The sequence below is a fragment of the Hippopotamus amphibius genome, chromosome 15 (genome assembly GCF_030028045.1).
Source record: "Hippopotamus amphibius kiboko isolate mHipAmp2 chromosome 15, mHipAmp2.hap2, whole genome shotgun sequence".
In the NCBI taxonomy this organism is placed as follows: Eukaryota; Metazoa; Chordata; class Mammalia; order Artiodactyla; family Hippopotamidae; genus Hippopotamus; species Hippopotamus amphibius.
In genome coordinates, this window is record NC_080200.1 from 2580898 (window position 1) to 3131549 (window position 550652).

Below are 550652 nucleotides of genomic sequence, written 5' to 3' on the forward strand. Positions count from 1 at the left end.
CACTCATCTTACCGCCCCCGTGAGGGTCCAAGCCACCACTGGCTGTCACCAAAATGCTGTCCACACAAAGAAAAGAGAGCTTGTAAGCGACTGTGTCAAAGTAGTGCAGTGGTGGGACTTTCCTGGTGGTGCAGTGGTTAAGAATCCGCCTGTCAATGCAGGGGACACGGGTTCCATCCCTGGTCCGGGAAGGTCCCACATGCCACGGAGCAACTAACCCCTTGTGCCACAACTACTGAGCCTGCGTGCTACAACTGCTGAAGCCTGTGCGCCTGGATCCCATGCTCCGCAACAAGAGAAGCCACCGCAATGAGAAGGCCGCAAACTGCATGGAAGAGTAGCCCCCGCTCTCTGCAACGGGAGAAAGCGTGTGTGCAGCAAAGAAGACCCCCGACCCAACGCAGTCAATAAATAAATAAATAAAAATTTAAAAAAACAGTACAGTGGTTCCTCAAACAGTTAAACATAGAACTAGCATATCATCCAGCAATTTCACTCCCAGTTACACCCAAGAGAAATGAAAGCAGGGACTCAGATAATTGCATGTGTGTGTTCATCAAAGCATTATTCACGGTGGCTTCAGGCCTTGGTAACCTCTGTTACATTTTCTGTCTCTTTGAATTTGACTGTTCAAGGAACCTTAGAAAGTGGGATCAAACAATATTTGTCCTTTTGTGTCTGGCTTATTTCTCTGACCTAAATAGCCTCAGGGTTCATCCACGTTGTAGCCTGAATCAGAATTTCCTTCCTTCTAATTTCCTTCCTATTGCGTGAGCAGACCACATTTTGTTTATCTGTTCATCCGTCAATGGGCTTTTGGGTTGTTTCCAGCTTTTGGCTGTTGTAAATCATGCTGCTATGAACATTGGTGGACAAGTACCTCTTTGATTTCCTATTTTCAAATCTCTGGGGCATATATGGAATATCTGGATCATATGGTAGTGCTATGTTTAACGTTTTGAGGAACTGCTGAACTGTTGTCCCCAGCAGCCGCCCCATTTTACATTCCCACCAGCAACGTACAAGGGTTCTAATTCCTCCACATTTTCACCAGCATTTGTTATTTTCTGTTTTGATAGTAGCCATCCTTATGGGTGTGAAATGTGCAACTTATTTGGAAGTGCATTTTAAAAATGAGATATATTGATGGGTGGATAAAAGAATGGATAAATGCATAATAGGGCAAAGATAGTAAAGTGTTCATTGGAGGAAGTGGACGGTGGGCATATAACAGTTCACTGTAAAATTCTTTTTAACTTTACATTTGAAAGTTTCTTCGATAAACTGTTGGACAAACACGTGGTGGGGAAAAGGAGGTCTATTTCTATGCTCAATGTTTAAACATTTCGAAGTTAAACATTTGAGAAGTGTTTTAACTTTTAAATGCGGAACCTTTGAGTCTGCAAATCCATTTTGAGGAATTTCGCTGACACCAGCGTAAAGAAAAGTGAAAAAAGAAGCATTCTTTGCAACATTATTTGAAATGGCAAAAAAGGGGGGGGAAACACTAACTTCCCCCCCCACCTCCATCAGCTTCCAGCCCCCAACATCGCTCACCCGGACCAGTCCAGTCCCTGCACCCTAGACTCCGCCCCCGCCCTCCGCCCTCCGCCCTCCGCCCTCCGCCCTCCACCCTCAGCCCCTGCAACTCTCGATGACCCCACAGCCTGTCCTCCCCAAAGAAGCCACTAGAGGGTGCCTGTGAGCACCCGAGTCAGGTACCATGCCCCACCCCCCCCAGTCTGTCCTCCCGGCAGCAGCCACAAGAGGGCGCCAGTGAGCACCTAAGTCAGGCCAAGCGCCTCCTCTTACCCACAGCCTTCCAGGGCTCCCACCTCCCCGGGGAAAAAGCCCAAGTCCTCCCCGAGGCCCACAAGGTCCTGCACGACCTGCCCTGTCCCCTCTCTGCCCTCCCCTCCTCCCTCTCTCCCCCTCACTCACTCTGCTCCAGCCCCACTGGCCTCCTCGCTGTTCCTCCAGCTCGCCAGGCATGGTCCTGCCCCAGGACCTTTGCATGGGCTGTGATTTCTGCCTGGAACATTTTTTTCCTCCAGATAGCTTTGTTCACTCTCACTGAAGAGCAAGTGTTTGCTCCTTTGCTCAAATGTTACATCCTCCAGGAGGCCTCCCCAAGCATTTTAATTATCTCACCCTCAGCATTCCTTTACCCAGTACCCTGATTTACTTTTCTCCATTATATCTGCATTTTACTGTGTATTTTACTTATTTTGTTTACTGCCTTCCCCACTACGAGAGCAGGGATTTGTATCTTCTTTGCTCTCCACAACATGATACAGTGGTGTGCTGCTTAACCAGCTATCTGGAAAAAATGTTGAAAGCCCTGATTTGCAGTATTCACGCATTCCTGTGGTGTAAATATTCCCACCATGGACCGCTCCCCACATTCCTTATAGAGTCTCTTGTGAGCCAACACCCATCAGCTCCAGCACCTCACCAAGTGGGTCTCTGGCACCTAGAACATGACTGGCACATCATAGGGTTTTTTTAATATTTATTTTATTTATTTTATTTTTGGCTGCATCAGGTCTTAGTTGCAGCACGCCAGCTCTTCGTTGTGGCACACGATTCTCTAAGTGTGGCACATGGGCTCAGTAGTTGCAGTATGTAGGCTCTGTAGTTGTGGCCCACAAGCTCAGTAGTTGCAGCTCGAAGGCTTAGTTGGCCTGAGGCATGTGGGATCTTAGTTCCCCAACCAGGGATCCAACCCCCCCCCCCACATTGGAAAGTGGATTTTTACCACTGGACCACCAGGGAAGTCCCAGTAGGTTTTTTGGGTTTTGTAATTTATTTATTTATTGGCTGCATTGGGTCTTCGTTGCAGTGCACAGGCTTCTCGCTGTGGTGGCTCCTCTCATTGCAGTGCAGGGGCTCTAGGCGTGTGGGCTTCAGTAGCTGTAGTATGCGGCTCAATAGTTGCGGCTTGCAGGCTCTAGAGCACAGGCTCAGTAGTTGTGGTGCACGGTCTTAGTTGCTCCATGGCATGTGAGATCTTCCTGGACCAGGGACCAAACCCATGTCCCCTGCATTGGCAGGCGGATTCTTCACCACTGCACCACCAGGGAAGTCCCCCCAGTAGGTTCTGAATAAATATTTGAGAAATGAGTAAATAAACTGCCCGCTAACAGGGATCTGGTGAAATCAAGGTACCTCCACCCATCAACAAGACCTACAAAAGGATGGGAAGATTACTCGTGTTGTATGAAAAGTGGTCCCAGATGTACTTCCAAAAAGTGAAGAAAGCAAGGCACGGCATCAGTAATGTGATCTTATTTACATAAATGGATTTAGATATGTAGGTTACATATGGGTAACATTTTTGAAAAATACCCAACCATGTACCCAAAGTCTTTACTTTAAATCTTATACCTCCCCGTGCTGCTTGAATTTTTTTTACTGTATATTTTATTTTGAGATTTGTTAGGGATGTGGCAGTGTCCCCTTCAGAGTGAGCTGGCAGCCTTCACAAGGTGGTCACTTTGATCAGGGGACAGAATTCGCCTGGCCACTCAGGGTCCTGTTCTCGGCCATCTCCTGCCTCCTGGGCCAGGCAGGAAGCATAAGGGGGGTGAGTCAAACATCACGGGGGGGCCTGGGACACCCAGGCTCCCTCTATGGGGCAGCTGCCACCCCTCTCCAGCCATCCGCTGCCCTGTGTGGCCAAATATTCCATTTTGAAGGGAAGTCAGGCGGCAATTGATTTTACACGCAATCTCTCTTTTAAAACATGAGGGTGAGGGGATGTCCCTGGTGGTCCAGTGGTTAAGAATTAGCCTTCCAATGCAGGGGACGCGGGTTCGATCCCTGGTGGGGGAAGTAAGATCCCACATGTCATGGGGCAACGAAGCCCTTGCGCTGCAGCTACTGAGCCCTCGCGCTCTGCAGCCCGCCTGCCACAACTAGAGAGAAGCCCACACACCACAACAAAGAGCCCATGCACTGCAACCAAAGATGATCCCATGTGCCACAACTAAGACCCGATGCAGCCAAAAAATAATAAATAAGTTTAAAAAAACTTTTAAAAAACACGAGGGTGATTAATGAAAAACATCAACATGCCACGCACAGCAAATAAGTCACTGTGATAGACCAGCTGCTGATTTAAACATTCAGTCATCCGCTTCGCAAATATTTACTATCTGCTGTGTGGCAGGTGCTGAGAACAGACAGTCTCTGGCCTCTTGGAGCCGACATCCTGATTGTTGTTACTTTTCTTTTCATTTTGTTGGAGTATAGTTGATTTACAATGTTGTGTTAGTTTCAGGTGTATAGCAAAGTGGTTCTGTTCTGCACATACCCGTATCCATTCTTTTTCAGATTTTCTTATACAGGTTATCACAGAATATTCAGTAGAGTTCCCTGTGCTATGCAGTATGTCCTTGGTGGTTATCTATCTTGTACATACTAGTGTGTTACTTTTTCTATTGTTTTCCTGTGTGTTAGAAAACTGACCCTGGAGAACTGGCTTTACAATGGACCTGCCTAGGTCGCAGGGCAAAGACCTGGACCATGTTTGGTGGCTCAGGCTAATGTCCACACAGGGCTTCCCCGCGGGCCAGATGCTGTGTTGACTCCGGAAGGCTTCGGGGCAGTATGACAGGTGTGACTGGCCCCAAGGATGCTCTGGGAGTGAGTGGAGAGAGACCCAGGGCTGCAGGAAGCAGATAGCGGAGGCCACGCCCAAAAGCAGGGCCTGTGTATGTCTGAGAACTTGTAATCTTGAACCTGCAGCCTTGTGGGGAACTGATAGCCGAGCCCGATACCACCCACCTTTGGTTCTGAGGCTCCTCTGCTCTTCTTTTTTTTTTTTTAAATTGAAATATAGTTGATTTACAATATTGTGTTAGTTTCAGGGTTACAGCAAAGTGATTTGGTTATACATATATATGATATGTATGTAACTATATTCTTTCTTTCAGTTGTACATATATATGTATTCTTTTTCAGATTCTTTTCCATGATAGGTTATTACGAGATATTGAATATACTCCCCTGCTATACAGTAGGGCCTTGTTGTTTATCTATTTTATTTACAGTAGTTTTCATGCGCTAATGCCAAACTCCTAATATATCTCTCCCCCACCCTCTTTCCCCTTTGGTAACCATAAGTTTGTTTTCTATGTCTGTGAGTGTGTTTCTGTTTTGCAAATAAGTTCAGTTGCATCCTATTTTAGATTCCACATATATATGTGATATCATATGACATTTGTCTTTATCTGAATTATTTCACTTAGTATGACAATTTCTAGGTCCATCCACATCTCTTCAGATTGCACAATTTCATTCTTTTTTGTCTTTTTTTAAGTTTTCTGTCATTTTATTTTAACTTTGCATGCTTTTTTTTTTTTTTTTTTGGCTGCATTGGGTCTTCGTTGCTGCGCACGGTCTGTCTCTAGCTGTGGTGAGTGGGGGCCACTTTTCATTGTGGTGTGCAGGCTCCTCATTGCCGTGTCTTCTCTTGTTGCAGAGCACGGGCTCTAGGCACACAGGCCTCAGTAGTTGCAGCACGGGCTCAGTAGTTGTGGTTCATGGACCCTAGAGCGCAGGCTCAGTAGTCGTGGCGCACTGGCTTAGTTGCTCCACAGCATGTGGGATCCTCCCGGACCAGGGATCAAACCCGTGTTCCCTGCATTGGCAGGTGGATTCTTAACCACAGTACCACCAGGGAAGTCCTTCATTCCTTTTTACGGCTGAGTAATATTCCACTGTATATATGTGCCACATCTTCTTTATCCATTCACCTGTTGATAGGCACTAGGTTGCTTCCATGTCTTGGCAATTGTGAATAGTGTCACTATGAGCATTGGGGTGCATGTATTTTTTTGAATTTGAGTTTTCTATGGGTATGTGAGGCTCCTCTACCCTTGAGCAAGGCTGTGGAGGCGAGAAGTCCAAAGCTCCCTCTGAAGGCTGTAAGGGAGGGTCCTTCCTGTCTCTTCTAGCTTCTGGTGTGGCCAGCAGTCCTTGGTTCCCTTGACTTGCAGACACATCACTCCAGTATCAGCCTTGTCATCCCGTGGCCGTCTCCCTGTATCTGAGTCCAGCTTTCCTTTGTCTTATAAGGACACCAGTCACTGGATTTGCCCTCCCACCACCACTCTAGTATGACCTCATCCGAAGCTGATCACATCTGCAAAGACCCTATTTCCAAATAACATCCTGTTCACAGGTACCAGGTTAGGACTTTTTTTTTTGAATTGTACACTATTTATTTATTTATTTTTTTTTTAAATTTTTGGCTGCGTTGGGTCTTTGTTGCTGCATGTGGGCTTTCTCTAGTTGTGCTGAGCAGAGGCTACTCTTCATTGTGGTGCGCAGGCTTCTCATTGGGGTGGCATCTGTTGTGCAGCACAGGCTCTAGGCACGTGGACTTCAGTAGTTGCAGCATGCAGGCTCAGTAGTTGTGGCACATGGGCTCAGTAGTTGCAGCATGCAGGCTGTAGAGTGCAGGCTCGGTAGTTGTGGCACACAGGCTTAGTTGCTCTGCTGCATGTGGGATCTTCCCAGACCAGGGATGGAATCCGTGTCCCCTGCGTTGGCAGGTGGATTCTTTTTTTTTTTTTTAATTTTATTTATTTATTATTTTTGGGGGGTATACCAAGTTCAATCATCTGTTTTTATACACATATCCCCGTATTCCCTCCCTCCCTTGACTCCCCCCCCACCCTCCCTCGAGTGCCCCCCACCCTCCCCATCCCAGTCCTCTAAGGCATCTTCCATCCTCGAGTTGAACTCCCTTTGTTATACAACAACTTCTCACTGGCTATCTACTTTACAGTTGGTAGTATATATATGTCTGTGCTACTCTCTCGCTTCGTCTCAGCTTCCCCTTCACCCCCCGCCCCCTCCCTAACCTCGAGTTCTCCAGTCCATCCTCTGCACCTGCATCCTTGTTCTTGTCACTGAGTTCATCAATACCATTTTTAGATTCCGTATATGTGAGTCAGCATACAATATTTGTCTTTCTCTTTCTGACTTACTTCACTCTGTATGACAGACTGTAGGTCTATCCGGCAGGTGGATTCTTAACCACTACAACACCAGGGAAGTCTCCCCCCCCCCCCAATTTTCTTCTTAATTTGACATTTATTGAACTCCTGCTCTGTGCTTGGCACTGCTCTGGACCTTCTTTGTCCAATAGAATTTTCTACAATAGACGTATTTTATAGCTACAGCACTCAACATGGTGGCTACTAGCCAGATGTGGCTATAGACCAATTCCAGTGTGACCAGTGCAACTACAGAACTGAATTTTGAACTTTAAACATTTTAAGTGATTTAAATGGAAATAGAAAAAGCTGACACTGGATTCAGTTAATGGAAAACTCTAAAGCATGTTTGGAGCACCAGGGGTATGTGAATCTACTATTTCCACTGTGCATTTTATAAAATATAGAGAGCAAGTATTTCCAGTGAATATTAGCACCCAAAATGAGATGGCCTGTAAGATTTTAAGAGTTAGTCCGAGAAAAGTAACACAAAATATCTCTGATAATTGCTGATTTTGATTCATGTGGAAATGTAAATATCTTTAACATATCAAATTAATAACACATTAAAATTAAGTACACTGGTTTCTCTGTTTTAAAATATTTATTTATTTGTTCAATTGTGATGGGTCTTTGTTGTGGTACGTGGGCTCCATAGTTGTGGCATGTGAACTCTTAGTTGTGGCATGCACGTGGGATCTAATTCCCCGACCAGGGATGGAACTCCAGCCCCCCTCATTGGGAGCGCGGAGTCTTAAGCACTGCACCTCTGGGGAAGTCCTGAGTACACTGGTTTCTTTGTACTTTTTTAAAGTGGCTACTAGAAAATTTCAAATTACGTGTCTCATGGTATGGTTTCCATTGCATGGCACTGCTCTAGATCTTATAATGGCTGCAGAGTTCACTGAAAGCAGATAAACGTGCGTTTATGTAATATATATAATTTCATACCAAATGAATGAATGAATAGAAATCGTGTACCATGGTGTGTTCTTTTCTTTCAAATCTTTGCTCAGATGTTGCCTTTGCAGTGAGACCCTCCCCGATCACTGTATTTGAGAGTATAACCCCTCACTCTCTGCTTTCCATTTGTCATTCTCCACAATTCAGCTCCAAACAGACAGAAACTTTGAGATATAATTCACATGCTATAATTGAGTTTTGAGTATATCCAAAGTTGTGCAATCATCATCACATACATTTTATTTTATTTTTAATTTTTTTGGCGGTGCCACGCAGCATGTGGGATCTTGGTTCCCCAACCAGGGATCAAATCTGAACTCCCTGCAGTGGAAGTGTGGAATCTTAACCACTGGACCGCCAGGGAAGTCCCATCACATCCATTTTATTTTATTTTATATTTTATTTTAGGCTGCATCAGGTCTTAGTTGTGGCGTGCAGGCTCCAGAGAGCATGGGCTCTGTAGTTTGTAGCATGCAGCCTTAGTTGCCCCGGGCAGGTGGGATCTTAGTTCCTCCACGAGGGATTGAACCCAAGTCCCCTGCATTGGAAGGTGGATTCTTAACCACTGGACCACCAAGGAAGTCCCCCATCACATCTATTTTAGAACACTCCATCACCCCAATAAGAAAGTTCCTAGCAGTCCTTCCTCCCGCCACCCTCCCCCCACCACCAATAATCTACTTTCTGCCTCTATGAACTTGCCTGTTTTGGACATTTCATATCAATGGAATCACCACTACGCAGCCTTTTGTGTCTGGCTTCTCTCACTGAGCGTCATGTTTTCCCAGTTCATCCACATTGTAACAGGTACCAGCACATCATTCCTTTTCACTGGCAGACAACACGCTATTACATGCACGTACATTTTCTGTATCCATTCATCAGTTGATGGACATTTGCGTTGTTTGCACTTTTGGGCTATTATGAATAATACTGTTATGAACATTCATGTACAAATTTCTGTGTGGACACATGTGTAGACCTAAAACAACAAAACAGCCAGTTATTTTATAAGCAAAAATACATTTATTCAGAAACAGCAAAGAAGCACAATTTTGGACAACATTCAATGAGCTGGAGACAAGTCCAGAGAAAAAAGGAGGGGATGGTTCTTTTATAGAGGAGAAGGGGGAGTTGGGAGGGGCTGTTATAAACACAGAGTCCATTGGAGGAAACTGGAAGTTCGGAGTGTAGTGGTTTTTCATTGGCTGAGTGGTGATGGTCTCTCATTGGCTGGGCTGTTTCTAGGCTAGGAGAAACTCTTCCTCCCCTGGCTGAGTAGTAAAGTAGTAATCCTGTTAGAGATGGAAAGGTGTGTCTCTTCCTGTTGAGTCTGCAGTTGACTTAGAGTGGGTAGTGTTCCCCAGCCAAACTTGGGTCAGCTCGCATGTATGCAGTAAAGCCAATCTATTGACACCAGGTTGTGGCGAAGGAAAGTGCAGCGTTCATTGTAGGCCCAAGCTAGGAATCCAGGTAGCTGGTGCTTAAAAGGCCCAAGCTTCCCGAAGGCTTTCAGGGAAAGATGTTTGTTTGTCTGGAAGGTTTTTAAAGACAAGGTGAGGGAGGTGGATTGTGGGGTGTGTGATCAGCTCACGGACATTCTTGATTGGTGAGTCTTAAGGTAACTGGGAGTCCACATCATCAACCTTCTGGTTCCAACAGGTCTGGGGGTCTACGTGCTTATGGGCAGCATGCAGTTAACTTCTTCCACCTGGTGGGGGTTTCAGTATCTGCAAAACAGCTCAAAAGACAGGGCTCAGACTATTATCTACAGTCCTTGAGGAGGAACTAAAACTCCTTGAATTTGCTTAATGGCTAAAATACTATTTTGTCTCTCTTGACTGTTTTCCATCCTTTCTGTATTTTCTCACTTCTGATTAAGTTTCTCTTTGGAACCTGGGGAAGGCCTAGGAGGCGAAAGTTTTTCTACAGCCAAGAGGCAGGAGGAGGACATGGCAGGGGGAGGGTGGGCCTGTTCCTGGAAGGCTCCGTAGGTCCTGCTCTGCTATAGTAGGGACTAAGATTACCCCATTCCAGCTTTGTTATTCCATTTGGGGGGGGGGGGTGTACTTACAGCTGCGTGGCATGCAGGATATTAATTCCCTGACCAGGAATTGAATCCAGGCTACTGCAGTGAGAGTGCTGAGTGCTAACCACTGGACCGCCCTGACTCCATTTTATTTAGTTAGTTAGTTAGTTCCCCAACCAGTGATCAAACCCGGGCTCTTGGCAGTGAGAGTGCAGAGTTCCAACCACTGGACCGCCAGGGAATTCCCCTGACTCCATTTTCAATGAGGTTTCTGTTCATTAATTTTCACACAGATCTCCAACTCTAGGGGTGGAATTGCTGGGTCGTCTGGTAATTCTACATATAACTTTATGGGCAACAGCGACTGTGTTCCCACAGTGGCTGCCCCATTTTACAATCCTACCAGCAATGTACCAGGGTTCCACGTCTTTGCCAAGACTTATTTTCCTGGGTTGGGGTGGTGGGGTGTTTATTTTTATTATTATTTCTAAAATCACAGCCGTCCAGTAGGCTGAAGCGGTAGCTCTGTAGTTTTGATTCGCACTTCTCCATGGACTAAAGATGGTGAGCACGTTTTCCTGAGCTTACTGGCCATTCATTATTCACTTTCTTCGGAGAAATGTCCGTTTGGACCCTTTGCCCTTTTTTTGAGCTGGGATTTTTACCTGTTTTGTTCCCTGCTTGGAAGGCCTGGAGGAGCACTCACAGGAGGGCAATACACGTTTGCTGAATGAGTGAATGAATGTTTCAGCAGACAGTGGGGTTTGCGCGACCCGCACACGCACCTGTCGTGGGTCCCACCAGCGCTTATCACACGGTGATTGGGTCACTGCAGCGTGGGCCTGCCCAGGGGTACCGCTTTCTGCGACCGTCCCCTACTAAGAGCCACGGCCTAAACCGAGCGGAGCCTCTTCCCCAGATTCCCACGGAGCCCGCCTCCTCCGGGCCGCGGATGCCGTTTCGGCGCGGTTGCCCTGGGCAACCCGTGGCGCCACGCTTCCTGTATTGATTCGAATCGCGGGCTGCGTCACGTCCTCCCGAGATGCCCGAGGCGCGCAGGCGCAGCCGCGCCAGGTGGGCGGGGCGCGGCGGGGCGCGGGCCCGGGGCCCCGGCGCGCGGGGGCGTGGAGGGGCGTGGCGGCGGCACGCAGCGCGCCGGCGCGGAGGCGTGGCCGGCCGCGGGAGCGCGCGCGGCGGCGGCGGAGGAGGGCGCCGGGAGACCGCGGAGCGGCGAGCGACGCCATATTAAGGAGCGCGGAGCCCGGGATCCCGTCGGCGGCGGCCGCGGCCGGACGCGGCGGAGTTGCGCGCAGCGGAGGCGGGCGCGGCGCGGCGCCGGGAGAGGCGGGGCCGGCGGAGCCAGCGGGCGACGGGAGCGAGCCAGGTGAGGCGGCCGAGGTCGAGGGACCCGCCCCCTGGACCCGAGCCGCAGCCCCGGAGCCGGGCCCGGGCCTGGCAGCGGCGCTGGCCTCCTCGGGGCCCCCGAAGGCCAGCCGGCGGCCCTGCCCGCCGCCCCCACGCGCAGGCCTCCTCCCCCGGGAGCCGGCCGCACCCCCGCCCCCCAAGCCGCGCTAGGCCCGGATGGCCTCAGCATCCCCCCTCCCGTCCTCACCCCCACCTCCGAGCCCCCCGCCCCTCCAGACCGAGCCCTGCGTGACCCCCGCAAGCCGAGCCACCTGCAGCCCGCCACCTCCCCGTGGGCTCAGCGTCCCGGTCCTCCTGTAGTGAGCGGATGGAGCTCCGATCCCCACCCCACCCCCCCAACCGGGGGACTCCCCAGTCCGCCCCCCAGAACGGCAGGCCGACGCCCTACTCTGTGCTCCTTCATCTCTGGCCTGTCAACCCCGGGTCTCCCAGGTTCGCATCATCCCAGCTCGGGGCCTGCCCAGATTGGAACTGCCCCCCCTGTCCTCCCCCCCCCGCCCCGCCCCGAGCTGTCACGACTCCCCCAGGCTCGGACCAGCCCCCACCCCCGCCCGGCTAAAATACAATCTGAGCCTTGTGGACCCTGGAGCAGGTCTGCTGAGGTGCAGAGACCCTGTCCGTCCAGGCTCCCATTGTACTCACCGCGCCCCTGTCTGATCCTGGCACACGGAAGCACTTAGGCGACGAGTTTTGAATACATAAGTGCCCCCCTGACTCCCAACCTCTCTGCTTTCTGCTGCCCCCCCGACTCTCACAGCCAGACCCATTCTGGCCATGACCCACCCAGAATCGGACTCTTTCCCACCCTGCCACTGACCCCACCAAAAATCTGAGACCGCCTGGCTTTGCGCCACGGCCCTCCAATCTGGGACCATTCTGGGTCTTCCTCCAAGCACCAGCCCGGCCACCCTGATCCCCCAAGTGTGGCACAGTCGCCCCGTCACAGCCATTTTCCCCTGCTGAAAACTGACCCCCTCCTCCCATCAGTCCTGTGCCGTCTAGACCTGCCCCCACCTCAAAGCCTGAGTCCCACTGTTGGGCAGATGTCCAGCCTAAACCCATTTTGTTTTTCCCTGTGCTCTTTCCCCTCGAATCATCCCTTGGTTCAAGGTGTCTCTCAGACTGGAAACTAGATTCCATCCCCACCCCCCGCCCCCCAGTGCACTGAGCGATGACCTCATGCTTCCCGCTGGTGAGGCTGCACCCCCCCCACTCTTGCCTCCCCCCCGCCACTGCAGCTTCTTACCATACTTCAAATAAGCACAGTTTATTTCAAGAAAAACCGTCCCCCCGGACCTCATGCAGTGACCCCTGCCAGATCCACCCTCCAGATCGGGTCCAGGTGGGAATGTCCTTGAAATAAAGAAGGTTGGGTGGTCTCTCCTGGAGATGGAGTGGGATTTGCACTCTGAAAGCTGATGAGATCACGCACACACGGGCGTGTTTAGTCCTCAGTGGTGCACGTTTTGTGTGTGTGTGTGTGTGTGTGTGTGTAGTCCTCAGAGTGGTACACGTTGGCAGATTGTCTCGCGGGCTGTCAGGGCCATCAGTGTCGAGGGCCCCTTCTGTTTTGGCCATGCTGGGCTGGCGTTTCTTCTGAACCTGAGGGCAGAGGCCGGTGCACAGGCCGCCCGATGGTGCTTTGTGGAACGAGTGAGGTTGATTGCTCCAGGAAGGTGGTGTTAAGGATGCTGGCTCTTTCCCTTCCAAAAACCAGGGCTCTGGTCCTGGGACAGCTCTCGGCTCAAAGCACAGTGGCTTTTCTGTGGTGCGGGCCAGCTTGCCACCGTGACTGTTTCCCGGGAAGATCTCAGAAGCAGTGTCCGGGCTGGTGGTGTCTGTCTGGGGCTGGACAGGGAGGTCCTTGGAGCCTGCCGGGTCTTCAGAAGCAGGTCTGCATCGATTTTCACACCGGGTCCTCTGTTCCAGCAGGAAGTCTCCTGCTCTTCATGTTTACCAGGGCCTCTGACTGGGGTGGATTTTGTATACCGGGGAGTTCTGGGTTTGGGGAGGCCCACGGTGGGTTGGTGGTGGGGACCTTTTGCTCAGTGTTACTGAGACGGGTGAGGATCCAAAGTCATTATGTCGGAGACCCGATCCTGGGGCCTCCCAGCCAGCATCAAGGGACCTGGTCTTTAAGAAACCAGCCAACGCGTGGCGCCCTTGTAATCCATCTCTTCTAGCGCAGAGGGTCTCAACCGGGGGCACTGGTGATGTCCGGGGACATCTGTGGTTGTCGTGACTGGGGGGATCCTGACATCAAGTGGGTGGGGCCAGGGAGGCTGCTCCACGCCCCACAGCGCCTAGGATGGCCCCCCACAGAGGATGCTCTGGCCCTGAATGTCCACAGTGCCAAGGGGGAGACCGTGGACTAGAGTCCCGACCAGGAGGCCTGTGAGTGCAGGGGCTGCGTCCCCGGAGCCTGCGCAGCGCCGGGCAAGGCTGGAGCTGCAGAACGCTGGCTCGAGGGAGTGGGGGGGGCCTGGGGTGGCCCGGGGAGCCAGTGGCCTACGCAGCTGGTAGGGCAGCACGCGGCCCCTCCGGCCCCGAGAGCGCGTGGTCTGCGTTCTGCGCCCTCCCAGGCCCTCGTAGCTTCTTGCCTATCAGCTCCACTGCTCACAGCCCTGTCCACCCCCACTGGCCTCCCCAAGGCTTTGGCCACCGTGGAGCCTGCCCAGTGCAGGCAGGGGGCATTTAAGTCAGGGGACAGGTGCACAGCCAGAGCCCCTGAGCGGGGCACTGGCCGTCTTGACGGGACATTGGGGGCCCTGACGGCCGCGTCCTGTGTCCTTGGCGCGTGACCACTCTCTCCTGCCCGGTGTCCCCAGGCGTGAGCGGGACGAGAGGACGTGCTGTGCACCCTCCCGGCCTCGCTTCCTTTGGTCATCTGACCACTGCGCAGCATAACACAGTAGGACGTGGGACCCACTCGCCTGACGTCCTGCGCCGTCCCCCCGGTCCTTCCCTCCTTCACGGGCCCTTCTTTCACCATTTTATTTATTTATCGTTGTTGGTAAGAGCTTTGTTCAGATGTAATTGTGCTCCGCAATTCACTTGTTGGAATGGTACCATTTGGTGGGCTGCGGCGTGTGTGCAAGGCTGCGCGTCCATGTCCACCATCCGGTTCCAGAGTGTTGCCAGCAGCCGTCCCTCCCCACGCCCTCCCCAGCCCCCGGCAGCCACTGACCCGCGCTCTGTGTCTCTGGACTTGCCTGTTCGGGGCATTTTGTATAAATGGAATCACGCACTGTGTGGCCTTGCACGTCTGGCTCTTCTCTCTGAGCATTGCATCTTTATAGTCCGTGCACATTGTAACGTCGTCCCTTTCTTGAGGCTGGATGATGTTCCGTCGTGTCTGTCCGTCCACCAGTTGGCGGGCCCTTGGGCTGTTGGCACCTTCTGCCTATTGCGAACAGAGCTGCAAGAGCAGCCGGGCACGGTTTCTTGGGGGGCAGCCCCCTTCTTCACCTGGACTCAGGGGCCACCGCACGTGCTCCTTGGTGGCCTGCCCTCACCCTTAGCTTCCTGTCCTCATTTGCTGCCAGCGGCTGGTCAGGCCTCCATACTGGGTGTCCTGCGGTACGTCCAGAAAACAGTTGCTTTTTCCTCAGACCTGCCCGTTCCCCCTCCCCTGCTTCCCCCAGCCTCACTTGGGGCCCTCCTCTCTGTCGCCCAACCTTCTCAGTTCCACCTGCTTTCTCACCTGGGCACGCAGGCCCCGTCCCCCTGCTCCCCGCCGCTCTGCCCGGGCCCCTCCACCCGCCCCTTCCCCACCTCCCTGCCGCCAGCCGGCCGAGGGCACGGCCCGGGAGACTGCCGTTCTGGCCTTGTCCCCTTTCCCTCTTCCTGCACCCGGGGTGCTCCTTACACCCCAGCCTCCCCACACTATTCCTTCCAGACCCCCCATGCTCTTCCCCAGGTGAGAAGGGGCCCGGGAACCATTGCATTGTGACCCTCAGGGAGGGTCTCGTCCCTGCCAGGCATGACAGCCGCCGCGGGAAGGGTCCCACAGTGAGGAGAGGCCGCTGGGCGGAGAGGTGGAAGGATGGTGGGAGCAGGGGGAGGGGCAGGTGGGGGGTAGGGCGTGTCTGTCTGTCTGTCTGTCTGTCCGCACTTACAGAAGGGCTGAGCAGCTGAGGGGTTGGTGCTAGTGTTTCGAGCCAGGGGGAAGCAACTGTTCCCCCTAGAGGGTCCCCTGAACCAGAGGGTCTCCACTGGTTTAGGCGGTCGTCAGGCCTGGGGGTGGGGCATCAAGTGGATGGGGCCAGAGATGCTGCTCAGCCCCCCCTGTGCCCACGACGGCCTCCCGCAGAGAACGACCTGGCACGCGTGTCAGCAGTGCCGGGGTGGGGGGTGGGCGGGTGCCCTAAACGTACTAGGCTTTTCCTTCTGCCACCCCCGCCCCGGACCCATGGGTGGGAACCGCGGTGAGACAGGTCGAGGAAGCACTTTCTGACGCTCGAGGCTGCCTGTGGGGGGTGAGATCCCTGTCCCTGTAGGTGTGCACGTGGACGCAGAGGCGTGTAAGGGCTCTGGGATCCTCATGGACCTCCAGCCTTGAGAGTCAGGCCTCTGACATGAGTCACAGCCGTGTGGCCCCCAAGTTGTTCTTCCTTCGCGTGGGGTTTGCATCCTTAGGGCTGCTGCAGACCCAGACACCCTTACGGTCCAAGCGTCGCGCCGCGTCAGACCGGAGTAGGTGCTCTGGGCTGGGGGGTGCGGGGTGAGAAGCTGTCCCTCGGGCATCACGTCTGAGGTTTGCGGCGGCCGTCTCACCCGGCTGTGAGCCCTGCGGGCCCGCGGCTCCCGCTCCCTGCTTTGCGGCTCCTGCCCCCGCCCGCACGCGGAAGGGCAGCAGCCTCAGCGGAAGGCACGAATGAACGAACGAGCGCACGAGAGGAAGGAGCTCCTCGGGGCCCCGCCGCCAGGCCTTCCCCTCGGTGACTCCTGTCGGCCGCTCGGGCAGGCGCGCCGTCCCCTGCCGCGTGCCCGCCGCGGCTCTTTCTGACGCCGGCCGTTCCCAGCCTTGTCCTGTGCGGGCCCCGGGCGTCGGGCCGCCGGCTCGTGTGTGGGGAGACCACGCCCATCACAGGAGCTTGGGGCGTCGTCGAGAGTCGGGCCTGGACGGCCACGGCCAGCCCTCCCGCCAGCACCCCCGCCCCGCCCACGTCCTCCCTCCTCCGAGGGGAGACCGGTCCTGTTCGTCTTCGGGGGCAGCGTGGGAGAAGATGGGGCCCTGCCCGGTCACCCGGCCCGCAGCTGCGGCCACCAGGACACCTCCCGGGCCGCACAGCCCGCCTCCCTGGGCGGCGGAGCAGCAGGGAGCAGGTGCCTCTGGGACCTGTCGCGCGCCCGTCCCTGAGCCCGTGAGACCAGCCACCCCCTCGTAGCGCCCCCTTTGGGTCAGGCCCTCCGTCAGCGGCTTCGTGGAAGGTGCGCCCGGCTTCACCGCAGCGCACGCGGTGTCATCCCGCTGTCCCCACCTTTGAGGTGAAGAGGGGAGGGGTCATTCACCCAAAGCCACGCGGCCGGTAAGGGCTGAAGCCAGGACTCAGAGCCGGGCCCGCCCCTGTGCGCAGCCGCCCTGCCGGGACCGCTTGATGGTCGTGGGCGCGGGGGCCGCCAGGGCCAGCCTGCCTGAGCCCGGGTGCGCGAGGTGGAGCTGGAGACGGCGACGGCAGCGGCAGATTGGACGACCCGCCCCCCCCCCCCCTTTCCGGTGGCGTCTCTCTTGTGTGGGACTTCTCCCCCAATCCCTCAGGGACCGGCTGGAAGAGGACGAGCAGCCCTCCGCTTTTCTCAGGGGCTGGTGGTCAGGAAGCCGGGCATGGGCACCAGAGCCAGCCCCGGTCTGCAGGTTCTTTGCCTGCGCGCCTCTCAGGGAGGGTGCTTCCCGGGGGCGCCACGGGCCCCGAGGCATCGGTTCTCAGGGGGCCCCAGCCGTCTGTCACCATGAGCCGTAACGGGGTGGCTCCCGCTGGAGCCGGCGATGCTCGCGTGGCCGTGGTGGCCAGTCCCCAGTGGGCCTTGGAGCTGCAGACGGCAGGCGCTGGGCCCGGGGAGCCTGTCAGCGCGGAGCCCGAGCAGCCGCGGGCGGGGTGGAGCCGGGCCGGGCCCTCCTCCGTGGAAGGGCGGTAGGATGGCGCCTGCCCTGCCCGGCGCTGTGCTGGCCGCTGGAGGGGCGCAGGTGGGCTTCGCCTCCCTGCTGTCATCGTCCTTGTCTGTGTTCCGACGGTCCCCGCCACAGGCCAGGGGCCGTGTCCCCTCCACCCAGGACGTGGCAGGGTGATTTCCCGAGGCTCCTGCTGGCACGCTTTCCTCCCCTCCCTTGCCTGTGCCCCGTGTGGGGAGCTGGTATGACCGCCCGCTCCCAGAGGCCAGAGTTACCCTAACTCGGGGTGATCCTGCACCCCGCCCCCCACCTCAGGGGACACTGGGCTGTGTCTGGGGACGTCTGTGATCCACACCCCGGCGGGGGGTGCTCCTGGCATCAGGCAGGTGGGGGCGAGGGAGGCTGCCCCACCCCCACAGTGCCCACGACGGCCCCGGCGGCAGCGGTGCCACGGGGGGCAGGTGGCCACATGCCGCGTGCAGACGGCGCTCAGCCTCGAGCACTGAGTCACGGACCACATCACAGGGTGTCTCCCTGGCCTCAGAGCCTAATGGCAGGAAGACAGCAGGATCCGTGTTCAAGATCAGCAGGGCCTTGAGGGACTTGCAGTTTGAGTGCTGCTGGAAGCAGAGCGCCGTGAGCTGGGGGGGTGAGCCCAGGGCCTGCCCTCTGCAAGCCGGGGGGGCCGCACCGTCATGGGTCCTGCCCCGCAGGCCCCTGTCTGACCTCATTTCCTCCTTTGTGTGCAGGGGAGGGCGGGGAGGTTTCTGCCCACACATGGCGCTGGCAGTGACTCGAGGTGAACTTGCCCTTGCTGTTGCTCCTCATGTGGGACCCCAGCTGCCGGCGGCTCCAGCTGGAAGGAGGTCCGCCAGGGCTGGGGCGCTGGGTTATCTTCAGGCCCTTTGGTCTTACTAACCTCAGGGCCAACCCACGCCTCGTCCTCTCACTCCCCAGGGAGCCTCCCCAACCTGGCCCTGCAGGGCCCTCCCCTCAGCACTGTGGACACGGGGGTCAGGTCATTCCCCCACCCGCAGTCCTGACCACCACAGACAGCCCCAGACACGGCCAGTGTCCCCTGGGGCAGGACCATCCTGGTGAAGCCCCCTGGGATGTACTGACGGTGAGCCGTCCTGCGGAGGACCTGGTGAGCACCGTAGGGCCAGGCAAGGTCAGGGGCAGTGAGCGGCCGCGGGCAGCCGTCGGGCAGCCGGCTTGAAAGCGAGGGCCCTGCTCCACCACGGGGCCCTCTTCAGCCAGCATGAGTCCGCCTCGCTCTCGGGGAGTCCCGGGGCCGGGGGGTGAACACGGGGGTCAGGAGGTCTGTGACACACGCAGGCCCTACTCCTAGCCCCGTAGGGACCTCATCCTGTCCCTTCAGGTGACGGGCGTCAAGCCCACTTCCCAGAGGACTGGGTTCAGGCTTGGAGGTGAAAGGCTAGTCTGAAGCCGTGGGGGAAGGTGGGCCGCCTGGCTCTTCATTCTGGGGGCCCCGAGGGGGAAAGAGGAGACACCCCTTAAGGCCTGGCTTGGCAGGTGGGCGACCCGACACCCCCCCAGTGACAGTGCCCTGCAGAGGGGGCAGGGGCAGCCAGCGACGGCTGGCCCGCCTCACAGACTGTGGCCGCCAGCCTGCAGGTGCCCGTGCCCTCCCTGCCCCCCGCCAGAGTTCTCGCCCCTCCCACCTCCCAGCAGGGCTTAGCGCCTCCTTCCCTCTCGGTCCCCCGTGGCCGCTCTAAACCCCCTGCAGCCTCGGGGAGCCTCTCTCAGCCACCTTGCTCATGTGCTCGCTCGTGACGTGTTTTTAAAGGAAAAGTCACTACTCTCTGCCCTTTATTCAGAAGCTTTGCAGACACACAGCAAAGGGGGCCGGAGGTTCCCGGGCACAGCCAGCCACGCCCCCGCCGTGGAGCGAGACTCTTCCGGGCTCACGTGGTCCCAGCTCTCCCCAGCGGCTCGCTTTTTTGAATGGCGGGCGCGTCCCCATGACACGGAATCCAAGCCCAAAGTGACGTGGCGGGAGGACCAGGGCTTCCTTCCTCTCCTGACCCCACCCGCTGGTTCCTCTTCCCAGGCCTTCCGGAAGTAGCGTGTTCTGCACAGCACGTTGTCGTGTGCGGTGGGTCCAGAGACACCCCGCCTTTGACGGCAGCGCCCCCTGCGGGGGGCCGGGCCGCGCCCTGCAGGTGGACGTCTGGTCCCTAGATGTCTCTGGCCCCCTGCTCTCCTACGCAGTCTGTGGAGAAGGCCTCCATGCCCACGCGCGCCAGAGTTTCCCAGGGTGAATTCTTAGAAGTCACAGAGGATGTGCATTTTTAGATTTTGAAAGCAGTTGCCAGCAGTGGGTGCCGGCGAGGGCGTGTCACCTGATCTTGGCGCTGCGCGGGGATGGGTGGCAGCCGGGCTCCGGGCTGGATGCGCAGCCCTCTGGCCACGCGTGCGGCTGAGCTGCTGCTTCTGGGAACGGTGTGTTTGCGCTCTCTGCTGCTTTGGTCTGTCCTGAGGACGGCGGGTATCTTTTCCTGGTTGTGTCGTTCTTTTTTTAGAACACCGTGTCTGTGATGTGTTTGTGTGTGGACGTTTCATTTCTCTGCGCGCACGTTCATCCGCCTTTCCTCTCACGGCTTGGGGCTCTTCTGCGGGGCGCAGGCAGCAGTCTTAGAGGAGGTGGGTGGGGGACTCTCTTGGAGACCACCTCCGCTCTCCAGGGTGGGCTGGTTTGCAGCCTGGCGGGGCTGCAGGCCCTCGGTGCCGAGGATGGCTGGAGCGGGGCTGGGGACGAGTGGGAGGCCTGGCCGCCCGGGGTTGTCACCAGCATCGCGTGGCTTGGGTGTGACTGCAGCTGACCCGTCCTGCTGGTTAGCACCCTCCCCCTGAGGTCTTGGTTGCGGCCCCTGGCGCCTGTCTCTGCCTCCCCCTTCACCTCCTTGCGGAGCCAGCCTGGGTGCGTGGGGCGGGGCTCCTGAGGGCAGAGCTTGGGAAGGAGTTAGCCCTGGAGCCCCTCCACCCACGCCCGGAGTTTCAGAGACGCCATCCTGTGCTGGATGCCCCCCGCCACGTACACCGCCACATCCGGACCCTTCGTCCTCCTCGCCCCTCCTTGGACAGGGGGCCGCTGGGGTGCGCGGCCGCCGGAATCGCTCTTCTTCCCCTGGTGGCTGGTCTCTCGCCGCCCTGCTGGGCAGGGAGCTCAGCGCAGGGGGACCGTGTCTCTCTGCCTGCTCTGGCCCAGCACCCGCCCCAGGCATGGGGGTGCTCAGAAAACGTGGGGTTGGTGGGATGCATGAAGACCCTCCAACAGACACGTGAGCCGCACGGGCTGGGGCGGAGAACAGGCCTCTGAGGGCCCGTGTGGAGCGCACCCTCTCGCAGCCACCACCCCGTAAAGATCACGAAGATGGCCTCCGTGCTCCCTCCTCCGCCCGCGCCTGGGTGTGCGTGTGCTGCAGTTGTTGCAACAAGTCACCACACACGTAGCGCCTTAAAACAACAGAAGTTTATTCGCACAGTCCTGGAGGTCAGGGCTCTGGTTCAGGTCGCAGGGGGCTAAGGCCAGGCATGGGCAGGGCTGGTCCCTCCAGAGGCGCCAGGGGAGCATTGGCTCCTTCCTTTTCCAGCTTCTGGAGGCCCCGCATCCCTGGCTTGCGGCCCCTCCCTCCTCACAGCCAGCAGCACAGCCTCTCCCGTCTCTCTCTGCCTCGGACCCCCCCCCCCGCCTCCACCTGGCCCCCCGCGGAATCCCAGGACGTCCCCATCCTTAACCGCATCTGCAAAGCCCTGTGTGTCAGATAAGGGGACACAGGCCAGGGACCAGGCGCCTCTGGCCCTCCGCAGCCACACCTGTCATCAGTGAGATGCCCGCCCGCTGCACGGGCTTCTGCAGCGGGTCCCATTGGGGTGTCGCTGGTGGACGGAGGAGGGCGCCCCCGGCTAGCCATGCTCGCTGGGCTCAGGTTCAGCGTGTGCGGCGCGAGGACACATAGCGTCTCAGCAGCAGCTCCTGCGCGCATCCCAGGATCCAGTCTCCCACCGCATGTGCTCCGCGGTGACTGCGGCGCTTTGGGCTCTGTTTAGGTTCTGGCGTGCGGGCGGCGTCTGAGCTGTTGTCTGGGCCCTGCCGTCTGACTACGCGGGGACCCCCAGGGGCATCAACGCGGTGGCTTTGGTCTGTGAGCTGGAGGGTGGAGGTTTCCGTGGGAAGTTAGCTCACGTGGGCTGGGAGGTTGAGGCGGCCTGAGCTGTCGCGCAGCTTAGGCCCTGGAGGGGCACCTTCACCTGCTCTGCCGAGGGCTTGCTGCCCGGTGGGCCGCAGATGAGGCCCTGGTCAGGTCCGCTGGGGTCGAGCCCACACGTCGGGCTGGGGGACGTTAGCCAGCCTCTCTGAGCCTCGTTTCTGTGTCTGCAGAGCGGGGAAAGCCAAGTGGCCCACCCTCGGGGCCGCTAGAACAGAGCCGTGACGTCTCCTCTGGATGTCCAGCCCCGCCCGAAGCCCGCTCACGCACCATGATGCCCACCCTCCCGGGGCTCCGTCCTGGCGTGCACTTGGCCTGGCACTGCGGTCAGCAGGATGGCCGGGTCCACCCTTGGGAAACTGTCCCCTAAATGTGTCTCCCCCCAGGACTGATGCTCAGATGGGCGTCTCTGTGTCCTGATGTGGCTGTGCTGCCCAGGAGTGGTCAGGTGTGGTGAGGGCTCACATGGGGCCCTGGGTGGGCATGGGGGGAGGGGGAGGAGCGAGCACATCCGGGGGAAGGCAGGGGTGGGCAGGAGGAGGAGAGGAGGGCCAGAGAGGGAGACGACCATCAGTCACTCCAGAGACGATGTTCTGTGGCCAAAATAGACAAAATGGGTCTAGAGACCTCTGTCAGGGCAGGAGGCCGATGGCCAAGAAGCAGGCGGCGGCTCCCAGGGGTTTACCTGAAATGGAGGAGGGCAGAGGTGTTGCATCCCGCTTGTCGCCGAAGCAGAAGGCCCGCGGTCTGTCAGCAACAGGGCACGGCAGCTCTAGGCAACCAAGGCTCAGAAGGGCCCCAGGCCGAGTGAACGGGGGGCTGTGGGCACGGGGGTGGGTGGGTGTCCGGGTGGGAGCCTTGTGTGTGCCCACCCCTGACCCCTCGTCAGGCTTCGACGTCCTCGTCTTTGCAAGGGGCTGCAGGCATCCAGTTCACGGGACAGCGCAGAGGGAACACGGGGGAAGGTGGGCACGATGAGCGGGCCGGTGGCCACGTTACTGCCCTCAGGTCTAGCCCAACCACCTCTTCTGCGCCCGAGCGTCTGGCTTTGGGCTGGAGCCACACCGAGGCAGCCGTGTGCATGGCGTGATCCCGGTGAGGGGCAAGGACCTGACAGGCTCGTGCAAGTGCTCCAGCCTGAAGAGGGGGTGCCGGGGGGCCCCGGAGCTCAGAGAGGCTACTTGGGGGAGTGAAAGTAGGATGGGGGCAGACCCACCGGAGCGTCCCGTCTTGTGGCCACACAGGGAGATGCAGGTGCTGTAAACCTGGTGACATGAACTAGGACTTTCTTCGGGTGTCTTTTTTTTTTTTTTTTTTTTTTTTTTTAAGAGCAAACATACTCTCTGTTTTACTCTTTGTCTGTATGGCTTTGACAACCCTGGGACCTCCTGTGAGTGGAATCACACAGTGTGCGGCCTTCTGTGTCTGCCTTCTCTCACTGAGCATCACGTCCTCAAGGTCCATCCGTGGTGCAGCAGGTGTCAGAACCTCCTTCCTTTCCAAGGCTGCGTCATGTTCCAGTGTGCGGCCGGCGCACACGTCATCCGTTCACTGTCGGTGACACTTGGGTTGTTTCTCTTCTTGACTTTTGTAAATTGTACAAGAGAACGTGTGAATACCGTCTTCTGTGCGGGTCTGTTTCCTTTCTCCTGGGCGTGTACCTCGACGTGGAGTTGCTGGGTTGTGTGGCTGTGCGCACTTGATTTCTTGAGGAGCTGATGGGGGAGTGAGTGTTTCATGGGGACAGAACTTCAGGTTGGGAGGATGAAAAGGTTCTGGAGATGATAATGGGGGTGGTTACACAGCATCGTGCACGTGCTTAAGGTCGCCGAGCTGTGCACTTAAAAATGGTTAAGACGGTGAATTTTATGTTACGTGTATTTTAGCATAATTTATTTTTAAAGCGAGTACGGATTTGCCCACGGTGCTACATCTAGGCCTTCGTATCGTTAACGTAATTTCTGGCCAGCCTTCACCTTTCGAATTCTTGATGTTTAGTCTGTCATCAGCTTGGGAGCTGCAGTTAGCCTGGCAGTGCCCGCATCCAGCCCGTGGGGGGACGACAGGCGCAGGGCGGGACGCTCCAGGTCGGGTCCCCTCCCAGAGCCCCCGGGCGCCTCCTCCTCTGGGGGGAGGTGGGGCGTGTGGGCGTGGCCGCGGGCACCCCTGGACCCTGGTCTGCCGTCCCCCTGGAAAGGGCGCCCTGTCCTGGAGGGTGCACCGCCCTCTCCTGCCCCAGACCCGCCCTTCTCTCTCTAGAATGTTCTTCAGCCTCCCCTTGTTGCCACACTCTCACTCCTCTTCCTCAGAGAGGCCTCCCCGACGGGGGGAGCTGGTGAGAGCTGGGTGGGCGTGTGTGTCTGCTGGAGGTCGGCGTCCCCCCGCCTGGGCAGCGGTGCGGACCCCTGCAGAGGGACAGGCTGCCGGTTGCCCCCTTCCCCGCTCGGGTGCCCTGCTCTGTGCTTTGGGATCCGGGCTCGGCGGGGGGGGGAATGAGGGCCGCCCCGCCTCCCTGACGGGGCTGAGAAGCGGAGGAGTGAGGGTGAGGTCCTGGAGGCGGCTCAGAGCCTCTGAAGCAGGAAGGCCACGAGGTGGGGGCCTGTGTGGGAGGTGGAGCGGACCTGGGGCGGGCCCCTGGGGGCCAGGGGTGGGGGGAGACCGGCCTGAACCAGGACAAAGGTGGGGGGGGGCGGGGTCGGTGAAGGTCCCCCGCGGCACAGCCAGAGGGGAGGCCGTTTGTCCGTCAGGTTCCTCTGGGCTCCTGGGAGGGAGGGCCCCCCTCGTGGCAAGGGGACTCGGCTGTCCCCAAGGAGTGCCTTGTGGTCGCCAGGCGGCGGCAGGGGCCGCCGGCGCTGACCTCTCCACGCCCCCCGCAGGCTGCCGTTGGCCGTACCCGCCCGCCCGCCCCGCCATGGACCAGGACTACGAGCGGCGCCTCCTGCGGCAGATCGTCATCCAGAACGAGAACACGATGCCCTGCGTGAGTGCCACGGCCCCGCCCCGCCCGCTGCCGCCCCGCCCCTCTGGGACCCAGACCCCTCATTCTCCTAGGGCCGGGGCAGAGGCGTGGCGGCGGCACAGGGGCCCTGTTCTGCCCTCCCGGCATCCTGCCGCCACCTCCACCACGTGGTGTCTCTCTGTCCTGGGCTCCCCACACGTCCAGGCTGTGCCCGCCGGCTCTGGGCGCGCTCAGCTCTGCACCGGGCTGTCCCGGGCGGGCTCCTTCCTGCCTCCTCCCGCCTCTGGTGTCGCCAGCAGTCCTAGGTTCAGAGGCTCACCCTCCCGCCTCTGCCTGGCCTTCACGTCCCCGTCTCGCCGTGTGCCGGTGTCTCTGTCTCTTCTGAGGACACCGGGCCTTAGATTTAGGGCCGCCCTGCTTCAGTATGATCTTGTCTGAACTTGATGATATTTGCAAAACCCCTGTTTCCAGTTAAGGTCACATCCCAAGTACCAGGGGTCAGGACTTCATATCCTTTTGGGGGACACAGTTCAACCTACAGCAGATCCTTTTTGAAGAAGACATTCCTGGGACGTTCCCACTGCCTGGCTGCAGGCTAGGGTTGTGGTCCGATGGGGGAATAGCCTTGTACGCGGGGAACGGGGTGGCGGGACGGCAGGTGCTCAGTGTCGGGGCACAGGTGCTCTGTCCTGTGCTGTCAGCGCTCCCGTCCGCTGGTGACTGCTGAGACACGGATCTCGGCCCGTGGTGGGGCCCACGCTCGGGCTCGCGCTCTCCGACCTCTTCCCGTCCACGGAGCCGGACGGTCGAACGGAGCCCCCGACGTGGTGCCGCTGGCAGGTTCTGACACGTGGGTTACTGCCAAGAGCAAACCCTCATCCAGGGGCCGGAGGCCAAGGGCAAGGAGGCACGTGGGCGGGGCCTTGGGTGGGGAGGAGAGGCTGGCTCTGGGGGGCTCTGAGACACCCAGCCTACCCTGCTGTCCTTCCAGGTCGCAGAGATGCGGCGAACCCTGACACCTGCCAACTCCCCGGTGTCCTCCCCCAGCAAGCACGGGGACCGCTTCATTCCCTCGAGAGCCGGCGCCAACTGGAGCGTGAACTTCCACAGGATCAACGTGAGGAGCGCCCAGAGGGCGGGCGGGCGGGTCGGGGAGAGGGACCCTGACCACGCAGGCTGGGGGCAGCGGCCGGGCCCTACCCGCTCATCCCTCCCTCCTTCCCCTCTGCCCTGCAGGAGAATGAGAAATCCCCCAGCCAAAACCGGAAAGCCAAGGACGCCACCTCGGACAACGGCAAAGGTCAGGCGTCAGGCCCCGCCCGGCCCCCCGCCCCGGCCCCCCACCCCCAGCACAGCCTCACGGAGCTTGGTGCCCACAGACGGCCTGGCCTACTCGGCTCTGCTGAAGAACGAGCTGCTTGGCGCTGGCATCGAGAAGGTGCAGGACCCGCAGACAGAGGACCGCAGGCTGCAGCCGTCCACGCCCGAGAGGAAGGGCCTCTTCACGGTGAGCCCCGCCGGCCGCCCCGGTCTCCCCTCCCAGCCTCCTTGGGCGTCTCCTCCTGTCCAGTCCTGCCGGGGGGCTGGGGTCCCAGAGGCGCAGGGGCCCGTTAACCCCACGCCTCCCACCACGCCTGTCGCCCTCCTGTACGCCTGCGGGACGCGGGGACCTGTGGCCTCAGCCCGAGCTGCCCCGCAGCCCACCTCCCCGTGCGGGCCCCGGGGCAGCACCAGAAAGCCCGGCTTGGGTCCCTCAAGAGACCCTGGGCTGAGGGAGGGGCTGGTGGCCACGCGGGGGCAGGGGGTACGGGCTGACACCGGCAGGCGCTGCGGGAGGACGCCGGGTGCGAGGCCTGGTGTGCCCGGAGTGCGAGTCAGGGCCCCTCCCGGTTGGGGCGCACCCTGGACGCGGGCCCGGGGCGCCGGGGCTTCGGGGCCACGGCATCGCTCAGTGGGTGTCGTCCCCCCCGCCCCGCCCCCAGTACTCCCTCAGCACCAAGCGCTCCAGCCCCGACGACGGCAATGACGTGTCTCCCTACTCCCTGTCCCCCGTCAGCAACAAAAGGTGAGTTCAGATCTGCCCTGGCAGAGCTGTCAGTTCTAGAGCTGTGCCCAGGGTGCGGCTGGCCCAGAGGACCACCTCATCGGGGACACGCTGAGGGCCAGCCCGGGTGCTGGGAGCCTGGGAGGGCTCCTGGGGGAGCTGCCAGGCCGAGGGGAAGGTGGGGCTGTCGGAGCTGAGGGTGGCTGAGCACCCAGTGGCCGTGGGGTCACCCACAGGTCTGGGGTCCCACAGCGAAGCGTTGGGATGAGCGGGAAACACCATGGGCTCCCGGGGCTGCCGCGAGGAGCCCGTGTCTCTGCAGTGCTGCGCAGCCACTGCACGCTCACTGCCTCGGGCTCTCCCTGCAGTCAGAAGTTGCTGCGGTCACCACGGAAGCCCACCCGCAAGATCTCCAAGATCCCCTTCAAGGTCCTGGACGCCCCCGAGCTGCAGGACGACTTCTACCTGAACCTGGTGGACTGGTCGTCCCTCAACGTGCTCAGCGTGGGGCTGGGCACCTGCGTGTACCTGTGGAGCGCCTGCACCAGCCAGGTGTGCGGGCCGGGCCGGGCAGGCAGAGGGGCCTCCTCGGTCGCCGCGTCGGGCAGGGCCCTGGGTGAAGCGTCGCAGCGATGCTGGGGCCTCCGGAGCCTGGGGCCGCACCCAGCCGCCGCGCCCTCCGCCCAGGCCTGTCTCTGCCGGGTGCAGAGCCTCCCGGGGTGGGTCTGCAGGCGTGAGCCGAGGCCCGCGCCCCTTGCTGCCCTCTGCCGGCCTCTGAGATTTGGGAGTCCTTGCTCCCGGCCTGAGCTGCAGCCTCTGCCCAGGGCAGCAGGAGAGGCTCGGGTGTCCAGGCCCGGCCGAGGGCATAGCTCCCCGCCTAGCATCACATCCCTTGGAGCGGCTGTTGGGCACACGTGGGCTCAGGGTTTGCGGAGCACAAAGACCGGCCCCCAGGGTGGGGTGTCTGATGGACAAAACCAAAGGCAAGTGGGTTCAGAGCAGGCGCGTGAAGCGTCTGCTGGGAGGCCGGCACACGCCCAGCAGCCTGTGGCCGACGCCTGCTGCAGGGACCCCCGGGCGTGATGCCCACGTCCCTCCAGGCTCTGTGCAGGCTGCATCCGTGTGCTAGTGTGTGTGTCCCCTCCCGGCCTGTGGCCTCCTGAGCCCCCAGCCGCCTCTCCTCGTCCCCAGCGCGGACGCCCGTGCCCACAGCCCTGAGGTGTGCGTGAGTGCGTGAGTGGGCAGATGGATGAATGGGTGGGTGGATGCACAGTCTGGGCCTTGAAGGAGCAATGGGCACCATGTCAGCACCCACCAACCGCTCCCCCTTCCTCCAGGTGACCCGGCTCTGTGACCTCTCCGTGGAAGGGGACTCGGTGACTTCCGTGGGCTGGTCTGAGAGGGTCAGTACACCGGCCCCATTCCCCCGCTGGGCAGGGTTGGCCCAGGAGAGGTCTGACTGGACCTCACTGGAGGGGCCCTCAGCGGTGTTGGGGGCTTTGGAGACCCAGAGAAGCCAGAATCTGGCCCTGCGGTCCCCTGTCCAAGCCCCAGGGGTGCCTGCGCCCACAGCTGTCCCCAGCCTGGTCGAGATGGTTGGAGTGGCAGACAACGGGGGGGTGGGCAGGCTCGCTGCACACGAAGGGTGTGGCTCTCGGTGCCCATCGTGTGGATTTCACACGCTGTGTGTGACTGTCCGCCCAGGAAGTTCCGAGGAGGGGTGTCCAAGGGGGTGTGTGTTAGAGATCTCAGAGAACGTGGGCCCGGGGCTCTGCGGTGTGGGAGGGAGCCCAGGCTGTGCGCGAGGGGTCCCCACGTGGGGGCCTGATGGCACTCTGGCCCACGTCGTCCTCCTAGGGGAACCTGGTGGCCGTGGGCACGCACAAGGGCTTCGTGCAGATCTGGGATGCGGCCGCGGGGAAGAAGCTGTCCATGCTGGAAGGCCACACGGCACGCGTCGGTGAGGGGCCCCCCGGGCCCTGGGTGGGTGGGTCCCCGGGGTCCGGGCCACGTCCTCACCCGCGCTCTGCCCGGTCGCAGGGGCGCTGGCCTGGAACGCCGACCAGCTCTCATCCGGGAGCCGGGACCGCATGATCCTGCAGAGGGACGTGCGCACGCCGCCCCTGCAGTCGGAGCGGCGGCTGCAGGGCCACCGGCAGGAGGTGTGCGGGCTCAAGTGGTCCACAGACCACCAGCTCCTCGCCTCGGGGGGCAACGACAACAAGGTAGGCTCCCCTCCCCGCTGGCTACGGCCCTCTGTGGGGCAGGGCTGACGGGGGTGCGCCCCGCGGGAGGCCCGGGACGGGCTGTGCCTTCCCGCGGGGGCCGAGCTGCCCAGCTTCATGGCCCCGTCCCCGCAGCTGCTGGTCTGGAACCACTCAAGCCTGAGCCCCGTGCAGCAGTACACGGAGCACCTGGCGGCCGTGAAGGCCATCGCCTGGTCCCCGCACCAGCACGGGCTGCTGGCCTCTGGCGGCGGCACGGCCGACCGCTGCATCCGCTTCTGGAACACGCTCACGGGGCAGCCGCTGCAGTGCATCGACACCGGCTCCCAGGTGTGCAACCTCGCCTGGTCCAAGCACGCCAACGAGCTGGTGAGTGCCCGCGCCTGGTGGCCACAGAGGGGCCCGAGGGCTCTCGTGCAGTGTGGTTCCCTGTGTGGAGCCGGTTGTCGACCCGGGTGCGGGGCTGGGGGCTGACACCTGTGGTCTCTGCGCCTGCAGGCGGGCCCTGGTGTCCTTGTGCCTCGGTGGGTGCGTCCGGCGGTCTGTGCCCTGGGGCCCTGGGAGGGGAGTGCCAGGCCACGACAGTGCCTTCTCTCTCCCCCTAGGTGAGCACACACGGCTACTCGCAGAACCAGATCCTGGTCTGGAAGTACCCATCCCTGACCCAGGTGGCCAAGCTGACCGGGCACTCGTATCGGGTCCTGTACCTGGTGAGTCTGCCTGCCGGGCCCTCTGCCTCCGCCTGGCGCAGCCTCGGGCTCTGGGACGGAGCGCCCGGTGAGCGAGGGCAGCCCTGCCCGCCTTCACGATCTCCAGGCGTTTGTTTCCACAGAAATGGAAGATGCCGCAAATAACCCACATCCAACCCCCAGGTGGTTTCTAGATGTTTCACCAAATAACTGTTTGCAGGTGCCTGGAGGAAGGAGCCCCTCTCCTGGAAATGCACTCACTTTTCCATACTTCAGTTTTTTCCAAAAAAAAAAAGTTGTGTGCTTAAACGAGCAAACCCTTTGCCCAATTGCACAGAATTGCGTCCCTCCTTGCAGCAGGGTGGGGCTGCCCGCAGGCCACGAGGACCATGGGGGTCTCTCTCCTCGCACAGGCCATGTCCCCTGACGGAGAGGCCATCGTCACTGGTGCTGGAGACGAAACCCTGAGGTTCTGGAATGTCTTTAGCAAAACCCGCTCGACAAAGGTAAAGTGGGTGGGTATCAGCGCCCGGCGTCCGCCACGCGCGCGCCCTCGGCCTGTCCCGGGCCGTCCCCCCGCCCACCCCCTCCCCGGGACCCCCACGGCCCCTCTGTCCCCCTGCACATCTTGGGGCGCTCGCTGCGCACGGTGGCCGCACAGGCCCTGCCTCTGGCCTGGAGCATCAGGGTCCTGCAGCCGGGCCCTGCGGGAGGCCAGCAGGCCGAGGGCGGAGGGCTCAGCGCGGCTCCTGTGTGCCCTGCAGGAATCCGTGTCCGTTCTCAACCTCTTCACCAGGATCCGGTAAAGCCGCAGCCGCGCTGTCCTGGCTCCGGAGCGCCCCCTCTCGGCGTGCACGGACCCTTCCCTCCTCTGCCGAGGAGGACAGGCAGCCGGGGTGGGCGGGAGCCGGGCCTGGAGAGACCCTGAAGATTCTATTAAAGCCTGATTGCGAACCCTGTCAGCCGGTGTTTGGGGCGGGGCCGGGGTCAGGCAGCAGCAGGAGTGGGGGCCCCGGCTCCCTCCACCCTGGGCCGCCCCGGCTCGGACCACTGGGCTCGGACCGTGGGATGGACGCCTCCTGGACCCCGTCTCTTCCATCCGGGTCCATCACCATCGCGGCCTCATCAGGGCCGCATGCTCCGCACGGAAGCCTGTGCCCGCCGCCGCCCACACCTGCGACGGGACAGACAGCTGGACGCCAGGCCCGTCGGCCGGGGAGGACCCAGCAGGAGGACGGCTCAGGGCGATCCGAGGGACGCTGGCGGTTTCTTTGAGCCACCTCTGCTCTCCCTGCCCTGGCAGCCACCCAGGCAGACCACGCGCCAGAGGAGGTCCTCGAGGCGGACTTGTTGTCCGAGGAAGACTGCAGGGGCATCTGTTTGCCGTCTCGTGCTCGCCCCAGCCGAGCTGTCCTTGTCGCTCTCGGGGTCACAGCTGACTGTGCTTCGTGCAGCTTGCTGGGCGGCGGGTCAGGGTAACCTGAGGGCAGAAGGGACCCCGAGGGTCTGGCCCTCCTCCCCACCTCTTCCCCTCCAGGCCACCCTAACGGGTCCTGTCCGTCTGCACCTTCAGCCAGACGAGGGGCACCCAAGGGTTCCCCCAGAGGCTTCCTGAGCTTCCCTGACCCTGGACCCTCCTCCCTGTCCTCTGCCCTGTCCCTGGCTGCACCCGGAGAAGGCGCAGGAGGGAGGTGGGGCCGGTGTGGCCAGGGGCCTGAGCAGCCGCCCTGGCCCTCCTCCCCTCCCCTCCCTCCCTCTCCCCTTCTCAGGTCGGAGGACACGGATGGACGTGGACAGGGCGGAGCAGGCCTGGGCAGGGCGGGGGTGCAGTGTGGCCGGGGAAGGCCCCACCCTGCTTGTGAGCCTTCCGCTCCCCGCAGCTGGCCACGTGTGCGTGTGTATATATGTATCTGTGACTTTCCTTTGGATTTGTTTTTGTGTTTGTAAATCAGTCCCGGAAATGTTAAGGCTGGCTGGAGGGGAGCAGTGGCCCACCCCCTACCCCTCGCGGAGACGGAGGTCGCAGCTCTTAAGGTCCTCTTACTCGGAGGGGCGGGCGGCTGAACTGTCCTGAACGTGGGGAGAGGCGGGCCCCACCTCCCGCCCGTCTCGGCGGCTGCTCGCTGGGGACAGGCAAGGCGCGGTGTTCGTAGACGTGTGTATCCCGACTGGGCGAGATCTTATTTTTGTTTGCGTTTTTTTTTTTTAAATAAGAAAACAGTCCTGTGTCTGCTGCACCCTGCCGTGGCTGTGCTTGTAGGCCCTGTGCCTGGGGGCCCCAGCGGGGCACGAGGTGGTGAAAGGCGTGGGGTCAGTGTTGTCCGCAGGCGTGGGTGCGGGGCTGGGCGAGGGAGCGGGCGTCTGGCGCGGGCAAGCCTTGCGCCTCCCGGAATGTGGCGTCGCGGTCATTAAACCACGCGGGTCGTGCACGGCTGGGGCTGCCCGTCTGTCCATCTGTCTGGAGCTGACAGCGCGCGTCTGTGCACACCGGGACCCCAGCGCAGCCTGCATGTCAGACGGGTGGCGAGTGGCCGGCTCTGGACAAGAGGCTGCAGGGGCCACTCACAGGCAGGCAGCAGCGGGGCGCGGTGTCCCCGAATCTGAGGACCCGTGATCCACACCCATCCTTGCAGCCCGGTTGGCCCCGCTGGGTGGCAGAGGGTGGGCCCGGGGTGGTGGTCTGAGCCTACAGCGAGGCCTGGCCCCGGGAGGAGGGGGCGGCTGCCACCTCCGCCTGACAGAGGGGGTCCAGGGCCAGCGGGGAGGTCCCCGTCCCGGCACCCTGCGCGTGGGGAGGGCTGGGGGCCGTGGTGGCAGGAATTGTTTCCGTTGCACCTGGACCGACAGGGAGTGAGTGACAGCGACAGCTGAGGGTGAGGTGGGAAGACCCAGCGGTTTCCGGGAAGGAGCAGAGCGGCGGGGGTCGGGAGGTCCCAGGGGCCTGGGAGCGAAGCAGCCCGGGCCAGAGGGGCTGCGACACCGGCAGGCCGGGGGACCCCAGGGGGCCTTGAGAAGGAAAAGGCTGAGGGCCTCTGTGGCAGGCAGCCCCCCACGACGGGTGGCGCGCCCCAGGCCTTCCCTCCTGGGCAGCGGGGGACAGTGAGGCCAGAGCCCAGACCTGCCCTTCAGGAGCTGCTGCGTGGCAGGTGAGTGGGACGATAGAGGGGTCAAGTGCATGTATCTGTCTTGGTGTGAAGGGTGGCGCAGGGCGTGGGGGGAGGGCAGCCTTGAGTCCAGGGCCGATGTGTGAGCAAAGGCCTGAGGAGGGGGCTGTGGACACACCTGGGCGGAGGTGATGCTCCAGGCTGTGGGCACAGCCCGTGCAAAGGCCCTGGGGCAGGACTGGGCCTGGTGTCGGACAGGAACGCTGAGGAGGCCTGAGTATCTGGAGCAGAGTGACTGAGGGGGAGACGGAGGAGAGGAGGGCAGGGAGAGGATGGGGCAGGTCGTGCAGGGCCTTGTGGGCCACAAGGAGGACCTGGGCTCCACCCAGGGAGGCGATGACAGGACTGGCCACAAGCATCCGGAAACGGTGAAAGGCGGGCAGGTTCTGGATTTCTTGTTAATTTTCTTGTGTGAAGTAAAGTGTGCAGAGCATATTAAGGTGTACAATTTGCTGCTTTTTGGTACATGTACTATGCTGTGCCACCATCTGTCCAATTCCAGAACATTCCACCTCCCCAAAAGAGGCCGCGTCCCCATCAGCAGTCACCCCCAGCCCCCGACAGCCACTGAGTCCATCCTCTGTGTCTGTGGATTTGCCTCTTCTGGACATTTCCCATCAGTGGAGTCACACGTGTGTCTGGTTTCTCACTGAGCCTCACGTTCCCAAGGTCGTGTCCGTGTGTCACTCCTTTTCATGGCCGAGTAACATTCCAGTGCGTGGAGGGACCCTGTGCTGGGTTTCTGCCCTGCGGCTGGTGGGCGTTTGGGGTGCTTCCCCTCTTTTGCCGCTGTGCACACGCGTGTGCAGATTCTCACGCTGGATGTATTTCGGAAACAGATGAAGGACCTGATGGAGGTGGGGGGAGAAGGGAGAAGCCGGGGCCTGCGGTGTCCCGACCTGGGCACCTGGACGGGTGGAGCTGAGGTTGTGGAAGGGAAATAAAGACGCTCCTTTGGGTTCGTAGACGCTCATGTGGGGTTGTTGGGGGCAGAGAAGATGTGGGAGGGCTGAGCCCAGGCCAGCCTCCTCCGGCCTCTGGCCTCCCCTAGCCTGGCCCCTCAGCTGGGGGAGGGGGGCCGCGGCCTGGACAGGGGCCAGCGGGCCCAGCCGTTGCCGGGACACCGGGCCTCCTTTGTCGCTGTCAACAATGGCCCCGCAGGCCTTGGAGGCAGGAGCCCCCGGGCACCCAGAGGCAGACATGCAGACCCTGAGGCGGGAGGCTGCCCGGCCCTACGTGCCGCGGGGGACCCTGGAAGTGGACTTCCCGGCACCGCTCTGCAGGTGAGCGCGGCCTGCCCCTGCAAGGCCTCTCTGGGTGTGTTTCCCACCGGCACCATTCGTACTCCTGAAAGGCAGGTGTGTGCTGCTCCCTGCACCCTCCTCACCCACCCGCACCCGGCTGGGGTCCCGGGAGGGGTGCACGCCGGTCACACGTGACGGTGCATGCGTGCACGACACGCATGTGTATATACACATACAGCCGGCAGAGCAGATAGGTTCCTGGGAGACCTGTGCTGCTGGAACAGCCCCGCAAGTGGGTGTCCTTGAACACAGAATTTACCCTCCTCCAGCTCTGGGGGGCCAGGGGTCCAAGGCCTTCTGAGGCCAGGAGGGGGCCTCTGCCCCGTGTCCCTCCCGGCTTCTGGGGGTGCTGGCTTGTAAAGGCCTCGCCCCGTCGCTGCGTCCCTCGTCTCGTGACCCTCTCCCCTGCCTGTCCAGGTCCCCTGGCCTTACCAGGACCGCGCTTCTTGACCCGGCATGACGGTCTTAAGTTCCATCTGCCGAGACCCTGTTTCAAATGAGGTCATGTTCTGAGATTCCGAGGGGACACTTTCAACCCATTAGAGGATCCGTTGATAAGGGTTAGTAAGCTACAGTGGGTTACTCTGCAGCTTCACTAAAAAGGCGAGTGAGTGCCCTTGGTGCTGCTCCATTTCCAAGAAAATCAGGTGAAAAAAGCAGCTGTGCCGCCATGATGGACGAAGGTTCCCACAGGTGTGTGATGGGAGGGATGGCATGCACATGCGCTGCTTCTGGAAGGGAGCGGAGACCACGAAGAGTGGTGGCCCGCGTGAGGGGCTGGCAGCCGCGTCAGGGGGATGCACTTCTTTTTTCAGTACTTTTTTAAAAAAGCATTTATTGGCTGCGTTGGGTCTCCATCACTGCACACGGGCTTTCTCTAGTTGCAGCAGGTGGGGCTACTCTTCTTGCAGAGCATGGACTCTGGGCACGCAGGCTTCAGTAGTTGCAGCACGCAGGCTCAACAGTTGTGGCCTGTGGACTCTAGAGCGCAGGCTCAGTAGTTGTGGCCCACGGGCTTAGTTGCTCCACGGCACGTGGGAGCTTTCCAGACCAGGGATCCGAACCTGTGTCCCCTGCATTGGCAGGTGGATTCTTAACCACTGCGCCACCAGGGAAGTCCCTCAGTACTTTTATTTAAATGCCAGTAGATCTCTTGATTCGAGACCAAAATGGCATTCATTTATTATGAGAAAAAAATTTTCTTCAGCTATAATGCGATGTTCTTTTATTAGTTTTTTTGAGGTATAATTGACACAAGGACTCACTTTTCATCGTGTGTTATTTTAGACTTTTTTATTTCCTTTTTACAAGCCAGGTGCATTTTGTAGTTTTGATTCATTTTGTAGTTCAAAAGGGTGGGGCCCACCAGATGGTTCCCAAACTCCCCTCCCTGCGAGTGGCAAACCCAGCCTGTGGCCACTTCCCAAAACCTGTGTGCTGGAACCGACTGGGCAGAGCCCACCTCTCATGAGACACGTGGGTTTCTGGGTTTGCATGTGGAGTGAGAACTCCAAGCAGGCCCAGGGGAGAACGTTTTGTCAGCCCTGCTGGGACCACCTCCCCAGAGCGAGCTCGCCAGGTCAAAGCACGTGCCTGTCTCTGTCTCTCGGGCAGTGGCCGCAAAGGTGTACCCAAAGGACAGCTTTAGTTTTAACAATATCTCGTTGAGGTTTGATTTTTGCCATCACTGGCGTGTTTCCACTTCCCTCTCTGCTCTGCCAGCCTCTGTTCCTTACACCACCTCCCGCTTCCCCAGGGCCTTTGCCCAAGCTGCTCCCTCCTCCTCAGGGAAGCCCTCCTGATGCTCTTGGCCTGGGACGGGCTCTGGAAGCAGAGCCCCCTGGAACAGGCACTCCTGTGTAGCCGTGGAGTTTCCCCTTTAAGCGTGAGTGTGTCTGCACTCGCAGCTGGCCCCGATGACTGGGGGGGCGGTGATAGCACAGGGTTCCCCAAAGCTCTCCCCCGGGGGCCTGGGCTCCCCACGTACTTTCCCTGTGTCCCCAACCCACGGCTCCCAAGCCAGACCAATGATGGTGAGACCTGGACCACTCACTCGGCCATAGCTGACACCACTTCCTCCTGGTACACCTCCAGGCCAGGGGGGCTTCCGGGAGGAAATGGCCTGCAGGCCTGGGAAGCTGGGCAAAGGACTTTGGTAGAGGCAAGAAAAGCTGAAGAGCTGAAATGTTTCGGAGGCTCCCGGGGGTTGAGGAGGATACGGCAGTGAGGAGGGGGCTACGAGGGGTCAGCCTCCCACCCTCTGCCAGCCTGGGTGGGAGATGCCCGGTACTGAGGGACAGAGAAGGCCCCCCACACCTCGAGCCAGGCCTCTGCACCCTCGATGCTGGTGAAGAGGATGAAGAGGCCCAGGGAGGACAAGGGAGCTGAAAGCTCAGTCTCTCTCCTCCCGCCCCGCCCTCAGCGATGACTACCTGTCCCAGGAGGGGCCCCGCTGGACGCCGGCCATCAAGCAGGCAATGCGCTGGAAGTACACACCCATGGGACACGACGCGGCCGGCCAGCTGTGGTACACGGGCCTGACCAACTCAGACTCCCGAGAAGCCTGGTACACGCTCCCTCGGGCGCCGGACAGCCCGTACCGCGAGGCTTACGCCCGCTGGCACGGATGCCACAGCCACCGGGAGCGCAGCATGCCCTCGGGTGAGTGCCCAGCCCCGCCCATCCTGACACCAGGCCAGCCTTGAGGGCAGGGCGAAGGCCAGAGCCAGAGATCACCCCCACCCCTACCCCGCAGCCTGTACCCAGCGTCTGCGGGAGACCGCCTGGTACGACCCCATCACCCCCGCGCAGTACAGGGACCCCGGCACGCGGTGGTGCGGCGTGCTGTGGAAGGACAGACCCATCCGGGGCAAGGAGTATGGTGAGCCTGGGGCACCGCACCGGGGGCTGGCGGACGAAACCACCTGGGGCTGGGACGCGGGACCAGCCAGTGACCCGGGTCCTGGCCCCGCAGTGACCAACCGGCAGCGATTCGGGGTGGAGCCGCTGTGGCGGGCGTCTGACTACGTGCCGTACCTGTCCGCGCCCCAGCGCCCGCGCTACACCACCCAGAGCTACCGGCAGTGGGACCTGGAACCCTACTGCCCAGCCACCCACCAGCAGCCCCCGCCCGTCTACACGCCCAGCCACTGATAAAGGTCCTGCTGCCTGACGCGGCTGCGCGGGGGCCCGGCGCCTCTCCACCTCCAGGGCCGGGGCCTGGGGGGGTCGGGCGGCCAGTAAAGGGAGCTCGGAACCCAGACCCTGGGGACCCAGCGCCAGGGCAGAGGCAGGCAGACGCCCTCTCCTGCCCTCGGCTCCCCCGGCCCCGGGCCCCAGGCCGACAGCCATGGCCTGGGCGCAGGGAGCCGCTCTCGGGCCACCAGCCCGGCCTGCTGAGCCTTGCCGCCCCCACGGTCAGGGTCGGAGCCTGGCCCCCTCACCCCGAGGCTGGGGCCCTGGCGGGCTCAGCGACGGCTCCGTCCTCCAGGGCCTGGCAGCACCCAGGAGACCCTAAGCTGGCTGGGGCTGAGCTTGGGGCGGCCCCTGCACCCAGGAGCCTCACATCCGGCCTTCACACAACACAGCACCCCCAGATCATCCAGACGGTGGGGGGCGAGTTAGAGTTGGGAATGGGGTACCCGAAATGCACAAGGACCCCACCAGCCCCTGGATACCAGAGGGCCTAGCTCGGTGTCCCCGCCCTGGAGGGGATAAGCTGCTGGGATCCCGCCCATTCTGACCACGCCCCTCGCCCCGCCCCCTGCAGCCAGGCGGAACAGGACAGATGCAGGAGTGGGATCAGAGGCGCTAAGGGGCCGCTCCAGGCCACTCGGGCATGAATGTTCACAGTCGCCGTTAGTTTACAAAGGGCGAGGGACCATGGGGCGACATCAGGGTTGGGATCCAGGGTCCCCTGCAAGAGAAAGGGGTGGAAGTGGGTTAGCGAGGGTGGGGGCCGGGCCTGTCCCAGACCTACCACCCGAGGCTGGTGTGGGGCTTCTGTGGGTGGAGGGCCTGCAACTCACAGCTCCGAAGGCGGATGGGCCAGACGAGGAGGCTGCACAGAGCCAGGGTGGCAGCCACGCCCACGCCGCCCGTCACGGCCGCCATCACCCAGTGGTAGAAGGCCATGCAGGCTTTGCAGCAGAGCTCCGAGCTGGGAGCAGGGGGAGGGCGAAAGGGGGTGAGTGGACACCTGTCAGTACCTTCCAGCCCCAGCCTGGACCTCCCGCCCCTCCCATCTCAGCCGGGGCTCCCCGTCTTTCCCAGCACTCAGGCCAGGTCCAGGGGGATTGCCCTCGACCCCCTTCTCCCCTCCAACATCTGATACTTCAGCCAGAAGGTCAGCTCTGCCTTCAAAGTCTATCCCAGACTGCACACTTCTCCTCCCTCCAGATCCAGCCCCACCACCACCACCACCACCCTAGTCCCCTCCCCTGTTCCCACCCTCCCTTCCCCATCTGTCCTCTCTGAAGCTACCACCAGAGGGCACCTGTGAGCACCTGAGTCAGGCCCCGCCCCCACCCTGCCCACGGCCCTCCAGGGCTCCCACCGCCCTGGGATAAAAGCCGAAGTCCTCCCCCAGGCCCACTAGGCCCTGTACAACGTGCCCATCCCCTCCCTGCCCTCCCCTCCTCCCTCTCTCCCCCTTGCTCACTCTGCTCCAGCCACACACGCCTTCTTGCTGTTCCTCCAACACATCAGGCACAGTCCTGCCCCAGGGCCTTTGCACAGGCTGTTCCTCCCCATTTGCCTAGAACTCCCTGACCTCCTCCAGGTCTTGGGTCCCCTGTCACCTAAAGGAAACCCTTCCTGACCTCTTGCCCCAGTCAGACCTCCCTAAGTGCACATTTCTGCATGAGATTATTCCTGTGGCAGTTGTTGCCCCCAGCTCCACGAGGACTGTGGGCCAGGCCGGCTTTCATTCCCAAATCCTGGGCTTCTACAGGGTGCAGGCTGGAGTCTAGAGCTATCTGGGGCTGGAACCCTAGGTTCTGAAGAGTCTGAATTACAGGGATTCCAGGCTCTCCCGGTGCCCTGTCCACTCACATGCCCCAATCCATCTGTGTGTCCTCAGCACCTGGCCCGGACACACTGTCAGCTCAGTGACTACGTGGGTGCTCAAGGTGGGGGACAACCCGGTCTCCCTGGCTGTGAGGCCACTGGGGCGGGGTCTCCCATTCTCATGGAATCCGCAGACCTGGGGCAGTGCCTGGAGCACAGCACGGGCTCAGCACAGCCCAGGAAACGCGAGAACGAGTGGATGCTGGGGGGTCACTCACGAGCAGGGGTGCAGGCCCTGGATGGCCATGACCGCCAGCCCGTTGGCCACCTTGTCCGAGAAGCTCATGGCACCATACACGAAGGCTCCACTGTGCTGGGGGGGGGACACGGGCAGGGGCTCAGCATCGCAGGCCTCCGCCGTCGTCCCCGACCCCAACCCGGACCGGCTCAGCAGCCCCTACCGTGTGGGGGCCGATGAGGTCCGCCGTCATGGCCAGTGAGGTGACGAGGATGGTGGCACAGCCCGTGCCCAGCAGCACGGCCGCCACATACACAGCCACGCCCAGCTCATCTGCCAGCGCCACCCAGGCTGCGAAGGCCAGGATCACCAGGAGGCCCACGAAGTAGGTCATCTGCAGAGAGCCCGGCCTGGCGTCAGGCACGCCTCGCTGGGCAGCCCTGAGCCCAGCGCGTGCCCTCTCTGGTCTTCCATCTGGTCCCCGACCCCAGCAGATGAGGGGGTTGAGCTGGGCCATCCCTATGGAGCCCCCAGCTCTGACCTCAGAGGATTCTGAGATTCTGGGCCGCGGCGGTGCCCTCGAGCTACCCTGTCTGTGCCGGCCACCACTGGAGACGGGCGGCTCCTTATGTCTCAGCGCAGGTCAATTAAAAGGAAAGGACACAGGCATTCCGTTCCTCAGTCACGCCGGCCGCCCACCCCCTCCCGCGCTGGGCCTGGAGTCACCCAGGCGCCACGCCCCCTACCCCGGCCCCCGCTGCCCGGCCCACTCACGCGCCTCCCGATGCACTTGTTGACGGGCTTCATGAGGAAGGAGGAGAGGAAGCCGCTGACGTACATCACCAGCGGGATGGTGGCGATGAACTTCTGTCGGGGCAGAGCGGCCACAGGTGCGTCGGGCGGGGCTCGTGAGGCTCGGGGGGCCCCCCAGCCCCGCCGCCCCGGCCTGCGCGCCCAGCTCACCTTGGGCAGGTTGAGGGAGTAGGTGAGGTACATGGCCATGTACGTCTGGGACAGGTTCACAATCAGCCTCGTGCTCATGTACAGCAAGCCCACCTATGGACAGACAGAGGGACGGGTCGGGGGGCTTCCTTCGCTCCCCCACACGGGGAGCACTGGGGCCAAGGTGAGCAACCCTACCGCTGGCACCCGATCCATTAGTAGCGACTGCCTAGCTGGTCAGGTGGAGAGAGCAGTGGTTGATTAGTAAGGTCTGCCGTGGGTGTGGACTGCAGGGGGGGCTGCGTTTGCTCCCGTGTCTGCCGTCCCGCCTGCGGCCCCACAGAGGAAGGGCCTGGTGGGAGAGGGGCATCCACTCCAACCCGCTCTACCCCCATGACGTACCTGATAAAAGGCCGGCTCCCGCAGCCAGTGCTTCCAGAGCAGCAAGGGCCGGGCGGTGGCGGGGGCCAACAGGGGCCTGTGCTCATCCGGCTCCTCCACCTGCCGCCGGCGCCCCTCCCTGGTGCCCAGGTGGAACAGCAGTGAGAAGACAGCTCCAATGCCCACCACCAACAGGGAGAGGTTCTGGGGACCAGGCAGGAGAGAGGTCAGCAGTGACGCGCGGCCTGAGCCCTGAGTTCAGGGCCTTGGGGGTGTCCCGTCCGGCCAGCGGCAGCCTTGGCCCACCCCGGGCCCCAGCTCACCCGGAACACTGGCACGTCCTGGACCCCCAGCTGGTCATTGGCATCCTGGGCGGGCCCCATGTGGGGAGAGCCCTGCAGGTGGAGCAGAAGCCAGGCAGCGCCGTAGACGGTGATGTTGGCCACCACGGTGAAGGCGTACCTGCCGGGGCGCAGGCGAGGCCTCAGCAGGGCAGCCCCAGAGCCACGCAACCACTTCCTCCCCAGGCGGCCGCACAGTCGGAGCTGCTTGTAGCGTCTGGGTAACCTCTGGCCTGGTGATTTCAGCCACCAACACGTTGGGTAGCCCCAGGAAAACCTCTGCTGGGCTCAGTTTCCCCAGCCTGTTACCCGATTTCCCACTCTAACCCAAGACACCCCCATGAGGCCCCGTCTGCCTGGGGCCTTAGTGCAAAGACTCAGCAAAGCAGGAGTGGGTCAGGCCTGCAACCCAGAAGCCTGAGAACCTAGGATACTCAGAGATCCTGGGCTTCAGCTGGGCAAGGGCTCTGGTCTAGAGTCTCCCGGGTCCACTCCTGCCTGCAGCCCCAGAGCCGTGGCCCCCCCAGCGCCTCGGCCGGGAAGGAGCCTCTGGAGCTCACCAGGAGTCCCTTTCCCTTTCTAAAAGTGAGAACAGGAACACCCCCAGAGGTTGAGGTGAAGATGACACGAGGTAGGCGGTAGAGCCCTTGCAGGTCGAAAGCGCCCAGAGCTTGGCCTCTGCTGCACCCAGCCCGTCCCCTTCAGCTGGGGCCCTCGGGGGCCCCAGGCATTGGGAAACCCCCACCTGCCGTTAGTGCCCGCAGCTATAGGCCATAATGGGGAACTGGGCTGCAGACAGGCGGGGCCCTCGTGACCAGCACTTATGCCCAAACGGCCACCCTCATGTGGGATGGCCCTCCCGCCCAGAACTGTCAGCTCCTGATCCCCGTTCCCGCTGCACAGGTCCCGCTCTGCTCCAGCCCTGTCCCTGGGCACATGACAACCTCTCAGGCTTGTCGTGAGGATTCAAGATCGTTTGCGTGACGGGCCCGGAACTGTGCCCCGCACACAGCAGGCTTTCCATAAATGCTCCTGCTACCATCATATCCAGAATCGCCTCCTTTAGCACCTCAAGCAAGCCAGCAGGTGAGCTGGGCACCAACTGTCCCCACGTGTGGCAGGCAGGACGCTAAGACGCTTGGACATTCCCATGCCCTGGCCCCACCCTGTCTAAACCCCTCCTCCTGGGGAACAGGACCTATGAATGTGATGGGATGTCAAGACCATGTTTAGGTAACATTCTGCAGCAGAAGTAAAGGGATTTGGGGGGTACAATTAAGGGAGATTATCCTGAGTGGGCCTGACCTAATCAGGCAACCCTCAGAAAGCTGGCTCACACCACCCCTGAGAGCAGAGATTCGCACTGGCCTAAAAGAAGCAGCAAGCCGCTACAACTTCTTTTTTTTTTTTTTTGGCCATGCCACGTGGCATGTGGGAACTTAGTTCTCTGACCAGGGATTGAACCCATGCCCCCTGCAACAGAAGCACAGAGTCTTAGCCACTGGACTGCCGGGAAGTCCCAGCCCCCCGTGACTCGTGCATCTATAAGACGACAAACACTGCCAACAATGACACGAGCAGGATAGAGGGACCCTGAGCCTCAGATGACACCCCAGCCCTAGCGCACAACTTGACTGCAGCCTCAAGCCTGACGCTGAGAACCCAGCTAAGCTAAGCCAGACTCCTGACCCACAGAAACCGGGAGGTGGTCAGTGTGTGCTGTTCGAAGCTGCCGACTGGGTGTTCGTTTGTTACGCAGCAGCGGCTGAATGATACACTAATCTACAGCTGTCCACACTGGGGCCGAGTCCCAGAGCCGCATGGCCAAGCAGAGCCCAGATGTGGCGGGTAGCCCCGGACCCCTGGCCTCGCCTGCTCACTGCGTGCCCACCCACCCACCCTACCCCGAAGGCGGCACCTGAGAGCCGTGAGCTCCACCTTCTCGTGGTCGCTGGTGACGAGCTCCGGGATGAGGCTGAGGTGGGCGATCTGTGTGGCGGCCCAGCCGAACTGGAAGATCACGATGAAGGGCCCGTAGTAGAGGAGGGCAACCCACTCGGGCGTGGCGGCCCCACAGCCCAGGCAGGGGCTGAAGATGAAGGGGAAGGACAGCAGGACGCAGATGGTGCCTGTGGACGAGCAGAGCGGGGAGGGCACGCTGCGGGGCCTTCCCACGCCAGCCCAGGGCTCCCCAGGAGGGGACAAAACCGAGACACAGAGAAGGTTAGAGACCCCCCAAGTCACACAGCAAGTGGGGGTCAGCCGCCCAGGGCTCCCTGTGACAAATGGGGAAACTAAGGCCGAGAGATCCGGGGTCCCCTGAGGACACGCAGCCAAACAGGACAGAGGGGCCGGGCCTCCCAGTCCAGGCCCTGTGCCCGTTGTGTGTGATGGGGAAGCTGAGACAGAGCAGGTCCCAAGCTGTAACCACGCGGGAGCAGGGCCAGGTGAGGGGGGGCAGGGATGGGGCCTCGCCACGCCGGCTCAGGACTCCCCAGCTGTGCCCCCTTGGCGACAGCTGCAGAAACAAGCAGAGCCTGAGGCCTCGCAGCGGTTGAGAGGGCGCTGTGGGGTCCCCAGGGGAACCGCCCACCACAGATGCATCACTTACGCCCGTCACTTCCCCTTCCCCCCTCACCCACAGAGGGGCCTTTTCCTCCCAACTCCTACCAGGTGTCCCATGGGGCTGCCAGGAATCAGGAGGCCCAGGGGACACTGCGGCGGGGCGGGGGGGGGGGGGGGGGGAGGCTGGGGGGGGGGGAGGGGCTGGACCCTGCCCTCCCAGAGCCCTAGTGTCAGCCCATAAGGCGGCCTCTCCCTGGAAAACACTCTAATACCTCAGAACAGAACAAGCCCAAGTTCTCCCTGAGGCCCCAAAGGCCCTGCACGACCTGCCCTGTTCCCTCCCTGCCCTCCCCTCCTCCCCCTCTCCCCCTCGCTCACTCTGCTCCAGCTACCCGGGCCTCCTTCCTGTTCCTCCTGCCCCAGGGCCTTTGCACAGGCTGTGCTGCTGCCTGGAATGCTTTTCCCCTCACATCTGAGCAAGGCCCACTCCTCTTCATCCCTCCAGGACTCAACTCAAATGCCACCTCCTCAAAGAAGCCCCACTGACCAGCCCAGTCACCAGCAGTCCCCTCAGTCCCCACCCTGACAACTCTCTGTCTGAACCCTGCTTTCTCTTCTTCACATCCCTTAAAACACAGGAATTTGTCTGTCTGTCTGTCTAGGGTGGGTAACAGGTCTTCCCAAGTCACTTCTGTGTCCCTGGCACCCAACACAGAGGCTGGCACATCGAGATCTTTTGAATGAGTGAATAATAATAATTGTGGCCTCTATTTACAGCCCAAAGAGCGGCTATTATTATTAACCCCATTTCCTGATGAGGACATGGGCCCACTGAGTGAGCTGCAGAGCTGAGAGTCCAGCCTGTTGGACCCTGAGCCATGCTCCTTCCCTGCAACTCTCCACCACCCTTCTCCTCCCATCCCAGAGCTGGACTTCCGTCATCCCCTCCAGGCCCCGGAGGTGACCTCATCCCCCAGACCCTGTGCCCGCCTCCATGGTCCTGGGATTGGGAAATGAAACCAAAACTACGCTTGCTATTTCTCTGGAACTGGCTCCTGGGAGGGGCACCCCCAGGCAGATTCCTGGCGGCCCAGAGGCCACCCTGGGGCCAGACAGGAACTGTAGACTCTGGTCAGAGGAATGTGCTGCCCTGGCCGGACTCTACCCTGCCGCTGCCCAGGCCAGGTTAACCATTGTCAGGACCAGGCTGCCTGGCTGGGGGACTTTGGGCAAGTGGCTCTGCCTCTCTGGGCCTCTGTTTCCAGGAAAGGGAGCTAATGAGAATACCTCACAAGATCAACAGTAGAATTAAGAGTTCATGTGTGAAATCGGGAGCTCCTACTACTCTGAGCCACTTCCGTCTCAGCAACTTCAAAGCCATGAGAGTTCACACATTTGCAAAAGCTGTTTCAACACTTGGAATATCCCCCTACGTACACACACACTCCTGTTCATCCTTCAAAACCCCAAAGCTAATGGCTCCTCCTCCAGAGCTCTGCTTCTTCCTATGAAGCCCAGTCTACCCATCTGCCCCAGCCTGGACCCCACAGGAGTGTCTGGCTCTCTGGGTCCTCTCTGCACTAGACGGGGACCCCCAAGGGCTTGTCAAGAGAAAGAGTGAGTCCATCCCCACCACTCACAAAGTCGGGGGCAAAATAGAGAAGTGGGCACTGTGGCTGAGATGACCTTCACTCAAGTCACCTTATCGGGCATCACAAGGAGCCACCCTGGCTTCCGCTCCCCACAGATCTTCCAGGATCTCCCCACGTGCTAACCCCAAGGCAGGGGGAGGGAGCAGGTGGAGGCCTTGGTATCTGGTTGGGGTACCCATCCCCCGGTCTGTTTTGCATAAATCCAAAGCCTTCAGTTTATTAACAAAGGTGCCTCCACTCCCCTAACCGCCCCCTCTGCAAGGGGACTCAGATTCTCCCTCTGGGGTCAGGTGGGACCCTCACTGAACCTCAGCCCTCCAATTACAAAAGGGGAAGACAGGCTGTTACTAAGTCCCACCTCAGGGCCTTTGCACATGCAGTGTCCACTGCCAGGGCCACCTACTCACCGCTAGCTCCATCTCCTTAGAGGGGTCTCACCTGTCCGCCCCAGAGAAAACAGCCCTCACACCTCTCTGGCCCAGGAACTACCGTTTTCGTGTGTCAACGGGCCTACCCAACTATTATGAACAAAACTGCGTCTGAGACTCTGGGCTCAGCTCTGGAAGCAATCTCAACCGCAGCCCGCAGAGGGATGCCTCTGTCTGAGGTCTGAGTCACCTGCGTCTCCCTGCTCCCCCCACCCCTCCGCCCTGGCTACTAGTCTAATGTGACCCAGGAACAGCCTGGGCATCCTCAGCGTCTAAGAAACCTGAAATGCAGCCCCCGAGCGCAGCCACAGCAGCGCCAGCCACCTGCAGGCAACTTGGACACCTGTTGTACTTTGGAAAAAAATGTCCTTCATGAGGGCCTGGGGCAAATCACTGTGGCCTCAGTCATCGTTCCCTAGGGCAAGGAGACACTGGCCAGCCCTCCTGGCTTCAGGAAAGCTGCTATGCAGAATTCCCAGAAGCGGGTAGGATTCCGGGCTCTGCCTCCTGAAATGCACGGTGTGCCCCAAGCGCCAGGATGTGGCAGGTAGTTCTGCCAGGGAAAGAACAGACGGCAAAGTGGCCAGGGCTAATCTCAGGGCCCAGGGTCCGGGCGGGCAGAGAAGGGACTCTGGGAGCCAGGCCTTATCATGGGTGTGCCCCGCACAGGGTGCCGCGGCCCTTGTGGGACCCACCTCCTCCCCTAGCCAACGAGTCCCTCTAGTCCGGGCAACTCCCCCAGGACGAACAGAGGGTGACCCCATTACCTGCTCTGCAGACCCCTATCCCATCAGCCGGCCAAGCACAGAACCCCGACCCTTCTGGCTCACCTGACCCCCAACCCAGTTCCCAGGGCAGCTCCCCAAAGCCACCAAGTGCCAGGCTGCCCAAGACAGGGCAGGGGATGGACAGACAAAGTGCGCTGGGGAAATGGACAGACCGAGCTCTAGGCAGCCTGACCCTCACTCAGGGTTGTCTTGGGTGGTCGGTCACCGTGATACAGGCGGGGACGTCAAGGCCAGACCAGACAGACTGACAGAGGAGGCGCTGGCAGGAAGACCCAACCCTGAGAGGGTTCAGGGTGCCCCCGAGGGTCAGACAGACGAAGAAAAGCGACCCTGGAGGGTCACACGAAGGGTCAGACGGAAGAGGCTCCGCGGGTCAGACAGCAGCCATGGGACAGATAGACAGACAGAAGAAGGGGTACAGGGCCATTAAGCCGGCAGATGGGAAGACTCATGCGTTGGGCAGATGGAGAGGACCGAGCAGTGGCACAGAGCGGGGAGGCTCAGTCGGATGGGGGAGGCCGAGCCGGGGCTTACCGACCAGGTGCCAGGCCTTGCGCGGGCCGAAGCGGGCACAGCGGCCTGCGGCGCGGTCAGCCTCGAAGCCCACGAGGGGCGTGCACAGCCCGTCGGCCACCTGGCCGAGCAGCAGCAGCAGGCCGGCGCCGCGGGAGCTGTAGGCGCGCACCGAGTGCAGGTAGAGCAGCAGGTAGGTGAACCACATGGACGCGCACAGGTCATTGAGGAAGTGGCCCACGGCGTAGCTCAGCCGCGCGGCCAGGGACAGCGGCCGCGGGGGCGCCCCCGCTCCGGCCCCCGGGGGCCCCGGGCCCATGGCGGCGCTCCGGGCCCGGCCCGTCCGTCCGGCTCCGGGAGACGGGACCCCCGGCCCGGGCCGCCCGCGTCCCGCTCTCCTCGCGCCGCCGCCCTCGCCCGCCCGCCCCGCCCCGCCCCGCCCGCCCCGGCTGAGCGCCTTTGCGGCGACAGAGCCGGTGGACCCGAGACTAGCTCGGCCGGGGCGGGGAAATCCCGGGAGCGGAGGCCGCCTCCGCCAATCGGGGCCCAGCGCCGGGGATGGACAGCCAATCATCACGAAGAGGGGCGTGGCCTAGGGGCAAGCCGGGCCCCGACACCCGGCACCGACGGGGCTGCGGGGTCCTAGCGCCCAACTGTCTCACGGTGGTTTGCCCACCCCTCCCACCGAGGTGGGGGTTAGACGTCAAGGGCGCCCCTACACAGACTCCAGCCTCCAGACCCGCGCCATCTCAGCCTGCCCGCACATTTTCGAGGCCTGCTGTGGGCCGGGGAGGACGGGGCGTAGATGGGTGGAAAAGAGGTCTGAGTCCGACCTCGCCTCTCCTGGGGCCAGGTGATTTCCAGGCCCGGAGAGACCCAATCGGACGTAGAGAGGACGCCTTAGTTCTAATTAATTAGTTATTTACTATAATAATGGGGATAATCAGCATATTAACACCAGCTGGCATTTAACGAGCGCTGACTGTGCCAAGCTTCCCACGTGGATTTTCTCACCCGGGTCGAGCAGGAGGCGGAGCAAGTCTCGGATTTCACAGGCAAGAAACCCGCCCAGAGAGCGGACGCAGGTGCTCTGCAGGGCCCTGTGAGTCAGGTGCACGAGACTCTGAGGCCTGTGCCCTGGACCCCTCCCCATCCTGCTTCCAACGGCCCTCCCACGGTTGGGTCACCACATAAGCAGTTTCAAGTTCCTCCAAGCGTCGGGTGCAGTTCCTCCGGCCTCCGGGCCTCCATCAGCAGTGGTTTAAAACCTGAACTCTGGAGCCAGAGTCACGGGGATCCAGATGCACTCCCACTCAGTCCTAGCTCTTCTGGCTGGGACTAGTCAGTTCATTTTGTGGGGCCTCAGTCTCCCCAGCTCTAGAATGGGTATAATGTATATTTAAAAGGATGTAAGGGTTATCTTTTTTTTTTTTTTTGGCTGCACCGCGCTACAGTTGGGATCTTTGTTCTCCCACCAGTGATCGAACCCACCCCCCCTGCAGTGGAAGCACGGTGTCTTAACCACTGGACCACCAGGGAAGTCCTACAAGTGTTATCTCTTACTAGTCTCAGCCAGAAAGCCTTTCTAGCACTCTCTCCTCCCGCCTGTTATCACTCCAGGTTCCACAGTGTCCTGGGCTGCCCCCAGCACAACCCTGACATCTGCTCTCCCCCGCCCCACCCCGCCCCCCCCGCCACAATTATAACTGTCTGTCTCCCCCACTGGACCATGATCACTGTGAAGGCAGGGAGCGGGTCAGTCTTAATCACTGCGCTGTCCCTAGCGATGCCTGGCACATAGTAGGAACTCAGGGAATATCTGTCAAAGGATTGAATTGTGGACATAAAGGCAGAGAATCAGAAATGCAGAGAGAAATTGGGAAACAGAGGGGAACCCACTTATAAACATGAAGCTCAGGTAGCCCAAGGGGTGCCTGGCCAGACCCCCACACTGACGCAGACCACCCACTGCCACACACAATTCTTTCATGAAAAGGAGCCTGAAAGGGGATGTGGATGGGGAATAGTGGCTCCAAGAGAGATAGCCTGGCAGGGGAAGAGAGGAGATAAGTAGACCCAGATCTCTGATAAATGCATTAGCGGAGATAAGAACCACAAGTCTCTCCTCCACATGGGCCATGCTCCCCTTCGGTCTCTCTGGAAGAAATGGAAGACGACTTTTAACAATACTAGCCTAGGGACTTCCCTGGTGGCTCAGTGGTTAAGAATCGACCTGGGATCCAATGCTGGGGACACAGGTTTGATCTCTGGTCCGGGAAGATCCCACATGCCTCTGAGCAACTAAGCCCGTGCGCCACAACTACTGAGCCCTTGTGCTGCAACTACTGAAGCCCTCTCGCCTAGAGCCCAGGCTCCGCAACCAGCCTGTGGGCAATAAGCAGCCCATGCACCACAATGAAGAGTAGCCCCTGCTCGCCACAACTAGAGAAAGCCTGCACGAAGCAACGAAGACCCAATGCAGGCAAAAATAAAAGTAAATAAACCAGGGGCTTCCTAGGTGGCGCAGTGGTTAAGAATCCGCCTGCCAATGCAGAGGACACGGGTTTGATCCCTGCTCCAGGAAGATCCCACATGCCGCGGAGCAACTAAGCCTGTGAGCCAAAAAAAAAAAAAAAACATAAAATACCCCCACAAAACCCCCACAAAGTTGTCATAAAAAAAAAAAAACTGGCCTAGGGACTTCCTTGGTGGTCCGGTGGCTAAGACTCTGCGCTCCCAATGCAGGGGGCCCAGGTTCGATCCCTGGTCAGGGAACTAGATCCCACATACTGCATTGCAATGACAGCAATTAAAAAAAGATTCCCCCCCCAAAAAAAGATCCCCCAAACCGCAACAAAGATCGAAGATCCTGCGAGCCGCAGCTAAGACCCGGCACAGCCAAATAAATAAATATTTTAAAATAAATATTAAAAAAAAATACTAGCCTAAGCTTTTTATTTGCTTTCCTCCTCTCCTTTTATTCCTCAACACTTCACACCCATTTTACAGATGAGAAAACTGAGGCTCAGACAGAGCCGTCCCTTGCCAGAAGGCAAGCAGCTCACAAGAGGCGGAGTCAAGATTCCAACTGAGCTTCCCTGTGACTTCCCATATCTTTGAGTTTATTCCCTGGCAGGAGAGGGCCCACCTGGAGGGGGAATGGTGGCTCAGTTTTCCCTCTTTTATCTGCCTCCTGTGTGGGTCAGGAACCCAAGGCATCATTCTGCAGCCCGTGGGGGCAGATCCAGCAGGGGGAGGAGGGAGTGCTGGCAGAAGTACTGACACATCCCTGATCTCTGCGTTCTTGTCTTGTTGGAGCCACCTAGCATTTCCTGGCCCTGACTCTGTTGGCAAGGCAGGAACAAGACTGATTCTGACCCTGGGGGAGCCAGGGAGCTGCCCCACGCCCCCCAGCATCGTCATTCATTCATTCATGAACTCATAAGCTCTTTCATTCTCAGGCTGGCCAGTGCTGGAGCCCCAAAGATTCTGAAGCCTCTAGGCTTAACGGGGGGTGGGCACGGAGCTGCATGCACCAACCCCTGACGGACGGTGCTGCGGCTGGAAGAATCAGGCCAAGAAGGGTGATTGAATGGTAGGCGAGGAGTTGGGACATTACCCCCAGGGCACTGGAGTCACAGTAGAGTTTTGAGAAGGGGGGACGGTCAGATAAAAATCTTTGGGGGTGGGGGTGGGTTGAGGGTGATTTGTTCCAAAGCAGGCCTCAGCTGCATTTGTGGGACACCAGTGGAGGGCATACATGACCTGAATAAGCAGTGGGGGTGGGGGTAGGGGGTGTCAGATTTGCTGGGAAGATCAGAGAAGACCCTGCCTAGGGGAAGGGATGATGGGAAGGAGAGATTAATGCCCAGCCCTCAGGGTAGGACAGAAGGACAGACAGGCTTGTGGTCAGGAGTGATCTGGACATCCTTTGATGACCCCAGAGCATTCCCCCGCCACCTCAGACGCCGCATCTGTGTCCTCCCTCCTCCCAGCTGGAGATCAGATGTCCTGGTGGCTCCTGTCCAGCCTCAGGAAAGGTGTTTGCTTTTGATCTTCTCGCTGGTCAAAATGGGGGGTGGGGAGCAGGCCGAGAGGAGGGAGGGTTCCGAGGCTCAGAAGAAATTTCCTTAGATCCCAGGGTGGCAACGGGGGCGGAGGCACACAGCCAAGATCAAATCCAGGCAGCTTCGTGCAGGCCACTGGGTCTCAGTTTTCCTTTCTGTAAAATGGAGGTGAGAGTAGCAACTCTGAATAGAATTGCTGGGAGACTTTAGGGAGATTGGGCAGGTAAAGCATGTCTTGGGCCCTAGAACAGGGTTTCCCAACTTGGCCAGTATGGACACTTGGGGCTGGACTGGTCTTTGTGGTGAGGGCTGTCCTGGGCATTATAGCATCTCTCGCCTCCACCCAGTAGAGGGCAGGAGCAACCTCCCACCCCAGTTGTGACAACCAAAAATGTCTCTAGACATCAGTACCCTGTGGGGGGGTGGGAATTGCCCCCAAGTGGGAACCATGGCACTAGAAAATTCTCTGTAACAGGGCCTTAAGTCTCCGCGGACAAGACTAATCAGTGCTTTCTGTAGCACTGAGCAGCCAGGCCCGGTCCTGAGCACTGTGCCTGAATTAAACCCGTTAAATCCTTCTGATGACCTCATAAAGGCAGATAGGGTTATTATCCCATTTCCCAGAGGCGCAAACTGAGGCACACGGAGTTTTGACAAATTGCGCAAGTCACAGTGCCGGGGCTCCGTGCCGCCTCCCTGAGCTCCTGAGGGCTCAGCAGCAGTGGGTGTGCCCCCTCCTCAGAGGTCTGAGACCCCTGTCCTCACACCCTTTCCTTCTGGCAGCTGCTACCTGTGTGTTTCCCTTTTGCCTTCTTGGCCTTTCAATGCCCATGAAAGCAATCGCCTGTATTAAATTCACTCTGTAAAAAAGCCTGAGCAGGACTAGGATATCCTGGGAGAACCGACCACACCCTAATCCTGCTTGGGGGTCAAGAGAAGTTGAACCACCCCGTGTTGGCAAATAAGCATTAAAAACGTAAATGGGGACTTCTCTGGCGGTCGAGTGATTAAAGACTTCGCCTTCCAGTGCAGGGGGCACAGGTTCCATTCCTGGTCAGGGAACTCAGATCCCACATGCCTCATGGAGCGGCCAAAAACAAAACAAAACAAAACACCACGGAAACAGGAGGCGCCACACCCCAGTCATTTCATATCTTCCTATCAACCCTGGAAAGGTGGTCAGACAGCAGGTCGGGAACGTTTGATGCAGGGACTGCAATCCAGTCATATTGGGAAGGACCAGAACCTGCGTCAGCCAGGGTTAAACAGCCGGTGATGCAGTCCTGCTGTGGAATGTTACCCAGCGCCGGAGGCAACGAGGCACTGCTCCGGGCCTCACATATAAAGCCACTGGGAGAAAGGCTACGGACGCGCAGTTCGCAGGGAAGGTTCACAGCGTGATGGCCATGTGACCCCAAAAAGCAAGGCAGGAGTTCACTTTCCTTATAGGAATACACTCACACGCATGTATCGGTGTGTATCTGTGTGTGCATGTGTTTGCTTTCTTTAATTAATTAATTAATTTGGCTATGCCGGGTCTTAGTTACGGCATGTGGGATCTAGTTCCCTGACCAGGGATAGAACCCAGGCACCCTGCATTGGGAGCGCAGAGTCTTAACCACTGGACCACCAGGGAGGTCCTGTCCATGTTGTGTGTTGCACTGTGTCCTCCCCCAACATTCCTAGGTGAAAGTCCTAACCCTCAGGACCTCAGAATGTGACCTTATTTGGAGATGGAGTCACTGAAGATGTAGTGAGTTAAGATGAGTCACAGCTGGGGCAGGGTGGGCCCTAGTACAATGTGACTGGTGACCTCAGACAAAGAGGAAATTTGGGCACAGACACACAACACCCAAGGGACGTCATATGCACAGGAAGGATGAGATGCTGTGATGCTTCTACAGGTCAAGGAATGCTGCAGATTGCCAGGGACGCCCGAAAGCTGGGAGAGCGCAGAGAGCATGTGACAGACTCACAGCCTCAGAAGGAACAAGTCCTGACCAAGGCCTTGATCTTGGACTTCTGGCCCCCTGAACTGTCAGATAATAAATTTCTGTTGTTCAAGCCATCCAGTTTGTCCTACTTTGTTCCTGTAGCCCTGGGAGACATACAGAGAGAGAGTGTGTGTGTGTGTGTGTAGGAGTTTTGCTTAGAAATGTAACAAGCTGATAATGGAGAGTATGGTGGAGGTATAGTGGCCTTCATACACTACCTTAATTTTGTACAAATGAAATGAATTTGCATATTCTTTGCATAATACAATTAATTTCATAAACGACGTTTAAGCCATCCTTTACGGATCTCATACTGCTAGGACCACAAATCGGGATACCCTTCCTGATTTCGTACTATAAAAAATTCCAAATAGAGGGACCTCCCTGGCAGTCCAGTGGTTAAAAACTCCACCCTCTCACTTCAAGGGGCATAGGTTCGATTCCTGGTCAGGGAACTAAGATCCCACATGCTGCGTGACTCAGCCAAAAAAAATTTTTTTTTTTTTAATTCAAATGGAGCATAGAAATGAATGCAAAGAAACTAGCATGAAATTATACGTTGGACAGAGTTCCTGGTTTTACTGAGAGCTAGGAGTTAAGAGAACTTTGTTGCTAAGAAAAACCTATTTATAATTTGGACGCAAAAGGACGTGCTTTTAGATAAATGTATGAAGGATGTAGAGTTAAACAGTAGAATCGCTGCCTCTTACATGTTGCTTGCTGGGGGGTGGTGTATGTCTGGATCACATGCATTGGACTGAGTACAATGCAATTTGGACTCAAGACACTTGTTTTTTCTAGAAAATACCCACGCAGCAAGAAATTTGTCTTGATGCCAAGGAGCTCCAAACTGCTTTCAAAATCAACCTCAGTCAACTGGAAGATTGGGATTAACATATACACATTACTATATAGAAAATAGATCACTAATAAGGACCTGCTGTACAGCACAGAGAACTCTACTCAATACTCTGTAATGGCCTATATGGGGAAAGAATCTAAAAAAGAGTGGTTATGTGTATATGTATAACTGATTCACTTTGCTGTATATCTGAAACTAACACAACATTGAAAATCAACCATACTCCAATGAAATTTTTTAAAAATCAACCTTTCATTTCTTTTTGATGCACAGGCAGACCCCTGAATTCCTTGTGTAGTACCTTGGGAGTGGAAGGACAGTTTCCATGCCCACATCAGCCTCGTCAATCGAGCCAAAGAGGCACGGCTCAGAGGGCGGGTCTTCTCCTGTCTTTTAGCTTGGAATTCTCACCTAGATATGGATAGTTTCTAACCCAGCACAGAGAGGCAAGAAAGAACAGGAAGTCCCACAGTGGATGAAGCAACAGAGCAGGGTGTGGAATCTGGGTCTGTCAAGATTCCAGGGCACTGCTCATCTTCCTAGGTCCTGGGCTGCCTCTTCGAAAAACAGGCTCACTGCGATTTAATTCACATACAGATAGATAATGCACCCATTCAAAGTGTACAATTGTGTGGGTTTTAGTGTCTTTAAAGAGTTATCACCGCAGTCTAATTTTGTTTTATGTATTTATTTGTTTATTTTTTGGCTGTGTACAGACTTTCTCTAGTTGCGGCTTGAGTGGGGGCTACTCATCGTTGCAGTGCCTTCTCTTGTTGTGGAGCACGGGCTCTAGGCACGTGGGTGACAGTAGTTGTGGCACACGGTCTCAGTAGTTGTGACTCACAGGCTTAGTTGCTCCGCGGCCTGTGGGATCTTCCCGGACCAGGGATCGAACCCGTGTCCCCTGCATTGGCAAATAATTGTACCACCCGGGAAGTCCCACCACAGCCTAATTTTAGAACATTTTCATCACCCCCCCCCCCCAAAAAAAAACCCGTGCCCATTAGCAATTACACTCCATTGCCTCTCCCCAGTGACTCTCCAGTCCCAGGCAACTACGAATCCGCTTCCTGTCTCTCTGGAGTTGCCGGTTCTGGACATTTCATATAAATGGAATCATACACTGTGTGACCTTTGTGACTCGCATCTTTCATTGATGTTTTCAAGGCTTATCCCGGACATAGCGTGAATCAGCAATTTACTCCTTTTCATGGCCAATAATATTCTATCGGATGGATAGACCACAGTATTTATCTAGTCATCAACTGATAGACATGTGGGTTGTTTCCACTTTTGCAGTAGTGCGAATCATGCTGAGGTGAACATTCATGTCCCAGTTTCTGTGTGGATGTATGTTTTTAATTCTCTTGGGTACATCCCTAGGCGTGCAAGGGATGGGTCGCATGGTAACGGCATGTTTTGTTTTTTTAACCCTTTGGGGAACTGCCAGACTGTTTTCCAAAGCTGCTGCACCTGCCTGTTGGAAATTTTACATGATTCATTCATTTGTTTATTCAATAGACATGTATTCAGAGCACTTGTGGGCACTGTTCTGGGTGCTGGGAATGTAGCCATGACCAAACAGGCAGCTCACAGGGAGGAAACGAACATATGGAGAAAAGATAAGACGGGGTGGAGTACAAGCCTGGGAAAGTCTCACTGAAAGGGGGGACATTTAATCTGGGGGAAGGGGACTCCAGGTGGAGGGAAGAGTGAGTGCAAAGGTCCAGAGGTGGGAACCAATGAAATGGACATATATGAGGAACATCGAGGTCACCGGTGCGGAATAAGTGGGGAGGAAAGTGCAGGGAGGTGAGAGCAGGAAGGTGATATAGGCGGATTGTTTAGGGTCTAATGGGCCATCATGAACAACCGGTAACCACAACCAGCACCCTGGGGTCAGAGGCAACCCCAGTCCAGGCTGTAAGAGGACCAGGCTGCTGCCTGGGGGTCCCCAAGATCCCAGGGCAGAGTCACCTGGCCCTCCATCTTCACGAGGTCCTTGCAGCCTTCCTGTCCCCACCACCTTTTCCTGAACGCTTCCAGCCCAGCTCCCGGTCCCAGCCTCGCAGCATCCCAGCCTCCTGGTCCTGAACAAGATGCAACGTCCCCATTTCACAGGAAGGAAAGTCGAGGCCCCTTCACAGGAAGGAGGGTAGCCCCTGAATCCAGAGGGCCCCGGCTCAGAGCAGGGCGGGGCATGGCGGGGGTGTCGGGGACTACAAGTCCAGTCAATAAACGGGAAATTTCCCTGCCACGGTTGCTAAGAACAGGTCCCACTTTGCTGTGGGGTAAGGGGCTGCTCGGAAACGCCTTAACCCCTTCCCTGACAACCTGCCGCCGTCCCCATGGCAACTAGGGCGGGGCCCGACTCGGCCGCACTGGTCCCCGGATCCTGCAGGGGCGGGGAGTCTCGCCTTCAGACGGGGAGGCGGAGTCCGCGCCAGGCCTACTGGCCCTTTAAGAGGCTCCGCCCGGCGATGCCTCAGAGCATCCTGATTGGTCCCGAGAGCGGCCGAGCGCAGCCGAACTTGACGCACCCGCCCGCCCCCTTCCCTGCTTACCTCCCACGCGGCGCAGCAGCCGCCCCAGCCAATCACCTACGGGCGCGCCGACCTTCATCTGCATGGTCACGCCCCAGGGGAAGGGCACACCCAATGCTACCGCTCGCCGGGCCGTCATTAGCATGCCGGGGGCGGGGCAGGGCGGAGCGGGCGGCAGGGGCGGGCTCCCGGCGGTTGGTTGGAGCGTCGTAGCAGCAGAGAGGTCCGGGAAAGTTTCTTTGGAGGTGAAAACAGCCGCGGAACTCGGGGCCCTGCGAGGGGGCGGGGGCGCTGGGGTCCAGGGGCCGGGGCGGGGCCCCTCCCGGGCCGAGGGTGTGCGGACCCGCGCCTCCTGGGGGGCGATCGCCCAACAAAGGATCCCTGGGGCGCCCGCCCTCGAGGGCCTCCCCGCCCCCGGTTCCGGCCCCCCCAGGCGCCTCGGACCCGGCATTCCGGGGCTCCCCGGCCCGGCCCCGCCGTCGTCGGCTTCGGCGACCCTCACTCGGCCACGCGTCTACGTTCCAGGTGCGGCCGGGAGTGGCCATGTCCCACGGCCCCAAGCAGCCCGGCGCGGCCGCCGCGTGAGTGCGACATCCCCTCCCCCCAGCCCACTGGGGGCTCCAGCCTAGCCCCCACCCCGTCCCGTTGGAGCTCCTCGACCCCCGCCCCCCCAGGGTCTTGACTCCCCCGACTTGGGGCAGGCCCTTCCCCTCGGGCCCCCACGGGCTTCTGCCCCCCAAACCTCCGGGCTCCAGTCCCTTTCAGGGGTCCCCTACTGGCCTTCCCTAGTGCTCCTGCCCGAACCCCGGATCCTGACCTCCTCTGATCCTGATCCCTGGCTGCTCCCAGAACTCAGTCCTCTAGCTGCCAGCTCTACTGTCGTGGGAGGTGGGGGGATGGGGGATGACCCTGGCTCTAGTCTCTCCCAGGCCCCCAGTGCCCCCCCCCCCCCAGTGCTCCTGTCTCAGCCCCCGGATCCTGACCCTCTGAGAGCCCTCCTCTGAGGACTCAGGCCCATCAATACCAACTCCACCGTCGGGGATGGGGAGTGGGGGTGACCCTGGCTTCCCGTGGCTCCAGGCCAGTGAGTGGCAAGGCTCCAGGACAGCATGGTGGCTTCGTGGTGGCTGTCAAGCAAGAGCGCGGCGAGGGCCCGCGGGCCGGAGAGAAGGGGTCCCACGAGGAGGAGGTGAGAGTCCCTGCACGGTGGTGGCGGCGGCCCTTAGCCTTGAAGCTCCGCCCCAACTCAATTTGAATTCGCTGTGGCTCCGCCCACAGTCCAGATTTCCCTTTGGCTGCTGAAGCCCCGCCCGGTGCCAGATACCACGCCCCCAAGAGCTCCACTGCCACTCTAAGTCCAGGCCCCGCCCACTGCCCCCGGATCGCGGCCATACAGAAGCCACGCCTACATCTAGGCCACGCCCACAACACCAGCCAGCCCTATCCCTGGGCTGGTCCTCCGTCCCCAGTACCTCTCTGATCCCTTTACCCCTGGCCAGGGTTCCCCTAAGCCCACTCTCCCAATCCTGAACCTTGACCAGGCCATACTTCCAGGCCTTCTGGGTTCTACCTCGTGGCTAGGCCCCGCCCAAGTATTACAGGGCCCCGCCCCCCTCCCCTCTGGGCCCAGCCCCAGCCCTCCAGGCCCCTCCCAACGTTGCTGCTGGGTTCTGCAGCCTGTGAAGAAGCGCGGCTGGCCCAAGGGCAAGAAGCGGAAGAAGATCCTGCCGAATGGGCCCAAGGCACCTGTCACCGGTTACGTGCGCTTCCTGAACGAGCGGCGCGAGCAGATCCGGACGCGCCACCCGGACCTGCCTTTTCCCGAGATCACCAAGATGCTGGGAGCTGAGTGGAGTAAGCTGCAGCCGGCGGAGAAGCAGGTGGGGATGGCTTGGGACCACTGACCTCCCCCCACCCACTCAGACACCCACCCGCAGCCACTTACCCCAAAGGAACAGGTGTGGAGGGTGCTTCGTTCCGTCTGGAGAATTGGCCACCCATTTAGCTCTCTCCAGCTTGTTGCAGGGAGGGGAAGGTAGCATAGGCGGGAATAGACATGAAACTTAATAAACGACGTTATAGTAAAGAAGCAGGGATGGGGACTGGACTTTTGTTAGAAACCTTAGTTTTTAAGTCCTGGTAATTAATTTTAAAACTGCAGAAAGTCAAGGAAGCATAACCAAAAAACACCACCAGCTAGCACCCTTTACGTGGGATTTCAACAAACAAAATGGGTTCGGAGGGCAGTCCAGCCTGGAGGTGGGAGTCTGCAGACATTCAGACACCAGGGCGTGGTTTATAAAGGCTGGAAATGGGGTGAGGTAGGTAAGGTCAGGGAGGTGGGAGGTGGCCTGAGCAGCAGCCTGAAGGCCGGGGTTTTGTCTGGAGGGCAGTAGGGTGCTGTGGGGAGGGGCAGCACCGTGAGCTGAAGGATGGAGACAGGGTCTTGGCCTTCGACGCCGCCCCCGTCCCTGGGCTGGGCCAAGCCTTCTCATGCTGCCCTCGCCAGCGGTACTTGGACGAGGCGGAGCGGGAGAAGCAGCAGTACATGAAGGAGCTGAGGGCGTACCAGCAGTCGGAAGCCTACAAGATGTGCGCGGAGAAGATCCAGGAAAAGAAGATCAAGAAAGGTGCGGAGGGCCCCGGCCCCCAGGCAGCTGAGCGCCTGCTCTGAGACAGGTGACGCAGGCAGACCCACCGCCACCCCTCCAAGGGGCTCTGACGGTCCCGTGGGAATGAGACATCCATAAGCAGACAGTTGTCAGTGAACAGGGCTGAGCAGCGCTGAGATGGGGCACACACAGATACGGGGGTGGGAGGAGGGGGCCAGGGGGGGACCTTGACCCAGGATGAGTAGCACTGACTAGGAGAGGGGGAAGACGGTATTCCAGGCAGGGGGAACAGCATGTGCAAAGTAAAGCATGGGGTCAGAGGAGACCTGGGAGGCTAACCCTGCCCTCCTCCCTCCCCAACCAGAGGACTCTGGCTCCGGGCTCATGAATACCCTTCTGAATGGACACAAGGTAAGCATCCCTCCTCCAAGGAGAACACCTGGGCGAGAAAGGTCTGGAGGGATATAGACCCCTGGATGAGCGAGGACCATCTGCTCATGGGATGAAGTGAGCGCCTGGTCCAGACGTGTCCAGAGACTGGGCAGCCACACAGTGGGAAGGCTGTTAAATGGACTCTGACCCAGGTGGCCTGAGGAGACCCTCCCAAGCGTGGGGGATGTCCCAGAGGGGGCTTGGCTGCCCCCTACCCCCCCAAATTGCCATCTTGTCCTATTGTCACAGGGTGGGGACTGTGACGGCTTCTCCACTTTCGACGTCCCCATCTTCACTGAAGAGTTCTTGGACCAAAACAAAGGTGAGTGCTGAGCAGGGTTTCTTGAAGCAAGGGTTGGGCCAAGAGGGCGCCCAGGCGGGAGGCAGTTGGGTGCCTTCCTCTTTTGCCCACGTAGCCCGGAGAGCTGAGGTGTGGGGCTGGCGGCAGAGCAGTCACAGGCGGCCTGGCATAGGTCACAGCTCGGGGCTTCGAGGGCAGGCGGCAGAGGGAAGGCGGGGAGGCGCCAGGCCCTGACCCGGCTCCCCGCCTGCAGCGCGGGAGGCGGAGCTGCGGCGCCTGCGGAAGATGAACGTGGCCTTCGAGGAGCAGAACGCGGTGCTGCAGAGGCACACGCAGAGCATGAGCAGCGCGCGCGAGCGCCTGGAGCAGGAGCTGGCGCTGGAGGAGCGGCGGACGCTGGCGCTGCAGCAGCAGCTCCAGGCGGTGCGCCAGGCGCTCACCGCCAGCTTCGCCTCGCTGCCTGTGCCGGGTGCGGAGGCCCCCCGCAACCACCTAGCCCCGCCCCATCCGCCATGGCCACGCCCCTCCAGCCCACCCCGCGAGTCCCGTCCCACTAACTCCGCCCCCGACTGCGTCGGGCTCCGCCCCGGCCACCGCGAGTCGCGTCCCCTCTGGCCCCGCTCCGCGAGCGCCTACCCCCTCAACAACCCCGGCGGGTCTCTACTCGACCCTCACCTCCCTTCCCCGACGCCGCGCCCCTGCTGAGCCCCTCCCGCCCCGCTGCCCCGCCCTCATCGAACCCTGCGGGCGCCAGCCCCGCCCACACTGGCCCTCGCGCCCCGGCTCTAGCCCCTCCCCCCATGCCCGCCTTCAGCGTACTTTCCTCTGACCTAGGCCAACTTCCCCTCCCCCACTAGCCCCCGCATCCCTCCTCCCCCATCACGACCCCGCCGTCTCCAAAGTCCATCGTCTGACCCCTGCCACAGCCAACCTTGATTTCCTCGGGTCCAGGCGTCCCCACCGCGCCCACCCGACCCCACGGACGCGCGCCCGTGGCCCCCTCCCCAGGACCCCGGCCCTACAGACCCCCACCCTCTGACCTCTGCCTCGGTGGAGCCCCCGCCGCGGTGACTCCCGCGCTGGGCTCGGCTGACGGATGCCCCGCCTCCCCAGGCACAGGCGAGACGCCCACCCTCAGCACCCTGGACTTCTACATGGCGCGGCTGCACGGCGCCATCGAGCGCGACCCCGCCCAGCACGAGAAGCTCATCGTCCGCATCAAGGAGATCCTGGCCCAGGTCGCCAGGTGTGTTCCCGGGCAGGTGTGCCTCCCATCCCGCACCCTGCCTCCCCGGGCCCGTTCAGCGCAGCTGGGGCGGCCCGGCGTAGGGGCCGCCTCAGGCTAGATCGGACCTGGAGACGGATTAGCTTTAGGCCCCCAGCGGGGTTTCTGGGGTCTGTGGGCGCTGCCGAGTGTTATCTGGCTGCCAGATCTTTTTCCGAGGCTACAGCCCTTGCGAGATCTACCAGGTGGGGCTGGTTTGATGCAGGTGGCTAATGGCCTAGCCACTGGGGGGCGCTGCTTCGGCCTGGTACGCTATTAAATGCTGTTGGGGGGATCTGCCCGCACCTCCTGGCCCCGGGGACCCAAGCTTCCCCAGAGCTTCTCAGTGGGTTTTTCTGGGTGGCTCCCAGCTGCCCAGGATAGGTGGGATCAACTCCAGGCCCCCTCCCCCCCCCCAGAGGGGGCTGTCCTCTAGGGTACCTCAGGATGGGGGTGGGGGCTGAGAGATGACGGGTGTCCCGCATCACGAATCTCGTCTCTTCTGTCACAGTGAGCATCTATGAGGGTGTCGGCCGCCCCACGGATCCAGAGAAGACCAAGCTCCGGTCACAGCCCCTCCCCCACCCTCACCCCCACCCCATGGAGGAGGGGTGGGGGGGCCATCCTTTGGGGCCAGACCCGATCCTGCACCTTGGGGGCTCCAGCCCCCCTAAAGTTAAATTTCTACAGCATCCCTCTAGCTTTCAGTCTCCCCCGCACCCCAACCCAGAAAAATCACCCACCATGCACAGCACACATAGGGCCTCCCCAGGGCCCAGTGAGGCCTGCTCGACTCACAGGGCCCGTCACACTACACGGACGTGGGAACACCACGTGCGGGCAGCGGAACCCGGGACCCGAGCAGACCCACAGCCACTCACACACCCAGTGTGGGGAGAGTTGCACACTCTACACCTGCTCTCCAGCCCCCAGACACAGGGCAGAGAGAACCCACACCTGACACACTGGGGCTCCTGCCTGGCAGGTGTCACCCTAAGTGCCCACACGGGCAGGCACATCTGCTGCAGGGACACACTCACACTCCGGGCGGGGCTCTCTACATGTCACGCTCACATTCCTGCACCCCAGAATGGGGGGAGGCTGGTACTGACCACCCCACCCTCATCCAGCTAAGGGACCCCCGTGGAGGCGGCCCCTTTGCCACTGCTCAATCCAGACTTTTTAAATAAAAATGGAATTTGAATTTCAAGCTTGTGAATGTGTGTGGGGGGTCTTTTTGTTGGTTTTTTAAAAATTATTATTATTTTTTAAAGGCACATGGGCTTAGTTGCTCAATGGCATGTGGGATCTTCCTGGAGCAGGGATCGAACCCCTGTCCCCTGCATTGGTAGGCGGATTCTTAACCACTGCGCCACCTAGGAAGCCCTAGTGTGTGTTTTTTTGGAGGTAAACAGGCCAGAACCCTCTGTTGGGGTCTCAAGCCTACCCTCCCCAGCCCGTGGCAACCAGGAATCCCCCCCCCCCCTTTTTCTTTTCTTTTTTGGCCACACAACACAGCATGTGGAATCTTAGTTCCCTGACCAGGGATCGAACCCACGCCCCTTGCATTGGAAGGACAGAGTCTTCACCACTGGACTGCTAGGGAAGTCCCTCAAATCTAGTTTCTGTGTCTGGATTTACCTGTTCTTGACGTTTCACATAAATGGAATCACACACCATGTGTCCTTCTGTGTCTGGCTTCTCTCCCTGAGCATCATGTCCTCAAGGTTCATCCATGTTGTAAAAAGTGTCAGGGCTTCATCCCTTTTTCTGGCTGAGTAATATTCCATTGCGTGGACGGACCACGTTTTGTTTATCCATCATCTGTAGATGGCCATTTAGGTTGGTTTTCACTTTTTGGCTGTTGTGAATTGTGCTGCAAACAGGCATGTATAGTTTGAACTCCTGCGCTCGCTTCTCCTGGGTAGATCCAGAGGAGCAGACTTGCTGGGTCAGATGGAGATTCTATGCTCAACTTCTCAGGAAACCTTCTCAGAGACTTCAGTCTTTCACGGAAGATTGGAGACAGCCTAAGAATTCTGGAGAGGAATTTGGCCAACACTGATGTTATCAGCTGAATTTTGTCCCCTCCAAAGAAAATCTTGAAGCCGTAACCCCTAGAACTTCAGAACGCCACCTTATTTGGCAATAAGGTCACTGCAGATATAATTAGTTACGATGAGGTCATCTTGGTGGGGAGGGGCTCTAATCCAATATGACTAGTGTCCTTATAAGAAGATAAAGATTTGGACACAGACTCAGAGAGGAGCCAGCCATGTGACATCAGAGGCAGACACTAGAGCAAAGTGTGCCTTCAAGGAATGCCAAGGATGGTCGGGCACCAACAGAAGCTGGGAGGGGCCGGAAGGATGCCCCCGAGGGTGTCAGGGGAGCCTGGTCTTGCTGATTTCTAGCCTCCAGAACTGAGAGAATAAATTTCTGTTTGTTTGTTTAAAGATTATTTTGATGTGGACCATTTTTTAAAGACGTTATTGAATTTGTTACAATGTTGCTTCTGTTTTAGGTTTTTGGCAGCAAGGCATGTGGGATCTTAGCTCTCTGACCAGGGATCAAAACCACACCCCCTGCATTGGAAGGCAGAGTCTTAACCACTGGACCACCAGGGAAGTCCCAGTTTCTATTGTTTTTAAGCCACCCAGCTGGTGGTGCTTTGTTATGCCACCCCAGGAGACTCGAAAAACTGGGTATTGTCCCCTCCAAGGGTGTGCTCCCTCGTCTCCCCCCACCCTCCCGGCACTGTACCCTCATCCCAAATGTGAAGTTTACCATTCCCGGGCAGGTCTTTACCTACTTTTAGCACAGAAAGATGTCTTTCCACCAGAGTACCATTTTGATGGATTTTTTTTTTTAGTTCGTTTTCTAAAGGTTTGAAAGTGTACGATTCTGTGGTTGCTAGTATAGTCACGAAGTTGTGCAACCGCCAGCACCACCTAATTCCAGAACACTTTTATCACCCCCAAAACAAATCCCCTCTCCCGTTAACCACCACTCCCCATCCTCCCCTCCCCCATCCCCTGGCATCCACTCTCTGTCCCCATGGATGTGCCTGCTCTGGACACTTCATCTAAATAGTATCACATGCTATGTGGCCTTTGTAATCTGCCTTCTTTCAATGAGTGTCATGATTTCAAGGCTCATCTGTGTATTGGTGTCTATCCTGTTTTGCATTGTTTTAAACTTTACATAAATTTTCTTTTTTTTTAAATTTATTTTTAAATTTATTTTTGGCTGCATTGGGTCTTTGTTGCTGCACGCGGGCTTTCTCTAGTTGCAGCCAGCAGGTGGGGGCTCGTCTTCGGTGCGGTGCGTGGGCTTCTCATTGCAGTGGCTTCTCTTGTGGAGCACAGGCTGTAGGTGCGTGGGGTTCAGTAGTTGCAGTGCGGGCAGGCTCAGTAGTTGTGGCCCGTGAGCTCTAGAGCGCAGGCTCAGTAGTTGTGGCGCTCACGCTTAGTTCCTCCGCAGCATGTGGGATCTTCCCGGACCAGGCATCGAACGGGTGTCCCCTGCATTGGCAGGCGGATTCTTAACCATTACACTACCAGGGAAGCCCCATAAATTTTCTCACATCACTTGAAACCTTCCACAACTTGCCTATTGCCATCAATGCTTTGTTTCTGAGATTATTCCACGGCAAGAGGCCCCTCTTTTGAGCTGCTGTGTCGCATTCCACTGCTGTTCATTGAGCCAACCAGCATTCCTGGTGGTGATACCTAGATGTGCTCCCAGGGGATTCTGACTGAGGTCTCCTGGGGCCCCGAACCTCCTTCTTTATCTGTAACCCAATATGCCCACTGCGTGCCGGCATACAGCAGGGGACAAAAGAGACCAGAATTCCTGCCCTCCTAGAGCTGACATTCCAGCTGAGGAGACAGAGGAAACACAAGATGAATAAACAAAAGATCTGCTATGTCAGGTCGTGTTCAGTGCTCGGGAGGAAAAAAGCCAGAAAGACAGATTGGGAGGTGTTGAGAGGAGGTGACATCTGAGCCAAGAGCTGAAGAAGGTGAGGAAGTGAACCACTTGGAGATCTGGGAGATGTTCCAGGCATAGCTGTGCAGCCTGTGCAAAGGTCCTGGGGCAGGACTGTGCTTCCTGTGTTGAATGAACAGTGAGGAGGCCTGTGTGTCTGGAGCAGAGGGGAGAGAGGGATGAGGGGAGGACAGGGCCTTGTGGGCCCTGGGGAGGACTTGAGCTTTTACCTCAAGGGAGATGGGAGCCCTGGAGGGCTGTGGGCAGAGGATGGACACACGTCGCTCAGTGTACACCAGGGTAAGGGTCCTCCCCACCTTATGTAGTTGTTGCAAGACTTAAATGCATGTGCCCAGCAGAGAGTGAGAGCCCGGGCACCCGCAGATACCGCATCCTTATTTCTCCCCCCCACTCTCCAGGGAGGGCACAGCTGGCCCTGGCAGGGCCGGGACACCTGGGGCCTGTCACCACCCCCCCCCCCCCCCGCGGTGTCGCCTTCCCGGGAGGCTCGGGTTCCCGGATCCCCTTACCCTGGAGGCTCGGCTGTCGCGCCCTGGGCCGGGGGAGGGGAGGCTGCAGGAAGCGGCGGATCCGGCCGTGGCGGGTGGCCCCGGTGGCCGAGCTCCTCCTGCCATGGAGACCACAGCGGCCCGCGAGCCCCGGGGGGCCGAGGCCCCGCGCCTGCCCGCGCCCCCGCCCCCGCCCCCGCCCTCGCCCTCGCCCGCCGAGCCGGCGGCCGCGTCCCCCACCCCAGCCGCTCCCCGCACCCGCCCGCGCCTCGTCTTCCGCACGCAGCTGGCGCACGGCAGCCCCACCGGCAAGATCGAGGGCTTCACCAACGTCCGCGAGCTCTACGCCAAGATCGCCGAGGCCTTCGGGATCGCGCCCACCGAGGTGAGGCCCCCGGGCCCCCAGCACCCGAGGCCCATCGGCCGATCGGGGGGTAGGGGTGGACCCTGGACGTCGGGACCGGTCACAGACGCCCCATCTCCAGGTGGAGGGGACTCGATCTCCAGAACTCAGAGACACCCCTCTCGCATCCCGGGGTACCCATACCCCGGGGACCTCTTTTACACGCCCTGCGGAAAAGATGAGCAGGTCTTAGGATCCCTGGATCCTTAGACCGTCCAGGAAAACACTGGGCCACCCAGCTAGGAGAGGACCCCAGCCCTCAGGCAGGCGCCTTTGTCTTCTGGGTGCGGCTGGAGGCTGGGGTTCCAGACAGCCCCCTTGCAGGTGAGAAGTCGGAGGCCGCGGGGGTCAGGGGCTGGGCTGTAGGTGCGCCTCGCAGCCTCCAGGGGGCGCCAGCAGATTTAGAACCGCTTTAAAAGATGGTCTGGGGGTGACAGGGCACCAAACGGTTAAAAGTGGAAGTCGGGGGTGGGGGGTGGGGGTGGGAGAGGGGGCGTCCTCCTGCCCGCAGCCTCCTTCTCACCCTGCTCCCCATTCTGGGGCTCCCAGTCTCCTCGCCTCCCACCCCATTCTGAGGATCCCATACCCTGCGGTTACACGTGACTGGGATCCCGGTGGGGGATGACTTGGGCCAGTTTCATGCCTCTTTGTGCCTCGGTTTCGCTAGCAGGCCCCCGAGCCCATCCCCGGGTTGTTCTGCGCAGGCGGTGGGGGATGAGGTCCGTCGTTAATTTTGGGCTCCCCCACCCCCCGCCCGGACAGATCTTATTCTGCACCTTAAACAGCCATAAAGTGGACATGCAGAAACTCCTGGGCGGCCAGATAGGGTTGGAGGACTTTATCTTTGCGCACGTGCGCGGCGAGACCAAGGAGGTGGAGGTCACTAAGACCGAGGACGCCCTGGGACTGACCATCACCGACAACGGGGCCGGCTATGCCTTCATCAAGGTGCCCGGGGCGGGGGGGCGGGTGTCTTCCCGGGTGCCCCTCTCTGCCCGACTCTGGTGTGAGCGGGCCCTGGGGACCTGAGTGGGGTGGCTGGGGTGGCCCTGTGAGTGACTCCGGGTCCCTGCAGAGGATCAAGGAAGGCAGCATCATCAACCGGATCGAGGCGGTGTGCGTGGGCGACAGCATCGAGGCCATCAACGACCACTCGATCGTTGGCTGCCGGCACTACGAGGTGGCCAAGATGCTACGGGAGCTGCCCAAGTCGCAGCCCTTCACCCTGCGCCTGGTGCAGCCCAAGAGAGCCTTTGGTGAGGGCCACCTGGGGCTGGAGCGGGGGGCGGGCTGGAGGGGTGGGGGAAGCCCTTCTAGAAATATGTTCTCCAGATGTACGGGGTGATGAAGGGTGGGGGGATGGGACAGGATGGAAGGTTCTAGATGCCTCTGGTGACAGGACAGGGAGCTTCTGGCACTGTACGGGGAACAGGGGGGCCGTTTCTAGATTGTTATAGAGTTGGTCCCGGCATGGGAGTCGGAGGAGGCTTGGGAAGATTGGGAAAGGATGAGGAGGTGTCTGGATCTATTTTGTCACCTGGCTGGGAGCTTTTAAAGTACTGCTATGGGGACTTCCCTGGTGGTGCAGAGGATAAGACTCCGCGCTCGCAGTGCAGGAGGCTGGGGTTTGATCCCTGGTCAGAGAACCAGATCCCACAGGCATGCTGCAACTAAGAGTTCTCATGTCACAACTAAGGAGCCTGTATGCTGCAACTGAGGCACCGGCAAGCAGCAACTAAGACTTGACACATCCAAATAAATATTAAAAAAAAAAAAAAAGTACTGCTAGGAGGCTCTGGTGAGTTCTAGAGAGTGGCTTTCGAAGGGAGTTCTAGAATGGTGCTTTTCAAAGAGAAGTCTATGACTGGTCCACAGATGAGATAAGGAGGTCACCGTAGAGCAGGGATTCTCAACCTCAGCACTACTGACATTTGGGGCTGGATGATTCTTTGTCGTGGGGCCATCCTGAGCACTGTTGGGTTTCGAACAGCATCCTTGGCTTTGACCTTACAGGAGCCAGTGGCTTCCCCGAATTGTAACAATCAAAAATGTCTCTAGGTATTGTCAATGCCACCTGGGGGGCAAAGTCACACTCCCTCCCCCCACCCCGGTCCCCTGCGCCAACTGGGTTGAGAACCTTGATCTAGAGTGTAGATTACCTTGTTTAGTTCAGCAGTCGATTTTTTCCCATAGGTAGACTTTCTCGAGGAAGGAAGCAGGATGCCAATTTCCATTCTGGTGCAGCCTTCTTATGTCATCATGGACTGGCCCTCTGAGTCACACTGCCCCAGAACAAGAGGTTCTAGAAATGGTCTGGCACATTTGGAGGGAGGTCCCAGGAAAGTGCAACAGGATGGGGTTCTAGATCTGCTCTGGAGCATGACAATGAACTCTGAGAGCCGTGAATAGGTTAGGAAGAGCCAATTCTAGAACAAGGAGCTTTCTAGATTGACCTTCTGGCCACAAGGAGAATCTTAAGCAGTCTCTTCCAGAGAAACTCATCTTGAGAGGAGGAGAGAAGTTTGAGGAAAGAAAGGGTTGTCAAGCAGGGACTCTGAGGATTCGCCCATGGACATAAGGAGGGCTTTGAAGGGTAGGAAGGTTCTAGAAGGGCTCAGCTGGTGATTCAACCAGAACATATGCAGCTCTCTCATTCTGTCCCCTCCAGATATGATCAGCCAGAGGAGCCGGAGCAGCAAATGCCCCGTGGAGGCAAAAGTCAGCAGCGGGAGGGAGACCCTACGGCTTCGGTCTGGGGGGGCTGCCACCGTGGAGGAAGTGGTGAGTGGAGGGGAGCCCTTCAGGGCCCTTGCACCTAGAGTTCTACCACTGACTCAGCGTGACCTTGGGTAAGACTCTCTCCTTTGCCCAGCCTCAGTTTCCCCACCTGCAAAATGGGACCAGAAGCATTGACTCACAGGAGGTCCCAGTCTGCTGTCACCTAAGGAGTGGGGGACTGGGGAGGGGGCTGGGCTGGAGGGATCCCAGGCTTCTGACCCTCTGCTTTGCTCCCTACGCTCCCAGCCCAGTGAATTTGAGGAGGAGGCATCTCGGAGGGTGGATGACCTACTGGAGAGTTACATGGGCATTCGGGACCCAGAGCTGGGTAAGGGGCCAGGGTAAGCCGGCTGGACCCTGGGGGGAGGACAGCCCACCGGGAGGAGGCAGGGGTCCCGGGGGAAGTTGGGGTCCCCCGGGGAGCACCCTTACCCACTTCCCCTCGGCTCGACCTGCAGCGTCCACCATGGTGGAGACGTCCAAGAAGACAGTGAGCGTCCAGGAGTTTGCACGCCATTTAGACTCCGTCTTGGGCGAGTTCGCCTTCCCGGACGAGTTTGTGGTGGAGGTGTGGGCCGCCATCGGCGAGGCAAGGGAGGCCTGTGGCTAGTCTGCCCCGGGGCCGAGCGCAGCCCCAGCCCGGAGCCCAGCCCCCTGCCCCAGCCCTCCTGGCCAGTTCCTGAAGCCCAGCCCTGCTCCAGAGCCCAGAAGCCCAGATCTGAGACCCAGCTCTGCTCCAAAACCCAGCTCAGCTCCAAAACCCAGGTCAGCTCAGAGACCAAGCCCAGATCTGGGACCCAGCCCTCTTCTAGAACCCAGCCCAGCTCTGAGGCCCAGTTCATCACCAGAACCCCATCCAGTTCTGAGATACAACCCAGCTCCAGAACCCAACTCAGTTCCAGAACCCAGCTCAGTTCCGGAACTCAGCTCTCCTCCAGAACCCAGGACAGCTCTGAGGCTAAGCTGAGCTCTGATATAAAGTCGAGTTTAGGAACCCAGACAAGTTTTAAGAGCCACCCCAGCTCTGAAATCAATCCTAGTTCTGGAAGCCAGGCCAGCTTTATGACCAAGCCCTGCCTTAAAACTCAACCTGACTCTGAAACACAAGACAGCTGCATGACCCAGCCTTACCTGGACACCTGGTCTAGCTCAGAAACGTCAGTTCATTCTGGTACCCAGGTGAGACTGAAGAAGCAGCCCAGCTCCAGAAGCCATGCCAGCTCAGGATTCAAAGACAGTCCCCAAATCCAACCCTATTCCCAAACCCTGACCAGCTCAGGAGCCCAGAGGCACGCTGCAGCCCAGCCCAAGTCCAGACCCAACCCCCATACTAGGGCCCAGTCCAGATCCAGTGATGAATCCAGCTCGGAGACGGAGCCCAGATCTAGACCCCAGCCTAGTGTCACAAGCGAGCCCGTCTCCAGAATTCAGACAGACTCTGGACTCCCATCCATCTCTGGGGCGAGGCCCGCCTCCAGAGCTCCGCGGGATGCTGAGCCCGGTCCTCACTGCAGAGCACAGAGCAGCTCTAGAATGCCATCCAGCTCTGGGACCCAGACAGACTTCGAGGCTTGGCCGGTTTCCAGAGTTCAGTCCAGCTCAGGCATCCCACCCAGCTCCAGAACTCAGCTCAGTTCTAGAGCACAGACTGACTCTGAAATCCCACCCAGCTCCAAAACACAGTCAATTACTGAGACCCAGTTGAGTTCCGGAATGCAGCTAAAGTCTGGAATCCAATCAAGTCCTGTGACCCAGACCAAAGCAGCAAAAGACTCAAGCTCCATGGCTCTGACGATCTCCTCCGAGAACAGACCCCCGTCTCAGGCCCAGCCCTGCCCGGGAACTCAAAAAACCTCTGGGACTCAGTTCATCTCAGAAACCCTGCCAAGTTCTAGAAACCCACTCCAGACCACACCCCCAGGCAGCTCTGGTATTGAACCAGACTTTGGGAGGCAGACCAGCTCTGGGACTCAGACAATTTCAAGAATTCAGCCCAGCTCCGGAGCCCAGCTCAGTTCCAGAACCCAACGCAGCTCGACGATTCAGCTCAGCTTGGAGATGCCCCCTAGCTCTGAGACGCAGCCCAGTGCGAGAATTCAGTCCAGCTCTGGAGCCCAGCTCAGCTCTAGAATTCAGTTCAGCTCTGAGACTCACCCCAGCTCTGAAACCCAGATGAGTTCAAGAACTCAGTCCAGCTCTGGAGTCCACCTGAGTTCCAGAACCCAGCCTGTTCCTGGAACCCAATCCAGCTCCAGGAGCCAGACCAGCTCAAGAATTCAGCTCAGCTCTAGAAACGGGCTCTACCCACAGACCCCTGGCCTTGACTCCAGAACCCAGCCTGATCCCACTCCCCCAGCCCGACCTCAACACCCAGGCCCACCACCCCGAGCCCCGACTCCAGGTCCTAGCAGAGTCTCTCACCCTCGGCCCCATGATCTGGTACAAGGAACCGAGGCTGATACTGGCCCGAGCCGAAGCCCATCAACTTGTGCCCTGGCCTCACAGCTACGGTCCCCTGCCACCCCCCAGAAACCAGCCCTTTCCCCCAAGCCCCAGCTGGGACCCCAGAAGGTCACCCCACCCCCCAAATCTGTCATCCCTAGTTCCGCCACCAGGGCAGCCCTCCTGCATCCCCAGTCCGCGGAACCCGCGGTTCAGGGGCCTGCCCCCTCCCCCAAGCTCAGGGAGTCAGGGTCCCTCCCCCGCCCCGGGGGGCTATAGCTTGGGGGCCGACGCAGCTGTGGCTCCCATCCCCTCTCCTGCCCCTCCCAGCCTGGGTCCCCCAGAAGCAGCAGGTGACCTCATTCCCCCACAGGCAGGGTGGGGGAGAGGAGGGAGGGTGGACACAGGGGCTTTGGTGTCGCTTGCGCCTGGCTCTAGGAGGCGTAAGCTGGTCCCGGGTCTGTGGAGGGGAAGCAGGGTGGGGGCGGGAAGGGGGCGGCAGGGGCCCGTTTCCTCCTCGTGGATCTCGAGGGCCTGTGGGGAATAAAGGCAGCTCCCACCCCTGCAGCCCGCTGTGTCGTTTTTGGGGGGCCTTTGGAGGAGAGCAGCAGAAGCGGCAGGCATGAGGGTTTGGGGGGCTGAGTTCATGATTAAGGAGGGTGTGCCGCCCACAAGCGTGCAGACCCCAGACCAGCTGGACCTGAAGGTGCATGATGCTGACTTCTACCTACCTCACCACCCGCCCATCAGAAGAACGCAGGACTGTGACTGCCTTGATCCTTATCGCCTACCCCTGACCACGAGCCCCGACGCTAAGCCCTCTCCCTAGTCCCCAGAGAGGGGGGCCCAGTTCTTGAGGCGCTGGCCACAGTGTTTCCCCTTTGCCTGGCAAAGTCATAAAGCTGCTCCTTTCTACTCCTCCAAAGCTCTGTCTCCATATTTCTATTTGGCATCAGTGAACAGAGGCCAGAGTTTTCCCGGCAACAAATTTGGGGGGCTCGTCCGGGATCTGACGCGTGGGCAGGCCACCCCGTAGGGCCCCTCGGCTTGATCCGAAGCGCGGAGGTTTCTCTCCACGCAGCCTCCTTCGGGACAGCGGAGGGTGGGAGGACTTCTCCGAGGCCAGATCGCCAGGGATCCCCCGCCACCGGGCCGCGCCCCGATCATAGGACTGCCATCTCCGTAGTCGGAGCTCCGAGACGGAGGTGGGGGGCGGGAGGGAGGCTGCCCTAGCAGCTGCCAAGGCCACCTTTGCCTTGAGGACACCCCCTCCTCTTCTGTCTGCATCGGCCCGGACTTCCTGCTCTGAGCGAGCACTGTGGAGGAGCAGAAAAGTAGCGTTGAGACCTCATGACAGCTTTGGGGAGTCCCCTGGCGTGCACGCCGAGGTTGCTCCGTGTGGTCCCTTCGCGGCACCTCTGCTTCGCGTTAGGGGATTTTCTGTTGGGAAGATCCCATTTGTGAGGCGCTGCCTGGACCAAGGTCACGGGCCTAGTGGGACTTGGAAGCCAGTTTGAGTCTTGTTGTGTGTGTGGCTTCCGCCTGGCGGGCGAGGACTCTGGTTCTGGTTTCTGTTTTGTGCGCCCGGCTATATAATTCAGCTCAACATGGGAGCTCTCCTTCTTCGATTCCATCTGAGAGCACCCTGGGAAAATTCTGGCAGCTTGGTCGACCTATCACTGTGACTCTATGACTCAAAAGAATGAGATCCTACTATAATTGTTTGGCCAATGTATATTCTTAAAAGTGGGGCGAGGTAGGCTTTGGGTGGTGGCCTACGTGAGCACACTGTTCCTCAGCTGGAATTGTTTCGTTACAGGAATGCACAGGCTGGGAATACCCTCCGCTCCATCTGGACGAGCCGCTCTGGGCTCACTCCCTTCGGGGAACTGAGTCACTCTGAGTCCCTAAGAGCAAACTCTGGGTTTGTTCTCTTTCAAGAATTGAGCTCATCTGCTTGGACACCTTAGTCTGGGAGTGGAAGTGGGGTTTTTAGACTATACCTCCTCTGATACTCTGTCTGTTGTTTGTGTTTGGGTGTGTGTTGTTTTGGGGTGAGCCACTCAGGCTTGTGCAGGGTGAGAAAATTCTACCTGCAAGCCACTTTGAGTCGCTGGTCTGGGCATGGAAGTGAAATCTCTGGGCGACACCTTGTCTGATCTTTTGGGTGTGGGACCATGTTTGCTGTATATGTGTGTCAGCACTTAAACTCTTTAAGAATAATTGTTTTAGGAATGTGTACTTAAGAATAATCTCTTCAGCTACTTGGTAGCTTAAAAATGTAGAGTTGTTAAATGACAGACGTGTATTGAGTAACTAGGTCATTCCCAAATAAAATGAGATACTGAACGGAGGCCAGGTTTTTCCTGGCAACGCATCTGCAGTGGAGGAAGCAGGCGTGTACCCCATGGTCTCTGCGTGTCTTGCCCTCTCTTTTCCTCACCTGCAAAGTGGGTTTAATCTCAGAACCCTCTCCTAGAGGCTGTAGGCAGGATTTCAGGAGATCCAAGCTGTAAAGTGCTCAGGGAAGACTCACTAAAGGAGGTGGGGAGGGGAGGGGGAAGCCAGCCCCATCCCTCAGGGCTTCTCCCCCGCCCCGTGCGCCCCACTCCAAGTCCTCCAAGTTGGTTGGATAGGATTCTTGATGTAAGAAACTTCAATAATTGATGATTTCGGAGCCAAAGGAAAATAAAGCTGAGGCAGAGATTATATTTTGGCAAGAGAGGGCATGTGTTGCCCATTGGCATTCAACCTTTCCTAGGCAGAGTCTTCTCGAATTGGGGTGTCAAAGAGAATCAACTGTACCCCAGTAAGTAGGTCACATTCAGGGGTCAGTCCCCCACTTCTGGAGGATTTCTGCAAGGGGAGGCTTACAAGTCTGATCTCCTCCAGAGACCTTCCCAGCACCGCCCACACCCTTCCTGGGGTTGGGAGGGGACGCAGAGAGGGGAGGGGGCTGAGAGAGGGGAGGGGCTTGGAAAGGGGAAGCAGGGAAGAGTTGGGGGGGCGTCCCAGGGGCTGATGGAAGACAGCACACAATCCTGCCACTCAAAGCCTTTGTCCATCCTGCCCTCCTGGCTCCAGGACTTCAGAACAGCTGTGACCAACGGGGAGGACGAAGGTTTGATGGGGGACAGGCTGGCAGGGTGCTCTGGTCTTCCACAGCGCCCCCCGACGTCCAGCCCAGGGCCTAGTGAATCGTGGACCTGCGAGTGAGCTGGGGTTGCAGGGAGAGCGACCTGGACCGGGTGCTGAGGCTAGAGGACGGGGTGCCGAGGCGAGGGTAGAAGCGCCGGATCACCGCCCTGCGAAACAGGATGTACACCCAGGGGTCGAGGATCTGGTTCCAGGTGGCCACGCGCAGGTAGATGAGCAGCTGCCGCTCGGTGGCTCGGGACAGCTGCCCGCTCGGGCTCATGACGGGCGGGCTCCGCAGCACTGTCTGGGCGATGAAGACCTGCCAGGGGAGCCAGAGCGGTCAGCTGCGGGCCAGGCCAGCCCCCAGCCCTGCCCTCCACCAGCACCTGCCCGGGCCACCTGCCATCCCCCGGGATCCAGTGCCGATTCTGTCCCCGCTGTGCTGTGTGACCTCGGGAGAGCTGCCTGACCTCTCTGAGCTTCAGCTGAGGTGGCCACAAAATAGCACATTATTCCTGCTCCTCTCCTGGGCACAATTAAACGTCATGGACAAGAGGACTGGCAGGTGCGAAGAGGTGGAATCACTGTGACTGCCAGCTTTATTAATCTATAAACATTTGTATTTTATACACATTTTATAATATAACATTATCAAATTATGGTATAAAATTATATATTAAACAATTACATTTGTTTATTTTATGTTGTCATTTTATATTAAAAATTATAGTTTATAAAATTTTATGACAAATAATTTTATGTTAAATAATTTTTATGTTAAATTCTTAAATCACTTTAATATATTTTATTAAACATTGGATTTTATATTTAGTATTACACGATATGTAATATAATAAGGTATTTACAGATTATCATAGAATATAATAATATAATTAGTTACCTAATAATACATTGTTAATTATAACTATAATATATAATTATAGTTATATATTACATAGTATTTAAAATTATATATGTAATTATATAATATATAATATACAATTATAATGATGTGACTATTACATAATGATTAATATTATTAAATATTCATAATAATATATAGTTATATGCTCTATTTAACAATTGTGTAATATATAACTATATATTATATAATGATAGATATAATTATTAAGTATTAATATGTAATTATAGCTATGTTATATAGTATTTAACAATTATGATTGATATAATTATATTTCATAATTATAATTAAATTTATACTATATTTAATATAATTACATTCATATTATATTAAATGCTTTATATTAAAATAAATTATTTTTATTTTTTGGCTGCACCATGCGGCCTGTGGGATCCTAGTTCTCTGACAGGGGATTTAACCCATGCCCCCAGCAGTAAAAGTGTGGAGTCCTAACCACTGGACTGCCAGGGAATTCCCCATAAATTATTATTTTGAAATTGTTTCCTGAGGACCTACTGTGTGCTGAGCAATTCTGGGGACACTGCAGTGGCCATAACAGACCCAGGTCCCACTTGCACAGGCTCACAGGCTCACAACCCCATCAGGACATGTGACCAGGTGGCTACAGCTCGGTGATGGGGGTGGGAGTGGGGGTGACGGAGCAGTGATGGAGACACTGTTGGAGACCAGAGGAGGCACCTGACCGGGCATGGGAGAGGTAACCAGATGGTGAATAGGAGTTTCCCAGGTGAGTTTGAAGGAAGTGTCTGTAGGCCTTTCTTCTGGAACAATAGGGAGCTATGGGAGGTGTTAGAGTGGGAGTTAGCTCACGGGCCAAATCTGGCCTGCCACCTTTTTTTGTTTTGTTTTGTTTCCCGTATTTTTGCCTTTTTGGTTTGTTTTGTTGTTTTGCTAAGAATGTTTTTACATGTGTCAGTGGTGAGAGAAAAAAAATAGAAAGCATATTTTGTTTTTTCTTAATTAAAATTTGTTTTATTTTTATTTTTTGGCCGTGCTGCGTGGCATGTGAGATCTTAGTTCCCAACAGGGGATCGAACCCATGCCCCCTGCAATGGAAGCATGACGTCTTAACCACTGGGCCACCAGGGAAGTCCCTAGAAAGTGTATTTTGTGACATATGACAATGCCATGAAATTCAAATTTCAGAGTCCATAAATGAAGTCTTATTGGCGCATAGCCGCGCCCGTTTGTTTCTGTGTAGCTTTCGTGCCACAAAAGCAGAGGTCAGTCATTGTCACAGCGACTGTGTTTAAAAGGTTTACCATATTGCCTTTTAAGAAAAACTCTGCCTCCAAAGGGGACTCAGGAATCGTTTAACGATTCAATGATTCTACCTAGGATGCCTTCCTAGTTTTTATCTAGCAGTTCAACTCCTATTCATCCTTCAAAGCCTCAGTGCCAATGGTTCAGAGCAGGGCAGGGCTCATCCTGGGTGTTCCAAGAGAGTCCAGGCTGGAGGGCAGGGAGGAAGAGGAGGTTGAGGCAGATCCTCGTCAGGGACCTTTTGCTGAAGGTGACATTTGAGCAAAGGCATGGACAAGTGAGGTTGTGATCCATGTGGAGATCTGGGGTGGGGGGAAGCATTACAGGTAGTGGGCCCAGCCGGTGCAAAGGCCCTGCGGCAGGACTGTGCCTGGTGTGTGGGAAGAACAGTGAGGAGACCCATGTGGCTGGAGCAGGGTGAGTGAGGGGGAGAGAGGGAGGAGGGGAGGGGAGGGAGGGGACGGGGCAGGTCGTGCAGGGCCTTGTGGGCCGCGGGCAGGACTTGGGCTTTTACTCCCAAGAAGGTGGGACCCTGGAGGGGTGGGGCCTGACTCAGGTGCTCACAGGCATCCTCTAGATGCTGCCTGATAAATGAGAATAATAATTGTAATAGGTGAATATAGAAATGGCCTCAGCTCTATGAGACCAGGCCTGGGAGGGATGCCCCAGGGACAGAACAGAAGCACATTCCTCAGCGAAGCCTCATCCTATAACGACCACTCCCCTGGGACCCATCAGTGTCTGCAGCTTTTCATACCACGAATAACGTACTCTTGTTTCTATTTTCTCTCCCACCACTGACACATGTAAAAACACTTAGCAAAACAAAGCAAACCAGATTTGCAATCTTCCTAGCCCATCAGTTTAGTTTCTGCTTTAGCCCTTATCACTTCCTAATAACTACCACTTCATTTATTTATATACTATGTTTATTTTCTGTCTTCCCTGCCACCTAAGAGCTCCAAGAAGCTCCAAGCAGTTTTATCAGTTTTGTTCCCTGCGCAATGCCTAGACCAGAACCAGCAACATGCACGTCACTCAATAAATGTTTGTTGAGGGGACAAATGAGTAAATGAGCTCGTGTCATCCTGACAGTCACTCTGAGAAGTAGGCACATTTTTAATCATCCCCATAATCAGAGGAGATTGATTAAAGCTGAAGAAGGGAAGTCTATGGCCAGAGTCACATGGTATGTCCTTGTTGGATGTGGGCTGGAAACCAAGTATCTGATTCCAGTCTCTGATCCAATCAGGAATGGAAAAATAACCACTCCAAGTGGCCAAATATATCAAGCAGTGGAAGGACTTCAGTGAGCTCCCCTGACTCAGGGGAAATCTCTGCAAGGCTGGGGTCCAGCCCAGAACTAGGCACAAAGTAGAAATGATTCAGTGAGTCTACCTGGAATGTCCTCCCCGATTTTGTCTAGCAGGTAAACTCCTCTTCATCCTTCAAAACCCCAGCTCCAATGCCCCTCTTCCAGAAAGCCTCCCTGTTACCCTGGGGACATCCTTAGAGCCCCTCCCTGGGCATCCCAGTCCTGGGACACTGCCCCAGTCCTGCCCCCTTGAACACTTGGGGCCACATTTTTTCCAACGGACAAGAACCTGAGGGTCACGAATTCATTTGGGATGAACCGAGGCCCAGTCACTAAAGATGGTGGGAGCCCCCGGCAGCCCCCGCCCCGCCACTCACCAGCAGCGGCATCCAGCAGATGCTGGCCACCACCATGATGCCCAGGAGCTGCGCCATCATCTCGACCTCGCAGTCCCGCGGGCGCTGCTGGGCAGCCTCCTGCCCGTGGTAGACGCGGCACAGGGTGGCCACACTGATCGTGTTGAGCAGGAAGGACAGCCCCACCGAGAGGCTCCCAAGGAGCGCGAAGAGCAGGCCGAAGGCCACGTCCCCCGTCTCAGCACCGAGCGTGAGGAAGCACCAGGAGCCCGGGTACTGCAGGGTGTAGCGGCCCACGCCCAGCATGGGCAGCAGGCCCAGTGCCAGCGCGGCAGTCCACACCAGCCCCACCGTGGTCCAGGCCCGGCGCTGCGAGGCGGTCGCCGGCCGTGAGAAGGGCTGGGTGATGCCCAGGTAGCGCTCTGAGGCCATGGCAGCCCCCAGGAGCAGCGGGCACAGGCCAAAAAAGACCATGATAACGCCCATGAAATGGCACAGGCTGCAACCGGGGTCCACGGCCTGCCAGTCGAAGAGGATGGCGTGCTGGGATACCACGATGGCGCCGGTGACCAGCAGCCCCATGAAGTCGGTGATGACCAGGCCACAGAGGAAGGTAAGGAAGGAGGACCGCCCCTGGGAGCTGCCCTGCCGCGCGCTCGCCAGCACGCTCAACGCCAGCAGGTTGGAGGCCAGGCCCACCAGGCAGAAGGTGGCCGCGAACCATGGGGAGGCGATCAGGCGCCGCTCCTCCAGCGTGATGTTTGTTGGCCGGAAACAGGGCCCCAGAGAACTGCCATTGGGCCACATGGTGCCAGAGTGGAGCAGGGACGGTCACCACCCCATCGGGTCAAGGCTGCAGGTAGGGTGGTCTGGCATGGGCTCAAGCACACCTGGGGAGGGGGGTGGCAGAAGAAAAGATTTCCTGGTGATTCATTCTGCAATTTAGTCTGAGCTGCCCTGGTGAACTCCTACACAATCTTTAATGCCCCAGCTCAAATACCCCCTCCTGGAGAAAGCCTTTCCTGACTTATCTCACTTCCCACTCAGTTAAGTATTACTATTACTAGTACTATGACTAGTAATATTACTAGTGAGTATTTCTATTACTACTACTACTAGTATTACTATTACTCTGATGACTAGCTCCAGTTCTGTCCTCAGTGACCCTCAAGGGTGAGGATCAGGTCTGTGTCCTCTGGGAACCCTGAAAGACACCAGTTAGTGTTTGCCTGGTCACGGAGAGAAGCCAAGAAGCCCACAGTTTGAACTCCAGCCCTGGAACCCACTGTGTGACCCCAGGCAAACGATTTCTTCTCTCTAAACTTCCGTTTCCCTTCTGGTCATCCAACTGAGCCCTTGGTGGACTGCAAGACACAGGACAGCTTTCCGCTATTGTAAAACAGGACGCGTCCAGTATTGGGAGGGCGGCTGGCTGGTGGCCAGAGGTCGCTGGCTCTTGAGCTGGCGCCAAGGTCAGCCTTGCGGGTTATAATTTCTTGTGAAGGCATGTGGGGGAGGCCCGACCCTGTTGGTGTTTCAGGAAGGTCCTTCCTCCTATGTTGGAATCGTGCAGATTCTTCCCCCCACCCCCACTTTCACGCGATAAGAAATCAACCCAGAAATCCAGTTCCATTCTGGGAACAAAACCCCAGCTCATCAGGAGAAACAGCGTCCCCAGGGACAGGCTATAAATGGTAGCAGGAGGGTATGGGGCTATAAACCCGTTATCTGGTGTGGGGCCGGGAAAGAAAATTGGAGAGACATGTGGGTCTGACCACCTTGGGTGTAGACAGATCAGCTAGATGTGGGGACGCTGAGTAGAAACAAAATGAGACCATTCAGTTTCCCAAAAGGAGGGCCTAAAGTCACCCAGGAGGCCAGCCTCCCTCCCAGGCGCACACACCATGAGCCGTCCTTGTGCCGGAAGTAAGGGGGCACCGCGAGATGGGATCAGAGTGGGCAAAGGTGGCGAGGCAGGACGGTGGGAGGCACGGAGGTTCCAGGCAGTTAAAGCTCACAAAGGTCCCCTCATGATCCCCATGTTGCAGAGGCGGGGAACCCGAGGCCCAGAGAGGTTGACTAACGAATCCAAAGTCACACAGCCTAGCTGGGGCTGATCTGAGATTTAAACTCGGGCCCCGTTACATACAAATGTGTGTAACTGAGTCAAAAGCCTGCCAGTCAGGTGGAGGCTGGTGGGAGGTAGGTGTGGAACATCACCACCCCTGGAATTTTCCTTAAGAAGGAATAGAACTTTTCTAGGGACTTCCCTGGTGGTCCAGTGGTTAAGAGTCTGCTCTTTCCCTGCTGAGGGCCAGGGTTCAATCCGTGGTTGGGGAACCGGTAAGCCGCGTGGGGTGGCCAAAAAAAAAAGGGGGGGGGATGGATAGAATTTTTCTTCTTCTTTTTTTAAATAAATTTATTTATTTATTGGCTGCATTGGGTCTTCATTATGCAGGCGGGCTTTCGTTACGACGAGCAGGGGCTACCCTTTTTTGCGGTGCACGGGCTTCTCATGGTGGTGGCTTCTCTTATGGTGAAGCGCAGGCTCTAGGTGCGCGGGCTTCAGTAGTTACGGCACATAGGCTCAGTAATTGTGGTTCGAGAGCTCTAGAGTGCAGGCTCAGTAGTTGTGGCGCATGGGCTTCGTTGCTCCGCGGCATGTGGGATCTTCCTGGACCAGGGACTGAACGAACCCATGTCCTCTGCATTGACAGGCGATGCTTAACCCCTGCGCCACCAGAGAAGTCCCAGAATTTTTCTAAAAAGTTGATCAGACTGGATTTGAATCCTGACTTTGCCATGAACCCTCTCGGGGAACTTGGGGGAGTCACGGCCCCACTCTGGGCCTCAGTCTCCCTTCCTGTAAAATGGGGCTGATAATGAGTTTGTCTGCGCCCAGGGCCGAGTTCATGTAGGCGCTCGATTGGAGCTGGCCCCAAGGAGGTGCCCGTAACCCGGCCTCAGCAGTGAGCGCGCTCAGCTGCCCCCCTCACTCCCCATCTCATTACTTCAGCTCAGCAACTCCTTACTGAGCCTCATAAATTATGCAGCTCCTGATGGCCCACTCCACTGAGCTTCCCTCCCAGGCTGAGAGCCACTTTGGTGGGGGCAGACTCTTGGGTGGGAAAACTGAACCCTGGAGAGGAGTTGGAGTGCGGTGGGCGCTTTCCATGGCGCCTGGACATCTGAGCCCTCCGCCTCGGGGCAGGGGTGTGCTCTTTGCCATCTCAGATTTGGCCGGCACTTGGATTCCCCCTGGGGACAGGGCACTCGCTCCCTCCCTCCCTCAAGAGCTGGTATGTGCTGTTTGTAAACATTCCTGGGGACTCAGGCCGCAGCGCCTGCGGTCACTGCCCCAGCCTCAGCTCGGAGTGACCGCTAGCTCCTCCGGGGTCTCATGGTTCCCCACCCTTGTGCAGGGGCTCATGCACGCAGGGACACACACCCCGAGTCTGCCTCATGCCTCCCATGTTTGGGACCAAAGCTGTGACCCAGGGCCACTGGCCTGGGGAAGGCTGGAAATTGGCATCACTCTCTCTGGCCCCAGCCTGCAGTTTCCAGTCCCCGCCCTCCCGGGGTTCAGGTGATAGCGGCCAGCTCAAGTTCCCCAGGCAAGCGGGCCAGGAGGGGCATGTTTCCCATCCCACCCCCCCCCCCACATTGGCTGGGAGGGCTGGCAGGGCTCCCACCCTGCAGGGGCTTGTCTGCATCCCAGCCCGAGCACCGCTGTGTGGCCCTTGGGGGAATTTCTCTCCCTCTCTGTGCCTCATGGGAAGCATGGACCCCAGATCTGTGGGACAAACCCAGGATTATATGGCTCGAGAGTGGGAAGGTTTGGATTTTGAAGGTCCAGGGTTCTGGAGCTCTAACGAGTTCCTGGTTCTGGAACCCGAATGTCCCAAGGGTCTAGCCTTTCAAGGGGCTGAGGTTCCAGAACTCTGACAGGAATTTGGCTGGGTCCTGGGTTCCAGAAATCTCTGTTTTTGGGTCCTGGCTCCTATCTGGAGGATGGGCGTTCACTGCTCCCTCAGCCTACCTCGGTGAGGCAGGGAGAGCTCCATCCACCGCTGTCCCTGAGGCGTGGGTGCCGCGCCAGGCTCAGGGACCAGGCTGCGCCACCCCCCCCCAAACCATGGTGGCTTTGATGGAATGTGGGCTTTCGTTCCCAAGGGCTGGGCCTCCTCTGCCTGATGGTCCGTCATCTCCTGCCCCACTCTGCTCCTGCCCCTGTGATTGGTCCATCCATTTTTCAACAAGTCTCTCTCCCTATTGACACCCCACCTTGTGGCCTGCCCGGCCTGCCTGTCCCCACACCATGGGCCCACCTGGCCTCCCCCAGGGATGACGGTGACCTCAGACAAGCTTGGACTGGAGCTCGCCATCTGCCACTGCCAAGCTCGGGGCGCGACTTTGCCGAGTCTCAGTTCCCCCTCTGTGAAATGGGGATGACAAGGACACCGGCTCGCCCGCTGGCATTCTGCCTGGTCTGCCCAGGCCTGACCTGCTCCTGCCGCCCAGACTTTGCCTCCGCGGTGCACCCCCACCCTGCCTGGTGCACCCTTCCTGCTTCCCGGCTGTGCTCACAGTTCATCTCCTGGCTGTGTGCACGGGGCAGCCAGGTGGCAGCCCGGATGCTTGGTGTGACCTTGGCCCATTTGTGCGTTTCCTGTGTCTTCTAATGCTGCTCAGGTGACCAGCGATGATGCCCTCTGGCATGAAAGTACAGGGACTAGACCAGTCTCTGCATCAGCCTGTGCGCAAGGCAGATCTGCACGCCCCAGGGTGTGGTCCCCTTCACGCTCATGTACAGACACAGACACCCACAGAGACACAAACACGTACGTGCAGGGCCCACCCTGACTCCCCTCACCACAAGGCTCGACTTCCCGAAACATTTCCTGTTTGTGACAGCAACCAGGCCCTCACCCCAGAGGGTGTAGAGCCGCACCATCACAGCCAGCTTGTTTAGGTTGGAGCTGAGCCTTGGCTCCGACTCACACCGTCCCTCTGAGCCTCAGTGTTCTTATCTGTCCAATGGGCGTCCTCCCAGCTCTCACCATTCAGGTGAGGAGGGCGCATGTGCAGGCGGATGGGTGATGAAAGGGACAGGACCCAGGCCGGGCGGCCAGGGGTGAACGATGTACACACCTCCAAGCGTGCACATGGCCACACAACCGGCCGGACGTGTGCTCACACTCACAGCCACACCCAGAGCCCTGGCCCCCTCCCCGGCTGCGGCACTGCAGGACACGGAGTGGCTCCCGCACAGACCCAGGGAAACCCACGCACCACCACATCCTCAGCCACACTGGCCGCAGCGGGACACGCAGGCGCCCAGGGCACGCAACACTCCAGACAGGGACCCAGCCTCACGCATGACCCGGGACTGCCAGCCCTTGGCCGCCGTCACCGCCCACGGGGACCGCACCCACCACAGGGCGGATCACCGCAGGATAGCCCCAAGCCACACCTGCCCAACCCTCATGCCCCGCCCCTAACCTGACGGCCCCTTGTCCTCACCTGGTGATGCTGGACGGGGCGCGCGGGGGTAGCGGCGCCGTCGTGGTTCTGGCGGATGTGCGGGTGCCGGGCTGCAGGGGGTCGCACGGAGGCGGAAGCTGGGCTGCCCGGCCGCCGGGGCCCCTGGGGAAACCGAGTCACGGCGGGAGGGCCACGCCGAGGAGCCCGGCGCTGCCACGTCGCAGCGGGACACAGATGGAGGGCGGGGCAGGGCGGGGTGCGGGGCGGGGGGATCCCGGGGCTCAGGAGGGGCGGCGAGGTCCCCTCCGGGCCTGGCAGGGGGTCCGCGGGGGTGAAAAGCAGCCCGGGGCGGGGGCTCCGCTCTGCAGCCCGCGCCTCCTCTGCTCGGGTCCGGCTGGGTCCCTCTGCCTCTCTGCCTGTCTCCCATCAGCCCCTCCCGCCCCGCGCTGGCCACGCCCCTCGCGCCCGGGCCTGGCGGAGCAGGGTCGCGGGGCGCCCCCCAGCCTGGCGGAGGGACGGCGCGGCCTCCCGGGGGAGGGGGCGCCCGTGGGCAGGGGCGCGGGGCGCGGGGCGCGGGGGCCGGAGTGGCCTGCGCCCTCCCGGGGCCTCCGTGCGCCCCAGCCAGGCCCCTTCCCGGCGCTCCAGCCTCCAGGCCCGGCGGTATTCAAAGCCCGGGCAGCACCCAAGGCCGAGAGGGGGCGGGGCGGGGGCGGGCCCCGCGGGGTCCTCTCCACCGGGCGCCCAGACCCCGATCCAGCGGCCCAGGGCTCGGAGCTGGTGAACCCGGTGGGGTGGGGCCTGGCACACGGTAGATGCTTCATGCATGTGGGGTCTGTTTGAGGCCCCTGGCCGGGCTGGGGGTAGGGAGTGCAGGGATGTTGAGAGAGGAGAAGCGACCCGCCTCTCCAGCCAGGAGCTTCGCGGGCAGCCTGCTGAGACGGGCTTCTCTGGAGCAGAGGAGCTGGGAGGGCTGTGGGTGGCCGCGTTCTAGGGGGAGTGTCCTGTGAGGACACAGGCTGGCACTGGGGCCGGAGGAGGCAAAGCCCCCAGCAGAGCCGCCTGCGGTGGGGGTGGGGAGGTACGATTTCCCTCCTCCCCCCGGTGCAGGGTGGGCACGGATACCCAGAGCCTGGCACTGCAGGAGTGATTGAGGATGAAGCAGGGGGCTGGAAGCAGGGCTGGGGAACGACTCCCCAGGCAGGATCACCTTCCTTGAAAGCCCCCAGACTCACGCAGGGCTCTGGGCCAGGGTCTCATCAGCCCAAGGGGTGAAAGCAGAGGGTGACCAGCTGGGTACGGCTAGAGCAAAGTCATGGAGGCTGGACCGTGCTTCAGGGAAGCGACAAGCTTTCTTTAAGGACCTTCTGAAAGGTCCTTCCTGCCCACAGTCCTTGAGCCTTAGGTGGGTGAAGGGGGTCCACCGGCCTGGGGCTGGCCTTTGCGAGGATGCGTGGAGGGCAGGGCTTGGGCACGGAAGAGTGGCCTTGGGTCTCCTTGGCACTGAGTTAGGGACTGGAGGGGGCTGGGACTAGCTGGCTTGGACTTGAGCTCACCCCAGAGTACAGGCTCTGAGTGAAAAGGATGGACTCCTGTCCTGGCCCTGCTCTCCCCTCCGTTGGGTCCACCCACTATCCTTCCGGCCTCTGCATCCCTCCAGATGGCCCCTCCTCTGTTCATCCCATTGTCTGAGTCCCAGTCATTTAACCCTGTCCTCTGCCTTATAAGGAGTCTCCGCAACTCCGGCAGAGCCCTAGCTCTGGGGCTCTCTCCTCTGTAAAACCTTGATATCCTGGGCAGTCTTGCTCCCCATAACCCCTCCTTTTTAAAAAAAATTATTTTATTTATGTATTTATGTATTTGTCTGTGTTGGATCTTCTTTGCTGCACGCCGGCTTTCTCTAGTTGTGGCGGGATGGTGGGGGGCTACACTTCGTTGCGGTGCGATGGCTTCTCTTGTTGCAGAGCACGGGCTCTAGGCGCAGGCTTCAGTAGTTGCAGCACTCAGGCTCAATAGTTGTGGTTCTAGGGCTCTAGAGTGCAGGCTCAGTAGTTGTGGCACACGGGCTTAGTTACTCTGCATCATGTGGCATCTTCCCTGACCAGGGATTGAACCCATGTCCCCTGCACTGGCAGGCGGATTCTTAACCACTGTGCCACCTAGGAAGTCCCCCAGCTCCTCCTTAAGGGCAACTCTGTGTCCCAGCCCATGTGGTAGGACAATTTTGAGCCCCAGATAGACTGTAAACCAGACCCCCCCCTGCAAGAAATTACGCCCCTGGAGAAAGATAAAGCTGGATACAGACAGTCCCAGCCTCCTGCGTTCAGGGCTGGACCAAAGGAAGTGCCAGGGCTTAGGGGAGCCAAGGAGGTGAGCCGGGAAGGCATCCTGGGGCGGGGGTGGGAGAGAAGGGGCTGAGCACTGGGGTCTTGTGGAATGCGTAGGAGTTCCACAGGTCCAAGAGACACAGCAGAAATTACACGTGCAAAACTTTGGAGGCAAGTAAGAATGTGCAGCTTTGGAGAACTGTAAGGAGGGCACATGTGGTGAGGAGAGGATGTGGGGCTAGGGCTCCACACTGGGGGGGAGGGGTAAGATGGAGGGGGCCTGTTCTGTTCCCACTTCCTCTGGCTCGAGATAAAAAGGACAGCGCTTCTTCTGGGAAACAGCCAGGGCACAGGTCAGAGAAGCGCACTTGACTTGCAATTAGCCTGGGTCTCACCACGACTCTGCAAGGCCAGGGGTAAAAATGCTTGTTGTATAGATGAGGAAACTGAGATCTCGAGGGCAGAAACGATGTATCCAAGACCACATGTGGATGGGATCTGAATGGGAGTCCTAGGCTTCCCCCATCTCCTGGGCTGGTGCCTGAGGGTCTCCTGGCCTCTGTCTCCCCGCCGCCCTGCTCAAAGGGCACACGGGAGACGTGGGAGGGGTTTAGCTAGCCTCGGGGGGCCAGAGGGTGGGAACAGAGGCCAGGCTCAGGACACGTCCCCCATGGCTGTGGTTTCCGTGGGAGCCAGGCAGGAAGCATCTATTATTAGGCTCACACACAGCCGAGGGCAGGAAGAGGCCGAGGTGAGGGGTGAAAGAGGCAATTTGAGGGGCCCTGGATGGACGCTGGGCCAGGGCTGGGTCATGGGGCGCTCGGTGCGGTGGTGCCTCCAGCGTGCCTGAGGGGTCTCCCTGACACCCCGCTTGTGCCCTGTCCGGCTCCCTTACCCTCTATGGTTCCCCAGTGCCCTGCGAAAGAGTCCAGCGGCTGGACTTGCAACTCGGCCCTGCCCTGGGCGCACCTGTTGCCTTTTCCTCTGCAAGGCAGGCCCCACCCTCCTTCTCTGCCCGGCAGCCCCATCCTTCCAGGCGCAGCACCTGTGGCCCTTCTCCAGGGAAACCTCAGTATCCCTTCTGGTGCCCCCCAGGCCCACTGCCTCCCCTGCCCCAGCCTGACTCCTTGCCTGGAGGGTGTCTGAGCCCAGCTCTCCTCCCTCTGGACTGGGACTCCCAGCAAGTTGGGGGCAATGTCACTTTGTCCTCCCCCCCCACCCCAGCCCAGAGCCACCACCTCCCTTGGGGTTGGCACGCTGCCTGGATCGCAGAGGGGACATGAGGAGGAACTGGGATGCTGGCGCTGGGAGGACTTCTCTGGGGGCAGGTGGGGAATGGAGGCTGGGAACGGGAGCTTGGAGGAACCCGGGTTCTAACCCTGACTGCCACTTTGTAGGCTTGAGAACCTGGGCCTCTGTGGGCCTGTTTCCCCACATGGACATAAATGATGTCGTGTGGGGCTGGTGTGAGGTCCACGTGACACCGGCTAAAGGCCGGGCCATCACATCCACACGGAGCCTGTGCTCTGCGAACAGAACAGGGCCTGACCCATCTGGTGCCCAAGCACCCTGCTGGGCGTGAACGTGCCTCCCGACTCAGCCCTGCTCCAAGGGCCTGTCCCACACGTGATGACACTGGAATAGGCCAGGGATCAACTGGTTGCGGCTGCCCAGAGGATCCCGAGATTGCTCCGGCAGTCAGCAATTTGATTACAGATGTCTGTGGGGGGTTCCAGAGGGGATGGGTATGGCCTGAGTGCTGGCGTGCAGGGTGTGCTTCATCCTGGGCCAGGCTGGCTGGGTGGGCCGGGGCCTGCCGTGGGGAGTGGGTGCCCCGACCAGGTGCACTTCCCTGCCGCGCCCCCAAGCCCTGCTGCCTAGAACGGGTCTGCTGACATGTGAGCACGTGGGGAGCGGGGCAGGGCAGCGGAGCCCAGAGCGGAACCGAGGCCCCTGGGACATGGTGAAGCCAGGGCTGGGAGACGCCCAGCGGCGGGCGGAGTGTCGATCTCGGCACTGTGGACACAGGTGCGGATTACTCTCTGTGGGGGGGGGTCCCGGGCCCTGTGGGGGCGTGGTGCAGCACCCTGCCCCCCCGCCCACGGTGCCGGGAGCCCCCCAGGTCATGGCAACCACAGATGTTCCCAGACACCACGGAGCATCGTCCCCTGGCCCAGGGGAGCAGCTCTGTGCCTCCTTCTGGGAGGTAAGGCTGAGGGTGGGGGGCAGAGATGGGGCAGCTCTCAGACTGCGAGGCGCTCCCTAAAGAGCTATTATTGACTATTTTTAGGTGTCACGGCTGTTTTAGAAAGGTCTTCTTGGTTGTTTGGTGCCTCGGTTGTGACAGGTGTGCTGTGGTTACACAAGACGTTCACAGCCCAGCTGCGTGTGGGCGTGGGGTGCGGGAACGCTAGGCTACCTGCAGCACTTCTGAAAATCTAAACTTACTCTAAAATAAAATGTTTATTAAAAACACATGCCACCTCACAAGTAGACTGATTAAATGAAAATAAACAAGGTTTTCCCCCCCACCTAAAAAAATCTTTTTAGAGAAACAACCTGCAATGCAAATGTTTCCAGATGAAACAGGGTGTTTGGGGGAGGCTGTGTGAGGCGCTTCAGGCTTCTTCCCACGAGCTTGGAAATGTCTCTGTAAGAAAACTTTAAAAGCCATCTGTTTCTGGGATGGGCCTGCCTGGGGCACCGCTGACAGTCTGGACGAGTGACTGTACCTGTCAGGCCCTCGACTGTCCCCGTCCGAGACTCGGGGACTAGGAGGGTGGCTCTGTGGTGGCTGGGAGGAGCCTAGAGGGATGTGCAAAGGCCCAAAGGCCAGACAGGGCATCACAGCCCCACCCTGGGGCTCCCGCACTTGGCAGCTGTGGAAGGACATTCCCAGAGCTGATGGTGGGTGCTGACGTGTCCTCCGAGCCCACCGGGAGGAGACTGACCCCAGGCAGCACCAGGGGCGAGGTGGGGGGCCACAGAGCTCAGACATCCCCGGACGGCGGGCGACACGGGGCCTGTCTTGGGTGGGGCTCAGCGTCAGTCGGAAGGCTGAGGGCTGGCGACACTTGGCCGGTTCCCTGGACTCTGAAAATGCCATCAGCGGCCCCTCCCGTGGGTCAGTGCCCCCAGGCTGCCCTGTCAGTGGGTCCCCTCGACTCCCCGAGGCAGGCTCCGCAGGGACCTCGATTCGCACCGGAAGTGAGGCCCCGCGAGAAGGAGGCCCAGAGCTGGGGGAGGCTGCCGGCCTCCCACGCCCCCGGCCAGCTCGCAGCGGTCTGGGAGGGCGCCCGGCCGTCACCGCCGGTAGCGGTAGCGCTTGAAGTGGAACCAGAGCTGGAAGATGCCGTTGGCGAACTGGCAGCGGAAGCCGTGGCGGTGCGAGTACTCCCACTCGCGGTTGACGATCTTGAAGGCGATGTCCTCGTAGGGCGGCCCGGCGTGGAAGCGGAGCGTGGCGAAGTCCTTGTTGTCGGCGCACGCCTCCAGGAAGTACTCGGGCGTGGAGCGCTTGTCGATGAGGTCGGGGTAGAAGATGTTGAACTTGTAGCCCTGCACGATCTTGGGCGGCGGGTTGTCGAAGTCGTAGTGCGTCTGGTTGTACTTGTTCCACTCGAAGCCCGTGTGCACGCGGTTGAAGAAGCGCGGCTTGCGCGGCCGGTACTTGTCGGCCCACAGGTAGGCCTTGCCGGTGAGCGGCATCTCCACGCTGAACTGCGCCTCGTCCTGGCCCATGCCCTCCTTGGCGCGCCGGAAGAAGATGTCCTCGGCGCTCTCGCTGGCGTCGCCTGCGGGCGGGGCGCGTTCACCGGGACGCCGGCCCCACCCGCCTCCCTTTCCCCGTCACGAGTCCCCCCGCCCTCCCCGGTGGGCACCAGACACCACGTGTCCCTGGCCGAGGTGGCCGAAGAGCCTGGGGGCTCGAGGCCTGCAGGGGGACCCCTGTACCGGGGCGGATGGCCGGTGTTAGGAGCTCAGAGCAGAGCCGAGCACGGGAAGTGCAAGCCACCATCCCTGTGTCCTGGGGACCAGCAGGTCTCGCGCAAAACAAACAAATGAGCGAGGGGGCGGTGAAGGAGCAGGTTCCCCTCCAAGGGGAAGCCCCGCCCTGGCCCCGCCCCTTCGCCCCGCCCCCTTACCCGTGACCTGGAGCTGCTGCCTGGACAGCTGCAGACGCTGCAGGTCCTCGTCCGGCTCCAGCACGTGCGCGTCCAGCGGCAGCTCGTGGGCTGTAAGCAGCCGCGGGCTGTACTTGCCGGCGTCGTAGTCATCCAGGCTCTGCTGGATCAGGTCCTCCTCCATGAGCACCGCCTCCCCGTCCGCCTCGCCCTCCGCCGGCGCTGCCTCTTCTGCCTCGGGCTCGGCGGCGCCGCCCTCCAAGGGCCCAGGCTCGGTGGGGGCCGGGTCCTCAGGCTCCAGGCTGCGAGAGAGAGCTGGGCTGAGCGGGGCGGGCAGCGGGCGGGATCCCCGGTCCCGGCGGGCGGGACACGTCCAGACCCGGGCCTACCTGTGGCCGGGGGACGGCGGCTCCTGCTTGAGGATGGGGAACAGGGGCTCGCTCTCGACGCCCTGCTCCTGCTTCAGCTTGTACAGCTTCTGCCGCAGCACGTCCTGGTGCCGCTCGCGGAGCCTGGAACGCAGGCCGGAAGGTCACCCTGACACGCCGAGGGGAAGGCTCCCCACAAGGATTTCTCATGGCCCCCCATTGTGCAGCAAGGACCTGGAGGCTCAGGGCCGCAAGTGACCGCGGCCCAGGCGCACACGGGGAGGGGGCAGTGCCTGTACTGCGGTGTTCACACGCAGGCGTCACCTAAGGGCTTCGCTGGGCGGGAAAAGGACTGGGGACAGGCGAGGAAGAGGCTAAATTTAGAAGCCACTGCACTCAGCGGCAGACAGGAACCGTGTGTACACGGCAGTGCCAAGCGCGCCGAGAATTCACACGCGGGGGTGCGGGGGCCTGCGGAAGGCGGGGACAGCGGCCTCGAGGCTTCCTGTGATGTCTGCCCGGCTGCGGGAAGCAAACACCAGGTGCTCAGCGGAGGCCGGAAGGGAGGCGGGTGGGGAGCTGGGCGGGGGGCTTTCCGGCTGGGGCGCTGGCCTGCGCCTTCCCGTGAGGCCCCGGGCGCTCACCGGGCACGTGCCATGTGCGCGCGCAGCTGCTGCAGCAGGCTCTCCCAGTAGCCCATGTCCAGGTTGGGGCCCCCGGCCCGGATCTTGCCTTCGATGCCCTGGAAGATGACCTGCAGCTGGCTGTACGTCTTTCCCTTGAAGACCGACTGCACGTCCGAACTGACCGAGGCGTTGACCCCCTCTCGCCGCTCACCTGCAGCGGGGTGGGGGCCGCTGAGCGTGGGGCTGGGCCCAGGTCCTCACCCCTCCAGACTGAGGGGCCCCCGAGGGCAAGGCCAGTGCTGCCCGGCCCCACCTCTCCCTCACACCAGCTGGCCAGCTTCCTGGTTTGCGGCGCCCGAGGGCCTCTGGACGTGATGGGTCCTTCCCGCCGTCCCCACCCAGCTCGCCTCCTGTACCCCATCCACCCTCAGGCCTCAGCAAGAACATCCCTCCACTGGAAAGCCTGCCCTGACCACCAGACTGCTGCCCTGGCCTGGATGCCTGATTCTCGGCTTCCCGAGGGCAGGGACCTCCTCGGGGCTCCGGCTGCTGTTTGCTTAGCACTGGGCTGGGTGAACACCGGGGAGACGACCAGCTCGTGCTCTCTGCTCAAAAGCTGGCTTCTTCAAGCCCAGCTAGTGGACAGAGGGTCACGGCTGATAAGACAGGGTCAAGAAAGACCTGAGTCCCTTCAGCCAACCAACCTGGGGCCCTGGAATCAGCATCCGGGCTCCCAAGCAGCCCTGGCCGCAGTGGCAGACCCATGGGGCCGGCAGCCTGGCCTCAGTCTGTAGCAGGTACAGACACCTCATGGGACCAAAACCAAATTCGGTGACACCCCTGACACCCAGCCAAGCAGAGCGCGCACTAACTCAAACACAAGCCAGGCCGGGCGCGCTCAAAGAGACAGAGCCCCCGGTGAAAGCGTACAGCCCAAACAGGCAGCCACCGTAGGCGTCGCTTTCCCAGAAGCCATGGGTGCGATGCCGTTGTTTAAAGGAAGCCAGGTCCTGGGTCTGGACGCCACCCAAATGTCCACCAACAGGGCTGGCTGGCGAGGGCTGGCTGAGGGCCCTCTGGGACAGCGTTTCAGGAGAGGTGGCGGCACCGTGGGGAGCGGGGAGGGCCTGCTTGGGTGGGGGAAAGGCATCTCCTCAGAGCTGCTCCCTGGAAGGAACCACAGGTATTGTGGGGGAGGGGGGTGCTGGGGAGGCCACAGGGACCCACTTCCTACTGCACGCCCTATTGTACAGTTAGGATTTCCCAGCTACAAAAAAAAGGATGAAGGCTGCCATCCGCAGGGCTCCTGGAACAGCGGAGTCTAACCTCACGGCTCCCCCTCTTCTCCTGGAAATCAGACCGAAGAAAGACAAACACACACGCTCTCTGAGGACTCCTGGGACCCCAACCATAACATTCCACAAGGGAAAGGGGACAGAGGAGTGAGGCATGTGGCGGGGAGAAGGGGAGGGAAAGGGAAGCGCCATGAGAGGGGCCGTGGGAGAGGCACGCAGGGGCCTGGGAACGGGAGGGACCCGGAGCAATGTCCCTTCACACTTTCCCGCAGCCATGGGGCAGGGCTTCTGCTTCTGAAGGAAAACATCTTTGACCCAAGGTCCAGACCCAGACCAGCTGAGGGGAGAGAAGACATTTCCTGACACATGGGACGCCAACAACTTCCTGCCTCTCTCCAGAAGTTCCTGGAGCACGCAAAGGCACAAACCACAGAAAAGAGAGATGTGGGGTCCCAAGAAGGGGGGCTCCTCCGCTGGGGCGAGTGCAGGAAGCCCCAGGAGGGTGGCAGTGGACAACCCACCCGTGGTGGGGGAGAAAGGGCCCAGGGACAGGGGCAGGGGGCCCAATGGGAGCCTCCCAGGTGTCTGAGCCCCCGGGGAGAAGTGGGAAGGTGGGGTCCTCGTGCCAAGGTGTTGGTATCGTAAGGGTAGGCACTGTTTGGAATGCTTGATGACCATGTGCTCACTTCCCTGCACGCAATCCTCCTGGAGGTGTCTTCTCACCCCATGCAACAAAAGGGACAGGGAGATCGCCCATCGGCCCCAGGTGGCCAAGCTGCTCGGTGGCCTATGTGCACGCCCAGAGCCACGCCTGTAACTGCCATTCTGTCCAGGGGCCCTGCCGCACCCTCCCAGCCGGCACCACTGCCACCAGACGTTTCTGGACATGCATTTCTTTTTTGCTACTGTTGTTTTCAGTTTTGGGGTTTTTTTTTGGCCGTGCCCTGTGGCTTTTGGGATCTTAGTTCCCCGAACGGGAACGGAACTGAAGCCGGGCCCTCAGCAGTGAAAGCGAAGAATCTTAACCCCTGGAATGCCAGGGAATTCCCATGGACGCCCATTTCTGATGGCAAAGAGTCCCTTCCTTTCTCTGGAACTTATCACAGGATGCGCCCTGCTAAGAGGGTCGAGAGAAACAAAACCACTTACAAAGATAAAAGATGCCCCCCTTTTCCTAAGAGGAAGGAAACTGCCCGACCACCCCAACTGAGCAGAAAACAGCATTTACACAGGCTCAGGGAAGGGAGGGCATTCATCCTCAGCCACCGTGGGTGGGCAGTGAGAGATGGAGGTGAGAGCTCCGCGACACAGGCTCAAGGCCCCAGGAGCTGGACGTTAACGTTGGTGGCTTCAGGGGGGCGGGAGGGGTGGGACTGCAGTGGTTGCTAACGAGCTTATACAGCAGTGGCTCTCAGCCCGAGCTGAATCTGCCTCCCTCGAGGGGACGCTGGGCCACGTCGGGGGACATCTGCGGCTGTCACCACCGGGGACTCCAGCCACCGAGTGCGTGGGGCAGGGAGGCTGTCACATACCCCACAGCGCCCAGGACGGTCCTACAGAGAATGGGCTGCAGTGATGTGCGTGTGTGTGTATGTGGGGGCTGGTGGCAGGGAGAGACTCTGCTTTGGCGCTCGTTTCCCTTGCAATTACAATGTATGCGTGCGATCACTTGGAGGAAAAGAAAGGCGGACGAGAAAAGAACGCCTCGCTGCACGGGTTCCCGCCAAGCGGCGTCGGGTCCTGCGCGCGCTCAGCCTCCGGTGAAAACTTGAAACCCAAACAGAAAAGCCCCGCTGGCGCCGCTCCCACAGAAGCCAAGCGCTAAGGACTGTGGAAAGGAAGCCACTGGCGCTGCTGGGTGAGCCCTCACCCCAGCGGGAGAGCCCCTCGCTCAGGCCGCTGCCCCCGCTGCCCAGTGCTGCCCCCTGGCGGCTGGCAGAGAGGCCCCGGCAGGGCCTGCGCGACCACAGGGGGGCTGCTGAGGCCTGCAGAGAGCCGGACTCTTCTGTGGAGCCACCTGGACCCGCGGGTGCGTCCCCGAGGGCTCCGCCCGGTGCGCCTCTGGTGGCCCGGCCTGCGTTACCTGGCCCCTTGCCGGAGGCCTCCAGCTTGCGGAGCTTGGAGATCTCGTCCTCCGTGATGATGGTCATGTCCCGCCAGAAGTCTGCGTTCTTGCCCTGCTCGAGCTCCATGTACACCTGGAGGCGGAGGCACAGACGGCGGGTGAAGGCCCGCCCACCGGGCTGGGGCGCGGCCGCAGCAGCGGGGGGTGCGCAGCAGGGCAGTACCTGAATGTCCTCCAGCAGGTCCTCCATGTCGGCCACCGTGAGGCCGTTGAGGAAGGTGTAGGGCTCGTGCATCTCCACGGCCAGGTCGTCGTCCTCGGCGCTGATGTACTTGGCCAGCAGGTCAATGGGCTTGGCCCGCCCGTCCCGGATGCGGATCTTGGAGCTGCCGGGGAGCGGGAGGCAGTGTCAGAGCGGGGATGTGTCTTCCCTCCTAAAGACCCTGCCGTTGGGGGTTGACTGGAGCTAAGGGAGGAGCCCAGCCCTCTGTGAGTGGCGGTCAGGGAAGGCTTCCTGGAAGAGGAGGCATCAGGTGGAGGAGCAAGACAGGTCAGTTGGAAGACACAGGCCCAGAAGGGGGCAGAGACAGGAGCGAGGCAGAGTCTGAAAAGCAGCGGGTGGGCGGGGACAGAGAGGACCGCCCGGGGTGAAAGACCTGCAGCCTCAGTGCTGCGCGTGGGGACGTGCGTCAGAGGCTGGCCCTGGTCCAACCCCAGGGAGCCCCGTGACCAGGCAGGTCCGAGCCTCTGGGCACGGGTGGGCAGCCAGGTGAGCAGGGGGCCGGGCCTGGGGCCCACACACCCCACGTGACCCTCGGCAACTTTTGACAGCCCAGGAGCCTCACTTTTCTTGTATGCAGATGAGGCTGCTGAGCAAATCACCTCGTGGGCCGGGGCTGGCCGGGCAGCCGGCAGCCTCTGCTCAGCTGCACGTTCATATGTCCCATGGGGACACGGGTGTGATGAAGGAAGCAGACGGAAAGCATCGCCCGAAAGGAGTCAGGAGGGACCTTGAGGAGGAGGTGGCGGTGGAAACCCGAGGGCCAAGGGGCCCATGTGGGGCGCTAGGCTGGGCTGCCCTCGCTCGGGTGCAGAGGCAGGGGCGCGGGGTGGTGGGAGGCGCGCCGGGCGCACCGCAGCTTGGCCTGCTGGAGGTGGAAGTTGTCCTCCTGCTCCTCCCACGTCTTGAAGTGCTCCGCTTCCTTCTCCCGCTGCAGCATCTCCAGCTCCTGCTCACGCATGGCCTTCTCCCGCTCCCGCTCCAGACGCAACTGCTTCACCTGCGGGGCGCGCGGGGAGGATGAGGGTGGACGGCTGCTGACGGGGTTTCCCGGGTCTGTCCTCATCCTCCCAGGCTGTGGGGTTCCCTAGGGTCGGGGTGGGACTATACCCATGGCCTGGCCCTGGATACAGGAATCGGTCCAGGGATGCCTGAAGCTCTAGACAGACCCTGGGGCAGAAGCGGCCCTCTTTCTGCTAGAGACACAGCAGCCTTTAGCGGCCAGGGTCACCCTGGCCACCCGGCAGGGAGTGTCTCAGAATAAATCCTGGAGGCCAGCAGAGCCGAGGTGGAGGAAACCAGCTCTCTGGAGTCACTGCCCAAGCCCCTGGATCCGGCCATGCCTGAAGCCAATGTCCCCTGGACTTGCCACGTAAGCCAATCGGGTCCCCCTTGACACAGGCCAGGGTGAGCCAGCCTTGGAGCTCTCGGCAGGGAAGGAGGGTGGCCTGGGGTGCCCCCACCTTCTGCAGCTCCAGCCGGTTGTCCTCCTGGATCCTCTTGTTCCGCTCCTTCAGCTCCTTCTCCTCCAGGTGGCTGATCCCCTTCTTCTCCAGGGCCTGGAAGGGCCAACCACACGCCCGCTAAGCAGAGACGCCTCCTCCTGTCGCCCTCCCCAGGACCACCCACCACAGCCTTCCACGGGCTGGTCTAGGAGGCGGGATCCACCCGACCAAAGCACCTGCTCTGTCGACGAGCAGCGCGAGGCTGAGGGAGAAGTGACCTGCCCGCGGCCAGACCCCGGCTTCCACTGGAAGACGCGGCCCCCATCGCCTGCAGGATCGGTTCAGTACGCTCCAGTATCCCGGGGCGCCGTCCACCCCAGCCGTGTGCTAAGATCCAGGGCAGAGGCAGCCCCAGCCCCGCAGGACTCGAGCAGAGCACACACGGAGTCCTACTCAAGGCCCGCTGACGCCCATTTCACACAGAAGTCTGGCTGAACCAGCTGGGTGCTGCCCGGCCCTCAGCAGGTCAGCCCCCGGCTGCCGCGGGGAGGGGCAGAACCAGCAGCGGAGCGAGAGGGGGACTCCAAAAGCACAGCCGCCGAGGTCCCCCGCACAGACCCCTCGGGGCACCACGAGTGCGGCGGGCGGCTCCTCCCTGTGTGTCATCACCTGATGGAGGGGCCCAGGCACAGGCTCCCGGAGACCCTGCACCCCCTCCCGCGTCACCTCACCACTGTTGGCGGTGCCAGGGGCCCAGCCCCGCGCTTCCTGTCACCTCCCCCGGCTCCGAGGGGCACCCAAGGAGCCCCTGCGCACGGAAAAACGCGCCTCCAGTGTGACACAGGGCAGCCCGGCCGGGGCCACTGCCACACAGATCGACAATGACGGCGCTTCCCAGCTCTGCGGCCACTGGGGGCCTGGACGGGGAGAGCCAGCCCTCGGACACGCAGAGCCCTCAACTAATGCTCGGCCCGGAGGCACGTCCACGTCCAACAGCACACCTGCCCCCTCCGCCAGCCCAGCGCCCCGAGGACACGGGGACAAGATGCGTGATGCCATCCACGTGGTCGGGCCGTCTAGCGCCCTGCCCCCGGGACTAGAGAGGCCTCAGAGGCTGGGCTGGGCGTCTCACAGACGCGCCGAGGCCCGCTCGCCCACTGCACATTCACCGCGGGCCAACTGTGTGCCCCGGCCTGGGCACTGAGCCTGCCCCGCGGAGCTCAAACGCCCGCGGGAGTCACACGCCAGGAAGTGGGGCGTGTGTTTAGACGCCCCCTCTGCGACGAGGCCTTTCTGGATCCACGTGTTTAAACTGCAGTCACCTCCCCCGGCCCCGCCTGCCCTCCTTCCCTCTGCTGTGGACTCAGCTAAATGACTTATCTGCAGCCGGTCTCCCCACCGAGACTGCTGGCCACCCGGGGACAGGGAGTTCTCGCTCACGGACGCACGTGCAGGCCCACACGGTACCCAGCACCCGGCAGGCACGTGACTCACAGCTGTTAGGAAAGTGCTAGGAAGGGAGAGGCAGTGCCCTGATAAAGGGGGCGGGGGGCCTGGGGGACCAAGGGGGCAGGAAGCCCTCAGAAGAGGGGACCCATCAGCCGAGAGCTGAAGGCTGGGAAAGCAGCGGCCGTGGGGAGGGCTGGGGAGGCTCCAGGTGGAGGAATGGCACGTGCAAAGGCCCTGAGTGCTGTGCGCTCAGAGCGCGCGGGGCCAGCCGGAGGTCCTGCAGCGTCCACCTCTGCCCACCACGCTCACCCACCCCCACAGCTGTGTCGGGTCGAACTGCCTCCTCCACTAAGATGTGTCCACGTTCCAACCCGGGAACCTGTGCACGTGGCCTTATTTGGAAATAGGGTCTCTGTGGACGTGATTAGTGGATGTCGTACCAGACCAGGCTGGGCCCTAGGCCAGTGATTGGTGTCCTTACAAGACGAGGGAAATCTGGACACAGAGACGCAGAGAGGAGAACGCCACGTGAAGACACAGACACGGAGGGAAGACAGCCAAGTGACCTCAGAGGCAGAGATCGGAGGGTGACAGCTACTAGCCCAGGGTGGCCGGTGACCACCAGAGGCTGGAAGGGGCAAGAAGAGATTCTCCCCTAGAACCTCCGGAGGGAACATGGCTCTGCTGACACCCCAACTTTGAACTTCTGGCCTCCAGAACTGTGAGGGAAACTTGTTTTAAGCCACGTGCCCAAGGCCCTGGCTGGCAGCTGAGGGACTGATGTAAAGTTTGTGGGTTTTTTTTTTTCAAAGTTTATTTTGGTCGTGCTGAGTGGCTTGTGGCATCTTGGTTCCCCAATCAGGATTGAACCCACGCCCCTGCAGTAGAAGCGCCGAGCCCTAACCACTGGACCACCTGCAGTCTCCATCTCGAGGATGAGGTGACAGCTCTGAGGTGACCACAGAATCCCACCCTGGGCGTGTGATGCTGAGAACCCGTTCTCCCACCCCGACTGAGGTCAGGCTGGTTCTGTGGGCAGAGTGCCTGAAACCGTACACCACGGGAGACAGCACAGGAGAAGCTGGCGGAGCTGGGGTGTGTGTGTGTGTGTGTGTCTGTGTGTGCACGTGCGGGTAAAAACACACTCCCAATGGCCAGGTACAACCTGGGCACGTGTGCTGGGAACGCTAAACAGTGGCTCTGACAAGTTGTAACCAGTCTACGAAGCAGAAACCAGCGGAAAGACAGGGAGACCTGGTGAGCGACGCAGGCAGAGCGGAGGCGGCAGCCGCCCGGGACTCACCTTGTTCCAGATGAAGGTGCCCAGCAGGTTGTTGTCGCCGAAGGGGTTGTCGGTGTTGGTGTAGCCCATGTACTCCTCGCCCCAGCCCATCTTCTCCCGCTTCTTCCGCTCCTTGGCCTCCTTCCTGGCCAGCCGCCGCGCGCGCTTCTCCTCGGGCGTCTCGAAGGCCTTCATCAGCTCCTCCTGCTGCTTCCTCTCTTCGCGCCGCCGCAGCCGCTCCTGCAGGCTCTGCCGCTGGCTCAGGGCCGCCGCCTCCCGAGGGCTCTGGGAGCGGCCCGGGGACGCGGAGCTGGACGCAGAGGAGCCCGGGGACCAGGAGCGTGTCCGCCGCCGGGCCCATCGGCCCCGCTGCTGCCGCCGCTCGTCACCCGAGTCAGACTGAGAGGAGCGGTCCTGGGAGCGCCGGCGGGCGGGCGGGGGGCTCCGGCTCTGCCTGCCTCGCCGCTGCGGCCACCGCGCCTCCTCCGAATCCGACCTGCAGGGGGAACCCGCAGAGCTCTGCTTGCCGCCTGCCGGCTGGCCAGCCGTCCCCCTGCCATATACTGGGCGCCCGCTGGGTGCCAGGAGCTGCTCTGGGGACGCAGCAGGGACCAAAACGCTCACAGGCCCTGCCTTCATGGGGCTGACATCTGCACGTACGCACAGTGTGATGCTGGGTGGTGCCACGAGCCACCAAGATGGTAGCGTTAGGGCGTGGAGAGGTCAGAGAGGATGTCTCTGAGGAGGTAACACCGGAGGAAGTGGGGAAGGGAGCTACAGGGAGATCTGGGGAAAGTGACCCAGGCAGAAGGCACAGCGAGACCAAAGACCCTGGGGCAGGAATTTACTTGGCATGTTCAAGAAGCAGCAGGCAGGCCTGGTGTGGCTGGAGCAGAGTGAGTGTGGTGGAGGGCGGGAGGGCAAGCAGGCGGAGGCCGGATGGCGCAGGAGCTATAAGCTCTGTCTGAGGCATCCAGGGAGGGCTTACAAGGTGTCCAGGACAGGCAGGAGTGAACCGGACTAAGACTGGTGGGAAGGGCTTCCTAGGTGGCGCAGTGGTTGAGAATCCGCCTGCCAATGCAGGGGACACGGGTTCGATCCCTGCTCTAGGAAGATCCCACATGCCGCAGAGCAACTAAGCCTGTGCGCCACAACTATTGAGCCTGCACTTTAGAGCCCATGAGCCACAACTATTGAGCCCATGTGCTGCAACTACTGAAGCCCACGTGCCTAGAGCCTGTGCCCGCGCACCACAACGAAGAGTAGCTCCCACTCACCGCATCTAAAAAGAAAGCCCGTGCACAGCAAAAAAAGACCCAACATAGTCAATAAAATAAATAAAATAAATTTATAAAAAAAAAAAAAGGGGGCTTCCTAGGTGGCACAGTGGTTAAGAATCCGCCTGCCAATGCAGAGGTCACGGGTTCGATTCCAGCTCCAGGAAGATCCCACATTCCAGCTCCAGGAAGATCCCACATGCCGCGGAGCAACTAAGCCCGTGTGCCAAAAAAAAAAAAAAGATATGTGGCCTTTATAATACCTAAGTTACAGCAATAAAGTATAAAAAAAAAAAAAAAAAACCTGAAGAAAAAAAGAAAAAAAAGATTGGTGGGAATACAGAGCCTTGGAAGGGCACTGCGAGCAGGGCAGGCGATGTACGAATCCTGGGGATAGAATCTGTAATGTTGGGGGCCTTTGGGCAACTAACTGTCTTTATTTTGTCAAATGCTCCACCTAGTAAGCTCAGGTCAAAAAAATCTACACCATGAAAACCAATTATTTTGAGATACTTAAATACAAACTACAAATGTGGTCAAATCGTCACAAACAACATTGCCCCTAATTACATATCTAGGGTGGCTGATTCTTGTGAATAACTAAAATCTTAGAAACCAGAAGATGATAATAACGAGACTTACTGCTACACGTGAACCGATGCTAAAACATCAACCCCGGGGCCTTGAAGTGGAATTAGCAAACTTTTTCTGTAAAAAGCCAGAAGATCTATGGCATGACCACTCAACTCTGCTGTCATAATGCAAAAGGGGCCACAGAAAGGACATCGACAAATGGACATAGATTTGCTCAATAAAATTAAATTTCATTTCTGGACACCAAAACTTCCATTTCATACACAGGTTTTCCAAAAAGCCCGCTCTGGTTTTTCTGTAACATCTTATGGAAAAACCCAAATGAATTTTTTGGCCAACCCAAATAATTTTCACATCATGAAATACTATTCTTTTGATTTTTTTTCCCTCTCACCGTTTAAACCTGCAAAAACTATTCTCAGTCCGCAGGCTGTAACTTGCCAAGCCCTGGTTTAAACCATCTCTTCACTATTTCCGCTGCTTATATCTTCCTGGAATTCCTCGGTGGCAATGATCTTACGAGACTTAAAAATGAAAAGCCACCTTCTCAAACCTCGAGGGTGATCAGCTCTGACGGACGACAGCCACTCTGGCTATGGTGTGGAGAACAGGCTGGAGGGATGGGAGACAGTGCGTGCCTGGAGAGGCCCCGGGGTGATCCTGAGGGAACAGATGAGGAAACTTGGGCGACAGTGGGGTGGGGACTGGCCTGAGTATCACAGCCAGTTATAGGCTGAGCCGCACTAGGACCCAGATCTGAGAGTCAGGCCCTGTCACAGTGCTGGTTCCTTTGTGCCAGGGCAGACTCAAGCCAGGTCTGGCCAGGTGCCCCATCTCCAGAAGAAAAGGGCTGTGGACTGAGGGGAGGCTGAGCACCAAGTCTCAGGAAGCGACGGAGTCCTGCCACCTGCCATCGACAGTCCTTCCCTCTCACACTCCACCTCCATGAGCAAGTGCTGTCACCTCTACTTCGGAAATCCCTCTCAAATCTACCCACTTTCCGACTGTACCTCCGCACAGCCTCCCTCTCCTGAAGGCCATCATCATCTGTTGCCTGGACAACCTCACTATCTTCCTTCTCCCTGGTGTCACTCCTGCCGACCCGCTCAGTCCCTTCCCCACGCGAAAACCGGCGGGAGTTCTGGGAAGTAATCCAGACCACATCACTCCCGGTTAAAAATCCTCCACAGCTCCCTACTCCCCTCCAAATCACAGTCAAACCCTTCACCACGGTACACAAGACTGCACGATCTGGTCTCCCGCTTCCTCTCCGACCGCATCGACTCCTCTCCGCCCCGCTCACGGCGCCTCTTGCCGTTCTCCCAACCACCAGGTGCCCTGCCTGGAACGCCTCTGGCTTTCCTTCCGCTGCCCGGTTAATTCCGACGTGCTCAGAGGTGCCCTTCTTCAGGAAGCCCTCCCTGGCTCACTCGGGGGGTCTCCCAGCTCCCCGAGGCTGGAGCCGGACCCCCAGCGCGGCTCACACGGCGACCCTACCCGCGCTCCCGGCTCCTGCGCCTCCTCCTGCGCCGCCCCTCGTCGTCCCGGCGACGTCGGTTTCGCCGCCCATGGCTCCCGCTCCCACTTCGGCTCCGACTCCGACTCCCGCTCCGGCTCCGCTGCCTTCGGCCCCTGCGACCAGCCGACCGCGAGCGCGAGCGTGTGTCCCGACCCATCGGCTGGGACGGTGGCGGCGGAGCGGACCCAAATATCCGGGGCCTGCGCCGGGGGCCTTCCTCGCTCGCGGCGCGCACCTGGCTGCCCCGTCCACGCCTGAGCAGGGCGACGGGAACCCATCCCGCCGTCCCATCCCGCGGGGACTCTGACCCCCCGTAGCCCCTCCACCGTCTCCACACGTGGCCTGCGGGATGGACTCCTGCCGGACCGTTGCCTCCAGGCGTGGGGATTCGCTCTTCAGGCAGTACTAGGGGCAGGCCCACGTGGGTCCTCGCGCCTTAGGGAGCCAGAGGCGCTGTGGGCGGAGCAAGCGCAAATCAGGAACTGTGAGGGGGCGGAGCCTGGGGAGGCGGGACCAAGAAGCCTGTCCGGAAGGGAAGGGGAGCCTGCGTGGGCGGGGCCTAGGAGGCGGGATCCAGAGAAGGCGGGGTCTCAGGGGGCGTGGCCAAGGCAGGCGTGTCCCGCGAGTGCGGTCTCGCGGGTGTGGAGGCGGGGAAGCCTTAAGACGTGAGGTTCGAGCGCACGCTGCTCAAGGAGGCGAGGGGTGGGAGCTGGGTCGGAGACTGAGAAGCCTTGGGTGTTGGGCTGACCCTCTGTGAGAGTCACCATCATTGCTTCGCCACCCGCCAATACCTGTGTGTTTCCAGGGTTAAGCCAAAAAAAACCCCCCAGACCAAAAAGCTTGGGTAACTCCCTAAGTTCCCCATTAACCCATTTGATAGATGGGGAAACTGAGGCTCAGAGAGGGAAAGTCACTGTAACACCCCGCCCCCAATGAGGCGGTGTGGAGCTGGGATTTGAACTTGGTGGTCTGGCTTTGTCCTGTGGGTGCTGGCGAACTGTGGGAAGGCTCTGGGCAGGGAGGGAGGAAGGGGTCGTTAGGCGGAGTCCCTGCAGGGCAAGAGGCAAGACCACAAAAGGGCAAGAGTGGAGGCCCAGAGAGCTAAAGCACCCGAAAGTTCTGCTCTGAGCTCCCCCAGCCCACCCCTGAGGATGGTACTTAATACTTTAAGCTAATGCTTAAAATATTTATAACACAACTTCCTAGACGCTAGCTTTGTACGCTCTGCTTGGGGCCGAGGCGCCGGTGGAGGCAGTGGCGCCGAGGGAACCGTTGATAACCGCCTGTCATGGGACGTGGGTTATCCTGGTGATTTTCCCGCTGCAGATGCATCCTTGAGTGTATCTGAATACTCATCTCTTAATGTAAGGTGAGTACATTGTCGATCGCCTCGTCTCGTGTGTAAACAAGCTGTGCGTATGCGTCTGGGATCAAAACTGGGTTTCCAAGGGCGTGCTTAGAGACGGGATCATATTATTTTCAATGCAGTGTTTCTCCAGTTGGGAAATATTTCTGGGAGAAATATTTTCCCCTTAAAAGGGATCCATGCATTACTCAATTTCAATGACTCTGGCAGAATAAATACAAACTGCAGGGAGTGTTTGTTTCTTCCAGCTGGGCTGCACTGATGTTAGCTTTTAAAAGTTTTTCCGAACTGAACTGGAACCCAATGCTATTAAGGCATCTGGGGCTGTTGTTATTTATTTGGATTCTTACTAAGGTTTCTTTGCACAGAGAGACAGAGAGGCGCCCAATGCTTATTACCCGATTTATTAGAGAGATCTCTTCAACGTAAAAAGGGGGGGGGGCGGTGGGGCTGGGGGGTCTGGGGCTGCATATGAGTGTTATGGGGCCAGCAGTCGCCACGGTTACAGAGGCGCCCTCGGCTCTGGGTTTGAGCGGGACGGCATCCTGTGCCCGAGGAGGCTGTGCCCTGGATTGTCACACACCAGACCACGGGGGGCTGAGCACAGGGAACCCCCGGTGAGAATTAAGACACACAAGGTTTGCAGTTTCGTTGTGTTTGGAAATCAGTTCGGCCATAAAAACGGGGTTGGGGTGGCTGGGGACAGGCGATGCAACTGAACCACCAGAGAAGGTGGTCACGGGTGCTCGTCCCGGGGTGGGGACCGAGGGGCTGCGGCGACAGTACCATGGCAGGGGACCCCACCAGGAGGGGAGTATTGCACTGAGCCAGGTGGTGGAGGGAGGGGGCAAGAGGCAGCAGAGGCCAGAGGCCAGCAGGGGACACACGGGAGGGTGCACCTTGTCAGTCTCAGAACACGCCTTTCGTTTGTACAGAACAGCGCGGCAGACAGCGCCCACGTTCTCAGTGACAGCAGCCGTCAGGGACGAGCTGGGACGGTACCAGGGCATCGCCACTAAGGAGCTGACAGATTTCTATCCTGCGGGTGGGGGCGGGGGTGACAGCTGGGTGGGTCCAGGGCCCTCCTTGCCGGCGGTCTGGGGAAGGCCGTCAGTTCGCTACCCATTATAAGTAAGGTCTCGCCTTCCCACCCCTGCCCTGGCCATAAGCACACACCTCCCGCTGGCCCAGTCCGCGGACCACTTTGCATCCGTGTGACAGTTCTCTGCAAAGGGGACAAAGAATGCAACCAACACAAAGGAGGTCTCCGAAGGGATGTTCGTGACTTAGCACAAAAATGGAAATGTCTTGATCGCCAGGTTTGCAAATTTCTCTAAGTCAGCATCTGACCAATGCGTTTGTTCCGTGATTCACTCAGGAGAGCCTGGGGGCCCAGCTCCCGCGGCTGCAGGTGGCTGAGGGTGCCCTGGACGTGGGGACTGCTGCTGTCTTCCCCACGGGATGCACTGCGTCACTGCACCCGGCCTGTGGGGGGCCGGGCGGGCCCTCCGATGTCGGCTTTTGGGCGACACAGCAGTCCGTTAGTCACCTTCAGACCTCTGCCCTCTCCGTCTGCCTCCCCTAGGGCGGGATGGGGGCAGGCACTGCAGACAGGCGCAGGTGTGAACTCCTGGCGAGGACGCTCCGCGGTCTGGACACACCTCCCGTGGGCAGGAGGGGAGGACACTGTTTTGCTTCTGGTCCAAGACACCCACAGGCTTGTTCCGACAGGTCCTCTTCCCAGAGCCTCGTGCTGCGATGTCCCTGGCGGCCCTGCGAGGGGAGAGCCCCGGGGCGCAGCCTGGTCCTCCAGGGAGGAGAGGTGTAGCCAGCCACCAGGTCCCGTCCAGGCGTGGGGCAGTGGGCTACGCCAGGGCGGCGAGGAAGGGCCCGGGGAGCAGGAGGACAGCAGTGTACGTGGCTTGCAACCGACTCGAAAAATCGAATTCCTGGATCGACAGGCTCTCCAGCCGTCTCAGGCTCCACCGGGGAGGGAAGGTGGGGAGGAATTCTTCCAGAAGGTGCAACGTCCACTCCACACTGGCTCCCAGCTCCTCCCGCACAGGGCCGAGAGGGCAGAGGGGGAAACCATCCCTGATGTGTCCCCCTCCGGAGGCAGGAGAGACCGTGCAAAGCTGTCAGCTCCAGCAGCACCCCCTACCCACTGCGGACACAGCGGGGGTCCCTGGCGGCCACCCTGTGGGGCTCTGGGCCAACAGTGGTTGCGTTGCTGAAGATGACGCCCTCCCCTGCCCCCCCCAAAATTCTGTTTTTCACCAAGAATTTCTCCTCCTGTCCCTCAGTCGGCACAGGCATCTCCATCACTAAAAAGAGAGAGGATGCCCACCTCAGTCCCCTTACTCGAGGGGGTCTGGTCCTCTAGGCCGGGCGGGCTGACTGCGGGGCTGTGCTCCAGGACACAGCTCTCGGGAAGTCCCGTGGCCTGAGGGCCCGGCCCATCCTCTGGAGGAGAGGGAAGCCCACAGCCCTGAGCTCCGTTGAGGGGGGCGGCATGCATCCACACGGAGGTTCCAGTCACGCCTGGTGGTTCCTGCTCGTGGTCCCCAGGGAGGCGGGTGGTGGGAAGCAGGTGCCGAGAGATGGCAGGGGTGATTGTGGGGAGAGCCGTCCTCAGCCGCCACTCAACCACCCTCAAGGATGGTGTCCGGCTCTCGGCCAGAAAACCCGAGCCAAGAGCACCTGGCAGGCGCCGTGGGTGTCCTCCGGAGGCACCCTGGGGACCCGGTGGCCCTTCCATCCCAGGGGCCCGTCCGTCCTGGCCAGGACTTGGAGTGGATTCCACTGGGGCACAGGTCCCTGGAGCCTAGGGCCTGCTTCCCTCAGCAAGACACATGCAAGCACAGCAAAGAACCAAAAGTGCAGTGGAATGGAGTTTCTTCTTTTCCCTTGTGGAGTGGGGTGGTTTTTTTTTTTTGGCCTTTTTCTTTTTCTAAAAAAAACACACACGCGTGTGCCGCCACGTCTGTGCAAAGAACAAGGGCCCCAAATAAATACACGATCGATCGGAAACTCAGGAGTCTTCACAGCATGAGGCGCAGGGAGCTGCCGGGGGGCCGGGGCCAGGCGCGTGCCCGGGCGGCTCGCTCTGCAGCCGAGGGGCGGCAGCAGCGGCGTCGAGGGGAGGGCGAGGGCGAGGGCGAGGGCCGGCGGCCAGGCGGGCGTCTCCCGGGCTCTGGGCCGAGCGGGGCGGGCGGCACCTCCAGGAAGCGGCCGGGGCAGCAGCCGGCGCTCGGCTCCGGGTCAGTGACCGCGCAGGGATTACTGCGGAGGCAAGCGGGCGGGTGAGGCACGGCGGGCCGGGGCCGGATCCCCACCCGGCGGGCCTCCCCGGGCCGGATCTGGCCCCATGGCCGGTGTCACGGGCCAGGGACCCCGGGAACCGTGGGGGCCGGACAGGGGCCACCACGCGGCAGAGCCCGGCTGCCCCTCCCGCCCTGGGCCTCCGTGTCCCCGTCGGTCGCGGGGGCCAGGCTCTCAGGCCCTCCTCGGCCGAGGCCACGGCCTGAGCCCCCGAGCGGGCCCGGCTGGCCGGCTGCGGGCGCACTTACTGTGTTGCTCTCGCCGTCGGAGGCGGGCTGGGCCTGCGCGCTATAGTGAAGCGGGGAGTACACCCAGCTTCTCTCATCGGTGGGCTGGAGGGCGGGCAGGCGGGCGGCACGTGCAGGAGGGGCGCAGAAGAAGAGCAGGGTGCGAGGAGGCGGGAGAGAGGCGACAGGGAGGAAGGAAGAAACAGAAATAAAAGAGGGGGACCCCCAACGCGGCACGAGCGGGCGGCTCAGCCCCCGCTGCCCTCTCCCTGCGGGGGACCTGCCCCAACCCGGACGGCCCTCGGGCTCGGCGGGGCCGGGCCTCCGGGGCTGAGTGGCCAGAGCGCCGCGGGATGGGCAGCAGGAAGCGGTGAGTGGGGTCAAGGCAGGGCCAGCACAGCGGGAGGGGGGAGGGCGGTGGGTGTGCTCTGCTGTCCTCCCCGCCCCACCCCCCATGGCATCCTGACCTCCGTCCTGGCCTGGCAGCACCCCAGCTGCAGCAGCGCCCTGGGGGCCCTCCGCGGGAGGCCCTGGGCGGTGCAGGTAGGACCACTCGAGGGGGGAGCCCACCTCCTGACCCGGAAGCCTCTTGGCACCAGCACACACAGACCTGCTCAGGGGAGACCTGGGCAGGTGCCACCCAGCGAGCGAGGCGCAGAAGCCTCCCCGCCCGGCTCCGAGAGCCCAGGACAGCTTCCCGGGGAGGGGCGCGGTGGAGCCCAAGTCCAGGCCCGGGGACCGACAGAGGGGGGCTGGGCACCAGGGGCCGCCCTGGGCCAGGGCGGGGAGCCGGCTGCTCTTCCTCCAGCTGGGTCTGGGGAGCGGTCCCAGTCTGGGTCTGACCAGGGGGAGGACGCGCATTCCTGCAGCCATCTCATCCTTCCCAGGTCTGCTCTCACCACCACAACCTTCCTCGGGGCTCCCCCAGCCGCCTCCTCCTCCTCTCTCTTCCTTCCCCCGACCGCGCACCGGCCTGCCACGCCCCGCAGCCTGGGACTTCCACCCTGGCTGGAGTACACGCCTGTCCCGGCCGCGTCCCCCGGGGTGTCGCACGGCCCCTGAGCCCACCGCTCCAGCCCTTCTCGGCCGGGCTGGGACGACAACCCGCCTCACCTGCTGCCCTCGGCCCGCCAGCCGCCTCTGCGCCTGCTCCACCCCACCCTCCCCGCAGCTCACAGGCCACCCCGGCACCCACGTGGGCCCAGGCCAAGCACCGGCGACGGCCGGGGTTCCAGCAAAGGCGCCCGGGAGCCTGGGGGGGCGGGGCGGGGCCGGGCCTGTCTGGGCCACAGCAGGTGCTGACCCTGGGGCGGCTGCCCTGCTGGGCCCAGAGTGGGGACGACTCAGGGGCTCCCCAGGGAGCCCGGTGAGGCGCCGGCCCTGGGGGATCCACGGCGGTCGGGCCAAGGGCACACCCGCCCTGCACGGCAGGCCTCGGGGTCCAGCCTTCCTGCTGCTCTTCCTCTCCTCCTGCCGGCCCCCGGGCCCCTGCTTCTGCAGTGCGCCAGCCGAGGCCGCCCCTTCTCCTCCACCTCCCCACACCCCAGGTGCTTCGCAAAGTCGGGTCAGCCCCCCTCCGGGCAGCCTTTGCCACTGCTCCCTGCCCTGTGGCCCTTGGGGGCCACGTGTCCCCAGCTCTGGGAGCATCTCTGGGGTGCGGAGTGCCCCAAGCGTGGCACGAGGGCTGGGGAAGTGGTCTCCCCTTTCCGGGCTCGCCCGGCAGCGCCCGGCACCCCGTGGTGCTCAGAGGGGCTGCTGACGGGCTGGAGTGTGGTCTCCAAGGGGCCTCGTCTGTTTTTTTTTTTTTTTTTTGTGGGGCAGGGGGGCTCATCTTGAGAACACTTTCGGCCTTTCCCCTGTTCTGCTCGTTCGAGTGTGCCTCTGGGACGCTACTTGACCTCTCTGGGCCCCCCATGTACTGCTCATGGTGACAGCAGTAAGCGCGAACGACGCCCCTGCCACACAACTCCCCCACAGCATCCCAGGCACGCCAGGCGGATAAGCGCTTGTTTGACACACAGGTGCCCGAAGCTAGGGACCCAGATTTTGTCTACACTGCACTCTCATGGACTCTCTGCGGAGCCAGACTCTCAGTTTCTCTATCTGTGAAATGGGTATGGAGACACCAGCTCCTCTCTCCTGCCATCAAGAGCTTGGCTTTGCCGTCCCTCCGCTGACCTGTGAAGCCACCCCATTCAGCGGACAGACGCCCCGTGGGAGCCGCCGGCAGCGAGGTCTGAACACGTGGGAACGGTGCCCCTGGCAGGTCCCTGACCCGGGAGGGCTGGGACAGGGGGTGGGGGCGGCCGGGGGCTGGGGGTCAGGTGCAGACCCCACCATGGCCAGGCCAGCCCCCGGAGCCCCCGCTGTGCTCCTGCAGGCCCAGGGACGCCTGCCCGGGAGGCGCGTGAGGAATGCCCCCACCGGCTGCCCACGGCACAGTGCCCCACGCGGGCCCGCGCTGCCGACTTCAGCCACAGGGACGTTTCCCCCAAGTCCCTTCTCGGAGGAGGAGGGACGGCCAGGACCTGTGGCTCCCTGCTGCCCAGGGCTCGGGGCGGGGCTGGGCTCCCTGCAGGCCGGCCGTGGTCACTTACAGTCCCTGAGGAGCTCAGCGACACGGCCCGCAGTCGGCGACGCCGGGGGGAGTAAATCCAGTACCTCCCATCGGTGAACTGGGCGGGCCGGGTGGGCGGGCGGGGAGGAAGCAAACAGAGGACAGGATGACATGACAGGATGAGGCCACAGGGCCAGGCGGGCGCTCAGGCTGGGAGGGCACCGCGCAGGGCAGGTGAGCCGACGGCCAAGCGGGAGGCGGGGTGGGGGCCCCACTGGCTTCCTTCTCCGCTGCGTGCGGGGCCCGGCCGCCCACTCGGGTTTCGGGACCGCCACGCACACGACAGGACACGGCCCCGGGGCCGCCCCACACAGATCCGGAGACCGGGACACGACCAGCACCGGGGGCGGGAGCTGACGGCGGGTGGGGGGACACACAGGGTGCGCTCGGTACCGTCCAGGCCAGGCAGGGCCGCGCCCCGGCAGCACCGGCTCGGGGACGGAGAGCGGGGAGGTGATAGTTACGGAGCAGCGATGCCAGCGGGAGGGCCAGGCTCACCCCAATGGCCCCCGAGGCCCAGCGCCGGGCAGGGGCAGTCCCCGCTCACTTTCCCGGGGCAGGGTCGGGGCTCACAGGTGAGAATGAAGGCCTGGGAGGAGGACAGGCGGCTGGGTGGGCGTCTGGCCCTCTCTGTTGTGACTGGGACCATCTGATCCCTGAGTGCGGCCACCCAGGGGAGACGGCTCCCAGGACCCACTGTCACGGGCTCCCTGGACTGGGCGTGGCAGGCTCCCAGGCCCCCACGTCACCCCGGCTCCCAGCTGATCTCCCTGCCTGCCTGCGGGAAGTGTGCGGGGAAGGAGGCCCCCAGCTCTGGAGGGAGGTCCCGGGTCCCCGGGGCAGGGCCCTTTCCTACTCTGACGGACGCCACCTCGTCCAGGAGTGGCTGTGCATCCTTATCCCGTGAGATCAGCCGCGTGGAGCCCACCTACCCCTCCCGGTGGGGTCCTGGCCTCCCTGAGCACGGAGCCCGCCCACTGCACCCACCGCCCAGTGAGAGAAGGTGCGTGCCACACCAGCCCCACGGCCAGCCCGGCTGCCCAGGGATGCAGGGCCTGGGCCTCCACTCGGGCCAGCGAGGCTGGCCACTCGAGGCCTCCAGATGTCTCCCGGGGCAGCGCTGGGCCTGGCCTCGGCTCACGGCCAGAGGTGGTCCTGAGGCCTGGCCTGGATGGCGAGGGGCGGGGCGTGCCCACACCAGCCGAGCGTGAGCGTGCGGGCGTGTGCAGGTGCCTGCGAGCGGACCTGAGTGCTAAAGGTGAGCACACACGTGCGGCTGTGCGCCTGAGTGTGAGCGCAGGTGTGCACGAGCGCCGAGTGTGCAACGTGTCAGCGTGAGCACGTGTGAACAGGTGTGGGTGTGAGCACACGTGGGCTCATACAAGCACGTGTCTGCGCACGGTCACGTGTGTGGGCACGTGAGTGCGTGCGCACGTGCAAGCGCAGGTGGTCGAGGGTCCGGCGCGGGAGGGAGCCCCGGGGGGACTTACAAAGTAGATGTCTGTGGCGGGCGCGTCCTCCTCGTCCGAGGCCTGGCTGGCGGGCTCGGAGGCCTGGCTGGCGGTTTCCGCTTCGACAGCAGCAGAGGCACAGGCCGGGGACGCCCCCTCCCTGGGGACACGGGCGGGACACGGGCGTCCTGTGGGGGGGCCTCCAGAAAGCACGCTCCTTCCCTAGCCCACCGCCTGGGACCCTCCGTGCTCCCCACGTCCTTCACCACAGAGACCACAGATGCAGGAAGTCTGACTGCAGGGATGGATTCTGCCTGACAAGTTCTAGTTCCTGCACGAAACAAACGGAACACCCCCCCCGCCCCCCGCACTTTCTGCAGCCCAGGGAACTATGTGCCCACCCCCAGGCAGGTGGGCCTCCCGCCTCCACCCATTCAGGTGCATGCCTGTGGGCAGAGCCCCACCTTACCACTCGCTGGGCAGCCACGTTCCTTCTCGGAGCTTCAGTTTCCTTATCTGTAAAGTGGGGATGCACGGCACCTACTCCCGAGGGGCCAGAACCTTTCTCCTCTTTCCTTTTTTTAACTACGTGCCAGGCCTGTTTGAGGGCCTTGTGTGAATGCACCCACCAAACCTCCACCACAGAAGGGGGGTGCTGCTGCTGCCGTGTGTTACAGATGAGGAAACTGAGGCTCAGAGCGAAGGTGAGGACCGTGCCCGAGGCCTCGGCTGGCGGCCACGCGAGCGGTCAGTAAATTTCACATCCCGGATGAAATGTCAAGTTCTGAGAGGATGGAGCACCTGCAACCATGCGGAACTGGTTCTCCAGTCATGTTTGAGGGCAGCTTGTTTTGTGGGGCAAAGACCGAATGACGTTTTACTCCGCAAGACTGCGGTTAACCCAAGAAAGCTGACGGTGGCAGGAGCCGGTGCGTGTGTGTGAAATAACGGCCAAGTGCACCTGGGAATGTGTGCTGAGTAAAGTCTCTTAAAATAGAATAGGAATTCCAAAAAGTATATAAAGCAAAAATTACAGGAAAAGTGAGAAGAACTTGATAAGGGAATTACAGACGTAAACAGACCAGACAGACGAGAGACAAGTACGGATGTAGAGAATGCCACCAATCAATACACTGGAGAGAAACTTATAAAGAACTTTCCATCTCTTCAAAGAGAGGACACATTTCCCCCAAATGTCCATAGCCACTTAAAAAAGCGAATTTTGTATTTGACCATAAAGATGTTAATCTATTAAAAAAAAAAAAAAAGTTTGTGTGTGTGTGTGTGTGTTTTTCTTTTTTGGCTGTACCGCACAGGATCTTAGTTCCCCGACCAGGGATCGAACCCGCGCCCCCTGCAGTGGAAGCACAGAGTCTTAACCACTGGACCACCAGGGGAGTCCCTAAAGCATAGATTTTTTTAGGCCACTTTCTTCAGCTCAAAACTTAACAAAGTTAGAAATAAGTACCAAAAAGGTAAACAAAAAATCTTGGAACTTCCTAGGTGGTGCAGTGGTTAAGAAGCCACCTGTCAACGCAGGGGACATGGGTTTCATCCCTGATGTGCGAAGATCCCACATGCCACGGAGCAGCTAAGCCCATGGAGCCACAACTATTGAGCTTGTGCTCTAGATCCTGTGAGCCACAATTATTGAGCCCATGTGCCACAACTACTGAAGCCCACGCACCTAGAGCCCGTGCTCCGCAACAAGAGAAGCCAACGCAATGAGAAGCCCGCACACCACAATGAAGAGCAGCCCCCGCTTGCCACAACTAGAGAAAGCCCGTGTGCAGTAGCAAAGACCCAATGCAACCAATAAACAAACAAACAAATAAATAAATTTATATATGAAGAGAAAAATTAAAAAAAAATCTTAAACACTTGAGAGACACCTCTATAAAGCCTTAGTCCAGGGTCTCCCCCACTGCACTGCTGACATCGGGCAGGTCAATCTCTGTTGGGCGTCGTCCTGGACACTGTGGGGTGTGGAGCAGCATCCCTGGCCCCCACCATGATGCCAGGAGCACCCTGAGAGTGACAACCAGAGATTCCCCAGACACTGCCCACTGTCCCCTGAGGGCAGAATCACCCTCCGGTGGTTGAAAACCACTACCTTAATTCAAAGAGGAAATTTTTAAAAAATCACTAACCATCTGTAGGTGAGCCAGTATAAAAGAACCGCTTCATATCAAAACCCATGGGACATGGCAAAAGCAGTACTCAGAGGACAATACATAGCCTTAAGGGCCTCATTATTCAAGCAAAAAAGGAACTTAAGCACTCCACAGCACTGGAAAAAAGAAACAAGTGAGAAAACAAACCAGAAGCAGCTAGAGAGAGGACAATACTGATGGCTTACAGTGAATGAGACAAAAACAAAACACAACAGGGGAAAAGGTAACTAAGCCCGGAACCGGCTCCCTGGCAAGCTCCTAAGTCATTGTCTTGCAAGCCCCGGCAGAGCTAAGAAGGAGAAGAGAGGAAGGGTGGGAGGGAAAGTGACCTCAGATGACAGGGCTTCACATCCCTTCCCTGAGTGCGGAGTGCACGACCCACGCTGTTCCCAGCACCCCGCCCCCTTCACCGTGGCCTTGCGGGGGGTGGGGGGGGGCAGAGGTGGAAGCCCCATTCCCGCCCCCAGCCTGCAGACTACTTTTCCCAGCCTGCCCTGCGGCCAGCTGGCCACGTGACCACACTCGGCCCATGCGGCCAGAGCAGAACTCTAGCACGGGAACCCGGTAACGGGGCCACGGGGAGCCGGGGGCCACTCACCCCACATCCTCCTCCTTGGGGACCACGATCTCCACGCTGCAGGCGGGCTCCACCTGCACCGTGATCTGCTGCAGGTCCTCCTCCGCGTGCGCCTCCTCCTGCGGCCTGGAGGCAACCGGAAGCCGCGCCTCAGTTTCCCTCCTCACCCCCTCCGCCCCCAGGAGCGCCAGCGGAGCTCCAGGCCCGTGCCAATTTCCAGTCCCGGTTTCAAGCTGCAGGCCTCCACGAGGCGCCGTCTCTGTGCGCCATCAGACCAGGGCCCTGAGCCAGCCCAGCTCGCACCTGGTCCCTCTGGCCGTCGCGCCCACCTGGGGGATGCAAGGGGGCAGTGACTGACCGTCCACCTGGGGCTCTGCCATGACTCGGGCACCAGCAGGGGCATACTGAGTGAATGGTGGTCTGTGCCCCGCCAACCCCAAGGGCAGCTGGGCACCCGGCTAGGCCTGGACTACAGGGCTGAGGTGTTTCCTGGCGTTCTCAACCCCCTGACATAGGTGGGTCGGCAACCGGGAGTGCAGAATCTCTCTGGATGGCAACAGGAGAGAGCAAAAGGGTGGCTGACGTCGTAGAGCAGGTAGCTGCGTGGAGGGGGATGCACTTTGCACCAGAGGTGCTTTGTACCATGACCTTTTCTCAACTGGCTGGAATTACCCCCAAGAAACTAATTACAGAAAAGAAGCCCTCTTCACGGCAGTCCTGTTACAAGATCAAACAACTGGGAACAGCCCAAGTGTCCCTGGAGGGAGGCCACGGCCCATCAGAGGGAACGGAACCAGCACGAGCTCCACCTGCTCACACAGGTGACCTTCTGCTGGCAGGTGACAGGGCAAGGGCCAGGGTGGCACCCAGAGTGCACGCTGGCCAAAATGCGAGGGAGAGACAGGCCCGGTTGTGTGTCTGCTTGTATATTCACAAGCATCTCTGGAAAGAGACAAAAAATCCGTCCAGGGGCTGCTCCCAGAGAGGTGAGCCGCACAGGGCAGGGGGAAGCATCTCACTGTTTTCCCTTTTGTGTCTCTTAGAATAAAAGTATTAATAAAAAAGAGAGAAAGAAGAACCAACAGGCAGGTGCGGGAGAGGGGTCCTCTGAGCACCCAGGTGGGAGACAGATGCCAAGTGACTTGAGATTCTAGGCGGTTCCAGACCCTGACTTGAATCTGTGCCCAGGAAGGAGTGGCCAGAGAGGAAGGATTCTGGGTGGGGAAAGCGAGGGAGAGGGCTGGGGTCTCATCTCACCGGCCATCCTGTCCGGAGGACTGTGTGCGCCGCCTGCAGAGAGACCACAAACAGGTGGGAGAAGTGGGGTGAGGCCCCGCCCACCCACGGCCCCACCCACGCCCCACCAGCGGCCCCGTGAAGGGACCCGGCCAGGTGCGCTCACCTGTACCGCGGCTGCTCCGATGTCTCCGAGGGGGACCGCTCCGGGATGGAGAGGGACGTGGAGGACAGGGTTGTGGCGATGGAGGCGGTGGTGGCCTCCTCAAAAGAAGGCGGTGTGCAGGGCAGGAGGTCTGGCCGGCCTGTGGGGAGGCGCAGGTGGGCACTTGCGGGGAGCCTGTGAGCCCTCTGGGCTCCACCTGCAGCTCGGCTCACCCTCAGCCACCCATGTCCCCCGCTCCTACCTGCCACCCCACACTGTGGTCCCTGCCAGTTTTCAGACGGCAGATATGCTCCCCGTCCCCATAAGGCCTTGAGGTGGCTTCCCACTGCTCTCAAACTAAAATCCGAACCCCTCCTCTCAGCCCACAGGGGTCCTGCTCCAGGAGCCTCACCTGCCCCCTCCCCAACCACATAGGCTCCTGCTGTTCCTCTGACACCAACAGGCTAGACCAGGTGCCACCCCAGGGCCTTTGCACAGGCAGTTTCTCCCTTCCTTGATGCTCTTCCTGGAATCTCTTGACCCAGGAGACAGGAGGGACCTTCCAGAACATCAGGCCCAACCCCATCCAGCACTTCATCCCTCCAGGTCTCCCTGCACCTCTGATGTGACGGGAGCCTGTCACCTCCCAGGGGGCAAATTCTATGCCCAGCATTCCCTGCGGCTCTTCTGGGGGCCCAGTCCCAGCTGCTCTGCCCTTCCCGGCTGCAGATCTAGGGCTGAGGGGGTGACTGTGGCCCGCCCCTCCCATCCAGGCTGTTGCTCCCTGGGCTCCTCCCTTCTCAGCCCCCCAGGGGCCCCCTTACCTCCCGCCCGCCTGCTCACCTTCGTCCTCCAGTGTCGGGTAGCTGCGGGCCCCCCGCAGATCGTACTGCGCGTCCTCCCGCTCACTGGGGATCTGGCTGGCGGAGAAGGCGGCGGTGGGCCCCAGGGGCTTGACGGCCAGCAGGGCACCGCGGCCCTTCTTGGACGGCGAGGACTTGAGGGCTGCAGAGGGAGGGAGATGGTGCTTGGGGTGCGGGGAGCCCCGAGGCCGGGCCCTGAAGCCCCCCACACCTCCTTTGTACAAAAGCCGGGTTGCCCCCCGCTGCCGCGCCTCCAGCCAGTCCCCCAATGTTCTCTGCTCTTGGTGGCGAAAGCCTGCCCTGCTTCCCACCTGGCCTGACGCGGGGGGTGCCGGGAGCCCCAGTTACCTGTTCCACCCACCGAAGAGATGGGACAAGCCCCCGGGGACCCAGCACTCCCACCCCAGCGTCAGCCCCTGTGTCCCAGCCCACCCAGCCGTGGCCCCAGACCCTCAGACATGGACGTCGAGGGCCTGGGACAGTGGGGCCCAGCACCGAGGGCCTGGCTCCCATCTAGAGGGCGTGGCCGGGGGCACACGGCTCAGCTCTCGGGGCCCCAGCATCCTTGATTGCAACAACAGGGTCGGGGAGGCAGGTAAACCCCAAGACACCCTCCATGCCAGCCTGGTCCCGTCAGGGCCTGTCACCACCCTCTCCCTGTGCCTCCTGTGACCTCTGCCCACAGCGGGGCGAGCTCAGGTCCCGCATACACAGGCACTCGGTTCCCCTTACGCGCAGCCATCCAGTCCCCGGAGGCCAGTGAACTCCCTGGACCACCGTGGGAATGGCGCCCTGAGGAGGCTGCAGGAAGGGGTGTGCTGGTGAAGGTTAACAGCCGGCTCTCTGGGGACAGACACCGAGTCTGGGGCGTTTGGCAATTTCCAGGGTGTAAACATTCCCACCACAGTCACCCCCAACGTACAACTAGATGTCAGAGAACATGGACTTGCGTGGACTCTGACAGGCAGCTGCAGGTGACCGGGGCTGGCTCGCGGCCCGCGCGGGGCTGGCCCAGGTGCGGGGAGCGGCACCCCCAGCTAAGAGCCAGAAATTGGGCCTACCCCTTCCCGCTGCCTGCACGGACCCCGCCGTGGCACGCAAGGCTGGAGAGAAGGCTCACACCAAGACCATCCCCACACCCTCAGACACGGAGCACCGACGGTGTCCCAGGCCCAGGGCTGGACCCTCCGGACACAGAGTGATCAGGGCGAACAAGCACCCCTGCCTTTTGGGGATGGGTGAGGGGTGGGGGGGGCAGGTGACAGACACGTGGGGAGAAAGACCCCTTCAGGCCCCACGCGGGATCCGGCCTGGGGTGCACCGGGGTCTGTGACTCCGGAGGCCCAACACGGACGTGGGACCTCCCGAGGCCACCACGGGCCGGGGCCACCATGCTCGCCCCGCACCCTCCCCGACGACGCCCAGTTGGGCTGATGACCGCCGCCCCTGTGCAGCGAGGGCCCATCTCCTTGGCAATGGCGCTTCCCCACTGATCACCGGTGCTGGGCCCAGCCCACCGGTCGCGGGTGTGGACACACGGCCCCCTCCCGGCTCGGTACAGATGGAGTCCCTTGCTCGAGGGCACAGGCAGGGTGAGGCAGAGCAGGACGGGCCTTTGTGGGCACCAGGCCCCGTGCTGCCTCCCAGAGGGGCTGCCCCAACCGCCCTGTTCCCTGGACCAAGTCCCCGATAGAGGCCCAAGGCTGGCCAAGCAGGGGACCAGCACTCTGGGTTTACCCTGCCCTTGACCTTCCACCCCTCCTCCCTCTAAAGCCGCGCCCAGAGGGCCCGAGCACTCACAGGAGTTCTTCCGGAAGACCGTGTTGCTCATGAACTTGAAGAAGCGCTCTGCGTAGAAGCTGGGCCGGTGGACGGAGACGGTGTCCTGGGAAGGGAAGCGGGGGCCTGAGGGCGGGCCGGGGTGAGCACCGTGGCCCCTCGGGGGCTCCCGTGGGGGGGGGGGTGTAACCTCCGTGGGGAGGGGACCCAAGGAGCAGGTAGGGCCAGGCAGGCAGGGAGATGGTCTCCTGATAACCGCATCTGTATTTTTAACTTTCTGAACCGTGTGAATAAAACAGCTATTAAGAGAGGTAAACGAATGAATATCAGAATCAAGAAATCAGAGAGAATCTCTAAAGCAGGAGTCGGAGAGCTCAGCCTGAGCCTGCTTTGTAAGTAGTATTACAGGTCTGTCCCCGAGACAGAGGAAGGCTGGCGTCCTCGGGGCAGGCAGACCCGGCGTCCTGCACTCACATCGGGGCGGCCCTGGCCACGCGCGGCTCCTCATCGGTGCCACGGGGAGACCGGAGGCCGCCCGGCATGCCAGGACGCGGGGACGGGACGTCCGGAGGCAGGGAGCCCAGCACGTGGTCACGGCGCAATACGTGCTGGGCCCCTGGGCGGACACCCTTGCTGTCCCCACATCCAGTCTCCTCGCCTGCTGACAGCAGGCTGGCGTTCTCGTGGGGGCCGTCCTGGGCACCATGGGGAGCGGTCAGCATCCCTGGTCCCCACCCACTCGATGCCAGGAACCCCCCCAGCGTGACAACCACAGATGTCCCCGGACACCGCCTGGTGTCCCCCCCCCCCCCCGCTGTAACACCACAGACCCCGTCTGGACACGCAGCTCCCACAGTGAGCGCTGCGCTCCCATCCTTGCCTGCACGGAGGTGTGGCCACGGGACCACGTGCTGGCTGATGGCGTGCGAGCCGAGACAGCGACAGAGCCTCTCCGCCCCGAGAGGAAGGGCGCCCCTCCCTCCAGCTGGAGCAGGACGTGGGGGCCGCCGCCCCTGGGTCAGGGGCCGGGGCGACCTCGGGAGAACCTGGCCCCCAACATGGAAGGGCCACCCCACCGCCCCCAGGCTGCTCACACCTGGATGGCTACTTCGAGCGACCTGTGGGGCCCCTGTGGAATCGACCCAAGTCCTCCGACGTGGTCTGCAGCCGCCCTCGTCAGCGGTCCTGTCTGCGGCGGGTTCACGGCCGCACAGACAGGTTTCCTGCCAGCTGGCCGCAACCTGGACCGTCTCGATGTATATTCTGGAAGCTCCCCCAGCCCTCCACGCACTCTCTGGGGTGGGGGGGGCTTGCTGGGACCCTGGATCCTACAGACTGCAGGCGCACAGACAGCCCTTAGCACCCGAGCAAGAACCAGCACGGGGGAGGTGCTACGGGAGGAGAGGCCCCTGCCTGAGGGTCCGCAGCGGGACCAGGGCTGCGCGGGCGGCCTCGGGCCCACAGGCCCTGTGTACCCAGTTGGTCTTCACAGTCTTTCACATTTGGAAATAACTCACCACAGGCGTTTACGGGTTGGTTGGCGGTGCTCACAAGAAAAGATGAATTTCTTGCTTCTCTCAAATAACTGAGCCAGTCCGTCTAAGCGGGCCCCACCCCCACGGCGCGGCAGGGGTCAGAGCTGTGTGGTGTTGCCCCCTGGGTGCAGCTGGGTCCACATGACATGTTTCCAGCATGTTCTCTGCCTGGCTGGCCCCTGACTTTCCCGGTCAGCCTGTTCTTGGGAATCCTTCCAAGTCAGCTTGGGGACCCCTGCCTCCCCAGCTCGCGGAAGCCTTCCTGGACCCCTCACCGATGGCTCGGACCCCTCACTGAGCATCCCGCGGCTGCCCTGCTTCCTCATCTTGGCCCTGACCCCTTGGCCTGAGACTGCGGCTCCACAAAGGGGAACACATCTCCCAGCTCTTCAGCACCTGCGCCTAAAGACCGTCCAGGGAGATGGTGCGTTTGGGGACGGATGGGCGGAGTGAATGAACAAACGACGCTCACCCCATCGTGGACGAGAGCCTTCCAGGTGTGTTCCAGCTTCTTGATGAACCTGCAGAGGAGAAACCGCCCAGGACGTCAGGCAAACCTCCAGGTCCGGGGGGGGACTCTTCTGGGCAAGCCCGTCCCGGGGGACACTGGTGGCACCTAGGGACGTCTGTGGTTGTCACGAGTGGGTGCATTTCCGGCATCGAGGAGGCAGAGGAGCCCTGGTCTAGAGGAACTAGGCCACCTGCTGCAGCAGCCAGAGGCCACCTCTCCTCTTTCCTGCCCCCTTGACCCCTCCCCAACTGCTGGCTGTTCCCACCACTGCTGCTCTAGGGGAGGAAGTGGAAGGGTGGTGGTGCGTGGCCCTCCGTGGGGGACGGGGCCCGCCCTTCCTCTCTCCCACAGCCCAAGCTGAGCCCATCCCTTTTCCACTCGGGTGAACGCCCTGCCCCCTGGCCCCCAGCCAGGCCCCCACACCACATCTGGGCTGGGGAGAATGCTGCTTCCTCCAGGCAGCCTTCCTGGACGCCTCTAGGCTGCAGCGGGGAAGGATCCCTTCCTTGGCACACATCCCTGCCTCGGGATGTACGAGTGGCTGCCTGCCCCAGGCCGCTGGCTCTCCTCACCCCACCTGGGGCCTCTGCGGAAACCCTGGCCTGCTACTTGCAAAACTGCCTGCTTCTGCTCCAAACCGGGAGGGAGATGCCTGCGGGAGACGGGGTCAGCCCTCAGGCGGGGAAAACAGGCTGCGAACGTCAGCGGTCTGACGGGCAGGACACGACCGGCAGAGAAGTCACCTAACGCCAAGCAGCGTTCCTGGCAAGGGGCAGGGTGTGGATAGGAAAGGGGACCACCAGGGCCACAACCTGCCCGTAGGTCGTGTCTGGATCGCGTGTGACGAACGTAACTCCTGTGATGAAAACCTAACAACGAGCCAGAGACATTCACCGCCCTGAGCTCACAAAGCACAAGGCACGGCTAGTGGGTCTGCATGGCTAGCGGGGCTGCGCGCCACCCGTGGGCGTCTGTGCCTTTGGGCCGCGCCACACTTGTGTCTGCGCTCGAGACCACACGGCACGTTGCACCAGTGGTGAGCACTTATTTCTAGGAGTGTAGGAACTTTCCAGAGGTGTCCTGCTTCCCGGCCTTGGGGCATTTCTGTCTTGCTCTGTTTAGCCCAGCACTTGGCACACAGCGGGACCCCACAGTCAGCTGGCAACACTCTGCCCCGTGCCAGCCCTGCCCTGCCCTGACCGGACTGTTGTTGGGGAGTGGAGCGGCAGGGCTACAGGTGGGTAGCCACCTGCAGGGCCGCAGGATGGGGGGTAGCCACCTGCAGGGCCGCAGAATGGGGGTAGCCACCTGCAGGGCCGCAGGATGGGAGGTACCCACCTGTAGCGCCGCAGGATGGGAGGTACCCACCTGTAGGACTGCAGGATGTCGATGATACCGATGTGAAGCAGGAGCCGCTCCCCTCGGCCGTTCACGGCGGGGATCCCGCCCATCCTGGGGGGAGGGGGCGAGCGTGTCAGCACCCACAGAACCGGCCCAGGGACGGGCCCGCCTGGTGGGGGCACAGGCTGGAGGCGGCCTGGAGCCCCAAGCCTGGGCCCCAGGCCTGGTCTGGGACGTGGGGGCACAGACGTGGAGGGAGGAGCAGGCGGGACAGACAAGACCCGGGGCCCGAGGCGCCACACGCTCCCTGTGGGTGGCGGCCTGGCTGGACCCTCAGAGGGCATCCTGGCACCTGGGAACCGCATCCTGGTGCAGGATCAACCAGCCCTCCCGCCGGCTCATTGAGTCAAAGCTGGAAGGAGGCTGCAGAGGGGTCCGGGCCACGAGACCCAGGTGAACACACACCCACGTGCACACACATGCAGGTACACACACACTGCGTGCACGTGCCCATGCACACACACAGGCACACACACGCCCCCAGGCAGGGCCAGGCTTCCGGGTGCAGCCTGGGGAGTTCATGGCCTCACGCAACCCCAGGCCAAGCCTGCCCAGTGCAGTTAGCGAGGTCGCACGAGGCAGCAGCCGTCGTGCAGTCACCAGGGCCCCACGGGCTCTGCCGGCCACACTCCACGCCCGAGCTCACCTGTGCGCCTGCCAACTCGCCCGGCCTGGCACCAACCCTACACACGCCAGATGGCTGAGCTCCGGGCCAGCTCGTGTCTACCCCACCTGACCTGTCAGGGCCCTCAGCTGGCGGCCCAGCGCGGCGGCCGGGCCAGGGTCAAGCCTCGGTCCCTCCCCCAGCTAGCTGTGCACCCTGACAGCTGCTCCCACCTGAGCCTCCTTCTCCCAGCCAAACATGACGGGACGCCACCCTCACCCTCCAGGGCCCCCACCACCCGGAGGACTGAACAGAGTCTGGAAGCGGAGGGTCCAGCCGGTTCTGGGCATGGGCAGTGCCCGGTGACAGGGGACAATCGTGACACCCGTCCACAGCAGCGGGTTTCATCCGGAGTGACTCGGGGGGTCACCGATGCGGTCCGGGGACACTTGTGGTTGTCACGACTGGGGGGCCAGGGACACGGCTCCACCGCCCACGGTGCCCAGGATGTCCCAGAGACAGTGACCCGGCCTTGAATGTGAGACACACGGGGTCGGGGGTAGGGACACCCCATGACCACGTCTCTACGACGCCGCCCGAGCCCCCAGAGCAGGACCAGGTCAGCAGGGTGGGTGGGGTCGGGGGGCGCTCCTCCCTGGACTCCCCGACCTGGCCGTGCCTCACAGCCACCTGGCACCGCTGGGGAAGGAACATGCTCAGCCCCGCTCTTGGTGGGTCCTGGGCTTGGGATCTTGCTATGAGAGGCTCCCTCATCCCCAAGCTGTTCCCACCTTCTCCAGGGCCATCTTTCAACACCTTTCCAGCTTTGCTGCCTACGGTGGTGCTTTAAGCCTGCCCGGGTCCGGCCGGAGGGCAGGTCATCTGTGCCTCCCACAGGGATGGCCAATGACCTCCATCTACTGACTGATCTGGGTGCTGAGGTCAGAACACCCGGCCACAGCTGTGCGTCCACCGTCCACCCCTCGGGGCCTGGGGGCTGGGGCCGGTGGGCGCTGCTGGTTTACAACCAGGAACAGGCCAGACATCCCCCTCACCTTCCTCGCAACGCCCCCCCTCCCCGCCCGCTTCTCGCCTGGCAAGGGGGCCCGGGCAGAGACGCGAGTGGGAAGCCCCCCGGCCCCGCCAGCCCCGCCACCTACGTGTCATCCGTCTCAATGGCCTCCCCGCGCGCGGCCCCGCCCTGGATGGACTCCATGGCCGTGGAGTAGAGCGCCTTCTGGCCCAGCGGCCGCTTCTCGTCGGCGGTGCTCTGGGCGCCCTCGGCCTGCCGCTCACGCTCCTGCTGGTCGATGTTGTGCACGCCCAGCAGCAGGCTGTAGTCCATGATCTTGAAGCTCTCCAGCACCTGCGGGGCTGGGGGTCAGGGGGATGCGCCGGCTCCGCCCCCACACCCCGCCCCTGCCCGGCGCCGACCCCCGGCTGTGCCCGGGTCTGTGTCCACTCAGTCCCCACAGCCAGGTGCGGAGGCCCTGTCCTCATCCCACTTGGGACCCTGGCGGGTGGGCCTGGGGCGCGGGTTCTGACCCGAGGCCCGGCTGTCTCTGGCCCGGTCCCACCCTCCTCGCTGCCCCGGCCCTGGTTCCAGCAGCCCAGTTCCCTGGCTGCCACACCTGCTCCAGGCCCCAAGGTGCAGCCCAGGATGTGAACAGCTAGGTTCTGGGGATGGGTTCTGGGAAGCCATGGGGCCCTGAGATGTCTGGTGGTTTTCTGAGGAGTTTGTGTTGAGCTTCCAAAGGGGTCTGGGAGCTCGGGGTGCAGAGAGGACCCTGGAGGACCCAGGCCTGGTCTGAGCCCCCGCCAGCCTCCGTATCCTCGTCTCTGAGGCCGAGGGGGCAGGGTGGATGGCGGTTGCAAGGCCTATGAAGAGCCGATGGGTGTCCTTTTTCCCTCAGAAGCACCTGCCCGTGGAGGAGGGTGGCTCAGAGCCCGCACGGGCCTGGGCTAAGGTGCTCTGTAAGGTGAGGGCCCTGAAATCATCGGGCTGCTCCTGAGGCCTTGTTTTGGCAGCAGGAACGCAGCCTGCGGTGGGGCCGGGGCAGGGAGGGGGCGCGTGTGTCGGGCTCACGGTGCATCCCCGCTGTGCCGCTGGGAACACGGGGGCTCCGTGGTCGGGGCCCCGCAACCACAGCCCGGCCCTGCTCACCAGGCAGTCGCGCTGCAGCGTCTTGACGAGCGCGGAGAAGGTGTCGGCATCCAGCAGGAGCCCCTCGGGCATGTCCTGCATGAAGTCCAGGTCCTTGTAGGTGGGGATGCTCTTCTCCTTCTCCTTCTTGCTGGCCCGCCGCTTGTACGTGGAGCCCTTGAGGTCGAACTTGAGGTGCATCTTGACCACGCGCGGGAGCACGTTGTTCATCACCACCACCCGGATGTTCTTGCCGCCCGACTGCACGCAGTACAGCCCGTAGAACTTGGGCAGCAACGTCCGCGGGTTCTGGTTCAGGTTCTGGGGGGGCGGGGGCAGGGGGTCGGTGGACGTGTCACCAGGAGCCATGTCCACACCCCCACCCTGCGCGGCACCCTGTCTGCCCCGCAGATCTCAGGCCTGAGGCCACCTCCTCAGGAAGCCCTCCTGACCACCTCCCCCAGGCCGGCCCCTCTCTTTGCGCCCCCAGCACCCTGACTGTACTGGCAGCCACCTGGAAGCAGCAGGGTAGTCTTTCTACAGAGCCGGGCCTTTCCATAAAAGGCCCCGGGGGACACCCCCAAGGTGTCTGGGCCTGGCTTCCTGCCGGGTCAGACCCAGGTGTCCCATCTCCCCAGCCAGCCCGGGGATGGGGGTGGAGAGCAGGGGCTCGGCCTCCAGGCGTGCCCAGGGCAGAGGACAGCAAACTCCGGCCTGAGGGCCAAAGCCAGGCCACGGGTCTGTACAGCTGGGAGCTAAGAATGGTCTTACACTGTTAAAAAGTTGATAAAACTAAAAGAAACACTAGTGTCCCGTGACGTGTGAAAGTTACAAGTGCGCATGTCGGTGTCCACAAATAAAGTTTTATTGGCACTCGGCCACGGCCACTTGCTCCCGCCTGGCCGGCGGCGGCGGCTTAGACGCTGCCGCTCACAAAGCGGAAGGTGTTTAGCATCTGGCTCTTGACAGAAGCCCGCGGGCCCCTGATCTAGGGCAGCCGGGGTCTCGCCCGAGACCACACGTGGCGGGTGCGGGGATGGGGGGACGCCCCACAGGGGAGCTGCCCGGGCCTGCGCCCCTGCCCCCACCTGTGTATCAGGACCCCCGGCCCCGGGGGCCCGCAGGCCTGAGGCTCCTGCTCCCCCCCCCCCCCCAGCGCCTGTCTGAGCCACTGGCTGTTGAGACACGAGGCCCAAAGCCACGATTTCTGGGACCCACGGCTCCGAGCAGTGGGTGGTGGCGGATGGCCAATCCCGCTGGCCCTGTGAGGGGCCCCGCGAGCGGGGCGCAGTGACCCAGGAGGGTGTGCTGAGGCCTGCCCGGAGGAGGTGTCGCCGGGGGCGGGACTGGGGGGCGGGGCGTGGGGCGGGGCGGGGCGGGGCGGGCGCCGCACCATGTAGTAGCCAGGCAGCAGCTTCTGCAGGAACTCGGCCTCCTTGTGCATCACCGTCTTGATGATGAACTCGTCGTCGCTGCTGACGTAGAACAGGGAGCCGCTGGCGCCGGGGTTGGACAGCTCGATGAGCGGCTCGTTGCACAGCGAGTACTGCGAAGGGGGGCGTGAGTGGGCGGGGTGGCCATCGACCCCCCCCCCCCCCACAGGCCCCGGGGCTGGCGGGCAACCCCGGACCTGCTCGCCGTCAGCTCCATTTTACAGAAGAGGCCCCTGAGGCTCAGAGAGGGGGATGGACTCTCCCGAGGCCACACAGCGAGGATTCGAGCCCGGGCTGAGCGGGCCGCCTGAGCGCTGACCCACGAGAGTGTGTCCCCTCTCCTGGGAGGGACAGACACCTGGCCGCGGCTCGCCTCCCAGCCTCCCTGCAGCCACGACCGGCACCTCTGGGCGGCGAGCCGTGAGCACAGGCTGCCGCGTGGGACTCGGGGAAGGCTCCCTGAACAGGCGGCAGGAGCCGGCGCACCTCCTGCTTGCACCCCTCTCTCCTTCCTCCCACCTGGAAGCCCCGCAGCCTCACTGGACCATGCGGTGACCTTGGGGGTGGAAGCCCGGCACCCGGAAGACAGAGCTGCATCTCTGCTGAGTAGCCCCACCCCTGCCCCTCCCACCTCTCTTCCCCACCTTCTTTCCACCTCGGTGAGTACCGCCCACCATCCCCACGCACCCCCTCCCCACCATGAGATGGGGGGTTCTGGGGAGACAGGGATTTTTATATGAGTTTGTTCACATAACAAGAGGCGTGCTTGGCACACAGTAGGTGCTCAACTGTTAAGCAAATGAGTGAAAAGCAAGGCCTGCAGGCCCTTTCAGCTGAGTCAGTGAAGTACGTTATGGGGTTGAGGCTGTTGGGGTCAGGGTTTCCGTCCCTTGCACCCCAAAATCCTAACTGAACACCATTGGTATACACAGCGTGGGAGGACAGGCCACCTTTCTAACCTGCAGAGAAAAGCAGAGAGACAGACAGAGCACTGCTGCCCTCAGCCAAGCTCCTGGATCCAACTATGCCTGAAGCCACAGCTTCCCGTGGCTGTCCAGGCCCCTGACCCCAAAGCGACCCTGTGTCCACAGGCACTAGGTGTGGGGGTGTTCACAAGCTGAAGCCCACTGACAGCCAGCCATCGCCCCTTCCAGGCACAGAGCGGGACTGCACTGCCCGGCCTCCCTGGGGTGGGGTGAGGCTGTGTGATGAGCACTGGCCAGTGAACTGTGAGCACAAGTGGTGGGTCATCCTCAGGCGGGAGGATTTAAATGCGCCTGTGAGCCTTCCAGAACCCCCCCTCTGCCATGGAGACCAGACGTTTGGGGTGGGAGCTGCTTCATCAGCCTGGGTCCCTGAGAGCCAAAGATGAACCAACCCAGGGTGGACACGGAGTGTGAGCAAGAAACATAGCCCTGTTGTTTTAAGCCACACGGATGCAGGAGTCTGTTACTCAGCATAATCTGGTCCGTGCTGACTAATACATGCTGTTCCCACAGCTCCTGTTTGCCATGTATTACTACTCCCAGGGGCACCAAGGGAGGATAGGGGCCTTCCTGGGTTCCTTGACCAAAAGCCACCTGCCACTTTCTCAGTACTACCTGACACCCAAGCGTATTTCCACGTACCCTCTGGTCTGCTGGCACCTGACCTCAGCCTCAAGCGGTGGGAGCCGGCAGTTTTACTGCCCCCACCCAGTGCGCTGGAGGCAGAAGCCAGCCCATGCGGCAGTCAGCACAGCCAGGATATGCCGCCTAGGCAGCAGCCCCCAGATCACACTCACACTGTGTGTCTGCTGTGGGTCACCTGGGGCTGTGCTCTTTGCTGTCACTCAGGGGCCCAGGCAGGGGCCACCCCGAATGACGCACTAACACTTTGGGTGTCTCCCCTGGATTCTCGGGACACAGCAGTAAACACAACAGGCTGAATCCCTGGCTCCTGGAGCTGGCACTCTAGCTGAAGCCAAACAGATAAATAAAGTAAGACACAGTGTGTCAGATGGTGACAGAGGGCAGAGAGACACATCCCGCAGGGTCGAAGGGCAGGTGTGCTGGAGGCAGCTACGGTGGCCGGGCAGCCAGGAAGGGTGTCTCCTCTGAGGAGCCAACATCGAGCCAAAGAACGTGGCAGAGCCCGTGCAGAGGCCCTGAGCAGGTGCGTGCGGCTGGTGGGGGACAGGACAGGGAGGAGGCGGGCGCGGGTGACACGGGATGGTGCAGCAGACTTCAGGAAGAGAGACAGGGAGGCCGACCTTTGTTCCTAGTGTGGGGACAGCTCGGGAGTGACATGCTGAGATCTGTGCCTTCAGAGGTGCCTCTGGACTTTGGGGGTGTGGGTGCGAGGCTGACGGGGCGCCCGGGAGGGCAGGGGTGGGGGCTGGCGGGGCATCAGTGGCGGGTGAGGAGTGGCCGGATTCTGATGCATCTGACAGCAGAGGGGGCGGGAGCCCAGCAGTGCTGGCCGTGGGAACGAGAGCAGCTCAGGGACGGCGCGGACAGGCGCGGGGGGTGCGCAGCTGAGGCCACAGACCATCGTCCGTCCCTGCTCCGCCCGCAGCCGTGAGCCACGAACATCCACAGAACAGACGCCCCGCCCAGGCGCCCCGTCTTCCACCTGCTCCGCCAGGCAGGCTGCCCTGGCCGCGCAGAGCCCAGAGCCGCCACCGGGCACCTTTGGGCACAGACTGCCGCACAGCACCCTGCAGGAGAGCAGGGATGTCAAGCGGAAGGTGTGGCAGAAGGGGCGTGTCCAGCTCGGTACAGAATACATCTACGAGCAGAGAAGGTTCTGGAATCAGATGGCTGACAGCAGCTGCCGTGGGGAGCAGCTTGGTCGGGGCCGTGGACCTCGGGCCTCACTGGGCACTGTGGTCGAGGGGCAGGCGGGCGACAAGCAGGGGCTCCCCCCAGAGGACCCACCGCCAGGATGGGGTCACGGGCAGATGACCCCCGCTTCAGTAAACGGCCCCACACCTCCCTCTCACACCAAGCTGTCCGGAGCTGAGAGTAAATGACATTTAACCCTAGGACAGGGCGGGGGTCTCACAAGCAGTGAGTGACAGTGCCCCTGAAAACTCAGGCCTGGTGCCGGCAGCCGGGGAGGCCGAGGCCGCGACGGTGGAGGAGAGGGGACCCCCGGGAGGCAGAGCCGAGAAGGGGGGCTGGGGGCCGTCAGAGCGACTGGCCCGCGGGCGAGGGGCTCCGCCTTCCCCTCCGCAGGGCACCCGGGTCCCTGCTGTGTTCCCCGGCTCGCTCGCCCACGCCGACCCCAGCAGGCTCCCCAGGCCCTGTCTGCAGCACCCCACCCCCACGTGCCCAGGATGGAGACGCCTCAGCGCTGAACCTTCTGAGGTTCCAGCCAGCCAGGGCCCCGCGGCCCCGAAGACCCGGGCTGTCTGAGTCCTCCCGCTGCCCCGCCAGGCTCACGCTCCCTCCGCGGCCTGGGCTGGAGGCCGCAGGGCTGCTGCTGCCTGTCGGCGGCAGAGATGAGAAGCTTCCCCCCGGCCGGGAAGAGCACGGAGCGTGAAGGTGAAGGTCGCCAAGTTGCGCCCAGCTACCCACCCAGCCCGGGCGACCCCAGGCCTCTGAGGTCCCCGCCCGTGGTTCATCAAGTTCAAGATCAGGCCCCAGCCGTCCCCGCGGCCCTGCTCTGTGGACACGGCAGTTCCACCGCCCACTCCTGGCTAATGGACACTGAGACCGTTTCTCCCCGACCGTGAACAAGGCCACAGGCTCCGCTCCTGGTACCATGACCACATAGAGTTGGGGTGACTGGGGTCCTTTCTGCTGCAGAACCACTGGGGAGCACACACGACACCTCTCCTGCACACAAGAGCCTGCAGGGCTCGCAGACGAGGGAAGGTCTTCCTGGGGCTGGGACGGGAAGGGCCGCGTGGGATGCGGTGACTTCTGGGCACCGATGGGGGTGGGTGGGCGGGGCTGCAGACACGTGCCCCCGGCCGGAGCACACGCCGGGTCTCTGGAAGGACACGGCCCCGGCTCAGGGCGCAGGTTTCCCGCAGATTAAGAGCCGAAAGGGAGCAGTCAGAGTACAATCGAGGCCCCCAAACACATGGATTGGACCTCCCCAGAGACGGCAGGCATGGGGAGGTCAGATGTGGGTGTCTTCGCAGATGCCAAGGGCTCCACGTGCAAAGTCACAGCACATAACCAGGCAGTCCTGGGACAGACCAGCCGGACCTTCCGAAGTGGAGACTCTAGCTGACATCCCAGACGCTGATGCCGTGAAGCCCTGTGCGGCCGTGACCTTCAGGAGTCCTGACCATGGGTGCGAGGTCAGAGGGTCTGGCCAAGGTTTCTGTTTTTCTAACCTGAGAGACTAAAACCACACAGGAGCCAGGAGGACAGAGTCCGGGCTGGTGGCCAGGAGCGGAGACGTGGCCGGTGATGGGACAGTCCCCCCAGGATGAGCACTCAGGAGGCTGGAACGTCTGGAAGGAACGGACGCCCCGGCCGATGGCCAGCGAGCACTGAGTCCAGCCGACGATGCCGGGGGCTTGGGAGAGAGCTGGCCGCAGTCGAGTCCACGCGAAGCCCCAGCCCAGCCCTGATTACAACCTGAGCGAGGAGCCTGGCGACTCTGCACCCATGTTCCTGCCCCCCAGAGACCGAGAGATGACAAACAGGTGGTGATCGGAGCCCAGAGCCTGGGCTCGAGCCGGCTGACCTTGACGCAGCCACAGCTGACGACACACTCACCAAGTAGTCGTCCGGCCGGATCCCGAAGAGTTCCCGGAAGTAGCGGAAGGCGACGGGCGCGTAGGTCTTGAACCTGAAGTCCTGGAAGTGATGGGCGGGGGTGAGGTTGCTGCCTTCACTGTGGAGGAAGCAGGGGGAGGCCTGTGAGGGATGGCGGCTCATGTGCTGTCCCCTCCCCCGCCGACGGCCCGCCTGCCCAGGCCCGGCCCCAAGGTCCCCAAACAGCCAATCCAAAAAGCAACACGGGGGCTCCCAATGGGACAAAGGGCCGTGGCCAGGCTCAGGCTGTCCCCCAACAACCACCCTCCCTTCACTACAGCAGAGCCCACAGTGTTCAGTGTACACATGGTCGCCCAGAATAAGACCACTGCCAGCCTCTCCCACAGCCAGGTGTGGTCAGGGGGCTGCATTTGGCCAATCCCCTGTGAGTGGAGGAGAAATGATGTGGGTCCTTTCCTGGTCATGCCCGTGCTCTCCTTCTCTTTCCTGCTGTTGGAACACAGGTGTGATGGCAGGAGCCTGGGCAGCCACCTGGGGCCATTGGTTAGTAAGTGGCAAACTGAAGATGCTGGAGAAGCCAGAAGGAATCTGGGCCCCCAATATTGTGGAGCCACCTGACCAGCCCTAGGCTATCAGTGTGTGTGATGTGAGTGTGTGCACGTGTGCACACAGACATATGAGAAAGAGAGAAACAACAAACTTCCGTCTTTCCCTAGTTTTAGAAATCACTGTTACATTGTGTTCCTCTGATTCAGCAGCAAACTAACATCCTGACCGGCACAGGGTTGGACCTCAAAGCCAGGAGACCCAGGAGGGGCCAGTGCTATTTTCGGCAGAGAAAGGAGCTGAGAGAATGGGAAGGCTGTTTCCTATCACCGCTGTCTGTGTGCAGGAGAGTGGCTGAAGCCTGGGGGCTGCCCTGCGGCTGGGCTGGGCACCTGGGGAAGAAGATGCTCTCCACCACGTAGAAGTCCTGCATGAGCACGTCGCGCTCCGGCTTGGAGCTCAGGTTTCCCACGGTGTAGCCGATGCCCAGCTGGACGGCCCCCTTCAGCGTGGAGGACGTGGTCTGTGGGGAAACCAGCCACATCAAGACCCCCGGCCCCGATCCCCAGCCCACCCCTCGGTCGCCAGGGTGAGAGGCAGGATGGGAAGCCCCTTGGGTGAGAGGCAGGATGGGAAGCCCCTTGGGACGGGTTGGGGGGGGGGGCGGCATCCGGCCCCTGACACCCACCACCCCCAAGGAGGCCCCGGGCAGCACCTGTCAAGCCCGTCACAGAGGCACTGGCCTCGGGCCGCCACTCAGCCTGCACAACCCCATGGCAAGGAAGTGGCCTGGCTGAGACGCCAACACCACCTCGCACGCGTGGCCCCAAGGCCTGTTTTCTATGCAGGTTCTAGAAGGTTCCTGCGTCTCAAAAGTGCCCCGACTCAGCAGGGGCCTACCGCTGCCAGGGTTCTCTTTGGGGGGGGCCCCAGCTTCACTTCCAAGACCCAGGTTCCTTCTGTCCACCTTCGAGGGGGTCTGCCTGTCTGCACCTGGTCCCCCACCCCAGCTGGGGATGGAGGTGACAGGACTGGCCCTTCCGGGGCCGCCCTCGTGCCCACCCACACTGGAGAAGCACCCGGTGCCTGCCCGTCTGTCGGCACCGCCTTTCATGTTACCGTCACCGTGAGCGCTAAGCAACGTGCCCACCACTGAGGAAAGACACCTCGGCCCCCTAGTCGCCGACTCTGGCTGGTCCCCAGCACTACTGGCACAGGAGCAAGCCCGTCCCCGGCGCCCACCTCTCCTCCAGAAGCCCCCCGCGATCCACTGCCTCAAGATGCTATCGACTGAACACAATTCTCCAGAGAAGACACGCAGGCAGCCAGTAAACACAGGGGAAGGTGCCGGACGCCACTAGCCACCAGGAAGATGCACGTCTGGACACAGTGAGACCCGCTTCCCACGCGCTGGGAGGGACGGAACCGGACAGACAACAAGCCCCATGGAGGACCGGGGGGTGGGGTCCCCGCGCTCGGCTGCTGAGAACGGAAAACGGGGCAGCCGCTGCGGACAGAGTCTGGCGGCTCCTCCAATGGCGACACGTGGCTCTCATGCGACCCTGCGGTTCCACCCTTAGGTGTGCAGCCCAGAGAGAGACGCACCGTCCACACAAAAACCTGTACACAAACCTTCACGGCAGCACTCCTCACAACAGCCAAAAAGCGGAAACTCAAGTGTCCGTCAACAGATGGTGGGTACACAGAACACGGTCCCTCCACACCCGGGGCATCCCTCGGCCGTGAAGAGAGGTGAAGCCCTGACGCACGCTACCATGTGGACGGACCCTGAGGACACGAGGCTCAGGGAGAGAGGCAGACACACAAGGACACGCAGGGGGTGACTCCACGGACGGGAAACGTCCAGAACAGGCAGCTCCACAGACACAGAGAGTGGGTTCCTGGTTGTCAGGGGCTGGGGGAGGCGCTGGGAGAAGCTAATGGGGACAGGGTTTCTTTTTGAGGTGAGAGAAACGTCTTAAACGCGACTGTGGCGATGGCTGTACGGCTCTGAATACTCTAGAAACCATCGCACTGAACACTTCAAAGGGGTGACGCACAGGCGGTACGCACCGCTCTCAGCAAGGCTGGTATTTTAGGAGGTGCAAGCAGGTGGAGAGGACCAGCAGCAGCGGGCCCGGCTGGCCTCGCACAACCCCGGCACGACCTCACCTCGCCTCAGCCCCGCTTTCCGAGGGCAGGGAGGGAGCTGTGATTTCCTCTTGCTCAAGGTCACACCCAAGGCCACAGGTGACGAGGAGCCAGGCAGGTGGTGCAGCCTCGGAGCACCTGCTGGCCACCGAGAGCAACCGCCTCTGGCCACCCACGCCCGTGGTCCACACCCGACCTTCAGGGGGCCCTGAGCGCACGGGGGCCCCTGGGCCCACCCCCGCCGGCGCAGGGCGCAGCAGGAACCTTCTTGTAGGTGGTTTCGCCGGACGCGTCCACACTCCGATGACCCAGCTTCTTTCCATGGCCAGGGCCCGGCTGTCCAGTCATCAACGGGGCCTGGAGAAGAGGAAGCAGGAAGTGTTCAGAATTGGCAAGGAGGCACTGCTGCAGCCGCCAGCATGCTCTGGAAGCCCTGCCGAGAAAGGGACGTCGTGGCCGTGACCAGCTGCAGCCCAGGGTGGGGGCTGGTGGGGGCGGGCTCAGGGCACCCGGGCTCCACCTCCGGGGGGCCCACACCCGGATCAGGACCGCCGGCTCCTCCAGAAAAGCAGGAAGGTCGGCAGCCCTGGTCCCCCTGCAGGCGGGGGAAGAAGAGCTCCCATTTCAGGGTCTTCTCCGACCCTGCACCGCTGACTTGGGGCTGGTCACTCTCTGAGGGGGGGCGTCCTGGGTGCTGTGGGGGGCGGGTGCCGCCTCCCTGCCCCCACCCCACTCGCTGCCAGGAGCCCCCCGGTTGTGACAACCCCAGACATCCCCAGACACGGCCGGGTGAGACCCTCTGGGCTAGGATGACAGCAGATAGCATCTCCTCCCGGAGGGGAGGGGTCCCACTGGCCTGGGAGCAGGCCGGCTCCTGCCGGCTCCAGGGACACATGTGACATCCCGGCACAGTCGTGTGGAAGCCACCGCCCCGTGGGTGACATCACAGGGGAGGGACAGGGACGCCAGCTCAGAGCCGGGGCCGCAGGCCGCCCAGCAGGGGGTCGCTGACGTTTAAGAAGCCCCTGCCACACTCACGGGGCTCAGCCCAGCCCGCTCTGCACGCGGGCCACCAGGGGGCGGGCTCCCCCGGGGAAGGTCAGCGGCCAGCCCTGCTCCGCACCCCCTCCCTCCCCACTCCCATGGCCTGTGGCCTGGACGCCCTCCGGGGCTCCAGCAGGTGGATAAAGCCCTCCTAAGAAGGACCCTGAGCGCCCAGCGGCGTCCTGGGAGAGACGCCTGGCTGGGAGGGGACAAGGATGCCGGCGTGGGGGAGCCCCCGCCACACCTGGGCCGCCTCTAACCCGCGGCCCGTCGTTCCTGGGACAACAGGGCTCACAGACGCCCCCCGCAGGCGGCCTCCAGGAGTGACGGGAAACGGACCGGGGACTGGGCGCCCAGGGCTCGCACGCGTGGCCACCAGCAGCAGCTGTCCAGAGACAGGCGCGGAGGGACGACCCTCCAGGCCCCCCCGGCCTGATGGGCAGCGGCCTCCCTGTTCCCTGGACAGCTCAGGGCGGTGGGGGAGGGGGAGCTGTGCTCAGGGTTCTCCCCTGTCCCCCCCCACCCCCCCTCCCTGACGCTGGCGGGACAGACAGGTTTTCACGGTCTGGCATTTCCTTGTTTGCCTAGCTGGCATCTGGGGCCCAGAAAGGTGCGGTGAGATGCCCAAGGCCACGGAACAGGACGTGGGCAGGGCTGGGCGCTTCCCGGTCAGCCTTCCGGAGGCAGGCCGGGCCGGGGGCAGGGGGGCTCACAGGATGCTCACCTCCGCTGGGGTCGTCTTCTTCTGGGCCGAACCTGCGGGAGAGAAGGGAGACTTCAGTCTGGACACGGGGCCTCCCGTGGTCAGCGCCCCCCCACCTATCCTGCGCCCCGGGGGAGGCCACAGGACCCCATGTGGGAAACGGTCCTGGAGGTGTGATGCAGCGGGGCTGGACGAGGGGCCCCGAGGCGGGAGACGAGGCGGGGGTGGGGCGGCCACCCCCACATGGCCACACAGATTGGGGCGGGGAGGAGAAACAGGGCCACCGGGTGAGGGCAGGTGGGCATCATAGGGACGAGGCAGCAGCTGTCAGTGGCCGGGGCTCAGGCTGGTGTGACGGCGTGCTCCCGAGGCAGCCGGGTGCTGGAGGGCCAGCCAGCCGAGGAGAATCCCGGCTCCCGTCTCCGGGAGGCTCGCTGTGCGCAGGCATTTCTCAGGACCATCCCTCCAATCCCAGCTCCCCCAGGGGAGGCCTCAGGCCAAGCCCTGACCCCTCTGAGCATGGTGTCCTCAACCCAGGAAGCAGGCGTCTGCTGAGGGTCGCCTGTTCCGGGAGTGTGGTCAGCAGGTATTCCCCCACCTGGGACGTCCTGATGCTGATCGATCCCAAAATGGGCTCTGCAGGTGGGGTTCAGGCCCCTGAGACACGGATGACCCTGGATTCCCCAGGGGGCCCAGCGTCATCCCAGGGTCCTTAGAAGAGGGAGGCGGGAGGGTCCGAGGCAGAGAGAGACGGGAGAGGCTGCGCTGCTGGCTGTGAGGAGGGAGGAAGGGGCCGCGAGCCAGGGATGCGGTCGGTGCCTCTAGACGCTGGAAAGGGCGGGAGCCGATGCTCCCCTGGAGCCTCTGGAGGGACCAGCCCTGCCCACGCCTGGGTTTAGCCCCGTGAGGCCCAAGCCAGACTCCTGACCTCAAGGACTGTCAGAGAGTCCACCTGTGTTGTTTTAGGTCAAGTTGGTGGTGGTTTGTTACAGCTGCAACAGGAAACTTGTACACCGTCTCCCAGGTGTCAGCTTGGAGAGGGGAGATGTGTGGTGACCAGGACAGTCCCTGCCCTGCTTCCAAGGGCTCACAGCCCAGGGTAAGCAGAGAAGGGCCTGGACAGTGCAGTGAGTGCCAGGAGGGTGACGCGGGGTGACAGGTAGGGGCTCAGCTCAGCAAGGGAGGACTTGGGCTTTTACCCCTGGGAGGTGGGAGCCCTGGAGGGCTGGGGGAAGGGGGCGGGGTGGTAACCTGACTCGGGTGCTCACGGGCGCCCTCTGCTGGCCCTGGGAAGACAGACAGGGTGAGGGTGGAGCCCGGCACCCACCGCGGGCGTCCAGGTGGGAGATAGATGATGGGGTGGACCAGGGTGGCCACCGCGGTGGGGTGAGTGAGCAGTGGGCAGATTCTGGGAAGACCTGACGTCAGGATAGACAGGCTGTGCTCACCGGAGGCAGAGTGAGGAAAAGCGAGGAGTCAGGAATGACTAAGGATTCTGGAGCAACTCACAGGACAGAGCTGCCTTGGCCAAGATGGGGGACTGGGCAGGAGTAGGCTTGGGGGGTGGTTGGGTGCAGGGTGGCCATGTGAGTGTGAGATCCCCACGAAGCCCCCGTGTGAAGGTGTCGAGGGGCAGCTGGACCCTGAGTCAGGAGCTCAGGGGAGGTCCGAGTTGGAGGCAGGGCTGTAGGCAGTTGTCCAGGGGTAGATGGGGTTCGAGCCCCAAGAGTGGACCCGCCGTCCGGGAGGGCTGGGGGAGGGGAGAGGCCCGAGGACCCCACCCTGGGCCCGCAGGGCAGGTGGGGAGAGCAAAGGCGGCCGGGAGAACAGCAGGCCCCGATGAGGGGTCAGGGGTCAGAACAGGCCCTCTGTCCACCCGGCTCGGGCCAGGGCTGAGGGAGCAGGGACTGACTGATGGCCGACGGGGATTCGGCTCCCTCTAGGAGGATAAGCGTGTTCTGGAATCAGCGGGAACGGCTGCACATTGTTGAAGATACAAGAAATGCTGAATTGTACGCTTAAAAGTGAATTTCATGGTAGCTATGAATCGTCTCTCAGTAAAGAACAGAAGCCCAAGATGACACGGCCGTGGTGCAGCCAGGCTGGCTGGAGTGGGGACGCCCCCGAGCGCCATGCCAAGTACTGGGTGTGAGGCCCCCCAGGAGACAAGAAACTGAGGCCGGGTAGGCAGCCGGCTGGGCCCTTCATGGCAGTAGGGCCAACAGAAGGGACGCCCCCACCCTGCCCAGAAGCGCAACGCCCACAGGTCCCGGAAGGCCCATAACAGCACCGGAACGGGACACATCAGCCACGTGGGGGACACGCCAGCCACGCGTGCCCAGGGGCGACGCGCGGGGCTCCCTGGCCGCAGGGGCGAACCTGGGCTCAGCCCATCCCGAGGTCCGGGGGGGGGGGGGGGCGGCAGAAGGTGCTGGAAAGCTGACAATATTTTCATTTGCCGTCCAACAGCAGAACAATTCACGGTGTTGCATCTGGGGTGGGCGGGGGGGAAGGAAGGGGAGACGAGGCAGGAAGTGGCAGTGGACTGAGCAGAACATTCCAGACCTCATCTGGGGGCCCCCGGCAGCCCCTTCTCGGCCCGCCTGGGGCACCTGAGCCCACAGCCCAACCTCATGCCCACCCACGTCCTCTGCAGCTCGCAGCCCCTCATCCCGGGGTCCAGCTGGTCCAACATGGTAGTCCCGCCCCCGCCCCGCCCCCCGCCCCCACCAAAGCCAAGGCCTCTGCAGTCTCAGGCGTGTGGCAGCGCCCCGGCCAACACCAGCATCAGACGTGAGGTCCCAGCCCGGTCTGCCCTGCCCGGGGACACTCGAGGGACTGACGCCCCGCAGGGTCTCCCCACTTTGCGCCTGGGCGCCCGCCCCGGCACTCTGCATGGATCTCATCCCCTGCTTCTCCTGGCTGGTAAAGGGGAGACGCACCCCGCCCGGAAGGCCCCTGGGCGTGAGGCCAGGAGGGCAGCCGGCAGGCCCAGGTCACAGGGCGGGGGCGGCAGGGACAGGGCGAGGGGAGGAGGTGGGGGCAGGGAATGGACGGCACACGCGGACACGCCCCCCGACGTCCCCTGGGAGGGGCCTCCTCACCCCCTCCCCGGCCCGCCATGCGCATGCCCCCCCCCCCCCCCACTCCCTGCAATTCCCTTCTGGAACCCCGTCCATCGGCCCCATGACAGGCGACCCTGTCGCAGGCGGCCACGTGGCTCCTGCACCCGCGTCCACCAGCCGGCCGGGGGCGGCGGGGGCCACGCCAGGATGTCGAGCTCCTTCCAGCCCAAGACGTGACCGATTATCTTTGGAATGAGCCACCCCGTTTTCGAGGAAATTAAGTTTTAAAAATAGCCGGGGAGAGCGGGAGCGCGTGAGGCGCTGCACGGCAGGAGGCAGGGCTGAGGCTTAGGGGGGGATCTGGGGGCACAGCTGTGCCTCGGGCTGGGCTCCCACGGCAGACACCCCCGAAGCCTGCTGACGAGGGACCCGCCCCCCGCCCCCGGCACACACAGGACCGCTTCTCTACATTTGATGTGGAAACTGAGGCAGAGAAAGCTTCCCAAGGACCCAAGGAGGGACCTTAACATCTGTCCTTCAGCAAAACCACTAGGTTTTTTCTACCTTGAAGTCTGTCCAGAATCCACCACTGACCCCTGCTCCTCTCAGCCCCCACCCTCTCCCACCTGGACCAGCTCAGTCCCCTCTCCCGGGGCCCCAGCTCCCACCCTCACCTCCAGTCTGTCCTCCCCGCAGCTGCCACCGGAGGGCGCGTGTGAGCACCTGAGAGGCCCCGCCCCTCCTCTTCCTACAGTCCTCCAGGGCTCCCATCTCTTTTGGGGTAAAAGCCCAAGTCCTCCCCAAGGCCCACAAGGCCCTGCACGACCTGCCCGTCCCCTCCCTGCCCTCCCCTCTTCCCTCTCTCCCCTTCCCTCACTTGCTCCAGCCACATGGGCCTCCTCCCTGTTCCTCCAACACACGAGGCATGGTCCTGCCCCAGGGCCTTTGCATGGGCTGTTCCCATGACCTTCCCAAGACCCTTGCAGGGTTTGATCCCTTGCTTCATCCAAGACCTGGCTCAGACTTCACCCCCTCAGAGGGGCCGTGCCCTGACCACGCTGCCCCAAACTGCCCATCTGAGGTCACTCTCCCCATCCCCTGGCTTTTTCTGTCTTCCTAGCATTCAGCACCCCCTGGTGCTTGTGTTTTGCATCTTCCTCCAACTACAGGGGACCAGGTCTGTTCTGTCACCCGCCGACAGGCACCTGCAGAGCTCTCTAAGTGCAGAGGGGGAGAGTTCCCCCTAGAAAAGGGTGGTAGGGGGCATGAGGCCTGTGGGGTCACTGCAGGGGCCGTGCCCCAAGCACTGCCCGCCTGGTGCCCAGGAGAGGGCTGGCTCCCTGTGACTCAAAGCAAACACAAAAGCATGAGGCAGCTGGGCCTGCCACCCCAAGAAACCAGGAAGCAGCACTGGGGCCAGCCTTGCTCACTTCCCCTACGAGCTGGAACAGTCGAGCCACAGGAGCAGAGTCCTGCAGGGAGGCTGCGGGGAGGCTGGGCACCCCACGGGCATGGCAGGAAGCCGGGGGGCCCCCTGCTGAGGCTCGGCCACCTGGGCCAGGGTGGCCAGGCCACCCGCAAGCCACACCGGGAAATGTGCTTGGAATCCGTAAGGAGGGCTCTGTGGCGACAGGAGAGGCTGCAGCCGGGCAGCTGCGTGACTCACCCTGAACTGCAGAATAGATGGAAGGGACGGTGTGGCATGAGGACGGCGGGTAGCTTCTGGTTCCATCCTCCAGGGACACCGAGCCATGAGGCCCCCACGGGGGCCCTGGGGGAGACCCCATGGGGGGAGGAGGAGGCCTGTGAGTACGGAAGCCTCCTAGACTTCATGCCACCTGCTGAACCCGACCCAGGTGACAGAATCACAAGCAAGCATGTGCGGTTTGCAGCCACGCAGCTACCAGGTGGCTGTTATGCAGCAGTAGCTGACTGACGCAGGTACCACACCTCCGCGCCAAGAGCACTTTCAAAAGGAATATAAGGCCCCAGTTCCAGGGACTCCTTTGGGAGAGGGAGAAAGGAGTGAGCGCTCTGCCTCCTCTGTCCAACTTGCATTCCTCACATTCACGAAAGCATTAAATGCACCCATACGACAGATTACCCATCTTTAAAAAGGAGAGAAGCCCTGACGCCCGCTACAGCGTGGATGGACCCTGAGGACATGATGCTCAGGGAGAGAAGCAGACACAGAGGGACACACAAGGTGTGACTCCACTGAAGGGAAACGTCCAGAACAGGCAGCTCCACAGATGCAGAGAGTGGGTTCCTGGTTGTCAGGGGCTGGGGACGGGTGACGGCTCACGGGGACTGGTTTCTTTTTGGAGGGATGGAATGTTCCGGAATTAGATTTTGGTGGTGGCGGCACAACAAAGCGAATATAATAAAGGTGAATTGTTGAAAACGGTGAATTTTAAGGTATGTGAACTACATCTCAGAAAAAAAAATTTTTTAAGGAATGAATACCTTTACTGCAAAAACATCACCCAGTGACTTGCGGCCCTGGAGCCTCCTCCAGACCCCACCCCTACAGTAGTGACGCTGCAGAGCAAGAGGACGCGGGCCTCGGTGTCCCCACCTCTGAAACGGGTCGTGCAACCAGTCGGAGCTGTCAGAGCTCAGGAAGGGCAGCCAACCCCAACCTCCAGGCTGGCGCTCCCCCAACCTCCTGTGGGCAAGGACCAGTTTTTCCTTCTATTTCCAACCCATCCGGGACCCAGACATCCGTAAGACACGGTAAAAATCAGCTACTAGGAAAGCTGAAGCCAAGACACACAAGATCAGCCCGAGGTTCTGGGGCTGATTCAGCGTCCACACAATGGCCGTCACACCAGAGGGAAGTCGCTGCCGCGGACCCCACCTCCCGCGCCCACCTCGTGGAGGACCGCCGTCGCGTCGGCTGTGACACTCTGCGCAGCCCAGCCTCGGCCTCTCCACTCTACGAACGGTGTGGGGGCTCCGGGCACCCCCAAAGCCCATTCACTAACCCAGCCCGCCCCCCGGCACGGCAGACATGAGCGCCGGGTCCCTCTCTGCAGGGCCGTCCCGGGCGCTGTGGGATGTGGCGCCGCCTCCCTGCCCCCCATCCTGGATGCCAGGAGCCTCCCCAGTCATGATGACCACAGGGGACAGGGGGACAGGTGGCCCAGGTGAGACCGTCTGCACTCGTCCCTATGGTTGAAAACCCTCGTATGAGACAACGACAGCCACCGTAACACCCCCACTGTGCTGGCTGTGGTGCAGGCCCTGCCCTGCGGACCCTCCCGCCCGTCCGTAACCCCACGCTGACTGGGTGACACGGGGACTGGCCTCCCCAGTCTGCACAGGGACCTGAGGCGACAGTCCCCACGGGAACGCGACAGGCAGGGGTGTGACCCCAGGCGGCCCTGACTCCACAGCCCCAGGCTCCGCGAGTATATCCCTCATTATGCCACCGGGAACCCCGCCCCTGGGCTTTCTCTGTGGCCATACAGTGTCGATGTGAGTTGAGTCAACTTTCAAAATCACAGTGTTTTGGAGATAAACCTGGGTTTCTTGAAAAACAAGCAGATCTACAAAGACAAGGCCAGCATCCTCTCTCGCCTGAATCCATGTGCTCGCCCTTCGTGGTCTGTTCCCTCCTCGGCGGCCAGAGGGCGCCGGCAAGCACCTGAGTCAGACACCACCTGATTTAATGATCACATTTCATTACCACGATTTTATAGAAGGAGAAGCACGGATTTGGAGATATTTAGGAAGTTACCCCAAGCCAAAGGAAAAGCCTTACAACTGCATCTCAGAATCCAGAAAAGTGTCCCATAAAATTCAACATGGGGGCTTCCCTGGTGGCACACTGGTTAAGAATCCACCTGCCAATGCAGAGGACACAGGTTCGAGCCCTGGGTGGGGAAGATCCCACATGCCGCAGAGCAACTAAGCCGGTGCACCACAACTACTGAGCCTGCGCTCTAGAGCCCGCCAGCCACAACCATTGAGCCCATGTGCCACAAATACCGAAGCCCGAGCGCACCTAGAGCCCATGCTCCACAACAAGAGAAGCCACTGCAATCAGAAGTCCGCGCACCACAACAAAGAGTAGCCTCCGCTCTCCACGACTACAGAAAGCCCACATGCAGCAACAAAGACCCAATGCAGTAAATAAATAAGTAAAATTCAACATGAAAGTAATGTCCAAAAAACTATTAAGAAAAGGGGCGGGGGGGGGGAGCAGGCGTGAGCAGTGAGGCAGGAATAGCCTTTACTTAAAAATAAGTAGGGGAATTCCCCAGTGGTCCAGTGGTTAGGACTCCATGCTTCCACTGCACAGGGCATGGGTTCGATCCCTGGTTGGGGAACTAATATCCTGCAGGCCATGCAGGGTGGCCAAAAAAAAAAGAAAAAGGAAAAAAACTACAAAGCAAACACTTACAGTAAACACATTAAATTCAACCACAAGACAAGGAGCGCAGCTGGGAGGGCTACCACTCCAGTGGGGGCATTGGCCAAAGCAATAAGATAAGAAAAAAGAAAAGGAATGAATATTAAAAAGAAAAAAAGACAAAATTTTACAAAATCTAACCAAAATCAGAACCAACTGACCAACCATTAAATTAAATGCAGCAGAGCAAGGTGGCCAGACAGGTACCAGTGATCACCCGAGGTCATACTGCAAGCATGTCAGGGAGAGGTAAGATCTGGGAGTTTCTGCCCTTTGCACCCACCACCTGCTCGTATACATCTGCCCATCCCTGGTTTCACGCTTGAGTTAATTTTAATCTGTCAAATGTAGATGATCTCTCTGATTAACAGACATTAACAGGGGAGCTACTTGTCCTTCCTTCACCAGGGTCACACCTGGTGGGACACTGAATAGGTGTGAATCTGGGGTCAATATCACAGTGACAGAAATAAAGAACTTTGCTATTTTTGTATCATTTCAGACTTTTCCCCCCAGTACTGATGACAGGGAAGGCTAAGAAGTCTAGAGTTAATAGCTGATCAGAGTACTCAACATCGCAAAGAGCACGTTGAAAAACATCAAGCTCTAGTTAATGATACACATATTTAAGTGTTTCAGATGGAGTGTGCTGATGTCTGCAACTCTGAAACACATCCAAAAAATCAGATGGAGAGGGGGGTGGATGAGTAATGGGTGGGTGGATGGAGGGACGAAGTAAATACAGCAAAATGTCAATTGTAGGATCCAAGTGGTAATTGGTGAGTGCCTGCTAATTCTTTCCACTTCTCAGTACAGTTGAAGATTTCTTAAAAAAATCTTTTTCCTCCAGATTCAAGGTGAATTCTGACCTTTGATGTCAAGTGTTTTCAAACTCTGGAATGTGAGTGATCACAGGGGCAGTAGTGGACACTACTGAGCACTGGCATGCCAGGCCCGAGGCAGGCACAACACGCATTACTCATCACGCCTTGCAGGAGGCACCCGCCGGCCTCAGGGCCCTTGCACTGGCTGTGGCCTCTGTCTGGGACGTGCTATCCCTGCATCTCCTCATGGCTGGATCCTGTCCTCTGTCACTCGGGTCTCAGAGTGAATGTCTCCTCCTAGAGAGAACTTCCCTGAGCATGCCGGCCCCTTCCCCCCCACTGATCCCTCACACCCTCTACCACACCTGTTTTATTTCATGACGCACACCACTGTCTGAAGCTAACCTCTTTATTGCCTTGCTCCTTCCTGGGACAGCAGAGACCGGACTGTCTCGCTCACAGCCACCTCTCCACGACCTAGCCTGACTGCTGGCACACAGTAGGAGCATAATAACTACAAGTCCAATGGAGCTGGGGCAGGGGAGGCTGGGATGGAGAGAAGGGGACCGATGGGTGGGGGAGTGATCCCGGAGGGGGGCGGCCAGGACGAGGAGACCCTGCTGTGGGAGGAAGGGGGCTGGGACCCCCATCAGCGAGATGGGGGCCCAGGAGGGGCATCCTGGACGTGGCTGGACACGCAGGGCTGGGGACACCTGGGAGACAGCTTGTGGAGGTGGAAGCAGTGCTCAGCGTGCAGTAGGTGCTCGGTGAGTCAGCGAATGCAGACACGGACGCTGGGAAGCGCCGCCTGGTCCATGGCAGGCCTTGGCTGGCCCCGGCCTCCTGTCCCTGGGCCCGCGGGAGGAATCCACACCCAAGGTCTGACTCCCTGTCTCGGCCAGGCGGCTTCGCGTCCACAGTCGCCAACCGGCTGGGGCTGCGGGGCCGTGAGCGGGGCCTCATGGTGGGAGAACTTGGGCCACGTCTAGAACTTCAAAACAGATGGCAAGCCTCCAAAGAACATTTGGGGATTAATATAAGCCGTTTTCCTTCCACTTGGATATTTTTTTCTCTTATGATTTCGCATTTATCACTTTGCACTGCCTGGAACGGTGAATGCAACCAGGTGAGGAATGAAAAAATTTCCCCAATAACCAACTTCCCAGAGGATATGCTACCTGTTCACTCCTTCCTTCCCTCCTTCCTTCCTTCCCTCCCTCCCTCCCTCCCTCCCTCCCTCGTAACAAACTCAGTGAGCATCCCCTAGGTCCAGGGTCCTGTTTTAGGGATAAAATACTGCAGAGGAAACTGGCTCCTTGACTAACGTTTAATAAGAAAGGAGTTTAAACACCCAGAAAAGTACAGAATAATATAAAAGACACCAATGTGTTACTATGTAGGTTAAACAAGTCATTTTTGTTTATCCCTTAAGTCAAGGGTCAGCAAACATTTTCTGTGCAGGAGACCCAGCAGAGGCCATCCAGGCGTCCCGGTGAGGGGAGTGACCTAAAGGCGGTTCTCACCCAGGGGGGCCTGCCCCCCAGGGGACACCGCACAAGGTCCAGGGGCATCTGTGGTCGTCACCCGGGGGGGCTCCTGGCACCCAGGGGGTGGCCGCACGGATGCTGCTCCAGCCCCACAGCACCCAGGATCCCCCAGGGGGTGGCCCGGCCTGACATCAGCGGTGCTGGGGGGTGGGGGGAAACCTGGAGCAAATATAAGGACGTGTGGGGCGGGCAGCAGGGCCCGCACACAGGTGTTGGTTACATTACTCCCTGGGTATTGAAAATATTTCATGATAAAAATAGACCCACTTGTACTATCCTGTCTGCTTTGCTTTCTGTTTGAAGTGCCGCGTATTAAGAGGCTACAGCACACACAGAGCCCCCCTGGGCCAGGCTGGTGCCCCACTAGCTGGGTCTCCAACCCCCTCCACACCCCTGGGAGGTGATCGCCATCGGACCCACTTTATAGCCAGGGAGACTGAGGCCCAGAGGTCTGGCAAGTTCAAAGGCTCCACAGGGCAGCCTCCCCTCCCCGGCCCCCTTGGTGCCCCTGTACCAGCCCAGGGCTGGGCAAGGAGTGGACCCCAGTGAGCATCGGCTGAGCGAGAAACCCTGGAGGGCTGCATGGAGGAGGCTGAGGGCACGCATCGCGCGTCTCAGACATGGTCCCTCGAGCTGGACGTCAGAGCAGGGCTGAAGGCCCAGCATGGCCTCGGCCGTGGTGCTTCCAGCCTGGCCTGTCCCAAGCGACGCCTTTGTCATCTCTCCTGTTCAGAGAAGGGGTATTCAGATGTTTTGAGTCGAGACAGAAACCCAATTCGTGCTGCTCGGAGTAAAAGGGTGTGTGTGGCGGGAGGAGTGTTTGTTACGGTTCTTCAAGGGCCAGCAAACCGCCCTGTGGACCAACCCCCGCTGCAGTCGTTATAAATAAAGTTTTATGGGCACACAGCCGCACCCGCTCATTCACAATCACCTCAGCATCCGCTCCCAGGGAGCCCACCCAGCCCCTCACAGAGAACGCCTGCAGCCCAGCAAGAGCAGGGAGGTCGGGGTGATGGGCTTCAAGCCTCGCTGGGACGGGGGCCCCGAGAACTCGGTGTCCCCATCTCAGCACTGCTGTCCTCTCTGCTGGCCTCCGGCAGGCCCAGCCCTCCTTCCTCTCTTTCCACCGCCTGTGTGGGGGGCGGGCAGGGGCTCCCCAGGGGAAATCAGGTCTTGGGCGCCAGAGTCCCTGAAGGGGCCGGCAGACGGGAGCCAGGTCGGAGGACAGCGGCCGAAGCGCGGCGGGGACGGCGCTCCCCCACCCTGCAGGCGCCTGGCGGAGGGTCACGCGCTGTCTCAGGACTGCTGAGAGAGGTTTCTCGGCCCCGTTTTCTCCCCGATGTATTTTTACTCTCTGGCAGCCCGGGCTGGGCAGCTCTCACCGCACTGCATCCCGCAGACGGAGGGCACCGCGGGGGGCGGGGCCACGGCTGGAGGCCCCCCGGCGGCTCACGGGTGGTGCTGCTGGCCAGGCGGGGTGCTGCTCTCACGTGCCAGTCCCGGGCCCCACTTCCCAGGGGCCTCCAGAACCCTGGGGGCCAGACCTGCCCAAAGTCCCACTCAAGTCGGCACCCAAGCCAGGCCCCCGACCCCAGCTGGGCTCCGGGGGTCACAGGCGCTGCTGCGCTTGGAGGCCCCTCTGAGCCAGGCGTGAGCTGACTGCCTAGCCCCACCCAGCAGGGCAAAGACTACCATGAGGAAAGGGAAGCCCCAAGGCCAAACAAGCTGCCTGACTGGCAGGGTCTCCAGGCACCCACACCGCCCCCCCCCGCCCCCCCCCCCCCCCCCCCGCTGCTGGGGGGGCGTGGCCAACAGAGCTGGCCACATGACAGCAGGGCCATAAAGACACCTGCATCCTCCTCGCCCCCACCCCTTGACTGCTCACAGCAGGAACAACCTCCACGTGGGGAGCCCAGACCTCCCACCCAGTCATGGTGGAGGCCACCCTGGGGGCAGCTCTTCCAGCCCAGTCCACTACGGACTCGTGAGAGATGGAGCCATGAGGTTTGGGCTAAGCCACCCTCAGATTCCTGACCCACAGGAAGTGTGAGATGATAAACGTTCCTCTCTATTTTAAGCCATGAAGTGCGGGGTAATTTGCTACATGGCAATAACTAACTGATGCTAAATGGGTCTCAACAAGGCCCCTGAGGCACAAACGGGAAGAGTGGATGGAGATGGAGAGCTGTCCAGACAGAGGGCTTCCCGGCCTTCATCCCCCCCGCACTGTGTTCCCACCACACGGCCCCCTCACTGCTCCTCACACGTGCCAGGCACGGTCCTGCCCCAGGGCCTTTGCACATGCTTCTCCTCTGCCTGGAACACGCTTCCCCAGCTCACCATTCGGGCCTGGATCAAACACCACCTCCTCAGAGAAGTCCTCCCTGACCACCAGCTGAAGTTGGCCCCCCATCCCACTCTCTGCCACTTATCGTAAGTCACACCCCTGCTTGGTTTGAACGTTCTCTTTTATACCTTTGCTCCTCCAACGGCTGCTCCCTTAGCGGCCATGAGACCCGTGCGGGTGGCAATTACACCCTCCTGCACGGCTACAGCCCCGGGAGCAGGTTCCTGGCACTTGGTAGACGGCAGGCACCAGCACCCACCCCTTCTCCCTGGTGGTGGCCCCAGGAGTCACGACGAGCTCCGGGGCCGGGCACCAGGACTTGGCTCAGAGGGCAAACGGCGGCAGCGGGGGGCAGGAGCCCCAGGGCACAGCCACCAGCTCCGACCCTCCCGTCACTCTGGGACCAGCCCGAGCAGCAGGGACACGGGCCCAGGAGCAGTCAACGCAGACCGCATCTGCACCATGAGGCCGGTGCTGCTAATTTGTTTAATCTGCCCAACGGCTCCGTAAGACAGGCGCTGTGATCACCTCCACGTAAAAGATGTGGAAGCTGAGGCTCGGAGAGGCCAGGTCACTCGCCTGAGGTCACCCAGGACAGAGAGGGGACGGATGCACCTGATTCCAGCCAGCAGCTCCAGCCTGAGCCACGACTGCACCCTGGGCAGGAGACGGGAAAGGACCAGCCAGCTGAGAGCCAGCACAACCTCCCAGGCAGCAGGAAGAGCCAGTACAAAGGTCCTGGGGCAGGACCCTGCCTGTAGAGCCGGGAGGTCAGCAAGAGGCTGGGAGGCCAGAGCAGAGTGAGTGACAAGAGGTGAGGGCAGGGAGGGGACAGGCCCTGCCACCACTGTCACCGCCAACCCTCTGTGGCTGGCAATGAGGGTCCATCTCCAGCCCTTCCCAGACTGGGGGCTTCCTGGAGGCAGGGCCGGGTCTGTCTTGGCCCCTGCTGTGGCCAGATGACCGGACAGGGGGAGACACTGGGGTCCCGACCACAGCGTCACAAACCTACACGAACGCAAGAGCTGAGACCATAAAACCCTTAGATGAAAACAAGGTAAGTCGTCATGACCTTGGGTCAGGCAGGGATTTCTTCACGACGACAGCTAGGGCACAGGCAGCCGAAGGAAAAAGACAGAAACGGGACCTGGTCAAAATTAAACATGTCTGTGCTTCCACAGACACCACTGAGAAGGTGCAAAGACAACGCACAGTATGGGAGGGAACACTGTGGATCATCTATCTGAGGAGGGGCTCGTGTCTAGAAAGGAGAAACAGTGCCTACGATGCAGTAGGAAAGGAAAGCTAAACCACCTGGAAAGCGAGCAAAGGACCTGAATAGATGTGTCTCTAAAGAGGACACGCAAACAGCCAACAGGCACACGAAGAGATGCTCAGCATCCCTAACTGTCAGGGAAATGCACCCCAAGCCCACGGTGAGCTCCCCACCCCCCGGCGAGGACATAGGAGGGGAAGCGGCCCGGCCGCCACGGGAACCGAGAGGCGGCTCCTCGGAAGGTTAAACGCAGTTTCCATCTGACCCGGCATCTCCACGGCTGGGTGTCCACCCAAGAGCCGTACCTGAATGTTCTCGGCAGCACGAGTCACAGCAGACAAAAGGTGCAAACACCCCAAATGCCCATCGACGGACGATGGATAAACACAAGCGTCCCTCCACACACGGGAGTATCACTCAGCCGTGAAAAGGGGTGAAGCCCTGACACGTGCTACCACGTGGAGGGACCCTGAGGACACGATGCTCAGGGAGAGACGCCGACACAGAAGGACACACAGGGTGTGACTCCACGGATGGGAAACGTCCAGAACAGGCAGATCCGCAGGCACAGAGTGGGTCCGTGGCTGCCACGGGCTGGGGGAGGGGGTGGGGGGGTGACTGCTCATGGGGAGGGGGTGGGGGGGTGACTGCTCATGGGGACGGGGCTTCCTTTTGAGGTGAGGAGAATGTTCTAAAATCGACTGTGGTGATACTTGCACAGCTCTGTGAATATAGGAAAAACCACTGAATTGCACACTTTAAAAAGGTAAAACCATGTGGCATGTGAATTATTTATCTCAACAAAGCTGTTACCCAAAAAAGTATTGAGAGGAAAAGTCTAAGTGCAGAATGAGGTCTGCAGGCTGACCTCGCTTTAACTGCACTGAGCAGATACCACATTTTGTTGTTTTTTTTTTAAATTTATTTATTTATTATTTTATTGGCTGTGTTGGGTCTTTTTTTGCTGTGCGTGGGCTTTCTTTTTAGTTGTGGTGAGTGGGGGCTACTCTTCGTTGTGGTACACGGGCTCCTCATTGCCGTGGCTTCTCTTGTTGCGGAGCACGGGCTCTAGGCGCGTGGGCTTCAGTAGTTGCAGCACATGGGCTCAATAGCTGTGGCTCACAGGCTCTAAAGAGCAGGCTCAATAGTTGTGGTATACGGGCTTAGTTGCTCCGCGGCATGTGGGATCTTCCTGGAGCAGGGATCGAACTCGTGTCCCCTGCATTGGCAGGCGGATTCTCAACCACTGCACCACCTAGGAAGCCCCAGATACCGCGTTTTTGACAGATGGAAGGTTTCTGGCGGCCCTGCGTCGGACAAGTCTATCAACGCCATGTTCCCAACAGCATTTGCCCCCTTCGCGCCTCTGAGTCACACTGTTAATTCCCATATTTGAAACTTTGTCACTATTATTATATTGTTAGGCTGATCTGTGGTCAGTGATCTTTGATGTTACTATTGCAAAAAGATTACTTTCTGAAGACCCAGGTGACCATTAGCGTTTTTTAGCAATAAAGTATTCTACTTTATTTTTTAAAATATTTTTAAAATTTAATTTTATTTGTTTATTATTTAGTCTTGGCTGTGTTGGGTCTTCGTTGCTGCGCTAGGGCTTTCTCTACTTGCAGCGAGTGGGGGCTACTCTTCACTGTGGTGCACGGGCTTCTCATTGCGGTGGCTTCTCTTGTTGCAGAGCACAGGCTTCAGGTGCACAGGCTTCAGTAGTTGTGGCACGTGGGCTCAGTAGTTGTGGCCTGCGGGCTCTAGAGCACAGGTTCAGTAGTTGTGGAGCATGGGCTTAGCTGCTCCACAGCATGTGGGATCTTCCCAGCCCGGGGATCGAACCCGTGTCCCCTGCATTGGCAGGCGGACCCTCAACCACTGCACCACCAGGGTAGCCCCTAAAATATTTTTAAATTAAGATATGTGTATTGTTTTTTAGATATAACACTACCACATACTTAATAAGACTACAGTATAGCGTGAAGACAACTTTTTTTTTTTTCTGGTCGCATGCAACTTGCGGGATCTTAGTTCCCCAACCAGGGATCAAACCCGGATCCCCAGCAGTGGAAGCACAGAGTACTAACCACTGGACTGCCAGGGAATTCCCAGAGATAAATTTTATATCTGCTGGGAAACCAAAACCCTGTGTGGCTCACTTTATTGAGGTGAGTGCTTTATCACGGGGGTCTGGAATCAAACCCGCAGCGTCTCCGAGGTCTGCCTGCACTTTAGAAACACAACAGTAGGAGGTGTGTGACCAGGGCAGGGGGCACAGCGAGCGCCTCACAAGGGGACAGGAGGGGCTGGGGACAGAGGTGCCTGGCGTGGGTGTGAGGGTGCAGCCAGGCCTGTATTTTCTGCCATAAACACATGGCCACTTTCCGAAAGAGGGAAAAGAGAAAATCACGAGAGGTACTTCCCTTGCGGTCCAGTGGTTTAGACTCCGAGCTTCCAGTGCAGGAGGGAACTAAGATCCCACCTGCCGTGTGGCATAGGGAAGGGATGTAAGAAAAAGAAAATCACGAGAGAGCAAGCTGAATTCTAAGCTGGGTGGGGGGGAGCACGTGCAAAGGTCCTGCGGCGACAGGACAGGACACGCTCCAGGAACAGGAAAGAGAGTGTCTACTGTGGCTGGAGGGGAGGGTGCAGCTGGGGGCCGAGCCCTGACCAGCAGCCCACACTGCCCACCCCCCATCTCACTGCACAGAGCGAGCGTTTCAGAGTGGTAAACAGGAAGGCTGCAAAGGACAGGGCCGGGGCGGCAAGGGGGAGGGTAGGAGGGGGGGCGGCGGGGGGGGGGAGGTATTAATCCAGAACTCCGCAGACCCTAAGAGAAAGAAGGTTCCAGAACCTCCACCACTCATGCCACAGACACAGCCTAACACCTGTCTGGGCCGAGCACAGGCCTGCCGCCGAAGTTCAGGGCCCGGGGCTCCAGGCAGAGACAGCCCACAGGGCGGTGGAGAATCATAACAGGGAAGGTCTAAGGCGGGCAGACTCGGCCAGGGAACTCGGGCGGGCTTCCTGGAGGAGCAGGCAAAGGACGGACTGTACAGGGTGGAGGAGGGAAGGGGCGGGGGTGCAGCTCCAGGGGTCACCGGGCACATTCTCAGTGGCTCTGCAGATGGAAGGGTCAGGGTGGCGGGGTCAGGGTCACAGAGGGGCAGTCAGCCCAGGAAGGAGGCTTGTCCAGTCTCAGGCCCTCGGAGGGCCCCGCTGACCCCAAGTCTCCAAACGCCGAGTGTGATCTGGACTGAATCCCAGAGAGGGAACAACAGCTACCACACAGGACAGTTTGGGTTAACTTGTGAAACTGTGACTCCTGACTGCGGGCCGCGCCGATGTCCCATTTCCTCCACGTGACCCCTATGCTCGGCTCAGACCGTGTCTGTGTGTATCGGATACACAGCCCGCCCTCCGTCCCCCTTATGCAGAGATTCCACATCTGCAAGTCCACCGACCGGCTGGAGTTTATCCGTGACCCACACGCATGTACGGGGCTGTCACACTTGTTCCCAGGTACGTGCAGGGCAGTGAGGTCTCGGGGTCCCCCCCACACGTGCCCAGTGAGGCAGAGCCAGACGACACCCTGCCTGCTGGGTTTAGCTCTCAGACCACAGACAGGTGTCCTTTTCGCAATCTCCTTAGTGCCATGTTTTCTGCATTTCTGTGTTTCTGGTGGGTGATTCTGCATCTAAAACGGCTCCCAAGTGTAGAGCTGAAGAGCTGGCCAGTGTCGCAAGTGCAGGAGGGTAGCAACATCCTCAGAGAGGCAGTGTGTGTGTTAGACGGGCTGTGTTTAGGCGAGGGTTACAGCCCCGCCGTGAATGAATCGACTCCTGGTACCAGACAAGGCGGCACAGGGATGGGATCGGTTGTGACTACATGTGACAGAGGGCGTGTGGGTGTCTCCGGAGTGTCCCTGCAACTTTCCGCAGGTTTCAAAGGTTTCAAAATAAAAGGTTAAAGAAGTAATAATATATACGGAAACAGGTAAACATCCGGAATGACGGTCATCACCTCCGCAGAAACAGAGGGTTGAGACAGAAATAAATGCTCACTTTCCACTGCCTGCAGGTCTCACTGCCGCTTTTTTCCACTAAGCATGTTATTACTTGTAGTGGAAGGCATGCCTTTTGCATGAAGACAGAGGCAGACGAGGGGAACCGAACAGAAAGTCCAGAAATAGAGCAGCCACACGCAGGAAGCTGGTCTGTAATCAAGGTGGCATCTGAGATCCCTGAGGAAAGCAGATTATCCAGGAAGTGGGGCTGGGACGACCCTGAGCCACCTGGGAAGACCTGGAGCGATTAAACCCTCGTACATCTTATGCCAGGATACATTCCAAATATAACAAGAATTTAGATGTAAAGGGGAAAAAAGTAAAATTATAGAAGTACTTGAAGAATTTAACTGTAACCTCAGAACAGAGGACACATTTCCACCGTGACACCAAACTGGGAAACCATAAAAAGTGAGCCTGAAAAATGTGCCCACGTGAAAACCAACACACCTGCCTGACACCGGTAATCACCATAGAGAAGATGCGGGAGAGCTACTTGCACTTACTTGTATCATGGGTTTGAAAAAAAAACAAAAAAACTTCCATAATATGTCCAGATCTCCCCCAGATCAATACGAAAAAGACTGGTAAGTCATTTGAAAATGGCAAAGATAGAAGCGGTACACAGTTCCCAGAAAATGAAGTAAGAGTCCTGACATGCGCAGGATTAAATGCAGGAACAGGCTGAGTGGGGAAACGGGGTCTGTGAGGGTGGAATCAGGACAAGACGGAGCGGGGATCTGAGAGCTCGCGGGGGCAGAGGCACCGCAGACCCCGCCGGTGGCCGACGCTCCGTTTTCCAGCTCTGACAAAGTGCAGGACGCTGTCAGGGTCAGGCAGTCCAGCCACTGCCCCCGTGTGACCTGGGCAAGTCCCTTCACCTCACGTTTGTCTCTGCTTCCTTCGCTGGGATACATTTTTAATAAAACAAAGAGAAAACATTAAAAGGAAAAGATACGTGAAGACCTTTCGCTTTTACTCCCATTATGACGTATACAAGTTGATACACACAAGCTGCAACTATGCCGAGACACCCGTTTGCACCATAAGTTCGGCAGAGGTGGAAGCAATGGAGGGCGCACAACGCTCTCACCGTTGCAGGAGGGAACCCGGGACCCTTCACCTTGGGTACGTCGTCTTGAGATGCTCTGACATCTCGGGGGCCTTGCAGACTAGGAACTGTCCCTCCTAGAGTCAGCCAACTCCTAGATCACAAACAACCTGCCTGTGAGCACATCTCTGCCTGGTGCAAACCAAGCCCCCACGGCCCACACCCTCACCACTTCTCATCCTGCTCACACACCAGCCCAGGGGCCCCGGCCAGGCCCGGCCCAGAGCCACCAAACCAGCCAACCCCAAGCCGGCTCAGGGTCCGACCCTGCGCGTCCCTCCCATCCTACGGGAATCCCAATAAGGGGCCGTGCTTTCTCCGCATCCAGCCAGGCCCCCGGGAAGCAGGCAGAGGGGCCCCCAGCGCCTGCAGAGACGGGACCCTTCCCGGCTCGTCTCATCCTCGTGGGAAGCCCGAGAGGAAGGTGTGCCTGGATCCCGCGTCACCGGGGAGCTTCCCGCGGCCGCTGTGACCCCGGGTCCTGCCCCTTCTCCACCTGCACCCGCCCCCTTGGTCACCTCCCCTGCTCACACACTGTAAAGGCCATGTCCTGCCAGGGGCACTAAGACACGTCCCCAGACGGGCTTGTCGGCTGCCCGGTCAGGGCTCCACATGCGGAGGCCCTCGGCCTGCCTCCCCCCACCCCCTCGCCCCCACAGCCGTCTGCCACCACTTCCCGGGCGCCAGACTCGGTCCCCGTCTCCATGTCTCATACTAACACCGGCTCCCCCCCACCCCCCACCTCTGCCGAGGCAGCTTGTCCTTCCTGGGGCACAGACCCCAGCCGGGGAGTCACCCTCTACTCCTCTCTCTCCTCCCACGCTCAACCCTTCAATAAGTCTGGTCAACTCGGCTTCTAGAACCTACTCTGAATCACTCCTTCCTCCTGCCTCCACCCGAGCCCACGTCCCAGCATCTCCCACCTGGACCAGTGCAGTCCCCTCCGCCCTGGTCCCCGGCTCCCCCCCTCCCCTCCACAGTGGCCTGTGAGCACCTGAGTCAGGTCCCACCCCTCCTCTGCCCACAGCACTCCAGGGTCCCACCTCCCTTGGGGTAAATGCTCAAATCCTCTCCGTGGCCCACAAAGCCCTGCACAACCTGCCCCGTCCCCTCCCTGCCCTCCCTCCTCCCTCTGTCCCCCTCACTCACTTTGCTCCAGCCCCACGGGTCTCCTCCCTGTTCCTCCAACACACCAGGCACGGTCCTGCCCCAGGGCCTTTGCACAGGCTGTGCCCTCTGCCTGGGAGTCTCTCCCCACATCCCCACAGTGCACGTCCCCTCTCTCCTGTAGATCTCTGACCAAATGTCACCTCTCCTGAGTACCTGGCCTCCACCAGCTCCCCCCATACCCATTTTTCTCTCCCCTTCTCTGCTCTGCTCTTGTCCACAGCACTCGCCTCCCCTGCCGTGTTACACCGCCTTCTCCTGTCCTCACGTGCTGTCTGCACACACCCCACCCGCACTGCCGACATGCACACAGGGACCGTGTCCATCTCATTCAGGCTGCTGCCCAGCACCCGGCCCGAGCCCTCTTCAGTCGCGCCTGCACACAGACGCCTGGCCTGCACCCCACAACCCCGAGCCTTCAACAGCAAGCCCGCGCCCCAGGAAGAAGGCCAGTACGCACATGACGCGTGCATCACTGAGAGAGCGGGGCCGCTGGGGCAGACGCGGGGTCCCTCTCCTGTGTCGGAGCCAGAGGCCAGGTCCCCAGACGCCTTCCCAATGGCTCAGGCCCCTGGGGCCCCTGAGGCTGGACCCCAACCCCTCCACGGGGCGGGCCATGCTCAGTGCAGGGGCCCCGAGGCTAATCCCCAGGTCAGTAATCCCCCCACATGGGCAGTCCCCGCTGCAGGCCCCACCGTCCAGCTGGCAGCAGCAGGGAAATCCCCAGCGGGGTCCCGACCTGCTGTCACGTGTGGTGTGGCCCGGTGGGGGCGGCAGGGACAGGAGGGCCTGGCCGCCAGGCTGGTAAGTGGCCGGGTCACGTGGCTGTCACTTAACCAGCACCGCCCGGGGGTGCAGGTCTTACCTCTTCCTGCCCCGCTGAATCCTCGGGACGCCTGCCCTCATCCTGAGGGGCAGAGGGAGGCACACCATCCAGCCCCATGGGGCTGAGCCCGGTCAAGCCCCAGGCGGCACTGCCCGGCGTTCCGTGGGACTCCACTTGCCTTGGGGGCTCCAGGCAGCCCCCCAGACCTGCTCCTCTCCCATCGGCACAAGAGGCCAGAGCCAGGACCCCCAGACCTGCTCCTCCTTGGGCCCTCCCTTCCGAGGAACCAGTCATGCTCATTCCTGCCCCAGGGCCTTTGCACGGCCAATCCCCCTGCCTGAACGCTCCATCGTGGCTGCTGCTTCTCCCTCGGTCACCTGCTCCTCTCACCACCCCGCGGCAGCAAGCCCTGGTCACCCCCCGGGGCCACAGTGCCTGTTTCACTGCCAGGGCAGCTCCCCGCAGGCAGCCTGGTCTGACTCAGGGATCAGCAAGCATTTTCCGCAGAGCGTGTCTGACTTTGCAGGCCACGGGGCTCTGTCTCAATGCTCAGCTCTGCCACTGTAAGTGGACAGTCCCGTAGACCACAGGCCAACGACAGGGCGTGGCCAAGCGCCAGTAAGACAGGACAGACAAAAACCAGCCGGCGGGGTGGACTGGGGCCTCAGGCTGCGCCCCCTGGTCTCACCCATTCACTGGCTCACCATCACATCCTGACGCCCACCAACCTGCGGGCGAGGGAGCCCAGGCACCAGAGCCCGCCCCCCCCAGCGCTCCATAAATGTCCAACAGGCCCTGCCCAAGGACAAAGCGAGAGGTGACCGCACATCCCTGTGAGCCGAGTCGGACGGCAGCCCCGCCCGCCCAGACTCTGGGGGACGTGGTCCCTCGAGCTGGCACCCTGTGGGCCGGCCACGCCAGCACCCTCCCAGGGCTCTACACGCCAACCTGCCTGACCCAGCCCCACGAGAAAGGCAGTCGCCACGCCCACTTCACAGATGCAGACGCCAAGGCAGGGGGTCCCCAGCTGACAAAGGTGGTCCGGCTCGCAAGGCCTCTCCACGGAGGCGCCCAGGCTGCCGGCCCAAGTGCCGGATGTCGCGTCACCAGAAAGCAGCCAGGGCGGGATCAGAACTGGGAGCCTTCTGCCTCCACAGGCCACAGCTGACTCGCAATGAGGGGGTGCGGGACACCGCAGCCCCCGGCTACCAGCCACCCACAGCTACAGAGGGGGCCCCGGTGAGGAGGCCCCACCCGGCAGCCCCGCTGGCCCCACGCTGCTTTTTGAGCACATGAGGCCTTTGCCTGGGTCCTGCAGGCTTCCTGCCACTCCTTCAGGCCTCCCTCAAATGTCAGGGGAAGCCTCCTTGAGACGACACATTAGAGCCAAAACTTGAAAGAGCTAAGGAAGCAAATGGCAGGGATAAGGAGGATGAGCCTGCCAGGCAGAGGGCACAGCCCGTGCAAAGGCCCTGGGGCAGGGCCAGGCCTGGTGTGCTGGAACGGCGAGGAGGCCTGGGTGGCTGGAGCAGAGTGAGTGCGGGGGAGAGAGGGAGGGGACGGGGCAGGTCCGGAGGGCCTTGCGGGCCGCAGGGAGGACTCGGGCTTTCACCCCAGGAGGGAGGTGGGAGCCTAGACGGCTGTGGGCAGAGGAGGGGCGGGGCCTAAGGCAGCGCAGTGGGAACCTCCTGGAGCCAGCAGGAGGGCGCGCGGGAAGAGACAGGGCCCAGGCCAGCCGCGCCTGACGGGCTGAATCAGGTGCCCGCAGAGGCGTGCGGGTGAGTGGGTGGATCTTCAGTCCATCTTGAAGGCAAAGCCGACAAAATTCGCCACCCGCTTAGATGTGGGAGGGGTCCGGGCCGGCGGGGAGCGCAGCTGACTGTTCTGAGATATCACAGAGGCAGGAAGGACAGAAGGGAAACGGCTCAGAAACACCAGGCCGCAGCGCAGCCCAAAGCCCACGGGCAGCTCCTGGGCCCCCAAAGGGGCCCCGTGAACGTGCCCAAGGGCCCAGCCCTCCCAAGAACCTCTCCAAAACCAGGCACGCCACACGGTCCCCAAAAGCCAGCGGAGAACTCCATCAGGTCTCCCCTGGACCGGGCCTCGGGATTCTGGGCATTTAAAGTAACCAGATTCTAAACAGCACCGATACGTTTCACCTCCCATCAGATTGACCAAAAGGACGGAGGCCGATAACATCCGGAGCTGGCGACGCTGCGGGGAGACCGACAGTCTCTCTCGGTCCCTGCCGGACCTTTCCAGAAAGCCAGCGGGCATCAATCTGCTTGCCCCTGACCCAGCCATTCCACTAGAACTGAAAGCACCACAGCTGCAGGCCCACGTTCAAAGATGTTTACTGCAGCATCGCTTGTGACGGCAAAAGGCAGCTCCAGAAACCACCCGATGGTCCCTCAGCAGGAGGCTCGTGCCGAAAGGGCGTGGGCTGTTGCTACAGTTCACCAAGCGCCCTCCACCTGCTGCCATGCTAACTCAGGTAAAGCTGGTAGCGTGGCCCCATTTTACAGACGGGGACACTGAGGCTCAGAGAGCTCAAGGCATTTGCCTGGTGAGGTCACACAGCAACTGGGTGGAACCCAGGGAGGATAAAGGGTTTCCACCTTCTCAATCACGGCACCGTGTTCCCTCTGAAGGAAAGAACTGATACCCGTGTAGGGAAAAAAAGCCATATGACGGGTAAAAAGCAAGCAAGGTACAGGATGACAGGTGAAGTATGGCAGACCTCACCCCAGGTGGCTGTGTCTCCCGGGGACACTGGCTGACGTCTGGGGACGTCTGTGGTCATCAGGACAGGGGGGCTCCCGGCATCGAATGGGTGGGGGCAGGGATGCTGCTCCCCCCACCCCACAGGGCTCCGGACGGTGCCCCCACCACAAAGAACTGTCCAGCCACAAACTTGTGTTGAGGCGTCGAGACCCTGGCGTCAGACAAGCCCCCTGGTGAACAAGCAGACCCGTGTGTGTTTACGCATCTGTGAGAGCAGCAGGAAAGGCGTGCACAGTTGTTCCCCAAACAACAGAAATGGGTTCGGCGCAGGAGAGGCGGCGATTAACCCTAATGTGAGTGACCTCAGCCAGCAGCTGTGGGAGTCAGATTTCTTCGGGTTTGGGGACAGGTGGGGGGGGGTGGGAGACAGCCCCTTATGGGCCAGGTCCCTGTGCTCAGACCCAACCACAGCCAGGGCCTGCGACTTTACCTGCCCCCAACAGGCCACCTAGCCCCTGATAAGACAAATGTTTGCTCTGTGGCTTTCTTGTGGGCGCTGCGTCCTAGGCTATTTTGTCTCTGCCCAGCGCAGGGCAGAGGGCTGCCGGTGGAGGTCAGGGAGCTGGGAAAGGACTTCAGCCGGGTCCCTCTGCCGTGACTGGTGCTGGCCAGGCAGGGCATGGCTGCCAGCAAAGGAGGGCGAGAGGGCCAGGTAGGGGAGCTGAACCGGGTCATCCAGCAAGCAGCTCCAGATGGCAGCGGGAAAGGAGGCAGCGGGAGTCCGCCGAGCCCGGGGAGGGGGCCTGCTCGCTCGCTCTGGCTCTTTCTCCAGACATTTCTCCCAACTCCCAGGCAGCACAGCACCTCCCCGCCTGCCAAGGAAGCTTCGGGAGGCCCGGGGGAGAAGGACGATGAATGCCCAAGTGGGTGTCTATAGAGACTCGCCAGCCAGGGCTGCCTGGGAGGAACAGAGAATTCTGCAGATCTGGAAACTTCCTACTTGGGAACCTGCAACCTTGACCAAGAAGGAACCAGGCAGGGGCTGGGCTCTGCACACCGCCCCAGGGAAAGGCAGACTGAGAGCCCACAGGGCTGCGCGAGGCCGCCTCCCTCCCCAAACCTGCTCTATTGGAGGGCGAGGGAGGCAGGCCATGGAGAGAGCCTTGAGAGAGCAGTGCCCCTACAGAGCTACGGCAGCCCCCTAACGTCCGGGGGAAAGGCTGGGGGGGCCCTCCTCCTCCCCTACCTGCTGGCAGAGCCCTGGCACTGAAGGTGTTTGGAGATGTCATCCCCCTACCCCCTCCTGCTACAGGAGGTAAACCGAGACCCAGAAAGGGAAGGAATGGCCAGTGCACTAGAAATCAGGTCCGGTAAATGCCACGAAGAAAGACGATGTAGTCAGGACGCTGACCCAGCTGGCCTTCGAGACCCCCCACTTCACCCGCAGCAGCCCCTGCCCTTCACAACCAGTAAGACGCGACCGGAGGATGTCCGCTTGCAGGGGAAGGGGTGAGGCACGGCAGCTGATACCAGCAAGGTGGGGGGCCCCGAGCAGTGGGTCCAGGCAGGGGGGCGCATGTGGGACAGCGTCACCGCTTGCAGGCAGGGCCCCCCACCGGAAAGGGGGTACTGCACTGTCCCACACGTAGAGCAGCCCCCTGACGAGACTGGGTGGGATGTCGTCCCCAAGCGCCCTCAGTAGGAGGCACTGCACCCACCCACGGCGCGTCCTACATGGGGGTCGCAGCCCTCCCCGAGGTGAGGACCCATCTTCCCCGTCTGCCTCCAACGGGGGCTGCTCCACCCACGGCCTCCCAGAATAGGGCCCTGCACCCACCCCCGCCCCCAGACCCGCGGCTCCCCCAAGGACCCCCGGAATGGGCGGCGCCACGCAGAGCCCCCAAGGCGGGGCGTTCCATCCTCCCTCGGGCCCCGGGCGGCGCGTCCCCCGGCCCCGGAGTGGGGCGTTCCATCCCCCCCGCGAGCGCCCCCGAGTGGAACGTTCCGGCCTCCCCGCTGCGGGTCCCGACGCCCCTCCGGCGCTCGGACGGGTCCACTGGGCCCCGGCAGGGGGGGCAGGCGGGTCCATTCGGGCGGGGAGGGAATGAGGAAGGTCCGGAACCGTTACCTGCTGCCGCACCGCTCTCCGCCGCCCAGGCCGCCTCCGAGGTCACGGCCCCCGCCTCGGCGCTCTCCGCCTCGTCCGGCACCTCCAGCTCCATGGCCGCGCGCGGACCTGCCGGCGGGCGGGCGGGCGGGCGGCCGGACGGCCAGAGGCTGCGACCCGAGCTGCGGCCGCCGCCGCTGAACAACAACCGCCGCCGGCTGGAGAGCGGAGGGAGGGGGCCGGGCCCGGGGAGCGAGGGGCGGGCCCGGGGCGGGGCCAGGCGCTGCGCCATCGCGCAGCGCGCGCGCCGCCAATCGCGGCTCGGGGGCGGGGTCTGCGTGCCTCCCGAGCCCCGCGAGCGCCCTCACGCGCCCAGGGAGAGAAGGGCAGCGCCTTTCCTGTCAATACTGCTGTAGTACGTAACCGCGGTATTGTATATAACGAGAGTAAATAATAAGCACAGTGAAAATGTATCAACAAATTAAAAATAACATTATATTACATATGCTATGTTTAATGTAAATAATGGTAACGTAACAATAACTTTAATTTTTATCATCGTGCACAATATGTGTGATAGTGTCATGATAGGTTAACCTTACTATTAAACAGTGATATTGTATTATAATAAGTAATATTAATATGTAACATAAAAGTATTACTTATGGGGACTTCTGGTCCAGTGGCTGAGACTCCATGGTCCCAATGCAGGGGGCCTAGTTTCGAGTCCTGCTCAGGGAACTAGATCCCACCTGCATGCCTCAACCAAGAGTCTGCATGCCATAACTAAAGATCCCGCATGCCGCAACGAAGATCCCGCACGCTGCAAGTAAGACCCGGTGCAGCCAAAATAAATAAATATTTTTTTAAATACATTATTTATGATGTATAACGTTATGTATAATGTAGCAAAAAAATTAGTTATACATAATAGTAATATTCTTCAATGCCAAGGTCAGTGCTAAAGCCTTTGTATGCAATATCTGCATAAGTTAGGGACCTGCTTTTTGTTGGGTTTTTTTTTAAACTACGACTATCTTCCCAGTACCTAACACCGAACATTACACCTAGAAGACAATAAATATTTGATAATATTGATCAACCAGATGGGAACTATTATCATCCCCATTTTACACATGAGAAGACAGGAGCGCAGAGAGCTGACACCACGTGTTCGGAATCACACTAAGGACCTTACTGTGAAGCAGCCTCACTACTTATTGTATTAATAATAATAATATTATTATTAAAGTCTAATGGGGAACTCATCAATGACATGGTTAGGTGGTTATTCATTCTGAGGTCATGGTTTGGGAAGTAATAAATGTTGCTATTAGCAGCTTTTTATTCATTATTAATGATGTCTGCTGGGAGGCAGGTAGGGGAGTCCGGGCACCCAGCTGGTGTGGGTCAAAGCTGAGATATTTTCACCCAGGCCTGTCTGGCTCCAGACACGTGACCCCTCTTTACCATCAGGGTGCTGGCGAGGTCAGCGGGAGACCGACAAGGCTGGGTTTTGGGGTGTTTGGCAATGGGATGAGGGGGAATTAGCAACATGGAGTTGGCCTCAGTCAGACTCAGGGCTTAGAAAGATGCTTCTGAAATGTTCTCCATCAAAACAAGGAAACAAATCAAGAAAAGGGAAGACATAGGACTTCCCTGGTGGCGCAGTGGTTAAGAATCCGCCTGCGGACGCAGGGAACAGGGGTTTAACCCCTGGTCCAGGAAGAGTCCACATGCTGCAGAGCAACTAAGCCCGCAGGCCTGCAGCCTGTGCTCCACAACAAGAGAAGCCACCACAATGAGAAGCCCGTGCATCGCAAGGAAGAGAAGCCCCACGATCTGCAACTAGAGAAAGCCTGCGTGCAGCAACGAAGACCCAATGCAGCCAATTAATTGAGTAATTAATTATTTTAAACAGGCTCCAGGAGGAGTTCTTTGGGCATGTGCGATGGCTAGAACTCCTGATTCGTTTTGAATCTGTCTCTAGAGATTTATATTAGTGGTTCTCAAAGTGAGGGGCCTGGACCTGCCTCTTCAGCATCAACCAGGAGCTGGTTAAAAATGCAGGTTCCCGGGCCCCAGCCCAGCCCTCCTGCATCAGAAACTGGATGGGGTGGGCAGGGACCCACCATCTGTCTTTCAGTGAGCCTCCCAAGGAATTCAGATTTCTGATCGAATTTGAGAACCACTGGTTCAGACAACTGTGAATGGAGAGGAGGGGCAGGGATGGGGGCGAGGGGGCGGTGGCAGCCACTTTTTCTCCTTTTGTTTCATCTTTCCACGATATTCCCATTTTGCTGGATGGAAAACCGAGGCTGCCCTGCTGGGGCGGGTTGCGTGGTTCGGACGCCCCCTGGTGGCTAAAGTGGCTGTTACCGTCAGTCCTGGGTCCTGCAGGTAAGAGGGACTTGATGAGTCTTCCGCCCCCTCCCCATATTCCACGCATTCATTCATTCACGCCACAAATATTTCTTGAGCCTCTATCACGTACCAGGCACTGTCCTAGGCCACGAGAATACACGAATGAGCAGGACCAAATCCCTGACCTCAGTGAGGAGATATCTAGGGAATTCCCTGGCGGTCCAGCGGTTACGACTTGGTGTTCCCACTGCCAAGGGCCCGGGTTCGATCCCTGGTCGGGGAAATAAAATCCCACAAGCCACGCGAACCAAAAGAAAAAAGAGAGAGAGACATCTAGAAGACGGATAAACAAGTAACCAAAATACGAGGCTGCTAATAAGTACTTTGAAAACAATACAGATGCGATAAAATGGAAACAGAATGTGATTTGTTAATACGTACTAAGCTCCTATTCCAGTATTTTCCGATAGGACCACAAAGCAAGCCCATTTCAATTTAACTTTTTGAATGTCACTTACATTTTTTCTAGCAACCACATTTTAAAAAATTTAAAAAAGCAAAAGCAGGTGAGGTAACTTTTAACAATATATTTCATTTAACCCAACACATTCCAAACTATTATCATTTCTACAGTGAATCGATAGGTAAAACTAATGAGCTATTTCACAATCTTTCCTGCACAGCGGCTCTTCCAAATCCGGTGTGTATTTTTTTTTTTTGGGGGGGGGGTACACCAGGTTCAATCATCTGTTTTTATACACATATCCCTGTATCCGGTGTGTATTTTACCCGCCTGTTATTCATTCAGGCCAGCCGCCTGTGGGTCGCAGCTAGAGGGTGCAGCCCTACTGCATGCCCGGCAAAGCTCTCAGCACTTTATGGACAGACATTCATTCAGTTACTCTAGGAAACAACCCTAGGAGCAGACGCCAGAGTTCTTTTACTTCTCTTTTTTTTGGCCACGCTGTGCAGCATGCGGAATCTTAGTTGCCTGACCAGGGATCAAACCCACACCCCCACTGCACTGGGAGCACAGAGTCTTAACCACTGGACAGGGAAGTCCCCTCATTTATAGTTTTTTTAGATGAGGAAACTGAGGGGGGCCCGTGACTTGCCCAAAGCCGCCTAGCTGAGAAGTGGTAGAAAATTCTCAAGTGTAGGAATCTGGCCGGTCACTTGGTGGCAGAGAAGCAGAGTTTGTGCTCAGGTTTGCGCGGAGAGAAGGAGCAGCCCTGCCATAAGCTGTGGGACGGCGTGCCTGGTGGGAGGCAAGGGGGGAAGGAGGGGAAGGAGAGGGCCAGGGATGCACCATTCATTTATCCAGATCCCTGACCTTATTCCACAGATATCTCCCCAGGACCTGCCACACGGGCCAGTCCCTTGCTGATGCCAAGGGCTCAGCGGTGGCCAGGGCAAGCCGGGTGCGGGACTGGGCATCCATGGCCTCCGGGCGGGCAGGGGTTAAGGCCAGCGGCTCCCACGTGAGAGCACCTTGCGACAGAGCCGCACACCCAACCAGGTCTCTCTCCCTCTCCCTGGCTTGCCTGTGACGGTCGCCCTGCTGGTTCCACCTGGCGCAGGACCGGATAGCCTGTGGAGGAAAAGTCAGGCCAACAGGTGGGGAGACCAGAGCTCAAGCCTCAGGTCCCCTCCCTGCCCTGATGCCAGGCAGACGCCCCGGCCCTGGCTCCCGCTGCCTGCCCAGAAGCCACCTAGCTTCCTAGACAGGTGAGTCCCCTACCACGATCTGCCCGCCATCCCGAAGGCATTTCCCAGACTGGGCTCCCCACCGTGGGGTCCCGGGCCCCCTGTCACCTCCCCCAACGGCCAGGCTCCCCGGAAAGCAGGAAACTGACACGCCTGTGTGGGCGTCTGACATAGTTTCTAAGGGATTATCTGGCCGGCAGTTACTGCCCCTGGCAGCCTGCCCAGGACACCACAGCCACAGACTTCAGAGGGTCATTGTTGTCCTGGCTGTTGCAGGGGGGGCTGAGGGGGCACAGGCTGGCCTCTGAGCCCCCCAAAGTGAGGAGGGGAGGCTGGTGGGGAGGTGGCAGGTGAGGTAGTCTGGCACCGGGTTGGTATCTGGGCCTCCTGGAACCTCTGAAGAGGTCCCCAAGTTTTCAGACAATTGCATCTTGTCTCTGCACCCCACCCCAGCTGTTGGAGCAGCAGGAACAGGGGTTCTGCGGCGGGGAGGGGGTGGTTATCTTGCTTATCTTGATTTCTTCTCTGGGTAAAATCTCCCAGCGGAGAAATGCAGAAAGGGGCGAATGGGTGGCTGTCACAAGTCTGCAGAGCCATCTGTGGACGAGAAGCCGGGACGGTCTCTGGGCAAAGGAAGCTCAGACCTTGGAGAGGTCAGGGGTCCAGTGGCAAGAGCTGTTTCTGGGTCATTTGCTCCCCAAAAGTGCAGGACAAAGAGAGCTTCCCAGCCAGCCAAGTATCTGATTGCACCTCAAGGCTCTTTGCCTGAGACCAAGAGGGCCCTCTGGGGCTTGGGAGGAATGAGTGTCCCAGTTGCGGGGTACAGAGTCGGCCAGGCATTTGGGGTCACTCCTGGGAAGCAGAGTTGTTTAAGATCTGGGGTCTGTGGGGTTGGAAAGGGGATACATCTCGACTCAGATCCCACCCTGCCTGGGGTCTGGAGAGAAAAACCCATGGAGTCAGATAGAGCTGGCTTCAGTCTTCCAGTCTGTAAAATGGGTATAATAAGAGTCACCACGCTGCAGGGCTGCTGAGAACAGCATATGATAGAGCAAGTAACAGATTCCCAGTTGTGCAGGGTTCAGGGTGTACTGTCCCACCCAAAATCAGAACTTAGAATGCCAAGCCAGTAGCAACGTCCCATGTCCTTCCTGTTTTGCGGAGGTCGAACCCGGGCTCAGAGAGGGGCAGCCACTTGCCCCGGGCTGCAGAGTAAAGTAGGGCTGTCAGTCTGATAGAAGTCAAAATGCAGAGTGGGGGGATCTGGGGGCTGCCTATCCCCCAGCCAATACCCCGGTTTCAGCATCTTGTAAGAGTCCTGCCGCCCTGGCTCAGGGCTTCCGTGTGGCCCCGGTTCTGGGGAAAGTCCACTGTGGGAATTTGGGTGCCTTTCCTGTTCTTCCACCTCAGGTGTGGCCTGGTGCCAGCGGAGCTGTGTTTGCTCAGGGTGGAGCCTGACACCCTTCGGAGTGGGCTGAGGTTAGCGGGGAGCATGACTGGGAGGAGAGGAGGCGCTGCCCAGGGAATGAACCTGCATTTAGGGAGCACCGACTGTGTACGGTTCCAGGCCTTGGGGATTCAGGGGCAATCAAGAGAAACAAAGACCCCTGCTCTTGCGGGGCTTGTGTTTTGGTGGAGGGAGACAGGCAAGACACAAGAGACACAATAAGGAAGTAAAGTGTATCCTAAATTGCATCCTGGGCTAGAGGATGGCCAGTCTTGGTGGGGGATGGGGGTGGGGGGGTGGGTAGGAGTAAAGCAGGCAGGGAGGTATTTTACAATCTGAAGTAGAAAGATTAGGGGAGAATTCATTGAGAAAGTGACATTTGAGCAAAGACTTGAAAGAAGAAAGTAGTTGGAGGAGGGGCATTCCAGACAGAGGGCACAGTCTGTGCAAAGGCCCTGAGGCAGGACCTGCCTGTGTGTTGGAGGAACGGCAAGGAGGCCCCTGTGGCTGGAGCAGAGTGAGCGAGGGGGAGAGAGGGAGGAGGGGAGGGCAGGGAGGGGACAGGTCAGGTCGTGCAGGACCTTGTGGGCCATGGGGAGAACTTGCGCTCTTACCCCGAGGGAGATTGGGAGCCGGAGGCTGTGGGAGGAGGAGGGGCGGGGCCTGACTCAGGTGCTCACGGGCTCCCTCTGGTGGCTGCTGTGGGGAGGACAGACTGCGGGGAGTGACGGCCGAACCGGGTACCTGGATGGAGGGGACTGGGCGGGGTCCAAGTGGGAAAAGATGGGGTGGGCCAGGTGGGGGTTCAGAAGTAGGGAAAAGTGGGTGGATTCTGGACAGATTTGGGGAGAACCCAAAGCATTTGCTGATGTATGAAAGACAGATACGGTTCAGGGTCATTAGGAAGAAAAGTAGGAAGAATGTTCCAGAGCTTGAAGATGGTAACGAGAGAGTAGGTGGGAGTCTCCTGAGGGAGGAACCTTGGATGCTACAGTGAAGGCTTTTGGTGTAATGGAGTTAAGGGATTTCTTTTTTAATGCAAAGCGTGACTCTAGCCTAATATAAAACAAACAGGTGCTTTACGAGTTTACCAAACTCATTAATTAATATGGAAACCAGTAAGATTTTACAGCTTGTTTAAAGGAGAGACTATTAAGAAAGAACACACACAGGCAATCAATGCTGAAATGAAATTACAAATAGTTGTAAAACTGGTCAGTAGCCACAGGGCAGTAATCAGTGGTCTCCAAGGGACAAAATTCACTTGTCTTTCTATGGACAAGAATCCTTTGCGATGCCACGAGTTTCCTATCATTTACAGGGTTGTAAAATAGTTCAAAGGCCATAAGAAGCACAGATAACTAAAGAGGGTGTCCAGAGGTTGGCAGTGATCAGATGATCGATAAATATTTTTGACCGAATGCTAGGGACCTATGGAATGTTCTTGAGCTAAAGCCACAGCTTGTTAACCACAGACTCATTGCTGAGACTATTTATTTACTTTTTTTTTTTTTCTTTTGGCCTCGCCCCGTGGCCTGTGGGATCTTAGTTCCCTGACCAGGGATCGCACCCACACCCCCTGCTGTGGAAGCGCAGAGCCTTAACCACTGGACCCAGGGAAGTCCCTGAGACTATTTGATGAATGTCTGCTCTCCCTGCTGGTCTGTGAGCTCTACTTCTGCAGTGTCCTGAGCTCCTAGAACAGTGCCTGGTATACAATAGGTGCTTCATAAATGAATGATAGCTCATGGGGAACCACCTAAGATTCTGACCAGAGTAGAAAGACTAGTGTTGTGTGCTTTAGCAAGACAGATTCCAGCTGTGGCAGGTTCAGCCGCAAAGCAGATAAGGATCAACAGGATGGGGGAGGTGTCTAGGGGGACCTTTCATGGGGTGCGGTGGGCGGAGCTGACGGGGGTACCGGCGCAGAGGCCAGACTGAAACCAGGCATGGTGAGAAAGGTGTCAGGGGTCCGGGTTCTTCCCCAAGCCATTGCGCGGAACGACGGAACCTTGAAATAGACATTTTTACCGGTGGCCCCATCCAGCCCTGGGGACACCATAATCCACTTTCATTTTTTCCCACCGGGGGCTTGTCTCCCTCCTTCTGGCCTGAGTAGAGAAGGAACTACGAGGAGCACCCAGGCAAACCTTTCTGTGCACCTGCTACGCGCCGGCTGCTTTAATCTGTGTACCTTCCCAACCATAGCGCTCAAAGTCGAAATCAGGTCCCATTATACAGATGAGGAAACTGAGGCAGGAAGCTGGGCAGGGGCTGGAATTCTCGCCAGGCACTGCTCTACCCCCTGTCATGGAGCTTCCTTCTAGGGCTTCCTCCCACCTAGGGGCGGGGGGTGGGGTGGGTGGGGGAACCCTCTGTGAGTCCCCTCCAGCCGCCCCTAGAAGGGTCTTCACCCGCCTCCCCTTCTCCCTCCAACATCAAAGTGCTCTCCCTAAGGTGCTTGGGGACCCCTACGGTGCCAACCGCAGAACATTCCTTAGCCGGGAGCTCATCAGCCAGCCCGCCCCACCCAGAAGCTGCCCTTCCTCCCACACCTTCTGCCTGAACCCTTAACCCCGGTCCAGGCACGAGGAAAGCATCAGACAAAGCCCAAATGAGAGTCATAGCACAAAATCCCCGCCCGGTCTCCTCCAGACGGGAAAGGTCACGGAACAAGGGGAACGGAGCCTGAGGAGACGGGATCCCACTGCGGGATGTTGGATGGGGTCCTGGGGCAGATTTGACAAGAGTAAAACCCGAATACAGCATGGAGTTCGGTGAATAGTGACGAGGATGTGGTTTCTTAGTTTTGGCAAATACATCGTGGTGGTAAAATGTTAAGGTTGGGAGAAACTGGGTGAGGAGTATAGGGGGACTCTCTGAACTATATCTACATCTTTTCTGTTAGTTTAAAAAATAGTCCAAAATAAAATGTTTGTTTTGTTTTATGGCGGCGCTGCAGGGCTTGTGGGATCCTAGTTCCCCAACCAGGGATTGAACCCCGGCAGTGAAAGTGCTGAGTCCTAAGCACTGGACTGCCAGGGAAGTCCCCCAAGTGAGATGTATATTTACAACATTTTTTTGCAGCGCCTCTGGGTTTGGACTCACTGCTTCCGCCGCTCCTGCCCAGGCCCCCCAGTCTGTCCGCCAGGCAACCGCCACGAGAAGGCGCCCGTGAGCACCTGAGTCAGGCCCCGCCCCTCCTCTGCCCACAGCCCTCCAGGGTCCCACCTCCCTGGGGTAAAAGCCCAAGCCTTCCCTGTGGCCCATGAGGCCCTGCACCACCTGCCCCGTCCCCTCCCTGCCTTCCCCTCTTCCCTCTCTCCCCCTCACTTGCTCTGCTCCAACCAGGCGGGCCTCCTCACTGTTCCTGCAACATGCCAGGCCTGGTCCTGCCCCAGGACCTTTGCACATGCTGTTCACCCAGCTCTCCCATGGCGCCTCCCTCACCTCTTTCAGGTGTAGCTGTTACCTCTGCCCACACTCTTCTCACTTAGGTCCTCCTATTAATCTCAGTACCACCTCCTCAGAGAAGCCCTCCCAGAGTCCCCAGCCTGGGTTGTGCCTCTGTGCAGATGCTCTCAGAAATCTAGATTGGACTTGTTATTTCTGTTATGAGACGATTTGATTATTGTCTATCTCCCCTGAGGATGCTGGGCTTCCTTTAGGGCAGGGACTGCGTCTGCGTCAGTGCTGGGTGTACACAGTGGGCGCTTAGTGAATGACCTAGCGCCCAGCCAGGCTGCAGAGCTGCTTGGGTTCTGGTCAGACCTGTTAGGCCACAGATAAAACCTCAGCCTCCTGCAGCCCCCGCAAAGCGGCCTCCACCAAGAAGACCCCCAAGCCCCCAGCGTGAATGAACCCCCCAGACTCCCACCCCTCCTGGTGGCTATGACTCACTGGGAGACCTCAGCCCAGTGTCCACTTGCTTTGGGCCTCAGCTTCCCCCTAGGAGCTCAGAAGGGGCAGAGCAGGGTCATCCCACAGATTCCTGAGTCCTCCCTTCCCCCACCCCTTCAGGCCATGCGCATACTACCCAGTCCTGGTTGTAGTCTGCACTGCAGTTTCAGGTGGGAATGCTGGCCCCCATCACTTCTCCTTTCTGTACTTGGTGCATAGCAGGGGCTTGCAATATTTTTGTTGAGTGAATGACTGAATGAGTGGGAAAATGAATGTATGAATGACACCACCTCTGGCCTGTGAGGCAGCACTGGACGCGCCCTTCTCCAAAACCCTGCATTTGAGCACAGGGTACTAGGGAGCCACTGAGTGTTCCTGAGCAGGGCATGAGTATGTGAGGCAGCTGAAGGAAGACCAGGTGTCTTGCGGCGGTTGCCCCGCTTCTTAGAGGGGTTTAACGTGGCGTTTCTCTACCTCAGCACTATTGACTTTTGGGGCCAGATCATTCCCTGGGATGTCAGGCTGGGCAGTGGAGGGGGCAAGTCACCCTATAGTGAGAAGCACTGGTGTAGAGTGAGGGGTGTGGGGTCAAAGAGAGCCAAATCCAGGGCCAAATCCAGCTCTTCTAGTTGCCGCTCGACCCATCTGGCCTCAGTTTTCTCAGCTGTAAAATGGGCATGTGGATATCTGTGTAACCGTGGCTAGAGCAAAGCAAACACTCAATAAGCATGAGCCAGCCTACTTGTCTGATTTTGCCAGACCTACATCCCAATCAGTAACTCCTCCCCAATAATTGTAGCCACAAACCCCTGCATGCACGTGGCAGTGGGAAACTTATTTATGTTTTGTCCTATGACTCATTAAAGCAAATACACATCTATTTAAAAAATGTTTGACCTTCTTCTACCTAAAATCATTTTGTGTGCCACCTGCTGGTGACCCAAGGTCACATCGGGAAAGGCTGAGCCTTCCCCGTTAGCCAAGAGGGTCCAAGCAGGTCCTTAGAAGGGGGCTTCAACAAAGGTTTATTGCCTTGGGGGCCTTTGGGGACACTTGAGGGGTTGATTCTGGCTAACTGGGTTCTCCAGACTAGGGTTTGGGAGATAATTGCAGTGAGACGGGGTGAGAAGTCAATTTTGGGGGCCTCAAAGATTTTGAATGTATTCTCTGCCTTGTATACTTCGTAAACTCTTATCCAACCCTCAAAACCCTAGTGGCAATATCCCCTCTTTCAGGAAGACTTCCCTGATCCCCCATTTCCCCTCTGCCTCCCCCCTTCCCACAGTCTGGAGCTCCTCTCTGCCCAGTCTTGACTGGAAGAGGCTGGAAAGGGGTGTCTATGTCCAGATTTGCACCTTCAACCTTAGCCTGAGGTGAGGCACGGAACAGCTGGGCCTCAGGGTCTATTTTTTTTAAGCAAAAAGGAATGTGTGGGTGGAGCCTACGGTGGCTCCAGGCATCCAGGTGACTTCCTCCCTCTCTCGCCTCCAGGTAGAGGGTTTCCTGTTTTGATCCTGTCCTTCCTAGACCCGGCTCCTGAGGGTAAGGCTGGGTGAGGAGCAGAAAGCGTGACCTTTACTCCAAGGAGCCTAAAGAATTTCCTCCACCCTCGCTGCCCTGCCCTCCGCAGCTGAGGACCCAGCCCAGTGCTAGGTGTGAAGACAGGCGGGTAGCATTGGATTCGGGGCCTGGGGTAGCATTGGATTCGGGCCAGGCCCCAGAGGCGGCTGCTGTGCGCTTTCAGAAAAGCCATGTCCCCTGCTTCTCTGGGCCTCAGTTTCCCCTCTCTAAAGTAGGGTAACCCTCTCAAAAAGTGGGGTGACCTGAGAAAGCCCAGTCCTATGCTCCGGAGGTCTCTGACCCTTGACTAGCTCCTAATCCAACAGGTCTTCCTCCTGAATTTCAACATTTTATGAGTGTTGAAATTTTTTGCACAGGTTTTCAGGGATGGAAAAGCCTTCCTAAGCGCAAGCTCCGTTCCGAACGTGGCTGCAATCCCTGCCGGGTCTTCCTCGCAGCCTTGGCTGGCGGGTCTCCAGCCCGGCCGCCGGCTAGTGCGCAGCTGGGCGGAAAACCCGGCCTGGAATCCTCACCCCAGGGCCTGGATCCTGCGTTGGGAGGAGAGGGGGGACGAAGGCCGCCTCGGCAGCGTCCCGAGGGCGTGGCGGGGCGGGGCGGTAGGGGACGCGGAGGAGGAAGAGGTGCAGGTGCAGCCCCGGCGGCAGAGCGGGCGGGAGGAGGGCGAGAGCCGGGCACCTGCTTCGCTGCGACCCTCCCCAGCCTCCTCCCTGACGCCAAGGTGGGGGCCAATTGACTGTTTCTAGGCCCCCCCCCGCCTGGGGCAGAGACGCTTGACGGCCCCCGGGTGGACTATGGCGGTGAGATTCCAGGCGAGTAGCCCTCCGAGGGCGGGAGGGGGAGGGTCCGAGCTGGGGCGGGGGCTGGGACCTGGATCCAGGACCCCGGAGCACCCTCTGCCAAGGTAACAGATGGGGACACTGAGGCCCAGAGGAAAGTGGTGGGAAGCCCGAGGCGGCACGGGGAGAGGCGTCCGCGCCCCCTGACCTCCAAAGCTGCCTCCGGGGGCTTCCTCTGCCCCGGGTCTGCCTGCCTCCCTTGGCGGGTAGACCTGGGTTCAAATCCCGACTTTTCTGTATAACTTTGGGCCGGCGAGTCCACGCCTCTCCGAACCTCCTCTATAAAGTGGCTGATGGTCACTTTATAGAAGGGCGTAGGGAGGATCCCAGGAGGAAAATGTTGCAAGGCGCCGGGCACGTAGTTGGTGCCCAGTTTCCCTGGGGCGATCCCCGGAGTTAAGCTTGAGCTCTAAGGGCGGAATGGTGGGCAGGGACCTCATTTGAAGGCTGGCGCGCTTTTGGCGAATGCGGCGAGTCTGAGAGCGAGGGCGTCCCCATTTATTGGGTGCCTACTGTATACAGAGCCTTTCGCTTGGGCGACCTGGTAGAGATGGGGGTCGAGAGCCCCGTTTTGCACTGAGCAAGCCCACCGGGGCTGCGGGAGGGAATCCCTGTGGCTCTGTCTGGGGGGGGGGGGGCTTCGCTCTCCAGGGATGAAGCTTGAATCGACTTCGCCGCAGCCACCCTACTGGGTCTCCGGTCGGGGCCCAGAGGGGTAAACAGGCCTAGAGGATACGTGGCTCGCCCTGGCCCGACCGCCCGAGGCTCTAGGGCCGGGCCGTTCTGGTTCCCGCCGCCTCCTTCCTGGCATCAAGGAACCGTTCCCAGAATCCCATCCCCAACTCGAGTATGTGTGGCCCCCTTCGCTTCCCCCTCCCCACCCCCGTCGGTGTTCCCAGAGGTGGGGGAGGGGAGGGGGAAAGTGGACAGCAGCCCGGTAGCCACGTGCCCGGGGCGGTGGGACTTGGTAAGACCTGTCCCCTCTTGAGGCGTCTCCTCTCAGGTGTTTGTGTCGCGCGTGGCAGGAGGCGGGGACGAAGGCCCGGGCCCCGCCCCCTCGGAGCTCACCTTGACGGGGGCGGGGCTGAGGAGGCTAGGAACTCGGGACGTACCGGTTGAGTTCCTGGAGGAATCAGCCTTCTATTCCACCATTCACGCATTCCTAAAACTACCCCCCGTACCTGGTCCTGTGGGGACAATGCTGCGGTCCCAGGGCCTCCATCCCTGCCCACCAGGAATCCGAATACTCTAGGGGCGTAGGGGAGACAGGTGGATGGGGACATCCCAGGCCCCAATAATCAGAGATGTAAAATGTGTGTAGGGGGACGTTGAGACAGTGGCACTGGGGCCGTGAAGGATGAATAGGAGTTTGCCAGGGAGTACAGCTTGTGCAAAAGCCTGGAAAGGAAGCTAATTGGAGGGCCCTTCACCAAAGTATCCAGAGAGCCCTGCCCAGCCGTCACAGCCCAAGAGGAAAGACCAGACACTCACAAACTGATGATTAAACGGGATAATTTAAGATGGTTTTGGGTGCTGTGAATAGAACCTAATAAATAAAGCAGGGAGGAGTGGTAGGGTGCCAGGGAAGATAGGCTAGTCTAGGAGGGTCCCCTGGGGAGGTGGCATTTGAACTGAGACCAGAGTGTCCGGGGCAGCTGTGTGCATTCTGGGGGGGGGGGGGTTATCTAGGCACAGGGGACGGCCAGGGAAAGCTTTGGAGGTGAGCTAAGCTGAGGTGGGCTGTGGAGTTAGGCATGACCCCATGGGTCATGGAGAGCCCTGCAGTATCCATGGAGGCAAACCTACACAAGCTGGGACAAGCCAGGGCCACCTGTCCCTGCCCCCTCAGGGGCCCTGATTCCCTGGAGCCCGTTTCTTAAAATAGCTCAGGAAATAAAGATTCTGGGAGGCCACTTAATGACACCAAGCATAAAATCAAAGCAAGTGAAAAGATTCTCTTCTGAAAAATAAGTTCAGAAGGAAAAAAAAATGTAGAAGGATGCTGTAGCCAACTGGTTAAGATCGAAGGTATGGGATGGGCTGCCAAGGTTTGCAGAGCGCTGTGTGACCTCTGGCAAGTTACTGAACCTCTCTGGGCCTCCTTTTCCTCCCCTGTAAGGCAGGAATAGGAGCGGTGCCACTTCCTCAGGTCACTCAGGAGTAAATGAATGGGTATGTGCAAAGCACTCGCCGGCAGAGCACGGAATAGTGTTGCTTATTAATAGACAGAGGAGGTAGGTCATCATTTTTACTTATCATAACCACTGCCATCTCTCCCAGAGGCGCCTTCTGCTGTTCGTGCATGACTCCACACCCCCTTCCCGAACCTCAGCGCTGAAAGACGGGGCAGTGGGGGTGAGGGAGGTACCCATTTCACAGATAGGGAAGGTGAGGCTGGGAGAGGCACCACCACAGCCAGCAAAGTGCAGACTGCAGGATCTGAGGCTCCGTTGAGAGAGCAGACCTGGCCCCCAGGAGTGCCCATGAGGCCCCACCCTTGGCTTTGTTTCCCTCTCCTCCGCCCCCTTCCTACCTCCTGGGAGTCTGGAATGCAGCTCTCCCGGGAACCTCTAAGAAAAGGCACCGGAACACACCAATGGAGGGCGCACAGGGAATCCCCCGCCCCTCTGTGCCGAGCTGGGCAACCAGGCTGGGGAGGGGGCGTCGTTTCTACAAGGTCCCCGGAGGAGTAGGACAGCTGGGCTGAAGATAAAGGATGGGTGGGGCTGGCTCCACATGCCCCCTTCTGCCAGCATCTTCCAGCTGAGTGACCTCTACTCCCGAAGCCTGTGATCTCATCTATACCCTGGGCTTCAAAATAACAGAATTCACACCCCTGGCCCCACCCTCCAGCCGCTCTGTTGTCTTGACAAGTGACTTCCCCTCTCTGTCTGGCTTTCCTCCTCTGTGACGTGGGGATAATAGAATGCCCCTTAGTGAGCAGATTCAATGAGATCTTACCTGTGAAGTGCCTGGTTCAAAGGAAGCACTTCACTCATTCATTTCATTCATTCATTCATCCTGTAGATAGTGAGAATCTCTCCTACATTCCAGGCACTCAGGACTCAGCTTTGAAAGAGGCAGACAAAAGTCTCTGCCCTCCGAAGCCAATATTCTAGAGGGAGAAGGGCAGTGACCTGATGAAAAAAAACCCAGAGAATGTCAAGGGATCACAAGTTCTGTGAATGAGGAATCAGGGAAAGGTGGATAAACTGGTCTGTTGTGGGGTGGGAACAGTTCCAGTTCTGGATGGAGTGATTGGGTGTAGGAGGTGAGGGAGCCGGCCAGGTGCAGATCTGGGGGAAGAGAGTTTCCAGCAGAGGAGACAGCATGTGCAAAGGCCCTGGGGCAGGACTGGGCCAGGGGTGTTGGAGGAAGAGCAAGGAGGCTGTGTGTCTGGAGCAGAGTGAGTCCCTTGTGCCTGCAGACCTTGCTAGATCCCCCCCCCCGGGACTGAGCCAGACCTTCCAGAGGAAAAGAGACAAGGACTCACTTTTTCTCAGCTCCCACTGCAGTGCGGCACTGTCAACATTTGGGGGTGGATCATTGCTTATGCTGGGGTCTGTGCAGTGCACTGCATGTAGGGGTTTGAGCAACATCCCTGCCCCCACCCACTCGATGCCAGGAGCATCCCCAGTCATGACAACCACAGATGCCCCCAGACACTGGCCAGTGTCCTCTGGGGAGGGGGTAGAATGGTCCCGGATTGAGAACCACTGATTTAAGTCCATTTTGCAGATGAACAAACTGAGGTCTCGAGAGAGGTAGCAACTAGCCCACAGGCTTGGGCCATGGGAGTGTCAGAGCCAGGCACCCCATACAGGGATGGGGACCCCTGAATGCTCTGACAAACCTCATGCCCACCTTCCCTGCCCCCTCCCACCAGGTGCTGGACATGGAGGAGCTGACCATCTGGGAACAGTACACGGCCACGATCAGCAAGGTGGGGCCTCCCTCTCCCTGCATGGTCCCTGTGGGACAGCCTTTGTCCCAGTGAGAAGCAAAATCACGTTCTGTCTCTCAACCGCCCTCAGGATCCCCGCCGAGGCTTTGGCATTGCAATCTCTGGTGGCCGAGACCGGCCTGGTGAATCCGTGGTTGTGTCCGATGTGGTGCCTGGAGGGCCGGCTGAGGGCCGGCTACAGTGAGTGTCAAGGCAGCTGGGTTGGTGGGGGAAGTACATCAAGAGGAGGGACCAGTGTGGGCCAAAGCCAGGATGCTGGAAAGTGCCTGGCACCTTCCAGCTCCATCAACACAGGGCTTGAAACTGGCAGCACGAAAGTCAGTGACTAGCCCTCACTCTCCTCAAGGCACTGGTCCTCCGCTGAGTCCTGGGGGTCATGGTGGCCCCAGTTTGCTCCTGGAATGAATATCCTAGAAACCTCTTTTTGGCTGGAGAGAGAGAGACCCAGTGTCCTGAGCCCTTGGGGGCAGGAGGCTCCTGGGAGTTATGTTGGAAAAATGGTTCTGGGACCTGAGTGGCTGACGGGTGATGTGGCTCAGAATCAGTGACCAGCTTCAGAGAGAGAGTATGAAGCAGACAAGGAGAGAAGGGGAGAAAAGCAGAGAAGAAGGGGCCCTAGAGAAAGAAATGAGGGGGTACGAAGACACCAGTTGTAATTGCAGCTTATGTTCTATGATTGTATTTCATTATTATGTGGCTTCTATGATCAGCCCCATTTTACAGATGAGGAAACTAAGGCCCAGAAGGATAAATGTCTTTGTGGACCTGGGGACACCAATGAATTAGAACCAGGCCTCACAGACTGGGGTTGGTGGTGGTGGTGGTGGGGGGTACCTGCTAGGGGCCCTCAGGGCAGGCCTGGGGAGAGGGGCTCCTAGCCGAGGCCTCCTCCTTGAGACCTGGCCTCCTCTCTCAGGATGGGGGACCAGATCGTCATGGTGAATGGGGTCTCCATGGAAAATGTCACCTCCACCTTCGCCATTCAGATACTCAAGACCTGCACAAAGGTGGCCAACATTGTGAGTGGGGGCTCGGTGGGAGGGGCAGCCCCTGGCTCGGGTGGCACCTCTGCCCCGGGCTGAGCCCTGCACCCCCTGGTCCTGCTGCCCATGGGCAGTATAAGCGTCCCCAGGCAAGTGGAATCTTGTTCCCATTTCACAGCTTGGATGCCAAGGCCCACAGGGACCAGGGTTGCCCAGGGTCACCCAGGCGGTGGGGCAGGGATTGAGCTGTCCACCCCGTGACCATCTCTGCCTCCCCTAACAGACGGTGAAGCGTCCCCGGAAAGTCCAGCTGCCCGCCACCAAGACCATCTCTGGCCTGGGACGCCAGGACTCGGACGAGGAGGATGGGCCACGGCAGCTGGATGAGGCTGACCATGGCCGGGGCTACGAGGGTGACACGTCCAGTGGCTCTGGCCGCTCCTGGGGCGAGCGCTCCCGCCGGCCGAGGATGGGTCGCCGGAGCCGGGCGGGCAGCCACGGGCGCAGGAGCCCAGGCGGCGGCTCTGAGGCCAACGGGCTGGCCCTGGTGTCCGGCTTCAAGCGGCTGCCGCGGCAGGACGTGCAGATGCGGCCCGTGACGTCTGTGCTGGTGCGGAAGAGAGAGAGCGACGGTGAGTGTGCGGCCACGTTTTTGGCGGTGGGGCTTGGCATCCCCAGAGAGGGGCAACACTGCTGCCCCGACATCCGATCCCATATGGTGTGTGGTCAGCAGAATAATGGCCCCCCAAAATGCCCACATCCTGGTCCCAGGACCTGTGGACGTGTCACCTCATGGGGCAGAGGAGACTTGGCAGGTGGGATGAAGTTGAGGCCCCTGAGACGGGGATGACCCTGGATTCCCCGGGGGGCCCACCGTCATCACAGGGTCCGTATAAGAGGGAGGCGGGGGCTTCCTAGGTGGCGCAGTGGTTAAGAATCCGCCTGCCAATGCAGAGGTCACAGGTTCGATCCCAGCTCCAGGAAGATCCCACATGCCGCGGAGCAACTAAGCCCATGTGCCAAAAAAAAAAAAAAAAAAAAAAAAAATTGAATAAAGCTAGTAAGGTTTAAAAAACAAAAAAAAAAGGAAGAAAGAAAAAAAAGAGGGAGGCGGGAGGGTCCAAGGCAGAGAGAGACAGGAGAGGCTGCGCTGCTGGCTGTGAGGAGGGAGGAAGGGGCCGCGAGCCAGGGATGCGGGGTGCCTCTAGACGCTGGAAAAGGCGGAAACTGATGCTCCCCTGGAGCCTCCAGAGGGACCAGTCCTGCCTGGATTTAACCCTGTGGAGCCCATCTTAGACTGTGAGATAAATTTGTGTTGTGTTATAGGCACTAAGTTTGTGGCGTATTGTTAGAGCAACAGGGAACTTGCACATCATGACATCAGTAGACGGTCAAGGTATTAGTAGGTATAGAACAGTAGGGACATGACCTCTCACCCGTGTCTTGATTCCATGGCAGCTTTGTGGCCTTGGAATCCTGGTCATGATGTGACAAATGGCACTGGGACATCTACCTCACATTGTAATTTTGAAAATCCTGAAAACACTCATCATGATGTCACTGAGTATTGGGGTTGTGACCCTGAAGCCCCTTTGGTGATGCCATCAGGGTGTCAGGAAGGGACAACGTGGGCTCTGCTCCTTCTCAGGGGCCTGCTACTGACTGCCCCACAATGACATCAGAATCCCTGCCCCAGGGCCTTTGCACGGGCTATTCCCCACCACCCCCCCCCAACCTGAAACGACCTTCCCAAGACCCTTGAAGGGTTTGCTCCCTTGCTTCATCCAAGATGTGGCTCAGACATCACCCCCTCAGAGAGGCCTTCCCCCGACCACCTGGCCCCAAACTGCCCCTCCAGACCACTCTCCCCCATCTCCCGGCTTTCTCTCCTTACAGCACTCAGCATCACCTGGTGCTTGTGTGTTGCATCTTCCCCCAACTACAGGGAACCAGGTCTGCTTTGTCACCCACCAACAGGCACCTGCAGGGGGAAGAGTGCCCGCTGGAAAGGGTGGCAGGCTGAAGCCTGCCCTTTCCCTGCAGGACAGCAGCCTGGAAGGCAGAATGGTCAAGGGCAGGAGAGAAAGCGGAGGTCTGAGAGCCCCCGGCAGCCCAGACCCCAGGCCCTGCCTCAGTTTCCCTCCTCTTCCCCCCACAGATTTTGGGGTGAAACTGGGCAGTCAGATCTTCATCAAACACATCACAGATTCAGGCCTGGCTGCCCGGAATCGCGGGCTGCAGGAAGGAGACCTCATCCTACAGGTGAGCCCAAGGCTTCCCATCAGGAAGCAGGGAGACCAGGGCCGGGGGGTAACGGTGTTACTGAGTCACATGGCAAGGTCAGCAGAGCTGGCCCTGAACCACTTGCCTCCTGCATTGTTGCCTGTTTCCGGAAGGATATTCCCCACTTCCCCTCATCTGCTACTAATCCATTGCCAAATGTCAGTTTCTAGTACCCTTTTTGGGTTGTCTGTTTCTAGTATCCTCAGAATCACATGACCAGCTGGCTATAGCGCTGATTCATGGACCTGACTTAGGTGGCTGAATGGTCTGGAGACCACGCTTCGAGGAGCAGCTCTGCCTTAAGAGCTTGATTTCCTTCCAGACTCCTCCCCTGAAAATCTGTTTCTAGTGATTCCTAGTGTTTGATTTCCAAATTACTCTGGTTGATTTTTTCTAGAGTCTCCTCAGAGTTGTCCGTTTCTAGTGACCCTGAGGAATTGTCTGTTTCTAGTAGTTTGGGGCTGACACTTGAAACAGAGCTTGGAGGTGGGACTGGGGGCTAGAAACTCACAGTCCCAAGGGTTACTGAAAACAGATATTCCCAAGAGAAAATGTCAGGAATGGATTCCTGGTGAGTGGAGATGACATTAAATCCTTCCTAGGAATTGGATGTTTCTTTTTCTTTTTCCCTTTAAGAACTTTTATTGAGATACAATTGACATACAATAAACTGCATATATTTAAAGTGTATAATTTGATTTTTTTTCTTATTAGTAATGTATATATGGCAATCCCAATCTCCCAGGAATTGGATGTTTCTAATCCACTTCTAGCTATTTGTTTCTAGTACCTCCTAGAAATTGTTTCTAGTATCTAGGTATTTATTCCCTCTCCCCCAGTGAGAGTTGTCACTAATATCACTCCTGAGTTGTTTCTAATATCTATTCCCAGTGTCTCTTGAGAAATTTCACCCACTGGGGAGATGAGTCAATTTATTTTTAATTTTTCCCAAGTGCCTCCCCCACCCCTCTTAGAAAATTCTGTTTCTGGAATTCTTCCAGAGGTCAGTTCTTGACATAGTCTCCTCTCACAGCAGGAATGCAATTCTATCATTTTCTCTTGAGAATGTCTGTTTTTAGTAACCCCTGAAGGTTGTGTGTTTCTAGTCCCCCCACCAAGGTATCTGTTTCTAGTATCCCCAGCTCTCATGAACTTGATTCTTCTCTTCCTTCCTGATCCCTTTTAGATCAATGGGGTGTCCAGTGAGAATCTGTCACTGAGTGACACACGGCAACTGATTGAGAAGTCAGAAGGGAAACTGACTCTGCTGGTGCTCAGGGACCGAGGCCAGTTCCTGGTGAATATCCCTCCGGCCGTCAGTGACAGCGACAGCTCCCTCCTGGAGGGTGAGGGGCCAGGAGGCCGGCCCTGGGCAGGGAGGTTCGAACGGAGGGCCAGGGAGGCAGGCTGTGCCAGGCAGGGCCAAGCAGGAGTTGGCAAGCCTGGCCCTGAGAGGCTCAGAGAGGGACAGAAATTTGCCCAAGGCCACACAGCAAGTCAGGGCTGGAGGCCCGCAGCTGAGCCTGACTCTGGTTTGGGCCCCTTTGCTTAGAAGGGTCTGATGTGCCCGTCTGTGAAATGGGTCCAGCTTGGAAGGCGTGACTGTGGCTGAGACGTGCTTTCCCCCGCAGATATCTCAGACCTCGACTCAGAAATGTCCCAGGCGCCACCATCCCACATCCCACCACCACCCCAGCACGGGCAGCAGAGTCCGGACGCCAGCCGAACCAACTCCCCTGTGTATGTCACTCCATTGGCAAGAATGGCTAAATGGGGGGGGAACATGAGCATATCTTTTCCAACATGGGGTAGCCTTGAGGGTGCAGTCATGGCGGCCTGCCTGGAAGAGGCCTCTCCTTCCACACTCAGTCCTTTTTGCCTCCTTATTGTGGCTCAGAGTTCTTGGTCTCGGGAGAACCAGGTATGAGTGGACTTAAAGCAGAAGGGATTGAATTTTATAACACATCTTAGAAGACTTCAAAATGCATAAGCCCTTTCACCCAGCAAGGCTTCTTTTAGAGAGTTCTCTTGGGGGCAAAATAGCCATGGCTGTGTGCAAGGATTGGAGGATGCATGTTTGTTATGATGTTCATAAAAGGGAAAAAGTGGCAGTTATCTTGTTAGTCTCCTGGGGCTGCAGTAGCAAAGTGCCACAAACCACGTGGCTTAGGACCACAGAAATTTATGGTCTCAAAGTCCTGGAGACCAAAGTCCCAAGTCACAGTGTCAGGGCCATGCTGCCTCTGAAGGCTCTTAAGGGAAAATCTGTTCCAGGCATTTCTCCTAGCTTCTGGTAGCCTCCTTGGCTCCCAGGGGGCCCTCTCCCCGCTTGTGTCCTCATGTCATCTTCCCCAGTGTATGTCTCTGTGTCCAGATGTCCCCTTTTCCTAAGGACACCAGTCAGAGTGGATTAGCGATCCCCCCACCCTGCTCCAGTATGCCCTGAAGTTCACTAATCACTTCGCAATGACCCTGTTCCCAAATGAGTTCCCATTCTGAGATCCTGGGGGTTAGGACTTCAACAGACACAATTCAATGCCTTCAAAAACATAACTGCCTCACACTTGGGGACTAGGTAATGGGCACCTCATTTAAGCCTGAAGCCCCCTGTGAAGTAGGGGGTTGTATCTGTTACCTACAGCTGCATAACAAATGAACCCCAAACCTGGCTGTTTGAAACAACCAAACTAGTATTATCTCATTGTTACTGAGAGTCAGGAATCGGGGGCGGCTTAGCTGGGTGGTTCTGGTTCATGGTCTCGTGAGGTTATTGTCAAGACGTGGTCTAGGGCTGTGGGCTTCTGGGGGTAGGTGACCCCCTTCTATGCTCCCTCACATGGCTGCTGGTGGGAGGACTCAGGCCCTCAGCAGGTGGGTCTGTTCAGGGAAGGGGACTACACAGGCATGATGACCAGGAGGTGGGGGGATCATTGTGGTCTAGCTTAGAGGCCAGAGGAGCACCCACACCAAGGCCCCAACTCTCACTCCATCATTGCCTCTTTAGGGCGCTAATTAGCAGTGACAAGGAGACGGTGCATGTGTGCTTAGCCTGTAGTGAATGCTCTTTATTACGATTGTTATAATATAATCCTTGCTTGGGAATAGTTGATAGCCATGAAAAAGGATGTCTCTGGGAGTATACTGAAAAGGCCTTGGGAAAATGCACTTGGCATCGTGTACAGTGAATGAATCAGATTGTAGAATGACACAGGGTGGCATCTCAAAGGGTTTGGGGGACTCTTGTGTGATCTTCCTGGGGATTCCATGGGCACACAGAAGGATCTGTGGACAGACGGCTCCGAGTAGCTTGTTTCTCTGACACAGACCCTGTACTCTTTGCACCTGCCCCGAGAAGCCTGGGCTGGGGGTGTGTCATTCTCAAGTGTCTTTCCCCACCCCCACTCACTCAGGCTGGGTGTCGGAAATGCTAACATATGGCCTGATCTTGATTTTCTTTCAAAAGTATATATTTCCCCACATGTTTCTTTGAAACCATCTGAAAGGTCTGGAAAGTAACTCCTCCGAGCTAACCGTGGGTTGATTTTGCAGGGGATTTCTTTCCGTCCTGTGGTTTAACTCTGTTAGTCAGCTTGGGCTGCTAACAAAATAGCATAGACAGGAGGCCGGAAGTCCACAGCCAGGGTGTGGCATGGCTGGTTTCTGATGAAGGCCTCTTCCTGGCCTGTGGATGGCCGCCTTCTCGCTGTGTGTTCACACGGTGGAGAGAGTGATCGCGGGTGCCTCTTATAAGGACACGAATCCCATCATGGGGGCCCCACCCTCATGACCTCATTTAAACCTGGTCACCTCCAAAGGCCCCGCCTCCTGATACCATCCCGTTGGGGGTTAGGGCTTCAGCATGTGAATTTGGGGGGACACAGACGTTCAGTCCAGAGCACCTTCTATAACTTCACGAATATTAAAACAGTAAACATGACCGTTTGCCACAGCCTCATCTCATTTTGAGGCCTTGACTCAACTCTGCCATCCCAAGGCTTGGAGGAGGAAACTGAGGTTCAGAGAGGGGAAGCAGAGGGCCTGAGGTCACACAGCTGCAGAGGGGCAGGACCAGGATTAGAACCCAAGTGCCGATAAATTAAAATTCTCCTAAAAATTCCTGCCTGATGTCCCCTCCCCCCCGCCCCACCGCAAATCTGTTCCCTACCAGGGAGAGCCCCCAGCTTCGGCGGGAACGTTCAGTGGATTCTAGGACTGCGTCAGAACCAGGTGAGCAGAGGGTGGTGACTCTGAGCACCCCTCCTCTGATTTTTCTGATCCCAGCCAATGAGGCTGTGCCAGGCAGAGCGGGGGGAGGCTGCCATGAGCCTGAGAGGTCAGGGACAGTTCCCTGGGGAGGAGCGGGGGCTGGAAGGCCGCATTCCAAGGGGCAGGGACACCCTACAGCAAAAGTTTGGTGGCTGGGGACTTCCCTGGCAGTCCAGTGGTTAAGACTCTGTGCTTCCAGTGCAGCGGGCGCGGGTTCAATCCCAGGGCAGGGAACTAAGATCCCGCATGCCGCGTGGAGCAGCCGAAAATTGGGGGTGGGGTGGGAGATGGTTTGGCGTCTGGACAGGTCAGCATGCTTGGGAAAAACTGGCTGTTCCCTTTCAGACTCCCCGAGGCAAAGGAACTATGACATCTACAGGGTACCCAGCCATCAGAGCGTGGAGAATCACAGGTATGTACCCCAGAAAAAAAAAACCCCAGCTGAGGACTCTCACACCCCAGGCTGCCTTCCCAGACCCCATCACCTGCCTTCCCAGACCCCATCGCCTGCCTTCTAGCATGGGACCACCATGTGGGACTGTTTGGGCGGGGCCTCTCCCATGCGTCTGACACCACCTCCGCCTCCTGGTACAGGTACAGCCCAGACTCGCGGGTGGTCCGCTTCGTCAAGGGCACGAACGTCGGGCTGCGGCTAGCTGGTGGCAACGATGTGGGCATCTTTGTGTCCGGGGTGCAGGCGGGTAGCCCGGCTGACGGGCAGGGCGTCCAGGAGGGAGATGAGATTTTGCAGGTGAGAGGGGGCAGCTGGCGGTGAGCGCGTGGGCGTGATGGGTGGTACCCGAGTCTGTTACTGGTTGTGTGTCCTTCCCCCGGGACCCCCTGGGAACTGGCAAGACCCCCAGAGACATTTGAACATATTAAGGCTTCCCTGTCTGTATCCTGACCTTGTTGATTGGGTCATGACCTCGTCCATGTCACATCCTTGTTGTCCATGTCATGACCTCGATGTCCAGCTCGTGACCTTTCCCAGGTCACTGCCTTGTTATCGATGTCACAGTCTTCTTGTTTGTATCACGCCTGAGTTGACCATGTTGTGACCACACTGCGCACGCCACAGCCTCGATCCCCACATCCACCTGCAGTCCCTTTCTGTGCCACCTCCATCTCCCATGTCCGGGTCCTGGCCTCATCCAAGTCGGGCCTTCGTGGAGTGTCTTTACTGCGAAGATTATCAGTGTCTGTGACCCACTGTCCGGGTCTGTATATTGTGTCCCTGTCATGAGCCCACGCTTCTCTTGACTCTTTTGAGTATCACAACATTCCCACCAGGATCCTGATTCTGTCACAGCTGTGACCCCTGTTCACATGTCTTTCTTTTTTTAAGATTTATTTATTATTTTACTTATTTTTTTGGCTGCGTTGGGTCTTCATTGCTGTGTGAGGGCTTTCTCAAGTTGCGGCGAGCAGGGGCTACTCTTCATTGCGGTGCACGGGCTTCTCATTGCCGTGGCTTCTCTTGTTGTTGTGGAGCATAGGCTCTAGGTGCTCAGGCTTCAGTAGTTGAGGCACACGGGCTCAGTAGTTGTGGCACACAGGCTTAGTTGTTCTGCAGCATGTGGGATCTTCCCGGACCAGGGCTCAAACCCATGTCCTCTGAATTGGCAGGTGGATTGCTTTTTTATTTCCCTTTTTTTATAAATTTATTTTTATTTATTTATTTATTTATTTATTTATTTATTTATTTTATTGGCTGTGTTGGGTCTTTTTTGCTGCGTGCGGGCTTTCTTTTTAGTTGCAGTGAGTGGGGGCTACTCTTCGTTGTGGTGCACGGGCTCCTCATTGCCATGGTTTCTCTTGTTGCAGAGCATGGGCTCTAGGCGCATGGGCTTCAGGAGTTGCAGCACATGGGCTCAATAGTTGTGGCTCACGGGCTCTAAAGCACAGGCTCAACAATTGTGGCACATGGGCTTAGTTGCTTCGCGGCATGTGGGATCTTCCTGGAGCAGGGATCGAACCCGTGTCCCCTGCATTGACAGGCGGATTCTCAACCACTGTGCCACCAGGGAAGCCCAGGCGTTCCCATGTCTTGATGCTGAGAACCCAAAGGGCCTTGGTTACACCTGGACTGACCGCATTTCCCGTGCATGTCCTGTGTCTGGTTTCTGGGCCAGACCTTCGTGTGTATGTGTGATGTCTGGGCTGCCACAGGGCAATGCCCCTTTCAGAAAGCCGTGCCCCAGTGTCCGGGGCTCTTGACAGCAGCTCTGGAAAGAGTTGGGGGGAGGGCTTTGTCCGGAGGAAGAGCTGGGATCTCTTACCTGGATCCTGTCCCACCCATGCATCCCCATCCCGGCAGGTGAATGATACCCCGTTCCAGAACCTGACCCGGGAGGAGGCGGTACAGTTCCTGCTGGGGCTGCCCCCCGGCGAGGAGGTGCAGCTGGTGACGCAACGGAAACAGGACAGTGAGTGTGTGTGAGTGTGAGTGTGAGTGCACGTGTGAACGGAGCTGGGATCCACGGCCAGGCCCTGGGGAGGGGTCGGGTCTGGGCGGCGGCCCCGCCAGCTCACGGAGCCTCCCCATCCACAGTCTTCCAGAAGATGGTGCAGTCCTGCGTGGGCGACTCCTTCTACATCCGCACGCATTTTGAGATGGAGGCCAGCCCACCATCCGGCCTGGGCTTCACCCGCGGAGACGTCTTCCATGTGCTGGACACGCTGTACCCTGGGCCCGGGCAGAGCCTCGCCCGCGGAGGCCACTGGCTGGCGGTGCGCATGGGGCGTGACCTCCGGGAGAAAGAGCGGGGTATCATCCCCAACCAGAGCAGGTGGGGACCGCCCACTGGAACTCGGCACAGCATCACGATGTATCATCTTTGGTGATTCACTCTGGGGAGGCGTGCAGAAGGCTCAGGGCCGACCAATCAGTGCTTGTATGAGTTTCCTGCAGCTGCTGTAAAAAGCTACCATAAACCTAGGGGCTTGGAAGGACACGCATTTGTCATCTCATATTCTGGAGATCAGAAATGAGTCTGACGGGGCTAAATCCAGGCGTGGGCAGGGCTGGTCCCTCCGGAGGCTCCAGGGGAGCATCGGTTCCTGCCTTTTCCAGCTTCTAGAAGCGCTGCATCCCTGGCTCGCGGCCCCTTCCTCCATCCTCACAGCCAGCAGCACAGTGTCTCCCATCTCTCTCTGCCTTGGACCCTCCTGCCTCCCTCTTATGAGGACCCTTGGATGACACTGGGCCTCCCGGGGAATCCTGAGTCATTCCCATCTCAGGGGCCTTAACTTAATCCCACCTGCAATGTCCCCTTTGCCGTGAGAGGTGACATATTCCCAGGCCTGGGGATTAGGCCATGGACGTCTTTGGGGCTGTGATCCTGGACCGCGGTGCTCACTCATCTCCTCCCTTCTCTCCAGGGCGGAGCAGCTGGCTAGTCTGGAGGCTGCCCAGCGGGCCGCAGGGATCGGGCCCGGAGCCTCAGCGGGCTCCAGCACACGCGCCGAGTTCTGGCGGCTGCGGGGTCTTCGTAGGGGAGCCAAGAAGACCACCCATCGGAGCCGCGAGGATCTGTCGGCTCTGACCAAACAGGGTCACTACCCGCCATACGAACGCGTGGTGCTGCGAGAAGGTGGGCCAGGGAGGCTGGGGGCGGGGGTGGGGGGGAGTGGCTCAATTCAGAGTGTTCAGAAGCCACGATCCTTACCTCTCTCCTTCACCCAATATACTCCCTTTTGATTACTTTAGGATGAAAATACACAGGCACAAACCCAGCACATAGATCCTTTCCCTACCCGAGAACCAGGGGTAAAAATACACCTCATTCAAGGACTTCCCTGGGGGCACAGTGGTTAAGAATCCGCCTGCCAAGGCAGGGGACACGGGTTCGATCCCTGGTCCGGGAAGATCCCACCTGCCGCGGGGCAACTAAGCCCGTGTGCTGCAACTACTGAGCCTCTGCTCTAGAGCCTGTGAGCCACAACTACTGAGCCTGTGCACTGCAACTACTGAAGGCCACACGCCTAGAGCCCATGCTCCGCAGCAAGAAAAGTCACAACAAGAGAAGCCACGACCTGCACACCGCAACAAAGAGTAGCCCCCGCTCGCCACAGCAACAAAGACCCAATGCAGCCAAAAAAAAATAAAATAAAATACACCTCATTCACGTTTCAGGAAGGGAAGAGATTAAGTTCTTGCCCACAGCCTCAGGGCAGAAGGATTAAAACCAGGTGCAGAGGCTGAAACCGGCGGGAGGTTGGGAATAGCAGGTGACCCAGGAGGGGAAAGGGCTGAGCTGCTTCCCAGCAGCTGCTCCAACGTCCAGACAAAAAAGACTCAAACATAAAAGGCAATGTACTTAATTTCTACCCCCAGCCAACGAAAGTTTAGAAATCTGAACGTGTTGAGCTTTTAAGAGCGAGGGAGGCCTAGAAAGAGAGGCGAAAAAGAGAAGGGTCAGGTGTAAAGAGCGGGCCGGCTACTCACTTTTCTCCAGCCAAGATGCCTTCCGCACCCGCTTCCTCATTGGTGAAAGGGAGTATCAGTGAGGCCAGGGGTCAAATGAGGTCTTCCTGCAAAGGGATGGATGGTATTTTAGGCTTTGCAGTCCAGATGGTTTCTGTTCAAACAACTCAACTCTGCAGGAAGGCAGCAGAGACGGGACATAACTGGATGTGACTCTGCACCAATAAAACTTTATTTACAAAAACAGGCAGTGGTCCGGAAGTGGCCCAAGGATTGTAATGGTGGTTGCCAACCACTGAGTTAGCTGTGTTCAATTGTTCTAACAGACCCCGAATTGTATAAACAAGAAGTTTCCTTTTCAAGTAACAGTCCCTGTGTAAGAAGGCGAAGAGGTCTCACACCTTCCCTTGAAGAATGCAACCCAGATGGCACACATCATTCTGCTTGCATCCTATTGGCCAGGGCATAGTCACATGGCCACCCCTAGCTGCAAGGGACGCTGGGAGTTGTAGTCTTTAGCTGGGCAGCCATGAGCCTGGCTAGGTCTGCTATGGAGAAAGTGGAGAAGCAGTTGTGCAAGAGGCTAGCTGCCTTTGTCCCACATGGGATCCTGAGTCTCGTCATTGCTTCTCTGCCCCGCAGCCAGTTTCAAGCGCCCGGTGGTGATCCTGGGACCCGTGGCGGACATTGCTATGCAGAAGTTGACTGCCGAGATGCCTGATGAGTTTGAAATTGCAGGTGAGAAACCAGGTCCCATAGCAACCTCGCTGGTGAATCATTTCAGAACCCTTTCTCCGCCTCTGGAGTTGAGGCATCTTGATAAGGGGGTTCCTAGTGATGCTGTTTTGGGGAAAGAGTTGGAACAACCATGCCAAACATGAGGCAGATCAGCCATCAGCGCCCGCGCCAATGCCTGGGCCAGACATCCTCAATCAATCTTGGCACTCTTTGCCAGGACAGAGCCTCAGAATCCTTCTTAACACAGGTCACCAGGCAGCCATTGCCAATGAAGCTGATTGGACAATTGCCAATCGTCTGTTCTTCATTTGTTCAAGAGATTTGTCTATTGAGCTATAGACACAGCACCAAACAAATACACAGGGTCTCCTGAGGAGACCAAAACAACTATAGAAACAATTAAGCTAGAGTAGGGAATCAGCAAATTACAGCTCCTGGGCTAAATCTGGCTGTTTTTTTTTCAGCCTGCTAGTTAAGAATGGTATTTATATATTTCAAATGGTTGAAAAGAAGTCAAAACAATTTTTTGTGACACGTGAAAAGAACTGAAAGCTGCAACTTGAACCGAAACTTATACATGAAGGTTGAGCACAACTCATAGCAGCTGAAAGGTGGACACAACCCAAGTGCCCATCAACAGGTGATGGATAAACACAATGTGGTCCCTCCACACTGTGCAATATTATGCAGCCTTGGAAAAGGGAGGAGATTCTGACACCTGCTACAACACAGGTGAACTTTGAGGACGTGATGCTCAGTGAGAGAAGCCAGACACAGAAGAACACATACTGTCTGATTCCACTCACGGGAGGTCCCTAGAGAAGTCGGACCCACAGAGACAGGGAGTAGATGGTGGGGTCAGGGGCTGGGGGAGGGGATGGGGAGTCCGTGTTTCATGGGGTCGGAGTTTCAGTTTGGGAAGATGAGAAAGTTCTGGAGATGGACGGTGGGGATGGTTGCCCAGCAATATGAATGGACTTAATGCCACTGAGCTGTGCACTTAAAAGTGGTTAAGATGGTACATTTTATGTTACACACATTTTACCACAACAAAGAGAAAAAAAGGCAAGGTTGTGTCCCCTTCCCTTTTAGGCCCCTCAGGGCACGGCGTGCCTTTTCCCTCAGCTGCCAGGCTATCTAGGAGGGCTTCCTGGAGGAAGCAGTGCTCCATCTCAGGTCCTAGAGGGCACATAGGGGATGGCAGTGTAGCTTCTCTTGGGTCACTACCCAAGCAAAGGCCCAGAGTTGGGACCGAGTCTGGGAGAGTGAGTGTCTGGAGCAGACATCATGCTAGTCGTTGGCTCAGTGACTCTGAGCTGGTGACCTTATGTCCCTGAGGCTCAGTTTCCCCATCTGCCAGATGGGCCAGTAATAGCCACCCCTGTTCAGGAGGAGGAGGAGTTGAGGGCCGTGGTCAGGAGGGGACCCAGTGTGATGTCAGGCGTGGGGCCAATAGGAGCTGCTGCTGCCAGTGTTAGGAATTCTCTCAAGGGCCATGGGGAGCCATGGTGGGTTCTTGAGCAGGGGAGGTGCTGGTAGACACAAATTTGAAAGGCCATTGGACTGCCCTCCTGAAGCTGCTGGTTGCCTCCCCCCTCCACAGAGAGCGTGTCGAGGACCGACAGCCCCTCCAAGATCATCAAACTGGACACCGTGCGGGTGATTGCAGAGAAAGTAAGCAAGGCTCTGCTGTGGGTCCCATTTCATGGATGGGGAAACTGAGGCTCAGGCCTCCAACCTGTTCTGGCTCCACACCCCGCAAGTGTGGTTTTCCACGGAGCCACCTCTTGGAGGCTTTGTGATGTGGGGGACTTGAGGGAGAGAGAGCCTGCCCAGAGTCACACAGCAGCAAATCCAGGGAAGGAACAGAGACTCAAACTGGGGCTCTGGTGCTCAAGACACCGTGGCCCGGGCTATCACCAAGCCCCATCCCAACACGCTGGCCTGCAGATGTGAGAGGCTGGGGTCTACTCGGACCTCAGACTCTTCATCTCCATCTCTCCGATTCTTCACCTGTCTCTGATGCTCTCTCTCTGGGTGTTTTTCCCTCCACTGTCTCTCTCTCTTTCCCTCTGTCTCCCTCCCCCACTGCCGCCAACACTGGCCTGGCCCAGGACAAGCATGCGCTTCTGGATGTGACACCCTCAGCTGTAGAGCGCCTCAACTACGTGCAGTACTACCCCATCGTGGTCTTCTGTGTCCCTGAGAGCCGGACAGCCCTCAAGGCACTGCGCCAATGGCTGGCTCCAGCCTCCCGCCACAGCTCCCGCCGCCTCTATGCTCAGGCCCAGAAGCTGCGGAAGCACAGCGACCACCTCTTCACAGGTGATGCGGGAGCAGAGGGTCCGGGGTGGGTGGTGGGTCTTGGCCTGAGTCTCCCGGCCATGCTAATGCCCCCTCCCCGCAGCCACTATCCCCCTGCACGGCACAAGTGACTCCTGGTACCAAGAGCTCAAGGCTATCATCCAAGAGCAGCAGACACGGCCCATCTGGATGGCCGAGGACCAGGTACCTGGGCCAGGGTTTGGGGCCTGTCTGGACTTAAGGCTGGGTTAGGGGCCGGGGGCATGGCCAAGGCCAAGATTTGACCTGAGGCTAAGGGTCTGGACCTAGTTCCTGGGGTGAGATGGGATTGGGTGACTTGGTTTGGGGATTGGGGTCTCCTCCTGGGGCTGGAGTCAAGGGTTGGGAATTGGCTCATATTTGGGGGCTTAGTCTGGAGCAAGGGCAATGTCAGTACTCACCTTGGGGTCAAGGGTTAAGCCTCAATTTGAGGTTGAGGACTGGAGTCTGAAGGGTGGTGTCCCAGGTCTGGGGTTTGGTCTAAGATCAGGGAGGGCCGGGGCTGGGGGTCTCGGCTCAGCCCGCCATGCACACCCGCAGCTGGACAGCTCCTCGGAGGACAACCTGGACCTCCCTCACCGCAGCCTGGCTGACAGCTCTGCGGATCTGAGCTGTGACAGCCGGGTCAATAGTGACTACGAGACAGATGGCGAGGGCGGCGTCTACACAGATGGCGAGGGCTACACGGACGGCGAGGGTGGGCCCCACACGGACACGGAAGAGGGGCCTCCGGCACCAGCCCTGGCCCGGTCCTCAGAGCCCGTGCTGGAGGACGAGCCCCGGATCCTGCAGGATCACGGGAGATCCTTGCGTCACCGAGGGGCCCAGGTGAGCAGAGCCCTGGGGTGGCCCCGGCAAGGGTCTTGGGATGGGGCTGGGACACCTAGGGAGCCTATTTTCTGCCAGAATGTTGAGGAACAGAAACTTCCCCGACCAGATCAGTATCTGGGACCTAGATCTAGGGTATTAGAACCACTGAGTCACTCAAAGCAAATATTTAAACTCTGCATGAGTTTCCTTATCTGAGATACAGGGGTTGATAGTAAAGTCTTGATGTCACAAGCTTGTTGTTTATTTTGTTGTTGTTTTGTTTTGTTTTTTGGCCGCACTGCACGGCTTGTGGGATCTTAGCCCCGGACTGGGGATGGAACCAGGATCCCCTGCAGTGGAAGCTCAGAGTCCTAACCACTGGAACATCGGGGAAGTCCCACAAGCTTGTTTACACTGAATACACTTAGTCCAAGTCGCCACCCACAGTAGGCGGGTTTTAACAATAACAAAATTGACTTAGTACTTATTCTATGTGAGGCTGCCTCAGCCCCTGAGGTGCCTTTGTGTGAATTTGACAAATTCCTCCAGACCCTCTCTAGGAAAATGTAAAAACGTACAAATCTATGTCTCTCATAGAATGGTGCTCCTTGGGGTTGTGCAGTACCCAACCTGCTCAACTGTCCACGGCATCCTGCTTATGGGGCAGACTCTACTCTAAGCACTTGACATACATGAATTCATTTATGAACTCCTGAAAACAGCCCTCTGAGGAATGTCACAGATGGGAAACCCCACTATCCCTTTGCTGACAGGCTGGGAGATCACAGCCATGGCCTTCCCCTGTCCCAGCCTGTTTTCTCATTTAAAATTGGGGATGAGCTCCAGACTTCTGTGGGGGCAAGCAGAAAGCCTGTGGGTAGCACTCCCCAAAGGTGGGGAGGCAGGATGGGGGTGCTTACTCATCCCGACTGATCATACTTTAGGGGGAAAGTGTTAACCTCTTTTCTCCCTCTCCAAGGTGGATGGCCGCCACCCTCAGGGTCAATGGCAACAGGACAGCATGCGGTAAGAGCCCCTGTACTCCACACTGGGGCCCCTCAAGCCTCCCTGTGGGACTCAGGGTTTGGGGTAAAGAGACCTAGAGCAAGCTATGCCTTCATGGTGCTGGAGCCTAGTGGGTGAGATACAGCCAGACAGAGCCATTCCAAGCCCCATGTAATCAGGGCCATGGGAGTAGGAATCCTCTTCCTGGGAGGATTGGGAGGGCTTCCTGAAGGAAGGGGGCATTGGAGCTGGGGCTTTGAAGGATGTATAGGAGTCTTCCAGTCTTGCTCATCTCTGACTACACCCACTGTGCCTAGCCCAGGGTCAACTCAGTTAATGGTAGGTAAGTCCACATCCTACCCATCCACAGCCTCTATTCCTTCCTCTGACCCCTAGGACATATGAGCGCGACGCTCTGAGGAAAAAGTTTACACGGGCCCGAGATGTGGAGTCCTCTGATGAAGAGGGCTACGACTGGGGACCGGCCACTGACCTGTGACCCCACCCAGGTGGCCAGCTGGCCTGTCCTCCCTTTTTCTCCCTGGAACTGAGGCTCAGTTTCCCATACAGAACCTGGCAACCTGCCTCCCTCTGAACGGTCTTTAATAAATAGAGTATTTTCACAGCACTGGCTTCTAGTGACTTCCAGGGACAAGGAGCCAGAGGAGGGTGTTGTCTTTCCTCTCTTGACCCCACAGACCCCGATCCGAGACTCTGCGCATTCAATAAGCTTTTCATTTTTTTACATCACAAAATAATATAGAGCCAAGAAACCTTTGGGGCCCCGACCGAGGGTCCGCAGACGGAGTTCCAAGGCCGGTGGGGGCTAAGGCACCGTGGTGGGGGTGAGTGGTGGGGGTGAAGGTGGCGGGTCACAGGTACACCGGCTGCTCCTGACCTGTGAGCAGGCGGTAGGTGGCGACAGGCATCGTCTTGATGTGGACCTGGGGGCGGAGAGGAGGCGGCGGCTGGAGGCGGGCCCCTCCCATTCGTGCCCCGCCCACAGCGGGGCTCCTCCCACCCGAGCCCCGGCCCGCCAGCCCCGCGCACCTCGATGTGGGCCTCCGTGAGCAGCTCGATGATGCGGGCGTGGGGCGTGGCCACCACACTCTGCCCATTGATCTCAATGATGCGGTGCCCGACGCGGACGCCCCCGCGCTCGGCGATGCCGCCCCGGAGGAGGCTGCAGATCTGGGGGGACAGGGAGGGCCACGCTGGTCGGGGGGACGCGCTTGGGGCCGCCCACACCCCACCCGCTCCCTGGGCTGGGGGCTCACGATGCCGTCCTCGACGCAGAAGCCCAGCTGCTCCCGGACGTGGGGCCGGCGGATGACGGCCGTGGTGACCGGTGGGCAGTGGACAATACTGAGGGTCACCAGCGTCTGCGACTTCACTTCCTGTGCAGGATGGGGGCTGTTGGCCTGGCTGGGCCTCCAGGGGCCAGGGGAAGGGCTCTCGCAGACTTCTTGTCGAGCTGCATCCCCTTCTGGGCCTCTGTCTACCCACTCATACTCAGAATGGAAGCTGTAGATTCTACAAGACCCCTTGAGATGCGGTTAAGAACGGAGGCCAGAGCTGGGCGGCCTCAGAGACAGAGCTGTGCGCCTCTCCTCTCCCTGGGCCTCCGTTTCCTCATGGTCAAAAGCAGTGCCCACAAGGCAGGGTTACAAACACTCAGGAACACGCTGCGTGGACCCCATGGTCAGGCCTGCCCTTCCGGCCTGGCCAGGTCCCTCCCCACCTCTGGGTCTCAGTTTCCCTGTCTGGGCAGAAGGTCAAAACTCAAGAACACATTTGCTGCCTTGCGGCAGAGGAAAGGCCTTGCCTTCCAATCCTGCTCCCGCAGCAGCAGGGGGGTGTCCCTGGACCCCCCCCTCTCTGAGCCTCGGTTTCCCTAAGTGCACGGAAGCGGGTAGGACTTGACGCTCGACCTGCCCCTCCTGGGCTGAGCCACAGAGACCCGGCCTCGGGCTCCCCTTCCTGGCCCCGTGGGGGAGGCGGGCCTGACACCTGGGGGCCCTTGCAGGCCCTCTGCCACCCGGGAGGACTCACGCGGACGGCGGCCTGGCAGGCGGCCAGGGGCAGCCCCACCAGGCTGGTCCCGTTGATGGCGGTGATGCGGTCCCCGATGCTGAGGGCCCCCGAGCGCTCGGCGGGGCCCCCGTGCAGCAGGTTGGCGATGACGGCCGTGGGCAGCAAGGAGCCCCAGCCCGACTCCACCAGGGCCACGCCCAGACCCTCGCCCCGGCGTTTCTCGATGCACACCTGGCGGGGCACGGGCGGCGCCTGAGGGCTGCTTGGAGGAGGCAGGGGAAGGTGGGGGAGGGGGGCACCGCAGGCCTTCAGGGCCACTCGGTGCGCCGGGGTGGGGGGACCCGCTGGCTCACCTCTCTGCAGTTTTCGCTGTTGGAGAAGTGGTCGAGGTCCCCGTTGTGGAGGTGGCCGGGGCCCGAGGCCCCCTGGCTCTGCTGGGAGCCCACCTGGCTGGGGTCAATCCCACTTTCCCGCAGGAACTGGCTGTAGGCCACGGCAAAGGCCTGGCCGATGGCCTGAGCAATGAGCTGGGCCTGGGGGGGAGGGGGGGGCGGCACCTCTCTGGGGGTCCCACCCACCTCCACGTCCCCGCCATCCACCGACATCCCCAGAGCTGGCCCTCCGGCCCCCAGGTGAGACTGCCCCCCAAGCCGCTAGGGGGAGGGGAAGGGAGACAGGCCTGGGGCGCGGAGGGTTTGGAGAGCTGGCTGCCAGTCTCAGGGTCTTACAGGAAGGCCTGGAATATACGGCTCAGGGCCCAGAGGGGGAGGAGGGAAGGATGCTGGGGTGAGCGTGGGGCCACGTGGGGCTCTGGCGGAGAGCCGGGGCCGATGTAAGTCCCGCCCCCCCTCCCCCCACCTCCACCCCCAGGACACCAGAGGCTGCGGCTCACGTCCTCTGAGTGGAAAACGTGGCAGATCATCTTGTAGAGCCGGCGGCTGTGGGGCTGGGGTGCCGGCCGCCGGGCCAGCCGCCGCCGGGCCATGAGCACCAGGATGCTGCCGATGTCGGCGATGTAGGAGATGGTCTGCAGGGCGTGGTCCATCATGGCCTCCTGGAGCGGGCGGGGAGACCGGGCTGGGCAGGCTGCGAGGGCGCCTCAACCGGCCCCACCCTCGGCAGAGCCCCCCACGGCCCAGAGGCCAGGCCCTGGCCCCGCACCTGGGAGTCGGCCGTCAGAACCTTGACCCTCTTGGTGGAGACGAAGAGGTCCACCTCCGTCATGGGCTGAGTCTCCCCATCCGGGGCCTGCGGGGGCGGGGTGGGACGTGGAGGCCCCCAAAGACCCAGACGCTGACCCGCCAGGCTGGGGGGGCCTCGGGGGACCCAGCCTGCAGTCCGCCCGCCCACCCACCCGCCCGCTGGCCCCTGGCTTCACCTTGACGCGGTCCATGGCTTCCTGGGCCTGTGCCATGCGCGTGCTGGGGGGCGGGTTTCGCTCCGACACTAGCTGGGTGGAGCCCAGGTACTTGGCCCCGAATATGACACCGTCTAGGAGGTCTTCGTGGTCACAGGGGCCGGACACTGAGGGCGACAGCAGAGGCGGGTCAGCCCCTTAGAAGTCCTGCCAGGCTCGCCTGCGCCTGCAGGCTCTGCTCAGAGCCCTGAAGGGTCTGCAAGCACAGAGAGTTCTGGCGGCTTAGCCCTTGGAGACGCACAGGCCCGCCCACTGGCCCAGGGCGCCCCCATCAGCTGGAGCCACAGACCAGCAGCTCGGTCCTCACGGAGGTAGAGCCCTCCATCCGTCTAGAGCCGGCTCTGCCCACGGCTCAAGGACTCCCAGGCAGAGGACGTGGTTTCAGGAGCTGTGCGTCCAAAACCATGGCCAGATCCAGACACAGCTCTAGTGCCCACAGACACTGCTGCCCTGTGTTTCTAGCATTCCAGGAAGCAGGCCAGGACCAGACAGTCCCACCTATTTCTAAGACCCATGACGTTACAGAATAATAGGCAACTCTGCTGGATATGCTTCTGGAATCCCGATCAATCTAGAGCCAGTAAGCTCTGCCCACTGTTCTAGAATTCTCTCCTATTAGCCGGGGACCACGGACAACTCAACTCCATGGTCACAGAACTGCACAGACTCTCCACATACCTCAAACTCTCATACTGTCCGGGACCCCAGGTGGCCCCTGACCTGTGATTCTAGAAGTCCGTGACAGGTCTCAAACCCCAGAATTCTGCCAGGGATTCTAGAAACCTACAACACTCCAGAATCAGACTTTTCCACTCTGTGATTCCAGAACTTCTTAATCAAGGTGACATTGGGTGGGGGTGAGGGGGGGCTTCCTAGGTGGCGCAGTGGTTGAGAATCCGCCTGCCAATGCAGGGGACAGGGGTTCCATCCCTGCTCTAGGAGGATAACATCTGCTGCGAAGCAACTAAGCCTGTGCACCACAACTATTGAGCCTGCGCTTTAGAGCCCATGAGCCACAACTATTGAGCCCATGTGCTGCAACTACTGAAGCCCACGCGCCTAGAGCCCGTGCTCCGCAACAAGAGAAGCCACGGCAATGAGGAGCCTGAGCACCACAATGAAGAGTAACCCCCACTCACTGCAACTAAAAAGAAAGCCTGCGCACAGCAAAAAAAGACCCAACACAGCCAATAAAATAAATTAAAAAAAAAAATGACATTGTGGGGGCTTCCCTGGTAGCGCAGTGGTGAAGAATCTGCCTGCCAATGCAGGGGACACAGGTTCAAGCTCTGGTCCGGGAAGATCCCATATGCCACTGAGCAACTAAGCCCATGCACCACAACTACTGAGCCCACACGCCACAACTACTAAGCCTGTGCTCTAGAGCCTGCGAGCCACAACTACTGAGCCCATGCACCACAACTACTGAAGCCCTTGCGCCTAAAGCCTGTGCTCTGCAACAAGAGAAGCCACCACAATGAGAAACCTGTGCACTGCAATGAAGAGTAACCCCCGCTCACCGCAACTAGAGAGAGCCTGTGCACAGCAACGAAGACCCAACGCAGCCAAAAATAAAAAATAAATAATAAATGTTAAAAAAAAGAAAAAAGACAACATTGGGAATCTCTTCCTATGGTTCTAGAATCCCCTCAATAATTCACAACTGCAGGTGTCCCCCGGCAATTCTAAGAATTATCGGAACAATCTAGAAACAAAGAACTCTGCTCATAGTTCTAGAATCTCCCCAACCCAGCCCAGAACCACAGAAAGCATTGCCCCCATGGCTCCAGAATTCCCTGAGCAACGGAGAGCCAGACAGCAGTGCCAGTGATTCTAGATTATTCTAACCCATAGCTAAGGCTTTTTGGAAAACCACAGATAGAGGCCCCAGGGAATGAAACCACATTCCTGTGAACTTAAAGGACAGCCACTTCTACCCATCATCCTTCATGATCTAAGCATTCTGGAACAACGGATAAGCGCTCTGGGGTGCTTAGAACTGCACCATCCAATATGCCAGCCAGGTGCCAGTGGGTGGGTACTGCGCACTCGAAATGCGGCTGGTCTGGACTGAGATGTGCCGTAAGTGCAAAACACACGTGGGATTGTGGAGCTCTCACGTAAAAAATATGTAAAATAATTACAAAATGGTGATTATATGGTGAAACATTTAAAATATATCAAGTTAATTAAAATGTTATTAAAGTTAATTCTAAGTGTTTGGCTTTTTAATGCGGATAACTAAAAAATTTCAAGTGAAAAAAATTTCAGGTGACCTGCGTCTCAAAGTATATTTCTGTCGGATAGCTCTAAAACTTTCTGACAACTCTAGAATTGGACAGCTCTGCCCAGTTCTAGCACAGCTCCCAATGGTCTAGAATCGGAGATAAATTCTATTCACTCCACAGTTCTAGAACTCCCCAGTCTGAGTAGAACCCGAAGCTCTGTCCATCATTCCAGAACACCCTCATCAGCCCAGGTCTCTTTAATCTAGAACCACAGGCAAAATGCCAGGTTCTGGAACTCTCTAGGTGAATCACACCTCCACCCATGACTCTAGAACCCTCTTGGAACTACAAGTTCAAACCAGCTCCCTTTCCCACAACCACAGAACTTGTTCTTTGACCTAGAGCCTCAGATAGTGGGAGAGGATATTCTAGAACATTCCAGGTGGCCAGAACAGTACTTCTCGTGCCTGGAGGACAGACTGGCAAACTTTTCTGCGAAGGCCCAAACAGAAATATTTTTTATTTTGTGGGCCAGATGGTCCCTGTTGCAACTACTCAATCTGGGAGTAGTAATATGAAAGCTGTCACAGACAACACGTGAATGACTGGGCGTGAGTTTGTTCTGATAAAACTTTATTTGCAGACACTGAAATTTGAATTGTCTATTGTTTTCACCTGTCATCTTTCAATTTTTTTCAACCATTTAAAAATGCATGGGACTTCCCTGGTGGTCCAGAGGTTAGGACTCTGTGCTTCCACTGCAGGGGGCACGGGTTCAATCCCTGGTTGGGGAACTAAGATCCTATATGCCGCTAGGCGCAGCCAAAAAAAGATTAAAAATACATAAATAAGTAAATAAAAATGTAGAAGCCATCTTAGCTCACAAGACATACCAGAAGGTCCACGGATGATAATTTGCTAGCTCTAGAATCAAGTGCTACCACCTGCCCTACCACCCCCTACTCATTCTAGAACATTCTCATGACTGTCTCTCCTCTTTCAGGTGTCTGGAATCTACTCAAAACCAACCTCAGAGCCTCTCTAGAAGCAACTCCTTACTGGCAAACTTTGTGCCAGATTTTGGGGGCTTGAGTTGGGCTGTTCTGAAACCCCTAAGTCCCTGGGGTCAGGATGGGCGGGACACTCACCCTCCTGGAGGGCAGGGTAGGAAGCCAGTGTCTTGGGGCTCTGGAAGAAGACAGAAGAGGGCAGGCCTGAGTCCTCCTGCTTGTCTCCTGGCAGTGGAGGTGGCCTGGGGGGGCGGGGTGGGCTCTACCTGGGCACTGGCAGGTGGCTCTTCAGGAGTGACCAGAGGTACTGTCTCCAGCCAAGGTTCCGGGGAGCTGCTTGAGCTCCTGCTCTCTTCCCGCTCGGCAGAGGCTCCCTCTGCCCACTCCTGGGAGCCAGCATCCTCCTCTGGGTCCTCAGGGGGCTGCAAGAGACGAGGAGCAGGGTCCGGAGGTTCCCGGGGACCCGACCGGGAAGGAGGGCACTCATCTTGTTGCAAGAGGCTCAGCAAGTCTTCCCGGTCGGCTTCGGCGGACAAGAGCCCGTGGGCATCGGTGATGTCCCTTGGGGCCAGGCCATGGCCAGTGGCAATGTGCAAGGGGCACGGGGGTCCTTCCAGGGACAGGCCCACCAGATCACCCGGCAGAGCTTCAAACTGTTGCACCAGGTCCTGAATATTTAGCCCGTCAAGTTCCATCTGACTCAGGCTGCTGGGGCCTCCTGGTGCCGGGTTCCACTGGCGATCAGGGGTGAGGTCCTGAGAGGGTGAAAGTGTATCCCTGGGCTCCTCAAGGTCCATGGCTGGAGGTCCTGGAGGGGGCTGGGGGGTTGTCAGGAATTCCATGCCTGGACCCTAGGCTCAAGCCAGCATCTAAAACACAGAATCAAAGATGACATTTCCTGGCTTCCAATTTGGTACTAGGCTGTACCTGGGTGCTGTTCTCAAAGGACACAGAATTTAATCCCCATCATACCCTGCAAGGAAGGCTCTGCTATGATTCCCCATTTTACAGATGAACAAACTGAGGTGCAGAATGAGCAGTCGTAAGGCAGTGGCTTCCCGGGCTCCAAACCCCAGGGGATTCCCCTGTAGCCGTCACGCCAGATCTCTCCCCATTCGTGGATCCTGTTCACCCCAGCCCTGGTTCTTCCAAATCTTCCTGCCCGGGGATGTGGAACCCAGGCTGGAGACACACTCTGACTATACAGACCCGACAGGTGTAGGACCCTGAGACCCAGGACTCCAGACCTCAGTCCAGGACTTTAGACCCAGAACTTCAGACTTAACACTAGAATTCCAAGATGCCAGAAAGCAGACTCTCATCTCAAAACCTCCAATGCCACGCTCAAGATCGACTCCAAGGCTCAGACCTGCACCTCAGACCCAGCCTGAAGACACAACTCGACCCTAAAGCTGAGAGTTAAGACCCCAGTCTTCTCGCAGACCCCAGGCTCAAGACTTCAGACCCGTGACCTCAGGCGCTGTCTTCAGACCTCGCTCCGCCCCGCCGGAACACTCACTTCCCAAACCGAGGTGGCCCCAACCCGTGCGGCCCCCAGGACCCCGCGCCGGGGCTGGTCCGGTCCTGCCAGTCGCTGCCGCTCGCCGATTCCCGGACAGGGCGCCGGCTGATCTGTCCGCGCAGCGCTCCCGGGCCACTGGGCATGCGCAGGTCCGCGGGGCGTGCTGGGAAACGTAGTTCTTCCAGCCCGCCTCGCCGCGCGGGGGCGCTAGATGTTGGGGACGTGAGTTCGAATCCCGGACCTTCATTTACGCAGAGTGAGCGCTCGAGCTGCCTTCTGAGCCTGTTTTCTTAACTGCAGAGTGAGGTGGGAAGCCACTGCTCGACTGCTACGGCTTTGGTGATTAGCCCAAGGGGTGGCACATGGGAAGAAACGGGGCTGGAAAATACTAAAGGAGCGGGAGGGACGGACTCTTCCGACGCCAAGGACACCGGAAGCGTCGCGGGGACCGTGCAGTACGTGGACTTCCGCCTTTGGCACACGTAGGGAGCTTCCTGAGCTTCCGGCTTCCTCCACTGTAAACTGAGGATGGTAATAGTGCCGACCTCCTAATTAAACCGAATCGAACTGGTTACAGAGTTAGCAATAGGTCTGGAAAATGGTGAGTCTAATAATAGTGCTGGTTTTTATTCCTTTTAGGTTTTCAGTGATTGCTGAATAGAATCAGGGATGTATAAGTTGTGATAAGTAAGTAACTGAAGGGCAGGAAGTCAATGAAACATCCCATGAAAGTCGCCTCGTGCAGTAATTGAGGATATCTATAAAAGTTTAAAGAAATCACAGTAAAGGCGAGCCTACGGCCGGAATACTACATTTCCCATAAATCTCTAGGAGCCTACAACTCCCAAGCACCCCCTCGGCCGTTGACGTCTTCCGGAAACGTGCACGTGCAGGCTGCCGGCATACGTCATGGCGGCCAGATGCCTCTTCGGTGCCACCCGGAGCTGGGCCGGTTGGTGGGCCTGGGAGCTCCCGGACCCCGCCGCTCCTGTAAGACTCCATGTACGAGGCTATGCCAAGAGACCGGGTGAGCTGGGTTAGGAGGGACTAAGATGGGAACGGTACAGATATTGGAGGGTTGGTAGTGCGCAAGCGTTAGTTGGGGAGGCGCGCCCTAGAGTCCACGCGCAAGCGCAGAGGCAGACGCTAAGCATGTGCGCAGGCGCAGTGTGAGGTACCTAGGGCGCGATTGGACTTAGTGCGCAGGCCCGAGGGTTCTTTTGGCGGGGGGGGGGTGGTTAGGAGGAGGTCCTGAACTTGGGTCCCTATCACGTTTCTGCCCCTAAACCAGTCACCTTTGGCAAGTTACCACCAGAAATTCGGATGATATGGGGCCCATCTAAGCATTAAAACCAAAGCAAGTTTATTTAAAGTTTCTCTGGATACAGCCTTGCCTGATCTCCTTTGTTGAAAGGCGAGGCTTGGCAAACGTGAGGTCTTAAGGACACGGAGCAGCCAGCGGAGACTTTCTCCGTGAGATAAACAGAAGGCGTGACAATGGGATGGAAAAGGAATGACTTGGTTACCCTGAACGTCAGTGTCATTTCATGCAGTATCCGTATCCCAGTTAAAATCATTTTGAGTGCAGCAGACAAGGGTCCAGCCAGGGCAGAAAGGGAAGGCTCGGGAGCGAGGGCGGAGCTGGGCTGAAATGACTCTCCCTCGCCGTAGTCATTAAGGGGGGCAAAGGCGGCAAAGGCGCTGTGGTCGGTGAGGCCCTGAAGGACCCGGAGGTGTGTACAGACCCCGTCCGGCTCACCACGCACGCCATGGGTGTCAACATCTACAAGGAGGGCCAGGATGTGGTCCTGAAGCCGGACTCCGAGTACCCAGAGTGGTGAGTGGGCCAGGACTGGGTGAGGAGGGTTTGGCTGATCAAATCTGAGGTTTTCGGAGGGCTTCCTTGGGGAGGTGCTGCGTGAGTCAAGACCTGAGTGGGTGCACAGAGCTTCAGAGGAGGGCAGGAACAGCCAGTGCAAAGGCCCCACGCAGAACTGCACCTGCTTTGTTAGTGGACAGCAGGGGGAGACAGGGCAGGAACTTGATGGAGCCCAGCGTTCAGGGGACTGCCGGGGGGATGGTAGGACGAGGAAGCCATTGCCAACGTGCCAGTCCTTCAAGCTGGGGAAGGTCTAGAAAGGTTGAGCGAGTGGGTGGGGAGGACTTACAGGCAGGCAGGCGGTAGACAAAGTCCAGGAGGCAGAAGCCTCGGCGTGCGCCCACCTCACATCTCAGCATCCTTGGAATGGGGGTACCCCCTTGTTCCACAGCTCGGGACCCGGCTCAGGGTGGGGAGGGACTGCCCTGAGGTCGCGCGGCCCCTGTGGGACCCAGCCCTGCTGCTGCCTGGGCCCAGGGGGTCTGCGGTGGGGAAGCCGCAGGGTAGGGGCTCTGCAACCCCGACTCCTGCCCACTCCCCGTCAGGCTGTTCCAGATGAACGTGGGCCCTCCCAAGACGCTGGAGGAGCTGGACCCTGAGACCCGGGAGTACTGGCGGCTGCTGCGGAAACACAACATATGGCGCCACAACCGGCTGAGCAAGAATCAGAAGTTCTAGCGGGGAAGGGGCCAAAGCACCCTGACCCTTGGAGGACCTGGAGGAGGTGGCGTGGGTGGCGGTGTACCTCCCCCAGCTCACCCCCTGGACTTTTTATTTTCTGGAGAAACAGACTTTTCCGAGAACAAAGGAGACCCCCTCACCAGGGTTACTGGATGTCCCCTGCAGTGAGGCTGAATCAGGGCCCTGGGGCCCAATAAAGACTTCTTGGGGCAATTGTTGGCAGCCCCGGATACCACTGGGTGTTGTCTACTGTCAGGGCCAGGAGGGACTTGGGGCAGGCAGTGGGGAGTGGTTCCATGGCCCAGCCACCACGCTCAGTGATTGGCGGGGAATCTGCAGGTCCATCTTCACCTCCCGGCCTCACTGAGCTTCTCACCCTGTTTCCTGGAATTCCTAGCATTGCCCAAGAGGCCCCAACCCCTATCCTCAGGGGAGAGGTTTTTCTAGCCAAGGCTCTCTGAGTTGCAGTGGACTCACACCTGAGCCAAGTCATGACTTGTGAGCTTCAGGAAGTGAAATAGCCAGGGGTAGGGTCTGGACTTCAGGCATGGCTGGATCCAGGTGCTTCAGTATTCAGCTATGTGGCTCTCTCCATCTCTGGGTCCTTTTAACTCCAGTACATAGTTCCCTCAGGCAGGGCTGGCTCCAGGGCTTCTGGCTGACATCCCCCTACCCAGTTCAGCAAGCCCAGCCAGAGGGAAGGGACTTCTCGTTCCTTCCTGCCAGGGTCACAGGGGTTATCTTCATTGGCCAATCACTTGAGCTGAGGGACCTGGGCCTACCCACCATCCTGCTGTCCATCCACACTGGTGCCCCCCAGATTGGAGAAAGCTGGAGGGGACACACACACACGGTGCCAGGGCCACACTGCCTGGGGGGCTGGACCGGGGCGCTCTCACCCTCCAAGCTCCTCCAGCTGGACGGGTGGGGCAGGGCAGGGTCTCCAAGGCTAATTCTGTCTGGTCACAGGAAAATGAGAGCCCTCATCCTCTTAGGAGGACTCTGCCGGGCGGATTACCGCACACCTGCCCTCCCTGCTGGCCTGATCTGGGCAGGCGGATCATCCCATCCCTCACATGGTTCCCCATGGCTCTCAGCGTAAAAACTGAAGTTGTGACGGCCGTGGGCCTTCTCACTCTTCCTCCAACACGCAGCCATGGTGCTGCCCCAGGGCCTTTGCACAGGCTGTGCCCTCTGCCTGGGTTGCTTCCCCCCGAGGTGTCCTCAAGGCTCCCTCTTTCACCTCCAGGCCTCTGCTCTGATGTCACCTTCTCCTGAGGCCTCCCCTAAACACCCTATTAAATTGCAACCCTGCCACACACTCCTGATCGCCCTTCCTGGTTTTAGTTTTCTCCCAAGCACTTACCACCAGCAGGTGTTTCATGTTTTACTTATTTATTTTTAAAGTCACGGTTCTTATCTGTCTCCCGCTGGAGGGGCAGCTCCGCGAGGGCAGGGGTTTTTCTCTGCTTTGTTCACCGCTGTGTCCTCATCATAAGTTGGGCGGGTGGATGGATGATGGGGTGGATGGGTAGCCTGGCTGCTGCAGCGTAAACAGCACACGGGCCGTCGGGTTCACGTGTGAGGTGCCAGCCCAGGTTGGAAGTGAGCAGGCCAGCTGGGTGTGAGGACCCGGAAGTGAAACTCCTGGAATTTCGTAGCACCTGTGGTCACTTCCTGGCCAGAGTCTGGAGCAAGTGGGATGCTGGCCCCCACCCCCACCTCATGGCACTCTCCTGTCGTGACCCTGGCTTCCCCATCCCACAGGGAGGTGCCCTGTTGTGGACAGTGGGCCAGCCACAGCACCAGTCACACCCCATTCCTTGCCAGACCCACCCCGCCGCCCCAACATCCTTGTCCTGGAGCCCAGCTCAGCCCTGGGAAGGATGGCCATCATGCCTTCATGAGCCCTGAGGGGACATGATTGGACAGAACAAATGCTGGCCTTGCCATCAGGGCCCCAAGCCCCCCTCAGTGGTCTGGGAGACACGATGGGGCTGCGGTCAGCGGGGACGTAAGCCACGCTTTGAGAACTGGAGGGACAGACAGTATTCGCGCAGCCTCAGCAAAGGGAGTCCCCTGTTAGCACCCAGCCCGGGTCCAGTGTAGTGCCTGGGCTGATGGAGTCAGGCAAGGAGTTTAAAAAGAGCCCCACCCCTACTGGCTGTGTGGCCTCAGGAAACTGGCTTCCCCTCTCTGGACCTCAGTTTCCTCCCCTTTAGACTGGGGCTGGTGGCCATGCCCACCTCATGGGGTAAAGCGATGGGCACACTGGACACAGTGAAAGGAGGCGGCTCGCACGTGAGCTGCTACTGCTGTTACTTCTCAGAGAGAGGACGGCTCGGCTCTTGGAAGATTCGGAGCAGGCGGAGGGATTTAGACTCATCAACCCGGAATGCACATCCCCGTGGCTCCTGATTGCAGCCTTACAGCCTAAGAACCTCGGAATCCACCCCACCTGTGCCCATTTGACAGATGGGGAGACTGAGGCCCCACGAGGGCACAGAGTTCCTTGAGATCAGGCCAGGCACCCACCCCCTGGCCTCGGAATCCTCTGGTCACCTCCTTGAAATTGGGTGCCAGTTACCCTGCAAAGCAGGGTAAGGAGGTGGTGGTGGGGTGGGGGACCCGGCGTGGGTGGCCACAGACAGGTTGAGAAGGGAGGACTGGGCAGGCAGTGGCCTCAGGCCGATGGCCAGGCCCTGTCCAGAGCCTGCATGTGCTCCTTGGCCAGCAGCCGCAGGGATGCCTCCTCCAGGGTGAAGCCGTCCGTGAAGGCCGGACCAAAGGCGTGGGGCCCAAAGGACCCCTGTAGCCCCGGGCCCGGGCCCAGGAAGTGCGGGAGGCCTGGCGCGGCTGGGGGCCCCGGGCCCAGCCAGGGCTCCAGGGGCAGTGGCATGGTGGGAGAGCGGGCAAAGGGCAGTGCTGGGGCCTCGGGGAGCCTCGGGGCTGCCACGGCCCCGGAGCCTGACTCAAGACGCTCCTGGCGGCGCCACTTGGCCCGGCGGTTCTGGAACCACACCTGGAGGCAGCAAGAGAGGTGCTCCCAGGTCAGGCCTGGTGGGGTGGGGTGAGGTGAGGCCACTCTTTCCCTCTCTGGGCCTCCCAGCCCCTTGGGGTCCTGCCCGCTGTCTAGCCTGACTTCCACCTGTTGCAGTGCCAACATATTGTGTTACCTGCCTCAAGGAGATGGCTGTTTTGAGAGCAGGATCCCTGCCTCCTGCCCCCCCGTCAAATCAGCCCCGAAGTCTTCTGAATCCAGGCTGTCCTTGCCTTCCCCTCTGCCCAGGCCCCCTCAGGCTCCCTGGCCTCCTCCCCAGTCTCTCTTGGCCCTCACAATGAAGGTCCAGCCACTGAGCTCGGCATTCAAGGCCCTTCACAAGCTCTCTCTCTCTCTGCCTCCCTTTCCACCGGCCTCCCCACCCAGCTTGGTGGAAATACCTCCAATTTAACCCCTCCACACCTTTGCACACATTGTTCTGGATGCCTAGAAAAATGCCTTTTCTCCTTTCTAGCTGGCAAACTCCTACTCAAACATCAAGGCCCCAGTCCCACATCCCCTCCTCCAGGAAGCCTTTCCATGCACTGGGAGGATTCATCCCTGGCACTGGCTCCCTCGGGCTGTTAGGGAGTCCCCTCACCTGCACGCGCACCTCAGGCAGGTGCACCTTGGCTGCCAGCTCCTCGCGGCTGTAAACATCCGGGTAGTGGGAGGCCTCGAACGCCCGCTCCAGCTGGTGCAGCTGGTACGTGGTGAAGGTCGTGCGGTTCCTCCGGTGCTTCTTCTTGGGGGCCTCCTCGCCAGGCCCTGGCCCCCCACCCTCAGCCACCGGCCCCTCACCTGGGCTCAGGAACATGGTTCCTCCTCGCCCCCACCTGGCAGGGTGGCAGGAGGACAGACGGTGGTGAGAGGGGAGGGACCACGGCTGGGGAGCCCCAGCCTCTGCCAGGCCTGGGGTAAGATCTGGAGGGGCTTCTCCCTCCACTGGGTCATGTGTTCCTTCTGCCTCCCCAGCCTCTGTCCATCTTGCATTATCTGCCTCTGTCTCCACTTCCTTCTCTCTCATCATTTTTCTGTGTCTTTGTCCACCACCCCCCCGCCCCCGCCTCTATTTCTCTGTCCCTCCGGCGCTCTCCCAGACTGCCTCTGTCTCCCTTTCTCTCTCTGTCTGTGTGTCTAGGACCCCTGGGAAAAGCAGGAGCTGGCACACTGCCCTAAGGAACGCTTCCTTACCTCCCAGTCTGCCACCCTGGTGGGGCTCTCTGTGCCCCCAGCTCCCACCCAGGCCCACCTGTGCCCACCCGCCCAGTGCTCACCGCTCCCAGCAGCCCTCTGACAGCCCCCGCGGGTCCAGCGCTGTCTGCTGCTGGCCTGGTCCAGCCAGACCCGAGGGGGTTGGGGTCGGGCGGGGAGGAAGATTAGCGAGGTGATTAATTGAGGGGGCCCCTCCCGCCCAGGCGCTGGCTGTTCTGAGCCACAGAGTTAGGGCCGGGCTCCAGGGGTTGGAGGGACACCGTTAGCCTGGGTCTGCCACCCCTCTCTGTACAACATTATTAAGAGCCTCCCCATCTCTGGGCCTCAGTTTCCCTAGCTGTAAAACGGTGACAACAGGACTTACCCCATGGGGCTCTCACAGGCATTCAATGAGCTGATGAAAGGAAAGAGCATTGCACAGTGATTGGCATACAGTGAGTGCTTAATGCATGTCCACTGTTACTGTTTTTTTGTCATCCAGGGTAAGAAAAAGAACCTCTCAGATTCACAGATGTCAGCGGGGATTGGGGAAGCTGAGGTCCCCAGAGGTGGAGGCAATTCCAGTTGGCCCCCCTGGGCATTGTGCAGGGCAAGGAATAGGGGGCATTTTAGCTGGGTTTTGAGGTATGAATAGAAGTTCACTTTTTAGTCACTCAATAATCATTTATTGGGCTTACTGTATACCAGGCACTGTTCACAGCAGTGAACAAAACAGGCACATCTTGGAGCTGACATCTTAGCAGGGTAGACAGACAACCCGTAACTATATAAGCAAAATATAGCATGTCAGGTGATCAGAAGCCTGGTGAGAAAACTCAAGCAGGGGAGGGATGGTTGCTCTTTTAAGGAAGGTGATCAGAGTGGGAGATGGAGTGCAACGCTGTAAATTCTGGACAAGACTGGGTATGAAGGGGAGGGTACTGGGGAGCCATGGGAGGTTGTGGAGCATTGGAGGGGCACCAATGGCATTTTGGATGAGTAGATATTGGGGGCAAGAGGGGAGGCTAGGAGGAGGCCAGAGGCATGGTCAGGGCAAGGGCAGGGTTGAGGGGGAGAAGAGAGAGATCTGGGGGGAGAAAGTCTGAGGAGGAGGGAAGAGGACAGGTATACCGAGGCTGTTTTGGGGACAGGTGGCTGATGGACTGTCCCTCAGGCGGTGGAATCTGAGAGCCAGAGCAGGATGGAGGGAGGTTGTCCCGGTGGAGCGAGGTGGGAGACCTAGGCCCGGGGATGGACCAGGGAGGGAGTGTGAGAGGAAGCAGAGATACGTCCTTCCAGAATGCTGGCTTCGTGGGGGAAAGACACACACGGAGCGAGAGATGGAGACAGGCACTCACACGCGTGCACACGTGCACACACTCAGACACTCACACGCAGCAGAGGGGTGCAGGCCCTGGAGGAGTTGGGGGCAGGGGGGAGCAGCCTGGGACAAAGAGGGAGGGCCGGGTGGGCAGGGGGCTTAACGCCCAAGGGTCAGCCAGGCAGGGAGGCCCCCGAAGCCCTGAGCCCAGGCCGGAGGGGCGGCGAGTGCTTCCAGAGGCTCCTGCGGCCCCTCCGGGCCTCAGCTGCCTGTGTGTAAGGTGGGCTGGGGCCCTGTGGCCAGGGCGGCGAGGCCTGTGGGTGGGGGGAGGTAATCCCCCTAATGGCTCGTCACTTTCAAACGCTAACGAGCTGCTCTGTCCTCAGACCCCAATTAGCTAATTGGCCCCGGTGGGTTAGGAGGCGCAGGAGGGATCCGGGTGTTAGGCGTGGGGGGCTCTGGCGACTTAGCAGGACGCGGCCGGACGTCCAGACGCTGTGTCAGCTTAGAGGACCGGATTAGGGGCGGGCCGGGCGCTGCGCGGCCGAGGTGACAGGCGGCCTCCTCCGGCCGGATCGGGCGGGGGCCAGGCCCCGCTCAGCCCCTCCGGCCTCCCACCCTTCGTTTCTCCCCTAGGAAGCATCGCTCAGCCCCTTCAGGTGCTGGTGGGGAAACTGAGGCCAGAGGGTGGGCGGGGCTCGGGGGGGATCTGCCTGGGGTCCGCGTAACCTTGAGACACTTCTCAGGCTCCGCTCGAGCCCGTGTGGGCCAGTCAAGGTGGGATGCCGTGCTGCGGGCGGTCTGGTGTCCCCTCACCAGCTCAGGGGCCCTGGGGCGGGCACCACGCCCACCAGAAACCCCCCCTCCAGGCCTCCTAGGCGCTGGCCGTCTGGGAACGTCATCAGAGAGGGCACGGTTGACAGTCTCATTAATAACTGAGCACCAGCTGTATGCGTCCAGTCCCTCACTGGCGTGAGCCCCTGGGGTCCTCACGCCTCCCTCGGAAAAGACTCCCGATCGTAGAGGAGGCCGTGGGGGCCCATGGAGGGGGGCCGCCCCCCTCGTTTGCCCAGGACACCCCCAGTTTAGCACTGACCCCCCCCATCCCAGACACGCCCTCAGTCCACGGCGGTGGGTCACGAGCCCAGGCCACACGGCTGGGGTCAGCAGGATTCGAACCCGGGTGTGCAAGCCCGGAGTCCCAGACCCCACCCGAGAGCGGACAGGAGGGGCAGGGCCTTGGGGCAGGGCCTTGGGGCAGGGCCTTGGAGCAGGCCGTGCAGCCGACTCTTCTCAACAAGTGTCCCCTGGAGTCACTGGGTGAGGCTGTTGGGTCGTGACAGGTGGAGGATGCCGCTGCACTGGAGCGCCCGGGGAGGGGACATTACTGCACCGGCAGGCCCCCCTCCCCCCCCGACCTGGACTCCCACGTGCCCTCTCCGAGGGGCAAGGCTGGGGGTAGAACAGGATGCCGGACAGGGCACTCGGATCTCCTGGGACGCCGAGGGCTACGGCGGGGTCCTCACCACCGAAGGAGGTGGGGAACCAGCGGCTGAGGGCAAGTCCACGGGCAGCTGTGATCCTTGGCCTGGGGGTCTCCTGGCTCCATCCCCAAGGAAATGTGGGGGCTGCAAGGTCCTAGGTGGGTAAACCCCTCTGTGGGCAGACATGAGTGATGGGGCCCCCCGGGTGGACAGCAGGGGCAGCAGAGAGAGACTCAGACACCCAGTCCTCAGAACCAGTCTTTATCCAGGCGCTAATCCTTGGCCTCCCTGGGGCCGTGGTGCCCACGGGCTGCCCAGAGCCCTCCACGCGGCCAACCCCCGGGACGCGAGCCGGGCGGGCAGTTTCCCGGCCCTGCCCCTCTTCAGGCCTGGCCCGCGTCCCCACCCGGCGTCCCCCACTCTCTTAGTCCTCCGGGGCCTGAGGCCCCATGGGCAGGGTCAGGGCTCCTGGCCGTGGGGCAAGGTGGGACCGTCCGCGTCCTGCCCCTCGTTGGGGGCTGAGGCGCCCGCGCTGCGCAGCTCCCGGGCCAGCTTCTCAGCCAGTTTGCGGAACGGCGGCCGGCGAGCGGGCTCCGCCTCCCAGCAGCTGCCCATGAGGGCGTGGATGGGTCCCGGGCAGCCCTCGGGGGGCTCCATGCGGTACCCCTTCTCCACAGCCTCTGACACCTCCTTCAGCGACTGCGGGCAGAGGGCGCCCCAGTGTGGGCTGGGGTTCAGGGTCACGACCCCTGGACCCACAAGGGACTCAGCGCCTCCTCCCCACCCCCTGCCCTTGCTCACCATCTTGGGGTATGGCGCCCGGCCGTATGAGAAGACCTCCCACAGCAGCACCCCAAAACTCCAGACGTCCGACTTGCTGGAGAACTTCTGTGGGGACCGAGATCAGGGCGAGAGGGACCCCTCAGGGCTTCTGCTCCAGCCCCTGCTTCCTCCAGGAAGTCCCCCTGGGTTGATCTTCACTCCCTGGTCTCCTCCCAATAGACTCCTGCCCCTGAATCCGCCCCCCCAACCCCCAACCCAGGCTCAGTGCAAGAACGAGGTTGTTCTTGCTCTCACTTGCTGAGCCCAAGACTGTTTCAGAAATGAGGAGACCAAGGCTCAGGCTAAAAGGAAAAATTATGGGCCAAGAGCACGGAGGTGGAGATGTTTCCCTTGGAGGTTCAGAGAGGTAAGAGACAGGCCCAGGGTTGCACAGTGCAGCTAGGGTTCCAAGGGCCCTGGGGGGGTAAGGGGGGGCTCACCCCGTGTTTGAGAGCCTCGGGGGCCGTCCACTTGACGGGCAGCCGGCTGGAGTCCAGTCCCTTCCGCTCGGCTTTGGCCAGGCCGAAGTCGCTGACCTTGGCCACCAGGTCCTCGGACACGAGGATGTTCCTGGCAGCCAGGTCTCGGTGCACCAGCTTCTTGCTCTCCAGGTATTCCATGCCCTCAGCCACGTGCCTGGAGGGGGTGGGCAGTGGGCACGGGCCTCAGGTGCCCGGACCACAGACTCCAAGGCCCCTCCCTGCTCTGTGCCTTGGTCTCCCCGCCCTGGGAAGCCCCACTCACAGGGAAAACTGCAGGAGCTGGGGGGTGTTCACAAGGGCCCGGCCCCGCGTCCGGAGAAAATTCACCAGGTTGCCCTGTGGGGGGACACGGGAGGGGTGGGGGATGCTGGAGGCTGCTCGGCCGCCCCGCCCCCACCCGGCTGCCCCTTGGCCCCGCACCCACCTTGCTCACGTGCTCCATCACGATGTAGAGACCCTGGTGCAGGATCACACCCAGCAGACGCACCAGGTTTTTATGCTGCATCTTCCTGGGGGCAGGCAGGTGAGGGGTGAAGGCGGGTTGGGACCCCGCCCCAGGGCGTCCTCCCCTCACCAGGACTCACGTCATGACTGCCGTCTCGTCCAGGAAGGCCTGGGCCGTCACGTCGCACTTGATGTTCTTCACGGCCACCTTCTGTCCCAGGTACTCGCCCTGCAGGACGGCTGGGGGGAGGTGGGGGCGGGGATCAGGACCCCACAGAGACGGGACAGACATGGGGACACGCCCACTCACAGCGACCCCCACGGATGGAAACCCCTCCTCTACAGGCTCTAGACCCCCGAGCAAAGAGAATCACCTAAGCTAGGGGTCTGCAAACTCCGGCCCTCGGGCCCAATCCAGTCCCGTTGCGGGTTTCTGCAAGGCCCGCAAGCTCAGAGTGGGTTTTTACATTTTTGAATGGTTGAAAAAAATCAAAAGAAGATTTTGTGATGTGAAAATTACACAAAATTGGACTCCAGTGTCTATAAATAAAGTTTTATTGGCACACGGCCACACCTGTTCATCTCCCTGTCGCCTGTGGCTGCTTTCCTGCTACAAGGGCAGAGCTGAGCAGATGTGACAGATGGAAAATATGCGCACTCCAGCCCTTTCCTGAGAAGGTCTGCAACCCCTGATCTAGGCCCCAGGTCCTCCCAGGATAACTTCAGGCGATGGCATCAAAACAGAGGGACCAGGGACTCCCCTGTTGGTCCAGTGGTTAGGACTCCACACTTCCACTGCAAGGGGCACGGGGTTTGATCCCTGGTCGGGGACTAGGATCCCACATGCCTTGAAATGCAGCCAAAACAAAACAAAAGAAAAAAGAGAGGGACCGGGGCTTCCGTGGTAGCACAGTGGTTAAGAATCCGTCTGCCAATGCAGGGGACACGGGTTCCATCGCTGCTCCGGGAAGATCCCACATGCATCACAGCGACTAGGCCTGTGCGCCACAAGTACTGAGACCACATGCCACAACTACTGAAGCCCATGAGCCTAGAGCCCATGCTCCACAAAAAGAGAAGCCACCGCACCACAACGAAGAGTAGCCCCTGCTCTCCGCAACTACAGAAAGCCTGCGTGCAGCAACAAAGACCCAACACAGCCAATAAATAAAAATAAATAAATAAATTTATTGAAAAAAAAAAAAGAGGGACCAGTGTGTGCAAGAGCCCGGGGGTGTGGACGCACACCCGCTGGATGCCTGCCCACACTACCTCTCTCCTCGTCGCGGCTGCTGTGAACCTCCTTTCACAGAGAGGAGCCCTTGGGTCCTTAGCCACACGGCAAGTAGGTATCAAATGTGGGTGTGAACTCATCTCTGGGACCCCCTACCTCCCTTGAGCCCCCGCCACGCCCCCCACTCACCTCCAAACTCTCCCTCTCCGATCTGCGCTCCCAACGTCAAATGCTGCAGGTTCAGTAACCAGCCGGCTGTGGGTGGGGGAGTGGGGGAGACCCAGTCAGAGGGCTGCTGGGTCCCAGCCCCTCCCACGGCAGCTCTACCCACCGGGAGACCAGGCCACGTCTCCCACAGCATGCTTTCCCAGCAGGGGCCCAAGGGCATGTCTGAGGCACTGCACTCCTGGTACCAGTTATCAGGCAGCCAAAAACAACAGAGCCCTTCTCTCTTCCACCTGTGTCCTTCCAAGGAGCCTGCAGGCTCTTCCTTTACCGTCCTTTATCCCTGGCCACCCAGGGACACACACAGACCAAAAAATACAACAGAGTCTGGTAAAGCTTCCAGAACCTTCTGGCAAAGGTTCTGGAACCTTCCAGAATCTTTCAGTGCTCTAAGTCGTCACCTGTGTTCCAGTCTCCCTGATCTTTCTCTCAAGCACATCTGTGTTCTCCCCCTACTCTGTCCTCCAGCAGATGTTGTAGGCCTCCTCCTCTTCCTCCCCAAATCACGAGCTCTTAGGTACAATCAGGCACCGTGACACCAGCCTCCACCTGAGTGCCATCCCCAAGATGCTTCCAAAGAAACAGCCATGATCACCGGGTTCAAAGGGGTGGCCACGGTAGGGCGCATGGGCTCTGAGTATGGAGAATTTCACTGCTCAATGGCTGGAAAAGCATTTCAGGTGAGGGGAATAGAATGCAAACAGTACAGAGGCACGAGAGGAAACGAGGAGTCACAACTCGGGGGGCTTGTGAAACACAGAAGAGCCTTGTAGATGAAGCAGGAAGGATAGCTCAGCCACAAGGGAAAGTTCTGGAAGGCAGTGGAGCTGCCTGGACTCCCCGCTTTAGGCAGGGAAGTGATGTGGGTGGATTTTCACAGTAGGAAGTTGCCTCTGAGGCCACAGGATTTGGGAGGAAGGAGGACTCTCCCGCTCAGGAAGGAGGTGGTCAGATGGGAAGGTCTGAGGCTGGGCCAGCCAGGTTGGCAGGGACCAGATTTTTTTTTTTTTTTTTTTTTGGCCGCTCTGCACGCGTGTGGGATCTTAGTTCCCTGACCAGGGATTGAACCCGTGCCTCCTACAGTGGCAGCACCGAGTCCTAACTACTGGACCACCAGGAAATTCCTGGGGAGGAGCCAGATTTAACTGGTGTTAGAACTTAGTCACAGAGGGGATGCGGGAGCGTGGGTGGATGGAGGATCTGCCGGGGTTTCTGGCTCAGGTGATGGGAACATGGAGGCAGCAGGTGTGGGACCCAGATCACCATTGTGCCCCGCCCGGCTCAAGAGCAGCCCAGGTCTTCTGCCTGCAGAGCCAGGCACAGCGACCTGCTCCGGTGATGTGGCCTTGGCCGTGTGCCCAGGCCCCAGGGCCCTGCCCCCCCCAGGCCAGGCTAACAGAGGCAGGAAGGGCGGGGCCCCCTACCCTTGGCCAGCTCCTCCTCCGCGGACTTGGCGCCCTGTTTTCTCTTGGGTTTCACCAGCTTCGTGCAGATGGCCCCCTTGTCCTTGCTGTAATGCTGCAGGGAGGGGCAGGGCAGAGGCAGCCGTGAGCCCAACCCCCCTGGGTTGCAGGGAACCCCTGCATCCCGTCCCCTTCCCAGGGGGGTCTCTGGTTGGGGTGGGTGGGAGGTGCGAAGGAGGAGAGGGGGTTGGTTCCCACAGGACTCTTTAGGCTGGTTTCCATGGGAACAGGAGAGGATGCGGACTAGCAGGAAACAGGAGGATGGGGGGTGTCTTGGGATTGGTGTCAAATTGGAGGTTCCTGGGTGTCCCTGGAGGAGTCACCCCAGTCCCTGGAGGACTCAGACCACCCGTAGGGTTGGTGGTCCATGGAGACCAGCCCCTCCTTCTCCGCACTGGGGAGCATGCGCCGCTGGGGACCCATGTTCACCCAGCTTTGGGGATGGGGCGGAGCCCGGCGTCCCTCCATCTCCGCACTGGAGGGCATGGGCTCTCAGGTCCCCGGCCTGTGGCGGCCGCACCTCCACCATATCCATGAGGTTGCAGAAGCAGACCGCCTCGTCGATGGTCAGGTGGCCGTCGCGGTGCAGCACGCGGTAGTGGATGACGTCACGGCCGAAGCTCACGCACAGCACGTAGTCGCCCGGGTGCCGCGCGGACTCTCGCACCAGGAACAGCCCGTCCTCGGGCGGCTGCAGCTGCTGCACGGCCTCCTGGCCTGAGATCTTCCCGTGGAACCACCTGCGGCCGGCGGGAGGGCGGGCTGGGCTGGGCTGGGCTGACCGGGCCCCGCGGACCTCACCCCGGGGCCGGGGCTTTTCCCCACGACTCACGGCATGAGGCTGAGCTTGGGGTCCGCCGACAGGGCCTCGCGCTCCCGCAGCGCGCCGGCCGCCAGCAGCCCTTCCTGCCCGCTGGCGTGGTGCTTGGCGCGGTACCAGCTCTTGTTCTGCGGGGAGGGAGCCAAGGGTCGGTGGGGGGGTGCTTTCCTGGCCAAGCCCCCTCCCCAAACACCCCCCACACACACACCTACTCACCTCACAGGCCTCCAGGATGGTGACCACGTCACCCTTGCGGAAGGCCAGCTCCCCAGGCTTGGGGCGCATGTGCTCACACTTGGTGATGCATTGGGTGCCCGGGGCCCAGCGCCTCTGGGGGGGGCGTGCCAAGAGGGGGAAAGGGGTCATGAGAGAGATGCAGGGGTGGGGGGGGCCCAGAGGAGAGAGAAAGACTGCAAGGAGGCAGAGACCAAGAACAGAACACAGCGAGAGAGAGGAGAGGAGAGGAGAGGAGGGCGAGGAAGCGGCCAGCAGAGGACATGTCAAAGTCACAAAGAGAGGGGGGCCCGGGGCAGGAGATCAGGAGGAAAGGGTGAAAGAAAAGCAACACCCAGTGACAGAGGAAGATTGGCAGACACCGCTTAAGGGGACACGGGTCAGAGAATAACCCCACCCCCACCCCCATGGTGAGTAGAGGAAACGCCCAGGCACAGGCACCCAAGTTGGGGGTACTCACCGTTGGCATCCTGGCTGAGATGGGTGGGGGGTGCCAGGTGTGGAGGAAGCGAGGGCTCCCCTGGGGAGGGGGCAGAGACTAGCTGGAGAGCCCAGATTCAAGCCAGGCTGGGGCCCCAGGGGCCGTTACTACCACTTACAGCCCAGGCCAGCTGGAGGCGGCAGCCAGCTGGCCTCCACAGGGTTGTGGGGACTCCCCAGGCCTCTTTGGGGAGGTGGTCTTTCCCTGGGAGAGTTCCTTAGCATGGAGCCTGGCCCTGCCATCATCCCCAAAGGGAAACTGAGGCACAAGGCAGGCACTGAGCAAGCAGCCCGGGGCTGGCTCAGGCCCCAGCAGCCCACACGGCACGTGGGGAGCTTAGAGCTACCTTACGGAGCCTGGTTCTTCCTCTTTTCTGGTTAGTGGGCAGGGGCAGAACAAGGAAATAGGGGATGATTCAAGGTCATTCCAAGAATCTCTGACCCTGGAGGGGGTGGGGACCGGGGCAGTGCTGCCCTGCTGGGCTCCTCCAGCTGCCAGCTCAGGCTCTCTGATCCCCCACCCCACCCTCACCCAGGATGGACACACACAGTCCTTCACGGCTGCTTTAGTGGGGGCATGTCTGCCCCCTGCTTCCCCCATGGACCGCACCAGGTGGCTGGCTGGGCAGTGGGACAGATTGGGAGGGGTGAGTCTCTGCTCCTCGAATATGTGCCCCCAGAAACCCCCAGCCCTATGTGTACTCACACGCATACTGATCTATGTACACACGAGAACACACAGGGCTCGGACACAGGTGGACACAGGTACCCACAGGCACGCGGGTATGCAAGCAAAAGCAGTTTCTCCTAGAGACAGTTGTGCACACACGTCCACACGTGTGAACACACGCACAGACGCTCAGACATTCGGAAACGTGTGTACTGCTCCCCCCGCCCCCAACCACACACAAACCCGCACTTGAACACCTGGGCGCCAGACGCGGGGCCACCCGGGCACGCAGAGCTACACGCAGGGCCGCGCACACGCAGCTCGGAGACACGCGCACATCCCTCCACGTGGACGCGCGGATACACACACCCAGGGGCTTGCAGACGCGCACACTCGCACCCACAAAAATACCACCCCACCCCACTCCTGGTCGCATCTAGCCACCCCCAACCCCAGTCGCGTACCGGCCACGGGCCCGGGCCGCGAACGCTCGCGCTCGTACACTGGCCCCTCCCGCGCTCGCCCGGCATCCCCCGACCCGCGAACCCTTGGGGTCGCCCCACTGTCCCACGGTCTCTCCCCACCATCCCCGCCGGCCGGCTCACCTGTTCAGGGGTCGCCCCTGGGCCGCACCCCGCGCCCGCCCCCAGGAGGGCCCCCGCGCGCCGGCTGCGCAGCCCGAGGCGGCCCCGGCTGCACAACTTGGAGCAAGTTGCTCCGTTTCCTCATTTTGGGGGGGAGGGCTGGGATTGAGGTGGGGGGAGCGGGAGGCGCGGCGGCCTGGGAGGCCCCCGCGGGTCCTAGCGCCGGCCGCATTGCGGTCTGCTCCGCGCGCCGCCGCCGCCGCCGGCGGCCCCTCCCCGCGCCGCCTCCCGGGCCCCCGGCGCCTCCCGCGCGGCCCGGGCGGGGGCCGGCGGCGTTCTCCGGCTCCACGCGGCTCCCCGGCCTGGCGCCGCGGCGCGCGCACCCCCGCCCATCCCGGGAACTCACACCTTGGAGCGTGGAGCTAGTGCCGCGAGCGCACAGGGAGGGGAAGAAGAGTAAGCTTCCTGTCTGGGGAGGTAAGCAAGTCACAGAGCCTCGACCACACAGTGGACCCTTCTGACTCGGATTCCAACGCCCTCGTCAACTCCTCTAACAAGGGTCTCATTTCAGTACCTGGCCCCTGGAGAGGGCCGTTGGTACTGGCGCAAAGAAAGCCCTCATCCGCTATGAATATCCTTATCTTCATCAACGGCATTAAGTGAAAATTGGGGCCACAGGAAAAAAATCATCTGGAACTGGAGGCCGCCTGGCCGAGCAGCCATCCTTGGAGGGTAACAGTGGGGTTTCCTCAGGGCCAACCCAGCTGTGCCAGAGGCAGGTGCCGCCCTCTCCCAGCCTCGGTTTCCTCCTCTGCAGGGCCAGGCAGCACCAGCTTCTAGCTCAGAGGACAACTTGATGAGCACTTGATGGCCTGGGGGCCTGGCCCCCAGCTGTTGCCCTGTGAGTTCCCTGACAGTTCTAACGGATGAGTGGGTGACTCCGCTTGGACAAGGATGCAGCTGATCTTAGAGGGTGATGAACCAAGATGCTCAGAATTAAATTTTCTGGTACCCTAAAAGGCTAAGTGTCTGTGCCCCTAAGAGGTCATGTGACTTCTGGAAACTGAAGCCCTAGGTTACAAGAATGACAGATATTCAGCATCACGCAATATTATGCAACAAAAACTAGGAGACTATGTGTATTAAAATGCTAAAATCTCTGGTTGTCAAAAACAACCGCCACTTACCAGAATGTGATACGATACCAACTGCAGGATCCCATTCACATTATACAGGAGGCAGTAAGTCCAAAGGGAACATTCCAGAAGGGGACTCTCCAACCGGCAAAGGGTTATTCCCAGTGAAGGAAGCAGGCAGGAAGTGAGCGAGCGAGGGAGAGGACGTCTTTCTCTGTGGTGGTGTAATTTACTAATAGTGGCAGCGTTTGCAGGCAGGTTTCCTGCTCATCCCTGTGCCCCATGGATCTGGCCGTGGGATGGTCTCAGGGTGTACCCCCGCCCCCAGTGACCAGCCACGAGCACTGCTTTGAACTAAGGGCCTGGGGACCCTGCAGCCAGCATTCAGCGGGGTCACTGGGGGCCAACCATATATGGCAAACCATCATTACTTGCCCAAAATAGAAACGCAGCGTCAAAGTAGCCACAGCGGAAACCCAGCAGCACCATCAGAGTCACACCAGCCACGGCAGCGGCCCCAGGCCCACGACGGAGGTCTGCCTGCTATGCTCAGCAAGGCCCCGAGCCTGTGCTTGAGACACCCCATTGCCTGGCACCCCATGGACGCTTTCTCCTTGATGCGGCCAGAGAGGTGGCAGGAGGTGGAGGGGTCTGCTTTCTCCCATGCAAAACCATGATACTTGGTGTCTGAGAAACACTGACATCCTCCCCAGGACCCCCAGGGGTCCTTGTCCCACTCACACTCTGGGAGGCCCCTACCCTAGAAGGAGTAACCAGAGAAACCAGAAGTGTTGAGACTGGAGAAGGGCGGTCTTAAAAGGAGACAGTGTCAGGTGCCCAAACCAACAAGGGCTGGCCTGGGTGACGGAGGCCCCCATGGTGTGGGCACGGGGCACGGAGCTGTGCCTGACTCCAGGGGAATAGATCTGAGTCCATGGTTTATTTGGGTCATAAGGGATGAGCTCCCCATCCCTAGAGGAATCCAAGAACCAGCCACTTTGAATCATGAAGACGTGATGGCTCTTCCAGTCCCCGGAGGTGGCAATACCAGCTTCTCCTCCCTCCCGCCTCCTACCAGCTTAAAGCCAGTTGGTAGACTCCCAGACTTCCTCAGCTCCGGGCTCCTCACCCCTCCAGGTTTCAGTCCTGTTGACTTGATTCCAGAAATTCTCTGACCACCCCAGCCCAATCCCGGCCCCTGGCAAGCCATGTGGTGCAGGCTGGTGACACGGAAGCCCCCTCCCTGCTTTCCTGGTTGCCTCCAGTTCTTCAGTTTTCTGCCTTGCTATCAGTCACCTTCCACTGCACCAAAAAGGGATGGAAACGTGATTGTGGCCCTCCCCTGCTCTATAGCCTTCCACAGCTCCCAAGTGCCCAAGGACAGAGCCTCAAATGCTCAGTCCGGCATTCAGGGCTCTTCTTGTTCAGCCTCCAGCCGACCTCCTGGGCCTCGTCTCCTGCTGCTACCAAGCACCCACTGGTCTGGCAGCACTGAAGTGCAGGAGTTTGCCTGCTTCTGTCCTAGTTGTCTGCTCTGCCTGGAATGTCCTTCCCCCTTGTCCAGCTGGCATCTCCGGGTCTTGCCATCTTTATGAAGCCATCTTGGATGTCCCCACTCTTCTCAGAGTCAGACCCCACTTCTGTGCCCTGAAAGGACATAGCACTAGCCCTCTTGTCTCGAGTGATGGGCTTGGACCTGGCCTTGGTGACTGAGCCCATCACCCTGCCTGAGAAGGAGCCGGCCCAGGGGAAGCAGAGAGAGAGACTGACTCCCTCAGGAAGGGTTCAGATGCTTGGATCCAGCCATGCCTGGAGTTCATGTTCTGCCTCATGTTGGAAGCTGGGTTTTGCTTTTTGGTGGCTTCAGGAGGGAGTTTCTGCCACTTGCAACCAAAGGGATTCCTAATACTGAAAATGGGACCAGAAGTTGGGTGTTGAAATGAACAGACTTGGGGCTTCCTTTGTGGTCCAGTGGTTAAGACTCCGTGCTCCCAGTGCAAGGGGTGCAGGTTCAATCCCTAGTAGGGGAACTAAGATCCCAAATGCCGTGCAGCCAAAAAAAAAAAAAAAAAAGAATGGATGTGGACCTGGTGAGTCTGATTAGGCTGCCCTAAACCCAGGGAGGAAGAGGGAACTCCTGGGTGTCCCTCTCCACGAGCTGACAAATCCGCCTTCCACCCACCAGGTCAGGTGGTGCTGGCTTCGGTCACTCACAACCGAGGAGCCCTGATGCACCCACCCTGACGTCCCCCTCCCGAAGGCTTGTCCAAATCTCACTGTTCTAACCCTTCTCATCTTTCTCCTGTTTTCACTGCTGCAGTTTGCCTAACCCTCCCTTCTCCAAGCTCCTGGAGGTTATTGGGGCCAATCTTCTCATTTTGGAATTGGAGCAGCTGAGACACAGAGAGGCAAAGCTGTTTGCCCTTGGTCACACAGCCGGGTCCAAGAGTCAGGCTCGTGGACTCCCCTGCTGGGGTTGTAAACTTCTCGAAGGCTGGGCACATTTCTTATTCTTCTTTACTAATACAGAGGAATATTGCAGCATGCATGAACAAAGGGCGTCATGTGACAGGCACGTTACGTAATGCATCAGTTGTAATTAGGATTAGCTACAAGGGGTGGAAGACTCCCAGTGCTAAAGGTTTGAATTAGCTAGGAATTAATCCTCTCTGAGGGAGGCAATCCTGGGCTGTGACAGGCACCCAGGATCCTGCCATCCTGTGGCTCTGCCTTTCTCAGCACTTGATCCAAGATGACTGCTCAAGCTCCAGCCATCCCATCTGCATTCCAGCCCACAGGAAGCAGGAAGTTTCAGAGAAAGGTGTACCTTTTCCCTTTAAGGACTTTTCCTGCAAGATGCACGTGACACCTTCACTTCATCCTGTTGGGTGGAATTTAGCCACAAGGCCAAGCCCAGGAGCAGGGGAGGCTGGGAAATACAGACTTTAGCGGCCAAGGAAGAGGGGGAGGTGGGAGCATCGGCTTTCTCTTCCTCAAAGCTCCCAGGCTCGCTCCCACCTCAGGGCCTTTGCATTCCTGTGCCTCCCGCCTGGGACACTTCCCCAGAAATGCCCAACATTCCAGAAATCCCACAGAATATTTCACCCCGCTGACACTTCACATCCCCTTCCCTTTGAAGCTCTGTAGAACCACCATGGTCAGACAGAACATATATTTTACCTTATCTCATTTACTGGCTGCGTCTTCTCTAGAACGTCAGCTCCCTGAGGGCAGGGATTTGGGACACAGCAGGTGCTCCGAACACACTTCTTAAGCCAATGAATATTGGGGAGAGAAGAGGTGAAGAGGTAAAGAGCAGTGCCTGTCACTTGTGAGGTGAGCACTCTTATTGGACCCATTTTGCAGATGAGAAAGCTGAGGCTCAGAGGGTGTTGAGGCATGCCCCGGGACTGGGGACGTGGTGGGCTGGGCTTTGAACCCAGGCCCGTCTGGCTCCAGGGCCCACATACTGGCTGCTCGGCAAGGTGTGGTGTACATGGTAGACCTCCAAAGAGAATGAGCCTGTAACAGCTTTCTGGATGTGGAGGGCAGCTGCTGCCAGATGTGGGGATGACTGAGCTGCTGGGGCCCCAGTGGATCCTTGGCTGGAACACGCGGCCCGATCAGACTGCCCCAGTTAGCACACCTTTAAATTTAGCTTTCTCTCCCTGCCAGGGGACGCGGGGATTCAGCGCAGGAGTGCTCCCCTCTTTCGAGGAAAAACGCTTTGCAACCAGAGTGCGGTCTGCCGTGCTGTTCTTGACTTGTCCAAGGAAGGGCCTCTCAGGTGACCTTCTTTGGGTGCTGGGGGTGAGCTTCAAACGGATCTGCCTTTGATGGGAGAGGCTGCCTGCTCTTCCCCTATGTCCCTTGTCCTGTCTTCCTTGTACCAAAGGTGGAGCCGGGCACCTAATTTCCCAGCCACGCTCATGGGTTCAATATGTATAACCTGGGTCTGTGTCACTTCCTGGCTTAAAACTTTCCCTTGGTGCCCTCTGTGCTCATGAAACCCAGCTCCCCACTGTGGCTTGGTGGGCCGCTGTCACCTCTCTGGTTCCAGCTCTCGTCTGTTCCTCAGATCCTCCAGGCACACTCCAGCCTCAGGGCCTTTGCACATGCTGTTTTTTTCCTCCTCATATGTGCTCCTCCCAGCTCTTGGCAAGGCAGCCTCCTTCTCAGCATTTCTGACTCCTCCAAGAGACCCTGCCTGACCACCTAGAGGGCCCCCCACCATCCAAGCCTGAGTCACTTTCTGTTGCCCTGTCTGAATCACTCCTATCAACTGCCTTTCAGTTGCCTTGCTCCCCTTGACAGAGTGCAGGCTCCGTGAGCAAGGAGGGGACCAGCTGTGGCCTGGGCAAGCATTTATCTCTGGAGCCCTCCCAGAACAAATGAACGCAGAGTCATGTGAGAGGGTAAAGTCAGAGGGACAGAGGGCCATCCACAAGGTATTGGAAGACTTGCCCCTGTGCCCCTGGCTACAGGATCCCGCCTTGATCCTCTGCATCCCGTCCCCGTGCCCTCATCAGCAAACTCTCTGTCCAAGGTCAAGTGATTGCTGTCTTTTTTTTTTTTTTTTGGCTGCATTGGGTCTTTGTGGCTGTGCGTGGGCTTTCTCTAGTTGCAGCGAGCGGGGGCTACTCTTCATTGCGGTGCGCAGGTTTCTCATTGTGGTGGCTTCTCTTGTTGCGGATCATGGGCTCCAGGAGTGCAGGCTTCAGTAGTTGTGCCACATGGGCTCAGTAGTTGTGGCACGGGCTTATTAGTTGCTCTGCAGCATGTAGGATCTTCCCAGACTAAGACTCGAACCTGTGTCCCCTGCATCGGCAGGCGGATGCTGTGATCGCTGTCCTTGCTCAACTCTGCTGTCGTAGCATGAAAGCCACCATAGAGAGAGAACACAAGGGCAAGAGAACAGGTATGGCTGCATTCCAATAAAACGTTACTTATGGATGCTGAGATTTCAACTTCATGTACTAGTCACATGACATGTGGTATTATGACTCTTTTTTCCCCCACCATTTATAAACGTAAAGAACCATTTCTAGCTCACGGGATGCACAAAATCAGACGGTGCATGCTAGATGGTGGGTAAGTGGGCTGTAGTTTCCTGACCTCTGGTCTCTGTATTTTCTTATAAGTAGGCACATTTTCTCATATATTTGATCCTATAAGTGCACTTCTCATCTATTAAATTAAATGTGTCACTATTCACAGCACATAGTAAGCTAAGCGCTCTCCAAATTATACAAAGCTCCCTGACTCAGCAATGAGCCCCTCGAAGGTACGTATGTTTTCTTCTTGTCCAAATTAATAGTAGCAATAGTTGTAGAGTGTTTGGCTGTGTGCTGAAGAGTGTGCGACGCTTAAAAAAAAACTGTTTTAAACAAAGCCCTGTGTGTCTCACTCCCCAAGGGCTGCCTCTGCTGTTTCCATTGGCTGTTTCTCCGGCATTTGCTTCTGTCTTTCCAAATCATGGTTTACACATCTATGGATTTATCAGTTGAAAGCTGCCCATCGATTTCCTACTCCTGAGAGTACAGATTTAGCTCTATCAGGCATATTGCTCTACCAAAAGTTATATCACAATTTTTGTTTACATGAATATTCAGTACTTATGTTATTATATGAAAATATTGTTCATAGCACAGCACTGTACACTAAGGAACACTTTACTTTTCTAGGACTTGTTTTTCGATTTGCCTGGAGTTCGTGATTGCCTTTGTTTTTTTCCTATGTCGGTGGCTCTGTCTCCCCAAACCCCTTGGGTGGAACTAACTTCTCCATGCAGGGGCAGCTGTTGCCCAGATGTGCTACTGGCCCCTCTTCTTCAGCTCCTGGGGTTCCTGGGGTGTAGCTCCCCATTTCTTGGGTCCAGGTCTCCCGTTTCTTGGTTTGTGCCCTGGTTTGAGGAAGGTACACTCCCTGGGCATTTCCAGAGGCAGTGTTCTCTTTCAGCTCTCCTGCGTGATTGGTGGTTTGGCTGAGGAAAGGTGTTCTGGGTGGAGGATATATTCCCTTGCCTCAGGTCCTCCAGCTTCCAGTCTTGGGCAGCTGAACACTCTGAACTGTTCTGCTCCCTCATTTTCTGCTTATCACCTTTTTTTCCCCCTCCCTTTGTCTCCGGAAGCTTGTAGAATATTCTCTGTCTTCTCTTTATTCTCCACATTCTGCATTTTCACAGTGTGGGTTTGGTATGGGTCTGGTTTTCACCTGTGGTGCTGTCCATTCAGTGGGCTCTGTCATATCTTCCATTCCTGGCAGGCTTTTTTTGGATGATGTCACTGGTGATGTCTTCCAATTTTAATGTCTCTGGTCTCTCTATGTAGAATTCTTTGTCATATATTGGGCTTCCTGGATTGATCTCATTTTCTTGTCTACATTTTTTTTCTTTTTATCTCCTCATTCTGTTTTTTTTTTTTTTTTTCCTTCCAACCCTTCTGTTGTCATTTGAATTTTGATCATCAGGTTTTTCACGTCTGAGAGCTTTTTCTGGTTCTTCGAATGTTCCTTTCAAAAGGCAAATTTAAACTTGTTTCCTGGCTAGTATACTTTGTATCAGCTCTCTGAGGATAATATATATATATACAGAGGTTTTTTTCTAGAACTACTTCTGTTCTCATTCTCTCTTTCCTCCAAGTTACTTTTGCCCCCTCTGTTTGGGTCTTGGCCTCTTTTCTGGCTAACATGTATGAGTGGAGGGCTACAGAGCCAACAGGAAGCTCCTCGCCATGGGAGTGGCTCCACTCTGGGGTGATTATGGGGGGACTGGCCACTGTTGGGGAGTCCCCAAACATCAGCAGCACCTGTAGGGCTTTTCTCACACATGTTCCATGTGTGACTTCCATTTCAATCACTGGTTTCACTCTCACCCCTGCCCTCCATCATGCCCTGTCCCTGGGGCTAAACCTTTTTGGGCTGCAAGCATTTAAAAAATGCATTTTATTACTGAGTTCTTACCACAGCTCTACAGGGTTGGTGCTATGATTTTTTTTTTTTTAATTTTTGGCTGTGTTGGGTCTTTGCTTCTGTGCGCAGGCTTTCTCTAGTTGCAGCAAGCAGGGGCTACTCTTCGTTGTGATGTGTGGATTTAGTGAGGTGGCTTCTCTTGCTGCAGAGCACGGGCTCTAGGCACACGGGCTTCAGCAGTTGCGGTGTGTGGGCTCAACAGTTGTGGCTCGAGGGCTCTAGAGCACAAACTCAGTAGTTGTGGCACGTGGGCTCAGTAGTTGTGGCTTGCAGGCTTAGTTGCTCTGCGGCATGTGGGATCTTCCTGGACCAGGGCTCAAACCTGTGTCCCCCACATTGGCAGGTGGATTCTTAACCACTGCGCCACCTGGGAAGTCCCGGTGCTATGAGTTTTAATCCAGTTTTCTAAGAGGCTCAGGGAGGTTCAGTGAGCACCTGACACCCCACAGCTAGTATGATAAAGGACCATGGAGTCACCCTCACTGCAAGAAGCGACAACTCTGGTTCATCTTTGGGTTCTCCCAAGGAAGGCAGTATTTGCTGACTGAATACTGAATAAATTTCAACATTCTCAGTGGGAGACACAGGGAGGCCACGTGAGTGACGGCCCACAGCACATAATAGGTGCTCGATCAACACGTGCTGAATGAAAGAACAGCAGCTGAGGACACGAGACGTTGCAGAATGAAACCTAACTGCTAAAGGTATGTGCAGAAAAGTGTTTTGGAAATATTATCATCCATGAAAAAGAGTGAAGCACTGACATACACTGCAACATGGATGGACCCTGAGAACACGATGCTCAGGGAGAGAAGCAGACACAGAAGGACACACAGGGTGTGACTCCACTGATGGGAAATGTCCAGAACAGGCAGATCCCCAGACACAGAGAGTGGGTTCCTGGTTGTCAGGGGCTGGGGACGTGTTGTGGGGGATGACTGCTAATGGGGATGGGGCTTCTTTGGGGGATGATGAAATGTTCTGGAATTAAATAGTGATGACGGTTTACACAACACCGTGAAAATACCAAAAACCACTGAGTCATACACTTTGAAACAGAGTGGCGAATTTTATATTATGTGTATTTTAGCACCATAATAATAATGAAAAAGATCTGTCTCCAAAGGTCTCCGGAAGAATTAAATTAGAAAAAGTATATCTAGGCACCTTGAAAACACAGCTGAGAAATCAAAGTTGTTATAATGTCAAGTGAAGAAAAAGGAGGAATCAAAGTGGTATAAACAGCCCATCTGTAACCGAGAGTCTGGAAAATGAGAAAACTGGAAGGAAACAGAATATTAACAGTGGTTGACTTTGTTTCCCTTCTTCCACTCTTCTGAAACTCCCAAGATTTTTGTAATTGGAAAAACCCAATGCGTGAAAAAATTTGTGTTAAAACAGACACAAAATTCACCATTTTAACCATTTTTAAGTGCACAGTTCAGTGGCATTAAGTACATTCACTTTGTCGTGCAACTAACCCCACCCTCCATCCCCAGAACTTTTTCTTCCCAAACGGAAACTCTGTCCCCATGAAACACGGACTCCCCACCCCCTCCCCCAGCCCCTGGCCCCCACCGTCTACTCCCTGTCTCTGTGGATCTGACTCCTCTAGGGACCTCCTGGGAGTGGAGTCAGAGAGTATCTGTCCTTCTGTGTCTGGTTTCTCTCCCTGAGCATCATGTCCTCAAGGTTCATCTATGTTATTTGCAGCAGATGTCAGACTCTCCTTCCTTTTTAAGGCTGAATAATAGTCCACGCTATGGAGGGACCACATTTGTTTCTTCATCTGTTAGCGGTTGCTTGGCTTTTGGCTTTTCCCCACCATTTAGCTGCTGTGAATCATGCCACTGGGAACATGGGTGTGCAAATATCTGCTTCCCAGTATCTTTATTTTTTAGAACTTGGGGAGATATAAACGGGGTGATACCCCCTGTGCCCCCTACCCCAGGCTGCCCTCTCCACCTTAAGGAGAAACATGAGAGTCCTCTGACTTGTACACTCAGCAAAGCCTTAACCTGCTTACCTGAAACATCGTCTCAGCCCCGGAAGCCAAACTAACAGGTGACCAGGGAGAAGACGGAGCCAACATTTCCCCAAACACGCCTCAGGCCGGCCAAGCCTTGGAGATGCTCCCTCTGCCAGCGGGTGCGACTCATTTGGACCCGGGACGCGGTGTGTTTTCGTGGCTCTCTTTCTGCGCTATTGGTGATTTGGCAGGTGGGGTCAGCAGACCGGCCCTTCATGTTTGTCTCTGCTGGTCTGCTTGCCAGGTCTGGCTCCAGCCCTGCCCACACGGCCCCCGCATCATCCCTCCCACACTCACCGCCGTCTCCTAGCAACCGGGCTGGCCCGCCAGCATCCCGCAGCCTAGGTCCCGCGTCGCCTTCTTGGGCTGCTTCTCCCGCCCCGCAGCAGGCCGAATCCTCAAGTGCCTCGTCCTACGTCCCCCCCGCCAGCCGCCGGCCTGCTCTGGGGTCCTCTGCCTGGTGGGGAGAGGGCTGGAGAGGAAAGATGAGAAGCGACCGCTCTTCAGGCCTGTAGCAAGCACCATCGCCCAGGCGTCCCATCCATCTGGATCGTGTACGACACTAACCAACTGTCTGATTTTGTGGCTGCGTTGCCTAAACGCGGTGTTTTGAAGTTGCTAGGGGGGCAGATTTAACTCTCTGTCAACTGGATTGGTTTTAAAGCACCGGATGGAGAAGATCATATCTATCTTCCCCGGGAGGCGGGGATGGGACAGTGAGCGGTGGGTTGTGAGATTTCCTGGAGCTGCCACGGCCGGGATGTGGGGGAGGCTCATGGTAGCGGGACAGGGGCTTTCTGCAAAGGTGCAGCGGTGACGCTCACCCCTGAAAGCCAACCCCTTCTCCCGTCCCTTCACCCTCTTGCCAGGGCCTTAGTCAAAGGCTCTCATCCTGATCAGTACGGTAATCTCCTGGGATGAGACGGAAACAAATGGGGTCTTCTCATCTGCTGGGAGGTGAATCCCTCCAACACGGAGACCCATCTTTGAGGGTCAGAGCATGGTTTCAAGCATTAACATATTTATTGAACTTGGTCTGTTCTAGACTGGGGGTACCGTGGTGAGTAAGGCAGATACACTTCCTGCCCATAGACAATTCACAGCCCACCCCGGGGTGGGGGAGAGGGAAGGCAGACCACAAACGATTTTGATCTGTGACGCGTGGCGTAAAGGAAATGAACAGGGTGATGTGACAGGTTGAGGCAGTCAAGGAGGCCTCGCTGAGACCCGAAGGAGGAGAGCAGCGGCTGGCCATATGGACCAGGGGAAGAGCTTACCAGGCAGTGGGAACAGCACATGCAAAGGACCTGGGGCAGGAAGACATTTGGCTGGTTCACTGAGGACCAGCAGAGACTAGTAGGTCTGAAGTGGAGTTACTGAGGCACATGGTGGCAGTTGGGTTCTTTTGGGGGCTTTGTCTGGATTTGGGGTTTTGAGTGCAACCCTGAGTTTTATCTTGAGCCCCCAGCTTCTGGTGGGTTGACTCTTCAGAGCGCCAGAAGCTGTGAATGGAGAGCAGCACAAGTGGGACCAACAGGACTTCTGGATGGCTTGGCCCCAAGCACAGAGAAACCCAGGAGGACTACCCGGTGGTGGTGGTGGTCAGCCTGGGCAGCTGGGTGAATAGCGGGGCTGTCAACAAGAGACGCAGAGGGAGAGGGGGTGTGTGGGTGAAGCACCCCTGCAGGAAGTGGAGAATGTCCCCTGTACCTGGTCTGTGGCTGTGGCCAGGACCAGCTGAGGGGTTGCTCTGTCTTGCTGGTGTTGTTGGGGTACTGCTTCTTCAGGAAGGGGCCGGAAGCAGAGGAGCGTGGCCTGCCCTCCCGAGGACGTTGCAGTGGTCAGGCACCAGCTGGCCACTTCCTGTTTCCGGTAGATAATTCGCCAGCTAGAACCAGGCTACGCTTTGCTTGCAGAGGGGGGGGTGACACCCTTGGCCCAGCTCTGAGAAGGGGGTCCTGGCCATCTCCCTGTGCCCAAGGGCACATGCCACTCCCGCTAGGGGCCACGGCAACCCCGCCTGCCTCCTGCCCTCTCCGCCCTTCAAGCACTGCCTGGGGATGCCCTGGGGGCTTGAAGCTGCCAGAGGCTCGGCTGCGCCCGCGTCTCCCTCTCTGGACCGCCCCCTTAGGTCTGCATTGAGGATTTGGGGAAACTGCGGGGGAGCTCTTGGTAGGAGGCCTGCAGGTGAAGAGCTACCCCTCCCGACTCTGCTCGGCCGCCCCCTCTTCCAGGAAGCCTTCTGGGTCCCCGACCCGCCCGCTGATGGCCCCGCTGTGCACCGCCTGGACCAGGCCAGGGTGGGCTCCTCGGGTGGCTGTGGGAGGTGCGTGAGATGAGTGCTTCTTGCGCTGGATCCCCGGGAGTGGGGGTGGGGTCTGCAGAGCCTGGCTCCTCTGCATCCCAAGGGGACCTCAGTGTGGCGATGGCCTGGGAAGCACCGGCCCCTTGAACCTCCCCCGCCCCCCATCCACACTCCCAGCCTCAGAGCCTCGAGGAGAAGCGCCAGCTGGTCAGGGCCCCTGCCTGGAGCCCCAAGAGGCTGCGGGAGCGCAGCAGCGTCGGTCACTGCATCCCGAGGAAGGACTGCGCGGTCCACACCAAGAGACAGGCATATCTTGTTTATTCCCCACCCCCCAAACTTCCGGGTAGTTCTACGAAGACATGAGATGTGAAGCCACACGTAGGCTGTCCCTCAAACACAGAAATGAGCGTGAAATAATCAAGTGAGCAGAAGAGATCGTGTCGGCCCAGAGATGGACTTTGCCCCTTCAGCGCCACCGGGCAGCAAGCTGAGAGAAGCTGTCGCAAAGAGGGAAGTTCGGACGGATCGGGGCGGGGGCTGGGCAGGGGCGCCCTCACATCCACCAGTGCCGGGAGGAGCCTGCCTCTGGGCCCTGCTTCCAAGGGGCGGGCCCTGGACCCGCGTTGGCTGCAGCTGCGCAAGGAGGCCGGGAGAAAGCCCCGAATGAGGTGTACGCAGCGGCTCCTCGCGGGGCAGAAGGCACGCGGTGGCACGGGGTGCGGCGCCGTGGCGGTCACCGACGTTCCCGAGGTCAGCCAGCATCCTCACCACCCTTCGGCTCTGCGGCGCTCTCCACGGCGGGCGGGGGGATGAGCCCTGAGAGCTCAGGCCCTGCAGACCTCTGGCCGCGGGGCTGGCTCCAGGCTGGGGAGCTGGAGGGGGGCAGCGTGTTTGGAGCCGACTGGGCTTGGGGCCCAGGGACCCCGGCCTGGGCACACTCTCAGGCTTGGCCACCACCCCAGATCATCCCGACCTGCCTCCGGGCCGGGCTTCCTGATGTGGGACCCCCATGGGCGTGCCCGCAAGATATCAAACCCACACACGGCTGGCGCGTCCACACGAAGCCGTTGAAAAGCCCACACCCTTAGTCCACTGCAGGGTGAGTTTAAAGCTAGCAAGAAGTGCCAGGGTTTAAAACTGCGCTGCACCTTCCTGCCCGGGGGAAGGCAGGCCTTGGGGTGCTGCGCCCGCACCCCCTGCAGCTCAAAGCGCCAGATGAACAGATTTCACTAATGACTGAACACGTGTCTTTAAAGAAATCTACGGAACGCTACTGCAAAGGAGAACAGGACTGTCCAGCGTCAGGGGGGAAGCAGCCACTCGGCGGCGTGTCAGGTCCCGTTGGGGAGGCCAGGCCGCTCACCCGGGCCCTCCTCTGCCCCGCCAGCCCGCTTCCTCTGGCCGGCGCCCTCCTCGGCCTCGCCCACCTCCCGCGGCCTCTTCCGGAAGCGCGCCCCAGGCCTGCTTTTGGGGGGCGGCAGAGGGTCGATGCCCAGGATCTTGTGGATCTGCCGGAACGCCAACATGCGCAGGGCGTGCTGGGGGCAGACGGCCCGTCAGGACCCTCTGCCCGCGCCCCGCGTGCCCGCCTCTCGCGGCCCCGTGGGGACTCGGGGGCTGGGGGTGGGGGTGGGCATCCTGGGCAGCCTTTTGGCCAGTGCCGAGCTCCCGTCACCCTGGCACGTGAAGGACTGTGCTGGGAGTTGCCTGCGCCGGGGGGAGGTGAGGACGGTGCCGGGAAGCCCCTGGGAACACCGGCTCTTTCTCTCCTAGCTGCGGGGACCCCAGACCCTGCCTCTCCTGCGTCAGCTCTGACCAGAGCAGTGTGACTCTCTCCACTGAAGGCCATCCAGGAACGTCAGGCCCAGGGTGATTTCTGTACTGCTGGGAGACTTGCTTATAAATAAAAATTTGCAAACAAAAAGGAAGCCACAGGTGAGGGCTCTGCTTTGACACTCGAAGCTGTTGAGGCCCAGCGGGAGGCCTCGGTTGGGTGTTTGCAGACTGCAGGGTGGGGGGCGGGGGTACCCAGGACGGTGCCAGCCAGCGAGGCCCCAAGTCTGCGCCTCATCACGGGACCAGCTTTGGTTCTGGGCCAGGCTGGCCCGGCCCCCTGGAAGCAGTCCTGCCACCCACAAGCCACCCGTCTCCACAGGGCAGGGGGCGGGAGGGGGAGCCCCAGACCGTTTCCTGGGACGCAGCACCGATGCAAACGGTTGAGCCGGCCCGAGTGGGCCGAGGGAGCCTTGTGGGCCGGCCTCCTACCTGGGCACTGGCCGTGATGTCCTCCCGCTCCTGGAGGGTCATGGACCCGAGGGCGTCCATCTGGTCTCTCTCGCAGGGATCCTGGAGCCCGGGCCCATCTTTGCGAGGAGAGGTAGGGGCGGCAGAGAAGGAGAGCGCGCCTTTGTGAAGGCTGCCGCCGCGGCTCAGCAACGCTGGGGGTCTGCACTGGACCCCACGTGCCCACAGGCCACACCAGGCCTCTCCCCCCCACGTCCTCCCTCCAGCCCCACACGCATTCAGAGGAACTCCTCGCCGCCTGTCGGTGCGTGTGCGCACGCGTTGGTGAGTGTGGAGTTACATAAAAGGCTCACACCACGGGCCAGTGTATTAAAAATACACTCTCTTCTTCCACTTAATACACTATCACCTGTCGCTGAAACGACTGGAAAACACCGTTTTGCATCTAACATGTCACTCGGGCCACACAGGTCGCTGTCCTCCTCCTGCTGCCGTGAAGAACACCTTGGTGAACATCTCTGTACGCAGCCCATGGTGGAATTCCTACCGTTTCCTTCGGAGATGTCCCCCGGGCTGTCCCTGTCTCCCCAGGGAGGGTGGGTGTGACATCGAAGAGCATGAGAGAAGGTCGCGGACCCCTCCCCTCCAGCCTGCACCCCGCCTCTTCTTCCGGCCTGTCCACGCCTCTGCGTGGTTCCTTTGTGTGAGTGACATGCATGTGCGTGTCTGTGCCCGCGGTCCTACCTGGGCTGGACGTGGTTCTTGAGTGTTCCTAGGAGGCTCCTCTACCCACCCCCTCCCCCTCCACGGCCCCTGGTCTCCGCCACGTGCTCCAGGCTCTGAGCTCCCGGCCAGAGGGACTGACCTGTCAGGAGCGTCCCCGAGGCCACGCACTCCAGGACCCGTCTCACGGCGTCCCCCGGGCTCAGGGGCCCCTTTGTGCTACTCAGAGCCTTCTCCACCAGCAGCTCCATGGCCTGGGCGGGGCGGGGACAGAGACGGAGGCCCGGGCCTTTGAGGAGAGAGTGGCTGTGCGGCCTCGGCTGGGTCTGCAGGGGACCGGCCCCCTCCCAGCTCTTGCCCTCATGCCCACCCACCCCTGAACTTCTACAAGGAGGGGGTCACCGGGGCCTCACCACCTTGCTGTGGCCATAGGAGGGTTTCTCCCCTCTCTCGCCTCAGGTTCCTCATTGGCAAAATCCCATCGATGGTAACATTGCAAACCAGCGTCATGAGGGTTAAAAGAACCTTGTTCTCCGTGACCCGAGGTTCAGACAGTGAGGACCGTGAGGGTCACAGGAACTTGGGGGCTGGCTGAGGTGTGTCCCCTCCTCCAAGGAGCCACCTACCTGGAGGGTCCCAGGGCAGGGCAGGAGGTGTGAGCTATCGTGGGGGGTTTCCCTGTCTACACCTACAGGGAAACGGGCTCCGGGGAATGCGGGGCCCTCCCCGCGTCTGAGTGAGCCCCTCGTCACTCAGCACGGGGCCGGCCACTCTGCCAACCACCAGGGGTGGCACCGAGCGTGGACGTCTCCCTGGACCACGGGAGGAAGCCAAGGTCCGGGTGGGCGCCAGAGACGGCCCTCATGAGCAAGGCTAAGGGCAGCCTGGGCTGGGGTGGGATGGGTCCAAGAACCCGCCCTCGCCGGGCCGCTGCACTGACGCCTGCAGGTCTAGGCAAACACCCCAGCTCCTGCCGGGCACCCTTGTATTTGCATGTTTCCTGGTCCTGCCCGCAGGTTGTGGGTTTAAGATAATGCAGTCAAATGAGGCTGTGTCTGTAGCAAGCCTCACCCCTGGGCCAAGGGCCCCGAGACACCCCACCCCATCCACCTCTCCTGGCGCTCAGACCGACACCAGCCCTTTCTTGGAAAGCTGGGCGCTGGACCAGGAAACGAGGCTCGGCCTGTCAGGGGTCAGGGGCTTCCTAAAGCAGGGCTGGGCCCCCTGGCGCTGCCTCACCCAGTCCGGCAGGGCCCCCCAGGTGGGCACGCGCCGGCAGAGGTCCCGGAGGACCCTGATGACAATCACACAGGGCTGCAGGCCGCTGGCTCTCGCCTTTGGGGAGAGAAGCACACGTTAGCTCCAGGGAGCTACAAGGACGTGGCCGGCGGGGCACGTGCACAGGGCCAGGGGAACAAGGGCTGTCGGCCAGGTGCAGGGAGCCCGGCCGGGGGTCCGGTCCTGGCAGTGGAGGCATCAGGGACGCCAGGGGGCACCGGCTGGCCGGCCTCACGGGTGGCGACCGGAAGCAGAGCCCACTCCCCAGTGGCCCAGGCCTGAGCCCCAGTGCCGGCGTCAGTGGCGGTGGGCGGGGGGCCGGTCATGGGACACGGCATCCCCACCCCCAGAGTGGTGGTCAGTCCTTTGAAGTTCCCGACCCCGTCAGCCAGGAAGTAACCTCCGTCAGGTGAGCCCTGGGCAAGGACCTGCGGGCTGGGGAGCCACCGCCCCACCCCCACGCCTGTCCCTTCTCTGCACTGGGGGCCCGCCCCGGGCCGCCCCCTGACCTGGAACCACTTGGCATGGCGGAGGGCAGCCAGCGACTGGAGGCACTTCTCTGGGCTCAGGACATCTCCCGGGTCGGGTGGAGGCGCCTCGGTTCCTCCTGGAAGAGAAGGGCACGTGGGCCAGGCGCCCCTCCCCCTGCTCCTGCCTCCCCGGCCACATGGCTGGGCCCTCAGGTCCCTGGGCCTCGGTGCATTTGTCCGGAAGACACGCGGTTCCGCTCGCTGGCCCTTCCTCTGGGACGCCGCTCGGACCCCAGACATGCTCTCCATGAAACCCCATCTCCTCTGGGTTCTGCGCTCCCACGAGGAAAGAGCTCCGCACTTGCCACCTGGCGCCATCAGCGCCGACTCCCTTGGTTAGCAAATCACTGCTCAGCTGGAAAACTGAATGAAGCTGGATCTCCAGAACCTCCCACATGCATAATTCAAAGGGAGACAGTGGGTCAGGTGTGCACACACGCCATCACGGAGGACCAGGGCCCCAGGTCTGGGGGACATTCCAGCCTGTTTTTCCTTCCTTCTTCTTCTTGCATCAGGAATATTCTTCTCCCCTCAGTCTATGAAGCCCTGATGTTTTAGGTCACAGGGGGGAGCAGGGGTTTCTCTTTCACCCACAAACCCCCCGACTCCCACCCCCCCAGGCCTGAGTCTGCTCCTTCGGGGCTGAGAGAGAACGACAGGAGAAGCTGAAAGCGCCCCCCCCCCCCCCCAAACACAGCCAGCAGGGCGCGGACACCCAGTGAGGAGCAGCTCCGGGGGGCCGGGCTCCCGCTGAGGGGTCTCCGTGTCTCTCGCCCCCTCCAGTCCGCCTCCTTCAATGGCCGCAGACCTTGAACCCTTCCCAACGTTCCCAACGACCCCCTGGTTCGCATGGGAGCAAGCCCGAGCAGGGCCTCCGCTGGAGCTGAAGGGCGTCCCTGTTTCTTCCCACTGTCTTTAGTTTCAGATGACAGATGACACCCTCTTTATGACAACGGGTAATGGCTTTCCACTTACGGTTCAAAGGCCCTCCTGCTTAAAAATTTAAGAGCCAAAAAGGAACTGATTTGGAGGAAAGCATCAGTGGTTGGTGGCCCTCAGCTGTGACAAAAATCATAAACAGGGTCCCAGAAGGACCGGAGTTTGGGAAACAGTCTCGGGGCTGTTCCAGGAGGTTCCACGGCTGGACGAGACTCGGGTGCATCCCCGTCACCTTGGCCTGCACCCTCCTTGTTGGCTGCCCTCTGGCCTCGCCCCGCACCCTCTCCCGCTCGCTCTGACAACGCCCATCTGTCTCAGGTCCCCAGGCCCCTGTCTTGCTGGGGGACCTGGCATAGCTGGTCTCCTCGGGGCAGGGAGCAGGTGCCTGCATGGCCCAGAGGCAGGGGAGGAAGGGCTCCCTGTGCACGCGCCCCGCAGCCGGGTTCTGAGCCCCTCAACACTCTGTCCCAGCTCTCTTCCTCCCCTCCTCCACTGTCTCAAGGCCCAGCCCTTATCTGACCAGGGCATCCAGGTTAACGAAAGTGCTGGAAATTGGCCGTGGCAACCCCCCCACCCCCCGCCCAGAGCAGAGGCGGACGCTGCCCTAGGCCACCGGGTGTGTGGGGAGGGGGGCGGGACAGAAGGGCCCGGCCGCACCTCGGTCTGCAGAGGGGTCCTCCCGCATCAGGGGCGAGGTGATGGACACGGAGACCTGTACCCGGGGCTCCTCGCAGGAGGAGATGACGATGTTGGCCTCAGGGTCGGAGGAGACTTCGTACTTGTCCTCTGTCACCACCTGCAAGGTGCAAATACAACACGAGGCCTCATGACGCCAGCTGAGAGGCAGGAGTGGTTGGGTGCCAGGCCCCATGCCGGGCATTCTGGAACCTCCTAAGGATGGAGACACAGCCCCGCCCTCCAGAAGTGCACTCCTAGAAATGAATACAGACAACAGGCCCAGCATGGAGGTGCCTTCATATGTAAAAACACCCTTGGCTCAATAACAACATCAGCAAGCCAACAGCAAAACCAGCAAGCAATAGATAGTTTGCAGAGAGAGAAACCAAAGTGACCCTTTCTACACAATGACAGAAAAAGACTCCCACGGTAAGGGAGAATCACGGTAAAACTAGAATGAGGGGCCACTGTCACCTGCAGCAAGGACAAAACTCAGGTAGTCTGAGGAGCCGCTGGGCTCACCAACATATGCATCTCTCAACTGCTGGTGGAGGCTGACCTGGCCACGCTCAGCAGACACAGCCGGGCTCAGGCCTCTGACCCGTTGACTCGGCAGCGGGACGCGCTCTGCGTGTGTGGAGCACTGTGTGTACAAGGTCATTCCTTGGCTGTGGCCTCGCTGGTACCACAGAACACGGGACACAACCTAAATGTCCAGCTCCAGGGAGGGGACGCCAGTTACGGACAAGCGGCAACGGGATACTCTTCAGCCACAAAAGAGTGACGCTCCCTAAGTACCAATATGGAATGTGACCCAAGAGATGCTATTCAGTGGCAAAGGCAAAATCCTTCAGTTGGTCTGACAGGCTACCATTTGGGTAACAAGGGCAGAATGGTGGTTTCTCAGGACACTGGGCAGGGGCTGCCTCTAGGCAAGATCTGAGGCCCCTCGCTCTGGTCCCACCCCACGCCTGACCGGGGCTCAGCCCCACCCCAGCACAGGCTTCCTTACAGCCCAGACCGCCCCTGCCCCACCCCCCACCCCATCAGCCCCGGCTCCATCACGGGGGGGAACCGAGGGTCTGGCCCCAGCAAGCAGAGACTCCAGACAAGCCCCGCCCTCTCGACGGATCCCCATCCCCTCCATTTACAGCCTCGCCAGCCTCTCACTCTCAGGGCGGCTCAGGGACAAGGGACCCCTTGCGCATAGCCATCAGGACTCTGACTCCATCATCGATTACCAGCCGCCCAGGAGACTGTACAACGAAGGTGGGTTTGGCTGCAGTGACCCGGAGCCTGGAGAGGCTTTGCTGGGTCCCTCCTCTTGCTTTGCGGTCCCTGAGATGCTCAGCCAGGTAATGGCTAAGAGGGTCAGTCTACGTGGCTGGGGGCAGCGTGGAGGCACCGCCAGCCCTCCCGTGGTCTTAGCCATCTTCCCCATGGCCTCACCCATCTTCGTAGGGCCTAGGGCTTTGTCTTAGCCACTGGGCTGCAAGGTTCCAGAGGACACGGCCTGCACCTGAGCCATCTTTGCACCCCCTACTGTATGTCATGTCAAGTCATGTCATGGTGTTCAGGAAATGAGTGATTAAACTGGTGAAGTCAGAGTACGTCACTCCCCGGCTTAAAACCCTCCAGTCTCCCCATTTCCCTGAGGAGGCAATCTGACCTCCCCACATGGCCTTCAGGCCCAGCTTGATCTAGGCCCTAGTCCGTTCAGGCAGGCCTCTCCCTGGGCCTCCTACCTCTTGGCCTCTGCAGGTGCAGGTCCTTCTATGTGCAATACTGCCCGCCCCCCATCTTTCAGGACCTCTCCTCATCTCTCACCTCCCCTGCTCCATCTTCTGTCAGGATACACACCTCCCTCAGTCCTGTCTGAAGTGACCCCCGCTCTCCCCAGGTGCTCCCTACCCGGCCTCAGGTTTTCATTTCTCTACAGAAGATAAACTGGCAGTTAGCTTGCTGTGTTTGTTTACTATGTCTCCTGACCAGACTGGGAGCCCTGGAGGCGAGCCACGGTCTGCCTGGCCCCCAGCGCTCACTACACGAGTTGGAGAAACGAGGCTGACATCTCTGGGGAAGGGCGGCAGACACGTCAGGAGGAAGAAAGAGCCCTGGGAACTGGGTATTTTAACAGAAGACGATCAGTCTAAACCATGACGTGGCCTCACCCTTCCCCCGGTGACCATCTCAGGGGAGAAAAGCTCTATGACAACATCAGGAACTGCTCTGGAGGAGGAAGTCCCGCCAACCCCCCAGCCCTGCACCCCTCTAGTCTTGCAAGCCTGAGTGTCTTCTCTGAGGATTTCGTCCCTGTTTGTGCTCTGCGCCGGCTGCCTGGGCTCTGCTGTGGATGTGATGGAAGCGACCGTCCTCAGAGGCCGGACGTTTAGACTGTTTCCAGGCTCTGCCCTGAACCCGCTTTGTAAAGGAAGCCTCAAGGTCCCCCGCTCTCTCCTTGCGCCCGTTTCTAAAATCAAACTGCGCGGCCGGGCGCCTCACCGGGAGCTGGAGGGGCAGCTGCTCGGCGACTCTGCACAGCAGGGCGCGGGTGGGCTTCTGCGAGCACAGCAGGATCAGCTGCACGGCCCTGTCTCCCCGCAGGAGGAGGCCCTTCGCCAGGAGGCCGACGCGCATCACGCCTTTCAGGATCCGAGCAGAGGGGCCGGGGCAGCTGCCGAGACAAACCCGCACACGCGTGGTGAGTGGGGGGCGCGGAGGAAGGTCCCCGCTCCCGCACGCCGCACACGAGCTCCTCGCCGGGCGCTCTGCGCCTCCGCATCCTCGTCTGTAAAACGGGAGCACGGCCCTCCCCAGGGGGCACCTGGGAGACAGATCTGGGAGAAGCGCTCGGAACCGCGGCCGGGATATTGGGCTGCTCAGCAGCGCCGGCGGCCGTCACTGTTTCCTAATAAACTGCGTGCTGGAAAAGCCCACCCAAGGCCCCCCCCCCAGCAGCGCCCTGGTCCTCAGCCAGCAGGGCCACCTCGTCGGCCCGTGGCTTCGTGCTCCGGCTGAGCTGTCTCTGGGGCCGCTTCGCCCCCACCTGCACTCCTCTGAGGAGGCCCAGCCAGGTGCTCCCTGCCTGCCCTCCCCGCGGGCCTGCTCGTCCAGCCCTGCCTCCCCTGAGCTGTGCTCCCGCCGCACCGTCCCGGTCACTTTCTGCAGGTGATTCCCACCACCAAGTCTGCCCGGCAGCCACCTTCCCAGTGCTGCCCCTCGGAAGGCTGGGGACACCCAAGCTTCTACCCTGGGGCCCACGGCCCCCAGCCGGACCCCTGGGCCACGTGCCACCACCTGCCCCTCCCACTTCCTCCCAACGAGGCTCGTCCCCCCTGGACTGCTGCCTGGGGTGCCCTCACGTGGCGGACCTCTCCACGGCAGTCACAACACAAACGTCCCCTCCTTGGCTCTAGAAGCTGCCACCTGCTCCTGCCACTCCCTGATCCCCACTTTGTTCTCTTTGTGACACCTCTCAGGGCATGAGAGAACCTGATTCTGTGATGCATTTGTGTACTTCTCTGTGGTCTGTTTCAGGATCACAAGCGCTGGAGCCTGGGAGGGTCCGAGCAGACCCGGCTGCACCCACAGGGCAGGGAAGACTCAGGAAGCCCTCACAAAGTCCAGACCTGGGATGTCTACAGGACAAGGACCAGACCCCTCGGGGCAGACAAAGCAGAGAGGTGGGGAACCCACCGATAAAGACACTTACAGGTCGTCCATTAATTTGGACCCTGATTCAACACAAACTGCAAAACAAAACAAAAAAAACACCCCTAAACAAAAAGACCACACTATGCTATCTATGGGACAGCTGGAAATTTCAGCACTGACTGGATATTTGATGGTGTGGAAGAATTATTGTTAATTTTTTTCAAGTATGATAATGGCGTTCTGGTTTTGTGAAGTGAAAAAGAGTCTTGTTTAGAGACATGTACTCCAGCCTTGGGCTGATGCCTGATTTCGCGTCTGATAGGGTTTCCTTTAACCACTGTGGTCGGTCGAGGAGGGGGGGTGGGTAGAGAGCAAGTGAGTCATCCCTGGTTTAGGGGTGGTCACCTGGGACTCCTTTTGTGTGTGTTACAGAATTTCCATAAAAAACGTAAAAAAAAAACCAAAAACCAAACACTACCATGCTTTTTGTGATAGTTCAGTAAATAATGGAACAGCCAGGACGTCCCTGGCGGTCCAGTGGCTGAGACCACGCTTCCACTGCAGGGGAGCCGGGTTCCATCCTTGGTCGGGGAAGTAAGATCCCACATGCCAAGCGGTGTGGCCAAAATAAATTAATAAATAAATAAATAAATAATAATAATGGAGCCTCCATAAGATGGTTTATCAAGTTCCTATTAAAACCACAAATTTCCATAGTGAAAAAAGCCATAAAGAATAGCGAGAAAATAAAACCACCCACATTTCCACGTAAGGACAGAACATGTAACACCACATCAATGTTACGTGAAGGCTTAAAAAAAAGTGCAGTCGGTTTTGCTCTGAAGCTGGGTTTGGGGGCATCGTGCGGTGTGGGGGAAGCAGGGCTGGGTTGGCGGGAGTACCCTCACCGCAGTGGGGCATCTGCTCAGGGGATGAGCTGCCCAACGCCGGGGAGGCCTGAGCGGGGCCTGGCGTTCCCTGAGGTGCCCGTGTGGACACCCAGCCTTCAGCACACGCGAGGCTGCCTGAGTCCCTGCCGGGGAAGCCAGGAGTGGGTGGGGGTCCTCTCCATACTGTTCGTTTCAAGTCCACAATTTTTTCAAAATGAAAAGTTAAAAAACGAACGAACACAAAACATGAGGGACTTCGCTGGCAGTCGAGTGGTTAGGACTTGGGGCTTCCACTGCAGGAGGGGCGGGTTCGATCCTCCGTCGGGGAACTAAGATCCGGAAAGCCGCATGGGGCGGCCATAAAAAAAAAAAAAAAAAAACGTAAATGAAAGAGAAGCCACCCAGAGAGAAGGGACGTGGAAAAGCTAACTCCCTCTCGGATTCTTCACATCACGCAATGATTCACTACAGGGCCTCGGGACTTTCCGTCTTCCGACAATCACGGCTGCTGGAAAGGTGATTCACACGGACGGTCAGCGGCACCCCCTGCTCTGGGAGAATCGCACTTGCCTCCGTGTTACAGGTAAGGAAACAGAGGTGGCTCATCCTCTGGGAACTACATTTCTAGGTGCGCCTTCCACAGGAAAAGCGACTCCTGGTGTTAGAACAACAGTGCTCGGCAGCTGGGACTACAACTCCCTTCGAGCCTGGGGCCTCCGGCTCCGAGCCTCTCTCGGGGAGTTTTCTGTAAATCCCTGGCCCCCAAGGACCCGCAGCCACCTGGCAGTGGGGCCGCCTCTGCCTTCCCGGCAGGACCCCTACCTCTGCCCTCCCGGGGGGGAGCGGCCCCCGCTGCCTGGAAGTCACCCTGGGCCCCGGATAGGAGGGCGAGGCCCAGTACCTGCGCTCGCCGCCCTCTGGCTCTGGGCTGGCGGAATCCTCCTCGGCCAGCGTGTCAGACACCAGCTTGAGGGCGCGCTCCGAGTGGGAGACGGCCTTCTGGACGGCCAGGAGCTCCTCCTCCGTGGGGTAGATGGCCGCGTGCTTGCACAGGACGTGCCGGTCGTCGCTGGTCTCCGGCCGCCTCGTGGGCTGCGGGAAGCCATGCGTGTGTCATGTCACGGCGGGCTGAGAGGTCCCGCTGACCCGGGGGACATGGGGGCCCCAGAGCCAGGCTGGCTTTGACAGTAAGTGGTGGCCGGAGAGCCGGGCAGAGGAGTGACAGGGCCCACGCGGGAGGTGGACCAGGGAGGACCCCGGGGCCCCGATGGCTGTGCGGAGCTCAGGCTGAGTGGGGGGCTCAGTGGGCTCCCCGGGGAAAGTTCTTGTGTTTCCAGACCAGGGGCTCCCGAGGCAGCTGGTGGCCCTTCCCTCAGCAGGCTGCAACCCAGGGATCCCCCCTCCCCCCCCACCAGCCGACTGATGGACAGATGCCCCAGGGCTCCTGAGGGATGGGACCGCTGGGGCCTCCAGAAGCTTTCAGGGACTGCTGTGGCTGGAGGTGAGGCCCCCGGGCCCCTCCGGCTGCCACCCCCGAGGCATTCGGGCCCCAAGTCGAGACCACCACCCACCAGAGGCTTGGCTGCGGGCGCTCCTGGCCTGCTCCGGAGGGGAGGCGGGTGCAGGTCGGGTGGCGAGAGACCCGAGTGCGCGTCCTGGACCCGCGGCTCCTCTTCCAGCCGCGTCTTGCACAGGTCGTAGCGCCTGCCGGGACAAGGGGGACAAGGAGGCGTGAGTAGGGCGGCGGGACCCGGCGGCCCCATCGGGGCGGGGGTGGGGGTGGGGGGACGGAGGCCGCACCTGGCCTCGCTGTGCCAGCGCCGCAGCTCCCCCAGCCGCCTCTTGCTGAGCTGCCGCTGCTTCCTCAGTCTCTCCTCCAGGACCCTCCGAACCCTGGCGCTGGGCTTGTCCGCAATGGGAAGATCAGGGTTCACTTTTTTCTGGAAAGATTGGGGACCTTCATTCAGACGAGAATGCCGGGGCGGGGACCGGAGGGCGGCCTCGGGGGCCCACGAGCAGACCCCTCCACATACATCCTCCTGCCAGGTTTTTTATTTTTTTTAATTATACAAAATTTTTTATTTTTATTTTTTAATTTTTTGGCTGCGCCCCACGGCATGTGGGATCTTCGTTCCCCGACCAGGGATCAAACCCGTTTCCCCTGCATTGGAAGGTGGATTCTTAACTGCCTGGACTGTCAGGGACATCCCTCCTGCCAGGTTTAGACGACGGTGAGTTTCAATCCCCCAAATCTCAACACTCCTGGTCCCCAAAGGCCATGGTGGGAAAGGGGACCACTTCAGGGAACAAAACTACGACTGACTCGCAGTCACAGACGTGAGGTCCGCCACTGCGCGAGCCAACCGTCCGCATGTGTGACAGAGGAGCCAGAGGGAGACGGCGCCTTGACACCAAGGAGCAACTGCCATCAGCAGTCGCGAGTGTTCACGGAGGACGGAATGGAAACACGCGTCCCCATCAGAGGAATTCAGGGAAGCACCGTCTGTGAGATCCAGTAACGTATACTCTAGATGGCTTTGCTAAGTCACGCACTGGGCTTCATTTTTTAGCACTTAATTTCATCACTCAGAGAGTGCAGTGCTGTCTAAGGATTAGTCAGTCACTGGTGGAAGCAGCACACGTGTGCTTCAGCAGGTGAAACACACACAATGTGTCCGTCCACACCCGGGAGCATCACTGTACCGTGAAAAGGAGAGAAGTCCCGACACGCGCTACCACGTGCAGGGACCCTGAGGACCCGAGGCTCAGGGAGAGACGCAGACACAGAAGGACACACAGGGTGTGGCTACATTGATGGGAAACGTGCAGAACAGGCAGCTCCACAGACACAGAGAGTGGGTTCCTGGTTGTCAGGGGCTGGGGGGGGACTGCCAGTGGGGGTGGGGCTCCTGAGGGACTGTTCTGGAATTAGATGCAGCTGCTAGCTGCACACTCTGGGAGTGCAGTAAAAGCCGCCGTACGTGGGGGAGTTGTGCAGTGCGTGGATATCTCAACAAGGCTGCTCAGAAGGGCAGAAGTGCCCAGAAGCCCTCGTTGGTCAGGAGAGTCACAGTGTGTGCTGTGCACAAGCGCACACAAGGCCCAACAGTCACGTGTGTGTAAACACGCACGCGTGCACACGTAGCCTGGCAAACCCGTGACCAGGAGGCCTGGTGAAGGCTGCCGAGGGTCCCTCTAGCTGAGCCCGTGGTGCTGAAGGGCCCAGGGGCTCAGGCTCACGGAGGCAAAAGGTGTGTTTCGAGACGGGGGGCCGCGATGCCGCAAGCGCAGCCGCCCAGCCCCGACCCAGGCCCGGCAGACGCCCCCTGCGGGCGCACCTTGTACTGCAGCCGGTGCCGCCGCCCCCGCACGTGCATGTCCCGGGCGTTGGGGTCGTTGAAGCTGCACTCGCACAGCCTGCAGTGGAACCGGATCACTCGGCCCTCCTCGTTGCACACCTGAGACACAGGGCTCGGCTGAGCGCCGCCTGCGCCCGCCACGCGGCGGGTCAGGGCCGTCCAGGCTGGGCGCCGGCTTCCCGCCTGCCCAGCGCTTTATGCTTTCAGAGGAGCGGCTCTCCCCCCCACCCCGTCCCCCCTCCTTCCCGGGGCGGCCACCGGCGCGGCAGGAAGCCACCTAGTGTGCCTATTTTTCAGGGCACAAAACAGAAGGTGCTGAGTGGATTGAACAAAAGCACCAACCCAAGCACAGAAGCACAGCAGGCGTGGCTCTGCAGGCACCTAGGAGGCTGGGACTGTGGGCATGGGGTTAGGGGCTCAGAACCTGAGCTCCACAAGCTCCCGGGCGTCCAGGCGGTGCCACGTGGGGCGCACGCTGGCTCCCACGCCCGAGGACCACGGGCCTGTGGGTCTCCAGGGCACAGATCCCTCCTGCCACCTTCCTTCCCACAGGAAAAGGGGCTGCCTGGCAGCAGGAGGCGCCTCTGCCTGTCTCCGGCCTTCCTTCTAAGATCTGAAGCCCAGTGCCTGGGCCTTCCAGGGAGATCCAAGCAACAGTGGCTCACTGAGGTCTGCCCGGGGCGGGTGTGCCAGTCTCAGGGGGAGAACTGGGAGGCCTCGAGGCCTGGCCCCACAAGGTCCTTCTCCACCAAAGCCTGGGGCCGAGCAGCGTGAGCCGACCCACAGCCAGACGTGCAACGGTCCCCCAGCAGTTACCTCCTCCACGTAGCCTGGCCCCACCGGGTGTGCATCACAGCAGCTTCCAGAAGCTTCCACGGAGCCTCCTCGAGCAGGCGGTTCTCCCGGCCGCTCTGATCTGGGGTGCGCCGGTTTCCCCTGATGGGGTCTGCTGTCTGCTGCAGGCAGCGCGGGAGGCCCTGGAAGGAAGAACCGCATGCCTTATAACCTGCTCCAGCCAGGAACCGCGGCCGGCTTCTGGTCGGCCAGCATGGAAGGTAGAGCTCCGTGCCACCGGCTCTCCCGCTGCCCCTCTCACCCCCTCATGACCTCAGCCAACGGGATCCAGGATCCCGAGAGACCCTTTCCCACCAGCCTGGGTCACGACTGGGAGAGCGAGGCCCTCACGGCGTTTGGTGCCAAGGCGAACGGGTCGATGGGGAGGACCAGGCCGTAGGCCCCTCACTGAGGACCCCCGCCCCCCCGCCAACTACACAGAGTCTGCAGCCCTTACTTAACTGACAGTGGAAGCCCAGGCGGACCGGGGTCACGTTCACTGACCCTGGTTTATTGAGCCTCAGAAGGGAGGCAATTTCTCTGTCACCGAAACTGCTTTATGATTTGATCTTCAGTATCATGTGACTGCTCAAAACTCAGTACTGCTGAGGCTCAAAATAAAATCGCCCCCCTCCCCCCCACCCCAACACACACACACAGCCTGCTGGTGGAGAGCAGAGACTGTCCCACGCTGGGCTGGAATCCCGCCTCCACCGCTCACCAGGTGGTCCAGGGCCACGCACTTTAACCCGCCTCACCTCCGTTCTTCCATCTCTAAAGTGGGACTCATGACAAGCCTGGAGGCGTGGAGGGTAAATCAGGCCCAGGAAGCAGTCAGTGGAGAGACTGCCTGACATAGAAGCCTGTTACCCACGTGACACACGGCCCTGGCAGCCGTGACTGCCCTCAGGTCACAGCCCACGCGGGTGACACACACCCGCGAGAAGGCGGGACTGCCCACCTCACCTATCAGAGCGCCTGGTGAGAAGGGGGCTGCTTCCAGCACATGGAAGGCGGCAGCCTGGGGGGCTCTCCAGGCCTAGGCGGGGCTCCGGGAGCGTGCCCAGCACCCGGCTCAGATCCACGCTCCAGGGGAAGAAACGGGAGCTGCCATTGCATTGGTTTTGGCCACGCCTCCTGGGGTGGACCAAAGGTGGCCAAAGGCGCCCCTCCCAGTGGGAATCTGGGAGAGAACCACCTCCATCCATAGGTCCTGCCTCCCCAGAAGGGACGGCCACACGTGCACAGTTAACTGGACCATCCCGCCTCTGAAGCTCCAGCTCGTTGGGGCGGTGGCGAGGCTGTGAAGCGCTGAGGCACGTACCCACGCGCGAGGCCTTCGAGGTGGCCGGTCTCCTGGCGGGCGCTGGCCTGCGCGCGGCGCCCACGCTGGGGCTGGCAGGGGCCGCGGGCTCGGCCGAGGCCATGGAGGGGCTCTCTGTGGAGAGGGGGGCGGAGGCTGGCTGGCTCGGGCCGGTGGCCTGGGCCGAGCTGGAGTTCGCCGGCGCCGGATCTATGGTGGGAATGGGCTTCCCCAGTTTGGTGTGGAGCTTAAAGACCTGGAAGAGACCCAGCCCCCTGTCAGGGCCCCTCAGGCCTGACCTACCTTCCTCAGGGGCAGGAAGAGCCCCTCGCTGGGCGTGGGGAAGGGAGGGCCGGGGGGGTGCGGGGTGGGGGGGGGGGGTCCGTCCCGTCCCCGGGGACCCTGCCGCTTCCCCAGCTCCCACTTAAAGGCCTCGGGAAGGGCCTTCCTGAGCTCTCTCCTGCTTCTAGGCCCCCACGACTCGTGCACATGGGGGACCCCCTAATACTTCGACACCCCTGCTGGCTCACACGGACCCCCTTCATCCAAACGCCACCGTCTGCGCTGAAAAGCACGGCTGTTTCCTGCATCCCAAGCGCCAACCCAATGCCAGCCCCCGGCAGAGACACCACATGTGTAGAAGAACACGTGGATGGGGCCGCCCGCTAAGACGGATGTGTGTACATGTCCACGACCACAGACCCACATTCGGTACATGTGCGTGTACGCGTCCCCAGACACACGTCCACGTTCCGCAGGAACTCATGCACACGTCCAGGGACACAGATCCACCTGGGATACGGTCACACCCCCTCCTCGGCATGGCCCCTCCCCAGAGGCACTTCACTGCAAAAGTTCCCGTTGGAAAGGGCTGTTCCACCGCCCCCAGAGTCTGCATTGACGCCTGTCTCAGACACGTTCTCGGGCTCTACGTCTCTGATACTCACGGCTCAGACCTGCCCCCCACCCAGGGCTGCCTGCAGGGCTTCCCGTCCCCAGAACAAGTCCCGGCCTGCGAACCGAACTGTGACTCTCGCAGCCCACCCCGCCGGGGCCCAGCTCTCCTGTCTGCACCCTGCTACCGCCAGGCCACCGAGCCCCCCTTCTGCATGCCTCACTGCTCCTTCCTTTGTGGGGTTTGTGGGTTCACACAGGCATCTGAGACCCTGTCCCAGGTGGGCCGGGGAACGAGGCCCTGATAAGCAGAGGGAACCGGCAGGTCCTCAGGCAGGCGCGCGGGCGGCCCAGCCTGCAGTGAGGGCTGGAGGAGGGCTGGCAAGGGTGCGGCGGCAAGCAAAGGCCCAGGGCAGGAGGGAGTGGGGCAGAGGGCTGGGGCTGCTGGAGGGGGTTCTGCGGACGGGGCAGAGCGCAGCGGCCACGGGACAGGGGCCTTCCGAACCCTCTCGTTCTAAGCCACGAGGCGCAGCTCGAAGCAGGCCTCCTGCCAGGAATTCCCCTCCTCCTGTCCTCAGCGCATACCCAGAAGGTCAGCATCACCTTGCAGGTTCGCGATGCCGTGTTGGGGAGGTTTGCTGATTTCCACAAAGCAGCTCTGGACCGCAGAAAGAGGGCACAGGGAGGGGGCCCTACCTCCTCTCGGGTGGGGGAGCCCATTCATTTACCATAAGATGACATCCTACAGGCAGTGTTAAGGCCATAGGAAAACTTTGATATTAAAATAGTAATAAATATGGGACTTCAAGTAGTTAAGACTCCACACTCCCGATGCAGGGGGCCTGGGTTCCACCCCTGGTCGGGGAACTGACATCCCGCATGCCGCAACTACAGGTCCCACATGCTGCAACTAAGATCCTGCACGCAGCAGTGAAGATCCCAAGCGCCTCAACTAAGACCCAGCACAGCCAAATAAACAAATAAATAAATGTTCTTTAAAAATAAAATGACAAACACTGACATTAAATAATTTAATATCAATTAAAACTGATATTAAAACTTACTACTTTAATTTGATTTTTAATAAATAAGGACCCCAAATGGACTATACCATTTGATTGCACCAATATACAAATCTGGATCATATAGACATGCACACACACACAAGGCCAAGAGCAGTTTCCTCTGGGGTCTGGGTACGAGCTGCTGCCCTGCTCCACGCTTCTGTCCAGGGGCAGGTGTGACTTTTACAACTGGGAGAAGGGGTTTGGCTTCTGAGGAAGGAGGACACGTGGGCCTGCAGGGGAAGCTACCTCTTGCGAGTGGCTGTACCTCCCAAGTCATTGGACGTCCCCCTGTCCCAGATGGGCCCGGGCCCAAGCAGGGCTCCTACCTTCTGGTGCTTGGCCCCCCGGATGTGGGCGGTGTAGGCCTCCGCCCCGGTGCAGGACACGGCACACAGGTCGCAGTGCAGCTGTGCCTGCACCCCTCGTGGGCTGCCGTTGGGCTGGACGCCCATCTTCTGAGCCGCCTCTTTCTTTCTGTGCTTCTGCCCTTCCAGGTGCTCACGGTAGGTCTGCCAGCAGAGAGCGAGGGCAGCCTGAGGCGGGTGTGTGCCCACCTGGCTCTGCGCCGTCCCCGCAGTTCACGGGGCCTGACATCCCCACCCCAACAGACTCAGAAAACTCAGAAGCTTGGACTGAAAGACGTAAGAGTTCCTTCTCTCTCTTTTTTCTAAAAATCAATGAGTTTCTTAAGCAAGCATCCTCAAAGCATCACACATTTAGTTTCGGGGGCTGCTTGAAAGAGTAGTCCAGCTTTTCAGAATCTGACCTCAGAAGCCAAGCAAGGAGGTGTGCTACCGGAATGATGGAGGACACACTTCCCTGTTAGAGCACTGCTCCCAAACGGCGGGGTCCACGTGGGGGAGGCGGCTGCGAGGTGCAGACCCATGCTTCCCGCGCCGCATTGCCCGAGATATCTGATGGCATCTGGCTCACGACCGAGCTCTCACGGGGCAGCCCTGACTCGTCTCTTGGAATCTTTAAGATGAGGCAACGTGGGCTGGCTAACCCAATGGTGGCCTTTAACAGCGCCAAGAGTCAACAGTCCTCGGAACGGAAATGCCTCTGGAAAATACCAAAGGGCTGGTTCTGAGGGCGGGTAGGAGGCAGGGGCAGGAGTGGGAGGGGTGCTCTCAGAATGTAGGAATCTGTGTTGTTGCTGTTGTTTTTGGCCGCCCTGCACCACGTGGCACATGGGATCTTAGTTCCCCAACCAGGGATCAAACCCGCGCCCCCTGCATTGGAAGCGTGGAGTCCTAATCACTGGACTGGCAGGGAAGTCCCAGGAACCTGTGTTTTTACCTAAGCTGTAGAACACACAGACACATGCACACACGTGCACACACGCGCACACCCACATGACGTAAAAGCCAGTGGGATGGAGACAAGCCTGGAAGGATGTACACCAAGACGCCAATGGTAAACTATTTCAGAACACGTTTCGCAGAGGCTGAGCTCACAGAAAGAGCAACATTGGAAATTTATGTCACCCTGATGCCCTACTCACCACCACAGACATAGATCAGATGTGGAATGAGAAAAGTCCAGAGGAATGTTAGAAAGGCCCGCCCGGGGCCCCTAGGCTCCTGAAGCCCACGGCCGCCCTGGTGGCCCCTCGCTCGGCTGGCATGGAGACCACAAGACCATTGCGCTGTCCTGGACTCAGAGACAGGTGCCTTGAAAAGAGGCAGAAGTGCTGCTCCTGCTGCGGGGAGGCCACGCTGACCAAGGCCCTCCCATGCAGACGGAGGCAGTGCGTGGCTGCCTCCGCGCTCACTGCGTCTCCAGCAGCGCTGGGTGTGGGCGGGATGGGAGAGAAGGAAAGGACAGCGTGGGGACCCTGTGCAAGCGCCCGGCATCTCAGTGGTGGAGGCGGGCGCGCGAGCCTGCTCAGGTGATGAGCTCGCACAGAGCAAACCACACACATGCGCACACACACACGTGCACGCACACATGCACGGACATGCGCAGGTGCAAGTGAGGCCGGTAAAACCCGGGACCTCTGACTGCACGGGCGGGCTCAAGGCCCACACCCCAGCGACGATCCTGACGGTAGTCTGGCAGAATGTCAGCACTAGAGGCGCGGGGTAAGGGCCTTTGGGCCCTTCGCAGTATTCCTACAACCACATGTGAACCCACCACTACCTCAGGAAAAATTCCAGTGAAGGGACTTCCCTGGTGGCGCAGTGGTTGAGGGCCCGCCTGCCAGTGCAGGGGACACGGGTTGCATCCCTGGTCCGGGAAGATGCCACGTGCCACGGAGAAACTAAGCCCGTGCGCCTAGAGCCCGTGCTCTACAGCAAGAGAAGCCACTGCAAGGAGAAGCCTGTGCACCAAAACGGAGAGTAGCCCCCTGCTGGCCACAACTAGAGAAAGCTTAGTGCAGCAGTGAAGACCCAATGCAGCAGGGGGTGGGGAGAAAAAAAATCCAACACGCTGTTGAAATTAACAAAAGAAAGCCTGGGGCTACCACGAGCTGACATTTCTGCGTGCCAGGTGCTATGCCGCGTGGTGACACATGCGGGCAAACCGGGTCCCACGGGGAGACGAGGCTCAGAGAGGCCTCGACACCCGCTCGGGCAATGCCCACGCACCCACGCTCCGTCCCACCCCATGTCTGTGGGGAGCGAGTGTGTGATGCCATGAAGAGTTTAGAATCAGAGGAGCAGACCTTGTGTTTGACCGGTGAGAGGTACCAAGAATCCTCACGATGCAAAATTAAAATCACGAGAGAAATAAAGAAGGGAACAGGGAAAGCCACCCTCTCGCTGACAGTGAGAGCCGTGCAGCGGAAGGAAGCACACCGGGGGGCCCTGCCAAGGACTCTGAGAAGGGAAGGGGCTGCGGGCAGCCAGGGTCTGGGCCGGCCCTGGATGCCGCAGCCCTGAGCACGGGCGGCCGGGCCCTCCTCCCTGAGCCGGGAAGTCGGGGCTGGATGAGGGGTTCTGGGCTCCTCTCACGTCTGTACAGCCAGCGATCCAGAGTCTCAGTGTGCCTCCACAGAGCCGGCTTTCTTTCAGAGTATCAAGAACAAGACAAAGGACTTCCTGGCGGTCCGGTGGTTAAAGACTTCGCCTCCCAATGCAGGGGGTGTGGATTCGATCCCTGGCTGGGGAGCTAAGATCCCACATGCCTCACGGCCAAAAAACCAAAACATAAAACAGAAGCAATATTGTAACAAATTCAATAAAGACTTTAAAAATGGTTCACATCAAAAAATCTTAAAAATAAAAAAAAAAAAGACAAAATCCACTTGGGGTGTTTTGTGAGGACCAGCCTAGTGCCTGATGGTCTCTGCAGGGAGCAAGCTGGGCTACCTGTGAGTGTGGCTGGAGAGGGCCTTTGCTTAGATTGCAGCACACGCGCACGCACGCACACACGCACACACGTGCTGCTTTTACGCACCTGCGGCCCTGCCTACACGGTCCTGTCTACACAGCTCTGCCTACACGGCCCTGCAGCGAAGGCGCACTGTGACCAGCCGCGCCTGCCGGCCCTGGTGTCCAGGGGGGGTGCTGAGCGCCTCCCCACTACAGACGGCCTCAGGGTTTAAGACCCCCACGCTCCTGCGCCCACAACCAGCACAGGGCGACGCTCGTGTCTTCCCCGGGTACCTCAGCCAGTTTTAAGGTTCTGCGGACGTGCCCTTGACACTGCAACTTACCAACAGGCCTCTTTTGGACAGACAACCAACCTGACCTCTGGCTGCTCACAGGGGCAGGGGAGGGCTCTCCCACCCGTGGGGGCAGGAAGGTGTGGGGCTTGCCCAGCGTGGGGCGGGGCGGCTGACCTGGGGACCAGCACAGCTGATCTTGCAGACGTCACAGTAGTGAAGTGGGAGCTGCTTGGGGCCACCCCTGGGTTTCAGCAGCTTGGTGGCAACTGGTAGCTTCTTGGCGAAGCTGTCAGGGCAACCGGCACTGGGGCTGCTTCCCGAGCCTCCCCACGGGGACGCGTCCACGGGCTTTGAGAGTGGGGGGGGCTGCTGGGGTGGCGGTGGTGGCGGTGGAGGCGGCGGGGGCGGCTGCATGTGTGGGGGGAGCAGCGGGGGATAGTAAGGGCTGGCCGCTGAGTACGGCGACGCGTCGTAGCTCGGGTAGCTTGGTCCTAAGAAGCAAGGAGAGAAACACGAGGGGGAGATGCGTTGGTTTTGAGGAAAGGACCACATTTATTTCAGCAGCAAAGAGAGGAACAGCCTGCACCCGCGTGCCTGCAGGAGAGACGGCTGTCTTACCGGTGTACGGGGCGGAGGCCGGGCTGAACGCCGGCGAGGAAGGCAGGGTGGAGGTGGAGGAGGCCGCGGGCTGAGCGCTGCTCGCCGAGGGGTAGGCGTAGCTGCAGGGTGCGGCGCTGGCCAGCTGCCCGGCCTCGGCGGTGGGCGCCTGTGGCAAGGGCTGTGCTTGGCCATACCCACCGCCACCGTAGGCTCCTTGGGTCCCTGAAGAGTAAGCACAGCCTCTGCAGAGCCACCCCTGCGGCACCGGCCCCGGGCGTGGAGAGAGGGTGACCAACGCGACTGCCCGGCTGCCGGGAGCTGGCACGGCCGCGAAGCCCGGGTGTCTGAGCCACGCTGGAGGCCGGAGCCCCGGGCTCTCCCATCTCTAAAATCCAAGTCCTCAGGAGAACCTACCTCCTCCCATCCTGGGAAAGCTTCCTTGGAAAATACTTCCAGCTCCACTTCAGTCTCTCCCCATCTCTCTGTCTGGATCTCCCTGCCTCCCTCTGTCTCTGTCTCTCTGTCTCTGTCTCTCTCTCGCGCGCACACACAGGCCCACTGACTTATGGAGGCTTCAGGGCGTACCTGAGGAGACACCCCTGAGACCCACACTATCCCGCATCTGCTGTGAACCTGGAGCATGTGAATCTTTCCTGGGGTCCCTCCCGTGTAAGCGAGGTCCCCTTGCCCCCACCCTGACCTTGCAGAGACGCACCCACCTGACGGGCAGAGCGTGGCGGGGGCTGGGAGCTGAGGCTGGCTGGCAGCGGGCGGTGGGTACTGCTTGTTCTCATAGCCACTGGCAGCTGTCGATGGTCCGTAGCTGTAACTGTCCTGCGAGAGGGTCTCCACAGGGGACACAGCGCGGGGAGAAAGGTGCTCAGGGTGAGGTAAGGTGCCCCTCCCTGCCCCCTACCCAACAGGCCTGCGTCCATGTGGTTCGCAAGCTCCAGCACGTACCAGGCCCTGCTTTGGGGCCTGGGGGCGCAGTGACCAGGGACAGGGACGTGGCCTGCTCCCTCAGAACTGACACAAACGTCTGAGAACAAAAGTGCTCTGAGGGATGTGCAGCAGGACACGCGCTGCTGGGGACGGCTCCTCGGAGGGGCGGTGACGGCTCCTCGGAGGGGCGGTGACAAGGAGACAAGAGTGCGGAGACCCGGGGACAGGGCGCCTGGCTGGGTCTGCAGGTGGGCTTGCAGGGGGCCCGGAAGGTGGCCAGAGCAGAGGGGCTGGGTGGGCAGGCAGGGTCAGGGGTGTGGGGAGGGGCTGGGCAGCTGGATTTGGGTTCACGGGGGATTCAAGCTGTTGGATGGACCAGGGACTAACTACATGGAGGTGAGGGTGGAACCAAGAGGCCGGGGGAGGCCCTGGGAGCAGGGCAGGAACTAGGGATATAGGTTGGGAGACGTCCTAGAGGTCTCGGAGAAGCAAACGGGAGTGAAGGAGGCAGGGCGTGGAGCCAAATGGGTAGGAGCTTGGCAGAGCCAACCAGGAACAAGCTGTGGCCGACACAGGCTCAGGGGGATTGGGCCGCACGGAGGATGGGACACCTTGGCGATTCCACGTGGAAACACAACTACCAGATCTGTGGGCCTGGAGCTCGGGGTCAGGACGTTGGCATCGTCAGTACCGGAAGGGCCCGGCTAGGACGAACCCTGCCCCCAGCCCTTCTACGGGCACAGACGGGAGCACGAGGAGGGTGAGGGCCTATCCAGATTGTGTTTTCAAGGAAAGACTGGTGCTGGGCAGAGAAGAGCTGGGCTGATACCTGGTAGGAGGGAGCGGTGGTGGCCACTGGCACAGGCTCCTGGGGCTGGCCGCTGTAACCGAGGTCCTGCCCGGCGTGGGGCTGGTACCCGCCGTACCCCGCTGGAGTGACAGGCCTGGGTGGCTGGGTGGCCTCGGGAAACGGGATCAGGGCAGGGCCTGGTCCAGGGGCGGGCTGCGCGGCCAAGCGGGCTCCAGCAGCTGGGAGGGGGAAGGCCGTCGGAGGCTGGGTGCTAGAACCACAGATAAACACAGAACGCAGCAGCATTAGATCCAGCCTTCGAGAGCCTGCATTAAGACCAAAACACCATCCAGCGACGTCCCAGGTGGTCCAGTGGTTGAGTCTGCCTCCAATGCAGGGGATGCGGGTTCGATCCCTGGTCGGGGAACTAAGATCCCACACACCATGGGGCAACGAAGCTCGCAAGCTGCCAGGAAGATCTCCAGCAACTAAGACCCGATGCAGCCAAAAGTGAAAACAAAATTAAACAAAACAATAAACCAGAACACCATCCGACACTAGGTGCCCGCTGCCTGGATGCCTCCAGTCCGAGACCTTCTGTGCGCACAGGAAGCGCTTTTCATGAGTGAACACGATCTCTCAGCAACCCGGTGAGCTCGGAGCCAGCCTGGTCCCCGTTTTCAGAGTTGAGGAAAATCACGGAAGGCCAATTAACACTAAACTAAGACTTCTTTACCTACGAGAAGCAGCTCTTACTGGCGGTTTGCTCTGCAGAAAGCCCACGACTGAGGCCTTTTGTCTACCTCGCCTCATTCCCAACTTCCTGCCCTTAGAGAAGGTGCTGCTGGCTGGCTGGCTGTCCATTGTTGGTCTGTCCCCACTGTCTGGGAGAGGAAACTCTGAGAAAAGGCGAAAGTCAAGTGCTTGATTCAGACCCAGATCTTTCTGATCCCCGCACCCCTTCCTCTGCTACGTATCAGTCACCTAGTAGAGAGTCCTTGAATTTAAAAGTCCATTTGTCAGGGAAGGGTATCAGCAAAGCTTTTAGCCCAATGCCGATAAGAATTACATAAGGAATTTCCTGCAACCCTCCTACACTGTTGGTGGGAATGTACGTTGGTGCAGCCACTATGGAAAACAGTATGGAAGTTCCTTAAAAAATAAAAATAGAGCTACCATATGATCCAGCAATCCCACTCCCGGGCATATAGCCAGAGGAAACTATTATTCAAAAAGATACATGCACCCCAATGTTCACAGCAGCACTATTTACAATAGCCAAGACACAGACGCAGCCTCCATCGACAGAGGAATGGATAGAGAAGATGTGGTAGGTATATACAACGGAATATTACTCAGCCATAAAAAAAGAATGAAATATTGCCATTTGCAGCAACATGGGTAGACCTAGAGATTCTCATACTAAGTGAAGTAAGTTAGAGAAAGACAAATATTATATATCACTTATACATCAAATCTAAAAATAATACAAATGAACTTATTTACAAAACAGAAACAGACACCCAGACATAGAAAGCAGTCTTACAGTTACCAAAGGGCAAGGGAGGGAGGAATAAATTAGGAGTATGGGATTAACAGGCACACACTAGTATATATAAAATAAATAAACAACAAGGACCTTCTGTACAGCACAGGGAACCATATTCAGTATCTTGTAATAACCTATAAAAGAATCTGAAAACACTGAATCACTTTGCTGTACATCTGAAACTAACACAATATTGTAAATCAACTATACTTCAATTTTTTAAAATTATTTATTTATTTTTGGCTGCATTGGGTCTTAGTTGCAGCACGCAGTATCCTCTGCTGTGGTGAGTGGGCCTCTCTCTAGTTGTGGCGTGCAGGCTCCAGAGTGTGTGGGCTCTGTAGTTGTGGTGCAAGGGCTTAGTTGTCCCCTGGCATGTGGGATCTCAGTTCCCCAACTAGGGATTGACCCCGCAGATTCTTAACCACTGGACCACCAGGGAAGTCCCTATACTTCAATGTTTTGTTTTGGTTTTTTTTGGCTGCGTTGGGTCTTCTTTGCTGTGCGCGGGCTTTCTTGAGTTGTAGCGACTGGGGTCTACCCATCGCTGTGGTGTGCAGGCTTCTCATTGCAGTGGCTTCTCTTGTTGTGGTTCGAGGGTTCTAGGTGCACAGGCTTCGGTAGTTGTGGCACGAAAGCTCCGTAGTTGTGGCTCCGTGGCATGTGGGCTCTTCCCGGACCAGGGATCGAACAGGGATTGGCAGGCAGATTCTTAACCACTGTGCCACCAGGGAAGTCCCTATACTTCAATTTTTTTTTTTCCAACTAGGGCCCCTAGTTTATTTTGGTTTGTGTGTGTGTGTGTTTTAATTTTTAATTTTTAATTTTTTACAATAAACTGCATATATTTAGAGTGTACAATTTGGTATCCCAATCTCCCAATTCATTCGCCCTCCAACCCTCCCCGCTTTCCCCACTTGGTGTCCATATGTTTGTTCCCTACATCTGTGTCTCTATTTCTGCCTTGCAAACCGGTTGATTTGTACCATTTTTCTATAGTCCACATATACGTGTTAATATACGATATTTGTTTTTCTGACTCACTTCACTCTGTATGACGCCTATACTTCAATTTTTAAAAGAAGAAAGTTCCCGCAAACCCCGTAGGGGGTGAGGCCAGGTGTGGTGCAGCTTGGGGGCAGGCAGACCCCAGCACAGAGGGACGACAGCCACAGCACTTGTCCACTGGCACCTTCACACACGTTCTGGGCAGATGCTAGGCTTGCACGTGACTCCTGCAGTGCCATTCCTGCCCCCCAGCGTGGCTCACTGCCCAGTGGGGAGAGCCATGGAGAAACGGGCACAACGTGGCGGGGGGTGTTATCCAGGCTGTGCTGGGGGCTGAGGGACCCACCAGGGAGAGGCAAGCGTGGCGCTGAGGGTCAAGCAGAGCCCACTGCATCACCCCTGCCCATCTCCCAGCCAACGTCTCTTCATCCTCCTGGCAGCCAGGAGGGCCCTCAGCCTCCTGTTGAGAACCCTCCCAAGGCCCTCCACCCCATCCCCTCCCATGTCCGCTCGCTCCCTTCCTCACCTCTCCAGCCCTCCCTGAGCCCCTGTAGGAGAGCAGCAGTGTCCTGTAAACCGTCATCCAGCCCCCTCGCCAAGCTCAATGTTTCCTCCCAGCACCACGTGACACTCTCCTCCCACCAACATGAAGCCTCAGGAACTGCGGTGCGTCCCAAGCTGTTTCCCGGCACGACAGTGGCACCTGGCACGTAGCAGGTGCTCAGGAAATGTTAGCATGGCTATAGGCAGGCATTTGGGACATGGTGGGTGGGGGCGGCCCGATCGCGGGTGATGTCCTGGCCCACTGGGGTCCTGGGGTCCTTCTCCTGGCATCTTCACACGGTCTCTCTCTACATGTGTCTGTATCCTAATCTCCTCTCCTTATAAGGACACCAGTCATAGTGGACCAGGACCACCCTAACACCTCATTTTACCTTAATTATCTCTTCAAAGACTCTGTCTCCTACAGTCACACTCTAGTTAGGATTGAACTCCTAACCCCCAATACCTGACACCCAAATTTTAGGGAGACACAAGTCAGCCCATGACAGCTGCTTCAGGTCATTACTGACAAAACTCAAATGACATAAGGGCTTCCCTGGTGGTGCAGTGGTTAAGAATCTGCCTGCCAATACAGGGGACACGGGTTCGAGCCCTGGGCCGGGAAGATCCCACATGCTGCAGAGCAACTAAGCCTGTGCACCACAACTACTGAGCCTGTGCTCTAGAGCCCATGAGCCACAACTACTGAGCCCATGCACTGCAACGACTGAAGCCTGTACACCTAGAGCCTGTGCTCTGCAACAAGAAGCCACTGCACTGAGAAGCCTGAGCACCACAAGGAGTAGCCCCCGCTCGCCACAACTAGAGAAAGTCCGAACGCAGCAGCGAACACCCAATGCAGCTAAAAATAAATAAATAAATAAATAAATAAACCCTATAATTAAAAAAACTCAAATGACATGAAAAAAATTTTAATATTATTTATTTGGTTATGCCTAGTCCTAGTTGCGGCTGGCAGGCTCCTTAGTTGTGGCTGGTGGGCTCCTTAGTTGTGGCATGCGAACTCTTATTTGCAGCATGCATGTGGCGTCTAGCTCCCTGACCAGGGATCGAACCTGGGCCCCCCGCATTGGGAGCTTGGAGTCTTAACCACTGTGCCACCAGGGAAGTCCCAACATGAAAATCTTGATTACACAAACATCATTTGTGCTGAAATGAAAGCACCTAAAATGCATTTTACAGAATATATAATCATTTATGAATTAATGTTTTTATTTTATTTAAGACACCCAGGCATCATCAGCCCATCACCAGAATGCCCAGACACGCACAATAATGATAACCTTTGATGTGCTGACAACTGTAAACCTAGCACCACTCTTTTCTTTCTTCTTGGTCATTAGAAAGGTATATTTGTTAAGGCAGGTGAGACAGAACATACTGTATTTAACTTTGGCCAGCTTGGTCTATAATGCTGAAATATTGAGAAACGGCGTACTGGCTTCCATTTGTACCTTTGCCCTGGGCCTCTCAAACTGTAAAGGCTATTCATTTGTTTGACTATATCACAATTCATTTGCTTATTTTATTATTGGTAGGTATTTATATTATCTATCAGTTCTCTATTGCAGAGTTAAAAATTATCCCCAATAAATGTCAACTGGTACAGCCACTATGGAAAATAGTATGAAGGTTCCTCAAAAGATTAAAAATAGAACTACCACATGATCCAGCAATTCCACTTCTGGGTATTTTTCTGAAGAAAACAAAAACACTGATTCAAAAAGGTTATGCACCCCTATGTTCACTGCGGCATTATTTACAATAGCCAGCATATGGAATCAGCCTAAGTGCCCATCAATAGATGAATGGATAAAGAAGATGGATAAAGAAGGTATATATCTTTTTTCTTTTTGAAAAAAATATTTTATTTATTTTTATTTTTGGCTACATTGGGTCTTAGTTGCAGCACACAGGATGCATGGGCTTCTCTCTAGTTGTGGCATGGTTTTCTCTCTAGTTGAGGTACATGGGCTCAGTAGTTGTGGCACGTGGGTTTAGTTGCCCCGCGGCATGTGGGATCTTAGTTCCCCAACCAGGGATCAAACCCACATCCCGTGCATTGGAAGGCGGATTGTTTACCACTGGACCACCAGGGAAGTCCCAGAAGATATATATCTTTATCCATTTGTCTAGCAATGGACACTTAGGTACACACACACACATGCATGCACACACACGCATGCACAATGGAATATTACACAGCTGTAAAAAAGAATGAAATCTTGCCATTTGTGACGTGGATAGACCTACAGGGTATTATGCTGAGTGAAATAAGTCAGGTAGAGAAAAACAAACACCACGTGATCCCATGTATATGAAGAATCTAAAAAACAAAACAAATGAATGAACATAACAAAACAGAAACAGACTCACAGATACAGAGAACGAATTGGTGGTAGCCAGAAGGAGGCAGCTGGGAGGATGAGTGAAAGAGGTGATGGAGATTAACAGGTACAAACTTCCAGTCCTTAAACAAGTCACGGGAATGTAATATACAACACAGGGTATATAGTCAGTAATACTGCAATAAATTTGCATGGTGGCAGATGAGAACTAGACTTACTGTGGTGATTATTTTGTAATGTATAAAAATATCAAATCACTACATTATTACCTGAAACTAATAGAATATTGTAAGTGATTATACTTCAATTTAAAAAATTACCCCCAACGACGTGCCCCCAAACAGTAATAAATTTTATCATCTTCACAGTTTCTGTGGCTCAGAATTTGGGAGTGCTGCGGGTGGGCTCTGACAGAGTCTTTATGAGGTTGCCAATAAGAAGTCGGCTGGAGGAATTCCCTAGCGGTCTAGTAGTTAAGACTCCATGCTCCCAGTGCACGGGGCACAGGTTCAATCCCTGGTCGGGGAACTAAGATCCCACATGGCACAGCCAAATAAAGAACGAAGTCGGCTAGGACAGCCTCATCTGAAGGCTCGACTGGGGTAGCGGGATCCGCTTCCAGGACAGCTCCTTTACATGGTAGGTGCTTTCCCAGTGCTGCTTGAGTGTTCTTACAACATGGCGACCAGCCTCCCTCAGAATGAGAGATGGGGGCGGCGGGGGGGAGGGCAGGACCAGGTGGAAGCTATCCTTGTTATGACCCGGCCTCAGACAACACATGGCATAACTTCTGCCACATTCTGCATGAGAAGTGAAGCACGGAATCTAACCCACCCTCAAGGGCAGAGGATTAGGCCCCATCTTTTGAAGGGAGGAGTGAGTTTGTGGGAATATAGAGTATGACTTCTCATATTGAATATGAGAATTTATGGCAATATTTTTAAACCACCACATGCTACTTCCCATTCCCTACTGTTACATATGTTCTTTTTAAAAAATATTTTATTTATTTATTTATTTATTTATTTATTTATTTATTTAAATATTGGCTGTGTTGGGTTTTCCTTGCTGTGCACGGGCTTTCTCTAGTTGTGGTGAGCGGGGGCTACGCTTCATTGCGGTGCAGGGACTTCTCATTGCGGTGGCTTCTCTTGTTGCGGAGCATGGGCTCTAGGCATGCGGGCTTCAGTAGTTGTAGCACACGGGCTCAGTAATTGTGGCTCACGGGCTCTAGAGTGCAGGACCGGTAGTTGTGGCACATGGGCTTAGTTGCTCTGCAGCATGTGGGATCTTCCTGGACCAGGGATGGAACCCATGTCCCCTGCATTGGCAGGCGGATTCTCAACCACTGCGCCACCAGGGAAGTCCTGAGGTGTGTCCTATATATGCCTTCTTGCGCCAGCTTCTCTTCATGGCTTCTTGTCCAGCCTGGGTCCCTCACAACCCGCTCCAAACAGGGCACAGCTGAGGGGAATGGGGCAAGGATGGCTGCCTCAGATCCATCAGGATTTACACTGGAGCTGGGGCCACCTTCTCCTGAGTCACACTGGAGAGGCGTTGACCCAACCCAAACTGGCAAGGAAAATGGATGGGATGGCTTTGAAAGGACGATAACAGGCCCTGCTGTTGAAGCCACTTGGAAGGCTCGACAAAGGGGCCTGAGCTGCCCAAGCTGCACAGGCAGGGGCGCTGGAGTTCAGGGGTGAGAGCAGACCTGGAGCTCTCTGGACTGAGCCCTGCTGCCTCCACAGGGCAAGAGGCTGTCAGCACTGTACCATGACGCTTCCCTTCTTGCCTGCCTTCCCAGCATGCCAATAGCCTCCACCTCCAGCAGGGCCTCCCCTCCCACTCCTGAAGCCCCAGCGCAACACGTAGTGCCAACTGAGGGCGCAGAGGCAAGTGTCTCTTTGGGTGGAAGGGCTAGTCTCGTCCTTTAGCTGAGGGCTCCGAGGAAGTAGAGACAAGCTTGGGGCTTTCTTCACCTGCTCCTACAGTGACCCAGCTCAGGTCAAAAGCTGTATCTCAAAAAAACAGAAAAAAGAAAAAAGAAAAAAAACAGGGAATTCCCTGGCAGTCCAGTGGTTAAGACTCCGTGCTCCAATGCAGGGGGTGCGGGTTTGATCCCTGGTCAGGGAACTAAGATCCCTCATGCTGCGTGGCCAAAAAATTAATTTTTTAAAAAGGCCGTGTCGCCAACAGGTGCGGGCCCCACATAGGAAACCAGTGAGGCAGGCAGTTGTTGACCTTGTTCCAAGCCAGGAGATCAAAAGCCTGTTTCGTCTTGGGCAGGGTCTATCCAGGCACTGCTGACACTGGGGCCCAATCACTCTCTGTAGGGGACTGTCCTGGGCACTTCGGGCTGTAGAGCGGCATCCCTGGCCTCCACCCACTCAATGCCAGAGGCGCCCCCAGTTCTAACAACCACAGATGTCCCCAGACACTGTCCAGTTGAGAACCGCTGGTCTAGGACAAGCCCAATCCCGGGGCACTGGCTTTGAGACCCAGACGGCAGACGTGAAGCATCGTGCGTTGGTTTACGCCTGGTCCAGACCCTAATCCAGGAGGATCACCAGGACACTGCGGGCTGCCCTGTGACTCGGGATCAGGCATGAGACAGCACATTTGCGGGCGTAAACTCAGAATTCAGGACACGTTTTTGTATGGAACCCTAAGCAGTGATGCTTATGCACCCTGAGGTTTGAAGGCCACTGAGCTAGACCAAAGTCAAGAACCAAAGATGGCTGGGCATCCAAGCCGTTTGGCCTTGACGTAACTCAGTGGTGGGAGACCTCAGGTGTTCCTGTGCCCCTGCAGGGCGACTCCTGTCAGTTTTATTATGAAGACCTGCAAACGTCACCGCTGTGAGCAGACTGACTGGCTGTGAGGCGCACAGGGTCAGGGTAGACGTCAGCTTTGAGTTTTATGTAGGATGGTGAAACGCCCTTGACCTCACCGGAGGTCACCCCCTCCATCTGCTCAGATGACAGAATGAAGCACCTCTCTTGTACAAACAGCTGAGATGCTGGCGGAGGGGCAGGGGAGACAGACACACCGTCTGGGACAAGGATGGATGTGCTGACAGCCCAGCAGACAGCAGGAGCCTCCCCCTCCTACCCAGAACCTGAAAAGGCCTCCCTGTGAACAGTCCCTGGGATTCCACAGAGGGCCTGGATGCAGCCCCCTGGGCTGAGAGAAGGGCCTGGCACACACAGGGAAATGGAACACAGGGGCTGACAGGGAAACAGCCCTGTGTGCTGAGGGACAGAGGAGGGGTGGGTGACAGGAGGCTGGATGGTGGGCTTGGGGCTCCAGGATGCTAGACGAAATACGGGTTTCACCCACTAAGCAATCAGGAGTCACCGAGGGATCTCAGGACAAGATCTGTCCTGGTTTAGGGTGCTGAGGTGGTGCTATGGGCTGAATCGTGCCCCACCCACCCCCCAAATTCACATGAAGCCCTAACCCCAATGTGACCGTGTTTGGAGACAGAGCCTTTAAAGAATTAAATGAGGCCATAAGGGTGGGGTCTTAATCCTCTAAGACTGGTATCCTGATAAGAAGAGACACCAGGGATGCCCACACAGAGGGAAGGCCACACAGGGACACAGGAAGACAGCAGCTGTCTGCAGCCAAGGAGGGAGGCCTCAGGAGAAGCCAACCCCGCTGGCACCTTGATCTTGAATGCCAGCTTCCAGCCTGTGACAAACACATGCGTTGTTTAGGCCACACAGTCTGTGGTGTCTTGTTATGGTGGCTCAAGCAGACCAGACAGGTGGTGAAGGCTGTAGGGGCGGAGAAGCTGAGGGCAAAGACACTCAGGCGACATGAGACTGCAGAGGCTTCGATCAGCCTGGTGGTAATGGGAAAAGAATGCGTGAGACTTCAGGTCGCCTGTGCAAAGTTCAGCCATGCCAGCTCCCGGTGGTCAAGGGCTTTGCAAACACCCAAAACGGGGCTTACAAAGCCATCAAGTAAACGTTTGGTGACAATGGTCAAAGCTGTAGCTGTGACCCCCAAGGGAGCCCTAGGCCTACCTTACCCTGCGTACCTGCTCAGGGCAACACAGGCTATCTGTGGTCTGGGAGGATGACGTGTTGCCTGGTTTGTATTTAGCTAAGCAAGCTCTGTGAGGAAGTGGAGCACAGGTGTCCTTGAGCTGGGGTGGGTGCATGACCCGCGGGTCTCACGCCCTTCTCAGGAGAGGCCTCGGCGTGGTGGAGCCCAGACGGAAGGGATCAAGGGAGACACGCAAGGGATTTAAAACAGGGCTCGGCCAAGGATGGCCACATCTGCCCACTGCCTGCTTTTGCACAGCCCGTGAGCAAAAAAACGAACTGTGCATTTTTAAGTGGTTGGAGAAAGTTAAGAGAATAGTAGTTCGTGACAGGTGCCAATTATACGAAATTCACATTTCAGCGTCAAAATAGAAAGTTTTGCTGGCACACTGCCACGCCCACTTGGTTACGTATTGTCTACGGCTGCTTTTGCCCTACGGTGGCAAAGCTCCACAGCTGCGACCCGTACGGTGCAGCCTGCTGTTGTGGACTGAATTTTGTGTCTCCCCCGGATTGCTGTGTTGACCCCCTACCCCTCAATGTGGTGGTGTCAGGAGGCGGGGCCTTTGGGAGGTATTGCGATTAGGATTAGATGAGGTCTTGAGGATGGGGCCCCGTGATGGGATGAGGGCCTTTATAAAAGTCACAGGGGAGCTTGCTTCCCCCTCTGCTCGCCTCCATGTGAGGACACGGTGAGAAGTCAGCATCTGCAACCCGAAGCAGGGTCTCACCAGAACCCAGCCCTGCCTGTGCCCTGATCGCAGACCTCCAGCCTCTGGAACACCGAGAAATGAGCTCCTGCTGTTTACAAGCCACCCAGTCTGCGGTACTCTGTCACAGCAGCCGGAACTAAGACACCCACAGAGTGGAAAATATTTACTCCCTGATCCTTTACAGAAAAGGTTTGCTGATCCCTGGCTTCAAAGAGCCATTGTTGGGCTTCCTAGGTAGCGCAGTGGTTGAGAATCTGCCTGCCAATGCAGGGCACACGAGTTCGATCCTTGCTCCAGGAAGATCCCATATGCTGCGGAGCAACTAAGCCCATGTGCCACAACTATGGAGCCTGTGCTTTAGAGCCCGTGAGCACAACTATTGAGCCCATGTGCTGCAACTACTGAAGCCCACGTGCCTAGAGCCTGTGCTCCACAACAAGAGAAGCCACGGCAATGAGGAGCCCGCGCACCACTACGAAGCGTAGCCCCTGCTCACTGCAACTAAGAAGAAAGCCGGCACACAGCAAAAAAGACCCAACACAGCCAATAAAATAAATTAATTAATTATAAAAAAAAAAAAAGTCAAGGAATCTTTCTTAAAAAGCAAAACAAAAAACAGCCATTGTTTATTTCGTTCTTAACCCTGGAGGCTGGGCTGCGTTGCATCTGAGGTCAGCAGCAGGCAGCTCTGCTTCTGGAAGGCAGCTGGCTGTCGGACGGGCACTGAGGCCCTCCTCTCTGCAGTATCTCCTCCTCCAGTGGGCCAGCCGGGGGTCCTTCCTGTGGCAGGGTCCCCCAAGGTGGACAGGATGTGGGCAAAGGCTCTGGAGGTCTAGGCTTAGAACAGGTATGAACAGGATTAGCAGCTCCAACAGCTGCTGTAACAGAACACCACAGACTAGGTGGCGAGACTGAGAAGTCCAAGATCAAGGCACCAGCAGAGCCAGTATCTGGTGAGAGCCTGCATCCTGGTTTATAGATGGCCATCTTCTTGCTGTGTCCTCAAATGGCACGGGGGGTGGGGGAGCTCTCTGGGGTCCCTTTATTTCATTTCTTAATTTCCTTTTTGGTGGCACCCTGCAGCATGTGGGATCTTAGTGCCCCGACCAGGGATCAAACCTGGGCCCACTGCATTGGAAGTGTGGAATCAGCCATTGTACGGCCAGGGAAGTCCCTCTCTGGGGTCCCTTTCTAATCCCCCATTCATGAGGAACTCCACCCTCATGACCTGATCACCTCCAAAAGGCCCGCCCCTCCTAATACCATCAACTTGGGGTTTAGGTTTCAACATATGAATGTGGGGGGGGTGGGGCATAAACCTTCAGTCATGTCAGTATTGCTCTGCTGCATTCTACAGGCCAAGGAAAGGCATCAGGAAGCCCCGGCTCAAGGGCCAGGGAAATCGACGTGTTGACAATTTCTAGATGGGAAGAGCTACAAGGTCACAGTGGAAAGGGCGTGGATATAGGAAGGAATGACCTAAAGGACAGGGACGTTTCGGTGACCCATCACATGGAGGTTTTGGGAGTTGAGGTAGCCGAAACACAGCTCGTGGCAAAGACTCCGCCGGCATGGACCACACGGTTGTCAAAACCAAAACCTAGAGCAGGGGTGATCTTGGGGACATTTGTGGTTGTCGCTTTGGGGGGATCCTGGCATCGAGTAGGTGGGGGTCAGGGATGCTGCTCAACACCCCACAATGCCCAGGATGGCCCCACAGAGAACAACCTGAAACACTCAGACCTGCCAGGTTGGGGTGCCCAGGGCTGGGGATCGGGGATTAGAGCCTAGCGTTCAGAGGCGGGAGGGAGGCACGCGGGTCGGCAGCGGAGGCTGTCACTCCCGCCCAGGCTCCCTGCCCCAAGTCTGAAGGGAGAGTCCCCACACCTCTTCCCCGGCTCCCCTGGCTGAGAGGTCAATTTCCAGTAGCCTTCTTCTGCGTCCTTTTATGGATAAGATGAAAGCCGTGACTTCCTGTCCTGATTCCCTGGAAATGGCACCGTTCTGCCTGTAATCACCTGAGGCTTCCCAGGCCCCAGGTTAAGAATCTCCCCTGGAATGGGACTGCAAAAAGCATTTGTTGAGGTTAGAAGGCAAAGTTTCTGTGGCCCTGCGAGGCGTGGCATTCCCTTCTCTTGGAAAATGTAATACATCCTCTTTCCACGGCAAGACTGCTCCCTGTCGTCGGTCACCTCCACAGACGAAAACCCCACAGGCACAAATGAGACATTCCCTTAGAGGAATGTGGCGAGAAGAGGTTGAGGACGAGAGGGTTCTGAATGAGGACCGGGGACCAAGGATCAAGGAAGCGCTCACAGGGGTTTCAAGCTTAGGAACTGGGGGGAGAGCCACAGCCCAGTGGCTGCGACGGGAATGGGAGCCACACCAGCGGATTCCCAATCCTGGCTCTGCTCGCCGTGGGGCCTTGGGAGAGTCACTTATTCTTTCCTTGCCTCAGCCTACTCACCTGTAAAATGGGAACACCTAACCTCTTGGGATGGCGTGACAAACAAGAACTCGCGTGCTACAGTGCCTTGCACAGGCACTCACGACGCAGCCCAGAGTGGCCAGATCTTCCCATTCTAAACAATACTAGAAACTTTGGAAAAGTCTCCCAATTTTAAAATAGTGGCACCTACTTCAAATCTTGCAAGCAAAAAACCCATCCCACAGGCTGAAGAAAGCAAGTATGAGAATCAGACGCGGTCTGCAGGCTAGTAATTTTCAATCCCTGACCAAGGCCAAGGAGTTGGGGGCGATTTTTGAGGAACAGAGAGTTACACGTTTACTCTTGGTGAAGCAGCCCCTGAAGCAAGGGGCCTAAGCTTGTGCTGCTGCTGTCTGAGGTCACGTGCTGCTCACAGGGTGAGTGCACCCTGCACCACAGGCCCAGGATGGCTGTCCCCATGACAACAAGGTGCAACCTGCTGGGGAGGGAGAAGAGCTGAGGCAGGAAACTGGGAGGAAAGCACCGGCACCTGTTGGTTCAGGAAGCGTGGGACAGAAGCACGTCTGTGTGACACAGACACTAGTCCAGGCTGGCGTCCTCATCTTTGGGTAGCAGGGATTTTGGTCTGAATGGCTTTCTGGTCTGAATTCTGTTCTGGGGAGTCAGCCTTTTTTGGGTACATCGTCTAGATAAGATTTCAGGCTGCAAGGCTGGCAAGACCCATGGATATCATTTTGTTCAGTGATTCACCTAACTGATGGGGTCACAGAGGCCCGGAGATGGAAGGGACTCGTTTGGGGAGGCCACGTTCCCTGACCCAGGGCTCTCTCCCGTGGGACACGCCCTGCTTGCTCCTAAAAGGCCAACTGTAAAGGACACATTGGACCTTGAATATAGACCTCACTTCAGAGGGCGCATCCGAGGAATCTACGGGCAGGGGATGAAAGGTCACAGGGATGGTCAGGAGGAAAGACAGGTCATTCCAGGTTTGCTGTAACAATGATCTCTGCTGCAGACTGCTTTCAAAGAATCACACTCAGGGAGAACATATAGAGTTTGAGAAAAAAAAAAATCAAGTGGAAAAAGGATTTTCCTGGAATCACAGTGCTGAGAAACCTTACACAGTAATCTCTTTTAAAACAGTGACCTCTTCCTTCTAGGGCACAGCTCTTCACTCACTCATTTATCACCCCTCCTTCCCAACAACCCTTCCCCCAGGGGCATAAACTAAACCAGACTGAGGGGTTAAACCTGAGTACCAAGAAGTTGGAAATCTCAACCTCAACCATCACCTACTTTGCAGTGCTATGGGGAGAACACCATGGCTCTGGTATCCTGATCTAGCTCAGGTTCCCAAGCGTGTCTGTGACTACTCACAGGGTTGAGGAACATTCAGAGCTTAAGATGGTGTGCTGTGAAGGGCGATACCCAAAGCTAACATGCTCACTCAAGACATTCACCAGGGAGGATATTTTCAAGTCTGTTTTATTGGCAATAAGATCACATCTGTTATTTTGTGTGTACAGGCATACATATACACCCAGAGAGATGACTTCCTCTGGCACTTTGGTTCACAAGGGTTTTATATTCAAAACACATATAACATACTATACATTGATTCCCATAACAATTCTCATTTTTCTAACAGAATTTCTTTCCCCATGAAAGCCTTATATGCATTCTCCATGTGAATCCAGCCCATTTCAGATCCTAGGTACTCCCAGAAAACATCCTGGAAGGGGATCTGATGAACTAAATCCTTGGGCTCTTGGGAAGATCGTGGGGAATTTCATTCCTCCACCCCTAATCTGCAACCTCCTTTAAAATGTAGTCAGAGTTTCCAGCTCCCGGTCAGGGCCAGCCTCACTCCTCAAGACAGAGCCACTGACTGCTTGGTGTTCCTGAGGCAGGGATTCCAGAGGCTGCTGATGGAGTTTCCTGAGCCTGGAGGGGAAGCCACGTTCTGTTTGGCAGGGAGCTCCCAGAATTCTCTTCCGTCCTTCTGAAAAGGAACATGGTCCTCACATGGAAGGTGGCTGCAAGGTTAGCCCCGCTGGTCAGAAGCTTAAGAGCGCCATCTTGTTGATACACACTGGTTAAGCTAAAGAGAAAGCATTATGTACATGCCCCCCCAGAAGCAATGCAAGTGAAAGGATGCCCAGCCTGGATCAATACGACCATGCCTTTTTACTGCCAAACTGGTGAAAGGCTGTTGTGGGCACAGCAAGGGCTCATCGGTGGTTCCAACCCTCTCCTGCTGCTTTAAGGGGCAGGAAGACCTCCACAGCCACACCTACGCTCACCTAGCACATGGGCCTCGCATGCCAACAGAGGGATTGGCTAGACAGCCAACCTGAGTTTCTCATGAGCAAGTACAACAGACATCGAACCACCAACCCTGGATTCAACAATGACACTCAAAATTTAAAAGAAGCCATTGGCTTTTTAAAAACATTCACTCCAAGAGTCTCAGACAGTATAGTTCATTCTGTTCCCAGAAAGTAAAACTCACCAAGGAGTTAACCTAAGTCAACGGAACTGCCTCTTCAAACTACAAAGTGCTACAGAACCAAAGTGAAGCAGCTCTCAATTGTTAGTCAACAGTCGATTTAAAAAGGCAAGTGGACAGTGACGTGCCGCAAATGCAACTCAGCCCTGTGGGGAAAAACTGCCCAAAGCAAGTACCTACTGAAAAAAGAAGTCTTGTTCCCCAAAATATTTACAAATGAAGCTTCTAGCTAAAAAAAATTCTGGCAACCTTAGAATTACCCTCTAACACAAGAGAAAAGGACAGGCAGAGAATGTCAGTTCCCAGATGGTGGTGGATACCTCAGTACAAGGGATAGAACAAGGGAACAGTTACCAACCAGTCCAACCTTGGGTGGTGCCAAAAGCTTTTCCTACCAAGATTCTAGAATACCCTATGAGTAAAGAGCATGCTGCAGATTTAAGGTGTCATAGACATACATAAAACAAAAGAAGGGACTTCTCTGGTGGTTCAGTGGTAAAGAATCTGCCTTCCAATGCAGGGGATGCGGGTTCCATCCCTGGTAAGGGAACTAAGATCCCACATGCCTTGGGGGAACTAAGCCCACACGCTCTAGAGCCTGCGTGCCACAACCAAAGAGAGAAAACCTGCACGCCACAACTAGAGAGAAGCCTGCGCACTGCAACGCAAGATCCCGCATGCCTCAACAAAGATCCCACGTCCCATAACTAAGACCCAAAACAGCCAAAGAGAAATAAATTAATAATAAGTAAAATATTTTAATGAAAGAAACAAGCAAAAAAAAAATCTGCACTTTGTCAAAGCTTCCTGATTTTGTTTTGAATTAGACAGCATTCCTCACCTTAGAGAAATAAGCTATCTGAACAGCTCAGAGCCGCGACGAAGACAGAAACTGGTATTAACTGCTTAACACACACACACATCCACCCACCCAGAACCTTCTTAATCGACTAAAACCAGTCAAAATTGGGGGCTCCTCCTTCTAGCTCGAATACGTACTATTCCTTTTAATTATCAAATGTATCGATAATGTCTTCTACATTATCCTTCTGTGATTAAACTTTGAAGAACATAAAGCAGAGGTCATAAAGTGGAAGCAGATGTCATCTGTCCCACAAGGTCTTAATTTGGTTCCGGTATTTAAAACGGGGGGGCCTTCATATACAACACGGGGATTGTGGGTTCTCTGAGAAACTGGGAAGACTCGCCACTCTGGATTTAGTGCCACGTGTGGATTACAGGTGGGGGGGTGGGGTGCGCAGGCTCTGTTTCGATCCTCCCAGGACACACCCTCCACCCTCTGTCTTAGGCTCTGTTTATACACGTATGTGCCCTCCCCTTACAAGGCCACCTGCACACTCTTCATCTACTAATATAAAATAAAGAACGAACACAAGGGTTACAAATACCCTTTCTACATGGTTCCCTTACCTTTGAGGACTGCTCATTCACCCGGATCAACGGTCTTTGTCTCCTTACCTCCGTGACCACACAAAAAAACACCAATTACACTCACGTGAAAAAAGAATTATAAAGGATCATTTGAAAATGCTTTTAAATTTGATGTCTTTGTTCTGATCATTCTAAATATACACGTTGGTAGATCCAGACAAAAGACAAAACATAAAACAAAACTTTAAAAAATTGAGGGAAAAAAATCCGTACTAGGAATTAGCTTATGCTCTGATGTTGATGAGTTGACTTTTGGTTCTAAAATGGATAAAATGAAAATTCAAAATCTACACTTCAAAAATTTTTTAAGTACCTAATGAACTTGTGATTGGAACACAGCACAGTTCTATCATTTGAAAGGTTTTCCTTAAAATATACTGAAATCAGGTTTCGCCTGCAGTTGAGAGCTGCCACTCAAAACTGCCTTCCAAGGACTCCTTTCAGTCAGTCCCTAACAGATATCTCAGCCTTACTGAGATGGGTCTTTAAGAAAACAAGAGCAGCCACACTCTCCCAGGAGACGGCCTGTGCCTTGCTTTCCCGGGGCCCACCTCCAGTCAGTCCCGCCAGGAGTACACGGGAGGTGCTGCTGAGGTGCAGGCACTGTCAGGACTGCTTCAAACTTGGCTACAAGTTCCCACGAGCCCCACTCCCCTGCTTTTGGGTGTGGTGGCAGGTGCGCCCCAGCCCCCAAGGCAGTGACACCAGATTCTCCCCGGCAGCCTGTGCTCCTGGGACCTAAGCTCAGGGGCTAGACAGGCCTCGGAGGGTAAGGTTTGCTCTGGAAGGGCCTGGAGACGAGGGGTGGGCGGAGGGGGGCGGTGCAGGCAACAGAGGCTGGCCTGGCTATGACCAGGACTGTTCTGCATCTGGTTGCAGCCGTACCTGACAGCAGGGGCTCCCACCAGGGGGTGTTAACAGGTGATCCTCCGTCTGGCACCACTGGGGCTGCCTGTGCTGCTCCCCACGGCTGGCGTGGGCCCCGGAGAGATTATTGAGAGATCCGGGTTGGGTTATTATTACCATCCCTGTGACACTGGACCACACACTTCCTCGGCTTCCCCGCTCTGGGGAAGGTAATTTCTCAAGGTCTGAAGAATGTGGCCCTAAACCACAACCTGATTAGGACCCAAACTAAAGGGGCAGGATCCAGGCGACAGCATCAAGAATGGTGGAATCCAGTCTCTGCCAGCAGGCCTCTCAGCTAGGCGGCTGCATCAGGCTAGGTCTGCCACCACGAGCACCTCCCTAGGCGCAGGCATGCCCTACGCTGGGGGCAAAGGCACAGTCCAGGAGCCAGGCCGCCCACATTCTAGCTGGACCCCACCACTGACCACCCTGGGGATCCTACACCAGTTACTGCACCCTGAGCCTTGTTTCCTTATCAGCAAAATGGGCACCATAATACCTAGCTTGCGGGATTACTGGGAGGACTGGACGAGATATCAAGCGCCTGGGACTTATTCAATACAGAGAGTCGGTAACCAGCACTGAATATTGCTACCCACCACTAACAGAGTTTGATAGGGTTCCAACGAGGCTTCCAACTTCCTGACATTCTCCAGATAAAGGAACTCAGCTATTAACATTTATGCCAAAAACTTATGAAAACAGAGCTTCTCCTGATGGGAAATCAAGTACTACACCCAAATCCAGTAGCCGTCTCATAGATTTAACAAGAACGCAAAGGTTGAGGTAGTCAAAGTACACTAGATGGGTGGTATTTTGACAAAACTGCTAGAAGAGGGAAATGTAACAGTAGATCTGGCCCGCCTGCCACGTTCCACCCCTGTGCACCTCCGTATAGCTCTGAGCTCTTGATGTTTTCATTACTGACACGACGTGACTCACACAGAGCTCTGCTGGATTTCCTGAGCAGCTCTCAGCCTCACAATTGAAAACCGCATTCAGTGCTAATCAAACACACTGTCAGATTCAATTTTCCACACGGAATTAATCCTTAATTCCAAACACCTGCAGCACTAAATCTAACGCTAAAAAAGCCTTATGAGATTTAAAAGACCACAAAAAAGTAAAACAAATGAAAATCATCATTAACAATTACAAACTTTTCTTACAGCTTCAAGAGTAAATGTGCATCCAATTCTTACTGAACAACAACTTAAAAACAGTTCCGATTCCAATCCTACTTATGGATGACAACGTGAGGAATGTTACCATCCAGGGCTATGGTTACCAATTTTAAAAGCCAAGAAAACCTATGCAGAATTCCTCTAAGAAATAAACTGTTGTCTATGCTTTGGCAATTCATGAAACGAGCTTTGTAAATACTGTTGTCCAAATGCTACCATAAAGTTGGTACTCACAAAATCTGTTATCTAACCAGTTTTTCCATGGCACGTTATATACGAGATATATACTTTAAAAGCAGCTGAAGGTTTCAAGCAAAAGTGGTTTCCCGCAAAAGAGAACGTCTAGTTAACTTAAAACCATCCAGATTGGCCTTCCTAGGTGGTGCAGTGGTTGGGAACCCGCCTGCCAATGTAGAGGTCACGGGTTCGATCCCAGCTCCAGGAAGATCCCACATGCTGCGGAGCAACTAAGCCCGTGTGCCCAAAAAAAAAAAAAAAAAAACCATTCAGATGATACAGATTATCCTGTTTCAAGGTTTCCTGAGACTGAAATTTATTTTGCTGTGATTCCTGTTTTTGATTTAGTTAAATCCACCCCCTTCTCAAGGAATAACACACGCTCTTGGGGATGAGTCTAAAGACACACTAATCTGACATTCAGTTCATGATAGTTTAACATCCTTAGTTCTGTGTGTCTTTACTGTAACACCTAAGTCCTCAGAATCCAGACAACAGCTGTGCCAAAATGTTTAAGCACCTTAATTCAAATAAACGACAAAAACATCTGCTGAAGCCCCGCAAGTACCTATTTTACCAGTGTAAATGCTCAACTTTCTCCTCTGGAGGGTAATCTTAATAGAAAGCACAACATTCAAATGATTTTCCACATCTGACTGAAGAAAGCACTGGAGAAAGAAAGAAAAAAAGAGAAAGAGAGAAGAGAGAGAAAAGAAAGTAGCAGCAAGCAGGCAGGGGGCGGAGCATTTCCAAAAGGGCGTGGCCTGACAGCCCAGCCTAGTCCTGCTGCTGTCACTAAGTGCTAGCAGTAAGAACCCTATACCACCAAGGATGATGGAAACAGGGAAGGATAACATAAAAACGTAACACTGTGTTCCAGGAAACAGCAGACCAGACATTCTTTCCCTGACAGAAAATCCATGACTAGCCAACACTGCACCTTAGAGACCACTCTGGACACAGAAAACAGGAAGAGCTCTCCCAATTTCCACAGCCCTTGGTTCCAAGTCCTGACCTATTTCGTTCTGATCCCATAGGAAAGAACACGGCAGCATCACAACAACTGGCCACTATCCACTAGCCTCACCTATTTTCAACGCGCTGAGATACCGTATGAAACACACCTGCGGCACAGACCCGTCGTGCAGCAGACATTTGTCTCTCGGTTATCTAAGGGGCGGCTGGCATCCAGTCTGGGAGAAACTGGCCCAGGAGGTTCCACCAGGCTACCAGTTGGAAACTGACACCCAGGGGAGGGAAAAAGTTAAATGATGTGGGCAGGGGGGCACTTTTTCCCCAGGGAGGCCCACTCTGCCTCCCCGCCTGGGACCCGGTCTTGAGCGCCAGGCTGAAGGACCGAGACTGCAGAGAGGCTCCAAGGAGAAGCCTTGAAAAATGATGTGTGTGTGTGTGTGTGTACATTTAGGGTACAGACACACCCCCTGTGTCCCTACTCATAGATCCCTCCTTCCCCTGGCTGCTACCTACCCCTGCCCACCCCACCCCCAGCTCTTTCCTGGGCTCCTTTCCCCTACCAACGCTTGGGTTACTAGATCTTGAATATCCCATCGCCGACTCCACCGAGTTTCAAGATCCCCGGTCCCTCTACCCTTCCTTCCTGCTCCCTCCCCCGGAAGCCCCAGGTGCCCACTCTCCTACTGGCTCTCAGGACTACCATCCCTCACGTCTCTGAGCGCCCCCCAGTCAGGCCTCTATCCCTCTCCCCCATGCCTCGGCCACTCCCTCCGTCCCCCTCCCAGGTCTGTGTTCTCCCCACCCCCTCCCCCCATCAGGGTTCATACCTCCAAACCCCACGTCCCCCTGCCTGGCCAGGAACCCCTCCAGGGCTGTCTCCCCTCCCAATCGGGGCTCAGGGCCCCCGCTCCACTCCCCTCCCCCGCGCCGAGGTCCCTGCCCCACCCCCTGCCCCGCCAGGTGCCCCTCCCCCCGGGCCTGCTCCCAACCCCCCACCCCCGCCACAAGTCGCAAGTCTTGACCTCCCCGCCCTCCGTCCTTGACCCTTGCTCCTCCCCGAGCCCGGCCAGGTACCCTCTCCAACCTCAGGTGCCGCCGCCCCCCCCAGGGCAGCCCCACCCCTCGTCAGATCTCGGCGACCCCTCAGGTACCATCCCCGCCAGAGGCCCAGAGCTCCCTCCCGCGTCAGGAGCCCCTCCGCTCTCCCAGACAGTTACAGCTCGGGGCCGCGGCCTCCCCGGGGCGGGGTAGCGCGGGCGGCGCGGGCTGCGCGGGGGCCGTTACCTGTACTGCGAGCCGGCGCCCTGCGCGTAGCCGTAATAGTTACTCGCCGCCATCTTGGCGTCTTCACAGAGCGCCCGGCGGCCCCGAGGCGCGAAGGGGCGGGGCCGCCGGCGCGTGACGTCATCCGGCCCGCGCCCAGGCCGCGTGCCGCTCGCGCCCCGCCACGCGCCCCAGGCCCCGCCCCCCCGCGCGAAGCTCGCGCCTTTTCGTTTCCTGGTCTGCGTCTGGGGGCGTGTCTTTGCCTCGAGCCCGCCCCCGCCGCAAGCCCCGCCCCTTGATCGGAGGCCCCGCCTTCCCTCTGAGTACTCAGCATCCGGGGTCTTTGGCTCGACCCCCACTTCCTGCCGAGCCCCAGATCCGGCCCTCGCTGTTTCGGTTCAAGCTCCGCCCCTCGCCGCAAGCCCTGCCCCTTACCGAATCCCGCCTTCCCTTTAACCTCTCAGCTTGGGGATTTCGCGGCTGCAAGTGGTTTTCCTTTTGTGCTCTTGGGGGGATTTGGTTGCCCCGCTGACCGTTGCTGGCTGGGTCAATGTGGCTCTATAGATACGGCCAAGTCTTGCTTGTCCCTTTGGCAGCCCCCTGGGTGCCAGTCTTCTCGTGGAGCCTTCTAAGGCTCCAGTACCTAAAATTCAGTGGCTCTAAATTAGTGGTTCTCAACTGGAGTGTTTTGCACCCAGAGGACAGCGGACAGTATCTGGGGACACTTGTGCTTTTCACGACGGGGGGTGCTCCTGGCATCAAGTGAGTGGGGACCGGGGATGCTGCTCAACACCCCACAGTTCCCAGGAGGGCCCCCCACGACAGAGAATGACCTGGCCCCAATGTCAGAAACCCTATTCTAAGGGTAATTCATTTTGAGAGGTATTTCTTGACCCACTTATTACAGGCAGAGCCATCATGGGGGATACAACAGTGAGCCGTGGGCTTCCCTGGTGGTGCAGTGGTTAAGAATCCACTGCCAATGCAGGGGACACGGGTTCAATTGCTGCTTCGGGAAGATCTTACATGCCGCGGAACAACTAAGCCGGTGAGCCACAACTATTGAGCCCACGTGCCACAACTACTGAAGCCCGTGCACCTAGAGCCCGTGCTCTGCAACAAGAGAAGCCAGCGCAATGAAAGGCCAGTGCACCACAACGAAGAGTAGCCCCCGCCCTCTGCAACTAGAGAAAGCCCGTGTACAGCAACGAAGACCCAACACAGCCAATAAATAAATAAGTAAATAAATAAATTTATTTTTTTAAAAAACAAACAAACAAAAAACAAAAAACAGTGAGCCGCATGGCACCAGTCCTCAAGAACTTTGATTCAGGGAAGTAGATCATAACCAAACTATTACAATCATGGTCCTCTTTGGTTAAGAACAGATATATTGAGATATAATTCACGTACCATACTATTCACCCATCTAAAGTATGCAATGCAGTGGTTTTTAGTATATTCACAAAGTTGTGCAACCGTTACCACCAATTCCAGAACATTTTCATCACCCCAAGAAGAAACCCTGTACCCCTTAACAGTCACTTCCCCACCCCCACCCCAGCCCCTAGCCACCACTAGTTTGCTTTCTGTCTCTACAGATTTGCCAGTTCTGGACATTTCCATTTCCATTTACTCATCAATAAAAAGGAATAAAGTCTTGATATATACCGCAACTTGGATGAAGCTCTAGAGAATTATGCTGAGTGGGAAAATCTGATGACACAAGGTCACGTATGATCCCATTTACATAAAATTCTTGAAAGGTCAAAAATTATAGGAATGGAGAGCATATTTGTGATTTCCAGGGGTTAAGGACATGGGGAGGGGGGAATGGGGAGTTGGAGTAGCTATAAAAGGGCAATATGAGAGACTCTGTGGTGATTGAAATGTTCTGTATTTTGATCGTATCAAAAGCAATAGTGCTATTGTACTATAACATTGCAAGATGTTACCATTGGGTAACATGGTGGAAAAGGGTACATGGGATCTCTCTGTGTTACTTTTTACAACCTCATTGAATCTACAATTGTTTCAATTTTTTTAATTAATTCTTTAAGGCAAAAAAAAGATTACATTTACAGACCACGGTAGAGTGGTGTTCTTTTGCCCCCCTTTTAAGCAGGCACAAGGCTAGTTAACTCTTGGACTGAAACCGTGGCAAGCCCAGGGTGCCCAGGAAAGCCGTATGGGTCATTTAGTGGATGGCATTCTTCCATTTGTGTCTTAATGACCATGAGTGGCCACAAGGAACAATCTAGCACGTCTGGCAAACGCAGCTCTCCCGTTGTGCCCTGGTTAAAGGCCAGAGTGGCAATTACAGACGGCCTCCCTCCAATTTCCTGCAGCTCTAACTAGATAACCCATGCTGCCTGCTTTTCACAAAAGCAGTTCCGTTTTAGTGTTTTCTCTGGATTGCATAATATCTTTTTTCCTGTTGTTCGCTATAAGCATTGCACTAAATGCTTTACATGCACAACTTTATCTAGTCCTCACAATATCCCTCAGAAGTAGGTACATGTGATTCTCATTATGAACAGCAGTTCTGTTCTATAAAGTTGCTACAAACACTGAAATAGTAAATACGAATCCATTGCTCCTAGGGGAAATACAGGGTTAGGTTCCTGTGAGCCACTGGCCACAACATTTTCATCAACCGATCAATATATAACCTTCTGTTATGTGTTTTTTGTTTAAAGGCATCTTATTTAATATACACTGTAGATTCCTTAACGTTGAGCTCACAGTCCACAGCACTATGTCACACATGAATGAGGCTTATCTAACATGCATATTTTCTCCATAAGGCACATCACAGCCTTCTTGTGCTAATAATCACTAGACAGCATTTCAGCACCATGCGTGGGAGCCATTATAAATAGGCAAATCACCAACAAAAAGCACAAAAATGTTGAAAGCACAGCACTAAATAGATCCTGAAATTTACAGTCCAGGCTGGAATAAGCCTCCCCTGGTTCAACCTCAGCTGGGAACACATGTATGACCAGCACTCAAAATTTTTCACTTCTCTGCGTTGTCTGCAAAGGACCCTGGACGCACCATGAGTATTGATTTGGGGAGTTACAAATAAATTTCAACCGGTAGGCAAACAGAAACCGCGAAAAATGAGGATTGAATGTACTTGTATGAATCCCCTTTGCAAACCAGGAAAAGAAGTTTCGAAAAGCTTTGGCAATTTCATTGCCTCAGCAAATTTTACTGAGAACCAACCATGTTTCAGGTATTCTTCTAGCGCAGGGTTTCTCAACCCCGCACCATTAATATTCGGGGCCAGATAACTCTCTTCGGGAGGGAGGGGCTGTCCTGTGCATTTTAGAGTGTTGGGCAGCATCTCTGGTCTTACCCACTCGATGTCAGTATCACTTCCGTCCCCCGAGTCATGATAATCAAAAATGTCTCTAGACATCACCAAATGGCCTGTGGGGGGTAAAATTGCCCATAGGTGAGAACCACTGCTCTAGGGATCAAAGATACAGCAACGACGAAATGAAATATCTCTGATCTCAAGAAATTTACATTATGGGGGAACGGGAGTGGGGAGTTAGTGTTTAATGGGGACAGAGTTTCGGTTTGGGAAGAGGAGAGAGTTCTGGAGATGGATGGTGGGGATGGTTACACACTGTGAATGTAATTAATGCCACTGAGCCTTACATTTAAAAATGATTAGAAAGGCAAGTTTTATGTTATGTATAAATATATATTAATATATGCAACTGCAATTAAAAATAAACCACGCAAGAGCCGAGCTTGGTTCACTCAGGGGCCCGGCGGCGGCTGCAGCACCACGGACAGCTCCCAGCGCGCTCTCAGGGAGGAGGGGCTGCTGCTTTCCAAACGCCCTTCTGTCCCAAGTGCTTTTCTCCCCGTGCTTCATCCACCCAACTCCTACTCACTCCTCAGGGCCCAACTCACATGGTCACCATCCCTGCCCCACACTGAGAAATTCCCCATGAGCCCCCCAAGTCACTCTGCTCCAAAGATGTCTCTACGTCAGCCCAAACTCCCTTGCCCATCTGCTTCTCCGAATGCGAGTCCTGTGAAAGCAAAGTCTCGTTCACGTTTCGGACCCCAGGGCCCAGCACTAGAACTAACCTGGATTTCCCACTCAATGTCTCTTCCCAGAGCTCCACTTCCTCCAGCCAAGAGGTGCAAAGTCCAGACCTTGTGCTGGAGGCTCTGGGCTCTCCTCCCTTGCTGTGGGGCCTTTGCCTTTATGCCTTTATGCCTTTGGCTTGGAGGAGCACAGACCCTAATGCAGTGAGTGGGGCAGCCATGTGAATAGAGTGTTGTCTGAGACCCACAAAGGGAGCCAGTGTCCGTGCATTCTACCTGCATTTCCCTCACATCTTTGTGCCGGGTTCTGCTGTACAGTGTACAAAACCCAACCAAATCTCTTTTGAAATTTCTATTCCGATAAGGGGGTGGGGGGGTCCTAGAATAAACAAAGAAATAAGTAAATAATCTCAAACAGTGGTAAGTGTTATGGAAAAAAAAAAAAACTCATCCGTCTCCTTGATACCTTAAACATAGAATTAGTGTGTGAACCAGCAATGCCACTCACAGGTATACACATACCCCAAAGAACTGAAAACATGGATTCAAACAAATCCATGTACACTCATGTTCACAGCAGCACCATTCACAAGAGCCGAAATGTAGAAACACTTTTTGTTTATCCACTGGTGAATGAATAAACAAAAAGTGGCACAGGCATACAATGAAGTGTATGATTCAGCCATAAGAATGAATGAAGCAGGGACACACACCACAGTGTAGATGATCCTTGAAAAATGATGCTCTAGTGAAAGAAGCCAGACACAAAAGATGGCATAGTAGATTATTCCACTTATATGAAATATCCAGAACAGGCAAATCCACAGAGACAGACAGTGGATTAGTGGTTGCCAGGGGCTGGGAAGGGGGAATTAAGGGATGGCTTCATGGGTACGGGTTTCCATTTGGGGTGATGAAAAAGTTCTGGAACTAGATACTGGTGATCATGGTGCAACACTGTGAATGTACTTAATGTCACTGAACTATACACTTTCAAATGGTTAAAATGGTAAAATTTTATGTTGTGTGTATTTTACTATGGGTAAAAAATATATATACTGAAAAACAAATTAGACTAGGTAATGGGTTGAGAGGCAAGGTGGGTGGTGATCAGGGAAGGCCTCTGAGAAGGTTACTTTGAGCTGACACCTGAATAATGTAAACATCTGGGGGAAGAGCATTCCTGGAAGAGGAAACAGCTTGTGCAAAGGCCCTGTGGTGGGAATGAGCATGGTGTGTTCACAGAACAGGTTAAAACCACCACAGTGATTAAGAGGGACAGGAGAGGGACTTCCCTGGTGGTCCAGCAGTTAAGACTCTGCCCTCTCAATGCAGGGGCCTGAGGTTCGATCCCTGATCGAGGAACTAAGAGCCCATATACCACAACTAAGCCCACGAGATGCAACTACTGAGCCTGCAGGCTGCAAAGAAGACCCAGTGCAGCCAAAATAAATAAGTAATAAGTTTTTTAAAAAAATGATAAACAAGAGGGACAGGAGGAAACAATAGATATTCGTTCCTCCTTGGGGTCATGTATTAGTTTTCTGTGGCTGTCATAACAAGGTACCAAAAAGTAGGTGGCTCAAAAAATAGATTTTTTTTCTCTCACAGTTTTGGAGGCCAGAAGTCTGAAATCAAGGTATTGGCAGGGTTGGCTCCTGCTGGGGGCTGGGAGGGAGAATCCATTTGGTGCCTCTGCTGCTTCTGGGGGTCACAGGCTAGCTTTCACATCCCTTGACTTGAGATATATCAACCTGATCTCTGCCTCCATCTCCCACGGTGCATTCCACCCACTTCTCTTCTCTTATGAAGTCACTTGTCCTGGGATTTAGGGATCATCTTAAATCCAGGATGATCTCATCTGGAGATCCTCAGCTTAATTCCATCTTCAAAGACGCTTTTTTCCAAATAAGGTCACATTCACAAGTTCCAGGGGTTAGGACATGGACATATCCTTTGCAGGGAGTGGGGGGACACCATTCAACAAGCTGCCAGTCTAAAAATAAAAACAGCAACAGCAAGAAACATGCATAGAACTTTTCTCATGCTGCAGCACTATGCCAAGCACCCTCCCTGCATCGCCTCTTTAAATGCCAAAAGGCCAGTACCCTAATGTCTCCATTTCACAGATGAGGAAACTGAGGTCCAGCAGGTATGATCACTTACCCAACCAAGTCCCCCAGCTAGTGGCTGAGCCAGTGTCCAAACCCAATTATGGTCTGATTTCAGAGAGTGCACTCTTAACTCTATACCATTCTCTGGTCTTCCAGGGCGGGGCTACTGCACGCACACCTGCAGGGGGCGCCTCTCCCTCGGTGGCCCCCAGCGAGTGCATCTGAGATGAGTCTGCCTCCCCGGAACCCAGCCCGGTCTTGGGTACAGGGCTTATAGTAAGTGGCCGGCTGAGGGACCCAGGAAATGGGTCTATGAGAATATTATTCCCTACCTCCCTCCTAATCTAAGGAATGAGGCCATCGCTACCATTTATTTATTTATTTGTTCCTTGTTTTGTTTTTAAATCTGTGTTGCGCCATCAGGAAATCATTTCCGCTTCTGCCCCTGGTGAGGCTCTTAGAAATGCTCCCCTCTCAGCCAATGGAGAGCACCGATTCTGGCAGGGGGCTGTGCTTTTTTGGTCAGCCCTGCCCCCACCCACCCACCCTGCACACAAAAGCAGCATAATTAACTGTCTTAAGGAAACCGAGCCTCTGCCAGCTGCGAACGGGCAAGAGGAAAAGACCACGGAGGCACGATGACCGGGGACGCAGCCGCAGCCGAGCGAGGGGGAGTCGACCGCTAACTGCAAGCCCTTCCCCACCCCTGGACAAAAGCGTCCATCTGCGCCCGCCGCGTTGCTCTGGGTGACCTTCCTTGGATGCACAGTCCGCCCCTGCGTGCATCTTCCTCGGATGCTCTGAAGGCCCGGGGACCGCGCTCTGAAGGCGAGGGATGCCCGGCTGCATCCGCCCGGGGCTCGTCTTTGTTTGCGCGTAACGGAGAGAGGCCGCGGAGGCAGCCGGGACGCACGCGGAGGTGAGTCCACTTTCTCTCTCCCCGCCCTGCCGAGGAAGATGGTCCCCGGGTATCTGCTGCTGCAAACCCCCTTCTGGCAGATGGGACGAGTGGGAGAAGAGAACCAGGGTCTTGTGATTCTTGGGATAATAACACCTCCATTTTTTTCCCCACTCGGAGAAAGCCATCCGCCGCACACACACACACCCACAGTTCACCTCCCGTGCCCACCGTTCACCTGGAAGGCAGAGAATTGCACCATTTCCAGGACGTGCTTAGAGATTAGGCGGCTCAAACCCTCAGCCCCTCTCTGGGACGCTTCCTGAGAGACCGAAATGTACACGTCCCACCTCTGTGCGTTTCCTATTTATAACGCGGTGAGCGGATTTGGAAAAAGGATTTGATAGATGTGTACGTAAAGGCTTGCCTATGGGGTGGGGAGGAAGGGAGATGGTTGAAGACAGAGATTCCTCCTCCTCTGTCTGAACTTGCCTGTGATGCGCTGATAATTCAGCACCACAGCGGGAAGGAAGGCTTCTCAGCGTCCCCTCGCTGCTTTATCTGCGGTCCTCCAACGTGAACTGGGGATCAGAGGGCGGGAGCGTCCAGGGCCCTGAGGGCGCCCACCCGCATCCCGCATTTAGGGGATCGTGGGGCCAACATGTGTGGCTCCAGTCTCAGCTGTGGGTGGGGTGGAGGTGGGTGGTCCTTTCTGGGGGCTGAGGTCACACCCAGCTCAGGATAAGGAAAGCAGACGCAAAGACCACTCCCTTCAGAAAGGAGATGAATTTCCATTGACGGGAACTTCCCTTGCGGTAAGGTTCTAGGGGGTCGTTGTCCATAGCATCAGGAAGAGATCTCTCTCCCTCTGTCTCTCTCTCTCTCTCTCTTCCGTGCTGCATCTTACTGTGCCTCTCCATGAATGAATGACGACATTCAGGGCAGTGACAAGAATTCAGTGAGAAACTCTCACCGAAGCGGGGGAGGGTCGAATTTCAGACATCCCCTCCCCCCCTCCTGCCTGGCCCTCACCTGTCCTGGGCTCCCTCTGAGTCCTCCTTCTGAGCCCCAGTCCCAAATGCAGACCCACCATCCACAGGGGCTTCGGTCCAGCGAGGGGCTTTGGAAGACACGCCCAAAATGAGAACCGCCCACCAGCTCTAGAGGGACAGCCGCAGCGAGGGGAGGGGGAGGGGCTGGAGGCGGGACCTTAGGGGCTGGAAAGTGAGGATGGCAACTTCTCAATCTCAGATCCGCGGGCATTGGGGCCGGATCATTCTTGGTTAAGGGGGTACCATCTGGGGCGCTGTCAGGATTTGAGCAGCATCCCTGGTCTCCACCCACTTGATGTCAGTAGCAACCCTCCCCCCCCCCCCCCCCCCGCAGTTGTGACACCAAAAATGCCTCCAAACATTGCCAAGTGTCTGGAGCCGGGAGGCAGAATCACCTCCAGTTGAGAACCACTGGCTTAAAAGCTCAGAATCTGTGCTATTCGTTGAGTCATAAGATCCTGGGTGTTAATAGGTAATGTATGTAGAGCACACGAGTGTCCATCACTGCTGTGGGTGCTTCCTGTGTATCATCTCATGAGGCTTTCATACTCTGTGAGGTCTTAGTGTTAGGGGAAGCACAGATTGTAACTGCCCACAGTTACTGGCCAGGCAGATTTGCATGAGAACTAACAATTTGTATGGAAACTAACCAGTCACCACCAACCAGAAGAATATGGGAAAAGTCAAAAGGAAATGCCAGTCCACATGTCCTACCTACCTCTCAGATTCTCCTCGCCTTAGTCCATCTTGGCTGAGAGATGCGTGTGCCACCGGAAAGGACCCAAAGTCAGAGTGATTGGCCAGAGACAACCTGGAAACCCACCCCATCACCATAAAACCTGAGACTGTGAGCTACACGGCAGAGCTGTCCTTGTGGGTTCCCTCACCCTCCTGCTCTCCGCCCAGGCTCCCTTCCCAATAAAGTCTCTTGCTTTGTCAGCAAAAAAAAAAAAAAAAGATCCTGGGTGTTATGCCCGAAGGGATCATAGAGATCATCTCTAGACCAATTCTTTCATTGACAGGCAGGGAAACTGAGGCAGAGGGAGTCTGCCATGCCCCAGGGTAGACCCCAATTCAGTCTCACTCAGCAGTTCTGACCACAGTCCCAGACAGCCCAGCACTTAAGCCACCATCTAGAGCACTGCCCCCACTCCATCCCTGCCCCCAGCTGGTTCCTCGGATGATGAAAACAAAACTGGCATTCTGTGGCTGGTAAAAATTATGACCCTGATTTCCAACCCCAGGCACTTTCCACCCTGCCTTTTTTAGTCCTAGGGTCAGGTTGTCAGGACTTGGTTCTTCACTGCGGGAGGGGAGGGGACAGAGGGACAGGGCAGGCGGGCTGGAGCAGATAGAGGCGGGTTGGGGTTAACTAGGTCCTGCCTGAATGTCAATCCCAGCAAGGAAGCTTACTTGTATCAGTCATTAACACTTTAGTATAAATAACTTTAATGGGATTTATTGCTTCCTAGTTGAAGTCCAAGGTAAGGGAGAGATGGTGAACCAAGCGGAGGGTAGATTTCCGAGCTTCAAAGGGGGTTGCTTTTAGCTGGATGCTCAGCCCTTCCTTGGGTTTCAGACTCCAGACCCACATGGGTGTTCAGCTTTCTATGCCTCTGTTTTCTCACCTGTGAAGTGAAGAAGCCTCGTGGGACTGGGCAATGAATTCACTAAGACGATGGACACAAGAGCTCTTTGCAGATCGATCTCTGAAGCTCTGCGTGTGGGTGGGGAATTGTGGTTATGATGACTGTCCAGTAACACCTCCATCCACGGCCCTCCTCCAGGATTCATCCCTGCTTCAAGTCGGCGCTTCTTCCCAGCTCCCATGGGGACCACCGAAGCCACGCTCCGGATGGAAAACGTGGATGTGAAGGAAGAATGGCAAGATGAAGCTCTGCCCAGGTACAGCTCCCCCGGTCAGCCATGGTGGGGCGTGGGCTGACGCTGCTCCCAGGTGTGGGGCAGAGACACCCCAGTGGACCGGGCCAAGCGCATCACTGATATTTGCTGAATTACTTAAGATTGACTGGGGACTTCCCTGGGGGTCCAGTGGTTAAGACTTCGCCTTCCAATGCAGGGGTGTGGGTTGGATCCCTGATCAGGGAGTGAAGACCCCACACGCTTCAGGACCAAAAAACCAAAACATACAAAACAGAAGCAACATTGTAACAAGTTCAATAAAGACTTTAAAAATGGTCCACATCAAAACATCTTAAAAAAAAAAAAAGATTGATATCCCACCCACCCCACCCCCCTGCCCACCCCTGCCAAAGTGCCAAAATAGCTCCAGGTCCCACACTACTGTAGAATTCTAAACATCTTCCAAAACCATCTCATGGACTGTTACCGTATTCTTACCTGAGTTCCCGTGCATTCAGGTAATAGCGTGTTTTTACCTACAGCAGCCAGAGGGACCATATGATACCCCTACTTAGAATCCCTGGGGCAGCTTCAATCCCTGGTCGGGGAACTAGGATTCTGCCTGCCTTGTTGCGCGCAGAGGGAAAAAAAATAAAAAATTAAAAAATTAAAAAATCTCTGGGACAAATGCTCATCCCATGAATAATCTGGGTTTCAGCCTCCACTTGCTTCCTCGACCTCACCTCCCATCACTCTCCGCCCCTCCATGCCCTGCAGCCCCTGCAGCTCCCTTCCCGTTCCTTCACTGTGCTAGGCTGGCTCTGACGTTCAGACTTCACGCTGGCTGTTCCCTCTGCCAGGAACGCTCTTCCCCACACACCCGCCTCCCCCGCCTCCTTCAGGTCTCCACCCACAGGCCACCTTCTCAGAGAGGACCTCCCAGCTCTTTCATTACCCCCTCCCCAAGTTCCTGAATTGTTTCCTTCCTAAATAACAGCCCTCCCAAGATATCCACGTCCTAATCCCTGGAACCGGAGAATGTTCGCTTAAGTGGCAAAAGGCACTTTGCAAATCTGATTGTGTTAAGGATCTCAAAATGGGGAGATGATGACCCTGGATTATCCAGGTGGTTCCTCGATGTCATCACAGGGCTCCGTGTAAGAGGAAGGCAGAGGGAGACATGCCTACAGAAGTAGGAGCTGTGATGCGCAAAATAATAGCTTGGAGTCATAGGAGGAAGGGACCACGAGCCCAGGAATGCAGGCACCTCGAGAAGCTGGAAAAGGCACAGAAACAGGGACTTCCCTGATGGTCCAGCAGTTAAGGCTCCATGCTTCCAATGCAGGGGGCCCAGGTTCAATCCCTGTTCAGGGAACTAGATCCCGCATGCCACAGCTAAAGATCCTACATGTGGCAATGAAGATCCCGTGTGCTGCGACTAAGACCCAGTGTAGCCAAATAAATAAATATTAAAAAAAAAAAAAAAGGCACGGAAACAGATTCTCCCTCGGAGCCTCCAAGAGGAACCAGCCCTGCTGGTGAGACTGATTTCAGCCTTACTTCTTTGTCTAGATTCATAAGAGAATACATTTGTGTCATTTTAAGCCACCAAGTTTGTGATAATTCGTTACAGCAGCCAGAGGCGCTTTATATCATACAATATGCTGAATATTTCATACTCATTTACAGTCTGTTCCCCAGCGTGGAACCCATGAGAGCAGGGGCCTTTGGTCTGATCACAGGCATAGAGTTGGCGCTCAGTGGATATTGGGTGAATGGATGAAGGTCGCTGATAGGAATGAAAAATCGTAAGAAAGGAGCTGTGCGCGGCTGAGATACTTGTCTCTCCGTTTTCTCCTCTGGCGAGGCGTTGGGTACTAGAAAATACAGTCAGCACAGGCTCCCCTAAGTCGCTGGCGGGATGCAAGCACTCATCTCCCTCCCACTTTAATGCCAGGAGTTTACGGCCAGGAGATGATGCCCAAGAGTTAGTTGCATAATCATCTAGGAAGGAAGAGTCAAAGGGACTGGGCATATTCATCTTGGAGAAGAGAATCTGGAAAGGAAAATCCAGCTCCGGAAAATCTCTGTTGGTGAGGGTGCTGAGGGCAGAACGAGGCTGATGGACAGTCACGAAAGGGATGCAGGTTTGAGTCTAACGTAGAGTCTTTGAACTCACGTGGTCCGATATGTGCAGGCTTTGTACGGCCAGCTGGCCCGTTCGAAAGCCAGATGGGCTGATGGGGGAGATCTGGAGCTTCCTGTCGACCTGCCGCAGGAGAAGCTGTGATGTTGAGGGTGTCACCCCCTCCTCTGAGCATCTTGTCCCTCTCCCCAGTCTAGTCATTCACACGTGTCCTTGTGGTTCTTAAAGCGATAGCTCCCCATCTCAAAATAGCTGAGACTCTCTTGTCTACGCAGTCCCCTTGTCTTCAGCAAGACAGGTATTTCAGGAAAGAGACGGCGACTTCGTTGGAGCTGACCTCCTGTTCTTTCATCGTTAGAATGTTCTTCGTTCTACGTTTCCTCCTGTAAGTCTTTCTCTTCAACTGAATACAAGGCGTGCTGATGCCTGGATGTGTAGAAAGGGGTCTCAGAACACCCAGACCTGACAATTTGAGGGAATTAAGGATTGTTTTCGGCAGGGGCTCCTAGGAATGCTCCAGAAGGGGCAGGAGCTGCCCTGGGGAGCTCTCCCTCATGCCCAGCATGGGAGGTCTGTTTCCTCCCATGGAAAAGGTAGAAACAGATGGCATGATCTCAGGTGGGTTCCTTCCAACACCAAATGCCCGGGCTTTGGAGGCGTGTCCACCCCGTTTCAGCATCACTCACCCTGTGGTCCCACGAACTCTGGCCTCTGCCCGAGACCAAAGCACTCCTGGGTCCGGACTTTGAGAACCTTCTGATTCAACCCCACCTCCCTGGGCGGCAAACCCCAACCCTTCCTGGACATAAAAAAAAATTATCTGATGACAGCACAGGACTCACCTCACTCACTTTAATTTTATTTCAAGCAGCACAGCGGAACAAAGAGGGCACGAGCTGTGGAACTGGACGGCCGTGGGTTCAGATTCCAGTTCTCTGATGGGCTCGCTCGGCCGCCTTGGGCAGCTCTCCGAGCATCTCCGTGCCTCAGTTTTCCCATCTGTAAAATAGAGACAATCATTCCTGGCTCACGAAGTTGTCGCAAGAATTCAGTGAGGTGCAATGTGGCCAAGACAGGCTGTCTAGGTGAGGAGGTCTGCCCACAGGAGTTGCCACCCACAGCATCATTCTTCTTCTTTTTTCTTTTTTTGGCTGCACCAGCCAGGGATCGAACCCGCACCCCCTGCAGTGGAAGCGCGGAGTCTTAACCACTGGACCACCAGGGAAGTCCCAGCATCATTCTTGTCAGCTCATATCTGGTTCACTCCAGTTCCTTTTCCCATCCCCCCCATGAAAGAGACCCTCCTCTCCCAAGCCTTGTTGAGACAAAGTGGCCCTGAGAGCAGCTGCAAATGTGAATACCAAGTGAGTTTCCCCAGCTGGAGAGGGTTCCTCTCCCTTTTCAGTAGTTCAGTGTTTGCAGGATAGGGGCCTGACTGTGCAGCCGCGGGCCTGGAACGTGCCTTCGTCGGGGCTCTGTCCTCCTCGTTCTGGGGGAAATGAGTACAGCTCCTTATACAGCGTCCAGCTGCAGCTCAACATAAGCACCTCTGTCTGATGCCAGACAGCCCCCGATTCTATTCCTTCCAGCTCAGTGATCCCTTCCTGGGGGCATCCTCGAGCTGCCCCGGGTGTGTCCCATTCCTCACCCTGTGCCCACAGCCCCTCCCACTGCCATTGCCTTGCAGCGCCTTCCTGTACCACCTGCTCTTCTGCAGATTCCTGTGGACCTTAGCTGAGGGCGGCCTGGAGATGATTCATCTACCTGCCTCTTTTCCCCATTCATTCATTCATTCTAGTGATATGCACTGACTGTATGCCAGCCCCGGGGTGGGACACTGGGGACACAGGGAGAACAGGAGAGCCGCCCTCATGGGGTGCTTGAAGTCTGGGGCAGAGACAGGCGATCCTTTATAACCGCACAAGCCAATGGAAAATTGCAGCTGGGTTCTGGGCATCTGCAGAGCACCAGGTGGGATCTGACTAGGTTGGGGACGTTGGGGGAGGCACTGAACGGAGCTGTGAAGGATGAAGAGGTATGAACAGGGGAGAAAGGCTGAGGGTAGGGGTCGGGTATTTCAAGCAGAGAGCAGCATGTGCAAAGGCCCTGAGGCCAGTGGAAGCAGATTGAGGGACTGAAGGAAGGTTGGATGGGGAAACTGAGGACCAGGGTGGGGAAGGGCTTGGCAGGCTCTCACAGCTAAGGAGAGGCAGGTGCAGGGTTAGATGTCTGACTGGTGTCTCAGCCTGCTCTTTCCTCTACAACAGAGTGGTCATGGGTTTTGTTTGTAACTTTTTATTCTTTTTTTTCCCCTTTTTTAATTGAAGTATAGTTGATTTATTTTTTTAAACTATTTATTTATTTATTTGGCTGTGCCAGGTCTTAGTTACAGCACTTGGAATCTGCATTGTGGTATGTGGGATCCAGTTCCCCGGCAAGGAATCGAACCTGGGCCCCTTGCATTGGGAGCACGGAGTCTTACCCACCAGACCACCAGGGAAGTCCCAGTACAGTTGATTTACAATGTTGTGTTAGTTTCTGCTGTACAGCAAAGTGAATTAGTTACACATATACATATATCCACTCTTTTTTAGATTCTGTTCCCATATAGATCATTACAGAGTATTGAGTAGAGTTCCCTGTGCTATGCAGGTTCTTATTAGTTACATATTTTATATATAGCAGTGTGTATATGTCCATCCCAGTTTCCCAATTTATTCCTCCCCCCATAACTTTTTATTCTGACATAGCCCCGAGCTTAGGAAAAAACTACAAGAATGGTGTAAGGAATATCTGTAAACTTTGGTAAATTTGCTGATTGTTTGATTTGAAATTTCCCAGATTTGCCAATTGTTAAGATTTTACTTCCTTTACTTATCCTTCTCTGCCCCCCCCACCCCACCCCATCCCGCTCTGTCTCTCCCTTCCTCCCCTGTCTCTCTCTGTGTCTGTCTGTCTGCTGTCTGTCTCTCTATCTATGCTCAGCCTCTGTGTGTATCCACCAGGCCCTGCACAGGGCAGGCTAGTCATCTCCCTCCCCCAGCCCAACACATGCACAGCGCTGATTTCACATTGCCCAGCTCAGCAGTCCCCAAAACTGTCACTCGGGAGCCGTGGGTTTGGGGCAGGAAGTGATGGAGGGCTCTGAGTGGCCCCAGCATCTTCTGACCTCCTCAACTCTGCTGTTTTTTCTTTTCTGTGCTCCAACGATGCTGGGCTATCATAGCAGAATACCACACCCCAGGCAGCTTCAACAGCAGACATCTATTCTCTCACAGCTCCGGAGGCTGGATGTCTGAGATCAAGGTGCCAGCAGGGTTGGCTTCTGGTGAGGGCTCTCTTCCTGGCCTTCTCACTGTGTCCTCACGTAGCCTTTCTTCTGTGCTTGTATGTGGAAAGGGAGCTTTCTCATGGCTCTCCACCTTTTTTTTTTTTTTAATATTTTATTTTATTTATTTATTTGGCTGCCCGGGTCTTCGCAGTGGCACACAGGATCTGCAGTGCAGCCTGCAGGATCTTTCGTTGCAGCATGCGGGATCTAGTTCCCTGACCAGGGATCGAACCCGGGCCCCCTGCACTGGGAGCTCAGAGTCTTAACCTCTGGATCCCCGGGAAGTCCCTCCCACTTCTTGTAAGGCCACAATCTGAGGGGATCGGGGCCCCACCATTTTGACCTCCTTTAACCTCAGTTGCCTCCTAAAGACTCTGTCTCCAAACACAGTCATATTGGGCACTGAGCCTTCAATGTATAAATTGTGGGGAGGGCAGGGGGATGACACGATTCAGTCCATCACGTCCTCTTTGCATCCTCTGAGCCAGTGTGACTGCTGAGGGTGGAGTGGGTGGGCGAGGGCTGTGATGCCTCCATCTGGGATGCTGTTTGCAACCCCAGGCCTTCTGATCCGGCCAAGAGGTGATGGTGCTGGGGGAGGCCAGAGCGAGATGAATGGACAGAGGTGTTGGGAATTGCAGAGAAAGAAAAAGGGCACATTTATCTGAGTATCTGAAACCACCAAAGTTGCCAATGAATAATTTATTTTTATTTATTTTTTTGCTATGTTGGGTCTTCGTCGCTACATGCGGGCTTTCTCTAGATGTGGGGATCAGGGGCTACTCTTCATTGTGGTGCGTGGGCTTCTCAGTGCAGTGGCTTCTCTTGTTGCGGAGCACGGACTTCAGTAGCTGTGGCACACAGGCTCAGTAGTTGTGGCTCTTGGGCTCTAGAATGCAGGCTCAGTAGTTGTGGTGCATGGACTTAGTTGTTCCAGGGCATGTGGGATCTTCCTGGCCCAGGGATCGAACCCATGTCCCTTGCATTGGCAGGAGGATTCTTAACCACTGCGCCACCTGGGAAGTCCCGCCAATGGATAATTTTTGAAAGCCTCTCAGCAGTTCCCTTGACTTAGCTTTGCAGGAGACCTACAATAAGGCCCAGGGCTACTGGCGCACCTTTGAGCGTTGGAAAAGCTTACTTATGCCCAGAAAGAGTTTTTGCTGTTATCTTGCACCAGAGGTGGCCATGGTCAGGCAGAAACAGAGGCTGGGCAGCCCTGGAGGGGAGACTGAGGCAGCACTGCCAATCTTAATGCCGTCAAAGTCCTGGGGCACCAGCTGGGAAGCAGGAGGCATGTTCAAAGGTTCTGGGGCCCACAGTCTATTCCCAGTTCCCTTCTTTCACACCATGAGTAACATTAAGCCAGAGGCTAGGATCTGAGGGTAGAACTAGGTCCAGGAGCCGCCTCTGAAGCCAGAACTATTGCAGTAACAGCTGATTCCGGGTGACAGGTATTTCTAAAGATTTTTTTTTCTTTTTTTTGCTGTGGATCATTTTTTAAAAAGTCTTTATTGAATGTGTTACAATATTGCTTCTGCTTTATGTTTTTGGGGGTTTTTTTAGCCACGAGGCCTGTGGGATCTTAGCTCCCTGACCAGGGATCAAACCTGCACCCCCTGCATTGGATGGTGAAGTCTTAACCACTGGACAGCTTAACCCTGGTGGTGCAGTGGTTAAGAATCCGCCTGCCACAGATGTAGAGAAGAAACATATGGACACCAAGTGGGGAAAGGGTGGGGTGGGGTGGGATGGGATGAACTGGGAGATTGGGATTGCCATATATACATTACTAATAAGAAAAAAAGTATATCAAATTGTACACTTAAAAAAAAAAAAAGAATCCACCTGCCAATGCAGGTGACACAGGTTTGATCCTTGGTCCGAGAAATCCCACATGCCCCAGAGCAACTAAGCCCATGGGCCACAACTACTGAAGCCTGTGCACCCTAGAGCCTGTGGGCGGCAGCTACCGAGCCCACGTGCCTAGAGCCCGTGCTCCACAGCAAGAGGAGCCACCGCACTGAGAAGCCCACGCACAACGAAGAGTAGCCCCTACTCTACACAACTAGAGAAAGCCCATGCATAGCAACGAAGACCCAACACAGACAAAAAATAATCAGTTAAAACAAAAGCAAACTTGTTGAGGTCTGCTTCCTCCAGGGCCAGGCCTGTGACTCACCCAAGCAAGAGAGGAAGAGGCACTTCCTCCCCTTCAAGGACTCACAGTCTGCCCAGGAAGCAAGCAATTGGCACACAGTACCACAGACTCAGTGGTGCTAAAGGAGGCTTCTGAGGCAGAATGCAGAGGTGCAGTGGAGGTCAAGTTCAGATGGGGCCTCCTGGAGGATGCTGACCCAGCCTTAAAACCTAAGCGAGTTCATCAGGCAAAGAAAGCAGGAAGTAGCCCTCTAAGCAGAGGGGGGAGGGTGTGCAAAGGCACTGGGGCAGAGAGGACCTTGGCATGGTAGGGAATGCAGTACAAGAGCCTGGCTAGATCACAGGTGTAAGGTGTGAGGCTTCACAGATGCCACGTCCAGATGGGATGCCCAGGAGAGAAATTTGGATTTCATGCTGAGAGGGCACGTGAATTTCCCAGAGCTGCCATAGCAAAGTACCACAAACTGGCTTAAAACAACAGAAATGTCTTCTCTCACAGTTCTGGAGGCTAAAAATCCAAAATCAAGCTGTCAGCAAGGCTGTAACCCTCTGAAGGTTCTGGGAAGGGTCCTTCCTGCCTCTTCCAGCTTCTGTGGTGGCCGGCAATTCTCGGCGGCCTGTGGCTTATGGATACATCACTCCACTCTCTGCCTCCATATTTTTTTTTTGTAAGATTTATTTTATTATTTATTTGTTTTATTTTTGGCTGCATTGGGTCTTTGTTGCTGTGCGTGGGCTGTCTCTAGTTGTGGCAAGCAGGGGCTACTCTTTGTTGCGATGTGTGGGCTTCTCTTGTTGTGGAGCACAGGCTCTAGGCACACAGGCTTCACTATTTGCAGTGCGTGGGCTCAGTAGTTGTGGCGCACGGGCTTAGTTGCTCCGTGGCATGTGGGATCTTCCCAGCCCAGGGATCAAGCCTGTGTCCCCTGCATTGGCAGGCAGATTCTTAACCACTGTGCCACCGGGGAAGCCCTCCATCTTTTTTTTTAAGCTGGTGTTTTATTATTTTTTTTTTTATTTTTACTGGAGTATACTTGATTTACAGTGTGTGTTACTTTCTGCTGTATAGCAAAGTGAATCAGTTACACATATACGTATATCCACTCTTTTTTAGATCTTTTCCCATATAGGCCATCACAGAGTATTGAGTAGAGTTCCCTGTGCTATATAGTAGGTGTTTATTAGTGATCTATTTTATATATAATAATATGTATGTGTCAATCCCAATCTTCCAATTTATCCCCCACCCTTACCCCCGGTAACCATAAGTTTATTTTCTACAACTGTAACTCTATTTCTGTTTCGTAGGTAAGTTCATGTGTACCTTTTTTTAGATTCCACATATAAGCAATATCATATGATGTTTGTCTCTGTCTGACTTATTTCACTCAGTATGATCATCTCTAGGTCCATCCATGTTGCTGCAAATGGCATTATTTCGTTCTTTTTTATGGCTGAGTAATAGTCCATTGTATATCTGTACCACATCTTCTTTATCCATTCCTGTGTCGATGGACATTTAGTTGCTTCCGTGTTTTGGCTATTGTGAATAGCACTGCCATGGACATTGCGGTGCCTGTATCTTTTTGAATTAGTTTTCTCCGGTTATATGCCCAGGAGTGGGATCACTGGGTCATATGGTGGCTCTATTTTTAGTTTTTTAAGGAACCTCCATACTGTTTTTCCACAGTGGCTGCACCAGTTTACATTCCCTCCAACCGTGTTTCCTTTTCTCCACACCCTCTCCAGCATTTATCGTTTGCAGATATTTTTATTGATGGCCAGATGACCAGTGTGAGGTGATACCTCATCGTAGTTTTTTTTATTTTAATATTTGTTTATTTAGGCTGCGCTGGGACTTAGTTGCAGCACGAGGGATCTTCGTTGTGGCATGCGGGATCTTTTTTAGTTGCGGCATGAGTTCGTTGCGACATGCATGTGGGATCTAGTTCTCCGACTGGGGATGCAACCCGGGCCCCCTGCCTTGGGAGCGTGGAGTCTTACCCACTGCGCCACCAGGGAAGTCCCAGGCTCATCGCAGTTTTGCTTTGCATCTGTCTCCACCTTCACATGGCCTTCTCCTCTGTGTGTCTGCGTCCAAACTTCCCTCCTCTTAGAAACACACTGCTGACTGGCTGTAGGGCCCACGTTACTCCAGTGTGACTACATCTTAATGATGTCTGCAACGACCCTATTTCCAAATAGGTCACATCCCCAGGTCCTGGGAGTTAAGATCTGAATTATGTTTTTTGGGGGGGTGGGGGGAGGTGTAAGTCAACCCGCACCAGAAGGATAAAGCCACACTGTACACCCGGTAGATTAGGGGAACCCCACTTTTTACGTGGGTTTCCCAGCACAGACTGGAAGCAAGTGCTGCAGGGAGCCACCCGGATCCACTTGGAGTTCGTGGAGGGGTTTCATAAGGCGAGGTCTTCCGGGAGCTTGTGGAAAGAATCAGGTCTCACCTGGCCTTGAAAGCTGCAGCCCTGTGAGTCTCAGGGGGTGGACGCACATGTGCAGACTGGGCACAAGGGGGCAGTAGAGGGCAGTGACGGACCCGAGCTCTGCCACTGTGCAGGGTTCCGCCCTCGGGCATCCTCTGGTTTAGCCTCCGTTTCCTCCTCTGTGAAATGGGCTTCTACCTGCCTCATAGGGACGCTGTGAGGAGCAAAGACGGTAATTCCATCAACTTTCCAACACAGTGAGTGCCCTGTCCGTCGGGGTAAATTACAGTTCTAGCTGATTCTAGAGCAACAGGGATTGCACCCTCAAACAGGTGGAGGCAAGGGAGGCAGAGTAAATGCAGGAAGGAACTGGAAGGAAATCCCAACGCCCAGGTGAGCAGGGGGGGTGAGCGGTCAGTTCCCAGTGGTGATTACCACGCACGAAGGGCAGATCTGATTCAAGACTGAAATCTAGACTTTTTGTGTCGCATCTCTGATTTGACAGCAAATTTTAAATGTTATGAAATGCTGTGTGGGCAGGACAAAACTAAGGGTGGTGCATCAGCTGTTGGTCTGCAATTGCGGAGCGCAATTTTGGGTAACCTTGCAAGGAGGCGGTGTGCCTCCTGTACTCCGGGACCCTGGAATGATTCCTGAGTTACCAGGTTCCCTCCCCGTGTTGAGAGCAGGGGTGTCAGCTACCGACCGGAGGGAGAGAGCAACACGTACATGAAATGGGTGTGTGAGTTGTCTTGTCTCAATCTGAAAAAAAGATGCTTCTTTACAACCTTCTGACTTAATCTGAAGCTTGCTTTTTCTCTTTCTTAAATGGAGGTGAAATTTACCTAACATAAAAATAACCATTTTAAATACACAACTCACGTGTTGTGCAGCCATCACCTCTACCTGGTTCCAAAACATTCCATCACCACAAAATGAAACCCCGCCCCCATTAGCAGTCACTCCCCATCCCCCTGGCAACCACGAATGCACCTCCTATCTCTGTGGAGCTGCCTGTTCTGGACGTTTCCCATCAGTGGAGTCACACCCTGTGTGTCCTTCTGTGTCTGGCGTCTCTCCCTGAGCATCGTGTTCTCAAGATCCATCCACACTGTAGCAAGTGTCAGTACTTCGCTCATTTTCATGGCTGAATAATATTCCATTGTACAGAAGGACCATGTTTTGTTTATCCGTTCATCACTTGATAGACATTTGGGTTGTTTCTAATCTGATCACGCTGCCGTGAACATTCGGGTGTGTGTTTTTGTGTGGATATGTATGTATCTTCATTTCCTTTGGACCTCGGCTCTATTTTGACTTTTGACCTCCAACAAAGCAGGGCAACATTGGATTTATCCTTTACCTCCAAGACCAATGTACCTGGAAAGTAGTGGTTACTCAAAGAACATTTAAAACATGGTGAATGGGAGAAAGGCAGGCGGGGGCGGGGGGGGTGCAGAGGAAGAAGCATGGATAAATTCCACCCTGCGGAGGGTGCCAGCTCATGCCCTATGAGGAAGAGAGGTGATGGAATAAATGGTTTTTTAAAAGGAAAAGGAAAAGCATTTTACTGCCCTCCCCCGTCTAAATAGGTCCCCTTTCAGCTGAGCTAGCACTGCTGAGTTACAGAGATGAATTAATGCTGCAGTGCTTCCCTGAGTCAGCAAACCCTGCAGCTAGAGCCTCTGACAGCCCCATGCACTCTGCAAACCGTTCTGCCTGGAACTATTTCCCTGGGGAGCAAAGGAGCCAGAGCACATGGGTCAAAATCAGGCAGCGGGAGCTGTGGTCCAAAAAACAGTCTGGCCAGTGCCAGAGAAACAGGTCTTATTTTGCAAATTCGTGCTCCACCAAGCATTAAAGGGGCACACAGGCATAGCTGGCTGCCTTTCTTTTTTTCAATTTTACTTTTTAGAAGTTTTAGATTTACAGAGAAGTTGCAAGTATATTACAGAAAATTTCCGTACACATCCCCCCACACCCACTTCTCCTATGAGAAACATCTTACATCACGCTGATACATTTGCTACAATTAATAGGCTGATATTGATACACTGTTATTAACTGAGGGCCACAATTTATTCAGATTTCCATAGTCCTTTTCTCCTAATATTCTTTTTCCTTCCTAGGATTCCACCCAAGTTCCCATGTAATATTCAGGCGTCCCATCTCCTCAGGCTCCTCTGGGCTGTGACAGTTTCTCAGACTTTCCTTGTTCTTGATGCCCTTGTTGGGTTTGAGGAGGACTGCTGTCTGAGATTTTGTAGACTTTCCCTCAGTGCGAATTTGTCTGGTGTTCTTCTCAGGTTTAGACTGGGGTGCTGGGTGCTGGGTGGAGGATCACACGTGAGGGGCCATCTCGTCCATCATCTCGGGATGTCTGCCATCAATGTGACTCATCACTGCTGGTGTTGACCTTGGTCCCTTGGCTGAGGTCATGCTGCTCAGGTGTCTCCACTGTAAAGTCACGCCTCCTCCCTTCCCATACTGTCCTCTTTGGAAGGAAGTCACCATGCCCAGCCCACGCTTACAGAGAAGAGGGTTACTCTCCATCTCTTTGAGGGCAGACTATCCACAGACATTAGCTGAAATTCTTCTCTGCAGGAAAAATTTGTCTCTTCTCCCCATATTTATTTGTTCAATCATTTATTTATATCTGTATGGACTCGTGGACATTTTATTTTAAACATTGGCTCACAATCCAATACTTCATGATATATTTTGTTGGTCAGACCAGTCCAGCATTGGCCACAGAGAGCTCGTTCAGTTGTCTGCTGTGTCCATTGGACAACGTCTGACAGCGTTTAATAGCAACAATTTACCGGAGACCAAACCCTGTGGGGATCAGCCCATGAAGAATGCTGCTTATATTCCAAATACAATATAAATGAGACCTCCTTCTCTCTGGGCTTCGGCATCCCCCCCCCAAAAAAAAGGCTTAATATTTATTAGATGACCTGATGGGCGCCCTCTAGCACTGATGGTTTATGATTTTCTTTTTCTTTTTCTTTTTTTTAATTTTTTTTCTTTTTTTTAATTTAATTATTATTTTTTTGGGGGGTACACCAAGTTCAATCATCTGTTTTTATACACATATCCCCGTATTCCCTCCCTTGGTTTATGATTTTCTGTGCTCATGAGCAGACATATTTTGTCCCAATGATTTCCCAAAACTAAACAGATTTTGTTGCTATCATTTTGTCTGAACTCCACGCTCCTGTGGCTCGACCTGTGGTGCCTGGTGCCGGATGTCCGCTCCTGGCTGGGTCTGCAGGCCACTCCCGGAAGAGACAGGGATGGACTTGCTTGGCAGCCCCACGGAAGACACATCCTGTAAGTTTCCATGTATGCAGAAATGCGCACTGCCCGGGACCGTAACTGTAGAAATGTCAGAGGTCATGCCTCCTGGGTGAAATGTCAGGGAAGGGGGTTGCTCTACTCCAAGGCCTGCAGGGAAAGCAGCTGTGGTGGAGAACCAGAGGTGTGTGTGGGCAGCATCATGAACTCAGTGTGCGGTGTTGCTCTGTGTCCTTGAACTGGTTGCTCAGCCTCTCTGTGCCTTCAATTCCTCATCTACAAAATTACAGGTAGTGAGCCTCCCACAGAAGGGGCATGCAAGGATTAAATGAGATGATTTGCATAAAGTGCCCCAGGGATGCCAGGCACAAAGTCAGCCCTGGGAGGGCTCTGCTGTCCTGAGCACTCAGCAGAGCTCTTGGCTCTGAGGATCCAAAGACCCAGACGTTGTGAACGGGGGTCTGGGGCAGCCAGAGGCACTGCCTTGAACACATGTTCTCCTTGATGGCATCTCCTCACAGCGTCCTGCTGGGGGGCCCCAGTAGGGGGCCTGCATCTCCCCCATACAGCCCATCACAGTACCCACCCTGCAGGGGAAAGACTGCCCAGAGAGGGACAGCCACATCCCTGAAGTCACCCATGGTACCCAGCTCTGTGGCCAAACATGATTCTAGATGTTTCTGTTGGGAGGTTTTTTTAGATGAGATTTCCATTTAAATTCGTGGACTTTGAGTAAAGCAGATTGCCTTCCATTGTGTGGGTGGGTCGCATCTAATCAGTCGAAGGGCTCAAGGGTAGGGGGGAGGGGGACACCAAAAACTCAGGTGTGATTCGTTCCAGGGCAAAATTGCTCTCCAGCTGTGGACCTATGAAATCAGGCAATGTTTCTGCTTCCAAAATCCAATGCCGAGACAGGCATAGAACAGATATTCTCATTCCAAATGGGAGAAATTGGAAGGAAGAAAGGGTCAGGGCTCCCAACAAGTCTGAAACTTGGCAGGGCAAATTCCACTAATTTTTTTTTTTTTTTTGAGGTTTTAAGGCCGGAGAATCATCTTCTTCGGCTCAATGCCCTGTCCCCTAGGTCCACGTGGTGGCATTACTGCTGCCTTGCTACCCTGCACCTTTAGCCTTTACTGTCGCCATGCTGTGACCCGCAACTTGACCCCAGCAGGAAGAGTAGAGGTGTTTTAAATCAAGCACTCCTGATTCACTGCTCCCAACACACTTCCCGTGAAAAAGGCAGGGTGAGCTGAGAGGCCTGGGGTCGGATCCCTGGGCAAGTCCCCTGCCTCAGTGTGCCCATCTGTAAAATGGGTAACATTTCCCACCACACATTACGGTGAGACCTAGAAATTATGCCAGGGCCCCGCACATAGCAGGCACTTGGTAAATGTGACTTGTGTTCTTATCATTTTCTGCCAAAGTGTGTATTTCTATCCCAGTGTCCCCTGAAGCAGTCACCTCTGACCTGCTGCTTAGGGACCAAGAGATTCAAAGGGGGAAAAATGTGAGATTCAAAGTGAAAAAAAAAATGTGGTCCATTTAATTATGAATCTGTAAATGTCTTCATCCAATAAGAGAAGGGTGAGACTCTCCTACTGGGTTATTTATTTTGTCCTCAAAGGCCACAGCACAAAACCTAGGGTGAATTCCCGAGAAGACTGGCCTCTTTCCCCAGGGCTGGCTTTGGGGGAGGTGATGGCTTTCCCGTCACATAAGCCTGTAAACATGTAAACCTGTGAGGCTGGCTCTGCGCTGCGGGCTGTCAGACGGCTTTAACCCCCCGGGGGCAGCCCGGGAGGAGAAACCACCCTTTACAAGGAGACCAGACTCCAGGCTGAGAGTCATTAGGAGGAAGTGGTCCAATCCACCCCAAGAGGCTTCAGGGTGACGTGGGAGGATCCTGCCCGTCTGTGCCTCAGTTTGCTCAACTGTTAAAGGGGGCAATAGCAAAGTTGGAACATGAAAACGCGGGGGAGGGCTTTGCGGAGGGCCTGGCCTGCGTTACGTGATCACTAAAAGTTAATCGTTCGAGTCGAGCATCCCAGAAAGGTAAAAAACAGAATGTGGACGTTCTCTGCCAGCCTTAGCCAGAAGGGACAAGAGTCGCAGATGTTGGTAGGTCCAGAGCCCACCATCTGGAACCCAGTCTGGAACCCAGGCTGCCCGAGGTCTAATCCCCACGTCATCGTCTGACCTTGACGTGACCTTGATTCGGCTCCCATTTTGCAGATGGTAAAAGTGAATTAAACTCAGAGCAAGGTTGTGCTGCAGGGTCACGGAGTTAGCGAGTAGTGAGGTCAGGCTCTGAACCCAGGTTTGCCCTACGTCCAAGCGTCCACCCTTGACCGCCGAGCTAGATGGTTACGTTAACCACTGCCGCAAAAGGATGTCCTCTAACTCCTAACCACGCCCCATGACAGGACAGAGTGGATCTCCGCTGGGTTGGGAACAGGAGAGGGGGAAGAAGAAAGAAAAAGCGACTGGTTTTGTTTTGCTTTTGTTTATTCTGTTTCCCGCACAGCCCCTCCCAACACGCTGAACTTCAATGGGGCTCACCGTAAGCGAAAGACACTGGTGGCCCCCGAGATCAACATTTCCCTGGACCAGAGCGAGGGCTCCCTGTTGTCCGACGACTTCCTGGACACCCCTGATGACCTGGATATCAACGTGGATGACATCGAGACCCCCGATGAGACCGACTCGCTGGAGTTCCTGGGGAACGGCAATGAGCTGGAGTGGGAAGGTGAGGTTACTCACGCGTCGCACCTGCCGGGCCCCCAGATCGGACCTCAGCGCTCCTCTTGGCTTCCAGGCCCAGCTTGCTGGAGCCCCGTCCTCCATCCCCATAGATTCAGGTGCGGGCAGGGCTTCTAATCCAAGACTCCCAGAACAGCCCCTGGGAGTCCACGCACATTTCCTTGTGGACTTTGCTGGGAGATGCGTCTTTCACCCGATTCTCAAAGGTGACCAAGGCCAGAAGGAAGGGCCTCCCCCTGATTCCATAGCTGTTTTGTGAAGCAGGTCCTGATTACCATGGAGGGAGTGGGGCTGGGGAGAGAGGACGGGGACACGTCAGGAATAGATGGTGTCAGCCTGCTCGTGCGGCAATCGGAAAACCAGGCTCTGGGTGGTGGAACAAATGTACACGAGATAATTGCACCTGGTCATCGGTGCTGTGTGAGAAATGAGGTGATGGGAGAGGGCAGGGGGTCTCGGGCAATGCCGCCCCCCACCCCCCAGGGGACACTGGGCCATGTCTGGGGACATCTGTGGTTGTCACGACTGGGGGAATCCTGGCATCAAGTAGGTGAGGTCAGGGATGGTGCTTCACACCTCACAGTGCCCAGGATGACCCCCCCGACACACAGAGAATGACCAGCCCCAAATGTCAAAAGTGCCCAGCCCAAGACTCCTTGAGCCAGGCTACCTGGGGGTGGGGAGGGCTCTTTTGCAGCGTTGCCAGGACAGGCCTTGCTGGGTGGGTGTTATTTGAACTGACATTCCGAGGTAAGAACACAGATCAGAAAGGTGTGGGGACTCCCCTGGTGGCGCCGTGGTTAAAAATCCACCTGCCAACTCAGGGAACACAGGTTCGATCCCTGATCTGGGAAGATCCCACGTGCCTCGGAGCAACGAAGCCCATGCGCCACAACTACGGAAGCCCACGCGCCTAGAGCCCGGGCTCCACAACAAGAGAAGCCACCACAATGAGAAGCCCCTGCAGCGCAATGAAGAGTAGCCCCCGCTCGCCACAACTAGAGAAAGCCCGTGCGCAGCAGCAAAGACCCAACGCAGACAAAAATTAAATAAATAAATAATAAACCTTTAAAAAGAAAAGAAAGAAAGAAAGGGGGTGGGGGTGGTGGCCATGGGGTTGGAAGCAGAGCCACGGCACTTGCTGGGTGGGTGTAGAGTGTGAAGGGGGAAGGGGTCGAAGGTGACGCCTGGGTTTGGGGCCTGAGCAGCTGGGAAAACGGCCGGGCTATTTTCTGAGGCGGGAAGATTGCAGGATGACAGGTGGGAAAGAGGCACATATTTCAAGCATGGTTAAGAATCCTGAGAAGCCCAGAGAAGGAAGGAAAATGTGCACGGTCACCCAGAGGGAAACGGGCTCTACCCAGGCCAACCGCCTGACCCAGCGCTTTCCTGTGCTCCACATCTTGGGGGAAAAAATATATCGTTTGGGCATGACTGTTGGGCTCCCAGAACCTCCATTTTGCCCGGCAGCCCCAACCTAACACCACCTGTCAGCGAAGGGTAGGATGCGTGGGGTTGCCTCTGGCCTGAGGAGAGAGGAGGCCACAGGCACAGGTAGCTGGGAGAGGGAGGCTGGGACTCAGGAGGGGTCCAGACTCAGGCGTCCCTTCCACTCACCTTCCCCCCTGCCCTGCTTCCAGATGACACCCCTGTGGCCGCTGCCAAGAACATGCCTGGGGACAGCGCGGACCTGTTTGGGGATGGCTCAGGGGAGGATGGCAGTGCCGCCAATGGGCGTCTGTGGCGGACAGTGATTATTGGAGAACAGGAACACCGCATCGACCTGCACATGATCCGGCCCTACATGAGGGTGGTGACCCACGGAGGTGAGGCCACACCCCTCAGGTCCCTCCCACCTCCAGCAACTGGAGGCCCATCAGCGGCCCTCTCTGGACCTCGGTCTCTTCTTCTGAGCCAGGGTGATATTAAAGCAAGCCCCAGTGTCTGGGTGTGCAGGGGTGACACTCGCAAGGGGATGAGGCATAGACATGCCGGGCGCACACAGAAGGGGCCTACAAGCGTGGCTGGCGTTCCTCCACCAAAGGCAGAAGCAGGTCACATGTCGGCCAGCTTCTCCAGCCAGGCTGCCGTGACTCAGAGCTGTACCTTCTGAGCACGGGCAGAGGGTGGGACGGGTCCGGCTGCACGGGGTGGAGCAGGGGGCGGCTCAGAGCTAGGAAAGGGCTCTGCCCGTCTCTGCCTGGGGCCACTCACTCCCCGGCCGCCTCTCCCCAGGGTACTACGGCGAAGGTCTCAACGCCATCATCGTCTTTGCCGCCTGCTTCCTCCCAGACAGCAGCTCCCCCGACTACCACTACATCATGGAGAACCTCTTCCTGTAAGTGGCCCACCCTCTGAGGGTCCCAGCCGGTGGCCTGGACCAGGCTGCAAGAGCCATGTCAGGTAGGGGCTCTGCCCGGCACCAGGAAGGACTGGGCAGCCAGCAGACCTCCATCTGAGTCCCCTGCTCGCCTGCTGGGCCTCACCGGTGCAACTGTCACCGTCACTAGTGCTTATGAGGCATTCGCTACGTGTCAGCCACAAAGCGAAGGGCTTGGTATGTCATAACGCCTTCCACCTTGGCACGCCCCCGGGGGGTAGCTACTGTTGCCTCCCATTCTGTGGGGCAGATCCTGAGGCACAGAGAGGTTAAGTCACATGCCCAAGGACACACAGATACAGTTTCACTATGATGGAGAGAGATGATAACATTTAAAGCACTTGGCAGATGACCGTAGAGCTCAGCAAATCGTTATTACTCCTATTATCATTATTATGAAGATTTCCTTCTTAGACAGCGGGGCTTGGGTGTGTAAGATAGGGGCCAGAGGAAGGGGAGGTAACCATGGAAGGTCAGATTGCAAAGTGGCCTGAGATACCAGGGAGCCCAGTCTCTCCAGTTTACAGATGGGGAAGTAGAGGCTGAAAGAGAGGAAAGGATTCTTCTGGGACTTCCCTGGTGGGTAAGACTCCGAAATCCCAATGCAGGGGGGTAGGCCTCAATCCCTGGTCAGGGAACTAGATCCCACATGCATGCCGCAATGAAGAGTTCACATGCCACAACTAAGGAGCCCTCAAGCTGCAACTAAGAAGCCCGCCTGCTGCGACTGACTCCATGCAACCAAATAAATATTAAAAACAAACAAAGAAACAAAGAAAAAAAAAGAAAGGATTCTTCTGAAATCACTTAGGGGGAGACGAGGCTGGGATGGACCTCAGGTCCTTAATGTCCAGTGCAGTGGACCATTGGCTGTGGCCCCAGACACACCTTCCGCAAGGTGTGTCTGGGGCTGTGGAAACCCACCTCCCAGGATGGATGGAGACATTAGATGACACTTAGTAAGTGCACAATAAAATAGTAACTACTATAATCGTTATGCCACTGACACAAATTTGGGGTGGGCTGGGGTCTCCCCCCGCCCCCCGCCCCAGCCGAGTATGCCAGCACAGCCAACAACACCTGAACAGGTGTGGCCGGCACAGCCAGGGCAGGCAGAGGCAGAAAGAGCAGGTTCCACAGGGCGTCCCTTCCAGGAGCTGGGCTTCCTGACTCTGAGCCCCGCTCGCCGGGTCCCCTATGCTCTGTGCCCCGTGACCAGGTACGTCATCAGCAGTTTGGAGCTCCTCGTGGCTGAGGATTACATGATCGTGTACCTGAATGGTGCCACGCCCCGACGGCGAATGCCCGGCATCGGCTGGCTGAAGAAGTGCTATCAGATGATTGACAGGAGGTGAGTGGGTGGGCTGGGGGACCTCCTGGGGTGCAAGGGGCCCTGCAGTCCCTCTGAAAGGTGTGTCATGGTTGGCTGGGGAGGCCATGACAAAGCACCAGCCTGGGTGGCTTAAACGACAGACATGTACCGTCTCCCAGTTCTGGCGGCTAGACGTCCGAGATCAAGGTGTCTGCAGGGTTGGTTGCTTCTGGGGCTGTGAGGGAGAATCCCCCTTGTGCACACCTGTGTGCAAATGTCCCCTTTTTTTAAGGACACCAGTCAGAGTGGATTAGGGGCACCTTAACTAATTACTCCTGCAATTACCCTAATTCCCACATAAGGTGGCTGCCATGCAATATGCCCATAACAGGTACTCAGAACCAGGGGTCCCCAGAAAATCTTTGAGAATGCAAGGCAGTGTGGCCACGCAGTCAGATGCTCAGACTCTTAAATTAAGGGGAGCCGGGGCAAGACATCAGCTCTTCCACCTGCAAACTGGCGAGGAGGCTTAGCTTTACCGAGACTCTGCCTCCTCCCTGTCAGTGGAGATAATCATAGCATCTCCTGGGCGCACAGAGAAGGTAACACAGGTTAGCTGCTCCCTCCCCAGGGCTTTCCCAAGGAGCCCACCTTGCTCTCTCTGCCCCCCCATTCAGATTGCGGAAAAACCTGAAGTCCTTAATCATTGTCCACCCGTCCTGGTTCATCCGCACCGTGCTGGCCATCTCCCGCCCATTCATCAGGTGAGATCGTGACTTGTGTCCGAATACCCACCTGGGGTTTGTGTGTCTTATTTTTTAATCAGCATTTGCCAGCTCCTCTCTGATGAGTCTACATTGTTGCTTTAAATAGTTTAAAATCATGTGTATTGTTATTTAGTGACAAACATCACGGGGAGGGGGGGCAGATAGTAACAAGAAGCTCTCCCGTATTGAATGTTTCTTTTTTCATATAAATTTATTTATTTATTATTTTATTGGCTGTGTTGGGTCTTTTTTTGCTGTGCGCGGGCTTTCTTTTTAGTTGCGGTGAGTGGGGGCTACTCTTCGTTGTGTCGCGCGGGCTCCTCATTGCCGTGGCTTCTCTTGTTGTGGAGCACAGGCTCTAGGTGTGTGGGCTTCAGTAGTTGCAGCACGTGGGCTCAATAGTTGTGGCTCGCAGGCTCTAAAGCACAGGCTCAATAGTTGTGGCGCATGGGCTTAGTTGCTCCGCGGCATGTGGGATCTTCTTGGAGCAGGGATCGAACCCGTGTCCCCTGCATTGGCAGGCGGATTCTCAACCACTGCGCCACCTGGGAAGCCCTCCCGTATTGAATGTCGGATACATTTTACAGTCTGTCTATAACCACAGGGACTTCCCTGGTGGCACAGTGGTTAAGAATCCACCTGCCAATGCAGGGGACACGGGTTTGATCCCTAGTCCAGGAAGATCCCACATGCCGCAGAGTAACTAAGCCCATGTGCCACAACTGCTGAGCCCATGTGCCACAACTACTGAAGCCCGCACACCTAGAGCCTGTGTGCCCCCATTCGCTACAACTAGGGAAAGCCCGTGCACAGCAACGAAGACTCAACATAGCCAAAATAATCATAATAAAATAAAATAATTTTCTAAAAATGTTTATAACCAAAGTCTGTGCAGAGCAGTGAAGACTCAATGCAGCCAAAAGTAAAATAAATAAAAAATAAATCTTAAAACAAAAATTTTTTTTAAATCATGCATACTATTATCTAGCCACAAACATTACCAGAAAAATAATAACAACCAGCTCTTCCATATTGAATGTTGGATACTTTTTAACATTTACAACCACAACCCTGAAAGGCTGACTTGGCTGCGCCCATTTCATGGATGAGGAAACCGAGGCTCAGAAGATTCAAGGGAATCACCCAGAGTCACGCAGCAAGGTCACCAGCCCATCACACGCCCTCAGAAGGAAGCCCAGCTCCATCCACTCTGGAATCTGTGGGGGAGGGGCATTAGGATGCCAGGAGGGTCTGACCCACTCCTGGACAAGGACGTGGTGAAGCAACACAGGTGTGTTTTGGAGGTGTCTGAGACCACCCTCAGCTTTGATGATTTACAGACAGAACTCACAGAACCCAGAAAAGCTGTTATGCTCATGGTTACAGTTGATTACAGGAAAGGGTGAAGATTAAATGCAGCAAAGAACGGACTTCCCTGGTGGCATGGTGGGTAAGACTCTGCGCTCCGAATGCAGGGGGCCTGGGTTTGATCCCTGGTCAGGGAACCAGATCCCACATGCATGCTGCAACAAAGAGTTTGCATGCCACAACTAAGGAGCCCGCCTGCTGCAGCTAAGACCCAGCGCAACTGAATAATATATAAATAAATGAATTTTTTTTTTTTACAATGGGCAAAGGTAAAAGGTGCATATGGGCATCCAGGAGAAGCCAGAAGTGAGCCTCTAATTACCCTGTCCCAGTGGAGTTGTACCCAAAGCCCTTCATTCTTGCTGCAACAATGTGTGACCACGTGTAGGAAGTACGGCCAACGGGGAAGCTGACCTTGGTGTCCAGGATTTCCACCGAGGCTTAGCCACATGGGCATTCAGCGCCCACTTGGCCCCCTTGGTTCCTCAGGAACTGATATGATGGCCCAAGAACCCACCATGAAGCATGCTTTTAGTGCAGTCTATGGACTGGGCTCAAGGCTCTGGGTAAATGAAGACGCTTACCAGACAGGACATCCCTAGGGCTTACAGGTGACCTCCCATGAGTCTCAGGAGCTGGTTGTTTCTTTGGAATGTGCACAAGATAGAAGCAGCTGGACACACAGAGCAAGTAAAACAAAATTAGTCATGTGAAACGCCCTCATCAATCACATAAAATGGAACGTACATTTAATGTAACATAATTCAAAACATTGAATTAGGGACTTCCCTGGTGGCGCAATGGTTAAGACTCTGAGCTCCCAATGCAGGGAACCCGGGTTCAATCCCTGGTCAGGGAACTAGATCCCAGATGCACGCCGCAACTAAGAGTTCACAGACCACAACTAAAGAGCTGGCAAGCTGCAACCAAGGAGCCCACCTGCTGCAACTAAGGAGCCCATGTGCTACAACTAAGTCCTGGCGCAGGACTTCCCTGGTGGTGCAGTGGTTAAGAATCTGCCTGCCAATGCAGGGGACACGGGTTTCATCCCTGGTCCGGGAAGATCCCACATGCCGTGGAGCAACTAAGCCTGTTGGCCACAACTACTGAGCCTGCACTCTAGAGCCCTCGAGCCACAACTACTGAGCCCACATGCCACAACTACTGAAGCCCATGCACCTAGAGCCTGTGCTCTGCAAGAAGAGACACCACCGCACTGAGAAGGCCATGCACGGCAACGAAGAGTAGCCCCTGCTCGCCACAACTAGAGAAAAGCCAGCGTGCAGCAATGAAGACTCAATGCAGCCAATAAATAAATAAATAAATTTATCTAAAAAAAAAAAAGAAAAAGAAGACTGGTGCAACCACATAAATAAAAATAAATCAGTATAAACAAACAAAAAACGTTGCATTAAATGAAGACCCCCAGGACTTCCCTGGTGGCGCAGTGCTTAAGATGCCAAGCTCCCAATGCAGGTGGGCTGGGTTTGATCCCTAGTCAGGGAACTAGACCCCACATGCATGCTGCAACTAAGGAGCCCGCCTGCTGCAACTAAGACCCAGCACAACCAAATAATAAACAAACATATATATTTCTAAATGAAGGCCCCTCATTTCCACATTCCCAGTGAAGAGTCTGTGATGAGTTGAAGAGACGGAGTCAAACTTTGCCTTGAGAGCATCACAGCACAGGGACAAGAAGGTAACTTCAGGTGCTGTGTGTTCAGTGACTCCCAAGCACCCTCAGACATTTGCACTTAGTGAAATTGTAACTGAAGGTGGGGTCCGGCTGCTGTCTGCTCAAAAGCCAGTATAGAGGCCAGGTTGGTGGAAAGGAAAGTTTGCTTTATTTTGGATGCTGGCAACCTGGGGGGTGGGGGGGTGGGTAGGGCAGACACCCGTCCAAAGGCCGACTCCCCTCCCCCAACAACGGGGGGCAAGAAGGAGGGCGCTACATGCAGAAACAATACAGGCAGCTCTGACAGTCTTGAAACTGGTCATCGGTGATCTGACTAGTATCATCTCGATTGTTTTAGGTACAGTCAATCTTCAGTTCCAGGGTCATTTTCTTTTTCCATTTCTTTGAGGCCGGTTCTCAGAATTGTGGCAGCTTATGTCATCGCTACAGCCTGGTCATCGTGTAATTAACTTCTTCCACCTGGTGGGGGTTTCAGAATCTACAAGACAGCTCGCAGGACGTGGCTCAGAATATTATGTATAACCCTTGAGAAGGAGCTAAAGGTCCTTGACTTTGCTTAATGACTAAATTGTCATTATTTGGTCTCCTTTGACTGTGTTCCTTTGTTTCTGCATTTTCTCACTTCTCTGATTAAACTTATTCTTTGGCTAAAGGTTTTCCACAGACAAAAGGCAGGCAGAGAACCGGGGCGGGGGGGCGGGGCGGGGGGGAGGACCATAGGGTCCTGCTCCATTTCACAATCAGGCCTTTAATACACTAATCAGGGGTCATCTGTGCTAATAATGATGACCCCACCGGGCAGAACGGCAGACACACACTTCAGCCTAACAGAATCGCATTCTGTCCTCGACACCCCATAAATCGGGAACTGGAATTTGCCTCGAAAGCAGGTAATTCTCTCACGTTAGGTTTTCTTTTCCTACATTTGAAAAATTTTTTTTTGTTATTTTATTTACTTATTTATTGGCCACACTGTGTGGCTTGTGGGGTCTTAGTTCCCTGAACGGGGATCGAACTCGGGCAGCCTCTGCAGTGAAAGCACGGAGTCCTAGCTACCCGACCACCAGGGAATTCCCTGGGTTGCTTTTCCCACGGTGAATTTCGAAGGTCTCATTTTGAGCTTTCAGAGAAATAGGAGGAGAGAAGGGGGTTAAAGTAAGCTTCCCCGTTGAAAATCCAAGGAAAGTGGAGATGAGTTCTAAGCTGCCACCCAGCCCTAGCCCTGAGGTTCTGTGATTGTAACTCAAAGAGTACTCCTGTTTATTCCACGATGATCTAAACGTCAGGATGTGCCTTGTTCTGGACTGGAACGCTCCCTCCCGAGAGCCCCCCTTCCCGAGACAGAGCTCAGCTCACGGGCAGACAGTATCGTCACATGGAAACTGGGTATCCGTTTCCCACACCGGGCATGGCGGCCTTGCAATGTCATCCTCACGATGTGATGTCACCTGTATTTATAGCCAAGTGCTCAGACCACAGGTGTCGCCTCTGTCCCCCCTTAAAAAAAAAAAACAAAAACACAAAAAAACCTTTCCAACAAATCAAATCACCCATCTTCAGAGGCCTCCAGACCCAGGGTGTTCAGGTAGAGTCAGTCTGTCCCAGGGCCCTTTCCCTTTCTGTCACGCCATCTGGAGGGAGAACTCATGTTCCAAGAATAATTTTTTTTAATTAAGAAAATTAATTTCAGGGAATTCCCTGGCTATCCAGTGGTTAGGACTCCGAGCTTTCACTGCTGAGGGCATGGGTACAATTCCTGGTCAGGGAGCTGAGATCCTGCAAGCCATGTAGCTTGGCCAAAAAATATAAAGAAAGAAAGAACTAACCCCCACCGTTTTCAACTGCACGAAAGCGGTGAGGGTTATTTATTCTGGTACACATGGCCGCTTTGTGACTCTCCGTGGGAAAACGTCTATCATTCCCTGATCAGTTACCAGTGGCCTCTGCTGACTGACCTGTGTATCTCTCCCTTATGGACACTGCAAACTGTAACCTTCCTCCTGGGTCTCCCTTTATGCTGGATGCAGGAAAGCATGAGCTGAACTTTAATCTCTAAAAATAGGTGTAAAACTTTCTGACACAGTTTTGTAGCTGTGTGGCTCTATCTTACTTTTTTCTTTTTTTTTTCACTGTTGTTTGATTATTTTATGACTTATTGTACTGTTACGTTTTCTTGGCCTTATATATCTCATCATTAGAAAAACTGATTTGAAGGACTTCCCTGGTGGTGCAGTGGGTAAGACTCCGTGCTCCCAATGTAGGCGGCCCAGGTTTGATCCTTAGTCAGGGAACTAGATCCCACATGGCACAACTAAAGAGCCTGCCTGCTGCAACTAGCACCCAGCACAACTAAATTAATAAATAATTTTTTTAAAAAAGGAAAGAAAAACTGATTTGACCTTGAGAAAAATTTATTGGGCATTTTACCAAAATTAGGTTTAAGGTAATTAAAAGAAAACAAAAAAATCACAAGTTCAAAGCAACATGCTGGTGACAAAGCACCTCAGTGGCAGCAGACAGCCAGAGCTGGGGTTTGGACCAGAAGAAGCCTTTCATTCCAAAAGAATGCAAAATGAATCAGCAGTCCCCACGTGCACCTGTCTCGTGCCCAAATGACTACTGGCACCAGGCGGGCAGTGACGATTATGCCAGGAAAGGTCTTGGGAAGATTCACATAGAGGAGCAACTCCTGCGGAGGATGGAGCCTGGAGTCTAGTAGCATCTCTTTCCTCTCTGCTTTCTTCAAAGAAGTCCCTCAGCTCTGCAGGGACTGGTGTTGAACACGTGCCTCGGGATGCTTCCCTTCTTGCAAGGGGAGACCCTGGGTTCTGCTCTGTCCCCCCACGAGGGGCCGGGGGTGGAGGCTGGCACGGGCCGGGAGGGAGGTTTGGGCGAAGGTGCTTGTGGCAACCCGGTATAGCGTTGCGTGTGCTTCCCTGCCTGCCATCACTCCTTCTGGCCCTGAGGAACCACCCCAAGGGCTGGCTTTCAGACATCTCCCTCCTTCTCCTCCCGCCAGCGTCAAGTTCATCAACAAGATCCAGTACGTGCACAGCTTGGAAGATCTGGAGCAGCTCATCCCCATGGAGCACGTGCAGATCCCAGACTGTGTGCTACAGTGAGTGTCGCTGGGCCCTGGAAGTGCCCCCCCACCTCCATCTCCTTTGCCCACCTCCCCCCCTCCCCAGGCTGCTCACCTCTCACCCACCCCTGCTCAGCCCAAGCGGGCTACCGGGGAACCAGACCTGAGTGGGAGAGCAGAACAAAGGAAGATACAGTGAAATAAGCTCCTGTGAAATGACAGAACACAGCAGGCCTGGCCATCTAGTACAGGCCAGGGGGCCAGTGAGCCCCAGCCCCCGGCTTGTCTTTATAAATAAAGTTTTATTGGCACACAGCTACCACCCATCCATTTACAAACCATCCATGGCTGTTTTTGAGCTACAGCAGAATGGTTGGGTTGCCACAGAGACTGGCCTGCAGAGCCGAAAATACTGACTCTCTGGCCCTTTACAGGAAAGCGTTGCCCTGATGGAGGGGCCCTGTGGATCAAACCCACATCAATGAGGGGGTTGCTCTATACTGGCTCTGTTCAGGGCTGATGCAAAAAATGTCCGCTGAGCCACGTCTACACCAGATGCTGGAATATGCCAATAAAACAGATACCCCTGCCCCGGGGTAGGGGTGGGCAGTCTTGTGGAGCAGCTGCAGGAAACAAACAAAAAAAAGACCTGCAGGCCCGTCAGCTCCGACTGTCCTTTCTGCTCTAAGGCCTGGCATGTATTTAGATGTGACAGAGAGATTGTTTTCCTGTTCCCACAGGGAAGGGGATTCCCAGGCTGCCTCTCACGGGCTCTCCTTTCTCTCTCTTCCAGGTATGAAGAGGAAAGGCTCAGGGCCAGGAGAGAAAGGTCTGTGCAGAGTGACCTGTGTGGGGCCGGGTTGGGGCTGGTGCTGAGTTTGGCCCCGAGCTGGGGTGGGGGCAGGAACTGGGGACTTCGGCTCATTGGGGACCAATGTCACGCACGCACATAGCTCAAGGTCCTGCCCCTCTCTTGAGGGCTTGGGGTCAGACCCAGGCTCGAATCCAGACTCTCCCACGAAGCCGCAGAGTGACATTAGGCAAGTGAAAAGTTCAAGGCCACCCTGAGGGTTATCGTGAGAAATCAGGACCAGTGTAACCCACCAGGCAAAAACAGCAGCCTGCCCCCGTGGAGAGTCCTCTTTGCCGTCTTGGTGACACGGGGGGGAACACGAGCCCCCCTCCACGCTCCGCCCTCAGCAGACTTACCCCAGAATCACCCCTTCAGTGACTTACTGGCTAATTTTTCAACAGTGGCAGTGCTCACAGAACTTCAGGACCATTCCGGGCCCACCCAGTTACAGAGCCCTTATCCTATTTCTGGACCCTTTCTCATCCCCCCATCCCCACCCTATCCCGTCTGAGAGCAGGGCAGGGCCAGGGTTCCTAAAAGCATCTGATAGCCTGGGTATCCGAGGCTCAGAGAGGGCAAGACATCTGCTCAAGGCCACACAGCAAGTCCAAGAAAGAATTGGGGCTTTCAGTGGGTCGAAAACATGCGCCATTGCCAGGCCCTGTGCCAGCCTGGGGGAGACTGAGGCTGTTCAGCCTGAGTCCTGGTCCAGAGGGTTCCTCAAAGGGCAAAGGGGAAGGACGCCTCACGGCGTGAGGGAAGCAGATCCTGAGGCAGGAGGGGTGATGTGGGCAGATGAGAAGCATAATAAGAAAAATTAGGGGGAGTCAAGGAAGGGAGGGAATACGGGGATATGTGTATAAAAACAGAAAAATGACAGCAGCTTCACACAGCATCATTTAACAGTGATGAGCCTGGGTGGGGTGGAGGGAGGGGGCATGGAGGGCGCCAGGACCCCCCTATCCCACACCTTCTGGGGAGTTTTCCTCCTTCCCCTCCTCTCTCTTCTCTATTCCCTGCCTCCCTTCCCTTCCTCTTTCCTTCCTTCCTGTCTTTTTTTTTTAATCTTTAGTTGTGGTAAAATACACAGGATGTAAAATTCACCTTCTCGACCATTTTTAAGGGCACAGTTCAGTGGCATTAAGTCCATTCACACTGTTGTGCAACCAACCCTACCCTCCCTCTCCAGAACTTTCTCATCTCCCCAAACGGAAACTCTGTCCCCATGAAACATGGACTCCCCACCCCCTCCCCCAGCTCCTGGCCCCCACCATCTACTTCCTGTCTCTGTGGATCTGACTCCTCTAGGGACCTCCTGGGACTGGAATAAGACACTGTGTGTCCTTCTGTGTCTGGCTTCTCTCACTGAGCATCACGTCCTCAAGGTCCATCCGTGGTGCAGCAGGTGTCAGAACCTCCTTCCTTTTCAAGGCTGCGTCATGTTCCAGTGTGTGGATGGACCCCATTTTGTTCATCCATCACCTCTCAGTGGACACTGGGGTTGTTTTCACCTCTTGGCTACTGTGAATCGTCCCACTGTGAACATGGGTGTACAGTTATCTGTTCAAGTCCCTGCTTTCACGTCTTTGGGCGTGTACGTAGACCCAGGAGTGGAGCTGCTGGACCTTATGGTAACTCAGTGTTTCATCTTCTGAGGAGCTGCTAGACTCTCTGCCACAGTGACTCTCCCATTTGACATCCCCACCCCACCAGCCACACGCAGGGTTCCAGTTTCTCCACATCCTCGCCGGCACCGTAACAAGTGTTCTGTGTTAAAGGTAGTAGCCATCCTGCAGACTTCCCTGGTGCTCCAGTGGTTAAGACTCTGTGCTTCCACTGCAGCAGGCCGCAGGTTCGACCCCTGGTCTGGGAACTAAGATCCCACATGCCACGTGGTGTGGCCAAGTTTTGTTTTTTTTTTTAATTTTAAGGTAGCAGCCATCCTGATGGGTGGGAGGTGGCCATGTCTGTCGGTCTGTCTTCTTTCTCTTCCTCCTTTTCTCTCTCCCCCAGGGCCTCCCCCCACCCCCATCTCTCTGCGTGAGTTACGCTCCTCCTGCCTCCCGAGCCTTAGCTGTGGGTGGGAATAGAGAGATGACGGGATAAGCAGGGCGCCCACCTTCCAGAATCACAGCACACGGGCAGCAGCGTCCAGGGAGCAAGGGCGTAGAGGCCCCTGGAGTGGCAATAAGCTGAGATGAGCGCCCCCAAGGAATGGCCCATGGCCCTCCCCTGCCCCACCTGTCTCTGTCTTCATGCATCCCTGGCCGTCCCATCACCCAGCCCACCCACCAGGCCCCGGCACTTCCCCGAGGCAGCCAAACCCTCTCCCGACCGCTGTCAGGCCACACGAGTCCAGGCAGAGGAGCCAGTGGGAGCCAGAGCCCCTGGGCCCACTCGGCTGGCTGGTCATCCCTCGTCACATCTTTCTGTCCCCAGCGCGAGGCCACAGCCAGAGTGCGTCCTGCCCAGGTCTGAAGAGAAGGCGGAGGCGGGGCTGGCGGAGGACAGGTAAGTGTGCAGGTGGCTGCCGGCCAGAGCCCACACCTGCCAGAGGCTGTTGAGCCCAAGGAATGTCGGGAAAAGGTGATCTGAGGTTACCATGATGCTGAAATAAGGCCGCCTTGGGACTTCCCTGGCGGTCCGGTGGTTACGATTCCACACTTCCACTGCAGGGGGCACGGGTTCGATCCCTGGTCAGGGAACTAAGATCCCGCATGTCAAGTGGTGCAGAAAAAAGAAGAAAAAGGCCACCAGTGTGAGTTGGCCAGCACGAGGGCAACTCCATCAAGCCATTTTAATGTGAATTTAGTGCATCCACAGTTACGGGCAACCAGCACCTCTCTCCGGTTCCAGCACATTCCATCATCCCAGAGGGAGACCCTGTGCACTGTTAAGCAGTTGTTCCCATTCTCATCCTTCTCCTTTTTTTAAATTTTTTTTCCTTTTTTTTTTTTTTTTTTTAATTTTTGGCCACACCTCATTGCATGTGGGATCTTAGTTTCCCGGCCAGGGATCAAAACCATGCCCCCTGCAATGGAAGCATGGAGTCCTAACCACTAGACCACCAGGAAAGCCCCTCTTTTTCATTTTTTTTAACTCCAGCAACTCTCTATTGAAAGTCCTTTAGTGCCTTGCCCTGGGATGTGTAGACAGATGAATGGCCCCCTCCCTGGCCTCCAGAAGCCCCTCCTGCCTTTTCTATTTCCTTCTGTCAGGTCTGCCTCCTGCATTTGACCTTTGATATACCCTCCTTCTCCTTTCCGTGAGCTCCTTGAGGGCAGTGGTTGCACCTTGGGATGGCCTTCTCCTCCTCCTCCCACCCTGCATCCATCATAGGCCAGGCATGGGGACCAGAGGCAGCTGATGCAGCCAAGAGACCAAGATATACTCTCAGATGAAGGTTCCAACTGGTGACCTTTGTGCAGGTCCCAGTGGGTGGGTTCAGACTTCCTGGTGGGCAGACCTGGAGCAGCAGCAGTGGTTTCATTTTGTGGCAGGACTCAGCCTGTCTCCTCACAACTGCCTGCCTCCTCATGACTGCCTGTCCTGGCTTATTTGTTACACAGCAGACACGCGCTGACACTTGCTTTGTGCCAGATCAGGACGAAGCCATGTTGGCCCTCATGGGGCTCACAGCCAAGTGCCAAGGCTCCCCAAACAGGCAACTAATGCTGAGATTCCTTCTTTTTCCCACAGGTCTGCTCTGGGCACAGAAGATCAGGAAACAAGGTGGGTGGGAAGCAGGCAATCTTGGCACCTTTTTTGGAAAACATTCTAAGTGAAACCTACCCTGGGATAAGTTCCTCATGACTAGTTGGAGGGGGGAGGATGCTGCACCAGGGAGGCAGGGAGACTCTGGTTGCCATGACAACAGGGCCTCCTCTGGGTCCAGGCAGCCTGTCCCTGCTCAACTCCAGGGGGAGCCATTGACGGTAGGCCTCAGAGCTGATGTCCCTTACTGAGATGTCCACCCAGAGCCAGGCCCCCCAAAGCCTGGGATTCAACTCAGCCAAAGGGTACACTGTCTGCCCACAGCCTATCTCTGTATGTCTGCCTGGCTCTGGATGCCAGGAAAAGCCTCCCTGTGTGTCAGGGGTCCTGGAGACCACCCCCAGGGTCAGTGGTTTGCTAGAAGGACTCACAGGACTCAGCAAAGCTGTTTTGCTCACAGTTATGGTTTATTACAATGGAAGGGTGGATACAGCTCAAAGTCAGCAATAGGAAAAGGTGTGGGGGGTGGGGCCAGGAGAGACAGCTGCAAGCTCCCAGGGGATGTTGGGACAGCCCTTAATTCTCTCAGCAGCCAGGTGTGGTGATACACACCGAGTGTCACAAACCAGGGATGCTCACCTGAGCCCTGGTGTCCAGGGTATTTACTGAGGGTCAGTCACATGCATGGTGGACCACCCACATGGCTGACCTTAGTCTTCAGCCCCTCCAGAGGTTGAGCTGATACCACATGGTCCACAGCTCCTGCCTTAAATCACACTGTCAGCAGAGACTATCCAGCATGACCCAAGGTCCCAGGCAAACAAAGATACTCTTATCAGGAAGGACATTCCAAGGGCTCAGAGGTGACCTCCCAGGAGCCAGGCAAGGGCCAGACTTTTCTTTGGAACATACAACATTAATCCTTGACCACACACTCTGCCACAGATCTGTAACATGGCCTGGCTGTATGCCTTAATACCACCCATGTGACCCAGGAAGCCCCAAGCTGAGAAATAGACATCAAAAATGGTCTTAGACCAGTATTGCCCTGGGGACACTGAATAGAAGCGAGTTCTCAGTGCATTTCCAACATGACCGTCTCAATCCTTCTGGAGATGGGTTCCCATCCACAGACACAAAACACACAAGGAAATCATTCATCATGAGAAAAAGTCAGCAGATACAACAAACAGTAGAATTAGACCCTCTCCTGGGACTCCTCAGGTAGAGATGATAAACAAACATGTCTAAAATGATTAAATATATAAAAGAAGGAATGGTTGGGAGCAATGGGTGGATGGACAGATGGGCAGACGGATGGGTAGGTGGATAGAGGGATGAGTAGATAGGTAGATGGGCAGGTACATATGTGGATGAGTGGATACATGGAAAGACAGATGGAAGGGCGATGAATAAGTGAATGAATAATGGATGGATGGATGGGTGGATGGATGGGTAGGTGAGTGAATGGATGGGTAAGTGGATGGGTGGGTTGGTGAATGGCAGGTGGATGGATGGATGGATGATTGGATGGATGGATGCTTGGTTGAATGGATAGATGGGTTGGGTGGATGGATGGATGGATGGATAGGATGGGTTGGTGAGCAGATGGGTGAGATGAAGCCTCCCTCCAGTCTGATTGAGGATACCAGCCCGAGGGCCTATTCTTTGGCTGGGGCACCAAAAGGGAGGTCCCCTTCAGAACCACACCTGGAAGGTGGGTGGCAGGTGGCAGACCTTGAAAGGCAGAAGCCACTCTTGCTGCTGAGGGCGCACCACAGCCGATTAGGTCATTCTTCTGGATTCCCCACACATGGAACATTTTCCACTTTCTTTAGAAATGATAATAATAATACCCTGATTGTGTTTCTGCCTCTCCAGCATGTCCTGAGGTGATGTGAGCACAGAGGAGGACACGAGAGAAGACCCCAGATGCCAAGAAAGTTCTGTTGGACGCCCTCTGACCCTGGATCTCGTCCCCGCCTCATCCTGAGTCACAGTCTCCGGGGGGTGCCTGTCTCCTCCATCCATCTCTGAAACCCAACATCCTTTCCAGCGGCTTGAAAACATTTTTTTTTAATGATGCAGCATTAGTGCATTCTGGAAAAGGACCCAGTTCTCCAGCCTCCCACACTCATGAACTCACAATGGCCAAGAAGAGCAAGAAGCATTGTGCGTGGCCCGTGTGTCCTTGGCAGCCTCAGAGACCCCTTCCCGCTGCACAGAATCCCGGTCAGCACCCTACTCTTGCCTGTCACCTGGCCCAGGTTGGGGCCACAGATGCCCACCGACTCCTTGGCTGGGTCTGAATTCCTTCGTGTGCCTTTCCTCCCAGAATGGCCCCTGCAGCCCTGGGCACTGGCCTGGAAGCTCAGCCCCCACGCCCAGCAGCGCCATGCCGCCCCCACCCCTGGGCACTGTCCAGCCTTCGAGCTCACGGCTTTTCCTTTGAACGCCCCATCCACCCCCCCACCACCAATAAGTCTCGCCTTCTTAGGGAGCATCGGAGCCACAGTGCCAGTGAGGGCTGCTGATAATCGTCTTTGTCCTACAGTTGCAAAACTACACCCCCCTCAATCTAGAACATTCTCAAGCCCCTTGAATGCGGAGGCCACGCCACAGGGCAATCCTGACCAATACCTCCTACCAAGGAATGAGCCTCCCCATTTCCCTAATCCCTCCGCCAACAAGGGGTTGGGATGCGCCCCTTGGGCTCCCACCAGGAACAGAGGCCGAGAAACCAGCTCTGAAATAAGCTCGTCCCAGAAACACAGATCAAGAGAAAGGAAGATACAGGGTACTGGACATTTGAGTGTTACAAAGGTCACTTGGGAAAATAAACCAAGCCTGGATGCTACGGCCATCTGCATTCAAAGGAGGCAGATTTCCTTAGGACAAAAAAAATCCAGACTTTTCTTATGTGGTTGAAACGCCAGTCTGGTGGACTTTAGAGGGAATGACTTCCCCATCTCTAGAGGCATTCAAAGAAAGGCTGGATGGTGCTTGCACCAAGTGGTCCTCTGTGGTCCCTTCCAACTGAGAGTCTGTTTCTATGAATCTGAGCAAAAGTTGAGCGGGTGCATCGCCCGGCCCCTCTTGCTGTATCTGTAGCTGGCTTCTTAGTGGGTGTCATCCAGGTTTGGTTGACCCTCCCCTCCCCCAGTAATTTCCCAGTAGGAGGTTCTTGGCCTCAAAGGAAATGTCAAATGCTTCTCCCCCTGGGACATCAAGGGGGTGTGTTTGGGGTTATCCCAACAGCAGGAGGGAGCTGGTGGTGTTCAGTGCTGAGCAAAAGGGACAACAACGCATCCTGTGCGTCAAGGAATCAACCCACCCTGAACACCAGTGGCTCCCGCCTCAGAAGACTCGGGGTTTCTAAGCAGCCTTAGGCCTGCATCTTCTAGAACCCAGCACTGCTCCTGTGACGCCGGGGCATTTGGGCGTCTGGTGGGGTTTTTTAATTTGTGTTTCTGCTCTGTTTCCCAAATGTCAAATAAAGGACAGGGACTGTGTTCTGGGCTCAGATGAGTTAACCTGGGGCAGGAGAGCCTGGTGGATAGGGCCTCTGCAGGCTGCCCTCCGAAAGGCCCCTCCATACTGGGCCCACTTGTCCCCAGCCCCTGTCCAGAGCGCCTCCTCTTATAAGAGGTGCCTAGGTGACTGCCGGCCACCCCCAACTCCAGGCTCAGGTGGCTGGCTCTGCTCAGCCGAGATGGACACGTGACCTGCAAGGCCCACAAGGCCCCAGTAAATGCAATAGCTGCTGAAAAGCCAGTGCTTCACTGGAAGTGAAAAAGGAGCCCAGGATAGGAACGGGTGCATTCCACCCAACGCGGCAATTACTGAGTGCCTGCTAAGGTGACAACGCAGGGATGAAGGAGGAAACCCATCCTGCCCTCAAGGAGCCTGCAGCCTAAAGATTCTGGCCAAACAAGAAATTCCAACACAGACCCCCCCTGGTTCACCGTGGCCCACCCACCGCCCCACTGGACCACCAGCAGCCGTAGACAACGAGCAAGTGGAACCGAGGACCCCAATCCAACCTCACAGCGCCTCCAGAAGAGAGAGAGACCCCCGGGGGGGCTGTCTCCAGGTCGGCCACCCGTCCACAGGTGTGTGAGGTTCCGAGGCACAGCTCTGTCCAAACGGGGCCACCGTGTCCGGGCAGGCTGCTACCCGCACCCTCTGAAATCGGCTTTGCGAAAGATTTGTATCTGCAGGGCAGTTTTGGCTGAAATGCGATGGACATTGAGTCCTCCTTCTAAAGGGACGTTGGGTTTTCCTCTTGTGACACATGGGATGCGTCATGAGTCCCCCCCCCCCAGAGTTGCAGTTCACGTGCCCATCCTTCCCACGGTGAGTTTTGCGGTTTTTAAAAACAAAAACAATTCATTCCGATTCCTGTCGTGATGTGAAGACATCATTCCCATGAGCTTTGGGGGATTTTTATGTGAAATAAATAAACTGTCATGGAGAAGGGAGGTTTGTGGCTTTTGTCCATGTCCGAGCGATGTGGCGCTGGTCTTGGGCGTGGTGCAGAGGGAGGAACTTTCACGGGACAGGAGGGGCCACAGCTCAACGTCGAGCAACCTTGGGCAACCTTGGGTGACCTTGGGCCGTGGCCTGTCTCCTCTTGCTTCTGTCTCCCACCTGCAGAACAGGAGCCCCAGGTGGGTTCTTCCCGAGGCCTCTTCTGGCTCTGCCTGTCTCTGATTCAAGTTCCCTATCTGTCCCCAGTCTTGTCTGGAATCAAACTTAGTCGGCAGTTAACAATATTAATTACTAGTATTAAGCAACGTTCCCAGCAGACACCGGCGGGGTGTCCTACAATGTGTCTCAATCCTGACGCTACCAGTTAGGGCAAAGCTCACAGGCTAAGGGCTCAGCCCCACAAGACGTCCCCCACTTCAGACACCAATCAGTCGCAGGTCCTAGAACAGGGTACCACTCAGCAACAGAGTCAGATGGAAGAGATGCACAGGGCGAGGTGTGGGGAAGGGGGCGGAGCTTCCAGGCCCTCTCTGGGCACCACCCTCCCAGCACCTCGCTGCGTTCACCCACCCGGAAGCTCTACGAAAATCATTTAGGGATTTTTTTTTTGGGGGGGTGGGTGGGTGGCTGCACAGCATGGCAGGCAGGATCTTAGTTCCCTGACCAGGGATCAAACCCGCACCCCATGCAGTGGAAGGGCGGAGTCTTAATACCTGGACCGCCAGGGAAGTCTCTATTTAGGGATTTTTACCGAGACATGATTGACACACCACTGGTGATTGACTCAACCTCCAGCCCTTCTCCCCTCCCCTGAGGTCAGGGGTGGGGCTGAAAGTTCCAGCCCTCTAATCCCAGAGTTGGTGGGGTCTCCTGGCCACCAGCCCCCATCCTGTGGTTATAGGGCGTTTCCAAAAGTCAGTTTGTAGCATACACTCAGGTGTGGTTGAAAGGGCTTGTTATGAATAGCAAAGGAGGAGCTTCCCTGGTGGTGCAGTGGTTAAGCATCCACCTGCCAATGCAGGGGACATGGGTTTGATCCCTGGGCCAGGAAGATCCCACATGCCGCAGAGCAACTAAGCCCTTGCGCCACAACTACCGAGCCTGTGCTCTAGAGCCTGCAAGCCACAACTACTGAGCCCACATGCCGCAACTACTGAAGCCCGCGTGCCTAGAGCCTGTGCTCCTCAACAAGAGAAGCCACCGCCATGAGAAGCCCACGCACCACAACGAAGAGTAGCCCCCGCTCCCTGCAACTGCAGAAAGCCCGCGTGTAGCAACGAAGACCCAACCCAGCCAATAAATTTAATAAATAAATACATGTATTAAAAAATGAATTGCTATTCTCTGGAGCCATTTCAGGCACAGAGGACAAGAGACCAAACATGATAGTAAAAGGGACGTCCCTGGCGGTCCAGTGGTTACGATGCCGAGCTTCCACGGCAGGGGACACGGGTTCGATCCCTGGTCAGGGAAGTGCCACGTGGTGCTCAGTAAGGCCAAGAAAAAAAAATGCACCCCCCCCAAAAAATTATAACAATAGATGTTCCCGCTTCTCACTTAGCAAATTACAAGGGCTTTAGGAGCTGTGTGCCAGGACCTGGGAGTAAGCCCAACTACGTGTTTCTTATTATAAATCACTGTATCACAGTAATAATAGTAACAGTAATAATAGGAGTCTGAGTCCCAGCTAGCACAGGCCCCCCGTTACTGAGGGGGAGGCAGAGGCACAGAGAGGGGACGTGGCTCTCCTGGGGTCACCAGGACACTGAGTGATGGGTCTGAGGTCTGACTCTGTGCCACCCTCTGGCCACCTCATCGCATGGCTGGAGGGCCCCAGCCCTCGGCCAGCTGCAGGACGATGGGGGTCTGTGCCCCTCAAAGGGTCAGAGTGGACCCTCCCGTGCCAGGTACAAGAGGAGTCCTCCCGTTGTCCACGCCCAGGATTTGGGGACCTGCTGGTGGCAGGGATGCCAGGACGGGCATGAGGTCCACACCAAGTCACCATCCGGTTGATGGTGGGAGCCGGCAGGCGCCAGCCCACCTGCCTCGGCCATCCTGCCCCTGTGGGGCGTCCTTCACGGAGGAGGTTGCTTCACGGGGGGCTGGGAGGGGGCCTGGAGCAGAAGGGGCCTCGAGCAGCACGGGGGCAGCGAGGAGGGGGTGTTGACATGGCTGAGCTGGTGCTGGGATCTGGGGTGCCATGTCTGGAGGTGAAGGACCCACCCCTTTTTCCCACCCCACCGAGTCTCTGATGATCCTGAGGGGGTTCTTGCAAACCGCATTCGTTCACTCATTCATGAGCTGAGCACTGAAGATCCCGCAGAGACCGAGCAGCCCTCATGTTGCTCCCAGCCCAGTGGGGGAGTTTGATGCAGGGAACCAGGGCCTTACTGGGGACCAGGAGGAAAGGCTAGGAAAAGAGGGTCCTATCTGATTGGAGACCAGATAGAGAAGTAGCAGTTAGCCAGGCCGATGGGATGGGAGAGAGGTGTCCCCGGTGGAGGGCCCAGCAAGGACAAAGGCTTGGAGGCCGGACAGAGCTGGGTGAGACCGGAACAGGAAAATGAAGGGCGGCTGGAGGCGGGGGTGGGGGGGGCGAGGGGGAGATTTTTACCATTAGTGGCATGTAGCACATTCACAATGTCGTGCAGCCGTTACCTCTGGTCCAGAACTTTCCCATTTCCCCAAAAGGAGACCCCGTCCCCATCAGCAGTCACACACACCCCCCCATGCCTCCCCCATCCCCTGACAACCGGGAACCCACTCCCTGTGTCTGGGGAGCTACCTGTTCTAGATGATTCACACTACAGGACAGGACGGTCACTGTTAATGACCTTGGACCAGTGGGCTGTTTGGGGACGGGCAGGTCTGCCCTGGGAGCCCGTGTGCCAGGGTGAGCCGATAGGGAGGCCTCTGGCAGTGCCCTGCCAGGGCCTCTATCTGGACGCATCACCGTCACCCGTGGCTTGGGCCACATGCCCCGCGAGGAAGCTCCCGGGAAATTCTTGCCACTGAAACTGAGCCAGAGGTCACACCCGGAGCTGGCTTTCCCCCTGCCTGCGGGGCAGCTGATGGAGCTCAGGCTCACAGGTCCAGCCACGCCGCCAAGAAAGGGAATGGAGACCCAGGAGGGGCTGGAGAGGGGAGGAAGGGATGGGGGCCAGCAGACAAGACCCACGTCTTGGCCATTTGGTCATTCTGCCCCTGATGGCCGCCTTTGAAGTGAGGGTTACTGCCCCCCAGTGACCTCTCCTGACCTCTGTGCCAGGAGAGTCCTGCCTGAAGCCACTAGGGGAGTCTGTTAACCAGTTATCAAGAAGATCCATCACTTTCTGCCTCCACCACTGGTTGGCCCTCCACTGCTGTCTTGGCCACGGCAGGTCCTGCCAGTGGAACGAGGGGGAGGGAGGTCTTGGGGTCCACACAGGGCAGGGCCTAGGGGTGAGGACAGTGTGCTCGTTTTATTTAATTAATTTATTTATGTTTTTCAGTTGCGGCATGTGGGATCTAGTTCCCCAACCAGGGATCAAACCTAGGCCCCCTGCATTGGGAACACCTCGGGGTCTTAACCACTGGACCACCAGGGAAGTCCCTGTGCTTCTTTTAAATGCAAATAAGAATGGGGAGGCATGTGGCACAGGAGAGTTGAAACAGAGGGAAGACAGCCCCTGGCCTGGGTTTTTACAAAGCTCCCTCTGGCCGGGCATACAGAGTGCCAGTGCCAGACAGTTCAAGCTGTAAGACTGTACTGCTCGCCTAACACAGCACAGGTGAGCAGGTCTGCAGCCAAGGAGCAGTGGGGTCGGTGGATGGAGAATCACTAGGAGGAGACGTGAGGGGTAAGGTGGGGGGATTCTGGCTACATTGACTTAACAGGATTCTTGCTGAAATCCCCACGAGTTTCACTGGGCGGCTGATTCAAAGATCTCCTGCCCCTCCCTGTTTCATTCATTCCCTCCGCTACCATTTAAGGAGCCTCTGACTTTTGCAGGCCCGCCTTCTTAGGCACCAGAGATGCATCAGAGAACAAGACACATCTGTCCCTGCCTGCCCAGGAGGGAACTGGCGGTGTGGAGAGAAGGGGTGGGGATCTAGAAAGGCTTCCTGGAGGAGGGGGCAGACATCCAAGTTGAGGCAGGATGGCTTAGTCAAAGTTAGCCCAGGGGAAGAGGATTGGGTAAGGGGAGGGGGGTTCCTAGAAGAGAAAACAGCATGTACAAAGGCCCTGTGGCAGCAGCTCTGGCTGCTGAGGGGCAGGTAAGTGATGGGTAGGGCAGGGCATCCTCCCTTCATAAAGCCTCCTGGGGGTGGGAGCCCAGGGCCAAAGAGAGACTCCCTCCTGTTGGGGCCAGCAGCCTCCTTTATAAAGATGAGAACAGGTGAGGCACAGAGAGGTAAGGGTGGGGCCCGAGCTCCCCCAGGTGCCAAACACAGACGCAGGATTCAAGCGCAGGATTCTTACACAGGGGTTCTTAAAGTGTGTCCACGGTGGGCAAGGGTGGTGGTCGCTGAGACCCATTCAGGGGGTCTTCCAGGTCAAAATCACACGTGAGCAAAAGATCCATTCAAAGTGCAAAGATAGGGACTTCCCTGGCGGTCCGGTGGTTAAGACTCCATACTCCCAATGCAGGGGACCGGGGTTCAGTCCCTGGTCGGGGAACTAAAATCCTGCGTGCCACACGGTGCGGCCAAAAATAAAAATAAAACAAAGTGCAAAGATAGACCAATGGCCTTTAATGGAGCAGAGAACGAAAGAGAACAGTCCACCTTTGCAGTTTGGGTGTAGGACAAAGAAGACTGCCCATGATGACCTAATAAGGCTAAAAATCCTCCTGTGTGTGTGTGTGTGTGTGAAGCTGGGTTTTCTTCCTGTATATCAACCAAAACAACTATGGAAATGAGCTGAAAAACAAGCAGATGGGAGACTCCTTCTAAACCAGACATTAAAGAGACTTGCAAAAATGTAGAATATCATTCTTTTATCTAAAAAAATTTTTTTTTATTTAAACAAGATGAATTGATTCTCTGACAGTTCTGGAGGTGAGGAGTCTGACATGGGGCTCACGGGGGTAAGGTCAAGATGTGGGCAGGGCTGGTCCCTCCGGAGGCTCCGTGGGAGAATTGGTTTCTGCCTCTTCTAGCTTCTAGAGGCGCCACATCCCTGGCTCGCGGCCCCTTCCTCCCTCCTCACAGCCAGCAGCAGGGTATCTTTCTGATCTTCTGCTGTAGCCACATGTCCCCTCCCTCTGACGGTAGCTGGAAAGGTTCTCAGCTTTTTTTGTTGTTAACTGAGGTGAAATTCACATAATATACAACTAGTCATTATTGTAAATATACGATTTGGTGACAGTGAATTTACAATGTTGTGCGACCATCACTTCTATCTAATTCCAGAACATTCTCATCACCCCAGAAGAACACCATGTAAGTAATTGCCCCCCACTGCCCCATTTTCCCTCTCCCAGCCCCTGACAACCAGGAACCCACTCTCTGTCTGTGCAGCTGCCTGTTCTGGACGGTTCCCGTCAGTGGAGTCACACCCTGTGTGTCCTTCTGTGTCTGCTTCTCTCCCTGAGCATCGTGTTCTGAGTCCGTCCACGTGGTAGCGCGTGTCGGGGCTTCACCCCCTTCTCACAGCAGCATAATAGTCCACGTGTGGATGGACCACAGTTTGTGTATCATCTGTGGATGGACACATGCTGTTTCCACCTTTCAGCTCCTGTGAATCAAGCTACTATAAACATTCACGTGCAGCCTTCTCTGGGGACATATGTTTTCATTTCTCTTGGGTAGATACTTTGACGTGACATTGGGTCATAAAACCGTCAGCTGTTTTCCACAGCGACTGCCCCATTTTCCATATCCCAACCAGGCGGTGCTGAATCTCTCCATTCTCACCAACACACATTACTGTCCATCTCTTTGACTAGGGCCATCCCAGTAGGCGCGAGTGGTGTCTCACTATGGTTTTGGTTTGCGTATCCCAGATAATCAGTGATGCTGAGCATGTTTTCATGTGCTTGTTGGTCACGAGTGTATCTTCTTTGAAGAAATGTCTATTCAGATTCGTCGCCCATTTTTAAATTGGGTCGTTTGTCTTTTTGTTGTTGACTTGTAAGGGTTGCTTATATATTCTAGCTAGTAACTTCTTACCATATATGTGACTTATAAATGTTTTCTCCCATTCCCCACTTTGTCTTTTCACTTTCTTAATTGGACTTCCCTGGCAGGCCAGTGGTTAAGACTCCTTGCTTCCACTGCAGGGGCCATGGGTTCGATCCCTGGTTGGGGAACTAAGATCCTGCATGCCACGAGACGCAGCCAAAAATAAATAAATTAAATAAATAAATAGGGTCGTTTGTCTTTTTGTTGCTGACTTGTAAGATTTTTTTTATACATGCTGGCTAGTAACCTCTTACCATATATCAATATATGACTTGTGAATATTTTCTCCCATTCCCTGCTTTGTTTGTTCACTTTCTTAATAATGTCGTTTGATGTACAAAAGGTTTTTTTAAATTTTATCAAGCCCACTCCCTTAATTTTTTATTTTTTAAAAAATATTATTTTTCACTAAAAATATATTTACGTGACCACGTAGTGATTGGTTTTCCTTTTCTTTTTTCTTTTTTTGCAGCACACTGACTCTTAGTGGCCGCTCGCATGCAGGATCCAGTTCCCCCGACTGGGGATCAGACCAGGACCCCTGCATTGGCAATGCGGGGTCTTACCCACTGGACCACCAGGAAAGTCCCTGGTTGTCCTTTTTAAAAGTTAACAAACCTTTAATTTTTCGCAGTTTTAATCTATAAGGTGGTAAATATTATCCATGACAATAATCAAAACAAAAACTCCCTGGGGTCCTCAGTCATTTTCAAGAGTGAAAAAGGGGTCCTGAAACCACAAGGTCTCCTCTGGTGGGGAGGTGGGTGGGAGACTTGGAACCCGCTGGTCAGTAAGGAGGCGGGATGAGAAGGGCCCTGCCTCCCCCAACCCCCCAGCTGATGAGAGGCCTGAGGCCAAGCCCAGTGACGCCAGGCCTCACGTGGGCACCCGATGAACAGCCGCTGGTTTCACGCTGAGACTTTCTGGCGGCCAGGGTGACCAGAACGGAGCTATCTTGGGGTTCACCACTCTGGACCTTAAGCCCATCTTGGCTGCAACCCCCTTAGAAAAGGAAGTCCCCTGCTGTGGGGACCTCTGGGGCTGCTGGGGCTGGAGACAGAGCTGGGGGGGGGGGTGAGTTCCTTTCTTCAAGCCACCAGAACCGGCCTTAATGTCAGGGTCAGGCCAGGGGACACACCGGACTGGATATTTTTAGGGAGGGAAGACGTGCGGCCAGTTATCTGCCCCGTGGGCAGGCTGGCTGGGAGGGGCGGGAGGGGAGGAGGGGGAGAAGGGAGGAGGCGGCGGGGTGACATCCACCCACACCCCCCTGCCCGGCCGACCCGTGGCTAATTTAGGCAAAAGGCAGCGTGGAGCTATTTCCATCCAGTGCGAACAGGTGCGGCGCGCCCCGCGCTCCCCCGCCCTTCACCGCGCGGGCCGCGCTCCCCATAGGCCGTGGGCCGCCTCCCTCGGGGCGGCCTCCGGGCTGCCCTAGCCTATAAAGGCGCGGGGTTTTCTCAATGAAGCCGGGACGTACTGCGAGGTCGGGCTCAGCCGGGTGCCCGGGTGCCCGGGAGCCGGGAGTCAGCTTGCCAACCGCGGTCCCCGCCGCCCCTCCGCGCGGAGATGAAGTACATCGTGGGCATCGGAGGGTGAGCGTCCAGGGCCCCGGGCGGGCCGTCCCGCGGGGGCACAGGCGCGAGCGCGCGGTGGAGGCCGGCCGGGCGCGCCCCTGTGCGGACCGAGGAGGCTGGGGAATGAATGGAGGGCTGCCTGGCGCCTGGTGTCGCAGGGACCCGATGCCCAAGGTCGGAGTGCGAGGTGGGGTCTCCGCCCCCGGTTCGGCGCAAGGCTGGGCAAGGGGCCCAATTTAAAATTTCCAAATGGAAGTCACTTCCCCACCCCCCACCCTCGACTAGACTCCGTGGGGATAGAAGACTTTTTTATAAAGCTCAGGCGGACCTTCCTTAAGGCGGTGGGGGTGGGAAGACACCGACCTCAGGGAGGCACGTGGGCAGGTGGGGCGGGGTCCCCAGAATGGCACGCCCTGACGGTGTGGCACCTGCCTTTGGAGCCACATCTGCTGACCTCAGGCAGGGGCCTGGCCTCCCTGGGGATTTATGACCCATAACCAGGCCTTTTTAAGACGATGTCTAGCAATCTTTTACAATAAGCAGGGCTGGCTTGGCGCCCCCACCCAGGAGGTCGCCTGGATCCTCCCCCTCCATCACCCTCTTGAAATTCCTAATAGTGAGACCAGGGCCCCCCATTTCTGCACATTCTGTAGCCGGCCCTGAGGGCACGGTGTGTCTTTCAACAACTCAAATTAACATCGAGCATATTCGAACCTACTCCCCTTAATATAAGGGGGTCGCCTTTCCCATCGGTCCTTTTCAGTGGCTGCAGCTCCCACCCCTCCCACACCCAGCTTTCCACCCATGATTCCTAAGACAGGGACAGCAGGGTCAAAGGGACACTCATGTCCAGAAAGTCCTGACAGTCATCCTTCTCTGTCCTTTGGCAGCCCCAGTCGAGTCCTTAGGGTGACCATCTGTCCTGCTTTTCCTGGGACTGCAGGGTCCCCAGGATTTGGGACTTTGAGCACTAAAACCAGAGACATCCCAGGCACACCAGGATGAGTCAGTTATCCTGCTTTGCTCATTGCTTTTTTTAAATAATCCTTTCCCTTTGTCATAAGGTGACCGCCTCTTCCCGGTTTTGCAGGGAACTGCGGGTTTTCCTATCACAAAATTTTTTTTTCTCCCCCAGTGTGCACTTGCTTTAACATTTTGGCTTTTTTTTTTTTAAGCCTTGCTGAGGCTAAGTCACACATGGGCCTCAGTTTTCCTGTCTGTAAAGACGAGCTCCCAGCCCCACCTCCTGGGTTTGCAGTAACACTGAATGAGTCTGAACACAGAAAGCAGTGCTTCCAGGACCCCAGCTAAGGCTGTATGTTAGTGTTTTTGTTTGTTTTCATATGCTCTGCCCCCTTTCTCTGTTTTGTCAGGCAGGCGAGCGCAGGCCTGTGCCTGGCCTCAGCGGGCAGTGGGCAGTAGGCAGCCGGGCGGCCTGGGTCAGCTGCTTAGAAAGGCCTCCTCTGACTTTAGATGAATAGAAATACCCTCTTAGCGCTAACGTTTTACAGGCCTGTGTTTGTTTTGCTTTGCTTTGTTTTTGGCAATGCAGCTTGGCGTGTGGGATCTTAGTTCCCGACCAGGGATCAAACCCAGGCCCTCGGCAGCGAGAGCACGGAGTCCTAACCACTGGACCACCAGGGAATTCCCTACAGGCCTGTGTTTTAGATTTGAGTCTGCTCCTGGGGGCCCCTCGAGAGCCGCACAGGTCCAGAGAGGGGCCCCAGGCAGCCTCCACGTGTATGCTCTCTCCACAGCATGACCAATGGCGGCAAGACCACACTGACCAACAGCCTCCTCAAGGCACTGCCCAACTGCTGTGTGATCCACCAGGATGACTTCTTCAAGGTGGTCGCCCTGGCCGGGGGTGGGGGAAGGCGCCCTGGGAAGGAAACTCAGGGCAAGCAGACCCCTCCCGGGGCGCCCTGGGCTAACGCGAGCCGGGAGAGCGAGGGACCGCTAGTGTGTGCCTGGCATGTGCTCACGGCCCACCCGTTCCCCACGGGACGGAGAGGGAAACCGCGGTTCCCCGCGTGGGCGTGCCACCTGGGCAGTACCCCTTATCCTCTGCACCTCCACTTTCCCATCTGCAAAATGGGCTCTGAGCCTGCCCTTGAGGCTTTGTGGAGGATGAGGGGTAACTAGACGATGGATGCAAAATCCCCCCCCTCCTGGTCCCAGCAGTCACAAGGTTGGGGAGGGGGCTCTGAGTGCCAGCCTGGAGCCCTCCCCCGCCCCTGCCTGGGACCTCGCAGCCTCCAACTATGAGCTGCAGGGGGACGGGGCAGGCAGGGGCACCCGGACCCTCACAGTGGGCTCTCCAGGCACTGTCGCCCCAGGGTGGCGTGAGGTGGGAAGGCGGGCACTGAGCCCGCGGCGTGGGCTCCTCTGTTTCAGCCCCAAGATCAAATAGCAGTTGGGGAGGACGGCTTCAAACAGTGGGACGGTAAGGACGGACGGCAGCCCCGCGCCCCCTGCCCGCGCTGCTCCCGGCCCCCACCCCACCAACGCCCCCTCTCCCGCCCCCAGTGCTGGAGTCCCTGGACATGGAGGCCATGCTGAGCACCGTGCGGGCATGGGTGAGCAGCCCCCGGAAGTTCGCCCGCGCCCACGGGGTCAACGTCCAGCTGGACGCCTCGGACACCCACATCCTCATTCTGGAAGGCTTCCTGCTCTACAGCTACAAGTGAGCATCCCCAGGTCCGGGCCCCAAGGTCGCCGAGTCTCTATGGACAGACAGGACACTAAGGCCCGGGTGTGTGGGACGTGCAGCCAGAGGCTCGGAGACAGGGGCAGAGCTGGGCCCAGCCCAAGGGCGAATACCCACGCTTCTTGGGGCAATGAGTCTTCCTCCTGGGACCTCAGGTTCCTCAGGCAGAGCAGGAAGCTGGGTGGGATTCCCAGCCTTGCTGGGTGACCCTAGGCAGGACATCGTATCTCTCTAGGCCCATCCAAGCTGGGAGAGGGGGAGGATTCCATCCTCAGGGTAGGGGGCTGCTGTGGGCATAGTAGGAGCCTGGTCCCCCCACTCCTCCCTAAACTAACCAGCCCAGACCCCTCCCCCCCGGCCTTACCACCCAGGAATGTCTCTGGAGGCCAAGGCCGTGGCATTTTGTACGTTGACCCACGGGTGCTGACCGTGTCCCCCACCCCGGCCAGGCCCCTGGTGGACGTGTATAGCCGACGGTACTTCCTGACCGTCCCGTACGAAGAGTGCAAGTGGAGGAGGAGGTGAGCCTAGGGGCCCTGTCGGCATCCCCAGGCAGGACCGGGAAGCCGGGTAATGCCCCCTGGACACACGGCCACCCTGAGGCCGCAGGCTGATGGGGAGCAGGCACCTGGGTGGCCCGTGCTGGGTCCCAGAGGCCCACAGCCTGTGGCCTGGATAGTGTAGCCCACCCATGCCCTGCCCTGGGCATCTCCCAGGCCCCCCAGGGAAAATGCCGGAAGTTGGGGCCTCGCACGGGGCCCCTGACTCAGCAAGGTCCCCGTTCTCGGTGGTGCCGCCCGCCCCAGTTCCCGCACCCCAGGCTCTGCTCACAGCACCGCCCTCGGGAGACAAGGGTGAGCTCATTCTCGCCCATCCCCCGCCCCAGTACGCGAAGCTACACAGTCCCCGATCCCCCCGGCCTCTTCGACGGCCACGTGTGGCCTATGTACCAGAAGTATAAGCGGGAGATGGAGGCCGACGGCGTGGAAGTGGGTAAGTCCCTGACTAAGATGAGGCCAGCCCCTCCCCATCGGGACCATTTGGGAAACCTGGACGTCCCTTGACCGTGGCTTTTCTGATTTCAGTGTACCTGGACGGCATGAAGTCCCGCGAGGAGCTCTTCCACCAAGTCCTGGAAGACATTCAGAACTCGCTTCTGAACCGCTCCTAGGCGCGGCTGGAGAGAGGGGCCCAGCCCCCACTGCAGGGACCCACACACAATGCTGGCCACAGGACGGCCATGCTGGCGGCATCACAGCCAGACACTGCGTGACCATTTCCCTTTGGGGACGTCTGTACATATGAGAGTGGAGGCCCCACTCACAGCCCAGCATCTCGGCACCCGGGCATCCCGCCCAAGATGCGTCTGTAACCTCGACGGCGGCTTATGTATTAAACCTGATCCTGTTTTTTATTGTTGGGGTCCAGCCTGTTGCATTTGAGGTGCTGAGAGGGATCCTCCTGCCCCCCTCCTTGGTGCATTGGTGGCCTCGGGGGGCGACACTGAGAGCTCTGGGCAGTTACAGTCTCCACCTGTTGGACCCACGGCAGTGTGACCCTGGGTGGCTGCTTGAGGGTCTTTGGGCCTAGTTTCCTCAAAAGGGAAATTTCCTGCCAGCTTTCAACAAACAGTGCAGCACGGCCCAGAGCAGGGGCTGGGGGGTCCGCCAAGCCTGAGGGTGCCCCCAGCTCCTGGCTGAGCCCCGCCCTCACTGCACCCCGGCACCTCCTCTGTGACTGGAGCTGATGCCTACTTCTTATGACCCAGGATGCTCGTAAGGACACACTCCCTGTCCCAGGAACCACATCTCCCTGAGCCTTCCCTAGAATGTTGGTGAGACAGTTTATCGTGTACACCCACTTCACAGATGGGAAGACCGAGGCTCAGAGACCGTCAGTGGCTTGGGAGCTGGGACTTGAACTCGGGTCTCCTCAGACCCTGTTCTTTTTGCCCAAGGGAGGTGGAGACTGAAGACGGGGCTGGGGGGGTGGATGCAGCAGGGGGAGACAGGAGAACAGGGTACCCTTTGACCTGCGGGGGATGCCCCAGGACCAGCTGTGGAACTGTACCCCCCCACCCCACTCAATCCAGAAGGGCAGGAGAAACCTGAAGTCCAGATAGGTTTGGACAAAGCCAGCGAGCATTTGGAAATTATGAGGGGAAAAAAGAAAGACAGAACCAATTACCATATAACCTAGCAATTCCATCCCCAGAGAATATACTCAAAACGGTTGGAAACAGGTGTTCAAAGGAGAACTTGTACGTGAATGTTCGAAGCAATGCTATTCACAGTAGTCAAAAGGGGAAAACAACCTAAAACGCCTGTCAAATGATGGATGGATAAACAAGACGTGGTCCCTCCACACCCTGGAATGTGATTCAGCCTCAGGCAGGAGAAAAGTCTGACGCTCAGTGCAACATGGATGAACCCTGACATGTTCAATAAAATAGTCCAGACACAGAAGGACACACACTGTGTGATTCCACGTACAGGAAACGTCCAGAACAGGCCAATCCACAGAGATAGGAAGTAGACTCGTGGTTGCCAGGGGCTGGGATTGGGGGGTGGGGGTGGGGGGAGGTGTGAGAGTGACTGCTGACGGGGACAGGGTTTCTTTTTGGGGTGATGGAATGCTCTGGAATAAGAGGTGATGGTTGCACAACACTGTGAATGCACCAACTGTCACTGAATTGTTCACTTAAAATGATTAATTGTATGTTATGTAAATTTCACCTCAATAGAAAGGAAAGGAAGGGAGGGAGGGAGGGAGGATCGGGTCTGGGCACAGAGGCAGCGCGGGTTCTGTGGGCTTTCACGCTGTACTTGCAGTTGGAGGCGAGAAGCCTGTGGGGCGAGGGGCGTGGGTGTCCAGAGCCCTGACCCTCACTCGCCACACAGCCCAGGCCCCTCACTGTACCGGTGACACCCCCCACTGTCCTCTGAGCTTCCTACAGTTGGGTCCATGGAGTGGGGTCTCTGTGGGCCCCAGGCCTCCCTGCCCATCGCCACACAACGGGCTGGGTGGGCAGCGAGTCAGTCCTACAAGTTCTGTCCCGCCCTGGGTTCAGGGTCCCAGGCTCCTGGGAAACTGCTCAATTCCTGTGCCCCAGCCGGGGGGCGCCTCCCACTTGGCCGCTGCCCCTCTAAATACAGCCCTTCTGCTAACGGAAATCACCCGGCGTAGCAATCCCCACTGCCCTTTGCCCCTGTGGCCTCAAGACCCAGCACAGAGCAAAACACAAAGGAGAGAAGGCTGAGCAGACGGACAGATGGATGGCAGTAGAGCCCGGAGGCCCCACTGGGCCTGGGGCTCGTCCCTGGCACTAGCTTCCGCTAAGACCTCAAGTGGCCCTTTCCCCACCAACCTGAAGACCCAGTGCATGCCACTAGTAGGGTGACCAACTGTCCCTGTTTTCTGAATACTTTCCCTTTACTATTTATTTATTTATTTATTTTTGGTCACATGGCGTGGCTTTTGGGATCTTAGTTCCCTGGCCAGGGCTTTGAAGCCACGCCCTTAGCAGTGAAAGCTCGGAGATCTAACCACTGGACCACCAGGGAATTCCCATACCTTTGCTTTAGCACGGAAAGTCCTGCTTCCCCAGAAATTCCTCAGAACCAACCAACCGAGGTGGTTGGTCACCGTATGTGCTCGTCTTCCAGGGGCTGCAGAACAGAGGTGAAAGGACCCACAGGCCGAGGGTCAGGAGGGCCTGGGTTCCTGTCCCTGCCCAGCCATCAACGAGCTGCGTACCTAATGGCTCAGAACACCATGTTCCGGTACATTTGAGCAGGATTTGAATCTGTTAAGACTCTCCTTGCTTCAAACAAACAAAAACAAAAAGCAAATGACACTATTATGAGCTGAACTGTGTATCCTCACATTTGTGTGTTGAAGCCCTGACCCCTAGGACCTCAGAAGGTGAGTGCATTTGCAGGTTACTAAGTTAAAACGGGGTCGTGAAGGTGCCTTAATCCAGCATGACTGGGGTCCATGTAAGAAGAAGTTGGCACACACCGAGGGAAGACCATGGCAGGCCACAGGGAGACCTCAGGAGGACCCACCCTGCAGGTCCACAGAGACAGGGGCTGGGGAAGGGTGGGAAGTGACTGCTAGTGGGGATGGGGCTTCTTTTGAGAGGACATAAAACATTCTCAAGGGTTTATTTTCCTTTTATTTTTCTTTTTTTCCTTTTTTTCCTTTTTTTTTTTAGCCGTTCTGCACAGCTCTGAGGGATCTTAGCTCCCCGATCAGGGACTGAAACCGAGCCCTCGGCGGTGAAAGTGCAGAGTCCTAACCACTGGGCTGCCTGGGACATCCCAAAATATTCTCAAGTTAATCATAGTGGACAGATGCACAAAAAATTGAAGTTTACACATTAAGTGGATAAACTGAATGGTATGTTGATTCTATCTCATAGTCCTCCAGGCCTTGATAAGAGAAAAAAAAAAAAAAAAGGGAATTCCCTGGCGGTCCAGAAGGACTCGACGCTTTCACTGCTGAAGGCTCAGCTTCAATCCCTGGTTGGGGAACTAAGATCCCAAAAGCCTCACAGCCAAAAAAAGAAAAAAAGAAAAGAAAGAAAATCACCCAATGTGACTTTTATTCTGTGGCATTTCCAACATTTGTGACTCTAGTCACAAATGCGCGGAACTGTCACGCTAATAAGCTGGGTGCCCGGTTTAACGGGGTGCTAAACGTTATTCCCTCAACAGATGTTTACCGGGTGTGTAGTACCGGGGGCGTCACAGTATGGTCCACGGGCCAAATCCAGCCCGCTGTGTGGTTTCACACAGCCCTCGAGCTAAGAATGGCTTCACATTTTTAAATGGTTGTGGGAAAAAAATAACAGGAAGAATTAAATTTCGTGACGCATGCAAATTACATGGAATTCAAATTTCAGCATCTATAAATAAAGCTGCCTTGGCTGCAGCCATGCCTAATCGCGTATGTGTCAGCCGTGGCTGCTTTCAAGCTGCCGCAGAGCTGGGGGGACAGCAGCAGAGACCCCCAGGTCCGTGTGGCCGAAATAACTCACATCCTGCAGCGTCTGCGGATGGCTGCGGTGTGCGCACGGTCAGGGGTGGAGGGCCACGGGGGGAGGCCACTGTGTCCTGCAGGGCAGGTGAGAGGTGGTGTGGGGCATCGGTGAGCCTGCCGAGGCCTGCCCTTTGCCACAGGCACGGAGCACAGTGAGGCTGATCCGCCAGCTGCCAGGCCTGAAATAGTCCAGGATGGGACAGGGACACGGGAGAGGTGGCTGCGGGGCAGCCAGAGCCCGGCCTGGTCACCACACCCCTCGATCATTATGAGAACAGTAAGCTGGATGGGGGGGAACCACCTCATCCCGGTTTGCGCGGAACTTTCCCGGTTTCAGCGCTGGAAGTTCCACATCCTGGGAAAGCCAGGGCCCCAGGCAAACTCAGAGAGCTGGTCACCCTCATTGGGGCCAATCTCATGGAGAGGTCAGATCACTCTATGACCCACCTCTCTAGGGCTCAGAGAGGGAAGCGACCCACCCAAGGTCACTCAGCAGCGCTGAGATTTGAACTCAAGTCTATCCGATGCCGGCCCAGGGCCACTGCTGCTGAGGAATCGTGCCAGGCCACTCACCCTCACCCTACCCGCATCCCGGGAAGGTTCTCTCACTCTTCCCACAACCACCTGATGGGGCCCAGCGAATCTGGCCCCACCGCAGCCCATGGCTGGGCAGCTCTGGGCACAGTGCGGACACAGGCTGGGCTAACCTGTGCCTTTCCTGCAGCCCCTGCCCTCCCCAGACAGAACCCCTAGACTAACCCGATGCGCCCCTCCCATGTGCACCAGGCACCCTTATGTCAGTGTCAGGCGGTCTCCCCAGACCCCAGGATGGGATGCCCCAAGACCAGGCAGCCTTGGGCGTGAGTGGGCGGCTCCCGAGCCGGGCGCCTCAGCCCCTTCCTGGCGAGAGGTCCCCAGGCAGGTAACGTGCCACCTGTGCCTCAGCATCCTCCCCTGGGCTTGGGATGCCCATTGCTGCTGGTTCTTTGCAGCAGGTGTGGCCACCCACGGGGACGAGGAGCCTGAGGCCTGCCCCCCCGCCCCGGGCCAGTCTGCAAGCACAGGGAGGGCACTCACACCTGCTGGAACACCTGTCTGGCGGTTGGGGGTGGGGGCTGGGAATTGTCTCTTGTGCTCCTGCGACCAGGACAACCTATTTCTTTTTTGAAGATGAGGGAACCGAGGCTCCTGGAGGTGGAGTCCCTTAGCCCCAGGCCACAGACAAAGGGAGGAGACAGGGTTCCAGGCCAGGCTGGTGTGCCCACTGTCCTGCCCGGGCCGGCGGCAGGACAAGCCACCGCCAGGCTCCCCCCAAACCCGGACCTGGAGGAGCCCCCCCAGACCCCGGTGCCCCCACCGCCTCCCTCTGAGGTCCCTTCTGAGGCCACCCGTTCTCCTCCCGCCCTCACGATGGGGCTGGGGCCGCAGACACCCCTACAATTACTATGGTATTTACTAGTTTTCTTTAGGAGTCTTGCTTCTTTTATTGATTTTAACTAAATTCATTTGAAGAGGAAACTTTATGGCCTTGCTGTGGATGGGAAAACCTGAATTTCCTGACACCGTTAGGATAAAGCACATCACTACAGACACTAAGAATTCCTGCCCCCGCATCCCCTAAAATCATCCCGGGCGCCCGGGGATCAGCTGTCCACCTTCTGGGAACGCGCGAGGCCAAGAACAACCTCAGTCGGTGCTTCTCAGCTGGGGGCGATTCTGCCCCCCACCCAGGGGACACTGGGCTACATCTTGGGACACCTGTGGCTGTCACACTGGGGGCTCCTGGAATCAAGGGGGTGGCGGCCAGGGATGCTGCTCCACAGCCCGCCCGCCCAGGACGGGCCCCCAGCCAAGAAAAACCCACCCGAGTGTCGGCGGTGCCGAGAGGAGACACCCTGGACTGAGGGCAGAGAACTGGCTCAAACCCCCACTCCTGGGAGGCACCCCGAGTGGGACTCGAGGTGCAGAGAAGGCTGAGCGCCCAGGACGGGACAGACCCTGACACACACCCATGTGATACACACCCACCCACGTGCCAGTCATCCCGTGGCTGACACCCTCCTGGGCCAAGTCATCCCCCACCCCCAGGAGCTTGGCCTGGCCCGCCCGCAGTCCCCCTTCTGTGATCCCTACAGGGCCCCAGGCGCCAGGCAGCTCACCCCGTGGGGGAGGAGGTGGGGCCTCAGGATTGCCGGGGGCCCCAAGGGGGGGTGGGTGGGACCCGCACACCCCTCGCTGGAACCTGGATCCTCTGAGGCCACCCCAATTCGGAAGCCCTGCTGGGGAGACCTTACCCCACCCTAGCCCACTGCAGACACACAGACAGGCGACCTTCCATGCAAAGCATCCCCATGAGAGCCCCTAGGTGGTCACCCCACCAGAGCTCTGCCCTGGGGCCCTTCCCCAAATGTCCTAACAGCCATGGGAGGGGGAAGATGGAGGTGGAGGCCCTGGGAGGTGGGGGCGAGACTGCAGAGCTGGCTCCCGGCCCCCCCTTTTCTCATTCTATTTCAGGACCCCCCCACCCCAAGCACTTGCCACTTACATCAAGTAGCACTCAGCCGGCCGTCTTAATCAGCAGTTATACTGCCTGCCCTGCCCGTGTCCCAACAGGGCCAGAGCGGTCACCTCTGAAGGCTGCCCCCACCTCGGGCACCCCGTCTGCCAGGCCCCTGAGGGGGCATCCTTGGGGCAGACTGGGGGGCCAGCCAGTGCCTGAGGGAGGAGTGGGCTGACCGGGACAGACAGGGGCAGCCACGTGCCCCCCCTTCTGCTCAGAAGACCCCCCACGTTCGCCCAGCATGATCTGGAGGGAGCCTGGGGCACCCAAGAAATGCCCTCACTGCCTCCCTGTTCCCTCTAAGCTTCTCTTCAACCAGCCTGGGAGGGGAGGGGGCAGCAGGGGGGACCAGAGGCATTTTCAATCATGCAAACAGGGCTCACTTCCGAAGGGGCCTGGAAGTCCTCCCATACGGGGACCCTCAAAATACAAAACCCTAGGCGGCGGGGTGGGGGACACCTGGGAGTCGGCGTGGCGGGGTGGGTAGGAAGGAAGCCGTGCCCTCCCCGAGGGGAGCCGGCACCACGGCCATCACTGCAAGACACACATGCATCCTGGGGTCGCCTGGCCGGGGCAGGGGTCCCTGGCTCTGTCCTCGCCAGGACAAGGAGAATCAGAGAGGAGAAGGTCCAGCCCCCTCCTCTTCCTCCTCCCTCCTCCTCCTCCCTCCTCCTCTTCCTCCTCTTCCCTCGCTGCCCTCTTCCCGCCAGGGCCGGTTAAGTGCCCCCGAGGCTGTGTTTCAGACGTCCTTTGCATGGGGTATGTCTTTCACGACTGTTCTGTGTCTCACTTTTCAGGCCACCGAGTGGGGCCGGGCAGAGGGACAAGGGGATGGTTTCGGTACTTACTTTTCTTTTTCTCTCTGTACAACAGGGGGGCTAAAGGTCTCGGGGGCTGAAGGAGCCTCTCGGGGCTGGTGGGGCTGGCTTTATAGGCCACCATGTACCCTGGCGACGGCGCTAGTTATTAATAGCGGCCGCCGCCTCTTGCCCGAGTATGGTCAGCGGCGCGGCAGCTGTGGGCACGTGGCCCCTGGGCCAGGGCAGCGCTGGGCAGGACCCGGCGTGACCTGGTGACTCCTGCGCCCGAGCCCCCAAATCTAACAAGACACGCTCAGTGAGGGGCGCCCAGGTCGTGCTGGAGCCTGACACACCCTTTCCCCCAACCCTCACCGCCCCCCGAGGAACCACTGTCCCCAAGGACGAAGCTGGCACACACAGAGGTGCCCTGTCTGCCAAGAGCCAGGAGCCCAATCGGGCCGCATCAGACCCAGGCCCGTATGACTCATTCTGCAGATGGCGCGTGACGAATGCAAGCTGTGGAGGAAGGCCTCAACCGAGGCGCAGCCCTACATGCTGGGAAAACCGGGAGGGCCCCCGCAGCGCCACGGCCTCCGCCCATGAGGTCTGCTAGCCCAGCGCCCTCCTCCGGGGGTCGGATGGACTCCTGCCGTCCATGCCTCGCCAGCTCTCGGAATTATTCACGCAGGTCAGCGACATCCTCCCCCAGAGCTACTGGCCACTCATTCTCTAGTCACTAAAGCCTGCCCCCACAGCCCTGGGTTCTCTCCATGGGGCCTACGGCGTCCTTCTCCCCGGGGCTGAGTCCACGTGACTAATAAAGAGCCATCCACTCATCTGTCCGTGTCAGACGTCCTGCGTCCGGCCATCCCTCACCCCGCAGCGGGACTCCCGCCCTAATGGGTGACAAGGAGGGGACTGAAACACAAGTCGCTGGGAATTCCCTGGCGGTCCAGTGGTTAGGACGCGCTGCTCTCACTGCCGTGGCCTGGGTTCAATCCCTGTTTGGGGAACTAAGATTCCGCAAGCCACGCAGTGCGGCCAAAAGAAAAAAAGAAAAAACACAAACAAACAAACACAAGTCACTGACCCAAGAGCCCCCAGGTCAGCAGCCCAACCATGACCGGCAGTTCTGTCCCCGCCCAGCCTGGTCCACGCTGGGGTCTGAACCCAGCCTGCCCGGCCCTGGAGGGTGCTTTGCCACTGCCCCACGCTGCCTCACCAGTGACCTACCCCAGCCCAAGGGAGCCAATGTAAGCAGATCGGGTAGGGACCCGGAGAAACAGAACCAGGCAGGGCTTTCTTGACATCAGAGAAGCCATCTTTTGGCCTAAGCCATTTTGGGATCTAAGCCTGGCCACAGTGTTGTCCTGGAACAGGTCTCAATAATTAATGGGGGGACTTCCCTGGTGGCACAGTGGTTAAGAATCCACCTGCCAAAGCAGGGGACACGGTCCAGGAGGATCCCACATGCCATGGAGCAACTAAGCCCGTGTGCCATAACTACTGAGCCTGTGCTCTAGAGCCCATGAGCCACAACTACTGAGCCCATGTGCTGTAACTACTGAAGCCTGGGAGCCTAGAGCCCATGCTCCATGACAAGAGAAGTCACCGCAATGAGAAGCCCTTGCATAGCAACAAAGAGTAGCCCCCACTCTCCACAACTAGAGAAAGCCCGTGCTCAGCAACAAAGACCCAACGCAGCCAATAAACAAGTAAATAATAAAATAAATCTTAAAAAAAATTAATGCGCTTAAGGAAACAACAGAATGCAGGGATGAAGGACTGTTATTAGGCAAAAGAAGTAACAACAGCGAAGATAAGAAATCAGTTGTAAAGACTCCGGGTTCTGGTGGTGACAGTGAATGTTGGCCTGAAGTACTTTCTTGAGCTGTTTTGCTTTATTTGTTTCTTTATTTATTGCCGCATAGCATGAGGGATCTTAGTTCCCTGACCAGGGATCAAACCTGCGCCCCCTGCATTTAGAGCCGGAGTCTTAACCACTGGACCGCCAGGGAAGTCCCTGTTTTGCCAAATTTAAAGCCCCCCCCCCCCCCCACGAGAGCTCAACTAACCAGATCAAACTGGAACCTAAAGGATAACGATATGGATCTTCTCTGACCCTCGTGACGTCAATCTAATAAAGCTTGGACTCTGTCGACTGCCCCAAATCTGAGCCCTCCCAGACCCTCTCCCCTCCGCAAGGGCGGAGGTGTGGGGCCATGGGCCCTAGAGGCACGATTGTGAGCCCACCAACGGCTCTCTCTGCAGCTGGTGTCACGATGTCCACTTGGAGAACGTGACCTGCCTGGGGACACGAGCTCTGCTGGTCTGAGGTCTCGAAGACTCTGAGCCACTCTGATTTGCCTTCCGCAGCGCTCTCCAAGGTCCCGCTTACTCCTCACTGGCAGGAAGGGGCAGCCGGCAGTGGAATCCCAGCCTCCCTCCCTCACCATCCTCTGCACAAATTTCGCTCTGAGATAATAAACACAGGCTTTCAACGCCTTCCTTGCAACAAGCTTCACACACACACACAGACACACAAAGACACACACACACACAGACACACACACACACAGACACACACACACACAGACACACACACACACACACACACACACACACACACACACACACACACACACACACACACACACACACACACACACACACACACACACACACACACACACACACACACACACACACACACACACGGCAGCCAAACCCGAAGCCAACCTCGAGGCTGGTCTGGCCTGACTCTTGCCAGCTGGAGGGACGGGACTCAGGCTCCCAAGGTTCATTCCTCCCAGCTGTCTCAAGAAGCAGGTAAGAAGACATTCCCATTTTGCATACGGGCAAAACCAAACACAGGGAGCCCTTGCCCTGCAGACCTGCGTGTAGGCCCACTCTCCTCAGAGCATCAGGTGCAAACATGAACGCCCCAGTCACACTCTGGAAAGAAAAGGGGCTGGGGGCCTGGCAGAGGGACAGGGTGCCAAAAGAAGGGAAGTGAGAGTTGAACTGCTCAGTGAACCTGTGAGTGGGTGCAGTGCACCTTCATCAGTGTGAGTCAGCTACTGCTGCATAACAAAGCACCACAAACCCAGTGCCTTAAAACAACACACATTATCATCTCACAGGTGTGGGTCAGGAGTTGATTGGCTTACCTGGGCCCTCTGCTCAGGGTCCCTTAGGAGGCTGGAGTCCAGGTGTTGGCCCGGGCTGGGTTTTATCCAAAGGCTTGACTGGGGAAGGACGCACTGCTAGGACCCCTCACGTGGTCAGTGGGCTTCACTGCTTGCTGGCAGTTCCTTGTCACGTGGGCCTGTCCAACATGACAGCTCGATGCCTCAAAGCCAGCAAGGGAGTCAGCTGGCAAGATGGAAGTGACAGGCTGTACAGCCCAACCACAGAAGGGACCTCCATCACCTTCACGGCCTTCTGTTGGTCAGAGCCTGCCAGGCTAGCCTGCTCTCCAGGGAGTGGGGAGCAGGAGGTGGGGCTCCTTGGGGGCCACTATGGGGTCTGCCTGCCACAGATAAGATAAATAACAGCACGTTAGCCCTGCAGGCTCTGCAAAGGGAGTGTTATCTGTAAGTGCTCATGCTGGCCAGATAGACTGGGAGGTGCTTTACGACCACAGGGTGGTTCCCTGGGTGCTTAACTGACAGACTGAGGAAGCTGAGCCTGCACAGAGCTGAGCGGCCCAAGATAACCTAGGTCAGGGGGCAGAGGTCATCTCCAAAGCAAGGACACCTGCCCGTGTTACCCCTGAAGAACTGGGGAATTTGCCCTGAGCACAGAGGTGCTTTGGATACTGAAAGGGCAGGTGTGAGTCCAAAGGGAGTTTTGGTTTTTACCCGGAAGTCTTCATCAGAAAGTCTGGATGGGTGAGGGCCCCTCCTCTACCCCCATCCAGACAGACATTGCCTCTACCTTCCACTGGCATCTCCCAGGGCCTGACACGGGGCCCACGGTGCGGCACGACTGGGTAAATGTTGGCTGGAAGAATGCTATTTATTGGTCCCCTGGGGCCTTCAGGGAGCCTCCGGCTCACCGCTCTTGGGGTCTGGAGACCCTCTAGCACCGCACAGAAGATCCTTTTCTGTTGGAGGCAGGTGGCACCTGGACGATGGCCTACTCATCTTACACAGTTACCCGTAATGGATGCCCCTTCCCTGCCACGGGCCGACCACGCTTTGCAACGTACCACCGGGGGGGCCTGCTGCTCAGCGTCCTCTCTTGAAGGCCTAACAACCAGGTGCCAGCTGTGGAAGTGCCTGTGAAGGACGATCGCAGACCGACTGGAGAAACCTGAGTGGGTCCGACCATTGGACAAGCTGAAATTTACTGAGATTTTGAAAGTGGAAGTTGTTGATCAAAAACAGGCCAGAAAAAACGATGGATTTTATGGTAAGTCTTATCTCAATTTTTCTAAAATTAGTTTTAAAAACTGAGGGTGGGGGGGACTTCCTAGGTGGCGCAGTGGTAAAGAATCCGCCTGCCAATGCAGGGGGACACGGGTTCGAGCCCTGCCCTGGGAAGATTCCACATGCCATGGAGCAACTAAGCCCGTGTGCCACAACTATTGAGCCTATGCTCTAGAGGCCATGAGCCGCAACTACTGAGCCCATGTGCCACAACTACTGAAGCCCATGCGCCTAGAGCCCGTGCTCCACAACAAGAGAAACCACTACAATGAGGAGCCTGCGCACCACAATGAAGAGTAGCCCCCACTCGCAGCAACTAGAGAAAGCCCGTGTGCAGCAACAAAGACCCAACGCAGCCAATAAATAAAATAAAATAAAATAAAATAAAATAAAATAAAATAAAATAAAATAAAAAAACTGAGGGTGGGGGGAATGCATGGAGAGGTAACAGAAGGCTGAGCCGGCCACTGGGAAGGAGGAAGAGGACATCCCAGACCCAGAGGCCGCGGTGAGCGGCAGCAGGAGCGACAAGGACACCTCCTGCAGGCAGGCCCACAGCAGGGCAGGGGAGCCTACATGTGACCTGGCAGCGTCTCAGGAGGAGCAAAGGGACAGGAAACCCCTCCAGGCCCACACTAGCTGCCTGGATGCCTCCATCTCATCGCAACGAAAAGAACCGCAGTCCAGCTGAGCCCCAAAATTGGGGCTGCCTCCGAGGCCCCGCAAGGCTGGGGGTGGGGAGCAGCGACGGAGGGAAAGAGACACAAGAGGCCGGAGAGGCTGTGGCGCTGGGTGACCACCAAGGCTGGCCCCCCTGCCCGGGCCCAAGCAGAGAAGAGCCGGACGCCAGGGAAGCCGGGCTTTATTTCCTGAAGGCTGGCAGCAGGAACATGCTTAGAGGCGTGCGGGTCACACGATGGAGTTCATGAGGGGCACACAGAGGCCCCCCCCCCCCCGCCCCGCCAGCCCCACAGCCAGGTCTCAAGGTCCCGCGGGGTCCGGTGGCCTGGGCCCCAGCCAGGGCCACCGCTGGAGCACCCACCCACCCACCGCCGAGCTGCTGCCCGCACTCGGCCTGGGCTGACCTCTGTCCCAAGGACTCCTCCCGGGCTAAGGTGGGGTGTACAGGGGCCCCTCAAGAACACAACCAGCAGCAGAGAACTCCAAGCGCAGAGTGGCCACCAGCTGGGGACCCACGTTTGGCTGAAGCCTGCACCTCAGGGCAGTTTCTCTGGGACACGAGACCCCGCTCCAGGGCAGCACCTAGTGGCGCACAGCGGCACTGCCCACTGAAGCCCACGCAGCCCTGAGGTCCAGGGCCACACTCTCCAAGGCTTCACCTCCATTGGAGAGGGGTCCCTGGAAACAGCGGGCCAGCAGAGGCTGTCCCATGGGCTTCTCCCTGCATGGGGCGGCATAGCCCTGGGGCTCTCCAGGGAGGGGACTCTGGGAACACAGGCCTCCAGCAGTTACTCCATGGGGCCCACCTGAGAGGTGCTGGCCTGAAGGCAGCACTGGAGAAGGGGGTGAGACGGGGCAGGGCTGGGACCCCCGCCGATGGCTCTCAGCTGTCAGGGCTGTTGTCCGGGGGCTGCAGAGAAGGGGACGGTCCCACAGCCTGCGCTGCGGGGAGGCCTCCAGGCAGCCACAGCTCTTCCCCCCTTCCCCCCGCCGGCCCGCCTCAGGGAGGGAGTGGAGACTCAGCTCTGCAGGCGTTTCCTTTACTGCATCCGGGCACTGTGCCTGCCACACACTCCCCCAGGACAACCCCCAAACCAACATCTCCTTGAGGGCTGGGTCATCTCCCCAGCTCTGGTCCTGGTGCCCAGCCCCGGGCTGTGGGCACGGCAAGGGGTGATCTGCAGAGCTGGGCTCAGAGCTCACCTCCACCACTGACCCCCGAGGAGCAGCCTCCCATCTCCAGAAGAGGAGGAGCTGGAGTGTCCAGCAGAGGCCCCTCCAAATCTGAGTCTTGGGGTGAGCCCGGGGCACTCAAGACACCCCCCGCCCCGCGCTCCCTCCCCCCACACCAAAGTTCCACGCACCTGGACCACACGGAGGGCCTGAAGCCGCTGACCCAGGCCCCGGACATTGAAGCTGCCACCCCAACACCCAGCCACGTGAGGCATCTGTGTCCACCGCGGCCAGTCCTGTCTTGGACGTGCCCACCCCTCCCAGAGTTCCTGAGCTGGTGCTGCCCCAGAAGCCCCCAGAATTGAGTTGCAGGAGGAAGGGGCGGAGCTGGGGGACTTGGGCTGCCCAGAGAAGGCCCAGAGCAGCCACGTCCTCCCGAGGCAGAGCCGGGCCAAAGCCCTCCCTCAGCTGGGGCTCCTGGGCCCCGTGAAGTGCATCCTGGCCCGGCGCTCTTCCCAGCGCGACCTCCAGCCTGGGGGCGCTCCGAGGCCACACCAGAGTGACGGGGGCCTCGCCCAGGGCAGCAGGACACACTACCCTGAGCAGCCCTAGCGGAGGCTGCACTCCCCCTCCTGCAGCTTCTCCTGCTCCATGGCGCGCACCAGATCCTGCACGAACCGCATCTCGGAGGCCACCTGCTTGGCCAGCGCCTCGTAGCGGTTCTCCAGGCGGCTGAAGCGGCGCTTGAGCCCGCTGGCCCCCAGCAGGGCGTCCTTGGCCTCCTCCTGGGCCTGCCGCTGGAGCGCCTCGGTCTTGTGCAGCTCCTGGCGCAGCCGCCGCAGGTCCTGGCCAATGCTCTCGCTCTCCTCGCGGTACCAGGCCTCCTTCTCCTCGTAGATGGCCGTCAGCGCCTCGATGTCCTCGTGGAACAGGCGCCGGCTGTGCTCGAGCCCGCGCAGGCCCTCCTCGGCCGCCGCCACCTCCTCCAGCACCTTGGAGAAGCGCTCGAAGTTGACGTAGGTGTTGTTGGGGGGCATGCTCGAGTGCGACTTGATGGTGTACTCCTTGAGGCGGGCCGTCTTCAGGCGCCGCCGCTCCGGCTTGCGGCCGCTGTCCTCCCGCCGCACGTTCCGCCGCCGGATGGCCTGCAGTGGGAGGGGAGGGCGCCTTGGACCGGGGGCCAGCAGGAGCAGCACCGCCAGGTCCACGTCCGGCCCTCTGATTGCATTTTATTGGCACGCAGCCCTGCCCTTTCACGCACACGCACACGTGGTCCTGGCGCTTTCCTGCTCTGATGGCTGGGCTGAGAGCTGATGGTAGACTTCGTGGTCGTGCCTCAGACCACAGAGCCAAACGCATTCACTTTCTGCCCTTTACAGAAGGCTGCCAACTCTAACCCCAGCCTGCAGGTGACCCCGCTCTATAATGTTCTGGGGAGGGAGCCCTGCTACACGTAGAGGGGCCGTGGACTCCAGCCGGCATCTCAGTGAGATGGCTCTGACACCACATCAATTCACACCCCGTGCCCCACAGCGTCCAGGCCCACTCCCCTGGGGACCCCCCTCATGCTGGGGGCTGGTCACACCTGCCATGCCCATGGAGGGGCAGCCCCACCGCCTCACCTTGATCCAGGAATGCTCCAGGCTCTGGGCGATGGTCATTCTCCTCCTGGAAGAGCCCCCAACCCTGGTTAGCTTCACGTGGGTCACCTTTGCCGTCCTCCCCCGTGAAGAGAGCAGGAAGGGGTGGTCCACGCTCTCCCGGCTGCACCTCTGGCTCTTGACCCCACCTATGGCCGACTCAGGGACCCGCCCCTCAAGTACCTAAAGTCACCCTCCAGCCCAGCAGCAAGTCCCTGAAATGACCACGAAAGTACAGGCACCATTCAGAGCTTCCACTCTGCCTGGCCAACCATGAGGAGCCTGTCAAGGGCAAGACTCCAGGGTCTCCACGTTTCCTGAGGGGTTAACAGCATTGACACCTAATGCTGGAGTCTCGCAACTCAGGCACCCAGACGAGGAGCCTGGGGAGGACTGCGGCCCAGGGGAGCATCTCTGTGTGAATGAGGGCTCCGTGCTGCCAGCACATTTAGATTTTTTTTTTTTTAGGAAAAAAGAATAGTAATCTGGAATTTTATGTGAAACCTCTTAACTTAAATGTTAACAACAAATTAAAAGCTTCTTAAGAGACAGCTTCTTAAGAAGGGCCAACCTAAGCCTTCTGTGCTATCTCCAGCCCAAAGCAGAAGCCACACCGGATCGCCAGGTACAGGGAGGTGGCAGCTCGGGCGGACGTGTTACTTGTCCTGGGCCGCAGCGCCCACTCTGGGGGACTTGCCCGGCCCTCCCTGTCAGGACCGGCACTCCTACTTGGGGTCCTTGACGAGCAGACGGCGGATGAAGTCCTTGGCCAGCTCGCTGGTGTTGCTGAAGTACTCCTCGTCAAAGTCGTAGTTCACGGCCGAGATGTTGGTCAGGGTCTCCTGCTTGGTCTCGCCCAGGAAAGGGGACGCGCCGCTCAAGCTGGAACACGGACACCGGGCTCAGTGGGGCCAGACAGCCCGAGGCCGCCTCACAACCAGGCCGCAGCCCAGGCCACCACCCGGCTCCGCTGTGCCCAGGAAGGGGGCAGACGTGGGAGGAGGGCGATGCTGGGCCCCGGGCCACCCTCCACAACCACACCCAGCCTCCAACCAGAAGCCGTGAAGATCCAGCACACAGCCAGTGAGGGGTGCTGAAACAAGGGGGCAAAACCTCTGCAGGATCTCAACGCAGCTACGTAGACGCACAGTCTCAAAGCACCTTCCCTGAAGGGTTTAGCAGTTAGAGGGAAAACGGCTAACTTTCTGGGGGCGGGAGATTGACGGGGGAGGGGAGTCCTGGCCAACACGGCCAACAGTGGTGCCGCGCTGAGGCCACACCACCACCCTGTGGGGTTCTCGGTATATGACGCTGTGACTTAGGGTGACAAATATATATTTGGTCTTTACTCCAATCGTCAGGCACACAGATCCTAAAACCCTTGTCGTTTCCTGAAACCCACGGTGAAAGCATCTTTTGTTTCAACATTTGCTCTTTCTTCCGTCTCCTGAAATCGCTCCAGAGGAAAGAAATGAACGAAGCGTCTTTGTTATTCATGACAAGCCCCTTCCAACACCACCTGAGTTGAGGCCAATGAGGGGACCTGGGAAAGGCCCTAAGGAGCAGGCCGGTGGCCGGGGAAGCGGCGGTAGGGTTAGAGGGATGCAACTTTCATCCTCACCCCTGACCTCCAGGGAGGGGAAGGGCTGGAGGCGGAGTTACTCTTCAACGGCCTGTTGAATCCACCAGGCCTAGGAGCTGCCAGCCCGAGGACGAGGACAAGGGGGACGCGTGGTCCCGGCCCCGGGCCTCACACGGTTACTCCACACGACGAGGCCCTGCCCGCCGACCTCTCCTGAACACACCTCTCTCCTGCCCACACGCATTCGCTCACTCACGCGCGCGTTCGGCCCTCCACCCCGGGTCCCCCGAGCACCGCGTCAGGTCAGAGCACTGAGGGGCCTGCCTCCCACGCACGGCCCCTGCGCAGAAGCCCCCCAGCCCTCCTCCTGAGCCGGCGGGGCCCCGGGGGGGGCGGGGAGCGCCCAGCAGGAACTCACAGGATGTAGGTGATGACGCCGATGCTCCTGGAGGAGAACACGGGGAGAAGGGGGTCAGCTCAGCCGTGGGCACAGCACCCCAGCCCCCAGGCCCCCAGAGCCCACTGGTCTCGAGCCAGGTGGGCAGCAGGCCCGTCAGCCCCAGGGACCCCCTCCCTCCAGGGTCTGCACAGCCCCCACCGCGTCCCTCAGGACTGGACGCTGAAGCACCTCTGGCCACACCCGCCTGTCTAGGCTCAGACTGACCGGGGCAGAGACAGGGCAGACGGAGCCCAAAGGTACCACAGATCATGCAGACGTGGGGCCGCCTGTGGGCTGCTGTGGCTGAGGGCAGGGTTGGCAAACTTTCTATAAAGGGTGAGACGCTCCGTGTTTCGGGCTTTTGGGGCCATAAATGGTCTCTGTCACACGTTCCTCTGCTTTAACAACCCTTCAGAAACGTGAGAACCGTTCCTAGCTCATGGGCCTGGGTAGTTTGCCAAGCCCCGTTTTAAGGCAGCCATCTGTCCTGCCCCCTCCCCCCGCCCCAGCTCCAAGGCCAGCAGGACGGGTACACCCCCACCTGCGGCTGGGACCCTGCCGCGCCTGGGGACAGGTGGGGGGCCCCTGAGGACAAGCGACAAGACCCACCCTGGGCCCGCCAGCCCCCACTCACCACATGTCCGCCTCCAGACCCAGGGGCTCGTAGTTGACGATCTCGGGAGCTGCAGAGACAAGGAGACCGGGTCAGGCGCCAGGTATGTCTCAGGGGGCACCAGGACATGGCCAAGGGGAGGGGCACAGCCCACCCAGGAAAGGCAGGGACAGTGACGGCACCAACCCCAGGCCCTGAGTCCCCCGTGCCCGGTGCCAGGGGCAGGAAGGGAAACCCGAGGCCAGTGGGCCTGCCTCGCCCCATGCCAGTTGGAAACCCACCAGTGCCCCCCAAGGCCCATGCCAGGCCTCACCCACGAACTCCGGGGTGCCGAAGATGTTCTTGAACTCGTTCCCCGCTTCGATCTTGTGGGCGATGCCGAAGTCGATGAGCTTGATGCGCGGGCTGGGCACGTTCTTGTCCAGGAGCATGATGTTCTCCGGCTGGGGCGGGCGAGGAGGCAGGGTGCTGGGCGGGGTCCCTGAGCACCCCCAACCCCAGTGCGTGGGTGTGCGCGGGCTGCCCCCCCCCACAGGCCCAGGCCTGAGCCAGTCCGTCCCCTCCACGCCCCGGGCAGGGACGTCCTGTGCCCAGAGGAGGAGGACCCTCGGGGTGCCCGTCCTCACCCGCCCGGCCAGGCTGGCCCCCCGCTCTGTCCCGAGGGCCCGGCGGGGCTACCTTCAGGTCGAAGTGGGCGATGCGCTTGGAGTGCAGGTAGTGGACGCCATCCAGGATCTGCTTGAGGAACTGAGTGGCCTCGTCCTCTGTCAGCGACTCCTTCTCCGCCAGGAAGTCGAAGAGCTCCCCGCCCGAGACTAGCTCCAGGATGAGCACCACGTCAGTCTTGTTCTCAAAGATGTCGTGCAGCGTGATGATGTTGGGGTGCCGGATCTCCCGCAGGATGTTCACCTCCCGCTCGATCTCCTCCCGGCTGACCCCCCGGCGGCTGGACGACAGGCGGCGCTTCTTGATGAACTTGGCTGCGTACTCCTTCCCGGTGCCCTTCTGCCGGCATTTCCGCACAATCGCAAATTGCCCGCTGCAGGGACAGAGCGGGAGGGGAGGGTGGGGAGCGGGCACTGAGAGGGACAAAGGACGCTTGGGACCTGGGCCGCTGCTCTGATGACGCAACCTCCCGGGACAGCTCGTCCCAGCTCCTGGCGCCACGCAGAGGCGCGTCCCCCCCACCTTGAGAACGCCCCCCCAACCGCTAGGGGTGCTCCTACGAGTGCAAATCGGAGCCTAATACAGCGGCTGCCTGGCGTTTCTGCAGCAATGAAAGAATGGAAACGGCTCCACGTTTATCAAAAGGGAGCTGGGGACTTCCCTGGTGGTGCAGTGGGTTAGACTCTGCGCTCCCGACGCAGGGGGCCAGGGTTCGATCCCTGGTCGGGGAACTAGATCCCACATGCATGCCGCAACGAAGAGTTCGCATGCCGCAACTAAGACCTGGCACAACCAAATAAATAAATAAATATTTTTTTAAAAAAAAGGAGCTGGACTCCATCACAGTAAGGCCAGCAGAATTGTATGTAGTCTTGAAAAAGAATGACTCTCTGTCTGCTGACAAAAAAGATACCCGTGAAGACCTGCTCAGTGAAGACAGCTGCACGGTAACGTGAGGAATGAGATCGTTCTGGGTGAAAAAGAAAGGCCCATGCTGTACCCACACATATAGGTATGTTTGTGTGTGCAGATGCAGGAAAAGAGGTCTGAAGGACACACACCAGGCTGTGAGCAAGAGACATGTCTGAGGAACGCGACTGAGGGCAGTGAAGAGGGGTTTTACGTTTTATTTGATATGATTCTATACGAGTCAACTTCTCACAGCATATTTCATCACTGTTTAAAATCTAAGAAAAGATAAAAAAACCACTGAGTCCAAAAGAGCTGCTTCTTCAGGGACTTCCCTGGCGGTCCAGTGGTTAAGACTCCACACTCCCAATGCACAGGTTCAATCCCTGGTTGGGGAACTAAGATCCTGTGTGCAGCAGGCGTGGCCAAAAAAATAAATACATAAAAGGGTATCCATCACCTTTAACAAAATAAGAGCTTCTTATCCAACAGGCAGAGTGAAAGAAGCACACATCTTTCCCCAACAAGAGAGAGGAGTGAGGATGTGGAGAAACTGGAACCCTGGTGTGCGGCTGGTGGGAATACATGGCGGGGCAGACGCGGTGGAAAACAGTCTGGAGGCTCCTCCAAAGGTGAACTGTGGAGTTACCATCAGACCCAGGAAGAGCACTGCACACAGACCTGTAACCCACTGTGCACAGCACCACTAGTCACAGCAGCCATAAGATGGAAACAACCCAAACATCCCTCAACGAATGACGAACAAACAAAATGTGGTCCCTCCACACCCGGGAGCATCTCTCAGCCACGCAAAGGAGAGCAGCCCCGACAGGCGCTGCCGCATGGAGGGACCCTGAGGACACGATGCTCAGGGAGAACAGCAGACACAGGACACACAGGGTGTGGCTCCACGGATGGGAAACGTCCAGAACAGGCAGATCCACAGACACAGAGAGTGGGTTCCTGGTTGTCGGGCTGGGGGAGGGGTGGTAGCCCTGCTAATGGGGACAGGGTTTCCTTTTGGAGTGATGGAAACGTTCTGAAATTATTTAATGGTGATGGTTGCAAAACTCTGTGAATACAAGAAAGATCGTTAAACTGTACGCTTTAAACGAGTAAACTGTATAGTGTGTGAATTATATCTCAAGACAGCTGGCATTTGAAGAAAAAGAGAGAAACTCTATTGTACTCCGGGGAGTTGTCCAATGTCCAAATTCTTTTGCTGTCTAGGAACTTATGTTAACTTGCTTTCACTCAGGAGTTGAGTGAAAAAGGCCAGAGGGTAAATATTTTAAGCTTTACGGGCCATGTGGTCTCTGTCACAATTCTTGTGTGTTTTTACAACCCTTTAAAAAAGTGAAAAACCATCCCGCATTCGTGGGCGGGCCATACTGAACTAGGCGAGGGCCGGATGTGCCCCACAGGCCACGGGTCACGCACCCCGGCCTCAGGAGGATGTATGCACACATGCACAAGTAGAGGAACTAATTCTAAGACCGAAGGCACACGTTCCAGATAAGCAAGCTCAACCAGGCACCAGCAGGGCTCAAGGGAAAGGAAACGAGGTGGCTATGTGACATCTCGAGGAAATGGGGGATGCGCATGCAGAGGAAGGAATTGCAGAGATGGGCCTTGGGGACAGGAGGGGGTCTCTTAAGCTGGCGACAGCACAGGGAGGACAGGCCAGGCAGAATGAGAGACAGATGAGTGAGGGGAGCCTCTGCAAAGCCAGCAGGGCCCTGGGAAAAGCCGAAAGACCCGACTGGGTGTGTCCCAGTAAGTGGACCTCACTGGGACACCCAGGACCACCTGCAGCCGGCAAGCACCGAAAGCGCTGCCCTCGGAACATCGAGGCACAAAGGCGCCACGGCAGGCCACTGCACACATGCTCTGCGTACACTCGGCCAGCAGGTGAGCTTCAAGGTGGGCAGGTGGGAAGTGCAAATTATTACCAATCAAGATAGGTTAAATAATGGCCCATATCCAAATCCCGGGAACCTGTAGACATGGCACCTCACGGGGCAGAGGGCCTTTGCAAACAGAAGTAAGTTAAGGCCCCTGAGACGAGGATGACCCTGGATTCCCTGGGGGGCCCAGTGTCATCCCAGGGTCCTTAGAAGAGGGAGGCGGGGGGGGGGGTCCAAGGCAGGGGGAGACAGGAGAGGCTGCGCGGCTGGCTGTGAGGAGGGAGGAAGGGGCTGCGCGCCAGGGACGCGGCGCCTCTAGACGCTGGAAAAGGCGGGAGCCGATGCTCTCCCGGAGCCTCCGGAGGGCCCAGGCCTGCAGACCCACTCTAGACTCCTGACTCCCAGGTAGTTATGATAATAAACGGCTGTCCTTCTAAGCCACTACACTGTGGTAATTTGTTACAGCAGCAACAGGAAACTCACACACCAGTCTAAATCCACCACAATGGTCCCTTGGGTACGCTGGGCTCCTGCCCCGCCCCCTCCCATCTCGGCTAACACTCCCCACACCTGAAATGTCTTTCCCTCTCCCCTCTGCCTACACCAACAAGCAAATTCTTTCAGGCCCACCTCCCATCCCACAATGAAACCTGACAGTAATGACTTCAAATGCCAAGTGTTTGCTGCGCGCCGGGAACACTGCTAAGCACTGGACTTGTGGACTAGTTCTCAAATACAAGGATCTCTTTCCCCCTCTGGCTTTATTCCACGCCGAACTTAAAAAAAAAAAAAAAAGAAAAAACTGGGGAGGGTGGGGCGGACTCGAGGGAGGGCGGGGGGGAGTCAAAGGAGGGAGGGAATACGGGGATATGTGTATAAAAACAGATGACTGAACTTGGTGTACCCCCCAAAAAATAATAAATAAATAAATAAAATTTAAAAAAAAAACTAATAAAGAAAGAGTTCATGGGAAGAGGGACAAAGACACTGTTATGTAACTGAATTGTGTCCCCCAAAATTCTAACCCCTGGAACCTCAGAATGTGACAATTTGGATTTAGGGCCTTTGAAGAGGTAATTAAGTAAAAATGAGGTCACTGGGGTGGGTCCTAATCCAGCCTGACTGCTGTCCTTATAAGAAGAGGCAATTAGGACACAGGAACACACAGAGGGAGACCATGTGAGGACGCGAGGAGAAGGCGGCCATCTACACACCAAGGAGAGAGGCCTCAGAGGGAACCAAGCCTGCTGACACCTCAACCTTAGACGTCCAGCCTCCAGCACTGGGAGAGAGTCAACCTCCACTGTTCAAGCCCTCCAGTCTGAGGCGCTTTGCTACAGTGGCCCAGCTGACACACATAGCACTCCAGGACGTGGAAGCCAGACTGGACTCCCCACTGACCAAGCGCAGATTAATTTACTTTCCAAGGTTGTCCAGGTGACTTGAATTAGGAGGAAAGAACCCTCCAGACACATCCACACATGCACACAAAGAAACTCACCCCGGTACGTTCACCCTGTGACTCCTGGGACGAGGACATAAGGCCATGCTTTACCCGAGACAGGCAGAAGCCTGACGCCCAACTCTGGTTCCAGCACGCCAGCAGGGCTTGGTCTCAAGGTCTGAATCCTGCCTGGCCCCCTTTCAGTCTGCACGGCCTTGGGCAAGCCGCTTCCCTGCTCTCAGCCTCAATTTTTTTATCTATAAAATGGGGATAATAATGGTACCTGCCTGATAGAGCCTTTCACAGATGAATGGAAACGTAACAAAAAAACAGCTCAGGACTCAGATGTCCAAACAACACCTGTTAATTTATACAAAGTGCCACACAGTATGCAGTGTCCAGTGGCATTAATCCTTCACCTTATGTGTCTCCAAGAATGTTCTGGATCATTACATAGGGCAGCGCTGTCCAAGATGGCAGCCACTGGCCACATGGAAGCTGTCCAGCCCATTCGGACTGAGATGTGCTGTGAGTTACAAGACACACCAGATTTCATAGGTGCACATCAATAAAAGGCAGTAAACTATTTCATAGTAATTTTTATAATGATCACAAGCAAAATGAGACTAGTTTGACATTGGGTTAAGCAATATTCGTTATTAAAATTATTAACCTTGGGACTTCCCTGGTGGTCCAGTGGCTAAGACTCCACGCTCCCAAAGCAGGGGGCCTGGGTTCCATTCCTGGTCAGGGAACCAGATCCCACATGCCCCAACTAAAGATCCCACGTAAAAATTAAAAAAAATAAAATAAAATTTAAAAAAAATCCCATGTGCTGCAACCAAGAGCTGGTGCAGCCAAATAAATTATTTAAAAAGATTAATCATTTTTAAAAAGTTATTAAAATTGATCAGCTACTAGAAAATTTCAATAAACTCCCTACATGGCTTGCATTACACGAGTTACCAGGCTCCTTTTACCAGCTGCATAATATTCCATTGACGAGGCTGTACTGCCTTGATGGGCACGGAAGAGGCTTCCTATCTTTTGCTCACAGAAAATCCTTATAGTGACTCTCCCTGTCCCTAGATCTTTAGGTCCATGTACATACTATGCCCACAGATTTAACTCCTAGGAGCGGAATAAGTGGGTTAAAGGGAATGTACGTGGTATTTTTGCTGACTTTGCCAAACTACTCTCAGCAGAAGGTCCTAATACATTTTCAACAATGGAGTCTGAGATTTCTGTGGGGGTGGGGGAGGCAGCCCGCATTCTCCACCACTCTACCAAAGGAAATTCCTAAACGAGGGACTTCAGAATCCCAAATGAGCCCCATAGAGTCTCTCAGCAAAGGCCTGATGAATGGCTCAGTTATTTACATTCCCTTCTGGTGACATCATGGGGCCGGCCCAGGCGGCTCCAGGAAGGCCGGCCAGCCACAAAGTCACCAAATAAGGTTTCAGGCTCTGCGGGGGGTGGGGGGGGAGGGGAGGGGGAAGGATGGTGCCTGGCAGGTCGGAGGCGGGGGAGCTCCCAGGCGAGGCTCCAAAGCCCAGCCCTGCAGGAAATCAGCTGCCTGGCTGGGTTGGGAAACCTCTGCTCTTTCCCACAAGAATGCTACCAATTGGCAAGGGTGTGGGCCCAGACAGGGGGCCTTCCCTGGAAACCTACAAGAGCCGGGGAGACTCAAATACCTCTCACAAGAGGATCAGAGAAAGGGACAGACCTTCACCAACAAAACATCTACTGCTCTCACGCCATATGCCAGGCACTGCATTAGGTGCCATTTGGGCTCAGTTGTGTTTCTCCCCAGAGGAAATGCACAGAGGATGTGAGAGCAAGAATTCCAGGCCCAGACGGGCTGACTCCAAAGCCCAAACTCGTTCCACAGCACATGATACTGACTCATCCCTTCTTGGAGAGTAGGATAAAGGACAGGAGAGGAGATACTCCCAGAATACGCCGCAGCGGGTCTCTGCACCCCCACCCCCCAAGCCGCATCAGAGGGGACTGCTCACCTGCCCAGCTCCTCCCCCATCTCATAGTGGTCTTCCACATCTTCCTGCCTGAATGTGGACATAGCGGCCGGTCTGCCTTCCAGCGCCTTCCACTCCAGTGCAAACCCAGTCAGAGCGGCCCGGGGGACAGGACCTCAGGGAGTCCACTAGCCGTGACCCTGGAGGAGACAGGGAAATAGGAAAGGAGTGAGATGCCAGCCATTACTTCAGGGTCAACGGAGCAACCTGCTCCTCCCAAACAGGCTGCTCATCGCACCATGCTGAAATTCCACGCTCCTTGGAGAAGGCACTTGCTCTGGGTGGGCAGGGCACTTTCATGTGTCATCTCATTTAGACACCACACGGCTGGGCCACCTCCACCCCCATAACTCCCACCAGCCACAGGCCTCCGGTTCTGCACACAGCGCCCCAGTCTTTTCCTGCCTCTCCCTCCTAGGCTTCTTCCAACCTGCTCGTCCAGAGCCCCACACATTCCTGCAAGTTTCCCCACGCTCTTCACACCCCCAAACCCTGGGGCCTCCTGATTCCCTGCCAAACTTCCAACACACTCCCATCTCCCTGCCCGTCAGCGGCCTCAACCCCTGTCCCCCTTACCCACTGCGCCCACATGCCCTCCCCTCCTCGGCTGGTCTCTTAAGACCCTCGGCAGCGCTGTGCTCCCCCCACCTCTTGCTCCCCCCGATCCTGAACTCCCCAGGAATTGGACAGTGGCTTCCAAGCTCCTCCAAGGCCCAGACCCACTCTTGCTCCCCGTGACCTCCATCGTCCCAGCAAAGCTAACTTCTTCCTCCCCCCTCCTCGAAGGCACCCCTCCAAGGTTTCAAAGGCCCCCACCCCAGTCTCCACACCCCCAACGGGCCTCCGCAAAGGGCCACATCTGAGCGTCTCCTCCATCGTCCTCCGCCCCCAACCTTCTCACAGGCTCCAAGGCGGACCCCGACGGCTTCCTTCAGAGACGCCTCCAAGGTCTCCCCAGCCCCGAGCGTCCCAGAGGCCGCCACGCCCCTCACAGGCCCCGGGCCCAGCTCCTTCTCCCGCCCAGTCATTCCACGGTCCCCAAACGTCCCCCCTACTAAGTCCCCCAAGGGCCCCTCCACCCGCCAGCCTCGGATAGAGCCCGCTCCGCACCCTCCTCAGCCCCGCGCCGCGGACTCGGCCCTCAGCCTCGCTGGCCGACGCCGCCGCCGCCGCCGCGTCCTCAGGCCCTGCCGCCTCGGCCACAGCTACGCGCCGAGCCGTGTGACGTCACTGCGCCCTCCAGGGCCCGCCCCGAGAGGTGGAGCCCACCGCCCATTGGTCAGCGCACTCACCGCTCGTGAAGCCCCGCCCACCGCCGCCTTCCAAGCCCTGGCCCGCGGGCGTCCCGCCCTCCTCACCAGAACATTGCCTCGCCTGTGGCACCGGCTCGCCTGCCCGCAGCTGATTGGCTGTAAAGAACGCCGGTCAAGCTTACGGAAGTCGGCCTTGCGACTTCCGGTCCGTGGACCGCCCCGCCCGTTCTCCTCTGACCGGGGTCCTGAAGTGGGGAGGCGGGATGCTGAAGTCCTGCATCCCTATTCCTGCCTTCCTTGGGCATGAGATAAGCGAATCCAAGGCCCAGCTCCGGCATGACAGCTCCTGAGGCGGACCCTTGGGCTGCTTTATTCCCTGAGTGGCAGTCTCCTCCTCCGTAAAATGTTAACCATGTTCCAAATACATAAAGATGCAAAACAGGAGGTTGGTCAGGTGTTGCCATTAATGCTTGAGGATTGTTTCGTGACTCCTCTTTGGCTCAGGATACACGACAATAACAGCTAGCACTGATTGAGCCTTAGTGTGTACCAATCAACAACCTGAGGAGGGGAGCTTCTCTGGTGGCTCAGTGGTTAAGAATCCGCCTGCCAGTGCAGGGGACACGGGTTCAATCCCTGCTCCAGGAAGATCCCACATGCAGAGGAGCAACTAACCCCGTGCGCCACAACTATTCAGCCTGTGCTCTAGAGCCCGTGCTCCGCAACAAGAGAAGCCACTGCACTGAGAAGCCCGCCCACCCCAACGAAGAGTAGCCCCCACTAGTCGCAACTTGAGAAAGCCCGTGTGCAGCAACGAAGACCCAACGCAAGCAACAAATTAGCTTAAAAAACGTATTAAAAAATGGCCATACTATCATGTGCTCTAAATTTAAAAAACAAAAAAACAACCTGAGGTTAAAGACATTAATATTTCACCTGTTCTATACTTGGGGAAACATGCCCCAGAGAGATTAAGTAACCCACGCAGAGTCACAGCCAGTAAAGGTATAACTGAGATTCATTCCAAGAGGCCTGAACCCAAAGCCCACGCTGAACTACCTCAGGTACCATCTGACACAGACCATGTCTTTTGGTCTTTGTTGACCACCCTAACCTCATGCAATTCCACTTCTTCATGCCAACGCTATTTACCTTTTCTCACCTCAAACATCTCCTTTCCCCCTTTAGGTGTTGGCAAGAGCTCTTCCTCCTGCCTGGGGACGGCCTTCCTCCACTCTAAATTCCTAAGCACACGTTAGTTCACAGCCGAAGCAGCATCTTCTCCTATATCCAGTTTCCCCTATTATTACATCTTGCATCTGTCATCACTAATGAACTAATAGTGACAGTGACACATTACCCAGCCCATACTTACTCAGATTTCGTTGTTTTTCCCTAATGTCCTTTTCCTGTCCTGGGATCCCACATCACATATAATCATGTCTCCTGAGGGTCCTCTGGGCTTTTGAGTTTCTCACACTTTCCGCTTTTTGACGACTTTGACAGTGTTGAGGATTGGTCTGTTGCCTCAATTGGGACGTCTTTCTCTTATGGCTAAACTGGGGTGATGGATTTTAGGGAGGAAGATCATACGGCGCCGTTTTCATCACTCCTTATCAAGGGTCCATGCTATTATCGTAATTTATCATTGATGCTCAGCTTGGTCACCCGGCCCTAGGGAATGTTCATCAGGTTTCTACAGTACTCTTTTCTCATTAGCAAGGTACAGGTCTAGGCAGCCGGGGAGCAGACTGACCACCCTCCTGGCCTGGAACCCCACACAAGCACTTCACTGTCCCCAGCTGCTTCCCTGAAGACAGGCATGTATACATAGTGATAACCCACCCGATGTTACAAATCTCAGGTAAGATTTTCTAGTTTTTATTTATTGGCTGTGTTGGGTTTTTGTTGCTGCATGCACTTTCTCTAGTTGTGGCAAGTGGGGGCTGCTCATCGCAGTGGCTTCTCTTGTTGTGGAGCAAGGGCTCTAGGCGCAAGGGCTTCAGTAGTTGTGGCACACGGGCTTTGTTGTTCCAAGGAATATGGCATCTTCCCAGATCAAGCATCAAGCCCGTGTCCCCTGCACTGGCAGGCAGATTCCTAACCACTGTGCCACCAGGCATGTCCTTTGGGTAAGGTTTGAATAGACAAATGAAAGAATACTTTCAGTTCAAAGGGCTGCTACTAGCATGAAAGTTAGATTGGGGCTCCTCTCACACCCTAGGCATAAATGGGCGCCTAGGGTGCTGGTCAGAACTGCAGTAACCAGCAGGCAAGTTCTGATGTGACAAAGCTGAGCACACAAGCAGCTTTCCCAGCCTGCACTCACGGCAGCACCAGAGCCATCAGAGAATGGAAACACATTTACAGTGAGAGGTTAAAACCTCAGTTCCTGGGCTGCGCTGCTCCCATCTCAAATGCTCAGCACACATATGGATGGTTCCACCAGCTGGACCCATATGACAGGCAGACAACTGGACTGGCCTGATTCCAATGAGTCTCGTGGCCCTGCACCTCAGCCCCAGACTGACACCCAGAAGCGATACTCAACACACAGGGAGCCTGTCCTAGCCCGAGCAGATGAACACGGACACACACTCACCACCATATCAAATTTTTTATTCCAACGGCACTAACACAGCTGGAGGTGTTCATGGTGACACTGCATGGGGTTCCCTGCCTTCTGTCCAGAGAGAACGAACATCCACCTGCTGGTTCCTCCCCCCTTTCTGGAGGAAAACCCACTACGGGCCATTTACCCAAATAAACCTCTTAATGCGTTTATTTTTAACTTTGTTTTGGACATTTTTTGAGTTCCCCTCTAACAAAAAAGTATTGGCTGTCCCATCCCCTCCCCGATCCCCACCGGCCAGACAAGTCCCTGCTGTGAGGGCGCTTCTGCTGCCTCTGTAATCTGGAAATAAATATCGAAAGAAACGGCATCAAGTGTTCCTGTTGAGTGATGGCACGGAGTGGGCCCCAGAAACCTGGCGGGCAGGGCGTTACTGGGTCTAGACAGCCTCGAGGAGTTGTGGAGAATGTGGGGGTCTGTTGCTGTGATCATCTGTCCCTGGGCGCGGGGGCTGCGCCGAGTCCCACCAGGCAGCGGGCTGCAGGGAGGCAGCCTACAATTTGTCTAGGAAGTTGTCCAGGGCCGGGATGCCTTCCTTCAGGCCTTTGCGCTTGCGTGTCTCTGCCACCACCTGGCTGGGGCGGCTGGTGTTGTCAAAGGGGTCACCGGGCAGGATCTGCCAGTGGTCGAACACACACTGGGGAAAGGCCTGGCCACCCGTGTTGGACCTCAGGTCAGCGGTGAAGCCTGGAGGAGGGGCAGAGACAGCGCTCACCAGGCAGCCCAGGTGTGCAGCCTCACAGCCCGCTGGCCGAGACCAGGACGGGGAGGCAGGAGCACAGGCCCACACCAGAGGGTCACTGCGTCCAGATCATCTGGCTCACGTCAGATGTTAAGCCCATGACCCTACCCCTCCCACCCTCCCTCCTTTCCTGGGCCTCCGGTCTCCATTTGCTCCTTCTCAGGATGAACCAGAGCTCCAGCACAGCTGTTCTTCGGGCTTTGGTCTTAAATTTACAGGCCCAAGAGCCTCCCCTCTAATTCAACAGTCCAGAGGCCCACACGGGAATAGGTCACCTCTCTCTTCACAACTACACTGCAGAGAGCAGCAAGACCCAGCCTGTGCCGGTGCAGTGAGGAAAAGGGTCCAGGCCCTGTCCTAGACCAGGTGGACGAATGCCTGCTGGGCACCGCCCAGCAGGCAGCAGGAAGCGGGTATCTGAGGACCAAAAAACCAGACGGGCACTTACCAAAGGACTCATTGACAGGAAGATAGGCCTTCACAACAAACATGGGGGTGCCGGCCACCTGGGTCTCCTCGAAGACGTGGCCCCGCTTCCTGTTGAGGACACCATAGATGCCACCGACCACTTGCTCCGGACACTGTCAGGCAAAGAAAGGCTATCAGCAGCCGCTGGGCAGGACAGGGCTGGGGCAGCAGCCGGGGGCAGGGCCAGGCCTCCCTACCTGGATCTCCACAAGGTAGATGGGCTCCATGAGCCGGGGCTGGGCAGTCAGCACGCTGGCGTACAGGCAGCGCCGGGCCGTGGGGATGATCTGGCCACCCCCTCGGTGGATGGCGTCCGCGTGCAGTGTCACATCGTGCACGTCAAAGCGCACACCCCGCATGTTCTCCTCGCACAGTGCCCCCTAGGGAGGAAGCGATCCCCATCAAGAAGCCGCCTCTGCTGGGCTGAGAACAGGCCAGCCAGGGTGCCTGTGCCCACTCCTGCAGGTCTCCACCCACAGGGACCAGCTCGGCCTCCCTAGGGTCCCTTTCCCAGAAGGCGGAGCCACAGCCCCCGCTTGCCAACGCGGAAACCAGGACAGGCGGGCCCCTCACTGACAGACCCACCAGCGCCATGCCAAGCGGCCCCTTACCTCCTTGGTGGCCCACTGGAAGCCAGCCACCACGCTGTCCTTGATCTCATTGAGGTACTGCACGCCCTTGGTGATGTCAGTGAGGATGTTGGGGCCTGTGCCATCGGGGCCGAAGCACCAGATCTTTCGGGCCTCGGCCACATCCCACTCGTACTTCTCAGCCAGGTAGCGGGCCCGCTGCTTGAGCTCCTGACGAGCAGACACCTCGCCCTTGTCGATGTCCTCGGCCAGGCCATCGGGGAAAGGCCGTGCCTTCATGTACAGCCTGTTGTGCTTGTTGGGGGACTTGGACAGGCAGAGCACATTCGACTCCTCGCTAACCGTTTCTCGGTACGAGACGACGGGGTCGGATTTCTGCAAAAGGAGCGCACGTCAGGTCAGGTCTGCCTGACAGGAAGTCTTCCAAACGAGGCCCCCTGAACAGTGGTCCAGAGAGGAGAGCGCGTCTGATCTGGTGCCACAGAGCCTAAAGTAAGCGTGAGGTGTGTGCAGCTACTCACTTATGGGAAGACACTCACTGCCACCACGGTTGGTGAAACTATACACGTGCAGTATTAACTGGAAAAAAATTGCAAACGTACAAGTGCTAGGCCTAATTCCATCTCAGAGAATCTGTTCTCTTACACAGAAGACAACCTGAAAAGCTGTGTTACTTGAAGAAAGTTTCATTCCCACAACTAGAAAGGAATGAAAAGGTTTAAGAGGCTTAACAAGAACAGCAAGTAAAGAAACCTAAAACAAAGTCTGAGAACAGACAGATCTGTGTTCAGTTCTGTGGAAAGAAAGCAGAGAACGGAAACCAGAACACACCAGCTGGGTGTGGGGCCAGCCACGGAACCTCAATGTCTGCACTTCCCAGGAGCTTTTTTTCAGAATTTCAGTTAAGAAGCGGAACCCTCACACTCCAGCCCTCCTGTGGCATCTAAGCTGCTGCTGTCATGACAGCACGACTCTGGCAGGAATGCGTGGAAGGGAGAACTGAGTTCCCTGTCAGCAAGGCCCCTCAGAGGCCAGCCTGGACGCAGGTCTGTGCTCTCCACCGACCCCTTTGGCAATGGGGACAACAGGCCTCCAGCCACCGGAGCAGCCCCAGAACTCACCTTGATGGGGATGCAGGCGTGGTCCTCCTCCAGATCCTTGAGGCAGATCTCCAGGTGCAGCTCCCCAGCCCCCGCAATGATGTGCTCCCCGGACTCCTCAATGATGCACTGAAAAGGGCCGAGCGTCAGCCTGAGCACAGACCCCGGGACAGATGCAGGAACCCAAGAGATTCTAGGGAGCAGGTGGGAAGTCGGCTCCAAGCTCCACTCTGGCTGGAAAAGGCGGACTCCCAAAATGGGGTTTTGGGAGAGCAAATACCAGGGTCTTTTTACTGGTTTTCAACATTAACCTTCTAAAAAGACCCTCAGTGCACAGCCAGCCTGTAAAGACCCAAGTAGCCTACAAAAGAAGCTGGGTTCCTGGGTGCAAACCACCACTTAAAGAGCAGCAGCTCTGCTCGGACAAGTGTGCCCAGCACAGTTGATCTCCTCAACAGTTAGAACCTCTACTTTTCTGAGAAGCCAACAAGATCCTTCCAGCTCAGCTACACCACGTAAGCCAATGGTGTCGCCGTGGGCCAGGGCCCACCCACCTGCACCATGGGGTCCGACTTGGCCAGCCGCTTCAGGCCCTCCACTAGTTTGGGCAGGTCGGCCGGGTTCTTGGCCTCCACAGCGACCCTGACCACAGGGCTCACGCTGAACTTCATCACCCGCATGTTGTGGGCATGCTCGAAGGTGGTGATGGTGCCCGTCTTCACCAGGAACTGGTCCACGCCCACCAGGCCCACGATGTTGCCACAAGGCACGTCCTCGATGGGCTCCACGTAGCGGCCCATCATCAGGATTGTCCTGGGGGAGACGCAAAGGGCATTAATGCACCCGCAGTGGGGCAGCAGATCCCCAAATGACTGAAGAGAAAAGCCCCCTTCGTCTGGGAGCCGTGGCTGTCTTCCTGCACGGAGGGGCGTGCCTCCCCCCACCCAGGGCCAAGCCCCAAATCCCCCTCATAACCCATGTCCCAGCGACAGCTCCGGTTCCTCCCCACCAACACCGAGCCACCTGCTCACTAACACGGCCCTCTGTGGGACTCTGCACCCCGACTCAGGCCAGATGTGAGTGCTACAGGGAAGCCATGCAGCACTCGCCCTCAGTGCAGAGAGAATGCAGGCTCTCTTCCCACCACCCACACCAGGACCAGTGACTGGGTGGCATCCCCACATCATACCTCTGGGGTCAGAGCCTGCTCTCCGGGCACCTTAAAAACCTATGCTAGCACCACTAACGTCAGCCTGCTTCCAACTCAAGGCTGTATCCCGCTGTGAACCCCTAGTGGGGAGATGGGGACACTCTTTCCTGGGGGGCCTCCCCTAGCTGAATGTCACCCTTCCCCCTTCACCGGCTGGAGACGGGGAAGGGAGGCTGCCCGGCGCCCTCTGCCTCTCGCAGCAGCTCACCTCTGGATCGGCTTCAGGTACAGGTCCTCCTTCTTCCCGGGCGTGTAGTTGGGCCCCATGATCCTGACCTTCAGGCCAGTGGACACCAGCCCTGAGAAGACCCGGCCAAACGCGTAGAACCGACCTTTGTCCGAGGTCGGCACCATTTTGGAAATGTACATCATGAGAGGGCCTTTGGGATCACAGCTTTTAATGCCTGAGAAGACAGGAACCCCCGCAAAGAGGAGACTGTGATTCCCTGGCAGCTCAGCTTTCCAGAACCCTGCAGCTCTGCCCAGCACTCTAACCCGGGGCTGCAGGCACACCCTGCCCCACGTACCCATGGCTGCCTCGTCATCCGGGGGCCCCTCGTACAGGAGCTCACAGCGGTACTTCTGGGCCGTCACGGGGGAGGGCAGGTGGATGGTGATCATCTGCAGCAGGGCGTCCCCAGCAGGCAGCCAGCGGCGCATCACAGCCTGAAATGAAAGAGGGGATGTGAGGGGAGAAAGAACTCAGGAACGCGTGGATCTAGAAGAGCAGTGCCAAAAGCTGACAGCTCCTACCCACCCCTGCCGGTGACAGGGCTTCCACTGGTGATGCTTCCAAAGTAAGAGCCAGGGCCCAGTACGGAGCCCTGAGACCCGTGCAGCCCGCTGTCCGATACCTGAGGACCAGCACTCGAGCTGGCAAGGGGCTCCTGGGATGGCTGCTCACTCACCTTCAGAAGTGGTTTGCCTTCTTTGTCCTTATCTTCACTGTCCAACTTGATGTCCAATTTTTCTATTAGTTTTGCCGTCTCCTCTTTCTTGAAAGTCATGATCGCGTCAAACACCTAAACAGCCAGGAGAAATGGCAAGGTGCCTTTGGGAATATACTGGAAGCCTGCAGCTACCTGCTTCCTGCTCCGGAGCTTTAAAGGCCATGCACTGAGCAGGGCTAAGTGGCCTGACCTAATTAGCAAATCACCGGAAACCTCTCAACAGGTCGTTAAAAGAAAAAATCCCATTCTAACTTATAGACCTCGAGCCTACGATCCCTTAGAACTCACAGGGGCTTGCAAACCCCAGACCTTCCTGCCTCATCTCCCCTGCGGCCCAGGCAGGGAGGCTCATAGTGCCCAGGGTGCAGACCAGGCGTCCGGGAGACTCGCTTGCTGGGGTGGAACTGTGACAGCATTCTCAGCTCACGCTGCCTCATCCCTGTCCCAGAACTACCTCGCAGCCTAGCCCTGCCTTGCCCCATGACATCTGGCCACGGGCTGCAGCAGGTTAAGGTTGGGTACTGGGTTCTCAGGGAGTCCAGGGCTGCCCTTGGGCTACACGCATACCTATCAAGCACACGCCAGCTCACCTTGAAGATGGGGTCCAGGATGAGCTGGCAGAATGTCCGCGGCAGCTTCTTGCCATCAGGGCTGTTGGCCGACTTGCTGAACTTGCCATTGGCGGGATCAAAGTACCTGTCACAGAAGGCCCAACCCGCGTTATGGGAGTCTTGAGGGACCTGAGTGGGAAGGATCCCAAAGCCACTTGAGCTGTGTCTCCAGCACTCACCGGTCTCCCCACAGCTTTTTCATCATGTCCTCCACCTTCTTGGCCCGCTCAGCAGGCCCCAACTGGCCCTCACCCTTGGCGGCAAACTTGGCTACGTACATCTCCGCAAACTGCTTCAGGGTGAAGGCCCAGCCATGGAGACCAGACCCGAAGCCAACAGTACCGAGGACGGGGTCGATCTGAGAGAGCAGGGGAAAGCTGTGAGGGGGCACAGTTGGACAGAAACCACAGCTACAAAGTCCCTGGGCACCCCAGGCCTCAGACATCAGGTTTCTTCAACAGCCATCAGGTCAAAGTGAAGAAATTTTAGTCATCACGTACAAGGTGCCCAACTCTGCCTCCGTCCCCATCACTGGGGGTTGGGGGGTGCAATAATCTCCCAGGCACTGCCCCTGCCCCTGCGAGCAGCCACCCCACGGCCCTCCCCAACGTCCAGCCTTCTCGTCACTCCAAGGTTCCTGGCAACCCTGCCTTCCAACCTCCCAAGAACCCCCAGGAGGCCAGGCATTCACAACACTGGTTTCCCAGGAGCAGCCCCCAGGGAGACCACAGCCCTTCCAGTCTGTGAGAGGAACACTGCCCACGCAGCAGGCGGGAGAAAGGCGGGCAGGAGACAGCGACCCACCGAGGGACCGCCACCTCAGCAGTCAGGCAATCCTACCATGATGTTGCCCATGGGGCCGCTCTCGCCCTCCCCGTAGGTGGAGATGATGACGTTGACGTTCTCCACGATCCGCTGGAAGGTCTGGTAGAGCTCCTCAGGCTCCAGCTGCAGCTCGAGCAGGGCCCGGTCCATCTTGTTCATCATCAGCACCGGCTTGATGCGCTCGGCGATGGCCTGGCGCAGCACCGTCTCCGTCTGCACGCACACGCCTGCGGACGCGCGGGGGTGAGGCGGCTCCGTCGCCCAAAGAGGGACAGCCCCGGGTTCCAAGCCACGGGTGGGGGAGCCCGCTGCTTACCCGACACGCAGTCCACCACCACCAAGGCACCATCAGTGACGCGGAGGGCGGCCGTCACTTCGGAGGAGAAGTCCACGTGCCCGGGGGAGTCGATGAGGTTGATGAGGAAGCCAGAGCCGTCCTTGCTCTGCTTGATGAAATTCAAGTCGTTCTCTGAGAGCTCATAGAAGAGGGAGATGGCCCTGAAGAGAAAGGGACAGGTTCGCCAGGCAGAAGCCACACCTGGGCCTGGCTCCTAACTTAGCTCCCCACTACCCCAGTGGCACTCGGGCTCCTGCCCAAGGGGAGGCGGGGTGGACGCTCTTCATTCTGAAGTGAGGCTGTGACCCAGTAAAAAGCCAGGCAAATGCTGCCATCTGTCTCCTCTCTCTGCCTTACACATCCCTAGGGATGAACTCTCACTTCCCACACAAGAGCCTCCCTATGCAGAGAGATTCACCTCTGCAGCACCCTCTGCCCAGGAACCCCACCCTCCCTGGCACCAGCTGCAAAGGTACCAGAGCCCACCTGGCTCCTCTCAGGCTCAACACACCTGCTTTCACAGAGCAGCTACACAACCAGGCAAGATCTACATACCCCAAAGGCTACATGTCACCCTTCCCTCCCCAGCTGAAATGACTCTAAGAGCAATGACCAAGAAGTTACCAAATGAAGACAACTAGTCTTACAGCCTCGCCTCTTTTGGGGGTTCTCACCCACCTGACACCTGGGGCCAGAAAACTCAGAGTAAGGCCGCCAGGACTTTCACAGCAGCATCCTTGGATGCCAGCAGCACCCACCCAGAGTTCTCCAGACACTGCCAAGAGCGCCTTGCCCCCTGCTCTCCAAATCCCCTTAATACCACCCATCCCTGTACCTCTCCCGCTGGAGGCAAGGGCTCCCATCTCACTAGATGAAGCCCCACGGTCCCTCACAGATCAAAAACCCAGCCCCAAGGTGCTCATCTCCCCAGAAAGCAGTCAGGAAAGGGATGGCACCTCCTGTCTGTCCTTCCTACCCGCCGCCCAGCACTCAGAGTCAGCACCTCCCCTCCCCTGTCCAGAGGGCACCCAGGCTTGCTCACGTTGACTTGATGGTGATGCAACGCTCCTGCTCGTCCTTCCGGGTGTCCGTGAAGCGAGTCTCCCCAGCGCGGGCAGAGGCGATGATACCCGCCTTGCACACCAGGGAGTCCGTCAGTGTGGACTTGCCATGGTCCACGTGGGCGATGACGGACATGTTTCGGATGTTGGCCTTCTTGTCCATGATGGCCCGGATCTGGTCTACTGTGAAGTTCACCTGGTTTGCGGGGGGAGGGGAGGCTCAGGCCGGCCCGGCACTCCAGGAATGACGCTTGGCACCGAGGCTTCGGTGGATACAGACTGCTAGGCCATGGCCAGAGGGGACTGGTCCTGGCGCCGCCCCAACTCCCACCCGGATTCCTTTCTTTGTTGACACCCCTTTAAAAGTGCAACTCACCCCGTTCCCTGAAAAGCCAGACCCTGGTTGTCACAAACCAGAGGAACAACCCAGGATGAGAACCAGAGACTAAGCCTCAAGAAGTGACAGCAGATCTCCTTTATTCTACGTAGATACTGGGATGTCATGGGGGTCCAGCTGAAGCTCCCACTCCAAACACGCCACCGTGTCGTCACTGGTGTACCCCCAGGCTCCCCCCAACCAAACAACCTCTTTGCAATTCAAGGTCACCTCTCGGGGGAGTTGGGGAGGGGAGAGATCTGGCAGAGGCACCCACCCCGCCCGCATTCTTAAATATGCCACCCCCGATCGGGTGGGGAAGCTCGCACGGCCCCAACAGGCGTGAGCCTCCACCGCGTGGCTCCGGAGCCAGGTGTTCACAATCGGAGGCACAGGAAGGACAAGGGGCCAGGCCAAGGTTACCAGCGTGAGGAGACAGGGAGCTTTCCAAGGTCTTACGCTCCTCTCCTTTTGCCATTTCCTTGCCGCCCACGGCTCCCGACAGAAAATCGGACTCAAACTCCCAGCCCACGGGTTACATAAGGCGGCTCCCCTCTCCCCGCTCGCACCGCGACGCCCGCCATTACAGCGTCTGCCACATCATCATACCCCCCCGCCCCGCCTCCGCCCCAGCTTCAGCCGGGCCCGGGGCCCCGCGAGGCGCCGGCGCCCCCGGAAGCGGAGCCCGGCGAACAGTGCAGCGCGCAGATATGGCGGCAGCCGCTTCCCCAGCCCCGGGCCCGCCGGCCCCGCCGCCGCCATGTCTCCTCCCGGTCAGGGAGGCCACAGCCCTCCAGGCCTGGTAGCGCCGGCCCTGCGGAAGCCCCGCCGCCGTTTCAGGCCGCCCGCTGAACAGCGCTGCTCACCATGGTGGCGGATGGCGGCGGATTCTCCCAGACAGATCCGAGCGAGGTGAGTCGCGCCGAGGATGGCGGCGACGACGGCGGAAGAGAACGGTGACGTCAACACCCGGGCTTTTATACTCCGACGCCGGTTGGGCGGGTCATCTGACCGCGCTTCGGGGGCGGGGCGAAAGGACGCCCCGCGCAGGCGCACGGACGCCCTCCCTCCGGGTAACCCCTTAGGCGTCGGCGCGTCTGCTCTAACACAGAGGGTCTACATTCCACCCTCCGGTATTCCCTGGGGCGTGGTGGGCCGCGAGCTGGGTGCACGCCTCCGGGAGGCAATAAGGTGCAGAGCGAAGAGGGCCGTTTTCGCTGAGAATATTAACCATATCACAGCAACTGTGTCAGTTTGCAAAATGTCACATTTCTATTAAAAGCAGATCACAATATGAATAGGGTCTGTGGATTGTACCAAGGTTAATTTCCCGGGTTTGATATTATGTAAGATGACAGTACTGGGGGAAGAGTCCTAGGGACCTCTCTGTACTGTTTTTGCAACCACCTGCCTATAATTATACCCTCTCCCCCCAACAAAAAAGCTTTTTAAAGAGCAGGTAGTAATAACTCATTTATTCCACAAAGACAGATGGATCGTCTACTATACCAGGCACGGCTATAGGTGTTGTGGATATAACAGTAAAACAAACAAACAAAAAAAAAAACCCCACCTCATTAGCTCCACCACTTACACTAGTGTGTGTTCTTTCATTAGATACTCGGATTTTTCTATTCTTCAGTTTCCTTATCTGAGCAACGGGGTAATCAGTACTACCTCACTGTTTGCGGAAAATTCACTAAAGACATGTAAAGGGATTAGCTCCGTGCCTGACACAGTTCTCAATACACGTCAGCTATTTTTAATGAGCTATCATTACTATTAGTAAAACACATTTCGAGGACTGGTTTGCCATGCCGCAAGCACAGAGGCTAAGCGCTTCTCTACATGCGCAATCTCATTTTCTACTTCATTTTCTCTCCAGGGGGAGGCGCAGGAAGACTATTTTGTGCTTGTGTCCTAATATGACCCGAAGAAACCGTTGTATTTCAGATCTTTGGCTCGAGGCAACGAATTGGCATTCAATTCAGTATCTTTATTCTCGATAAAGAACCCAGCTCAATACCTGGTACACAGTAGGCGCTCCTAAGTATTTCTTGCATCGATTAATGATATTCTCATGAGCGTAAAGAAACCCGCTTCAGTAAATCTTTCCCAAAATTCACTCCGTCAAAAGGAGGGGGACTGCAGTGCTTTCCCTGCTCTGAGAAAAAGCTATGGGAGGTCGGGGCTGGACTGTAAAATAAGCCTGTGCACGCCTCCTCTCCCCGCAAAGGCTTTGCGCGTTTTGCTGTGTGAAGCGCTGTCACAGCCCTGCTTTCATTTAATCAAAGATTGCCGTCACTCTCTCGCGTTGAACCCAGGGGGAAACTGAGGCAGGAAGGAACTGCTCGGTAAATATCCACTGAACGACCGAGGCTCGGAGCCGCAGAGCGGCAGGCAGCAGACGTCAACACCAGAGCTCAATCCGGGATCTTTAAACACCTGCGCCTCTGTTCCCGACACGTTTTATGTTAATTTTACACGGCAGGCGCATGCGCCCTTCGGGGGACGCGATTTCAGCAGGTGGGTATCCAGTTTCTCATATTTAATAAATGTTTTAAGTTTTAAAAGATGTTTCAGTGCACTCAGCACCCACTGTGCGCTGGGCTCCGTCTTAGGTACTTCACACTTCCTTGCAAACTGGAACATTTCAGAGATGCAAAGCAAAGGTTTTCATTGCGAGGGTTGACTTTGCTCGCAAGTGAATAGATTGCTTATTGAGAAATTTTAACTTAATGTAAGTTAAAGAAGCCGGGGAGAGTTTAAGGGGAATGGGGAAATTTAAGACATTCCTTCCCCACTGTAATCCTCCCTGCAGAGGTGTTCTACCCCACAGCCGCAGGGAAGAGCCCAGATATTAGCAGGGGACAACTCCCTACAGCCATCACCAGACCCAGAAGCCTGGAGGAGGGAGGGGGGGCGGGGGGGAGCAGGGCTTCAACACAGAGAAAAAGCAGACAGCCCAGCTCAGGGTCTGCAGTGATAAATACAGGAGGGGGTAAAGGGCGGGGTAGAACCATGAGAAAAAAGTTACCTCTGCAGGGAAGCCCTGCTGCGCATGCGCTCGCTGCGGCGCGGGGCGGACACGGAGACCCCTGCAGCGGCTCCTGCTGACCAGAGGCCGCCACTGCAGGCCCCTTGTATCTCTCTGCCTTTTGACTCTGCAGAGCGCTTGTTGGATGCCCATCACCACCCTTTAAATCAGTCAATTCACGTAATCCTCCTCACACCCCGGGGTTTCTGTGGTCTCATTTATGCAGGAGCCAACTGAGGCTCAGAGAAGTTAAGTGATTTCCCCAAGGTCACACAGCTAATAAGGGCAGAACCAAATGACTTAAAAAGGCATGGACTAGTGGTCCATCCGTACAGTGGAATATTAGCCTTAAAAAGGAAGGAGATTCTGACACATGTCACAACGTAAATAAAATGGCATTATGCTCAGTGAAATAAGCCGGACACAAAAGGACAAATATTGGAGAATTGCCTGGCAGTCCAGTAGTTAGGACTCTGCGCTTTCACTGCTGAGCACCCAGTTTAATCCCTAGTCCGGGAACTAGGATCCCACAAGCTGCATGGTGTGGCCAAAATAAATAAATAAATAATAGGACAAATCTTGTATAATTCTACCTATATGAGGTCCCTAAAGGAGTCAAATCACAGAGACAGAAAGTAAACTGGTGGATGCCAGGGGCTCGGGGATGGGGGAGAGTCACTGTTTAAAGGGGACAGAGTTTCAATTTGGAAAAATGGAAAAGTCCTGGAGATGGATGGTGGGGGTGGCTGCCCAACGATGTGAATGTACTTAATATACTAAACTGTACACTCAACAACGATTTAAAAGGTCAATTTTATGTTATGTATATTTTAACACACACACACACACACACACACACACACACACACACACACAAGCATGGTTTAGTCAGGGAGCAACTCTCCCCCACTACTACTTCCTAGGTGGATTTCAGATTTGGTTGACCTGAAGCCAGAAATCATGAATTTCAATTCTGCCCTCACTGCCTGTGTGACCTTGGGGAAGTTACATAACCTCTCTGAGCCTCAGATTCTTCATATAAAATGTCAAATAACAGAACCTGTTCTATGATGGGGCTCCTGTGAGGCTTAAAGCACCTAGCACAGTGCCTGGCATACATGAAGCTTCATTGAAGAGTTAGCTCCTGTTATGGGATAAAGTGTGCCCCTCCCCCAAACTCCTTTATTAAAGTCTTAACCCCCCAGCACCTCAGAATGTGACTTTATTTGGAGACAGGCTTGAAAGAGGCAATTTAGTTAAAATGAGGTCTTTAGGGTGGGCCCTAATTTAATATGACACCAGTCATGTTGGTGAGATTGGGAAACAACAGGCCCAGAGGGACAGCCTTGTGAGGACACAGGAAGAAGGCAGCTGTCTGCAAGCCAAGGAGAGAGGCCTCGGCAGAAACCAACCCTGCCAACACATGGATCTGGGACTTTTTTTTTTCATATAGATTTATTATTTATGTATTTACTTTTGGCTGCATTGGGTCTTCATTGCACGCAGATTTTCTCTAGTTGTGGCGCACAGGCTTCTCATTGTGGTGGCTTCTCTTGTTGCAGAGCACAGGCCCTAGAGCGCATGGGCTTCAGTAGTTGTGGCGCAGGGGGCTTAGTTGCTCTGCAGCTTGTGGGATCTTCCCGGACCAGGGGATCGAACCTGTGTCCTCTGCATTGGCAGGCAGATTCATAACCACTGCGCCACCAGGGAAGTCCCTGGATCTGGGACTTCTGACTTCCAGGAACTGTGAGACAATAAATTTCTTCTGCTTAAGCCACCCATTCTGTGGCATTTGGTTGTGGCAGCCCCAGCAAACCAAAACAGCCTCCGTTGTGGGATAGAAACACTGGATTTTATACACTGCAACCATTCCTTGTAGGAGCATTTATTAGCACTTACTACCTGCTGCATTCAGGAGAGCGAGGCACTCTCCTGAGGCACAGAATTTAAGGGAGGGCTCCAAAAAACTCAGTCCTGATGATTTTTTTTGGCCACACTGCACCACATGCGGGATCTTATTGTTCCCTGATCAGGGACCGAACCGGTGCCCCCTGCAGTGGAAGAGCGAAGTCTTAACCACTGGACGGTCAGGGAAGTCCCCTGTGATTGTATTTTAATATCACTTTTTCAAATTCAAATAAATGCAAAAAAAAAAAGTCCACAATGAACAAAGCTTTCAAATTTTAAAGAAAGATAGGACCAGTATTACTGATTTCTCCTCTTGTCTCAGGGTCCAGGGTGACTGCAAACAGCTCAGGGATAGGTAGTCCCACTACATGCCCTAGGGATGTTCTGTAGCATGGAATGTTCTGGAATAACCTTAGAAAGGGGCGTACTGCTTCTCTGGATGGTTGAACAACTGAGTTTAGGGAGGTCTGGCTGCATGGTGGGAATGGGCGGTCCAGGGCTGGTTCCTAAGATCACTGAACTGTGCAAAGGTCTCATGGAGGAGACGGATTTGCTTGGACCCTTCAGAAGATTCTCGCTGTTCAGATCCAGTTTACAGAGGCTAAAACTGAGACTCTTAGAGGGCAAGTACAGGTGGGTCTGCGGACTCCGCCTCCTGTGAGGGCTCCCAGCAGGCCCACAGGGACTCTTAGAAACCCAAGCAAACTGTTTTGCATTTCTTTGTTTGTAAGCTGCCCCCTGGGACCTCCAGGCGTGGGACTTTCCACCTGACCCACCCTTCCCCGCCTGCAAACACACCCCATCAGCTTCGCAGCCTTAGCTCAACCTTTTTGCCTGGAATTCCTCGCATCCCTCCAGGCTCGCCACTCATAGATCTAGCAAATGTTTTGCTTGGGAGCCTGTGGGAAGAAAAAAAGAATCTCTGCCCTGGGGGGAGCTGACCCTCTGGTGAAGGAAACAGTCAATCAAATATTTGCACAAATGGGAACTTTCAAATTGTGCCAGGAAGGAGAGAGAGAAGGAGCAAAGGAGAGGATAGAACTGGGAGGGCTATGATCTAGCCTGGGACGGGGGGGGGGGGGGGGGGGGGGGGGGAATCCCAGAGGGCTGCCTGGAGGAGGTGATTTCTTTCTTTTAAAGAAATTAATTTATTTGTTTCTCTAGTTGCGGGGAGCTGTTGCGGCACCTGGGCTTCTCAGTGAGGTGGTTTCTCTTGTTGCAGATCCTGGGCTGTAGGCACTCTCGGGCTTCAGTAATTGTGGCACGTGGGCTCAGTAGTTGTGGCGCACGGGCTTAGTTGCTCCAAGGCATGTGGGATCTTCCTGGACCAGGGATTGAACCCGTGTCCCCTGCATGTCAGGTGGATTCTTAACCACTGCGCCACCAGGGAAGTCCCAGGAGGTGATTTCTCAACCATTACCTGAAAGATGAGAAAGAAAACTCCACTGAGCACAGGTGGAGACGTCATTCAGGGAGAGGGAGCAGCAAATACAAAGACCCTGAGGTGGGAGGCACAGTGAAGAAACGACGTGACTCTGAGTGTAAAAGAGAGCAGTGGGGGGACTTCCCCGGCGGTCTAGTGGTTAGGACTCCGAGCTCCCACTGCAGGAGGCACAGGTTCCATCCCTGATGAGGGAACTCAGATCTCACTTGCCACCCAGCGTGGCCAGGAAACAAAACAAAACAAAACAAAAAAACAGCAGAGGGGGTGCTTTCGAGGGACCCGTCAAGTCATGACTCTGAGACAAAGGCTGGCTCGCTTTTTCTAAAAGGGCCAAGTAGAAAACATTTTGGCTTTTCTGGCCATATGGTTTCGGTCACAGCTACTCAAGTCTGCACACACGCAGCCACAGGTGACAGGTGACGTACATTCAAACGGACATGGCTGTGCTCCAATAAAACTTTATTCATGGGCTCTAAAATTTGAATTTCGCACAATTTTCACGTGACATGAGTGACGATTCTTCTTTTGATTCCCCTCCCTAATCATTTAAAAATGTAAAAAAATGTAAAAACCATTCCTCGCTCACGGGGCATACACACAGGCAGCAGAAGGGGACCCGGCCCCCTGGGGCCGTAGTTTGAGACACCCACTCCACCCCTGGCTCTAAGAGAAGGAGGTCCCCACAATTTATCATCTAAAGAAGAACACTGGGGGCTTCCTAGGTGGCGCAAGTGGTTGGGAATCCGCCTGCCAATGCAGAGGACATGAGTTCAATCCCTGCTCCAGGAAGATCCCACATGCCGCGGAGCAACTAAGCCCGTGTGCCAAAAAAAAAAAAAGAAGAACACTGAATACAGATGATTGAACTTGGTGTACCTCAAAAATAAATAAATAAAATGAAAATAAATAAATAAGAACACTTCACATTTGCAAAGTTGTGATTGAATTCTTTTCAATTGAAGTATAGTTGATTTACAATGTTGTGTTCGTTTCTGGTGTACAGCAAAGTGATTCAATTATACATATATATGTGTATGTACGTGTGTTTATTGAGGACACAGGGTGGGGAGGGAGCTGGGGACAAAGTGAGAGAGTAGCACTGACATATATACACGACCACATGTAAAATAGATAGCTAGTGGGAAGCTGTTGCAAAACACAGGGAGATCAACTCGATGATGGGTGATGACTTAGAGGGCTGGGATAGGGAAAGTGGGAAGAAGTCTTGGGAGGGAGGGGATATGGGGATATATGTGTAGATGCAGATGATTCACTTTGTTGGACAGCAAAAACTGGCACAACAGTGTAAAGCAATTATATTCCAATAAAGAGCTTAAAAGAAAAGATATTGCATATAGTTTCCTGTGCACTACAATAGATCACGTTTTTTCTTTCTTTTTTGAATTAATTAATGATGTTTTTTGGTGAGGGGGCTGTGTCAGGCCTTAGTGGAGGCACACAGGATCTTTTGTTGTAGTGCTCGGGCTTCTTTCTAGTTGTGGTGTGCGGGTTTTCTCTCTCTAGTTGAGGCACGTGGGCTCAGTTGCCTTGCAGCATGTGGGATCTTAGATCCCAGACCAGGGATCAAACCCACGACCCCTGCACTGCAGGATGGATTCTTTACCCCTGGACCACCAGAGAAGTCCCCCTACAAAAGGTCCTTATTGTCCATCTTTTTTGTATATAGTACTGTGTATCTGTTAATCCCAAACTCCTAATTTATCCTTCCCCGCCCCCTTTCCCCTTTAGTAATCATAAGTTTGTTTTCTAAGTCTGAAGTTGTGATTGATGTTTAACCAATATACAGAAACAGCATAAATGAAACGTATGAAATCTGATGCCGTTCAGCAAGTAAACACACGCCAGTAACCAAGATGAAAATCAAGATATAGGATGACCAGCCCTCAGAAACCCCAGAAATCCCCTCGTGGCATTTCCAGACACGGCTGCCCAAAGATACCCACCATCCTGTCTTCCAACAACACAGACTGGTAGGGGTGGGGAGGTATCTTTGAATTTCGTACACGTAGAATCACGCGGCATGGCCTCTTCTGAATCTGGCTTCTTGCACTAAACATTCACATGAAGGTTTATCCATGTGACTGAACTTCGCCTGTTCTCACTGCTCTGTTCTCTTTCTGAGACCCTGGCACGATCTCCATATCCGTTTCCCCGTTGGTGGGCATTTGGGTTGTTTCCAGCCCAGGCCGGTTATGACTAACCCGGCTATGGAACATTCTAGCACGTGTCCTGACAGCATTTCTGTCGGGGACATACCTAGGGGTGGGATTGCTGAGTCATACACGGTGCCTGGTTCCAGCTGTTCCAGCTCGAGTGGATGTATCCCTTCACCAAAGTGCAAACCAGGACGTTTTTGAAAGCAAAAGGGACACATTTATTTACACCAGGATGATGGCTGTAAACCAGGCTTATCCCAGGCCCCTGGGATGTGTGCTTCCCCAGGGTATAGGGGAGCACATGAGGGAAGAACCCCAATAAGCAGAACCCTGATACCTCCCAAGCCCGACGTAAGCCTCATTTTTATTTCTTTATTTTTTATTATTATTTTTTTTAGGATGTAAGTTTATTTATTTATTTATTTATTAGCTCGTTGGATCTTCGTTGCAGCGGGGTTGCTCTAGCTGTGGAGAGCGGAAGCTACTCTTCGTTGCAGTGCTCGGGCTTCTCAGTGCGGTGGCTTCTCTTGTTGCGGAGCACGGGCTCTAGGCACACGGGCTTCAGTAGTTGGGGTACTTGGGCTCAGTAGTTGTGGCTCACGGGCTCTAGAGCGCAGGCTCTGTAGTTGTGGCGCTCGGGCTTAGTTGCTCCGAGGTATGTGGGATCTTCCCAGACCAGGGATCGAACCTGTGTCCACAGCATTGGCAGGCAGATTCTTAACTACTGCACCACCAGGGAAGTCTCTAAGCCTCATTTTCAAAACGGAACACGTTGGGACTTCCCTGGTGGTCCAGTGGTTGAAACGCCACACTCCCAATACAGGGGGCCTGGGTTCGATTCCTGGTCCGGGAACTTAGACTCCACCTGCCACCACTAAAAGCCTGCATTCCACAACTAAGAGATCCCGCCTGCCGCAACTAAGACCCGGCGCAGCCACATAAATAAATAAATATTAAAAAAAAATTTTTAATGAAAAATAAAATAAAATGGAACATGTAAGCCTCATGTGTAAAATGGAATGGGTAATCCTCACCCTACACCACAGGATCACACCCAGAAGCTATTTTGCCCCCAGGGGACACTGGGCCAGGTCTGGGGACATTTGTAGTTGTCACAACTGGCAGGGCTTCTGGCATTGAGTGGGTGGGGGCTCTTAATTGCTCCACACCCCACAGTGCCCAGGATGGCCCCACAGACAGTGATCTGGCCCCAAAGTCCACAGTGCCGAGGTTGAGAAGAAACCTATATTTGGTTACTTACTTAAACAACATGGTCTAGGGGCTTCCCTGGTGGCGCAGGGGCTAAGAATCCGCCTGCCAACGCAGGAGACACAGGTTCGAGGCCTGGTCTGGGAAGATCCCACCTGCCACAGAGCAACTATGCCCGTGCACCACAACTACTGAGCCCACGCACCTAGAGCCCGCGCTCCACAACAAGAGAAGCCACGGCAGTGAGAAGCCCGAGCACCGCAACAAAGACTAGCCCCTGCTCGCCGCAACTAGAGAAAGCCCGCATGCAGCAATGAAGAGCCAATGCAGCCAAAAATACATAAATAAATAATAAAATAAATCTTCAAAAAAATAAACAAACATGGTCTAAATTTTAGGCTGCAAATGGTATTCTTTCATCCAACACATATTCAGAGAGCGCCTCCTGTCTTCCAGACATTGAATGGGGTTCTGGGGACACAGAACAAACATCCCTGTCCTGGTGGGGCTCATATTGTAGTGAGAGATGGCAGGGAGGACAGTAAATAAATATGTGATATGTCAGATGGTGAAAAGTGCTGTGGAGGGAAGTGAGATAGGATTAGGGAAATGTAGTCCTGGGGGCAGATGGTAGCAAATACTTTATATGTATAAGGAGATATCAGAGCAGAGCCCTGAAGATCAGGGAGAGGGCAATTGTGGGTGTCTGGGGGAAGGGTGTTCCAGGTGGGAGGAACAGCTCGTGCAAAGGCCCTGGGGCAGCACCATCATGCCTGGCATGTTGAAGGAACAGCTAGGAGCTGACTGAAGCAGTGAGTGAAGGGGAGAGAGGAAGGAGGTGAGGATGGAGTTGGGCTGGCAGGGTGGGCGGGACCTTGTGGCTCACAGGGAAGATGTGGGCTTTTACCAGGAGGGAAGTGGGATCCCAGGAGGGCTTGGAGGGCTGTGGGCAGGACCTGGCTCGGGTACTCAGGGGCGCCCTCTAGTGGCTTCTGTGGGAAGGACCGACTACAGTAGTGGCGGCCCACAGCCTTAGGGATTATGCTGGTCCAAGAGGGAGATGGTGGGGGCTGAAGAATGGATAAACAAAATGTGCTCCATTCATACTGTGGAATATTATTCGGCCATAAAAAGGAGTGAAGCACTGACACCCGATACAACGTGGATGAAGCCTGAATACACGACACTCAGTGAGAGAAGCCAGACACAAAAGGCCACATGGTATGTGATTCCATTCATATGACATGTCCAGAGGGAATTCCCTGGTGGTCCAGTGCTTAGGACTCCGAGCTTTCACTGCCAAGGGCGTGGGTTCAATCCCTGGTTGGGGAACTAAGATCCTACAAGCCATGCAGCGTGGCCAAAAGAAAAAAAAAAAAGTCAAGAACAGGCAAATCCACAGAGACAGAAAGTGGGTTAGTGGTTGTCAGGGGCTGGCGGACAGGGAGTGACTGCTAATGGGGTGGGGGGATTTTCTTTTTGCGGTGGTAGAAATGTTTTCAAATTAACACAGTGACTTAAAACTCATTCAATTATACATTTAAATCAAACCCCTTGACTCTGTCAATTTCACTCCATTCCCCACCAGCCCCTACCCTGGTCCAGGACCCCATCATCTGTTGCCTGGGTGATTGCACCAGGCCTCCTGCCTCCACTACTATTCCCTACCAGCCATTTTCCACAGCTGCCAGAGGGATTTTGGAAATACAAATCCTATCTTACCCTGGGTGCTGGTTTGGTTTATTTTATTTTATTTTTAAAGTGGCTTTATTTTTTTTTTATTTGGCTGCATTGGACTTTCCTTGCTTGCAAGTGGGCTTTCTCGAATTGTGGCAAGCAGGGGCTATTTTTCGTTGCGGTGCTCGGGCTTCTCAGTGCGATGCCTTCTCTTGTTGCAGAGAACAGGCTCTAAGACACGCAGGCTTCAGTAGTTGTGGCGCACGGGCTTAGCTGCTCTGCAGCATGTGGGATCTTCCTGGAGCAGGGATTGAACCCGTGACCCCTGCATTGGCAGGCGGGTTCTTAACCACAGTGCCACCAGCAAAGTCCCTGGTTAATTTTAATTTTTTTTTTGACTGTGCCAAGCGGCATGTGGGATTTTAGTCCCCTGAGCAGGGATCTAACCTGTGCCCCCTGAAGTGGAAGCATGGGGTCTTAACCAGTGGACCACCAGGGACGTCCCGCTGGTTAATTTTATGTGTCCACTTGGCTGAGTCACTGCGCCCAGATATTAGGCCAAACATTATTCTGGCTGTTTCTGTGAAGATGTTTTTCAGATGAGATTGATATTTAAATCAGTGGACTATTAACTAAAGCAGATTCCCCTCCCTAAGGTGGGTGGGCCTTGTCTAGTCACTTGAAGGCCTGACTAGCACAAAAAGACTGATCTTACTAAGTAGGAAGGAATTCTGCCAGGAGATGGGCTTCAGACTTGAGCTGTGACTTCTGCTCTTCCCTGAGCCTGAATATTCAGGTGCAATTTCAATGTACTTGTTTTCCGAAGTGACACTGGCAAGTCACATAACCTCTCGAGACCTCAGTTTTCTCATGTGTAAATTGGACCTAATAAGGGTACCTATTTCATGGGGTTGCTGTGAGGATGAAATGGTAGCACATGATAAGTGCTAAAAACAAGGCTTGGGACTTCCCTGGTGGTCCAGTGGTTAAGACTCCGTGCTTCCGATACACTGGGTGAGGGTTCGATTCCTGGTTGGGGAACTAAGATCCTATATGCCCCACGGCACGGACAAAAAAAGAAAGAAAGAAAAAAAACAAGGTTGACAGTATTACCTAGTATTACCATCAGCAGATTACGGTGATTTCCGTGGAAAGTGGAATTGGTGGGTCAAAGGTTAATTCACCTCCTTTTTCCGAAAGGCAGTCAACCCAGCCATTTTCCACATTGGCTTTTTAAAATGTTCTCAACTTCTCTCTCCTTGTTTTTTGAAAAATAAAATACTAATCACCTGGTAGAAAGGCCTCAGGGTAAAGCAATCACAAAGATCAATTTGGGAAGCAGTGGGTTTGGGGAAGAGGGAACTGGGGCTTTGCAACTGTTGCATCTTAACATTTTCTCCCTGATAAGAAAAGGCTGCCACTGGGGCTTCCTAGGTGGTGCAGTGGTTAAGAATCCATCTGCCAATGCAGGGGACATGGGTTCGATCCCTGCCCCGGGAAGATCCCACATGCCGCGGAGCAACTAAGTCCGTGTGCCACAATAAAAAAAAAAGAAAAGGCTGCCAGGACTTTCCTGGTGGGTCAGTGGTTGACTCCACACTTCCAATGCAGGGGACGAGGGTTCAATCCCTGGTCGAGGAACTAAGATCCCAAATGCACAAAGTACAGCCAAGAAAAAAAAAAGTTACTCTTAAATCTATTCCCTTAGTTTATGCTTCTGGGTGGGTGCCAGCACCATACTGTTTTACGTAGCTTTACATTAAAATTTGAAATCAGGGATTGTGAGTCCTTAAGTTTGTTCTTTTTTTTTCAAGACTGTATTGGTGGGGCTTCCCTGGTGGTCCAGTGGTTAAGGTTCCACGCTTCCACTGCAGGGATCACAGGTTCGATCCCTAGTCGGGGAAATAAGATCCCACATGCTGCAAGGTGCGGCCAAAAAAAAAAAAGAAAAGGATTTCATTGGCCATGTGGGATCCCTTGAGATTCCACATGAATTTTATAAGAGACTTTTCTATCTCTGCAAACCATTATTGGGATTTTAATAGGAACTGCATCAAATCTGTAGATCGATTTGGGCAGTAACGACATCTTAATAATACTAAGTCAGGCAACCTAGGCAATAGGAGAACATAGCTGTAAATGATCTGATGAGGGATTGACGTCCAGATGTTATGACACTTTTTTTAAAAAATAAATTTATTTATTTATTTTTGGCTGTATTGGGTCTTCATTGATGCAAATGGGCTTTCTCTAGTTGTGGTGGGGGGAGGGCTACTCTCTGTCATGGTGCTGGCTTCTCATTGCGGTGGCTTCTCTTGTTGTGGAGCAGGGCTCCAGGCATGTGGCTTTCAGCAGTTGCAGCATGCAGCTCAGTAGTTGTGGCTCATGGGCTTAGTTGCTCCAAGGCATGTGGAATCTTCCTGGACCAGGGCTCGAACCCGTGTCCTCTGCATTGGCAGGCGGATTCTTAACCACTGCACCACCGGGGAAGTTCCTATAAGACACTCTTACAGCTCAACAATACAAAAAACAGCCTAACTGGGAATTCCCTGGTGGTCCAGTGGTTAGGACTTTCACAGCCATGGCGCAGGTTCAATCCCTGGTTGGGGAACTAATATCCTGCAAGTTCTGTAGCGCGGCCAGAAAAAAAAAGAAAAAAATCAGCAGTATGTTAAAAAAAATAAATACATAAATAAATAAAGGGGAAAAGACTTGAATAAACTTTTTTTTTTCCACAGAAGATATACAAATGGCCAATAAGCACAATGAAAAAGGGAGAATCCCAATCACTAACCCTTAGGGGGTTAAAATCAAATCCCAGTGGGATACCATTACACACCTACCAGGATGGCTATTATCAAAAATGAACCAACAAACAAAGTAACCAGTGATGCAGAGAAACTGGAACCCTTATGCACTGTTGGTGGGAATGGAAAATTGTACGGAGGTGTCTCAAAAAACTAAAAGTAGAACTACCATACCATCCAGCAGTTCCACTTCTGGGTATTCACCCAAAAGCGTTGAAAGTGGGTCTCAAAGAGCTACTTGTACACTCATGTTCATAGCAGCACTGTTCACAATACCAAAAGATGGAAACAAGTCATGTGTCCATCAACAGGTGAATGGATAAACAAATTGTCCACCCACACAGTAGAAGATGACTCAGCCTTAAAAAGGAAGGAGGTTCTGACACCTGCTACAATGTGGATGAACCTTGAGGACACGATGCTCAGTGAGAAAAGCCAGACACCGAAGGACAAATACTGTGTGATCCCACTCCCAGGAGGTCCCTCGAGGAGTGAGACCCACAGAGACAGGAAGTAGATGGTGGGGCTGGGGGCTGGGGAGGGGGAGGGGAGTGGGTGCTTCATGGGGACAGAGTTTCAGTTTGGGGAGATGAGAAAGTTCTGGAGATGGAGGGTGGGGATGGTTGCACAAGAATGTGAACAGACTTAATGCCAGTAGGCTGTGCACTTACAAATGCTTAAAATGATAAATTTTATGTTATGTGTATTTTATCAGAATTAAAATTTTTTTTAAAAAAAGCAGGATGGAAGGAAAAAGGAAAGGGAGGGAGGAATGAAGGAAGGGCCAAATCTAACCTGACAACTGTTTCTGTACAGCCCTTGAGCTAAAAATGTTTCTTTTTCTCTTTTCAATGTTTGAACCAGAGAATAATATTTCATAATATGTGAAAATCATATAAAACTCAAATTCAGTGTTTAGAAATGACGTTTTACTTACACAAAGCCATGCCCATCGAGTTGAGGTGTTGCTACAGACGCTATCTGAAGCCTGCAAAGCTGAAAATATTTATTATCTGGACCTTCGTAGAAAAAGTCAGCCCATCTCTAATTCAAAACAGGGGAGTTCCCTGGTGGCACAGTGGTTAAGAATCCGCCTGCCAATGCAGGGGACATGGATTCAATCTCTGGTCAGGGAAGATCCCACATGCCGCAGAGTAACTAAGCCCATGCACCACAGCTAGTGAGCCTGCACTCTAGAGCCTGAGAGCCACAACTACTGAGCCCACATGTCACAACTACTGAAGACTGTGTGCCTAGAGCCCGTGCTGCACAACAAGAGAAGCCACCACAATGAGGAGCCCGTGCACCACAACAAAGGGTAGCCCCCACTCACCACAACTAGAGAAAGCCCACGTGCAGCAACAAAGACCCAATACAGCCAATAAATAAATAAATATTTTGCAAAAATGCGAAAGTGTCTGGCATATAGCAGGTGTTTGATATTTGGAGAAATCATTACTGCATATCTGATGGAAGAGTGTACAACCTGACTCTGGTCTTTGGAGAGGGTCAGGCCTGGATTAAGGTTCTGGTTCTGCCCATGTCCGGGCGGTTGCTTTCCATGTCTGAGCCTAGGTTTCATTATCAGAAAGCAGGGGTCAAAAAGAACGCTCGTTTCATTATCAGAAAGCAGGGGTCAAAAAGAACGCTCATCACACTGAAAGAGCCTGATCTGGCAGTTTTGGGAGAGCTCGGCACCCTTAGCTACTGAACATCATGACTCCATACCCCCGGCCTCAACAATGAACAACTCACAGTCCATTTTGTTTCATCCATCTTTCCCCATGCCCTCCTCATTCTCTTCTTTTTTTCCTGGCCAGGCCATACAGCTTGTGACTTGTGGGATCTTAGTTCCTCAACCAGGGATTGAACCCGGGCCTTCAGCACCTCAGTCCTAACCACTGGACCACCAGGGAATTCCCTCCTGGTTAGTTGAAAGCAAATCCTGTATCATTTCTTCTGTACATATGCCCTCATGTATTCTTTTTTTTTTTAATTTACATTTATTTTTGGCTGTGCCAGGTCTTAGTTACGGCATGCAGGGTCTTTAGTTGCAGCATGCAAACTCTTAGTTGTGGCATGCATGTGGGATCTAGTTCTCTGACCAGGGATCGAACCCGGGCCCCCTGCATTGGGAGCGTGGAGTTTTAACCACTGGACCACCAAGGAAGTCCCAGCCACCATGTATTCTTCAGACTCTTTTTATCTTTTTCTCTTGTTTTATTTATTTTGTAGTGAAGTATAGTTGATTTACCATGTTGTGTTAATTTCTGGTGTAATGTGATTCAGTTGCATATATATACATATGTATATTCTTTTTCAGATTCTTTTCCACTGGTTTATTACAGGATACCGAATATAGTTCCCCGTGTTATACAGCAGGACCTTGTCCTATATCTATTTTACATATAGTAGTGTGTATCTGTTCATCCCAAACTCCTAATTTGTCCCCTCCCCCCACCTTACCCCTGTCTTTCCCCTTTGGTAACGGTAAGTTTATGTCTGTGAGTCTGTTTCTATTTCGTAAATAAGTTCATTTGTATCATTTTAGATTCCACATATAAGTGATATCATATGCTATTTGTCTCTGTCTGACTTACTTCACTTAGTATGATAATCTCTAGGTCCATCCATGTTGGTGTAAATGGCATCATTTGGTTCTTTTTTATGGCTGACTAGTATTCCATCGTATATGTAAACAACATCTTCTTTATTCATTCATCTGACAAATACTCTTTTCAAAACATAGCCGTAATAGCATTATTACACCTTCAACTGTTCCAACCATGACGACTGCAAGAATGTATACGTGATCAAAGTTCATAAAACTATACATAACCACCACCAAAACAAAAAACAAAAAAAGCGCACGTAGGGACTTCCCTGGCATTCTAGTGGTTAAGACTCCTCATTTCCACTGCAGAGGGTGAGGGTCCAATCCCTGGTTGGGGAATTAAGATCTCACATAAACTAATATTTTTTTTTTTAAGTGCATGTAAAAACTGGTGAAATCCAAGTATCGGTACCTGAGTTGATTGTACGGTACCAACATCAATCTCCCGGCTTTGACAACACACTGTGGTTATTGGGGGATATTATTGGGGGAAGATATTATTGGGGGAAGCTGGGTGAAGGGTACATAAAGGTGAAGGGTGCCAGTTCTGCACCCTTTTCAAAATTAAAAAATTGTAAGTAAAACAAACCCCTGCAGAGTCAGAGTTTGGGTGCGGTGACGGAGGTCACCTGTGCAACTGCAGCGTTGGATTCCCTCTTTAAATTTTAGTATTTTCTTCATCATGGATTTCTTTTGCATTAATTTTTATTTAAAAAAAATATCACACAAACATACTCATATTGATAACTGAGTCATTTGGGGCGCTGTTAAATTTCGCCTAATTCTTGCCCTGAGATTTATAATCTCAAGGGATGGACCCTGCAATATACATTGTTGTCCTCTTGCTTCCTGCTTCTGACACAAGAAAGTTTGAGACGTGCGGCCCGCGGGCACTGGGGAGCCACGGAAAGCTCTTGAGCTGGGGAGTTTCCGCTGAGTGCAGACTCCAAAGGTTTACAGTTGGTGGGGAGATGGAACCAGCGGGACGGGGCGAGGGGGCGGCCGCCGGCATCCCGGGAATCGGGCAGGGGGGTCCCGCGTTTCTCCGCCGGGGGCCAACCAAGGGGGTGCAGCTCCCGCGCCCCATGTGCCGCGCCAGGACCCGGATGTACGGCGCGCGGGTCGCCGGGCCTGCCGAGGATGCCCCGCGCAGCGCCGCCAGGCGCCTCGCTGCACGCGCTGGCGGCCGCGGCGCGGTCCAACCATCTCTTCCCCCCACGCCGCCGGGCAACCGGTCACGCACCTGGAGGCCGCCTCGCGCCGGGGTCCGCGGCACCTGGCTGCATTGTTGTCGCCTCCGCTGCCTACTCCCTCCCCAGAAGGCACCCAGCACCCGCCCGGACCTGTGCCGGGCTCGTGCCCCTTTAAGAAGCCAGAGCCGGCCAGGAGTGGGCGTGGTCGCCGCGAGCGAAAGAGGGGGGCGGTGTCGGGCCGCCCTGATTGGCCCGAGGCCCGGGCGGTGGCTGCGCGCGCCTGCGCAGTGGGCGGTCGCGCTCGCCGCGGGGAGGAGGGCGCGCGGAGGCTAATTGGCCGCCGCGGCGGCCCCGCCCGCGAGTGGAGGGCGATCACGTGACGCGACGGCTGGGGGCTCCCGGCGCGGGGGACGCTGGTGGCCAAGATGGCGGCGGAGCTGGTGGAGGCCAAAGTGAGTGAGCGGCGGCGGTGCCGGCCAGGGCGGGCGGGGGGGCGGGGGCCGGGCGGCCGGCCGAGGTCTGCGCCTTCCGCCCGGGGCCCCACGGCGCGGCCCGCCCGCGGCTCGGCGTCCGGCCCCCTCGCCCGCCCCTGGCCCCGGGGCTCCGGTTGCGGGCGGGGCGCGGAGAGGCCGGGGGCGGGGCCCCCAAAACCTCACCCCAGCCTTCGCGCCGGGGGTTCGGCCCCCAGGGGGGAGGTTGGGTTCTCCCTCCTTCAGCCCGAGAGGTTAGGGTCCGTATCTCCCCAGGCACGGGCACAGGGCCGCGCCTCCCAGCTTGAGGCACCGTCTCCCTCGGCAGCGTGACGAGCTGGGCTGCTCGTCCCCTCCTCGAGGTCGGCGCTCTTTGGCCTGGGGGAGTGTCTGCGCCTCCCCGCCCCTCGTGGTACAGTGGGCTGGCATCTGGGGGGTCAGCCTCCTCGCCCAGGTGACCAGGCTGGGGTTGGCGATTCCCTGCTCAGAAGGGTCCCCTGACTTTTCTGCCACCGCTTCCACCATCCGGGGTGATGAGCTGGGGTCCTGAACCGCCCCCAAGCGCAGTGTGTCTCTTGGGGTCTGTACTCCTGGCTGTGGTTTGGAGCCCATGTTCAGCTCCCGCTCAGCTCCCAGAGCCCCGCCCCCCTCCTGACACCCTCCTCACTCCGGAGTGGGCGCGCTGTTAACTGAGCTTGCCCTCCCGAGTGGGCTGGAGCCCTGGCCCCTGTGTCGGCGCCCTCCTAACTCTCTCCCCTCATTCTTGGGTCCTGGTCTGTTCCTTTCTCCTCCCTCGTTTTTCTCAGGACGGCATCTGTGCCGCTTTGGACTGTGCTCCTGGGGCTCTGAACCCCATACTCGCGGGATCAGACCCCATTTCCAAACCTTGTCTGTTTCCCTTATACTGTACCCCATCGGGAGTCTTCTGCTCAGATCACAGTCCTCTCCCACACAGGCCCCAGGACCCCTGCTTCAGATCTGTTTAGGCACCCCAGCTCTGCATCTGAGGCCCCTCTCTTTTTGCCAGTCTCTTATGGTGAGCCTTGGAGAGTCCCTGGTTTGTTGCAGGGTAGGGTAGTTAGGGTGATCACGTGGCGGGCCGGCTGAGAGCTCCCCGTGCGGGGAACCCTGATGGCCAGTTCCTAGTCCTTCTCCCCCATATTCTTGTTTCGGGTCCACATTCCACATCCCATGGATGACCCGACCCCCCGCTTCTCCTAGTTTGGGGCCCCTTTTAACCCTCTTGGGAGTAAGCTGGGAGCATCCGTCTCCCGGGGGATGTATCTTCCCCCAGATGCCTCCCCGAGGTGAGGCTCCGGAACCCTTGCCCCAGACCAGGCTCGGGTTGTTCCCTGAGAAGTTTACTCAAGGCCGCTGGTCCCAGGGAGGTGGGGGACAGGACCGAGGCACCGCCCCCTCCGCCTGCTGGTCTCTCCTCCCCAGGGTCCTGACCTGTAAACATTTTCTTTCTCTTGCTTCTCTCTCTCCTTACATCTCTCTTCCATTCCCACTGGGATCTGAAATGCAGCCCTCAAGGTTCTGTGATTATAGGGTATTGCCCTCCCTTCACCTCTGAGCGCCCTCCCCCTATACCTGCATCATACATGCAGCTGCCTCTCTGTGGAGTTCTGAGAAATTGAGACTTGCTCTAGAGATGTGGAGGTCTGAACTTTGCCAGCCCAAGGCGGCAGCCTGCGGCCTGAAGTCCCCTGGAGCCCTGAAATTTAACCTGCTCGGGGAGCTGTGGGGCTGTGGTGAGGGGCGCCCGCCCCCACTTCAGCCAGAGAATAGGGTCTGAACTCTTATACCATCCAGGGCCTTGAAATACGATCTGATGAACTCTATTTGACCCTCCGGTGGCTGGGACCCCCCCCCCCCCCCAGTTAGATCAAGTTGACCCTTTTTCAAGTGCTCTAAACCTTGAGCCTCGTCAGCCCAGCCTGCTCTGATCGTAGGGAGCCTTCTTTCTCCTTCAGTGCCTGCTGTCACCATGGAGTGCCTTGCATGCCATTGAAATGTTCCCCTCTTTTAGGCGCTGTCCCGGCCTTTCATAGTGAGAGCTGGAGACTGTCTTTTGGGGTGCAAGATGGGCTGGTCCGAGGGCAAAGCAAGGGGGGCCTAATAAGCTTGGAAATCTGAGACTCTTAACCGGAGGTCCCTGAAAGGGATTAGGGGGCAGGGGTGATCTGGGAACTCCCTGAGAGAGCGTGCAGTGACGTGCGCAGAGCTCGGAGTTCCTGGAGAGAGGAGCCCCTGTTAAGTTCAGCGCGGTTGCTGTTTCTCCACGCGGCTCCGGAGGAGCCCAGAATTGAGGCTCTGGAAGCCGTTGGGGCCTGGCGCTGTTTATAAACACAGAGCTGAGGGGCAGGCGGGTCAGGATGAAGCCACGGGCAGGAAGTGATCTGCGAAGCGCTTGGGGCTTCTTCCTGAATGTTTGCGCCCCGCTTGTGTGCCCCCCCCCCACCAGTGTGGAGGGCAGGCTCCTCAGCGGTGGCAGCTGCTGAGAAATCCGAGTCGTGAACATATGGCAGCTCAAGGGGTGTGCCTGGGATGCGCGTGCACGAGGCAGCTCCGGATGTCCCCAACCTGGTGGCAGAGGAAGGTGGGGGCGCGGCTCCCAGGGCCTGGGAGATGTGCTGTGGGCAGACTCCGAATGGCCAGGCCCACCTGCCTTTGGCTCCGTGGCAGGCGGTCGGCTTCCACAGGACATCGCCTCTCCCCTAGAGTGCCTTGGGCCTCTTCCAGAAGAAACATCTTGTCCGCAAACCTTTCTTTTCTGTTCAAGGTAGGAAGTCAGGCCAAGGGAGGCGAAGCCTCTTTGTTTTGAAAAGTGTTCGGACTCTGAGGGCCAGCAGACGGCTAGGTCCCTCAGGCAGGAGGTGCGCTGGGGAGCGAGGGGCTCCCTGGCAGCTGGGTGTGAGCGGAAGAAAACAGCCTCAGGAGTCCGATGGTCCCGAGTCCTAATACCACCAGTCCTGCTGTGGACTCTCGGGGAGGCCTTGGGCCAGCCGCTTCCCTCTCAGAGCCTCAGTTTTCTCATCTGTGTAGTGGACATCCATCCTCGCAAGGTTAGTGCCATGCTTAGCATTGGTAGGCGCTCCCCGTCAGCAGTGCAGGAGTAGGAGGGAGACCTTGCAGGAAAAGCCTGCCCCTGGAGGCTTTGCAGGCAGGACAGGGCCTCCCCGCACGTCTGTCTGTGTCATTTGGGGCCTGGCAGACCCCTCTGCCATCAGCAGGAACCTGGTACCTGGCGGGGGACAGAGGGGAAGAATGTTAGCATTCCCACCTTGCTGGAAGTGCAGAGAAGCTGGACAGCCAACCCAGGGTTGTCTGGGAACCTAGGGCAGAGCCTGGACTTGAACCCAGGGCTCCCGAGTTTTGGGGCCACCATCAGGTTCCACGGCTCACTCTTTGACAGCCCGGAAACGCCAGCGCCTCCTGGCATTGAGGCCACTATGCAAACAGCCTGGCAGGGGTCCCGCCCACCTCTGCCCGGCAGACTTGTTTTCTCATTGAGTTTAAGTGATTTATTGGTTTCTTTGGGTGCTGTCCTGCCCCAGGCATGCCAGCTTTCCATACCCACTCTTGTCGCTTGTACTTTTTCTTTTTCCATCCCCCCTGGAAGTTTCTCTTTCCCACCACGTTTCGTTCATCACAGGCCAGCTTCAGGGCTCAGCGTGGGTGGCCCCCGTACTCTGCTGGCCCATCCCTCCGGGATACTTTGTTTCTGTAGCTTATTGGGGAGCCCCGAGGGTCACAGAGGGCAGGCCACTGGCGGCCAGTCCCACAGAAAACATTGGGGTCCTCTGTGCTCTTGTGTTTGGTCTGATTTCATTGGAGGGGCCCTGCCAGGTAATAATTACCAGGCCTCGGTTATCACTTTGCTCAATTAACAGCCTCTGTGGCTACTGGATCCCCGAACTTCTCCGTCGGGGCGGATCCTTCCCCCAGGGGACATTCGATGATGTTTGTGGGACATTTGTGGTTGTCACGACTGGGGTTTGGGGGGCTCCTGGCATCAAGTGCGTGGGGCCGGGGGGTGCTGCTCCACACCCCCCCATGCTGGGGACGACCCCACCCAGGGAATGAACCGGCCCCAGTGTCCACTGAGCCGAGGGGAGGGAGCCTGCCAGGGGGACCAGCAGGTGCTTTGATGGCCTCGGCAGCGCTCAGCTGAAATAAGCTGGGTAGAGAGGAGCCACCCGGGCTTCCGAGTCGGGTTTGGACCTTGTCTGTAACTGGAGCTCACCCCAGACTGGCAGGGGTGTTTGAAGTGTCAGACTGAAGTGCACAATCACACGCCCAGCTGAGTCCCTGGCAGGTGAGTCGCGTAAGCGAGCAGTGGCTGCCGCCCTCCAGACCGAAGGGGAAGTGCGTTTGGCCGACGTTGGTTGAGCACTCACTCTGCTGTACTGCGTCGCCTCATCTCATCCTTCCCACATCCTGATGAGGTGGACCTGCCGTCCTCCCTGACGAAGAGACTGAGGGTCAGAGAGGCCGTCAGTGTTCTCAGCTAGGGAATGGCTGAGGCTGTTTATGGGGAAGCAAGAGTCCCAGTTCCTGCCCTGGGGATGCTTTCAGGCTTGAAGATGGGAAAAGAGGACCTAAAATAGAAGCAGTTGTGGGGGGGCAGTCAGAGGCGCTTTTTGCTGCGTTGGCGATGCTGGGGAAGGTTGGCGGGGGAGGAGGGGAACAGGGCTGAGCTGGGAGGGGGCCTCATAGGGGAGGGCGAGCCGGCAGCCTGAGCACAGGCGTGGAGGTGGGACCCAGCCTGGGCCAGGGGACTGGGGCCGAAGCTGTCTCCTCCTCCTGGGGGCGCCGGGCCGCGCCGGCCGGCCGCTGGCAGGGTCTCCCTTCGCTGTCCCCCCAGCTGGCCTGGGCGGCCCTGCACCCTGGCAGCGTGTCCCTCTGAACGTGTGTGTCTGTGGTTGCTCTTCCCCAGAACATGGTGATGAGTTTCCGAGTCTCCGACCTTCAGATGCTCCTGGGTTTTGTTGGCCGGAGTAAGAGCGGACTTAAACACGAACTTGTCACCCGGGCCCTCCAGCTGGTCCAGTTTGACTGTAGCCCTGAGCTGTTCAAGAAGATCAAGGAGCTCTACGAGACGCGCTACGCCAAGAAGAGCGCGGAGCCCGTGCCCCAGCCCCACCGGCCCCTGGACCCCCTGACCATGCACTCCACCTACGACCGGGCCAGCTCGGTGCCCAGGACTCCCCTCACGGGGCCTAACATTGACTACCCCGTGCTCTACGGGAAGTACTTGAACGGACTCGGACGATTGCCTGCCAAGACCCTCAAGCCAGAAGTGCGCCTGGTGAAACTGCCCTTCTTTAATATGTTGGATGAATTGCTGAAGCCCACCGAGCTGGGTGAGTCCCTGCCACCCCCGGGGGTGGCCCCACCGTCCGAGTTCTCCCAGCACTCACGGCCAGCCGGGCAGCCAACCCGGAGCATTTTCTGGGAAGCAGCAAGGGCCCAGGGGCTGCCGGGGCGGGGGGGGGGGGGGGGGCCTGTCCCTCCCGGGAAGCATAGGGGCCACCTTTGGGTCCTTGAATTAGTGACCTATTGCCGCGTAACAAGCTACCCCAAGTCCCAGCAGCTTGAAACAGCCAACACCTCAGTGCCTGAAGGTCAGAACTCGGGAGCGGCCTAGCTGGGTGGTTCTGGCTTGAGGTGGCTCAGGGGGTCACCGTCCAGCTGCCCGTCAGCCGGGGGCTGGGGCCCTGAGTCACGTGGTTGCTGGCTGTTGTCTGGAGACCCCAGTTCTTGCCACCTGGGCCTCCGTGGGCGGATCGAGCGTCCCCCCCCCCAGCGTGGTGTGGTGGGTCGCTTGCTCTGGAGCCCTGTGACGGGGTGGGGGGCTGCAGTGGAAAGAGGGAGAGAGCGTGAGCATGTGCACACACAAGAGTGCGTGACCCCGCGGGAAGCCGAGGGCTCTCCCTGGGGCTCTTACCACCTCGGCTGGGGAGCGTGTCTTTGCTTCTGCCGCGCTCCCCTGGTCGCAGGGACCAACGCTGGTGGACACGGGCTGCACTAGGCTGGACCACCAGGAGGCAGGGGGCCCTGGGGGCCACCTGGGAGGCTGGCGTCCGTGCTCTTCCTCCTGGTGGCAGAGGGGCTGGAGGTTCGATCTGAGTTTCGACCTGACCTTCCCTCCCGCTCCCACCCCCACAGAAGGCTGTTTCCTGGTAGGCAGCTTGCGGGAGTGACCTTGGTCAGCGGGTTCAGGCCTGTCCACACGGGCCGGCTCATCAGGGCACGGCTAGGTGTGCCTCCAAGAGGCGGGGCGCAGCCGCAGATGAAGGAAATGAGGCCGGGGAGCCCCGTCCTCGTTTCTCTGTCCGTTCCATCGACGGAGGGCCTGCTGTGTGTCAGGCCTGGAGCAGTGGCACGCAGGTGGGCCCCGGCCCTCCCGGGCAGCCGGGTGACGGGCCTGGGAGGGGAGAGCAGCCCGGACTCAGCCGCAGACGCCCCCGCTTCCTGGGCCTCCGCGGCCCCGGAGAGCGAGTGGAACGCGATGGGGCTCTTGGCGCCCCTCAGGTTTTACCAGGTCCCTGAGTGTCCTGGAGACCCCTGTCCCCGCTCACCCCCCCACTCCGTCACAGCCAGCCTACACCTGAGCGCCTGCTGGGCGGACACCCCCCTCCCTGCCCCAGGGGGATACAGCAGGGAGCCGACGAGGCCCCCCACGCTTGTGGCGGTTCCCGTCTGGCACCCCTCGTCCGGGGCCTCGGGGTGCCCCCGGCCCGTCCCGGCGCTGTGGGCGCTGCCGCCTGCCACGGTGGGCCCTGGTCACGCGTCAGTCCCCACGCGCTGTGGCGGAGGTCCCAGCCCTTCCGCACCCCCGCCCGCCATGCCCCTGGCCACGCGGCTCCATCCCCCGCAGCCCTGCTGAGCCAGCGGCCTGCCTGGTTCGGCCGGGGGGCCCCTCACGGCACACAGGCCTCAGCGGCAGTCCCGCGCCCTGCGGCCCCCTCCGTCCTGCCCTAGGTGGGGAGGGGGGAGGCCTGGCAGCCACCTCTCCCCTCCTGTCTCCAGCCCTTGGACTTGGTGAGGGTGGGCTGGAGGGGCACTGCTGGTGGTCCTGGCCCTGGGGTCTGAGGCCCTGCGCTCTGGCCTGGGGTTCCGCCCTCCACTGCCTTCTCTCTGGCATCAGGAGGTATTTCTCGCAGCCCCCAGGTGGCAGGCAGGTGGGTTCACCAGCACCCATCACAGGGGTGATGCGGCAGCGCTGGAGACCCAAGGTCCCTTCCTGAGTTTCTCCAGGACGACCGTCCCTGTCTCTGCTCCCCCGAGCCTCTCTCTAGATGCCAGGACCCATCCCCTCCACTCCCCACCCCCCACCTTGCCCTCCCCCCACCCCCCACAGGCTTTGGAGCCGCAGGCCTGGCTGGCCGGCTGGCTGGCTGATTCGGGTGATGGAGCTGACGATTCAGTCTCCTTACGACGGACTCAGGCACGATCTTTGTAACAGGGAGGCTGCAAGGTGGGCCGTGCACCCGACAGGGGCCGTGACTGGAGGTGGCTTTGAACTTGGGGCCGGCAGCCTCCCTCCCCTGCCTGGACCGTGGGCTTCCTTCCTGCAGGAAAACGTGCAGTCATCCCCGCCCCACAATGCATCACTTTGCCCTGAGCCCCCGGGGACCCCGGTCACCTGATCTCCGGGAGAGTCTGCTCCCCTGTCTACACCAGGAATCACTCTGCTCTTGGCTCAGAACAAAGAGGCCGACCCCACCCTGCCTTGGCTCCCACCCACTCCCCTGACCCTCTCCCAGGATGTACCCTTTTCTCGGGGCTCCTGTCTCCTCAGGGACTCCCCGGGGGCCGCCCGGCTTCCTGGGGGGGCTTCATCGTGCACAGGCGCCGGCCCTGAAGCTGGCTGGTCCCCACTGTTCCCGGGCTGGCAGTTCTGTCCACCCGGCCCTCACCCCAGTTGCCTCCCCACAGCGAGTCCTGCAGCGCGGGCACTGCCCAGGAGCCACCTCAGGAGGCTCTAGACAGCTTTCCCTTCGCCTCACTCCTGGTCAGGGCCTGCTGACCAAAACGAGGCCCGAACACTCCGGTCCTGTTTCCCCGGGAGAGCCGCCGGCCGGCTCTGGGATGGAGACCGTGCCCGGCCGACAGCAGGCATAAATCACGCGGGGAGGAATGTTCGGGCTGGGGGAGGGGAGGGGAGTAATAGAGCCACAGACCGGGAGCTGGACGGAGCTCAGGAGACAGATGATCCACTCTAGCAGGCGGGTGGGGGTCGATGCCCAGAAAGGTCAGGACACTAGCCCAAGGTCACACAGCATCCCGAGAAAGGGACTCCGGGGCCCCATGCTCAGCCACCTTCCCTCCTCTGTCCCCTTCCCTGTGCCGTTGGCACCTTGCTCCGCTGTGGGGAAGCCCCGGTCCTGAACCACATGAGGGTTTTGGCCCCCGGCCTCTGCTCAGGGTGGGGAGCCCAGCTGTCTGGGCCAGGCACCCCCGGGCCCGGGCGCTTGCCGCTCACCCAGAGCAGAGCTTGGGGGGCCGGGAGTGCAGTCTTGGGCCCAACACTGCTGTGTGGGGCTCAACTCCCTTGGGGCCTGAGGGTCCCCCAAGCCTGGCCACTTGGGGTGTCAGCAGGCAGAGGCTGGCTGGGGAGGCCCAGACCTCAGGGCCAGGTGCCTGGGGGAGACGAGGTCCTGTCGTAAGACTCGTCATGGGCAGAAGGGAGGAAACCCGGCCTGGCCCCGCGCTATTCCTCAAGGCTGCTGGCGTCCTGTGGGCAGCGCCTTGTGGGCTGGGACCACTGCTGCGGCCCAGCAGGGTGAGTGAGCTGCCCCCCCGGTTCTCCTCACACCCCGGGAGGTGGTCGGCGCCGACTCTGGTGGAGAGCCGCAGGTCCGGCGCCCTCCCCGTCAGGCAGGGCTCGTGTATCAACACGTCCCGTCCCTCGCTCAGGTGGTGAGCGCTTTGGCTGGTATTGCCCAAGCAACAAGCAAGGTCCCTGGCATGGCGCGTTTTGCCAGAAGGCTGCCCTAGAGGTGATTAAATGGTGATGGGCAGGGGGACTTCCCTGGTTGTCCAGTGGTTCATAAGACTCTGTGCTTCCACTGCAGGGGCGCGGGTTCGATCCCTGGTCGGGGGACTAAGAGCCCATGTGCCGTGTGGCGTGGCCAAAAAATAAAAATTGTATAAAGTTAGTAAATAGTGATAGGGGAGGAATGCTCTGATCAGGGAGTGCAGGGTTCCCATGGGGGCTGTCGTACAAGGACCCCCTTACTGTGCATTCGTGGGGAGGTGGCAGTCAGGAAGGCTTCCTGGAGGAGGTCACAATCGCATCCAGATCCAAGGGCTAAGTAGCAATTAAGCCCGACAAGGGGGAGCGGGGTGTCCAGGCAGAGGCCTGGTGGTGAGAGGGCTTGTGAATGGAGGCCATTGTGACCGGAGGGTGTCGTGGCGCAAGCTGGGGGAGGGAGACCGTCCTGGAAGCACGAGATGGGTGGGGTGGGGAACGGTGGGACCTTGCTGAGGGCTTCCCAGCTTTTCCAGGTGTTGTTTTCCTGCGTCCTTTCTGAGGCGGGTAATACCCCTGCAATGCAGAGAGGCAGAGTGGCCTGCCTGCTGCCCCACTGGCAGGCCCGTGGACCCTCTGTGGGATCCTTGGGGCCGTTCCATATTGCGAAGCCTGGACCGTCACGTGGCAGTCTGTGTGCTGTGTCCCAGCTCCAGGGGCAGGCAGCCTGACCCACTGGGCTGGCTGGGCCTTCCCTGCCGGCGGTGGTGACGCCAGCTCTGCAGCAGGCGGGTGCCTTGGGGAGCACCCAGCATGACCTTGAGGGGGCCCGCAGGTGGGCGTGGAGGTTGTCCCAGGCAAGGCCTCAGCCTGCCCCAGGTCCCGCTGGAGGTGCCTCACCTCCATTGCCTGTGATCCCCCCACCCCCGACGTTCTGCACGCCCTTGGTTTTCACCTGCCCAGCCTCCTCTCTGGTATCTTCCCCCACCGGGCTTCCCCCCAGCAGCCAGAGGAAGCTTTTAGAGTAGCAGGCTTGTCCCATTCCTCCTCCCTCTCGCCCAGCCTAACCCTGACCCAGACCCTCACCCTCGCGCACGCCGCTCCAGCCTCCTGCAGCACCCCAGGCCTGGTCCTGCCCCAGGGCCTCTGCACGTGCTGTTTCTTCTGCCTGTGCCATTCTTCTGCAGACACCCACCTGGCTCTCCTCGCCCCATCGCCTGATCTAAAGCTTATCTCTCTTCTCTTATTACCACTCTCTTCCTCCGTGACCTTGCTCCCAACCCTGACATTGTCGAGCCCCTGGAACTGGCTTGTTCCCCACTGCATGCGTGGGGCAGCGTGAGGTGGGACGTGAGCACAGGCCTGGAGCCGGGGAGCAGCCTGCAGGCTGCGGTGAGAATGCCTTGGAGCCCCTCCTTCCGTGCTTGTTCCTCCCCTAACCCACCGGCGGGAAGTCCGGGCTCCTCATCGCGTGAGTGGAGGAGCTGGGGTTTGAACCCAGCGCCCTTAACTGGGGCTTGTAGTACCCCTTCCCTCGCCCCGGCTGTGGAGCGGCCCCCGCGCCCAGCCCGGAGCACCTGTTTTCCCGCCTCCTCCAGGACGCCTCCGCCATCCCCACTGGGGCCCAGGTGCGGGGGGCTGCCTGCGGAAGGGCTTCAGGCCATTAGGAGGGAGACCAGTCCCGGCCAGTGGAATTCTTAAAATCTCCTTTTCTTTCTGTTTAAACTTTTGTAAAAACACGTGTTCATCATAGAAAACACAGGTTAACAGCAGAGAAGTCCGGCGCTTGTAGCCGCTGCTGCCTTCTCTCTGCGCCAGCAACCTCAGGTGTGTGGTGTGTCTTGGCTGCTGGTTTGTCACCCGTCACCCCCCCCACACACATCCCCAGTGTGTAGTGAGCACCTGCTGAGGTCATTAAATAGTCTTTGCTGTGGCGGTTGGTGAGACTGTCTGGCAGTCGTCCGCGTGTGCCTCGCCCTCTGTCAGGGTCTCCGACGGAGCCCGGGGGCTGAGGCCCTGGTTCAGTTTCTCCTCCTGGGATTCCCACTCCCCTGAGGACCCTGGGGCAGGGGTTCTCCCTTTAGTCCCTGAGAGGCGCTGAGACCCGTGGGTGTGCTTGGGGGGGAGGGCGTGTACCCTATCCCATCCCACGCCCCCCCCCCCCGCCGCCTGGCAGGGGCCCCCCACCACCCTGCTGTGCAGCATGGGCGACAGTAGGGGTCCCTTTGGCTCTGCATCCACAACGAGCCAAAGACATGGGAGCATTGTGTTAATTCTCTGGAGGTGAAGGTTTGGGAGAAAAATGGAGCCCGGAAAGAGGTGGGGGGGGGGTCCCCAGGGTTGCTGGTGGGTTGGGCTGGGGGTTGCAATTTTTAAATAAAAGCACTCAGGTTAGGCTTTCATTCCAGTGGCTTTGCAGGGGCTTAGAAGACACCAGGGCTGTGTAGATGGCTGGGGGAGGAATGTTCTGGAAGAGGGGATGGCGAGTGCAAAGGCCCTGAGGCAGGTTGTTCTTGGCAGGTAGGGAGTGAGAGGAGGCAGCCCAGCCCCGGGTGGCTGCGGTGGAACTAAGGCCACCAAGGCAGGGGACAGAGTTCCCCCTCCCCCGCCCCCCTCCCAGGCCCTGAGCTGGGCGGAGCCAGGAGACCAGCAGGGGTCCTGCCTACCGATCAACTGAGCACGGGTGGGGAAGGGACCGCCCTGGGTGCGTTTGGAAATCCGCGCCCACGTCATTGGCCAAGGGAGCTGATCGTGGAGGAGGGGGCGAGGGTCACAGACGCTGCTGAGAGGGTAGGGCTGTCACTGCTGCTGGATGGCGAAGGCCTGGGCTTGGGGGACCCCCGCCCCCTCCCGGTGGTACTGCGTGTGCAGGGTCCCAGCTGTGGTGGCAGCGGGCCTCCCACCGGCCACTTGGCTTCCTCGGGGGAGCAGTGAGCTGCCCCAGGCTGATGGCACGGCAGAAAATCGGGACTGCGTCCCCTGCCCCCACAGCAACCTCACCGAGAAATAGGAGTCCTTCCGGGAGGGGGACTCCGGATCCCGTCCTTCAGCCACCTGTCTCGCAGGTTCTGTAGGAAGAGCTCCTCGGCTGGCGGGCGGGCTGTCCCCTCCCCTGCCCCCCGGGGGACTCTGTGGGATGGGGGAGTGTTTGCACCCCCCCACGCAGCCTTTGCAGCCCAGCTCAGATGTTGTGAGGCCCCCTCCCCCCATAAGTAATCGCCCCGGGCTCTTTGGGCAGGTCCGGGCGCATCTGCAGGTAGCCTGCGTGCACCCCAGCCCTCCAATTAGGCGGCCCTTCTCCGGGGCCCCAACCGGGACTCCAGAGGGACCAGCCCTCCCTGCACAGCAAGCAGGAACTGGCAGCAGCAGCAGCGTGGCGGTTTCAGCAGCCCCCTCTTCCTGAGCGCCGTCTCCGGCCCTGGCACCCTGAGGAACCGGGTCCCCTGCGCGGAGGGCGCACAGGCTCGGGTGGGGGCGGGGGTGTGAGCTGAGCAGAGCTGGGGTACAAACCCTAGCCCGGGAACTCTGGCTTGGAAGCCCGAGCTGCTTTTACATTCAAATCGTGTTTGCTTTTTAAATAGCCTGCCCAAGGTGGTGCTTTGGAATTCAGAAGGTTCTGAGGCAGGGGTGGGCCCCAGGGCCGCCTGCTCCCTATGGGCCCCCCAGCCATGCCCGGGCGTGTGCTCACCCTCACTGGTGGCTGCCCTCACTGGTGGCTTTCGTGGTACAAGGCAGAGTGGGGACGTGGAGGCAGAAACCATGTGGCTTGCAGAGCCGAAAATATGTACACTCCAGCCCTTTACAGGGACAGTCTGCTCACCGCGGTTCTAAAGAGTTTGCAGCATAAAGAAAGCAGACGCCTTGCCTACCCCCCCCCCCCCCCCCGACTTCGCAGTTGTGGCCAGTTCTGGCGTCCCCTCCCCAGAGGCGGCTCTTGCACTGATCCCCCGCTCCCCCTTCTCGGTTTTGGGTACACAGATAGCCGCCTGAGGTACGCACTGCTCCGCACCTGCTCTTTCCACCTAAAACCATCTTGGGGGTTAGTGTCTGTCAGAGCATAAAGAGCCGCTTGGTCCATGGCTCCGTGTGTTCACGGGAGCGTAGTATTCCTCCATGTGGAGCCCGGAGCTGGTCTTTAATTAATTAATTAGTATCTGTTCATTGGCTGCGTTGGGTCTTCATTGTGGTACGCGGACTTCTCAGTGCGGTGGCTTCTCTTGTTGTAGAGCACGGGCTCTAGGCGTGTGGGCTTCAGTAGTTGCAGCACGTGGGCTCAGTAGTTGTGGCTCACGGGCTCTAGAGCGCAGGCTCAGTAGTTGTGGCACACAGGCTTAGTTGCTCCACAGCATGTGGGATCTTCCTGGAGCAGGGATGGAACCCGTGTCCCCTGCATTGGCAAGCGGATTCTTAACCACTGAGCCACCAGGGAAGTCCCCGGGAGCAGATCTTGACCAACCACGTGGGTGGGCATTTAGGTCATTAGCAATCTTTTGCTGATAAGAGTCCCGTCTGGCCGTGGCCTCGGCCCTCCTGTGCGCGCGCCCGCCGTCTGCAGTTGCTGCCTCCCGAGGGGTTGGTCGTTTTGGTGGATTGTACTAGCTTGCCCTCCCTTGAGGTTTTCACTCCTCCCAGCCACAGCCTCATCAGTTTATCAGACTTCTCAGTTCCCTTCCAGGCTCCCAATTTGACAACTTCTCAGTGTAGTGGGGGTGTTTTTTGGGTTTTGTTTAATTTTTTTTATTTGTTTTTGGTTTTGCCTTCATCAATTTTTTTTTTTTGGCTGAGCCTTGAGGCATGTGAGATCTTAGTTCCCCGACCAGGGATCTAACCCACACCTCTTGCAGTGGAAGCACAGAGTCTTAACCACTGGACTGCCAGGGAAGTCCTCAAATTTATTTATTTTATTTATTTTTAAAAATTATTTGCTTATTTATTTTGGCTGCATTGAGTCTTCATTGCTCTGCGTGGGCTTTCTCTAGTTGCAGCAAGCGGGGGCTATTCTTCATTGCGGTCGCGGGCTTCTCAGTGCGGTGGCTTCCCTTGTTGCGGAGCACAGGCTCTAGGCGTGCGGGCTTCAGTAGTTGTGGCACACGGTCTCAGTAGTTGTGGCTCTCAGGCTCAGCATAGGCTCAGTAGTTGTGGCGCACGGGCTTGGCTGCTCTGTGGCACGTGGAATCTTCCCGGCCCAGGGATTGAACCTGGGCCCTGCATTGATTCTTAACCACTGTACCACCAGGGAAGTCCCCCCAAATTTATTTTTAAACTGAAGTATGACTGACTTACAATTTGATTTTACTTCCTGGTGTACAACATAGTGACTTGATATTTTTATTCGTCGCAGAATGATCACCACTTCTCAGTGTAGTTTTACATTTTTAAACACTGAGATATAGTTTATATACAATGAAATCCACAGATATTTAGTGTGTAATTGGAGTTTTAGCAAATGCACATGCCCCAGTAACCCCAGTGCCACCAAATACAGAAGATTTCCATGACTGCTAAGTTGCAACGGGGCCCCTTCCCAGGTCATCCTTGCCTCCCCTCACCCCGCCCCAAAGGCAGCCTCTGTTCTGAGTTCTGTCACCGTAGATTAGTTTTGCCTGTTCAGGAAGGTGACATAACGCGCGCGCATGTCCTTCTCTGCGTCTGCTTTCATTTGGCTCAGCTTTAGGGCTTCAGTTTCACCCATGTCGATGCATGGATTACAAGTTTTGTTGTGTGAATATACCGCAGCTTGTCCGTTTGTTCTTCTGTTGCGGGCACTTGGGTTGTTTCCAGTTTAGACCTACTAGGAATAAATTAGCCTAGTGTTCTCACACAGGTCTTTTCATAGACATACTTCCATTTACTTGGGAAATACCTAACAGATTGCTGGTTACAGGGTAAGTGTATGTTTAACTTTGTTAGTCATTGCCCAACAGTTTTCCACAGTCAATGTAGCATGTTACAACCACTACCATCCCCAGCAGAGTGTCGTGGTTGCTCCACATCCTTGTCAGCACTTAGAATTGTCATCTTGTCATTTTAGCCACTCTAAGTGGGTATGTAGAGGTTTTAAACCAATCTGGCATTCCTGGGCCAGATCCCCAGGGGCCCTGGCTATTTGCTAATATTTTTTTAAGGATTTTTTTGCATCCACGTTCATGAGGGTTATTCAGCTGGGGTTTTCCTTTCTCATTGCACTTCTGTCAGGTTTTGAAAGCAGGGTTATGCTGGCCTCGTTAAAATGAGTTGAGAAGAGTCCTTCCTCCTCTACTTTCTGGAAGACTTTATTTATTTATTTATTTTTGGCCATGCCATGCAGCTTGTGGGATCTCAGTTCCCTGACCAGGGGTTGAACCCTGGCCCTGGAGGTGAAATCCCAGGATCCTAACCACTAAGCCCCTGGGATACTCCCTGGAAGAGTTTATATAAAGTTTATATGGTTTCTTCCTTAAACGTCTGTTTGAATCCACCAACCTGGACCTGCAGTTTTCTTTGTGGAAAGGTTTCTAATTATGAGTTCAGTTTTTTTAACTGATAAAAAGTTTTTCAAACTTCCTTTGTGTTTTGGTACCGGTTTTGATAATTTACGTCTTTGGGAGAGTTTGTTCCTTTCATCTAAGCTGTCGAGTTTACTGGCATGAAGCTACAGCCCCCTGTTGAAGGCTGTAGGATCTGTACTGCTGTCTACCTTTCGTTCATGACAGTTTAGTTTATGTTCTCACGATCTTATTGTTCAGTCTGGCCAGGTGTTTATCAAAGAACTTTGACTTTGTTGGTTTTTTCTGTTGTTGGCTTTCTGGTTCACTGACTTCCATCTTTAATTTCCTTCCTTCTAATGGTTTTGGCTTTTAGTTTGTACTTCTTTTTCTAGCTTCTTGTGGAGGAAGTGTACAGCATTCATTTTAAGCCGTTTTCATTCTTTTTAAAGAGAAGCATTTTAAAGCTATAACTTTCCCTCTCACGACTGCCTTAGCTGCCTCCCACAAGTTGGAGTATTGTGTTTTCTCATTCAGTTCAGAGTGCTTTCTGATCTCGCTTGGGGTTCTCAGTGCAGTGATGCCGGCTCTTCCCTGCCAAGGCCCCCATGCCCTGGCAGACGTGCTCCCTGCTTCTGCACCCAGTGCCCCGTGATGGCGAGCAGGCGTCTGTGTGCACCTCCGCTGCTGCCCTCCTCATTCATGCCTCTTGCTGTGAGCCAGGCCAGGCTGCTCTGTGACTCTTATTTTCTGCACTTGGAGGTTCACTGCCAGTTCACTTCCTTATCTCCTCGGCCAGCCTGTGGGTCCCTGAGGCGCGACCCTGTTCAGCTTGTCCTTGTCCCCTCCAGCAGGCAGTGCTGTGCTGGGCCCACTGAGAACTCATGATGTGCAGGGCCTGGGCCGAGCACTGTGGGGCTGGGCACGTGCTCACAGGCGCCCAGAATAGCCCTGCGAGTTGGGGACAGAGTTGTCACCGGCCTCCCACAGACCTGGAGAAAGTGGCTGGCCCCAAGGCACGCAGCTGGTATGCTGTGTCCTGCCGGCCCGGCAACGCTCTTCTGCCCACCCGCAGGCAGTCCTCAGTCCTCTTGAATAGATGTCCAAGCTGCTGAGGGCTGAAGAGGCTGCTGCTCTGCCAGTGGCCCTCAGTGGGGGACACGAGGGGGTGGGGGTGGGGGCGTGAGTGTCCCCTGAACCATAGGCTGTGCTTCTCCTTACCCAGGAAGGGGCAGGATGCCCCCATCCCCCCGGCAGCCCTCGCATCCATCCCACCGGGGTGGGGCTCAGCCTCCCGTTTCCTGCTTCCCAGTCTGAAGAGGGCCAGGCCCGTAGGAATGAATGACTGTGGTCGGCGCCCTCTCCAGGGACCAGACGTGACCCTGACCCCAAATTTGTCTTCAGTTCCACAGAATAACGAGAAGCTTCAGGAGAGCCCGTGCATCTTTGCCTTGACGCCCAGACAGGTGGAGCTGATCCGAAACTCCAGGTGCGCTGTGCCTGCCCTCTGCCCGGCCAGGGAGCCTTCGCCAGGCCTGCAGCAGACCCTGGGCGCGGTGGTGGGGAAGGGTGGCCCCTGCGCCAGCTCAGGGCGTGCACGCTCTCTCCACCTTCAATGCACAGCCCCGAGGTGGGCCAGTCACCCCCCTTTATCAGGGTGCCACACTTGCTGCTCCCGACATCGGGGTCGGGGCATTCTTTGTGCGGCAGCGGCCCTGCCCCCACCCCCTCGGTGCCTGCCAGGAGCTCCCCAGTTGTGCAAACCACAGGTGTCCCCTGGGGGCAGGACCGCCCACGGTGAGCGGAGGAGGGATGCAGGCTGGTCCCGGGCTCTGACCCTGCCCTCTGAGGCCTTCAGTCTCCAGCTGAGACAGAAGTCACTGCCCGCCGAGCTGCGTCTCGGGCGCCAGGCCCACACCCACCACCCCTTTTCCTATCCACGCCAGCCCCCCATTATCCAGACAGGAGGTCATTTGCCCAAGTCACCCGTGAGTAAATGGTGGGAGAGAACGTTCTAGGCGATACCCCTTGGCCTTTAGTTGTCATGGGAGGTAGCGGGTTAGTTCCCCTGGCTGGTCCTTGGCGAAGGGTCACCGTGACCACCGGGCTCGCCTTCACTGACCCCTCCTCTCCTCCCCACGCACAGAGAACTGCAGCCCGGGGTCAAGGCCGTGCAGGTTGTCCTACGGTAAGCCAGGTGTACCGGGACCCTGGGGTGGGTGGGGACACGGCTCTCGCCCACCTTCAGCTGCCCCCCCCCGGGTGGCCCCGGGACCCTCTCAGACGCCCCCCCTTCCCGCTCTCTGGCCTTGTCCATGGGTGCCCCAGCTCGCAGCCCCACGCAAGCCAGACACGGGTCCTGTCGCCTGCACCCTGGGTCGCCATCTGTCCTCCCCGCCCCTCCCAGCGGGCCCTGTCCTGCCCAAGGTGCCCGCAGCCCCACGGTCCCCAATGTCCCTGCAGAATCTGCTATTCAGACACCAGCAGCCCTCAGGAAGACCAGTACCCACCCAACATCGCTGTGAAGGTCAACCACAGCTACTGCTCGGTCCCGGTGAGTGGGGCCCCCCCCACCGCCCGGACCTGCCGTGGGGGGTGGGGCAGAGAGTGCGGAATGAGGGGGCGCACACAGAACCCCTGTGGTGGTCACAGCCGGCGTGTCTGCTTCCAGGGCTACTACCCCTCCAACAAGCCCGGAGTGGAGCCCAAGAGGCCGTGCCGCCCCATCAACCTCACCCACCTTATGTACCTGTCCTCAGCCACCAACCGCATCACCGTCACCTGGGGCAACTACGGGAAGGTGAGCAGCCTCCAGAATCCCTCCCCGCCCTCCCTCCCCCACTCTCCTTCGCTCCCCTGCCTCCCCTGCCCACCCGCCTCTGGCTCAACCCTGACTGTCCTCCCCTCCCCCGCTCCCAGAGTTACTCCGTGGCCTTGTACTTGGTGCGGCAACTGACCTCCTCGGAGCTGCTGCAGAGGTTGAAGACCATCGGGGTCAAGCACCCGGAGCTGTGCAAGGCGCTGGGTGAGCCCTGGGCCTTCCTGCGTGGCTGAGTGGGGCTCCCCACGGTCCCCGGGGGGTGACATGGCTCCATCGCCGCTGACACCTGCCCTGGACCCCCCCCTCGGGTCCCCCCTCCCCCCCAAAGCCACTCAGTGCAAAGGCCCTGAGGCAGGACGAGCCAGGTGTGCCAACAGCCCCCAGCAAGCTCAGGGAGTGGGATGCGAAGCGCGGGTGGGGGCTGCCGGGGTCCATGGGCAAGGAGCCTCGGCGAGCTTGCCGGGAGGCGAGCACCCCCAGCGATCGCGGCTCCGGGCGGGCGCTTCTTGCTGCTGTGCGGGGACGGGGTGGGCGGGGGCCAGCAGGGGACGGCTTCCCAGTGGGAGGCGCTCGTGATGATGAGGGTCTCGCTGGGAATGCTGAGACCATTCATTTTTTTCTTTTTTGTACTTTCAACAACCAAAAAAAGGGGGGATGGGGATACAGAGTATTTTAAAAAGCCAAAACTACCGCTTACACAGGCAGATGGAACCGTCCTGTGTCCTGCCCCAGGGGCTGCCCAGCACACAGTGGGGCCTCAGGAACGGCCTCTGTGATCCCCTGGAGGCCCTTGTGGGGTGGTTTCTGACTCCAGCCTCCAGGTCCGGGCAGTGGGGCCTGGCCGGTGGGGACACGGAGGCCAGCGTGGCGGAGTTAGGGCTCTGTGACCCCAGGACCTCAGCCTAAGCGCTCCACCCTGCTGCTGGCCTCTTTCCTCAAAGGGCCCTTTCTTCAACCCCACCCCCACCTGCCTGTGTCCCTGCGGGGACAATGGCCAACTTGACCAGAGGAGGCAGGCTCCCCGCACCAGCCTCGCCGGCTGCAGCACCACTTGGCAGGTGCAGGGATGGGTGTGGGGCTGGGCCCATCCAGGCACCCGTGGGCCCTGGGGGGCAGGGGTGGGGGGGGTGGGGAGGGGGGCACGGGCAGGGGGAGGCCTGGCTTAATCCCTCAGGGGCCAGCCAGGAGCCGGGGCCTGGGGCAGTGCAGGGGCCGCAGTGGCATGTGTCGAGGTGCAGAGGACAGCCTGGGCCCCTGCCGGGGCAGGCAGGGCTTCCTCTCTGAAGCAAGCCCCCAGCTTCCTTCCCGCAGCCAGCCTCAGGCTGGGCGTCACGGCTGCTGGGTTCCTCTCCGGTTGCAGCTGGGAAGTCCTGTTCTGTGTCTCACTTGAGCCCTTCCTGCTGCCTGTGCCCTCCCCCTGGTAGGCAGAGGAGGTTTGAGGTCTTGCTTTGAAGCATGGTGTGCACTGCACCCATTCGCAGCTGCCCTGGGTCTTTTTTTTTTTTAAGTTTATTTTTTAATTTTTGTTTGGCTACATTGGGTCTTCCTTGCTGCACACAGGCATTCTCTAGTTGGGGCAAGCAGGGCTACTCTTTGTTGCGGTGCGCTGTCTTCTCACTGCGGTGGCTTCTCTTGTGGAGCATGGGCTCTAGGTACATAGGCTTCAGTAGTTGCGGCACTCAGGCTTCAGTAGTTGCGGCACTCAGGCTCAGTAGTTGTGGTGCATGGGCATGTGGGATCTTCCCCGACCAGGGCTCGAACCCGTGTCCCCTGCATTGGCAGGTGGATTCTTAACCACTGTGCCACCAGGGAAGTCCCCTGGGTCTTTTTTTTTTCCCCCTCACCGCACGGCATGTGGGATCTTAGTTCCCCGACCAGGGATTGAACGAGGGTCCTCGGCAGTAAAAGCCCAGAATCCTAATCACTGGGCCGCCGGGGAACTCCCTGCCCTGGGTCTTTTTGAGGGGTCAAGGTCTCAGAGTCTACCATTCATTAGCACTTGTTAGACAGAGAGGGGAGCCGTAGGGTGGCTGAAGACAGCAGAGGGGTTGCCGGCATGGGGGGTGGCCAAGCTGGCAGGTCATCCTCAGTCCCATGTGGGAGGGGAAAGGAAGCTTCTGGAGGAGGGGGCGCAGGTGTTGTGTCGAGGAGGGGGGGGCAGTTCCAGCGTCCAAGCGGCGTGGTCTCCACTCTGCAGGGCCCCGGCGTGGTCCCCAGCCGTCTGGAGCTGGAGCTTACGCTGCCCCTCGCAGGCTGCTTGGCCAGCCTCCCTGCGCCCCCTGCAGGCCTGTCCCCGGGGCTGCAGTGGGCCGGTTTCCTTCCAGGCTTTTTTCCTGTACATCCAGGTTTTTTCCCACCGCTGGTGGGCTCACGGTGGGGTGGCTTTGGGGTGGCTGCCTGGATGGTGCTTGTGGCTCCGAGGGTCCCTGGTGGGCGCTCCTGGTCTTGGGGCTCCCCAGCCCTTGGAGTGGGGCCAGAGGCCCCGGTGGTTTCCATCAGAGTCAGCAGTCGCTGCAGGTGGCCTAAGGCAGCTCTTTGTTGCCTGGATCATTCCAGAAAAGGACAGTCTTGTAGGGGGGCTGCACCCCTCGTTCTGCACCCAGATTGTCGAAAATAAATGGATGCTGCGCAGGGCTTTTTTTTTTTTTTACTCTATTTATTTATTGCCTGCATTGGGTCTTCGTTTCTGCACACACGCTTTCTCTAGTTGTGGAGAGCGGGGGCTACTCTTCGTTGTGGTGCGTGGGCTTCTCATGGCGGTGGCTTCTCTTGTTGTGGAGCACAGGCTCTAGGTGCACGGGCTTCAGTAGTTGTGGCGCTCAGGCTCAGTAGCTGTGGCTCATGGGCTCTAGAGCGCAGGCTCAGTAGCTGTGGCGCATGGGCTTCATTGCTCCGCGGCATGTGGGATCTTCCCAGACCAGGGCTGGAACCTGTGTCCCCTGCGTCGGCAGGTGGATTGTTAACCACTGTGCCCCCTGGGCAGTCCCTACCCAGGGCTTTTTAGCATAGATGCTCCTCTTAGTCCCGGGTCCTGGAGCTAAAGCACGTGTCTCATCATCCTTGGAGACGGGCACAGGGTGCTCACCGCGTGGACCGTTGCCCCTCTGAAGTGGGGTGTTGAGGGTGTTCCCTGCTGCTCTCCTGAGCATCTCTGGCTGCTGGGAAAACCCGCCCCTCAGCCCCAGGCTTGCGGGAGCCTCTGTCCCGTCCTCGCTGACACTGGCCGCCCCTTTCCCACAGTCAAAGAGAAGCTGCGCCTGGACCCCGACAGCGAGATCGCCACCACAGGCGTGCGTGTCTCCCTCATCTGCCCAGTGAGTCGGGGCGCGCGGGTTCGTGGGGGCGGCCGGGTGGGCCGTGCTCTCCGGGCAGCTGCTCACACCCGTCGCCTCCTGCCCCTGCAGCTGGTGAAGATGCGGCTGTCGGTGCCCTGCCGCGCGGAGACCTGTGCGCACCTGCAGTGCTTCGATGCCGTCTTCTACCTCCAGATGAACGAGAAGAAGCCCACCTGGATGTGCCCGGTGTGTGACAAGCCAGCCCCCTACGACCAGCTCATCATCGATGGGTGAGTCGCTGCGGCGCACAGGGGTCCCACCGCCTGCCAGGCTGTGCTGGGCTCGGCCCCCCGCCTTGCTGGGCTCCTGGAAAGAGGAGCAGGGCCGTGCAGCTTCTGAGGCCTCCATGGTTCCTCCTGGGGCAGCTCTGTAAGCCTCGGGCTACAGAGAGAGGTGGGGGTCATCCCTGGGGGTCTTGTCAGGGCCTTTTCTTTTTCTTTTTAATGTTTATTTATTTATTTGCCTGAGCTGGGTCTCATTTGTGGCACGCGGGATCTTTAGTTGTGGCATACGGGATCTAGTTCCCTGACCAGGGATGGAACCCAGGCCCCCTGCGTTGCGAGCGCGGAGTCTTCGCCCTGAGGGTTTGTCAGGGTCTTTGCTGTGTGTGTGGCAATGGGGTAGCCTAGGGTTCAGAAGCAGGACCCAGGAGTTCCACTGCTGCTCCCTGCGTGCCCTTCCATTCTGAGTCTGTGTCTTCACCATGTAAAACGGGGACCCGGGAACTGCTAGCTTCCAGGCCACTGCATGATCTGGGGAGCTGCTTCTCAAACAGAATTCAGAGGTTTGGTCACATCCTTCACGTAGGAAGGTGAAGGAGACATATGTCTCCCCAAAACTCTGGCCGCCTTCTGTTGGGCCCTTTCCTAGGGGGCACCAGCGTGCGGCCAGGCTGTCCCCCGAGCCTAACCAGCGGGCCCTTCCCATGCCACAGGGGGAGAAGGGGAAAAAGGCCATTCTCTCCAAAAGGGAAACTTTGCTCTGGTCTTAAGTTTCCAGAAACCGAGCCCAGCACCTGACTGAGCGGCTCCTGCCAGGCGCCAGCCACACCCACTCCAGTCCCCAGAACCGGGGCTGGGGGAGGGAACTGGGCAGCCTGGGCAGGAGCAGGCCATGGGGCAGCTCTGGACCACCGACTGCACAGCCCCTCGGCTGCATGCCCCCTTCCCCTCCCCCGCACATGACGGCCGAGGCGCCGCTGAGGTGTGTGCCGTGGGGGAGGGAATGGCCCTGACGTGCAGTGGCCGCGTGTCAGTTGTCCCCACGGTCGGGCTCTTGTCTGCCATCTGGTCACTGCCCTGGAGGTCTTGCAAGCCCTCGCTCCCAGCCATCCAGGGAGGTGGACCTTGATCACGCCCACCTTACAGATGAGGAGACGGAGGCCCAGAAGGGGCGGCCACCAGCCCAGGCCCTCAGCTCACAGGTGGCCAGGCAAGGACTTGAACCCCAGTCTGGCGAGCTCTGAGCCTGGGTCCCCTCCCCAGAGGGGCCGAGCCGCCACCCCCACGCCGTCCAGCCTTCGGGTGGAGTGAGGAGGCCCCTGGGGCCACAGGGCTGGGCTTGAATGGCGGCTCTGTTCCTGGCCTGGCAGCTGTGTGCCCTGGCGCCTGCCTCCCCACCCCCCCAGGCCTAGAGCAGGTCACGGAGGCCCCGGTGGGGGTGAACTCTGACAGCTCCAGGGACAGGCGGGGCTGGGGTTGGGGAGTGTGACTGTGCCCTACACAGACTGCGATGATTCCATCAGCCTGTGCGGCCTGGGTATAGCCGGGAGGCTTCCTGGAGGAAGGGTCCTTGATAATTTGTTTATAAATAACATTTAATGTAAATATATTGTAATGCATTTATTTCTCAAGGCTTTGCAACTTTGTTTCTGGCCCTTAGCTGGGTCTTTGGGGGCCCCCAAAAGGACTCCATCCCAGACCCTGCCTTCAGGGAACTCCCACTGGGCTTGTGGGATGGGAGGACTAAGCCAGACACAGACATTCCTATTGTTTGTGCTCTGCTTGGAGAACAGGAGCCATAGAGTAGGGCTTTGGAGGGTGAGTAGGAGTTTTGCAGGTGTGAAGTGCATTACAGGCAGAGCTGTAGTCATACTGTGGTGACTCTGGGGTGGTGGGGCTGGGAGGGGCTGTGTCAGCCACAGAGGGTGTCCTGGACAAGGGCTCTCTGCTGTGTGATCGTGACCGAGGTGGTCAGAAGCCACCTGGAGGCAGGTACAGAGTTGATGTTGAACAGACACTGGGGTCTCTGGTGTGTTCCTGCTCCCAGCCTGGCATAGGCGCTGTGCCTGCCTCATCCTGCAGGCAGGGAGAGAAGACCAAGGCCCATGGCCTGGAAGTAGAAGGAGGACCAGAACCCAGGGCTGCTGCCGCCTGGCCTTTTTGGCCTTGGGACTCACTCCCCTTCCCCGGGCCTCTGTGTTCCCAGCTGTAAAATGGGGCTGGCTCCGCCTCAGGTACAGTGCTCAGGGCCGTGACTTGGCACGTGTGCCCCCTTGGGGTGCTGCTGGCCGTGTGGGAGCATCCTGGGCCCGTTCTGCTCCCAGGCGGACCAGAGTCTCTCGAGAGCTTCAAGCAGCATGCGTCTCCTCTCCGAGCCTCCGTTTCCTCCTCTGTAAAAATGGGCCGTGCAGCGTCAGGATGGGAGGATGGGGCGCCCCCAGGCCTCATGCTCTTGAGCGGCCGGAGGGCGGGTCCGGGTCTCTGCCTGTGCAGGCTGTCGCCGGCTGTCACCTTGCCACACGTGGGGGACTGTTGGCCCCCCCGGGGGGCCCCGCGCACGTTCCTGCCCCCACCGAGCCTCAGGTCAGCAGGTGTGGCCAGGGCTGTGCTGAAGGCCCTCTTGCAGGTCAGGCCGTCGCTCGGGGAGTATCCGGCCCCCAGCCAGGGGGGCGGGGGGGGGGGCCCTGGAGTCAGCACCGCCTCCTCTGCCCGCAGGCTCCTCTCCAAGATCCTGAGCGAGTGCGAGGACGCGGACGAGATCGAGTACCTGGTGGATGGCTCGTGGCGCCCCGTCCGCGCTGAGAAGGAGCGCAGCTGCAGCCCCCAGTGCCCCATCCTCGTGCTGGGTGAGGCCCTCGTTCCCGGGCTGGCAGCACTTCCGGGTCCCACGCGTATCCCGCCGTGTGGCCTTTCCACCCGAAAGGCGACCGTCCCAGTGGAGTCAGTGCCCCGGGGGCTGGGCGTCCAAGGCCGTGAGCGCGGGCCTGCCGTGCGCCGGGCCCCGTCCAGAGCACGGGGACCCGGTGGCCTCAGGCCACCTCACCCTGTGCCCCGAGGGGTGCAGCACAGCAAGGCTGCCCCTGCCTCTCAACGGCCTCGAGTTCCCTGCTCTGCCGGTCAGCTGCCGTCTGAGCGTCTGTCCCTGTCTCTCTCCCGCAGGCACCTCAGACACCAACGGGCTCCTGTCCACCCCCAGTGTCAACGGTGGGGGCGGCGGCACCCTGGGGGGCGCGGGCGGCGGGGGCGGTACAGGGGGCGGCGTGGAGAACGGGAAGCCGGGAGCTGACGTGGTGGACCTCACGCTGGACAGCTCGTCCTCCTCGGAGGAAGAGGAGGAGGAAGAGGAAGACGAGGAGGACGAGGACGAGGAGGGCCCCCGGCCCAAGCGCCGCTGCCCCTTCCAGAAGGGCCTGGTGTCAGCCTGCTGACCGCTGGCCGCCGCCGCCGGCCGGACACTCGACTTTCCTGGTGCTTACCACACGAGGGGCGCAGGCGGGCCTCGGGCACAGAGGGAGGAGTGATCTTTTTCTTTCTTTTTCTTGTTGTTCATTTTGTTTTTCCACCCCTTTCCCTGGCTCCTGGCACCTGTACCTCTGGACTCTCCTATCGGAGGATTAAAAAAAAGTAAAACGACAAAAAAAAAAAAAGTACAAAAGAAAAAAAAAAAAGAAAAACAAAAAGCAAAACTTAAAAACGAGGCAAGCCACCCACACAGCCGCTTCCCTGGCCGGCCGGAGTCGGAACCGACCCTGGGAAGGGCGGGTGGGCCCAGGACGCCGCGCCCCCCGACGACCATTCCAGCTGGTGCGAGGGACCGGGCGGTGGGGGCGCGGGGAGGACGGACTCCCCCCTGCAGCAGCCACGACTGACATTCGTCTGTTCCTCTGCTTTCTCTCTCTCTGCAAACGTGTCCTCTCCTGAGAGCCAGGAGCGGGGAGCGTGTTTTTCAGCCAAGAAGCCATGGAGTGGGTGGGGGCGGGCGGGGGCGGGGGGGAGGCAGAGGGTGGGCGATGGGGGGTGGCGTGGGGGGCTGGGGAGGGTTTAGCCACAGATGTGTTGTATTTTTTGAAAGTGCAATAACTTGGTATTTTGAAGACCCGGCGTGTGGCCAGAACCCCCAGCGGAAGGCCGGGGGGGGGCCCCAGAGCGCGGCACCGTGTGGCGTGGGGGGGGGGGGTCTCAGTTTTCTAGCCAGCTACCTCGGTAACTCCAATTCAGGTTAACTTCCCTACGGAACAGCGCAGATGTCCACGGACGCCGCCGCCGGCCCCCTCCTCAGCGGGGCGGGGGGGCGGCAGGGACCTGCCCCAGCCTCTCCATTTGGGGTGGTTCCGTCCCCCTCTTCTTGCTCTTGGGTTTCCCGACGGGTACGAGGCCTGCCCGGCACCCCCTCCCCCGGGAGCCTCACCCTCGTCTTCCAGCAGGACCGGGCCTCAGCTCCCCACCCAGCCCCGGGGGGCTCCTGGATGGGGTGGGGGGATCCAGTGCCCACAGGGGCTTCCACAGCAGCCCCATACGCCTCCAGGGACCCACAGCTGGGTGCCCGGCCCCCCCACGCCCAGCACCCTTGTCCCCCGGAGGCCACGCCTGGTTCTCCAGACTGCCTGTGCCCGCCGTTCTTTTTGCTTTTTTTTTTCTTCCCCACACCCCTCACCCCCAAGCCCCAGAAGATTTTTTTTTTCTTTGTATAAACAGAACTCTCCTAGTCAGGAAGCAATATCATTTCAGGTCTAAAGAAGAAAGGGACAGAAATCTGGTCGAGGGCAAATTCAGTTTTACTGTATAAACTCGGCTGTGCAGTTCGGCACCCCCCCCCCACCCCCCCTCCGTCTGCACGGGCAGCCGAGGGCCGCTGTTTTCTAATATTTGTATTCTAATTTAATTGTTTTTTAAAAACGCAAATAAAAAAGTCAAGGTGAAGCTACCGCGGCGTCCGCTTCTCTGTGTGTCCGGGCTGTGGCTGGGAGCACGCTTCTCCTGGCCTCGTGCTGCGGGGCCTTCTGAACGCGAAAGGCACGGCGTTTGGTCAAACGAGAAAGATTCCACCTCGAGCTGCCAGGTCCAGTGTTGTGTCTGATGGGCCGGGCAAGAAATTCAGACCGAGCCACCCAATCCCAGGATGGTCCCTGCCCCCACGGGGTGGCCGAGGAGATACACAAATGGCCAATAAGCTCCTAGAACGATGCTCAGTGTCCTCAATCTACAAGGAAATGCCCGGCACCTCATTCCTCACCCGCTAGGAAGGCTGCGTGGGGAGGATGGAGAGGAAGTGGGGACCTCGAGCTGGCAGGAGGGAATGTGAGACGGGGCAGCCGCGGGGGGAGCGTCCCGGGCTGGAGTGGCCATCTGCCCCAGCAACTCCACTCTCCGGTGTCTACCCCAGGGTCAAGGGAAACAGCTTCACGTGAACAACTTGTACACACCTGTTCACAGCAGCACGATTCACAGCAGCCAGAGGGTTGTCGGGACAAGCCCAGATGTCCACTGACAAGTGAGTGGACACACCACGTGCTCCAGCTGCACGGTGGAATATGATTCAGCCTTAAAAAGCAGCGAAGCCTGACACTCGCTACGACGTGGATGGACCTTGAGGACACGATGCTCAGGGAGAGAAGCCAGATGCAGAAGGATGCATGGTGTGCAAATTCCATTTATACGAAATGTCCAGAACAGGGAAATCCACAGAGACAGAGAGGGGTTAGAGGTTACCCAGGGCTGGGAGAGGGGAGATACAGAGTGACTGCTAATGGGGAAGGGGTTTCTTCGTGAGGTGAGGAGAATGTTCTGGAACTGGATGGTGGTGATGGTTGCACAATTCTCCAGATATACAAGAAGTGTCCTCTTCGTGGGGAAGGCGTGGGGACCTGAGCGAAAGATGCCCTCCTGGGCCGAGTGGCTGCCGAGTTGTCCTCCACCGTCCTCATCGGATGCTTCCAGTCTCCCTCAGGGCTGGCTGTGGGACCCCTGGCCCCCTGCCCCACCCGGCCCACGTTGGAGACCTGGGTCCGTGTGAGCACAGACAGGTAAGTGACCTTGCTGCTGATGGAGGACCCCTGGGGCCGCCCCTCTGCGCCCTCCCCAAGCTCCCGGCAAGGGTGGGCCCTCTCTCCCAGGCCATGGCGTGGGGGCCATCCTGTCCCCTCCAGGCCCCTACGTCACCTCACCCCACCCCGCCCTGGTGCTGCTGGCCCCAGGCTGACTGGGAGACAGAAGGGAGGGAGGCTTTCCCAGGGCCCTGTAAGTGGTGACGTTTGGTGACCCCAAACCAGAGATGGGGGGGCTGCAGCCTATGACCCCCCCCCTCCCTTCCCCAGTGAGTGGGCCCCGGCCAGACTTCTCCTGTGAAGTGTGGGGGGAACAGCCAGCTCAGATCCTGGATCGTGTCAGCGGGGCCCAGTGGGGGGTCGCACCTAGGGGTCCTCTGGCGGACGTGGGGTTCCCAGGCCGAGGTGCCCCCACCCCAGGGCCTCCAGAAACCCTGAAGTTGGAGCTGACCCAGGAGCCCACCCAGCCGGTTCTCCCTGCCCACCCCGCCCTTGCCCTCACTGTCCCCGGGATCCCTTCCTGGTGCCACCCGCCCGTGCCCGAGGGTGTAGGGTGTGGGTCACCTCCTCTAGGGGCCCCAGGCCTGGCACTGCTGGCGACACCCACCCCACCCTGGGGGCCCAGAGGCAGGGTCACTGCATCCAGGCCCCTGCCTCCCAGGCCGGGCAGGAAGGGTCGGGTTGAGCTTGAGGTCCTCTCCCTGGGACCCGAGTAGGGGGGACCCGGAGTGGTGTGGACAAGGGGCCCAGCCCATGGGGAAGGGACACCCCCCCCCAAACCCTCCATCCCCGCTCCCCAGCCTCCCCCCAACAAAACACAAAGAACATTAAAATCAAGCAAGTGAGGCAGCAGCGGTCGTAACAGGCTGCGTTTAGTGGTTTTCTTATGTACAAGAAAAATGATTTTTTTTGTCTTGTTTTTCATCATCTTTTGTCTTTTTGTTTTTTTGTTTTTTTATTACTTTTAAAGCTTCTCCCTCCCCACCCCCAAAAAGTGCATTTTTATCAACTGATTTTTTTTTTTAAATCTCCCACACTTTATAAAGACTCTCAAATACAGTCTATGGAATGTCTGCTCTGTGCTCTGTGCCCCCCATGGGCGCCGCCCCGCCCCCCCTCCACCAGGCCTGGCCCCCCAAAGTCCAAGGCACCTCATGTCTGGGCCCAGGTGGGGCAGGGGGGACCCGGGGCACCAGGACCCCTGGCCACCGCAGCCTTCAAGCAGCCCCAGCTGCAGGATGGGGGGGGGTCTCCCCAGCCCCCTCCATCTCCTGCCCTGCCCCCCACCCCCCAAGTAAATCTATATATTTAGTGCGAGCTAGTCTTGCTCTGAGACTGTGGCTCCTGGGGTGCCTGAGCCCCAGGCCCTGACCCGTCCTGCGCCAGCCAACATCCCCCCCCCCACTCCAGGAAGGCTGCTTCCTCAGCTTAAATAACTTTTTAAAATAAAACTGCAAATATAAATATCTTTCTTTCTCAAAAAATAGGATTTTTGCTTTTTTTTGTCGATTTTTACTTTTTTTTCCTCTCCTGCTTTCCCTTTCCCTCTCGTTTCTCGCCTACTACCATCTCGGCTGCCTGGACTGCCTCGGTCCTGGAGGAGGCCCTGCCTCTGTCCCATCACAGGCCACGAGGCTGTCCCTCCACGGATGATGGGTCTCAGCAGGGCAAAGACTCCCCAGAAGACCCTCGAAGGGGCTGGGGACCCCCTCCCCCCCCCTCCGAAGACCCCCTCCCCACTGGAAGGAAGCCAAGGGACAGCCATGTACAAACAGGGTGACAAGACAGGATGGCCACGAGGGGGTCTCCTGGGCGAGCCGCCCACCGCAGGGCAGACTTTGGTATGGCCCGGGGGAGCCCGGCTGGGCGCAGGCCGAGACCCACACCCTTGTCAGGCTGGGCCTGGTCCGGCACGTTTACATTCACTGGTTTTTAAATTTTTTTTTTTTTTTTTTTTTTGCCTTTTTTTTTTCTCTTAAATCTCAAAAGGCGGGGTGGGGCTCAAGGTGGGGGGCTAGCCAGGGCACAGCAGCAAGGGTGTTAATCTCTCTCCCAGGTCCTGCAGGCTGGCGACCGCTCCAGGCGGGGGCTCCGGCCCCTCCATCCTGCCGGGCCCACCGCCCCGGCCCCAGGACGCCCCCACCCCCGGAGCCCCCGCCTGGAGCTCCCCCCGCCTGGACCTCACTCACGCGCACGCACACGCACACACGCACATCCACGCAGCTTCAACCAAGATGATGGAAATAACAATTTCGCTGTTTTTCTTTTTTCTTTTTTTTTTTTTTTTGTACCAGGCAGTTAAAAAAAAAAAAAAAAAAAAAAAACCCCAAAAAAAGAAACCACAAAAAAAAAAAACCAAACAACCAAACAAAAAAACTTTTTGCTGTGTCCTTTCTGACCCGTCAGCACGTTCCCCCTCAAATATTTGTTTTTTGTTTGTTTGTTTCCTGAAACGCGAGAATTCAGCAGTATCTTTGGCAACACTTTATCACGACCTTAATTTAAAGAATAAAAATAAAATTGATCCACGTCTATATACAGTATGTGATTGCGCAGAGTTGGGGCGAGGGGCTGGGCTGGGGGGGCGGGGGCGGGGGTCCCGGCTCTGGGCCCATGCAGTTGCTGCGGCCCCCCGGGGATGGGCTGGCGGGCAGCAGGGAGAGGGGTTAAGGCGGAGTGGGTGGGTGGGGCCGGCGGAAGCTGAGCGCAGAGCTAGGGGCAGGGGTTTAGTGCAATTCCCGAGGAGGTTTGTGTTAAAGTGTGCTTGGCGGGGGTTCAGCCCTTGCCCCCCGCCGTAGTCCCAGAGGCCTCAATCCCCCAAGTCCAGTCGCCCCCCCTGGCCAGGACGACAGCTGTGATTTTTCAGTTGGTTTTATTGCGAGGGCCTGTGTGGGTAGAGGGGGAGAGGGCCGTCCCCTCAGGGAACCTCTCTGGGAGCTGGGGGGTGGGTGGGGGTCCCTGGCCTGGGCATCCGAGCTCTCTGTTCGGCTTCCACAGGTGGTTCTCCGAAAGAGCTCGCCCCATGACACTGGGGTGTGGACGGGGCCACCCGGCCCTGGGCTCCCCTGCCACCCCCCTCAGGAGGGGGGGTCCTGAGACATTTGGGGGGCTGACGGGCTCGGGGGTGGGGGGAGCAGGAGGAAACAAAAACTATCCTGTAGAAACAATGATGAAAGTTGCCTTCGTTAAAAGCTTCCCTTTAAAAACAAGAAGATGGGGTTTGTCACAGAACAAAGGGGCACGGGGTGACGGGCCAGCGGCTGGAGGTGGGGAGCAGGGACACCCCCGCACCTCGGGCTTTGACGAGGAGGGGCCTCAGCTCGGCAGAGCGTCTATTTACAGGGTCCCACACTAGGGTTGCATATGCGACAGGGGATCGGGTGGGGGGAGGGGGCCCTGGCCTCTGGCAACGTGGTCTCCCCAGCCCTGGCCCCAGTCCGTGGCCTGTGGCTCGGTCAACACCGGGCCTTTGCGGAGCCAGAGGCTGGGGGGAGGCAGGTGCCAGCCCCCAGATTACAGTCAGTGCCTTTGAATAAAAAGAGGGGTGCGGGGGGGGGTCGGTGGTGGTATAAGGCCCTGGAGGTGGGGCCCCCTGTCGCCCACCTCGACAGGGATGATGTATCCAAGATGGCGGCTCCTCGGTGGCCACAAGGAAGGGCGGCCATGTTGGAGGGCGGTGGACAGGAAGGGCAGGGGGACAAGGGCAGGGGGACGGGATTGCTCTGGCTGGTTGGAAGGCCAGCCCTCTCTCGGGCCCATCCCTGAGCTGGGGGGTCGGTAAGGGGGGGTCCCCGCGGACATGGGTGGCCACTGTATGGCTAGCAGGTGATGAGACAGCTCTAAATCAGAACCCAAAAAGGGACAGAATGGGAGGGGCTGTTTTGGGGGGGCGGGGGGGGGGAACATGGCAGAAACACAAAAACCCCACAGTCCTGCCTGCAAGGCAAGCCCTCGTGGTCAAGCACAAATACCTCAGAAGGCTTTGCCCTCGCCCGTGACTTCCTGACCCCTCCTCACCTCGGGGAACAGAAGTGGATTCTACGTCTGTGGTGGGTTTCTTTTTTTATTATTTAGTACAAAAATAAATCAACTTTTAGGAATTTCTGTTTGCTCTCTCTCTCTCGCTCGCTCGCTCTCTCGCTCTCTCTCTCTCATTTTATTTTTTTTTTGTCTTTTTGACTTTTCATAGAAGTTGGTTGCAACTTGTAAACATGTTTTTAAATTAAGAATTAAGATAAAGTGTAGTACCCGTTCTGTTACAAAGTGCCAAGACTTCTATTTGTGGTTGGTTGTCTTGTTGTTTTTTTTTTTTTTTTTTCCTTTCATTTTTGTAAAATCTTGTTTTTATTGCTTTTGTGACACTGGAACGTCTGGACACTCGCTCCCCGCATCCCTGCCACCGTGAGACCCTGGGTTCCCTCTGCTCTTGGCTCTTTTTCACCCCACACTATCACCTGCTCCTCTGAGGAAAAGTATATTTTATATATATATCTATATATCTATATATAAATTTTGTTTTTAGGGAGGAAAAGAAAACAAATCTAAAAAGTGCTTTTAAAAATTGGGAGAGGGCGAGGGGGAGGGGAGGGGGGTAAAGACAAAAAAATGTTGAATCTCCAAACGTCTCATGGGGTCGGGGGGGGGGGGGGGGGGCCTGGGTCTCGGGGGACGAAGATGGGGGGTGGCAGGGGCGCCCTGAGTGGTGGCCCGTGGGTCCCGCCGGGGTGTAAGTGCCGTGAAGGAAGGCGGCGGGGGGCCCTTGGGGCGTCACCTGGGCGTCCCCCGCCCTTCCCCGTCTTCTCCCCTTTTTCCACGCCTGGAAATAAATAGATGTGTGTCGCAGTGGCCAGGAGACACGGCGGGGACCACAGGCAGGAACGGGAGGCGGGGAGGCGGTCGGGGAGATGGAGGGGGAGACCCCCACGTAGGAAGTGCCCTGAGGAAGGAGGGTGGGGGGGGGATGGGGCCATTTTAACGTCCACTCACAGCGGACAGAAATCATCTTTAAGGTCTCGTCTCGAAGACTCTAGAAACCAGCGAGCGGGAGGCAGAGAAGAGCCCACCCCGGTCCCCCGCGACCCCCCTCACCCCGGCGGGGACCTGGGGCCCTGACCCGGCCTCAGATGGGACCCCAGACCCCGAGCCGGGGGGGAGGGGCGCGGTGGGGGAGGCGGCGCCCGGGGAGCTCAGAATCCTTGTGTCCCACAGAACCCCCAAACCGAGCCCCGAAAGCCATCGACGGGGGTGGGGGGGGGGCAAGCGGGGCTGGGGGTGGCGGTGGGGCGAGGGTCCCCGTGGAGGGAGAGAACATCATGGAAGAGAAAACTCTGAGAAAAGCGCTACCCTAGATTCTGTGACGCTTCATATATATATATCTGTATATATATATATATATAGATATAGATATCTGTATATAGATAGATTTTCTTTTTTTGTGTTTTTGGGGGGTGGTGGGTGATTTTGCTCTCTCTCTCTCTCTCTTTCTCGGGTTTCTCTTTTCTCTCTCTCTCTCTCTTTTTGTGTTTTTGGTTTTCAAGCGAGTCCGGCCGCGAAGCTGCCATCGGCGGTGGCCCCGGCGCCCCCGTCGCCTCCCCCCGCGGCGCCCGCTACATTCAACCTGCCCAGGCCGTCGGGGCTGGCCTCGTCCTCGTCCTCGTCCTCGTCCTTAAAGTGCTTCTCCTGGCCGTTGCGCCGCGCGTCCGGCGAGCCCGGCGGGGCGGGGGCGCCGGGCGGGGCGGGGGCGCCGGGTGGGGCGGGGGCGGGGTCGGGCCCCCCGAGCGCCCCGCCCCGCACCCGGGGCTTGCGGCCGCGGCGCGAGGGCACGCCGTTGCAGCCGTCCTTCTTGAGGTGTCTGTGCAGGTGGTCGGAGCGCACGAAGGTCTTGCAGCAGCTGTCGCACTGGTAGGGGCGCAGGCCGGTGTGCACGCGCATGTGGTTCTTCAGGTCGTAGTTGTGCGCGAACGCCGCCCCGCACTGCTGGCACAGGTACGGCTTCTCGCCCGTGTGCTTCCGCATGTGCACCTTGAGCTTGTCCTGCCTGTGGACGGGCCGAGGGTCAGCCGCGCGCCCGCCCGGGATGGCACGCCCCAAACCCCCCCCCACCTTGCCCGCGATCGGCCTTACCCGCGGCAAGGGGCACCCCCGCAAATCACGGGGCGCGAGAGGGGTGCCGGCCCCCATTCTGGGAACAGCACCAAGGAAGCCCCAGAGGTCTGCAAAGGGCCTTGGACCCCCGCCCCGTCGCTGTGTGGCCTCGGGGAAACTGCTGAACATCTCTGAAACCCCGCCCCCGCTTTTTTTTTTTTTTTTTTTTTTTTTTTTTTGCGGCAACGCAGGATCTTAGTTCCCCCACCAGGCATCAAACCCGGGCCCCCTGCCTTGGAAGCGCAGAGTCTTAACCACTGGACCGCCAGGGAAGTCCCACTGAAACCCTTTCCTTATCCACAGGAGGAGGAAGATAACAGGCCGCCCTCCCGCCCGCGGCTCTGCACGCTGGCAGGTGCATGGCTTCACACTGCAGGCATTTACTCAGTGCCTGCTGAGAACCGGACCCTGTTCCAGGTGCTGAAAATGCTACAGGGAACAAGGCGGAGGGTTTGGTAACAGAGAGGGTAAGCTGTCCTGGGTCTTAGCACTTAAAGGTCTGTGTCCTGGGAAACCCCCCAGTCACTGAAAATCCAGGGCAGTTGGTCACAGTAGTAACCAAGTCTCCACCCCAGGGGACCCCTCCGCCCCAGTTCCTGCCAAATGTCCCCTCACCTCTGCCTCCCTCTGCTCTAGCCACACTGGCTTCCTGGCTGTCACCCCAAGAGGCTAATAACCACGAGCCTACCTCAGGGCCTTTACACATGCTGTTCCAGCTACCTGGAGTACTTTTTCCCTCACAGATCTTCACAACTGAATTTCAGCCCAAATGTGATCTCCTCAGAGAGGCCCTCCCAGGCTCTCTCACCCCAGTCCTGCATGCCACCACCTTGTTTCGTGTCTGTCTCCCTGACTGGACTGTGAGCCCCGACAGCAGGGACTGGGTGTGATTCCAGGGGCCCTCCCTGCCCATCTCATCCCACAGGAAACAGTGTGGACCTGGCTCAGCCTGCAGTCTTTGGCCCACAAAGCTGGTCACCATATCAGTTCTGGAGTGACTATGGCCCAGGGCTTGCTCTGTCGCCATGAGCCCTTGAAATATGGGCTGGTCCAAAGTGAGATGCGCTAGAAGTGCAAAAGGCACCCCAGATTCTGAAGACTGCATTTGCTTAATGTAACGTATCTCATTTATAATTCTGCTTACTGATCACATGTTGAAATGGAACTAATGGATTATGTAAAATATGTAAAATGGATTATGTAAAATTACTTTCACCTGTTGCCTTTACTTTTTAAAAATGTGGCTGAGGACTTCCCTGGTGGCGCAGTGGTTAAAGAATCCGCCTGCCAATGCAGGGGACACGGGTTTGATCCCTGGTCTGGGAAGATCCTACATGCCGAGGAGCAGCTAAGCCCATGAGCCACAACTACTGAGCCTGCATGCCACAACTACTGAAGCCCATGCACGTAGAGCCCATGCTCTGCAACAAGAGAAGCCACCGAGATGAGAAGCCTGCGCACCGCAAGGAAGAGTAGACCCCACTCGCCACAACTAGAGAAAGCCCGTGCAAAGCAACGAAGACCCAACACAGCCAAAAATAAATAAACAAGCAAATCTTAAAATTAAAAAAAAAAAAGTGGCTGCCAGAAAATGTCAAGTCATAGAAGTGGCTCACATGATATTTCTATTGCACTATGCTGGTCCATACTGATGGGGGTGGATTCCTGCCTGGAATCCACAAAGCAGGGGCAGAGACCTGGCTTTCCAGAGCTCTGGCTAGAATCCGACCTGCTCCTTGCTGCAGACTCCTGTGCTCCACTGAGTCACTATGGGTCTCTCCCTTCTGATGCCCACCAGACTGAGAGCTTCTTCAGTGCCAGGAGTAATACACTCCTACTCATCCTTCAAAGCCCCACCTGAAATGCGCCTCCTCCTCCAGGAAGTCTTTCCCAACCCAAGACGAAGGCCCACACGCCCCCACCCTGGGGCTCTTTCAGTCCCAAATCCCTCCCTCTGGCACCACCCACCCTGCTGGTGTCCCTACTTGCTCTAAGTCTTCTATGGCTCTTTATTGTTCTGAGGATCAAGACCTGGCCCTTTGCAACCAGACCTGTGGCCCTGTTATCCCCATGTGAGCCAACAGAACTTGGGCCACAGTGAACTCACTGCTCCCTAGATGAACTGAGGCTGTTCCCAGCAAGGGGATAGCAACTGCCAGGCGCTCTCCCGCCCCCTCAGAGCCCACTAACACGGTCTCCCAGTCACCCTGCTCAGATCCTGGGGCTGGGTCGCACAGGGAACTGGAGGGACTCAGATTGTTCCAGCACTGTACAGAGATTTCCCCAGCTGAGGCTCGGCGGCTCAGAGAGGGGAAGTGACTTGCCCTGAGTTGCACAGAGGGTCGGGGGCTGCGCCAAGGTAGGGTGGGGGTGGAGGCAGCCCCAGTTTCATCACCTCAAGCCCCGGCCCGGGTAATTATAGCCCCGGCCGCCACAGGCCCCGCTTACTCAACTCTCTAGTGTGACTCAGAGGGGCCCCTGGGCTCCCCGGCCTGGAGGGAGGGATGGGGGCTGGGGCCCTGCGTGGGGGTGGGGGGCAGAGAGGAGCCAGGTGGGCGTGGGGGAGGAAGAGGCCTGGCTTGGTGGCCCTCTGCAAGCCTCAGTTTCCCTGACTAGCAAACAGGATCAGCTCTGGGTTGAGGGTGGGGTGGCCAAGAGAACCCCAGGCCAGAATGAAACTGAGCCTGGGTGTCACGGGGGTCACCTCTCCAGACCGTGGCTCGCTGGGCCTCCACCAAGCTGCTCCTCCCAGGCCCAGAGACCCCTAGTGCAGCCATCCCAATTCTGCCCCCCTCCATCTGAAGGAACAGGGAGGCCCCCAACACCACCGGCACTCCAATCTCACCAAAGGGGAGAGCCAGGCCACCAACCGGGCTGCCTGACTCCCAGCCAGTGCCCTTTGCCCCTGCCTGGCACTCCTGGGCCCTGGAGTCCTGGCCACACCCTCCTCTCCTGGCCTGCTGGGGAGGGGGCCCGGGTACTGGGCCGGGGGTCAGCCCCCAGATCTTGTCCCCACAGGGTGGGGCCGGGAAGCTGGGACAATGGCCTCTTTCTTCCGCCTTGGTGGGCGTGGCTGGGGGAACCCCAGGGCGGGTCAGAGTAGGGGGTGATGCTGAGTCACCCAGCCTGGCTAGGCCCCTGCACGCCAGCCCCCCACCCCCACTGGGCTGGCCCACAAAGCCCAGCCTGCCACCTCTGGACGCTTAGGACAGAATCACAAATTCCCCACAGCCTGGCCTCAAACTCTTCCTGTTTGGGGGCCAAGCCCAGTGGCTCCCGAGCCTTCTTCCCTCCACTGGCTGTGGCCATCCCCTAAGCTGGACTGGCCTCAGGGCCTTTGCACTGGCTCTTCCCTCTGTCTTTCCCTTTCCCTCTCCCCACGGCTCCTTCTCTCTCCTCCTTCAGCTCTCAGTCCTCGGGGAAGCCTCCCTGCTTAAGGCAGCACCCAAGCCGCCCCCTACCCGGTTCTCTGCTCTCTTCCTCCCTGGCACTTTCCACCAAGTAGTGTAATCAATTCTGCGGTTTTATCTCGCACATGCTCCGTCGCCCCCATGGGGATTTTGGCTTGTCTCTGCTTCTAGAACAGGGCCTGGCACCCAGCAGGCACTCTATAAAGGCTGGCTGAATGAAGCAAGTTCCCTGGGCTCGCTGAAGGCTTAAAAGTAACACAACAACCCAGAGCTCCCTGCTCCCAGTGGGGCTGTGGCGATCTCCCAAGGCCAAAATTCTCCAGGCGGGATGAGAAGAACCACCCCGGGGGAGAAAGAAGAAGAGCTACTCCTCGGGCCCTTCCTGCCAGCCTCGCGCAGTTCGGCACCGCGTGGCACACTTTATGTCACGCAGTCACCGTGTTCGGGCCTGTGCAGCACCCCGACAGACAAGGCACCCTTGCAGGGCAGGGCGGTGTTTTTGCACGCGGAGGCAGGTGTGAGCGTGCACCCACGTGACGGGGGCAGGGGGGTCCGTGAGTGGCCGCGGCTGGGGCCAGGGGCCCCCAGGAAGCCCCCCACCCCCTCTACGCCCGGCCCCGGCGGCGCCAGCTCACCTGGTGAATCGGACCTTGCAGATGTTACACTCGTAGGGCTTCTCGCCCGTGTGGGTCCGGATGTGCCGTGGCAGCTTGCCGGCGCCCTGGATGACCTTCTCGCAGATGGGGCACTTCTGGAAGGCCTTCGCCCGGATCTTCTTCTCCACCTTCTGTGACCAGGCAGGGTAGACATCGCCGTCGTGGGCGCCGCTGAAGTACTTCAGGTAGTAGTCCACGACGCCCTTGTCATCCGCCCGCGACTCCTCGTCGCTGTCCCCCGCCGCCGCCGCCCCCGCCCGGCCCACCGACATCATTTGCTGCAGCAGCGTGCTGGCCGCCAGCCCGTCCGCGTCGGCCCCGTCCCCGTCCTCGCCCTCGGCCGCGCCCGACAGGAAGCCCGGAGAGTCGCCCGGCTCCGGGGCCGCCTCTGACAGCGAGGCCGCCTCCTCCTCCCCGCCCCGGCCGTAGTGGCCGTTCTGCGTGGCGCTGGCCGGCGGGGCCACGGGCGGCGGGAAGAGGCCCCCGGCGGGGGCGTCCTCGTCCCGCTCCGGCCACAGACCCGGGTGGCTATCGCCCTCATCCCCGTCCCCGGCCGGGGGCCGCTCGGCCGGGGGTCCGGGCCCGTAGAAGTCCAAGCCGTTGCAGTCACCGGCGGCCACGGCGGCCACGGCCGCGGCCACGGCCTCCTTGGTGGCGTCCAGGTCGTCGTCGGATGCGCCGAAGGCGGACCACGGGAACGAGGCAGCGGCGGCGGCGGGCAGGCTGTTCATAGGGTTGCTCTGGAAGAACTCGAGGTACTCCTTGGCGCGGAGGAGGTTTCGCTGATCCATTTGATCTACGAGGTCCAGCTGCCCGGCGTCGGCGCCCGCGTCGGCCGCCAGGATCTGCCGGTCGAGGAGGTCGGCGCACACGTGGCTCACGGCGGGGATCTCGAGCAGGCGGGCTGCGCTGAGGATGTCGCCCACGTTGGCCGTGCTGACGGTGAGCGTGGCCGTGTAGGCGAAATCCATGAGGGCCGTGAGCGCCTCGGCGCTGACGAAGTCGATCTCGTACACGTTCTGCTGGTCCACCACGGCGCCCGACGTGAACAACTTCTTGAAGTACTGGCTGCAGGCGGCCAGCACCGAGCGGTGCGTGGGGAACTCGCGGCCCTCCACCAGGATCACCACGTCGCACAGCAGGCCCTGTGTCCGCTGCTCGTTGAGTCCGCTCAGGATGTCACTGCTGTGGTCGGGGAACGGGATCCCGATGGGGCCGTCCACGCCGCCGGCCATCTTCCGCGCCGAGACCTGCAGCACCGGGGAGGAAGGGGCGGACGTGAGGGTCGGGGAGGGCCGGGCCACCTGGCCAGGCTGGGAGACCCTGGGAAAGGAGCGCCCGCATCCCCGCCCACACCCCCCTGCCTCGGTTAACCCCAGCGCTGCACCAGGATGGTCCACGGCTCGTTCCGCATCATGAGACGACATTGGGGAAACCCAGCTGGGTGCTTCAGGATGAACGCCAGCCCCCTTGCCCCTTTACTAGAGGGGAGTGCCCGGCCAAGGGGCGATCTGAAGTGGCGTGGGAGCACACAGAAGGTGCTTAGTAAATGCCCGACACGAGTTGTTTCCTAATGAGTCTGAGCACGGGCTTCTGCCCGCGCTCTCTCTGGGAGGCCACGGCGGCTGAGCGCCCAGCAGTCCCATAGGCAGCACTGTCTCCACTGCAGAGGTGAGAAGGCGAGGCTGAGGCTCAGGGAGTCCCAGGGCCCCGTGGCTGCACCTCAACTCAAACCCAGGGCGTCTGACCCAAGAGCCAACATCCAACCGGCAGGGCTGTCCATCCCTGCCTAGCGCCTCGGCCTCGCTAAGCTTCCCTCCTGCCTCCTGGTCGGGCCCAGTTCTCTTGGGGGCGCTCTGAATCAGCAGGAAGGCGTAAGGCCAAGACCCAGGGACCCGGCCGAGGTCATCGGGGCCGTGGACGTGCCCTGGTGGCGTGGGGTGGTGACTCTGCAGGACAAACCCCTTCCTGCCCTGTGGAGCCCCTAGGACGTGGCTCAGCCCTCGCAGTGAGTAATGGGGGGAAACCAGGCCACTGCCTGATGGTCCTCCCTGCCCACTCGAGCTGACCCCGTGAAGGAGGAGTGGGGGGCCAGGGGCCCCCTGCCCACCTCCTGCCTGGCCAGCCCCTCTCCTTTTGGCCACCCTGTCTGTGCTGTTCAGCCCGGGACAAGGCCTTGCCACTGTCTGAGCCTCAGTCTCCCCATCTGTCAAATGGGCAGAAGCCTTGGAAAAGCAGGGCCATGAGGGGACTCTGTCCCGCCCCTCTCCCCCCCTCCTTTTTTCCGCCTTCCTCTGGGCTGTGACTCATCCGCCCACTCGGGCGCTTGTGCAACCCTCTGGCTCTGTCCCCACCCCTCCACCCTCTCCGGGGAGCCCCCGGCTGCCCCGAGCCACCCAACAAAACCCACATTCCTCCGGGCCCAGCCAGCCTGCTTTCAGGCCAGAGCCTCTGCACATCACTGGGGAGAGGGCCCGAAATGGCCCTTCCTCAGCCTCCTAAAGACCCTAGGACTCCCGGCCGAGTGACCCAGCTCAGCTCTAACCTGGATCCCTCCCGCTGTGCCTCTAGTGAGATGCAGGCGGCTTGGCCCGGCAAGGGAGCCGGGCTTGGTCCGGTCAGCCCCAAGGCCAGGGCAGCACCGTCCCGACCCAGGGCCGCCCTGGGAGCGGGGTCCAGGCCTCGGGGCCGACACAGAGGCCTTTGTGTGGCGCACAGGCGGCCAGTACACTTCCCGGGACGCCTCTCTCCACGGCCCGCCCTCTTTCCCGCCGACCGCACCAGCTGCTCAGCACCCCCTCTGTTCCGCCAGCCCGCCCGCGGTGGGTGCGGGGGGAGACTCCGATGTGGCTGCTGGGAGCAGGAGGATGGGGGGGCGGGGAGGGGCGCGACCCCATCCAAGGCTCGGCCATGGGAAGCCTCGGCAGAGCCCCCTGGGGCAGCTTCCACCCCCTGCGACCATCTGCCGTCTGGCCCCAGGCCCCAGGGAGCGAGCGGGCAGATGGGACTCTGGGTCAGACCGGCTTCGGCCCCTCCTCTGACCCAGGCCACCAACGTGCCAAGATGGCCACCCGGGCCCCGCTGGCCAGTGTCCCCTCAGGTGTCCTCCCGGGGCCTCTAGGTCGGGACCCGAATTGGCCCAGGTGACTCACCCGTCGCCGTGACCACGCCACCCCGCGCCTTCCCACCGGCACCGAGCCCACGGGGCCAGCCGCTGGCACAGCCTGACTTCAAGTGTGAGCTGCCCAGGCTCCTACTTGCTGGAAGCCACCCTGCTGGGAAGGAGCAAGCTCCGGCCTTGAACGTGGCCTGGGGCAACAGACCAAGCCTCAGGCCTGGGTCTCCACCAGCCAGAGGAGCCGGGGCCACATGCAAAGAGCCTGTTGCATGGGGCAGCTCTTGGGTCTGGGCTGGGTCCGAGGGTCCGCGTCCCTGTCCCTTCTCAACTGGGGCCTCTATTTCCCCAGATAATCACCTGAGACCCTCCCCCAAAGGGCAGGGCCTGGGGCGATGCCAGCCAAGGAAAGCCCACAAGAAAGTAGCATGACCCCCATTTACAGATGAGAACACCAAGGCCCAGAGACAGCTAGAATCCGGGCCACAGGCACCTAGCAAGGCTGGTCTAGGAGCTGACAGAGGCGAAAGGCTGGGGGTCCCCCCACCCTCCCCCCACCCCGCACCCCCCACACACCTCCCAGCAAGCCACAACCTCTTCCCTTGCCCTGGAGACTAAACTGGCGCTGCAGACACCAGACCCAGCCCTCTCTCCAGGAACACATGCCACCTGCCTGCCACACCCCAGGCCACTGCCCCCCACCGGGGCCTCTCGGGCCCTCCCGCTAAGAAAGGGGAGGGACTTCCGTGGCGGTCCGGTGGGTAAGACTGCGCTCCCAACGCAGGGGACCCGGGTTCGATCCCTGGTCCACTAGATCACGCATGTGTGCTGCAACTAAGAAGCCCACATGCCGCAACTAAGAAGTCCACGTGCAGCAACAAAGATCCCTCATGCCACAACTAAGACCCAGTGCAGCCAAAATAAATAAATATTTTTTCTTAAAAAAAAAAAAAAGGGAAAAAAAGAAAGGGGAGGAAGACCCTGCGAGATGGGAGAGGGAAGTCACGGGAGGTCCCGGCAGCAAAAAGCATCGATTACTGAGCACCCACTGCGCGCCATGGCGTTGTCTCACCAGGAGAGCCTTGTGCCCTTCTCACTCTAGGAGGCCCTGCTGGCACCTGACACCTAGTAGGTGCCCCCACACATGGCGGTTTCCTCAGTAATGATGAACCAACGAAACTTCTCTCCTCCAGGAAGCCCCACCTCCACGCCGGCCAGGTCCCCACCCTCAACGGCCAGGGTCCCCTGAGCTCAGGCCCACACCCACCCAGGGCTCTGTCTTTCATCACAGCTCCACCCCCACCCTCGCCTCCATGGGATTTCCGGGGCCGTTCGGTGCTGACTCGGCGGCCGGCCGAGGGGCAGGCCTCGGCAGGCTCCTCCTGGGCTGGAGGTGGGGCGCCCCCCTCCCTCTGGGCTGCTCCCAGGCCCCCACGCCCAGGCCCCCCCACCCCCCGGGGGGCAGCGCACAGTAGGGGCGCAGCCAACGATGGGAGGAACCAAAGACCAAAGAGCTATGTGCTGGAGACAGCCCACGCCCAGCCCCGCCCACCTGGCTGGCAGGCACACCCAGCACCAGGGGACCGTGCCAGTCCCACCTCCAATCTAACCTAGGGTCACTTGCTGCACCAGGCAGCAAGGACCTGGGCCTGCTTTCGGCCCTCCCAGGGGCCTCCTCTGTGCCCTGCCACTTTCAAGAACTAACTGGACCCTGGACCCTCTCATCAGGGAGGTGATGAGACCAGGGCAAGGTCACACAGCAGCCCAGTGGCCAGGCTAAGACTCGGATGCTCTGACTTGAGCTGGCCTGGGCTGCCACCACTCAGACACTGGGGATACAGGGGGAGGTCAGGAGCGTCCTGACCTGGCCCCCGGCACAGCATGTGTCACCCAGGAAGGACCCTAGGAGTGTGGGAAGGGTGTCCCGGGCATGGGGAACGGCAGGGGCAAAGGCCTGGAGAAGGGAAGGGGAAGGAGACTGGATAGTCCCCAAGGTCAGGTGCAAGGTGAGGGTTGGGGCCGCGCCTCCTCCTCCCACCCACACTCCTCAGGAAGGAAGGGGGGTGGCTGGCAGGGGATAGGTAGGTAATTGCCACCTGACGCCTTCCTGGAGGAGTGTCCAGGGATGCAGGCAGCTTAACAGGGGGTTAAGGCCGCCCCCCACCCCATACGCAGGGAGAGAATGAAGGAAAACTATGTAAGGGAGCTCTAACACCTACTACGTGCCTCCACAGCCCGGGGCCATAGCCCGGCTCCTGTACTTCCAAGCTGGGTGACCCTGGGCCAGGAAAAGCACCTCTCTGTGCCTCCTTTTCCTGGGGGGTTGTGACGGTAGCAAAGGGTTCCACTCTTGTCCATTTGGCAAACTTTGGCCTAGGACCTACTAGGTGCCAGCGACAGACCGCAAAGGCCCAGTGAGGCTGTTTACGCCCTCCTTTGTGGTGGGGGGGGGGGAGCTTTGAACTTCACTTCTGAACATTATTCCAGGAATCCAGCCCCCTCCCCAATTCCTGTGTACCAAGGAAGTGTGTGGTGGGCCTCATGAGGAAGCTGGGCCAGCATGTGGGGGGGGAAAACCAGGCCCAGAGAGGGTGGGCGGCCGGCCCAAGGTCACACAGCAAGTCTGGCGCCCAGGTGCGGCTGCCAGGCCAGTGCCCGGCCGCCCCCGCCCCCTCCCAGCCTGGCAGCCTGTGTTGCAAGGTTGGTCCTGACGGGTTACCCCGCCCTGACCTGGTGCCAATCCCTGCCTGGCCCGGTCCCCGGCCCGGGGTTTAATGGGACAGGAATGCAGCGTCCTGATAGGGGGGTGGGGGGCACCAACGGCTCAGGGTGACTGCTGGCTGCCAGCTGTCAGCCGGCCCCCTGCCCGCCTGTCCTCACCAGCCTCCCTCCGGGCCAGACACCAGCAAACAGGCCCTCGGCCATTTTATGTGTCCATTTATTGCCCTAAATGGGGAGGGGCTTCCTGCCCGGGCCTTAAAGGGCCAGAGGCAGGAAGGCTGCGGGCCCAGTGGGAAGTGTGTGTGTGGAGGCTGGCGGAGCTGGGAATTAGGAGGTCATGGGGATCCCATCTGAGCCCCAACTCATGGGTGGGGCTCAGGCCCACCCTGTTCCCACGCTCTGAGTGCCGTCATGGGCCAGGAAGTACAGCCCTGACACGAAGACCAGGTTCCAAGAGGAAGCCCTGCGAAGACAGAGCCATTCTCAGCAGAGGTGGAAGGAATAAGCTTCCCGTCGCTGGGGGTAAGCAAAGCCAGGCTTCACAGAATCCCATCAGTGTCTATCCCACCCTCAGCTCAGCCTGCACCTGCTTACCCAAGATGCCCAGGAGAGGCCTGGGTGACTTCTTCGTCCAGACGGCTCCCTCCCTCCCCTGAGGCCGGCGGGTCACCTGGAGGTGCCTACACCACCCCCACCCGCCACCCACAGCCTGAGCAGGTGGAGGGCTCAGCCTGGAGACGCCAGACAAAGGGGCACTCAGCCCACTAGGGCCCCAGAGTCCTGGGCTTACAAATCCAGCCAGTTCCCTCCCACCAAACACATCCTGATGGGAGGTGGGACCGGGCCTTGTTTTCCAGTCAAACCAGAAAGGCGTGGGTGGGGACGCTTCCACGGAGTGGCCGTCCACAGCCTGCTGGGGGGACAGATGGAGGGGCTGGTCCTTTGGCCAGATTCTCCACAGGGCGCGCTCTGGTGCTCCAAACACACGGGACTCGGGCCACAAGAGCAGAGGCTCTTCCTCACCGGGGCTTGAGGGGGGCCCTGGTCTGGACCACCTCAACATCAAGTCTCACAGCTAGCTCCGGGAGGCAGGGTCTGTAATCACTGCCCCACTTCACAGGCCAGGAAACTGAGGCCACTTGCCCAGGATCACACAGCGGAACTGGATTTGAACACAGGTCGCCTGTCTGGCTCCATCTGGACAAACGAGTCCTCCCAGGGCTCCACCCATCTCTCCCCCCACCCCCCACACACTGACGACCCTCAGGTACCAGCCGGGGACTAGATCCCCCCACCCTGGGGGCCTTGGGGCTGAGGACGGCTTATTCTCACGCCCCCTCAGAGCTGCCTTGTGGTAGCCCAGACAAGGGAGACGTTTGCCTGAGGTCACACGGGGAGCATGGGCGGGGCTGGAGTCTAGCTGACACCTGCAAACGCAGGCCGTCAGAACAGAGATGCGAGGAGGGGCTCCCCTAGGCCCTGACACCACACCAGCAGTCACTCAACAAACATTCCTGGGGAATCACTGAGTAAATCCTCAGGACAACACTCTGGGGTTCCAGGTAATCTCCCCATTGTGCCGATGGCAAAAACCAAGGTTGGCGGAGGGGAGGGGACCTCCTTAGGTGGACCTCAGGTGGAGGTGAGGGCCAGGCTGAGACAGGACCACACGTGGGCCCCACCCAAGCCTGTTCCTCTGGTCTCCACTGCCCAGGGCCATCGCAGGGTAGTTTATGGTCTATCAGGTGCTTGGAGCACAAGGGGACAGGTGGGGGGTGTCTCAGACACACACACACACACACACACACACACAGACACTCCAGCACAATCCCTGCTAGGCCCTGAGCGCACCCAGGTGCTTCCTCCATGAGGGAGGGAACGAAAGGGAGCGCAGGCAGTACCTGGGGGGAGCCTGTGAGCACCTCATCTTACAGAGAGGGATGCTCGGGCTCCAAGAGGCCACGGGGCTTGTCCAAGGTCACAGAGCAAGTGGACCAGCATTCGAAGCCCCTGTGGACCCCTCCCCTCAAGCCAGCTCTGCTTCAGAGGGGCTGGCCCTGAGTCTTGGCTCTGGGAGGTGACCTGGGTCTCCCCGGGCATAATGGGTTGTAAAAAAACGCAGAGCCCTGACAGTCTCCAGGGGCCAAGGGGCCAAGGGGCGGGGCTGCAGCTCAGATGGGGTGGGAAGGGCCTGCCTTGGAAGGCTGGGAGGCAGGGAGGCTGAAGCTCCTGCTGTGTGACCTTGGACGCCTTGCTGCCCCTCTCTGAGCCTCACTGTACTCTTGGGGCAAAGCCTCCATTTGGCCGACAGGTGCCTGCTGTCAACCTCCAGGCCCTCTGGAAGACAGGTGGGCAGGTGCCCCTCGGCTGTGACACAGAGAGGACTTTGGACGCGTCCTGAGCTGGGAGGCAGGACCACAAGGGTCAGACCCAGCTCCGGTTGGGTGACCTTGGGCTGCTCTCTGCTTCCCCTTGGCCTCAGTCTCCCCTGCTGCATCACAGGGCAGTGCTCTGAGGCTGGCTCTAAGCCCATGAGGCTCCACACCTGTGTGTGGCCTCCCCTCCCGGCCTCAGTTTCCTCGCATGGCATTGGGGACTGCCACCAGCCCAACCAGCTATGGGTCAGAGGGTTCCAAGGAAGAGAAGGGAAGGAAAAACGCCAACACAAGGACTAGCTACTGCCTCGAGAACGTTCCCCACTGGACGAAGGCTGAGCGCTGCCAGGCCTCAGTCTCCCACACGGGAAAAGGGTGCATGGACTCCCTGCAGCCACCCGCGGCCGAGGGCCTCTGCCGAGAGTTGCGTGGCTCCCGGCCGGGCCAGGGTGCTGACTGGCCACCACGCAGCCAATCAGAACTGAATAATAAATACCCCCCCAAAGTGACCCACGAATTAAAATTTCAGTGTCCCCGTTGGCTCCTCTTTCCTTCATTAGGCATGCGGATCCCAGGGCTTCGCTCTTCCAGCCACCGGCTCCTGCCCCCCCTTCTCCCCCAGGCTCCCGTCTCCACAGCGATGGCTGGCGGTAAACAGAGCCCCGCGCCCAGCCGATAAGTGCCAGGCCCGGTGTGCTCGAAGGGCCCCACGGGCGGGTGGCCCTCGGGGGAGAATGCCCCCTTGCCTGGAGCCTTGGGGGGCCTGGGCAGCGGCAGGGCCCAGCCTGGACTCCCCGGACCTCTCCCAAGACCAGCTCTGCCAATAGGAAGTGATCGGCTGGTCCTGGGGAGGGCCCCCCCAGTGTGGGAGCGGCACACTCAGGGTTACGCCCTGGCCCTGTTGGGGGTGGGGGGGTGCCTGACACGGAATCCTGGACGCCCTCTCCGGCCGGGCCTGCTCCGGCCCTGCTCCGGGAGGCAGCTGGCGGGGGGGGGGGGGGGGGAGCAAACCGAGCCCGCCACCCATGGGTGAGCCAGGTGGGCACACCCGGTGGAGGGGTACCAACACCTCTCTCACTTCCGCTGCCAGGAGAGGGGGAGAGAGGAGTTGCTTACCTCCCCCTGCCACCCCGCCAACTGCTGGCTACGTTCCCCAAACATTTAGTGGGCGCCCACTGGGTGCGCGGGCCCGGCTGGACAGCAGTCTCTCTGCTGCGGTCCACGGGACTCCCTCGCCGCCGGCCAGCCAGCGCGGACAGTGCCTCCCAGGACCCGCAAAGGCCTGGGCCTCGGGGGGGTGCACCGGCCCCAGCGCTCGGCTCAGGCCCCTGCCTGGTTCCCAGGCCCGTGGCTGGGGGAGGGGGCCGGTTCCTAGGCCCGGGAGGGAGGGAGAGCGAGGGAGGGGGCCGGATCCCACCGGCTCACCCCCTCCTCTGCCCGGGCTCAGGGATCGCACGTGGTGGTGGCGTCAAAGGGAAGGAGGGGTGTCCGGGCCAGAGGAGACGGGGTCACGCGCTTTGGGGGCGCGGGCGGGGGACAGGGGTGCTCCCTGCTCCCTCCCCCGGGGCCGGGGCCGGACGGCCGCGCGGGCAGGGCGAGGGGCCAGGCCGGTCCCCCCGCCCAGGGCTGAGTCAGGCCCGGGCGGGGGCAGGAAGCGGCCCCCTCCCCCGCCCCGGCCGCAGCGCGCGGCCCCCGCCCCGGCCCGCGGGCCCCCACCGCGCCTCCCGCGCGAGGGGCTCCTACCTCCTTCCCGGGGCAGCGGCGAGGGGGCCCGGCCCCGGCAGCGGCGGTGGCGGCGGCTGCGGCTGGGCTGGCTCCCTCCGAGGGGCCGGGAGGCGGCAGTGAGCCTGGCCCCGCGCCACCCCCCGCCGCCGGCGGCCAATCCCCACCCGGGCTGGGGGGAGGGCGATGCAAATTACCCCGGATCTGGGTCCGCCCGCCCGCCTCCCCCACGCCCGGGCCCAGCCTGCACTAGGCCGCGCATCCCCGGGCTCGCCTGAGCCGCGCGGCCGCCCAGGCCGCCGCCCTCCCCGGGGAGCGCCCGGTGGGTGACCGCCCCCCCCGGGGCGGGGGGCTGAGGGGAGGGGGCCTGGGGACGGTTACACAACCAGGCGGGGAGGGGCCCCGGGGCGGGGAGGGGGCCGGCCCGCGGGCCGCGCAGCCGGAAGCCGGGGACCGCCACCGGCCCCCGGCAAGGGGAGCCCGGCTCCAGGCCCCGCCCCCTGGCCGGCAGGGCCCGCCCCCGAGCCGCGCCGCGCGATCGACCCGCGCCCATTGGCTCGCCAGCCCGCCGCTCACCGCCCCTCCTCCGCACCGCCCCTACCCGCGGTCCGCGGCGGGCCGCCGGCGCGGGGCACCCTGGGACTTGTAGTTCTAGCCGCCTGCCACCTGCCAGCCGCAAGCGCGGGGGAACTACGACGCCCAGAGGCCCCAGCGGCCGCGCCCGCCCACCCGGACACCCCACCCCTTCCCCCTCCTTTGCAAAGCCCCCCTCCCTGTTTTTTCAGCCCCCTCCCCCCATCCCCCATGGAGCTCAATCCTGGCCAACTCCAACGTATGCACGCAGCACCGAATAGGCCCCCGGGGGGCGAGAGCGCCCCCAGTACCCAGCTGCAAACTTAGCACGCGACGCGCCCCCCTATCTCCCCACGCCGGCTCCCCCCACCCTCAATGCAGCCCCGCTTCCCCTCCCCATCCCCCCGCGCGCCTGGGAGCCCCGAAAAACCATGCACGGAAGGGGGGGGCGGGGGCTAGCGCACAAGCCCATGCACTTCGCCCCCAATACCCCCTCCCGGGCGGCGCCCCTTCCCCGCGCTCGGGATCCAGGGCGCCTCCCGCCTCCGGGCAGCTGCCAACCACCCCCTCCTCTGAAACTTACGGAACGTCCCCGGCTCCCGGGATCGCCCCTTCCCGGGAGGGCAGGGGTGGGCGCAGCGCCCCCGGCCCGTCCCCGCCCTGCACCCCGTGGCTGGGGGCCGCGCCGGGCGCTGACTTACCTCGCGGGGCCGGGCCGGGGCCGGGCCGGGCCGGGGCGCGCGGGGCCGGGGCCCGGAGTTGGGACTGGGCTCCTCGGCCGCTCGCCTCCGGGGTCCGCGTCTCGCTCTCCCCTCGCAGGCTCTCCCCTCGTCGCTCCCTCGCTCCGGCGGCGGCGTCACTGCCCCTACAGTAACTGTACAGTACAGCCAAAGCCCCGTATGATGCTCGCGACTCCCTTCCTGGTTTCTCCGAGGGCAAGAGGGGTCCTCCCTTGTCTTAAAGGTGCCGCAGCCGCCGGCCCCCCCCACGCCCAGCCCGCCCCCCCCCCCCACCCCGGCCTCAGAGGCCAGAACAGGCTCGGCAGGTCCCCTCTTGCCACGTCTCTGCCCTCCCGTGGGGCTTCGCCCGCTGCGCCGGGGAGACCGGGCTGTTATTAGGTTTTGTCAAGTTGGGGGGGGGGTCCAGCCCGCCCCCGGCGCGCCCCCCCCTCCTCTGACCTCTCCGCCCCGCTGCGCGGCGCCGTGCCAGCCTGCCAGCTTATCTGGCCCCAGAGCTCCCCGGGGCGCGGGGGGAGCGGGCCCCCCGGGGTGGAGGGGGGTGGGGGCCTCCAGATAAACAGGCCCCCAGCCTCTGCGCAGAGGCGGGTGCGGGGGGGCGCGGGCTTTGCCCCCGACGCCTGGGGCGTGGCAGGATGGCAGCGGGGGCGGGGAGGGCTGTGCGCACTGCGAGGACCGACGCGGGCGTGGGTCGCGGCTGCCCGGGCTGCTGGGGGTGGGTGGGGGGCGAGGGGGTGGAGACCGCAGGCCCCGCGCCGGCCCTCCCCGGGCCTCAGTTTGCCCAGCCGCGGAAGGGACCCGGGGGCGGGCTTTCGGCTGAGGGCTCGGGTCCGCTGGGCTCCCGGGTCCCTAAATGAAACAGCCAACCTGCCCGCCCGCGATTATATAAAGGAGTCGCCTCCGCCCGCTGCGCCAGGGGCGTCGCGGGGGAAGGGGTTGGCGAGGGGCGGGCTGGGCTGTTGTTTTCCCGGCTTCCCAAGTTCCCCCACCCAACTGCGGGCCACTGGGCGGGACGGGGACCCGGCCCCGGACGCCTGGGTCCTGCGATCCGCTCCCGCAAGGGTCTGCGTGGCTGGGGAGGGGCGGAGGTGGGGAGTGGGGAGGCGTTGGCTCGGCCCAACTTTTTTTCCCCTGTCCATTTCTCCCACTTCCTCCCCGGTCGTGGGAGAGGTCCGGCGGGGGACGGGGGAGGGGGAGGAGGGGACGAGCGGTGAGAACAGCCTGACCCGGGCCCGGCCGGCTGCCCGCTGCACACAGTAGGCGCCGGGGGAGGGCTGGCTGGCGGGACCAGCCGCCTGGGGGGCTCTGAGCCTCAGTTTCCCCTTCCTCATTCCCTTGATCAGAGAGGGCTGGCACCTGCTTCGTAGCTGTGGTTTGCTGAGCGCTTCTCGGGTGGCTGGCTCTGTCCGGGGTCCTGTTTACCTCCATTCTAACATCTAATGCCATGATCGTGATTATTTACTGGTATTATCATTTTTACCACCATTACCTTACAGGCAGGAAACTTCCACTGCCGTGGGTGAAAGGCATACCGTCTGTCCTTCTCTGACTTCAAAGCTTTCCTCCCCCCCCCCCCCCACCCCAACCTCCTGCACTTTACTGCCTCTTCGCACATGTATTAAAAGCGCCTTTCAACTCCCAAACGGGTTGAATTGGCTTTTGTAATAATAATTTGGCTTCAAGGGGAAACCCGGGAGGCCCCCAAAAGGGAAGTGACAGCCCCAGGACTTGCAGCCCGAAACCAGCCCCGGGGTAGGTGCAAAGGGAGTGAGGGAGGGGCCACAGGCGTCCAGCGTGAGGGCGGAACCCGAGGACTTTGCTCTAACGACCCTGCCTGGGATACAAGCCCTCTTCCTTCCTTAAACCACCCTGCCATCAGCCTTGGGACGAGAAGGGCCAAGCAGAAACACAATTTGCAGGTCCCAGGATAATATTGAACTTGGGCTCTGTAGATACCTGAAGCTCAGGCCTTAGTCCTAAATGGTCTTATTTGGCATCCCCCCAAGCTCCACCCACTCAGCCAGAGCAGGGGTGACTCAGGGTCCCCCCTTGTACCGCCCAGCCTCAGATATCTGGCACCCTTCTCTGCAGTTGATAACCTGACTCAGAAGAGGCAGGGAACTCATATGTAAGATTGGCATTGAATCTAATCCTTATCAGGCCTTGGGAAAAAGCAGGGATTATATGATTTCCATCTTACATTTGAGGAAATGGAGACCCAGAAAGGGACAGTGACCATGGATGTCGAATCCAGCTTTACCTGGCTCTGGACCCTGCCGGAGGGACTGTGGGCAGGTCCTTCAGGAAATGCTGGGATGGCATACCCCTACCCTGTGCCCACTCCTACCCCTGCAGTGAAGAGAGGGAGGGGAGCAAAGCTTTGTCCTGACCCCCACTCCTCAGTCCCACCCCCTCCCCTCCCCTTCAAAAGATACCCAAGTAAATACTACTAGAAAACCTAATAAAGTATAAAAGATTGAGTTGCTGTGTGACCTTGGGCAGCTTACTTAACCTCTCTGATTCTCGGACACCTCTGTAAAGAATAATGGTAGAAGGACTTCCCTGGCAGTCCAGTAGTTAAGACCCCATGCTTCCACTTCAGGGGGCACGGGTTCGATCCCTGGGTAGGGAACTAAGATCCCTGCACGCCGCAGCACAGCCAAAAAAAATAATAAAAATAAAAATAAGTTTTTTTAATTAAAAAATTAAAAAAGAATGATGGTAGAGACTTCTGAGGGTTGTGACCAAGGAGAAACAAGATGGTACATGTAACAACCTTAAACAGCACAGTGCCTGCTGGTGGGAAGTCCTCAACACAGGACAGATGTGACTATGTTGTTGCTGTCATTATTATTATTATTGATATTTGGGCCATACCCCCTGCCCCCCCGCCCCCCTTCATGGCCAAGGTAGAGATGAAACCCACATTTCCAAAGGTGAAAAATTCACACACACTAAGCCTTTTTTTATTTTATTTTATTTTTTTACCTCATTGATAGACCCCTCTAAGATGCTTGGCTAAAGAGTTCTTGGAATGTATCAGAACCAACTTCATCACAGCAATAAAACAATACAGAAACTGATAAATACTTGAAACTTGCCTCAAACAGGTTTGTTCTAGGTGAGTAATAACACCAGCTCTCATTTTCTGAGTTCCACCTTTGTGTGTTATTTTAGTCCATCTGTGGAACAGGGGTTATCATCCCTGATGTACACGATGAAGACACAAGAGACACAGAGAGGGTAAGAAACTTGCCAAAGACAAACAGCATCGAGTGGGGCGACTTGAATTCGAGTTATATGGGCCAGGCTGCAAAGTTATATAATACTTTGAACTGGTAATTCTTGTCACCATAAACAGGGGTTGCTTCTGGGATGGGGAGCAGAGTGAGGGAGCTTCTGTTCACTCTCTTTGATCTTTTGAATTTTGTATCATGCATTTATTACTTATAGTAAAAAATACTTCTAAAATAACACATCACTTAACCTATGTGCTTCAAAGAACACTACTGAGAAAGTGAAAGAAAAACCCACAGGATGGGAGAAAATATTTGCAAATCATAGATCTGATAAAGGTCTATTACGCAGTAGGATATATAAAGAAACCTTAAACTCAACAATAAAAACACTACCAATGTTTCTTTAATGGGCAAAAGATTTGAATAGACATTTCTCAAAAAAAAGATTATAAATAACCAATCAAGCCCTTGAAAAGTTACCCAACATCATTAGTCATTAGGGAAATGCAAATCAAAACCACAAGGAGACACCACTTCACCCCTGCTGGGGTGGCTAGAATCAACAAGATAGATCATAACAAGTGTTGATGAGAATAGGGAGAAACTGGAACCCTCACACGGTGGCTGGTGGGAATGTAAAATGTTACAGCTGCTGTGCAAAACAGTCTGGCAGTTTCTCAAATGGTGAAAACAGAGTTACCCTATGATCCAGCAATTCCACTCCTACACGTCTCTACCCAAGAGAAATGACAACACGAATATCCACGACAGCATTGTTTCTAACAGGCAAAAGTAGAAACAGTTCAGATGCCCCTCAACTGATTAGTGGAGAAATCAAATGGTCCATCCATGCAATAGAATATTATTCAGCCTTGAAAAGGAGTGAAGCACGGAGGCTACAATGTGCATGAACCTTGAAAACATGGTGCTCAGTGAAACAAACCAGACACAAAAGGCCACAGAGTCCATGATTCCATTTATATGAAATGCCCAGAACAGGCAAATCCAGAGACAGAAAGTGGGTCATTGGATGCCTGGAGCTGGGAGGAGTTGGGGAGAATGCAGGGGTGGGGCACCAATAGACATGAAGTTTCTTTTTGGGGTAATGAAATGTCCTGGGATTAGATAGTGGCCATGGTTGCACAACTCTGTGACTAGGCTAGAAACCACTGCATTACGCACCTTAAAGGGTGAATTGTATAGCATGTATTTTATCTCAATAAACTATATACATACATATAATTACTTTTTTATTGAAGTAGTTGGTTTACAATAGTTTTACTTTTTAAAAATATTTATTTATTTATTTGGCTACATTGGGTCTTAGTTATGGCACAACAGGATCTTCACTGCGGCATGCGGGATTTTTTGTTGCATCGCGTGGGCTTCTCTCCAGTTGCGGGGCGCAGGCTCAGTAGTTGCGGTGCACAGGCTTAGTTGCCTCTCGGCATGTGGGATCTTAGTTGCCTGACCAGGGATCGACCCCGAGTCCCCTGCATTGGAAGGCAGATTCTTAACCACTGGACCACCAGGGACGTCCCACAATAGCTTTACTTGTTGACTGAGGAACGTTTTGCAGCTGACAGAATTCCTACATCTTTGTTATCTCATTTAAGCTTCCAAATACCTAGGATATTTTAAGAGAGGGTATCTCAGTTACTACAGAAGGTCATACGGGTGCTGAGCTTGGAAGGGGGACCGGAGTTCAGGTTTCCTGCGTTGTAAAGGTTTTCAAGTGGGGATGTTACCTGCCATCTAGGGAACTTCTCGGATGATACAGGTTGAGTTGCTAAGACTTTGCTCCCTCCTGGGGGAAGATGGGGAGGAGAATCTCAGGGCAAAGTGAGCTCTGAGCAAGGGGGAGGGGGCCATTCCTCCATCCCAGACCTCAGCTCACCCACAGCCTATGGGGATGGCTGTCTGAACCCATAAGGCTCCCGTGCGTGAAACTGGAGTTTCTTAAAAGCAATCTTCTGGACTTCCCTGGTGGCGCAGTGCTTAAGACTCAGCACTCCCAATGCAGGGGGCTCAGGTTCGATCCCTGGTCAGGGAACTAGATCCCCCATGCCGCAACTAAGAGTTCTCATGCCACAAATAAGGAGCCCGTATGTCACAACTAAGACCCAGTGGAACCTAAATAAAATAAATAATAAATATTTAAAAAATAGAAAACTATTGAGAACCTGCTATAGAGCACAGGGAACGCTACTCAGTGCTCTGTGGTAACTTAAATGGGAAGGAAATCCAAAAAAGAGAGGATATATGTATACGTAGAGCTGATTCACTTTGCGGTACAGCAGAAACTAACACAATATTGTAAAGCAACCATATCCAATAAAAAAAATTTTTTTAATCTGCCTAGAATTTGAATAATGTAGTTTATGAAGTAGAGTCGCTGCAACCATCTTCAAAAAATAAGTGAATGAAACAAAACAAAACAAAACAAAACCCACGGGGTCACTGAGCTTGATGTGGACCTCATGCCATCTCTAGAACATTCTGCTCAGCGGTTGGTCTGCCTGGAAACCCACTTAGCCAACCCTTAGCGCCTCCCATGGGCCAAGTCCCTGATCTCCATCTTACATTCTAGTGGAGAATACTGATAATAAGAAAAATAGACACATAAGTAAAATAATTTCAGACAATTAGCAGTGAGTAACTGCAGAGACAGTGACTGAGGCCCGGGGGCTAACTGTTTTTAAATGAACATGTGTCAAAAGACTTTATTTCATTCATTCATTAATGAAGGATCCAGCAAGATGTTACAATGGGTTCAAAGGAAAATCCGAAAAACATTTATGTAGAGACAGGTGAGCAGTGCTGGAAAGAATTACAGACAGAAACCAAACGTGGTTGTGCACGATTAATTTGTTTTTCTCTGGGCAAGAATCATTGCCAGGGAATTCCCTGGCGGTCCAGTGGTTAGGACTTGGCGCTTTCACTGCCGGGGCCCCTGGTTCCATCCCTGGTCAGGGATCTGAGGTCCCACAAGCAGAGCAGCAGGGCCTAAATAAATGAATGAATCAATAAATGAAACAAACAAACAAAAAAGTATCATTGTCGTAAGTATCAGTTTTCTACACGTACCCAGTTGTAGAATAGCCCAAAGACGGCAAAAGGCAGGGGACCCCGTGGAATCAGACCATGGCTGGGTTTGTCTAGGGGCTAGTTCTGTTATTGAAATGGTCATCAGGGAGAATTCTTCAAAGGAGGTGGTATTGAGCAGAGATCTGAATGAGGATATGGTGGGGGGCATCCCAGGCCTGAGGGTCAAGGGTACAGGGTGGGACTGCTCTTCATGACCGAGGATCAGCCGGGAGGCCGGTGCGGCTGGAGCAGCAGATTCAGAGGGCCGTGAACGGGCACCTGCAGGCCAGGCAAGTGCTTTGGACTTTATTATTATTATTATTATTATTTAACATTTGTTTATTTATTTATGTTTGGCTGCATTGGGTCTTCGTTGCTGCGCACGGGCTTTATCTCGTTGTGGCGAGCGGGGGCTACTCTTCATTGCGGTGCGCGGGCTTCTCATTGTGGTGGCTTCTCTTGTTGCAGAGCACAGGCTGTAGGTGTGCGGGCTTCAGACCTTGCAGCACGTGGGCTCAGTAGCTGTGGCGCATGGGCTTAGTTGCTCCGAGGCAGGTGGGATCTTCCTGGAGCAGGGATTGAACCCGTGTCCCCTGCATTGGCAGGTGGATTCTTAACCACTGCGTCACCAGGGAAGCCCCTAGCCTATACCTTAATTTTATAAAGACAGAAATTAAAACACCCGAAAAAAAGTTGCTTGACCAAAAACTCCTAAAAATATGCATAGCCCAGAGATTCCGTATCTAGAAATTTATCCAAAGAAGATATTTTGAGAAGGTCAAGCTATAGTAACTAGAAAAGGGGGTTATAAACCAGTACATTTAAAAGGTCCCATTATTCTGGGGTAGGGACTTCCCTGGCGGTGCAGTGGTTAGGACTCTGTGCTTCCACTGCAGGGGGCACAGGTTCGATCCCTGGTTGGGGAACTAAGATCCATACCTGTGCCGTGTGGGCAAATAAAATAAAATAAATTTTAAAATAAAAATAAAAGGTCCCGTTATTCTTAAAAATACACACATGTATACTCTGTGTTCACACTGAGGTATTAACAGTGCTTCTCTCTAGGTGGTGGGACAAGGGTGACTTTTTTGCCTCTCTGAATAGTTGAGTTTTTCTTCATTTAATATATACTGCTTTTCTAAAATGAAAAAAAAAATAATAATAAAGGTAATTGCACCAGTTAGAATATCCCATGAGGGTTTTGTATGAGTTTCCTAGGGCGACTGTAAGAGATTACCATAAGTGTAGTGACTGAAAACAACACAATTTAATTTTCTTACATTTCTAGAGATCAGAAGTCCAAAATGGGTCTTACGCTGGTCCTTCTGGAGGCTCCAGGGGAGCATCGGCTCTCGCCTTTTCCAGCTTCTAGAGGCGCCGTATCCCTGGCTCGCAGCTCCTTCCTCCCTCCTCACAGTCAGCAGCGCAGCGTCTCCCGTCTCTCTCTGCCTTGACCCTCCTGCCTCCTTCTTATAAGGACCTTGTGATGACACTGGGCCCCCCAGGGAATCCAGGGTAATCTCCCTTGTCAGGGGCCTCAATTTAATACCATGTGCAGAGTCCCTTTGACCATGTAAGGGAGCATCTTCATAGGTTCCAGGGATTAGGATGCAGATGTCTCTGGGAGACCATTATTCTGCCCACCACAAGTTTGTATGGACAAACCAGGCAATTAATAGTGCAGCTGGGATTCTGAAAAAGCTAATGTGATTGCAGGCCACATTAATAGAGGTCTAGCGCTCAGCTCAAGGGAGGTGGTGGTCTTACCAAACCATTCTGGAGATGAGACCAGCATGCTGAAAGCAGACAGGGAGCCGGGTCACACAAGGAAAAGATGGACGGACTGATAGCCGGGCCTGGCTTGCAGGAGTCCTCTGTAGGGCTTATGGGTGGAAGGTGGAATTGATTCTGGGGCGTTCCCAAGGGAGGAAGGGATGTCACACCTGGTCCTGGTCCTACCTGAGTTTCCTCTCACTGCCTGGCACAGAGTACTGGGCTCTGTCTACATGGGGTACACTACTCCAGGGGGGCAGATGAGCACAGTATCAGGAGAACCTCCTGGAAGCCTTGGGTGTGTGTGGGGGGGGTCTTTCCATCAGACTCATTCGGTCAAAGGGCTGACAGGGCTGTGGAGGCCTAAGTCAGAGAATCCAGAGCAAAGTTCGATTCCTAAAACTGTGCAGGTGTTTGCACACCTGTGTCCATAGCACCGTTATTCACAGTAACCAAATGGACAGATGATGGTTAAACAACATGTGGTCCCTCCACACAGTGGAATATGATTCAACCTCAACAAGGAAGGAGATTCTGACACCCGCTACAACAGGGATGGACCTTGGGGACGTGATGCTCAGTGAGAGAAGCCAGACACAGAAGGACAGACACTGTCTGACTCCACTCCCAGGAGGTCCCTAGAGGAGTCAGATCCACAGAGACAGGGAGTAGATGGTGGGGGCCAGGAGCTGGGGGAGGGGCTGGGGAGTCAGTGTTTCATGGGGACAGAGTTCCAGTTTGGGAAGAAGAGAAAGTTCTGATGTTTGCACAACAATGTGAATGTACTTAAAACCACTGAGCTGTGCACTTAAAAATGTTAAAGATGGTAACTTTTGCATATATTTTACTACAATAAAAAAGAAATTCAGGGTCTGTTTAAAAAAAAAAGCCTAAAAAAAATCCAAAAGGAACTATTTTGGGGTCCAGCTTAACAGAGCACAGCCTTTTTATTTTGGCAAGTGACGACACTGGAAAGAAAAGAACGTGAGAGCCACCAGCCGCAAGTACAGAGACAAATGGCTCCCAGCTCAGCTTCTGGACGCTTCGAGCCCTGCCGTGACCACTCAGGGGCACACCGCTGCTTTTGTGGGCAGGGACTTCGCCTGCCCTGCGTGCCCCATCAACCCGGAACTGGTGCCCGGGTGCAGGGCAAGCCAGGTGAGGCGCCGGAAGCCCCTGGTTCCCTGGTGGGTGGACGCCTCCTCCCATCCCGGCTCCTCCCAGGTCCCCGGGGCCCCTCCCAGACGAGCTAACATTTAACCAGCACAGCCCCGGGGTGGCCAAACCAGGTGTGCAAGTATCGAAATTCTTCAGCAGCTGCACGGACAGCCCCCAGCATCATGGAGAAACGTTTTCTAAGCCGCAGAGGGTGGGGCGATGGCTGGTCCGCGCGTACCTGGTGAGGCGGCTTAGACTCCGCCAGAGGTGGAAGAGGCTGGACGGACCTGGCGCTGCGGTCCCTCCCTCCCCCACCCCTCAGGATTCCCGTCTGTGCAATGGGCCTTTCCAGCCCGAAGCTCCCAGTCTCCGGCCAGCCCCCGGCTCCTCTCTCCACCTGAGCGCTGGTCTCCTGGACCCAGCCCCCCAGGTCCAGGCTGGATGACAGCTTCCAGGGGCCTCGCAGGACCTCGAAGGAGTGCTCCACCGCAGGGGGGCCAGCCTGCCTGCCTTTGGGGTCCGGCCCAGAGTTCTGTCTCTGCCACTCTTTCCGCAGCCGGCCCCCACCCACTGGGAATTTGTTTAGGGTAGGGGGTCACATTGGTGGGGGGGAGGGGTGTGATTTCTCCACTCCTTGGGGACAACTGTGGTTGTCCTATGGGGAGGATGTTCTGGACCTGGAGTGGGCGGGGGAAGGGGTGCCACTCAACACCCCAGAGTGCCCAGGACGGCCCCACCCCAGGGAATGCGTGGTCCCAAAGGTCCACAGTGGACTGGGGGGTGCGGGGCGGGGAGGGAGCAGCCTGGATCTAACATGCCTGTGTGCTTCTTCCTCTCTGCTATGCAGAGGAGGAAAACCACTGCGCGATGGCCCCCGCTGGACCGGTGGCCCAGTCCCAGCACTTGAGCCTGCCCGCTGCCCTGCCCCCCACCAACTCCTCCCGAAAAGCCTCCTCCCCACCCCCACCCCCACACTGCCGCGGGCATTCTGTCTCCACGCTGGGGAGGGGGAGGGGGAGGAGGAGGGCGGGGAGGGGGGGGGCTTGACTTTTTATCTGTGCAAGGGGCCTGAGGCTGGACACTCAGTGGAGATGGTGTCTGTGGGTCAGCTTCATCCAAGGGACCCCAAGTGAACCAGGCCTGTCCTGTCTCCTACACCCCAACCACCCCCGCCCCGCGCCCCCGCCCCCCCCCCCCCAGGGCCTTCGACAAGATGGCATCTCTGGGGGGAGCCTGCAGAGTGGAGGGAACCACAGCCAGGGAAGCCAGTGGAAGAACAGAAGAGGAGAACGTGGCAGCCTTTCTGGTCGGCCAGACCTCCCCCTCGGATCTTTCTTTTTTTAAAATCACCGCAATTTAAGAAGCGACTCCTCCCTCCGTCCTGCTGCCTGCCACGTGGGCTGGCCAGAGGAGTCGCCGCTCGCCCTCTCTTTCCCTTGGCCCGGCTTGGCTGCGAGGCAGTAGCTTCAGTTTCACTTTGGTGTCACTGGTTTCACTTTCGGGGAGAGAAAGAAGAGAGATAGAGACAGAGAAGAGAAGAGGGGCAGAGAGGGAGGGCGGCTGTGTCAGGTGCAGGGTCAGCTTCTGCCCTGTCCTGCGGGGCTACCACCTGCTGGCTGCTCCCTCTCCTGATCTTCCTCTGGCCTGTGGATTCTCAGAGTCAAGATCAAGGGGTCAAGGGCAAGTTCTCTCTGCGTGACCTTGGGCAGGGCGAGCCACCTTCTCCTCCTGGGCTCCTTCCCTACACCCCCGGCCTCCTGTCCAAGTGGGGCCGGGGATCACATCCGCCCCATGAGATACTGGGAAGATCAAAGCCCTGCTGAACGCTGACTTGGGCCAGTCCCACAACATCCCCTTTGGGAGGGGGCTGAGCAAGGTCCAAGGCAGAACAGGATGTCGGCTGCCTTTACCCAGCAGGGACCCTTGGCCCAGAAACCACCAGGATGGAGGCTCCATGTGGCCCAAGTCAGGGCTGGGTGGGGAGTGTGGGGGACAGTGTCTCCTGAGGCCACCTGCTGTGGCTTGGGGCTCGTGGCCCGGCAGATGGGGCTGGCTCCATGTGCCTTCCAGCAGGCCTGCCTGTCACCGGACAGTGGCGTGGCCTTGTCCCTCTCACTCCTGCTGTTATTCCTGCAGGGTGGGGGACCACAGCCCGGGCCACAGATCCACTGCCTTCTGGGCCTGGCTGAGAGCCACATGATGTCAGGAGCTGGGCCCATTCTCCTCTCCCCAGCACCCCGCTCGGGGCCTGTTAAAGGACTCCCCAGACTGGAGGAAAGCGTGGGGGTGAGTCCCCTGGGGATGTCAAGAACACAGCTCAGGGAATTCCCTGGTGGTCCGGCGCTTAGGACGTGGACTTTCACCACCATGGGCCCGGGGTTTGATCCCTGGTCAGGAAACTAAGATCCCAAAAACAAACACCCTCCCCCCCGCCCCATACACACAGCTCAGCAAGATAGGTGTAGGAGCCAACGGGACAGGGCGGTTTGTTTTCAGGATAACAGCTTTATTGAGATATCATTCACATACCATTACAGTTCACCCTCTTAAAGTGTGCAATTCACTGGTTTTCAGGACATGCACAGTGTTGTGTAACCATCACCACTATCTAATGTCAACACATTCTCATTCCCCCAAAAGGAAACCCTGTCTCTATTAGCACCACCCCACCCCCTCCCCAGCCCCTGGTAACCAGGAACCCACTCTCTGTGTCTGTGGAGCTGCCTGTTCTGGACGGTTCCCATCCGTGGAATCACCCCCTGTGTGTCCTCCTGTGTCTGCGTCTCTCCCTGAGCATGGAGTCCTCAGGGTCCGTCCACGCGGTAGCGCGTCAGGGCTTCTCTCCTTTCCGTGGCTGAGGGATGCTCCTGTGTACCGAGTAGGGATGCTCCTGCGTACCGAGTACCCACGTCGTGCCTTACCCTGCTTATGCATTCCTCCGCTGAGGGATCTCTGGGGGTGTCTCCACTTTGGGCGTCTGTGAATGACGGCAGGTGTGAACCCAAGTAGGTGTTCATTTAGTGCATGTCCACCCACCCTACGTGACGTCTGGGGATCCCAGTTTTGTGCGGGGATGGGGGTGGGGGGATTACGAAGCACAGCCTGAGATGCACAGAGAGTGGGACCACCCCCCCCCAGGGGCGGCCCAGCACCGGGTCTCCCTGGATCGTTGCTGGATGCTGGGGAAACCCTTTCCCCACCCCCACCCAGGTTGGCTCCAGTTGTGAACCCAGAACTTCAAAAGGGAGAGTTTGAGAAGTTCCCAGAACCTCAGGGGTCGGCACGGAGCAGCAGCAGGGCCGGCAGACTGGGAACACGGCCCCGGAAAACGGCCCCTCCCTTTTAAGGAGGAGGAGAGCCGGGCTGGGGGTGGGCAGGCCGAGGCGGGGAGGGGCGGGGAGGGCAGAGGAGCGGCAGGAAGGGGAGGAGGGCGGGGCGGGGCGGGGCTTCCTCAAAAGGCAGGTAGGGGGCGGCTTCCTCGCACCGGTGCCTGGCTTCCCGCCTCCCCTTTGGCTGGGAGCCCCCTGGGCAGGGGAGGAAGGGGAGGGGGAGGAGGGGAGTCACCCAGGATCCCGTTCCTGTCACTCCGGAGCCACTTCCTGCTCTTTAATGTGGGGTGAAAGCAGGAGACAGCGCAGCCTCGGGCTTCACGCATCCCGGGGAGACCCCGCTTCTCTGGGTAGAGGCTGAGTCCACTCCGCCTCGCCCCTCCTCCAGCCCAAGTCCAGGTGTGGGGAGACCCGGTCCAGCACCAGCAGCTCCTCACATGCTCACTGGGCACCTGTACAACGTCTTTGGGGAAATACCTGGCTTTTAAATTGGGGTTGCTTTTGGTTGCTAAGTTATAAGGATTTTTTTTTTTTTTTTTGCTTTGTTGTAGGGAAAGGATTCTTTATATCTTCTGGGCACTAGCCGCATCTCCCCTACAATGATTTGCAAATACTTTCTCCCACTCTGTGGGCTTTCTCTTCACTCTCCTGAGGGTGGCCTTGGATGTACCCAAGTGTTTTAATTTTGATCAAGTCCAAGTTCATCCATTTTTTCTTTTGCTGCTTGTGCCTGTGTGTCACGTTGAAGAATCCACTGCCAAGTTCAAGGCTGTGAAGATGGGTGATGGGAAAGTCAAAGGAGCGGTTTTGCTGAGGGTTTTACATGGAGGGGGGCAGTTGTCTGGAGGCCCTTGGCAGGGGGAAGGGAAAGGCTGCCTGAAGTTCGAGCAGGACTTGGGGGTGGGGGTGGGGGGGAATGGAAGAGGGATTCCAGAACAGGGAACAGCAGGTGCAAAGAGAGGGAGCCAAGAGTGAGTGAAAGACTTGCACTGCCTCCCCCTCTCCTTCCTCCCTCTTCCCCCTCCCCCCTCTCCTTCCCCTCCCTCTTCTCTTTCCCCTACCCCCTCCACCTCCCTGACTCTGACCCCTGGGTCCCCCCACAGGCATCAGGGGTGGGGGGAGGTGAGGTGGCTGTGCTTAGAAACCTCATTGGTCCCCACCACAAAATCCAAGGCTGTTATAGGAGAAAGGAGGGGTGCCTGGGCAGGGGGCAGTGGGCTGACCCTATACTTGAACTTGCAGGTGAGTGTGGTAGGGGAGATCCCCAAGAGACACCCACAAATAAAGTAGCAGGAACTAGGCAGGTGCAGACAGAAGGGTGTGTAGAGGCTCACAGGTGAGCAGAGTAGGAAGTGCGTCAGAACAGATGGTAGGTGCCCAGGGACAGGTGGGCTTGGTCTTCTGGGAGAAGAGGGGACATGGGGACAGGACATAAGGGGCCAGCCTTTACCTCCACCCGAGGCAGGCCACCAGGACAAGGGTATTCGTGGAGTGATAGGTCTAAGGGGAAGGTATAGGGGGGTCTCCAGTCCAAGGCTTGCCCTGCCCCATGACCCAACTCTCTCTGTGACTTTTTTTTTTAATATTTATTTTATTATTATTATTATTATTTATTTATTTTGGCTGTGCCAGATCTTACTTGCAGCACACAGGATCTTTGTCTGTGGATGCAGAATCTTTAGTTGTGGCACGTGGACTTCTTAGTTGTGGCATGCATGTGGGATCTAGTTCGCTGACCAGGGTTCGAACCCAGGTCCCCTACATTGGGAGCATGGGGTCTTACCTGCTGGACCACCAGGGAAGTCCCTCTCTGTGACTTTTTTTTAATAAATTTATTTATTTATGTATGTATTGGCTGCATTGCGTCTTCGTTGCTGCACGCGGGCTTTCTCTAGTTGCAGACATCGCAGGCTACTCTTCATTGTGGTGCATGCGCTTCTAATTTTGGTGGCTTTGCTTGTTGTGGAGCACGGGCTCTAGGTGCGCAGACTTTAGTTGTTGAGGCACATGGGCTCAATAGTTGTGGCACATGGGCTTAGTTGCTCCACAGCATGTGGGATCTTCCTGGAGCAGTGATGGAACCCGTGTCCCCTGCATTGGCAGGCGGTTTCTTAACCACTGTGAAACCAGGGAAGTCCCTCTCTGTGACTTTTTGCAGGAGGATCTGTAACCTGAGGCCAGCTTCCCTGGGTGTCCATGCCCTGCTAGCTGGTGTGACCCTAAAGGACAGCCACAGTGGGGACTGGCCTGGACCCCTGTGGTGGCCTTTCTGAGCATCCTGCTTCTTTGCTAACTCATCTTCCCAAAGCCGCTTATCCAAGGTCACTGACCAGCTTGCGGTCGGCCACCATCCCGGCCATCCAGAAGACCTGGCTCCCCACTCGGCCACCACCTTGTCCTGCATCCAAGGCCAGTGAGGTGTGACATGTTCACAGCCTTCGGTTCACCTGTTAGGCAGCCAACACCCCAGCCCCTATGTCCCGCCCCCGCATCCCCAGAAATTAAACAGTCAACACGAGGCACCGTGGAGGCAGACCAGACCCCCTTCTGAGCCGAGCACCCCTTCCGGGCCCGTTAGGAATGGTCACTGCTCTGCTGGACCGCGGGTTCCCCTGCCTGGGATGCCCCCTCCAGCCCAAGGGCTCTCAGCATGGACGCCCAGTGCACGGCCTTCTACCTGGCGCTGCCTCTAGGGCTGTAGACTCTCTCCAGCGTGCAGGGCGTGGAGATGGGGGGAGGCCTGGCATCGGAGCCTCTGCATGGGTTCCCGTGTCACCAGGGATGGGGAGGGAAGACAGGGTGACCTGTTCTGGCCAATTCATGGGGTGTAGCCAGGGTGAAGGGGCAAGGGATTCAGGATGCTCAGGAGAGGGTCTGCTCCTTCCTGAGGGTCAGCAATAGCCATCTCATTTCGTCCGTGATGACCCCCTTTTAGGGGGCGTGGCCTCCCCCAGGGGTGGGTGTCAGGCCGAGGATGGGGGCAGGGGGGAGACGCAGCTGCGGGCCTCGGTCCCTCCCTCACCTGAAGCCTCTCTCTTGTTCTCCAGGTGCTCCTCTGCGGGCCCTCCCTCGGTCCCCAGGGAAGCCTGGGCAGAAACCTGAGCCTCTGTTCAGGCTGCCATGGGGCCTGGCCTCCCCCCGCCCCGAGCCCTCCTTCCTCCTCCAGGGCCACCCTGTCGTTGCCGTGGGGACGGCAGACCAGCCAGGTCCTCCACCCACCTGGCCTCCGGGCAGGCAGCCTGGGGCCCGCACACCTGGTCAGCTGGGGGCCCCGGCCCCGGGGAAGTGGGGCGAGACCCACAGGGCCCCTGCTGGTTTCGTTTTGAGACGGTCCCTTCCCCTTCCTCACTCCCACTCCACCCGCCCCGACCCCTGCTTTCTGGGAAACCCTGTGGTAGCTTCCTCTGAGCTGAACTCTGTTAACCCGGAGTCCACTGAGTTCCGCCTCCCGGACCTGGGGCTTCCTGCCCTGCACACACCTCCACCCCCGGGGGCCGGCTCCCCGTATTTCTCCGGACTCCCCGCCTTCCAGAAGATTCTGGGCCGCCCCCTGCCCACACGCCTCCTGCCACACTGTGTCCGGGACTCTGGACGCAGGAAACCTGATGCGTTTCCTATGTCCAGGGCGGCCCTGGACACAGAAGAGCCAGGGTCTGACCTCTGCTCCTGGGGGGCTGTGGCCTCCTACGCAGGCAGATGCTGGGAGGGGCGTGGCTAAGCCAGCTTCCTCCCTTCACTGCTGAAAAGGGGGCCAGGTCACTCTCCGTGGGGCCATCGCGGCTGCAGCTGCGTCCCTGACCCCACCCACTGGATGCTAGGAGCCCCTCAGTCGTGATGACCACAGATGTCCCCAGACACCAGTGTCCCCTGGGTTGAGGGGGGCAAGACTGTCCCCACTGAGACCCAGTGGGCATGATGACAGCTGGGAGAGGACAGAGCAGCCTCTGGCCACGTGGGGCATTGAGCACTGGAGATGTGAGGTGTCTGAACTGAGATGCTCCAGGAGGGCAAAACATACCATAGTGCAGACTCTGTACCCAAAAAAAAAAGAAAGAAAGAAAGAAAAAAAGACCAGACTAACTTTTCATATTGATTGCAAAGTGCAACAGTAATATTTTGGCTACATCGGGTTAAAAAAACACGCCATAAAATCACCTTTGCCAGGGACTTCCTTGGTGGTCCAGTGGTTAAGACTCCATGCTTCCACTGTGGGGGCCCAGGTTTGATGCCTGGTGGGGGAACTAAGATTCTGAATGTCACACGGTGCGGCCAAAACAAAAAAACAAAGAAAACCAAGAAACCAGAAGGGTTAACTCGTTTTCCTATTTTAAACGTGGCCACGAGGAAATTTAAGTCTCGCCTGCAGCTGAATGACACGTGCATTCCAGTGGCATCTGAGGGCTCAGGGGGCCGAGACCCACCTGGAATCTACCTGAGGGTTCTGCGCACCTTCTTTCCTTCCATTTCCTTCCACCCCACCCCCGGAACGTCTGTTACACTAGGAGAAGGGAATTCAAGGGTCCCAGGGATGGGGCTGATGGGAACTGAGAATTCCACTGGATGAAGCAGGCAGGCATTTGCCCATGACCCCGAGCTTTTAAGATGGCTCCTTCCCCTATGGCCGGGGTTTGGGGTGAAAGCCTGTGGCACCCTGATTGAGCCAGACCATCTTTTTCAGCTCATCATTTATTCCGAGGTCACCTGTGAGCTGCTCAGTACTCAGGACCCAGCGGGGCACAGAGCCTGCCCTCTGGAAACACAGGGGACAGCACACGCTGTCTTGCAAAGTGCTGTTTAATAAGATGAAAACTTGGAGCTGAAGAGAAACTGGCATCTAGACACTGAACATCTTCTTCTAAACCAGGTGCAAAAAAACAAAAAACCAAAAAAGACCCCAAAACCCCAGAAGCGAAGAAAATTCAAAACCCAGGTGAGAAAACACCCAACGGGCGAGATTCTGAAGCTCTCGGATTTGTTTCCTGATTGATTTGTTTTTGGACAAAGAGGTCAGACAGAAGGGTGCTGGGCACTTGGCCGTCTCGGGGTTTAAAGAACAGCCACAAGGAACCTTGACAGAGAACCTCTCACAAGAAGCTCTGACCCCGCCTTCTCCCTGGACCCCCACCCAGATGTTACCCGTTTCAGGGAGAAGAGCCCGCCCCCTTGCAAGAGAGGACCTCAAAGGGACAGGGAGCAGCATCCCCAGGCCTGCCTGTGGTCACCCTTGGACCACTGCGAACCGGGGAGAGACCAGAGGGGGCCAAGTCTAGGGATGTTTGCAGGGGGGGAAGGAGGGAGACCCCTGGCTGTTAAAGTCCAACACTTTCATCATGGTCTCCAAGGCATGTCCCTGGCTGACCCGGAGTGGGAAGGGGAAGAGCTACGTGTCTCTCTGGTCCTTTGCTGAGGCTCCTCGGGGTTCTGGGGAAGCAACAGCAGACAGTGGGTGGAGTCGATGGGCTGGGGGAGGCACCTGCTTTCGAACCATCCTCCCCCACCGCCCTCACCAACCCTGGAGGCCTTACCCCACCGACCCTGAATTCTCCCGCACCCCTCGGCCCCCCGTCAATGTGGTCTCTTGCTCCTTGCAAATGGCCGTTGGCTCTGTTAACAGAAATAGGTCAGGCCCAGAGCCTGATGTGTACAGGACGCGCCCGAGGATGGGCCCGTCTGTGACCGTCAGTGCCGGGCGCCCACGGGCCAAGATGCTGAGTCACAGTTCACCCCTTAGGCCCCCTTCCCGCTCTGAAGCTCCGCAGGGAGCCGGGGTATCCACAGAGCGACACCATCACTTTTGGTTCTTTTTTATTCTTTTCTAAGTCAGGTGAGACTTTGGGGGCAACTATGAAGTGGCAGAAACCTGGAAAGCTGGTTGGAAGAGCTACCAACTTGTCTTCTCCTTCGTGACCACAGGGTCTCCCTAAGAAGAAAAGGATCCAGCAGTTCCCACAGGGCCACAAGCCCCCGCCTTCTTCTGTACCTTCTCCAGAAATGCAGGGCCAGTGTGGCTTGCACCAGGCCCACTGCTCTCGGAGAACCCCTCCTCTGCAATTTATCACCCATAAATATCGGCTCGTTTCAAGCCTTCAGGAAGTACTGGGGTTGGGGGGAGGCTCGAAGCTTCATCTTCAGAGAGCCTGGAGGAGGGGAAGCCTTAGAAGCAGCCCTGCCCTCCACCACTTCCTACTGCCCGACGGCCCACAGGCGGCCTTCTCCATTGGAGGTGGTTCAGCCCTGAAGGTGGAAAGGCTGGGTCTCGGGCCTCGGGCCCCAATGCAGGCTACAGCAGGGGGCCTGGCTGGACACCCCAACGGACCCCAGGAGCCAGGACAGCCTCAACCCTGCCATCTCACTTCCAATCGGCTGCGGCTGAACGGTTCAAGGCCCGAGAGAGTGACGTGCCCTGGGTGGTCACTTCTGATTTGCTGGGCCGGCGGAGGTGACACAGAGCCACCCGCCCACATCTGTGGGCCTGCAGGGGTGGGGGAGCAGGCCTTATCTGCAGATCTGCTGGGGTTTCAACCACACGACAGCTTGGAAACCCAAGGCTTCCTTTCCGCCGAGCGAGTGTCAGCTCAGGCTGCTGCGAGATGTCAGAGCGTCTGCTGCCCGAAGCACAAGGACGAGAGGGTCCCTCTCGGGGGCAGGTCACACTCTGCTGAGGACAGGCTGCGTGGCCAGAGGCTGAAGCACCCGGGGGAGGGTGGGAGAGGGGACCTCCCAAAAGCCGCCGGGCCCGATGGCTCTTCTGGGCCAGGAGGGCCACCTCCGAGGGGCAGACGCCAGGCGGGGGGCACACCCCCACCCCCAGGTGACAGCCCCCCCCTTCTGGTGAAAGTCGCCAGCGGCCGGGGGTCCCTCCTCGGAAAGGAGCCAAGCCAGTGCCCGCCGCCGCCCCCACCTCTCGGGGGTCAGGCCGCCCTCGCGGAGGCGCCCACCCCGGGCTGGATGGGGGCTGCCACCCCACGGGCGAGGGACAGAAGCACAGCGGGCACGGTTGCTTTTTTCTTTTCCCTGTTTTGTTTTGGTTTCTCCTTTAAACCTAAGGAAGCAGGTTCTGAGAAGACAGCACAGCGGCACTGGCCTCCCAGGGCCCGAGGGCCACGCGTGCATCCCTGAAGGGGGCGGGTCTGTCGGGGGCGGGACCGTCACACGGCGGTGCGCGTGGGCGTGCTGGGCTGGTTCAGCCGCAGCGTTCTACACAACCAGCCGGCAAAATCCACTTCTTCCACCTCGGACCGCTTGATGAAGGCGTGGTTCTGAAAGGGAAGGAGTGGCGTGAGCAGCCCGGCCTTGGCCACGAGCTGGGCCCCCACCCCGGAGCCGGGCGGCCCAGGCCCGAGGCCACGCGACCCGGGACAGGGTCTCGGGGGAGGGGGCGTCCCGGATGCTGTGGGGGGTGGAGCCGTATCCCTGCCCCCACCCGCGCGATGCCAGGAGCCCCCCCAGGGATGACCACCACAGATGCCCCCCGACGTGGCCCAGGGTCCTGTGGGGGCAGAGGCTCCCGGGTGAGAACATCTGGTCCGGAACCACGGAGCTCTGCGAGGGTAGCACGTTCCCTATGTGTCCTGTCCGGGCGGCGGCCACCGGCCACGAGGCTCCTGAGCCCTTGGCACAGGTCCTGTGCTGCTGGAGAGCAGGGTCCCGCCTCTTTCATCATTTATTTTTTGGCCGCACCACGCGGCATGGGGGATCTTAGTTCCCTGACCGGGGATCAAACCCGCGTCCCCTGCATTGGAAGCGCAGAGTCTTTATTAACCTCTGGACCGTCAGGGAAGTCCCCAGTTTAAGTAACTTTATTAGACACCCTGGTGGCGGTTCCTGTTCGGAAGCACGAGTTTCATGGTCGGAAGGGTGGGGGGTCTAGGCTCCCCACGTGATACCTGCCTCTCATGCCAGCTGGGGAGGCGAGACCACCCTCACCCTCCTAAAGGTGGGCAGGGGCTTGGGTGAAATACCAAACCAAGGGGACAGGGCTCCTGTGGTCAGGGTGACAGAGTCGCCCCACATGGCCTGAGGTGTCACTCAGGCAGAGACCTTCGATGTCGTCCTGCACCGTGTGCCCTGAACACACGTCACTTGGACTCAATAAGGAGTTTCCAGAAAGAAGCAGGTGGACACAGACTCCTTCTCACAAGGTGCTCCAAGGGCCACGGCAAACTGACTACAGCCGGGACACACAGCTAAGAGAGGGGTGGGCTTAGACAGGGTGCCTTCCCCGAGGAGGAAGCGCTGGAGCAGCAACAGGACATGTTCCCAAAGGAGAAGGACGGTCCTGTGCAAAGGTCGAGGTGGAGAGCAGGGGGGAGGCCCAGTGAAGGGCATGGGGCAGGGGTGGGGGGGTTGGGTTGGGGGGAGTGGGGCCCTGCAGGCAGGGGCAGAGGCCCCGCCGGAAAGCGTGGCTCGGTTATTCAAACTCCAACATCACAACCATCCTAAGAGGCCCCTTCTCTCCCGTGTGGACACCTGAGACCGAGAACCCACGGCTCATGTCTCATGCCTGTAGCTAGCAGTGTTTTCTCTCTTCGAGACACAGGATGCATAAACTAGGGACGGTCTCAGCCTCGGGGGTGACTCAGGGGGTGAGGCCTGGTGACGGAGGAAGGCTAACCTCCACGCAGACGTCCACTGTGACAGCCACTCTGAGGCTGGCAGGCGGCCCTGTTGGGGCAAGGCCAGTGCCGGCAACCACCTTGGTTTTCAAGGACGTTGAACAGTATGGCTTCAGAGGAAGGCAAACACCCCCAGGGTGTCCCCGACACCTTGGAGGCCAGCCATTCTGAGACACAGCCCCAGCCCCGGGCACGTGGGCCCTTCTTTCTCCCAAGGAGCTGAGAGGACTGCAGCCACTTTGCATGGTGCCCTCCAGAGAGCCAGGGAGACCACGGGGGTTCTCCAGCTTGGCCGAGAGACATCAGAGCAGACTCAGGTGTCTGCCTGGGGCGAGAGGGGCCTGCCAGGGACCCCGAAACTCTGAAATCTGTGGGTATCACTCACCATGAGCATCTTCAGATCTGCTCGCTCTGCTGGGTTCTTAATTAGGCTGCGGGTTCCGAGAGGCGGGAGAGAGGACAGAGGGTGGGGAGAAAAGACAGGCAGGCAGTCAGCGGCCGTCAGGGAGAGGCCTACGTTCTGCCGTCCTTTGCTGCCTGGTCCCCGAGGGTGAGGGGCCCCACTGCGCCCTTGGGTGTGAGAGCAGGGCACCCCGGGAGGGACGGGCGAGAGCCTGAGACCCGGACAAGAGGGAAAGGGAAAGAGGATGGGAAACCCCCTCGCGGCTGCTCGGTCAGAGGCCAAGCAGCAACCGCAGCTAAAGTTCTAATAAAACCCCCAAGTTTGGGAGTCCAAATGTCAAAATGGAACTTTTTCCTTCAGAAAAGCAGAACTGTCTAAAGGCAGCTGCTCAGAGCAGCTCGGGGCTGAGGGGCAGTTACCTGGCAACCTCACGGGGCACAGAGAGGTTTACGGGGGGACGGCTGGACACACAGCCACAGGTCGGCTGGGAGATACGCGGCCCCAGGCTGCAGTGTCCACAGCCCGCGCACCCGAGGCCGCGTCACCCAGACGCCTGTCTGGGGGCGGGAGGGCCACCTCCCAGACACTGGCTGGGAAGGCCTGCCTGGAGCTTGGGGGCTGTGGGCTTGCAGGGTTAGGGCCCCGGGGTGCCTGCTGGCAGAAGTCAAGGCGTGAATAGCGTTATTTCCAGAAAGCCTGAAACCCTGGTTTGCTCAGGGTTTGGGGGACACGGTGGGGACGGCAGCTGGACGCTGTGACTCAGCAGCCTGGTGGGGGGGGGGGGGCAGGGGAGGGGAACCTGGGTTCTCACGTGAGCTCTGGTCCCGCCAGACGCCGCCAGCACCCAGCATTGCTGAGGTCAGACCAGGAAGCAGGCAGCCAGGCCCACGCCCCACCCTCCCCGTGCGGGAGCCCGTGGCATCTTACCATTTATTTACAAACTCCTGGAAGTCCTGGGTGAAAACACCGTTGGGCAGCTTGGGAGGAGGCTGTGGGGCAGAACAGACGGGCGGGGTCAGAGCTCCGGGAAGGTTCTGGACTCAGAGAGAAAAGGCACCTCCTAGCCCTGCACCTCTGAGGACAGCCCAGCACTTTTTGGGGACCCTCGGGATGCACCCCTCCTGGAGGCAGAGGGCAGCCATCCCCACCTCCTTCCGGCAGCTTCCTGGCAGCCCTGCTGCCCGCCCGGCCGACTGGGTTGGGGTCTCCCCAGGTTTTCTTTCAAAAGCTTGTGTTTGGGGACCACAACGGGTTCCGGAGGGAAGGATTAGGGGGTCCGTCCTCACTCATGGATGAGGGTGGTGACTCCTGACCACGGGCCACACTGTCTGCACACCAACCCCCCAACCCCCACCACAGGGGTGTCTTGGAGTGAGCTGGGGGTCTGGACCCCAGGGAGGCAGCTACTCCAGGGCTTTGGGCCTGAAAACAGGGGAAACCCGAGGGGCCTGGCCCCGCACATGTCCTGGGGTGGGGACAGTCGTGTGCAGGCTCAGGCCCCGTCCGGGAGGGCGGTGAGCCTCCTTCCTGTTCAGGGGTGGGAGGTGTCGACGGCCTCCCGGGGAGGACGTGCTCGCCGGGCCTGGGTGTTGCTGCCAGGTGCAGGGAGAGCTGTGTCACCAGAGCCACCCCACCCTGTTCTGTCACCACTGACCCTGCTCAGAGCTGCTCACATCAAGACCCAACCCCGGGCCAAGCCCAGCCGCCCCGACTCCAAAGGGCTGGGAGCAGTGACCCAGCCAGGCCGAGAGGGAGGACCGGGGGTCAGCTGCAGGCTGAGGAAGCTGCTCCCGTGCTCGTGCCTGGATTTACCCGTCTGTACAATGGGAACATCCACGCTACCCTCTCACGGGGCGGGGAGGAGGACTGGGGTGGGGGGGTGGGGGCGGGATGCCCTGTGCCCCCTTCCCAGAGAGCAGGGTGACGCCTGAACTTTCCCTGAGCAAGTGGGATGATGTATGACTTCACACACAGATGCCGAGATGCTCGGAGAATAGAGGTGCTGGTGACAGGGCCCTGGCACTCGGCTGCTGGGCTAAGAGTGAGAATTCTGGGTTCATCTCTGTAAAAACATGAAGAGAGTCCCCTGGGGAGAGTAGGTGTGTGCAGTGCGGGAGGAAGTGAGGCCACCTATTTTCACACCTGATAACATCCTCCTGAACACAACCGGTCTCCACCTCTCCCCGCGACCCCGCCCCACACACAGCCCACAGCCTGCACGTCGAATTCTCTTCCTTCCGGGGGGGACGCTTTCCAACGGGAATGGCTTGATCCCGCTGGTGTGGGCACGCACCTCGTTCACGATGTAGTCCAGCAGCTCAAAGATCGCCATGGCCGGCCGGCTGTCCATTCCATGACCTGCCCGGGGGCACAAACAAAGACAGGTGAGACGGGCAGGTGGCCGCCCGAGCTTCCGTTGGGCGTCGAGGCCTGAGCGCGTTGGATGCCACCAAGTGCCCTCCTCCCCACCCGGCCCGACCCTGAGGGCAGGCTCCAGGGCCGTCTGCCTTCCTGGGAAAGGAACTTCTCTCCTGAGCCTCCGGTGAATTAAAACCAAACACACCACCAAAGTGAAAAGGAATGTTTGCTGAGAAGGCACGCGTGTGGCACGGGCTGAGTCTGGGCCGTGCCAAAGCCCTACTCCCTGGGGCGGGGGGCCAAGCGGGCAAGGGTGGCAGGGTGACCTTGCACGGACCTGTGGGCTCAGGAAGGTGGCCCGCTGGGCTGGCTGACCCCTGTCCTAGACCCAGCTGGCCAGGCCCGCGTCCGGCAGCTGGACTTTTGCCTTCTGTCTCCTGTCCTGAAATGCGCATGTGGGCTGGGGCCGGGGCCGTGGGAGGTGCTGGCAGGCCCAGCCGCCTGGCACAGCCCACTGCTCCTCCCTGCCCAGAAGGCCCGGGCGCCATGTGGGAGTCGGGCTGGGAAGGGAGGGGCCAGGGCTGGGGCCTGAGGACCCAGAGGCGGGCGGGGGGGCTTCTCAGAGGAAATCTACACAGCCCGGCAGTCTGGGCGCGACACCAGGGAAGGGGAGGGTCTGGGCTTGAGAACACCGTGGAAACCACCACCTGCAAACCAAGTGTCCATCGGCTGTGGACAGACACCACACAGATACCACGTGGTGGAATATTACGTGACCATAAAAAAGGAGCGAGACATTGACACTCGCCACGGTGAGAACGCAATGCCCAGTGAGAGAAGCCAGACACAGAAGGACACACAGGGTGTGACTCCATTTACGTGAACTGTCCAGGACAGACAGATGCACAGGGACAGAGAGTGGCCTGGCGGTTGTCAGGGGCAGGGGGAGCGGACGGGGGTGATGCTAACGGGGACAGGGTTTCTTTTTGGGGGGATGGAATGTTCTGGACTCAGACAAAGGTGTGATGGTCGGACAATCTTCTGAAGGTATAGAAATCCCGTGAGCTACAAGCCTGATTCGAGTGGATCATATGGTACGTGACGTCTACCTCGACGAGGCTGTTAGAAACCACCTAACCAACTGCAGCCACTGCGTGGTCCTTAGGGCTCTCACTTAATTGAACTCTCTTCCGGTTGACTTAAAAAAAAAAAAAATCACAGAACCCTAAGCCCACCTTCCTAATTACACCACCTGAGCCGTGACCCCGACCCTGACCCCTCGCCAGCCCCCAACATGGTGGGAACGTCGGCCTGAACCTCACAGGTGGCTGCTTGAGGTACTGAGGGGCCTCTGGGAGCCCCACGGGCCCCCGCCCCCGCCCCCGCTGGGCTGTGTGTCGGGGCTGAATCCAATCAGCCACCTGAGGAGACCCCGAGCTCCTTTCACTTTGGGGTCCCTAAAAGGCCTGGCCCAACCCTGCAGGACGGCCCCTGTGGAGCCCAGGCGGTGGGCACCAGGTTGCCTGCTGGGCAGCCCCTTCGGCTTTTCTGTACACTTGATTGAACGTTCCTGTGATAAAATGCTGGAAAAGCCCGCCCCCACCCCCCATGGCTTGGCTGCGGAGTGAGAGTCTGGACCCCGCCCGCTGGCAGCAACAGGTGCAGCTGCCCCAGACGGGACGGTCTGGGGCGCCGCCGGCAGCACGGTCCCCAGAAGCCTCAGGACCATCTGAGGACTGCTGACCGCAGTGAGCACGGCCCAGGGGGACAGGGGGCGCTGAGAGGGGCCAGAGGGGAGGCAGCTGCCGTCCCTAGGCGCCGCGTGCCCTGTCCAAACCGGAAGTCCCAGCCTCGGGCCATACCGCTGACGGGGCGTCCGGGGGGTCTCGGCCGCGGCGAGATGCTGTGAGGCTCTCCTTCCGCGCCGTCGACCATGGGCCGGCCAAATATGGCCTCCAGCTCCTTGGTGTCCGGCGGGGGGATGGGGTACCTCCCGATGGACAGCTCCACCAGGGACAAGCCCATGCTCCAGATGTCCGACTGCACCGAGTAGTGGGTGCCTTGCAGCCTCTCCGGCTGCGAAGAGACGGGGAGAGACGGCCCGAGGGAGACGGAGGGGCGCTGGCGCCCCAGAGGGTCCCTGTGGTCCCCCTGCAGCTCCACCCCGCCCTCGGACGCCTCCAGAGACCCAGCAGCAGGAGGAAAGCCACTGCACCCCCTCCCTCCACCCGCTTCCAGCTGTGCTAACGACAGCCCCTGAAGCCCCACAACCCGAAGCACTTCCGGATAGCAACCAGCCCAGGAAAGACGGCGGAACGCCTCCTTCTCACGACAATCCTAAGACCGACTTCTCAGACTCTGCTCTTAAAAACCACCCAGAGAGGGACCTCCTGCACTGCCAATGCGGGGGCCCGGGTTCAATCCCAGGTCAGGGAACTAGGATTCCACACGCCATGCGGTGTGGCCAAAAAATACAAATAAAAATAAAAATTAAAAAAACTGAAAAATAAAATCACCCAGATACTTCCTAAAATAACGGAGAGCTAGTTGCTTAGCTCAGAAACTGACTGACTACTCCCCGACTAGACTTTTACCAACAGTGGAAAGGAACCAGGCCGGCGTCTCCAGAGAGACAAAACCCGTGTGAGAAGATGATGGAAACTAGATACTCGAAGGAGAGAAGAAATTCAGCAAAAGACAGAAACTGCACTAACAGGGAAGGGCAGGCTTTTAGAAAAGCTGCTGGAAGACAGGGCCGCGTGGACGGGGGCGGGGAGGACCCCGGAAGGACTCACAGACATGTACGACCGCGTCCCCACGAAGGAGTTGGCCATGGAGTCGATGAGCTGCCCGCTCACCCCGAAATCGCACAGCTTGATCTCCCCTCTGGAGTTGACCAGGATGTTGGACGGCTTCACGTCTGGGGGCAGAGCCGGCGGTGAGGGTGCCGCAGGCCCCCGCCAGCCCGGCCCGGGCGCGCGTCTGTCCCCTTACCTCGGTGCATGATCTGGTGCTTCTCCCGGAGGTATGCCAGGCCCCGCAGCACCTGCAGGGAGGCCGCAGGGCACCGTGAGCGGGCCCGCCCTCCGGCCACAGGGGCCCATCCCGCTGACGCTCCCACGGCCCCCTGCCCACGAGGGGGACCCTGCCCTCCCCTCGTCTGAGGAGGAGCTGTGGCCCCCGGGGGACTGAGACGAGGCCCGAGGCCCCAAAAGTAGGGCTGTAAGCATCCAGCCAACAGTCCTGCCTCCGAGGTCACCGCAGCCCGAGAGGCGGCCTCTGTGCGGCCCTCCGGGGCCGGGACTGTGCTCAGGCCCCCAGGCTGACGGGGTGAAGGAGGCGGTGGCTGTTGCACCGGGTCAGGCAACACGCCACGACGACAGCACTGTGGTGCCTCCTGCCACCCCCACACCCGTATGGGGCAGGGAAGTGTTACCCCCACTTCACGGGTGAAGGGACGCCACCTGCTCGGGCCCGCAGCCGGAGAGGGGGGCACTGGCACCCCTGCCGCTGTGCAGGGCGCCACGCTGAGGCCCACCCCTGGCTTCTGGAGGCTCCTTGAAGCCTGGCCACATGGAAGGGGGCGGAGGTAAGGATAAAGCCCCGAGAGCGCGGGGCCGGGAGCGCAGGCCCGCACACTTACCGCGATGCTGACCTTCCCCAGGATCTCTTCGGGAATTCTCTTGGCTTCTTTCAACACCTGGTCCAGGGAGCCACCGTCCTAGGGGCAGCACAGGAGAGAGAGGCAAAGCCGCCGTGAGCTGTCGCCAGGCAGGGCTCCCCAGAGGGATGCCAGAGCGGCCGAGGACAGGGAGTGGGTGGGGGAGCATTTCCCTGGTTCCCGGCGAGCTGGTGCTCAGTTTCCTCCATGGTAAACAGAGGCCGGACCGCAGCCAAAGGCAACCCGTTGGCCCACAGCAGGGACTCCTGCGGTCCCTGCCGCCTCTGGGGCCTCAGGAAGCGGAAAGGGTGCCAGCGTGCTGGCCAGGCGGCCCATCCTTCCCGGAACCGAGGCCCGTGGCTGGACGGCGTGACTCAGCCTTCCCGAGGTTGCCACGGCAGCGGCAGGCGGAGCAGAGCCACGGAGGCCAGGCCTCCACGAGGCCTGTAGCCGAGCTGCCGAGCTCGCAGCCAGAGCATCCAAGACTGTACCTGAGCCAGACCCGCAGCTCTGGGCCCGTGTCCCCTCCCAGCAAGCCGGCCACGGCCGCCGGAGAGAGCACAGGGGCGCTGTCCCCAAGTGCCCAGCGCAGGAGGGAGGCCAAGCCAGCGGCTCCCCTCACTGCTCCCCGGCCGAGGCCCCCCAGCTCTGCCAGGAAGGCCTGATGGCCGAGGGGCGTGGGGCAGGGGGAAAGACAGCTCGGCCCCTGTCCCGCAGGTGTAGCCACTGCTCACTGCCCTGCGTCCGGGACGTGCAGCAAAGGACCTGACGGGGTACCCCAGTGGATCCCCCAACCTGGGTGTAGCCCCAAATCCACACGATCACGAGGAGACAGCAGGAACCAAGTGTCTTGTGCAAGGCCACCCGGCAGCAAACCTGGAGACCAAAACCCAGGGTGTCGCCGACCAGCCCAAGGAGTCTCTTCAGAGACGGGCTCCGAGGACACCCCCAGGCCCCACCCCAGGATGCTACGCAGACCGGAGCTGACATTCAGGGGATGCAGTGGGAAGGTGGTCAGAATCTGAACCCACGGCCGGGCGGAGAGCCTGTTTTCTCTCTGCGCTGCTCTAGGGCTCCTGTGGGAAGGGGGAGAAGCCTGCAGCCTCGGGGAAGCCCCGCCCCCGCCCCCCCCCCCCCCACTCTGCCCCAGCTGTGCTTGGTAAGAAGGGCCGTGGTGGGAGTTCTGGAAACCCGCAGGCCCTTCGACGTTTTGGGAACCTGTGTGGGACTCCGTGGACTTGCTCCAGACTGAGGACGAGGGGCCACGCGCGCATGGCCGGTGCAGCAAGGGAGGAGCCCACGGGACTAGGTGGTCCAGTGCCCCTGGTTGGCTGGCTGCCCGGCCCAGACCTGTTCTGCATGCAGGGCGAGATGGGAATTCCACTTCCTCTCACTTTCAAAAACTTTTTTAACAAAACATTTGTGAGGGACTTCCCTGGTGGTCCTGTGTTAAGATGCCGCACTCCCAATGCAGGGGGCCCAGGTTCCGTCCCTGGTCAGGGAAGCAGATCCCACATGCACGCTGCAACTAAGAGGCTGCATGCTGCAACTAAGGAGACCGTGAGTTGCAACTAAGGAGCCCGCCTGTTGCAACTAACACCCAGCACAAATAGTAAAAAAAAAAAAAAAAAAAAAAAAATCGTGATATCTGCTCCCTGACTCAGCTTCTCCTCTCAATTCTGAAGGGTTGCGATGTTGGCGGGGTGACTTTCAGGGAGAACCTCTACGCAGAGACTACAGTGGGCCAGGCCCCCAGGCTGGGATCTCAAGGTGACCCAGGACACAACGCAGCTCTTCTCCACATCAGACCCCCCACGCCCCACCGCAGACACCAGAGCAGATCATCCTCTGTGGGGGGCCATCCTGGGCGCTGTGGGCTGTGGCGCAGCAGCCCTGCCCCCCACCGGCATCTCCCAGTGGAGAACCCCTGGTCCAGAGCGGAGAAGACACCCGGACGGGATGCGGCGGGGAGCGGCAGGCAGCACGGCGAGGTCTCTCTGAGCCCAGGTCTCGCTCCTTAAGCACAACCACAGGCTTTCACTTTGCCTGTGTGTCCTCTAAGTGTCCTTAAGCCCTACTTTCATTGAGCAGGGAGTACACGAATACATTTTTTCTTAAGAAATTCAGATGCAGATAAATTATACCCTGCCCTCACAGCAATTCCACTTGCCTCTCCTGAAGTGCGACATAGTCTTCCAGATCCTCCCATGCTCCTGCATACGCATCCACGTGCGCAGAGAAAGACAGAGTTTTAAGTCTGTCTGTCTATCTGTCTATCTATCCATCCGTGGGCTCATATTACACACACTTCCCTCCTGGGGGATTTTCTCATTGGGTGCATATGCGCTGGCTTCATTTCTCCCCTGGAAAGCAGCCTCGTGCCATTCTTCACCTCCCCTTTGCTGACGGACGCGTCTGATGTTTCATTATGGTAGGACAAGGGATCACATTCTTCAGTAGATGTGACCAAGGCCCAAGAAATACCAAGAGGTGCCTCTGAGTGGTCAGTCAGCTGCTCTGGCCCGGAGACACCCACTGTCCGCTGGTCCAGGCGCCTAGTCTCCCAGGGACAGGTCTGGGCGCTGGGGAGCCGCCAGCCCCGTGCTCTCCCGCACTGGCAGGTGAGCTTTCTCCTTCTGTGCTGAGTCGGGGCTGCTCCCCACAGCCAGCTGCCTCTTCTCATGAGCTGCAGCTGGAATCTACCTGGCGGGAAACCAGAGCCAACTCGCGCACGACCTTGCGTAGAGACGAAAGCTTGCCCTCGACAGGGACAGACAGGGAGGTGACGCAGGAATTCGGGGAAATGGTGGCAGCGGTGACGAGGCCACAGCGGACGCTCCATCATCACTCACAGACCAGCTCGTCCCGTCTTCACGCCCTCGGCCTGACGGACAAGGTGTGAGACTCGTCCCGTATCGCGGTGAGAGGTGGGGGGACTGCAAGCGCCCTCTCACTGCCGCATGCGGGACCCCGCAGGGCACCACCGGGCACGAGGACACTGGTGCAGGTGGTGCTCACTGCTTCCTGTCGTCTTGTCCTCCTCACGCCCTCCCCACCCAGAGTCCCCCGTCCTTAAGGCTCACTTCCGTGGACTGTAACCCACCAGCAGAAAGCAGGGCGTGTGGGCCACACCCGAGCCCGTGTCCTTGCGTCTGTGTGCGACCTACATGTTCCACGGTCCCCATGTGCTCGCGATGAAAGCGAGCCAGAAAGGCCCAACCAGGAAGTGATAAACAAGCTCAGCAAACAGAGAACCCAGCGTCTCCCCTGCATCCCGGCGCTTTGGTCTGTGCGCTGCCGGAACCGATGCTTTACACCCACCAAGAACAGAGCTGGGGCGGGGCGGGGGGGGGGGGGGGGCCTGTGACGCTGCCTCTTTTCTTTTCTCTCTCTCTTTTTTTAAGGTCGTGCCTCACAGCGTGCGGAATCTGGGCTCCCTGACCAGGGACTGAATCCACACCCCCTGCAGTGGAAGCTGGAGCCTTAACCACTGGACAACCCGGCAAGTCCCATGCTGCCTCTTTTCTGCAAGGGAAAGAGAAGCCTCCAAACTCTCAGGGTATTCAGGGAGCAGGGGTGGGGGGTGGCTGAAGACGATGGGAGGAGGGGAGGGAGGAAGGCGGGAGAGAAGCATTGCAGCACAGAAGAGGCTCCCCTCAGACCACAGCGACTTCACGCCCTCTGCTTGCCCTGATTCTCGTCTGCACGGTGGTTGCCAGGTGGGCGGGCAGATGTGACCGCCCTCTCCCAGGTGGGGAAGGGGCTCCCAGGGGGGCACTGCCAGGCGGGGGTCAGGTGGGGGCGCAGAAGCGGCGGGGAGCCCTCCCTCGGGCTCGCATGCATCCCTTGCGGGCGCTTGCTCAAACTCGTTTCCTGCCTTCGTTACAAAACCGTCAGGGGGACAGCGCGCTGGAGGCGAGGCGAAACCGAAGCCGCCCGCCGAAAGCCACGCAGCATCCTGGTTTTGCAAGGGCCCTGAGGGCCGGGGCCTGGACAGCCGGGCGCGGGCAGGGCCCTACCTGACGAAGGAGGGCTGGCGGCATTTCCTCCGGGGGCCTTCGGCTCTGACCACTTCTGCTTTCATTACACCCAATCCCACCCACTTCTGAGGCTCGAGACCAGAGTTCCTTAACTAGGGGGCACATCGGAATCAACCGTGGTTTAAAAGAGACGGGCGGCCGCTGTCCGCGGCAGAGGCCTGGTCCCACAGGCCTGAGCTGGGGTGCAGACCTGGGTCCCCAGACCTTGCACTCTGGTTAGAGGGCGTGTGGAAAGGAGTGATCGAGTGTTTCCTCCTGCACCCCACCGGTGGGCCTCAGCCCTCAGGCGTGCCTGCTTAGGTGCAGGGACTTTCTCTCTTTTTCTGGCTGCACTGTGCAGCATGTGGGATCTTAGTTCCCGGAGCAGGGATTGAACCCTTGCCCCTTGCAGTGGAAACGCAGAATCTTAATGATTGGACCGCCAGGGGAAGTCCCAGGCGCAAGGACTTTCAAGCTGGCATTATTCACAACGCGGCGGGGGCCTGGAAACAACCTCAGGGTCCACCAGCAGTGTTTCATCAATTACCCGACAGGCACACGTGGACGCCAGCGCGGGGGACGGAGGGGAGAAAGACGGAGCCGGCTCTGTGCCAACAGAGCGCGATGTCTACCATGGATCCGGGGAAAACGCAGAGCTGGGAGGAGGCGGTCTGCTGCTTGAGAAACTAAGGCGCCTACGTAGGCTGCACCGCCTCGCAGCCTCCACAGGCTCCGGGGACGGGGCGGGGCCGCAGGCTCACCATGTGCTCCATGCAAATACTGATCTCGCCGTCGCTGTAGAAGGCCCCGTAGAAGCCCACGATGTACGGCGAGTTACACTCGTGCAGCACCTGCAGCTCGCGGATGATCTGGTTCCGGATGGCCGGCTTGATCTCCAGGTGGATCAGCTGCAAGGGAGGGGGAGGCGGGGTCAGGAGCGGGCCGCTGAGGGGGGCCGGGAAGGAGCGGGGTGTCTGTGTACCTGGGAACGGAGAACACGCACCCACACGCAGAGGCGAGCGGGAATGCTCGCGGCAACGCTCGCGGCAACGGGCTTTGCAGCAACAGCTGAAAGGCGGGAGCAACCCGGACGCCCTGAATCAACGGAGGAAGGGACGGGAAAATGTCCCTCCACACGCGGAACATCGCTTGGCCGTGAAAAGGGGAGGAGCCCCGACAGTCGCTGCCACGTGGACGGACCCTGAGGTCACGACGCTCAGGGAGAGAAGCAGACACAGAAGGGTGTGCCTTTACGGATGGGACACGTCCAGAACAGGCAGATCCACAGACACAGAGAGCGGGCCCCCGGTTGTGAGGGGCTGGGGAACAGGGGAGGGACCGACCATGGGGACGGGGCGTATCTGGGGTGATGAAAATGTTCTAAAATTGACGAAGGTGAGGGATGCACAGCTCTGTAAAAATACCCCAAATCAGTGAATTCAATACCCTAAAAGGCTCAATTGTGTGGCAGGTGAATTACATCTCAATAAAGCTGTTTTAAAAAACTATATCATCAGAGACTTCCCTGGTGGTCCAGCAGTTAAGACTTTGCCTTCCAATGCAGGGGGTGCGGGTTTGATACCTGGTGGGGGAGCTAAGATCCCACATGCCTCACGGCCAAAAAAACCAAAACATAAAACATAAGAAATGTTGTAACAAATTCAATAAAGACTTTAAAACTGGTCTGCCTTAAAAAAAATATCATCACAGGGCAACATTTTTCACTTGGTTACAGGGGGAGCTCTGTTAATCAGAGCATACACACGGCCAGCCTTTCCCAGGAGCAGACCAGGTCATGCCCTGTCAGGCGAGGAGATTCCTTCACCTCTGCCCCCTGTCTGGGGCGGGCTTTCTGGACCCCTTCCCACCTCCAGCCCAGTGACAACACAGAGCATTCTGCTGCCACCCTAGGATCTCAGGTCCCCTTCCCCTTGAGTTCAAATCAGCAGAGGGGACTGTCACCAAATTCATCGCAACATCTGGAAAGGTTAGAAAGGAAAGGATACTCCAGAGAGACGCAGAAAAGACAGCTGACAGTGTACCAACAGCAATGCCCATCTACAAACCCCAAGTAAGCAAAGATCCACCACACAGCAGGTCCACAACCTGGATGTTCCAGCCTTTGGGATAAGACAAGAAAAGGCTGTGATTTCCTCTCCTCTGGCAGAGAGGTGGAGCCAGATCCCTGGTATCTGAAAATGACCACTGACAATTCACCAGACACTTCTGCAGAGTCAGTTACATGGCGATGGGAAGAGACAGCATAGACGGTCCTGCCGGGAGGAGACGCACCACCAGAAGAGGAAGAGACACGGGCAGAGCAACCCTGCTGTGGAGGAGGTGCTGACCGAGGGGTCACAGAGGGTGGCCCAGGGCTCAGGTGACAGTGAGGCCGGGCCTCCAAGGCGGAAGGAGAGCCTGTTGGAGGGGTGTGTGCCGAGTTCAGGGGGGCACAGGGCATGTGCAGGGCCCACAAGGACAACCCTCAAAACCTTGAGAACTGCAGTGACATGGTGCCTGGTGCTCACGCCGCCCCCACGCCAAGCCTCACGCCCCACCTGACCCAGCCTGTGGAGCTGAGGTCTGTATCAAAAATGGACTGTTCAGACGTGAGGGCAACATGAAAGTATTAATGACTGTTTGCATGCGGAGCCCTTGAAACCTGGTTTGTGTTTTGCACGTCCGGTGCGCCCCGGCTCATACTGACCACATTTCAAGGGCTCGGCCGCTGTGCTGGACCAGGGGCCGCCATTGTGGACGGCGCAGCTCTCCACCAAGAACCTCAAAGGAGCCGCAGATGAATGACGGGGGCGGTGGGGGAGGGGAGGGTAGAGAAGCAGAAGTGGGGGAGTTGGACAAAACTGGACAGATCTGGACGAATCTCGGGGGTCCTGGAAGCCTGGAGTTGGGCCCTTCGTGTGAATTAGGCCAAAGGAAGCCAGAGGCTTTCTAGAAACATATGGTAAAGAGAGGATGCAGGGGTGGCTGCTGCGTGATCTCAGCTTCAGTGGGTCCATGATATCTGGGGCTTTTAAAGCGAGCCTCCTGGGTGGCCTAGCAACCCCCGCCGAGGGGGCACCAAGGAGAAGCAGGAATGGGACAAGGGCCACTTTTTGGAGCACAGGTACTGGCACTTCGCCCCGCTGACGACCCGTGGTGGGGAATGGGGGTGGGGAGGACTGCCCCCATTGGGCTGACCAGCAAGTTCAGGTTCAGAGACGTTACATGATGCTCCCAGGGGCACACGGCGGGTGAGTGGCCAGGGAGGGTTGGGGCCGGGCTCACTGAACACTGAGACCCATGCTCTTTCCACGTCACCACCCAGGCTGTGAGAGCGCTGCCAGCTGATTAAATAAGAACGGAGGGGCTTCCCTGGGAGGCTAAGGCTCTGTGCTTCCACTGCAGGGGGCACGGGTTCCATCCCTGGCTGGGGAACTAAGATCCCAAATGCCGAGAGGCAGGGCCAAAAAAAAAAAAGTAACGCTAGGAGTTCGGAGTGTAAGGCCGTTCCCACTGCAGAATGGGGGATGTGAGTTAGGGATGGGGGTGCAGGGCACAGACTAGGAAAAGAGGGGAACGGATAGTGGAGGTGAGGCCCTGACAGCTTCAGGCCCTTGGCAGTGAAATCGAAGAGTCCTCACCACTGGACCGCCAGGGAAGTCCCTAGCTACAGCTTTGACTGAGGGCCCCCACTTGAAAGAAAGCAGCGAGTGTTAGGACGTGGCCTTGGGCAGGTCTGTAACCTCCATTCTGGAAGCAAGCAGGTGCTGAGGGGAGGGACGCAGACACACACACACACACACACACACACACACACACACACACACACACGGCCGAAAACATATTCCTCCGCTGGGAACACAGGGAAGTGGGGAGAGCCCCACAGGCGCAACACCGCCACCGAACTCTCTGCAGCCCCAGTGACACAGAGGTGGTGTGCCCAGGGCTCTCGCAAGGATGTGGGAGGAGCACCAGGCACGCGTCCAGAGAACATTTACAGATGGACGTGACTGCAGAAACGGAGACCGGTTCTCTCAGGCCTCGGGGAACTGGTGTCACCGCTCGTGTTGTGTGGTGCTGGTCAGGGTAATCCCCTGCCCGCCAGAGGGATCTGTGCAGGCTTTTCCAGAAGCTCCAGCCCCGCCTGCGACCTCACACCTGGGCTGACCTCACACCTGGGCCGACCTCACACCTGGGCCGTCTGGAGAGCTGAGAGGTTCACACCCTTGGAACGAGTGGAATTCCACCCAGGCCAGTGGAGGAAGGACGGAGGCCACTCTTCCTCAAAAACCACTTTGTCACGTCAATTTTCCCACCTGTGTCCTCGGCTGAATACAGGCAAACAGGCCTCCTGGGGGAACCGGCACTCCGAGAGCCCTTGACCTCGGCAGCCTGGCCAAGGGCTCCAGGGCCATCAGGGAGTGACACCCTGATCGGCATGGCTCTGGGTGCGCGGCTGCACAGGTCACAGGCGACCGGAGGAGGTTACGATTGGCGGGGAACAAAACTGAGGTCCACACCCCCCAGTTTTTGGACCCTTTGCTGTCTCTCTTTTTGGCTGCACCACATGGCATGTGGGATCTTAGTTCCCCGACCAGGGATGGAACCTGCACGCCCTGCAGTGGGAGCGCGGCGTCTTAACCACTGGACCACCAGGGAAGTCCTCCTTTTTTTTTTCCCCTAAACTTTTTGTTTTGAAAGGATTACGGAAGCACAGGGAAGCTGGAAAAAGCAGAATCCCATGCGCCCTTCACCCAGCTTCCCCCCGGCCGTGACGCCTTCTGTGACTGAGGCCAGTGTCAAAGCCGGGACACAGACATCGGGGCAGCACCGCTAACTAGACTACATCAGGCCCCCAGCTTTAAACTCCAAAGCCTCACTTTGCAGGCTTTCAGAAAGCCATAGACACACTCTCGGATTTGTGGTTCCACAAGGCACGTCGGGGGCCACCCGGAAGAGTCCTGGCAGGTCTGTGAACCCTCCGACCCTAACGAACTCTGACCGGTGCACTCTGTTCCCGAGTTCCCCACTCTGTCACCTCTGAATTTCACGTCTGTCCTTCTACTCCCCGTGCTTCGGGCGACAGCAGACCAGGGATTTCTGGGGCTGCTCTGGTTTTGAAAAGGCTGCCTGCGGTGAGCAGACAGAAATAGAAAGCGTGTGGCTGTAGGTTTCAGGAGGGAGGGAGGGCGGGGCTCTGAGGGCAGGAGGAATAGCTGCGGTGCTAAACCCCGAGTGCGTGGTTCCCAGGAAAGGCATGCCCTACGCAGATCCTGCTGGGGAACGGGGTGGTCAGGTTTCCAAGAATGCAGTTCGGAAACTTTGGAACTACGGGGCGATGGGCTTCCAGAAAGAGGGGGTTTTCTATGTCTGAAAGAACACGCTTGTATGAGCTGAATCAAGTGTCTATGCAACATTCCCGGGTCACGTGTGCAGGAGCCACCATTCCCAGACCTTCTCCTCTTCCCCACTCCCGCCGTCTCTCAGGGACCCTCCCCACATGTAGCAGGTAGGCTGCGCTGTGGCACAGGGGCCCCGATGAGGGACTTCTCAGCACTTGGGATTGCACCCAACAGGGCGGTAACGGTGGATTTTGTGTGTCCCCTTGGCTAGGCCACAGTACCTAGCTGTTGGGGTGGACACCAATCTAGATGTCACCATGAAGGTATTTTTCAGATGTGATTAATATGGAAACCCCAGACTCTGAGGAAAGCTGATGACATTCTGCAAGTGGGTGGGCCTTATCTAATCAGTTGAAGGCCTTAAGAGAAAAGACTGCCGTTTCCCCACCTCCCCGAAAGAGAGGATTCTGCCTCTAGACACTCTCTCTTTTTCAAAATTTTTGGCCATGATGGACAGCATACAAGATCTTAATTCCCCAACCAGGGATCGAACCCAAGCCCCCTGCAGTGGAAGCACGGAGTCTTAACCACTGGACCACCAGGGGAGTCCCCAGACTTTCTCTGGACTCGAGCTGCACCAGCTCTTCGCTGGTCTGCAGCCCACAGGCCTGCCCTGGAGACTTCAGACCTGCCAACCCCCGTGATCGCTTTAAAGTACCTCTACCCACCCCCTCCCCCAGGCACCCCTAGTGGCTCTGTTTCTCTGGAGAATCCTGGCTAATACAGGTGGTTTGGGTACCCCATTGCCAAGGGACCCCTCCCCATGTGACTGCTGCTACCAGCAGCCGGTCTTGGGTGGTAGGGCTTTCTCCTGGTTGTGAAGTCGCGGTGAGTCCAGCTCTAAGGGGACCTGATTCTCCTCTCTTCTGTTTGCTACGTTTCTCAAGCCAGCGTGCCCCTGGGAATCTGAATTTCAGATGTCCCAGAAGGCAGTCGCAAAGGGAACAGCTGTGTGAGGCAAGCTGCACTGATTGCCACAGCCTAACTAGAACCCATGCTGGGGGGAGGGCCTCTGAGCCCGGGAGCCAATCAGAAAGCAGAGGCCAGCAGCCTTCAACCCCTGTCTCCTGGTTCCAGGGGACCTGCCCCCACCACTCGCACCCACAGAGCACGGGGACAGGGCCATCGCCCGGCCACTGGCTGCCTCTCACCTTTCTTGCCATGATGAGGCCCGACGGTCTGTGCTGGACCTTGGTGACCACCCCACCGTTTCCGGCTCCCAGCTCCGAGATCCTTTCGAAGTCATCGTCCTTAAGCTCCCCGACCTTGGCCTTCTGGGTGAGGAAGGCTTCCAGCCGCTTCTTCTGCTGCTCGTCGAGTTCTAGCTCCTCGAGCTTCTTCTGGAGGTCCACCAAGTTTGCTCTGTGGGGAGAGCCCAAGGGCAAGGGTTAGCCAAGAGCGTACAAGCCACCGAGAGGTGACTCAGCCCGAGCCGAGGTCACCGCGTGGCCACTGCGTTCCGGGCCCTGGGTTTGTGCCTGGGAGGTAAATCAGACCTGATTCTTGTGCTTGAAGGGCCTACGATCTAGAGGGGGAAAGAAAAAGACCACCCGCAGACACACAGCTTGAGGTCCCCGGGACCTCAGGACCTCGAGGACCAGCTCTAATTCAATGGCCCTGGTAACAGACCCGGGAGCCCTCCTTCCTGACACAAGGGCTCTGACCACGTGGCAAGGAGACTTAAGGAACTGGGAAGACAAGCCCGGGGGTCGGGGAGTGAAGGCCCAGGTCAGGACACCTGTCTTTCACAGGGATGGAAGAGGAACTCATTTTGAGGGGCCTCGGAGCAGAGGACTAGAGCCAAGGGGCGGATGACAGAAGCTGCAGCATCCGGGCCTCTGATCTACACCAATCACACAGGGGAACAGGAGAGGGAAAGGAGAGGGGGGCAATATAAACGGTGCGGACAATTCCAGGGCACCCACTCCACCAGCACGCTCTCGTTACACCCCGAACGCCACTGTCAACGTGAGGCATTTATACGCACGCGCATTCTGAGAGCGGGCTATTAAACCAACCGTGTGTACTGCACTTTATTGGGTGATTCAGGGAACTTTCAAAGGAAAGGTTGACAGTTAGCTATTTTCACTAGTGCCCTGACTTTGAACCAAATCCTGGAGGGAAAAGCAACTCCCGGGGGCTGCCCAAAAGAAGAAGAACAGAAGCTGTATGTGCAACTTAAAAATTTCTAGCCACGTTAAAAAAAAAAAAAAAAAAATCAGGTGAAATTAGTTAATCTGGAATACGTATCACACGTACAGCTCCCCTGCATTTGGACAAGCCACATTTCAAGTGCTGGCTGTGACCAAGGGCTCCACCCAAACGGTGAGTGCAGCCCTAAGAAAAGTCCCTAGAGGAGAATGGGCCACCTCCGAAGGTCCGCGGTCACCATTCTCTAGGGCATGTAAGCCAAGGTTGATCACCCACCCGGGGGAGACCCCCTTAGGGGGAATTCAAACAGGAGATGAAGGGGAAGACTGGGGTTCTCGCAGGAACCTTCCAATCCCCAAGTTCAACTGTGACTTGCCTACAACTTAGAGAGGTGTGACCGAAAGGGCACAAAGGACCTGGGTGATGTCACCTGAGCTGGTACCGCAAAGAGGTCACTGGCAGGTAGGGGGCTAAGTGACACCTTCTGAGCAGGTACCAGAGCTTTAAGCATCTTCCTCGGAGGCACCCCTCTTGCAGACCCAGCCCACACAGGAGAGAAAAGACGCAGAGGTTCAGTAACCTGCCTGAGGGTCACAAGGTGAGGAAGTGGCAAGAGGATGGAGTGACACCTGTGTCCTTCCGGCCTGCAAAGCCTGTGCCCATGGTAGCGGCCGCCCCTGAGCCCGGACCTGGACGAAGGGGGAACGAGAAGGACGCGGATGCACAGAGGAGGGAAGACAAAGGAATGAACCTACGTGCCCCCACCTCTTCACCGTAGGGTTGAAGAGGCAGCTCCTGCGGCCAGACCCTGGCCAGTCTCCAGCCTGCCCTACAACCTCTACAATGCATTCTGGAGTCAGCTGATTAATCCATTTTACATTTCACGGCAACTCCACTGTGGTTATTAAAAAAAAAACACACAAAACCCTGGAATACCAACGGCTGGCTTCTTCCACTGGGGGGATTCTTGAAGGAATGGAAATCACAAAATCACATTAAAAAGAAAAGAGAGAGGAGACTATGAGGAAGCAGCTCTCTCGTAAGAGCAAGTGGAGGCTTTGAGAATCGAGAACACGTCCCCACATTAAGCTGCGCCCTCGGGGACAGAGAAAGATGTGAATTCACACACACGTGCATCCAGGCACTCCTCCTTCATCTGGCTGCAGGACCAAACATGCCCCTCCCCCATCACACTTGGTTCTCACGGGTCACACTACAAGCTCGGCGCTCAGCGCACGGACCCCGGTCAGGGGTCTCTGGGACCGTCCTGCTCCACTCGGCGTGGAGAAACGGGAATGGGGGGGGGGTCATAGGGACTTGCTCTGGGGCCAAGTGCCATGCCCTCTGCCATCGGGGAACCCCAATGCCCCGATGCTTCTTTCTCCGTCCCTTCCTTCCCCCTCAAGTCCTCCGGTCCCCCTCAGTTGCCTCAAACCACCGCACTTCTTCAGCCCCTCAACGCTTTGCTAATCCATTCGATTCAGAATCTCGGTTCATCTGCTTTCAGGGGTCCCTGGCCAGGGCCTCGACTTCTTTCCTGCAGGGATCCCAGTTCTCCCCACTCCCGCCCCTCCAAATCCCCCTCACTCCAGGCTCCCGCAGCCTCTCTGCCTCCTCCAGGCCTCATCCCTCTCCCCAGGTTCAGCAGGTCCACCCCCCACTAGCAAGATTCTTCCCCCCAAACTCCCTGAGACCCCGACTCCTCAGGGATCCCTCCCCCACTCTCATCTCTTAGGCAACCCCTCCCCCTTTTCCTGGACCTCCTAACCCCAGTGGTCCCTCCCAAGAACCCCATTCGCCCCGTTCTTGGCAAGGACCACCCCCCTTCCTTCCACATCACCACTCGAAGACTCCTCCCCCTTCCTCCGATTTCACTACTGGGGACCCCTGACCCATCCTCTCCTCTCAGGAACTCTCCCATCCTCAGCCTGCCTTCACTATTTAGAGACCCACATGCCCCTCTTTTCCCCGTAGGGACGGATTCACTACTCAGAGACCCTCATCCCACCTTCTCCCAGCAAGAACCCCCCTCCAGCCCGATTTCACCATTCAGGAACCCCCTCCCGCCGACGGCATCCCTCCTCCCTCTCAGGGCCCCCTCCCCCGACCTCGCTACCCAGGGCCCCCTCGTCTTCTTTCAGAGACCCCCCCTTCCGCAGTCTCGTTACTCAGCGCCCCTCCTCCCGTCCTCCCCACTCAGGGCCCCCTCCCCTCATCTCCTCGACCCCCTCCCCTGACCTCGCTACTCTGGGACCCCCCCCCATCCTGTGCTCTCCCCGGGCCCGGCCCACTCACTCGGAGGCGCCCTCGCTGGTGGGGGACGGGCCCTCGGCGATGGCGGGGTTGATGGTGAGCGCCGGCAGCACCGGCTTCCTCCGGGCCAGCATCGGGGCTCCGCGGGCCGGCGGCGGCGGCGGCGCCTCTAGCCGGGGCCCATAGGGGGCGGGCCGGGAGCGGGCGGCGCCGACGCGAGCCCGGGGCTGCGGCCGCGGCCTAGGCCGGCGCCGGGGCGGCGAGGATGCGCGGCGCTGCGGATCGGGGCCGAGGGGCGCCAAGAAGCTCCCGGGCTGAAGCCGAGGTACTGGGGCCGCCGCAGCCACCGAGGCCGGACAGAGGCTGACGCTGCAGCGGGAGCCCGGGAGGAGGAGGGAGGGGAAGGGGAGCTACGAGATCGCGGGCCGGCCTCTCGCGAGAGCCAGCGCCGGGGAGCCGCGCCGGGCCCCGCCCCTCGCCGCTGTGAGCGCGCGCCAGCCTGAGGCCCCCTCCCTCCTCCAAGGGAAAAGGGGCGGAGACCGACGCGAGGCGGTGCCCAGAGCATGCGTACTCGCTCGCCTCCCACCGAGCGTGCGCGCATGCGCCTATGGCCCCGGGAGGGGGCGCAAAGGGAGGGCGAGAGGGAGGATGCGGTGGGCAGGTGTGCGTGGGGAAGAGGTCCGACCGTCAGAGCCGTGCAGGCGCCAGACGGGGACTGCAGGAGCCAATAAAATCCTCAGAGGTTGTGGGAGAGTTAAGTTGACCTCAGGGTCAGCTAAAGGCTTTTTGCCAGTTATCCGCAAACATACACGGACAGCATAATATCAGTTACCATCATTCTTTCATGAAAGAGACGTCATTTAAAACCTTTCGTTGTTGCTGTAGATATATGTAACAAAATTCACCGTTTGTAAGTGAGAAGTTCAGTGGCATTAAGTACATTCACACTGTTACGCAACTACGCCCACCCTCCATCTCCAGGACGGTCTCTTCTTCCCAAACTGAAACTCTGTCTCCATGGAACACTCACTCCCCACCCCCTCCCCCAGACCACCACTCTACTTTCCGTCTCTGTGAACTCCCCTACTCTAGGGACCTCCTATCAGTGGAATGATACGGTATTTGTCCTCTTGTGTGGCTTATTTCACTCAACATAGTGTCCCCAAGGTTCATCCATCTTGCGGTGCATGTTAGAATTCCTTCCTTTTTAAGGCTGAATAATATTCCAGGGTATGGTTGGACCGTGTTTTGTTTATCCGTTTACTCATCGATGAACTGTTCATAACGTTTTGGGTATTATGAATAGGCTGCTATGAATATGAGTGTATCAATATATGTTCAAATCCCTGCCTGCAGTTTTTTTGGATATCTACTTAAAAGTGGAATTGCTGGATCATATGGTGTTTCTATGCTTAATTTTTTTTTTTTTTGAGGAATCATACTTTTTTCCACAGCGGCTACACCAGTTTGTGAGAAAGGTCGTTTTCATACCAATTTTTAAAAAAGGAGGCTGTATATACACAGACTAAAGGACAGCCATTTAAATGGGGGAAAAGTTGACAATGAAAAGCTCACCACGTTGCTTTTTTGGGGTCACATCTATGAGCACCTGTGTGCATTTCATGGTGGGATGCATCTTCACGTGGGAAGAAACAGAGAGAGGAAGGTTCAGCCCACCTTTTCTAGGTCCAGCCCAGATCCCCTGGTCCCCCTGGCTCAGCCCTGCCCACTTCCTGACCAGCCGCCCTGCAGTCATTCTTTTAACAGTTACTTTGCAAGCCTTTTATGTGCCAGACACTGCGCTGGGCACTGAGAGATACAATGTTTTCAAAAAATAGCTACATAATCTAAATATACATAATTGCAAAATGTGACAAGACTATAAAAATGCAAAGATGTAACCATAACTAACTCTCTCGATGAAAACTGCTCCCAGACACGCCGGCCCCTCCACCTTTACAATCAGAGCCGTTTTTGTTTTGCCTCTCACTGCTCCCAGTCACTCACCCAAAATTCAGAAGAATGCTCATCTAGCCTCTAATAATGCCATGACCTTTCCCAGATCTGGGCGTTTTCAACGTCCTTCTCTTCTGCAAAGTGATTTCTCTATCATTTTATTTTCTTTTAGGCTGTATATACATATAGTCTTTTTTTTATTGAGCTGTAACTTACATGTAATAAACCCACAGTTCTTGACTGTTCAATTCCTTAAGCTTTTACAATTGTATACACCCATGAAACCATTCCCGGAAACAAGATGCAGAAATTTCCATCACTCCAGAAAGTTTTCTCAGTGTCCTGTTCAGTTAATCCCCCTTGCCGCAAGCAGCAGCCGTGTGCTAGTAAATGTTTAACGATGGGCTTGTGAAATGAAAGATTTAGAGAGGAGAGAGAGAGGCTGCTTTGTAATTTGCAGTACTTGTTCTTTTCTGTGGTGTATATATTCCCACCGAGACTGATTTCCAGCTACCATGATGATGGAAAGGACACCTACGAGCCAGGACAAGCTGGCTGCAGCCCCTCACTCCCCCAGGCACCCTAGATCCTGACTTCTGTGCCCAGAGATTAGTTTTGCAGGTTCTGGAGCTTCGAGGAAATGGAATTGTACAGTACGTACTCTTGTGTCCAACTTCTTTTGCTCAGAAAAATATTTTGCCATTCATCCATGTGATTGCATATAACAGTAATTTTTTTCCTTGCCATATGATTGCTACCTGATGGTCCATCATGTGTATTTGGGGGACTCCCCTTCATGTAAAGCAATCAATTAGCTCTTTTTTTTTAATTGAAGTAGAGTTGATTGACAATGTTTCATGTGTACAGCAAAGTGATTCGGTTATATATATTATATATTTTTTCAGAATTTTTCCTTTACAGGTTATTAAAAGATATTGAATATAGTTCCTTGTACTATACAATAGGTCCTTGTTGTTTATTTATCTTATGTATAGTGGTGTGTATCTGTCAATCTTAAGTTCCTAATTTATCTCCCCGCTTTTCTGTTTGATAGCCATAAGTTTGTTTTCTATTTACTTATTTATTTATTTTTGGCTTCATTGGGTATTTGTTGCTGCACTCGGGCTTTCCCTAGTTGTGGCGAGCTCAGGCTACTCTTCGTTGTGGTGCTCGGGCTCTAGGCACGTGGGCTTCAGTAGTTGCAGCACGCTGGCTCAGTAGTTGCGGCACATGGGCTCTAGAGCACAGGCTCAGTAGTTGTGGCGCACGGGCTTAACTGCTTCTCGGCATGTGGGATCTTCCCAGACCAGGGATCGAACCCGTGTCCCCTGCATTGGCAGGTGTATTCTAAACCGCTGCACTACCAGGAAAGTCCCCATGAGTTTGTTTTCTGTGTCTACAAGTCTGTTTAAAGGAGTTCATTTGTATCCTATTTTAGATTCCCCATATAAGTGATATATGATATATGTCTTTATATGACGTAGTATGATCATCTCTAGGTCCATCCATGTTGCGGCAAATGGCTTTATTTCATTCTTTTTTTTATGGTGGAGTTAAATTACTTCTTGAGGAGGATCAAGGGATCAAATCTTTTCTAATGAGCAGAATTTCCTCCTCGATTCCTCGTTGGGGGCTCAGCACACATAAAGTCTGATTCTCCCTGTTCCTGCCAGTTCCTTATTTCTCGGAATTCCCAATACACCACGCTTGTTTCTGGCCTATAGCTGTTGCTCCATCGGATTCCCTCCCCTGCTCTCTTATTCTGTCTTCTCTTCTAGTTATGAATATTTTAAAGGCAAAGAGGATGTTGGATTTGTCTCTTTCTCTTCCAATCCAGGATAGTGGATGCCTCTGAATACATGCTTCTTGAATAAATGAAATAGGTGCTCCTGTCTTAAGGAGACAGACTTCCTGCTAATCACCTGATGCTGAGCCCTTGTTACAGAACATGAGCTTTTATTATTGCGATTACAGCAGACTCTTGCCCTCCACCCCCTTCTCTATCTTGACCACTGAGTACATTTTGCTCTGTAACCTCACCCTGTTACCTATCTCTCTGCGTATCGTTGGTTCCAATCACATCTTTCTTAATACATCTGTTCCCTGGTCCCAGAGACTTGGATCTCTCTGAAGTCTCCCCTGCTCCCCTCCCCGGAAATTAATTTCTAATAGCTTTCTTGATAGATTCATTCCAAAGCGACATTTATCTTACTCAGGCGCAATTGAATATTAATGTCACATGTGTACACTCTGCTTATCTCGGAATGCACCCTGAACTTTATCTCTCTCACCTGGGCAATGGGTTAACTGAAAGAACGGCTGACCTGACCCCTTTGGATACAGCAGTTGAGCTCTATCTAGACTACTACAACCCAGCAATTCTACCCCTAGGTATATGGCTTTGTATAACCAGGAGATACAGTCACTAATGTTCTCCGTGGCAAAAATCTGGAAATGACACAAATAACCATTGATGGAAACATGGAAACATAGGTTCCAGTATAGTCCCCAAAGAAATATTAGGCAGCAGTAAGCTCACAAATGACAACAACAATGTAAAAAAGCCTTAGAAACAGAAAGTTACAGAAGACTTTTTACGACACCAGTTTTATAAAATAAAAATGGCTCAAAACCATTTGCCATTGGGGAAATGCAAATTAAAACCACAGTGAGATAATGTCACATGCCTCTTAGAATGGCTAAAATAAAAAAGGCTGACAATACCAAGAGAATTCAGGGCAACTGGGACCCCCCGGCATTACTGATGGGGATACAAAAATGGTACAGCCCCTCTGGAAAATGGCTTGGCAGTTTCTTAGAAAGTCAAACACACATGTGACCCAGCAGTCCCGCTCCTGGGTGTTTACGCAAGAGAAAGGAATGCTTAGGTTCACACAAAAACCTCAACATGAATGTTCATAAAAGCTTTCTTTGTAATAACCCCCAAACTGGAAACTACCCAAATGTCCTTCAATGGGTGAATTGATCAACAAATTGTGAATTGAATAAATTAAGAATGTGCAGATTGGGACTTCCCTGCTGGTCCAGTGGTTAAGAATCCATCCTTCAACGCAGGGCACGTGGGTTCCATCCCTGGTCAGGGAACTAAGATCCCACATGCCACGGGACAACCAGAGAGAAGCCCACAAACAGCAATGAAGAGCCCGAGCAATGCAATGAGAGATCCTGCATCCCTCAGCTAAGACCCGACTCAGCCAAATAAAAAAGTAAATAAATATTAAAAAAAGAAAAAGAAAAGAAAGAAGAGAAAATGTGGATTAATTCCACACAATGAAATGCTACAAAAAGGAACAAACTATAGGTACATGTACCAACCTGGGTGAATGTCAAAGGCATTACGGTCACCAAAAGAAGGCAGTCTCAAAAAGTGACACAGTGATATCGTTCCTAGGCATAGAAATGGAACGATTAAGACAACTTATAGTGATGGAAATGGGGTTATGATGTGGGGAAGGTTGTGACCATGAGGGCTTTTCTTTGTGGTGGTGGAAATGTTCTATATTCTGATTATGGTGGTGGTTACAGATATTTGGCGGTTACAAATTTTTAGAAAGCTATATATACATACACCAAAAGAACGAGTGCATGTTAAAGCTGGTGAAATCAGAATAACAATGTCTATTGCACCAATGTGAATTCTTTTTTTTTTTTTTTTTTTGCTGCACTGTGTGGCTTCTGGGATCTTAGTGCCCCAGCCAGGGATCAAACCCATGCCCCCTGTAGCGGAAGTGTGGCGTCCTAACCACTGGATTCCCAGGGAAATCCCAATTCCTTGGTTTTGATATTCTTCTATGGTTATGTAGGATGCTATATTTGGGGGAAGCTGGGGGAAGTGTATAGGGGAACTCTCCGTACTATTTTTTGCAGATTTTATGTGTGTCCAAAATTATTTCAAAGTAAAAAGTTAAAAAAAAAAACACAGAAGGAAAATATGGCAGTTCCTCAAAAAATTCAACAGAACTACCACATGATCCAACAATCCCCCTTCTGGGTATATATGCAAAAGAATTGAAAGCAGGGACTCAGATATTTATACACTCATGTTTATAGCAGCACTAGGCACAGAAGCCGAAAAGTGGAAGCCACCCAAGTATACATCAGTGGATGAACAGATAAACAAAATGTGGTATACTCACACATCAGAATGTTATTCAGCCTTAAAAAAGAAGGAAATTCTAACACCTGCTACAACAGGGATGGACCTTGAGGACCCTATGCTGAGTGAAATAAGTCAGACACTAGGGGGCTTCCTAGGTGGCGCAGTGGTTAAGAATCCGCCTGCCAATGTCCAGAGGTCACGGGTTCGATCCCAGCTCCAGGAAGATCCCACATGCCGCGGAGCAACTAAGCCTGTGTGCAAAAACAAAAACAAAAAAAAACATAGTCAGACACTAAAGGACAAATACTGTCTGATTCCAGCAATATGAGGTGCTTAGAGGAGTCAACTCCACAAAGACAGGACACAGACTCGTGGTGCCAGGGAATGGGCGGGTGGAGGAATGGGGAACAATTACTTAGTGGGTATTGGGTTTCCTTTCGGGGTGATGACAGTGTCTTGAAACCAGAGCTGAGGGTCACAAGACATTGTGAATGTGCCAAATGCAACTGAATTTTTCCCTCTGAAATTAATTTTATTTTTATTTAGTTTTAATAGAAAACCTTAACGGATATAAATGTGATTTAACTTAAACTTTTCATTTTATTTATTTATTTTTAAAAAGTATTTATTTATGTATTTAGTTGTGCTGGGTCTTAGTTGTGGCAGGTGGGCTCCTTAGTTGTGGCATGTGAACTCTTAGTTGTGGCCTGCACGTAGGATCTAGGTCTCTGACCAGGGATTGAACCCAGGCTCCCTGCGTTGGGAGCATGGGGAAGTCCCTGAAATTAATTTTAGGTTATGTGAATCTCACCTCAATTTTTTTTAAAGGTAAAAGCATTTATACTCAAAACATCACATGCTAATTATATTTTGCTATTGTGTATGCTTTTTTATTTACTTCGATTTTCACCTATTTTCATTATTTTTGTTGTATCTGTTTGGTGGAGATAGTATATGATGGAAAGCTACTTTCTGTATATTTTCAACTTTGACACTGACATTGACATCACATTGGCAGATTGAAATGGGTCCTAGTGGGAATATTTACACCATGGAAATTGGTAAATGCTACAAATGAGGGCTTAATTTATTCTGGTTTTGATTGTGTAGAACAAGAGTCAGAAAATATTTTGGTAAATGATCAGGTAGTCAGTATTTTCTGCTTTGTGGGCTCTACGTCTCTATTGTATGCCCAGACCAAGAAAGCAGCCACAGAGCATACTAACCAAATGGGCATGGCCACATACCAATAAAGCTTTATTTACATAAACAGGTAGAGGCTCATAGCATGCCAACCCCTGGTTTAGGCTTTAAAAAGTGATGGAGGGACTTCCCTGGTAGCGCCGCGGTTAAGAATCTGCCTGCCAATGCAGGGGATACGGGTTCAAGCCCTGGTCTGGAAAGATCCCACTTGCCACGGAGCAACTAAGCCCGTGCGCCACAACTACTGAGCCCACACGCTGCAACTAGTGAAGCCGGCGCACCTAGAGTCCGTGCTCCGCAACAAGAGAAGCCACCGCAGTGAGAGGCCTGAGCACCACAGTGAAGAGTAGCTCCCACTGGCCACAGCTAGAGAAAAGCTCACGTGCAGCAGCAAAGACTCAATGCAGCCAATAAATAAACAAACAAACAAACAAACATGTGTTGTGTCTACCACTGTTAGGTTGAATCTGACACACACAGAAAGGGAAATGTTTTTCCCATTATCTGATTCACCAAAGAAGACATTCACATTATCAATGAACAAGTGAAATTCCAACGTCTTCACCTTCATGTTACTCACTAATGTAAACGAAAATACTGCCAACGTTCATGTTGGAAATACACTTGTTCTGTTATTTGGCACCAGAGGTTGGCTATGGATACAAGAATTTGGCAAAAAATCAACCAAAACCTATTTTGAGATTCAAGTGGCTATATAGAATTCCTAATACGTATTGTATATGTGATTATTATTTGTAAATTGTGTCCTATACCCCCTTTATGTTGGTAACATTTATGATAAATATATATATTATATAATGCACGTATATGATACATGTGTAATGTAATATTTGACATATAGGAATATGAACAATGCATGTATATGTGTATGATATATATTAGACATATTTTTTAAAGATTTATTTTATTATTTATTTATTTAATTTTATTTTTGGCTGCATTGGGTCTTCGTTGCTGCGCACAGGCTTTCTCTAGTTGTGGTGAGCGGGGGCTACTCTTCACTGTGGTGCATGGGTTTCTCATTGCAGTGTCTTCTCTCATGGAGCATAGGCTCTAGGCGTGGGCTTCAGCAGGTGCAGCACATGGGCTCAGTAGTTGTGGCTTGTGGGCTCTAGAATGCAGGCTCAGTAGTTGTGGTGCATGGGCTTAGTTCCTCCAAGGCATGTGGGATCTTCCCAGACCAGGGATCGAACTCGTGTCCCCTGCATTGGCAGGCGGATTCTTAACCACTGCGCCACCAGGGAAGCCTGTATTAGGTATATAGAGATATCTAAATTACCCTCCAAGGGAGCCCGTTGTTAAACCCTGACCAGCACACCAATACTTTTACACAATGGCGAGTTGAGATAGTCCTCCACCAGCACAATGTGCATTTATTCGACTAACATTTATTGAGTGTCTGCTCCCTGCCAGGTGGAAAGACCTACCCTGGGGGATATGGGTAGTCACAAATTACTTCATTGGACAGAAACGTCTGTGATCCTTCCCTGCATCAACTTCGACCCAGATACTTCGCTCCGGGGAGAGGAAGGGTTGTGGGGTGGGGTAAGAAGTCAGGAAGTAGTGGATAAGTATGCAAAAGCACTGAGGCCCGTCTCTGCCATGCCATCCCTAAAGGTGTTTTTGTGGTTTTGTGTTTTTTTGTTTTCAGTGGCTGCATCACGGCTTGAGGGACCTTTGTTCCTGGGCCAGGGATGGAACCTCAGACCTGGACAGCGCAAGCGTGGAGTCGTAACCACTGGACCACCAGGGAATTCGCATCTCCCTCCCTCCCTCCTTTTCTCCTTCCCTCCTTCCTCCCTCCCTCTTTCCCTCCCTCCCTCCCTTCCTTCCCTCCTCCCTCCCTCCTTTCCTCCTTCCCACCTTCCTCCCTCCCTCCTTCCTTCCTTTTTACCTCCCTTTATTATTTTATTATTTTTCTTGAGATATACTTGACATGTAACATCATATTAGTTTCAGGTGTACAACATAATGATTTGGTTTATGTGTATCTTGAGAAACGATCACCACAACACGAATAGCTAAGATCTGTCACCACACATAGTTAACAAGCACCTTTTTTTCTTGTGATGTGAACTTTTAGAATCTCCTCTCTTTGCAACCTTCAAATATACAACACAATATTATTACCTGTAGCCACCAGACTGTACATTATGTCCTCAGGACTTATTTTATAACTGGAAGTTTGTACACTTTGACACCCTTCACCCATTTCTTCCCCCCTCCACCCCTCGCCCCTAGAATTGTTTTCCTTTGTTAATGATATTGTACCATGTCCAGACCAAGGAATGGTCAAGAGGATATCTATCTTACACCTGTGCAAAGAGTCCACGCAGATGAACAAGAGTCAGGAGGGAATGTGGAAAAGGAGTTTGACTTGGGGCAGGGGTGTTAATAGGTGAAATTTATTTTTTTGCCTTCCCATTATTTATTTCAGAGCACTATTATTTAGTAAAAAACAGATGAGCATTGTCTTTTTAAATTTATTATTATTATTATTATTATTTACCCAGGCTTCATGTATGTAATGCAAAATCCACGGGGACTTCCCTGGCGGTCCAGTGGTTAAGACTCCGAGCTTCCACTGCAGTGGACACGGGTTCAATCCCTGGTTGGGGAACTAAGATCCCACATGCCACGTTGTGTGGCCAAAAATTTTTAAAAATTAAAAAAGGAAAGTGTACGGATCAGTGGTTTTTAGTATATTCACTGTGTTGTGCAACCCTCACTGCTACCTGGTTCCAGAACAGTCCATCACTCCCAAAAGAAATCCCGTCCCATTAGCAGTCTCTCCCCAGCCCCTGGAAACCTGCTTTTCTGCCTCCATTAGGTGAGCACTGGCTTTTGCCACCAGCTTCTGACTGTGCCCATAAATGCCTGCGAAAGGGATGAAGTCAAATGGAGTTTCAATGGGAATGTCGTAATCATTCTGAACAAAGTCCCAAACTCAAGGTTTCTAGAGAGAGCGATGACTTTTTTTTTCCCTTTTTTTACAGGGGCAATTAAAAATCTCCGGGGCTTGGCAAGATCAGACGGTTGGGTGCAGATTTCTTCTCAAGGTTGGTACCTCAGGTGACCTTCAATTTATGAAGGTTTTTTTTTTTTTTTTTTGACTGAAATGAGTCTGTTGCTGCACGCGGGCTTTCTCTAGTTGTGGCGAGCAGGGGCTACTCTTCGCTACGGTGCGGTGGCTTTTCTTGTTGCAGAGCATGGGCCCTAAGTGCACGGGCTTCAGTGGTTGCAGCAAGCAGGTCCAGTAGTTGTGGCGCCCGGGGTTATTTACTCCGAGGCATGTGGGATCTTCCCGGACCTGGTATCGAACCTGTGTCCCCTGCGTTGGCAGGTGGATTCTTAACCACTGTGCCACGAGGGAAGTCCTATGAAGGTGTTTCTTCATCAGTCTGTTTTTTTCCTTTTTTTAGTACTTATTTATTTTTAAAAATATTTATTTATTTTAGCTGCACCAGGTCTTAGTTGCAGCATGCATTCAGGGTCTAGTTCCCTGACCAGGGACCAAACCCGGGTCCCCTGCATTGGGAGCTCGGAGTTTTAACCACCCGGGAAGTCCCTGACATCCTATTTAAAACTGTGACCTTTGCCCTGTTCCCACCTTCTGTGCGTTCTCCTCCCTTGCATTCGCTGTTTTCTTCCACAGCACTTACGGACATGGGACATACTGTTTTCTTATTTGTTTGTGGCTTATTTCTCCCTCATCAGACTGTGAGCTCCGTGAGAGCTTGGTGCAGAGTAGGGATTCAATAAAAATGTGTGGAGCCAACGAACTGCCCGTGGCTGTTGAATGAATGAATGATTTGCCTCACTTGGTAATGAGGAATATTATACCCCAAATGCCGCAAGGAAGATGCCGAGTGCCGCAACTAAGACCCTGCGCAGTCAAATAAATAAATATATATATATATATATATATTTTAAAATGCTTTGGAGGAGCAAAGACTGGCATGCTACGCAAATGCAAGGCGTACGTACAGATAGAGGCGGTGCGTATACACACCAAGGAATTTCGAATTTGTTACTTTCGGATGTTCGAATTTGTCCGCATCTTTGACACGGGCTGAATGGGATGGAATTCACTGAGAGTCCTTCCAGTGTGTAAAGCCTGCTGGGAGAGCGGGAGCACGGCCCCAGGAAAGGGGGGGGGGGGTCCTGGAGACCTTGGCAGGCGGCAGGGTCGGGGCAAAGATGTGGCACAAAAATAACCTCCCACTTCCCGGGAGAGACCAGGCGGGCGGGGGCGGGGCCGCCAGGGAAGGAGGTTGAGGAGGCAGTTGCTCGCGGGGTCCACCAGAGGGCGCCAGGGACCGAGAGGCTGCCCCAGCCGCAGGCCTGGCCTGGGTGGGAAGGGAAGGGGTCCCCTGGGTGACCCTGGGTAACTGGAAGAGGACCTGCGGGCCTAAGTCTTTGAACTTGGACTTCCAGGGTTGGGGGTTTGGAGGAGAGGGGTTGAAAACTTAAAGCAGGAGTCTGCAAAATTTTTCTTAAGGGGCCACGTAGGAAATAGTTTAAACGCAATTTGTTGACAGTCAACTCTGCCCTTTTAGTCCCAAACAGCCACAAGACCATACAGTCCACCAATGGGCATGGCTGTGCGCCAATGAAATCTTATTCTTGGAGGCTGAAATTTGAATTTTATTTTTGGAGGCTGAAATTTGAGTTTCATGTAATTTTCCTGTGTCGCGAAATAATTCTTTCCTGTATTTTCTAACCAAAATAATTATTCTGTGTTTTAAAATTATTTAAAAGTGCAAAAGCTGCTCTTCGGTTTCAGGCTTTACAAAGACAGACTGTGGGGGTCTAGTTTGTCAACGGAGTATGGATGGTAACATATATTTGTCTGACAATAGGAACCAGGTGTTAAGTGCCTAAATGCAGTGGTTTACATAGCACATTTAAAAGCCAGAGGAAATCTTGTGTTCACACTCACTCCTCTATAAGCCAGAAAGTTTCACTAATAATTATGAAAAGCAATCAATAATTGTAATAACCAGGAAAGAAATATATGGTGAAATTTTTTCTTTCATTGAACATCAGCTGTGTAATCACACCAGCAACATACATAAAATAAATACCACAGTCCAATAAAGGGAAAACGGTAGTGAGTGGATACCTTTAATTCCATTAATGATTTTTTTAAAGAAAAACTTCTTCTCTTGTATGTACATATCTTTACTGGTCCGTCACAGTGATGGGTAATACCATTACAGTTTAATGAGAAGTAAATCATCAAATAAGAATATCATTTTAAAGGAAGAAGTTATTTCCATTTTAAAGACATGGCTCCAATCCAGTAAAAATGACCTGGGGTTTGAATTAAAATTCGAGCTTACCAAACAAAAATACTATACTTTGTAATTGGTGCACTGTCTAAACTTTTAAACAGAAATAGGTCTAAGAGGTCAGATAGCGAAAAAAAAGTGAAATGGCTCAAACTCTGTTTCTCTGCATTTAAAATCACTGGCCCATTATTGTTTATTTCAAATCTACTGTTTAAACACAAGATCCTGTAACCCCACAAGGGTTGGAAATAGGAACTATGTTTAAAGAGGACTCAAAAGAATTAGAATCATTAAGAACTAACTCTCCCAACGAATGTGTGTAGCTGAGTCTCTGTGTGTCTGGGGCCAAATGCGTTGCATGAAGTTCTCCAAATTCACTTCTGTGTGCAGCACAGTGTTTATTAAAGGACAAATAATGAAACGTGCTAATTCAAAACTTCCAGTGGTTACACCACAGCAATTGTTCGAACCAAGAGTGGACAGATGGTGACTTGCCAGCCAAATCCAGCCTATTTTTGTAGCAGCTAAGGAGAGTGTTTTGTTTGTTTGTGTTTGTTTTTGTTTAATTCATTAATTTTATTGGCTGTGTTGGGTCCTCCTTGCTGTGCGTGGGCTTTCTCTAGTTGCGGTGAGCAGGGGCTACTCTTCATTGTGGTGCACAGGCTTCTCATTGCAGTGGCCTCTCTTGTTGCAGAGCACAGACTCTAGGCGTGTGGGCTTCAGTAGTTGTGGCATGTGGGCTCAGTAGTTGTGGCTCACACGCTCTAGAGTGCAAGATCCATAGCTGTGGCGCACGGGCTTAGTTGCTCTGCGGCATGTGGGATCTTCCTGGGGCAGGGATCAAACCCATGTCCCCTGCGTTGGCAGGCAGATTCTTAACCACTGCTCCACCTAGGAAGTCCCTTTGTTTTTGTTTTTAACTGGTTGGGGAAAAAAAATCAAAAGGAGAGTAATATTCCACACGTGCAAAGTATAGAGGATTCATATTTCAGTGTCCATAAAAAGAGCTTTCCTGGCACAGGGCCACATTCATTGACAAATTGTCTGTGGCAGCTTTCTTGCTGGGATCACAAGCTGAGCAGCTGCCATCTGGTTCAAAGAGCTGAAAATATTTACTATCTGGCCCTTTATGGAAAAACTTTGCTGATCCCCTGATTTAGACCAATAAAAGATTTCTTAGGGGACATAATTTGACACTGACATTGCTCAGAATTATCTATGCATGGTAATAATAAAAAAGCAAGTAATAAAGTCAGGTTTATTGTCAATTTTTGAATTCTCTGCAGACAATGGGCCCCTCTGTTTTTTTTCAGATTTCCTTTTTTCTTTTTTTATTATTTATTATTTATGTATTTTTGGCTGCATTGGGTGTTCATTGCTGCGTCAGGGCTTTCTCTAGTTGTGGCGAGTGGGGGCTACTCTTTGCTGTGGTGCGCGGGCTCCTCATTGCGGTGGGCTCTTGTTGCAGAGCGCAGGCTATAGGCACTCGGGCTTCAGTAGTTGTGGCACACGGGCTTAGTTGCTCCGCGGCACATGGGATCTTCCCAGACCAGGGATCAAACCCACGTCCCCTGCATTGGCAGGTGGATTCTTAACCATTGTGCCACCAGGGAAGTCCCAGTCCCTTTTTAAAAAATTTTTATTTACAATGTTGTGTTAGTTTCTGGTGTACAGCTAAGTGATTCAGTTATATATATATATATATATATATATATATATATATATATATATATATTCTTTTTCATATTCTTTTCCATATTCTTTTCCATTATGGTCTATTACAAGATATTGAATATAGTTCCCTGTGTTATACAATAGGACCTAATCTTAACTCCTAATTTATCCCTTCCCCACCTCCTCACCCCTTTGTTTTCCATCTCTGTGAGTCTATTTCTGTCTTGTAAATAAGTTCATTTGTATCATATTTTAGATTCCACATGTAAGTGATATCATATGATATTTGTCTTTGTCTGACTTACTTCACTTAGTATGATCATCTCTAGGTCCATCCGTGTTACTGCAAATGGCATTATTCCATTCTTTTTAATGGGTGAGTAATATTCCACTGTATATATACCACATCTTTATCCGTTCATCTATCCATGGACATATAGGCTGCTTCAACACCTTGGCTATTCTGAACAGTGATGCTATGAAGACTGGGGTGCATGTATCTTTTCAAATTACAGTTTTTTCCTGATATATGTCCAGTAGTGGGATTGCTGAATCATATGGTAGCTCAATTTTTAGTGTCTGAAGGAACCTCCATACTGTTCTCCACAGTGGCTGCAGCAATTTACATTCTCACCAACCGTGCAGGAGGCTTCCTTTTTCTCCACATTTCCAGTGTTTATTGTTTGTAGACTTTTTGATGATGGCCATTCTGACTGGTGTGAGGTGATACCTGATTGTAGTTTTGATCTGCATTTCTCTAACAATGAGCAGTGTTGAGCATCTTTTCATGTGCCTATTGGCCATCTGTATGTCTTCTTTGGAGAAATGTCGATGTAGGTCTTCCGCTCTTGTTTTGATTGGGTTGTTTGTTGTTTATTGTTGAGTTATATGAGCTGTTTGTGTATTTTGGAAATTAATGGGCCTCTTTTTTGATAGCACCTGGTTCAGGCTGCTCCCCTCACCACGTAAGCCTCAGTATGCCATTGTTTACGTATAAGAGCTCATTGGATTTTTACTATTATCCCCATTTTGGAGAGAAGGAGAGGCACAGAGAGGCCAAATAACTTGCCCAAGATCACATAGCTTGCAAGAGGAGGGGCTGGAATTGAATCCAGAGAGCTGTAACCACGACATCCCCTCTGTGCTGGATGACATGACAAAGCCCCCTTGAATTTCAGCATCAGCAGTTACAAGCTGCACAACCTTGAGCGAGAGCATCCCCTCCCGAGCCTCAGTTTACTCACCTGCAAAATAGGTATAACAAAGTCCCCCTTGGGATTTCTGGAGGATCCAGTCTGTGTACTTCGCAGAGTGCCTGGTACCGTGTGTGATCAGTAAATTTTAGCTGTGGGTTTGATGAGGCTGGGTGCTTAGACCTAGAAGCTGGTCTTAGGAGGAATGGCATTGTTTTTCTTGGAGAAGGGAAGTCCGGGGGCGGGGGCGGGGGGAGGAGTGTGATTTGAGAGAATTCAGTGCACAGAGTGAGTTCTCCACGTATGTTTGTTTGTTTGTTTCTTTGTTTTGGGGGCCCCACTGGGATTCTCCATGCATTTTTTTGTTTGTAAATTTTTCAGCATTCGGGATCTTAGTTCCCCAACCAGGATCCAGCACTGGACCACCAGGGAAGTCCTCCATACCAGTTTGCATGCAAATTGCATAAACAAAAGAAACCTAATGAAGGACTTCCCTGGTGGTCCAGTGGTTAAGACTCTGTGCTTCCACTGCAGGGAGCACGGGTTTGACCCCTGGTCAGGGAACCAAGATCTCACAAAAACAAACAAACAAACAAAACTGCTTAATGAAAGATAAGATATGACTTTCTTTTCAATCCTCTTTTAAACCATCTGAGTCTATCAAGAAGCACTCAAATTGCATGCTCCTATGTCTTTAACACCTTTTTGCTGATTTTTTTCTTAACAATCACCTAATCCAGGACCTTCCACAGGCAACAGTAGCTGCCTAGAATTTAATAACATTGTTTATTTTCCTTTGTATCTATTTTAGGCGCCTGATACTTTAAAAAAAACATACCCCCATATTATAATGTTTCCTTTTAAGATATATTTGTCAAAGAACGTTTAGTACCATCTTCAGCAGTATTATGTACTTGGCTTTTTTTCTTCAATAAATTTATTTTAGAAAGACACTTAGTAACATGATGGTAAATTAGACCAGTATCAGAGGCCCCAATTGTAATTGTAAAAAGAAATGTAACAAAAATAAATGTTATCAGGGAGTTCCCTGGAGGCCCCGTGGTTAATACTCAGGGCTTCCACTGCAGGGGGTGTAGGTTTGATCCCTTCTCCTTTGGGGAACGTGGCCAAAGGGGAAAAAAAAAAAAGTTAACTAAATTCTGTTGAGAGTTTTAGTGATCTTTTAAGGATACTCTAACCTAGAGATTCTATTGGTGATTTGATAGTTCTATGGTGTTCTGTCTGAAGTAGGAAGGAAATTTTGGGATTAACCAAGCTCTCAGTGAGAAGAATCAGGGCATGGTGCTTTCTTTACCCTTTCTCAGCCTGGCCAACCTCACTCATGCGTGGACAGGACTGTCCCCTACCTGGTGGACTTCTCCACATATACGTACAAAACGTGGTCCGCGACTCCTATCAGACTCCACTCCTGGTCAGATTTCCTGGGATTAAACATTAACCACAATGTTTGACCTGGCAAGGGCTTAATTTTATATAACTTTTAGATCTCTCATCACATTTTGCAGTTGGGGAAACAGAGTCTCAGAGAGGAGAAGTGACTTTGCAGTGTCATAGCCAAGGTGATTGCTGAGCCAGGGACAGGACTTCAACCTCTTGGCTCCCAGTGCGGAAAGCATTTGTGCACAAAATGGGAAAGTTATGAACTGATTAGAGACGAAGCCGACATCCTAACTCTGCTGCCAGCAGAGGCATTTATCTTGAGATCTGCAGTGCACACAGATCTGTGGGGTACACTCCACAGATGTGTTTGAAGTCACTTCAATGGTCAGGGGACTGGTTTGGGGGCTGGAGGTATATCAGTGATCAAAATACACAGGTCCCTGCTCCCTGGTGTAAACAGGTGATGTAGACAGAAAACAGAACTCCCTCCCACCAAAGGTGTTATACTGGGTATGACTGGGATGGGGGGTAGATTTTGGCCGGGGTGATCAGGGCAGCTTCTTGGGGAGGTGACTACCTGGCTTGGGTTTCATCACAGCTTTGGGGAGTGTTAGGGGTTGAATTTCTCCTCCACCCCAAAATTCGTATGTTGGAGTCCTAACCTCCAGGGTCTCAGAATGTGATTGTATTTGGAAATGGGGGTCTTCACAGAGGTGATCACGTTAAAATGAGGTCACTAGGGTGAGATCTAATCCATAAGACGGGGGTCCTTGAAAAAAGGGGACATTTGGACACAGAGACATAGGGAGACGATGGCATCTAAAAGGCAAGGGGAGAGGCCTCGGAAGGAACCAGCCGTGCTGACACCTTGATCTTGGACTCCCAGCCTCTGGGGCTGGGAGTGAATGCGTGTCTGTTGTTTAAGCCCCCCAGTCTATGGGACTTCGTTCTGGCAGCTACAGCAAACAAATTCAGAAGGTGAGGGATGGAGGGCCAGGACGAATTCAGGATCTGGAGACCCCAACATGCCTCCCCCACCCCAGCCCTGTGGGTTCCCTCCCAGAATCCCCAGGGGTGGAGCCAGAGGAGACATGGTCTCCCCCCCCACAAGGGAAGGAAGCTGTGTTGACCACATCCGCAGCCATGGGAGGCCTCCTTTTCCTGGTGAGAGGGTCAGCTGTGACCCTTGGACCCACCAGCCATAAAACAATCACCGAGATGAGATGAGATGGGGGTGAGACATGGGGTGAGGACCAGCCAGAGGGGTGTGGATCGCGAGATGTGGTGATGGGGGCGGCTGACCCCGTTTGCCGGTCTAGACTCAGGGCTCTCACCGGGTACTGCCCCAGAGGCCACCCGGTCTCCTGAAGCTGGGGGACCCCATTCCCATGGTTGTCTAAGGGCTAGACCCTGACACCAAGCTTGGAGAACCGGATCCCTGACCCAAGGGACCTCCCAGCTCAGCCCACAAACTTAGCCCATCTGGCTCCATGCAGAAACGTCTAGAACCATCAAAGGACTGACATCAGCCTTCTCATCCTGGAAGGAGACCCACCCTGCCCTCCACTGCCCAGGGTCTTTGTGGTGAGGGCTCCCTGACCTCACCCCCACCCCCACCTCTCTTTCCTGCTTTATTCTTCTGTACCTGGTCTCTTCCATTTTCAAAAAAAATTTTAATTCAAGTTTAATTGATGTCCAGTGTTGTGTTTCTTTTCAATTTATTTATTTCCTGGCTTACGCACAGACTGATTTTACCCAGCGTCTGTCTCCCCCACTTCGGAACGTCAGCTCCACGGGGGTGGGGCCCAGGGGGCAACAGGTGCTGTTCTCTGCTGCCCCGATGCCTGGCGCGCGGCAGGTGCTCAAGAAGTGGTGGTCTCAAGAACAAATGAATGAATTCTCAGACACAGCATCCTTCATGCTTTAGGAAGGGCAGAGGGAGCCCCCCGCCCCCTAGCAAAATCTCCCCTTCATGGTATCGGGAGACCCTGGTTCAAAGTTCCTGTCTTCACCAACCCCCGAGAGCCGGGAACCCCCTGGTCTGCGCAGCCTGGAGGATTAGGTGCTAATCAGCTGATGTTGCCCAAGAGGCCGATCAGAGTCCCGCTGTCCCCAGCCCCTGGCCTGCCCCCGGCACACCCATGTCACAAGGGATTTACTCACTGCCTGGCCTGGCCGTCCCCCAGGGGAGGGTCCCGGAGAAGGAGGAGGAGAAAGAGGGGGAGGAGAGGAAGGGGAAGGGCTGCTTTTCCCAGACCCCCTCACCTCTTCCCCCCAAAACTGACCTAAAGGGAAAAGTAAAGAGGCCCGTCTGGCGAGCAGTCAAAGGAATGGGGAGGTGACACGGTGACGAGGGGCAGGTCCCCATCTGGAACAGGGGACATGGGTGTTGTTTCAACGGTGGCTGACTCACAGCGTGGCCACGGTGAGTCATAACCTCTTATTGGCCCCTCTGTCCTCCTGTGCAGGATGGGGACTGTCGCTAGGACCCGACTTGTGCTGACGTCAAAGGGCTGAGGGGGCCGGAAAGTGACAGCGGACATCTGCCCGCCGAGTGCCTCGGGACCGGAGCCTGGGGTGTTTCTTACAGATATATATACTAGTAAGGATAGTAACCACCCTAAAGGTGGCTAGGGTTTGAGACCTGCCTGTGTGGGGGTACCTTCCCATCACTCCACATATTGTCATGGATCAAACCCCCAAGAAGCCGGTGAAGCAGGGTCTTTATCCCCCATTTTACAGATAAAGAAACTGAGGCAGGAGGAGCAAAGTTATTTGCCCACAGTCACAAGCGGCAGAGTCAAGATTCGAACCCAGGCCCTGCTCTACCCCAGCCTGTTCCATGGAAATATCATGTCTTGGGGCTTCCCTGGTGGTGCAGTGGTGGAGAATCCGCCTGCCAGTGCAGGGGACACGGATTCGAGAGGGAAGGTTCCACATGCCGCGGAGCAACTAAGACCGTGCACCACAACTACTGAGCCCACGTGCCGCAACTACTGAAGCCAACATGCCCAGAGCCCGTACTCTGCAACAAGAGAAGCCACAGCAATGAGGAGCCTGCACACCACAAAGAAGAGTAGCCCCCGAGCGCCGCAGCTAGAGAAAGCCCGTGTGCAGCAACAAAGACCCAACACAGTCAGTAAATAAATAAATAAATAAATAAATAAATAAATAAATTTATTTATTTAAAAAAAATCATGTCTCACTTTAAAGTTTTTATCAGCTACAACAGAAAAGTACAAAGCAAAATGGTTTCATCTTTTTTTAAAATTAATTTATTTTTATTGATTGCTTTGGGTCTTTGTTGCTGCATGTGGGCTTTCTCTAGTTGCAGAGAGAGGGGGCTACTCTTCATTGCGGTGCGCGGGCTTCTCATTGCAGTGGCTTCTCGTTGCAGAGCACGGGCTGTAGGTGCGTGGGCTACAGTAGTTGTGGTGCTCAGGCTCAGTAATTGTGGCTCATGGGCTCTAGAGCACTGGCTCAGTAGTTGTGGCACACGGGTTTAGTTGCTCTATGGCATATGGGATCTTCCTGAACCAGGGCTCAAACCCGTGTCCCCTGCATTGGCAGGTGGATTCTTAACTACTGCGCCACCAGGGAAGTCTCCAAAGTTTCATCTTAATTATAAATGTTGTGAATCTAAATGATCGGATTCATAAACCCAAACTGTTATCATTTTAACGTGCAATTTGTATCACAATTATGAATGTGTTATTTCACTTTTTTCATGCTAAGTCTTGGATGTCCAATGTGTATTTCACATGTACAACCCATCTCAATGTGGACGCTCAATTTTCATCAGGAATCTTCCATCTGTATTTATAGAGTTCAGAAAATTTACAGTAAAAATATAGATTCACATACCCAACTTTTTCTATATATACTCAAAAGTTGTGGACGTCTCTGGTGATGCAGTGGTTAAGAATCCGCCTGCCAATACAGGGGACACAGGTTTGAGCCCTGGTCCAGGGAGATCCCACACGCCGAGGAGCAACTAAGCCCATGCGCCACAACTATTGAGCCCACGTGCTGCAACTACTGAAGCCCTTGTGCCTAGAGCCCGTGCTCTACAACAAGAGTAGCCACCACAACGAAAAGCCCGAGCACCACAACAAAGAATGGCCCCCGCTCGCTGCAACTAGAGAAAGCCCGCGTGCAGCAACGAAGACCCAACACAGCCAATAAATTAATTGATTAATTAATTTAAAAAAAGAAATTCACAAGTAATTTATTTTAAAAAGTTGTCCATTAATATCTATTTAAAAAATTCAAATTAATAAAAATGAAAAAGAAGTTAAAATCCAATCCCTCAGTCACACTTTTTATATTTCAAGGGCTCAGTAACTGCCTGTGAACTTAGCCCCACCATTGGGCTGAGTAGGCCTAACCCAGGGAACCTGTGGATTACAGAAAACATTTTCTGAAAAGGACCAGATACTAAATATTTTCAGCTTTGCCAGCCAAAATGTCTCTGTCAAGACTATGCAACTGCATGACAGCAGCTGTAAACAATGTGTAAACTAGTGGGAGTGGCTGTGTGCCAATAAAGTTTTATTTATAAAAACAAGCAGGGGGCCAGAATTTGCCAACAGTCTATAGTTTGTCAGCCACGCCCTAAACTCCATGATTATGTTTATACATGTTCAGTTGTTCCTTCTACAAGTATTGATTGGGCAGCTACTCTGTACCAGGCACAGTTCCAGGCACTGGGATACTGCACACGGTAGGTCTTGTCCTAACAATTGTCCCTATTTTGCAGGTGAATCCTAGCTGGAGATTTTCTGGTTCTCCACCCCACACCCTTTCCTCTCTCTGACTTCTTAAGCGCCTGGACCAATGTTGATGTAGGGAAGGAGCAAAAGACACTTTTGTTAAGTGAAATAATGAATGAATATTGATATCCCCTAGGATGTGTCCCTTTTCCTGGCACATAATAGACATTCCATAAATATTTGCTGAATGAATGTATGCTGTGATAGATGAACAAAATATATAGTGTCGGGTGATGGTAGGTTTCTACAAAGAAATGTAAATTGAGATGGGGATGAAGACTGGGGGGTGGTTGCAATTTTAAAGGAGGTGATCATGGAGGAGGTGAATTCGAGCAGCCATTAACCATTTAAAGGTGAAAGGAGGGGCTTCCTTGGTGGCGCAGTTGTTAAGAATCTGCCTGCCAATGCAGGGGGAGGGCATTTTGAGTAAGGAAAGCAGACTCTGGGGGCGAGCATGGAAGCCAGGAGGAGGAGGAGAAGGGGGAGGGTGCGCTGGTCCAACCCAGGGACAATGGTGCTGGACCAGGACAGTGGAAACGGGGCGGGAAAGGAATGTGTGTGTTTTGAAGGCAGAGCTGTCACGACTTGCTGAAGAGCCGGCTAAGAGACACACAGAAGCACAAGAGAGTGGGAGCTGAGGGAAGGAGGAGGATGGCAGATGCTCAGGGAGGAGTGAGAGCCAAAAACAAGTGCCACAGAAGTCAGAACAGTGGTTACCTCTGCAGGTGGGTAACACCTGGGAAGGGGTTTCTGGAGTTCTGGAATATTCTATATCTTTTTCTTTTTTTTTTGGCCATGCCATGCAGCATGTGGGATCTTAGTTCCCCAATCAAGGATCGAACCTGGGCCACCTGCGGTGGGAGCACAAAGTCTTAACCACTGGACCACCAGGGAATTCATGGACTATTCTATACTTGATCTGGGAGATGCTTGCACAGATCTATACATATACGTAAAAATTCAAAAAAAAAAAAAAAAAAAGAATCCACCTTCCAATGCAAGGGATGCAGGTTCGATAAAATTCATATATAAAAATATATATATGTAAAAAATCCACCAAGCTATACACTTAATATTTGAGGTTGTATAATAAATTATATTTGAGATTGCATGTTAAGTTTAAAAAACTATCTATGTCTATCTATCTATCTATCTATCTATTTATTTTGGTTGCACTGCAGGGCTTGCAGGATCTTAGTTTCCTGACCAGGGATCTAACCTGTGCCTCCTGCAGTGAAAGTCCAGAGTCTTAACCACCGGACCACCAGGGAAGTCCCCCAAATTTTGTATACACACACACACACACACACACACACACACACACATTTATAAACACACACACACATATATATTTCAAGAACTTTATTTTATTTATTATTATTTTTTTTGGCTGCATTGGGTCTTCGTTGCTGTGTGAGGCTTTCTCTAGTTGCGGTGAGTGGGGGCTACTCTTCATTGCGCTGCACACCCTTCTCATTGTGGTGGCTTCTCTTGTTGCAGAGCACAGGCTCTAGGCAAGTGGGCTTCAATAGTTGTGGTACACGGGCTCAGTAGTTGTGGCCCAAGGGTTTAGTTGCTCCAAGGCATGTGGGATCTTCCCAAACCAGGGTTCAAACCTGTGTCCCCTGCATTGGCAGGCGGATTCTTAACCACTGCGCCAGCAGGGAAGTCCCTCAAAAATTATATATATTTTTTATTAAAAACATTTACACAGGGTCTTGGTGCAAAGCACTGCTAATAGGACGCTATAAGATTATAGAGTATAAGAGATTCAATTATGGGCATTTGACAGCCAAAAAATAAGGGGGAAAAATAATGAATATGTGAGTAGGGGAGGACCACTTTGGCAAATTCAAAACCGGCCAGACATACTTGAGTATCCACCACGGCCTGAGTAGTGTCAAGGAGATGAACAGACCTGCCTTTAACCTTCAAGGGACTCAGTCTAGTTTTGAAAAGACAGTACAGACAGGAAGGATCAATCAGTAAATACCTAAGGAGAGTGTGTGAAGTGCCAATATCTATAATCTACATTCAAATGTGAAGTTTGGGGCAAGGGGAGAAGGCACTTGTGGACAGGATTAATCGAGGAAGGTGAATAGTTTTGTTGTTTGTTTTGTTGTTTGCTTTTTGTTCATTCAGTGCAAGGGTCAGAAACTTCAGCTCAAAAATTTTAAGATGAAAAAGGAAGTCACTGGCTTACATCCCTGCCATGTGTCTGAAGCCAAGTAGTGGATTTCAGGTATGGCTGAAGCCAGGACTTCAGATCATGTTGTCAGGGATTGATTGCTGTCTGTCTGCTCTGCTGTATTCTGGGCGGGATTTGCTCTCAGACAGCTTCTCCCATCATGGAGTAATGATGGCCAACAGCCCCAAATCTATACTCCTGCAGCTTGGCACCTCCAGAGTGCCCATTCTATAGAGTGGAAAGGGGAGCTTTGGAGTGAAGTGACCTCCCAGGGTCTAACATAATATCTGTGAGGCGTGAAAGCAGAGTTCACACACAGGTTCATCTGGCTCCAAACCCTGAGTTCTTCTTAGCCACTGAACCACACTACCTCCTACGGATCTGTCCTCAGGCCACAGAGGAAACAGGTAGCATGTTCTCAATTTTAGGAATTTTCTCATTTGAATTTTTTTCAGTCTTTTCTGACTTTTAACTACCACTTCTCTGAGCTAGAATCTGGTACAGTATGCAATCTCTAGTCAGTAAAGATTCAGGAAGCAAGGTGCTTGCTGAAGAGTCAAATTCCTAGGTGCCGTAAACTAAATGCTGGAATTTTATCGATAGGAAACTTGTATGTTTAACTGCGTGAGATTGAATATACTAATTTCATTGTGTTTCACATAGAACCCAGTGGCTTCTGGACATCTTACCACTTGAGTACATCTGAAACACACAGAGGGAAGGATTTGCTCTGGGCAAAAAGATAAGAGCTAATATGGATCTGGGCTACAGTTTTCAGGCTCCATGAGAAAATGTTAATGTTCTCAAGAAAAATAATATATTCACCTAACATCAGTCATTCACATTTTAACTAGGTCTAGGTATATTTAAGTAACATCTGAGAGGGGTGATTTTTGCCCTGGGAAAAAAAGCTGAAGAACTAATCTTTGAGTTACAATGCCTTAAGGCTCCACAAGAAAATGTAAATGCTCCCAAGAAAAGGAATACATGTGCCTGATATCAGTCATTCACACTTTAGTTAGAATTAGCTCAAAGTGCTTTGAGCACATTTTTCCTATGTAGTATCAGAAACCGCCTGAGGTATATTTAGAGATGGAAGGGAAGAGGGACCAATGAGAAAAGCATGGGTATAGGGAAACTGCCTCCTGGTAGGACTTGGCTGGCAATTATTGATATGGTAGTGTTCACATCAGAATACAGCAATAATGATGAAAGGGAGGCATCACCTCATTTAAGGAAGTTACAGGGGAGGCAGTGGGAATGCCGGACTTTGGGGACTCAGGTGGATCAATTTACTTTTGTGGGGATGCAGCTCCTAAACACTAACCCTAGTACAAGCTGAATTTGTATTAGAAAACTCGGGAAACTATGAAAAAGGTATACTTTGCGTTTTATTTGTTTTGTTTTATTTCTTTTTTAAAAAAGTTAAATTGTGCTTTTTTGTTTGGAATGTGTACAATAGGCACATGGCTGAAAATTCCAAAAGCGTAAATGATTTTGCAGGGAAAAGCTTTCCTCCTCCTCTACCCCACCTCCCAGCTCCCAGCCCTGAAGGCTACCACCATTCCAGATGCTGTGTCTCACTCTAGAGAGATTTTATAAATGTATAAGAAATGCGTATATACATTCATTTTTCCTTTTGTCACACACAGACAGTATCCTGTATTGTGCACCTTCATTTTTTTACTTAACCAGTGCATTTTCAATGGGAAAGATATCATCTTCAAGGGGTGTGTGTGTGTGTGAAAACTAGCTCATAGGAGGTGAAAAAAAATCTTACTCTTCTAATGTCTAAAACACAGATATACATGTGGGACACAAGCATATACATACTATACCTGTGGATTTACAATTTCATGGGGGAGCAGTTTGGAAAACATCTTCAAAGGCTCCTTGTAGGGGGGCAGAATAAAAAATGTTGAGAAACACTGAAATAACCATGTATTTTCAATATTGTCCTATCAGTACCTAAAGATAACCCTAATTCATTTTCACAGCTATGTAATATTCCATTGTGTTAATGCATCAGGACTATTAATCAATCCCCTATTGATGGATATTTTGGTTGTTTGTAATGTTTTACCAAGTGTGTTATGTACGTGGTTGTTCATTATATGTTTAGTATGTTTTTTATTGAGGTAGAATTAATTTACAATAATGACACACCAGTCTTAGGTGTGTTCAATTGGATGAGTTTGACAATTCTGGACAATCGTGTAACCACCACTAAAAAATAAAATATGGAATATCTTCTCCACCCTAGAATGTTCCCTCATGCCCCTGTCCACTCAATTCCCCACTCTACTCCAGGCAACTGCTTTCTATCACCAAGAATTACTTTTGCCTTTTCTTTGGGTGTCATATAAATGGAATCCTACAATGTGTATTCTTTTGTGTCTGGCTTCTTTTATCACGATGCATTTGAGAGTCATCTGTGTTGTTGACTATTAGTAATTTATTCCTTTTTATGGCTGAGTAGTATTGTGTTGTGTGGATATACCAGCTTGTTTATCCACTCCCCTATTGTTGGATATTTGAGTTGTTTACAGGTTAGGACAATTATGAATCAGGCTGCTATGAACGTTCATGTACAAGACTTTCTGTGAACATATATTTACATTTCTCTTAGGTGACTACCCAGGAGTAAAATTGCTAAGTCATGTGGTAGATGCATGTTTCACTTTGTAAGAGATTGCTCAGGTTTCCAAAGCTTCCCCAGGTGATTGGACCATTTTGGTTCCCACCGACAATGGGTGAGAGTTCCAGTTGCTCCAAATCTTCCACCAACATCTGATGTTGTCTTTTTTTGTTGCAGTCAGTCTACTGGGTATCTTTAAACGTTTTCCTATATCAGAAACGGTTCAGTATGAATTAAGCACAATTTAAAAATGAAACTCACACCTACACAATTACATTTGAGAAATGCTACAAACTCTGTCCCTTCCAAGAGTGTTACGGAGTATTGTAAAGGCTCTGACAAGTTCCACAAAGCTGTTTATTAACACAGTATTTCTCAATTAACACAGCATCCTCGTGTGTTGCATTTCATACTTAAACACATTGGTGGAATCTACTGTGGGAATTTTACTTTAGATTCCAACTTAGCATTGTTTGAAGCATGTGGTCCTGTCCAGTAAATTAGATCACATGATGTCAAGGGCATCAAAAAGTCCTCTGGTCCCTGCAATGGTTGTCCTTATCCTACCTTTTCAGAAAGCTCTTCATTAGGGCATATGAAAGCCTTCTAAAGTCCATGATTATACAATTACAAAAAAAAGTACAAATATTCTGCGGAGGTGGACTATGGGGTCTAAATCTACATGAAGGTGTAAATGAGTAATACCAGATCCTTGACTCTGGTAGGTTTTGATAAGAGGAGGAGGAAGAGTTCTATATCAAGGGCACTGGGGCTCCTGAGAGTCATAAATGGGAGTGAGGGGGAGGCAGAGACAAGTCCAGAAGTCAAACTTCACCTGCTTTCTACACCTTCTGAGACTGCCCTGAAAAGGTGCATCTATAGCAAAGGCTGAAAAAATATTATGACTAGGATCACCAAAGCCAAACCAAACCAAACAAACCCTTTGAAAAATCCAACACAGAGTGGTTACAAAGGAAACAGATGCAGAAGACAAGGGTGAGGTAATGTTACCAGAATCCAGAGGGGGACAGTTACCGTAATGCAGGGATTCTCCTGCTGGGCACTGCTGACATTAGGGGCAGGCATTCTCTCTTGGAGGCCATCCCAGACACTGTGGGGTGTGGAACAGCATCCCTGGCCCCCACCCACCCCATGCCTGGAGAACCCACAGTTGTGACAACCACAGATGTTATTGCCAGTTAAGAGGACCACTATGACACAGCACATGGTAGGTCTTCCTTAAATTTTTGTTGCTTGGGAACTTCCCTGGTGGCCTGGTCATTAAGACTCTGTGCTCCCACTGCAGGGGGCACGGGTTCAATCCCTGGTTGGGGAACTAAGATCCCACATGCTGCGCACCCAAAAAAAAATTGTTTTTTTTGTTTCATGAATGAATAATGGCTGGTCCATAGAGGTGTACATCCAGGATGTGAATTTCTTGAGAGAAAGGAGCGTGTTTGAGTTACCATGTAAACTGAGCACCTAGCATCATGCCCGGCACACAGAAGGCTTGTTATCTGTTCACTAAGCTCCTAACAGCTTCCTGCTGTATTTGGTATAAACCAAACTCCTTGCCACAGACTGCAAGGCCCTGCACGACCTGCCCCTGTCTCCTCCTTGCCCTCACCTCCGCCCTCTCTCCCCCTTGCTCACTTAGCTCCAGGTACACGGGCCTCCTCACTGTTCTTCCAACACACCAGGCATGGTCCTGCCCCAGGGCCTTTGCACAGGCTGTTCCTTGGCCTGAAACACCCTTCCACTAGATCTCCCAGTGGCTGGCTCTTTCTCCTCATTTAGGACTGTACTTAAATGTCACCTTCTAAAAGAAGCATTTGTGGACTTCCTAGGTGGCACAGTGGTTAAGAACCCACCTGCCAATGCAGGGGACACAGGTTCGATCCCTGTCCCAGGAAGATCCCACATGCCACAGAGCAACTAAGCTCATGCGCCACAACTATTGAGCCCATGTGCCACAACTACTGAAGCCCGTGCACCTAGAGCCCATCCTCTGCAACAAAGAGAAGCGACCACAATGAGGAGCCCACATACCACAACGAAGAGTAACCCCCACTCACTGCAACTAGAGAAAGCCCATGTGCAGCAACAAAGACCCAACACAGCCAATAAATAAACAAACAAATAAATACATGTATAAAAAATAAAAACATAAATAAATAAAAGAACCATTTGCCAGGAAGTAGAGACACAGATATAGAGAACAAACATATAGACACCAAGGCGGGGAAGCAGGGGGTGGGGAGGTGAGATGAATTGGGAGGTTGGGATTGACATGTATACAATAATGTGTATAATATAGGTAACTAATAAGAAGACAATTATGCAAATATTCTCCTATATCTTTTTAAAGCACTTTTGTGGTTCAAACCTACTTGAAATTTTATGTATGTTTGTATTATGTTATATTGATATTTCATGTTATGTTTTTCCTACATGTATGGATGTACAACTTTCCCCCATCATTAATTGAATAAGATTTTCCCACTGATTTTTATAAAATGCCTTGTCATTTAATAAATACTTGTGTATAGGGGCTTTCCTGGTGGCGCAGTGGTTAAGATTCCACCTGCCAATGCAGCGGACACGGGTTTGAGCCCTGGTCTGGGAGAATCCCACATGCCACGGAGCAACTAAGCCTCTGCGCCACAACTACTGAGCCTGCGCTCTAGAGCCTGCGAGACACAACTACTGAAGCCCACTCACCTAGAGCCCATGCTCTGCAACAAGAGAAGCCACGGCAATGAGAAGCCCGCGCACCACAACGAAAAGTAGCCCCCACTTGCCGCAACTAGAGAAAGCCCGTGCACAGCAATGAAGAACCAACACAGCCAAAGTAAAATAAAAAAAAAAAAAAATAAATATTAGGGGATTCCTAGGTGGCACAGTGGTTAAGAATCCACCTGCCAATGCAGAGGACATGGGTTCGATTCCTGCTCCAGGAAGATCCCACATGCCACGGAGCAACTAAGCCCGTGTGCCAAAAAAAAAATAAATAAATAAAATAAAAAATAAAAAACATAAAATAAATATTAAACAAAAAATCATTAAAATATTAAAAAAATAAATAATTGTGTATAAAAGTAAAAAAATAAAATTAAAAAAAAATTTTTTTTTTTTAAAAAGAAGCCTTTGCCAACCCTCTGTTGCCCTTTACATGGTGACGTTTCGTTTCTTGGTAGCATTTGTCCATTTGTCAGTTTTCTGGTGTGTTTATGCATTTATGGTCCGCTGCCTTATCCCCAGGGCCTAAAATAGCGGTTGGCACACAGGAGGCGCCCAGGAGTTAGAGTGGATTGAGCACCTTGTGTGTACTGGGCGTTTCCTAGACACTGGGGACCCAGCTGAGAACAAAAGAGCCTCTATCCTAGCCCTGAAGGCGCTCACACAAAGGGGCCGGGGAGGAATGAGGGAAGAATATCAGGAAGTAAACAAATCCGAAACTTTCAAATAGTGAGGAGTTCAGTGAAACTAGTGATGTGATAAAGAGGTATGGGTGGGGACTCCTCACTGGTGGGGGATCAGAGACAGCCTCTCAGCTCTCTGCACTGAGATCTACAAATAGCAAACATTCACGTGTATGTGAACACAGTGACAGAGTCGAGGTGGAGGGGGTAGGAGTTCCAGGCTGAGGAAACGGCTAGTGCAAAGGCCCTGAGGCAGGAATAAGTTTGGCTCAATAAATATCTGTTGAGACTAAATGAACGATAGAAGATTCTAGAAGGAATTGATTGCTCTGGTTTGGAGAGTTTGCTTACGGGGAGGGGTTTGGGAGTTGCCAGCTTTGATGCGGAAAGGGGGCTCCTGGCAGAAGGAAGGGCCCCCATGGAGCTGTTCTTGGTTCTGTTCTGTTCTGGGAGTGGACATGACCCAGGCAGGGGCCCCAGGCTCTCCTGGAGCTGACATCCAGGGACTATGACGAGAAACAGTCCCTGAAAGTAGGGGAGAGGTCACGGTAGAGCCGCAGCACCCCAGACTTTGGCCTTTGCCCACTGCCGGCTGGAAAAGCACAAAACATCTGAGATAACGGTCTTCCCTCCCCTCCCCCAGCCTGCCCCGGTGTCACTGGCCCTTAACCCTGTCTGTCTTGCCTGTTCCCCAATCAGCACCTGGGGGTGGGCTGGGAGCGCCCCAGGACTATTTCAGCATCTTTTGGGGGTGGTGACGGAGCCACAGAGAAGAGGCAGCTGAGCCTGGGAGTTCTGGTGGTGGGGTGAGCTTCCAGCTCGCAGCAGACGCAGAAGTGGCTGGACACAGAGCTGGCCAGGCTTGTGGATGGGGATTTAGCCATTGGAAAGGTGAGCCCTGCATGGTTCCCCAGGGGAGGGAGGGTTCGTGCCAGGAACCCTCCCCAAGCTCCCAGAGTTGGCAGGAACCTCACATCCCATTGTACAGATGGGAAGACTGAGGCCCAGAAGGAGAATGCAACGCCAAGATTGTGACTCCATTCCAGAGCTACTCCTGGTCTTTCTTCCTGGTCCCCCTGCCTTCCAGAAGGGGAGCAGTTTGGGCAGGATGGGAGTGTAAGAGAGGGCTGTCAGTTCCATCGGCTGTTCATCCCCACGGGAGCATTTGTCTAGCACTTTTTAAAGAAACTGACTCTCAGGCCCCGCAACACAGATTTGGAGACAGAAGTGCAGCAAGCAGGAGCAGCAGCCTGACCTGGGGCTGGAACCAGGATTGAACTGGGGAGGGACAGACCTCGGGATGGTGTGCAGAAGGGTGATGGGGAGGAGAGGGGCTGCCTGACCCTCACAAATGTCCCCTCCTTGCTCCAGATGGCTTCTTCCACCAGTCCCATGGACCCTATCGACAGCCTGGAACTCTTGGATCTCCTGTTTGACCGGCAGGACGGCATCTTGAGACACGTAGAGCTGGGCGAGGACTGGGGCCGCGTCGAGGACCAGGTGATAACCCACTGCACTCACCCCGGGGCCAGAGCCAGGACCCCCGCTCAGCTCTGTGCATTTACCGCTCACGTGGGAGATTTTAGCAAAGCTTATTATTGTGTGGAATCTCTCAGCAACCCTAAGGGGCAGATGACATCACCTTCTTCTTAAAGATGGGGAAAGCAAGGCCCAGAGAGGGATGGTAACTTGTCCTGGGTCACACAGCAGTTTGGAATGGGGTCCAGACTTAAACCTGGAGCTCGTGCCTCGACATGATTGGATGTTGTTCCCATGCTACCTGACTGTCCAGGCTCCAACAACACCAGGGGCAAGGGGCATTAGCTCTTTTCATCTTACAGAAAGGACATGTGAGGCCCAGAGAGGGTCATTGGTTTGCCCAGAGACGCACAGCAATCCAAAGCAAAGCATAGGCCTCCTAATTCCCACTGTCCCTCTCCGTCCCACCAGGTCCTGCCAGGCCCGGACTCTGATGATTTCATCAACTCTATCCTGGGTTCTGGAGATTCAGTGCCCAGCTCCCCGACCTGGTCTCCTGCGGCCAGTGACAGTGGCATCTCAGAAGATCTGCCCTCCGACCCCCAGGACACCCCTCCACGCAGTGGGGTGGCTGCCACCCTGGCCAGCTGCCATAGCATGGAGTCTGGCAAGGGGCCCTGCTCCTCCTACCATCCTGGCCCTGCCTGCCCCACCAGGCATCTTGGGCCAGTGACCCAGGGGCTCGAGGCCTCCGTGGCCATAGACCTCGGTGAGTCCTGTGTCTTTGCCAACTACCCTCGCCTTGTCCCAGACACTGTACACGCAAACCCACCCTTGGAGATGGGTACTGGGATGCTTTCGTGGGTCTGTTTTCCAGATGGTTAAGAGTTGAGTCAGAACCGCAGAGCTGGGGTGCAACCCATAGGCTGGTTCCTGCCCCAAGCATCATGCCAGCAACTTCACTTTTGCCCCTTCTGTGACTGGGTCATAGTAGGTGCTCAGTGAGAGTGTGTGAGGTGATGGGATCCCAGGCCTTCAGGTTCTCCCTGTGGACCTGGGGAAAGGCCTGAGGCAGAAGCCACGGCCAGCAGGGTGTCCTTTGTCTCTTGAGCCTTGCAATGGGAGTGGGATGGGGTGGGAGCATGTATTAGTCCCGTTGGAGACTTGACAAAGCGGAGGCTCAGAGAGGTTTAGTCCCTTACCCAAGGTCACACAGCTCCACCCAGTCGGGATTAGAACCAAGGGCTATCTGACTCTGCAGTCTGTGCTCTCCAGAGCAGCTTGCCTATAGTGTGCCAGGTACCTGGTGGGAGGGAACCACAGGTGACTCAGACCTGGTCCCTGCCCCGAGGGGGAGATAAGGCCAGGCCGGGTGCAGATCTGGCCTCTAATCCTGGGCGATAACAGCCGCTCCCTCCTGGGTCGGCTGTGGGTCCCTGACAATGTCCTCATGAATTTGTGTTTCCGTCTTATGGTGGAGGGGAGACTGAGGCACCAGGTCTTGGGGCCCCAAACTGTGCCACGAATTCCTGGCACATGGGGGTCCATCCTGGGAGCTTTGCTGGAACTGGGACCTTGGGGCCCCCCACCTGACCCCATCCCTGTCTCTGTCCCCATCTGCCCTGTCAGAAATGTGGAGCCCAGGCCTCTACACCAAGGAGCAGGCCGAGCTGGCCGACTCACCCCCACGGTGCAATCTCACGGTGAAAGACCTCCTCCTCTCTGGCAGCAGCGGGGACCTGGTGAGCAGCTCCCACCCGTCTGCTAGAGCATCAGAGCTGGGAGGGGCACTGGGGTTCATGGGGCCCCAATACCCCAGTGTAAGTCAGTGGGTTCCAGTCCTGAGTTCTCTGTCTCCTGGGCTGGGGCACTTTCTACTATAGTAGCAGTATTAAAAAAATAAAAAAGGCTACCACTCACCAAGCATCTACGATAAGCCAGGCACTCTTCTAAATGCTTTAAATGTTATCATCTTTTAATTCACAGCAACCCTGAAAACTGGGGCTATCTTAATTTTACATATGAGGGGATGGGCACAGAGAGGTTCAGTAATTTGACCTAAGTCACACAGCTGCTGCAGGCTCAATCCCTGGGCTGGCCTACTGGGCCTATTGTGCCCATTGCATGCTGATGGAGGGCCGTCAGTCTTGCCAAGCACTTCCACTACCGGTAAACCAGACCTGAGAACCCAATTAATGCCGCCACTTTGCAGATGAGAAAGCCAAGGCCCAGAGAGGTTAAGCCACAAACCCAAAGTCACACAGCAAGCAAGTAGCCAAGTCAGGATTTGAACTCCAGTTTGCCTGAGGCCCAAAGTTGTCCTGACAACCTCTAAGCAAGATCAGCACACCTCTCTTGACTTGAGAGATGTGCAATGAGCACCAGCTGTGTACTCAGCCTCTAGGGACCTCATGGCCAAGAGGGGACAACTAACTGCTCATAGAAGTGTATCCATAGGGGAGAGAGGCTGGAGGGGCATTGCAGGTCCAGGAAGGCTTCCTGGAGTAGGCAGACCTTCAGCAGGTCTTGAAGGATGGGAAAGGCGAATGACTGCTTTGGAAATGCTAGCTGGCTTTTGCAAACGTACCAAGTTTAATATCGTTGTTCTGTGTGTGAACAACCTTGGGAAGTGGGGGACCTTAGCCCCATTTTGCATGTGAACATTCTAAGGCTGGGGCCCTGGAGAGAAAATGATTGGGCTGATCACAGCCTGGAATTCTAGGGAGTGGAATTTGATCTGCCCCAATCTCCACCTTTATTCCTCTGCCTCCCATTCCATGGTGTGACATACATTCCTAAGACTTGGTTCTCTGATAACACGATTCTTTCATTTTCAATGTTTCTATTTCATGATTCAAATTTGATTAAAAAGCTTTGAATAGGCAAATGCATTCACACAGTCCAAGTTCCAAAGGTACAAAAAAGTACACAGGGAGAACCACCCCTCACCCCATTTCCCGGAGGCTCACTTAACCTGTGCCCTGTGTGTTGGATTTTCCCTTTGCTGTTGCAGACCGCACTGTGAGGAATTTCAGAGCCTAGAGCAGTGCCTAGCATGTAGTAGGTGCTACATACATAGCTGGGAAATGACTACTTGTGAAACAAATGAAAAACTTGTATCGAAAGATCAATTCCTGGAAGTGGAATTGTTGCATCAGAGGCTGTGCACCAGTTCTTTGGAGCCCTAGAGCCAGTGGGGACCCTACAGAGGACGGATTGATCGTTTCTCAGGCCTGATGCCTCTTTCATTTCCCTGCCCCCAAAGCTATTCTCCTGGTTTTCCCACAGCAACAACATCACCTGGCAGCCCCCCACCTGTTGCGACCTGGGACCGGGCACTGCCAGGAGCTGGTGCTGACGGAGGATGAGAAGAAGCTGCTGGCCAAAGAAGGCATCACCCTGCCCACCCAGCTGCCCCTCACCAAGGTGAGTCAGTGGGACTCCTGGCTCCGGGGTTTGCTCCCTTTCCTGCAGCTACCTGCCCGTGAATCTCACCTTTGGGTCTATCACACTAGAATTTTAGGACGTGTCTATCACCAGAGCCGGAAAAATCATCCTCAAAGCCAATGCAGTGGGGGCTCTCTACCTGTCTGCCGTCCCTACCCAGCCTGCTCAGTCAGTATCAATATCTGAGTTTGCCTTTCCAAGTGGAAGACCTCTCTTAGTCTTAGTAACTGGCCCATGGGAAAGGGGTTGTTCCCAAATATGGCCGGAAGGTGGCATGATTGCACCAGTGCACAAAATCTAATTGCCAATATGGGATTGGGATTGGAAGCTGGGAAGACCTTCAGGACCCAGGACACCCCTAGAGACTCTGCAAGAATTTAGGAGCAGAAAATCTGGTCTTCAAGTCATCAGGGGTCTGACCTCAAGTCCATGACTCTGGGGTGGCTCCCTTGGGAAGATAATGGGGTGAAGTTGTGGGGTCTGGACAAGAGTGTGGACCCTCCAGACTGACTCAGTCTGCTCCCCATGTCACTCTGTAGTATGAGGAGCGAGTGCTGAAAAAAATCCGCCGGAAAATCCGGAACAAACAGTCAGCCCAAGAAAGCCGGAAAAAGAAGAAGGAATATATTGATGGCCTGGAAACTCGGTAAGGCTGGGGGCCTGGGACTCCATACTCAGGGGGTGAAACTGAGGCTTGAGAGAGGGATGCAGTGGAGCTAAGGTCACAGTTTTTAGGACTTGACATAATTATAGTTGTTTCCTTCTCTGGGAGAGACCAATTTTCATGTGAATTGCAAGGATAGAAAAATGCCTGGAGGTGGTATAGGGCTCAGTTTCAACGTCTCCTAATTCCCTATAGGATGTTATGCCAAGAAGGGAAAGGTATCACGCATCTCGTCCTGCCTCTTTGCCTGAAGATGGGAGATTTACTTCCCTTACTGAGCAACACTGGTCCTAACTGGTCCTCAGAGTTGTCATGGCTTCCTTCGGTGGGGGAGGAGGAAGGCAGAACTTCCTCAACTTAAGAACTGTGCACCCCAGGACTTTTCTGGTATTCCAGTGGTTAAGACTCCGTGTTCCCAATGCAGGGGGGCCAGGTTTGATCCCTGGTCAGGGAACTAGATCCCACGTGCGTGCCGCAACCAAGAGTTTGCATGCCACAACTAAAAGATCCCGCATGCTGCAGCTAAAACCCGGCTCAGCCAAATAAATAAGTATTAAAAAAAAAAAAAAAAAGAACATCCAACCATCTCTCTCAACTCATTTAGGTTACTGAGGGACAGCCTCCTCTTTATTCTTTTTTTTTTAAATAAATTTATGTATTTTTGTATTTATTTAATTGGCTGTGTTGGGTCTTTGTTCCTCACACGGGCTTTCTCTAGTTGCAGCAAGCGGGGGCTTCTCTTCATTGTGGTGCATGGCTTCTCATTGTGATGGCCTCTCTTGTTGCAGAGCATGGGCTCTAGGTGCATGGGCTTCAGTAGTTGTGGCACATGGGCTCAATAGTTGTGGCTCACGGGCTCTAAAGCGCAGGCTCAATAGTTGTGGCGTACAGGCTTAGCTGCTCTGAGGCATATGGTATCTTCCTGGGGCAGGGATCAAATCCATGTCCCCTGCACTGGCAGGCGGATTCTTAACCACTGCACAACCTAGGAAGTCCCTATTCTTTACTAGAAACATAAAAACTTAGCTTTCTCACTTTTTAAACCGAAAGCAATTTTTATTAAATGCTACAGGTCTATTTGGGTTTTCTATTTCTTCCCCAGTTAATTTTGAGGTGTCATTCTTCTGGAAAGTTGTCCATTTCAAATTTACTGACATAAAATTGTTCATAATTCTCTCCTATTATTTTTTTAAGCTCTGAATCATTTATAGTTGTGCCCTTTTTAATTACTTGTGTTGTGTATTTGCACCTTCTCTTGTTTTTTATCTTGATCAATCTTGCCAGAAGTTTGTCTGTTTTATTATTCTTTTCAAATAATGCATTTCTGGCTTTTCCTCTCACCCAACTGTATTTTTGTATTCTAGTTCCTTTATTTCTACTCTTAGCTTTATTTTGTCTTTAGTTGTGTTTTGTTTTGTTTTTGGTGGGGAGAGTTTATTCTGTTGTCTTTTTGCTAATTTTTAAATATGTATGTTCAGCTGGTTGAGCTGTAATAAGGTTGTACATTTTCGGGGACTTCCCTAGTGGTCCAGTGGTTAAGACTCCATGCTTCCACTGCAGGGGGCACAGGTTTGAACCCTGGTCAGGGAACTAAGATCCCGCATGCCATGGGGAGTGGCCAAAAAAAAGAAAAAAGGGGGGAAAAAAAGGTTATGCATTTTCCTCTCAGTACTGCTTTAGTTGCATCTCACACACTTTGATTTGTACCATTGTCATTACCATTTGGCCCCTAGGTCTTCCCTGATTTATACTGTGGATTCTTCATTATCCCCTGAGTTATTTAGAAGGAAGGCCTTTTAGTGGGAGAATTTATTCTCTTCCCTGGTTGTGCTATGAGGACTAACATATCCTCATGCCATGATTCGAGTGTTTTAACTCTACATCTGAGTAGTCTGGGCCAAAACAGCATTCACAGATGGATGTAGATGGGAAAGGTGGGGTTCCCAGCCTGGACCCCCAAACCCTAGATAGAATGATTGCCATTGTCTTGTTCCTCAAACGTACTCTGCTAAGCCCCTAATCAGCTTTACTTCATGTGATTCTCCCAACTGCTCTATGAACTAGGTAATTGTCTCTCCACTTTACAGATGAGGGGACTGAGGTCAGACATCAGAGTGCCTCAAGGTCATGGGGAGGGTGAGGACTGCAACTCGGGTCTCCTTGGACTCCCAGTTGCCATGCTACCGCATCTTCTCAAAGCATCACTGTCTGAATTTGCTGTTCCACTTCCAATCATGGGGGCTCAGACTGGAATAAAGCCCCCACACCAATGCAAAGATGGTACCTAGGAGCCAGGCAGAACTGGGTTCAAATTCTGGCCTTGTTACAGACTTGCCAGGGTGACTTTGGATGAATGACTTCCCCTCTCTGGGCTTGCATTCCCCATCGGTAAACTGGGGCCTCACAAGGAGGCATTAGTTTGGCCTGTTGGTGACAAGTGTATTCTGAATGTCACTGTGATGCTGCCCCGCAGGATGTCAGCCTGCACTGCCCAGAACCAGGAACTTCAGAGGAAGGTCTTGCATCTTGAGAAGCAGAACCTGTGAGTATTGGTCAAACCACGGCATAGGACAGGGGGAGCTGACCCCAGAGTCCCTTGCAGGAGAGGTGGACATGGAGGGACAGGCTGTGTGATGGCAGGGCAGGGCAGGGGCTAAGGGTTCCACCTAGAAAGGGGGAAGGCCACAGAGAGGAGGGGTTTTGGACTTGGGCCCTTAAAGGATGTATAAGAGTTCACTAGAGGAAAGATGCTGCCAGTGGAGGAAATGGCATATGAATGGCCAAAGGCTAGGAGTATGGTGTGCTGGAAAACTGCGGGTGATTCCACCTATGGGGTGCACTTACTTAGTCAATTTTTATTTAGCATCTACTCTGTGCCAGGCATAGTTCTGGACACTGGGACCCCAACAGTGAGCAAAACAGACCTAGCCCCTCCACTTAAAGACTCACAGTCTAGTGAGAAACAAACTTAAGACAAATAAAAATATATAAAAGATCATTCAAATAGCTATAGCCACTGGGAAGAAAAATAAACCAGGGGGAAGGGGCTAGAGAGTGAAGTGGGCAATTTTAGGCAGGGAGGTCAGATAAGGTGACACTTGAGATGAGACCCAACAGATAAGAAAGAAGCAGCTACTAGAATACCTGCCATGCAGGGCAGGGGGTGGGGTACAGTGTCCTTGGTACAGAGGGAACAGCCAGTGCAAAGGCCCTGGGGCAGGAATGCTTGTCTGTAGAAGGAAAAGTGAGGGGGCTGTGTGGCTGGAGCAGAGTGAGTGAGGGGAAGAGAGGGAGGAGGAGAGGGCAGGGAGGGAATGGGGCAGGTCATGCAGGCCCTTGTGGTCTGTGGGGAGGACTCGGGCTTTTACCCCTGAGGCAGGTGGGAGCCCTGAGAGGCTTGGAAGAAGTTGACTCTCATTTGAAAAGTGTGGAGCATGAACTCTAGAGGGGGCAGAAGAGACTTGGGGGGACCAGAGGCTGGGACTGGCGTCAAGGAGAGTGATAACAGCAACATGGATGGAGGAGGTGGGGTGGCAGAGAAGAGGGTGGGATGTTCAGTGGAGATTTATCGAGAGAGCTTTCGGGACTTTTAAGAGCAGTGGGGCCTTGACGGATGGACCGGATTCAGACTTCAGACAGGCTGGGGGACCCAACAAATGGACAGAGAGCCCGGTCAAAGCTATGTAGGGATCAACAAAGTCTTCCCATTTTCACGAAGGTCCCTCTTGGAGCAGCTGAAGAAACTCCAGGCCATCGTGGTCCAGTCTACCAGCAAGTCGGCTCAGACGGGCACCTGCATAGCGGTGAGTCCTAACCCCCAGCTCCAAGGGCATCGTCAGCCTTGGCAGAGGGTTCTGTGGGGAGGTGAGTGTGAGTAGAAGCACAGCCCTGAGCCCCAGCTCAAGCGCACTCCGGTCTTCTGGGCCTCAGTTTCCCTGACTGTGAGATGAGCACGCTCGGGGGAGGGGGAGGGATGGGGTGACCCTGCCCCCATCTCCACCAGGTCCTGCTCTTCTCCTTCGCCCTCATCGTCCTCCCCTCCATCAGCCCTTTCGCCTCCAACAAAGCCGAGAGCCCCGGAGACTTCGCGCCTGTGCGAGGTAGGTGTACCTGGGGGCTGCTCCTCCCTTAGAACCCCTCTGCCTGCTGGGCACACTCCCCTTGGGTCCCCAGCCCCCATACTGGACCACTGGGGGACGCCCTCTTGCAACTGCTTCCTGAGGCTGGGGGCTAAAAAAAAGGGAACCAGCCCCCAGGGCATCCCTCACGACCCCCCAACCCTTGCTCAGTTTTCTCCAGAACGTTGCACAACGATGCTGCATCCCGTGTGGCTCCCGACGCCGCGCCAGGTTCCGAGACCCCAGGACACGGGCCCAAGGCGGGCATACTTCAGGAAGGGGCTCCAGGTGGCCCTCAGGGGGACCGGGGATCCCGGGACACGCTGGCTCTGGACAACTCGACGGAGGAGCTGGACAACTCGACCCTGGTCCAGGGAAACTCTGTGAAGGAGCTGGACCGGGCCACCCTGCTGGACTGTGCCCCGCCTGAGCAAGCACTCAGTCCAGGGCGTGTGGGGCTGGAGGCTGCAGTGGGGGAGCTGTGAGCACCACGGGCACGTGCCCACAGGCCCCTCTACTCAGGGGTGCTTCAGCGGGTGCTGCAGTGGACAAGTACGGGGATCCAAGATGAGGGAGAGACCCTGGAGAAGATGTCAGGATGGAAACACAGCTACAGACTCACAGTTACAGATCCAAGGACCCAGGCACATGCAGAAACTGATGCTCAGACCACAGGGCCACAAAGCCTGAGAAATACACACACCCAGGTGCAGAAGGAAACAGGACGACACACACAAGAGTGATCCACAGACCCAGATAGATAGACATACCCCCCAGGCCTCAATAACTCCCCACCCGGGACTCCTCCCTGCTCCCTTGCACACAGGGAGGAGGAAGCGGCCAAGTCTGCAGAGACCCTGGCCCCGGAGCACGGGCTGAGCTCTGAACTTAGGGGCCGCCATGGCCCACAGCCCTTTTTCTAAGACTGCTGCGATCCCTAATAAAGTATTTTGACAGAACACTGCTGGTGTGGAGGCGGAGTGGGGGAGGGGGGCTTAATTAGTGTCTGGGGCTCCCCAACCCACAGGAGGAGGGACTGGCCCAGCCTAGGATAGAGGAGTGAGGTGGGGCAGTCCCTGGACCCCCAAGGCTGGAGCGGAGACTGAAGAGGCGCTGGGGCGTCTTCAGCACCTTGGAGAGCGACGACGGGCGGAGCGCAAGGCCCACCAGGAGTGCGAGGTCCCCGAGGCTCCACCTCCAGACCCCTCCAGGGAGTCCGCGGAAGGCCTGGGGCAGCTGCCTTCCTGGGGGGCCGGGATGCCCACCCTGCTCGTTTTATGGAGGAGACTGAGGTGTTGGGAAGGAAGGGACCCGCCCAAGGTCACAGCTGGGAGGACTGACCCTAGCTACACCTGCGCTCTTCCTTTAAAGCGTCATTCATCCCCGGCCCGGGGGGGGGGGGGGGCGCCTTGCAATCGCGATCAAAAGACGTGGCGTCCCTCTTCAAGGGGCTCACAGCCTAGCAGCAGAGGGCACATATTAAAGAGTCCCGCAAGTAAGAATGACAAAGTGAGGACTCAGCAAATGTCAGCGGCTGGTAAGGCCCTCCTTCAGCCTCAGGCCTGGTTCAGGAACAAATGCCCAGGCACACATCCCAGGGGGTGAGGGGACCACACAGTTCTGCCCCCAGGGGCTAGGACCCAGGGCCAGGTTGTGGATGGTAAACACAGACTCAGATGCAAGAAATTCTGCTTTTATTGCATTGAAGGCTTTTCTGGAAGCCTGGAGGAAGCCAGGTGGACACACCTCTCTCCCTCCAGCCCCAAAGGCAGTGTGAGCCGCTCTTGTCAGTCCTGCCAGGAAGTTTGGCTCCTGAATGGTGGTTCTGTCTCCCTTCCCTCCTGGAGGGACTGTAAAGGCTGTTTGGGGGTAGGCAGGGGTTGGGGAGCATGAGGGCCCAGGAGGCAGATGGGGTTAGTTCCTGTTTAGGCTTGGAAGCCAGAGAGGGCCTGGCCACACCTCCCAGGAACATCCTGAGTCAGGGGCTGGAGCCTGGGGGTGGAGCAGGTGTGGGGTGGGGGATGTCAGCTCCAAGGTCAGGGTCGAAGGTGGGGGATGCTCCTTCCCAGGCCCCCTCCAGAGGCCCCAAGCTAAAGGGAGGTGCAAGAGAGGGCAAGTCTGCCCCTGGGGCCTGGAGCCCAGCTCTCAGAGCCCTGAGGTCTCCCCCCAAGGACATAGAAAAATAACAAAGTGAGACCAGTAAGAAAAAGGAAAAGAAAAAAGAATCCATGGTTTCTACAAAAAGCCCCGCCCTCCCCGGGGCCCCCTGGTCAGCTGGGTACCACCTCGGCCTTCACTCTTTTGGGGGGCCTGCAGGGGGCAGGGCTGTCCGGCCGCTCCCTTTTGGGGCTGGCGGGCCCAGAGCCGTTGTGCTGGGTGCAGGGCTCAGCTGTGGGCTCCTGCTTGGGGCTGGCAGGCGCTGGGCTGTTGAGCTGGGCGGGGGCCTCCTCCTTGGGCTCCAGCTTGGGGGCGGGCGGGCGGGGCAGGGGCGGCAGCGCCCTCTCCAGCACGCGGGGGCCATCCCAGGCTGGGATCTCCAGGCCCAGGTGCTTCATGAGCCGGGTCATGACCTCGTCTACATAGCCATGGATACGCAGGTCTGCGTGGCGATCCTGCGGGGGCGGGGACCGGTCAGGCCGAGGGAGGCGGCTTGTGGGGGCCTGGGGTGGTGTCAGGAGTCAGGGGTAGGGGGTGGACTCCCGCACGTACGTGCTTGGTGGGCTGAAGGTTGACGATGACCAGCCGGCCTCCGCGGCGTTTGGTGGCTAGGGGCAGGTTCCCGCTGGGCCGGATTTGCAGGGAGGTGCCCAGCGTGATGGACAGGTCCGCGTTCCTGGGGCCGGGAGGCGGGATTAGTCTGAGCCCCTTGGGAAGGGTCTCTGCAGCCCTCCTCCTGCCCCACGAAGCTGGGGCTGGGTGGTCTCCGACACACACTCCCCTACCCTTGCTCAAATGCCAGGGCTTCACTGCTCTGCCAACGCCCCCCCCACCCCGGTCCAGCCCAGCAAGGCTGGCTCACACAGCGCCCACCTCTGCTTGGCGGCGGGCCTGCCGCAGCTTCCAAGCCGCCCTGAATCCTCCCCCTCCCGCATCCCTTCTGCCAGAGCCACCCCCACCCAGGCTGGCAGAGGTGGAGCTGCTGACGTGGGAGGGACCTTCCCCACTTGGGCTCCTGGGTTCCACTCCCAGCTCAGTCACGTCCTGGCTGGGAAGCGTGGACGGAGGCGTCCACTTGCTCTGGCCTCGGTTTCCTCATCTGTAAAATGGGCCCGGAGCAGCACACGTCCTGGGCTGCGGTGAGGACGGTGTGCAAGGCCTTTGGCCGGGGCGGAGGGTGTGAGGCCTCAGTACACAGGAGCTGCCATTATTATGGGGGAAGCGAGGCCCAGGGAGGGTGGGGGCCACCTCTTTCTGGAATCCTTCCCTGATGTCCCCGGGATTGGAGCTGGCTGTGTTTCTGCCCCTCCCCTGCCCACCCCACCCTGGGCTTGGCGGGGGGTCAGACCTGCTGGCCTCGTCGGCCAGAGCGAGGTCCCGGTCAGGCAGCGAGTCCTCCCAGTCCAGGATGGTGTCTCTCAGCTCCCCCCTGTACGGAGGGTGGCGGAGTGAGCAGGGAGACTGGCCGCCTCCGCTGGGGTCCAGGGCGTGGGGAGGGACCACTCACCTGCAGGCCCGCAGCCCCCTTGACTTGGCCATGGTGCAGAAGCGGCCAGTGGCCTTCAGGCCCATGCTGCCTACAACGGTGTCCCGGACGTACTGCCTGCATCGGGGGAGGAAGGGGTCAGCTCCCCGCCTGCGCCTGGGCACCCACCCTGCGGCCCCACGTGTGTGGCTCTTGCTTTTTGCCGGAAGCTGTTCTGCCAGGAAAGCAGGGGCCACGCGACCAGAATCTAAGCATGAGGGGACATCCAGCAGACTTAGCATGGGGGGCAGAGGGGGCCTCCCATGAAACAGCTGGCCTGGCTGCTTCGAAAGGTCCGCAGTTCGGAAAACAGAGAGCGGTTGGAAACTGTTCCAGATAAAGGAGACTAAAGAGGACTTCCCTGGTTGCGCAGTGGTTAAGAATCCGCCTGACAACGCAGGGGGCACGGTTCGATCCCTGGTCCAGGAAGATCCCATATGCCGTGGAGCGACTAAGCCTGTGTGCCGTAACTATTGAGACTGTGCTTTAGAGCCCATGAGCCACAACTACTGAGCCCGTGCGCTGCCACTATTGAAGCCCACGCGCCTAGAGCCCGTGCTCTGCAACAAGAGAAGCCACGGCAATGAGGAGCCCGCACACTGCAAAGAAGAGTAGCCCCCACTCGCTGCAACTGGAGAAAGCCCGTGTGTAGCAACGAACACCCAATACAGCCAATAAATTAATTAATTAAAAAAAAGAGAGAGAGAGAGAGAGAGAGATTCCATCCACAGGGAGCCACACCCCCCCCCCCCACACCTGAGTTATTCACACCTGTGCCCGGAAGCAGGAGACACGCCCAGAGGCCACCTGTTCCAGGAAGGCTCAGCCTTCCCAGAGGGGGGTCCCGCCCCATCACACCCTGTTATGGGCTGAATGGCGGCTCCCAGGTACTTTGGAATAAGACTTTATTTGGAGGGACTTCCCTGGTGGTCCAGTGGGTAAGACTCCGTGCTCCCAATGCAGGGGGCCCGGGTTTGATCCCTGGTCAGAGAACTAGATCCCAAATGCATGCTGCAACTAAGAGTCTGCATGCTGCAACGAAGATCCCGTGTGCCACAACTAAGACCTGGTGCAGCCAAATTACGTAAATAAATAAATACTTAAAAATGCACAAAGACCTTATTTGGAAATAGGGTTGTTGCACATGTTCTGGGTTCAGATGAGGTCACATTAGAGTAGGGTGATCTCTAATCCATATGACTGGTGTCCTTGTAAGAACAGGGGACACAGGGACTTCCCTAGTGGTCCAGTGGTTAAGACTCTGACCTTCCAATGCAGGGGGCCTGGGTTCGATCCCTGGTGAGGGAACTTGATCCCGCATGCCACAACTAAGGGTCCTGCATGCCACAACTAAAAAGATCCCGCATGCCACAAGGAAGATCCCGCATGCCGCAACTAAATACATAAATAAATATCTTTTAAAAATAAAGAAGAGGGGACACAGGCACACGGGGAGACGGAAACGTGAAGATGGAATCAGAGGTTGGCGTGATGAGTCTACAGCCAAGGATGGTCGGAAAACACCACGAGCTGGAAGGGGCAGGAAGGATCCTCCCTGACAGGGTTCGGGGGGAGTACGGCCCTGCCAACACCTTGATTTTGGGCTTCAAGCTTCCAGACCCATAAGACTACCAGTTTCTGTTGTTTTAAGTCACTCAGCTTGTGGCACTTTCTGACAGCAGCCGCAGGAAATGAATACACCTCCCGGGAGGAAGATACGCCCCCAAGTCCCACCTTGGGAGGGTCGCGCCCTCATCTCTGGAAACGTCAGGTTCACCTCACAAGACTCTTTTTCAGAGCCCGACCTGGGTCATCCCCGCCTTGTGCCCCCACCCCCAGCCTCGTGGCACTCACGTCTTACATTTGACGCATTCTTCTACGAACATGTTTCCGTGAAGCTCTGCAAGCTTGTCCCTGTGGGAGCGGAAGGAAGAGGCTTAGTGGAGGAGCAGGGTGCCCAGATCCCCCGCCCAACCGAGATCCAAAGCGCTCAGGGCTGGAATTCCCCCCAGGACCTGGAAGAGGGGACCACAATTCCCCAGCTGCGCGCCAGGCACTTCTCCTGGCCGCCTGCCTGAATCACCACAGTAGTCTTGACAGAGAGGGGCCACCCGCAACGCCTGTTTTCCAAATAAGGAAACCGAGGCTCAGAGAGAGGAGCAGCCCTGCCTGAGGCCTAGTGGGGCTGGACGCTGGGTGCACCTGGGGAAGCCGGAGCGCACGTGCAGCCCGTCCACGTTCTGGCTGACCAGGAAGCGGAGGAGGCCCACGCGCTCCAGCTGCACCAGCGCCATGTGGGTCTTCGTGGGCCGTGCGTTCTCAAAGGTGGTGTCAAACGTGGGGGCCAGGCCCCGCTCCTCCATCGTCCAGACGCCGTGGGGGCCCCTGAGGTGGCAGGTCGGGGAGACACAGAGAGAGAGGCACACAGAGGCGGAGAAAGACAGAATCAGAGAGAGACAGAGATAGAGTGACACAGACAAAGGAGGCGATGGGGGAGGAAGGAGGGAGAATGTGGTACACAAGGGCAGAAATTAATTATTCAATTCAGCCAACACTTACTGCTGCTGCACTCAGCCTGGCCTTGCACTGGGTGATACTGGGGCCCTAGTGGACCCAGGCCCTGCTCTCAAGGAATCCTCCATCTTGTGTGGAGAGGCACAGGGGCATGCAGAACCTCCAGTCCTGTGGGGCTGGGGCAGAGGGAGGAACCCGGGGCTGGGCTGGCCCGGCCCCGTGAAAGCAGTAAGGGCTCTTTGTGGGACTGTGGGAAGGCTTCCTGGAGGAGGCTGAGCTGTCTTGAACAGAGGGGACAGGGCAGGGCAGTTCAGACAGAAGGCCAGGGGGCTGGCAACAGCCTGTGAGGGGTCTAGGGGCTGCAGCAGAAGCAGCAGGGCCTGAGGTTGGAGAGCTGACCCAGGGCTGGCTCGGGAAGGGCTTTGACTTCCAGCCTGAAGTGCGTGGAACGCTCCTGTGTGCCAATGGGGAGCCATGGCAGGTCACGGAAGGGGGGTGAGATTCACACCTTGGAATTCTAACATTCCTCCAAGAACGAGGAAGCTGGTCTTCTGCTGTGAGAGTCTGTGCTGGGGGCCTGAGAGGCCTTAGAGTACAGATGCGATAGGCCTGCCCCGTGGGGTAGGAATGCCAACGCGGCACCTACGGGGGCTACTCGGGGGCCACCAGTTTGAGACCCCTGCTTTTCAGCAACCAGACTCTTGTCTAACACAGGCTGCCTGAAGCAGAGGGACGTTAGACCTCAGCTGGTCTCTCATCCTCACTTACAGGTGAGGAAACTGAGGGCCAGATGTTAAGCCACATGCCCCACAAGGTCTGACAGAAAAATGTTGTAAGTGTGGAGCTAACTGTCCCTGATATCAATTCTCCCCTTCTTCTGTGGTAATCATAGAACCCCACTATTTAGCCATGCACAGTGAGCCTAGATAAAAGACTACATTTCCCAGCATCACTTGCAACCAGGCATAGTCAGGCGACCAAGTTCTGGCCAATGGAAGGGAAGGTTGGGTGTGATATAAAGGGACATGCTCCTAAGGAAGGGTCTTTCCCATCCCCAACACCCCAGGGGACGGACAGGTCACCTCAGACTCAGCGGGAGGGAAGGTGGCAGGAGGGGCTCCAATGCCTGGGCATCTGTGAGCTCACAGGGAAGCCCATGGCAGTGTGGCAGGCCCTGCCTCGACTTCCCTCCACGCTCACGGACCTGAAGTCGGGGATGCCAGAGGCGGTGCTGATGCCCGCGCCCGTGTGGAAGACCACGTTGGAGGACTGCCAGACCAGCTGTGCCAGCTCCCAAACCTTCCGCTCCAACTCCTCAGGGGGGTCAAAGATCTGTTGGGTAAGAGAGAGTGGAAGGGAGTGAAACAGGAGGGAAGGGTGCAGGGCACAACATTTAAAAGAATGACGGAGCCTTGGGACATGACAAAAACTGGTTGGAACCAACTAGGTCCAAGATGGCTCGAGCTTCAACTTCCAGGGACTTCCCTGGTGGCACAATGGTGGGGGATCCGCCTGCCAATGCAGGAGACACAGGTTCAATCCCTGGTCCGGGAAGATCCCACATGCCGCGGAGCAACTAAGCCCCTGCGTCACAACCACTGAGCCTGAGCTCTAGAGCCCTCGTGCCACAACTACTGAGCCTGTGTGCCGCAGCTACTGAAGCCCGAGAGCCTAGAGCCCTGTGCTCAACAAGAAAAGCCACCGCAATGAGAAGCCAGCGCACCACACTGAAGAGTAGCCCCCACTAGTGGCAACTAGAGGAAGCCTGCTCACAGCAACAAAAGACCCAATGCAGCCAAAAATTAAAAAAAAAAAAAAAGGATTCGACTACTGGTGGACCTCCAGCCTCACTGTGCGCTCCTTGTGATACATTAGCATGTGCTAAATATGTTAACCCCATGGCTGCCAGGACAGTTCAGAGGCTAAACCTTTAAGAAAGTGGGCAGCCGCCCAATTCCTGGAAGTCTCCGCCCCTTTCCCGAAATAGTTGGAATAATCCACCCACTCACTAGCCTCCGAGATTACCCAGCCCATACAAACTAGTCACGCTATGTTTGCGGCCTCATGCCTTCTGAGATGGCCCACACTCTGTGGAGTGTGTTTCTCCCAAGGCCAGTTCTCGCCTTTTGAGATGGATCACATTCTGTCTATGGCATCACAGTGTATCTCTAAAGAAATCCACTTCTTACCTATCTCTCTGTCTCTCACTGAATTCTTTCTGCGATGAGACATAAAGAACCTGAGCTTCATTAAGTCCTGAGACGAGGTGTGTGATCTCAAAAGACGGTGGGTTCAAGTCCCAACCTGGAACATGGCCGGGTTCAAGTCCCAGCATGTGGGTTTCAGTCCCAATCTGCGCTGCATGCTTTCAGGAGGGGGTCGAAACACATCCCACAGTGGCAAAGGCCACAAGCCACAGACTGAACTGCCCAGCCTTGCCCAGGAGGAGGAGAATGGATGGGAAAAGGCAGCTTGTCACCATGTCCTTTCTCTGCCCACAGCCCTCCAGGGCTCCCACCTCTCTTTGAGGGAAAAGCCTAAGTCCTCCCCAAGGCCCACAAGGCCATGCCCAACCTACCTTGTCACCTCCCTGCCCTCACCTCCACCCTGCCTCACTCTGCTCCAGCCACATAGGCCTTCTCACTATTCCTGTAAGACACCAAGCACGATCCAGCCTCAGGGCCTTTGTACGGGCTGTGCCTTCTGCCTGAAATGGCCTTTGCCCAGACACCAACATGACTCCCCCTTCACCTCCTCTCCATCTTGGCTCAAAAGTTATCTCACTTGCCCACTCAAGTGCACAGCAGCATTATTCACAATAGCTAAAGTAAGGGAGCAGCCCCAGTGTCCATTAACAGATGAGTGGATACTCACGAATGTGGTCTAAACATACAATGGAATATTATTCAGCTAAAAAGAAAATTCTGGGACTTCCCTGGGGGAGCAGCAGTTAAGAATATGCCTGACAATGCAGGGGACGCGGTTTCGAGCCCTGGCCTGGGAAGATCCCACATGCCACGGAGCAACTAAGCCCGTGTGCTGCAACTACTGAGCCTGTGCTCTAGAGCCTGAGAGCCACAACTACTGAGCCCACGAGCCACAACTACTGAAGCTCACGCGCCTAGAGCCCATGCCATGCTCCACAAGAGAAGCCACTGCAATGAGAAGTCAACGTACTGCAATGAAGAGTAGCCCCCGCTCGCCGCAACTAGAGAAAGCCTGCGTGCAGCAACAAAGACCCAACGCAACCAAAAATAAATAAATAAATTAAAAAAAGAATTATACAATACAGATGAAACCTGAGGACAATATGATCAGTGAAATAAACCAGACACAAAAACACAAATACTGTATGATTTCACTTATGTGAGATCCCGAGAGGAGTCAGGTTCACAGAGACAGGAAGTAGACGGTGGGGGCCAGAGCCTGGGGGAAGCGATGGGGAGTCAGTGTTTCACGGGGACAGCATTTTAGCTTGGGAAGATGAGAAAGTTCCGGAAATGGAGGGTGGTGATGGTTGCACAACAGTACGAATGTCTTTCATACTGCTGAACTGTACACTTGAAAATGGTTAAGAGAGGAAGTTTTATGTGATGTATATTTTACCACTGTTTTTAAAATAAGGGAAAAAATAGTCATCTTAGGGATGACTGTCCCCGGCCACCCAGTTTCAATGCAGCCCCCAGCTCTACTCCTCATCTGCCTGACGTCTCTCCCTAGCGCGTACCACCATCTGACTTCTTATATTTCTTTGCTGCTCAGCTGTCTCCCATCTGGAATGAGGGGGCTTGGCGGGGCTGGCTCCCCGATGTGGCCCCAGGGTGGAGAAAGTAGCTGGTGCGTGGTAGGTGCTCAATAAACGTTTGCGGAATCAAGTGAAAACCGGGCAGGAGAGAAGAGTGGGGCTTGCAGCCATCTGGGAGCTCATTAATGCCCGACTCGGAAGGAACGGACCAGCCTTTGTGGGACGGGGGCAATCTCCCCAGATTACAGAAGGGGAGAGAAGACCCAGAAGGAAGTGACCCCGCCAAGGTCTCGGTGTCTGGGGGGGGAGTTCCTCTCAGCGTGGCTGGAGGGGTCTTTCTGACCTATATCCCCCAGGTTCCTCCCCATCTCAAAACCCTTCCTCATCACCCTCGGGATACTGTCAACCTCCCAGTTCGGCACCTGAGGCCCATTCTGGCCTGGTTCTGGAAACCCCTCTGGCCTCATCTGTCCTCCAGCTTTGCTTATTCCCACCTGCCCGCCTTTGCCCGGGTAGAGCCTTCCTCCGGGAACTACATCCCCTGCTCCCCCATCAGAACTTCAAGACTTTCCGACGCGGGTCCTACCCTCAGTCCCGGCCAGACCGACCCGGAGCTAGGCGTGGTCGCGTCCCCAGGCGCGCTGGGGCGTCACTTCCCGCCCCCTCCTCACTGGGAAGTCCCTCCCATTATCTAGCCTCAGTGTCTCCTGATATTCCCAGAATGCCCCGCTGCCGGCCGGCCCCGCCCAGCCCACGGCCCTGACGGCCGCCTCGGGACCCCCGGCCGCGCTCACCTCGGGGAGGCCGCACTTGCCCTTGTCCGCGTACGGCGACAGCCCCGCTGCATAATTCACCGACATCCTCGCCGCCCCAACGGGAACAATAAAGTTTCCCTTGTTGCGGCCGCTTCCGCCGGAAACGGGGTGGGACGATGAAGAAGGAGGAGCCGCGTCCTCATCCTCCCAGCCCAGCCTCGCCTCCCAAGGCGCATGCGCCTCGCGCTGACGCCGCAGTCGCCATATTACCTGCTGGCAAAGAGCAGCCCGCTTCCCCCTGTGCTGGGGATGTCGGGGGAGGCAGGAGAAGGGCTGTCCAGTGACCCAGGCTGGAAACTAGGGGACTAGCCACGTGAGAGTTCTCCAGTGACCTCTAAAGTGAGGGGCGCAAACGATCGGCTCCCTCTTTCCCCTTTTTTACAAATAAGGAAACTGATGCTGCCCCCACCCCCGCCCCGACAGAGCCTGAGAGAAGGGACCCAGGACTCAGGCTTCCAATCCAAGGTTCTTTCCCCTGCACATTTCAGAAGTTTCTGAATTTACAAATGCAGGGTACCTGTGAATGTGTGCGGGGTGGGGGGGCCGGGGGGGGCAGAAACGTGGCAATTTGGGGCCTCACTAGGGAGGGTCACAGACGCCACTCTGAGTCATCTGAAGATTATCCAGGTGGATGGTTACCACTCAGCAGGACTGGTCCTGACTGCACCAAGAGGCTGGAGAAACTGCTCACGGTCATTGCGGCGGGAGACCTTGAGGACTCATTTAAGAACCGTATTGAGCACCTACTGTGTGCTAGAGAACACAGGCAGCACCCTGTGACCGGGGAATGGTGACTAAGTGTGACTGAGGTGTAATGAGGGCACTGGGCAGTGAAGGGGCTCAGAAGAGGCGCCTGACCCAGCCTGGGGGCAACCAGGAAGGCTTCCTGGAGGAGGGGATGTTGCAACAAAGAGCTGAACAATGAGTACCAGTGAGGTGGGGAAGAATCAGCCAGTTGGGGGTGACAGGAGGTACATAAAGAGGGCTCCTGGAAAAGCTACCGCAAGTACAAAAGCTGGGAAGAAAAGAAAAAAGAGGCTCATTTTAGAAACTGAAATCGGTCCAGCGATATTAGGGAAGAACATCGGTGTCTTCCCTCCAGAGCCCCTTGGCCAACAGACAGCCCCGCTGCCAGCCTGTCTCCTCCCTCTGCTCATCCCCGGCCCCCTGGGGCTGCTGCCCGCTCAGAGCTGATCAGGTGTCAGAGCTGAGAGCTGGGAGCTGCTGGTGCGAGCTGGTGGCCCAGCTGCAAGCAGGTAACCAGAGCCTGCAGTGGACACGGCGGCCTAGTGCTGGAGTCACTGGAGCTGCAGGAGGTAGGAGGGGAAGGAGGTGAGGGAGGCCTGGGATGGAGGTTCCCCTTAGGGCCTCAGGCTCCTTGCCTCTGAGCCCTGGCATGTGGGAGAAAGGAAAAGCTGGTGTGTGTCCCAGCCATGCAAAGGCACCCAGGCACCTTGACACACACACATTCATGTGTGCACCTCCCACTTCCCAGCCTTTGCTCTGTCTAGGCTGCGTACACCCTTTTCCTGCTGCTGGAGCTCAATATCCTGCCCAGCCATCAGGCTCTGTTAATATATGGTCACTTCTTCCAGGAAGCAGCTCCCTAGATGAGGGTCCTTTCCCCTCCCCAAGCTTGTGGATTCCCTCCTGCCCAGGCAACCTGTGGACTCCTCTCTTGGGTGTTAATTACACCCTGCCCTGGGTGTGATTGAGTCCCTTAAACAGGAGTAAAGAAAAAGGGTGGGGTGGGTGGTAAGTGAATGGGTACATTGATTGAATGGGGTAAATTGAAGGGATGAGTGAATGGATGGCAGTAGTGGATAGGAAGGTGGATGAATAAGTGGAGGGATGATGGGTGGGTGGGTTTTGGATGGATGCATGGTAAGTAGATAGGTCAGTGGATGGTGGACAAAGGTTGGATGGATAGGTAGATGGGTAGGTGGGTGTTGGATGTACGGGTGAGTGCATAGGTGGATGGATGGGTGGATAGTGGAGGTGGATAGGTGGTTGGATGAGTGGTTGGGTGGGTGGATGAGATGGTGGGTGGTTGGTGGATGAAGCATGGTTGAGGGGTATATGGAGAGCCATGAGAAGATGACTTGGGTGGATGAGTGGATGGGTGGTGGCCAGTAAGTGGTTGGATGGATGAATGAATGGATGAGTGGATGGTGGGTGGATGGGCAGGTGGATGGGTGGGTGTTGGATGGAAGGGTGGGTAGATGGTGGGTGGATGGGTGGTGGCTGATGGGTGGGTGGGTGGGTGGATGGATGGATGGGTGGATGGATAGGTGAGTGGATGGGTGGATGAGCGGGTGGATTGTGGGTGGGTGGGTGGTGGATGAAGCATGGTTGAAAGGTGCATGGAGAGCCATGAGAAGATGACGTGGGTGGATGAGTGGGTGGGTGGTGGCCAGTGGGTGGTTGAATGGGTGAATGAATGGGTGAGTGATGGTGGGTGGATGGATCAGTGGTGGCTAAGTGGTGGATGAAGCACCGTTGAAAGATACGTGCAGAACTGTGAGAACGTGAGTTGGGTGGACAGTGGGTGGATGTAGAAGTGCTTGGGTGGGAGGATGGACGCACAGGTGAGTGGATGGGTGGAAGGATGGTTTGGAGAGTTCATGGGCAGGTGGGCAGGTGAAAGGACAGATGAAGACTATGTCTTAACAGAAAGCCCACCCGACATAGGAAGGGATTCCTGGCCAGACACCTGGCAAAATGCCCCCTTGAGATCCCTGTGTGACCTCTATACCTGCACATGCACAAAACACAGAACAGGCTGAGCTGGACAGACGTGCATTAACATGCATATCTCGTGCTCACATGTGCACACACGCACGCAGCTGTCAGCCCAGACCTCCGCCCACCTTGCTCTTACTCACACAGGAGACAGGTTGGTGTAAGGGGACTTAGCTGCAAGGATGTTCTCTCTGTGCTAAGAGGCCTCAGCTCTGGGCTTGGGCCCCCAGGAACCCTGAACTATTCAGGAGAACAGAACCAGTCCAGACACTTCCAGCCTCTGGAGCCAGGGGTGGGGCAGAGGAAGAGCTGGCGGAACCCAATTTAGGGAGTTAGAGTTCTGCCTACTAGCAAGAGGCAAAGCTGATCGGAACACCATGGGATTTTGGAACTGGGTTGTGATGGATGAATAGAAGTTCACCAGAGAGGGGGGATGCGGAAAGGCATCCTAAGCAGAAATAACTGCACAGGTGAAAGCTTGGAGTCCAGAAAAAGCTTGATCTACTTGGGCAACAGGGTATACTGATGGGATGCATTTATTGAGCAACTACTGTTTGCTGGGCTCTATGCTAGGGATCTCATGGGAAACTGTCCACGGGTTGGTCAAGGGGGATTGTCTCCTGCATTTTAAGGAAGAGGGATGGGAAACTCAGAAAGGGCAAATGATCTGCTGAAGGACACACAGCAGTTAGAAGATGGGATAGGCCCATGTCCTACTCTAGGGGCTGGGATGCCTGAGAGGGAAGTGGTACTTTTGAGGAGTGGGAGGCAGACGACCCTCCTGTCCACCAGGACTGATGTCCCTCACCTCCTGGCCTTCCGTAGGTGGCCTGGGAAGAGGAGAAACATCAGACACAGGCCATGAAGACCCTCCGGGCACGATTTAAGAAGACAGAGGTGAGTCTGAGGCCACTGATATGCCCGATGTCCCCCAGCTTCAAGCTCCTGTCCTCCAGGACCTGGCTGAAGATCCACTGGACCTTTGGACCATTGTCCTCTGTTCTTCATGAGATTCTTTTGGCAGCTCCCATATGATCAAGCCCTTCCCGTTCAAAACTCTTCCATGGTTCCCCACCATCCACGGGTTCAAGTTTACCCTTTTAGCCTCTGGCCACCTCCCCTCCCTTTCCTCTCTACTGCCCCCTGCTGCCCTGATCGCCACACTGCTTCCTGTACAAGCTTTCCAGCCACCATCCCTTTGCCCAGGCTGTTCCCTCCACCTGGAATGCCCTTCCCTGTACTCCTGCCCATCAGATCCTCCCCATCCCTCATAATTTGGCTCCAAGAACATTTCTTCCGGAAGATCTCTATTCCCAACTACAGTGACCACTTGCTTTTCTGGGGCCTCACTTTCTTGGGGACACTGATTTCTTGCTGTTGAGTATTTATTCAGCAAATATTTGTACCGGGCACTGTTCTAGGCACAAAGGAAACAGCAGTGAACAGGGAAGACAGAAATCCCTGCCCTCGTGAAACTGACAGCCGTGTCAGGGAGATGGGTACTAAACAAGATAAATAAATCAAAAGGCATATCTTGAACCAGGGAAACAAAGAAAGCATGGAAAGGAAATTTGAAGTACCTTGCAAGGGAGATGGTTGCAATTTTAAAGCGGGTTGTCAGGAAAGGCCTCACCAAAAACCTGATATTAGAGCAAAGATCATAAGGGAAAGGAGGAGGAAATTGTATGTGTATTTGTAGGAATTGCATTCCAGGCAGAGGGAACAGCCAGTGCAAAGGCCCTGAGGCAGGATCCAGCTGGCTTCCCTTGCAGGTATATCATGGGCTTCCAGAGACTGCTTCTTCCTTATTCATTCCCCACTCCCTTCTATCTGCCTTCCCCCACCCCCACCCCAGTCCCTGCCTGTGTGCAGGCTGGTCCAGGGCACAGAGTGGCCAAAGCTAAGTGAGGATTCACATGTAGAGTCAGGCGGCGAACTTTTCTGAGCCCTGGCCTCTGTCAGGCTAGACTTCCCAATTACAGCACAAAGAAACCAGAGTCCAGAGAGGTTAACTCACCTCTCCTGGTCACAGAGCAAAATGGCAACAGGGAGATTCAATTGCACACGTGTCTGACTTCAGAGCCCTTGATCTTTCTCCCATGACAGGGCCTCCCCATCCAGCAGGTGTGGCCCAAGGCAATCAGGGAGGCTACCTGGAGGAGGCGGTTCTGGAGTGGAGCCTGGAAGGACAGGGAAGATTTAGACAAGTGAAGGCACACAGGGAGGGGGACGGGGGCCTGTGTGGGTAAAGGTCTAGAGGCTGGGCCGAGCCTGGTTGATACGGGGGCATAATGGGATGATGAAGAAGTTCTTTTGGCTGGAGCAGAGAATGTGAGGGGGAGCTGAGGCCAGGAAGGGTCTGACCTGAGGAGTCCTTGAATGTCAAAAACACGGGGCAGGGGAACAAACCTGGTTTTCTTTTTAAATCAAAACAAGAGTTCTGGCTGTGTTGTGCAGCACGTGGGATCTTATTTCCCCATCCAGGGATGGAACTTGCGCCCCCAGCAGTGGAAGCGCGGTCCGGAGCCTGGTTTTAAAGTCAGGCGGCTCTGGGTTTGAATCCTTCCTCTGCCCCTGAGTAAGTTGGTGACTTTGGGTATATCTCCACTGTTCTCTGGCCTTCCACAGCTTTCCCAACTGATTTTTATTTTATTCGTTTGTTTTGGTGTGCTGTGCTGCTTGCAGGATCTCAGTTCCCTGACCAGGGATTAAACCTGTGCCTCCTGCAGGTGGAAGTGCAGAGTCCTAACCACTGGACTGCCAGGGAATTTCTGCCCCCCCCCCAGTTGACTTTTAAATGTATTTTTATTATTTGTCAGTTGTAACATTCCTTTTATTGTATTTATTTTTAATGTTTAAAGTATAATGTCATTGAATTCATTTTTTTTTCACCCCCTTTTCATTTTTATTTATTTTCAAACACTGTAAGGAGCTTTCCGTGCGCTTTACAGATGTCAGCTCGTTTAACCCTCATAACAATCAGATGGGGTGGGAGCTTTTATTATCTCCACTTTATAAATGAGTAATGGATGCCCAGAGAGGTTAAGGAACTTGCCCAAGGTCACACAGCTAGGAAGTGAGATGTGTGCCTTCTCCCTGGGCTGTGTTACTAGGAACAGGATTGGGCCTTGGTTGTGGGGAAAGTGCATTTATTGAACGGAGAAGGGGGAGGGGGAGAAATAGAGACAGAGAGCCGGAGCGGGAGCCCTTGAGCCCCTGAGCAAGGAATAAATGGCTTGCTGATGCCTACAAGATGTGGCATGGGGTCAGCTTCATCTATTGTGGAATGCTCCTAAAATTTTCATCCCCTTTGGAATCGATTCCTAGTGAGAGTGTTCACATTTCCCCCGAAGAATTCCGGAGAAGTTGTAGCCACTGGTAACCAAACCATACGATTGTTGAATTTCAAAAGCAGAGTTCTATTGAAATCAAATGCTTCAAAAAGTTTGTGCCGCCAAAAAAAAAAAAAAAAAAAAAGGGCACCTAATTTGGGACATGGGTGTGTTTTGATAGGTGCAGTCAAGATGCAGGGGGAGGGGAGCGGGCGGGCAGGGACAGATGGGTGTTAAAACCTCAGCCTGGGTGTGAGGGTCTCTGGGCGTGTCAGGGAGGGTGGGGGCAGCAAGTAGAGCCTGCCAGGGTTGGGGCGGGCCCGGCAGATGGGAGGCCTGGGGGAGAAAGGAGAGAACTGGTCCTCCATCCCCCCCACCCACCGCCTCCCGCCCCCATCAGTCCTTCCACCTGCCAGGCTCCAGTTTCTCTGCGGGCAGCAGGAGTCAGGTTCAGCTTTTGTTCGGCTGCCCCGAGGGAAGAAAGCAAACACCCGTGACCGCAGTGGTCCGCCTCCTCCTCCTCTCCATCTCTCGGGACCTTCCGTTTTCCCTTCTCAGCACACAGCCCAGCCACCACTCCCTCCCTCCCCACTTCTTTCTGCTCCTCTCATGGTACATTCTGCTCTGCCAGACCCCGGCAGAGTGCCCTACTTGCTCTGAGCCTTCTCGCACCCTCTCTGGGCCTCAGATTTTCCATCCATAAGATGGGACGGGCTTCCGTGGTGGTCCAGTGGTTAAGACCCCGCACTCCCAGTGCAGGGGGCACAGGTTCGATCCCTAGTCAGGGAACTAAGATCCCACATGCCACTCGTAATCCAGCCAAAAAAAAAAAAAAAAAAAGGATAGAAGTTAACTGGAGCTGGGAGCCTAGTCTTTGGATTCCCACTGACCTCCTGCCCGTATTTCAGGCTTTAGAAAAATCCCACAAGGAGGAAGATTGCGGATTTGTAGAAAATTTTAGAGATGGACTCCTGGTGCCTCAACACTTTTTGGAAAAGCTGTCTGTCTCTCCCTCACTTTTATTCCCAGAGTCACTATTTCTTTTTCTTTTTTCTTTTTGTTTTCAATTTTAATAAAGTAGTTTATTGATACTGGAACAACACAGGCACTAGGGGATTGACTGAATTTTGTAGCTTGTAGTTTATTATTAAGATGCCCTGAAAAATACTTTTGAAATGAACAAATGTATGTATAGATATGTATTAGATACATGACCTTACTTTATTTTATTTTTTTAAAAGTTTTTTTTTTTAATATTTATTTATTTGGTTTCACTGTGTCTTAGTTGTGGCAGGTGGGCTCCTTAGTTGCGACATGCAAACTCTTAGTTGCAGTACACGAGCTCTTAGTTGTGGCATGTGAACGCTTAGTTGCAGCATGCATGTAGGATCCAGTTCCCTGACCAGGGATTGAACCCCAGCCCCCTACATTGGGAGCACGGCATCTTATCCACTGCGCTACCAGGAAAGTCCCAATGTGACCCTATTTTAAATGAGAGTCACTGTTTCTTTAATTCATTCAACAAACATTTATTGAGCGCCTACTGTGGGCTAGAGACCAGGGCTGCCTTCACAGACCACACCCCACACACACACTCAGAAGGGCCCCGTGTTTAGTTTCTTTTTCTGTTTTTTTTTTTTAAGAACTTTTATTGAGGTACAGTTAACATACAGTAAACGGCATGTATTTAGAGTGTACAATTTGGTATCCCAGTCTCCCAGTTCATTCCCCCCCAACCCTCCCCGCTTTCCCCACTTGGTGTCCACATGTTTGTCCTCTGCATCTGTGTCTCTATTCCGTGTTTAGTTTCATACTAATTTCTCCCTGTCTTGAAGGGGCCCTGTGATTTCATTTTGCACCACGTCCTGCAAAATCTATACCTGGTACCTGCTGGGGATCTAGCAGCAGTGACTAAAGGGGACAAAAATTCCTGCCTGTGCAGAGGTGACATTCTGTGGCGAGATCAAGAGGAAAGAATATTTTCAGAAAGGTACACAGGATGACGTCAGGGGGTGGTAAGGACAATGAAGGAAAAATAACCCCCACTAAGAGGTCAGGGTGACAAGGAGGGATCAGAGAAGGGCTCTCTGAAGAGGCGTCTTTCAGTGCAAAAGACAGTAAAGGAATCAGCCTTGTGGGTGGTGGAGGAGGGCAGGCGTTGCAGATGGAGGACACAGCAAGGGCAGAGGGCCGGAGGTGGGAGAGCTGTCTGAGGCCCAGAAAGGAGGCCACTGCGGCAGGATGCCCTGGACCTGAGGAAAACTAGGGGGAGATGAACTCAGAGAGTTGACGAGGAGGATTGTTTAGAGCAAAAGTGGGCACATTTTTCCTGTAAAGGGCCAGACAGTAGATTTTTTTTTTCTTTTTTCTTTTTTTGGTCATGCCGTATGGCTTGTGGGATCTAAGTTCCCCAGATCAGGGATTGAACCCAGACCCTCAGCAGTGAAAGTGTGGAGTCCTAACCATAGGACCACCGGGGAATTCTCATAGGCTGTTTGAAATGCATGGCCATAGCTCCATCCCAATAAAACTTGTTTTATGGACTCCAAAATGTGAATTTCATATACTGTTCATGTGTCACGAAGTATTACTCTTACTTAGAATTTTTCCCCCCGACCACTTGTAAATGAAAAAACCATTCTTAGCTCTTGAGCTGAGCTAAACCAGGTGGTGGGGGTGGGGGGGTGGGATTTGCCTGGAGGACCCTGGTGGCCGTTCGATCCTTTGCCATAGAACCTCCTAGGCTCTATGAGCAGTTTGCATTTGATGCCGAGTGAGGTCGCTGGAGGCTTCTGAGCAGACGAGAGAGATGCTCTGATGCAGGCTTTAGGAAGCTGGTGGACCAGGGAGGGGAACAGAAGCAGGGAGGCCTGGGAGGAGGTGACCCCCAGATGCAGCTGGGATGGGGCTGGACCACGGGTGAGAAGGGATCCCCGGATGTAGTTTACGGCCGATGGGGTTGGCTGCAGGATTGTGTGAAGGGTGAGAGAGGGGAGTCACGTGATGCCGAGACTTGGCCTAAACCCCTGAGGGGATGGCCGTGCCCTTGGGCCACTGTGGGGGGCTTCTAAGCCTGGGTAGCATCCAGAAGGACAGGCCGAGGGCTGTTGGAAATCCGAGGCCTGAGCTAGGAGATCCATTTCAGTCTCCTCTCTGGACAAGCCCGAGAGGGTCACCCCTCCTCTGAGTGTAAGAGGAGAGAGGCGCCGTCAACACCCTCCCTCCAGCTCCCCAAACTGCTTACCACAGACTATCCCTGTACCTGCTCCCACCTCTCCCTCCACCCGCCTAAAGGTGTCGAAGAATGATCATGGACAACAGCGGTGATCCTGTCCCCAGGGATGCTGGGTGATGCCCGGGCATCTATAGTTGTCACACTGGGGAGGGAGGGTGGGGTGTCCTGGACCAGGGATGCTGCGTCACACCGCACAGAGTCCAGGACGGCCCCACCCCAGGGAATGACCAGGTCCCAAGTGCCAGCAGTGCCTCTGGGTAGAGGAACCAGGCTCTATGGTGTCTATTCCATTATCTATCCCATTGTTAAAGAAGAGAGGCCCAGAGAGGGAGAGTGGCTAGCCCCAGGTCACACAGCAGGTATACAATGGCCAATCCGGGTTCAAAGCCCCAGTGCCTGTCGGCAGTCATTGCTTTTAAATTTGGGTTCCTGAAGGCCTGTCTCCTCATGCATCCCTTCTGTCCCCTGTAATTCCCATCTTCCTTCTTCTCCCGGCCCCTCCTCAAATTTATAGCCACAACACAGTGGACTGTCCTGCCTTTTCGAACAGTTTGTGGCTGTCCTGACACCCTACACTCCTGGTTTCTGCTGCCTTCCCAGGACCCCCTCCTCCAGCTGCTGTGCCAGCATCTCCTCTGCCCCACCCTTAAGTATGTCCCTCTGCCCCCACACCCACACCCAGGTCCTGGACCAGGGCAGAGGCTACCATGCTGGTCCAGTAGAGGAATTTATTTCATGATCTCTCCCAATCCTGCCACTCCCCAACTCCTGCCTGTTCTTCTAGTTTCAGCTCAGATGTCCTTTCTTCCAGGACGCCCTCCCTGACTCCCCAGATGACGTCAAGAGTCCTCCCTGAGCTCCCGGCTCACCTGAGCTTTCCTCCTAATAGCCCTGATCACCTTGGCTCATAAATCTATGGGTGTGTCTGTCTCCCCAGGGACCTCAGTGACAGCAGGGACATCTGTCTTTGTCACCACTGAGTCCCAACGCCCAGTGCAGTGCCAGGCACCCTGTAGCACGGAATGGACTGCGGAATGAATGAATTACCTAAGGCTCAGAAGCCTTGGCCTTGTGACTCACGCATTAACAGAGCAAACAGTCGTCAACTGCCCCACCCAACCGTGGGGCCTAGGCCCTCTGCCAGGGAGGCCTCAGTGGGACCCTGCTCTCAAGGGGCTCCCAGTCTGAGAAAACCAGCAGAGCACAGACCCTCCCAGCCCCTTGGAGTTAGAGCCAAAGGCTGTGTCCTCTCTGCCTTTCAGTGGTTTAATTGAGTACTTACTACATCCTGCGTCCCCAGGATTCAGTATTAGGTATGCACGCAGTCCAACCGCATCTTTCTTTGATGAACGAATCCATGTTTGTGGCGCCCTTTCTGTGTGCCAGGCACCATGTATAGCATCTCATGTAGTCCTCCCAGTAACCCTCTGCAATAGGTACTGTTTAATATGAAACCCATTTCCCGGATGAGGAAAGTGAAGTCCAAAGCAGGTAAGTATCTTGGCCCATCTTATAGGTGGTAAATGAGGGTGTGGGGGGGTGGTGCCCTGAATTCAGATTCAGACCGCAGAGCCCCACTGGCGGAGTACGGAATGAATGAATGAGTGACCGAATGGGTGAGTGAGAGCCCGGATAGCCTAGCGGCATTGGGACTAGGCCGGGAGTGACCTGAGACCACCCGCCATCCACCCGCCCCCCCCCCCCCCCCCCCCCCCCCCCCCCGGCCAGCTCAGAGAGACGGAGACGCACGAAGGCGGGTCCATGGACATCCTGGAAGCCTGGCCCCCTTTGCCTCAGCCACCGGGTGGCAAGAAGGTCAGGTCGGGCCACGGCGGTGCCCCTCCCCCAGAGCCCAGCACCCCCTCCCTGGCACCCGCCCCCCAACCCGTAGGGGAGGGGCCGGGAGGGGGGGCGGCAGGCGGGGCGCGCGGGGAGGGGCGGCGCCGGGCTTGGCGGGACCGCGCGGGCCGGGCGGCCGAGCTCCGGCATCGCGGGCCCTTCCCTTCGGCCCCTCCGGCCCGTCTGGTCCCTCCGGCCGGGTCGCCTCCCGGAGCCCGGCCGCTCGGCCGCCCGGCGCCCTGGACGCCATGAAGCAGCTGTGCCTTTGCGCCGCCGCCTCCTTCTCGGTAGGGCCGGGGGAGGGGGCGCGGGAGGGGGGCGGGCGCGGGCCCTTCCTCCCCTCTCCTCCCCGCCCCTCCCCGCCTCCTGACCGCGCAGAGCCTGGACCCTCCGCCCCCAGACCCGAGAAGGATGGGGGAGGGGGGAGCGGACAGAGGTTGGGGGAACGGATGGGACATTTGGGGAGACACATGGGGAGACAGTTTTGAGGACAAATGGGGACACTTAGGAGAATTTAGAGGCATTTGGAGGGACAGTTTTGGGGAACAGTTTTGGATGGGATCATTAGGGGGAACAATTTGGATGCTATTTTGGGTGATCTTTTTTGGGAAAAGATATTGACATTTGGAGAACAATTTTGGAGGACATCTGAAAGATTTTGGGGGAGGACATTTTGGGGACAGATGATAGGGTTATTGAGGGGATGATTTTGGAGAAGGTGTCAGGAATTTGGGGAGGACATTTTGGAATGCATTTCAGAGCTCGGGACATTTGGTGGACAATTGTGGCACCACAGGGGCAGTCGAAGAAGGATAGTTGGCAGAGGATGGTCATTTAAGCCACCATTTTAGGAGTTCCTATGGGAAGACTTTGGAGGGTAGTTCAGAAAGGCATATGGTGAGGTGCTTTTGGAAAGGTAGCTTTAAGGGATGGGCTGTGGGACAACTTTTTGGAAAGATGCTGGGGGCCGGTCTGGCGATGGTTTAATGGTACAGTGGTGGCAGTGGTGGATGATGGTCCTGGGGGCGAATGCTGGGCACCCAGGCTTGAGGGATGCTGTCTCAGGCCCCCACCAAGGACCACTTCCCCCGGCAGCTGCGGCTCAGCCCCACTGACCTTGGCTCCTGCCCGCCCTGCGGCCCCTGCCCCATCCCGAAGCCGGCAGCTAGAGGCAGGCGCCAGGCAAGTGCCCAGGGCGGGCGGTGAGAGCCCAGAGCCCCTGCTGGGGGAGCGGGGAGGGGCGGTGGCTGCCAGTCCCATGTTCCCCTGGGTGTGCCTCACAGAGCCAGGACTGGGGCAAAAATGACGAGCGGCTGCTGCAGGCCGTGGAGAACAACGATGCCACGCGGGTGGCCTCCCTCATCGCCCGCAAGGGACTGGTGCCCACGAAGCTGGACCCCGAGGGCAAGTCCGCGTGAGTGCCCAGGTCCCCGGGGTGTGATGGCTGAGGGGTGGCCACCCTGCCGCTGACCCCTGACCTCTGGCCTGCAGATTCCACCTGGCAGCCATGAGGGGTGCAGCCAGCTGTCTAGAGGTGATGCTGGCACACGGCGCCAACGTCATGAGCACGGACGGGGCAGGTACTACCCGCCGGGCCATGGGGGAGGGAGGAGGAACTCAGACTAGGTGCCCAACCTGAGGGTCCAGCCAGGCCCTGCTTCCCGGCCTCAGTGTCCTGCTGAAAAGGGAGGTTCCCCTCAGTGCTCTCAAGGAGGCACAGGGGCATGTCAGGCTGTGGTACCCAAGGATGGAGACCGTGGCGAGCAGCAAACAGAATGAGTCGACTTGTGGATGGGGGCGAGCTGGGACTCAGGTAGTGGCCGAGTCAGAGGAAGTAGCGGAAACAGAGGCGCAGCTGGGGGCATGAGAATAACAAGTACAGTGTTTTGGAGGGGAGTGTCTGAAGTACATGGAGTAGCTGGGCTTTAGAGGTAGCTGGAGCTCTGGGAGTGGAGCTCTGGGAGTAGCTGAGACAAAAGGAGAATCTCAGTGTATGACTTACCTAGGGCCCTGAGGGACAGCTGTGATAGAAGGTGTGGCCAAAGGGAGTAGCTGGGACTCCGGGAGTAGCTAGGCATGGGGCATAGCCACGTCTGAAGTTCTGGGGCAACAGCTATAGGAACCAGACATATGGAGTACTGGGGATTTGTAGAGTATCAAAGACAGGTGTATAGCTGCCACTTTGGTGTAGTTGACTCTGTAGAGTAGCTGGGGACCTGGTGAATAGCTGGGGACCTGGGGAGCAGCTGGGGACCTGGGGAGCAGCTGGGGACCTGGGGAGTAGCTGGGGACCTGGGGAGCACCTGGGGACCTGGGGAGTACCTGGGGACCTGGGGAGTAGCTGGCCACTTGGGGAGAAGCTGGGGACATGGGAGTAGCTGGGGACCTGGGGAGCAGCTGGGGACATGGGGAGTAGCTGGGGACATGGGGAGCAGCTGGGGACCTGGGAGTAGTTGGGGACCTGGGGAGTAGCTGGCCACTTGGGGAGTAGCTGGGGACCAAGGAAGTAGCTGGGGACTTGGGGAGCAGCTGGGGACATGGGGAGTAGCTGGGGACCTGGGGAGCACCTGGGGACCTGGGGAGCAGCTGGGGGCCTGGGGAGTAGCTGGGGACATGGGGAGCACCTGGGGACCTGGGGAGTAGATGGGGACCTGGGGGAGTAGCTGGGGACCTGGGGGAGTAGCTGGCAACCTGGGGGAGTAGCTGGTGACCTGGGGAGTAGCTGGGGACAGTAGTGCATGAGGAGTGGGTGGATATAGAGTGTAGCTGGGATGAGATTGTCTGAGACACAGACTAGCTGGGGTCTGGAGAGTCTCTGGCCCTAGGGAGTAGCACAGTTTAGAGAAGTACCTGGGTTTGGGGACTTGCTAGACAGAGTCATCACAAGTAGTTGATACAGGTTTGGGGGGCACCTGGAAGTTCCCTGAGTATCTGACGCTCTAGTACATTCTCTCTCCCTTTCAGGTTACAATGCCCTCCACCTGGCCGCCAAGTATGGGCACCCACAGTGCTTGAAGCAGCTGCTGCAGGTCATTTCCTTTCTTGACTCAGATACTTCCCAACCCGAGATACTCCCTTGCCCTGACTACTCTTGAGTTCCAGCAATGCACTGAACCCCCAGGTACCCCCGGAATCCTAGGTACTCCTTGGCCCCTTTTACTCCTGAGCCCCAGCTACTCCCTGGACAGCCAGATACTCCCTGAGTATCCAGCTACCTCCCACACCCAAAAAATACCCCCAATACCAGCTCTTTCCCGAGCCCCAGCTTCTCCCTAAACCCTAGATACTCTCTTAGCCACAGCCGCTCTCAGGGCTCCCATCTACTCCCCAAACCCCCAGATGCCCCTGGGCTCTCAGCTAATCCCTCTTTCTCACCAATTTTCCGAAAAGCCAAGAGAGTCATTTGGGGGCCCAGGAGGAGGTGGGTTCCGCAGAGCAGGTGGGCGGGAGGGGAGAAGCGGGGAGGCTGAAATACAGCACAGCCCAAGGAGGGGCAGTTCCTAGAGAAATCAGGCAATGAACAGGGGTGGCTCCACCTCCAGTGACCCACCCCTCCCCCCCCAGGCATCCTGCGTGGTGGATACTGTGGACAGCAGTGGGTGGACCGCCCTGCATCACGCAGGTGGGTGCAGACCAGCCTGGCCCTGGCCACCATGGCCCAGAGGGTGCTAGGCTTGGGGATTATTCTATCTGGGGGCCCTGGGGACTCGCCCAGGACATTCCACCTCCTCCCTCACAGAGCCCCTACTGTATGCCAGGCCTGGGGGAGGATAATCAGAGGGTGACCAGAGAGTAATTTGCTTCGAGGAACTCCTAGGGAATCTCAGGGAGGCCAGAGGTCCAGGCAGCCTTCACAGTCATCAAATCCAAACTCCTTTCCAGAGGGATGGGAAAGGGACCCACCCTCTTGAGCCAGATCCCAGCTCAACGTCTGTCCACCATGCCCATGACATTCGGGAATGGCTTTCACTTGATGCCTCAAGAAACATCCATCCTCTTGGGAGCACAGAATACAGTTGCTTCAGAGTTTTATTCACTGTTGAAACGTTCCCTGCAGTTGGAGTATGCTGCCACCTAGCGGTGGTAAAGCCTTTGCTCACGTTATGGAAGCTCCGTGGGTTTTTTTCATTCGATGAATACTTATTGAGTACCTGCTGTGTGCCAGGCTCGATTCTAAGCAATGGGATTGCAACAGCAAACAAAATCCCATAAGCCCTTGGGCACACAGCAAGTAAACATATACAGTTTGATGATTTTTTTTTTAAAGATTTTTTTCCTTATTTTTTCTTTTTGGCCATGCCGCGGGGCATCTGGGATCTTAGCCAGGGAAGTAAGTCCAAGAGGTTGATGATTTTTCCAGCAACACTTCCTTGCACAAAGCCCTCCCTTCTCTCTTTGAGGCTCTGGACATACACACCTTGTCCTTGATGACCAAGTCCTTCCAAGCTCCTCCCCGCCTCAGGGTCCATGCCCATGCAGGGAACTTGGAACTCTACCTTCCCCCTTTCACTATCAAAACTCAGGACTCAGATTAAACCCTGAGAGGCCTGTGCAACCTCAGCGGAGGTCTGATCTCTCTAGTAAACATTAACCCTCCTTCGGGACTTCCCTGGCGGTCCAGTGGTTAAGACTCCAAGCTTCCACTGCAGGGGGCACGGGTTGGATCCCTGGTTGGGGAACTAAGATCCCACAAGCAGTGCGGCACAGCCAAAAACAAACACAAGAACATTAACACTCTTTGTATGAGAGTTTGGTATATAGTCAGTACACAATAAATGCTGGTTGAATCAAAAGGGGATAAACATGAAAATCAGTCCCAACTTCCACCCTAAAAGGAACCCACAGTGGAATGTGGAATGAGCTTGGGGCTGGGAGTTAGAAGACCTGGGTGCTCATCCTGTGAGCACCTCTGTCTGTGACCCCCGGGGTGACTGTGGGCCTGACTGGGCCTCAGTTTCCTCATCTGTGAAATGGGTGTCATATCTTTGTTATTGATCTTCTGGGGGAGGTGTGAGTTTCTCATAAAATAAAGGATAAGAATCACATTCAGGCAGAAGGCCCCCAGAAAATAGCAAAGCCTGTCCTTCCTACCCTTCTCTCTTTTTCCAGCGGCTGGCGGCTGCATCTCCTGCTCAGAAATGCTCTGCTCCTTCAAGGCACATCTGAATCCTCGAGATCGGGTGAGTCTCTGGTATCTGGGAAAGATACTGCATTTAGGGTATGCTGCCACCAAGTGGCAGCATCCCAGACACCATTTGAAAAGTGTGACGATTTAGAGTGAAGCTTGGGAGCTGTCACAGGCTTCCCCACTTCCCAGAGTCAGTCTCTCATGCCCTGTCTCATCCCTCTCCCAACCCCCTCCCCCAGCTGGGTACAACACCTCTGATCATAGCAGCTCAGATGTGTCACACAGATCTGTGCCGCCTCCTCCTGCAGCATGGGGCTGCTGCAAATGACCAGGACCTTCAGGGCAGGTGAGCATCTCCCCTCTCAGCCAGTCCATTGTGTGCTGTGTGATCTTGGGCAAGTCTCTTAACCTCTCTGGGTGTGGGATCTAGTTGTCTTCCTCCCCCTACCCAGCCTGGGTGTTGAGGAGGGTGTGGCGGTTTGAAAATGTCCTCACCCCCTCAGTAGCCTCCTCTTCTGGCAGGACGGCCCTGATGCTGGCCTGTGAGGGAGGCAGCCCTGAAACAGTGGAGGTGCTGCTGCAGGGCGGGGCCCAGCCTAGCATCACTGATGCGCTGGGCCAGGACGCTGCTCACTACGGTGCCCTGGCAGGGGACAAACTCATCCTGCACCTCCTGCAGGAGGCAGCCCAGCGCCCCTCACCACCTAGCGGTATGCAAACCCCACCTCTAAACAATGTCAAGCACCCTCCTCCATCTCCTAGGTAGTTTCTTGTCACCCCTTTCTCTCCCTCCCTACTGTGGTTAGTTTCAAGGTATCCCTATTTGTGTTCTAGGAGGTTTCACTGCTTCCCTCACACTGCTCGGGACAGTGTCAAGGAGCCCCAGAGGTTTTAGAACAGCCTAGGGGTCAACTCTGCTTTCCTGGGTCATCCATATCCTTGGATCGTTTACCTTTCCTAAGAGTTGGCACTCCCACGCCCCCCATCCTGGAGATGCCGCTGTTCTCTCTTTTTGAGAGTTTCAAGGCCCCTCCTGTTAGCATTCTGTTGAAATGGTTGGTTTCTACCTTAAAAGTCCTGATTCTGGGGGGAATCGGGAGCCCCCTCGAGTCCCCTGAGCTCACCAGTGCCCTTCCCAGGGCTAGGCATGGACCCCCTAGAACAGTGCCTGACCCTGCTTCCCTCTCTCCCCTGCCCTCCCAGAGGATGACCCAGGCGAGGCGTCATCTCAGGTACGCATCCCTAAGCAGTGATGAGTCCCCTTCCCTGTGCACACACTACCCTCCCCCTGGCCCCAAGCTCCTGGGAAGAGCAGGAAGAGATGGACCCTTGACTCACGATTAATGCTTGGAAGGACCTGTTTGGGAAGAGTGCTACCTCCTGTGTACGCTGCCACCAAGTGGCAGCAGCACCCACAGTATAACTCCCAGGACTTAATGAGAACACTTTGGGGGGGGGGGGGCGGGGCCGAATCATGGGGCTAGGGTGGGATGGTAGAGGGGACTGAGATTGGTGAGGGCTGCGGTAGTCAGCAAAGGAGGTGCGTCTGGCCTCTTTCTCTCTCCCGGTCCTACAGCATGTCAGCTGCACAGGGAAAGGATTGTAAACAACTGGGTCTAGCTGGGGAAAGTATCAGGGCATGGAGAGGGGCAGAGGCTAAAACATAAGATCTGGAACTCTCAGGGGATGTGGTCTTGCCCCCTTTTATGCTGGCAAAAGTGAGGACCAGCAAGAGGCAGGGACTCACTCAGGATCACACAGGAAGTGAGGGCAGAGTTGGGGCTGGTGACAGTGGGCTGGCTGTGTTGGTTTATTTGAGGGGGAGGCTGGCCTGTCCCCATGTACCCCCTCTACCCCTCCCCCCAGAACTCTGTGTCCAGCCATGAAAAGCAAGGGGCCCCCAAGAAGCGGAAGGCACCTCAGCCCCCCGCCAATATCCCAATGCCGGTGAGAGATGCCTTGGCCTTGGGGGGAGGCATGGAGGGATTCCAGGAAGCACAATTAGAAAGCTTTGGCTCAGGTATGGGAGGGTACCATCCTTGGGCCTCATGTAAAGGTGGTGGGTCCCTGGGGGGTGGGGGACAGGATGATCAAGATGCCTATGAGGAGATCGTGCGGCTGCGACAGGAGAGGGGCCGCCTGCTGCAGAAGATCCGGGGCCTGGAACAGCACCAGGAACGGAGGAAGCAGGAGGTGAGGGGCAGTGGAGACGCAGGCGATGGACTAAGCCTGGAGCGGGTTACCATTCTGGGGGGAAGGCTCCCCTACCTCTCCTCCCTCCCCTCCTCTCTGTCTCCCCCTCGCTCAATCTGCGCTCAATCTGCGCTGTCCTCAAACACACCAGGCATGGCCCTGCCCCAGGACCTTTGCACGTACTGTGCCTTCTGCCTGAAACACCTTCTCCCAGATGCCCCTATGGTTCTCTTCCTCAGCTCCTTCAGGTCTTTTCTCAAAGACAGCCCCCCCCCCCAACTTATTTAAATCGTTACACCCGCCAACTGACTTTCCAGGTCCCTTTATTTTTATTCAAAGCACTTACTGGTACTGGATGTACCGTATGTTTTATTTATATTCACCCATTTGACTAAACCCACGAGGGCACTCATGGTTCATGGTGCTTGGCTCACAGTAGATGCTTGATAAATATTTATTAGTTGGATGAATATTTGAGTATGAGTGAATGAATAAATAAAAGAATTAGGTGGGACTTCTCTGGTGGTCCAGTAGTTAAGACTCCGTGCTTCCACTGCAGGGGCACGGGTTCGATCCCTGGTCAGAGAGCTAAGATCCTGCATGCTGCATGGGGCGGTCAAAAAACCAATCAAACAAATAAATAAATAAATTAGTGGCCCCAAAGGGGGTCTGGCACAAAGTACGCCAGAGGACATCTGCAGTTGGGGTGGAGGTGAACAGGAGGTGGGCTGAGGAGGCCCCCTAGCCGAGATCAAGCCCAGTCCCCTTCTTCCGTCAGCTGCCAGAGGCGGAGGCCAGCTCCCTCCACAGCCTGGAGAGACAGGTAGGGTGGAAAGTGGGGGAAGCTGGACCCCCCCAGTTGCCCAGTATTTTCTCCTGGAGGCCCCACTGAGCCCCCCGCCCCCTCCCTGCAGGTGCAAGAGCTACAGCAGCTGCTGGCGGAGAAGCAGGAGGAGAAGGAGAGTCTGGGACGGGAGGTGGAAAGTTTGCAGAGCAGGCTGTCTCTGCTGGAGGTGGGTCCAGCTGGGGGCAGGGAAAGGGGTGGGGCTTCTAGGGGGCGTGGCCACCGGGGGCGGGGCCTCTCATCTGCTGCAGCTGCATGATAGCCACACTAATACACATAAGTCTCACACACATGCAAACACAGAACAAACGTGCAAACACAATCACATACAGATAACAAACACTGTACACAAGGGACACTTTTAAAAACATGCAATCACACATACTCACGTACATGCAGAGGCAGGCAACCACGATTGTCTGTATGTGGTCTTACACATGCAACGGACAAACACAAACACATCTGTGAGTGGGTAATCACACACACGCACAACCAGTACTTGGGCACACACAACAGACATTTATCTATCACGCATCCAGGCAAACACACCCACAAATACATGTCTGCACACAGGTATTTCTCAAAATACATACTTACACAAACAGATACACGTACACAACATACTCACACACACATACACAAACACAGAACTGTCACGCATACGCCACAGACTGCAACACAAGTGCAGAGTCGCACACAGTCACAGGAACCCACACAGGAGAGCCCGGGGCTGCTGTGCACACCCCACAGGGGCGCAGACATGCACACACACACCCCAGACCCACAAACCCCGAGCCACGGTTGCAGGTCCTCACACACAGGCAGACACTCTGGGCCCCGCGTGGCCCCACACAGAACCCCACACCGCCATCCCTCTCTCGGCCCCATGCACCCAGGTGACATATACAACCCTAGTTGTTGGGGTTATGGCCACACTCGGGGGGAGACCAGGGGGCTGGAGGAGGGCAGGACCCTGAGCCGGACCCTGGTTTCTTCCCCTGGCCCCCCCAGAACGAGCGGGAGGGCAGCTGGTGGCCACCCTGGGAAGTCGGGGCAG

General features: G+C 56.9%; 24 protein-coding genes, 1 non-coding gene and 1 pseudogene across 47 annotated transcripts in view; 12 read left to right on the forward strand and 14 right to left on the reverse strand.

Moving 5' to 3' along the window:
- Positions 1 to 11180: 11180 nt before the first annotated feature.
- On the forward strand, positions 11181 to 31890 carry FZR1 (fizzy and cell division cycle 20 related 1). Of its 3 annotated transcripts, none has more exons than XM_057708206.1 (14): positions 11181 to 11383; positions 24645 to 24748; positions 25719 to 25844; positions 25964 to 26027; positions 26107 to 26234; positions 26710 to 26792; positions 27140 to 27323; positions 28109 to 28174; positions 28629 to 28731; positions 28812 to 28996; positions 29132 to 29365; positions 29602 to 29706; positions 30099 to 30200; positions 30450 to 31890. In XM_057708206.1, exons 2-14 carry the CDS (start codon positions 24680 to 24682, stop codon positions 30489 to 30491), a joined length of 1491 nt encoding a protein of 496 aa, XP_057564189.1. In that variant the 5' UTR covers positions 11181 to 11383; positions 24645 to 24679; the 3' UTR covers positions 30492 to 31890. The 3 variants fall into 3 exon arrangements, with proteins under 3 accessions (XP_057564189.1, XP_057564190.1, XP_057564191.1); XM_057708207.1 differs by having other exon boundaries at positions 30099 to 30191; XM_057708208.1 differs by lacking the exon at positions 11181 to 11383 and adding an exon at positions 25199 to 25634 and having other exon boundaries at positions 24664 to 24748.
- Positions 31891 to 32070: 180 nt separating this feature from the next.
- Positions 32071 to 37321, forward strand: TEKTIP1 (tektin bundle interacting protein 1). Its single transcript, XM_057708211.1, has 4 exons — positions 32071 to 34132; positions 36576 to 36814; positions 36909 to 37034; positions 37128 to 37321. Exons 1-4 carry the CDS (start codon positions 33822 to 33824, stop codon positions 37304 to 37306), a joined length of 855 nt encoding a protein of 284 aa, XP_057564194.1. The 5' UTR covers positions 32071 to 33821; the 3' UTR covers positions 37307 to 37321.
- Positions 37322 to 37416: 95 nt separating this feature from the next.
- Positions 37417 to 47423, reverse strand: MFSD12 (major facilitator superfamily domain containing 12). Its single transcript, XM_057708210.1, has 10 exons — positions 47030 to 47423; positions 42981 to 43191; positions 41045 to 41183; positions 40743 to 40925; positions 40362 to 40454; positions 40173 to 40265; positions 39622 to 39792; positions 39439 to 39533; positions 38182 to 38312; positions 37417 to 38069 (listed from the first exon to the last, which is right to left on the reverse strand). The coding sequence occupies exons 1-10, from the start codon at positions 47325 to 47327 to the stop codon at positions 38047 to 38049; spliced, it is 1437 nt and encodes a 478-aa protein (XP_057564193.1). The 5' UTR covers positions 47328 to 47423; the 3' UTR covers positions 37417 to 38046.
- Positions 47424 to 56636: 9213 nt separating this feature from the next.
- HMG20B (high mobility group 20B) lies at positions 56637 to 62293 on the forward strand. 2 transcript variants are annotated; one of them, XM_057709943.1, is made up of 10 exons: positions 56637 to 56719; positions 57000 to 57055; positions 57555 to 57663; positions 58151 to 58354; positions 58984 to 59104; positions 59451 to 59497; positions 59768 to 59840; positions 60073 to 60288; positions 60933 to 61065; positions 61595 to 62293. In XM_057709943.1, the coding sequence occupies exons 2-10, from the start codon at positions 57018 to 57020 to the stop codon at positions 61605 to 61607; spliced, it is 954 nt and encodes a 317-aa protein (XP_057565926.1). In that variant the 5' UTR covers positions 56637 to 56719; positions 57000 to 57017; the 3' UTR covers positions 61608 to 62293. The 2 variants fall into 2 exon arrangements, with proteins under 2 accessions (XP_057565926.1, XP_057565927.1); XM_057709944.1 differs by lacking the exon at positions 56637 to 56719 and having other exon boundaries at positions 56726 to 57055.
- Positions 61610 to 62286, forward strand: LOC130837205 (uncharacterized; annotated as a pseudogene).
- Positions 62294 to 65653: 3360 nt separating the features above from the next.
- GIPC3 (GIPC PDZ domain containing family member 3) lies at positions 65654 to 69473 on the forward strand. Its single transcript, XM_057709280.1, has 6 exons — positions 65654 to 65967; positions 66748 to 66933; positions 67061 to 67241; positions 68654 to 68766; positions 69010 to 69091; positions 69222 to 69473. Exons 1-6 carry the CDS (start codon positions 65707 to 65709, stop codon positions 69371 to 69373), a joined length of 975 nt encoding a protein of 324 aa, XP_057565263.1. The 5' UTR covers positions 65654 to 65706; the 3' UTR covers positions 69374 to 69473.
- A 4422-nt stretch (positions 69474 to 73895) lies between these two features.
- Positions 73896 to 83909, reverse strand: TBXA2R (thromboxane A2 receptor). The gene is made up of 3 exons (XM_057709286.1): positions 83744 to 83909; positions 78242 to 79110; positions 73896 to 74662 (listed from the first exon to the last, which is right to left on the reverse strand). Exons 2-3 carry the CDS (start codon positions 79025 to 79027, stop codon positions 74396 to 74398), a joined length of 1053 nt encoding a protein of 350 aa, XP_057565269.1. The 5' UTR covers positions 79028 to 79110; positions 83744 to 83909; the 3' UTR covers positions 73896 to 74395.
- A 5287-nt stretch (positions 83910 to 89196) lies between these two features.
- On the reverse strand, positions 89197 to 102583 carry CACTIN (cactin, spliceosome C complex subunit). The gene is made up of 10 exons (XM_057709940.1): positions 102331 to 102583; positions 98984 to 99458; positions 96250 to 96345; positions 95641 to 95786; positions 94730 to 94892; positions 94525 to 94639; positions 91165 to 91357; positions 90542 to 90664; positions 90174 to 90454; positions 89197 to 89822 (listed from the first exon to the last, which is right to left on the reverse strand). The coding sequence occupies exons 1-10, from the start codon at positions 102507 to 102509 to the stop codon at positions 89332 to 89334; spliced, it is 2262 nt and encodes a 753-aa protein (XP_057565923.1). The 5' UTR covers positions 102510 to 102583; the 3' UTR covers positions 89197 to 89331.
- A 4088-nt stretch (positions 102584 to 106671) lies between these two features.
- Positions 106672 to 160597, reverse strand: PIP5K1C (phosphatidylinositol-4-phosphate 5-kinase type 1 gamma). 5 transcript variants are annotated; one of them, XM_057709878.1, is made up of 19 exons: positions 160399 to 160577; positions 134919 to 134950; positions 133415 to 133507; positions 131392 to 131522; positions 130454 to 130571; positions 125696 to 125848; positions 124324 to 124623; positions 123320 to 123525; positions 121523 to 121606; positions 120116 to 120164; positions 118130 to 118214; positions 116310 to 116471; positions 115488 to 115626; positions 115343 to 115375; positions 114107 to 114211; positions 111374 to 111494; positions 109864 to 109941; positions 107288 to 107371; positions 106877 to 107000 (listed from the first exon to the last, which is right to left on the reverse strand). In XM_057709878.1, the coding sequence occupies exons 1-19, from the start codon at positions 160490 to 160492 to the stop codon at positions 106998 to 107000; spliced, it is 2070 nt and encodes a 689-aa protein (XP_057565861.1). In that variant the 5' UTR covers positions 160493 to 160577; the 3' UTR covers positions 106877 to 106997. The 5 variants fall into 5 exon arrangements, with proteins under 5 accessions (XP_057565857.1, XP_057565858.1, XP_057565861.1 ...); XM_057709874.1 differs by lacking the exon at positions 109864 to 109941 and having other exon boundaries at positions 106672 to 107000; positions 160399 to 160597; XM_057709875.1 differs by lacking the exons at positions 107288 to 107371; positions 109864 to 109941 and having other exon boundaries at positions 106672 to 107000; positions 160399 to 160591.
- A 3689-nt stretch (positions 160598 to 164286) lies between these two features.
- Positions 164287 to 193658, forward strand: TJP3 (tight junction protein 3). Of its 3 annotated transcripts, XM_057708857.1 has the most exons (22): positions 164299 to 164469; positions 171287 to 171337; positions 176099 to 176155; positions 176247 to 176356; positions 177093 to 177195; positions 177443 to 177791; positions 179318 to 179421; positions 180629 to 180788; positions 181074 to 181182; positions 183611 to 183669; positions 184054 to 184120; positions 184303 to 184459; positions 186026 to 186134; positions 186260 to 186497; positions 187090 to 187301; positions 188777 to 188872; positions 190476 to 190546; positions 190987 to 191197; positions 191280 to 191380; positions 191756 to 192043; positions 193005 to 193051; positions 193427 to 193658. In XM_057708857.1, exons 3-22 carry the CDS (start codon positions 176108 to 176110, stop codon positions 193527 to 193529), a joined length of 2742 nt encoding a protein of 913 aa, XP_057564840.1. In that variant the 5' UTR covers positions 164299 to 164469; positions 171287 to 171337; positions 176099 to 176107; the 3' UTR covers positions 193530 to 193658. The 3 variants fall into 3 exon arrangements, with proteins under 3 accessions (XP_057564841.1, XP_057564840.1, XP_057564842.1); XM_057708858.1 differs by lacking the exon at positions 171287 to 171337 and having other exon boundaries at positions 164287 to 164469; XM_057708859.1 differs by lacking the exons at positions 171287 to 171337; positions 176099 to 176155; positions 176247 to 176356.
- On the reverse strand, positions 177630 to 201370 carry APBA3 (amyloid beta precursor protein binding family A member 3). Of its 2 annotated transcripts, XR_009049182.1 has the most exons (13): positions 201239 to 201370; positions 199986 to 200588; positions 199858 to 199897; positions 196443 to 196588; positions 196226 to 196312; positions 195957 to 196118; positions 195418 to 195597; positions 195083 to 195295; positions 194308 to 194427; positions 194081 to 194221; positions 193805 to 193974; positions 188156 to 188241; positions 177630 to 177766 (listed from the first exon to the last, which is right to left on the reverse strand). XR_009049182.1 is itself a non-coding variant. In XM_057708860.1 (11 exons), exons 2-11 carry the CDS (start codon positions 200559 to 200561, stop codon positions 193903 to 193905), a joined length of 1737 nt encoding a protein of 578 aa, XP_057564843.1. In that variant the 5' UTR covers positions 200562 to 200588; positions 201239 to 201370; the 3' UTR covers positions 193750 to 193902. The 2 variants fall into 2 exon arrangements, 1 of the variants encoding a protein (XP_057564843.1); XM_057708860.1 differs by lacking the exons at positions 177630 to 177766; positions 188156 to 188241 and having other exon boundaries at positions 193750 to 193974.
- Positions 201371 to 201685: 315 nt separating this feature from the next.
- On the forward strand, positions 201686 to 205090 carry MRPL54 (mitochondrial ribosomal protein L54). 2 transcript variants are annotated; one of them, XM_057709330.1, is made up of 4 exons: positions 201686 to 201842; positions 202073 to 202268; positions 202913 to 203078; positions 203666 to 205090. In XM_057709330.1, the coding sequence occupies exons 2-4, from the start codon at positions 202151 to 202153 to the stop codon at positions 203796 to 203798; spliced, it is 417 nt and encodes a 138-aa protein (XP_057565313.1). In that variant the 5' UTR covers positions 201686 to 201842; positions 202073 to 202150; the 3' UTR covers positions 203799 to 205090. The 2 variants fall into 2 exon arrangements, with proteins under 2 accessions (XP_057565313.1, XP_057565314.1); XM_057709331.1 differs by lacking the exon at positions 201686 to 201842 and having other exon boundaries at positions 201872 to 202268.
- A 1230-nt stretch (positions 205091 to 206320) lies between these two features.
- RAX2 (retina and anterior neural fold homeobox 2) lies at positions 206321 to 207678 on the reverse strand. Its single transcript, XM_057710352.1, has 2 exons — positions 207443 to 207678; positions 206321 to 206823 (listed from the first exon to the last, which is right to left on the reverse strand). Exons 1-2 carry the CDS (start codon positions 207656 to 207658, stop codon positions 206485 to 206487), a joined length of 555 nt encoding a protein of 184 aa, XP_057566335.1. The 5' UTR covers positions 207659 to 207678; the 3' UTR covers positions 206321 to 206484.
- Positions 207679 to 211085: 3407 nt separating this feature from the next.
- Positions 211086 to 218436, reverse strand: MATK (megakaryocyte-associated tyrosine kinase). 2 transcript variants are annotated; one of them, XM_057709113.1, is made up of 13 exons: positions 218320 to 218436; positions 217025 to 217084; positions 216547 to 216660; positions 216343 to 216458; positions 216031 to 216250; positions 215472 to 215565; positions 214012 to 214077; positions 212729 to 212828; positions 212569 to 212653; positions 212407 to 212480; positions 212103 to 212298; positions 211642 to 211728; positions 211086 to 211539 (listed from the first exon to the last, which is right to left on the reverse strand). In XM_057709113.1, the coding sequence occupies exons 2-13, from the start codon at positions 217031 to 217033 to the stop codon at positions 211300 to 211302; spliced, it is 1401 nt and encodes a 466-aa protein (XP_057565096.1). In that variant the 5' UTR covers positions 217034 to 217084; positions 218320 to 218436; the 3' UTR covers positions 211086 to 211299. The 2 variants fall into 2 exon arrangements, with proteins under 2 accessions (XP_057565096.1, XP_057565095.1); XM_057709112.1 differs by lacking the exons at positions 217025 to 217084; positions 218320 to 218436 and having other exon boundaries at positions 211086 to 211728; positions 216547 to 216811.
- A 12951-nt stretch (positions 218437 to 231387) lies between these two features.
- Positions 231388 to 276369, reverse strand: ZFR2 (zinc finger RNA binding protein 2). The gene is made up of 19 exons (XM_057710310.1): positions 276312 to 276369; positions 255115 to 255346; positions 254063 to 254177; positions 253362 to 253565; positions 252918 to 253234; positions 249457 to 249639; positions 247191 to 247425; positions 245849 to 246009; positions 245012 to 245131; positions 243474 to 243613; positions 243245 to 243377; positions 242575 to 242765; positions 239632 to 239803; positions 237109 to 237247; positions 235492 to 235589; positions 234944 to 235039; positions 233847 to 233958; positions 233003 to 233100; positions 231388 to 232275 (listed from the first exon to the last, which is right to left on the reverse strand). Exons 1-19 carry the CDS (start codon positions 276362 to 276364, stop codon positions 232069 to 232071), a joined length of 3006 nt encoding a protein of 1001 aa, XP_057566293.1. The 5' UTR covers positions 276365 to 276369; the 3' UTR covers positions 231388 to 232068.
- A 9734-nt stretch (positions 276370 to 286103) lies between these two features.
- ATCAY (ATCAY kinesin light chain interacting caytaxin) lies at positions 286104 to 320141 on the forward strand. The gene is made up of 12 exons (XM_057710022.1): positions 286104 to 286333; positions 299647 to 299705; positions 302197 to 302418; positions 304073 to 304258; positions 304668 to 304770; positions 306032 to 306163; positions 306802 to 306888; positions 312978 to 313076; positions 313834 to 313869; positions 316333 to 316404; positions 317593 to 317625; positions 319943 to 320141. Exons 1-12 carry the CDS (start codon positions 286257 to 286259, stop codon positions 320139 to 320141), a joined length of 1305 nt encoding a protein of 434 aa, XP_057566005.1. The 5' UTR covers positions 286104 to 286256.
- Positions 320142 to 326874: 6733 nt separating this feature from the next.
- DAPK3 (death associated protein kinase 3) lies at positions 326875 to 359702 on the reverse strand. 4 transcript variants are annotated; one of them, XR_009049137.1, is made up of 12 exons: positions 359587 to 359702; positions 358459 to 358616; positions 352193 to 352553; positions 351828 to 351957; positions 351536 to 351584; positions 350881 to 350907; positions 349610 to 349762; positions 348863 to 348908; positions 347432 to 348385; positions 345167 to 345306; positions 344124 to 344485; positions 326875 to 327386 (listed from the first exon to the last, which is right to left on the reverse strand). XR_009049137.1 is itself a non-coding variant. In XM_057708246.1 (9 exons), exons 2-9 carry the CDS (start codon positions 358518 to 358520, stop codon positions 347849 to 347851), a joined length of 1365 nt encoding a protein of 454 aa, XP_057564229.1. In that variant the 5' UTR covers positions 358521 to 358616; positions 359587 to 359702; the 3' UTR covers positions 345355 to 347848. The 4 variants fall into 4 exon arrangements, 1 of the variants encoding a protein (XP_057564229.1); XR_009049139.1 differs by lacking the exon at positions 326875 to 327386 and having other exon boundaries at positions 344124 to 344328; XR_009049138.1 differs by lacking the exons at positions 326875 to 327386; positions 344124 to 344485 and having other exon boundaries at positions 345253 to 345270.
- On the forward strand, positions 329741 to 333964 carry NMRK2 (nicotinamide riboside kinase 2). 2 transcript variants are annotated; one of them, XM_057708248.1, is made up of 7 exons: positions 329741 to 329858; positions 331598 to 331688; positions 332238 to 332286; positions 332370 to 332526; positions 333000 to 333071; positions 333437 to 333543; positions 333636 to 333964. In XM_057708248.1, exons 1-7 carry the CDS (start codon positions 329833 to 329835, stop codon positions 333719 to 333721), a joined length of 588 nt encoding a protein of 195 aa, XP_057564231.1. In that variant the 5' UTR covers positions 329741 to 329832; the 3' UTR covers positions 333722 to 333964. The 2 variants fall into 2 exon arrangements, with proteins under 2 accessions (XP_057564231.1, XP_057564232.1); XM_057708249.1 differs by having other exon boundaries at positions 329790 to 329858; positions 332211 to 332286; positions 333636 to 333885.
- A 2625-nt stretch (positions 359703 to 362327) lies between the features above and the next one.
- Positions 362328 to 371578, reverse strand: EEF2 (eukaryotic translation elongation factor 2). The gene is made up of 15 exons (XM_057708955.1): positions 371498 to 371578; positions 370237 to 370451; positions 369174 to 369355; positions 368873 to 369084; positions 368212 to 368390; positions 368012 to 368117; positions 367380 to 367493; positions 366999 to 367137; positions 366680 to 366875; positions 365816 to 366074; positions 365283 to 365390; positions 364183 to 364536; positions 363769 to 363951; positions 363552 to 363684; positions 362328 to 363048 (listed from the first exon to the last, which is right to left on the reverse strand). Exons 1-15 carry the CDS (start codon positions 371498 to 371500, stop codon positions 362855 to 362857), a joined length of 2577 nt encoding a protein of 858 aa, XP_057564938.1. The 5' UTR covers positions 371501 to 371578; the 3' UTR covers positions 362328 to 362854.
- On the reverse strand, positions 368468 to 368532 carry LOC130837618 (small nucleolar RNA SNORD37). The gene has a single exon (XR_009049382.1). It is a non-coding gene; the product is annotated as a small nucleolar RNA SNORD37 (small nucleolar RNA).
- A 17430-nt stretch (positions 371579 to 389008) lies between the features above and the next one.
- PIAS4 (protein inhibitor of activated STAT 4) lies at positions 389009 to 414646 on the forward strand. Its single transcript, XM_057710131.1, has 11 exons — positions 389009 to 389149; positions 394110 to 394536; positions 406019 to 406103; positions 406761 to 406802; positions 407078 to 407168; positions 407286 to 407414; positions 407534 to 407639; positions 410676 to 410749; positions 410840 to 411000; positions 413707 to 413837; positions 414151 to 414646. The coding sequence occupies exons 1-11, from the start codon at positions 389123 to 389125 to the stop codon at positions 414417 to 414419; spliced, it is 1542 nt and encodes a 513-aa protein (XP_057566114.1). The 5' UTR covers positions 389009 to 389122; the 3' UTR covers positions 414420 to 414646.
- A 6683-nt stretch (positions 414647 to 421329) lies between these two features.
- Positions 421330 to 439368, reverse strand: ZBTB7A (zinc finger and BTB domain containing 7A). Of its 3 annotated transcripts, none has more exons than XM_057708514.1 (3): positions 438453 to 439368; positions 427225 to 428495; positions 421330 to 423072 (listed from the first exon to the last, which is right to left on the reverse strand). In XM_057708514.1, exons 2-3 carry the CDS (start codon positions 428478 to 428480, stop codon positions 422568 to 422570), a joined length of 1761 nt encoding a protein of 586 aa, XP_057564497.1. In that variant the 5' UTR covers positions 428481 to 428495; positions 438453 to 439368; the 3' UTR covers positions 421330 to 422567. The 3 variants fall into 3 exon arrangements, with proteins under 3 accessions (XP_057564497.1, XP_057564498.1, XP_057564499.1); XM_057708515.1 differs by lacking the exon at positions 438453 to 439368 and adding an exon at positions 437200 to 437598; XM_057708516.1 differs by lacking the exon at positions 438453 to 439368 and adding an exon at positions 431433 to 431636.
- Positions 439369 to 456873: 17505 nt separating this feature from the next.
- On the reverse strand, positions 456874 to 480357 carry MAP2K2 (mitogen-activated protein kinase kinase 2). 2 transcript variants are annotated; one of them, XM_057709753.1, is made up of 11 exons: positions 479979 to 480357; positions 476684 to 476894; positions 470892 to 471038; positions 466094 to 466171; positions 465445 to 465496; positions 465246 to 465370; positions 464313 to 464571; positions 462386 to 462450; positions 461020 to 461081; positions 460075 to 460120; positions 456874 to 458333 (listed from the first exon to the last, which is right to left on the reverse strand). In XM_057709753.1, the coding sequence occupies exons 1-11, from the start codon at positions 480068 to 480070 to the stop codon at positions 458223 to 458225; spliced, it is 1248 nt and encodes a 415-aa protein (XP_057565736.1). In that variant the 5' UTR covers positions 480071 to 480357; the 3' UTR covers positions 456874 to 458222. The 2 variants fall into 2 exon arrangements, with proteins under 2 accessions (XP_057565736.1, XP_057565737.1); XM_057709754.1 differs by having other exon boundaries at positions 464313 to 464526; positions 479979 to 480354.
- Positions 480358 to 510599: 30242 nt separating this feature from the next.
- On the forward strand, positions 510600 to 520478 carry CREB3L3 (cAMP responsive element binding protein 3 like 3). Its single transcript, XM_057709795.1, has 10 exons — positions 510600 to 510709; positions 511190 to 511318; positions 511769 to 512066; positions 512927 to 513039; positions 514586 to 514723; positions 515284 to 515390; positions 517882 to 517950; positions 519127 to 519211; positions 519412 to 519508; positions 519698 to 520478. The coding sequence occupies exons 2-10, from the start codon at positions 511190 to 511192 to the stop codon at positions 520009 to 520011; spliced, it is 1350 nt and encodes a 449-aa protein (XP_057565778.1). The 5' UTR covers positions 510600 to 510709; the 3' UTR covers positions 520012 to 520478.
- Positions 520479 to 521203: 725 nt separating this feature from the next.
- SIRT6 (sirtuin 6) lies at positions 521204 to 530374 on the reverse strand. Of its 4 annotated transcripts, none has more exons than XM_057710465.1 (8): positions 530262 to 530374; positions 526927 to 527054; positions 525411 to 525593; positions 525063 to 525122; positions 523191 to 523286; positions 523032 to 523112; positions 522236 to 522359; positions 521204 to 522138 (listed from the first exon to the last, which is right to left on the reverse strand). In XM_057710465.1, the coding sequence occupies exons 1-8, from the start codon at positions 530325 to 530327 to the stop codon at positions 521797 to 521799; spliced, it is 1080 nt and encodes a 359-aa protein (XP_057566448.1). In that variant the 5' UTR covers positions 530328 to 530374; the 3' UTR covers positions 521204 to 521796. The 4 variants fall into 4 exon arrangements, with proteins under 4 accessions (XP_057566448.1, XP_057566449.1, XP_057566451.1 ...); XM_057710466.1 differs by lacking the exon at positions 530262 to 530374 and adding an exon at positions 530054 to 530127; XM_057710468.1 differs by lacking the exon at positions 530262 to 530374 and adding an exon at positions 529962 to 530021.
- Positions 530375 to 530524: 150 nt separating this feature from the next.
- ANKRD24 (ankyrin repeat domain 24) overlaps positions 530525 to 550652 on the forward strand; it is a 26025-nt gene continuing 5897 nt past the window's right edge. Inside the window, 17 exon segments of the mRNA XM_057710024.1 lie at positions 530525 to 531218; positions 531385 to 531598; positions 533850 to 533921; positions 542526 to 542612; positions 542714 to 542844; positions 542922 to 543010; positions 544395 to 544459; positions 544995 to 545052; positions 546540 to 546610; positions 546798 to 546904; positions 547081 to 547268; positions 547762 to 547790; positions 548425 to 548505; positions 548644 to 548751; positions 549530 to 549574; positions 549666 to 549764; positions 550607 to 550642. Coding sequence (XP_057566007.1) covers positions 531097 to 531218; positions 531385 to 531598; positions 533850 to 533921; positions 542526 to 542612; positions 542714 to 542844; positions 542922 to 543010; positions 544395 to 544459; positions 544995 to 545052; positions 546540 to 546610; positions 546798 to 546904; positions 547081 to 547268; positions 547762 to 547790; positions 548425 to 548505; positions 548644 to 548751; positions 549530 to 549574; positions 549666 to 549764; positions 550607 to 550642 — 1602 coding nt within the window. The 5' untranslated portion in view covers positions 530525 to 531096.

What these genes read in the sequence shown, in the direction of transcription:
- FZR1 (XM_057708206.1), top strand. Translation starts at nt 24,680, where the DNA reads ATGGACCAGGACTACGAGCGGCGCCTCCTGCGGCAGATCGTCATCCAG. An exon ending in GGAGCGCCTGCACCAGCCAG is followed by an intron (nt 27,324 to 28,108) that starts GTGTGCGGGCCG and finishes CCCTTCCTCCAG; the next exon opens with GTGACCCGGCTCTGTGACCT. An exon ending in GCTCGACAAAGGTAAAGTGG is followed by an intron (nt 30,201 to 30,449) that starts GTGGGTATCAGC and finishes TGTGCCCTGCAG; the next exon opens with GAATCCGTGTCCGTTCTCAA.
- TEKTIP1 (XM_057708211.1), top strand. Translation starts at nt 33,822, where the DNA reads ATGTGGGGTTGTTGGGGGCAGAGAAGATGTGGGAGGGCTGAGCCCAGG. An exon ending in GGAGCGCAGCATGCCCTCGG is followed by an intron (nt 36,815 to 36,908) that starts GTGAGTGCCCAG and finishes CCTACCCCGCAG; the next exon opens with CCTGTACCCAGCGTCTGCGG. An exon ending in CATCCGGGGCAAGGAGTATG is followed by an intron (nt 37,035 to 37,127) that starts GTGAGCCTGGGG and finishes CTGGCCCCGCAG; the next exon opens with TGACCAACCGGCAGCGATTC.
- MFSD12 (XM_057708210.1), bottom strand. Translation starts at nt 47,327, where the DNA reads ATGGGCCCGGGGCCCCCGGGGGCCGGAGCGGGGGCGCCCCCGCGGCCG. An exon ending in GGGAGCCGGCCTTTTATCAG is followed by an intron (nt 40,455 to 40,742) that starts GTACGTCATGGG and finishes GTCTGTCCATAG; the next exon opens with GTGGGCTTGCTGTACATGAG. An exon ending in ACTCCCTCAACCTGCCCAAG is followed by an intron (nt 40,266 to 40,361) that starts GTGAGCTGGGCG and finishes CTGCCCCGACAG; the next exon opens with AAGTTCATCGCCACCATCCC.
- HMG20B (XM_057709943.1), top strand. Translation starts at nt 57,018, where the DNA reads ATGTCCCACGGCCCCAAGCAGCCCGGCGCGGCCGCCGC. An exon ending in GGAAAAGAAGATCAAGAAAG is followed by an intron (nt 59,105 to 59,450) that starts GTGCGGAGGGCC and finishes CTCCCCAACCAG; the next exon opens with AGGACTCTGGCTCCGGGCTC. An exon ending in GTTCTTGGACCAAAACAAAG is followed by an intron (nt 59,841 to 60,072) that starts GTGAGTGCTGAG and finishes CCCCGCCTGCAG; the next exon opens with CGCGGGAGGCGGAGCTGCGG.
- GIPC3 (XM_057709280.1), top strand. Translation starts at nt 65,707, where the DNA reads ATGGAGACCACAGCGGCCCGCGAGCCCCGGGGGGCCGAGGCCCCGCGC. An exon ending in GCAGCCCAAGAGAGCCTTTG is followed by an intron (nt 67,242 to 68,653) that starts GTGAGGGCCACC and finishes TGTCCCCTCCAG; the next exon opens with ATATGATCAGCCAGAGGAGC. An exon ending in CTGCCACCGTGGAGGAAGTG is followed by an intron (nt 68,767 to 69,009) that starts GTGAGTGGAGGG and finishes CTACGCTCCCAG; the next exon opens with CCCAGTGAATTTGAGGAGGA.
- TBXA2R (XM_057709286.1), bottom strand. Translation starts at nt 79,027, where the DNA reads ATGTGGCCCAATGGCAGTTCTCTGGGGCCCTGTTTCCGGCCAACAAAC. An exon ending in TCTGCTGGATGCCGCTGCTG is followed by an intron (nt 74,663 to 78,241) that starts GTGAGTGGCGGG and finishes CTCCCCTGGCAG; the next exon opens with GTCTTCATCGCCCAGACAGT.
- CACTIN (XM_057709940.1), bottom strand. Translation starts at nt 102,509, where the DNA reads ATGGGTCGGGACACACGCTCGCGCTCGCGGTCGGCTGGTCGCAGGGGC. An exon ending in CGCAGGAGCCGGGAGCGCGG is followed by an intron (nt 99,459 to 102,330) that starts GTAGGGTCGCCG and finishes TTCCCCCTGCAG; the next exon opens with GTCGGATTCGGAGGAGGCGC. An exon ending in CCGCCGTCCCCCGGCCACAG is followed by an intron (nt 90,455 to 90,541) that starts GTAGGCCCGGGT and finishes TCTCTCTCGCAG; the next exon opens with CCTGGAGCCTGAGGACCCGG.
- PIP5K1C (XM_057709878.1), bottom strand. Translation starts at nt 160,492, where the DNA reads ATGGAGCTGGAGGTGCCGGACGAGGCGGAGAGCGCCGAGGCGGGGGCC. An exon ending in GCGAAACCACCTACAAGAAG is followed by an intron (nt 131,523 to 133,414) that starts GTTCCTGCTGCG and finishes GTTTCCCCACAG; the next exon opens with ACCACGTCCTCCACGCTGAA. An exon ending in TCCTCCGGACAGGATGGCCG is followed by an intron (nt 114,212 to 115,342) that starts GTGAGATGAGAC and finishes GGTTGCCTCCAG; the next exon opens with GCCGCAGGAGGAGGCGCACG.
- TJP3 (XM_057708858.1), top strand. Translation starts at nt 176,108, where the DNA reads ATGGAGGAGCTGACCATCTGGGAACAGTACACGGCCACGATCAGCAAG. An exon ending in GCGGAAGAGAGAGAGCGACG is followed by an intron (nt 177,792 to 179,317) that starts GTGAGTGTGCGG and finishes TTCCCCCCACAG; the next exon opens with ATTTTGGGGTGAAACTGGGC. An exon ending in TGATGAGTTTGAAATTGCAG is followed by an intron (nt 188,873 to 190,475) that starts GTGAGAAACCAG and finishes CCCCCTCCACAG; the next exon opens with AGAGCGTGTCGAGGACCGAC.
- APBA3 (XM_057708860.1), bottom strand. Translation starts at nt 200,561, where the DNA reads ATGGAATTCCTGACAACCCCCCAGCCCCCTCCAGGACCTCCAGCCATG. An exon ending in AGCCACCTGCCAGTGCCCAG is followed by an intron (nt 199,898 to 199,985) that starts GTAGAGCCCACC and finishes GTCTTCTTCCAG; the next exon opens with AGCCCCAAGACACTGGCTTC. An exon ending in TTCTGACGGCCGACTCCCAG is followed by an intron (nt 196,119 to 196,225) that starts GTGCGGGGCCAG and finishes CGCCCGCTCCAG; the next exon opens with GAGGCCATGATGGACCACGC.
- MRPL54 (XM_057709330.1), top strand. Translation starts at nt 202,151, where the DNA reads ATGGCGGCCAGATGCCTCTTCGGTGCCACCCGGAGCTGGGCCGGTTGG. An exon ending in AGGCTATGCCAAGAGACCGG is followed by an intron (nt 202,269 to 202,912) that starts GTGAGCTGGGTT and finishes CCCTCGCCGTAG; the next exon opens with TCATTAAGGGGGGCAAAGGC. An exon ending in GACTCCGAGTACCCAGAGTG is followed by an intron (nt 203,079 to 203,665) that starts GTGAGTGGGCCA and finishes ACTCCCCGTCAG; the next exon opens with GCTGTTCCAGATGAACGTGG.
- RAX2 (XM_057710352.1), bottom strand. Translation starts at nt 207,658, where the DNA reads ATGTTCCTGAGCCCAGGTGAGGGGCCGGTGGCTGAGGGTGGGGGGCCA. An exon ending in TGCCTGAGGTGCGCGTGCAG is followed by an intron (nt 206,824 to 207,442) that starts GTGAGGGGACTC and finishes TGCTGCCTCCAG; the next exon opens with GTGTGGTTCCAGAACCGCCG.
- MATK (XM_057709112.1), bottom strand. Translation starts at nt 216,696, where the DNA reads ATGACCCCTTTCCCCCTCTTGGCACGCCCCCCCCAGAGGCGCTGGGCC. An exon ending in TGATGGAGCACGTGAGCAAG is followed by an intron (nt 212,481 to 212,568) that starts GTGGGTGCGGGG and finishes GTCCCCCCACAG; the next exon opens with GGCAACCTGGTGAATTTTCT. An exon ending in CCGAGGCTCTCAAACACGGG is followed by an intron (nt 211,729 to 212,102) that starts GTGAGCCCCCCC and finishes CGGTCCCCACAG; the next exon opens with AAGTTCTCCAGCAAGTCGGA.
- ZFR2 (XM_057710310.1), bottom strand. Translation starts at nt 276,364, where the DNA reads ATGGCGGCGAGTAACTATTACGGCTACGCGCAGGGCGCCGGCTCGCAG. An exon ending in TCAGCTGTGCTGGTCCCCAG is followed by an intron (nt 249,640 to 252,917) that starts GTCAGCCGCCCC and finishes CTCTGCTGGCAG; the next exon opens with ACCTACCGTGAGCACCTGGA. An exon ending in CCAGAGGGCGGCGAGCGCAG is followed by an intron (nt 239,804 to 242,574) that starts GTACTGGGCCTC and finishes TTGTCTCGGCAG; the next exon opens with CTGCCCCGGCCCCTCTGCTC.
- ATCAY (XM_057710022.1), top strand. Translation starts at nt 286,257, where the DNA reads ATGGGGACCACCGAAGCCACGCTCCGGATGGAAAACGTGGATGTGAAG. An exon ending in CCCCACGGAAGACACATCCT is followed by an intron (nt 299,706 to 302,196) that starts GTAAGTTTCCAT and finishes TTTCCCGCACAG; the next exon opens with CCCCTCCCAACACGCTGAAC. An exon ending in ACAGAAGATCAGGAAACAAG is followed by an intron (nt 317,626 to 319,942) that starts GTGGGTGGGAAG and finishes CTTTCCTCCCAG; the next exon opens with AATGGCCCCTGCAGCCCTGG.
- NMRK2 (XM_057708249.1), top strand. Translation starts at nt 329,833, where the DNA reads ATGAAGTACATCGTGGGCATCGGAGG. An exon ending in CGGCTTCAAACAGTGGGACG is followed by an intron (nt 332,287 to 332,369) that starts GTAAGGACGGAC and finishes TCCCGCCCCCAG; the next exon opens with TGCTGGAGTCCCTGGACATG. An exon ending in GGCCGACGGCGTGGAAGTGG is followed by an intron (nt 333,544 to 333,635) that starts GTAAGTCCCTGA and finishes TTCTGATTTCAG; the next exon opens with TGTACCTGGACGGCATGAAG.
- DAPK3 (XM_057708246.1), bottom strand. Translation starts at nt 358,520, where the DNA reads ATGTCCACATTCAGGCAGGAAGATGTGGAAGACCACTATGAGATGGGG. An exon ending in ATGGGGGAGGAGCTGGGCAG is followed by an intron (nt 352,554 to 358,458) that starts GTGAGCAGTCCC and finishes CTGTCCCTGCAG; the next exon opens with CGGGCAATTTGCGATTGTGC. An exon ending in GGCGTCATCACCTACATCCT is followed by an intron (nt 349,763 to 350,880) that starts GTGAGTTCCTGC and finishes TCCGTGTTCCAG; the next exon opens with CTTGAGCGGCGCGTCCCCTT.
- EEF2 (XM_057708955.1), bottom strand. An exon ending in GCCCCATGGGCAACATCATG is followed by an intron (nt 368,391 to 368,872) that starts GTAGGATTGCCT and finishes CTGCTCTCTCAG; the next exon opens with ATCGACCCCGTCCTCGGTAC. An exon ending in AAGGCAAACCACTTCTGAAG is followed by an intron (nt 367,138 to 367,379) that starts GTGAGTGAGCAG and finishes CTTTCATTTCAG; the next exon opens with GCTGTGATGCGCCGCTGGCT.
- PIAS4 (XM_057710131.1), top strand. Translation starts at nt 389,123, where the DNA reads ATGGCGGCGGAGCTGGTGGAGGCCAAA. An exon ending in ACAGCTACTGCTCGGTCCCG is followed by an intron (nt 407,169 to 407,285) that starts GTGAGTGGGGCC and finishes GTCTGCTTCCAG; the next exon opens with GGCTACTACCCCTCCAACAA. An exon ending in GTGTCTCCCTCATCTGCCCA is followed by an intron (nt 410,750 to 410,839) that starts GTGAGTCGGGGC and finishes CTGCCCCTGCAG; the next exon opens with CTGGTGAAGATGCGGCTGTC.
- ZBTB7A (XM_057708514.1), bottom strand. Translation starts at nt 428,480, where the DNA reads ATGGCCGGCGGCGTGGACGGCCCCATCGGGATCCCGTTCCCCGACCAC. An exon ending in TGCAAGGTCCGATTCACCAG is followed by an intron (nt 423,073 to 427,224) that starts GTGAGCTGGCGC and finishes GCCCGTCCACAG; the next exon opens with GCAGGACAAGCTCAAGGTGC.
- MAP2K2 (XM_057709753.1), bottom strand. Translation starts at nt 480,070, where the DNA reads ATGCTGGCCCGGAGGAAGCCGGTGCTGCCGGCGCTCACCATCAACCCC. An exon ending in TGGGGAAGGTCAGCATCGCG is followed by an intron (nt 465,497 to 466,093) that starts GTAAGTGTGCGG and finishes GCCTCCCTGCAG; the next exon opens with GTGCTGCGGGGCCTGGCATA. An exon ending in GCACCAGATCATGCACCGAG is followed by an intron (nt 465,371 to 465,444) that starts GTAAGGGGACAG and finishes CTCTGCCCCCAG; the next exon opens with ACGTGAAGCCGTCCAACATC.
- CREB3L3 (XM_057709795.1), top strand. Translation starts at nt 511,190, where the DNA reads ATGGCTTCTTCCACCAGTCCCATGGACCCTATCGACAGCCTGGAACTC. An exon ending in CTGGCAGCAGCGGGGACCTG is followed by an intron (nt 513,040 to 514,585) that starts GTGAGCAGCTCC and finishes GTTTTCCCACAG; the next exon opens with CAACAACATCACCTGGCAGC. An exon ending in ATTGATGGCCTGGAAACTCG is followed by an intron (nt 515,391 to 517,881) that starts GTAAGGCTGGGG and finishes GCTGCCCCGCAG; the next exon opens with GATGTCAGCCTGCACTGCCC.
- SIRT6 (XM_057710465.1), bottom strand. Translation starts at nt 530,327, where the DNA reads ATGTCGGTGAATTATGCAGCGGGGCTGTCGCCGTACGCGGACAAGGGC. An exon ending in GCAAGTGCGGCCTCCCCGAG is followed by an intron (nt 527,055 to 530,261) that starts GTGAGCGCGGCC and finishes CTTACCCAACAG; the next exon opens with ATCTTTGACCCCCCTGAGGA. An exon ending in CTGGCCGACGAGGCCAGCAG is followed by an intron (nt 522,360 to 523,031) that starts GTCTGACCCCCC and finishes TCCCGGCCCCAG; the next exon opens with GAACGCGGACCTGTCCATCA.